General features: G+C 37.6%; 2 protein-coding genes and 1 pseudogene across 12 annotated transcripts; 2 read left to right on the forward strand and 1 right to left on the reverse strand.

Annotated features, from left to right (window-relative positions):
• The first annotated feature begins 64,003 nt into the window (after positions 1-64,003).
• On the forward strand, positions 64,004-391,788 carry PPP1R9A (protein phosphatase 1 regulatory subunit 9A). 11 transcript variants are annotated; one of them, XM_060304610.1, is made up of 20 exons: positions 64,004-64,077; positions 66,259-67,874; positions 241,772-241,904; positions 248,506-248,626; positions 267,467-267,571; positions 290,988-291,123; positions 314,982-315,137; positions 329,675-329,728; positions 332,395-332,624; positions 334,560-334,656; positions 335,354-335,525; positions 356,316-356,473; positions 356,985-357,282; positions 366,948-367,035; positions 367,135-367,218; positions 383,957-384,155; positions 386,158-386,277; positions 387,225-387,248; positions 388,365-388,547; positions 389,908-391,788. In XM_060304610.1, the coding sequence occupies exons 2-20, from the start codon at positions 66,480-66,482 to the stop codon at positions 390,115-390,117; spliced, it is 3,963 nt and encodes a 1,320-aa protein (XP_060160593.1). In that variant the 5' UTR covers positions 64,004-64,077; positions 66,259-66,479; the 3' UTR covers positions 390,118-391,788. The 11 variants fall into 11 exon arrangements, with proteins under 11 accessions (XP_060160593.1, XP_060160598.1, XP_060160594.1 ...); XM_060304611.1 differs by lacking the exon at positions 64,004-64,077 and adding an exon at positions 64,128-64,219; XM_070046350.1 differs by lacking the exons at positions 64,004-64,077; positions 387,225-387,248 and adding exons at positions 64,417-64,522; positions 296,048-296,113.
• LOC132597781 (DNA topoisomerase 1) lies at positions 132,551-136,417 on the forward strand. Its single transcript, XM_060304617.1, has one exon. The coding sequence runs from the start codon at positions 132,923-132,925 to the stop codon at positions 135,230-135,232; it is 2,310 nt and encodes a 769-aa protein (XP_060160600.1). The 5' UTR covers positions 132,551-132,922; the 3' UTR covers positions 135,233-136,417.
• On the reverse strand, positions 349,181-349,272 carry LOC115853980 (small nucleolar RNA U3; annotated as a pseudogene).
• Positions 391,789-437,774: the final 45,986 nt, after the last annotated feature.

Consider the following 437,774-nt stretch of genomic DNA (forward strand, 5'->3'; position numbering starts at 1 on the left):
AAATAGCATCAAAAAGAATAAAATGCTTAAGAATAAATTTAACTAATTTATTAACTAATTTAACTAAATTTAACTAAGAAGGTGAAAGACCTATACACTGAAAACTGTAACTTAACATGAATGAAAGAAATTGAAGAAGATACAAATAAATGGAAAGATATTCCATTATCAGGGATTGGGATAATTAATATAATTAAAATGTCCATACTACCCAAAGTGATCCACAGATTCAATGCAATCCCCATCTAAATTCCAATGACATTTTTTATATAAACAGAAAAAAATCCAATAATTTATATAGAACCACAAAAGACATGAACAGCTAAAGTAAACTTGAGAAAAATGAACAAAGCTGGAGACATCACACTTCCTGATTTCAAACTATTCAAACTATAGTAAGATATAGATCTTTCTACATAATATATTTCTTTGGATTAGGATGGCCATATAAAGACCGACTATCACAAAATCACTGAATCTCTAAATTAAGCTCTTACCTAAGTCTAATGTCACTTTCCATCTGATACTTAAATCCCTTGAACAAAATCACTTGTTAGTGATCTTCAAAACTAGTAAAAATCCAGTGAAGGAAATATTGTTGATATAACCCATTCTAATTTTGCATATTTCTGATTTTTCTATTAACCCACTGACTATCTGGTTTGGTTTGTTTGTTTGCTATGATTTTTCCAATATTCATTTCTCACTAACCAAAAAAATTTTTAATAAATGCCTTAATGAGTGAATGAACTTATTATCAGGCCAAGCTACCTCTTTGGAATTTCTCTTTTCCCTGAGTAATCAAACTGAAAGACACAACTCGATGATGATACCAAGATATTGTTAAGTAATAAAATTTTATACCTAGAAGAATAAAAGGTATTCAACTTGAATCAACCAAATAATATCAGACAGATATGTTTAAATGAGTTGATTTTAATAATTTTTTTAAAAAGTAAAACAGAGGGTAATAAAATCAAACTCAAAATGGTAACTTAAAGATGGTTTGAATTGAGTAACTCCATTACATGAAAAAGAAAATTCCTCTTCTTCACAAAAAGTATTTGTTGTGGTAATGGATTAGAGATTTCAGTATAAACTCATGTTTAGTTTAAAATAAATACAAATACACATTCTTCTTAAGTGCTCATGGAACATTCTCCAGGGCAGATCATATCTTGGGTCACAAATCAAGCCTTGCTAAATTTACGAAAATTGAAATCGTATCAAGTAATTTTCTGACCACAATGCTATGAGGCTAGATATAAATTACAGGAAAAAAATCTGTAAAAATTACAAACACAATAAGGCTAAATAATACACTACTTAATAACCAAGAGATCACTGAAGAAATCAAAGAGGAAATCAAAAATTACCTAGAAACAAATGACAATGAAAACACGACGACCCAAAACCTATGGGATGCAGCAAAAGGAGTTCTAAGAGGGAAGTTTATAGCAATACAATCCTACCTCAAGAAACAAGAAAAATCTCAAATAAACAATCTAACCTTACACCTAAAGGAACTAGAGAAAGAAGAACAAACAGAACCCAAAGTTAGCAGAAGGAAAGAAATCATAAAGATCGGATCAGAAATAAATGAAAAAGAAATGAAGGAAACAAAAGCAAAGATCAATAAAAGTAAAAGCTGGTTCTTTGAGAAGATAAAAAAAATTGATAAGCCATTAGCCAAACTCATCAAGAAAGAAAAAGGGAGAAGACTCAAATCTATAGATTTAAAAATGAAAAAGGGGAAGTAACAGCTGACTCTGCAGAAATACAAAGGATCATGACAGATTACTAAAAGCAACTATATACCAGTAATATGGACAACCTGGAAGATATAGACAAATTCTTAGAAAAGCACAACCTTCTGACACTGGACCAGGAAGAAATAGAAAATATAAACAGACCAATCACAAGCACTGAAATTGAGACTGTGATTAAAAATCTTCCAGCAAACAAAAGCCCAGGACCAGATGGCTTCACAGGAGAAATCTATCAAACATTTAGAGAAGAGCTAACACCTATCCTTCTCAAACTCTTCCAAAATACAGCAGAGGGAGGAACACTCCCAAACTCATTCTATGAGGCCACCATCACCCTGATACCAAAACCAGACAAAGATGTCACAAAAAAGGAAAACTGCAGGCCCATATCACTGATGAACATAGATGCAAAAATCCTCAAGAAAACACTAGCAAACCGAATCCAAAAAATCCTCAAGAAAATACTAGCAAACAGAATCCAACAGCACATTAAAAGGATCATACACCACAATCAAGCAGGGTTTACCCCAGGTATGCAAGGATTCTTCAATATACACAAATCAATCAGTGTGAAACACCATATTAACAAATTGAAGAATAAAAACCATATGATCATCTCAATAGATGCAGAGAAAGCTTTTGACAAAATTCAACACCCATTTATGATAAAAACCCTCCAGAATACGGCATAGAGGGAACTTACCTCAACATAATAAAGGCCATATATGACAAACCCACAGCCAACATCGTTCTCAATGGTGAAAAATTGAAACCATTTCCTGTAAGATCAGGAACATGACAAGGTTGTCCACTCTCACCACTATTATTCAACATAGTTTTGGAAGTTTTAGTCACAGAAATCAGAAAAGAAAAAGAAATAAAAGGAATCCAAATCAGAAAACAAGAAGTAAAGTTGTCACTGTTTGCAGATGACATGACACTATACACACAGAATCCTAAAGATGCTACCAGAAAACTACTAAAGCTAATCACTGATTTTGGTAAAGTAGCAGAATACAAAATTAATGCCCAGAAATCTCTTGCATTCTTATACACTAATGATGAAAAATCTGAAAGAGAAATTAAGGAAACATTCCCATTTACCACTGCAACAAAAAGAATAAAATACCTAGGAATAAACCTACCTAAGGAGACAAAAGACCTGTATGCAAAAAACTGTAAGACACTGAGGAAAGAAGTTAAAGATGATACAAACAGATGGAGAGATATACCATGTTCTTGGATTGGAAGAACCAACCTTGTGAAAATGACTATGCTACCCAAAGCAATCTACAGATTCAATGCAATCCCTATCAAACTACCAATGGGATTTTTCACAGAACTAGCACAAAAAATTTCCCAATTTATATGGAAACGCAAAAGACCCTGAATAGCCAAAGCAATCTTGAGAAAGAAAAACAGAGCTGGAGGAATCAGGCTCCCTGACTTCAGACTATACTACAAGGCTATGGTAATCAAGACAATATGGTACTGGCATAAAAATAGAAATATAGATCAATGGAACAGGATAGAAAGCCCAGAGATAAATCCACGCACATATGGTCACCTTATCTTAGATAAAGGAGGCAAGAATATACAATGGAGAAAAGACAGCCTCTTCAGTAAGTGGTGCTGGGAAAACTGGACAGCTATGTATAAAAGAATGAAATTAGAACACTCCCTGACACCATGCACAAAAATAAACTCCAAATGGATTAAAGACCTAAATGTAAGGCCAGACACTATAAAACTCTTAGAGGAAAACATAGGCAAAACACTCTATGACATAAATCACAGCAAGATCCTTTCTGACCCACCTCCTAGAGAAATGGAGATAAAAACAAAAATAAACAAATGGGACCTAATGAAACTTCAAAGCTTTAGCACAGCAAAGGAAACCATAAACAAGACCAAAAGACAACCCTCAGAATGGGAGAAAGTATTTGCAAATGAAGCAACTGACAAAGGATTAATCTCCAAAATTTACAAGCAGCTCATGCAGCTCAATATCAAAAAAACAAACAACCCAATCCAAAAACGGGCAGAAGACCTAAATAGACATTTCTCCAAAGAAGATATACAGATTGCCAACAAACACATGAAAGAATGCTCAACATCATTAATCATTAGAGAAATGCAAATCAAAACTACAATGAGATATCACCTCCCACCAGTCATAATTGCCATCATGAAAAAATCTACAAACAATAAACGCTGGAGAGGTTGTGGGGAAAAGGGAACCCTCTTGCACTGTTGGTGGGAATGTAACTTGATACAGCCACTATGGAGAACAGTATGGAAGTTCCTTAAAAAGCTAAAAATAGAACTACCATACGACCCAGCAATCCCACTACTGGGCATATACCCTGAGAAAATCATAATTCAAAAAGAGTCATGTACCACAATGTTCATTGCAGCTCTATTTACAATAGCCAGGACACGGAAGCAACCTAAGTGTCCATCGACAGATGAATGGATAAAGAAGATGTCGTACATATATACAGTGGAATATTACTCAGCCATAAAAAGAAATGAAATTGAGTTATTTGTAGTGAGGTGGATGGACCTAGAGTCTGTCATACAGAGTGAAGTAGGTCAGAAAGAGAAAAACAAATACCGTATGCTAACACATATATATGGAATCTAAAAAAAAAAAATGGTTATGAAGAACCTAGGGGCAGGACGGGAATAAAGATGCAGACTTGCTAGAGAATGGACTTGAGGACACGGGGTGCAGGAAGGGTAGGCTGGGTTGATGTGAAAGTGGCATGACGTATATACACTACCAAAGGTAAAACCGATAGCTAGTGGGAAGCAGCCGCATAGCACAGGGAGATCAGCTCGGTGCTATGTGACCACCTAGAGGGGTGGGATAGGGAGGGTGGGAGGGAGGGAGATTCAAGAGGAAAGAGATGTAAGGATATATGTATATGTATAGCTGATTCACTTTGTTATAAAGCAGAAACTAACACACCATTGTAAAGCAATTATACTCCAATAAAGATGTTAAAAAATTAAAATAAATACAGATGGTTACATATATATAGATACATATATATACATATATATAAATACATATACATGTATATATGTATATGTATACATACATATGTATATATATGTATACATACATACATGTATATGTATATTTGTTTACTCAGTGGTTAGTAGACACATATATATTTCCTTGCTTGCTCTATCAGTTGAGAGGGCTTGAAGCAGTGACACCCCAGTAGCAATGAGCATACTTAACACCTAGATCTTGGTTTCTAATACCATTCTCCAAGAAGAAACCAGGGCTCCGTAGAGAAATGGCCAATTGTAGTGCAGGGGCAGGAAATAAGATAACCCTGGAGCATCTTATAGTGCTTGAAGAGTGAAAGTGCAAAAACAAAAACAAAAAAAACCCATATGATGGGGACATGTCAAACGGAGATGCAAGCAAACTGGAAGATTTCCCAGTGATCAAAGCTGCAACAGTTTGGGCAACCAGAAAAAAAAAAAAAAACTAACTACAACAACAACAAAAAAGCAGTATTAAATTATAACACAAAGTATAAAATAAATATCTATCAGTCTATACTTATAGAACAAAATGATTGAATAAATAAAGAACAGAAGCGACAAATTTCTTGTGCAGAGAGTTCCAAATAATTTGTGTAGGTACTCTGTCAAGAAATAGGGGCATAACCCCACTCCTTTAATGTGGACTGTGCACAGTAACTTGCTTCCAAAGTACACAATATGGAAAGAAGGGGGAAAAGTAAGTTTACAGTGGAGGAACCTGGCAAACACTACCTCAACCAGTTGATCAAGGTTAGTATGAACAATAATAAGTCATGTTGATGGAAAGGAGATGGAAAGTGATGGAAATGGCAGTCTACCTCTGTCTTCCTTCCAAAAATCTGTAACCCGAGTCTAACAATGAGAAAAATATCAGACAAATCCCAATAGAAGAGACTTCTACAAGTACTCCCCAAAACTGTCAAGGCCATCAAAAATGAGGAGTCTGAGAAACTATCACAGGCAAGAGGAATATAAGGAGACATGATGACTAAAAGTAACATGGTATCCTGGATGAAATCCTGCAGCAAGGACATCAGGTTAAAACTAAGGAAATCTGAATAATATATAGACTTTAAACAATAATAATGTATCAATATTAGTTCGTTAATTGTGACAAATGTATCATACTGATATGTCAATAAGGGGAACTGAGTGTGAGGTGTAATGGAGCTCTGTATTATCACCTCACTTTTTCTGTAAATCTATAACTGTTCTTAAAAAATAATGTTTATATTTTTTAAAGTATATGTTGAAGTATAATAAGTCCACTTTGTTTGGGATTGTATATATAAACTCTTAGCAGCCTAAAGGTCAATTGTATTGAGTTATTATTTATTATTCTTTCCTTGGTTTGCAATGTTAACCGTATTCTTTTGATAAAGTGATTCAAAGTTATTTACTCTCACTCCCTCAGGCGAAAACTTCCCTATATGCTCTTCAATATGCTATTCTGTAAACTCTTACTGCAATATTCTTTTAATAAAAATTCCTTTCAGAAACAATACATTGTGGAGTTAGAGTTGGGTTTTCAATTTTATTGAGTGAAGGACATTTGTTCTTCCTGTTGTAGGTTCAAATAAATCTTGCATTTAAAATACGGATCTCACGTATATTACTTTTGCTCTGAAAAGGAAAATGTGCCTTGTGAGATAAACAAAATACAGTGCAATATGTGAAAATTGTGGATTTTGAGGGCTGAAAGTGACCCTGAAATGAGAAACTTCAAGTATAGGATTGCACAGGTTATTCCAACAATGACTAAATAATGGCAGCCAGGGCAAAAAGAACATAAATAAGCAAAACAAAATCTAAAAAAACAACTCAAAGTACATCATAAATTGAAAATATTTAAAAATATTAGAAAGAACATTCAAATAATGAAGGTCTTCACTTTTTTCACGATTTCTCAATATAGCATACGAATATATGTGGGGGCCTATTTGCCATATTTATATAAATGTAGAGTCAATTCCTTTTCCTCTGTTTTGGAGAATATTTATTAAGATCAAAGACTCTTCCCTGATATTAAAATTCTGCACAACCCCAGAAAAATTCCAGAAAGAAAGTTGTTTTTCCCTTTGTGCAAGACTGCATATTCTGCGATGCTAAGGGGGAGAATTCAGTTCAAACTAGGGGGGTTTTACTAGAGCATGATGGTGTTACAAGTACAGAAAACACCTTTAGATATTGGGGAAAGAAACTGGTACCGCTAAAGAAAATTATACCTATTCGAAACAGGACAAAAGTATGACTGTATGTCCTTTCAATATCCTACTGAACATTGTCTGAGGGGACCACCCAAGGATTACCTAATTCTCTAGGGAATGAACCGTTGTTTGACTTACTAGTTACCTTTGATTAAGACCCAGATTCTGTGAATTACATGTCAATGGTATGGATTTTTTTTTTCCAGTAGAGGTGCAAATGATTTCTGTCTGGTAGAAAAGATAATACAAAAGGTTATAGTTTTATTGCCCTGGAGGATATTAAGCAGGTTTTTTTTGTTGTTTGTTTGTTTGTTTGCTGTATGCGGGCCTCTCACTGTTGTGGCCTCTCCCGTTGTGGAGAACAGGCTCCGGACGCGCAGGCCCAGCGGCCATGGCTCACGGGCCCAGCCGCTCCTCGGCATGTGGGATCTTCCCGGACCGGGACATGAACCCGTGTCCCCTGCATCAGCAGGTGGACTATCAACCACTGTGCCACCAGGGAAGCCCTAAGCAGTTTTATCTCTCACTGAGTAAACTTATTTCAGCAAGTCTTTTTTCCTGACTAACTTATTATAAATCAATCTTACTCTCTCTCTCTCCCCATATATATACACATACATATATATATAGGTATATATACACACACATACATATATACACATACATGTATATTTCAAATGTCCTTTGAACCAGTTTAACCATTCTACTGGCACCCTTATTAAGTCAAAGACATCTTTGACACATGTTTATTCTACATTTGTATGAAGCATGCTATAATAAAATGATTCAAATTATTTACTTTTACTTTTCCAGGTGAGAACTTCCACATACATTTTTCAACCCTCTAAAACAGGTCACTGAAAAAGAAAGATTTATGCATAAATTTGTTGGTTTAGGGCTACATTACTACCACTATAGTTCACCTCTTCCCTACTGTTACATATGTCCTCATCTATTTATGACTGTGGCTCAAGGCAGAATTTGTGAGCTACTATCAGTGGTGACAGGACATAGATGGCTTAACTTTTGCAAAGTTGAACAGTTTGACTGTGTGATAGATGAACGTGTTGAATGTACCATAAGCTTTCAGACCTTTTAAGCAGATATCAGTTGCAGAACATGCTTTTGTTAAACATTTTACACTTTTTTTTAAAAAAAAGCTACTTCATTAATGAAATCAATATTCAATCGTATTTAATCGTCTCTCATTAAATATTATCCTCAAGGGAATAAAATAGATTTCAATCTGTGGGTTATATGAGGGGAAACAATATAATCAATGAACATTATAATAACAATTTGTTATCTTTTCTACCAGGGAGACATAATTTATTAAGTAGTCAATTTTATAAATTGTCTCTTTTGTGATAGAGTCACCACAGGATCTAAGTACATTATATAGATACTCGAAATACATAAAACAAGGGTGGAATAACTACTATGCTAAATTTCATTAAATAATCATGTAGACAAATTAATAAACAACACATCATCTGGCTACTCAGTCAGCCTAGGAATAAAGCTCCACAAAATGACAGTTGTCCTTCCTAGAGATTATCATACTAAGTGAAGTAAATCAGAAAGAGAACGAGAAATACCATATGATATCACTTACATGTGGAATCTAAAATATGACGCAAATGAACTTATCTACAAAACAGAAACAGATTCATAAACACAGAGAACAGACTTGTGGTTGACAAGGGGGAGGTGGGGTGGGGGAGGGATGGATTGGGAGTTTGGGATTAGCAGAGGCAAGCTATTATATATAGAATGGATAAACAACAAGGTCCTACTGTATAGCACAGGGAACTATATTCAATATCCTGTGATAAAACACAATGGAAAAGAATATGAAAAAGAATGTATATGTATAACTGAATCACTTTGCTGTACAGTAGGAATTAATACTACAGTGTAAATCAACTATACTCCAAAAAATAAATTTTTAAAAAAATCCTTGAAACTCCTGTATGTATCTTCTGGGACAAAATAAATATCAGCAAAGTATTCATGCTAGTGTAACCAGTATTGATGATGAGAAAGGCCCCAATTGTTAGACCTTTATATAATACAGTCAGCATTTTACAAATAAATGATCATAGAAGTACAAAAACCTGTCTGAGTGAAAAGCCCTTGATTCTCCTGCTTATAGTCACTTGTCATGGTTCTTACTAAATCTGTAATTTACAAGAGCCAATAAGTGGTGTGGTTGAATTTGAATGCAAGACTTTTAACTCTACACCCAGTGCTGTCACCAAAAGATGATAGTATCCATATTCTGTACATTCTGACTTTACATTATTTCAAATCAGGGTTTATTAAAACCTTGTTCTGTATTTCAGCATGGGAAACAATATTTTCAAGGTTTCACTCCATAGGAACAGGATGTATGCATGTATAGTAAATTCTGATAACCCATGCCAATAAAGAGCATTAGCATGAAAAAATGAAAACATCATAACTAGTGTACCACTTGAAATAGAGATCGGTTCCACCTGTAAAGAGGTCAATGTGTTTCCACATCCATTCACATTTATACGTTTCATGACAAACACCATGTAGTCAACGTCTAATTGTTTCCCACATATTTTCTGTTCAAAATATTTAGTTAGGGCCACACATACTGGGGTTTCTGAAACACAAATATTCAGAAAACTTGAGGGTGTATTATTCTTTTACTGAAGTACTGTACTTCAAATTATACTTGTGACCAAAAAGCCAAGAAATCTAGTAAGCTTTTGGGTTTTTCAACTACTTTAATAGACATACATAGCACTACCATTTGGATAGTCTTCAAATACAAAGGTAACATAAATAAGTCAAGTGGAAAGGCTAACCACACTAGATGAGGGACTAAGAACCTCAGGTTCCAATAGTGTTCATACTACATTTGAGACATGATGTAATTAGGAAATCACCTGGGATTTTTTTCCTCTAATGGAAAGTCAGAGGGCTGGGCTGACTTCTAGAAAATGCCTAAGTTCTTCCTCTTCCGTTTCATAATTCACTGTCTTCTCTAAATTTTTCCATCATGAAAAATAAATTCCAAATAAAATTCTTATGTTTATGAAAATATAAACAAGCATCTAAAATTTAAATAGATATTTCTACCATGGGGGAAAAAAAGAAAATAGTTTTTCTTATACACTTGATCTAAAAAGCTAAAATGTCCTTTATAATCCAACTATGAATTTTTGTTACAGGCAAAATGTTCAATTTATTGTAACAATACCTGTAATGGTGCCAAGTAAGACAAAACTGTAAATATCACTTAAACTTGGACATCCTGCAGTATTTTTGATATATTGACCAAAAAAATGTAACTATATTAAATGTTAAAGATTATGAAAAACTTAAAAAAATATCTCACAGACTGCCACTTAATTATCTGAGAACATATAAATACAGACCAGCATGAATTATTCTAGCATTCACTTTTGAGTATGACTGATGAAATCAATAGTAAAACCTAGATAACTGAAATGCCCAACTTTGAAAACTAAAAATTTGTTTGTCAGTGTGAATTCTATCAGCTTTTGTTTTCCAACTCTCTAATTCTTCTTTTCCTATCAAAAAAAATTTCTCACTTAAGTATTATCTTCAGAATCATTAATAGCCAAGTCAAGTCAATGTGGTCTGACTAAATACTTTGTCACTTCACATAAGGCAAAATAAATAAATAAATAAAAGCAAAGAATTAAAACATGGTTCTTTCTATTAGTGTTCATTTCAGGTCTGCCCAGAGACCCTCTCAAATTTAGCTAGAGATAGTTTCCATGGTAACTGAAGAATGTGCTCTGATAAGTCTTGAAACAGACAAATAAGCATCTTTGCTTCCTACAAGTGGGCAGCAATTTACTTCTCTGATGCTTAATGGGAGACACCGGAATCTATTTTGGTTTCAGACAAAAGCTGGAAAAAAGCCAGTTCTGTCAATTACACAAAGTTTAAAAGGCAGATGTCAGTAAAGTTGAGGTCAGTATAGGATACTGATATACATCCCAGCTCTTTTAGCCTTTCCGTGATATTTTTTCCAAAAAAATTATATATCTTATACTACCATGAAGAACTTTAAAAACTAATTGTCTTTTTTTAAATATAAGACATATTGTTCAGAAAGCTTTACTATCTGTGCACATAATTAATTTGATCAGCTTATGTTACCCTTCAAGGTAAATTATTTATTTATTTTAAAATTTTTTTAAATTTTATTTTATTTGTTTTTATACAGCAGGTTCTTATTAGTCATCAATTTTATACACATTGGTGTATCTTTAAAAACTAATTTTCTTAATCCAAGCAAATATATCACTTTCCATTCTCGTTGATTTTTAATTAATTACTTCCTATGGCATACAAAATGCTAAGTTGTGACACTACAAAAAATCAAAATTGGTCTTTAATTTTTTATGTTTTGGGGCTTTTCTTGGTAGAGTAAAATTTGGGATGGATTAATGGGAATGCATAAGTCAGTATGTGAAGGAATGAAACACTTGCAAACTACTGAGTTGAAAAACAGGTACAACTTTTCAAAGTCTAAAAAATAACCCCTGAATGTAAAAAAGAAAATTGGTATTACTCAAGAACAAATCATGACCCTACTTGAAAGTATCTCTGCATAAACTTGTATAGAAAAAGATAATAAAAGCAGATAAATCTATTCCAATCCCAAACCAAAATTAACAAAAAGGCAGTCAGCTCCCTAGAGAGGAATCTGTGTTTCTCTTGGTTGTGACACTAGTTACCAAGGTAGTGATTATATTTGAGAGGCCCCTGGCTAAAAATCCATTCTCCTGAAGATCTTCAGTGGAATCTAAATAAAACAGATTCTTATAATGTACTAACTTGTGCTCCCAGTGTTCAGACACCTGAACCTTAGCAAATGAAACTTCTCTTGCTGCATAGCAAAGGCAAAAATCAAGGTAATTATGGAAAGTTTTGGCGTCAAACTGCTTTTACCTCAACTCTTCAGAACAAAAAGTTAGAACATGTCCATCTGGTATCATTTAGAACCCTGTGATCCAGGCACTGTAATTGGCAAGATAGCCAGTAGCCCACATGAATATTTGTGTGATTTAGAAGATATGAGTGCTGCTGCTGGGACTCACAGCATGTAAAGCACAAGCTTGATTTAAGGTCTCCCTCACATCTTCATCCAGACATATTTGCGCAGTATATAAACTGCACAACTGTATAAGGCAGCCCTTGCTTTGGATCACGAGTATGCAGTGATGAGCAGAACAGGCCAATCAATACCAACAGAAAACAGTAATTGGAATCTGATTCCTAAAAGACTGTTATCATTAAAGGACAAATATCATATGATATCGCTTATATGCAGAATCTAAAAAAAATGATACAAATGAACTTATTTACAAAAGAGAAACAGACTCAGAGAACAAAGTGATAGTTACCATGGGGGGAAGGGGTGGGGGGGGAGAGATTGGGAGTTTGGGATTGACACATACACACTGCTATATTTAAAATGGATAGCCAACAGGGACCTACTGTATAGCACAGGGAACTGCTCAATATTTTTAATAACCTAAATGGGAAAAGAACTTGAAAAATAATAGATACATGTATTATATATATATAACTGAATCACTGCACACAACATTGTTAATCAACTATACTCCAACGTAAAATAAAAATTAAAAAAATTTTTAAAACTACAATAATTTTGAGAAACTATTTTTTTAGGGAAATAGGATGTTTTCAACACTATTCTTTGTGATCTATGCAATGTCATATAACCATAACTTTCCTCTAAAGTTAAATTTAAAATATTATGCATTTATCAAAATAAATATTATCTAAAAGGACTACTAGTATTTACACTAATTTGTCCCACATTTTAAGAACCTACTATGTGCCATGAAGACTGTGTAAGAAATACAAAGATGGGAGCTAAGAACTGCAAAAGAACCCTCAGCACTAATGAATCCTTCAAACCTCTGCACTAAGAGACTTTACCAAACCAATCATGGCTTTTGGCAGCCTAAGGCCACTTCCCTGGGACTACCCAGCCCTCCTTTTGAGTTCCTACATAAAAAAGTTCAAGGCTATCAAAAGAATTCAATGTTTGTTCCAGCCAACACCCAACATTAGGCCCCTGCTACCTCCCCTTCTTAGAACATTTACTAAAAAAAACAAAACAAAAAAAGAAAGTTTGCAATCATAAATCCTTCATCCATCTCTTTGAGATATATGCGTGTATAGCTCCTATCACCATGGAGTGTCCTTCTCAAGGACTGAAACCATTCCTTCAAAATGTAAACTTTATAAAGGATAGGACCTCTGTCTCCCAATCTCTGTGGGAGGATATAATCCTAACTTCAATCATTGCTAGCCAGGAGATACAGCTGGCCTAATTGCATGTATACTAACTGACCCTCTTACCCACTTTTCTTAATTTTCCACTCCCTTGACACTGCTTGAGCACTCCCCTTCCCTAATCCCTCATCCCTTTAAAATACTCAGTCACCTCTGCACAAATTGGAATGGAGCTCAGCTCTTTGCCTACTGTTAGTAATTACTGAATAGACTCTGTTTTTACTAACTTTAACTAATGTTTGGCTTTATCTTTGATAGGTCTAAAGAAAATATTCTAGCGTGAAAAATAAATATATTCCAAAATGACAATATAATACAGAATAAATATGCTATGATAGTACTTTGATTAATTAAATTGAGAGTGTGTGATATAAAGCCTGCACATTGGTACAGATAATAATATAATATCTGAGAAGAAGGGAGATACCCATTGGGCAGAGAAGGAAAGCAATACGGAAGGAGAGGAAATTTATCTGGGCTTTATGAGTTTGGATTTGAACAAGGAAAATAAAGAGAATTTAATTTAGCATTGAAAAAGAAATTTAAAAAATATTTAACATTGACATAGGTTCATATTATTCCAGAAGACATAAGCATTAGCATAACCATACCAATAAATTCCAAGATCCATAAAGGGAGAGATCTCATCTGATTCTTTTCTTATCTGCATCATCAATGTATAAAATACAATGGTTTCAACAAAAATTCATTGAAGTTACAAACAAATGAAGTATCATTTTAAAAAGAAACTAAATATGTGAACTAAAAGGAAGCTTATGCAAACTTAATCAGAAATGAAAGAAGAGACATTACAACTGATGCCACAGAAGTAAAAAGAATCATGAGATTAGTATGACCAATGATATACCAACAAACAGGACAACTTGGAAGAAATGGATACTTCCTAGAAATATACAACCTACCAAGATTGAATCATGAAAAAATAGTCTGAAGAGACTATAAGTACTGTGGAAATGGAATCAATAATTAAAAACCTCCCAACAAAGAAAAGTTTGACACTAGATGGCTTCACTGGTGAATTCTACCAAATATGTAAAGAATTAACACCAATCCTTATCAAACTCTTCTGAAAAATTAAAGGAGAGGGAACACTTCCATACTCATTGTTTGAGGCTAGCATTACCCTGATGCCAAAGCCAGAAAAAGATACTGCAAGAAAAGAAAACTACAGGTTAAAACCCCTGAGGGATATAGATGCCAAAATCCTCAACAAAATACTAGCAAACCAAATTTAACAGCACATTAAGAGCACCATACACTATGATCAAGCAGGCTTAGCCCTGGGATGCAAGGATGATTCTACTTATGAAAATCAATTAATGTGATACGCTACATGAACAAAATAAAGTGTAAAATCACATGTCCATCTCAATAAATGCAGAAAAAGCATTTGACAAAATCCTGTGCCCTTTCATGATAAAAACTCGTAACAAACTTGGGAAGTACATCAACAAAAGAAAAGCACATGTGAAAAACCCACAGCTGACATTTTAATCAATGGTGAAAAATTTAAAGCTTTTCCTCTAATATCAGGAAGAAGGCAAGGATACCCAGTCTTGCTACTTTTATTCAACATGGTACCAGAAGTCCTAGTCCGTGCAATTAGGAAGGAAGGAAGAAAGAAGGAAAGAAAAAAAGAAAGAAGGAAAAAAGGAAAGAAAGAAAGAAAGAAAGAAAGAAAGAGAGAAAGAGAAAGAAGGAGGGAGGGAGGAAGGAAGGAGAAAGAAAGAGAAAGAGAGAGAAAGCAAGAAAGAGAGAAAGAAAGAGAGGAAGGAAGGAAGGAGGGAAGGAAAGAAGGAAGGAAGGAAAGGTATCAAAATTGGAAAGGCAGAAATAAAATTGTCCTTGTTTGCAGACAACATGATCTTATATGTAGAAAATCCAAAGGCTTCATCAAAACACCGTTAGAACGAATAAATTCAATAATGTTGCAGAATACAAAAATCAACATTACAAAAATCAGTTGTGTTTCTATATACTAACAATGAACTATCTGAAAATGAAATTAGGAAAACAATATCATTTACAATAGCACCAAAAAATAAAATACTTAGGAATAAACCTAAGGCAGTGAAAGATTTATATTCTGAAAACTAGAAAACATTGATGAAATAAACACGGGTCCAAAAAAATCACAATGGAAATTAGAAAATGTGAACTAAGGAAAATGAAAAGAGAACATAATAAAATTTGTGGGATGCAACTAAAGAAATTATTTAGAGGAAAATTTATAGCTTTAAATCCTTACATGAGGAAAAAAAGAAAAGTCTAAAATCTATTATCCAGGATTCTCCATTAAGAAGCTATTTTTAAAAAAAAGGAGCAATATTAAACCTAATGTAGGTTAAAAATGATAATAGTAAGAGCAGAAATCAGTAAAATAAAAAACAGAAAACAGAGAAAATTAATAAAACAGAAAGATGTTCTCTGAAGGGTAATAAAATTGTTAAAATGCTAGCTGAACTGAACAATAACTAAAGAAAGATAACTCAGATTACTGATATCTGTATGTCTGCCTGCCAGTAACTGTGAAGGATCTGACATTTTACCCAAACTTGCAGACTAATGTTTTAGCCTGCCATAGTTTCATAGATGCTGTCATCCAAGACTCCTGGGTCAAAGCTTTATTACTCATGGCACAGCAAGTAGCATGACTATTAGCATATTTCCACCAATTTTCTTTGTCCTCAGATCTCACAGGGGTGAGGCAGATGGGCCCAGATGGATGTTTGAACATGCAGTTAGTTGCATTATAGAGGAGGGAACTCTAATCTTTTATGATGTGCAGTATGCAATGGCTGCCCTTTGCTCCAGGAGGAGACATTATGTTTATTGTACTGGACAGTTGACATGCCTGCCTTTTGCTCTGGAAGGAGATATCATCTCTTTCTTCCAAAGCTACTTGCTGTACAAACACCCATTAAAGATAGTCCAGAAAAAGGTTCAGGTAGTAACTTGCTCACAATAAATGAAGAAACATGAGAAACCTACGAAGAAGTGTCTCCCCAAACTGTTCTTAAGTACATGAAAAAAGGAAAGGCACAGACAAGAAAATATTTATAACACATATATGTGACACAGAATATATAAATAACTTCTGCTAATTGATTAAAAATACAAATAACCCAATTTAAAAAATAAGCTAAAGATTTAAGTAGATATTTCACAAAAGATATCTGAATGGCCATTAAGTACATGAAAAGATGTTCAACATCCTTAGTCATGTAAATTAAATCCACAATTTGATACTACTACATATCCATTAGAAAGGCTAAAGTTGAAAGCATTAATATTACCAAACGTTGACAAGTATGTGGAGCAACCGGAACACTCATATACTGCTGGTGGGGGTGTATAATAGTATACCCATTTTGTAAATGTGTTTGGCAACTTCTAGTAATATTAAAAATACACCTACCCCATGACCCAGCAGTTTTATTGTTAGGTATGTAGCTAAAAGAATACACATGTCCAAAAAAAGACATATATAAGAATAATACTTGTAAAAAATACATAAATAATTATAATACAAGCCCAAATCTGGAAACATCCCAAATGTCCACTGACTAGTAAATGAGTAAACTGTGATATAATCATACACTGGAATACTACTTGGCAGTTAAAAAAATAATAATACCAGTTCTACCAATATATGCAACAACATGGATGAATTGCAGAAATATTATGTTGAACAAAAGAAACCTGATACCAAAGACCACATACTGTATGATTCCAATTTAACTAATTTCTAGAAGAGACAGAATTAATCTATAGTGACAAAAAAATAGATCAGTGGATGCTTTGGGGTTCAGGATAGAGTTTGACTTCAAAGAGCTCAAAGGATCCTTTTAGAGTAATTGAAACATTCTGCATCTTGATTATAGAGGTGTTTACCCAGTTGTATACATTTGTCAAAATGTATAGAGTATAATGTATAGAGTAATTGAAACATTCAACTTTTAGAGTAATTGAAACATTCTGCATCTTGATTATAGAGGTGTTCACCCAGTTGTATACATTTGTCAAAACTCATTAAACTGTACACTTAAAATTTGTGTATTTTGTTGCATATAAATTATGCCTACATAGAGTTTATTGAGAATATAGTACAGTTACATAAAAGTTGACTTGAAATAACAAACTTACAGGTAAGACATTGTGAACGAAAAAATGTGGTGTTAGATTTGAATACAGTGAAACATATATTTATATATAATCATCTAGTACAGATGATTATACTAGATTCTATACAAAATAGAATGCAGTTTTTTTCATCAATGTTGAAAAGGTATTAGTAATTATAAGACAATTCAGTAAGGTAGTTGGACACAAAATTAATATTTAAATCTTAATTGCTTTGCTATTTACAGTTTTAAAATGTAATGGTGGGGCCTCCCCAATGGCACAGTGGTTAAGAATCCACCTGCTGGGCTTCCCTGGTGGTGCAGTGGTTAAGAATCTGCCTGCCAATGCAGGGGACACGGGTTCGAGCCCTGGTCAGGGAAGATCCCACATGCCGCAGAGCAACTAAGCCCGTGCGCCTCAACTACTGAGCCTGTGCTCTAGAGCCCACGAGCCACAACTACTGAGCCCGTGTGCCACAACTACTGAAGCCCTCGCACCTAGAGCCCACGCTCCGCAGCAAGAGAAGCCACTGCAATGAGAAGCCCGTGCGCCACAATGAAGAGTAGTCCCTGCTCACAGCAACTAGAGAAAGCCCACACACAGCAACGAAGACCCAACGCAGCCAAAACTAAACAAATTTATAAAAAATAAATAAAATAAAATGTAATGGTGAATATTCCATTCAAAGTAACAACACATAAGCAAAAACACTCAGGACTACACTTGAAAGGAAATGTAAAGGACACATAAAAAAAATATTTTGTAATTCCGCTGTGGAACACAAGATATGCTTGAATAATATGACTGTCTTGGTTGACTGGTGCTATATAACAAACCACTCCAAAACTAGGTGGCTTAAAATATTTACTTATTTGTAGATTTGCTGGGGTTTAGCTGGCCTGGGAGGAGCTTGCCTGGGCAGCTCTTCTTCTCCCTATAATTCTTCAGACTGGCTAGGGTACTTTATGTTGTAGCAACTGGGATGGATCTTCTCTACACATCTCTATCCTCCTGTTTGGACCCTAACAGATGGATAATGTTCTCCTAATACTAGTGGTAAAGGCAGTTTCATGACTCAAGAGGATTTCTAATTCTGCTTATGTTACTTCTGCTAATGTACCTTTAGCCAAAGCAAGTCCTCATGTTCATGGCCAAAGTCAAAGGGCAGGAAAAAGTACTTCTCCTATGGAGAAGAAGAAGGGACTGCAAAGTCACTTGGAAAGGTTGTGTTATGGACTGGATGTGCCCACAACCCCCAAATTCCTATGTTGAAGCCCTAACTCTCAATGTAATGGCATGGGGATGAGGATGTGGGGATTAGGGAGGGAACTAGATTTAGATATGATCATGAGGGTGGAGATCCCATGATGGAATTTGTGCCCTTATAAGAAGAGGAAGAGACATCAAAGCTTCATCTCTCCACCACAGCAAAAAGGCAGCCTCCTTCCTGCCGGGAAGAGAGCCTTCACAAGAACCGAATCTGCGAGCACCTTGGACTTCCCAGCCTCCAGAACTGTGAGAAATAAATGTCTGTTGTTTAAACCACAGTCTTTAGTATTTTGTTACAGCAGCCCAAGCTGAGACGGGTTGTTATTAAAGGGATAGGTGAAGAATTGGACAAATAATGCAATTTACCAAAATCATACCTCGATTGTGGATAGAGTCAGTAATTACGGTGATTTTTAAACATTTACAAAAATTCTTTGACACAAACTAATTCTTTGACTTCTCCCATGAAGAAGAGGCTATGATTCCTCCACTTGACCCTGGGGAGCCTTTGTCCATGAATACAATGTGCCAGGAAAGATGCTACATGACTTCTGAGGCTTTGTTAGCAAGGGCTGTGCTTTTAAAAAAAATGCCTCAGTGCTTCAGAATTATTGTGCTAAATAAATTTGTTAATTTGCATAATGTGTTAGTACACATGCTTTTATTAGCGTGACTAAAATGTATCCAATAACACCTACAGTTGCGCTTACCTTTACATTTCAAAAATTGTTTTATGTAAAACCCATAAACAAATTCAAAAATAGACAAATAGACTTTTAGATTTGCTTCCAGCACTCAGCTTTCAAACCATATGAATCACAATAACTAAGAATAGAAATGAAACAATTGTGTAAGACCAATTTCTCCTGATTATTCTATGAAGAACTTGTGAGGTGCTGGCTGGTGGCTGCACTGTTGGTATAAAGTCAAGTTAGGAATAGATGAAGTTAAGAAGGCCCAGTCCAGCCCAGCCGAGTAAGTTACACAGAGACAAATCCATTACATCACAGAGTCCTAAAGGTAGAATCAGTGCAAAACCATGGAGCTGAAGTGGTCTTCTCCTAGACTGAAGCCCACACAAAGTCCTTCATCTTCACTGTCTTAAGAACTACATTGGGGGCTTCCCTGGTGGCGCAGTGGTTAAGAATCTGCCTGCCAATGCAGGGGACACGGGTTCGAGCTCTGGCCCAGGAAGATCCCACATGCTGCGGAGCAACTAAGCCCGTGCGCCACAACTACTGAGCCTGCACTCTACAGCCTGCAAGCCACAACTACTGAGCCCGCGTGGCACAACTACTGAGCCTGCACTCTAGAGCCCACGAGCCACAACTCCTGAGCCGGCATGCCTACAGCCTGTGCTCCGCAACAAGAGAAGCCACCACAATGAGAAGCCCGCACACTGCAATGAAGAGTAGCCCCCGCTCGCCGCAACTAGAGAAAGCCCATGCACAGCAACAAAGACCCAACAGCAGCCAAAAATAAATAAATAAATTAATTAATTAATTAAAATTAAAAGAAAAAAAAGAACTACATTGGGGTCTTGAAACGCAGCCAGTCTGCTCACACTGAAAAGCTGAATTCACAGCACCAGGAGTCAGCTGGCCAGGACATGTGTGAGACCAAATGAGGGGAATATTGCTAAATGGTGTTTGTATGTTGTACAGAATTAAGGCGGCTGCAAGCAGAGCATCCATAACTAAATTGAAAGAGAAAACACATAAGCAAAGCTTGAAGTAAAACTGATTAGCAACAGAATGTGAGGGGGGTGGGTAGAAACTGACAACAGCAATTAAATTTGCAGGAATCATAGTAATGAGGGTTTTTTTTCAAACCAGGACCAAGACATGTTGCTCATGAAATGGAGAGCACTTATAAGTGTTGAGTGCAGAGACTATAGCTTCCCAGGAGAACAGCATGACCTTTCTATGTCTGCTTGTTCCTCTAAATCACAACATGAGACTATATCTACCTCCTATTTTCCCTCTCAGTTCAAGCTCCTCTTCCAATTTGAAATAACTTCTTCACTCCTGCTGCCACTACAAGGACTTCCTCTACCTAGTTATCTGGTCCAAATCTCCTGGATTGAGCTCTGCTCAGTTTAATCAATCTCTCACTTGCTTTGACATTTTCCACCAGTTAGCACCCATTTTGTTGTCGCTTTGTAAGTATGCCCAACAGTTATTAATGTGTGGGCTCTGTAACTTTGACTAGATTCTAAACTCCTAAAGAGGAACATCCGATTTTTTCCCAGCTTTATTGAGATATAATTAACCTAATGTTGTGTAAGTTTAAGGTGTTCAATGTGTTGATTTGATAATCTATATATGGCAATATGATTGCCATTGTAGCATTAGCCAGTGCCTCCATCACATAATTACCATTTCTCTTTTGTTGTGAGAACATTTAAGATCTAGTCTCTTAGCAACTTCGAGGAATAAAAATGTTGACTATAATCACAATTTTGTACAGTAGATCTCCCGAACTTATTCATCTTCTACCTGGAAGTTTGTACCCTTTGACCATTATCTCCCTAATTCCTCTGTCCCTGTTAACCACCATTCTACACAGATAAGTCATATAGTATTTGTCTTTCTCTGACTTAGCTCACTTAGCACAATGCCCTCAAGGTCCATCCATCTTGACTCAAAAGGCAGGATTTCCTTCTTTCTCATGGCTGAATAATATTCCATTATATATGTCTATATCCATTCATCCATTGACAGACAAGTTGTTTCCTTATCTTGACTGTTGTGAGTAATGCTGCAATGAACACGGGAGTGCAGATATCTTTTCAATATCCTATTTTCATTCCCCTTCAATATATACCCAGAAGGATTGCTGAATCATGTGGTAATTCTACTTTTAATGTTTTTAAGGAATCTCCATTCTGTTTTCCATAGTGGCTGTATCAATTTACATTCCTACCAACAGTGCACAAGTATTCTCTTTTCCCCACATCTTTGCCAACACTTGTTATCTCTTGTCTTTTTGATGATAGTCATTCTAACAAGTGTGAGGTAATATCTCATTGTGGTTTTGATTTGCATTTCCGTGATGATTAGTGATATTGAACACCATTTTATGTATCTGTTGGCCAGCTGTATGTCTCCTTTGAAAAAAAAAATATTAGCAAGTTGAATTCAACAGCACATTAAAAGGATCATACATCATGATCAAGTGGGATTTATGCCTGGGATGAAAGGATAGTTTGACATACATAAACCACATTAAACATGATATCCATATTAAAAGAAAGAAAGATAAAAATCACATGACCATCTCAACAGATGCAGAAAAAAGCATTTGACAAAATGCAGCATCCTTTCATGATAAAACCCTCAACAAATTGAGTATGGAAGGAACATACCTCAACATAATAAAAGCCCTATGGGAAAAGCCACACACTTCATACTCAATGGTGAAATTTTGAAAGCTTTTCCTCTGAGATCAGGAATAAGACAAGGGTACCCACTCTCACCATCCTTATTCAACAAAGTACTAGAAGTCTTAGCTTGAGAAATCAGATAAAAGAATAAAAATTATCCAAATCAGAAGGGAAAAAGTAAATTTTTCTTTATTTGCAGATGATAGGATTTTATATATAGAAAATCCTAAAGACAATCAAAAAACTGTTAGAATTAATTAATGAATTCAGTAAAGTTGTAGGATACAAAATCAACATACATAAATCAGTTGTGTTTCTATACACTAACAATGAAATATCTGAAAAATAAATAACCAAGTGAAAAAGGACTCAAATAGTTTATTATAAGTAAATGAGGACCCAGATGGAAAAGAGAGGGAGAGGGAAAATGAGGCAGAAAGAATATTGGAAGTGATATCCAGGAATTTTCATAAACTAATGAAATATATAAACACCAGATACAAGAACCTCAGGAAACTCCAAGCAGGATAAAAAAAGGAAACCACACATTATAGTGAAACTGCTGAAAACAAAAATGAGGAGAATCTCATAAAATCAGCCAGAGAAAAAGACGCTTTGCATTGCAGTAATAGAAACAAAGCCGACAGATAACTTTGCAAAAGAAACATTGGAAGAAGATAACGGACAACTCTGAAGTGCTGAAAGAAAAAAAAACTAATAATTTACAATTTTATATTCAGCAAAAATACCATTCAAAATGAAAGTGAAATAAACGTGCTTATTGACAACAAAAGCTGACATACTTGTCAACACACCACAGTACAAGAAATGCTAAAATAAATTATTCAGGCTGAAATAAACTGATGTCAGATGGAAGCACAGAACTTCAGAAAGGAATGAAAAGTATCTGAAGAGGTAAGTATGTGGGTGAATACAAAAGAATATTATCTGTTTAAATCATGAATAACATCAATGTCTTCTAGAATTTATAACAAATATAGAAGTGAAATTATGTCTGTAATCACATGAGGGCAGAAGATTGTTAAATATAGTTAAACTATTGAAAGGTTGCTGAATTATTCATAAAATGGTAAAATTACTAATATGACAGTCTGAAATAAGTTCAAGGATGACCTATAACGGGCAACATAACCACTTAAATATTAACACAAAGGGTATATCTAAAATGTTAGAAGAGATAAAATGGAATAATTTTTAAAATACTTGTTTAATACAACAAAAACGAAAAGAAGAAACAAATTAGAGCAAAAATAAATGGAACAAAAACTGAAAACAAATAGCAAGATGACAGACTTAAATCCAACTATACCAGTAATTATACTGAATGCAATAGTGATGAAATACTAAAATTAAGAGAAGACAGTGAGGCAGATTTTTTAAATGGCTCAATATACTCTATTCACAATAGACACACTTAAAAATATGAAAATTGATAGAATGAAAGAGAAAGAATGAAAAAATATGTACCATGGAAATGTTAACCAGGAGAAAGCTGATGTGGCTACGTTATATAGGACAAAGTAAACTTTGATACAAGTAGTGTTACTAGCGTTAAAGGTGGACATCCGATGATAAAAGAGTCAATTCACTAAGCACAAAAATACTAATTTTATTTCCATCTAATTATGGTAACAAGATATATAAAATAAAAATTGACAAAACCAAAGTGGACAAATAGACTAATCCTTAATCAGAGTAGAAGATATTTAAGACAATTCTCTTAGCAATTGTTAGAACAAGCAGACAAAAACATCATAAGGATATGAAAAATCTGAACAATACTATTAACCAATTTGACCTAAATGACGTGTTTGGATTACTACATACTACAATTGCAGAATACATTCTTTTTAAGTGCATAAGAAACTTTACCAAAAATAGACCACATACTGGACCATAAAGTATGTCTCCAAAAAATTACAAAGGATTGAAATTTTGGAGTAACATATTTGAAACTGAGAGCAGAAATAGAAACAGAAAATCCCCTAATGTATGTATTAACACCTTTCTAAACATCTCAATAGGTAAGAAGACAATCACAATGAAAATTAGAAAATATTTTGAACTAAACATAATGACATATGAAAATATTTGAGGAATACAGTTAAGGGCATAGAGAGAAACTGCTTGCTTTAAATTCATATATTAGAAAAATGAAAAATGAAGTTTGCATCTCAAGAAGGTAGAAAGAGAAGAATAAATTAAACCAAAAAATATTAAAAGGTAATAAAAGAATATAAGAAAATTAAATAGAAAGCAGACATACAATAGGGATAATCAGTAGAACTTAAAGTTAGTTTTTTGAAAATATTTAAAAAAATTGATAACCCCTTGGAAGACTGATCCTGAAATTATTAAAAAATGAGAAAACACAAATTACACATCAGAATGGAAAGGGTGATATCACTCCTGAAAGGGAGGGAGATATTTTATATGCATTTTTTAAAATCAGAGGATATTGTAAATTTAACATATTAGATAAAATGAAAAAAATTCCTTTAAAATGTAACTTTAAAAAACGAATATAAAAGGAAATAGAGGGGCTTCCCTGGTGGCACAGTGGTTAAAAATCCACCTGCCAATGCCAGGGACACGGGTTCGAGTCCCGGTCCAGGAAGATCCTACATGCCATGGAGCAACTAAGCCCGTGCACCACACTACTGAGCCTGCGCACCTAGAGCCCGTGCTCCACGACAGGAGAGGCCACTGCAATGAGAAGCTCACGCACTGCAACAAAGAGTAGCCCCGGCTCGTTGCAACTAGAGAAAGCCCGCACACAGCAACAAAGACCCAACACAGCCAAAAATAAATAAATAAAATAAATAAATTTTTAAAAAAAGGAAATAGAAAATCTGAGTAATCTTTTTTTTCCTATTAATGTAACTGAAACCTTCCCACAGTGAAAACTCCAGGCCCAGATTATTTCAAAGGCAAATTATTTCAAAGGCAAATTATTCCAAACATTTAAGGAAAAAATACTATGAATCTTATGCACATTCTTTGACACAATGGAGAAAAATGAAAGACTTCACAATCTGTTCTATGAATCTAGCATAATTCTGATAGCAAATTATCAAATTCTTACAAGGGCATCACAAGAAAGTAATATTATAGGCAATATCTCTCATGAACATGAATTTTGAAATGCTGAGCAAAATATTACCAAGTAAGTCTAGCAGTGAATATGTATGAATATATATGAATTATATATAACCACTATATATATATATATACATATATACATATATAGTTGTTTTACATTACAACTGGTTTTTATTTCAGGAATGCAACATTAGTTTAACATTTGAAAAGCAAATAATATAATTTGCCACATTACCGAAATAAATTTAAAAAAATCACATCAGCATTTCAGTAGATGGAAAAAACAACTTAAAAAAAATTAAACTTCCATTCATGTCATAATTATTCCTCTCAGGAAGGTAGGAACAGAACTACCTTAATCTGAAAAAGGGTATCTAGAAAAACCCATTTCTATCATTATACTAAATGGAGATACAGAGAATACTTTTTCCCTAAAATCCAAAATGAGACAAACTGAATATAAGCACAATTCTATTCAATATTGTGATGGAGGTCTTAGTTCACTACTGCAAGACCCCCCCCCCCGCACCCGCAAAAAAGACGGGGGCAAGGGGAGAAAAAAGATTAAAACAAATACTCTACAAGAAACTGTTAAATGAATAAGTGAATTTAGCAAGGCTGATGGATACAATTAATATACAAAATATATACAAATCTACAAAAATCAACTGGATATCTATATGCTACTAACAAACTTTTGGATTTCTATATAATAGCAACAAATTAGTGGAAGAAAGAAATTTGCAGATATCACTTATATTAGAATTTTTAAAACATCAACTACTCAGATATAACCCATTGAAGATATGAAAAGCTTCTTCACTAAAAAGTATGAAATACTGACAAGTTTTTAGTATCTATATTTATTTGTATTGTCTGAAAATAATCATGAGCTTTCTAGGGCAGGAATAGATTATATACCCATAGCACTAACCATATCAATTCCCATTTGCCCCAATTCTTTTCTCTTCTGGAAAAGAAACAGATTAGATGTTACCCTACCAGTACTGCAGTCTGTCCTGTAGGCTAAAGAACCATAAAAATACGAATATGGAAGTTTAAATAGGAGAGGGATGGCTTTCCCTTCTGAGAGAGTAGAGAAGACATAGTTCCCTATTGTAAACAGTCCTTGAGAGGAGAAAGGGAATGATTCTGGGCTATTACCTTTTAGAATGTAAATAAATGTCTTTAGGGGAAGATAAGACAAGCATCTTCGAGTTTATAATCAAGATTTTACCTCCCTGGCTGCAGGACGCATCCCCTTGAAATAAAAACATACCTCTGTGAAAGTAAATCTCTTAAGTTCTCACTATCTGTTTGGTTATCATTTCATTTCTAAGGCTTATATTTTAGCCAGGTTTCAGTTTTCTTTGCCTCAGAAAGCCCTAACTACGCAAAAAAATAAATAAATAAAAATTAAAAAGATAAAATTAAATTAAAAAAGAAAGATAGAAAAAGGAAAGGAAAACAAAGAAAGGAAAAAAGTTCTCCATAGCTTTGTCAACACTACTCAAATAAAAATTTTTAGATATCTTACTAACTATAGACAGTATTTTTAAGACCTTAGTTATTAGCAAAATTATCTAAGTATTCAATTCAATTGAACTCAATTCAATATAATTCCAATAAATATTTCAGAAGAAAATTTCCACAGGAAATTGAAAAGCTGATTTTAAAATGTATGGGAACCCATAAAGACGTAGAATACTCAAGAAAATTTTGAAAACAACAAAGATGTAAGGCATACAGTAATAGATTTTAAGACTTACTAGAAAATTGTAACAATTAAGAAATGTTATATTAATGAAAGGGATACACAAAGAATCAAATGGAATAGAAAAGTGTATGGAAACACACCATACATACATGAGCAACTGATTTAAGACAAATAGATTCATTTCATTTAAATTTCAAAAGTGAAAAGACTGTATCTCCTGTAAATGGTGCTGGACCAATTGGATATCCATATTGGAAAGCCCTAAATTTAAAAGATAAAACAGTAATGCTTCCGGAATATAACACAGAATACTTTCATGACATTGGAATAAGCAATATTTCTTAAATAGAACACAAAACCCAGCAAATTAATTAAACTAATAAATATTAAGTGACCAATATTATTATTAGTCTTCAGGGAAATGCAAATTAAAACCACAGTGAGAGAATGTCTCATACTCGTTGTAATGGTTAAAGTATTTTTTAAAAAATCTGTAGAGCAAATGTTGGTGAATGTGGAGTAACTGGAAGTCTCACACGTTGCTGATGGAAGGAAAACTATTTAACCATTTAAGAAAACTATCAATGTCTAGTAAAGCTAAACCTACATCTATCTTATGATGGAGGAACATACAACAGTTCCAGTCCTAGGTATCTATTTATGAAAAATAAGTCCATACATCCATCAAAATATATGCACAAGAATGTTCAAAGCAATTTTGTTCATCATAGTCTCAAACTAGAAGTAACCCAAATGTCTATCAACTGGGGAATGGATACATATATTTTGATTAATTCATACAATGGAATACTACACAGTAATACATAATGAATGCATTACTAATAAAGACAACTGCTAACATAGACTTTACGTTGATAATATGCTGGACACAAAAGTGTACATGCAGTGTGATTCCATTTACATGCAATTCAAAAAACAGATGAAATAGATGGTGATAGATGTTAGAAGAATGCTTACCTCAGGTTGGGGATACTGACTGAGAAGGGATATGAGGGAACTTTATATCTTGCTATAGTTGGTAGTTTCTCAAGTGTATGCATATATTAAAAAATCATTTAACTCTGCCTTTAAAGTTAGTGAACTTTTGAACATTTTTGAGTATGTATTACAAGTGACATGTAAAAAATGAGGAGTATTTTTATTTGTTGAGAAATATATGAGCTTTTTTGAGCATGTTTTGTGTGAGACACAAGGGGATTCTCAGAAGGAAATACAGTTGTTTCTCTTTATTCATGGTAATGTTCTAAAAAATTCTCATGAACATTGCATTAGCAGACACTGAACCATTGCTCCTAGGAGAAATACAAGATTATGTTCCTGCTAACGTCTGGTCATATTTTTGTCAGCTGATCAATATATAACCTTGTTTTATGCATATTGCTGCTTAAAGACACCTTATTTAATATATGTTGTTGATTCGTTAACATTGAACTTGCAGCCAACAACACTATAACTCATGCCTGAACAAAGCTTATCTAGAACATATACATTCTTCATAAGGCACATCACAACCTTCTTCTGCTTAGGAACAGTAGACCACACTTCAGCACTATGCTTAGGGGCCATTTAGAACAGAAAAATCACCAAGCCCCCTCCACACCCCTACACACACACAAAAGAGCATAAGATGTGGCATTAAACAGACTGCAAAAACGAGAGATGAAAGAAGAGGGCACAGCAACACCTTGTTTGACCTCATCTGGGAAAATTCATGTCAGACAACTCAAAATTTTCACCACTCTATGCATGTCCATGAATGACCACAGAAGTGACACACGTATTGATCTGGGGGTCACAAATAAATTTTAGTGAGAGACAAATTTGCAAATATGGAATCCATGAATAATGAGGACTGAGTGTAACTAGGAGGCTGTAAGACCCATAAATCTTTCTTCAATTCTCAAATTTAGGAATAATGTCCCTTATTGGGAAATTGATTTGGAAGATATCTAGGTAGATATAGCAGGAAGTATGTAGAAAATACCAAGGCAGAAATGAAAGTAAGAATAATAAAGCAAAACTGGACCTTTGGGCATTGGTTACACAGAGCAATAAGAACAGGAGGTATCACTGAAAGAAATAATAAGGATGTAAAATGGATTGTACAGTCTCCCAGAATCAACTAAAAACTTAAACTCATCTCTTTTGCTCCCTTCTAAGTGTTTTCTTTTCTTTTTTTTCCTTTCCAATTGCTTTTATTTATTTTTAATTGAGGTATATTTGATGTACAACATTATGCAAATTTCAGGTGTACAACATAGTAATTCACAATTTTTAAAGGTTATGATCAATTTATAGTTATTATAAAATCTTGGCTATATTCCCTGTGTTGTACAATATATCCTTGTAGCTTATGTTATACACAGTAGTTTGTACCTCTCAATCTCCTACCCCTATCTTGCCCCCACCTTCCCTTTCCTCACTGGTAACCACTAGTTTGTGGCACATATATACAATGGAATAGTACTCAGCCATAAAAAGAAATGAAATTGAGTTATTTGTAGTGAGGTGATTGGACCTAGAGTCTATCATACAGAGTGAAGTAAGTCAGAAAGAGAAAAACAAATACCATATGCTAACACATATACATGGAATCTAAAAAAATAAAAAGGTTCTGATGAACCTAGGGGCAGGACAGGAACAAAGACACAGATGTAGAGAATGGACTTGAGGACACGGGTAGGGGGAAGGGTAAGCTGGGATGAAGTGAGAAAGTAGCACTGACATATATACACTACCAAACGTAAGGTAGACAGCTAGTGGGGAAGCAGCCACATAACACAGGGAGATCAGCTGGGTGCTTTGTGACCACCTAGAGGGGTGGGATAGGGAGGGTGGGAGGAAGATGCAAGAGGGAGGAGATATGGGGCTATATGTATACGTGTAGCTGATTCACTTCGTTATACAGCAGAAACTAACACACCATTGTAAAGCAATTATACTCCAATAAAGATGTTAAAAAAAACAAACTGATGCATTGATTACATGGAGCTGCCTGCCTTGTCTTTCTGTTCTCAAGATACCTTTCTCAGTTCAGTGGGTACTTTTTATTTCCTCTGTCCTCCAACAACTACTATCTCAAAAGTTGCTTCTGGAGCATAGCAGAGGGAACAAAATCGTTTTGGAGAGTTTCATATCAGCAACAAATTCTTCAACAGAGAAGTGAGATACATGTATTCTCATAATCACTGGCCAAATCTACTTAAATAACCTCATCCAACCAAAAGGGGCTCAATATTTGTTAAGGACATTTGTGGCTATGTTTATGAAGGATACTGTTCCATAGTTTCCTTTTCTTGTAACAGCCTCATGAAATGAGTTGAAGAAAGTTTCCTCCTCTGTTTTCTGAGAGATGTATAGAATTCGGATTATCTTACTCTTAAATGTTTATTAAACTTATCATTGATCCACTTTGAGCCTGGAGTTTTCTTTACACAGTTGACCCTTGAATAACACAGGTTTGAACTGCATGGTCCACTTATATGTGAGTTCTTTCCAGTGAACATATTGGAATTTATTTTTTTAGATTTGTGACAATTTGAAAAAGCTTGAGGAAGAATTGCATAGCCTAGAAATATCAAAAAAATTTGAGAAAAAAAAGGCATGTGGTGAATACATAAAATATATGTACATACTCATCTATTTTATCATTTATTACTATAAAAAAATAAACAAATCTGTTATAAAAAGTTAAAATTTATCAAAACTTATACAAACACTCACAGACCTATATCAAGCCATTCACCACTGAGAAAAACAAAGAAATGTAAATATATAGTATTAAATCATAACTTCATAAAATTAACTACAGTACATACTGTACTACTGTAATAATTTTGTAGCCACCTCCTGTTGCTATTGTGGTGAGCCAAGTGTTGTGAGTATCCACTTAAAACACAGTGTGTGGCTAATCATCTCCATGTGAGCAGTTCATCTCTCTAGTAAATCGTGTATCACAGTAAAAAGTCCTCTCTCGTGATTTTCCTATATTTTCCATCGTGTTTGGTGCAATACCATAAACCTTGAATGACACCATGGGACCCATATGAAGTACCACTAATGATGATGAAAGTACTCCCAAGAAGCAGCGAAAAATCATGACATTATAAGAAAAAGTTGAATTGCTTGATATGTACCATAGATTGAGGTCTGTAGCTACAGTTGTCGACCATTTCAAGATAAATGAATCCAGTGCGAAGACCATTGTATAAAAAAAAAAAAAGAAAGAAAAAGAAAAGGAAATTTGTGAAGCTGCTGCTGCAGCTATGCCAGCAGGTGTGAAAACCTTGCACTTTTTGCAAAATATCTTTTTTATCTCATATTGAAAATGAAGATTTATGTGGGTGCAGGATTGCTATAAGAAAGGCGTACCTATAGACTCTAATATGATTTGAGAAAAAGTGAAGTCATTATATGACAACTTAATGCAAAAGAAAGGTGAAGAATCTAAAGCTGGAGAATTAATGCCAGCGAAGGACAGTCTGGTAATTCTAGAAAGAGCTTTGGCTTAAAAATATGTCAAAATAACAAGAGAAGCAACTTCTCCCCATCAAGAGGCAGCAGACAAGTTCCTAGATGCCATTAGGAAAATCACTGAGGAGAAAGGTTATCTGCTTGAATAGGTTTTTAATGCAGAAAAAGGTGTTCCATTCGTGGGGGGAAAAAGAAAGCCATGAAAGACATTTATTAGTAAAGCAGAGAAGTAAGTACCAGGATTTAAGGCAGGAAAAGATAAGCTAACTCTACTCATTTGTGCAAATGCAATCTGGTTTATGATCAGGACTGCCCTTATCTATAAAGCTGTTAACCCCTGAGCCCTGAAGGGAAAAGATTAAACACCAACTGCCAGTCTTTTGGTTGTACAGCAAGCAGCCCTGGACAACGAGAACCCATTTTCTGGACTGGTTTTATGGCTGCTTTGTCCCTGAAGTCAAGAAATACCTTGCCAGTAAGGGACTGCCTTTTAAAGTTCTTTCCATATTGGACTATGCCCCTGGCCACCCAGAACCCCATGGGTTCAACACCAAAGGCACTGAAGTAGTCTATTAGCATCCAAACACAGTGTCCTTAATCGAACTTCTAAATCAGCGGGTCATAAGGACCTTTAAGGCTCATTATACACAGTACTCTGTAAAAAAGTTTGTCAATGCGATGAAGAGAACCCTTTCGTGATAGAGACAATATCATGAAAGTCTGGAAGGATTACACCACTGAAGATCCCATCGTTGTTATAGAAAAAGCCATGAAAGCCATCAAGCCCAAAACAATAAATTTCTGCTGGAGAAAACTGTGTCCAGATGTTGTGTGTGACTTCAGAATATTTACAAAAGAGCCAGTCGAGGAAATCATGAAAGATATTGTGGTTATGGCAAAAAAGAGAGGGGTTGTATGAAGGGTTTCAAGATACAGATTGTGGAGAAATTCAAGAACTAATATACACCACACCAGATGAATTAGCAGAAGACGACCTGATGGAGATGAGTGTTTTCAAACCAGTGCTCCGTGATGAGGAAGAAGATACAGAAGAAACAGTGCCAGAAAACAAACTGACATTAGACAATCTGGCAGAAGGGTTCCAATTATACAAGACTGCTTTTGACTTCTTTTACAACATGATATGGGTACTGAAACTAAAGCAAACAGTGGAAGAAGCCTTGGTACCATATAAAAACATTTTTAGAGAAATGAAAAATCTGAAGCGTTTTTAGAGAAATTACAGTGTATTTTCATAAAGTTACCCTCAGTGTGCCTGCCTCTCCTTCCATCTCCTCCACCTCTTCTGCCTCTGCCACCCCTGAGACAGCAAGGGGTTTTTGTCATCATCGTCAACGTCACTAGAGTGTTCGTCTTGTTGAAGGACGTGTGTAAGACTTGTATTGAAGTGAACAGTCTGTCCTTGCGTAGGCACAGGGCAAGTGATATTTAATATAAAGTTAATAATGTGTTACTTTTCTTACTGTTTTGTAAGTTTGCTTTTAAAGAAATACACTACTGTATAGTATGCCTCTTTCTTGTAACTGGAAAAACTACATATCAGCCTATCATCATAGATAAGTCTTTTTTTAAAAAAATTTAACGATGTTTCCAATATTTTATTATGAATATAACTGTAATACTGTATACCATAAAATTTTATGATGATACATTCATTAGCAAAGAGGCTAGGTTACCATGAAGCATTCATATCAATTACACTAGGCTATCATAAAACAATCATATTGCTGCTTGTTAGTTAGCAATGCATGAATCATTATAGCTGCAAATAAATATGAATTTCTTTCACATTATCTTTTCATTTTTGATGTCAAATGTTAGTAATACATACAACATCTACATTGTTTTGTATCATATAAGGCAGTATTGATGTAGATACTGACAGACAACTTGTAAGCAGACAAAAACTTAATGGTGTCAATAAATACAGTACAGTACTATAAAAGTGCTTTCCTTAATAACATTTTTTCTCTAGCTTATTGTGAGAATGGAGTATATAATACATATAACATACAAAATATGTGCTAAACAACTATTTATGTTATCGGTAAGGCTTCTGGTCAACAGTAGGCTACTGATAGTTAAGTTTTGAGGGAGTCAAAATTTATACGTGAATTTTCTAATGTGAGGGGGGTTAGGAACCCTAACCCCGACATTGTTCAAGGGACAACTATACTTAAAAGATAAAAGCAATCAGATTTTCTATTTTTTTCTCAAGTCAGACTTGGCATTTTATGTCTTTTGAGGAACCTGACCTTTTAATATAAGCTGTTGAATGTATTGGTATAAAGTTGTTCATAAAATCCCCCTATTACCTTCTGTATCTATAGGATGTACAGATAGTTGGCAATTTTTATCTTCTTTTTCTTTTCAGATACTATGAATAGTATTTTATAAATTTTATTGCTCTCTTCAAAAAAAGCTTTTGATTTTACTTTTTCTATTATTTATACATCATTCTAAGATTTAGAATGAGTAAGAGATAAGTGATGTTCAGAGTCATAGTGACCCCACTACAGTGTCCTGTGTTTGCAGACTGGGTTGAGTTATAAAACAAGGGGTTAGTCTAAGGAGCACCTCCCAGTAGATCTGGAACCCTGAGGCTAGAATTGCAGGGTAAACTGGAATTGCTGAGAACATCAGCCAGATTAAAAACTCCTGGAAGTTTCTCTTGAAGATATCTAAGGTGGCTAGTGGCTAGCACCAATGCCTGCGAAAGACCAGTGTTTATTAAATATTTGTTAAATAAATCTCCAAGGACTGTGGATGACCTGGATGCCTAAGAGAAGGCATGACAAGAAAATGTTGGGCTGCACCAGCAGAGGACAGTAGAGCCAACAGGAGCCCTACAATGACTGTCACCAGGGTGAGACAGTGGAGATGGGATATTGCCATGAAATCAAAGGGTCCTGGGCAGCAGGTCATTGCAGCTGGTTAAGTGAGACATGCTCCGGAACACGCTGAAGATTTCTTATTCTGTGACCAAAACACTGGAATAATAAAAACTTCACTTAAACTTTGTGGGCAATGGGCTTACAAAAGAGGTCATCAATAACAGAACACTGGTATCAATGCAGATACTTATAACAGCAGGGAGATTTCTCTAGGGTTCCTGGTGGGATTCAAATCAAGTGATTAAATCAAGTGGTTTTTAATTTTTCCTGTTTTTATCTTACTTCCCTAACCAGAATCTAGAACACTACATTCATTTGTACCCTCTATGATGTAACCATCCTGGTTCATCATGTTCCGGGCAAGTGTACTGTTAATATATATGAATACAAACACACATATACACACTATCATCCTCCTACCTTTCAGCCAAGTTCCCAAATTATCTCTTTCATTTCACCATTTCCTCAGACATTTCCTCCATATGGTCCTATAGGGCAAAACCAGAAAAGCTTTAAGGCTGGGTAAAGATGGATGCTATGTGTATGTTTAGGGGTTGACATGACAGTAAATGATACTCTTAGTCACTCCTGGATCCTCTTTGTTCTAAGATACCAGTGTTATTTTTCTTTAGCATTAGTGTAGATAATGTGAATTGACTACATTTGTGAAATAAAAGGAGAAATTAAGCAAAGGCTGCAGGGGAGATATTTAATCAATAAATTCACGAAAATAAACATTGTAATAAAACTGTACAAATATTTAGCTAAATTGGAAAACTGTTATGAGTGTTCCCAGCATGCAATTTGGCATTATAACAAATCACAAGAAAAACCATGTCTTTGTGAAATAAGCAAATGTGAAATGAGTAAAACTATACAAGGCTGTTTGCTAGCCCTAAAACAATTGTTTACTTGCATTTTTCATGAAGGCTGTTTAATTAACTATGCTTGATATCTTGGGTTGCATGTTATCTTCTATGTCTTAGTGCTGAGAATGTTTCATATCTGAGAGCTCTGTACTGCATGTTCTGAAAATAAAGCTTGGAAGATAATTTTGACTGTTTTTGAGTGATTAATTTTATTGCCAGAACTATTTGACAATTTACCAAATGTTCCAGTCACCTCTATCCTTCTAAACCATTTTAAAGGAAAAAAATGAGATCTCCACGAACTTTTTGGACTGATACTGCAAAAACTTGGTAATTTAACTATATATCTTGATTGTGTAATACTGCTTATACTAATACAGGACTTAGAAGGACAGAGGAAAGAAAAAGGCTAAAGAGACTGTTTATGTTCTAACAGCAATACAATGATATTGAAAGTCAAGAAGTCATTAGTTCTACAGTCTTTTTTCCCTTATTTCTCTACATAGCCACAGCAAACCTAGGAAGTCTTCTACTCTGATCAGTTTTTAACTTGGAACCCTGGTTATATCTGTCAATATCTGTCATTCTGAGCCTGTTTTTCCAATCTTGATTGAAGTTCTCACTTTCTTTTCTTTGTTATTCTACTCAGCTTTGAATATGTGCTACATTGCTATAGGTGGAAGTTTTTGTTTTTGCTTTTTTTTTTGGTCCTTGTAATCTTAAATTATTCTTCCAACTAGTCTGGACATACAGACTTACAGATATATGAAACATGTAAATCTTACCATTTCTCTCTTTCAGCTTTCTAACAGCCAGTTCCAGTTCTATTTTGTTTGAACTGTCTAAACTTCCACTGTAAATACCAATTTGGACATATTGGCCATGTGCACATTAATGTTACATATTTCCCTCTGGCCTGAGGGATGCAAACAAGAGGCATAGTCTAAAATCTGGTTAGGGTGAGAAATTGTACACAGAAAAAGTCACTGATCCATATTGAATATACAATGAGGGTCACAGACAATGCTATAAGAATACAAATGATATTTAATTATTCGTTGCTGAACTAGAGAATACTTTATTTTTTAAATTCAGAGTAATAATGTCATTTTTAATTGTCATAATTATGGAATTCAATAAATTTCTGAATCATTTGTATAGTGTCAAAGTATAATTATCAAAAAGCAAAAGTGACTCTCATATAAATACAGAATAAATATTTGTCATAGATATATTAAGTCATTAATGTTGGAGCCATTAAGATGGTAAAGCTTGTTCAAAGACCACTCTGAGAAACTGGTTACTTAACAGGCATTTTGGGAAGAGTAGGAGGGAGAATATTAAATACAAAGTAGTTAATTTCCAACAGGACAATTAAACCATAATCTTTGTTGTTATCATCTCTACCAAATAAAAATCTATAAGTTAACATGCCATTTACAGTATCTGTACTCTAATCAAATAGTAAAATAGCAAACTCAAGCACAAGTACACTCTCTCAGAGAATTAAATAGTCCTTGGTTGGCCTTTGATCCAATGGCCTTTATTACATTGGAAGGTAATAATGCTCCAGGCCCCATTTTCAAGTTTTGGATAAAAAAATTTTTAACACTAGTTTACCCTCCTGGTTGCTGTAAGTAAATCACATACTTTCTTGGCCTCATTTTTCTTGTTGTCGGTTAAAAGGAATTCAAGATGTATTTTTCTCACGAGGGGGGCAGTAACAAGCTAATGTGCAAAAAAGGTCTTTGAAAGGTAACATAGTTAATAGGTACTAATTATTAGTACTGTCCCACTCTTGAGTTTCTTTAAGAAATATTTACATGGGATTCTAGTTTATCTTTTTTCCGGCATGTTGTTAGAGGCTAGGAACCTGTCTCTTTCTAATCTGAATTTCAAGTGTTCTTGCACATTCTGACTCATGGTAGATATTTAACAAACGTTTGCTGAAGGAAGACCTAGTTTTTGTGAACATTGCTCTTTGTTAATAAGGAATACATGGTGCTCAAATCCACCTACTAATGAATTTTTTTTCCTTGCAGCCATCAATGCAGTGGTTTTCCTCTGCAAGTAAGCATCATGTTCTTTATTCCAACAGATTTAGGTCTTCTTTGTAAAAACATTACGTATTTTCTATATAGATGTCACACTTATCTTTGACAATGGAATGGGGGTGTTCTTTTTATTAATAGCCTTTTGATATGTTTTATTAGCCAAAAATAAATAATAATTCATCCCCCATCTTTTTCATTAGCCTTTTATGGCAACTAAGGTGTCAACACTTTTCATGACTAAGCATCAGATTACTAATCTACTTTCTCCTCATCTGTAAAATAAGGAGGCCATATTTTATTATGTTTAAGAAACTTCCCTTCTGTAATCCTCTACTGAAATGTTGAAACAAATCATTTTTATAATTTTTTTCACTTGAATTAAAAACAGCAACAACAGCTTAATGGACCTTCACAGTAGTAGTTGGCCCTTAATTCAAATACCCTAACACTATCTTTATTTGGCATACATTATATAATAGATTCACAATTGTTAAAAATGGCATTATACAGGTGAAAATGAAGTACTGAACCAGAACTGAGTTTAAATTCTGTCTGTGCCCCTTGCCGGGTTTAAAAGATCACACACGATTAACTTTCATATGTATGAACTTTATAAAACTTAAAATCTGACAGGCACAGGAGTTACAAATTCCAAATGCCTACATGTCTTACTCCAACATAATTCAGACATCATCCCACTGATAATAGGAATAGGTGCAACAAAAATTCATTTTATGATAATCATTTGATGGATGCCAGATATAAGAAGAAGGGCAAAACTACGTCCTACTTACAGAAAATCACACAGAAGGCAAGCTCAGGATGAGGGTATTAGCTGGGGCTGCCCTAATAAAATACTGTAGACTGGGAGGCTTAAACAGACAACAGACATTTACTACTTACAGTTCTGCAACCTGGGAAGTCTGAGATCAAGGTGCCAACAGATTCGGTTCTTGGTGAAGGCCCTCTTCCTGCCTTATAGATGGCCACCTTCTTGCTGTATCCTCAGGTGATGACAGAAACAGGAAGCTCTGGTCTATCTTCCTCTTCTTATGACACAAATCCCATCATGATGACTCCACCCTCATGACCTCACCTAAACCTAATTACCTCCCAAAGACCTCACTTCCTAGCACCATCACATTTCTTTAGGGCTTCAATACATGAATTCTGGGGAGACACCAGCATTCAGTCCTTAACAGTAGGTATTTTAAACAAGTCCTTTGAAATTGGGAAAAGGATGGGAGAAGGCAGGGCCTGGGTATTCCTCTGTAAGTCTCCCATGATATCTGTAAATAAAGAAAACATTGTATACACGCAAAGTTAGTAAGCTGCTAGGACTCTTTTCTATGAGAGATTTTGATTTAGTATGTTTGGTGTGATTTCTGGGAACATGCATTTTTATTAATCGTTCTGACCAATTCTGACTCAGGTAGTCTCTAGACTACTCTACTACTAAACACTGGACTAGATGACCTGTGAGGTCGTCTAAATATCTAAAATGCTGATTACAAAAGCCTAGGAATCCATTAGAATTCCAGCTGGTTTTTCTGGGTGCTAGTACAGATTGTCAAAGAAAAAGAAATACTACATGTGAGTTAGCATGATAATTACCCGAGGAAGATTAATGCATCATCTTTTTTTTTTTTTTTTTTTTTTTTGCGGTACGCGGGCCTCTCACTGTTGTGGCCTCTCCCCTCGCAGAGCACAGGCTCCGGACGCGCAGGCTCAGCGGCCATGGCTCACGGGCCCAGCTGCTCCACGGCATGTGGGATCCTCCCGGATCGGGGCACGAACCCGCGTCCCCTGCATCGGCAGGCGGACTCTCAACCACTGCGCCACCAGGGAAGCCCAATGCATCATCTTTGAGATTACTTTTTTAACTAAACTAAAATAAATAATTAAATTAAATAATTAAATATAATAATTAAGATCTCTTCTTGTCCTCTGCTTGGCACAATGAACTTATTTTGCCCTGGGTATTCAATGTTAACAGATCTTCCTTTTCATACTTTCTCCTCTTCTTTCTCTTATTCATTCATATTTTCTCTGGGACACTAAGAATGCAACTTTGCATAATTCCTACTTTACCAGTATCACTGGTAAGTATTCATGTGCCCCTATACGTACAAGTCATTATGTTTTTATTCAATTTCATGAAGCAGTCTAGGCCACCGTGTATATTCTTTGGTTCAAATTGTTTCTAATTAGAGTATGAGCCTCATTTGCTTTTTTATAATGCCCTTGAGCTGTTTGGGTCCATTAGTGTTTTTTAAAAAGGGCTAGTACAGAGGAAGAAGTTGGAGCGCCTGACTTCTATAGTCTTGTGCCGTCTGAAAAGCTACTTTACTTCTCAAATGAGAACATTTTTGTGTTGTTGTCTACTTTCATGGTAATATGTGCCCACCATTAAAATCTACAGGACACATAATCTGGACCAATAAAGCAATATTGGTGACAGTTTTCCCTTTTTCTCTGCTTCTCATAGTACAAGAAATAAGCTTTCTCGGTGTAGTGGCCACTCTATTATCAAGAGCTCTTGGCCAATTTCCAGGTCAAGGCCTATTAAAAGCTTCTGAGAAGCCAAACAATTTAAATACCCTGCAGTTAAATAAGGAGCTCTATTCAAGCAGACAACAGCAAAGGTGATAGTACTTCCACAAATCCATTAACAATTCATGAATTCTCAGCAAATGTTGATGAGTTAATCCAATCACCACGGTTAAAACAAATGGAGCTTAGATTCTGCTAGGTTTTCTTCTTCATCCACAAAACTTTAATTTGCCTTTTTATTTTTAATGGAAGATATTAGGGAGGAGAGAGGGCTTTGGAATTGTACTAGGCTGGTTCATACTCCAACCCTGGTCTTTATTAATAGCTTTAGGGAGATTATGCAATGTTCCCGAGTTTTAGAGGGTTGCCCCCTCCCAGGAGCATACCTAATAGAGATACTGCAGGAATTGATATCAGAGTCAACGTAACAGGCTTAGTACAGTGCCTAGCATACACGTTGCCCTTGATAAATAAAAGTTGTTACTATTTAGCAAGAGGCCAAATATTGATATAGGTGAATGTGCATGTCTTTCTGCCCTCACTCCCTCCTAAATCCTTTTTACTGTTTTCCTCCAAACTGGAACAGGTGCTTCCCTCTCTGCCCATTCTCCTACCCCAGTAACCTCCACACCCATCCCTTTCCCCAGCTGTCTGACTGAGTCCAGTATTTCCATCCCTGGCCTTGCTCTTCCTGTTTGTGTGCTATTTTTTTTAGAACATCCTGACTCTATTGTTATCAAAATATATCTTTTATTTGGATTCCATTTCTTTATTTCCATATCCTATGTGTTTTATAGGGAATACAAGAACGGACAGTGGTGAATAATAGTGACAATGCCTTACTTCCAAGTAACATACTGGCATTTTTTCCCTGTTGGGAAAAAGACCCCGTATCTTAGCAGTAAGTCCTGTTAGGCTGCACCTCACAGGCCTACAAGGCCTGTACTTGCCCAGCTACAAAATCAAAGAGACTGGAGTCAGTGACAGAGACATGAATGGTTTAATGGATGAGGGAGCTTACACATCTGAAGCAAGGTCCTGGAGTGACACCCCACCACGTGCAGTGGATGGTGGGCAGAACATGGTGTCAGTCTTCTCTCCCTGGGGAAGGGGAGCTTACCAGTATAGGAGGAACTGACATCAGGTTGGCTCATTGGTTACCAGGGGAAACCAGCAGAGGGATGTGCCCCTCACTGCTCCTTTGATGAGCATAGTGGAAAGTTCTGATCTAAAGCTAGAACAGTCATTAGCTGGGGCCTGGAGCAAGTATGTAGGAAGGTCAGTCATGTGCATAGGGTGTAGGTGAAGCAGGCCCTGGTTGGGCAGGGGATGTACAGAGAGCAAGAGAACAGCCATTTTGAGTGGCTGGACCATACACTCCATCCCTACATACCCTGCAGAACCCTTACAATCTTGGTCCACTGCTCTTCTGCCATTTCCCTGGGGTCAGGTATGGAGAGGGGCACTGCAACCAGATACCACACATGCAATACAGACACCAGCAGCCAAAGTTATCAAGAGTTAAGATACCTAGGTATGCTAAAACCAGTCATTCACCAGGATGTGGGCAAATTTTGGAGCCAAGCGCTTACCAGGTTAATGGAGAGGGAGTCAATGGTGGCCATGCCCCGTCCAGTTATAAGAAAGGTAAAGCCGCCCCTGGTTTTCACAAACCCAGAGAGTCCCATGGGGAGGGGAAGGCTCTGGCTTTAAAGGAAACATTCTACTGGCCTAGCCAGGAGTCAGCAGTTACATTAAAAGTCTGATAGCATTGTCCTTTAGGTGTCCACCCCATGTTATGTTGGGTGCCTTTAGGGGTAAACCTATTAGGTTTATCCAAAAAGAGACAGTTAATCCCACTAATTGGACTTGTATGTCCAGAAGCCAGACTATTCCACTCCACACCATATAGCCCAGGGGGGCTGATGGGCAGTCAACCTGGCAAAGTGTATGACATGTTATACAGTAATGTTTACCGACAGGGGTCCTTCTGACATATTAATATGTGGGACAGGAAGATGGTAAGAGATTTTTCCCCCCATTGTCAGTCATCCCCACATGGTCACATTAGTTGGGTCAATTTATCATGGAAGTCCAGAGGAGGACGACAAGAGCATCTCGCTGTAGACCCAGCAATTAGACTTATTTTGCAGTGAGGCCAGTGTTGCTGCTCAAACCTCAAATAGATTTCCTCCGCTCAAGCTAGGGAAGAAATGTAAGACATTTAACAGGCACAACACAGGGGAGATCATGACCGTTAAGCAAAATACCACACCTGCCTGTGGTTTCTGTCCTGGTCTGCAATACAGTTCAGAAAACTCAAGTTTTCAGTAACACAGGAACATGTCCAAAATCACATCTACAATGGCCACCTCGTTTTACCTTGGATGTCTGAACTACAGCTACCTCATTTTGACTTTTAAATGCATTCCCCTCCACAATGGCCAAAGCAGATGTACAATGCATGTTCCATAGGCCACTGAGGTCAGTAAACTTTAAGTTAAATGATGTATAAGCCAGAATGACTTCCACATGTGAAGATTTTTCCATCGTTTCCCCTTTTGATTGCAAATCTTTTGATAGACCAAAGTATATGTCCTGGGACCAGATCATGTCCAGATCATGTGCCTCAGTGCTAGGCCTTCTTCATATTTGCCTAGTTATCCACATAAGGAGAAAACCGATCACACAAACTCAGAGGTATGTCAGTGGGGGACATTTTAGAGGCTATACATTTTATCAATTATACCCAATTGTTACACAAACATTGTACATGTGCTTTTAGGAATAGACTTAAAGCAAGTAGTGTTATATATCATCTCATGATATATCATCTCAGCGTAGTAATACTCTGACAACTTCACGAGAGAATTCTCTTTCCATCCTGAATCTCAGGGCAAAAGTATGGCTAACACAATAGCTTTCATAAGTACAGACCTCAGCAGAACAAGAAGTTACTATCCACTGAAACATAACATTTTTTCCTCTCTAAAATTACCCTCACCTCCACCAAACACTGCCAAATCAAGACTAATTTGTTCACAAAATAAGTCTAGTCAATTGACCACATAGGTTACTCCAAACCGGCTCTCATGGAACTCCTCAGATGGAGCCTCAGGCTGAATTCAGAAAAGGCCTCTCAAGGCCAGGAAAGCCATCAGACTCCCCTCGGTGGATTTCTCTCTTCTAGAGGTTCTCAAAATATCGAGATTCCTGCACATGCCAGGAGACGGTTTTTCCCACTTGCTTAATAAGGCTGCTGGGAACCCAAGTCTCTTAATTTCTGGAGGGTCCAGGCAGAGAGAAAAGAGAAATGTTTCAATTCTACCCACAGGTATAGTTTACTCAATTGTAAGTCATAGCTAACTTGAGAAAGGCTTCCCTATATCTGTAAAACACAGATCAAAGCCAGTAATATTCTAGACAAAAACAATAAAATCATAACCATATTCACCAGTTCATTCAGTAACCAATCCTTTTGTTAACTTTTTACAAAACCATCAAGTTTTCCATTAGGATTCTTTACTTTCTTACCCAGTTCAGCACTATCATCTTAAATTTATCAGAGACCTTTATTTGTCAAAAGTCCTACCTATCTCCAAAGACATTCTATGAAGCCACCATACCCTGATACCAAAACCAGACAAAGATGTCACTAAAAAAGAAAATTACAGGCCAAGATATTTCATGAATATAGATGCAAAAATTCTCAACAAAATATTAGCAAACCAAACCCAACAACATATTAAAAAGATCATACACCATGACCAAGTTGGATTTATCCCAAGTTCACAAAGATGGTTCAACATACCCAAATCAATCAATGTGATACACCACATCAACAATAGACAAAAACCACATGATCATCTCCACAGATGCGGAAAAAGCATTTTCATAAAATTCAACATCAATTCATGATAAAAACTCTTACCACAGTGAGTATAGAGGGAACATATCTCAACCTAATAAAAGCTATTTATGACAAACTCATAGCCAATATAATACTCAATGGCAAAAAGCTAAAAGGCTTCCTGCTAAACTGACCTATGGTCAATTAATTTTTAACAAGAAGACAAGAGAGACAAGAATATACAACAGGAAAAAGACAGTCTCTTCAGCAAGTGGTGTTGGGAAATTTGGACAGCCACATGCAAATCAATGAAGTTAGAATACACCCTCACACCATACACACAAAAAAACCCTCAAAATGGCTTAAAGACTTAAATATAAGACATGACACCCTAAAACTCCTGGTAGAGAACATAGGCAAAACATTCTCTGACATAAATCATACTAATGCTTTCTTAGGTCAGTCTCCCAAGACAATAGAAATAAAAGCAAAAATAAACAAATGGAACCTAATCACACTCATAAGCTTTTGCACAGCAAAGGAAGCCATAAACAAAATGAAAAGACAACCTATGGACTGGGAGAAAATATTTGCAAATAATGTGCCCACAAGGGCTTAATTTCCAAAATACACAAACAGCTCACACAACTCAACAACAGCAAAACAAACAATCCAAATGAAAATTGGGCAGAAGACCTAAATAGACATTTCTCCGAAGACATACAGATGGCCAAAAGGCACATGAAAAGATGCTCAACATCTCTAATTATTAGAGAAATGTAAATCAAAACTACAATGAGATACCATTTCACACCAGTCAGAATGGCCATCATTAAAAAGTCTACAAATAACGAATGCTGGAGAGGGTGTGCAGAAAAGGGAACCCTCCTACACTGTTGGTGGGAATGTAAATTGGTGCAGCCACTATAAAAAGCAGTAAGGAGATTCTCAAAAAACTAAAAATGGGCTTCCCTGGTGGCGCAGTGGTTGAGAGTCCGCCTGCCGATGCAGGCGACACGGTTCATGCTCCGGTCCGGGAAGATCCCACATGCCGCGGAGCGGCTGGGCCTCGTGAGCCATGGCCACTGAGCCTGCGCGTCCGCAGCCTGTGCTCTGTAACGGGAGAGGCCGCAACAGTGAGAGGCCCGCGTACCGCAAAAAACAAACAAACAAAAAACTAAACTAAAAATGAAGTTGCCATATGATCCAGCAATCCCACTCCTGGGCACATATCCAGAGAAAACTCTAATTCAAAAAGATAAATGAACCCCTATGTTCATAGCAGCACTATCTACAATAGCCAAGACATGGAAACAATCTAAATGCCCAACAGATAAATGGATAAATATGTGAATACTACTTGGAATACACACAATGGAATACTACTCAGCCATAAAGAAGAATGAAATAATGCCAATTTCAGCCACATGGACGGACCTAGAGATTACTATACTAAGTGAAGTCAGAAAGAAAAAGGCAAATACCATATGATATCACTTATATGTCGATTCTAAAATATGACACAAACAAATTTATCTGCAAAACGGAAACAGACTCATAAAGAACAGACTTGTGGTTGCCAAGGATGAGGGGTGTGGAGGAGAGATGGAGTGGAGTTTGGGGTTAGCAGATGCAAACTATTATATATAGAATGGATAAACAACAAGGTCCTACTACATATCATAGGCAACTATATTCAATATCCTGTGATAAACCATAATGGAAAAGAATATAAAAAAGAATGTATATATATATATACACATATATATGTATAATTGAATCACTTTGCTGTACAGCAGAAATTAACACAACATTGTAAATCAACCATACTTCAGTTAAAAAAAATTCTTTCCGGGCTTCCCTGGTGGCGCAGTGGTTGAGAGTCTGCCTGCTAATGCAGGGGACACGGGTTCGTGCCCCGGTCCGGGAAGATCCCACATGCTGCAGAGTGGCTGGACCCCGTGACCCATGGCCACTGAGCCTGCGCGCCCGCGGCCTGTGCTCTGCAACGGGAGAGGCCACAACAGTGAGAGGCCTGCGTACCGCAAAATAAATAAATAAAAGTCCTTCCTATGAATCTTCTTGATGATGAAGCACTTTTGCAAAAGCATCAGAGTACAATATCTATCTATAAATGATAAAAGACTAAAATGCACAGTTAAACACCTGATTCTGATGTAATCGATAAACTTGGTTACAATACCTAGAATTATGACTGATTATCATCTTAACCCTTAAAAACCTTAATCTGTAGCAAGAAGCAAGTGATTGTGAACTATTTGTCATACCAGCAGGAAAACTATGCTTGAGTCTTCCTCTCCTAAGAAGGCCAAGGCAGATAAATTTAGACCCGCCCAGCAATTCATGCTCCAGTATTTTATCCTATTTGAAATGACTATCCAGATAGTCAATGAATTCTCTTCATTTAACTTAGTTTACCATAATACGGAGAGACTATTTTACACAGACATTCCCAAAACATAATTATTCCTATACAGTTTGAAAAGACCTTCTTTTTTCCCCTTCACTCTTAGAGACCACGTAGGATTAAATGAAAGATCCTGAGAGTCCAAGTAGAACATTTACATCTCAAAAGCCCCAAAACAGAAATACCAATTCCTTCTAGAAAGCTAACTTCCTCTGATGGTGTATGCAAAAGCCAGTTTTAGAATGTCAAAAGATTCCCGTCTTGGCCATTTTCAGGGATTTTTTTTTCCGTTTCTACATAGCTAATTCAGTTTAAAGCAATAACAGTAATAAACAATAATACATATCATTCGCTCACATTCGCACGCCTCACTTTCAGAGGAACAGGAATCAGCATTCGAGGTAACCTTTACCTCAGCTGGTAGCTCAGCCTCTGCGGCCTTTCTTAAAATAAAAGCAACAGCAAGCCCACAGCTGTGGCCACCGCCTTATTACCTCTAACACTTTTTTCCCACCGGAATGACGGCCAGTACCTCCGCAACAGCCTTGGGGGTGTCTGTGAGTTCTCAGAACTCTGCTGGCGGCCCCCGTTAACCCAGGACAGTCACCAGAGGGCCCCACATACGAGTGGGCAGCCACCCTGGGATCACCCCCACGACTTTCTGGATTACCCCGGCAACGTTTGGGCCGCATAGGCTAGTGGGCGACGCCTGCAACCTTCCATTCACCCGTCCTTACCTCCTGACATCTCCGGGCTCAGGGGAGTTTTTTGAGTCTCCTGGCTGCTCTGCCAATTGTTGGGCTGCACCCCGCAGGCCTATAAGCCCTAGACCTGCCCAGCTTCAAGACCAAAGAAAGAGCCTGGAGTCAACAACAATGGTTTCATGGACAGGGGGAGCTTACATGTCTGAAGCAAGGTACTGGAGCAACACCCCACCGTCTGAGGCAGAAGGCAGGAAGAACCAGGGCGGCAGTCTTCACTCCCAGGGGCAGGGGCAGGTTAGCAGTTATAGGGGGAATTGAGGTCAGGTGGGCTCATTGGTTACCAGGGAAAATAGCAGAGGGCACGCCCCTCACCTCCCCTTTGATCAGCTATCAGGTGGAGATGTTTCCATTTACAGTTAGAACAATCATTAGCTGGGGCCTGGGGCAAGTTTTTAGGAAGGGCAGCAGGTGAGTACGGTGTAGGTGTGGCAGTAAGAGGACAGCCATCTTGAGTGGCCTGACAATATAAGTCCAGAGTAGAAATTATAATCACCATAGCCAGTCCAGTAATGAGGTATTGGTGGGTAGGGTAGCCCTACATGTGAACCTTGTCAGGGAGGAAAAACTTTTCCTCTATTATCTTAGGTTCAGTACTAGGGGCCTGTGAATTAAAAAAATAAAAGACGGATTAACAGGAGGAAAGGCACACAATTCTTATTAATATTTATGTGCATGGAAGTTCACAGAAAAGAAGTGAAACTCAAAGAAGTGGTTATACCTGGGGGCTTATATACCATTTTAACAAAAGAATGAGGATTTGGGCTTCCAGTGATGATAAATCCTAGAGAAATGACTAGGAAATAAGTTAGGTAACTAACAGGAGATAAGGTGTATTTTAGTAAGGTTTGTTTATGAAAACTTATCTAGGTGGGTGTTGACTCTCCATCCCTGGTGATGAGTTGCTTCCTGGTAGGGAGTAGGGGAGGGGGTAATAGGAAGGGGAAGGAACACCTTCACAATGGGAAATTTATGCCAGCCTTTAGGCAGATAAGAGGAGGCTGGAGAACTCTTCTGCATCTGCTGACTGTCAATTGCCTTCAGCTCAAAACAGTCCTTACGTCAAAGTGACATATTTTGGGGTGGCATATCCTGCTCTTCTTCAACCTCATACAACCATATAGACAATTAGATGGCTACCCAAGCGTGTACTTAGATCTACTTTCATGGTATGCTCAGCATAATCTCACAAATGTATCAACTGTGGATCTTCTTCTTTTTTTTTTGCGGTACACGCGTGCCTCTCACTGCTGTGGCCTCTCCCGTTGCGGAGCACAGGCTCCGGACGCGCAGGCCCAGCGGCCATGGCTCACGGGCCCAGCCACTCTGCGGCATGTGGGATCTTCCCGGACCGGGACACGAACCCGTGTCCCCTGCATTGGCAGGCGGACTCTCAACCACTGCGCCACCAGGGAAGCCCTGTGGATCTTCTTAAAAATGCAGACTGATAAGTCCTCTTTCCAGCCTATCTCTGGAGATTTTGATCTGCATTGTCAACAAGCATTCCAGGTGACTGTTATGTGATTCAAAAATTGAGAACTCCACTAGTGTACCTTTGGAGTGTACATATAATGAAACAAGCAACAGTGTTCTTTTGTCCACCACTTCTTATAGGCAAGACTCCAGCCTCCATGACCTTCCCTGAGTTCCAAAGGGTAGATTCCAACAGTTGCTCAACAGGAGGAGCAGCCAAGAAACCACCTGAGGCCAGATTAAAGGGGCCAGAGAAGCTCATCAAGACCACCTGAGATTCAGGGAGGGCAAGCCCTGCTCACACCCTAATCTTGTCAGAGACCCCACCCTGGAACCAGTATTATAAAACACTTCATCAGGACTTCCTTGGTGGCGCAGTGGTTACGAATACCCCTGCTAATGCAGGGGACACGGGTTCGAGCCCTGGTCCACATGCCATGGAGCAACTAAGCCCATGCGCCACAACTACTGAAGCCTGCGCACCTAGAGCCTGTGCTCTGCCACAAAAGAAGCCACTGCAATGAGAAGCCCGTGCGCCGTGTGGAAGAGTAGTTCCTGCGATCTCCGCAACTAGAGAAAGCCCACACAGCAAAAAAGAGCCAACACAGCCAAAAACAAAAAACAAAAAGAACCCTTCATCATATCCTCTGGGGTTCGAGGCAGAAGCCCTTTGCCTGCCAAAGCGATAAAGCTATCCTTTTCTACTTCACCCAAAACTCTGTCTCCGGGACTTGATTCGGCACCAGTGCACAGAGAGACAGGCCGAGCTTTCAGTAACAAAAGTAAATGGAATCCTTTTCCCTAGCGTAAAAGAGATTGCTAGGCATCCTGCTAGTTTACTTTGACCAATCCTGGAAGTTGGTGTTATAAACAGAACCAAGTTGGGTTCTATTTTGAGACATGTTAGTATTCCCTGGAGAGCTCTTAAAAATCCTGAATCACAGGCCACACTCCAGAACAATGAAGACAGGACCTGTTGGGGTGGGACCCAAGCATTTTTCAAAAGCTCACCAGAGGATTACAGCATGTAGACACATTTAAGAATCAGTATACTATGGGGTGGTGGTGGTGGTGGTGGTGGTGGTGGTGTGCTGAATTGGGCGATTGGGATTGACATGTATACACTGATGTGTATAAAACTGATGACTGATAAGGACCTGCTGTATAAAACAAAATTCAAAAAAAAAAGAATCAGTGTACCAGAGTCATGATTCTCAACCCTGGCTGCATATTAGAATGACCTAGGGAGGGTTTACAAAAGACGGCTACTTGGAGATCCATTCCCAGAGATTCTCATTTAATTGTTCTTGGAGTTACCCAGGTTTACTTACTTTCAGATTTGAAACAGAGAAGAGAGAAGGGGAAAGTGGAGGATAGGGTTTAGAGTTTCAGAGCAGGAAAGAGGCTAGTTTATTGCAAATGATCCAGCATAGGCACTGTAATACAGAAGTGAGTTAACAGTTCAAATATCCTAGTCCTGAATGCACAGTCCCGGGGTAGGTTGTTTCTACTTGAAAGATTAAGCAATTCTATACTCTAGGCTTCAGAGAGGTGGCTATTCTTACTATTATCAACACCAGGTGTGTTTTAAAATAGCATAAGAAATGTCAGAAAATTTTCATTGCTCTTTAAGATATGTGGTTGGCTAGGAAGACTGTATAGGTCCTCCAGCCCCTGCATGAACAGGGTATTAGGATTTATCAAGGTCAATGGTCTATATCCTGGATATTCAAAGTGTGCTCTAGCCTAGCAGCACCAGTAACAGGAAGGATTTTGTTTCAAATGCAGAATCTCAGGCCCCATTCCAGCCTTACTAAACCAGATTTGTGTTTTTAACGAGATCTGTACTTGAACAAGATTTGTGTGTACATTAAAGTTTGAAGTGCAATAAATGGCACTCTAGACAATATTTTTCTGGCCCTATATTCAATTCTGTAACTTCAAATTTTGCCCTCTGACTCCTAAAAGAAGGTTAGCTGAATCCTGCTGCTATAATATTGTACAGTATCCCCAAATGAAGCTTTCATACAAAGAGCTTGTTTGGGTGCCAAAAAGAACAGAACAAACAATTGGGACTTTTCTGAGTTTACAGAAGAGCTTGTGTCTGCTTGCTAATGTGTGTGCATGTGTGATGGAATTTTGTCTAAGATTTCCTTCATTGTACTACGTCCCACCTAATAGCCAGGTCGTGCCCAACTTTACCTCTAAATATTGGTGGCTACACATAGTTATCAAAAAGAACCTAATTAATTGTAAATGACAGAATACATTGAAGTCAGTCACAAAGGTAGTCCAACCTCCACGTTTGACAGACTGGAACAATGGGGTCCAGAGAGGCTAGAGACTCTACACAGATGAATCCAAGATACAGTTTGCCATCTGGGCTGGCCTTTGGCTGCTTCCCACCCCTTCTGCTGACCATCCTTAAACTTGAGAAGCTACTGCACTGACCGGCCAAGAAAAGCAAAGCTAAAATTGTGCACATACATATATGTATTTATATTTGTGTATTTGGTCACATGTGTTTATTATACTCATTTATGGTATACTTTGCTTTATGCAATAAACATAAATCCCCAGAAAATAGAGCTAAATTAAAATTTGTATGTTGATAATATATATATCACAAAGATCAGAGGAAGAATATTAATTAATTAATAGATTGATGAATAACTTGGTACAATTTATGGATAACAGTTCCCAGTGTTTCACACAGTGCCCCCATATGGTAAATGTTCAGTAAATAATTGTTGATTGATGGGACATGAATGTGAGTACTGTAGGTCCTGATAAAATATTTTTGTTGTTAATGAACTAATTATTATCCCAAATCATTCCCAGAAAGAATGGCTTAAGCAACCAGTATGAAATGTAAGTTATTATTTTGGGCAGATATTTGCCAATATTTGATAAACTTATATCTAATGACCCTATATAAGAGATCAAGTCAATATCCCTAGGGATGTATTTTGTAACTAGTGCATCTTGGAAGGTTACTAGAATATTACATTTTTAAAAATTAGATATTTTACGGGTGCTTTATCAAATTCTTTTATGCATCATCTCCTGTAGATATTCCCCAAGCAAACATAATTATGGCAACGTACTGTCGCTCTATAAAGTAGGACACTGAGGTCTCCTTTATCCAGTTATCTATATGCTAAGATACAGAGTTACTTTTGGAAGAAAATCTTGGCTTTGTCTAAAAATAGGCCCTTGGCTCATCTCTGTTGGAAGCAGTCTGGCTTTCTATCCAAACATGTGCCTCCTCGGCAGCCTTCATTTTTATAAGAAGGAATCTTCCTACTTTGACAATTAGTTGATTGTCAGAGCATATCAATCTGTCTTTATTTGGGAAAATAGCATATGTTAATTCCAAACTCCTACCAAAGAGTGTGTCCTAGATTGCTTATTGCTCAATTCTTATAACCCCTGTAGGGGAAAAATTATTAGAAGATTAATAGAAGTATTTTACGTATATTTCTCCGTTTGTATTAATCAAGCATTTTTATTTTCGGTAGTTTTGATGCTTTGACATCTGGGGCCTTGCTGATCCTGGAGGAACTGCCCCTCCCAAGGCTAGCTAATTCCTAGGCACCTGTGAGAGTGCCTTTCAAATGCAAACCCACCAATCAGGGGCCCATACCCTGAAACCTCCGTTTTATTGGGCTCTCACAGAGTTCTCACACTCAGGGTCACTGTTTCCTAGCCCTAAACCTCCAAGGGCCATGTGCCAGACTAGAAACAGCCCTTACACCCCAGAGCCTGCTGAAATTATTCAAACTAGGCAATCATAAACCCGCTTATCCTGCTTCACCTGTTTCTTCCAATAGAAAACTCAACAGAGGCTCTTAAATTTTTTTCTTCCATTCCCTCTGCCTCCTGACTGACTGTGGTACTTCCCTGCACGGCCCTGCGTGGTGTGGTGTGCCCTTCCTCCTGGGAACTGTGAGAAACAAGCTATCTTTGCAACAGAAATCATCTCCTGATGTCTTGGTTCACCAAACCCGAATAATAATGAAACCTACAATTAGAAACACCTTTGGAGCAGACCAGCATTAAAAATTTAGCTAAGGCTCAAATCTAACTATTTGAATCTCTCAGTGACTTGCTTTTACTGGATAATCTTTTTCTCTTATGCCAGCCACCTGTGTTTTAGTATTTTAGAAGAAAAAAGTATAAAGTATTTTTTAGATAAATGTGAAGTTGTTGCTAATGACATAACTCACTATTGTCAAAAAATATGCCTTTTATGAATTTATACAACAGAAATATAGTAGCAAGCACTTTTAATCTCATATTTTACTTTGAGCAATAATATATTGATCAAATTTTACTGTATATACAATTTTTTGCTCAAAAACTTACTGTAAAACATTTTCTTAAAGAAAATCTATAATTATTTTATTGTAACTAATTACCTGTCAATGTATTCTTTTTAATAATATGTGGGTTTTCTTCAGTGGTGAGTTGGAGCTGGGTCTTATTGGCCTATGAGAACTGACCATTAAATTTTCAGGAACTGTATGTTGGTAGTTTGAAATTGGCCATGGTTGGAGTCATTATACCACGGCAATTGGCAAATACTGAAAATTAGGGCTTCCCTAATCCCTGTGGAGAGCCAGATGTTAAACATTTATCAGCACACCACTGGTTTTCTTACACTTGTTTTATAAACTAGTATACATCTAAATCAATAGGAAAGGTTTTAACATGTTTGGAATTTCAGCCTAATTTACAATAAATATGTTAAAATTTGTCAAACATTTAATGAAACCAAATATAAAGTTTCAGACCAATAACCAAGCTGCTTGATTTTTTATTAGACCAATAAAATGTACTGTTAATTTGCTTTTTAAATGAATCAAGAAATTCAACTTGATTTCTTAGGCTAACGTGGAATAAGTGAAATGAAAATGTATTTGCTATTTATAGATGTTCATGGCTAACTAGGTATACGGCTTCCACTTGGCTGGTGAGAATGATGAGAGTGAGAGAGAGAGAGAGAGAGAGAGAGAGGGAGAGAGAGAGAGAGAAGTCAAAGTCGGTAAGGGTGAGGCCTAATGATATGGGAACTCCAAAGTTCAAACAGCAATTGGAGTCTTCTCTGGCTCAAGTTCAGGGGATTAACTTCATAGCAGAAGGCCCAGAGAACTGACAGCACCCAATTAATCAGAATAAAGATGAATCTGAGTTAGTCTGGAACAGCTAAAATCATTCCTTATCAGATGGGAAGAATCAAAATGGCATCAGGATTCATGAGGAAACAGTTGTCTGACTTTTTGTTGTGCATCAGTAAAGAAGTCAGACCTGCCATTACAAATACAAAAGTCAGGTTTAAAAGAACTTAAGCATTTATTTACTTTCAAAGTATATGGCACTTAGATTTTATAACACAGTTAAGTAATAAAGTGCCTGAAAAATAAGGAAGCAATTTTCTTTTTTTTTTTCTTCTGTACGCGGGCCTCTCACTGCTGTGGCCTCTCCCGTTGCGGAGCACAGGCTCCGGACGCGCAGGCTCAGCGGCCATGGCTCACGCGCCCAGCCGCTCCGCGGCACGTGGGATCCTCCCAGACCGGGGCACAAACCTGCGTCCTCTGCATCGGCAGGCAGACTCTCAACCACTGCGCCACCAGGGAAGCCCGGAAGCAATTTTCATACCTTCCGAGGCATCTGTGAAGTCAAAAATGTGAAACCGGGAAAGTACACTTGTGTATGAATTACCTTCTCCTGCCAATTCACCTTAATTTCGATGATTCTCCAGGGATTATTATACATGTAAAATTGATTTTCTGTGTTATAGGTTCACCTTGCAGCAATGAAAAACACTTTTTTCTATTGTGGTCAAAAACACATAACATAAAACTTGCTACTGACTTTTCAAAAGTGTACAGTAGTTAAGATAGTAGCATTAACTGTATACACATTGTGCAACAGATCTCTAGAACTTTTTCAACTTGCAAAACTGAAACTCCATATCTATTGAACAACTTCTCTTTTTCCCCCTCCTCCCCCTGCCCCTGGCAATCAGCATTCTATTTTCTGTTTCTAAGAATCTGTTTTAGATATTTCATATAAGTGGAAATATGATGTATTTGTCTTTTGGTGACTAGCTTCATCTATGTTGTAGCATATGACATGTTTTTCTTCATTTTTAAAGACTGAACAATATTCCATTGTATGCATATACTACATTTTCTTTGTTCATTCTTCTGCTGATGGACATTTAGGTTGCTTCCAAATCTTGGCTATTGTGAATAATGTTGCAGTGAATGTGGATGTGCAAATAACTCTTCAAGATCTGATTTTCAACTCTTTTGGGTAAATACCCAGAAGTGGGATTACTGGGTATAGTAATTCTATGTTTAAATGTGTGAGGAAACTCCATACTGTTTTCAATACCAGCTGTACCATTTTATATTCCCACCAACAGTGCACGAGAGTTTCAATTTCTCTACATTCTCACTAATAATCGTTATTTTCTTGTGGGTTTTTTTTTTTTGGTTTTTTTGATAGTGTCCCTTCTAATGGGTGTGAGGTAATATCTCATTGTGCATTTCTCTGATGATTACTGATATTGAGCATCTTTTCATATACTTTTTGGCCATATATTGGCCATTTGTGTATCTTCTTTGGAGGTATGTCTACTCAAGTTCTTCGCTGATTTTTAAATAGGACTTTTTTCTTTTTTTAGTTGTAGGAGTTCCTTATGTATTCTGGATATTGACCTCTTATCAGATATATGGTTTGCAAGTATTTTCTCCCATACCGTAGGTTTTCTCACTCCATTGATTGTTTCCTTTGCTCCACAGACATTTTAAGTTAATATTGTCCCATTTGTCTACTTTTGCTTTTGTTGCCTGTGCTTTTAGTGTTGTATTCAAGAAATCACTGCCAAATCCAACATCATGAAGCTCTTCCTATGTGTTCTTCTAGGGGTTTTATAGATTTGGGTCTTATTTTCATGTCTTTAACCCATTGTGAGTTAATTTTTATATATGGTGTAACATAAGGGTCCAAGTTAATTCTTTTGCAGCTTTATATTCTGTTTTTCCAGCACCATTTGTTCAAGAGACTAGCCTTTCCACATTGTATATCTTTGGCACCTTTGTTGACGATCATTTGGCCATATATGTAAGGGTTTATTTCTGTGTTCTCTATTTTGTTCCATTGGTCTGTATATATAGGACCATTCAGTGACAGACTACAGGTTAATGAATGAAGTTAACTTGATTTAAAATATGAGAATCATACTTGACTAGGCAACCGGTTATGGGGCTGTGGACTTCTTTATAGATTAGTCATAGTTGTCTTTTTTTTCTTTACAGCTTTATTGAGATAATTCACATGTCATACAGCCGACCCCTTTAAAGTGTACAATTCAGTGTGTTTTGGTATATTCACAGGGTTGTGCAACCACTACCACCATATAACTCTAAAACATTTTCCTGTTCTTCAAAAAGATACTCCACACCCATCAGCTGTCACTCCCCAGCATCAACCCCCCAGTCCCAGCCTTAAGTAAGCATCAGTCTACTTTCTATCTCTATGGATTTGCGTATTCTGGACATTTTGTGTAAATGGAATCATACAATATGTGGCCTTTTGTGATTAACCTCTTTCATTTACTATGTTTTCAAGCTTTATCCATTTTGTAGCATGTATCACTACTTCATTTCTTTTCATTGCCAAATATATTACACTGTATTGGTACATTACACTTTATTTATTCAGCATTTGATGGATATTTTTGTTGCTTTCCCATTTGAACTATTATTAATAATGCTGGTATGAACATTCCTGTTTATAGTCAAAGACTGTTAACGTAAGTGTTTGGAAATAAAGAAGAGAACCCTTGTGGAGGTCCTGATGTCTGGCATTGTGAGAAGGACATTATGCTTCAAGGAAAGCTGTGCATTGTTTAGATCACATTCTTTCAGCTATCTGATTCTGGTCTTCCTTCATCTTTGAACAGCTTCCTATGTGTAGACAGCTGATAGCAAAGCAAAATAATTCCTCTCTATAGACCAATAAATTCTGACAGGTGGAGGTTTACTCGCCTTCCCTCCCCAACTGAGGAAGAGGCCAGTTTTACTTTCATTTAGACATTAATTTCAATATTTCTGATCTATAAATATGTGTCTAAAAATAATCTCCCTTGAACTGGTTGTAATATCTTATTAGTTTTGTTATTAATGAATTAAATAAAATCATTAACACATTTTCATTTTTAAATCTGTATGGGAGTCATGATTTCACCTTTTTGGAAAATGATCTTTTAACAACATGCTTGATATTTGGCTGCCCCCAAAACTTCTCCATTTTCTGGTGGAATTAGAATTTCAGTGGCTCTGAGAAGTATCCACCAGTTGGTCGAGAAATTTCTGAAATCTCAACAAAGGTAGCTAACATATCACTGTACTCTCAAATTTAAGTACATTCTAAGAGAGTATTTTTCTGGATAGTCTTGAAGTTACAGCAAAGTTTTGATTAGAAGAACTCAAGAAGACTTTTCAATTCGTGGACACGTGAGTACCACATTTATAAGTTTTTCTAGCCTACTTGGATCATTGTAGAGAGCTAATAAGGATAGCAACTATAAAGCAATGGCTGTCACTATCATCTTAACCAAAAAGCCAGGAGTAGACCTCCATAACCAAAAATGTAACAGGGAAGATGGGGCTATCATGGTTTCTGATACTTCCTATTCATGGTCTCAGAAGCTTCCCCACATATATGACAACCCTGCTATACAGGGTTCACCAAACGGTGATTCAGGAGTGAGAACTTCAGGTATATGCTAGACATGAGCAACTCACTAGATTCTAGTATCCATTACAACATCTAGTTAGTGCTTCCCAAATATCCATCCACTGTCCAGCTGTACAACAGAATCACCTTTGGAACATTTTGGAGTTTACTAGATTCCATCGCAGAGATTCCTATTCAGGAAGGCTGACGTAGAACCCAGGAATTTGAATCTGATCGAACACTCTAGGTGACTCTCATTTTCACACAAGGTTTGAAGTCAGTGGATATGATACTAACAAAGAGAAATATTTTGAATTAAATCAAACTTTCTATGAGCAAGGAACATCACAGAGTCTTAACTTATTTAATAACGATTCCATAGGCCACCATAATTGGTTTCTTTTGAACTTAAGTAATATACAAGTCAGTTTCCTTTTTATAATGTCAAATTCTACCGATAACTATTTCAAAATCAATTGTGTATTTGATTTCTACATGGAGAACCTACAAGATAGTAATATATTAGAAACATTTTGTATTTTTATTAATTCCTCAGTTATGAATTCTTTGTTCCTTATATTTCTTAGGTTTTATATACCCAAACATATGGCTAGGATCTTTCAGAGAAGTCGTATTTTCCATAGCTGGAGACAATTTCATTTAAAGCAAAATTAAAATCATTATAGTATACATTGACTTTGTGATTCGAAAATCCCACATAAGTGATCAAACAGTTTTAATGAGGTGATGATGATGTACAGATATTTTGGAAAATGTGCCTATATGTAAGTTTCTGGGTTGGCACTCATGCGAGGGTATCCCAGTGTCAGTGTTATGCCTAGTGTTAGACCTTTGAAGGTGCATGTGCTTTTCAGAAAGTAAAACTACATCCCATAATAAACGACTATGCATCTAAATGTTTCATTTGGCCTTGGGCCAACTCTCCTTCGGGCGAGCATGTGGTAGTCTATCATTTGGTTCTATGTTGCTGGTCTTGCTTACTTTCTGAGGCTCTTGAGGTGGGCTCAACTTATGAATTTGCAAAATATGTACACTTTGCATAAATAATATTATAGCACACTGTAATCAACTACATGTAATTTATTCTAAGAAAGTTTTCAGGCTTCACAAAGTAATGTCAGACTAAATTGTTAGCTTCTAGAACAAAGCAAAAATTTTTAAAAAATCCACAAAATTCAGTTTCCTCCCCTTTAAAGCTACATCAGGTCAAATTTACATTTCTAGCAAAGATAATATCTTGTTTTCGTTTTTGAAACTATACTATTTAACCCCCTTCTAAAATTTTCATTAATAAAGCTCAATTTCATCTCTCATTAATGTGTTTGTTTCTATTCTCAGAATCATAAATATGAATTCCATTTCCTTTGAGGACCCAGCTAGGTATTAAACTATTTTCAACTGTTCACTCTATTGTTACTGTATTCACAAAATAAAGAAGAGGCTTAGATTATTGTTCAAGTTTTGTCACACTGCAATAAGGAGATAAGTAGTATTCTGATTTTTTCCATAGACATGTACCATGTTGGTGCCCATGGCTTTCTTTTAAAAGTAATGTGATATGAAGGAACAAAACTTAGCTTGTAGGCCAGATAATTATTAATGTAGAATTTAACAGTGCTTTGCTCAACTAAACAAAAATCAAGAGCAGGATTCAGACACAAGATTTTCTAGACTAACTGGTCGCTTTATTTCAGCTTATATAAATACATTTTTAGAAAACTAACAGCTTATAATTCTAGTTTTAAAGCTTTTTTCTTCTAAAAACAATACAAGAAAAAAAAACCTGAGAAAGTATGTGATCCATATATACATGTAAAATCTAATCAAAGATACTAGTTAAGTAAAGAACTTTGTAGTGGCTTAATCAAGAAGAAACTAGCTCTAAAGCCAGCAACATCTCCAAATACAATCACAGCGTTGGGAACCGTTCTAGGACAAGAACAAGAGGGTTGGTTGCTCAAGATCTGCTCGCTGATTAGGATAAGTTCTTGTTCGTTATTCACCCAATTCAAAAGTTCAATAGTGTATAAACATGTAAGTCATTCATCTATATTTTCAAACTTTATTTGAAACTATTGTGTTAATGGTAATTGACAAGATTCTATGCTGGACATCAGGATTATGGCTAGGAACCTATAGAAAATGTACTAACAACTTCAGAGGAAATTTTTTATTATTTCTAAAAGCAGAGGACCACATCTACAAATTAAATACTAGAGCTTTCTTAAAATGCAGTGTGTTATAATTTGAATTTTGTGTAAAGCGGGACTGTAATGGACCTCCTCAAGGAGGTTTTATTACTAGAACTAGACTGGAAATGGAAATAAAATCACAGAAACCTCCTGTTTAATTGGAGACAAACAGGGATGTTTACTTACTTACTTTAATAATTAATTCAGCAAGGCTAATGCCATGGAATGGAGAAGCTACTGAGATACCTTTGTTATTCTTTGATTTTTTCCCCCCATATTTTCACAATTAAGACTGTTTTGGACAACTATTTCCCCCAACAGCTGTGTGCAAAAGAGAGCTACGCTATTATACAGCTCAATAACTAGGCTTAGCATCTCTACGGTAAAAAAAGTACTGAATATGAATTTCAGGAAAAGGTTTTCGATTTGAATCTCATTTTGACACTTTGCTAACTGTTCTCTCAGTGAAGGGTCGCTGTGTCTCTCTTATTTGTTTCAGTCTTGAAATAATAAATTATTCCGAAGCAGAGTAGACAACCTGCCAATTGCAAGGATGCCAGAGTTCAGGTGCACCTTGTGGGTAGAGGATTGGCAGGTTGTGTACCACTCCTAGAATCCTTCTGCCAGAGGGGCTAATCTGCTGAAAGTAAAATGGGTTTCTGTAGAGACAGATAAGTACCTAACACTTGTTTTTCAACATGCAATTTGCACCACTATAAAACTGAAAACCAAAAAGAATTGGTATAGCAGGTATTGTTTCAACCTGAGAAGCAGTGACAGTAATAAAAACATCACACACAGATCTGGTGCAATAAAACTCTTGGTTTTCTGTGTTTTGTGTGGGCAACCAAACAAAGTAAAAATAGAGAAAAGAGAGAAGATGTATCACCTTGGCCTAAATGTGCTGTGTAAATCTACTGTGGTTTATTTGTAGAGCTAATGTATTAATAATAACTTAAAAATGACTTTAAGAAATCCCAAGAAGTTCTATAGTTTATTACTTGTAGCAACTAAAAGTAAATATTCAAACCTATCATGAACCTACTTCAGGATGAAAAGCCAAGATACTGGCTGTATTGTAGAATGCGACATGAACCAAAATGATGGTATAAATTTTCAATGGCACGCCCTAGCCATGAATGTAGGTAGAAAGTCATGCTGAATCATTATCAATTTATTTAGGCAAAAATTATACCTTCTAGATTACAAAATCCATTTAAGCTAATTTTATAACCAGCATCACAAAATCAGACTGTTCATAGATATCTCTGATGCATTCTGAATGTAAGCCTGAGGACTCTATCACTATTTTACAGAAGTATATTTTACCTCTACAATGAATTGTGTGTGAAATATTGTAAGACTAAAAAGTACATACTTAATTTTTTACCCTTAAATAGGGATGGTTATTTTAAAAGATGGACCTTTAAGATGCCAGAATATCAACATTCACATCTAAAGATGACAAAGCACTCTGATATTTACCAACGTAAAATAAGCAGTTATAACTAAACTTCTGGTAAACAAGTGCCTCATTACTGTCAACACACTTGTCTTATTAGCACTGGTACAGAAACAGTAGTATGAGTAAAATATCCTTTTAAGCTAAAGTTATGGGTAAAACTACCTACAGGAATTGATCTTCCATTACTTCACCTATTCCATAAAGAAATTATTCTAGAGACCTCCAAGTTCGTTCTATTTTTTTCTCTCCCTTTATGGACTTGTTAACATGCAATCACCCAGGTGCTTTCATGCTATAAATCAAGGAGTGATAGGCAGTTTTCAGGCTCAGCTTAGTCAATTTTCTCTAGTCTTAAAATTTTATTTGGGTTTGATTTAGGCTTAATTTCACAACTACACCCAACATTTCACTTTCACATATGAATAATTTAATTATTTGAATAGATACTCAGAATATCCATTATGAAAACTGAAAAAAATATATTGAGAAAACCCCTAAAACAATGTAGAATACATTTTGTACTTTTTATTGACTAATCTTATGGTCCATTCTTGGTTACAAAGGAAATAAGAGTAATAGCCCACAATATTCTACATGATTTATAAAATAAATCACATATGAAAATCAAAATCCCCCTCTTTCCCAAATATAATACATTGCGTTTTGGGTGCCTTGCATGTCAGTACTAAACTTCACCTAACACTGCCCCAGTCCCTTTTCGATTAGAACAGGCAAAATTTATGACCTCTTATCCTCAGTACATTAATGATCTATTGAACTAAGTTTTGATCCTTATAAAGTTAAAATACCTTTCCTAATTTATGGAAGTGCAAATGTTGTCTAAGACAGCACTGACAATAGAAATTTCTGTGATGAAAATATTCTGTATCTACACTGTTCAGTAGGTAGCTACTGAGTCTTTTGAATGTGGCTAGTGGGACTAAGGAACTTAATTTTAAATTGTATTTGAGTTAAAGTTAAATAACCACATGTATTGGGTTAATTACTACTGGTCTAGCAGTCCCTTCAAACACTCAGGTAAGTGTTAGAAATGGAAGGTAGGTTATGGACAATCCAGGAATCTGAAATTATGAAAAATTATGTTTTTAAAACTCTGTCATTGGACTTCCCTGGTGACACAGTGGTTAAGAATCCGCCTGCCAATGCAGGGGACATGGGTTCGAGCCCTGGACTGGGAAGATCCCACATGCCACAGAGCAACTAAGCCCGTGTGCCTCAACTACTGAGCCTGCGCTCTAGAGCCCGCGAGCCACAACTACTAAGCCTGCCTGCCACAACTACTGAAGCCCGCGTGCCTAGAGCCCGTGCTCCGCAACAAGAGAAGCCACCGCAATGAGAAGCCCGTGCGCCAAAACCAAGAGTTGCCCCCGCTCACGGCAACTAGAGAAAGCCCGCGGGCAGCAATGAGGACCCAATGCAGCCAAAAATAAAATAAATTAAAAAAATTAAAAAAAATAGTTAAAAAAAAAAAAAACCTCTGTCATTCATCCCTTCAGTATGAATTTTTCCAGAAGGTTCACAATAAAAAAAAAGTGAAACCTAAACCAACCAAATTCTTTAGGCTGCTTTTCTGTATGAATCATCTTTTTGTAAAGAGGTGTAAGACTGGTTTTGTTGCCAACTCTGCCCCCTCTTCTACAGATAGAACTGTAGTGATTAGGTTCCTGCATTTATTTAGGTTATTCTCCTAAAAAACATGGTTTCCATACTGCAAATAAATGACAGGAACTTTTCCACCTAATTACCCCAGACAACACAAATGTTCTTTCCAAAAGTGGAGACTGGAACCACAAGCCCCCTCACATTGCCTGTTACATCTGTTTATGCTCATAGAAGTGACATCCACGTCGTAGACAGGGAATACCAATTTCTTGGGAAAGCACCCAGAATTTGGTGAGGCTTGAAGAAAAAATTCCACTGTTCAAAGTAAGAGATACATAGAATTGAGCAGCTACAAAGCTCTTTTGAAATTAAGCAGGAAAAGATTTTGCTTCCAGAGTATAAATTCTGTGTATAGACTTGCCGGAGTTCGTATGCAACCATCATCATTTACTAGCGATAAAGCTGTAGGTAAGTTACAAAACCTAAACCTCAGTTTTCCCATCTGTAAAATGTAGATAACAATAGCTCTGTTGGAAAAACTCCTGTAAGACTTTGAAATGGGCAAAAGATTATTGAGTGTCCTTTCAGTGGAATGCTGGATGTTATCTAAAGGACTCTGGAGTTTCATGGTTCTACAGTAGTTTGCACCTTTGCCTGCCTTTGACTTTTTACGACTCTATAAGCCCTAGAAACTTAACGATACTGTAAATGGTTCTCATCTATACATATGCAAAATTATTTTGTTCCTTAGAGATACAGTTATCACTGCCCTGTATAGGAGATAATTCAAAATATTACATTTTAGTGCCTTATTAACCAGTTTTGCCTCTTTTCTGATTTTCCATAAAGCTTTGCTCTTCACATTCTCATTTGGATGGGTTGCAATATTTTGGTGTTCCCTCCCTAACTGATGAGTCAAATAACATTTTTGACACAGCTTCATTTTACATTTCTGTTAGAGTATATTTTTACCTTCTTGAAAAATTATCCTTAAAAGTTTCTACTCCACAGTTTTTTTGAGAGTTGGTTTAAAGGTCTATATTGACGGTTATGATTGGTTTTATATTTTGCAGTAAGGCTGTAACACTTCCGAAATTTTTGATGGGGAAAGGAGGGGGTAACTGAGCATTTATAAAAGGGGAGTCTGAAAAGCTCTTTCCTGATAAGAAAGTCAGAAGATTTCCTCACCTCTTTCCTTTTAGCAGCGGAAGGTTAAGGTGGGTATTAGGCGAAGTACAAGTGGCCTAAACGGAGGAGTGGAGGCCACTCTGGATCTGGGCCTAGGTGCCGGCCTTCCCTGCCAGGAGCGTGGCCCAGGGTTTTGGATGCCCTGGGGTCACGGAGTTAACGGCAGACTTCGTGGGGCCCCAGCAACAGACAGCCCAAGAACCCAGTTCTCGCGAAACCAGGACCCGAGCTGAAGGGCAGGATTTGCCCCAGGCCCGAGGGGCCCCTCGCCCACGGCCGAGGGGGTGGGGCGGCCTCGCCTCGGGCCGGTGCTTTTCGCCCTCCGTTGGCCGCCAGAGGCTCCCTCTCTCTCCCTCTCCTGGGATTTTGCTGCCGGGCTCCCTCTCTCTGCGGCCCTAGAGTTAATCCCATCAGCCGAGGTGAGGCACCTGTTACCCCGGGCCTTCCTCACCCCCGCGGCCTCTCCCCCGTTACACCCCCGCTACGCCGCCAGCCAAACGGCCCGGCGCGGGCGACCGCACGTGGGCGAAGCCCCTGCCCGGGCTGGGACCCCCTCCCCAGGTCGGCCCGAGTGTGCGAGTTCGTCGGGGCCCGGGCCGCCGCCCGCCCGCAATGGCGTTAGGGAGCGTAGCGCGCCTCCCGGGGCCGTCCGCCGCGGGCCGGGCGCGCGTGGGGGGCCGCGGCGCGCGTGGAAGCGGCCGCCGCAGCCGCCCATCGCGCTGCGCCGGGAGGAGCGGGTGGAGGGGCAGCGAGCGGGCCGGCGCCGAGCCGAGCCGCGGCCACCGTGGGGCGGGGGGCGCCTCGGAGGCGGAGGTGGGAGCCGCGGCCGCCTGACCCTCCCCACCGGCGGCGGCTCCCGCTCGGGTAAGGGGGAGGATGTGCGCGGGGCGAGGAGCTGGGGAGGGTGGAGATGAGGAGGAAAAAATCGGGATGTACAAAGGCTGAGTTGCAGGCTGAGGGTGGGGGAGGGCTGCGGTTGGGGAGCGTTAGGTTGAGGATCTGAGGCAGTATCGGTGGGATCTATTGTTTCCTGGCACACTGGGAGGAAAAACAAAGGGATTTATTAGTATTACCCCGTAATTTTTTTTCTTCTTCTTTTTTTTAATGTGGACGGGGAGCTCGGCTCTCCCCATGCCACACTGGGATCCGCCTGGCAGCCGCCGGGAGCCACAGCCAATGTGTTAGGACTTCAGGTGCTTCTTGGCACAAAGCTAGACAGCGACCTCCTACCATAGCGCTTGGCGTCACCTGCTCTCCCGGCCCTGCCCCTGCCCGGGGCCGAGGGATTGCGTCCCGAACCAGGCTCGGGAATCGGCTGTCTCTCAAGTTGGTGTTATTTATGTTTGTCTTTTGTGAGGGCAGGTTTTGAATACCCCGGCGGCCCCAGCGCCCCCGCCCCCCGCCCCTTCGGGTTCGAATTGGCGGGGGAGGGAGTTGGGGGGGTTGTTGGGGGGGAGGGGAGGGTGTGTATGGCTTAAACAAATGTCAGGGTAGAAGGAGATTGTCGAAGCTTGACAAAAAAAACAGGCACCACACTCTGAAGCCTTTCTTGTTTGTCTGCATGGGCCATGCATGCGTGCTGGGCCAGGAGCCGAGCCTGGAGACGGTTTAAGTGAAAGTGTGTGCTTCCTCGTCTGATGGTGCGTGAGGGTGATAGGGCTCCGCCTAATATTAAAAAACAAAACAAAAACAAAATGAAAAATCTTTAGAACTACAACATCTGCTCCTCAGCGGATCTTGAAGTATTTGCTTGCTGGCATATTGATGTGAAATACAGCTGTGGGCTAGAGGAGACCAGCCAGCACGTATTGCGTTGTATTCTGAGCTTGTAGTAAGTTAGAGGCAAGTGTAATAAACAAATCAGGGCTATGAAAAGTGGTTTCATGGTCCTTTATTTTCTGATCCTCACGTTCTCATACATTTATTCCCATGATATCCTGTATCCCACTCTATAATTAGTAATGTTCACTCTTAGGAAACTTCCAAATATTTGATGTGGTTCTGAACTTAGAGTGAAACTTACTGCCATTTAAGAACTTTCTTCTGTTTGTTTTGGTCTGAAATTGCACAAGTGTTGTTTTGGGGATGCTGTAGATGAGAATATTGGACCAGAAAGAGTGAAATAAGCCTCTGTAGACACGTTTTGGAGTTTGTAAACAGATTCTGAACTTTCAATTGTGCTTGTATAGAAAGAATAAGTTCTACCTGATGTGGAGAATCTCAAGTGAATTTCATTTTTCTGGACAGTTTGATGATTTCTTAAAGATCTAGGAACTGCTGGTTTCTTTTAAGGTCATTCACAAAACCAACCAAAACTTGGGCTAAAGTATTGCTTTGAAGTGTACTTATGTGTCACTTGTATGTGTGTATGTGTGTGATTTTGGTAGGGATCTCAAGTTATGTTTGAAACAGCTTTGTTACCAAAGACCAATCAGAGTTATAACTTTTAAATTCTTGGCTTTGAAATTCCCATTTCAATATGTAATTTCTTCTTATTTGACATGTGGCCAAGCCACTTTGGAAAAAAAATGTATAATAGTTGACTAACCGTAAATTCAAATAAGTAAATGAATTCAGAAATTCGTTCTTTTCTATTACAGATGAACCTCTAGTCTTGCTTTGAAAAAGCCATTTTGTGTAACTCTTGACTGCATAATTTCCTAATACACCTGTTGGGAGGATCACTGACACAGTATGCCATTTGAGAGGTACTTTTTCTTGACCAGATACTGGTGATTAGAGAAGAGAGGTGTTTTGTGGGGTTTTTTTGTTTTTTTTTCCTGATCATTATGAACACTGGCTTTTCACCCCTGAAGTAAAAATGTTGAAAACCGAGTCTTCAGGTGAACGTACCACTCTCAGAAGTGCCTCTCCTCACAGGAATGCATATAGAACTGAGTTCCAGGCACTGAAAAGTACCTTTGACAAACCCAAGTCAGATGGGGAACAAAAAACAAAAGAAGGTGAGGGATCCCAGCAGAGCAGGGGAAGGAAATATGGCTCCAATGTCAACAGAATTAAAAATCTATTTATGCAGATGGGTATGGAACCCAGTGAGAATGCTGCAGTCATTGCCAAAACAAGGGGGAAAGGTGGATCTTCATCCCCTCAGAGGCGAATGAAGCCCAAAGAATTTCTGGAAAAAACAGATGGCTCAGTTGTTAAGTTGGAGTCCTCTGTTTCAGAACGAATTAGTAGATTTGACACAATGTACGATGGCCCTTCATATTCTAAGTTCACAGAAACTCGCAAGATGTTTGAGAGAAGTGTGCATGAATCAGGACAGAACAACCGCTATTCCCCAAAGAAGGAGAAAACTGGAGGGAGTGAACCTCAGGATGAATGGGGTGGTTCTAAGTCCAACAGAGGCAGTACTGATTCCTTGGACAGCCTTAGCTCCCGGACGGAGGCTGTCTCCCCAACTGTGAGTCAACTGAGTGCAGTATTGGAGAACACCGATTCCCCCAGTGCCATCATTTCTGAGAAGGCTGAGAACAGTGCATACTCAGTGACGGGGCATTATCCCCTGAATTTACCATCGGTTACTGTTACAAATCTTGACACCTTCGGGCACCTTAAGGATTCTAATTCTTGGTCACCTCCAAGCAAACACAGTGACGATGCAGAGGATGCTCAGAAGAGTAATACAACTCCAGTACTAGAAGTGGCTTCGAAAAGTACCTCTCTAGCTTCAGTGCCCAGTGAAGAGGCACAGCAGAGCAAGGAAGCCGAGGACTCCACATCTAACCAAGAGACTCCTGACAGAATTGACAGAGACATTCCTGAAGGACCTTGTGCTGAAAACAAGGCAGTTACAGAGCCTGAAATCCCTTCACCACAAAACGAACCTTCAGAAGACGCAGAAGCTCATTTGGTTGGGAGTGAGGCAGCAATGCAACAGAAGAAAGAACTTGCAGGTGGTGATTTTACCTCTGCTGATGCATCTAGATTCAGATGTGGAAAGGAAGTATTCGAAGATTCAAATAATTTTGGGAGCTCCCATGTTTACATGCACAGTGACTATAATATATATAGGGTGAGATCCAGGTATAATTCAGACTGGGGAGAAACAGGCACTGAACAGGATGAGCAGGAAGATAGTGATGAAAACAATTACTATCAACCTGATATGGAATACTCAGAAATCGTTGGATTGCCAGAAGAAGAAGACATCCCGGCAAATAGGAAAATTAAGTTTAGTAGTGCTCCAATTAAGGTGAGTATGTTTTCTCAGTTTGTTTTTGAAGTTTTTTCTAAGTTTTTTGTTTGTTTGTTTGTTTGTTTTTTAGTATTTGGGCCTGACTGTATGTAGACTAGCTTTGACAGCTATAAAGAATTCAAGGTTGTTGATATACACATGTTGTCAGGTGATTTTAAAAGTTTGGAGTTTGAGAGATATTATTTCCTGATGTGCTTTATAGTTGTATAAACCAGTACTGAGTAATACTGAAGTTGAAGAAGTTTGGGGATTTTGAGAGACATTCCAATGGACGGGTGTATGAATAATATGAACACTGAAAACCAGGAGTGTTAGTTTGAAATAGAATTACTTCTTTAACTAGTTTTACTTGAAATTACCCATGAATAATAAAATTATCTGAATCGAAACACTGTAGGATATGAGGTATAATGTACAAAGGGAGAGTTATGATAACCTTGAAATAATATTCTTTATTTACGTGCTTAAAAAATCCGAGTTATCCCTTTCTTAAGTGTAAGTGGATTGTGAGGAATGTTGGAACTTTTTTTTTTGTACTGCTACTTGGTAGTGAATGTTGGATTCGTGGAAATACGTTAGCGGACTTAAATACTTTAATTGGAAAGCTATGACTCTAAATAGCTTTGAGTTCAGAATTTGTTATATGGCTTTAAAATGAAATTGTGTGAAAAGATGTTAAATTGATTTGCCATTCATGGATTTATTTTTACCTCTTAAAATCTGGATAAATGCCAAGTGAATTCAGGCGCTCTATTCTAATGACTTCACTTAGTTAACATTTGGAATAGAAGAATAGCACAAAGTACATCCGCAGCGGGTGGTGAAACATTATTAGCTGATAATGGCAGTGGGACAGGAGGTGTTTGGTTGAGTATCAGAATCTCCTGGAATGCTTTTTCAAAGTGTACTTGTCCATCGGCTCAGCCCCAAGATGCTGGCATGCCCTCCTAGGGGAATCTGGGGGGTTGTCGTGGCAGAATGTGTAGTTTGAAACCACTTTCTAGGGGCTTTTAGCTTACACAGTGTGTATATATGATAGATTTGGAATTAGATCTGGTATCTTCTTAAATTTTCTCCTCAAAATCTAAAGTCACTGTCTATTGTTATTTCCATCTTATGAAACTTTCATATAAGGCTTTAAGATACATAATTTACCTAGCAAAGATAAATATGACCTTTCTGTAAGTATGAAATAAACTAATAATCTATGAAATTATTTACTGGTGTTAGCAGGCAAACTTTTCTTTCATAGTGTAAAGCAAAAGTTCTGGGTCAGAATGGGCCATGTCAAGTTAAACTATGTTTGAAATAACTACTGGAGTTGTGAATCTAGTTTCTAAGTAAGCTAAGTTTCTTCCGCTGCCCTTTCCCACCTTCCTTTGTCATTCTCTCCCCTACCCCCCAATGGTAGGTACTCTCTTTAGACTTGCCTTTCCCTCAGGCCTATCCAGCCAGCTTCTAAATTTCATCTTTTACATCCGCTTTGCAGGTGCTCCCCTTGGAACATCATCTTTTTACCCCTGAGGAAGAAAGCAATAAGATTAAATTGTTATGCATTGAGCAAGGCAGGAATAACTGAAATGAACTCTTCAGGGAGTTTGTTAAAACCAGTGGCTGAGTCCCTAATGGGGGATAGCAGTTTATGAAAATTTGGCAACCAAATGGGGCACCAGCCTTGTATTTGGGTCCTATGCTGCACAATATGTAACTGCATAGTAATAGGTTTAATGGATTTTAAAGGATTTATCATTGAAATTTGGATGCTCTTTTGTGAACAAACCAGGTTTTGGGTGTGATACTTTGAAATTGAAGTGATTTTTTTTTTCTGCCATTTATAACAATAAGCATTTTGCCTCTGAATTGTCACGTAATAGACTGTGTATTTCACGTAACAAGGAACGAACTAGATTACATACATTTAAGTTCAACACATTTCATTAAGAATATGGATCAAGCATCAGATTTGTGAAAGGTAATGTGCTGCGTTTTAGTGGGCAGTTAACAGTACTAGTTGGAGTGGATTAAGTTTGCAAACAGAAGATTCATTCTTAGCCCTTTGTGATGAATAAGACAATTACTCTTTCTTGTTCCCGTTGTTTAACATGTAAGTGGATTCACTTGGAAATTTTGAGTGCTACTTTTCTACTGGTGATGATGGTAGTGTTCAGATTATTCTCCAGTTAAGATTTTTGCCTCAGAGAGTGGTAATAATTAAATTCAGTAAGTGTTTATTGAAGGCTTATCATATGTCTATTCTCATGCTGTTAGCTGCAGAGGACACAAAAATCTATAAGGTTCCCTCTTTCCTCTGTGAGCTTGTAGATTCAATTCTTAAACACATGGTATTTAAAACCCATGAAACACAGTGTGAAAACCTGTGCTGAAGTGTCTAATGTCCTATGAGTACTTTAACTGTTCTTGGCTATACTAAATGCATGGAGTGAACAGGATTTGGTAGATCATTTGGAAGGGAATACACTCAGCCATTCCCTATGTGTTTCCTTATTCTTTTTATAAATATATATTTATGGAATGGAAGTTATGATTTCCAACTTAAATCTTTTCCTTTGAAACTTAAACACATTCCCTATTTTAGAAGTAATAGGGAGCATATTCCTTACAGAAATGATTTTTAGAACTTTTACATTCTTTTCCCGATAGTCTCATCTTATTCTTCACTAGAGTAAACATTCTCAACACTTTTGGTCTTTTGTTTCAGATCTTGTGTGTGTGAAACAATGTCCTCAGTTTCTATTTCAGTTCTTCTATGGATGTTTTAAACAGATATTTCCCTAAGATGTCTTAAATCTGAACCTAGAAAAATATCAAAATAATAGCTGATCTTTCCTGTGTAGTATATCCCTTATGTATAATTTTTGGTGACTTTTAGAAATGGTCAGATTGTTTCTTAATGGATAGGTTAATGTGTTTCATAGTGTCATGGAAAGTTAGAATGGAATTAATAATAGAAAATGTAAAATCCAACTTCGAGATATGGAATGAGGGAGTGTTAGGAAGATGCTAATTTGAGATGTGGAATTATACCTTCATTCTCAGGAATTTCTCAGAACCAAGGAATTGAATTAAATTTGTCTTAGATAAATCAAAGATAGAAAGGGTGACATTTAAAATTATTTTTTCTATTAATTCAGAACATTTATTGAGCCCTTACTATGTGTCAGGAACAATGCAAATGTAATAAATACATAAAATGACTGGAGCTGATCAAGTCAGGAACCGGTGGTCGGTGGGAGGTGTACAGCCATTAAGGTCACTTCTTAGGTCATTCTGCTCAACTCTGTTCTTGGATGATCTTTCTAAGATCATCACTGCAATCTTGTTAAGGAAGTCATGACTCTTTTTCTGTTTTTGGTAGCCTTATGTCCTTTGGATTGGTGTTCTTGAAACATAGCATATCTGAAAAAGGTTATTTTCCTAATTCCCAGCAAGATGAAATTGCTGGGTTAATGTTGGGATACAAAATGCTATACTCTTCTGTGTGTTTTCTCAAGTTGCCTCGAGCTTTACAGAGCTGGTGTTCAAAGGAGAGTCACCAAGGGCAGCAATGCTTCTCTGAGACTTACATGATAGTTGTTGAAAATGGGTTTCTTAGCATTCTCTCCCTCTTTTGGGGCTCTGAGTTATTGTCAGGGGGTACACGAGGCCTTTTATTCAGGATGGTGTTCTGAGCGTAGTTCTGAAATCCAAATTTCTGTCTTTGTGCAGCGTTTTCTTTCTAACAGTCCTGCTCAGTGCTTCTAAACTTGAATTTGCATATCAATCACCTGGGGACTTTTAAAATGCATATTTCTTATTCAGTAGCTGTTTTGTAGGAAATTACCTTGATGCAGTGGTTAGCCTCCAGGTACACTCCCAGCTATCCTGGAGGTATGGAATAGATAGGCTCAGCAACCAAATTTAAATGCTTGAATCACACGATTTATCAAATTAGTTTAAAACACACAGCCAGAAGCAAGAGGAAAGCAGTGAGGGGTAAGTTAACACACTTAAGGTGCAAAAGAGATTGGAAGGAAGGACCATACTACCCGAGTCCTGGGTACACAAAATTCATGTGTCCTGTCCCTCTCTCTTTTGTATCAGCCTTTCCCATTGATGGTGTGGTTATGAGGACTAGAGTTGATATTTGAGCAAGAACTCCACAGACTCAGGATGCCCTTGGCATCGTACTTCCTGGGATACATACTTGCTGTATGGAAGAGAGTGGGGACAAGTACACTTAGATACAGCTGTAGCTTTGCCAGTTTGCCTGCTGATGAGCCATGGGCATTGTTTGCATTTCTTGGTTAGAGCACCTGTGGGTCCCAGAATAGGATCATACTGGGTGGCCGATATGGAGATGGCATACCTGTCAGAGCAGAGATGGTATGGTAATGACTTGGTCTTTCCACCCCTTTCTATCTACAAGTAAATCTCTTGTTTGTTCCACAATATTTTCTACTTTGGAATGTCTTACAGGTTACTAACTTACCTATTTTTAACATATCTTGTAACTTTTGTCTTGGCCTTACAAGCTCTCATTATCTATACTTAACTGAGCCTCTGAGTATTAGCTCACTTACCATCAGTGATTATCACTTCTTAGAGTTTCATCCATGCCATTTGTTTTCTTGACCTTTATAACAGAATTTAATATTCTCAAGGAATATAGCAAACTCTCAAATAGTAGGTCCGGGGTGAGATTTTGCATTTCTAACAAGCTCTCAAGTTGGTGCTGATGCTGCTGGTCACTATTTGCAGTATGATTTTGAAGTATAATCTTCTGGCTTCTGAAAGGGGCTTGTAACGAAATGTTGGGGAAGCTCACTTAACAGATTTGCTTTACAGATGGGTCTGCTGTAGCTGGTTGTATGGGATCATATTCTTTGAAGATGAAACAGGTGTAAATTTGTAAAGTGCATGAAGCACTCTGTTTCTGGATACCAAAGTGGATTATGAGCCCTAAATTCATAAGGAGTTTGGGTCATTAAAAAGTCATATCTTGGACTCTTTGTGTGGTCTAAGTGGTTTTTTTAAAAATTTATTTATTTATTTTTGGCTGTGTTGGGTCTTCGTTGCTGCACGGGCTTTTCTCGAGTTGCGGCAAGCAGGGACTACTCTTCGTTGCGGTGCGTGGGCCTCTCATTGCAGTGGCTTCTCTTGTTGTGGAGCACGGGCTCTAGGTGCATGGGCTTCAGGAGTTGTGGCTTGTGAGCTCTAGAGCGCAGGCTCAGCAGTGGTGGCACATGGGCTTAGTTGATCCGCGGCACGTGGGATCTTCCCGGACCAGGGATTGAACCTGTGTCCCCTGCATTAGCAGGCAGATGCTTATCCACTGCGCCACCAGGGAAGCGCAGTGGTCTAAGTTTTTAATTATAAAAGGACAGGAGTAGGAAGTTCTTGATAGACTCAGAAATTCCATTTCTCTCATTCTGTTGGAAGCCTAAATTTAAAAACTTCTAGAGAGAGCATAAGCATCATCATCTTATATAGCTTGCTTTTATTTGGATAACATTTAAATTGAACTTCCTTTCAAAATTTGATGGTTTATAAATTATGGTTTATAACCAGGTAAATAAGTCAAATATTTTAATGTACTGTGTAAAATCAAATAATGAATAGTTACTGAATGACCCCTTTTCTAATACCGCGTGGGTCTACCTCTTTTTTTTTTCACTGAACATTGGTCATTTAGTACTTAAAAGAGATTCTTTTCTACAGCAGACTATTATAGATGTTTGCTGGCATTTATTTGTAGTAGAAAGATTTAAAGTTTCTTGCTTTTTGTGTCATCAACAATATTTTTTATTCCCCTCTAAATTTCCTCACAAAGGATGCTAGTGTTGGGGTAATGGACTTTGAAGACAAGAGGCTGAATTTGGGGGAAAATAACTTTCTATTATGTGATCCATACATTGTTTACTTTATTAATCCAGTCACATGCCGGTCAGCAGTAATTTGATTTAAATCTCGTCTGCATTAGATTTTTTTCTAACATCTTCTTCACCACTCAAAAAGAAAAAGGCTTCAGAATTTCTATAGAAAAATACAGTTAGATACAGGATAAATTCTGTATAAACAAAACAAATATTGTTATGTTAAACTCTGAATATCATTTATTGATTTTTGTGCTGTTATCTAATTTATTTACTATTTTTCTTAATTTCCTATGCTCTTTTTGGATCTATTTCATTTTTGTTCTTTTGCTTCATTATAATCTACAGTTTTCATTTTGAATAGGAGAATACTTTTCAAGTAATGCTTCGTATTTTTTCTTTCTGGTCACTTAAGAAAATTTCCCTGGTTCTAATCTCTTCCTCTTGGTTTGTGACATAGAAACTAAAGATGAGAAATACTTAAGGGTAATCTAGTGTAATTGCCCCAATCACTTCAGTTAGCCCTTCAATAGCACATTGCTGACAGATGATCATTCAGCTTCTGCTTGAATAATTCCACTTATGGGGAGTTTATTATTTTTCAAGGCAAAAGGAAAGTTAGAAGGAGGGACATGTTGTGTGTGTGTGTGCGTGTGCGCTCTTATATTTGCTTATTTTCATGTTTTTAATTTGCAATTTTCTATTAAGATAAAATTCAAATAACATAAAATTCACCATCTTCAAGTGTACAATTCAGCAGTTTTCAGTATATTCACTATGTTGTGCAACCAGCACTATTATCTAATTCTAGAATATTTCCATCACCCTAGAAAGAAACCCTGTGCCTGTTAGCAGTCACTCCTAATTCCCCTTCTTCCCACGTCTTCTGGCAAACACTAATCTAGTTTCTGTCTCTGTGGATTTGCCTTTTCTGGACAGTTCATATAAATGGGATCCGGGGCATGCTTTTTAAAGGGAGTGTAGGTGACGCAATGAGTAGGGCGTGAGATATGTTAAAATTTAAGATACCATGAGGGCAGCAGACCTTAGGAAGGTCTAGAGAGCAAGGATAAAGGAATTTTGGGATGGTGACATGGTCTTAAGATGAAGTGGCAATGTGGGGACAACAAATGCTGCCTGCCTGTTAATGCAGTTCATGGAGAGAAAGAAGACAGGAAGCTGAAGTAACAGCAGGATCCAGAAAGGGATGAGCGTATTTGTTAACTGAAGAAGACTGGTGTACGGGGCAAAGAGGATGGTTAGAATCACTCCCTACCTTGGGACACTGCACTTTTCTTCACATAATCTGAAATTGCTGTTGATGAAGCTAAGTGATTGCTTCAGCATAGCGTATCTTTAAAGGCACAAAAGCGCTAATGCCAATTTTCATCTTTACATTGGTCTTTTCTAGCATGCGGAGACCCTTGCCCTTTTGTAATGACCTGATGCTTATTTCCATCCTACTGCTCTTATGTTCTTGCTTTCAGTATTCTTTTATGTTGATTGGAATTGTTCATGGACAGACTTCACTCTTTATTTTAAAAATTCTCCTCCTCCTTCAGTACTTCAATATAGATTTTATATGCCATACTTGCTATTATCTATAATATAACCGTGTATGAGATAAGTCATTTTGGGCAGGCACTTATTTAATTTATTGCACATTGTCAACTAAAGTATATTATATACATCACTGTTAAATATTATTAATTGATAATGAAAGTAACACCAAAAGTTTCTTGATATTCTGTAAACTTGGACAAACCTACGTCTTGAGGCTTTGGTTTTCTTATTCGTAATTGAGGCTCTCTTACATGTAGTTTATCACTAAGACCTCTTCTAAGCTTTAACATCTTGTTATCTTCATTATCTCTTAAACATATTTGTACAGTACCATTATCATAAATATTTGTACTGTTATTTCAAAGGGAAAAATTTGAACATCTTTTGTTGAAATTTCAAAATGAAGAAGTTATATTAAATTGCTCTTGGGAATGTTATATATGCTGTAGATTATAGTAGAAACTTTAAGATGATTAAAAGGTTAAATCCAACGGAGTACATTTTGATAAAGTGGCTTTTAGAGCAACTCGACTTTTGAAAGTGTGGCTTGAACTATATATTGAAATACCTTGCTGAGGAACCTACGAATAAAGAAAGAAATGTTTTGTAATATAGTTGCTGACATATTAATTGCTTCACTCACTGTTGTTCTGGAAATAGCTTCACAGCACTGTTCAACATGATTGAGACATTGATAACCTTTTGCACGATTCCCAATTTTTTAGCCAAACTTGCTCTCTCTTTCTCAGGCCCCTATCCTTACAAAAAGGACAATGAAATAGGCAGAGTATATAAAGATATTTGGAAATTTTATATTTTAGGAGGACCAAAGTCTTGTTGCTTATTTAATATATTTCAGAGGGACTAAAAAAAGAGTTTGTACAGTCAAAACTATTCCATATATATTTATGTGTGAAGAAAAGTGGTTTTAAATGCACCGGCTCACAGACATGTTATCCTCTTTCTCTCTTTTTTTAAGTCAGATAATGAATGAGTTTTGTTCTGGGGAAAGCTAATCTTCCACATTATTTTCTGTGCCAGATGAAATACAGTGGGCTAGGTTGGGACACATAGTAGTTGACAAGGGTCAGAAAGATAAACAGAATGGTGACCTGGGAGAGTCCAGGTGAGAGGCTTCGAGAGTAGGTATTTGGTGTTTCTCCCTTGATGCTTTTAGACTGGTATGATCCTGAGAAACTGTATGGCTTTGTGTCTTGAGTCTGTCACGGTCCAGTGAGGGGGACCTTTCCCTTTCTTCCACTTCAGATCTCTTCTCCAAAAGTTGCTTTTTACTTCTCTTCTGTCAGAACATATGTCAGGATAGAGCTTCGTGGAGGGTACATTCATACTGCAAAATTTGTCTCATCTTGATACAAGGATTTTAAATAGTACTCAAAGTGAAAGGTGCCTATTCAGGCTTTTGAAGGGTTTTCCTTCACTGTAAGCGACCTCAATAGAGGAGGGAGAAAAACAGGTTTATTGGTTGGTTTTTAAGGTCTACTTGTGAGTCAGTGCTGTATTGATGGGTTCTTTTTACTAAGCACTTGTTTCAGATAAAATGTATGTGCAAAGTTGTTTTGTAAGAAAGAAACAGACATAAATTCACACTTTTCATTATGAATCAACTATTGTATTTTTTTTAAAGAACCCATTCCTAGAGATACAAACTTATTTATGTATAAAATAAGTAAAGAAGGAAGTTACATTGTACAGCACAGAGAAATATAGCCATTATTTTGTAATAACTTTAAATGGAGCAGAATCTATAAAAATATTGAATCACTATGTTTTACATGTGAAACTAATGTAATACTGTAAATGAACTATACTTCAATAAAAAAAATTAAAAGAAAAGAAACCATTCCTCAGAGGAAAGGCGAAACTTACTATAGGGTGTTTGACTATCATCTTGTGCACCAATATGTAAAACGTAATTATTATTATTATTTTTTGGCCGGGCTGCACGGCTTGCAGGATCTTAGCTCCCCAACCAGGGATCAAACCCATGCCCCCTGCAGTGGAAGCATGGAATTCTAACCACTGGACCGCCAGGAAATTCCCAGTGCATCGGTTTTAACATATGAATGCCCAAAGCGTACATTTCCTCTTAGAAATTTTAAGACTGATCACTGAACATTAAAACAAACACACAGGGCTTCCCTGGTGGCGCAGTGGTTGAGAGTCAGCCTGCCAATGAAGGGGACACGGGTTCGTGCCCCGGTCCAGGAAGATCCCACAAGTCGCAGAGCGGCTGGGCCCGTGAGCCATGGCCGCTGAGGAGCCTGTGCTCCGCAACGGGAGAGGCCACGGCAGTGAGAGGCCCGCGTACCGCAAAACAAACAAACAAACACACAAATCTTATGAAACATAAAAGCTGAGCCAGAAATGAAAATCTGTGATACAATAGGGAAAGCAGAATACAAGAATGTTAATATATAGTTCAGGTCTTCATTGACTTTTTCTTTTTTTTTTTTTTTTTGCGGTACGCGGGCCTTTCACTGTTGTGGCCTCTCCCGTTGTGGAGCACAGGCTCCGGACGCGCAGGCTCAGCGGCCATGGCTCACGGGCCCAGCCGCTCCGCGGCATGTGGGATCTTCCCGGACCGGGGCACAAACCCGTGTCCCCTGCATTGGCAGGCGGACTCTCAACCACTGCGCCACCAGGGAAGCCCTTCATTGACTTTTGATACATGTGCATAACACATTATGTTTTGTTTCAATGTTAAATTAACGTCGAAAGGGAATTAACCCTATATTTCTTGGTCAGCATCTAGAATTATCTATGATTATTTATTTAGGATAGATTCCTCAAATATTTTAAAGCCTTTGATACACACAGCCTGAATTATTATTCAAAAAGATTTTATCAGTTTATAATTAGCATTGCACTGGAATGGTTTTCTCACAATCCCTGTACTAGCACTTGGTATTATATATATGCTTTATAGTTTTCAGCTTATTAGGTTTCTCATAATGTCTATGTATTATGTTGATTTATTGGTGAGGTTGAATGTTTTCTTGTGTTTACAGGCAATTTTTGGATATGAATTTTGGGTGGTGTTTACTGCCTTTTTTTGTCAATGATTGTTAGTAAGGAGTATATCAAAGTGTTATTTGTCTTGGTAGAAAGTTAAAAGAACTCACATATTCAATAATAGGGGAATGGTTAAATTCATTATGATATGTATATATATACATATAGTGTAATAAGATAAAGCTGTTATAAATCAAGTTTTCTAAAATTTTTAAATATGAGAAATATTTTGCAATATACTATAGAATAAAAAGACTGGTTAAATATTTAATATGCATTTTTATCACAATTTTAGTTTTAAAACTAAAAGACTGAGCAAAGACTGAAAGTGCATATAGCAAAATTTTAACTCTGGTAATTTCTGGATGCAGAGAATAAAGGTGATGTTTATAAAATTATTTTAATTTTTCTAGATTTACTAAATTTTCTACAATGATGATATATTACTTTAATTATAAAGAAAAAGAAACGGGGGACACATTTGGAACAATCAGCAATACCAACTCTATTTTTTTGTTTGTTTATTTTATTTATTTTTAATTTTTTTGGCCGTGCCACGTGGCATGCAGGATCTTAGTTCCTCTGACCAGGGATGAAACCCACATCCCCTGCAGTGGAAGCGCAGAGTCTTAACCACTGGACCGCCAGGGAAGTCCCTAACAACTCTAAAATTGACAAAAACTTAAAAAAATACTGCCTGTGATTCTAGTAATTAATTTTTAATGTAATTTTCTTTGGAGGTCACAGAGAAAAATTTTGGGGTATAAATTTATGGAATACTGAAGAAGGTGTTGGTTTAAGAAAATGAGTGAACTTTTGACAGTTGAATTCCTTAAGCGCATACTTTCTAATCCTTGGTAAAATTGATCCCATATTTGTGGCTAAGCTTGTAAGTATTATGTGGGGCAGGACTTTCTAATGAATTTTAAATTATGATGATAATACTTGCATAGGTGTTAGATATTTTCTTTGAGTTGCTGTTGTCTGTATGATATCCTAACGTGTTACTTAAAATGTGCTTTTAAAAACTGGGCATATATTCTGGATCTGAAGTGAAAAATATATTAATGCATAGTCTTACTCAAAATAATACAAATTTGTTGAAAGAAAGCCTAAGAATTCTCCCTTGTGAGATCACATATTTCTTTTGGGTCTATTAAATTATTGAGCCTTAACAGGCTTTGTCTTTCAGAAGCTGAGAGTAGAGATGTCAAGTTTAGTATCTTGCCTGTATGTAATCCTATGAAAACACTTGCATGCACTCAGTTAAAAATGGGATTTTGTGTCCTAGGTCTCCACAGCATCCTTTTGAATATGTTTTCTAAAACACCAGCCAATATGTAGTTTCCTGTTGTTATTCTTAACAAAAGTTTTAGCTGAAAAGATTGATTTGATATATGATTAGAGTATATGGTAGTATATAATATTTTTAGTTAGCATCAAAGGGTCAGTTACCCTCATGCACTGGATAGTGTTGCACCTATGAAAAGTTTTGGTAGTATATAAATGATAAGAAAAATATTTTTTGGGGTGGCAGAGTTTTCTGAAATCAGAATGTTAAAGTGTTGCTTTTGGCCTAATTAGATCAGCTGATAAATCTTACAGTTTCAAGCAATTCCAGCATTTTATAAGTTCTGGTGAAGTCCTTTAAAACTGCCTTACTATATAATCTGGTGCTGCATTATCATTTTTCATTAAGTATACTTAAACCTTACTGTGATATGGCTAATAAATTCTGTTTGTACTTTATTGAATACTGAATCTATAATAGTACTACTTAGATATGTATTACATACATAATTGTAAGTATTATTTAAAGGAAAGAGGGCAACATTATTAGGTACTCAACCAAGTTTGAGATGAGACTTGTGTTTTTCCATTGGGGACTGTGATGCTTGTGGAATTTTTATGTTGCTGGTTCCTTCTCTGAATAATGAGTTCTGTGAGTAATATATTTAAGGAACTAGAGAGCTCTCAGTAGATTGCTCCACTTGTAGAAGTAGCAATTAGAAGTTTTACCTTGAAGTTACTTGGGTTTGGCACTTATTGTTTTGTGAAATTCTTGCCCTTAATCTAGAAATGAATCATTGACTGAGTAGTTGATCCCTCTCACTGGAGGATGGTGGAAATAAGCTGTAAATATTGATACAAAATACTTTTTTAGTTGTCTTTTTTCCATGTCATGTATTTAATGTTTAAGTAATATATTAGTCAGTGTTCTCCAGAGAAACAGAACCAATACGATGTGTGTATGTGTGTATTTGTGTATGTGTGTGTATAGATAGATATCGAGGGAGAGAGGGAGAGAGAGAAAAAGAGAAAGATAGAAATAGAGATGTTTAAGGATTTGGCTCACATGATTATGGAGGCTGGCAAGTCCAAGATCTGCAGGGTGGGCTGGTGGGCTGGAGACCCAGGGAAGAACTGATGTTGCAGTTTAAGTCTAAAAGCTGTCAAAGTGGAGACCTAGGGAAGGACCCAGGCTAGAGGCTCAGGGTGTAAGTTCAGAGGCTGTCTGCTGGAGAATTTCTTTTTGCTTAGGGGAAGTCAGTCTTGTTCTATTCAGGCCTTCAACTGATTGGATGAGGCCCACCCACATTATGGAGGGCAAGCTGCTTTACTTAAAGTCAACCAGTTTAAATGTTAATCTCAATCAAAAATATCCTTGCAGGGACTTTCCTGGTGGTGCAGTGGTTTAAAATCTAACTGCCAATGCAGGGGACACGGGTTCGAGCCCCGGTCTGGGAAGATCCCACATGCCGCAGAGCAACTAAGCCCATGTGCCACAACTACTGAGCCTGCGCTCTAGAGCCCGCGAGCCACAACTACTGAGCCTGTGTGCCACAACTGTTGAAGCTCGCGTGCCTCCAGCCCATGCTCCGCAACAAGAGAAGCCACCACATTGAGAAGCCCGTGCACCGCAACAAAGAGTAGCCCCCGCTTGCTGCAACTAGAGAAAGCCCATGTGCACAGCAACGAAGATCCAATGTAGCCAAAAATAATTAATTAATTAAAAAAATATGTCCTTGCAGAAATATCCAGAATAATGTTTGACCAAGTATCTGGGCACCATGGCCCAGCCAAGTTGACACATAAAATTAACTATCACAATCAGGTTTTCTTATTTGGTTGTACCCTCTGAAGCTGTTTCAGGGGAAAAAAACCCTCAATTTCCCCACACACCTTAGTGGAAGAGTTGTTCTGCCCCTGTCATTCTTAGAAAACCTGCCAAAGGGGTTCTTCCTTTTGGGACAGAATGTAGTAGTAGTAGCAGTAGTAGTAGAAAAAAGACCACATGGTTTGGAATCAGACCTGGATTCAGATCCTGCTGACATATGATCTTCTTAACAAAGTTTGTTTAAACTTTAAAGGCAGGGACTTTGTTTTATGGTTGTGTCTCCAGGACTGTCACACTGCCTGGCACATAATCAGTGTTAGTAATCTTTTTTTTAATTAATTAATTTATTTATGGCTGTGTTGGGTCTTTGTTGCTGTGCACAGGCTTTTCTCTAGTTGCGGCGAGCGGGGGCTACTCTTCGTTGCGGTGCGCAGGCTTCTCATTGTGGTGGCTTCTCTTGTTGTGGAGCACAGGCTCTAGGCGTGCGAGCTCTAGAACGCAGGCTCAGTAGTTGTGGCGCACGGGCTTAGTTGCTCCGCAACATGTGGGATAAGCCTGGACCAGGGCTCGAACCCGTGTCCCCTGCATTGGCAAGCAGATTCTCAACCACTGTGCCACCAGGGAAGCCCATTGTGTTAGTAATCTTTGATGTCCCTCACCCATGCTCCTTCCCCTTTCCTGTTCACTCTCCCCACATCTCAAGGTCCAAGTTGGGATGATGGGATAATATTTGTACATGTATAATGATTGCATAATTTATTTATAGGTAAAATCCTTCAAGTTAGCAGTTATAAATGAAAGCTGAGTGATTCCATTACAGATTGTCATCTTTTCTGGCCCCTGCTCTGGCTTGCTGAAGCTGTTGTGCTCTCTTTCATTTGGAAAATCTCAGTCTATTGCCTGGTAAGATAATGACAGTTTCTAAGTAACCAGAAACAGTTATTAAAGTATGGTTGCATGAGATATGGCTGTGAAAGTTGAAGAGGGAGAGTATTCATTTTGCTTTAACTTTATTTCTGCTTTGAGTGGTTGCCCAAGCTTGTAATTAGTTGCAAGATAACATAAAAGTTGGGCTCCATATGAAAGTTGTAAAGCTACTTATTTAGAAATTGCAGTAATTTGCCACATCTTTGGTAACTTGAGTCTGTGAATATATCTATATTCTTTCATGAAAATTATTGAAAATTTAATTAAAGAAGGCAGTTGAATTATTTCTTACAGTTTAGTCTCTTCCCCACCTTTTATTTCCTGACCTGTTTATTAAAATGTGGTTTCTTTTGTTCTTTTCAGTGATTAGAGAGGAATTACCTTTTTGGATCACTTCTACCCCCACCCCCTTGATACTGATTTTAGAAATGTCCTTGGTTTTAATTCCAGACCCAAGTCATAATTTTATACGTATTTTGGTAGCCAGTTGTCTCATTTTCTGATCAAGCTCTTGCTGAGTATGACTTTTACTTATCCAGAAAAACAGTTTTCCATTTTTCTTGGCACTTTTAAGTAATTAGTAATAAACTACATGGGAACAAATAATCCAAGGTCTTCAAATCATATTTTTTGCCTGTATGTTGCTTGTATGTTTTCTCCATGAATTATGTTACGTGGAAGATGTCTAACAGCTGGTATTAGGCTAAAATATGAAATGGCTTTGCTTGTTCTTGTAAATTTGTTTACGTACAAAATGTATATCATTTTCCCCAGGCAGAAGTAGCTTTTAATGGCACTCTAAGAAAGAGAATTGCTAAGCTGTTTTCTGCATTTTTCTTTTTAAATAAAAATACAATAACTACTTTTTAGGGTTTATGTGCATTTCTGGAGACACAAAAAAGTGTTCTGTAAAAATTACCTTTTAATACTAGTGATGTTGTTAAGAATATATGATAATATGAGAGTTCATCATGTTATGTGAATGAATTGAGTCAGTATGTCAAATGTTATGTTATTACTGGTGATGATATTCTTTGTTTTGAGACTAATATGATTATAACATTCTATAACTACTGTATGGGCATAAGTCAAGGTTAATAAATCACTTAGCTGTTTATAAATAACGGGTTATGCTGCAGCTATTTAGAGAAGGATTATATTCTGAATTGATTGGTAACAGTCAACAAACATTAATGAATATACTTAATATGTACTGAGCTTGGGCTCTGCTGTGTGGATATTGTGATAAATAAGCCCTTGCTCCTCGAGACATTTATAGTCTTATGAAGGAGATAGAGAAGAAAACATTGAATGGTATTGTAATGTATATAGGTATATACAGAAGGCAACCATTTATCATTTATTGTCCAAATGTGACTCTTTTCAGGATAAAAACGGGGTGAATGATAATTACACATATTTGAGAAATGGGATAGTCTGAGTGTATGTGTTTTTGTTTAAATAAGAGCATAGACCATTGCTTAATCTTCTTTGTATTGTACAATGTCTAGGGTGCCCATTTAGTTTATTATCAGACTGGGACTCTTTTTAATAGTGAAATGAGTGCTGCCAATATTTATGCTGAGACAACAGGCATAACCTATGACTGACCCAAGGCAGCCAGTTCACATTGTCACCTACATATAACAGGGTGCAGAGGTGCTCCCGAGCAAGGGTTTCTACCTTCTTTAGGAGGAGGGGTATCATAAGGGAGAGATTTTTAGAGGAAGTGATACGTGAAACTTTAAAGATGACTAAGAATTAGGTAGAGAAGTGGGACATCCTAAGTCCAGGGAAAAGCATTTTTGAGATAACGGCAAATAAGTCGGAACAACTGGAGGAACAGTAGGGGTGTGTGTGTGTGTGTGTGTGTGTGTGTGTGTGTGTGTGTGTGTGTGTGTGTGTAGGGTAAGATTGTGGGCAGGTAGTGTTTGTATACTAAGGCGTCGGAAATTAAATGCAAACTATGGGGAGTCATTGAAGAACTTTGAGGGATGGATGACCTCATCATTTTGCTGTAGTGCTTCACTCCTATGAGTGGTTATGGAAGGTTGGAGGAAATTCATTGGTTCTCCATGCTTTCTCTTTCATTCCTTATGTTCTTTCAGTAAACATTTATCTAAGAAGCTTTCAGCCAACTTCTATTTAACCTACTTTCTGGGCTAACTGATGTTTTCCATTTGCTGGACAAACTGTGCTGACTAATGCCCATCTGAGTGATCCTGGCTCAAAGACTATTCTTTAGAATGCCTCCACCATCATCCTGCCATATTGAGTTGTAGGCTGTGAGTGGTTATGTACATTTCTAAACCTGTTTTTTTTGCTGACTTCTTGTCTTTCTAAATGTGTATTTAATTGAATATTATGTAAATTGATGAAATATGAGTGTGAAAGAAAGTTTTTTTTTTTGTCTTGGTTCTTCTTCTTATTTTTTTTTTGGTGTGTTAGTTTCTGCTTTACAACAAAATGAATCAGCTATATATATACATATGTTCCCATATCTCTTCCCTCTTGTGTCTCCCTCCCTCCCATCCTCCCTATCCCACCCCTCCAGGCGGTCACAAAGCACCAAGCTGATCTCCCTGTGCTATGCGGCTGCTTCCCACTAGCTATCTATTTCACGTTTGGTAGTGTATATATGTCCATGCCTCTCTCTCGCTTTGTCACGGCTTACCCTTCCCCCTCCCCATATCCTCAAGTCCATTCTCTAGTAGGTCTGTGTCTTTATTCCTGTTTTACCCCTAGGCTCTTCATGACATTTTCTTTTTTCTTAAATTCCATATATATGTGTTAGCATATGGTATTTGTCTGTCTCTTTCTGACTTACTTCACTCTGTATGACACACTCTGGGTCTATCCACCTCATTACAAATAGCTCAATTTCGTTTCTTTTTATGGCTGAGTAATATTCCATTGTATATATGTGCCACATCTTCTTTATCCATTCATCCGATGATGGACACTTAGGTTGTTTCCATCTCCAGGCTATTGTAAATAGAGCTGCAATGAACATTTTGGTACATGACTCTTTTTGAATTATAGTTTTCTCAGGGTATATGTCCAGTAGTGGGATTGCTGGGTCGTATGGTAGTTCTATTTGTAGTTTTTTAAGGAACCTCCATACTGTTCTCCACAGTGGCTCTATCAATTTACATTCCCACCAACAGTGCAAGAGGGTTCCCTTTTCTCCACACCCTCTCCAGCACATATTGTTTCTAGATTTTTTGATGATGGCCATTCTGACTGGTGTGAGATGATAAAAATAAAAATGTAAATTGAATTCTTTGGAAAGATTTGATAAAGGGATCACTTAAAAACCTTGCTGTTGAATTAAATGAGGGCGATATGGATGAATAAAACTGAACAAATAATCTAAAAAGATTGACTACTCCAATTATTTTTCATGTGTTTTTAAGTTTTGGGTACACTTTAAGAAAGCCAAACTGGCCGTCAATAGCCAGTGCATTATGCAGAAAGATAATGCTGATTGTTAATCTGCAGACCTAAACTCAAAGGGAAGGCCCTGGCCTGATATCCAGAGATTGGTGAATGAATGCACTTTTAGATATCTTACATTAATATAGACATGGTAAAATATGTATCAGTTTTTATGATTTCCCACTTAACTGCCTTTTTCAATTAGTTGACAAATTCATAATCCAGTTTGCTTTGGCTAAGAGCGCATCTTCTTGTAGAGACTGTCTGCTCTTGGCTAGGAACTAAGCTAATCACCTGAATTATGTATTAGAACGTGTCCTCTCTCAAGGAGCCTGCATTCCAGTGGGAGAGATGTTGTGAGAGAAGCAGTTTGATAGAGGTGTGCACAGGATACTCTGGGTGTAGAGGAAGGGTGCCTGGGTTCTGGGTGCTAGTTAGGGGAAGATTCTAGGAGGAGATGAGCTCTAGCTAAGTTTTGAAGGTTTAGTAAGTGTTTTGCAGAGAAAGGTGCAGGTGTGCAAGGTAGCAGGAAGACACAGAGAAAAGCATGCTCTTTTTTGTGGATCTTAAAGTAGTTTAATATTGTTGGTACAAGGTAAGGCAGGGGCAGATCAGGAAGGGGTCTTTCTGCTGCTGGACTTAGGACTCTGCATGCTTTTCTGAAAACTCACCAGTCACGGGAAGGGGTTTTGAGCCTGCAATGGAAGGTTGAATTTGTATATTAGAAAGACCACTCTGATAGAGGAAGGAAGGTGGATTGAAGGAGCAGGTGTGGAGATGGGGGTGGGATGGGTATGCAGGAGTCCACATGAGCAGGGATAAGACTGGTGAGTGTTTGTAAGGATAGGGGTTAAGACAGCCAAAGGGCAAGCTGGAGTTGCCCCGTGGCATGTGGGATTTTAGTTCCCGGACCAGGGATTGAACCCGTGTCCCCTGCATTGGAAGGCGGATTCTTTACCACTGGACTACCAGGGAAGTCCCTCACCTATCTACTTGTCTTTCCCTTGCCTCGTGCTTGGTTTATACGCAGGTACTCAGCAAATGAGAGATAGTGAAGGAATTAGCTGGACATCAAGAGGGAGTTGATTATGTTTGATCCAACAGCTGCAAAATAGGGTGGATGAACTAATGGGGTCCTTTGAGCAGAGGCTGTGGATCTGAGGGTTTGATCTAGATATCTACATCATTGGGGTACTGTGAGGAGAGATAAGAATAAGAGGTGGGACTTCCCTGGTGGCACAGTGGTTAAGAATCCGCCTGCCAATGCAGGGGACATGGGTTCAAGCCCTGGTCTGGGAAGATCCCACATGCTGTGGAGCAACTAAGCCCGTGCGCCACAACTACTGAGGCTGCCCTCTAGAGCCTGCAAGCCACAACTACTGAGCCAGCACGCCTAGAGCACGTGTTCTGCAACAAGAGAAGCCACCGCAATGAGAAGCCCACACACCGCAACAAAGAGTAGCCCCGGTTCACCACAACTAGAGAAAGTGCGCACGCAGCAACAAAGACCCAATGCAGCCAAAAATAAACAAATAAAATAAATTTAAAAAAAAAAAGAATAAGGGGTTAGACCTGATGAGTGGTGGGAGGCAGCATGATGGGGCAAGCCCACATTTTGGAGGAAGAGAGTTTGAGAAATAGTGCTTTGGAGAAATCTCCAATGAGATTAGAAAGATTTTAAGAAGTGTAAAGGTTTAACAACCTTCCTGGTGGGTTGGTAGGTGAAGTACCAAACTGAGTAATTCTGAGGAAAGCTGGTGGTATTTATGGATTGAGACTGGGGCAGAGCTCTTCTAATCAGGGAAGGTAAGAGAGGTACAGAAATGTAAGGATATTGACAAGTATTTATTTCTGATAAAGTAGGTTAGTATTATTGTACCATTTAAAATATGTAATAGTAAGTCACAGCTGTGTATAAGGTTGGTGGCAGATTTGGAATCAGATTTCAGGGTCTAAAAGAACCAGTGCCATGTCTAGCTGTCAGAATATTGCAAGTTAAGCCTAGATTATTAATATATCTATCCAAGATAGTCAAGTATGCAGACTGCTGTTACCTTCTGTAGAATTACTTTGCATGCTCAGCTGGAAGTTTTTTTTTTTTTTCCTTTGCAGATTTTTCTAGCTGTAGTATTTTGCCCTCTGGTATATTGAATCTGTAATGATCCCAAACAAAGCCTCCAGAGTAATGTACATGAATATCATTCTAAGCAGTAGACAGAATTAGTATTTCTTTCAATCTTCATTTACATTGCAAAAATAAGTGCTCATCAGTAAGATGTTGTGTTTGTTTTCTTTCCTGAAGGCATGGTGAGGTTCAGGTGGTATTCTGGTGTAACTCCTAATATACTCCAGAGTTGATTCTCTAGTTGATTTGAAGAATAACCTTTAGACAGGTCATTGTAAATTAAAATCTTTTTCCTATTGGTCTAATGTTTTAGGTGATTTCTAATGATTTAGGTGATTCTAATGATTTAGGAGATTTTATTCCTGGAAACAGATGTCACCTTATAAAAATACTAAAATTAGTCATGAAAATGAATAGAGAGAACACACAATGTAAGTTTATGCAAGTATTAGGTATATTAACCAACACCGTAATAATATAAATGTTCCTTTTAAGGGATTTTTCTGCATGAATTAGACTGACTGTGCGTTCTTAAAATACCACTTCTATGTGTACGAATGTTTGCCTCCTAAGGTATTTGGATAGGAGTGGCTGTTTCCATGACTGTTTATTCTTCAGGGAGTTTTTGCTGTTGAACCTACACTGACCTGGCTCTTGGCATTTACTTTGTTTGAGGTGGGTGTTGGGCTGGGCATAGCCAGTTTTAAGGACAAGTTTAGTTTTCTTTGCTGTTGTATAAAATAAGTTGGCAAATGCTTGTGCTTGAGCCTTTCTATCTCAGGAGTGGCTAGAGATAGCGCTACTTGCCGTTCTTTAGAAAGAATGGATTATGATTATGATTATTTTTAAACAAAGCAGTATTTACCAGCCTAAAGGTGCTTTGGATTTTGCATCGTTATATTTTGCCTTATGACGTTGTAAGTTATGTCAACAAGATTGGATTGGTACCAACTCCATACTTGAATTCTCTGAAATGAAGATGCTGGACTAGATGATCTTCATATCTAGAAGTCCCCTGTAGCTATAAAATTTCAAGCCTTTATTATATAATTCTTAATTTGCTATGTAAATAGTCAGACCTTTTACTTTGGTAAATGTTGTTTTGAGGTGTGAATTTAGTGTTTATTAAGCTTATTAGAACTGAGGCAAAGTTTTGTAGAGCTAATTCTAGAGGTTGAATTTAGTCCTATGTTAAAATTGACAGAATATGTATTCATAGCATTTGACCTTGGAATTATAGGTAGGAGTGTTTGAGAGGAAGGGAAAGGGGAATGGTAGGACTCATCATGACAGTTCATGAATTAAATTAACCACCTACTCTACCAATGATAATTATGATACATCTTTTTTTATGCTGCTATTCATTTATAAAGATGGAGACAGAGATTCTGATCTACCTGGGACATACGCTTTGTAATAGGGTTTTGATTCGTATACATTTTATGATTTGATCTCCTGTGTGACTGGTATCACATAACTGTGAAACAGACGGTCAGGAATGCAGTATACATCTATAGAATAGCACTAAGTGACGGAATATGTGACTATATGATTAATCGTGAAAGAATTAACTTTGACTATAAAACACACACACACACAGATTGTCTTTGGCTATATACATACATCCACATCTCTATGCATATGTATGTATATAGCATATATAGTGTCCTGTCATCATGTAGGAAAATTTCAGTGCTTTAATTATTAAGAATAATACATCATCAAACTTCAAAACTGAAAGAAATTCTCTGGGAACATAGTTTGCCATGATTACACTGTGGAAATGTGCAAATTGACAAGGAGATTAACAGAGAGAAGTTTATTATGGTTCAGGTTTTAACTGCAGGCTGCTCCAAGGTGAAGTTAAAATATTCTGAACCATTTGCAGAAATGCCACTGAAGCATGTAAAGTATCAGAGTGCTTAAGTCATCACTGAATTTAGGTAGACAGGCAGAGAGATCAGAATAGAACGTGAAGTGGGAGTCATTCTCCTCCCTTCTCTCAGCTGTATTGCACACAGTGCCAGTGTGGCTCATGCTGTGTGCTTATATTTGAAAATCAGTGTGCTCAGGTCCTCTACCCCGAGGAACTCCGATGAGCTGAAGAGTAGCATCATAGGGCAAAGCAGTGAGATATAGTGAGATTAGGGTACTCGCAGCCCCCAGATAAAGTCACCTGAGTAAAATTTAATTTAATTACTTTGTCTCTATTCTGTAACCACCTAGGGATTTCTTCATAATTGAAGGAATATTCCTTACCACTTGAGGAAACATTTTTTATTCCTAGCCTCTGTAGATTCTTGAGTATAAGTCTGCTGTGCATTACCAGTGGATCAACAATCAAACAAGTGTTTGAGTGCTTGCTCAGCCTAACCCCTTAAATCTCTAGGATATTCATTTGTATTCCGTCTCACAACCTTCTTTTAAAGATCCTTTTGTTACTGTGCTTCAACCAATAATCTATGTGACTAGGAACTCCTTAAGGGTGGGTAGCTCTGTGTCTTTGTAACTTTTTGTCCCCACTGCCTATGGTACAAATTAGGTGTTCATTAATTTCGAATGAGTGAAACTTTATAGCCGTCTTCCCATAATTTAGTTCCAAGAACATATGTCATGATTTCCAGAGTTCTTAGATATTAATTAGAATTACAAGTATATGGCGTTAGTGGTTTGATTTCATAAAGAACTATATGCCTCTCATATGAACTGCTTTTTATAGAAGATTAGAGAAATACAATATCTTCTTTTTTCTTTTTATCTACCTGACTTTAAAAAAAAATTTATTTGTTTGCACTGGGTCTTAGTTGTGGCAGGTGGCCTTCTTAGTTGTGGCTTGTGGGCTCCTTAGTTGTGGCATGCAAACTCTTAGTTGTGGCATGCATGTGGGATGTAGTTCCCTGATGAGGGATCGAAGCCACCCCCTGCATTGGGAGTGCAGAGTCTTATCCACTGTACCACCAGGGAAGTCCCATTTTCTGTCTGACTTTTGAGGAGATGAAGATATTCAAGATATCTAATGGCCTGGTTCCTCAACCAGACCATTGGGTAACGTGGCCCTGATGATGGATATTTGTCTTACCTGTAAATTGGTATAGCATTTTGGATAGGTTGCCAAGCCATCTCATTTCTTTGTTTAATTTACAGTAACTTTGAGAATTAGTTTTCTTTTATAGGTTGTAATATTGCATATACTTATTTGTTGAGTGTTTGCTTTGGGCATGGTGATATTTTAGACATCTCTCCATATGCTCACGGAGGGATTTGTTCTTCCCTTGCCATTATCCCAGCAAAATGATGACAGTGCTTATGGGAGGGGAGCAGATATTTGAGGTGTTATTTGTTTAAACGGCGTATGTAACTTGTTAGCCAGTGGAGGAGGTGCTTTGAATTTCAACCATCTTCTTACTGTACCCTTGTAGAAGTCAGGGTGTGCACAGAAGTGGTGTTTAAATTTCTTATTCATCTGGATTATGCTTTTTATTTAAAGTATTGATTGTGAAATATATTGCTTAGATTTTATATCGTCATAACTATTTTATGTGTAACTTCTATTTGTTTTTTCCCAATGCATTTATATTTTCAGCGTTTTCCTTTTATAAGGTGTAATTTTTCCCCTGTGAGAAAGTAATTGGAGCCCTTGAATCTGCTGTCTTTGTCTTTTGTTATGCATAAACATCGTATGGTTGGAGTTGATACAATCAAATAATTTTTTCTTTTAACATAACTAAGTTTGTGATTCTGTTTCAGCAACAGAAATTTAAATCTGGTTTTATTTCAGATGTAATTTGGTTATAATTTTTGTGAGATTCAGACTCCCTAGTTGATATGTATCATTTTGTTATTAAATTGCCATTTTAAGGCTGCTTTCACCCATAAGTCTCTTCATAGAATTCCCCACATTGCCATCGCTTAATATTCAGACTTTTTGTCCTCAATTCTAGGGTTTTCCGTCTATACTCTTTTTCATTAGATCCCTATTCTAGTAACATTTTCTGCTGTTTTCCATTTCATTTTATTTTGCTTACATAAACACATTGGTTTCTTACTTGAAAAAGAAGTATTTTAGAAGTCTTTTTTTTTTTTTTTGGTAACTTTGTACATGGTATTACGCAGAGGATTCCAAGTGATTTACAAGAAGGCAAAAACCCGAATAAAAATAGAGAATCAGGAATAAAGCAAAGAGGAGCCCAAATGTGGAGATTGTAAATCAGCAGAATTGGTTGCTCTGCTTGGGCTTCACATGTGATCTTGAACATCCTATAAACCATAATGGAAAGGAGGTATACTCAGTTACATGTTTCTGATATTAAGGACTAGCAGCATTTTTAACCTCAGAAGCAACAAAACTTTTGTTTATAAAGAAAAAGTTTTTACACGGGACACTATAATGATGATGATAATAGAAATACCTAACATTTACCACACAAAAGCACTACTTATAGGGTTTTATCTGTGTTAATTCATTTAGTCCTTAGGATAGTCAGTCACTTTACAGCAGTGGAAGCCCAGAAACAGCACACTTGAGCATGGAGCCTAGTGGTCACGGTGGTCTTGCCCTGGAGACTATGCGCGTTACTAGTGAAGGGCCTTTAGAATGGGCCCTTCATGGTAAGCTGTCTTCTTTCTTTCTTTTTTTTTTTTAAAGAATCAATTTTATTTATTTATTTATTTTTGGTTGCGTTGGGTCTTCGTTGCTCCGCGCATGCTTTCTCTAGTTGTGTCGAGCAGGGGCTACTCTTTGTCGCAGTGTGCGGGCTTCTCATTGTGGTGGCTTCTCTTGTTGCAGAGCACGGGCTCTAGGCAGGTGGGCTTCAGTAGCTGTGGCACTCAGGCTCAGTAGTTGTGGTGCACGGGCTCAGTAGTTGTGGCGCACAGGCTTAGTTGCTCCTTGGCATGTGGGATCTTCCCAGACCAGGGCTTGAACCCATGTTTCCTGCATTGGCAGGAGGATTCTTAACCACTGTGCCACCAAGGAAGTCCCCTTCTTTCTAATTTTTAATCCTATTTGGGAAATAGTTTTTCTATTAATGCTTTTAACTGAGTTTAGAACTGACTGCCATTGCATAGCATAATCAAAGTAAATTCAGGTTCTCAATTTGAGACAAATAAAACTCTAACATTGTGTTTTTCTTTGTTAATATATTGACTAGTCTTTGAAAAATTTCTGTGAAGAAGTTCATATTTAACAGATGGGGAACCAGAGGCAGAGTTAGGTCCATAAGATCAGAGTAAATTGAGAGATGACCCAGGAGTAATTTGGATGTAGAATTCTGTTTGAGCAACATTTTGGCCTTTTACTGGATGTGCATTTTATGTCCAGAGTAGAGCATCAGACCATCGATCATTCATGTGTCTTTCCTGTACCAGACTTACTGACAGCTCTGTAAGTATAATTGAGTCACAGCAGCACACCCTTAACAATTTAGACATCAAACACTTGCTTTGAACGTATAGACCTTTGTTTAATCTCCTCTTATGTGACCTTTCAAGATCTCTAACAAGCGGTATAAATTTGAGAGCTTCTCAGCATTAACTGCTGAGATCTATCCTGATTTTTATCATCCAAGTGTTACCTTTCATGTTTATAAATTATTATTATTTTTTTTGTCAAAAAAATCTGGCTGGTGAATTCAGAACAGATTCAGTGAAGGGTTAAGAAAATACTGCAAAATGAGTACAGCCAGCAGTTCACAGTACGTTTGTATTCTGTTTAGCCTATTTTCTGAACCTTTGTCATTTGGGGGGCCCGTGTTTTATTCTGTAGGTTATCTTTTTAAAATATGTTTATGTTTTGACAAACATCTATTAACAGCTTGTCAAACTAGCATTCCCCAGGATGCACATTGGTGAACCATGTCACACGTCTCAGCTCCATACCTGCAATCTAACATACGTTTATGTTTTGGAGTAGTGAATATAATTTTTGGGTCAGCCAACAATTCGAACAGAATATCATGTAATAAAGTGTGAGAATAATAAATGCAGTGGTTTGAGCTTTACGACGTGTAGACTGCATGCTCATAAATAATGTACTTTGTGTTTTCATACATTATGGAAGGGTCATTTTCATTGCCTGAAATTAGTCATCTTCAGTTCTCTTCTCTGTGCCAAGGTATGAGAGGATGATAAGGCTGAGCTACATTATTCCTTTCCATAGCCCTTCTTAGAACACTAGTGAGCAAGGGCTTTGTACAGTCTAGAGGCCAATAACAAGATGTGCTGGCATATCCCAAAGATGTGTGTTACTGGATATTAATTCTTTAGGGAGCACTGCGAAAAAATGGTTTTGTGGTTAAATATGTTCGGAAAACTTCACATCGTAGTTCCTTCTTAGAGAATCACAAGACTATCCGCCTGTTCAAGGCTTCAAGGAGACTGTCACATTTTTGAAAAGAATCTCTTCGCATCTTATTCTTTTTCATTTAGCATTTCATGGTATCATGTAGCATTCCATGGCTGTGGAACACACTTTGGGAAAAATTGTTGTACAGTTTTTATTTTATTTTATTAAAAAAATTTATTTATTTTTGGCTGCATTGGGTCTTCCTTGCTGCACGCAGGCTTTCTCTAGTTGCGGTGAGCGGGGGCTGCTCTTCGTTGCAGTGTGCGGGCTTCTCAGTGCAGTGGCTTCTCTTGTTGCGGAGCACGGGCTCTAGGCACGTGGGCTTCAGTAGTTGTGGCACGTGGGCTCAGTAGTTGTGGCTCGCGGGCTCTAGAGCACAGGCTCAGTAGTTGTGGCGCACGGGCTTAGTTGCTCCGTGGCATGTGGGATCTTCCCAGACCAGGGCTCGAACCCGTGTCCCCTGCATTGGCAGGAGGATTCTTAACCACTGTGCCAGCAGGGAAGTCCCTGTTGTACAGTTTTTAAAACAGAATTTTTCTTTTAAATTGCATTTCAAAGGTTCATTTGCTCTTATTGCACTCCCCCAGTGATTATCCCAGAAATCTGAAATTTAATAATAATGGATGTTGGGTTATAATAAAGTGGTTTCAATTAATGAAAGTACTGCTATGATGAAGTAGTTTCAATTTTCAGTAAAGCTTGTTGCTATTTCATTTTAGAAACCAGGGATTTTGGATTTTAAATTTTCTTTTAATTACTGAATCAGTCTGGATTATAGCATGCTATATTTTCTGTCTCATGATAACTATATTGCCATAAAATATAAGAAAATTAAAAACATTCTGTTTTCTTATTGTTTAAATAGTTGAAAAGAGTGAAGTAAATACTTCAGGCTCTGTTTACATCTGGAAAAGGAGATTTGAGTAGTAATCTCTTCCCCTAGAGTTAGACCATTTAGATAATTAAGCCTAAATTAAAGTAGTTTTCTTCAATAACTAGGTTTAAGTGTTGCTGTATGGGTACCAGAGAAGGCAATGGACTTAGAGTGAGGATACGTTTACACTTTCCCAGCTATATTCTCCTGTTGGTAATCATTAGCTATGAGTGATCTTTTTATTAAGAACTTCAGTTTCCTCTTCTGGAAATGGAAGTCTTATTAGATGATCTTTTTAAGACTCTTCCAGCTCCTAAACTCATTTTCCTTTAGTTCCATATCTAAACAAAAATTTCAGTTCTTATTCCTTTTTTTGCTTGGAAAAGCTTTTAATACCAAATCAGTCTTAGACCAATAACACTTTTTGTTTTTAATAATACTGGAGGTCCAGGAAAAAGGGATTCTCTGTTTTCATCCTATTATTTTCTATCTTATTTCATGCATTATCTTCTTTATTCTGTGGATTTGAATAGAACCATCTTATTTGTGTAGGACGTATTTATGAAGGCTTATAAACAGGGAAACCTGAGCAAAGATCATATGAAAAAAAATCTTTGAAAGTACTTTAGCCTGAAATAATATTAAAAGTGTTTAATATTAATAAAATAATAAACTAAGTACAAAGAGAATGGAAAAAATATATACATACACATATATTTATTTATTTCAAAGGATAACCTAGCAACTCAAAATAAGTAAGAATTCTAAAATTACTGAGGGGAAATATCACCAAACATTAATTCTTTAATATGTTCAGTTTAATGAATGACCAGCCCATAGTTGCTTCCTTGACTTTGGGAAAATCATTTCTCCAGTTCTGAGACTCCTCAGTTCATATATATACTTAGACTTATCTGAATAAATTTATACATAGAAAAGTAAACATAAGACCACATTTTTTTTGTCTTCATGTTTCTTTTTTCAATTAATAGTATGATAGTTAAAGCCGTTATAATGTCATTACATGCCTGTGTATCATCATTTCTAATAGCTCCTTAGTATAGATGTTATAATTTATTATTTGTCCCCTATTGATGGATATTTGATTATTTCCAATTTTTCTCTTTGCTTCTATGAGTAATGCCCAGTTAACATCTTGATGTATTTTGTGCACATGTGAGTGTTGTTGTGGGACAGATTCCTAGAAGTAGTGTTACTCAGAGTCCTTCCTTGTCCTCCAAACTGGGTTATGCCTATCTCTCCTAGGTGCCTCAAGCTCCCTGTGCATCCCTCTAGCACAGTGCTGGACCATGTTTTACTGTAAGTATGAGGCAGTTCCCTTCACTAGATACTCTCAGCGGATAGAGGTTGTGATTTATTTATTGTTGTGTCCCTAGCACTGGGCACACAGTATTTAAAAATAAATTTGAGCTTAACTTGAAACTCGAAATCAGTATCCAACTCCTTTATTTTAAAGCCTTGACGTGTCTCTTACAGACTTCTTTAACTCTCCAGTAATTTCTTTCCATTGCATTTGGGTCATGACAACATAGCTCTCCTGATATACGTAGCCATCATCATAAAGAGAAGCTCCCCTGTTCTTTGCAACTTAAGTTTCAGAAGCTTGGCATGACCCAGTTACACAGGCGTGGTTTCTTACAGAATGAAATGTTTTACAAGTCTCTTGAGATAATTCTCCTAATTAGAAATCAAGGCATGAGAAGCCTTATGTAATATGCATTGTGGTAGAGTGACTAGAATACAGGTTTGGGCATCAGATGTTTGCAAGCATCTTCTCTGTGGCACACTATAGTTATTTACTTAGGGCAAGTTTATTGATCTCTGTGAGACCCTGTTTCCTCATCTGTAAAAGGAAGATAGTATTATGTATTAAGATAGGGTAACCTCTTCAACCTATAAAAATGGATTCCTTTCTTAATCATCTAGACTTGTAGGTATGAATATAAACTATAAAATTGGAAAGACCTGAAGATGCTTGTACAAAAAGAAGTAAACATTCCTTTTATTCAAAATATATAGATATAAAAAAACAAGGTAGGGTGTTGGAAGGATTAAAGGAGGTCTTAAGTGTGAAATGCCTAACATGGGCCTTAGATATGATAGGCACTAGGGAAATGTTAGTTCCCTTCCCAGGCACCTTCAGAGTTTCCAGCCTTCAGGGGAACGGACCCGACAGCACATTCACCATAGTTTTTAATACCCTGGGATACTCTGGTAGAGTAGAAGATTGTTATAAGTGTGAGACGTATCAGAGATTTTAGACAATTACTGTCTTTTTTTTTTGTCCGTTCAGACATATACGGTACTTCCCCCAATGTTTTTTCTTGGTATGAATGTGTTGACTGTCGTGTTGCTGTCATCACCAGGCGTTTACTACCATTATGTCTTTCTTCTCTTGTCATCCTGCTTAATGAGGTTTATTTGAAAAATTTCATTGACTGGTCCTGTTTCCAAGTGAGTTAGATTACATTTGTCAAAAGATCAGAAATGGTCCTGGTTCTCATCATTCTTGATTAAAACCATTAAAAAACTTTTTTTATTAGAGTATAGTTGATTTACAGCATTGTGTTAGTTTCAGGTATACAGCAAAGTGAATGTTATACATTCAAACTCATTTTTAAACTAATCTGTAAGTTTCATCAGACCAGTTTGTGAATAAACAGTAAAACTAGTTTCAAGAGCATAAACTAGCAGAGATAGAATTGGTTGATTCTTCTCTAAGTAAGTTCTTTTGGGGGCACAAAAGTGAAATATGCCATGCTGTATGTAGCTCTGGGGATTAGAAGAGTTCTGACGGGCTTCCCTGGTGGCGCAGTGGTTGAGAGTCCGCCGGCCGATGCAGGGGACATGGGTTCGAGCTCCGGTCTGGGAAGATCCCATATGCCGCGGAGCGGCTGGGCCCGTGAGCCATGGCCGCTGAGCCTGCGCGTCCAGAGCCTGTGCTCAGCAACGCGAGAGGCCGCAACACTGAGAGGCCCGCGTACCGGAAAAAAAAAAAAAAAAAAGAGGCACAATCCCTCTCCCAGCTGCCACTGGCTTCCTTGCCAGGGAGAACAGTCTCTGGCTTGCAAACGGGATGGACAACCTGCTGACAGACCTTGGAGGAAGACATGATCCATGAGAGTGGGGCCAGAAGCAAGGAATTAGGCAAATGTCTTGATTTTTTTTAAAGAGAGAGAAGGAAAATTCTCTAAGATATTGGTGGTTGAGCTGGAAATTGATCCCAGAAATTATAAATGGGATGGATTGAAAAAGAAAGTGATAATGGTGGTGCCTGAATCAGTGACGCTTTGGTGCCAACCTGCAAATACAGTGTTTATCAGCACTGGCAGATCTTCCCCAACATGTCCTTTTTAAAAATGCTTGCACCTGGGCTTCCCTGGTGGCGCAGTGGTTGAGAGTCCGCCTGCCGATGCAGGGGACATGGGTTCATGCCCCGGTCCGGGAAGATCCCACATACCGCGGAGCTGCTAGGCCCGTGAGCCATGGCCGCTGAGCCTGCGCGTCCGCAGCCTGTGCTCCGCAACAGGAGAGGCCACAGCAGTGAGAGGCCTGCGTACCGCAAAAAAAAAAAAAAGAGTTCTGACAGTACTTTTTTGTATAACCTCAGACAAGTATCATGATGTGAATACACTACCCCCCCCCTTTTTTTAAGGGAGAGAAAAATGGTGATTTTCCCTCCACACTGTGAAAAAAAGTATATGAATTTTATGAGCAAATTTAAAAAACACACTTTTTAAAAAATTATATTTATTTATTTTTGGCTCTGTTGGGTCTTCGTTGCTGCACGTGGGCTTTCTCTAGTTGTGGCGAGCGAGAGCTACTCTTCGTTGCAGTGTGCGGGCTTCTCATTGCGGTGGCTTCTCTTGTTGTGGAGCATGGGCTGTAGACGTGCGGGCTTCTGTAGTTGTGGCACATGGGCTGAGTAGTTGTGGCTCACGGCCTCTAGAGCTCAGTAGTTGTGGCGCACGGGCCCAGCCGCTCCGCAGCGTGTGGGATCTTCCCGGACCAGGGCTCGAACCCATGTCTTCTGCATTGGCAGGTGGATTCTTAACCACTGCGCCACCAGGGAAGCCCATATGAGCAAATGTTTTATTATTTTTTTGCCGCTATAGGGATGCTAAGCCAGAATTCATTGTGTGTGATGTAGATGAATCACTGAGAAAGCCTTGAGGTAAAGCAGCTAGGATGATGGATTTGGAGGGAGAAGATCAAGTTTGGGATTCAGCTCTGGAACTTGCTAGTCACGTAACTTTGTGTACATCTCTTCCCAGTCTCACTTTCTTCATCTAGAAAAGGGATAATACTTTTTCATAGTGTTGTTTTGGGAACTAAATAAGAGAATATGTGAAAGCACTTTCTAAACTTAAAAATTTTATCTACATTGATAAGTTGAACTGTTACTATGCCAGCATCTACTGCAGTGCTGGTAGATAGTGGGCGTATATTAAATACTTGCTAAATAAATGAGCCAGGGGAAAATTAAGCTGGAACAGTTTCCTTCTTAACATAAACATTTAGGTTATCCATTTTTATTTTTATTTTTTTTATTTTTTTATTTTTATTTTTTTTATCCATTTTTATTTTATTCCTTCTGTATGTTCCAAGTCCAGAAAAGAAATATTTACCTTCTAAAACACAGATATTTGGCAGAGATATGATTTTAATAATAATTATAATGAAGGACTACTCAATATTCCATTGGACTATACAGCACTTTAGTCAACAAAACAGATTGAGGATACAAATTATTTATGTTGTTAAACAGTTTACATAAGAAATAGCTATTTATTGAATATACACTATGTACTGAGTATTTAATCATTTAGGTAAACACTGATTGGAGCCTATCATGTGTTCAATCCCAGGGAATTATATAGTGTTGTAGCAGGGACAAGATGAGCTAACCCAACCCTACAGCCTGCTAGATATACTCTGTCTCTTTACTTCCTACCTTATGTGGTCCTTGACCTGTCCTGGTTGCTGACTGCAAGCTCCACAAGTGCAGGGGTGTGTGTCACTCACTCCTGTACCACAAGTACTTGATATGGTACCTAGGACATAACAGCTGCTCAGTAAGTATTGTTGAGTGATGACTAGATGAAGGTCCTGATTTGGCAGTGTTTGTTCAGGAAAGAACTTGAGCCATAACCGTCACAGTGGCTCACCTTAATTAAACCCTACAATGTGTCATGTAAATGCTGAGTGATTTACAGGCAGTAACTCATTTCATCCTCTCCTTATACCTTGAGGAGGATACTGTTACTGTTCACATTTTATGTATGGAGGATTGGCATCTTAGAGGGGTTAGATAATTTGCCTGATGTCTTCTAGCTATCTCCTATTTCTTCCTTTCTCCCACTCAGGAGGATCAAGTATACCATAACCTTTGCTTTTTCTTTTCTTCTCACTTCTGCTGAGTTAACTTGAGCTTAGCTTATTTCAGCCAGATGTGCAGTATCCTCCTTAATACTATTTCCATTCCCTTCTAACTCATTCCTACTTACTCTGAAGAGTCTCTCCCTCTCTTGGTCCATGAGCCAAAGATGATGCTAATCATAGCTCACAAACATGAGATTGGGATTAATATTATCTTTGTAATAAAGGAAGAGGAAAGCTTCAAGTTTTAAAGTAAAATGAACCAGTTCTGTTAGCCTCTAGAGTTCTTGAAAATAATTAAAAGTCCGGTCTGAATCCATCCAAATGTCTTCATCTACTTTATTATCTTTCTCTACTGAAACCAGCTTCTTTTCATGACCAGAATGCAAGATCAAAAAATGAATCATCATATACAAGATTTTTGGTAGATTCATAGAATTTGAAGATTGGAAATGGGCTTATTTTATTTTTTATTTTGGGGAAAATCTTTTAAGAAAACTTAAAAAAATAAGTTAGGAAACTGGAAGTTTTAGAGTATTAACTCTGCCCAGAGCACCTTGCCCAGCTCCCATCTTTCTGTGAGCCATAGAAAGTCTTTCCCAATGAAGAACATACCTCTTCCAGCAGCAGTGAAATCTGAGAACTGAAAAATTGAAGATTCATTATGCACACTGTCACTGTGGTTCTTCATTTTGCCAGAAAGCATGAAAGATGAGTATCTTCTACTTGATTTGATGTTGTCTATGTGAAAGACCAACACTTTTTAAAAATTGAGAGATAGCAGGACAGGCAGTAACATATAAGGACAAAAATAAAATGGAAGTAGAGAAAGTAAGAGGTTTTAAAAAAAGACAGCGGCATTTAGAAGCTATTGCAGAGATCAGATGGGACAGACACTTAGAGGTAGTAACTAAGGGACGAAGCAAAGATGGGTTTTGCCATGAACAGGTGGCAGTGATGAGAGTGTGTGTGGGTAGTGAGACGGAGTGTGTGTGAGCCAGTGTAGGTCACCTAAACCTTAGAGAAGATGTGGACATTGGAATTATCTTTATGTGGATTTTTAGCCCTTGAAACTAGCGTCTGTACCCCCACGTATGCGACAGTATGATTTATTGATAATTTGAACCTCGTCAGTGCACTCGTTTTAAGACGGCATGGAAGTGTGTTTGCATATTTCAGAAAGGAGTTTAGCTGAAGGTTCCAGAAATACAATTTGATACCTAATGGTCAAGCCGCAATTAATTGGCAACTTACCCCCCCAACCTTTTTGTCCTAGGCTGACCAACTTCCCGGAATTAAAAGCCACTCGTATTTGGGGCGTCTGATAAGTTTTGTGGGCTGGCAGGTGTGGGAATCTAATTTCGATTTAAATCTTGATTTTTGCACAATTAAGTTTTAATATCTATACATCGTTAAAATCTTTTTTAAATTATCTTGATAAAAGTTGGGGTGCTATCTTTATTTTTAAAGTAGTCAAGGAAATGAGAAAACAAAATCATTGAACTTTTTAGCAAGACAGTATAGTTCATTGGAGAGAGCATCGAATTGGTTATGTAAGTTTCAGTTTTCACATCCTTGTTGTGATCTTGGACTGAAGTTATTTTCTTTGATCCTCAGTTTCCTCACCTGAAAATAGGAATAATTTCTGCCTCGTATGGCTTTCTACGTTACATGAAATGTATATAAATGGCCTAGTTTGGGTGTGATACATAGATTCACTCAATAAATATTATTTTCCCCACTTCTGTCTTCTTTTCAGTACGCTAGAATATTTCTCTCTGATTCTTAATCCCTGAACCAATCACTCAGAAGCCATAATAGCACAAAAGTCACTTTCCCTAGGTTATAGACTTCCCTAAGAGTTTAATTTGAGCTTCAAATTAGTTTTCCTTCTGTATTCTACATTAGGAAACGGGCACTTTCTTGACTTGGGTGGGAGCACGAAAAGAGTATGAACCTATCTAGGAATAAGTTAACAATTTCAGTTAGAAGGCAGTCATCATAATTGAATAGTTCAGAACAGAGACTGGTGAACTATGACCCCTGGGCCAAATCTAGACCTCTGTTTTTATAAAGAAAGTTTTATAGAGCACAGCCACGCCTATTTTTTAAAGTGTTGTCTATGACCGTTTTTACACTTTAAAGGCAGAATGAGTAGTTGCAAAAGAGATTGTATAGCCAGCAAACTCTAAAATATTTATTATCTGCTTTTTTTCCCAAAATAAATTTGCCAATCGCTGTCTTAGAAGATTGTGATAGTTTCTTTCTTTCTTCTTTTTTTTTAAGTTTTTTTTTTTAACATCTTTATTGGAGTATAATTGCTTTACATTGTTGTGTTAGTTGCTGCTCTATAACGAAGTGAATCAGCTATACGTATACATATATCCCCATATGCCCTCCCTCTTGCATCTCCCTCCCACCCTCCCTACCCCCCTCAGGTGGTCAAAAAGCACCAAGCTGATCTCCCTGTGCTATGCGGCTGCTTCCCACTAGCTATCTGTTTGACATTTGGTAGTGTATATATGTCAACGCTACTCTCTCACTTCGTCTCATCTTACCCTTCCCCCTCCCCGTGTCCTAAGGCCATTCTCTATGTCTGTGTCTTTATTCCTGTCCTGTCCCTAGTTTATTCAGAACCGTTTTTTTTTTCTTAGATTCCATATATATGTGTTAGCATACGGTATTTGTTTTTCTCTTTCTGACTTACTTCACTCTGTGTGACAGACTCTAGGTCCATCCACCTCACTACAAATAACTCAATTTCACTTCTTTTTATGGTTGAGTAATAGTCCATTGTATATATGTGCCACATCTTCTATATTGATTCATCTGTCGATGGACGCTTAGGTTGCTTCCATGTCCTGGCTATTGTAAATGCTGCAGCAATGAACATTGTGGTACATGACTCTTTTTGAATTATGGTTTTCTCAGGGTATATGCCCAGTAGTGGGATTGCTGAGTCATATGGTAGTTCTAGTTTTTTAAGGAACCTCCATACTGTTCTCCATAGTGGCTGTATCAAGTTACATTCCTACCAACAGTGCAAGAGGGTTCCCTTTTCTCCACAACCTCTCCAGCGTTTATTGTTTGTGGATTTTTTGATGATGGCCATTCTTACCGGTGTGAGGTGATACCTCATTGTAGTTTTGATTTGCATTTCTCTAATGATTAGTGATGTTGAGCATCCTTTCATGTGTTTGTTGGCAATCTGTATATCTTCTTTGGAGAAATGTCTATTTAGGTCTTCTGCCCATTTTTGAATTGGGTTTTTTGTTTTTATAATATTGAGCTGCATGAGCTGCTTGTATACTTTGGAGATTAATCGTTTGTCAGTTGCTTCACTTGCAAATATTTTCTCCCATTGTAAGGGTTGTTTTTTGGTCTTGTTTATGGTTTCCTTTGCTGTGCAAAAGCTTTGAAGTTTCATTAGGTCCCATTTGTTTATTTTTATTTCCATTACTCTAGGAGGTGGATCAAAAAAGATCTTGCTGTGATTTATGTCAAAGAGTATTCTGCCTATGTTTTCCTCTAAGAGTTTTATAGTATCCAGTCTTACATTTCGGTCTCTAATCCATTTTGAGTTTATTTTTGTGTATGGTGTTAAGGAGTGTTCTAATTTCATTCTTTTACATGTAGCTGTCCAGTTTTCCCAGCACCACTTATTGAAGAGACTGTCTTTTCTCCATTGTATATCCTTGCCTCCTTTGTCATAGATTAGTTGACCATAGGTGTGTGGGTTTATCTCTGGGCTTTCTATCTTGTTCCATTGGTTTTGTTTCTGTTTTTGTGCCTGTACCATATTGTCTTGATTACTGTAGCTTTGTAGTATAGTCTGAAGTCAGGGAGTCTGATTCCTCCAGCTCCGTTTTTTCCCCTCAAGACTGCTTTGGCTATTCAAGGTCTTTTGTGTTTCCATACAAATTTTAAGATTTTTTGTTCTAGTTCCTTAAAAAATGCCATTGGTAATTTGATAGGAATTTTATTGAATCTTTAGATTGCTTTGGGTAGTATAGTCATTTTCACAATATTGACTCTTCCAATCCAAAACGTGATATATCTCTCCATCTGTTGGTATCATCTTTAATTTCTTTCATCAGTGTCTTATAGTTTTCTGCATACAGGTCTTTTGTCTCCTTAGGTAGGTTTATTCCTAGGGATTTTATTCTTTTTGTTGCAGTGGTAAATGGGAGTGTTTCCTTAATTTCTCTTTCAGATTTTTCATCATTAGTGTGTAGGAATGCAAGAGATTTCTGGGCATTAATTTTGTATCCTGAAACTTTACCACATTCATTGATTAGCTCTAGTAGTTTTCTGGTGGCATCTTTAGGATTCTCTATGTATAGTATCATGTCATCTGCAAACAGTGACAGCTTTACTTCTTCTTCTCCAATTTGTATTCCTTTTATTTCTTTTTCTTCTCTGATTGCTGTGGCTAGTGATGAGAGTGGGCAACCTTGTCTTGTTCCCGATCTTAGAGGAAATGGTTTCAGTTTGTCACCATTGAGAATGATGTTGGCTGTGGGTTTGTCATATATGGGCTTTATGATGTTGATGTAGCTTCCCTTTATGCCTACTTTCTGGAGAGTTTTTATCGTAAATGGGTGTTGAATTTTGTCAAAGTCTCTTTCTGCATCTATTGAGAGTATCATATGGTTTTTGTCCTTCAGGTTGTTAATACGGTGTATCACATTGATTGATTTGCATATATTGAGGAATCCCTGCATTGCTGGAATAAACCCCACTTGATCATGGTGTATGATCCTTTTAATGTGCTGTTGGATTCTGTTTGATAGTATTTTGTTGAGGATTTTTGCATCTATGTTCATCAGTGATATTGGCCTGTAGTTTTCTTTTTTTGTGATATCTTTGTCTGGTTTTTGTATCAGGGTGATGGTGGCCTCGTAGAATGAGTTTGGGAGTGTTCCTCCCTCTGCTATATTTTGGAAGAGTTTGAGAAATATAGGTGTTAGCTCTTCTCTAAATGTTTGATAGAATTCACCTGTGAAGCCATCTGGTCCTGGGCATTTGTTTGTTGGAAGACTTTAACCACAGTTTCAATTTCAATACTTGTGATTGGTCTGTTTATATTTTCTATTTCTTCCTGGTTGGCTTCGGAAGGTTGTGCTTCTTTCAGAATTTGTCCATTTCTCCCAGGTTGTCCATTTTATTGGCATATAGTTGCTTGTAGTAATCTCTCATGATCCTTTGTATTTCTGCAGTGTCAGTTGTTACTTCTCCGTTTTCATTTCTAATTCTATTGATTGGTGTCTTCTCCCTTGTTTTCTTGATGAGTCTGGCTAATGGTTATCAATTTTGTTTATCTTCTCAAAGAACCGGCTTTTAGTTTTATTGATCTTTGGTGTCGTTTCTTTCATTTCTTTTTTGTTTATTTCTGATCTGATCTTTATGATTTCTTCCCTTCTGCTAACTTTAGGGTTTTTTTGTTCTTCTTTCTCTACTTGGTTTAGGTATAAGGTTAGGTTATTTATTTGAGATGTTTCTTGTTTCTTGAGGTAGGATTGTATTGCTATAAACTTCCCTCTTAGAACTGCTGTTGCTGCATCCCGCAGATTTTGGGTCATCGTGTTTTCATTGTCATTTGTTTCTAGGTATTTTTTGGTTTCCTGTTTGATTTCTTCAGTGAACTTTTGCTTATTTAGTAGCATATTGTTAAGCCTCCACGTGTTCGTATTTTTTACAGTTTTTTTCTCTGTAATTGATATCTAGTCTCATAACGTTATGGTCAGAAAACATACTTGATATGATTTCAATTTTCGTAAATTTAGCAAGGCTTGATTTGTGACCCAAGATATGATCTATCCTGGAGAATGTTCCATGAGCAGTTGAGAAGAAAGTGTATTCTGTTGTTTTTGGATGGAATGTCCTGTAAATATCAATTAAGTCCATCTTGTTTAATGTATCATTTGAAGTTTGTGTTTCCTTGTTTATTTCCATTTTGGATGATCTGTCCATTGGTGAAAGTGGGATGTTAAAGTCCCCTAATATGATTGTGTTACTGTCGATTTCCCCTTTTATGGCTGTTAACATTTGCCTTATGTATTGAGGTGCTGCTACATTGGGTGCATAAATATTCACAATTGTTATATCTTCTTCTTGGAGTGATCATTATGTAGTGTCCTTCTTTGTCTCTTGTAATAGTCTTTATTTTAAAGTCTATCCTGTCTGATATGAGAATTGCTACTCCAGCTTTCTTTTGATAACCATTTGCATGGAATATCTTTTTCTGTCCCCTTACTTTCAGTCTGTATGTGTCTCTAGGTCTGGAGTGGGTCTCTTGTGGACAGCATATATATGGGTTTTGTTTTTGTATCCATTCAGCCAGTCTATGTGTTTTGGTTGGAGCATTTAATCCATTTACGTTTAAGGTAATTATCGATATTTATGTTCCTATTACCATTTTTTTTAATTGTTCTGCGTTTGTTACTGTAGATCTTTTCCTTCTCTTGTGTCTCCTGCCTAGAGAAGTTCCTTTAGCATTTGTTGTCAAGCTGGTTTGGTGGTGCTGAATTCTCTTAGCTTTTGCTTGTCTGTGAAGGCTTTAATTTCTCCATCGAATCTGAATGAGATCCTTGCTGGGTAGAGTTATCTTGGTTGTAGGTTTTTCCCTTTCATCACTTTAAATATGTTTTGCCACTCCCTTCTGGTTTGCAGAGTTTCTGCTGAAAGATCAATGTTAACCTTATGGGGATTCCCTTGTATGTGATTTGTTGCTTTTCCCTTGCTGCTTTTAATATTTTTTCTTTGTATTTAATTTTTCATAGTTTGATTAATATGTGTTTTGGCATGTTTCTCCTTGGATTTATCCTGTATGGGACTCTCTGTGCTTCCTGGTCTTGATCGACTATTTCCTTTCCCATATTAGGGAAGTTTTCAACTATAATCTTTTCAAAAATTTCTCAGACCTTTTTTTCCTCCTCTTCTTCTGGGACCCCTATAATTCGAATGTTGGTGCATTTAATTGTCCCAGAAGTCTCTGAGACTGTCCTCAATTCATTTTATTGTTTTTTCTTTATTCTGCTCTGCAGTAGTTATTTCCACTATTTTATCTTACTGGTCAGTTATCCATTCCTCTCCCTCTCCTCCCTGGGTGCTATTGATTCCTTCTAGAGAATTTTTCATTTCATTTATTGCATTGTTCATGATTTTTTGTTTGCTTTTTAGTTCTTCTAGGTCCTTGTTAAATGTTGCTTGTATTTTCTCCATTCTATTTCCAAGATTTTGGATCATCTTTACTATCATTACTCTGAATTCTTTTTGAGGTAGACTGCCTATTTCCTCTTTATTTGTTTGGTCTGGTGGGCTTTTTCTTTGCTACTTCATCTGCTGTGTATTTCTCTGTCTTCTCATTTTTCTTAACTTACTATGTTTGGGGTCTCCTTTTCTCTGGCTGCCGGTTTGTAGTTCCTGTTGTTTTTGGTGTCTGTCCCCAGTGGGCAAGTTTGGTTCAGTGGGTTGTGTAGGCTTCCTGGCGGAGGGGACTGGTGCCTGTGTTATGGTGGATGAGGCTGGATCTTGTCTTTCTGGCGGGCAGGACTGCGTCAGGTGGTGTGTTTTGGGGTATCTGTGAACTTCGTATGATTTTAGGCACCCTCTCTGCTAACGGGTGGTGCTGTGTTCCTGTCTTGCTAGTTGTTTAGCATGGGGTGTCCAGCATTGGAGCTTGCTGGTCCTTGAGTGGAGCTGGGTCTTTGCATTGAGATGGAGATCTCTGGGAGAGCTCTCACTGATTGATATTGTGTGAGGCTAGCAGGTCTCTGGTGGACCAATGTCCTGAACTTGGCTCTCCCACCTCAGAGGCTCAGGCCTGACACCTGGCCGGAACACAAGACCCTGTCAGCCACATGGCCCGGTTACCTGCATCACCATGGGAGCCTTTTCCTGGCAGAAGCACCTCTGTGCGCCATCTCTGAGGGCTGCTGCCCACCTTGGCCCCAGCCTAGCAGTCCCTTAGCACCCAGGAAGTGGATCACAAAGCCCCATCAGCGGTCCAGATCTCCTCCAACTGCTCGCGGGCACCTCCGTGATAGTTTCTTTAGGTGAATGTTTCCTGACAAACTTTGTTTGAAATATTCATGTTTGAATAACTCTTAATTTTCTCATTAAAAAACCGATCTCATAACTTCTGAGAGTTTGCTACACTGAGTCTGGGTGAACTAAAATGTGATCTAGAATTCATAGATCTCATTATTTCACTATTCTTGGACTAATTAGGTGTTTTGGGTAGAACGTGTAGTTTTTATTAAAATTATTTTTAAAAGATTTATTTGTTATTTATTTTTAAAATTTATTTTTGGCCTCGGGGTCTTAGTTGTAGCATGCGGGATCTTCGTTGAGGCATGCGGGATGTTTCTTTGTAGCGCGCAGGCTTTTCTGTAATTGTGGGGTGCGGGTTTTCTCTTCTCTAGTTGTGGCGCGCATGCTCCAGGGCACGTGGGCTTTGTATTTTGCTGCACGTGGGCTCTAGTGAGGCATGCAAGCTCAGTAGTTGTGGCATGTGGGCTTAGTTGCTCTGCGGCATGTGAGATCTTAGTTCGTGACCAGGTATCGAACCCACGTCCCCTGCATTGTAAAGCGGATTCTTTACCACTGGACCACCAGGGAAGTCCCGTAGTTTTTATTATTAATAATTCATGTTTTTTCCCAGAACATCTGTACACTTGTTTCCCGGTTACTTAAACTTAATAAACTGCTTAATAAACTGCTTAATAAACTGCTTAAAATAGTTTCATAAGCATTTTTATTTCTATTATCTAGACATCTGTTTTTGGAAGTAAAGGTTTTGTCTGTATCTGCTTTATCTAATGATGTATTTTGAACTGTCACAGTACAAGGCAGTGTGGTAGACCCTAGGGAGTAGAAGTGGGGTGGAGATAAAATATATCAAGTATGTTTTAGACCCAAAGGTAGGCCCTTGTCCATATTGACATTTTAAAAGATAGGTCTATGAATTACCATCATTTGTATGCAAGGTAGATAGTGACAGCTGAAAAAAGAGGTTAGAGTCATGTGTTGAGAATTCAGATCTCTTGCAGTGGGATATGATTATTACAGAATGAGGGAAGGCTAAATTGTGACTTGTATTTTTGCAAAACTGGAATATTTGTTTCTTAAATGTGGTCAGTTTGCTTACTTCTGAGTTTGTTCCCTTTGTTGGTAAAATGCTTACCTCTATCCAGTCATCTCTATGAGTGTCTGGCCTGTATTCCAAGTCTGTTTCCAACAACACTTCTTCATTAAACCAGTTCAGGCTTCCCTGCCCTCCCACCCAACACATATACCCTCTTTGATCACCTGCCCCTTTATATCTGTCTTTGACGTTTAAATGAAATAATGTTGGATGTTATCAACATTGTGTCCTTTACACACTTACTAAACATTTAACATATAATTAGTGAAGTAGTTTGTGACTATAGTAGAAATGTGCTCCATTAAAAAAAAAAAAGATGATTACTACTGTTCCTTGGAGTTGATTTATGGTTCTTTAGATCAGCTAATTTTTACTCAAGGGGGAAGAGGGCCCCCCATTTCCTAAACTTGCAGTTGTAGTTAAACTTTGACTAAAACCAGAGTGATGACTGTGATCAGAGACATTTTTTTGATAGATTTGTTCGTTTGTAGAAATCCCAATCCCTTTCCAGAGCAGTTTCTTTAGTCGCCACTTTTTTGTATACTTTGTTGGGCTCTGATTCTTTTTCTCAAAACAGCAGATTGACTGGATTTTGTATTCTAGTTACATCTGAAGAGGATTTTGAGAGCAACTGTAGAATTTTAATTGAATTCTGTTATTCAGGGCATTGGGGATAAGGCTTTTCAGATGTATGGCTAATTAGATTCCAAGGAGTCAAAAAGTTGAAATTCTGAATCACATTTTGGATTCTGTCTAGATTCTCCACCCAGTGGGTTTTAGAGGATGGTCTATGATGTCTTCACTTTCATAAGATACACATGTATGTTGAAAAATCAGAGTAGGATGGTAGTAAAAGTGTTTAGGTCAGGTCCCCCAGCTCTTTGCAAGCTTAAGTAACCTGTTGTAAGTTACTTAATCTCTTGTGCTTTTCTTTCCTCTTACAAAATGACGATGATTATACCTTCTGAAATGGAGATTGTGAGGCTTATTTTCATGACATATATAAAAAACAGGGATTCTTAAGGTGAAATGAACGTAGTGAGGGTAATCTGGATAATTTTAAGGGGGTGGAGGGACATATTTCAGGGAGGGTGTCTAAATTTAAATTGATTCATTGTACTTGTTCCTGTTCACTGATAAATTGCCAATTTTTAATTCTGTTTTGTATGAAATTGGCATAAAACTGCCATTTTAGTCACTTCATATTTATGCCCAGTTCACAAACATCCTCTTGCTGTTTAGTCACAGTGAGAAGACGATTACGCTCTATTCAAGTATATCAATTGAAATAGGCTAAAATATTTATGAACATATGTTTTGAAATTTGGAAATGTTGGAGGAAAAGAATTAGCAAAGATGTAAATATGTTTTGTTAAAACAGTTTACATCTGTTAAATATTTTCTTAGTAATCTGCTTGACATGCACAAAGCAGTATAAATAGAAGTGAAAGAACTTGTTGACAAAGAGGTTTGCATGAATACAGAATTTAGTTTTTGGATTTTGTTTCATTAGTCTGAATTTTAATTTTAAATTATTTTACTAGATTGGTGGCTTCCATAGCATTAATTCTGGGAACTTGCAGTCATCAGAAATCTAATACGATGCTAAGAAGGTAGAGAGATTCTTAAAAAAGTTAAAAATTCCACATGAAAAAGATTGAGACTCTTCTCAAACTAAAGTGATACCTGCACTATAGCAAAGTTCTGAAAGCTTCTTTTCCCTTCTAGAACTAGCACTCTGAAGCTCTCTGGGAATACCCTGGGTAACTTACACCTTAATGATCCTTAGAAAACACTGGCCTTAAATCCTTAAATACTAAGGAAGAATAGTAAAAAAATATTTTTTAAAAGAGAGAAATATATTACAAGGTTTACTCATCTATTTCCAGTTTTGATTAGAGTGAGCAGAACCAACACAAAAGGCTTGGGCCTGTTTGAGAGCTTTGCTCAATTTAGATGGGGCAAATTCAAGGGCTAGCATTTACCTTTGGTAGTTTGTGTCTAATTCTCCTGAAATTCTCAATTGTTCTTTTGCTTCTACCCCTGCCACAAACTTTCACCATTCACCCACTGATACAAGAAGGACAGGGAGCAATAAAGGGTGAATTTCATGAGGCCCATTTGGTTCAGTGGTTATATTAAGAAGGGTAGTATTCAGATTCTTGCTAGTTCTGACTCTGGTTGGAAGTATGAAGCCGGGAATGGGACACCTTGCAGGTTAGCTCAAGGAAGGTCTTCAGAATAGGGGTGAATGCTGTGGCTCTCAAATAGAACAAGGATGGGATTTACCCAAAATAAAAGGTAACTATGACTTATTTTAGGGACTTTGAGGTCTCTGTTAGGCCAGTTAGTGTCTTAGACAGTGGTGGGAATTCATTGAAGTGTGCTGATGTCTATAATGACAGAAGTATAACAGGAACACACAGCTCTGGAATGTTTCCTAATAGGGCAGGAGCCTCATCTCGGGACTGGTGGGGTGGTGATGGGGGAAACAAGGTAAACCACTGGGTATCATTTTGGGGTCATTTGCTCCTCTCTCCACTGGGGTACTTCTCTACTGAGATTATTATGGTTCATGCTTCAAAATGACATGTGTTGCCTCTCCCCAGTCAAAATTCCTATTCTTTTAAGAGGTGCCCACCGCCCCCCCCCCCCCGCCGCCGCCTTTTTTTAAATTCAGGAATTCTCAAACATTTTGGTGTTAAGACTTCTTTACACAAAAGTTATTGAAAACCTCAAAATGTTTTTGTCTGGGTGGATCATATCTATTGTACAATGAATTAAGTTTCTATGAAAAGTATTTGTCTCTACTGTTTTGCCTTTGTTCACTTATCTCCAATCATTTATACCTTTTAAAAAATACATCAAATTTGACTTAAGAAGATAGACTGAGTGAGGTTTCTATTGTCATTTTTGGAGCATGAATAGTGGATATTGGAAGTTTTACATTTCATATAGTTCAGTGTATTCAGAGAGCTGGATGGCCAACCCAGGGATAATGGACTAGGCCAGCTTTCTGATGTTCATTTCTATGTAGGTAGAGTTCTGTTTCTGTGTCTCTTTTCTGATCTAATGATTGATTTGTCTTTATTTCTACATCAATCACAAACTCATTTTGTCACATTCTATACGTTTTGATATCAGATATTCAAGTTCCCCTACCTTGTTGTTTCTTAAGAGTGGCTTTGCTCATCTTAGCCCTTTGCTAGTCTGTATAATTTTAGAAGCAGCTTGTGAAATTCCTCAAAAATCTTTTTTCCATTTTGATTGAAATTTCGTTGAATCTGTACATCAGGTTTGAGAGAATTTTTGTATTTTCTAGTCTGTCTATGGAGATTTTTGTATTTTCTAGTGTGGCTAGGGAAAGGTATATGGCTATACCTTTCTGTTTCTTTGGGTCTTCCTTAATATCTTTGTAAGTTATTGTGTGACTTTCATTTAAAATTTTTTGTTGCTATTGTAAATGGTATTTTTTTTGTCTATAAATTGAAAGGCAGTTGATTTTTAGTATTGTTCTTAATGTCTGGTGACCTTCTCAATTATTACTAATTATAAAAATTTACTTGTAGATTATTTGGGTTTTCTAAAAAGATGATCATATAATAGCTTAATAATGATAGTTTATTTCTTCTTTTCTAAGCCTATACCTTTGTCTTTTTTTGTCTTACTTGGACCCACTTCAAATATTGACCAGAGGTGGTGGTAGTGGACTTTTTTGTCTTGTTCCTGATTTTAATGGAAGTTATTTTAATATTTTATTATTACATATACTGTTTATTATAATTTTTTGATATCGTTTATCAGGTTAAGAAAGCTTTGTTCAATTGCCATTTATTTGGCATTTTGCTGTTTAAATCTTGAATGGATATTGAATTTCATTGATTTCTTTTTTTCTGTATCTGTTTGCATGATCATATAGGACTTCTTTTATTATATTAATAGGTGTTTTTGGTGTTAAACCACTCTTGAATCTCTGGGATAAATTTGGGATAAATTTAACTTTGTTGTATTTTATATTTTTTATTCACTGATTAATTTTATTTGCTAATATTTTATTCAGGAGGTTTGCATCAGTGTTTGTGAGTGAGATAGGACTCATAATTTTCCTTCCTTCTACTGTCCTTGCTTGGTTTTGGTAATAAGAGTGTACCAGTCTCACACACGACCTGGGGAGTGGTTCCTCTGCTGTTTTCTGAAATGATTTGTGTAATGCTGGATTGATCTCTTCCTTCAGTGTTTGATTCAGTTTTTTGTAAGACCATATAGGCATTTTCTTTTGTTTGTGAGAAGATTTAAAATTTTCATTCAGTATCTTTAAAGATTATAGCACTCTTATGTTTAATGCCATTTTTGAGTCAATTTTGGTAGGTTATATTTTTTTAGGGAATTGCCCATTTTGTCCTAGTTTTCAAAATTACTACCATAATGTTGTTTATAATATTCTCTTTTTTTTACATTTCTGCTCTACCTATAGTTCCTAATATTGTTAACATATCTTATTAATTTATTACAAAAGTATGCCATTTTTAATCTTTTCAAAAGAACCAACTTATGTTTCTGTTGATCTTCTGTTAACTTTTTGTTTTATTAATTTCTAGTTTTTTTCTTCCATTTTCCTTTTTTTGGGTGTTCTTTTTGTAAATTCTTAGTTTGATGTTTAGCTCATTAATTTTCAGGCTTTCTTTCTAATACAAGATTTTAAGACTAAATTTTACTTTGTGTACTGCTTTAGCTAAATCTAACAAATTTTTATATTCATATGTTTTCATTATTCATTTTAAGGTATTTTCTGATTCCTATAGTGATTACTCTTTTATCTACGATTTATTTAAAAGTGTGTTTTGAAATTTCCTAATGCATGCCTCCCACTTACGTTTTTATTATTTATTTTGAACTTAACTTGCGTTATGATCATACAGGATGGTCTATATGATACAGATTTTTATTTTTAATTAAGAGTGGCTTCAAGGCTTAGTTATGATCAGTTTTTGTAGCCATTTCCTGTGTGCTTGAAAGGCCTCCATTTCATGACAAGTTTTCTATATATGCACATTAACTCAAGTTTGATACTTCTGTTGTTGAATTATATATCTTTGCTAAGCGTTTTGTTAGCTCTATGTATTAGTATGAGAGAATTGTGTTTTCTCATTGACAATTTTTTAGTTTACGTATTTTGAAGCTAGTTTTAAGTATATACAAGTTCAGAGTTATTACACTTTGCTTTATAATTTTTAAATCAGTTTTTATGTATCATTATATGTCATTTTGTTATTTCTGCTTAAGGTATTCTATCTCTGATATAAATTTATAGCTATATCAGCTTTCTTTTGTAGACCTAGTAATCTTGTTTTATCTTTTTACTTGCAGACTTTTTTTGTCCTTATGCTTTTTAGGCATTTTTTATGAAAAACATAGCATTGGATTTTTAAAAAATCAGACTTTTCCTTTAAATAGAGGGCTTGGCCTACTTAGATTTATTATGATTACAATAGATTTATGTTTATTTTGAGCATTTTTTAATATGCATTCACACTTCTATTGTTTGTCTCTTTTTTTCTCTTTTTTTGTGAGTTTTTGAGTTTTTCCTTTTGGCTTGTTTTGTACTCTCCACTAGTTTGGAAGATATAGAGTCTCCCTTTTAACTGGTTATTCTAGAACTATAGTTGACCCTTGAACAACAGAAGGTTTGAACTGCTCAGGTCCACGTATATGCAGATATTTTTTGATAGTAAATACTACAGTACTATAAGGTCCATGGTTGCTTGGATCCACAAATGCCAGGAACTCGGGATATGGAGGACTGACTATAAGTTATATGTGAATTAATCCCATGTTATTCAAAGGTCAACTGTATGTTTTTGTGTGTATAATATGTATGTATGTGTATATATATGTAATATCTTAGCAAAGTCTAAAGTTATTCAATATTTTTACTCTGTTCCTGAACTAGAAAGTAACTTTTATTACCACTCTTCCTGTGTTTACAAAATTGTCCATATTTTAGGTCTTTTTAAAAATTTATCAAATTAGACAATTATTATTAACACAATTACTGTTTATTTAATATGATTTATATACCTGTTTTTCATTTTCTTTTTTCATTGTTTATTCATGTATTCCAGATTTTCCTCTGGATTAGTTTTCTTTTTCCTGAAGGGTACCTCCTTTAATAACAGATTGTTGGTATTAGCCCTCTCATATTTTTTATCTGAAATTTTATGTTTTTAAGCCACCTTAAATAGCACACTATCTGATTCCTATTGTAGTAAAACAAATTTAGTGTAAAAATATTACTTCTTAAAATGTATATGAAAGTGTAATAATTTTTGTAACAGCTATTGCTTTGTATTATCCATACTCTTATACTCTTTCTGTGGCATGGATAATCAAGAATAACTTGTAGGAGATTCATAATCTTTTTTCCTATTACAAAATTGGCCCAAAAATAGTTCTCCTATTTCTTTTGATTCCCACTGGAGAGTACTTTCTTTTTTGCTCTAATTGCTGGTCTATAAAAATATCTTAACTTGACTTGTGTTAATTTTCTTTACTTCGTTTAATTGTCTGGGCACTGAATTTCCTCATAAAAGGGGAGGGAATAGCTGTTATCAGTACGTTCTCATTTATTGCAAGTGTGTTGTTTCTTACGGTTTTAAAAATCAGTGCTTATTTGAGGGAGAAATTGGACTTAAAATTTCTTCATTTGTGTTTTTGTAGTTTGGACATTGTGATAAGCTGCATGACTAAGTGTCTCTAATTCTATCAATCTCCCATAAGCTTGCCCCACTTTCCTAACTTACTTAGGCTTTGGGGCCAGTATTGTTTCAAGGTGGGGAAGATGAGATTTTCTGTGCCCCTGTTATAGGATGGGAGCCCCTGTCTTGCTTTCCGTGTTTGGTTATCTGCCTTCATGGTACCTTGGCAACCTTAGCTAGGATCTCGCTATCTGCTGCCAGGCCTGCGTGTCTACCTGCCAGCCTATACCTGTCACAGCGTTGCTCACTCTATCCTGTTGCCTGATGCTGTGTTCTCCAGTTACTGCTGGCCCACAGGTTGGTTGGATTCCTTCCATTAGTGAATGCTGCTGGATGAACTTTGAAGCCCATCATTTCAGTAGGCATGTCTAATTTCCCAGGACAGCCCATTTTGTTGGTATCTGAACCACTGTTCTAATGTAGCAGTTGGCATTTAGGAAAGGACAAAGTTGGTTTGTTCCACAAGCTTTCAGGAGAAAATTAGCTGCAAGTAAGAAACCTTTTTATTGAAAACATATTGAGTGTTAATATTAATATTCTTTGTCTGGTTTTAGTTTATTTTCAAACAAAAATATAACTACCACCTGTGTGCCGTAACAGTAGAATTTTAAATTGCTTATTTTATATATAAAGACAGATTTCTTACTTTCATTCTTTCTTTATTTTTTAAAAAATTTATTTATATATTTATTTGGGTTTTTTGTTTGTTTGTTTGTTTTTGGCTGTGTTGGGCCTTCACTGCTGTGTGCAGGCTTACTCTAGTTGCGGTGAGCGGGGGCTACTCTTCGTTGAGGTGCGTGGGGGCTATTCTTCGTTGCGGTGCGCAGGCTTCTCATTGTCGTGGCTTCTCTTGTTGCAAAGCACGGGCTGCAGGCGCGCGGGCTTCAGTTGTTGTGGCATGTGGGCTCAGCAGTTGTGGCTTGCAGGCTTTAGAGCGCGGGCTCAGTAGTTGTGGTGCATGGGCTTAGTTGCTCTGCGGCATGTGGGATCTTCCTGGACCAGGGTTTGAACCCGTGTCCTTTGTATTGGCAGGCAGATTCTTAACCACTGCGCCACCAGGGAAGCCCCATTCTGTATTTTGCATTTCATATTATTTTGTCATATTTAACTTGACTAAACAAATGGATTATTTTTTACAGTACTGAAATATTACCTGATTTCTTTCATTTTTAGTTGCTACCCAGTGATTAATTTTTGTAAGTTAGTGCAAGTTTCACTGTAGTGGGACTGGTTAAAATTTAGCAGTGGCAATTTTATAAATTGATACAGCAGTGGTAAAAAGTTTTTTCCAGAACATGCATTTTTGCCCCTGTGAGCTATACTTTGGAGTATATTATGGTAAATGAGAGTGGTAAATGCATTAGATTTCTTTTCTCAAATGTCATCAAACTGGTATCTTTAAGTAATTTTTTTTCCTTCTGAATCCACATGCCTTTCGCTTATGTTTACTTTCTTGGTGAATATCCACTTTTTACTTAAGGTAAAAAAGTGTATATGGATATATAGATTGTCAGCCCTCTGAAAGCAAATCTTACCTTGTTTTATTTCACAGTCCTGGCTCAATGCTTGCCCACAGTGCATAGCAGGGCTTCAATCAGTGTTTGAATAGAAGTCAATCAGATGAGCTAGCATTAAAGTTTAGATTCCGAATTTTCATTTGTCAGTATTTGCAAAGATGTAGATGATTGTAAGATAACCACTTTCCTGCAGTTCTTTATATCCAGATATCGGTATACATGATCACCTTTTCACAAGTAAGGTGTTAAATAAACATCAGTGTGGTTTGTATCATGTTTAAATATATCTTTCAGAATTTAATTATCATTATACACTTTATTTCTTTTAGCATATATGAGACTTATGGAATCACAAAGTTCTTAAGTTTTATCTCTTATTTTGGAAAAAATAGAAAATTCGGTTTCTTATATTCTTTTTTGTTTTAAATCTATACTGCAGCAAACTTTATCTGTCAATAGTGGACTTATTCTTGGCACTACATCATAGCTGAAGCATAAAATATAGTTGCTTTCAAAGAGGCCTGTAGTGATTAGCTTTGGAACAGTTAAAAATTGGCACCTGGGATATCATACTTAGCCTGCTTTGCTGAAACCCCTCATCACACCTCTGTTTATAGAACAACAGTAATAGTAGGAGGTAAGCCATACTAAGTAAAGCAATTATAATTTTTTCTCTCTCTGTTTAACCAAGTAGTTATGAAAAAGCACCTGTAGATTTGATAGGCCTGTTGTCATGAATTCTGGGTAGAAATTTTACAAGTAGGTAATATTGTCTTCTAGATTAGAAAGTAGCTCAGCGGGTGAGATGTTGCTGTTAGACCCTTATTCTTTATTAATCGTTAATCAGCGACAAGTGTGAATTATAAGTGCCCACCTGAAGAAAGGCGTAATGTGTACTTTGTTTGCAAAAAGCCTATGATGTGGTTGCTGGTTTCAGTAGATTTAGCCCTTGCCAGGAACATAGTAGAAACTAGGTAAATTTTGTGAATGATGTGCCATAAGGAGTTTATGAATTTGGCTCCAGGTACTGTGGCTTTCATGCTTGCACTGGCTTCTGGCCTTGAACTAGGCATCTGTCTGGGCTGAATGTCCCTTCTTCCAGATATTAGCATGGCTGGTTCTTGATATCCAGGTCACTGTGCCTAAATGTCACCTCCTTAAAGGTCTTCCATGTTCTCCAGTTTAAATTAGCCTCTTAGGCTCTATCATATCACAATTTTTGTTTCCACAATAGCACTTATCAATACCTGATGTTTTCTTCTTCAGTTATTTCTCTCCTTTTAGAATTTTTGTCCCCGGACAAGCAGAGACATTGTCTCTCTCATTCACCTCTTTATCCCCAGGGACTAGGTCAGTACCTGGTATAAGACAGGTGCTCAAAAATGTTCCCTAACTGAATGTGTACATTTTCTCATTCAGATTTTTTTGATCATTGTTATTTGGTATGATGGCACTGTGTAAGTTATTATGGGAATAAATCGTAGCGGAGCCCTAAAATATAATGACTGGCCATATCAAATTAGGGCTCTCAGGTCAATGTAGTTTCATTAAGTCATCAGCAATATTAAATTAAGCTTTGCTGTTGTATTTGCTTTCTTATTATATTGATTATACATTTATTTCCATTCACAAAAATTGCAACCTGGCTAAAATCCCAGATTATATAATCAATTTCCTTTTTCAATTGACTTGGTTATTTTCAAACAAAAGAGACATTTTCTGTATTGCTGCCCAAATTCCCTTTAGGGCTTTTACAACAGTATGGCTTAAAATTCCAAGGATGAATATAGTTACATATTTTTACAGATTACAAAGTTGGGAAAATAGTTAATAAATGACTAGGACAAAGCTAATGAAAATAGTTAATGAACAACCACTAGAAAGTAGAATAAAAGTTTTCATTTATATCCAAATCAAATCTAAAATGATAGTGAAAGGGCACTCTAGATTTAGTTTGGATATAAATCAAAAGACACAAGAATAGTAAGTATTTAATTTTACTTTCGGAAAGAAGTATTTACTTATGCCTTAGTATCTAGTAACCACCTATATATAGTTAAGGGAGTCTATGAATTCACATTCTGTAGAAAAAGTAGCCACTTTTAGAGCCTGTCATTAAATTTACTTTACTCGATATGTTGTTTTTGATACTCCTGAGCATAGTAGTTGTGTACAGAAAAAAATTATCCAGGGATTATATTGACTTTAAAAATTAATATTTAAAATTACAGATTCAAATTCCTAGTTTTACCTTTGTTTTATAAGTCCAGCATATAAATTATATTATTCTTATTATATCAAATTGGTAAAAATTTTGAATGATATTGAAGGTTTTGAATGATATTTAGTCACATTTACGAACTTAAACACCTTAAACCATTTAAAACTATTCATATAAAATTTATTATATTTGATTTAAGTGCTTTTCAGAAAACCAACATAATTCTTATACATCTCACAAATTAAACTTATGGTGACTCTAAAAGTTCCCATAATATGTCAACACCATGTATCAAGCTAGTGAGGTTCCTACTTATAATCATTGGTCTAAATCAGTTACTCAATTTTGTATTTTGATTGGAATTACAAGGCTGACCTATCACCCTAATAGGTCAGGTTATCTTAAACGTCACAAATACTTAAAATATACTTGAACTTATCATAAAATGGTAATGATATGTGTTTGATTCTTCTAAATATTTTTACATTTAATTTAAATCTCCTCAGGGTTATACCATTCCAAGCAATTTTCTCAACCATTTGACACTGCATGAGGAATTTGAGCTGGATGCTTATCAGATTCTTGTCGGTTCTTGTCACAGACACATTAAAATTTATTTATAGATGACAAGGACGTATTAAGTTATTCCCTTCTTAACCATATGCCCATAATCCTATTCTAGTCATGTATACAATGTTGTCTGTAGTACCTGATTGGACTTTGTATTTCTTTGGCTCATTAAATAATTAAATGTCTTTTCACCAAACTTTCAAGACTTTTGAAGTTAGTGGAAATTTTTTGCAATGTTCTTCCTGGCTGGAGCACAAAAATCTTACTGATATTAAAAATATCTGATTGAATGCTGGCATTCTCTCAAGACTTTGTTCAGTTACAACTTTCAAGGTCATTCCACTGATATTGAGTTAAAAGTGAACAGTGAACTTTTGTTAGTCTCTTAACCCTTCTTCAAGGGTTTGTAGATGTCCTGTTACTAGGGGTGAAAAAAAGAAAGTACTCTTAAAAGGTACACTGATGCTAATCCTATGATATCTTTATATTATAAATGATAGCCTCTGTTCCTTTTAGTTTGGGTCAACATAAAATGAAGAGAGAACTCAAATCCTTTTAGAAAGTAGGGGACAATAAAGGAAACAACACTAAGCCCTACACTGTGCCAGGTGTTTTACATACATTATCTGATTTAAATTCATTTCATTCTTAACCATATAGCTGCCAGGCAGGTATTATTATTTCCTCATAAAGTGTCTTTGTTTATAGATAAAGAGATAGGGGGTCAGCAAGGTTAAAAACTTGCCAGAGTTCATAAAACTGTTAAGTGATGGAGCCAGAATTTGAATCTAGATCTGTTCATATCCAGACCTCTTTGCCTGTCGTGGCAGAAGATAAATGAAAATAAATTGGAGATGTGTTCATTAAAAAAATGTTTCTTCCTCACATTTGCTTATTTCCCCTGCTAATATATTTAGTAGAAAAGCTAAAGTTCAGTGCATTTCCTAAATTACCACTATTGGTTTTGCAGACTCACTTGTTGGAAGTTCTAACAAGTTCTGTGGAGCTGGCATCCACTCATTTACTCTATGTAAATGAGCTTGATTAGGTAAAGGGGAGAACTGAATAATGATATGATGCTCCTAGTCTGGAAGGGAAGCTCCCGAGTTCACTACCTTCCCGACTCTGGCTTGTTCTGTTCTCCTCCCTCTGCTTCATAGGAAGGAAACAAAGCTGGCCAATAAAGTGACACATTTGCCCTTGAACGGGATTAGGATAAGCTACCCCAAAATATGCCATTTTGGCATAAGTATTATTTTGAGCTGAAGGAAATAAGAGTCAACAAATGTAGGAAGAGTTCTCTGCCCTCCTCTTATCTGCATAAAAGCAGGGCATAAATTTCCCGTGTGAAGGTATCCCCTCTCCTATACCAGGAAGAGGAAAGCAGCTCTTATCACTGGATTTGGAGAGTCGGCACCGAGATGAGTCTGCATAAATAAATCTTATTAAAATAGCTGATCTTCCATTGGTTCCCCCATATATTTCCAAGTCACTTACCCACAGTTTATCATCCCTTGAAGTCTAAACCTCCTTTCTTTTGTTAAAACGGTATATAAGCCCTTGAGTCTAACCACTTCTTTGAGTTTCACTTCTTTTCTGTGACCTCCCATGCACCTAAAATATTAATAAAAAATGTATGCCTCTTCTCCTGTTAACCTATCTTTTGTTAGTGTAATTTGCAGGCTCACCATTACTGAACCTAAGAGAGTAGAGGAAAAGCTTTTTTCCTTGACATCTAAAAGGGAAACTTGAACCTTACAAGGATAGTTCATTTTTTCCTATAACTGGGGTATCTTTTGGCTATATCAAATATTTATGCTTTTCAAAATGGTATCAAGGCTAACAATCAGTATATTATTCTAATAGCCACGTGGGTTGGATAGGACAGGTATTATTCCTATTTCTTTAGTAAGTAAATAAGAAAATGAATAACCTGAATCACTTACCTCAGGCTAACTCAGAGTAGAAAATCTGTAATCTTTTTAAACAAAAGGGAAGACTATGAGGTTCCTTGTAAATATAAAATTAGATAGATTTAGGAATTCTAGATGGTTATTTATAGGAAGTTGGAGCATCTAGGTTAAGGTTAATTTTAGAAATGACTGGTACCCCCTTTGCAAAAACTATTTGGAAATATCTGTACCCACTGTGATAGCAAATAGTGCCAAATTTGGATGTAAAAGGTCTCTTAGGCAGCAAATTACTATTTAAAGTTTGAGTTAAAGCATTTGGAAAATGTTTGCCTCTTGTCCTTTAACACACTCTTGTTTTACTTGTGATTTGAGCACATATCCTAGAACAGATGTTTATTGGTACAGCCAATGTATTTGAACACAGCCTGAGGGTCAGTATGTCAGAGGATGCTCATTTTGCCTTAATTTATGAATATTGTCAATTATTATAGAAATATCTGAATGGTCATTTTAAGACTTGTCTGTATCTTGTGAAAGATATATTGAATTTACTTTTTGAATCTTCAGTGGGCTTTTGGATGGAAACTTACTTTAGATTCAAATGAATTTCCTGGGATTCACTGCAGATGGACTAATCCTCTAGTCCTAATTTAAATCTTATCAACTATCAGGAGTATCAGATCTCATTCTCCTAGAATCAGTTAGTTTATTTTTTAATTTATTTAATTTTATTTTTTTTGGTGCAGTCCACCTGGGTATCCATCCTTTAATAAAGAATGGGTTTTAAAAAATATTAGTGAATGCCTAATTCACTCTCAGATTAGCTCATGCTATATTTCTGTGCAGTTTACTGTTCCTAAAATTTGTAAGCCATAAAAATGTGCTACTGCTCAGATATCAGTTATTAATTAATTTTTAAAGTATATACTGTCAACTCTAGTGGCTTAAGTGTTCTTAGAGTTTTAAAGAACTTCCTGTTAAAGCAGGATTGTGAGATATTATTATATTGGTTGTCAGTTGAAACTAGTGGGTTAAAACAAATTCTACTGAATATTTTTACAAATGCTCAAAAGTTTTTCCCCCCTATATTGGGTTATGACATATGACCCTAAATTAGATTACTTTAACCTCTTCCCCATAAGAAAACCTTTTCTGTTTAAAGAAATGTAGAATTTATTCCTTGTAAGGAGAAAATCTAGAGTTCTATTTATAAGCAGATAGTATTCAAGTGAAAAAAAAAAACACCTCATGTTGACAATTCAGATAACTAGCTAGCAAAATCACCTTGCATTAGAAAATACGTTGAAATGATGTGTGTGGAATCTAAAAAATAAATATACCTTAAGTGCAGTGAAACTCACCTTAATTTTAGGCTTGATCTTGGAAGTCTGAGTTACTACAGTGTCATTGACTTCAACACAAAAGGACTAAGTATATTCCCACTGTAATCAAGCTAGTATTATTAACACAGGTCCCTTTGAATTTCTGTATCTGTGGGTTTCAGTGTAGGCAGAAGACTTGCTACAGAATAACAGGATAATAAGTAGTAGCTCTTAGAGAAATAAATTTCCTTTCCTGGACTTGCTTCCTCTTCATATATGCTTAATCAGTGAAACAATTTACTTTTGAATACATGAAGTCACAGCATTTAACATTCCAAATAGGAATTATTTAAATACAGCAAAAATCTCTCTATATTAAGATGCTTGAAGAATCAAGCATTCAGGTTTATGTAACCACATAACCTTTACATGGACAACCAATTCTCAAAATATTAAAATTATGTTTAATATCAAAACTCCTTTGAATATAAGTAGTGTTTTTTATGACTTAAATGTGGCATTTTAGACATTTAAAATGAATTTTGGGTTACCAGTTAAGCAGCACTTAACCTGTATTGGTGAAGCATGGAATGAAAGTTTGTGAATGAGAATTTCTGAATTCTAATATGCCAGATAAATCAGTTTTCAACTATAGTTACTAGTTTTTATAATGGCTTTATTGAGTTATAATTCATATACCGTAAATTGTTTTCAGTATATCCACAGAGTTACTCAATCATCACCACAGTCAGTTTTAGATATTTTCATCAGCCCTGAAAGGAACCCTGTACCAAGTCATCCCCTATACCTCTCTCACCCCAGCCCTAGGCAACAGCTAATTTATTTCTTCCTGTTCTGCACATTTTGTATAAACAGAATCATACAGTATATGGTCTTTTGGGTCTGGCTTCTTTCACTTAACGAAGTGTTTACAGGGTTCATCCATGTTGTACTATGTGTCAATACTTTATTCCTTTTTATGGCCAAATAATATTCCATTATATGGATATACCATATTTATTTATCCATTCATCACTTGATGGACATTTAGGATTCTTTCCCCTTCTTGGCTATTATGAATATTCATATGTACCTTTTTGTAGGGACATAGGTTTTCGTATCTTTTGGATATATATCTAGAAGTGTATAGTTAGTAATTGAAAACATTAATTTTACATTGTTAAAAGTAAATAATGTTCTGTATAAATGAACTAACATAAGGCAACATCTTTGAGTAGCGGAAATGTGTATTTTTAATCCTGGCTCTAGTATTTAAACCTTTTGTACCTCTGATTCCTTATATGGCAAGTAAGAGTTGAATTGGAAGATCCATTTAAACTCTTAAGCTCTTTGTGTGTGTGTACGTGTGTGTGTGTGTGTGTGTGTGTGTGTTTTCTCATTCACCAAACATCTGTTAAGTATCTACTCTGACAGATTCGTGCAAGGATTTGGGGATGGTGAGTCTTCGGAGGAGCTTAGAGGCTAGTAGGCAGGTGGGGAGAGGGACAGAAAAAGCAGAGGTCATAGTCAACAGTTAGAAGCCAGTGTTGTGCATACCCAGAGGAGGGTGGAAATCACTGAATGCTGTTGGACCACTGAGGGGCGGTAACTCACCTACTGTGGGTGTGGGTGCAAGGAGGTCTGGGGAAATCTCTTCATGGAAATGATGCTTAAGCAACCGTCAGGAAGTCAGCCAAGTGGATGAATGGGCAAATGGCATTTTATAACAGAAGCTACTTGATGATTATTTCACACTTAAAATTTTGGGTGAATGAATTGTTGAAATTGACCAAGCAAGAAAAAACAGCAACACTTTTTTTTTTTTTTTTTACTATTCATTGCCAGACTTCATCCTTATTTTTCTCATTGCAAAAGAATGTAAAACAAGCTGATTAAGCTTAAAATAACTCTTAACTCTCACTTGAACTCTTACCTGAACTATTTTAGTCACCTTCGAAACTGTTGGCGATCATCATGGGAAAATTCAGTTTTCTTTTTCTTAAGAAGAAATTAAGCTTTGTTGAATAATCGTTTAATTTTTTAGTAGTTACATATTTCCTCAGAAGGAAATGTCAGAATGGCCTTGGCTGAGGGTCTCTAGTTGTGAAAGCCTCAGAATGGAGTTATTTGGGCTAGGAATGTAGATCTCTGTATAAGTATGGCCAGCTTCACCCTGGGAATGGGTGAAATGGTAATTGTGAGGCCTGAGTCTTGACTGCAACTCCCTTCAGAGACTGCAGTGCAGTGGCTGAGCACCACCTATGTGGAGGGTAATTTACTTCCATGAGAACTGACAGGTAAAGTCTTTTTTTTGGGGGGGGGTTTTACTTTTGAGGCTCTTGGACTCACCCACTTCTCCCTCCCTTCTTTTCTTTTTTCCTCCTTTCCTTCCCTCCCTTCCTCCCTCCCTCTTTCCTTCTTTCCTTCCCTCCTTCCTTCCTCTCTCTCTCTCTCTCTCTCTCTCTCTCTGTCTCTCTTTCTTTTTTATTGAGGTATAATATAGTAAAAGTTTAAGGTGCACAAGATGTTGATTTGATACGTTTATATATTACAATATGATTACCACTGTGGTGTTAGCTAACACCTTCATCGTGTTGCATAATTACCATTTCTTTCTTGTTGTGAGAACATTTAAGATTTGTCTCTTAGCAACTCTGAGGAATATAATACAGCATTGTTAACTATAGTCACAATGCTGTGCAGTAGATCTCCAGATGTATTCCAGTTATCCATCTTCTCACTGGAAGTTTGTACCTTTTGACCAATATATCCGTAATCTCTCACCTCTCTGCCCCTAGTAACCACCGTCTACTCTCTTTTTTCTGTAAGTTTGACCTTTGTAGATTCCACTTAAAAGTGATAGCATACATTACTTGTCTTTCTCTGTCTGACTTACCTCACTTAGCATAATGTCCTCAAGGTCTATTCATGTCACAAATGGCAACATTTCCTTCTTTCTCATGGCTGTATCATATTCTAGTGTGTGTGTTTGTGTGTGTGTGTATACAAACACACACACACACACACACATATATATATATATATGTATATCTTCTTTATCCATTCATCCATTGATGGACACTTAGGTGGTTTCCACATGTTGGTTATTGTGAATAATGCTGCAGAAAACATGGCAGTGTGTATATCTCTTTGATATCCTGTTTTCACTCCTTTGGGTATATATCCAAACGTGGAATTACTAGATTATATGGTAGTTCTAGTTTTAATTTTTTGAGGAACCTCCATAATGTTTCCCATAGTAGCTGCATCAATTTACATTCCCACCTACAGTGCACGAGGCTTCCCTTTTCTCTACATCCTCACCAACACTTGTTATCTCTTGTCTTTTTGGTGAAAGCCATCCTAACAGGTATGAAGTGATGTCACATTGTAGTTTTGATTTGCATTTCCCTGATGATTAGTGATATTGAGCATCTTTTCATGTACCCATTGTCCATTTGTATGACTTCTTTAGAGAAATGTCTATTCAGTTCCTCTGCCCACTTTTAAATTGGTTTGTTTGTTTTTTTGTTATTGAGTTGTACGAGTTCTTTGTATATTTTGGATGTTAACACTTATTAGATAGATGGTTTGCAAGTGTTTTCTCCCGTTCCATGGGATGCCTTTTCATTCTGTTGATTGTTTCTTTTGCTGTGCAGAAGCTTTTTAGTTTGATGTAGTCCCACTTGTTGATTTTTGCTTTTGTTGAGAGAATTCACAGTTTTCTATTCGTTTTGTAGCCAGCAGGTGAAGGGTGTGTAACTTTGGAATCCTCTCTGTGTGGTAATCTGTAGTAATCGTGGTGGTGTTCCCATAGGAGTGTTTGTAAATGATTGTGGGTCACTGGAGAAACAAACAAAACAACAACCAAAAAAGGTGTGCTGAGAGTTGTTCTAACTTGTAGAATCAAAAATCTAGTTGAAGTATTAAAAAAACTCTTTAGTGCTATTAAAACGAAAAATACAATTAACTTTGTTCATAAATTGAAATTTCCAGGAATTTTTAATCAAGATATAAGAATTCTTTCTTCCCCTCCCAAATTCTTCCCTGTCTTTTATAATCATCATTTCCTTTAAAACCTGATTTAAAGCTTCCTTTAAAGAAAGGCTTCCATCATTAAAAACTCCCCTTATCTTATTTTCTTGAATACTGATATGTAATTTATTACCTAGTTTGTATTCTCCTAATGGATTGATTTAAAATAAAATTGCGGAGATATTTCTGCCCTGGCCATGATGACCGAAAGGTGACTGCAGGACATGAATGATAACACTTAATTTTAATTCATGAATGCAGTTATCTGTTTTTTCATACATCTTTGGTTTTGTACTATACGTATTATTTCAGGGTCTTGTTATTTTAATTAGGCAGTTTATCTCTTCTGAGTTTTGGTTCCAGATCTATAAGTGGGAAAGATTCATACTGACCTCAGCTTTCATGATTTATTACACTGACGCAAATGAAACATAGAACAGAGAGAAGAGAAACAACCTTTCTTAGATGAAGCAATGCATTCTTAACTTATGCTGTTAAGACTCTGTTTTTCACTACAAATGTGGCAGGCTGCTCATTCTCTGGCGGTGACCTCTACCTTGGCCCTGACTCAGCTGGTATGGTGGCTCTTTGTGCAAATATTTTCTCAACCTTCAACTTGTCACAAGAAGCTAAGCATTATCTTATGAATAATAGATTTATGATTTTTCTAGCATTAGCAGAGTGGCTAGGATACTAACTTGTTCCAGCTGTGTTTCCTGGATTTGGTTTTTCTTCTCAGGAACTGGGCTTTCTGAGCAAGAAGAAAATGAATGGTCAGTTAAATGGATTTGTAATGGGTTTGTACTGGCTTGGCCCTGAGGAAGATTAATCTGAAGACAGGTTGAGAGCACATAGAATACTTTAGGCTTTTGATGATCTAAATGTAAACTTTTGCCAAGTCATGGAGACAGGTAGCTACCCCATTACTAAGAGACTGAATCTTAGAGAGACAGAGGCACTTGCCCAAAAGTTGTCCCATGCTGGATTTAATATACACTGTCTGACTCTAAATTCCGTGCACTTTTCATTCCACTGTAGTATACGAAGACCAATGAAATGAATAGATTTTTATTGGTGAGAAAATAACCATTTTCTGGACTGAATAATTAGAAAAAAACCCACAGAAGTAGAAATGACTTACTAGATTTCTTGAATGCTCCAGTTCTTTAAAATAATGCTGAGATTTTACTTCCTTCACTTTTTTGCTTTATGAGATTTTTGTCCCTTTTCTTAAATGCTGTGAAAACAAGGGACCTCCACAAAATGTAAAGTAAAAAATACATCCACGGCATCATAAAAATAATATATGTCTTTGTGTATTTTAGTTATTATTGTTCAGTAAGGTATTTTCTACCTTAGATTATAAATTCCTACAGTTAAAAGGACCAAAATGTTTATTTAATCAATTGATGCTGAGTCTTTTTTTTTTTTTAATTTATTTATTTGTATGTTTATTTTTGGCTGTGTTGGGTCTTCGTTTCTGTGCGAGGGCTTTCTCTAGTTGCGGCAAGCGGGGGCCACTCTTCATCGCAGTGCGCGGGCCTCTCACTATCGTGGCCTCTCTTGTTGCGGAGCACAGGCTCCAGCTGCACAGGCTCAGTAGTTGTGGCTCACGGGCCTAGTTGCTCTGCAGCATGTGGAATCTTCCCAGACCAGGGCTCGAACCCATGTCCCCTGCACTGGCAGGCAGATTCTCAACCACTGCGCTGCCAGGGAAGCCCTGATGCTGAGTCTTATACTCAAAAAGAAAGAAAAGATTTTGGATTGGTAGGGTGGAAGGAGAAGATCTTTCTAGATAAGAGTATAAATAAAATCAAGTTCTGGGGACAACTGGAGTTAGTAGATATAGTATAGTTGATGGGGCCTTGTATGCTAGCCCTGGGATTTGGACATCATTGAAGGGGTAATAAAGACCAGTACTGGCTATTGTTGAGTAAGAGAGGGAGTTTTAAAAAGTGCTTTGATAGCATTGTTGTTTAAGAGATATGGAGCAAATGGAAGGCTAGATGATGTCTGAAAGCAGTCGTAATAATGTGATGTGTAAAGAGCCAAGAAGGGAGTTTGGGACTTAAGCTTTCCCCCGAGGGACTGATACATAGATAAGAGAGGAGTAGACATTATAGATTTGGGGGAGTGAGTTGTCTGTGGTAGAGTGTGTCAGACTGAGTACAGTCAAACTGAAGTAGGAATTTGATGAGGTTTTGTGACTGGACTAGAGGGTTCATGGGGGACAAGAGAGATAGCTTGGGATCAGATTGTAGAGAGTCTCAAAAATTAGCAAGATGAGTTTTTAAAATTATGGTATGTAAGTCAAGACAAGTTACAGAGCAGGAAAACAAAAATGGTGTTTTTAGAAATTTTAATTTGAGGAATTGTTGACATCATTTAGGAAGTTGATTGTGGTTTTAGGGTCTTGGACTCTGGTAGCAATAGGATTTGTGGGGGAAGGATGTGATATTAGATGAATTGAGTGAGTAAAGGATGAATCTAAGGTAGAAGTCCTTAAGCTTGTATGTGCATTAGAATCACCTGAAGAGCTGGTAAAGCGATTCCCAGATAACACCCTCTGAGGCTCTGATTTTGAAAGGATGGGGAAAGGACAGAAATCTACATTTTTCAAAGGTACTCTAGGTAATTCTGAATAAGCAGTAAACAAAAGTTTCCAGCCAAACATACTGGGATAATCAAACATACTGGGATGAAGAAATGGAAATCATGGGAGTAAATCTGTGAGGCAAATGGTAAGTTTGGTTTTGGACAAGCTGAGTGTGATCTTTATTTGCTATGGTGAGTTTGATGGCAGGACATCCAAGTGGAAAGAGCTGTCCTGTCAAAATAGGTCTTTGCATTGGATGGAGCACATCTGTCTGGCTGTGAGAGTGGATAATGTATCAGGAAGAAGGGTGTTGGACAAAGATCAGAGTTTGACCTTTTTCTGATTAATTTACCTCAGAAACACCAGGCACTGCTGGATCTCTTAAGTCATCTCAACACGGCTTTCTTATTTTCCTTCTAAAAGAACACTGACATTTCTTGTTTTATTTTCTCAACTCTTGGGAAATGTACATAAATGTCTTTGGTGGAGTCAAGCTGGTCTTGACATAGCTTTTCAGCCACTGTAGACAGCTGTTTGAGCTATTCAATTGAGGCACATTGAAATAATTCATAAACGGATAAAGCACTGTTAATAATTATAGCACTAATCTGTGACGATATGTCAATGACTTACCTCTTCCAATGTAGGCACTGGCATCATTATTATGTTAATAGTATCTGAGATAACCCCATTTATAAGTGATTCTTAATTCATATTTTTCAGGATTCCCAGAAAGCTCTGCAGATAATTTTAGCTAGTATTTTGAAGTTCTCAAAAATTAATTCTAATTTCTCTTAATTTGGAAAACAAATACTGTGTTGCACTGTTTAGAAGAGTCTGGGTATATATAAATTGCTCTGGTCTCTAAATCAAATAAGTAGTGGCATTCTACTTCAGCTCCCAGATTGATGTGACTCATTGTGATAAAGGAAGTTTAGTCCATTCATAAAGGAAGAAAAGTAGCCTGGTAGCTTGAAGCCCTTCTTTTGGCTTTGCTGTATATTTTATAAAATGTTAAGCAAGCTTATTCACCTCTGAACAAGCTGGAGGTCTTTCTAACTGCACCATCTGAGTGGAAGAGACCTAATATAAAGTGACTTATTCTTAAACATATTCAGAAATGCCATGGGCCAAATTGAATCCCATGAAACCTAACCTGTATACAGATAGTTTCCAGCATAGCCAGTTGTGTTTCTAAAGTTTATGTGTAAGGCAGCTGTTTGGAACTCAGAACACATTTTTTTCCCTCTTACTGAAACAGTATAAAAAATATTGGCTATGTTCCCAGGCCAGCTCACAAATCTTTTTTTAACCCAAAATGTACCCTAAATTTTAACTGTACAGTTTCACTTCATTAAGGGTGATATTTTTGTTTCTGTGGGAAAATATATTCCAAATCAGTTTGAAAGAAATGGGTTATCTTTGCTTAGCTGGGATAGGGGTCTTCTCAGAAGGTGTCACTGTCAAGCTGGGAACCAGTAATTTACTAACTTGTACATTTGTAAATAGCTATCTTCTCCCCATTATAACGGAACATTTCTAGGTTATTCACTCCCCAGGTAATTCCTGTTTCAGAAAGATGGCCTCCATTTCTCACTCTCCTTTCTCCTCTTCCCTCCCCAAATGTGGGCCATTATTAAGTGCATGTTCATAAATCAGGGGTTGCCTGTAACAACAGATTTGGCTATAAAATGTCTAGTGCTCCTGTACTTCATAACCAGCATTAATTAATAAGGTTAATCACTTTCTGTCTTAAATGAGACTGGTGAGGGCTTAGGATGTAAAGCTTATTTGGGAAATTATATGTTATCTGGCAAGGATGGTGATGATTGGTGTTGTCCAGGGCAAAATACTGAAATACTAAATTATCAACAACATAAAATTATATGAGGAAATGCGAACTTAGGCTGTTACACAACTGCTGGGGTCTGCTGTCGCCACCAGGCCGGCAACAGTCAGCCTCGCCGCCGCGGTCGCCGCCTCAGCCGTTCCGGGAGTCTCAGGCCCTCCCCGCCGCCCTTTACCCGCGTCTCCGGGAGCCTCCCGGACCCCCAGTCCGCCCGAACAGGCCGGCCGCGACCGTCTCTGCGTCTCCTCGGCGCCCCTCACCGCCCGCCGCGCTCGCCGCCTGAGCCGTTCCGGGAGTCTCAGGCCCGCCCCGCCGCCCTTTACCCGCGTCTCCGGGAGCCCCCGTCCGCCTGAACAGGCCGGCCGCGGCCGTCTGCGACTCCTCGACGCCCCTCGCCTTCCGCCGCGCTCGCCGCTCCGGCCGACATGAGTGGGGACCATCTCCACAACGATTCCCAGATCGAGGCGGATTTCCGACTGAATGATTCTCATAAACACAAAGATAAACATAAAGATCGAGAACACCGGCACAAAGAACACAAGAAGGACAAGGAGAAGGACAGAGAAAAGTCCAAGCATAGCAACAGTGAACATAAAGATTCTGAAAAGAAACACAAAGAGAAGGAGAAAACCAAACACAAAGATGGAAGTTCAGAGAAGCATAAAGACAAACACAAAGACAGAGACAAGGAAAAACGAAAGGAGGAAAAGATTAGAGCCTCTGGGGATGTAAAAATAAAAAAGGAGAAGGAAAATGGCTTTTCTAGTCCACCATTGATTAAAGATGAACCTGAAGATGATGGCTATTTTGCTCCTCCTAGAGAGGATATAAAGCCATTAAAGAGACCTCGAGACGAGGATGATGCTGATTATAAACCTAAGAAAATTAAAACAGAAGATACCAAGAAAGAGAAGAAACGAAAACTAGAGGAAGAAGAGGATGGTAAATTGAAAAAACCCAAGAATAAGGATAAAGATAAAGATAAAAAAGTTCCTGAGCCAGATAGTAAGAAAAAGAAGCCGAAGAAAGAAGAGGAACAGAAGTGGAAATGGTGGGAAGAAGAGCGCTATCCTGAAGGCATCAAGTGGAAATTCCTAGAACATAAAGGTCCTGTATTTGCTCCACCATATGAACCTCTTCCAGAGAATGTCAAGTTTTACTATGATGGTAAAGTCATGAAGCTGAGCCCCAAAGCAGAAGAAGTAGCTACGTTCTTTGCAAAAATGCTCGACCATGAATATACTACTAAGGAAATATTTAGGAAAAATTTCTTTAAAGACTGGAGAAAGGAAATGACCAATGAAGAGAAGAATGTTATCACCAACCTCACCAAATGTGATTTTACCCAGATGAGCCAGTATTTCAAAGCCCAGACAGAAGCTCGGAAGCAGATGAGCAAGGAAGAGAAACTGAAAATCAAAGAGGAGAATGAAAAATTACTGAAAGAATATGGCTTCTGTATTATGGATAACCACAGAGAGAGGATTGCCAACTTCAAGATAGAACCTCCTGGGCTTTTCCGTGGCCGTGGCAACCACCCCAAGATGGGCATGCTGAAGAGACGGATCATGCCTGAGGATATAATCATCAACTGTAGCAAAGATGCCAAGGTTCCTTCTCCTCCTCCAGGTCATAAGTGGAAAGAGGTCCGACATGATAACAAGGTTACTTGGCTAGTCTCCTGGACAGAGAACATCCAAGGTTCTATTAAATACATCATGCTGAATCCTAGCTCACGAATCAAGGGTGAGAAAGACTGGCAGAAATATGAGACTGCTCGGCGGCTGAAGAAGTGTGTGGACAAGATCCGGAACCAGTACCGGGAAGACTGGAAGTCCAAAGAGATGAAAGTCCGGCAGAGAGCTGTAGCTCTGTACTTCATCGACAAGCTTGCTCTACGAGCAGGCAATGAGAAGGAGGAAGGAGAAACAGCGGACACTGTGGGTTGCTGCTCACTTCGTGTGGAGCACATCAATCTGCGCCCAGAGTTGGATGGTCAGGAATACGTGGTAGAGTTTGACTTCCTGGGAAAGGACTCAATCAGATACTATAACAAAGTCCCCGTTGAGAAACGAGTTTTTAAGAACTTACAACTATTTATGGAGAACAAACAGCCTGAGGATGATCTTTTTGATAGACTCAATACTGGTATTCTAAATAAACATCTTCAGGATCTCATGGAGGGCTTGACAGCGAAGGTGTTCCGTACATACAACGCCTCCATCACGCTACAGCAGCAGCTAAAGGAACTCACAGCTCCTGATGAGAACATCCCAGCAAAGATACTATCTTATAACCGTGCCAACCGAGCCGTTGCAATTCTTTGTAACCATCAGAGGGCACCACCAAAAACTTTTGAGAAGTCCATGATGAACTTGCAATCTAAGATTGATGCCAAGAAGGAACAGCTAGCAGATGCCCGGAGAGACCTGAAAAGTGCTAAGGCTGATGCCAAGGTCCTTAAGGATGCAAAAACCAAGAAGGTGGTAGAGTCAAAGAAGAAGGCTGTGCAGAGACTGGAGGAGCAGTTGATGAAGCTTGAAGTACAAGCCACAGACCGAGAGGAGAATAAACAAATTGCTTTGGGAACCTCCAAACTCAATTATCTGGACCCAAGGATCAGCGTGGCTTGGTGCAAGAAGTGGGGGGTCCCAATTGAGAAAATTTACAACAAAACCCAGCGGGAGAAGTTTGCCTGGGCCATCGACATGGCTGACGAGGACTACGAGTTCTAGCCTGTCTTGAGGGGCAGGAAACAGTTCTGTGAAAAGGAACAGTGTGGTTTGGGGCAGATGGATAAACTGTGAGCCTCGACTGCCCTCGCACCTGAGGGAAAGGGGCAGCAAGTCTTAACAAAGCAACATCTTTGAGAAAAGATAAACCTGGAAATATTATAAGGGAGAGCTGAGCCAGTTGTCCTATGGACAACTTATTTAAAAATATTTCAGATATCAAAATTCTAGCTGTATGATTTGTTTTGAATTTTGTTTTTATTTTCAAGGGGTCAAGTGGATGGGAATTTGTCAGAGTTCTGCCAGACAAATTCACTGTTTCACTGAAACATTTGGATTCTCTTAGCTACTGTATATGAAGTCCGATTATATTGGTGCGTTTTTACAGTTAGGGTTTTGCAATAACTTCTATATTTTAATAGAAATGAGTTCCTAAACTCCCGTCTCCCCCATTTCAGGAATTTAAAATTAAGTAGAACAAAAACCCAGCGCACCTGTTAGAGTTGTCACTATCTATTGTCATGGGAATCAGTTTTCATTAAACTTGAAGCAGTCGTGACATCGGCAGTGTTTTGGTTCAGACACCTGTTCACAGAAAAGCATGATGGGAAAATATTTCCTGACTTGAGTGTTCCTTTTTAAATGTGAATTTTTATTTCTTTTTAATTATTTTAAAATATTTAAACCTTTTTCTTGATCTTAAAGATCGTGTAGATTGGGGCTGGGGAGGGATGAGAGGGGGTGAGCGAGTCTAAGGATAATGAAATAATCAGTGACTGAAACCATTTTCCCATCATCCTTTGTTCTGAACATTCTCTGTGCCCTTTCAGATACCCATCTTTTTCATTTTAAACCCCAGTCTTTCACTTGAAAGATTTTATTGTATAAAAAGTTCCACAGGTCAAAAATTTAGAGGAAAATGAGTATTTGGTCCAAAAAAGGAAAAATAATCAAGATTTTAGGGCTTTTATTTTTTCTTTTGTAATTGTGTAAAAAATGGAAAAAAAACCACATAAAAAGCAGAATTTTAATGTGAAGACATTTTTTGCTATAATCATTAGTTTTAGAGGCATTGTTAGTTTAGCGTGTGTGCAGAGTCCATTTCCCACATCTTTCCTCAAGTATCTTCTATTTTTATCATGAATTCCCTTTTAATCAACTGTAGGTTATTTAAAATAAATTCCTACAACTTAAAAAAAAATTATATGAAATATTATTATAACACTGCCTGTTATATCTTAATGCTTTGAACTTTGGTGAGCCGTGCATAGTAAATTATCTCTATTATAATTAACATATTATGTTCTTAATCCATATTTCTTTTTTTTTTTTGCGGTACGCGGGCCTCTCACTGTTGTGGCCTCTCCCGTTGCGGAGCACAGGCTCCGGACGCGCAGGCTCAGTGGCCATGGCTCACGGGCCCAGCCGCTCTGCGGCATGTGGGATCTTCCTGGACCGGGGCACGAACCCGTGTCCCCTGCATCGGCAGGCGGACTCTCAACCACTGCGCCACCAGGGAAGCCCCCACATTTCATTTTGACTGGTCATCGTTGGAGAACATATATTCATTAAATGAAAGGAGTGCTGTGAAAGAATGATTAAGGCTGTTTTAAGTTCAACCATAAGGAATGTTTTACCTTAATGAGATTTACTATTGTTTTGAGTGGAATTGAGGATCTGGAACCTCTCATTCATTCATTTAATTATTCATTCCACATATATTTATTGAATGTCTGTTATGTGTCAGGCTCTAGTCTAAGTATTGGGGATGCTACAATGACCAAAACAGACAAGGTCCCTTCCCATTTGTAGCTTATATTCTTGTTGGGAGTACAGAGAATAACAATAACCGCGTAAGTAAGCATATAGTGTGTCTGGATATACTGTGAAGGTAGATCCCACTTGGCTAACAGATTGGCTATAGTGTACGAGAGTCAAGGATATCAGTGGAGATTTTGGTGTAAGTAGCTAGAAGCATGTAACTGCCTTTTCTTAGTATGAGGAAGACTGCAGGAGATGGGGGCTTGGAGTCACTGGGGTGGGTCAAGAATATGGTTTTATGTATTAAATTTGAGGTACCTGTTAGGCATTTAAATTGAGATATTTAATAGGCAATTCAGGGAAGAAGTCTGGATTGAAGATAGAAATTTGTCAATTGTTACTAGACAGTGGATATATAAAAAGGAGAGGTCCAAAGTATTAGCCCTGGAGCACTCCAAAGTTGAGGGGTTGCGGAGATAACAAACAGGCAAAGGAGACAAGAGCAGTGAACTTCTGGAAGAACCAAGACGGTTGGTGCCAAGTTAAAAAGTGTTTCGGGACTTCCCCGGTGGTCCAGCGGTTAAGACTTTGCCTTCCAAGGCAGGGGGTGCAGGTTTGATCCCTGGTCAGGGAGCTAAGATCCCACATGCCGTGCGGCCAAAAAACCAAAACATAAAACAGAAGCAATATTGTAACAAATTCAATAAAGACTTTAAAAATAGTCCACATCAAAAAAAATATTTAAAAAAAATACATATACATATATCCCCATATCTCCTCCCTCTCGCATCTCCCTCCCACCCTCTTTGTGACCACTTAGAGGGGTCGGATGTATGTATATATAATAGCTGATTCACTTTGTTATAAAGCAGAAGCTAACACACCATTGTAAAGCAATTATACTCCAATAAAGATGTTTAAAAAAAAAGTGTTTCAAGAAAAAGGGAATGATAATTCTGTTCAATGTTTCTTGTAGTTCAGCTAATAGGAGAATTGACCATTGATTGAACAACATTGAGGACATTGCTGACTTCTGACAAGTCATTTTCTTGGGAGGTGGAAACAAAAGCCTCAATTTCAGGAGAGAATTTAAAGGAGAGAAATGAAAGCCAGGTATACAGTCAGCTGACAAGTAGGGAGTTCCAGAGGGCGCAGTGGCAGCGTTTCAGAAGCTGAGGAAGGATGGGAGATAAGACCAAATCTGGATCTAAGAGAGTGTTATGGGGACTAGAGAGCAGGCATTGAAGGGTATTTGGGCTCCTTGGGCATCTTGTGGTGACTGACAGGAAGTGGGCTGAGGGACGTGATGTGTTTAGCCCTAATAGTTTTCAAAGTGGATTGTGATGCAAAGCCGGTGAAAGTGGAGGGATAGGAAAGGGTGGGTGTCTGGCCAAGGTCACCTAGAGCTCTAGGTTGCAGCCTTGATTTTTGGCCAATAGTTTCTTACAGAACATTTTCCCAAGGAATAATCTAGGAAAGTAAGTTGCTGCAGTTTACCTGAGATCGAATTGTACTAAGAAGCCAAACCATGGCTATCTAGTAAATATAGAGCTTATGTTTTTAATCGAGTTATTATTACAAAATAGAGTAAATTTTTATGACATGTAAATGGCTATTGAAAGAATAAATGCTTGAAAAAAATGAGTAAATGTTACAGGTTCTCCTTTAAATAAATTTCTGAAGGCCTGATAAATAATTTTAGCTGTGAATAGTATTTTTCCTATACATTTACTTTTTTTCTCAGAGGTTGCCTAAAAATTCCACATTGCCATGTCATTCCTCACTGTTTTTTCTGTCTTGGTCTTTCTTTATGGGGTTGTACTCATTTTCATTCAGCAGATTTTTGTCTTGTGCTTTTCTCTGAAATAAACACCAGTCTTATTTAGAATGAAATCATGACCCAGTGTAAGTATTCTAAAACCTGTTTTAACTTTTCTGTGTTTCTAGAAATTTTTGCTGTTAGAATTTGATTGTTGGAACAAACTCCTACTGTTTTGTAAGTCAGATTTGTCATGTATTTGTAATTCCTGATCAAATTTTTAGTTTTTCAGTCATAATTTGCATTAATTTCAGTTTAATAATGGCCAGGCGTATGTATTCCACCTCTCCATCAGCGAGTCTTTGTAGGACGGTACAGCCATGAATCAGTGCTATCTTATATGAAATTGGTTGGAGATCTCTCAATGGGATGTGTGGTTTGTGTGTATTGCCCTTATATTTTTATGGAAGATAATAAGCACTAATGTTAAATGCTGTTTAGCAAATGGATGCAAAGATTTGACAGTAATTTTAGGTTACTTCTAGAAAATGTGGACTTAAAAATTTTTTTTTAGAAAGCTGTTGTCAGTTGACTTGCAGATACTTGTAATCTGTTATTATCAAAGTCACACCACAGAAGATCTCTGAATACTCATTGAACCATGTATAGTTATTACCTCTCAATTTTCTGCAGAGGAGATATCAAATTCTGCGGCGACTTGGGTGGAAGAAGAAGGCTCATTCCTCAGTTTTTGTTTTGAATGGTAACTATGCAGCTATCTTCTATATCCTATGGCCAGTTATTAAACGTAGTGGAAGCCAGTTTTAGCTAGGTGTTATATAGACATAGCTCTCAATTGTCTAATAAGAGGAGGAAAAGTGTTGTGTGTAACTCATACTGGTTGGCAATGTAAAAATCATTATCTTTTGGCTTTGGAATACCTTTTAGAATTTACCTCTGCAGATTGCAATACCAGATCTGAAAATTCATATTTGTGAAGAACCATTGGTGTAATTGTCTAGATCAGTGTTTTTCCAAGAAATTTAACTCATAACTCATAGTAAGAATTCATTCTACACTCTAACCCAGTGTACAGTTCTACACATTTATGTGCATATATTTGTATGTCCATGTATGTGTTAATAATTAGTTATAATATGTAATATGTGATATATATGTAAAAGTTTCATGAAGTAATACTTACCTTTACATCATGTGGTACATTAGAATGTTCTTCTATTCTAATTAATTAAAAAACTATTGTACATGAACTAAATTGATTTCACAACACATTACTGTCTAATGACTGGCTATGTGCATGATCTTGGCCTAGCTGATCTCCAGGGTGCCCTGTAACTATGGAATGTTTTACTACGACAGTGTACATAAAAATAACTTTTTGTGTTTTGGGTTCTTTTTTTTTTTTTTGGCCACGTGGCGTGGCATGTGGGATTTTAGTTCCCCAAACAGGAATCAAACCCACGCCCCCTGCATTGGAAGCATGGAAAAAAATGTAGTTTCAGTGAAACTATAAAAATAAGTGAATATTTGGAAATTAAATCCTATTAAGAAAACAGTATCTTAGATATTGAAAAAGTTGTACTCGTTTTGCATTAAGTATGAGACAGTAGGAGAAGAGGTAGTTTCTCCAGTAAAATCAGTCAAGACATGTTATATCCTTTGAGTTAGTAGGCCTACTTCTCATACTGTATATTATATAAATAATCCAAAAGGAGGGAAATGTTCTTTATAGCATTATTTATACTAGTGAACGTATATATCCTTACTCATGTGTGTGTGTGTGTGTGTGTGTGTGTGTGTGTGTGTGTGTATCCTTATCTTAAAGTGTAAAATTTTAGGTATCTTCCTGGAATGCTATAGTACCCAATCTTTTACTAAAAGGGATCTATGGAATTATTATAGCAACAGGGGTCATGTAAAAATGTTTTACACAATTAAATTTGTACCACTTATGTATGAGCCATTTTTTTAATTCTCAAAAAATGCCCTTACCTTTTGACAACATGTTCAGGATAATTTTTTTTCCCTTCTGACTTATTTGGTAACTTACTTTTCTACCAATTGCTCCTTATCCGATTACATACATTTATGTTGTCATTCAGATTTCTAGGTTTATTCTTGTAAAATATTGATTGTCATTTGAACTGCAGCTCTCTTGTTTTCTAAATGATTTAATAGCATAGCTCAAAATTGAGAAAAAACATGTTTCTGTGTATAAGTTTTGGTTTGTTGGATTTAAAAAATAGGTAACACAATGAATACTTGCTATTGGGTCAGAGGTTCATTACCCTGGACACTTGTGGGCAAAAAGCCTAGGAATTTGTCATCTGTGTTTCCAGATGGGAAACTCTTACCTTCTGATATTTGGTCTTCATTACAACTAAAATACTAGAAAATTTTGTTAGCAGCAGATGTTGGGAGTATGTAGACATAACCCAAATGCAACTCTGGAGGAAATAGCTCAGTTAAAACAAACAAAAAATCAAGTATATTAAAACACCTTTATAATTTAATGATAGAACTTTCATAGCTTCTCATATTCTACTATTTATTTTAGACATTTGTAATTTAACTATTTAAGAACAGACCTATCCAGTTTTAAAAAGTTTGCTGGATAAAAGGCCAGCACAGCAGTTTTGTAAGTGTTTTTTTCTTAATGTTTCCAAATGGTAATACTGTGTATTTAAGTAATTAGTGAATTGGAAAGATGAGCCAATTTCCAGCAGATCTGATTAGATTAGAAAGCCAGGCTAAATAATTTCTACTGAATATAAAAACAGGACTTGATTATTTGAATTATCTAGGTAATTATTTCTGTTACATTTTCTTAACCTTTGTTGAAAACAGTGGAAAAGTAAAATGAGAAACTTCTACTACAGTACTGTATGAAAAATGAGGGGGAGAGGGGAGAGGTGAACAGGCAGAACACAGAGGATTTTTAGGGCAGTGAAAATACTCTATGATATTATATGGATATATGTGATTATAATTTGTCTTAATCCATAGAATGTACAGCAAGAGTAAACCCTAAGGTAAACTGTGGACTTTGAGTGATCATTATGTGTCAATGTAGGTTCATCCTTGGTAAAACATGTACTGTTTTGGTGAAAGATGTTGATAATTGGGGAGTCTATGCATGTGCGGGGGCAGGGAGTATATGGGAGATCTTTGTACCTTCCTCCCAATTTTGTTGTAAACTTGAAACTGGTCTTAGAAAAAAGTCTTTAAAAGTGAAAATAAGAAATTATGAATCAAAATATATGTTGAGAGGAGACCATTCTTTAGGTGTGAAGTAGAATACCTGTAACTCAAATCCATGTACTTTTCCTTATCCTAACATTTTGGAGTGATTGATCGATCCCCTGCCTCTCCACCTCCATCCCCTTAGGTGGTGGTGGTGGTGTATTAACCTGTATTTCTTACATTGCATAGCTCCTGCTTTCTCCAGATTTTTTCAGTGCTTAGCTGTTCAGTACTTTTAAGTTCGCATTACATCTTTTCGGTTATTTACTTCTTTATAAAACTAAGGGTTAAATATGGTGATCCCTTTGACAAGGGGGAAAAAAACATAAGGAAAATGTAATTAGCCCCCAAACATTGGTTATCTCAATTTTAAGGAATCTTTTAGCCTAGAGGTTTTAAATTTTAGATTGCATCAGAATCACCCGGAAGGCTTGTTAGACAGGATTGCTGGCCCTTATCCCCACATTTTTTCATTTAGCAGGTCTGAATGTGACCTGAGAATGTGCATTTCTGATAAGTTTTCAGGTGATGCTGATGCTGCTCATATGGGTACCACACTGAAAAAAACCCCACTCCTTTAGCATGTATACTCTGCAACTCATTCTTAAAGTTTCAAAAAAAAGGTAAAATCATCACTCTCAGAGATATACAAGGAGTTTTATAAATACTGTACACATGATGAATCATTATTTAAATCATTATTAACGAGGGAACCAGCTATATGTTGTAACCAGTTCAAAGTAGAGTCAAAGAAATACAAATTTGTACAGTGTAGGAAATACTGAAATGAATTTATAAGTGGTCAGGAAATTGGCCTTTTCCATTTCAGGGACTCACTGAACCTCCACTGGATGGATTGTCTATAGACGAGAATTATTTGCATTGCTCTTGGTTATCTATGATAATCAGTTATTTACAGCTTACTTTGAGTGGTCAAAGATAAGACTAGGATCAGATAACAAGGAAGGGTGTGTACTACAAAGTCCATATTTTCCCACTGCAGCACACTGTCATCTTTTTTCTCATTCCCAGTTTCCTTACAGTTATTTACTGTAGAACTTGCTCTTAAAGGTAGTTATCTCCTTTTTAGCAAAGCATCCATGTGACTCTGATGCACTCTGAAGTTTGAGAAGCAATTTTTAATGCTAACAGGGTAAGAATTTATTGCATCTATAACACGTTTTTATTAAATCACGTGTTTTCTGCCATCATACAAATTATTGTGTATGTAGCCAATTTATTATTTGAAAAACCTAGGTCAGGTTGCTCCCATTAGTTGAAAAATTTAACCTATTGACTGTAGAGGAATTTAATATGCATTTAGGTAATAAAATAGTTGTGAAGTTTTTGAACATAATTAGAAAAAGGCTCTGGTTTGATCCATTTAAAAATGTGCTTCATAAAGCATCAGATTAATCAAAATATTAAAAATTTTAATTGAAGATCTTTTATTAGGGTATATCTTAATCTTTGTACACATGATAAAATGTTTCTCATAGTGTTTTGTGTTTTTTTTTTGGCCTCATTGTGTCTTTGTCGCTGCATGTGAGCTTTCTCTCTAGTCGCGGTGAGCAGGGGCTACTCTTCAGTGTGCGAGCTTCTCATTGCCGTGGCTTCTCTTGTTGCAGAGCACGGGCTCTAGGTGCGTGGACTTCAGTAGTTGCAGCATGCGGGCTCAATAGTTGTGGCACAGGGTCCCTAGAGTGCATGGGCTTCAGTAGTTACAGCATGTGGGCTCAGTAGTTGCGATGTGCGGGCTCAGTAGTTGTGGCTTGGAGGCTCTAGAGCTCACGTTCAGTAGTTGTAGTGCACAGGCTTAGTTGCTCCGCGGCATGTGGGATCTTCCTGGACCAGGGATCGAACCTGTGTCCCCTGCATTGGCAGACGGATTCTTAACCACTGCGCCACCAGGGAAGTCCTCTCAGTTTTTAAAAGGACCCAGTATATTAAGAGGCCAACCAGTATAATGTAAAGAGCACTAATTTTAGGAGGTCAGGCATGGTTCATTTCCCTTTTGTAGCTAGTAGGTTATAGAATTTGTAATTCACAGTGGTGGTGCGAACATAAAGATAACTGCAGCAAGGCTCTTGTGATGACAGGCGCTTGCATTTGGACCACTGTTTTCTCATACAAAATTGGGATGATAGAGCCAAATGAGAGTCATGGTCTTCTTAAGCACTAACAGCATATAATACTTAGGCTGTTGCACGGTGGAAATCTTTAAGTGTGTGCTAAATTGCTGTTGTTCACCATTTCTCTTTCTCGTTTCCCCCTTTGCTTTTCAAAGCCTGATTGGTTATGGTTTCTTCTTTTAAAATAGCTTTATTGAGATACAGTCAACGTCCAATAAACTGCACATATTTTAAAGTATTCTGTTTGGTAAGTTTGGACATAGTGTATACACTTATGAGATTATCACAGCAATGAAGATAATGAACATGTCATCATATACAAAAGTTTCTTTGAGTCCCCCCTTCCACTCCAGACAACTACTGAGATACTTTCTGTCATCATTACCTAGTTTGCATCTTCTAGAATTTTATATACATAGAATAATCCAGTATGTACTTTTTTTTTGGTCTGGCTTTTTGTTCAGTATATTTATTCATGCTGTGCACATATCAATTCTTCATTTCTTTTTATTGCTGAATAGGCTTCTATTTTGTGTTGTACCACAATTTGTTTATCCATTTACCTGATGTTGGACATAGGGATTGTTTACATTTTAGATATTACAAATATTGAAATGTATGTATACAAGTTTTTGTATAAACATACACTTTTCTTTTCGGTAAACATGTAGGGGTGGGTTGATTAGATCACATGGTAGGTGTACATTTAACTTTTTAAGAAACTGCCAAACTGTTTTCCAAAATGGTTGTACCACTTTACACTCCCACTAACAGTGTGTGAGAGTGCTGGTTCCTTTGCTTCCGCATCGACACTTGATGTGCTCAGTCTTTAATTTTAGTCATTCTAATAGGTGTGTAGGAGAATGTTACTGTGGTTTCAATTTGAATTTCCCTAATGACTAGTGATATCAAGCATCTTTTATTGTGATATTTTTTTGCCATCCATATATCTTATTTTGTGAATTTCTGATGAAATATTTTCCCAGTTTTTAAAATTAAGTTGTTTATTTTCTTATTGTTGAGTTTTAAAAGTTTGTTATATATTCTAGATACAAGGCCTTTGCCAGATACATGCATTTGCAAATACTTTCTCCCAGTGTTTGGCTTGTCCCTTTATTCTCATAACAATGTCTTTTGGATAGAAGAATCTTTTAACTTTGATGTCCAGTTTTGTAGTTTTTTCTTTTATGAATCATCTTTTGGTATCACGTCTAAGAAGTCTTGGCTTAATCCAAGGCCACAAAAATATTCTCCTATGTTTCCGTCTAGATTTTTATAGTTTTCGATTTTACTTTTTAGTGTATAACATTTTGAGTTAATTTTATATATGCTGTGAGATACGGATCAGTATTCTTTATTTTTTTCATATGGATATCTAGAGGTTCCTGTACCTTTTGTTGAAAAGACTGTCTTTTTTTACTGAATTTCCTTTGCTAAAAATCAGTTGTCATACGTGTGGGTCTATTTCTGGACACTGCCAATACCACATTGTGTTGATCACTGTAGCTTTATAATAAGTCTTAAAATCAGAATGAGTTAGCCTTCCAATTATGTTCTTCTTTTCCAAAGTTGTTTGGGTCTTCTAGGTACTTTGTATTTCCATATGAATTTTAGAATTAGCTTGTCAATTTCTACAAAAGAACCTGCTGGTATTTTGATTTGAATCTATATATCAATTTGGAGAGAACTGACATCGCAACAGTATTGAATTTTCATGAACAAGATGTAGCTCTCCATTTATATAGGTCTTTTTTAATTGCTCTGAGCAGTTTTGTAGTTTTCAGTGTACATTCTTGCACATTTTTTTTTGCCAGCTTTATCCCTAAATATTTCATATTTCTACTTAACTTTTTGACCATTCGGTACAGTTAAAGTGATGGTTCATGTCCTTATCTACCATTTCTAAAATTTGTGTCAGTTCTAGGTTAGCTTCAATTGATTGATTTTTCTCCATGTCATCGTTCAAGTTTTCCCGCTTCTTTGAATTTCTTAGAATCTTTGATTGGATGCCAGACATTATTGGGTACTAAACATTTTTGTATTCCTACTAATATTTTTGAGCTTTTTTCCTAAGATGCAGTTAAGTTACTTGGAAACAATTTGATTCTTTTGGATCTTGCTTTTAAATATTTGTTAGGCAGGGCAAGAGCAGCATTTAGTCCATGGCTCACTATTCTTCACTAGTGAGGCAAGGCCCTTCTGAGTACTCTATGCAATGTCCCATAAATTACGGTGTTTTCCAGTCTGGCTGGAACAACTGGGTATATATTTGGGAAACAAATGTACCTTGAACTCTAGTTCATGATATATATAAACATTAATTTGTGATAGATCATAGGAGCTCATAGGAGAATATTTTCATGGCCTGAAGGTAGGAAATGATTTGTTATACAGGACATAGAAAGCACTAAACGTAAAAGAAAAATTGATAAATTGGACATGATAAAAACTGTAATCTTCTCATCAAAGACACTGTTAAAAAATGAGTAGGAATACTAGGACGAAGTATTTGCCCTACAATATCTGATAAAAGACTCCTATGTAGACTATTTAAAGTACAGCTGCTTTAAGATTTTCTCTTTATCATCGATTTCCAGTAATGTGATTTAAATACTATGGTGTGGTTTTCATTGTATATATCCTACCTGAGCTCCTACTATCTGTGAGTTTATTATTTTTATAAAAATCTGGAAGATTATTGGCCATTATTTCCTCAAATTCTTTTTCTGACCTTTTTTCTTTCCTTCTTGATTCTAGTTGTGCATATATCAGACTGTTTAATATTGTCCCACAGGTTACTTAGGATCTATTTATTTTTGCAGTCCTTTAAAAATTTCTCCTACTTTTGTTAGTTCCTGTGTTTTTAAATTTACTGAGCTTTTCATTTTGGGTATTGTGTTTTTCATCTCCCTAAGTTCCATTTTTATCCCTTCCATTTTCCTTTTTTTTTTTTTAATAAATTTATCTATTTATTTATTCTTGGCTGCATTGAGTCTTTGTTGCTGTGTGCGGGCTTTCTCTAGTTGTGGCGAGTGGGGGCTACGCTTTGTTGCGGTGCACAGGCTTCTCATTGTGGTGGCTTGTCTTGTGGAGCATGGGCTCTAGGCGCACAGGCTTCAGTAGTTGTGGCTTGCGGGCTCATAGTCGTGGCTCGCGGGCTCAGTAGTTGTGGCTTGTGGGCTCTAGAGCGCAGACTCAGTAGTTGTGGCGCACGGGCTTAGTTGCTCCGCGGCATGTGGGATCTTCCTGGACCAGGGCTTGAACCCATGTCCCCTGCATTGGCAGGCAGATTCTTAACCACTGTGCCGCCAGGGAAGTCCCTCCATTTTCCTTTTTATCATATTTTGTTTTAAACACTTGAGCATATTCGTATAAGCTGTTTTAAAGTTCCCTCGTTTATTATTTTTTGCATCTTGGGGTCTGTTTTGTTCTCTCTTTTTTTCTGCACCCATTTATGGATCTCACTTTTATCTTTTTACCGTTAACACCTAGAATTTTTTGATTGGGTGTTGGATAGTATGACTATTATGCTGTTAAGTGTTTAGATTTTATTGTGTTCCTTTAAATTTTTTGAAATTTGTTTCAGGTGGTGGCTAAGTTACTGTGCTTTAGCTTGATTTTTTTTGAGACTTTTTTCAAAGCTTTGTTGGGGTGGGTCTAGTGACACTTTTATGTAGGCTGGTTTAGGCCTACTAAGATATGACCCTTCTGCACTCAGTGTCTGGGGTTGTCAGTTTCTCTACACTCATGTCCATCAGAACTCGTTCTCCCAGCCCAGTGAGGCCACTCGGAATTATTTAGCTTACAGCTCCCAGATGGTTTGCCAAACCTCATGGAGTTTTCTCCATACATAAGCGTAGTTTAATAGTCAGCCATAGACTCAAAGGACCTCTGTGCAGGTTCTGGAGCTTTTCCTCTGCCAACCTCCCAACTCTGATTTTCTGCTCCACAAACTCCAGCCTCTTTTGTCTCCCCTAAATCTTACTTCTGTCTCTTCAACTCAGTGAGACTTCCATGATCTCCTTTCAGGAGGTTCCCCTCCCTGCACTCTGTTGTGGAAAGTGCCTCTTGGAAGAAGAGTTTCACTGTCTGTTTTTCTTCATTCACGGGTCATAAGTCCTGGGTTGCCTATTGTCTGTCTCCAAAAAAATATCTTTTTAGTGTCCAAAAAAAATCTTTTTTCCAATTTTCTAGTTGTTTATGGTGAGAGGGCATTATGGCAAGGGTAAAACACTTTCTGTTTTCAATAGAAGTGTTTATTGCAATCATGATTTTAAATAAATGTGATCTGCGGTTATTTATTTTTGTTGTTTTCTGAGTAATTCTTTTCAGCAGCAGAACTCTCCCCCCTTTTTTTCCAAATGAAATTCTACACAGGACTCCAATATAGAAGCTAGTTAAAACTTCATCTGCTCTCATTTAAGTGAGGTTTGGAGCTGGCTTGGTTTCCACCTAACCCTGAAGCAGTCTGGTACTCCTGAAAATAAAATTTGAAGACCAGTGAACTATTTACCCTTCTCATTTTACATATGAGGAAACTAACTTCTAGAAAGGTCAAATGTTTTGTCCGAAAGTAATGAGTCTTAAACTATCTTGCTCATATGGACTTCCTGGCATTTGAAATAAGACCTCTTATATCCAAACTCAGTGTCTTATTCTGCTTAGGTCAGCTTGATTGGGAAAAAAAAAAAAGAAAAAGAAAAAAGGTCCCTTTGATTTTGAGCTGTTTCAGCATGAGATTCTTAGAGAACTCCATTTCCTATTAACCTTTGTGTAGTACATTGAGCTCACATGGACTATATTGTAACTTATAGCTGTTTAAACAGTCTTAGAATAGTTTGTTTTAAAACCAGTCCAGCACTTTGGTTTATTCTGCTTTCTCAGTGTTTCTGTATGATAGATTTCTGCTTATCCATTTTATAAGAACTCTGTATGAAGATGGTTACATACCCTTATTTTATTCCTTGCTCCTCTTCTCTTATCGTGGCTATGTTATTTAATCTCCTGGAACCTACTTGGAGTATATTCTAAATAATGCTATAGTTTGAACTCTAAATAGTAGATGATTGGTTGTGACCTTGAGTTGTTGGGGAGGTTTTCATATTGAAGGAAACAGAGTGTCAACAGCTTGCACTGTATTTCTTGGCAAAAACCTGCTTTGTGTGTACCTGGGGCTGTCTGCAATCAGAATCTAAGAGCTTATGCTTCAGTTATTTCATCCTGAAAGCCATCCTGTGTTCACTCACTGCTTTATTAGTGTGGTCTATTGTGTAGAAATGGGACAATCACCATAGATGGATGAGAGATGGACAGGCAGGATAGATGTGGCATTAGTTCACTCTTTTCAGTCTACCAGTTGTAGCTAGATTTCAATATTGAAGAATAATGTTGCCACTATTTTTTAAAAATTTTCTTCTTCTTACTGAAAAAGGAACTCAAAAGAAAACACCAAATACTTCAGTTGTGCATTATGTCCACGTTGTATAGTTTTATAGTTAAGATTTCCTTTGAGACACATCCGTTGTAATTATTAGAGGCTCAATGAATATTTGCTAATGAAGAGATGAACTAAACCCAACAAATACCCTATCCCAAAAGAAAATGTTGATGAGCTGTACTATTATTTGAACTGTACTACTTTACAGAACAAGAAGAATTTGATTACTCTTTGGCAAAACCAGTCAAGTTACCTTATTCTTATGTTAAGGCTAGGCATGCCATGGTGATACAGCCTTTCCATGAGGAGTGCAGGAGAATTTCCTCTTACTCATCTTACTCTTTCTCAGCACCCATCATCGTGTTTTTCCCATGATAGGTGTTCAGGAAGTGTTTGTGGAATGAGACAAGAAGTTTGTTCTGTCACATTTCATTGCACTCATGGACAGGCCTAGCAGGTCTTGAAAAAGCTATTTTTTCATCACTGTAATAATCTCATGTGGATTTTTGCATATACACTTCACATACACATATTTTTACTCTCTACTTGTGACATCTCTTAGTAGCCATTCCTTTCTAACATTGATTAGAAATTTTTATTTTTAAAAAGTCTTAAATTTTTAATGTAGCATTTGATACTTTTTCTGTGTACTCTTCTTATAGCCTAAATAACTTGAATTTATTTGATATTTTTTCCTTTACCCAGGTGAAAACTTACCACCTATTGGAAATAAAACTTGTAGCTTTTGGACTGATTACTAACGTTTATAAAAGAGCAATTTAGGAAGGGTTTTCATGCATGTTATCTTGTTTGCTGCCTCAACTTCACTGTAAGGTAGGTAGCCAGCTAAAGTAAGTGATGCAGATAGATTAATTGACCGTGTCAAAGTTACACAGTTCAGTTACAGAGTTAGAACTCTGAGGCCAGTTTCTTTTTGCTGATTCTAAACTGTATCTGTATATTATGTTTTAAAAAGTGATACAATCTATTTGCTTTAATTAACTTTTATTAGAACTGACTTGTCATTTTGATTAAAGGAAATGACACTGTACTCAGTGGAGACAATATAATTTCAAAGGGTGACTTTGATATATATCTATATCATATATATATATATTTATATGTTTAATCTTGTCATCATAATTCTCTTGTCTAGGGCCTTGTGTCTTAACATCCTCAGTTTGATAATTTGTTTCTGATATAAACAGATGGTGAGAAAATGATTTCCAGATCTGTTATTGTTGCTGTGGTAATTTGATGTTTTACAGATAAGAATTTTGACTGATGGGAGGCTAGTCTGGAATTCACATGTCTCAGGGGGCCCATATTGTTTAGATCTGGAAGTGTATTGCACTTGAATTCAGGAAGGCTGTTGTAAACAAGGACTTAGCCTGAATTATAATTAAAATTTGAATCTTTATGTACCTATTCCTTTGAACTATTAAAAGAAAAATCTTTATTTTTGAGATAGAAAATTTGAAGCTCTTCTTTTTTTAAAAAAAGAATTTATTTATTTTTGGCTGCATTGGGTCTTCATTGCTGCACGTGGGCTTTCTCTAGTTGCAGCAAGCAGGGGCTACTCTTCGTTGCCATGCGCGGGCTTCTCATTGTTGCAGAGCATGGGCTCTAGGTGCACAGGCTTCAGTAGTTGTGACGCGCGGGCTCTAGAGCACAGGCTCAGTAGTTGTGGTGCACAGGCTTAGTTGCTCCACGGCATGTGGGATCTTCCCTGACCAGGGCTAGAACCCGTGTCCCCTGCATTGGCAGGCAGATTCTCAAAATGGTCTTTTCCTCTGTTATACTGAATAACCATTACAGTGATAGGCATTTATATAAAGGCAGAAAAGTTGAAAGTCAAAAGGTATTAAATCTTTCAGTGAATAAGAACCTTTGTGTCATATAATACATTGAAAAGAAATGTTCTGAGATTCTTAACAGATCTAATTGCCATGTGACTCCCACGAAGAATCCTTGTATGAGGAGAATAAAATGATGCTTTGAGGGATTTTTGCAACATTTTTAATCAGTTGAAACACAAATTTTATTTTGATTTGTGAGCCTTATTTATTTAGAATTAATTATCTTTCATTTCTGTATTCCTTATGTTTTTGATTAGTGTTTTTTGATCATCAGTTCAAAAGGAGTTAATTTTTACTGCCTTCTGAAAGCTGAAGTCTACCTACATGAGAAGTTTTCTAAATGTATTAAAGACAGAGAAATTCATTAAAATCTGATATTATTCTCTCCCTTTCTAGAGGCACATTTGAAAAACAAACAAATGAAACTTTAGTGTTCTTTCTAAGTGGCATTATTCAAGTATGTCTACTCTAAAAGTTAATCATTGACAAAATTATTTGAAGTGTTCTAGTATTCGTGTGAACCTCACAAGCCATGCTTTTTAGAAAAGAGAACTTTTAAAGTGGCTTCACTTATGGTAAATACTGATGTTGATCTATTGCACAGGAAATAGGTAGCTCTTCAAAATACTTTGTGGAAGTGAAAATTGCTTTTCATACTGAAACCATTGGGGAATGGTAATGGGGAGGCTTCAAACTGTTCAAAAATATGTGTTTAAAAGTATATGCGTATGGTATTTTAAGTATATGAATATTATTACAAAAATTACAATATTACAGAATAAGATTTCTTTATACACTAAGTCTAATATATTGATGTGAATAATATTCCACTTAAGAAGGTTTTCGAAGCAGAAGTCAGGATTATGAGCCACCTGGGAGTCTATCCAAGTCCTGTAGATTCCAGGAAACGAAGGGAGAAAGAGCTGAGAGGTAGCTGGGGTGGGTGTCTAGGTAAGGCAAGTTAAGATGGGAGTAAGCTTGGCCTTAGGGAACCTGAGGAAGGTGCTAGGTGGCTAAAAACAAAGGAAAGTCTCGTTGGGGATGCCTGTTAGGAGAATGCAGGGATCTTCACTGAAAGAACACTCAGGTGAAGGCAAGGAGAATAGCTTAGACCTGAGAATGTATTTGTGGGCTTGAAACCCAGAGTTAAGAGAAAATATACAGAGTTGAAAGTTATTATGTGGCCTAGGATCAGAAGTAGAATGATCTAACAGGAAGGAAAAGTGAAAGAGGAAGTATCATCTCCTAGGAAAAAGAGAAGAGAAACAGAAAGAAATCAGGTATGTTTTCAACATGAGATTCACTAACTGAATGGCATTACAGGTGTCTAACTTACCTGTATATAGTTTGTGCTCTTCTGATGTCCTTACACTGTAATGAAAGTGATCATCTGAATTTACTCTTTATTTACATTCCATCAGTGATAGCAGTAATAGCTATGTCTAGAAAAGAGAAGGCCAGCCTCATAATTCCTTGAATAGCCACACTGTAGTACTATCCAGTGGTTATGTCTATGGGAACCTGATCAGGAGGCTTTCTGATTGGAGAATTGCTGGTGTCATTGTAGCTTATAAAAAAGCCCCACCAGATACATGTAAAGGACATGTGTTTAAAAAAGTATGTAAGAATAAATCTCCAGAAAATTGCCTTTTAAAAATGTTGAGTTATTATTTCATTTTTCTCCTTAGGATTCATTAATAATTATATTAGTGAGGTGTTATTCTTAGTGACTAAAGATAACAATTGTTTTCTTCTGTTTTCAGTAGTCAGATTCAAGCCTGCTATGAAAAACTTATGAATAATTATTTTGTGTCTCAATTAATATGAAGAATCATGCATAAAGTGTAGGTGCATGCCTGTCTCTAAAATGATCAAGGAAATACAATTTCCTGGTTCTGTTAGTTGTTACAAAACATGGTTACTCAGCTATTATCCTGTACTTTGTGGAAAGAATTCTTCAGTATTGATTCCAAGCAAAATCATTTAGAAATTAAAGTCTACCATGTGAATGTTAAACCACGAATTTTTTTTTAGTTACTTTATTTAAAAAAATTTTTTTTAAATATATTTATTTATTTTGGCTGCACCGAGTCTTAGTTGAGGCATGTGGACTTCTTTTTAGCTGTGCCGTGCATGTGGGATCTAGTTCCCTGACCAGGGATCGAACTCAGGGGAAGCATGGAGTCTCACCCACTGGACCACCAGGGAAGTCCCTAAACCATGATACTTTTAAAGGGTATATTTCTTCAATCTTAAAACTCTCTGATTAGGAAACAAAAATATAACATTTGTTTTGTCCCTTGATACTCAAAACAAAAAGTTTCTCTTTTTTTTTTCCCTTGATACTCAAAACAAAAAGTTTCTCTTTTTTTTTCCCCAGTGTCTTTTTTTTTTTTTTTTAACATCTATTGGAGTATAATTGCTTTACAGTGTGTTAGTTTCTGCTGTATAACAAAGTGAATCAGCTATATGTATACATATATCCCCATATCCCCTCCCTCTTGTGTCTCCCTCCCACCTTCCCTATCCCACCCCTCTAGGTGGTCACAAAGTACCGAGCTGTTCTCCCTGTGCTATGCGGCTGCTTCCCACTGGCTATCTCTTTTACATTTGGTAGTGTATATATGTCAGTGCCACTCTCTCACTTCATCCCAGCTTACCCTTGCCCCTCCCAGTGTCCTCAAGTCCATTCTCTATGTCTGTGTCTTTATTCCTGTCCTGCCCCTAGGTTCATCAGAACCATTGTCTTTTTTTTTTTTTTTTTTTGGTTCTATATATATGTGTTAGCATATGGTATTTTTCTCTTTCTGACTTACTTCACTCTGTATGATATAGCCACTATGGAGAACAGTATGGAGGGTCTTTAAAAAACTAAAAATAGAACTACCCTATGACCCAGCAATCCCACTACTGGGCATATACCCTGAGAAAACTGTAATTCAAAAAGAGACATGTACAACAATGTTCACTGCAGCACTATCTACAATAGCCAGGACATGGTAGCAACCTAGGTGTCCATTGACAGATGAATGGGTAAAGATGTGGCACATATGTACAATGGAATATTACTCAGCCATAAAGTTTCTCTTTTGATGAGAACCCTGGTTGTAATCTATGTATAAATTTTTACAGCAATAATTTAAAGTAGGGAGAGGCAGCTCTGTCTCCTTATTTTTTTGACCTATAACATTGGTTGTCCACCCTGGCTGCTCTTTAGAATCACTTGGGGAGCTTTTTAAAATTACCAATGTGGTCTCACCCCGAGAGATTTTGATTTATTATTGGTTTAGTGTGGGGCTCAGCGGTGGTTGAGTTCCATAGGTAATTCTTTTTTTTGTTCGTTTTTCTTCCAGTTTTATTGAGATATAATTGACATATAGCACTGTATAACTTTAAGTGTACAACATAATGATTTGACTTATGTACATCATGAAATGATTATCACAATAAGTTTAGTCAACATCCATCATCTCATACAGATACAAAATTAAAGAAATAGAAAAAAATGTTTCCCTTGTGATGAGAACTCTTAGAATTTACTCTCTTTCATATATAATGTACAGCAGTGTTAATTATATTTATATAATGTTGTACATTGCATCCCTAATTCTTATTTATCTTATAACTGGAAGTTTGTACCTTTTGACCACCTTCATCCAATTCCCTCTCCACCCCTGTCTCTGGTAACCACAAATCTGATCTCTTTTTCTGTGAGTTTGTGTGTTGGTTGGTTTTTGAAGTATAATTGACCTACAGCACTATGTTAGTTTCTGTTACACAGCATAGTGATTCTTTTTATATACATTTCAAAATGATCACCACAGCAAGTCTAGTTCTAATATGTCGCCATACATATTACATAGTTATTGATTCAGTCATTTTGCAACTGGAAGTTTGTACCTTTTAATCTCCCTCACCTATTTCTTTCCTACCCCCACCTTACTTCCCTCTGGCAACCACCTATTTGTTCTCTGTATCTATAACTTGCTTCTGTTTTGTTATGTTTGTTCATTTATTTTGTTTTTTAGATTTCACATATAAGTGAAATCATATGGTATTGTCTTTCTCAGACTTATTTTACTTAGCATAATACCCTTGAGGTCCATCCATGTTGTCGCAAGTGGCAAAATTTCATTCTTTTTATAGCTGAGGAATATTCCATTGTGTGTGTGTGTGTGTGTGTGTGTGTGTGGGTGTGTGTGTGTGTATAAACACATCTTCTTTATCCATCTATTGATGGGAGCTTAGGTCGCTTCCATATCTTGGCTATTGTAAGTAATGCTGCAATAAATGTAGGGCTGCATATATATTTTCTAATTAGTGTTTTTGTTTTCTTTGTGAAATAGCCAGGAGTGGAATTGCTGGATCATATGGTAGTTCTATTTTTAATTTTTTTTAGGAATCTCCATACTTTTTTCCATAGGTAATTCTAACATGTAGTCAGAGTTGAGAACCACTGCCTTGGAAACATTCAGTTAAACTTTCTTTTGTCTTCATATAAAGTCAGAAGGGGAAAGAGGAGGAAAAAGGTGACCTGTAGCATTAGCTACCCATCTGTGCTTATTTTAAGGGATCAACGTAAGGGAGCAGCTGAAGGCCTGGATTTTGCATCCTGTGTAGCGGGGCACATGGGCTATTACGCAGTACTGGAAGTAATGTTCTTGAATGTTGCAGTGCGATGGCATTTCTTGCCAGGAGTGAAGGAATGATAGATTATTTTTGCTTCTCTGGTTTTGCTTGACTTTGAATAAAAAGTTGACCATCTCCTGCTTTTTTAGCATTTTAGGAAAAAAATTACTGTGCCAAGAGTATCAGGCAATCTGTCAGAAGAATATATGAATGGAACAGATTTGTGTTTATCACTTCAAACCAATGAAGTTAAAAGCATTCCTTTTTGCTTTCTGGCTAAGCTTTGGCAGAGCAAGCACTGGTAATTTTGTACAGAAATTTATTTCAAAACAGGAAGAAAGTAAAAAAAAAAAGCTATTAGAGTGAGAGAGAAGGGAGAGAGAGGACACACACTTGGGTTCCATTGTGCTTCTTTTAAAAAATCTGAGAAGGGTTTAAAATCTTTGAGGAAAGCTCACTTTGTCGTTATCCCTTTTCTGTGCATTTTTTTTTGGTATAAACTTTATTGTGCACTTGTAAATTAACTGATTTGTGAATACATATCTATTGAATGAGTTCCATGTGTATAGAACTGCTTAAAGACTGAAAAGAAGAATAAGGATCTGTCATGTTAATAGCAATTCTGGACACTATATGCCTAAATTAACTTTTTTTCCCCCCAATCCAGAGGAGTATGTATGTAGTCTAACTGGTATAACCGTTAGAAATTGCAACCCTGTAGTCGCTGGTTAAACACTCATTTCATCCAACATTTGCTGTTGCATACTGCCATGTTGAAGGGAAGAACACATCAGAAATGATGATTCCTTCCCATTGATGACAGTATATACCCTACCAAAGATCTGATGGGTGTTTCCTGGTGGAAAAGAAGAAGTCTATTGTTTTGGTCAATCAACTGGGTAAAGATTTTTGATTATCCTAGAACAGAGGTGATGGAAGTAATTTTTATGGAAACATGCACTCTTTTGTTAGTAAAGTATGCTAGAATATGCATTCTGTTGATTGGGTTCTAGGCCAGTAGCCTCTAAGCTGCATCTGGGCAGGGATTTTGTCTGTTTTGTTCACTATTGTATCATCAATAAAAATTAAATGTCTTAAATTTTGATGAAGTCATTTATTTACTTTTTAACTTTTTCATTCTTCTTGTTATTTCACTTTGTAATTATATGATGTAATCCGCTTATAGTTTTCTCCACAGAGCTAAATATGGTAATCTTTTACAATTTATTAAAGACACAGTAAAACTGATGGTTTGTGAATAATTTATGGATTAATTTTATAGAGAATAACAGTTAAAAAACTAATGACTTGAACATTAGTGTTGAGTCTTTCTCTTACAGTAAACCTTTATAAGAGTTTAAATAAGATTTTAAAACATTCTAACACATGTAATCACAGGTATAAATATATTAAAGAATTCCATTCAGAATCATACTGGTTTATTCACATCTCAAAACTCTTAATTGTGTAAAAATTTTTCTAAGGGATGGTTCTAAGTTACTCACCTAGTAAGTTTAAACCTAATTTTATTTTCAAAAACTCAAATTTCAGATCATTTTAAGACCGTATATATTGTAAAATGTGATATACACCAACACCTGGTTACAGTCAACATCTATGAGAAAAGTTAATACAGAATTTCTGTAAGATCTATGATTCAGAAAAATGTCCTGGCTGTATTTACAGCGGCCTGTATAAATAAGTGCTGTAAACTTACCAACTCACAATATTTGTGAATTCTTTTACCCACCTCAAACAGATGCTAATAGGAAAATTAATTAGCTTTTTTCTGTTATCTGGCATAAATTATTCTCACCTAACGGTATACAAAAAATTGATGATGTGCAGAATCATACAGTTTTAGAAAAGGAGAGGGTCTTAGAAATAAATTATTCTCACCTAAAGTTATACAAAAAATTGATGATGTGCAGAATCATACAGTTTTAGAAAAGGAGAGGGTCTTAGAAATAATCTAGACTTATTTTTAGCATCTTGATTATGGATTATAATTTTGTAAAAAGCTTAGTGGTATTTTTCTGGAGGAATTTTTAATTAAGCTTTCCGTGCCTTAGTATTTTTGTACTAGCCTTATTTGCTAATTTTTGCTAATTTTGCTGAGAGATCTGAGCCACTTGTTCCAATTTGCAATTTACATAAGGAAGAAAATAAATTGAGATCTTAAGAACATTTTTGATGCCTTTGATTTCTGAAAAGAAGGCCCTGAATAAGGTATACAGCTTGTTATAACTGATGTTTAAAAATATTTTTGCCATGCAAGAAATTCACTATTCATTCAGTAGGATAATGCCTTCTAGTAACCTTTTGAGAAAAAAATAAAAGTGACTACATTTTGATTTTAAAGAGTAATTTTCTAGAACCCTTCCCCTTCTCAATTCTGATGTGGTCTGCCTGAGGTCTGACAGGGTTGGTTTGCTTCTCCAGCAATTTAGTTATCTTACCACTGCCTCCTTCTGCTGTCCTTTGAGATACACAGTTTCAAGGTCTAATAAGTGTGTGTGTGTGCGTGTGTGTGTGTGTGTTTTAAATACATGGTCTACCCTTTCATCTTTTGGAGCAATCTTTTTTATTTGAATGGTCATCCTAAATTTTAGGTGCTTCATTGGAGCGTAGAGTTTTGCCCTAGATTGTAAATTACTCTAGGGTAGGGTTTCTCAACCTATGTACTATGACATTTGAACCAGATAATTCTTTGTTCCGAGGGGCTTTCTTGTGCATTGTAGGATGTTTAGGAGTGTTCCTGACTTCTGTCCACTAAATATCAGTGGCATCTTCTCCCTCCATTTTTTTTTTTTTTTGCGGTATGTGGGCCTCTCACTGTTGTGGCCTCTCCCATTGCAGAGCACAGGCTCCGGACATGCAGGCTCAACGGCCATGGCTCACGGGCCCAGCCGCTCCGCGGCATGTGGGATCTTCCTGGACCGGGGCACAAACCCGTGTCCCCTGCATCGGCAGGTGGACTCCCAACAACTGCGCCACCAGGGAAGTCCTTCTCCCTCCATTTTTGACAACCAAAAATGTCTGCAGACATTGCCAAATGTCCTGTGGGGGGCAAAAGTATGGTTGAGAACCACACACGTGTCCCTTCTAATTATATATAATACGTAAAAAAAAAAAAGCCCAATAAATTTTGACTGAATTGAAATAGTAACTTTATTTCAAGGCCCGATTATACTGTGTAGAAATGTTTATTTTATAGCTGGTGTATACCAACAAATACATAAAAACTTGGAGGGGAAATACAGTATAATCCAAGTATATTATAAATAAAAGAGTTACCTTTGGGTATCTCTTAGCTCAGTTTTAAAGTGCATGCTTAGTTTTCCATTTGGGCTGTTACAAAGTTATGGAAACTACGTTCCAATTTTTTCTCTCTGTAAAATGGGGATAATATCTATTTCACAGTTTTGTTGAGAGGGTCAAATTAAACGATTAATATAATAGGCTAAGCCCAGCTAAAAGTCAAATGCTTTTGGTGGGTGTAGTTTGATGGTACCCTTACCTCTATTTTACAATTTGCATACTCTGATTTACATAAAGGATTTCTAGGGGGCAGAAAACCTACTTGAAATCTCCCCAGAGGTGGCATTTAGATATGTATGAGCTTTTGGGCTTCCCTGGCTGCACAGTGGTTAAGAATCCGCCTGCCAATGCAGGGGACGTGGGTTTGAGCCATGGTCTGGGAAGATCCCACATGCCGTGGAGCAACTAAGCCCATGCGCCACAACTACTGGGCCTGCACTCTAGAGCCCGCGAGCCACAACTACTGAGCCCGCGAGCCACGACTACTGAAGCCCGCGCGCCCTCCGCAACAAGAGAAGCCACTGCAATGAGAAGCCTGCGCATCACAACAAAGAGTAGCCCCTGCTCGCCACAACTAGAGAAAGCCTGTAGGCAGCAACAAAGACCCAATGCAGCCAAAAATTAATAAGTAAATAAATTTATATATATAAAAAAGTTATAAATGAGCTTTTAATATGCACTACAGAGACTCCTTATAGATTTCTGTGTATATTTCTTTGTAGAGTAGATTGCAAGAAAGGACAATGGTTGAGAGTGTATCATCCTTACTGTGGGATCCTGTTTCAGTTAGGGTAGTCTGCAGTAACAAACCCAAATATTTAATGGCTGGTTCAGTAAAGTTTATTTCCTACTTACATAATAGTCCTGGCTGCTTCAAGTTGGCAGGCATTCATTCAGAAATTGAGTCTCCTTCCATTTAATGGAGTCACCATGCCCATTGTAAGCTTCATTGTTGTCCAGATGGTGGAGGAGATAAGAGTGTGGAAGAGTCATCTGTGCTCTCCTAAAAGCAATGATCTGGAAGTGGACAGATGAATTCTGCTCATATTCTATTTTTCTTCCTTTGGTGTAATGGCCATATGTACCCCTGTGGAGACTGAGGAAGAATGGATTTGGCTTTGGCTTAGACTCTTTTCCCAAAGCAAGTGGATGCTGCTTACTATCTTGACCAGAATTATAGCATTGTTCCCTAGCATTCAGGAATGCTGGAATTCTTACCTCTTGACAATGAGATGTGGTGGTTTGCCAGTGCTACCAGTGGCTAGGTATTAGGGAATTTATGGGTGCTGCTTTGATTACCACCTCTCTAAAACCATCAGGGCTGGATCTGGATGACCTGTGATGGGAAGTAGAAATCAAGAATAATCCATCCATGGACTCTTGCAAGTGTTCCTTTCGATTCCTGAGAAAACTGGAAAGTTGTGCCGCCCTGTCAAATGGCGGGCTTCTGGCAGTCAAGTAGATGGAGCTTAGAGTTGTTGGCCAAGCAGCTAGGAGCTTAGAAGCATCAAGAGGCAATTGAAATGGGATATATAGATCTATGAATATATATATATATATTCATAGATTGGTGAAGTTTGAAAAGTTCTGGTTACTTAGGTATAGAGGCTGGAATTGTGTACATGGCATATAGCTCCCTAGTGTATCCTGGCTAGGTAGAGAGGACAATAGAGGGCAGAATGACTTAGCAAGAAAGCAGTGCTCCTTGCCAGATAGGGCAAATGGCTCTTCAGATTTTATAGCCATGGTCAGGTGGGCAGAAAATTGTTTGATTATAAGAAAAACAGAAGACCTTTGTATTAAATCATTTGTTTAATGAATGATATATTTTATTAAGAAACTGTCCATGCCAGAGAGCTTATAAAAAACATATTTAGCATTTTTAGTACTGTATGTGCTATAACAGTTCCAAGAATGTTAATATCAAAGACTATTTACAGATATTAAATTTCATACCTTCCTCCAAGTGCCATCTAACTTCTGAGCTTCTCCCATTTTTTTCTTTGCAAGTTTGATAACTATCTCTGCTTTTAAATGGAAAGGAATTTGTTCTTTTAATTTTACTCTGTCTTTTTTTGGTTTCTGTCACTGCATTCCACTCATAATGCATTTGTAGCAAGCAGCAGGGGGGTCAAGTTATATAATATATAAATTAATATTTGTGTGTTTTAGTGTAGCTACTCAGTATTGACAGTGTATCCTGAGCAGCACAGATGAATATTTTCTGTAGTTAGTAAGTCTTGGAATAGTTTTTTTCTTGTCTTCTCCTTTGGTTTACCTTAAAATATATAATCAAAATACATAGTTCAAAAAAATTTTTATATGCTGCTCTTTTAACAGTTAAAACTATTTCATCCAGGAAGAAATTCATCAGACTGCAGAGTGATCATAGTATTTTATTTTAAATAACTCTCACTGATAAAAATTCTATATATACGTATATATATTACAGAGACTTTGGGGGAAATTTGAAGAAGTTCATTCTGAGCTTCTGCCTTCTGTTACTGTAACATAACATTTTCAAAATTTGAACATAAGTAGGATTTAATGGAACAATATTCTTGTATTGATGTTTTGTGTTTAGTTGTATATGTTATTGTCCATAAAAATACATAAGTTCCATTGATGTCAGTATTGCACATAGCTAGTAGATTAAAAATGATGAATTGGATGATCTGCCTAACAGAAATGCAGTCTGAGAAGAGAATTTTCCTCTTTGAATAGAACGCTACACTTGGCCTGAATTTTTTTTTAAGATAACAATATTGCCTTTCAGAATTCAGCATTTCTCTAAAGATATTTTTCATATCAGCATATTACATCCAAAATACTTCATGCTAAATAGTATGTTAAATTTAAAATGAGAGTTATTAATATCTGAATTAAGCACATAAAATTAATTTTATACTTTTAGATGTGGAATTAGAATATTCTTTTTCGAGGTTGATTTTTAGATTATCTTACAAGTAAAAGCATCTGAAAAATTTTGGCAAGCTTGGTCTTTTTCAAAGGAGCACTCTGGCAGATTGTGGTCTTGTTTTGTGAACTACTGATTGTAGGGGGAAGCAAAGGTGCTATTTTATTTTTTGGTTTTTTAAAAAACTGGGCAATAAGTTAAAACCTACAGTAATGTTTCAGCGGCCATCACCCTGTATGTGTTCTTATCCTTTTATCTCTGTTTTCTCTGTAAATAATTCCTTTTCTTTTAATTCCTTAATTTTAAAAATTTTATTCAATTGAAGTTTATTAATCACACAATTACTACTAGTCAGGAATTATCATGAGGACTGACATTTAAAAACTACTCTATTAAAGGGAGCAACTGTTCAGTTAAAATAATTCACAGCAGGATGGCTAAAGACTCAAAGTGAATGGACTACATGAATCAGTGTCAGCTTGGAAAGAGAGCCCTTCCTTTTTTTTTTTTTTTTTATCAGAGTATAGTTGCTTTACAATGGTGTGTTAGTTTCTGCTGTACAACAAAGTGAATCAACTATGTGTATACATATATCCCCCCCACCTTGGACCTCCCTCCCTCAACCACATCCCATCCATCTAGGTCACTACAGAGCACCGAACAGAGCTCCCTGTGCTATACAGCACGTTCCCACTAGCTATCTATTTTACACATGGCAGTGTATATGTCAATCCTAATCTCCCAATTCATCCCACCTCCCCTTACCCTCCATGTCCACACATCCATTTTCTATGTCTGCATATCTATCCTGCCCTGCAAATTGGTTCATGTGTATCATTTTTCTAGATTCCACATATATGTGTTAATATATGAAATTTGTTTTTCTCTTTCTGGCTTACTTCACTCTGTATGACAGACTCTAAGTCCATCCACATCTCTACAAATGACCGAATTTCATTCCTTTTTACGGCTGAGTAAAATTCCATTGTATATATGTACCACATCTTCTTTATCCATTCATCTGTTGTTGGACATTTAGGGGAGCTCTTTCTTTAACTCTGTTCCACTTTTTATTTTGAATGCGTTAGGTGACTCCCAAATCATGGAGTCTACGTCAGACTCTTTGCATTGAGTTCAACTTTGCGACTTTACGCTGAAAAATACAAAATATTGCTGAAGAAACTAAGGAAGCCTAAATAAATGGAGAGATTAAACTATGCTCATGGGTTGAAAGACACGATATTGTTAAGATGGGAATTCTCTTCAGATTGCTCTATAGGTTTAACATAATTCCAATCAAAATTCTAGCAGGCTTTTTTTGGGGGGAGAGCAACTGACAAGCTGATTATAAAATTCATATGGAAGCTCAAAATCCCTAGAATAAATAACCAAAGCAGTTTTAAAAGAAGAACAAAGTTGAATAACTTACCCTACCTAACTTGAAGCCTTACTACATAAAGCTACAGTCATCAATATAATTTGGTATGGTGAAATTATACAGAACAGAAAATCCAGAAATAAACCCACTCATAAATGATCAGTTGATTTTTTTATTGAGGTATAATTGACATACAGTATTATATTAATTTCAGGTTTACAGTCTAGTGATTTAACATTTGTATACGTTGTGAAATGATCACCACAATAAGTCTACTTACCACCTGTCACCATGTGAAGTTAATATAGTATTATTGAGGATATTCCCCATGTTTAATTAAATTAATTAGTTAATTATGTAACTGGAAGTTTGTATCTCCTGATCCCCTTCACCCATTTCATGTGGTTTAATCCCTCCATTCGTTTAAGCTTCTTTACATTTTTTTAGCAATATTTTGTATTTTTTCACTCTATGAATCTGGGTGTTTGTTTTGTTTGCAGATTCTATTGAATACATGTAAATGAAATCATGTGGTATTTGTCTTTCTCTGTATGCCTTCTTGGACTTAGCATAATACCCTCAGAGTCCACGATGTTGTCACAAATGTCAAGATTTCATTGTGTTTTTTTTTTTTTTTTTTAATGACTGAGTAGTAGTTCATTGTGTGTGTGTGTGTGTGTGTGTGTGTGTGTGTGTGTGGTGTGTATACCACATCTTCTTTATCCATTCATCTATCAGTGGACACTTAGGTTGTTTCCATATCTTGGCTATTGTAAATAGTGCTGCATTGAACATGTAGGTGCATATATCTTTTCAAATTAGTGTTTTTATTTTCTTTGGATAGATGCCCAGTAGCGGAACTGGATTACAGCTACTGTAGTAGCTGGATCATATGGTAGATCTATTTTTAATTTTTTGAGAAACCTCCATATTCTTTTCCATAGTGACTGTACCAATTTAAATTCCCACCAATAGTGCACAAGTGTTCCCTTTTCTCCACATCTTCACCAGTAAGTACATGTTATTTCTCATCTTTTGGTAATAGCCATTCTGACAGCTGTAAGGTAGTATCTCATTGTGGTTTTAATTTGCATTTCCCTGATGATTAGTGATGTTGAGCAAATTTTCATGTGCCTGTTGGCCATCCTCATATCTTCTTTGGAAAAATGTCTATTTAGATTCTCTGCCCATTTTTTAATCAGATTTTTGTTGTTGTAGAATTGTTTGAGTTCTTTATATATTTTGGATATTAACCCTTTATCAGATATATGATTGCAAATATCTTCTTCCATTCGGTACGTGGCCTTTTCGTCTTGTTGGTGGTTTCCTTCGCTGTGAGAAGCTTTTTAGTCTGATGTAGTCCCATTTGTTTATTTTTGCTTTTGTTTCCCTCACCTTTGGAGCCATATCCAAAGCAACATCGCTAAGACCAATGTCAAGGAGCTTACTGGCTATGTTTTCTTCTAGGAGTTTTATGGTTTCACAAAAGCCTTAAATTTAGGTCTTTAATCCATTTTGAGTTAATTTTTGTGTATGGTGTAATATAGGGGTCCAGTTTCATTCTTTTGCATGTGGCTGTCCATTTTTCCCAGCACCATTTATTGAGGAGGCTGTGCTTTCCCCATTGTATGTCTCTTTTGTTGTGTATTAACTGACCATATATGAGTGGGTTTATTTCTGGGCTCTCTATTCTGTTCCATTTGATCAATTGATTTTTAATAGAAGCTCCTTTAGTGAGGCAATTCCTTTGATTCTCTGAAATTTCTACACGTCTTCTGAGCAAGAGGCATTGACATCTTTGTTCCAGACTATCTTTGCATAGATGTTTGTATAGCAAACAGCTTTGGGATATTGGGATAGTGCCTTTCTCTGGGGCAGAGGCTGGATCTGTTTTCTTCCAGAAAGAGAAACATAATGTCTTCCACTCAGGCAAAGGCTGGGCAGGTTTGCTAGCAGCCCCTTTATATGAGCTGGTGTTTCCTAAGTTATAGTCCCTCAGCTGTGACCCAGACCCACTGTGTATGCAGCCTTCACCTGAATTTACCTCTGCATGTCCCCTGTGGGACTTGAGGGCAAAGAGGGCCAAAGTGAACGTGAAGCTCATGCTGCCTGATATGCCAAGGGTAATAAAGTGCTTTATCTCTGACCCAGGAGTCTTGAGTCTTCTGCTAATATCAAGGAAACTGTGGCACGCTAACTTGTAGTTTGCAAGTAAGGTAGAATTCAGACCTTTCATAGTTCTTGATAGTACTGAGGGAATTAAGAAGGGGAAGGAACGTCTTTTCAGCAAATGGCACAGGAGCAACTGGATATACATTCAGAAAAAAGTGAACATCAACCCTTACCTCATGCTAGATGTAAAAATCAACTTAAAACGACTCATGGACCTACATGTAAAACTTGAAACTATACTACTGAAAAAAGAAAACATAGAACTTAAAACTCTGCAACCTTGGCATATGACACAGCAAGTCATATCATAAAAAAAATATTGATTAATAGGACTTTATCAAAATAATAAACTTTTTCTCTTAAAAATCCATTAGGTAAAAAAAGGCAAGACTTTGAGAAAATATTTACAAAGTATGTATCAGACAAAAGACTTGTGTCCAGAATCTACAAAGTACTCTTTTAGTTTAATAATAACAAGCAATTCAATTAAAAAAGAGTGGAAAAATGTTTGGACAGAGGCTTCACAAAAGAAAATACATGAATGAAGGATAAGCACATAAAAAGATGATTAGCATAATTTGTCATCAGAGAAATGCAAAGGAAGCACAGTTTCATCCTGCTACACGCCCATTAGAATGGTGAGCATATAGAGCGACTGGAACTTTCTATATGTTGCTGAACATATGAACATAATGTAAAATAGTATAACTGCTTTGGTAGACAGTTTGGCACTTTCTTAAAAAGTTAAATGTACATGAACCCTATAAACCAGTCATTCTAATCCTAGTCTTTACACAAGAGAAATGAAAACATATGCCCACACGAAGATTTGTACATGAATTCTTTATAGTGGTTTTATTTGTGATAGTCAAAACTGGAAACAACCCAAAAGTCAACAAGTGAATAGATAAACTATGTCATACCCATACAGTGGACTCGGTAAAAAAGGAACAGATTGCTGATACATGCAACATTATGAATGAATCTCAAAATAGTTACCTTTAAAGAAGCCAAACAAAGAGTACATATTATATAATTCTACTTACATACAGTTCTGGAAAGCCCAAATGAATCTGTAATGACATAAAGCAGATCAGTATTAGCCTGGCAACAGTGGTGGAGTGAGGGATAGATTATAAAGGATTGAAAGGAAGTTCTTGAGGCTGGTAGAAATGTTTGTTATCTCGATTGTAGTAATAATTTCATGGATGTATATAGGTCAGAACTAATTGTACATTTTAAATATATATGGGTCATTGTATGTCGATTAAATCTCAATAAAATGGGGAAAGGAAGACACAATTTCAAATTAAATATTTTATTATCATTTTTTAGAATATTCAGTTTACTAAACGCAGCTTTATTATACAAAAGAGATGCATGTTTATTTATTTCATGTATTTTTGATTGCAGTCTCATGAATCATTTGCCTGTATATTGTTTAGGTCCATTTGGTCCCACATAGGTTTGGGGATAACATAAAAGCAATTTAATTTTTAACTGGTCTCACTTTCCTCAACTATAAATTTAGGGTTGTATCAGATAACCACCAAAGATTCTTCGATTACTGAAATTCTGTAATTGTAATTGTGGATAAGTTGGTCTTTGGGGATTCAGAATCACCTCACAAGAGAACACTGTAATGAGATCAGGAATATTTAGTCATAGAGTTCATGTTAATTCTTTCAGAGAACATTTTGAATAAATTTAGACCAATCTGGTAACGAAAAGTTGGACAACTAGAAAACAGCTATCCAAAGATGAAAAGCCAGTCTTTGTCTGGATTAGCTAGTATTTATAATCAGGAGTATACGTGAAATGTAAGAAAAATGAATTTTTGTTACATAAAAATGAATTCATATTGCTTACTGCGTATTTGGAATGATTTAGAAGAACTATCTCATGCTTTGCTCGAGGAATCTTAAAATTAACACAACAGGGGCTTCCCCGGTGGCGCAGTGGTTGAGAGTCTGCCTGCCGATGCAGGGGACATGGGTTCGTGCCCTGGTCCGGGAGGATCCCACGTGCCGCGGAGCGGCTGGGCCCGTGGCCCATGGCCGCTGAGCCTGCGCGTCCGGAGCCTGTGCTCTGCGGCGGGAGAGGCCACAGCAGTGAGAGGCCCGCGTACCGCAAAAAAAAAAAAAAAATTAACACAACAAATTTTATTAATATATTAATGCAATTGCACATGTCCACATGTAGTAATCTAGGTAAGTTTTTATTAGAAATCATGTAATGGGATGAGTATTAGGTAACCTTCTTAGGGATAGGGGAAAGAATGTGTGTTCACTTGGTTGAACAGAATGTGGAACATGGGTGTGGAGAATCAAGAAAAAGTGTTTTTTTAATGTTAAGAAAAAAATCTTTTTGAAGTTTAATGCTCTTAGTATATATGCTTTTAAGTTTTACTTTAATATACTTGTTACATAAAGAACATCCTGTTTAATACATACAAATTCCATAGACAGATGTTCCCTGGTGACAGAAATGAAACACCTACAAAAGTTGCTTGTACCAGGACTGCATTGATAGAATAGCCTTCTTTGAGTGGAGCCTGAAGCAGGAAGATAGCTTTACTGACCAAACGTTGCGGTTTCACTCTTTAGGCCATGCTTGGACAAACAAGGAGGTCAGTGTGAACAGTCTGTTTGTGGGTTGGTCTCAGAAGTCATTCTCAGAAGTTATTTTTAAAAAGCCAAGGAAAATAGAGCCCCTGTTTTTGGTGCATATGTCACAGCTGAGCCTCTCTGTTTGAGCCTCATTTAATATTTTTTGCCTTTTAGAGGGTAAGCTCTAGACTACATCCTAGACACTGTACCATTGATAAAATGTTAATATACAGAGGCTCTGTGTATTCTTTGCACCAAATTCTTTCCTTTTTCACACTGCTCTGACACAAATCTTTTCCATAGGGTGAGGAAGTGTTTCATGGATGGTGAAGCCAGTTTTTAAAAGGTGGTGTGAAAACATCAGTTAAAATTTATTATTATTATATTTGTTTTTAGTGAGTCCTACATTAGTGGAACTTTCTCGTATTCTGGAAATGCAAGCAGGTTTAGAGCCCATGGAAGCAGGCCAGATTTTGATTTAGAAAAAAATTAGGAAAATTGTGATTGAGGTAATTGATATCAGGCAATAACTTATGATGTTAAAATTCTGAGCAACTTGACAGAATGCATATTGAAATGATAATTAACTGTTCAGTCATCGGTGATTGAAGGGAGCCCAAAAGACCTGTTTAGACTTAAGAAATTATAGAAGAAGCCATGTGTGTATGTATATAAAGTGAAATAGTTTTTTTTCTCCTTAGTAAGCTCATTGAAGAACTGTTAGGTATAGCAGATTTATAACACTCTACTGCTAAAATTATTATAATTAATTAATTTTTTTTTTTTTTTTTTTTGCGGTACACGGGCCTCTCACTGTTGTGGCCTCTCCTGTTGCGGAGCACTGGCTCCGGACGCGCAGGCTCAGCGGCCATGGCTCACAGGCCCAGCCGCTCCACAGCATGTGGGATCTTCCCGGACCGGGGCACGAACCCGTGTCCTCTGCATCGGCAGGCGGACTCTCAACCACTGCGCCACCAGGGAAGCCCTATAATTAATTTTTAAATGAGAGTTTTATCTGACAGTTCTCAGGGAAGAAGATTCTGTTTTGAAGCATGTCTTTTCTATCTTATTCATTAGTTTTTTGCTTCTTAGAAAATTATTTGGACGTGTGTTTGATTTCTGATGCATACTTCACTGAATCAGAACTGACATACGTTACCATTTTAGTTGGTGTTTAGTGTATTACATGATTGGTGCTTGTCCTGTAGTTTTTGTGTTACAGTCTTCAAGTGACAGTAGCCCTGGCCTGAGCATCATGGCTAGTAGGAGCCATGCTCCCTCCATTGCTTCTCAGGGCCTGAATAAGTAGTAGGGTGAATATGGTAATGATGGTGCAAGAGAGAGGCCCCATAGACTCTACTTTATGTTCTCTCTCTGAGCTTGTTCTTTAGTTAGAATTTTAAGTTTCTTTAGGGAACACTTTAGGCTTCTTTGTGATGTACACTGTGCCTAGTCCTTTGCTAGTGCTCTTTTTCCAAATGTCAGTGTTTCAGAATTCAAATCCAGCTCTCTTACTTACCAAATGAGTATTGGGCAGATGTCTCAGAGCGTCAATTTCCTCATCTGTAAAGCAGAGATAATAGCATATATCTCAAGATAAATGGTCAGCTCAAATGAGATAATATTTAGAAAAAGCTTCTTTAAAATATTCAAATGTTGGGCTTCCCTGGTGGCGCAGTGGTTGAGAGTCTGCCTGCCGATGCAGGGGACACGGGTTCGTGCCCCGGTCCGGGAAGATCCCACATGCTGCAGAGCGGCTAGGCCTGTGAGCCATAGCTGTCGAGCCTGTGTGTCCGGAGCCTGTGCTCTGCAACAGGAGAGGCCACAACAGTGAGAGGCCTGCGTGCCGCAAAAAAAAAAAAAAAAAAAATTCAAATGTTATCTTACCTCAGTAAATTGAATTGAATGATACCCTTTTTGTATTTGGTGGTATTTTATATAGCCAGTAGGCACTATTCTATTAAGTTCCTCTGAGACTGTGGTTAGAAAAATCTGTATATTTTAATATGTTTCCTTAAAAGCCGTTTTTGTAATCATATGTGTATATATATATTTTTTGCACAGGTTGAGATTAGAGAATGAAACTGACATATACTTTTAGCTGTCTTGATTTCCTAGAGGCAAATACCTTGTACTTAGTCTAGCAGAGTTTTCTTGTCCAAGTTTTATTTCTGAACTTCTTGTTATTGTAATGACAACAAATGTGAGAGTTGTGGTAATCCAGAAAAGAGTGAAGAGTGACTCTGGCTGTCTATCTACAAAAAGCTGCCAGTAATCAGTAATTTCAACCAATGAAATAGTAAAATTTGATAAGTCACACCCACTTAACCTCTTATTTTTCCTTTAGAATGCAAAATAAACATTTTACTTCCAGTTTACCCAAGAGTGCCAAATATTTGACAACCAGTATGGTCTAGGCACCAGGGAGTTGGGACTAGAACAGTGTACTGGGGACATCCTGTTCTACTAGGGCTTAGATCTTTAGTTGTGGAACTGTGGGGAGGTTAGGGCAGGTGGCCTTGCAAGGGTTCTGGCTGAGGGGACTGGGCAGCTTTTGTGGGAAAGTGGAACTCGGGCCCTCTGTTAAACTGCAGCTCAACTCTTGGCCAAGAAGTACAGAAACCTGTATGTAACTATTGAATATAACCTCGAGCTTACCTAAAGGTGTATATCTAAAACTGGACTCATTATACCTGGTTTTCAATTTTGTTTTACAGAAGCTCATTCATCCTTTTTATTTTCTTTAATCAACTGTAGGTGTTAGTTGTAGGTATAACTTAATATAACATTAATTGTGTTTTTAGGAAGGTATATGTAAAGTGTTAGCTTTAATAAATGGAAATATATGCTCTGGGAAAGCTATTTTAAGAAACCTTATTTTAAGTTCTTTCAGAAAGTGATGATTTTAATTTATCTTAGTTATAATATTGAATTTTTATTTATTAAGTTTGTTATAAAAGCATTATTAATAGAGAATAGAACCCTGGATAGTATATAGTTTTGGAAGGGCTAATTTACATATAATCATAGAGTTGGGAAAAAAACCTTAAATGATTTTAACCAGTTTGTTCCAACTCATCTATGGTCATTCGCCCAGCTGGTAAATAAATGCCTAATGCCTGAGCCAGAACGTCTGTTCTGTCTCCTGTTATTTCTACTGTATCCTATTTGTGTTAAGAAGCAATGGCTGTCTTTAGTTTGTCTTCTTCAGATCACTTTAGCAACAATTAAGATACATGACCTTCAAGATACGTAACATGGAAGTTATTGTGTCTATTTGAAACTTGAGGCCCAGAACTTTTCTTGGTTCTTGATCTATCTAATTTCATTATTCACACTGGTTGGGTAAAACATGCAGCTTGTAACTTTTCCTGCATAGCCAGCCAAAGGTATCCTCTGTAGTCTGGCTGCTTAAGATCACAGTGAGAGTTAATAGATGGGGCACATCTATGGACTTCTTGTCAAACATGCATATTTTGAAAGCATATCACCAGGGGGAGAAAACTTGATACTTGAATTTTTATTATGGCATAATCCTTTTTTATTTTTTAATTTAATGAGAAAACTGAAATCCAGGGAAGCAAACTCACTCAGGAGGATTTACTCATCAACAAACTGACAGTAGGATTGGTACAACTAATTGAATCCCTTCTTCAGTCTACCCATGTCTAATTCCTATCCCTTAAGACCCAGACCATATGATACATCTTCCATGTAGCCTTCTCTGGAGAAAGTAAAATATGACCTACAGTGATCAGTCTGACTCTAGAAAAACAAAATGGGGAAAATATGAATCTAGAAATTATATTTTTAAGGAGAATCTTTATTTTTGGTATATAGCCTGGGTTATCTGGAAAATTGTCACTGTCTGGTCTAAACTGAGTTCTTTCAGCACACTTAAGAAAATATGCTTTTATTACAAAATATATACACAAAAGTATATAAAACAATTGTATAGTATGTATAATTATGAATAATTATAACATAAATACCCATGTAAGTACCTCCCACATGAAGAAATAGAATATTGTCCTTAACTCAGAAGTCATTCTAATTTTTGGAGGTAACAACTATCCCTGACTTTCATGGTAAGCACTTTGTTTCTTTTTGAATAAAATTATTTTAAAATTCTTATATGTATTCCTAAGTGGTCCACTTTGCTCTTCACTTTTGCCTACATGTTGAAGTTCTTTGCTCATTTTTTCATTCTATGGTGCTGTCTTATCAATTTGCAGAATTTCTGTTTAAAGTTTGACTGGAAACAATTTGTTGCTTGTATGGGTGACTGTATCTTGTTTTACTCTATACCATTTGTTTTCACTCTTTATTATGTTTTTTGCTGAACAACAGTTATTATTTTTAATTTAGTCAAGTTTATCAATTATTTCCTTTATGGTTAATGCTTTTAGTATGCTGTTTAAGAAATTTTTCCCTCCCCCAAGATCATGAAGATATTCTCCTCTATTCTAAAAGCTTTATAGTTTTGTCTTTCACATTAAGGCCTGAAAATTCACCTGAAGTTTTTTTTGTTGCTGTTGTTGTTGTTTTTGTTTTTTTCTGGGTAGTGTGAGGAAAAGATTCAATTAAAATTTTTTTCTATATGGATATCTAATTGTACCAACATTATTTATTAAAAAGACGGTCATATTTCTACTTCCATCAATGCTATTTTTATCCTAAATCAACTCTAATATATATATTATATATATATTATGGGTCTGCTTCTGGGTTCTCTGTTCTGTCCCAATTATACTTGTTTTTGTGTTGCTGTACCAATACTGTGCTGTACTGTTATTATAAATAAATAGAAATTAATTTATATATGTAAAATTATATATAAATATATTTTATATGTATTAGAGATATATATAAATAAATCACTATTTATAATAACTTCATAATTGATAGAGTTCTCACACTTTGTTCTTCAAGATTGCCTTGTTTATTCTTGCCCTTTTTCATTTCGAAATAAATTTTAGAATCAGCTGGTCAATTTCCACACAGACTCTTTTGTAATTTTAGATTGTGATTACATTGTATCCATGGAACAATCTGGGATAAATTGATCCTTTAAGCCATATAAATGCTATATCTCCTCATTTATCTAGGTTTTGTTAAATGTCTCAAAAAATTTTACAAAGTTATTTTTGGATGTTTGTAAATATTCCTATTTAGCAAGGTTTCTGGTATACAAAATTAAAATAAAAATTAGTTGTATGTCTATGTATAGCAGCAACAAACAAAATAACATTTAAAAAGATACAATGTGCAAAAACATTTATTCTAAATATATTTCAACATAAGGTTTAAATTTACCACCTTATTTTTGTGCTTTCCACTCTAAAAGTTTATGCTATTTGATTCTACAAAGAAACTAGTGCCCTGAGTACCCAGCAGTTGTTTGTACAGTTGTATCAATTATTCAGAATTAAGAAATATTCTAATTTGAGAAGTAACAAATGTTTGATTTTATATTGTTAATGGCATTAATATATTCTCTTACATATGCTTATTTAGTCCTTCTAGCAACCGTATGAATACAGCATTATGCCCTGTTTATAGCAGACGAAACTTAAATGTGGTAATGTTAATTAGTTTGCCCATTTACACAGGGCTAGAAAGTTGTGAGTACCTTGATCTAAACCAGTTTGTGTCTAACACCAACATCCTATGTTTTCACTTTTAACATTTTGTAAGTAGCTCCTGAGGACAGCACAGTATTTCAGAATGGGATGGTAATTGATTATGATAATGAGAAACCTGATTATGATAATGAGAAACCGTCAAAAGACTAATATTCATTTTATTTTGTTTCACTGAGCAAGAAAGAAGATAATACATTTTGGAAGATTTCCATTCAAAACATTAAAATCAAAGTTTAAGCCTGCTGAGCTTTATGATTGAAATTAATTCAAATTACTCTTCCTATAGAAGGGAAAAATATAATGCATAAATATAATACTCATTAATGCTAGCTATTTGTTAAAAATATTTTATAGTTAAGAACTCTACTTTTCACATAAAGCTCAATTTTTTTTTGAATTTTTGATTTTTTTTTAAACAGCAAGTTTTTACTAATTATCTGTTTTATACATATTAGTGTATATATGTCAATCCCAATCTTCCAATTTATCACACACACCGCCCCCCCGCCACTTTTCCCCCTTGGTGTTCATATGTTTGTTCTCTACATCTGTGTCTCTATTTCTGCCCTGCAAACCGGTTCATCGGTGCCGTTTTTCTAGGTTCCACATATATGCGTAAATATACGATATTTGGCTTTTGCTTTCGGATTTACTTCAATCTGTATTTCAGTCTCCAGGTCCATCCACGTCTCTGCAAATGGCACAATTTCGTTCCTTTTTATGACTGAGTAATATTCCATTGTATATGTGTACCACATCTTTATCCATTCCTCTGTCGATGGACATTTAGGTTGCTTCCATGACCTGGCTATTGTAAACAGTGTGCTGCAATGAACATTGGGGTGCATGTATCTTTTGGAATTATGGGTTCCTCCGGGTATATGCCCAGTAGTCGGATTGCTGGGTCATATGGTAATTCTATTTTTAGTTTTTTAAGGAACCTCCATACTGTTTTCCATAGTGGCTGTATCAATTTGCATTCCCACCAACAGTGCAAGAGGGTTCCCTTTTCTCCACACCCTCTCTAACATTTGTTGTTTGTAGATTTTCTGATGATGCCCATTCTAACTGGTGTGAGGTGATACCTCATTATAGTTTTAGTTTGCATTTCTCTGATAATTAGTGATGTTGAGCAGCTTTTCATGTGCTTCTTGGCTATCTGTATCTCTTCTTTGGCGACATGTCTATTTAGGTCTTCTGCCCATTTTTGGATTGGGTTGTTTGTTTTTTTAATATTGAAAGCTCAATTTTTTAGGATGGAAAAATGTGGAACTTTGCTTATATTTATATATCTTTTCTCCTTCTGTCAGTGACTGCCACCTTGCCAAATCTGTGGGAGTTTTATGATCTGTAATCCTTTGAGATCTGTGAACTCATTGAACATTTTACTGTGATTTTATTGGTTTTGGAATTAAGAAGTAAAAACAATATAGTTCACTATTCATATAACAAGATTTAAGGATGCTTCGTTTTTAAAAGTTCCTTTGGTGCTCATTAGATTTATTTCTGTTTGAAATAAATGAGTAGATGGAGGAAAAAAATTCAAACATTGCATATGGTTTCTGGAGGTATGTTTTAATAACAAAATCAAGTGTGGTTAATGAAACCTTTCAGAAAATGATTTTATGAAAAACTTGCATTCTTTTAAATCAAGAGCAGTTTTTCCTCAATCTTAAATGTCAGTCATACTACTTTTTTCTTATTCTGTTTTCCACTTTTGTCTGTTTCTTTAAAATATTTCTTAGCTATGTGGAGATTTGCCTGAGAGCTATCACCTACTTAGGTAAAGGTCAATAAAATGATAGCTGGAAAAACTCCATATTGTCTACCTTGAAGGCTAGGATGAAATAAAAGAAAAATAAGTAAATGCTGTTGTGATTTTTCTACAATATACTTGTAGCTCTTTTCATTAGACTGTGGTGTAAGCAGTGTCTTTTACACTGAGGCTTGCAACCTGTTGGTGGGTCATGAAATAGATTTGACGCATTGTAATCAGCATTTTATTTAATGAATAGTGTAGAATAGTATGGAAATTTAAATTTAAAAGTGAATATAAATTTAAGGGAATTTTAAATGGGACAAGTAGAATAGAAAAATTAGTATATCAATAAAGTTAAGTATTAATTCATGAAAATTTAGTGTCATTTCCACAGACTTACAGATCTATCAAACAGTGTATGTCAGGATTTAGTCCAGGAAATAGAAACAACATGTGTTTTAAATAGGAAGATATTTAATGCAAGGGATTTAGGTGCTTATAAATGGTTGTTCCTACTGGAATGACTTGCAGGGAGTATAGACCTGATCCACCTAAGAGCTGCTTATATGTGAGGCTGTTGCTGGAGCTATGAGTTTAAGAACATACTCCCATAGCTGCAATCCAGTAATTAGGAAATCAGAATTAAACTGCTGCTGCTGTGGCCTCAGTTGCCTCTTGTCACCAGAAAATTGGAAGGTGCCACTACAAGCCCTGCTTATATATAGTAGAAAATCTCACATTTCCTTGTCTTTGCAGTTGAAACAGCCGAAAGGAAAATGGGCTCTGCTGCACTTTTGTTTTCATCATCTCAAATGAGTTGCTTGTATTTGTAGAACTAGTTCTCATCCAGAATTCTTTTTTTTTTTTTTAAACATCTTTATTGGAGTATAATTGCTTTACAATGGTGTGTTAGTTTCTGCTTTATAACAAAGTGAATCAGCTATACATATACATATATCCCCATATCTCCTCCCTCTTGCATCTCCCTCCCACCCTCCCTATCCCACCCCTCTAGGTTGTCACAAAGCACGGAGCTGTCACAAAACTCCCTGTGCCATGTGGCTGCTTCCCACTAGCTATCTATTTTACATTTGGTAGTATATATATGTCCATGCTACTCTCTCACTTCGTCCCAGCTTACCCTTCCCCCTCCCCGTGTCCTCAAGTCCATTCTCTATATCTGCATCTTTATTCCTGTCCTGCCCCTAGGTTCTTCAGAACCATTTTTTAAATTTTTTTAGATTCCATATATATGTGTTAGCATACGGTATTTGTTTTTCTCTCATCCAGAATTCTGAGTACAAGAGAAATGTTCTTAGTTTATTGACCTGTCCAGCTATCAAGATGGAGGGTAGAAGGGCAGATGAGAGAATCAGTGAAAAATATCCAACTTAGTTTACCCCTTTGATTTCTCAAAACTCACATATGCTCTTCTACTCATGTGTAGGTTTCCAAACAACACCACTAGTAGCAAAAATGTGCAGCCGTCACTCCTACAAAGAATCGAGCTCACTTCTCCCTAAAAGAGGTTAGGATAAAGCCATTGTACCCAGTGAATGGATGCTGTTGTCCAGTAGATATGCATACTGAAGTATTTGTATGTTATCTGGGATTTGCTTTAAAATATTCTGGAAAAAAAAGTGGGAGGGAGAGACGAGGGAAGATTGGCAAAAATGTTGATCATTATTGAGACTGCATTATGGGTGCATAATGGTCCATTATTTCTCTCAATTTTGAACATGTTTGAAAATTCCGTAACTAGAAATTTAAAAAATATAAATGTAAGTCTTTGCTCATAATTAACTTAAAAAATTGGTTCTTACGCTTGCGAAGAGTAACAGAAGCAATGAAACAAAGAAACTGAACCACAGTGATAAAGACCTGTACAAAGAAGAATATTGATTTTCCTCACTTTATGAATTTTTTTCAGTAGTGATTGCATTGATAAATGTAAAGCATTGTCACTCTCATCTTCTTATTTTAAAGTGAAAATGCTACCTGGAGTTATGATAATAATTAACACCCACATATGTTATGACCAAAAAGTGATTTCATATCTATCTGGTTGAATTAATATTAAAAGAGTTAAAGGTAGATGTCATGTATTACATCTGAAAAGTATTAAGTCCAGAGCTTCTGACTCTAAAATATCAGGTTTGCACCATATAGTATACTTAAGCTGTTATCAGTTATTAGCATCTTTGAATATGCTCTGTACATGCATTTTCTTCCCTTACCTCTTGTTGAGAATAGGGATCTGAAAAAATGTGTGTGTGTGTGTGTGTGTGTGTGTGTGTGTATTTTAATGCTGTATTAATGAGAAAAGTAGATGTTGAGACTTCCAATTTCAACTCTGACATTTAAAGATCTTGGAGGTTGTCACTCTCATCCTTACAGCAAGAAAAAGCTGGACAAATTAAAAAATCCATGTCTCCCACCATAGAACTGAGGATACAGGGCAGACTACCACCTTGAAATCTGGGGAGATGGGTGCATCCAGATGGTGTTAGCCAAGATCTGCTTACCCAGAGCAGAAGCTGCTGAAGCAGTGACGTTTAAATGGTAATTTTGATAAATTGCCACAGGCTGAGTATGCACTAGTGAGGGTTAGAAACTCCTGGGGGCTGCAGTTTTAGTCCACATGTTCATGGGCCTTTCCTATAGGAACCCCATCAAGTTCTCACAGAAGATCTGAGACAGATCCCTTCATGGCTCTGACAGGAGGAGTGGACAAGTAATCATCATAAAAATACACCCAGAACCTTCTCCATAGAAAGCCTACTCTCTAGGGTGAAAGTCTTTATCAGAGCCTTGTCCTAGAGCCATGGGAGTTGGGCATTCCTCTCTAGCCTCCCATTGCCTTCCTGTCTCATCTAAGGAAGTAGGGGAAAAGCTATTCAAGAAGAAACACTTGTAAAAGTCAAAGGTCAGAGACAGGCCTGCTAAAAGTTGAATATAATCAGAAGATTATAGAATGCTACCTCTCACCCACATTTTACCAGTACACCAACAGGTCTCCAGTATAATAACAGTGAATTACAGCTGAAAGAACTGCAAGACACAGACTCCCTCTGAGGAGGAGTCTGTAGGGAAGCCCAAAGTCAAGACAGAAGACAAAAACAAGGACATGAGAGGAATTTGGTGCTGTTGGCATCTATGCTACAGCAAACACTAAACACAACCCCACGATGCCAGATGAACATAAATTCTCACACTGAAGGTCTGTTTACTTCAGTTTCTTTTTTCTAGTACAACATGCCTGCTTTCAACAAAAAATTACAAAGCATGCCAAAAGTCAAGAAAAAACAGTCTGAGGAGACAAAGCAATTATCAGAACCAGACTCAGATATGACACAGTTGTGAAGATTATCAGATAGGCAATTTAAAACAACTGTGATTAATATGTAAAGGGCTATAATCGAAGAAGTAGACAACATGCAAGAATGGATGAGTTATATAAGAATGGAGATGGAAACTCTTAAGAAAGAATCAAAAGAAAACGCTAGGAATCAGAAACACTGTAACAGAAATGAAGAATGCTTTTAATGAGTTCACCAGTAGACTTGACACGGCTAAGGAAAGAATCAGTGAGTTTGAAGATGGGTCAATAGAAGTTTCCCAAATTGAAATGCAAAGACAAAAGACAAGAAAAAAAAGAGAATATTCAAGAACTGTGGGACAGTTTTTAAAGGTGTTACAGATCCACAATTGGAATGCCAGAGGAGAATAAAGAGCAAAAACAGCAGAAAAAAGTGAATTGGTAATGGCCCAGACTTTCCAAAATTTATGACAGAAAACCACAGACACAGGAAGCTTAGAAAATACCAGGTAGCATCAACACCAAAACAATCAAGCAAACAAACAAATGAAAAACAAAGACCAACGACCCACACCTAGGCACATCATATTCAAATGGCTGAAAACCAAAGGCAAAAAGAAAATCTTGAAATAAGCCAGAGGGGGAAAATACCTTACCTATGGAGGAACCAAAGATAAGAAAGGTGGATGTTGAGCAAGGTTACACTTATTAAAGGCACATGTATTTATACTTTCAATTTAACAAGGGTGTTTTAAATGGCCTGCTAAGTGTCATGTTTTATGAAAGGTGATGAGGCTAAATAAGACCTAATAACCCACTCTTCCCTGGGAGGTACCAAAACAAGAGTAATAGGGGACTCAGGGGAAGAAAAATAGCACTGACTGGGCAGGTCAGGAGCAGCTCTATGAATGATGGTGTTAAGCAGTTATTTTACTTCTTTTCCTTTTGTTTGCAGTAGTTGACCCAAAACTTGACCTTCATCATGTCTCTTTCAGTTTTCATCTGTCCCTCACTCAGGTTATCTTGCCTTCTATTTCACTGAGAAAATAGTAACAATGGAGAACGTAAGCCATCTTCATTTCCACACTTTTCCTCAGGCCACATCCAGTTTTCACAAGGCACTCTGCATTCTCTGCAGAAATTGTTTAATGTGCTCTCTCCTCTTTATTTCTACAGTTACTGCCTCAACCCTTGCCTATCTTGCGTGATTATTGTGATGATCCCTTCATTCTTCTCCACAATAGCATCTTTCCAGCATCCTATACATTTTCCATGAACCAGATTAATCATATCTCTCCCATGCTTAAACTCTTTTATGCTTCTCACTTTGCCTACAGAATAAAATCTACCTCTTAGGCCTGTCTTTCAAGGACCTTTATATTCTGCCCCAAAATGTATTTTATGATTTGTGGGGGGAGATACCCCATGAAATATTTTCCAAACTTATTTGACAGAAACATCTATTTGATGTCTCCTGGGTCTCTTATGTTTTGCAGAGTACAGTTTGGGAAATGCTAGGACTGAAGAATGTGAACTTTGGGGAATGGGAACAGGAGAGAAAAGCATGACTTAAGTCATCTTGGTAGTAATGCACATGGAGGCCAGCTGCATATGAGGTCATGACACATGTTAGTACATGATTCTCAAAATGCTGATTTCTTCTCCAAGAGTTTTAGGAGTGATCCTCTGTGTCTGTTTATAATCTGCAAAGACTGTCATGCAGAAAAATAGGAGGAAAAATCTTTCTGCTCTTAATCTCAGGAGAAAAAAGATTTTAACCATGTTTCTGGAAACTTGCATTGGCAGAATTTAGTCTTGCAGACAGCTCAGTTTTATTTTATTTGTGGTTATATTTCACTTTAACAATGTGAGTGTAGGCTTATTTGGCAAATTTGAGAAGAATAACGCATTTTCATTTCTTATGAATTTTTGTGCTGCTTTTTTATAGCCTCCCTAAAATATTATTTACATTTACGTTGTCATCCTAAAATCTGAATGTATACCTGATAATGTTCCTTTCACAAAGCCTGTGGTTAATTATGTTTTTATTTGCAATTTCTTGTGACTGAAAACCTCTTGCTTTATTGGAATAGGGATAATTACTTATTGTCATGTCATTAAGGAGTACTTAATCACTCTGAAGTGACTTAGGACACATCAAAAATATTAATTGTAGTTTGTTATTATATTATATATTATGTTTTAGTTATTATGACAATTTAAAAATTCATTATTTCTTTAAACTGTTTTCAGTGAGACTTCCAGCACCTGGACTGGGAGGCCCTGACTGAGAGACTGACCACTCACACAGGGTGTTGCAAATGGGACCTTTAACACTTTACATAGGACCTTTTTATAGTAGTTAGAGGGCAAAATGCATGGCAAGTCATGTCGTTCATCCTTAGGAACAGGAGAGTATTTCTAGGCCTCACTCACAGGTGGGAGAGGGTCCTCATACCCATCTGGTTCCAGGCCTTGGTGTGGGAGAGTCTGTAGGTAACTGTGGGTGTGGCTGTTAGGGAGGGCAGGTGGCCAGGTGCCCTCTTACTGCCTGGGGAGTTCCCAGTCTAGTTGTGCATGAAATATGCCTATGCCTAAGCATCTGACTTGAGGATTATATCATAAGTAGTTTTTTAAATTAATTTTTATTGGAGTGTAGTTGCTTTACAATGTTGTGTTAGTTTCTGCTGTACAGCAAAGTGAATCAGCTATATGTATACATATATCCCCTCTTTTTTGGATTTCCTTCCCATTTAGGTCACCACAGAGCACTGAGTAGAGCTCCCTGTGCTATACAATAGGTTCCCATTAGTTATCTGTTTCATACATAGTAGTGTATATATGTCAGTCCTAATCTCCTGTTCATCCCACCCCACCTTCCACCCATGGTATCCATACGTTTGTCCTCTACATCTGTGTCTCTATTTCTGCTCTGCAAATAAGTTCATCTGTATCATTTTTCTAGATTCCACATATAAGTGATATTATACGATACTTGTTTTTCTCTTTCTGACTTACTTCACTCTGCATGACAGTCTCTACGTCCATCCACGTCTCTGCAAATGGCACAATTTCAGTCCTTTTTATGGCTGAGTAATATTCCATTTTATATATGTATCACATCTTCTTTATCCATTCCTCTGTCGATGGACATTTAGGTTGCTTCCATGTCCTGGCTATTGTAAATAGTGCTGCAATGAACATTGGGGTGCATGTATCTTTTGGAATTATGGGATTCTCTGGGTGTATGCCCAGGAGTGGGATTGCTGGGTCATATGGTAGTTCTATTTTTAGTTTTTTAAGAAACCTCCATACTGTTCTCCATAGTGGTTGTACCAATGTACATTCCCACCAACAGTGTAAGAGGGTTCTCTTTTCTCCACACCCTCTCCAGCCTTTATTGTTTTTAGATTTTTTGATGAAGGCTATTCTGACCGGTGTGAGGTGATACCTCATTGTAGTTTTGATTTGCATTTCTCTAATGATTAGTGATGTTGAGCATCCTTTCATGTGTTTGTTGGCAATCTATATATCTTCTTTGGAGAAATGTCTATTCAGGTCTTCTGCCCATTTTTGGTTTGGGTTGTTTGTTTTTTTGATATTGAGCTGCATGAGCTGTTTGTACACTTTGGAGGTTAATCCCTTGTCAGTTGCTTCATTTGCAAATATTTTCTCCCATTCTGAGGGGTTGTCTTTTTATCTTGTTTATATGGTTTCCTTTGCTGTACAAAAGCTTTTAAATTTAATTAGGTCCCATTTGTTTATTTTTGTTTTTATTTCCATTACTCTAGGAGGTGGGTCAAAGCAGATCTTGCTGCGATTTATGTCAGAGTGTTCTGCCTATGTTTTCCTCTAAGAGTTTTATAGTGTCCGGCCTTACATTTAGGTCTATTTATTTATTTATTTTGGCTGCACTGGGTTTTTGTTGCGATGCGTGGGCTTCTCACTTGCGGTGGCTTCTTTTGTTGTGGAGCACGGGCTCTAGGTGTGTGGGCTTCAGTAGTTGTGGCATGTGGGCTCAGTAATTGTGGCTCGTGGGCTCTAGAGCACAGGCTCAGTAGTTGTGGTGCATGGGCTTCGTTGCCCCGCGGCATGTGGGATCTTCCCGGGCCAGGGCTCGAACCCATGTCCCCTGAATCGGCAAGCAGATTCTTAACCACTGTGCCACCAGGGAAGTCCTACATTTAGGTCTTTAATCCATTTTGAGTTTATTTTTTTGTATGGTGCTAGGGAGTGTTTTAATTTCATTCTTTTACATGTAGTTGTCCAGTTTTCCCAGCACGGCTTATTGAAGAGACGGTCTTTTCTCCATTGTATATTCTTGCCTCCTTTGTCATAGATTAGGTGACCATAGGTGTGTGGGTTTATCTCTGGGCTTTGTAGGATTATACCATAAATATTGACTTTTCAGAAGATGTAAAATTAGGAGTGAAGAACGAAGAAAAAGTGCTTAGGAAATCCATATTACAGATGCATCATGGCAAAATTCTTTCTAAAATTTTGGCTTAAATTGCTGAAATCCCTACTTGTGCTACTACTTTTTGTGTGTGTGTGTGCTACTACTTTTTGAAACTGAAAAATGCTCTATTAGAAGAGGCAGAGGGCATGTCTCTTTAGATAGAAAATTTTTTACATCAAATGGATTTAAGAATGCTATTTTATGATCCTGTTTTTTGTGTTAAGGTATCTATACCATTTTTAGTTTCACCAAATAAAAATATCAAATTTTGGTAAAACCTGTTTCATTTATGAATCCTTGAAAAATGAACCATACACTGTGATTAATTTAAGTTTTAGATCATTTGCAGTATGTCAGTTTTCTTTATTATGCAATCTCTAAATATCTCTGCCTGTACAGTGTACCTGTTCCTAAGAAGTATATTATGGGAACCTAATGATGTCTTGATCTAAAGAAACTTCATATTGATGTTGAATTTAGTCAATAGATTGTCTAATGTTATTTTCATGATCAAGACAAAGAGAAGATCAAGCTACCAAAATACAATGCTTTTAGCATCATCCACGTGTTGAAATAAATTCCAAATAGTCCTAGACATTTAGCTGATAATTCTCATTTTGGAATTATTATATTTCTGATACATATAAAATAAATTTTTGCTGGAAAAGTGTTCCATTAAGACAGATTTTAGGTATTCCATTTGCTGTACAATTTCTCTAACTTAGAACCATATTTTTAAAATGTTTTCCTTTCATAGCTAGAGACATGGAAATTTTGCTACTGTGAAGTCACAGTAAATGTATAAAAAAATGAGACTGCTAAATTAAGTCTTTTCTTCTTTACTTTCTTTAAAACTATATTCTTGTATTCCTTTGTGATATTTTCATCATTTAAGGGAATGAGATTTCAAATTAAATTCTAGAGAGACTTAAATTCCCCTTGGGTTCTCTTTTATTGGAGGTATGTGTGTGCTTTGAGGTATTTAGTGGTGCCTCATTAGGATAATACAGGCATAGTGGTAAGACTTACTTCTGCCTTGAATAATTGTGCTGAGAAAAAACAGACCCACACCACTAAATAAATATGCTTGCTTGTACTTTCTATAAAATTAAAATACTTTGGATATTAATACATAAATACAGCACAAATGAACGGAAAACTTGTGAGTGATGTACTCCTCTAATAATAAACTGTTATAATATCATTTCCAAACTTGAACTTAACTTTCTACCTCCTACAGGCTGCCTCAACCCATTTGTTTGGTACTCCTTATTCTACTTTTTGCTTTAATAATTCTGCCTAGTTCTGTCCTTAGGTACCTAAGCCTCTTTTTCACTAATTTTCTTAGCTTTTGAAGCAATTCAGAGGTAAGATTTAGTGGCTTACTCTTTAGCTTGGCCAAGATTTAAATTCCACTTATCTCAGAAGAAAAATAACACATTGGAGGTTCCATGTTTCAAAAGTTGACTGAAAAGAAGAAACACCAAGCAAAGCCTTAGGCTAAGTGAGAAGGAAATGAGGCAGTTACTGGTTGTTGCTGTTGTTGTTTATAGTTAATATCGGCTCCCTGTCTCCCAGGGGCTGTTCTAAACCTGCTTCCTCTCTTCTCAAGTCTTGAAAGCCACCCTTCATCCATCATTCTCACCTCCTATTCATTGACAAGATTGAGGCCACCTGAAGTGGATTCCCTCTCCTTCCACCTTAACAGTTGCTCTTCCTCATCACTCCTACTCTTTTTTTCTTTTTTTTCTTTCCACTGTATGAAATTCTCCTCTCCCATAGGGAGGCAATTGAAGTTTAAAAGAAAAAAATGTGAGCATTTTGCCCCTATGGTATTTGAAAGATAGAAATATAGTATCCATTTTCTTTTTTTAACTTGAAAGGTTCTAATGGGTCTAAAAGAGGAAAATAAATATCAAAATGGCTTGAAAACTGTAAAGGGCTGTTCAATAAATAAGTTGTTATTAACTATCTTTTTCCATTGTTTGTGCTTGGTATAATTTGATCCAATTTTTATTAGAGGAATAGATTTGGTTTAAAAGGATGTGGTAAAATTTGAGTGGATTCAGTAAAGAGCAAGAATGAAAAGAACAGAAAATAAGTCCTAAGAGTAAAATTGAAAAGGTTTGGGACTTTATTTGTCCTTATAAAATCAGGTAAGATGACTAACTCTAACTCCTTCAAACATATAAAGTATTATTACATTGACATATACTATACTTGATATCTCTCCAAAAATCAAATGGAGAAAATGGCCTTAAATTGTGGCAACAGAGAATAGTTAAATTTCTGAATTAAGGTGTTATTAGACACAGAAACAAGCTACTAAAGGAAAGTTTTAGATATTTTTCCTAAAAGCAGATGACCTGATGACCTCTTGTATTCCCTATAACCCTTTGGACTCTTACTATTTTATACCATTGGAATTTGGAGCATCATATGATGTACTTCATTTTCTCTTCTGTTATATTTAAATTTTTCTTTAATATGCACATTTTCTAAGAGGATACTTTAAAAAAAATAAGAGGATACTTTTTTAAAGAGAAAAGATGGCGGCCTACATGGGTAATAGTTGGATTGAGTCCTGAGGATTCTCTGCCATGGATTCCAGTTGCGGGGATATCAGCTGCTGTTTTATTTGCTACTGACTTCTCACCTCCTTCTTTTTCATACCAGTATGAAACTGCTTGTCTCTAAATAATCCATCATATTTGATTAAATTAGACCAGAAATAAAATACCACGGATCCTCAAAAAAAAAAAAAAGCAAACATTCAGGTCTTCTTGACCCTGCAATTCCAAAATTATTTCTGAATGTTTATAACCAACTTGGTTGATCAAGTCTTTTTTCCTCATTCCTTCTCAGAGAAACAATGACCTGCAGCCGTCTGTGACGGCCCAGCTGAATGTATTGTGACATTTGTAATCGAAAGCTTTTTGTATGTCTTGGTTTTGGTGCTGGCCCCTCTCCTGGATTTCTTGATTTCAACAATGGAGTCATTCAGGAGAGCAGAGAGGGGCCAGGGAGAGCCCTCCAGGTGCTGTGTAACACACACCATTGTTGGCAGCAGCTGAGAGCTATTTCACATTTACTTCCACTGGAGTTATAATTGTTCCAGCCACAAAATTAAAGTCAACATGTCATCTTTTTGCATTATTTTTAAGGGCCTTTTTACTTCTGTAGTATAGATGAATAACTTGTATCAGTAGTGACTGTTAAGTAAGTTTTTCAGAACAAATGTTTTGTAGTACATTTTTTAGTTGTTGTGTACCATGTCAATTACAGAGGGCCATCAGTATTGATACTGTGTCTTCAATGACATAGTCTCTATCTTTTTCCAACTAACTGTAAACCTTTCTTTTTAAAATTTCTCTTCTTGAGCCACAGTCCCTTCAGTTCTCCAGGATCTTTTTGTGCCTGTTTTGAATGACCTGATTGTTTATTCACAGTAAAGAATGTTTCTGATACTGCTTTGTTGTAAATATAGTTGAGTGCCCTTGTTGACATTCTTGTTGAGCCTGAAAAGTCTATTCTGAGTACACTTTCTCTCAGGCTCTACCTTTGCTGAAACTGAAGAAGGAGATTTTGAAGAATTTTCCCAATCTCTCTAGGCTATTTTAGCTGCCTTCAGTTTTCCTTTTGAATTTGCAGTAACTTTTGCCAGCATACTGATTCATTGGGGACCACTTTAACTTTTTGCATAGTGGTATGTGTAGATTTAAAAGGGACATATTGTTTAGGCCTTGGCAGTTGGAAGTAATCCATATAGAAGTTGTTTGACGATTTCTTAAAAAATGTATGCTGTATGCTAAATGTATACTTACACAAAATATAAGTATAAAGCCATGCTGGTTAATAAATATTTTCTGTTTTTTCTTAGATTACAGTTTTATTTGTAAGATTAAATTAAAATAAGACTATAGTTTTCCAGATTGAATATTTATTTTTAAAAGGAACAGCTGTAAATAGAATAAGAGGACTTTATTATGTTTTTCTCATCTAATTTTACATAAAACAAAATGTATATTAAATGGTAGTACAAAAAGGTCTAATGTAAAACATAATGTACAAATATTGATGTTTAATTTTCATTAACTAAAATGATAAAAATTCAGGAGCATTTTCCTACTTAATAGTTAGCATCTGGGGCTTCCCTGGTGGCGCGGTGGTTGGGAGTCCGCCTGCCGATGCAGGGGACGTGGGTTCGTGCCCCGGTCCGGGAGGATCCCGCGTGCCGCGGGGCGGCTGGGCCCGTGAGCCATGGCCGCTGAGCCTGCGCGTCCGGAGCCTGTGCTCCGCAACGGGAGAGGCCACAACAGTGAGAAGCTCACATGCCGCAAAAAAAAAAAAAAAAAAAAAAGCATCCGTTGAATCTATTTTATGTCTTCTTGTATTATAACCCATTCAGTAACTTATCATTTTAAGTGTTTATTCAAAAAATTTTGTGACTTGGTAGGGTTTTAAGATAAATAGGATAGTTTTTTCCTCAGAGCTAACTTGAGAAACTTGGATGTGAAAGATAAACAAATATTATGCAGGTACAATAATAGAAATATTAGTATAGTAACCTATTTTACATTAACTCTGCTTTTTAAGAAAACCTCTGGGATAAGCTTTTCTAGGGATTTCCAACTTGTGTGTGTATGATGGGTGATTTTCAGAGTTCTTCAAATCCCAGTATCGACTGTAGGTTGAATTCATAATATATGACTCACGTATGTATTGCTGTTTCCCAAATGGATGTAGAAGCAATCCTATTCAATGAATGTGAACTTATTTATACAGTTATCAAATTCATGGTAGCTTTTTGGTCATTATATGTCCTTTCAGTCAGCTGATGTTACAAGTGTATCCACTATCACATGATGGGTCTGTGCTCTGCTCTCTAGAAGTATAGATAGTTCAACTCATTTAGGTATATTGAAGATAGGAAAGATTTGGAGTGTAATCACAAAACTATATTTAGCCTAAAAAGATGTCTGATGGAGGAGAATGTTAAAAACAGCTACAATAAGCCTATATAAATAACTTAGGTTAGTACAGAAGCGTGACATTTTAAAATGGGTACATTGGTCATTTTACATTAATCCACTATGGCTTCCTCCAGTGGCTTCCCATTGTATTTGGGATTTAATTCTAAGTCTTTACCATGCATTGCCTGTGAACTACGGTGACCATTTAATTTATCACTGAAGTCAGAACTCTTGAGAGTGAGAGAAGTGCTGTTACTAATTGCACCTGAAGAACAGGAATACCTAGCTCTGTCTTAGGCGGATGTACAGTTACCTGAACACTGAGGCTCTATGGGTCCTGGCTCCCTGGTCCCTGCTTGTCCTTCCCACCTCATCTACCACTTTTCCTCACCTTCCACACTGGCCTTTCTTCTCTTCCTTGACTAGTCTAGGTTTGTACTTGCCTTAGAGCCTTTATACTTTCTCTTCCTCTGCCTGAAACACTTTGCCAGATCTCACATGGCTAGTTTCTTGTTATTCAGGCCTTAGCACAAATATCATTTCATTGCTGAGGACTTTCCTACCCATCCATCTATGTCCATCCATCTAAATGAGCCCTTCTGTTTCCTAGCTCACCAACCTTTGTTTTTCATGGCATTTTACACCATCTGAAATGTTGTGTTTGTGTATTTAATTACTTATTTGTCTGTCTTTCCCCATAAAATAAAGAGCAGGGATGGTGTTTATCTTGTTCCTTACCATACTTCCAGTGCTTAGAACAGTGCCTGGTATGTAAGGTTCAAAAATATTTGTTGAATGAATAAAAGCAAGTTAATAATTACAGCTTAAATGATCCATTCTGATGAATTATATCTATCATGGTTGTAAACAGAATTTATTTGGGGGAAGAGAACTTTGGTATAGGAGGCAGAAGGGACTATTTTCTTGGACTACCTTAGGCCTTCACTGATGGTTCTTCCCTCCCTGTTCCTCAAATCTGGTAAGTGGAGGTAACATCTGCATTGCCCATGTCACCATTATAAGATACATGTTTGGGAAAGGAATAAATGTTAGCGGGCTTTTATAATTAGAAGGCATTACTATACATGTTCGACTTCTCTCCCACTTAAAATATTGCTGTTTTCCAACTTCCCAGTTTCTATTGAGGCCTCCAGGCTGGAAACCTTAGAAATAGTCTTAACTCTACCCACTCTTTTGTTCTTGACATGGAGTTACGCCCTAAGCTCTATTAATTCTTCCTTTGAAACATCTCCACTTTCAGTTTTTATTGCCACTACTTAACACCTGACTCTAGTGCTGCCTCATCACTTTTTCCTAGATTACTATGATAATATTTAACATGTTCTTTTTCTTTTTCCCATCTGGCTCACCAAAGGCAGGTTAATCTTCCTTAAAAGATGTTTTCCAATAACCTTCAGTGATCCCTGTAGCCTATTTAAAAACATCCACATTTCTAAGACTTGCCTTTGGGATTTTCTACAGTCAGCTGGAGTTGATTTCTGCCTCGTGTCCATCCCCTTGTATTCTTATTAATACACTTATTTCTGTGGTTTTGCCCCACTTGAGTGCCCTTCTACTCAAGTACCTTATCCTCCAGGAAGTCTTTCCTGACAATACAACCCACATTTAATCTCAGCATACTTAAAAAACTTCTTGCACTTGTTTTCTGTTACGAAACATTGTACCTATTCTTGCTTCCATTTATTGTGTACCTACCATATGCCAGGAATAATATTCCAAATGTTTTACTTAATAATTACAAAAATCAACACAAAGCAACCCAAAAAGGTATTAATGCAGTTATTTGCTAACTTGTGTTATTTAACTGTTGTATATAAATGTGATTTCATACTAAAAAATTGAAATGCTTTCAGAAGGCAATACCCATGTCTCATACTTCTTCACTTGCACATATTAGAGATATTAAGTTCTCACTTATACTTGTTAAAATTGCATATATGTTTTATATTTCCTAAAGGCTGACTTTTCTTATCGTAGGGCACACTTGATACTTAACGAATTTGTGTGCTGAAGAACTTTAATGGTCCAAGAAGTTCTTATCTAAACGATTAAACTGGAATGACAGAAGTTCAGTGAATTTGCGAATTCCCTTGTAATCATTCATTATCCAGGAACAAGTTTATAACCATGGATTTATGGGGTATTCACCCTCTGCAATCCCCCAGACCAACACGCTGGGTTATAGTCATGCAAAGATAATTTCAGTACAACAGTGGAATACTTAGAGCAGCAGAGTGGGTTTCTTTTTTTCTTTCTTTTAATACTGGTTACTTCAAACCCTGGAGCTCACAGTAGTCTGAGGTTAATGAAGTGTTGCATTCTTATTAATCATAGTGAGCTTATGATGTTACAAAATACAGGTTTTTCTTGCCATAATGTTTTTCCCCTGCCATAAGATTTTGCTGCGTTTTTCAGTTTGTGAATACTGCATGCATTGTATTACCATATTCCCAGAAGTTGCTTAATGATAGCCAAGTTAGCCTGAAGTAATACTAATGGCATTTACAGCTGTATATAACTTGTGAAACTTATCACTGGTCTGTTTAAAACAGATATTTTAACTAGTATATTTTTGCAGGTATTTGCTTCAACAGCAGCTCTTAAGAAAAATTGAATTTTTACACTCTTGAATCTTGAAAAGGCCAAAATCTAAGTCAGATATTTATGTGTGGCTGTTTGCTATGTAATTCAGGCAGGGCAGTTCTAAAAATAATCAGACACACCATTGCTAGAATTTGTGAGACAACTTCAGATTACATATAAAGTTGATCAAATTATCAATATGATTTACTGCTTAAGTGTTGAATTTAGTTCTCTCTCTTTGTGACACATTATTTGTTTGGAGACTTCACTTAGAGAAGAAAAGGAGGAATTTATGACTTCATCAAGAACCTCATTAGGAAATGTGTTTGGCCTTCATGCTGAGCTTTTTCTTTTTTTCTACTGTTGTCTGTTCCCAAGAAATTCAGTCTTTGCACTCACATAATTTAGGGGATTTCAAATACTACATCATTCAGCCACAGCTGTTTTAAATATGCCACAAACTGTAGTTGTATGAAATTGATCTTTTTCTGAATATGGTGAAAAGCAAAGAATACTGAAAAGAAAACAAAACAGGGAAAATTTAAACTGTCTCCATAGTAATGAAATAATCCATTCAGGCAAAATGCTATAGATTAGTAAGTAACTACCTTGCTTTTAATGTAGCATCAAATACTGGTGGTTTGTTTCTCATTTAGTGCAGATGTGGAATATTCTACATCTCTAGGGTGGTTTATAAGAAGTTACAGTTATGGTAGAGAGGTTTAATATGGGTTCCCTCCATGAACTTGAGGCATTTTTCCCAACAAGGAACTGGAAGGTGAATTTTAGGTACATTAAAGAAATAAATACAGATAGCTTGTACAACCTCTAAAACTTGGAAAACCTGTGTTTTATTTTTTTCTAATCCTTTCTGAGCTCATTTGTTAATAACTCTCTTCTTTACTTACTCATTTTTATCCCTTTCACTTACCCAATTTACTACTTGGAATAATTTTCTGTGTAACAAAATCCATTTGATTCCTTCTTCCTGTACCTTTTCAGTATAGTATTGAAGAGAAATTAATTATATTGAACAATTCATCTTAAATTTATTTCATTTACCTCCTCTCTAATCATCTACTTTTCTTCTCATTTAGAACTTTAGTTATGGGAAGTAGGTCAGGATTTGGAAAGGCCTTTGTTCTGAATAATTGGGGTGACCATATTTGCCAATTAGGGAGATATAGAGAGTAATGGTTATAAACCTGTCTGAATACTAGAGATTCATGGAGAACATTGGAAACATGTATTTTCAAGTTTGACCTAGAGATTCTGACTTAGTAAGCCCTAAGTGGCCCTGTGAATAAGTGCTAAAAATAATGGACAACAGTGTTGTTCTTTAGTCACCTTAAATGATACTTCAAGAATTTGTTTTAAAAGAAAAAAAAGAGCATTTTTTCCTGTGTAGATTTACCTCCAGAAAGTTTTTTTTTGGCTGCGTTGGGTCTTTATTGCTCCTTGCGGGCTTTCTCTAGCTGTGGCGAGCGGGGGCTACACTTCGTTGCAGTGTGCGGGCTTCTCATTGTGGTGGCTTCTCTTGTTGCGGAGCATGGGCTCTAGGTGTGTGGGCTTCAGTGGTTGAAGCATGTGGGCTCAGTAGTTGTGGCATGTGGGCTTCAATAGTTGTGGCTCGCGGGCTCTAGAGCATAGGCTCAGTAGTTGTGGCGCACAGGCTTAGTTGCCCCGCAGCGTGTGGGATCTTCCCAGACCAGGAATCAAACCTGTGTCCCCTGCATTGGCAGGTGGATTCTTAACCACTGTGCCACCAGGGAAGTCCCCAGAAAATATTATCTTTAGCTGGACTGTTTAGTTGATCTTTAAGTAAAGAAGAATGGGTTAGGCTAAATTAAAGTAATTAATTGGACTATTAATGGATTCATTACTAGGTGTTAGGTGTTATGCTGGGTAGGGTAGAAAATACAAAAAATTATAAGATGTTTTTCCTAGAAAAAGAAAAAATATATATATATCAGAAGATATATATACTTGGGCTGGAGATGGAAACAGTCTAGTAAAGAAGACTTCCTAGGGGAGAATGTAAAATGAGAAGAAAAGAGGGCCTGTGTGGAGTCCTCAGGAATATTGACTTTAGCCTTTGTTTAAAGGGGAAAGGGTCTGAAAGAGACTGTGAAGCAGCTGCTAGAAAAGTGGGAGGAAGACAGGGATGGTGTATCATGGCAGCAAGGAGGGAATATTCAAATGTGTTGAAGCTGCCATAAAAGGTCAGGTAAAATGAGGACTAGAAAATAGGCTTCACCAAAGGAAAAAAGGATGGGGGGCAGTGAGGGGTGGGGTGGAAGGTTCTCGTATCAAAGAGGTATTTTTCCAGCTTTAGTTATTCATGTATCATCTCTGTGTTTTTTTAAATTTCTAAGCACCATCCTAATTACTTTTCATTCTTTTTCTTCTTTACTTTTATAGGTGATATTGCATGGTTAAAAATAATAAAAATTTTATAAAAAGGTATATTTAAGATTCACTTTCACAATCATCCCAGGCTTCTTCTATGCCTAACGCTCACTCCTTTTAAACAACCATCCTGATTAGTTTTTTGTTTATCCTTTCGTGTTTCTTTTTACAAAGTCCCAGAGAAATCTATCACAGTAGCTTTTTAGTCTTTATTAAAATCCCACTCTCTCCAAAGTACAAGAGAATAACAGAATAATAAGGGGCTCTAGGTTCTCAGCTCAGAATTCGGAGAGCTGTGAGCCAGTCTGCTCTGTGACCATATGATTAAACTGCCCAAGCAAAACCCCAAACAGACTATGACCTGAGCACTAAAGGTAGTCCTAAATATATTATTACTTCATCTTTCTATATCTGTTAATTCTAGAACGTAAGCAGTTGGCATTTTGTGTGAGCTTGAGCATGACAGAACTTTATGTACATTAAGTGTGGGCTTTAAGGACAAAAACTTCTGCGATGTATTAACCCCACAAAATAAGTTTGCAGCTCAATAACTCCACCACTCAGCCTTGAATTTGGATTTTATTTTGTTTCCTTCATTCTGAGTGTGTACTGGGTCCTTTTTAGATTGAGATCCAGACCTTGGATCCTGATCCAGACCGCCTTCTAGCCCTTTTGCTTTTGTCCTGAAAGAGTGAGAGGGGATATAGGAACATCAAGGAGTTTCTGAAAAACGTGTGACAGATGTTTTGCCTCTGATGTTGGGAGGGGTTAAGGTGTGGGAGAATCTACAGTCTGAGGAGGGTCTAGCAGACATTTTGGAAGCGGTCCTGGAGATGGAAAAAATCCGGGATATAGACTGATGATCCTCTAAAACCTACCGTCCTCGAATCTCCGACACAGTACAGGGCACAAGTCTGAGTCTAAAACATTAGCTTTGTAAGTGCTTTAGTGCCTTCAGGCCTAATTGGGTTAAAGCTCAGCTTCTGTATGTCCAGGCTTACTTAAGAAACTGCAGTCCAAGGATCTGAGTTCTTGCTGCGCAAATAAGTATCTGTGTAGGTTGAATATCCCACACTGGGAACCTCTGATAGTGGGAGTTCCAGGCAGCCATGCACTTTGGCAAGGAGGTGGGGCAGAGTTGGGGATTTATATAAATTGGCTTTATTATGGAGGAGGGATTAAGGTATACGTTAGGAATTGCACTTGGACACTAACTAATAAAGACCAGATATATAAAATATAAAAGAAAGATGAAGTGGCCATGACCCATGGTCACCCAAGCCATGCCCCCATTACTAGTGCCCAGTGAGAGGGTCCTTCCTAAGTAGTACTGAAAACTAAGAGCAGGTGTTTATAGAAATTAGGTACTGGAATCACTCAGTTCTGTACCACAGTTAAAGAGATAAGGTCAAGAGCTCCCAAACTGTCACCACAAGTTATAATTAGATTTAGATGCTGGCATCATCTAAGAGTGGCTTTGCAGCTTCAGAAAGGCGGCTCTTTTACCCCATCCAAACTTCATTGGGTCAGATTATTCCAATTTAGATACAGCTTTAACATAATAAGCTTGTCCCATGTGGCAGCAAGCTCATACCTACATCACCTAACTGTACGTTCTCCAGATGAGGCCTCTTAGTGAATATAAATACTCCATTAATCCCAGTGGAATTCAGACTATGAATGTACAGTGGTTAGGCCAGAGATACTCCTAGTTTATGGGGCAGATGACACAGGAAAGTTGGGAGCCAATAGTAGTGGCCGGGGTATGGAGTGGTGATGGGGAGCTCAGACAGAAACTTTACCTTCAGCTTTAAATATATTATGTAGGACGTAAGAGGGAAGAGGTATGGGAACATATGTATATGTATAACTGATTCACTTTGTTATAAAGCAGAAACTAACACACCATTGTAAAGCAATTATACTCCAATAAAGATGTAAAAATAAATAAATAAATATATTATGTATATCGAGATATAAATTTATTGCAACAGAATCCTATTATAACATGCAGTTTAGAAAAATCATTTGCATTGTAAAGGGAGTCCTACATCCCGACAATGAAAACACCTGGACAAACAAAACACCTGGAATTTTCTGGCCTTCTTGTCTTCCTGGGCTTGTGCTGGGCTCAATGCAGTGCCACCAATGGGAAGTTCTCTATGGAAATCTATAGGAAGTTTTAAACATGTGTGAGCTAACATCTATAAAAAATTAAGTAGTTGGGCAAAAATTCCTTCAGTGATATTGTAATATCTGAAGTTTGGAATGTTATCATTTATGTGATAAAGTAATTTAAAAAATAACCACAGGCCTTTAAAAATGAGTTGTCATCATTCTTTGAATGGCATTAATAACCTGTGGCTTTGTCTCTATTAACAACATGATGCAGGGTAATGTCACTGTTACCCAAAATACAACAAAGCTTTATTAATACAGAGCACTGTACCTGAAAATGGCTTGTAAATTAGTGTTCTTAAAATAAAAACAGTGATATACTAGGATAGTGAATATAGAATTTTCTTAAAATACTTTAGTGATTTGAACAAACCTGGATTACCATGAGAAGATGCTATACTAGGGGCCCAAATTCTTTTTAAATTAAACCATCAAGGCAGTTTAATTGAAGAGAATCTCATTAGCTTGTATCCTCTGGAAATTGTTTTGGTTCTCATTTTTCTTTGACAAGAGCAATTGTGTATATCTTGAAGATAGAAGAGATCCTCCTTTGCACAGCTGACAGGTGCCTGGAGTCAGGGGAATGAATTAGGTGACCTTTCAGGGTGAGTGGAGCAATCCGCCTCACACTTCGTCTGTTATTGTACAGATTCAGAAACCAGTGTCTTCAGATTCAAATTCTCACCCTTGTTTTTATGAAAAGCACATGACAATTAACATTTGAGAGGGCATAAGAAGGGAATTGCAAACCCCAGCTTCCCCAGGCCCCTATGTGTTGGTGTGAAAGAGAACCGAAAATGTTCTTTGCACGTCCTTCTTGCTCTTACAGATGGAAGCAGCTCAGCTCATAGATGAGTGATTTTTCTCCCGTTCAGCTATGATTGTCATAGTACGATTATAAAACTATATCTTTACCCTTCTTTTTACTTCCAGCAGAGCCACTAAATGTTTTAAAGAAAAGTATCCACAACAGGTTTTGCTGTCAGAGAGCACTTATATCTGTGTTTCTCCTTTATGAAAGGGGGAGTGTTGCTTGGTAGCGGGAGTGGCTGTGGGTGTTTGATGGCAGATGGGGGATGGCAGGGCTGCAGCTGCAGTCTTGCAAATATTGTTAAAATAAACTTCCATTGCAAATTGACTGGTCAAATAGAGTGTCGTTGTGATGAAGCAGAGTTGAAAGTCTAATCTGAAAAAGAGCAAAAGCATTTATCTGAGCCATGGAAACTTTTATGCTGAGCAGTGTGGATGTGGTTTCTTGGCAGAGAATTGGTAAGCTGGGACCCTAAGACGCCTCTAGGGGATGATTGGAAAAACTGTCACTGATAGAGTATTTTGATGAAAGAGAAAGCCATTCAATTATTTACTTTAAGAAGGTTTCATTCCACAAACTAATCTTGTACCACTCTGTAATATGTGTCTTACTCAGTTAAAAGTACATTTACCTGTATCACAGATTCTTACGTGTGCATAAGACTTTGTATGTGGTGAGTTTGCATATTAGATGTCACTTTGGCCTGCACTGTACCCTACAATCACAGTTTTCTTAAAACTGCAGTAGAGCCAAATGAATAAATGGATGGTGATTTTCAAGAGTTGTGGAAATTTATGGAGATTTGTCTTTTAGTTTAGTTGAGTCTGAGTTATAATTATAATGACATGCATATTAGTTTATCATATTATTATTATTATTTTCCTTCATATTTTAATTAGGTCATAATACTTATTATTTTGTCATTATGTGTGGGGTAGTTTTTATCATGTGAGTTCATTTCAACCCAGTAAAGAGGGCATTACAAAATTTATTATAAAAAGGGGGACTTTGAGATCTACTTATCTTGGTAATAGTTAACTTGGACCTTAAATTGTTTAACTGTATACATTCAGCAGAATATTTTTCCTCTTATCTTTTAAAGTACAGTCTGTTACTATTATTTGCAGTAGTTATGTTCTGTAAAGTTGCTGCAAACACTGTATTAGTGCATATTGAATCTTTGCTCCTAGGGAAAATATAGTGTTAGATTCCTGTGAGCCTCTGGTCACAATATTTTCATCAACCAATCAGTGTATAACCCGCTCGCTGCAACTAGAGAAAGCCCACGTGCAGCAACGAAGACCCAACACAACAACAACAACAACAAGAAAAAAAATATATATATATATATATAAAACTTGTTTTATATTGTGTGTTTCTGTGTAAAGACACTTTATGTAATATTGCTGATTCATTAACATTAACTCATGACCAATGCCAGAAATGTTTTTAAAAGTACAGTAACAGAGATGAAGAATGCCTTCAATGGGCTAATTTGGAGACTTGACTCAGTTGAGGAAAGAATCGGTGAACTTGAGTGTAGATCAATAAAAGCTACCCAAACCAAAAAATAAAGAGAAAAAGAGAGTGAGGAAAATAGAGAGTAAAGTTTCAAAGACTTCTTGAACAATACTAAATAGTCTAATGTCTGTGTGATGGGAATGTAGAAGAAGAGAGAGTATGTAGTAGAAGAAATATTTGAAGAGATAATAGCCAGATCTTCCAAAGTTAACAAAATACATTAAATTATGGTTTAGAGGAATTCAGAGATTCTCAAGTAGGATAAGTATTAAGAAAAGTCACCTAGGCACATTAATATTAAAATTGTCCAAAATGAAAGAGTAAATGAAAATCTTGAAGACAGGAAAAAAAGATAAATGACAGACATAGCAATGAAGATAAGGGTTTTAGCTGAACTCTTTTCAGAAACTTTTCAAAATATAAGACAGTAGAGTGAATTTTTTTTTAAGTACTGGGAAAAATAAAGCCTGTCAACCCAAAATTCTATACTCAGTAAAAATATCTTTCAAAAATAAAGGTGAAAAAACTCACTTTTTTTAGAAAACTAAAAAATGGAGAGAATTCATTAGCAGCAGACCTGTGCTACACGAAATGTTAAAGGAAGTTCTTCAAACACAAGGAATATGATACCAGACAGAAACTTGGACCCACATAAAGAAATGAAGAACCATTGAGAATATCAAAGGTTGACACTCCAGGTACCTCTAAAAATTGGAATGTGCAATAGGAAGAAGATCAGGAGATTTGTTTGAAAATCAAACAGATTTGTTTGAACAGACCAAGTGAGGATGTAGCCAGAAGGTGGCCACCTGCAAGTCAAGGAGAGAGGCCTTAGAAGAAACCAAACTTGCCAACAACTTGGATTTCCAGCCTCCAGAACTTTGAGAAAATATATTTCTGTTGTTTAAGTCACCTAGTCTGTAGCGCTTTGTTATGGCAGCCTTAACAAACTAATACATGTGCTCGTAATTAAGTACACAGAGCCAAATATCAAGGATGGACAAACAAACAAACAAACAAAAAATGGGAGTTAAAGAGAGTGGAGATAATGCAGGAAGAAGAAAGCAATTTAGTTTAAAATACTATAAGTAACGTAAGAGAAGATAGTAAGTACATCTATGAAACAAGTATTGGGTGTCCTAAGAAGTTGATGTTCAGAGGACAAAAAGGAGCTTTTGGACATTAAAAATGAGAGTGGACATTTAAAAATTCAACATGGTTTTGAAGATAGGGATGAGGAAACCTCCCAATGAGGTAGATATGGAAGATAGAAGAGAAAAATTAGATAGTAGAAGATAATCAACCAAAGGGGTCCAACGTTCAACTAACAGGAGTCCAGAAAACTAGAGAAGAGAGGAAAAGGGAAGGAGAGATTACCAAGTAAATCATATAAGGAGATTTTCCTAGAATTAAAACATGTAACTATTGAGATAGAAAGGTTTATTAAATGTTCAGTAAAGAAAAAGACTTCACTATCAATTGTGAAATCCTAAAGCACCAGAGATAAAATTAAGAAAACGTGCAGGGGAGAAAAAGAGGTTACATCAATGGTTTGGAAATCTGGATGGCACAAAATTTCTCAGTTATAACAAAGCAAACTGGAAACAGAGAGTATCTTAAATATTTTGAGGGAAAATAATTTCCATCATAGAATTCTACACCAAGATTGTCGATCATGTACATGAATAGAATAAAAGCAGTGTTTTAAAAACATTTTTCCTTTACCCTTTCTCAGGAAGCTACTGGAGTTGTATACCATACAACTTAAGGGAATTAATGGAGAAAGGAAAATGTGGGAGTGGGGTCCAGCAGAGAGAAATAAAGGGAATTCCCAGAGTGATAGTGAGGTTTTAGGAAAATAGTTGGTTAAATGCCTAGAGGGGATACAGTCCAGATTAGAAGACCCCAGGAGGATGTGAAAAGCAAACAAGCATGAAACTGATATATTATCTGAGGTGTTGCACTGGAGTAAGGGAAGTTTTGTTTTCCTTTTGGAATATCTTGAACTGAATTAGTAAAAGTACACAAAACAGTTATCCAAAAAACAAAGGCAATTATAAACCTTAGAGTTAACAAAAAGTTTTGCAAAAAAAAAAAAAGAAAAGGTAAGTATATACACAAAGTAGCTTATGTGTAAACAACTTTTAAATAATAATGAAAATACTGAATATTGACTTTTTCTAACATGAGGAGAGTGATGTGTGTGTGACTGCCCAAAAGGAGGTGGGAGGGGGCAGGAATCAAGAGTGTGCAGAAGTGGGGAGAGGATTACTCTTTGTTATAAACCAAACCTAATAGTACTATTTGACTTTAAAGTTTTTATACTTATATCCTTTTAGCAAAAATATTAATGTTAGTAAAGGAAGGAGAGCTACATTTTAGATTTAAGAGAATACATTCATAAGGGGGGGGCAGTTAAAATGGAAAGAAAGTGAAGGAGGAAGTTCATCCACTGCAGGATGGGGTTTTTAAAGTACAGTCATCCCTTGAGCGATGCGGGTTTGAACTGCGTGGATCCATTCATGTGTATTATTACAGTACTACACGACCCACAGCTGGTTGGATCTGTGGATGCAGGACCACGGATAGGGAGGGTGACTGTAAAGTCACACATGGATTTTCGAGTGCGTAGGGGTTGGGCGCCCCTAACCCCCTCATTGTTCAAGGGTCAACTGTACAGTTGTTCCTTGGTATCTGCAAAGGATTGGTTACAGGGCTCCCCTTGGATACCAAAATCTGAGGATCCTCAAGTCCCTTACAGTTAGCCTTCTGGGCCTCCGGCCCTCTGTATCCGTGGATTCTGCGTACATAAGGCCGACTGTAGTTTGTGGGGGGAGAGAGAGAGAGGGAAAAGGAAAAATCAGGGCACCTTGGAGACTCTCCATCAGGTGGCTCAATTTTATTATATAGGTTATGTATATAAAGTTTATATATATATAAAGTAATATGCCACAGCCTTTTTACTGTTCCATAATTATATGCTCAACAGTCAGCCTGCTTTCTTTTCAGTGTTGACATATGTAGATAGTAGCAGCCAGGATTCTCCACTTAAAAGCTATACTTGTTAGGTGCCTGCTATGCCTTTGAAACCCCTTGGTTTGTATGGGTTTTTTTGTGGGGTTTTTTGCCCCCAGGAATCCTCTTGTCAGAGACAGAGTGAACAGACAGACAAGAGACAGCCAAAAGAGAAGAGAGTAAAATTAACCATTACTTTTTACCTTAGGCACTGGGGTCCTTCAACTTTCTACAGGCAGTGCAGAAAATCTCATTACATGCTGTTGTTAACACACAATAAAATGGTCTCTTCTTACCCTCTGAGGCTAGAACCATATAATTCCTTTCCATTTCCTGTTGTCCTCAGGTACCTTTTTTTTTTATATATGATGACTGCTATTTGTGGGTGCAAGTATTACGTTATTGCAAAAGGAAACTTTTTCCAGCCCATCTTACACTAGGGTTTCCTGAGCTATTGGCTTACTCGGCCCTCTTTGTTAACCTTGATGTAACATTCCAGTGGCACCTGATATTTTCTAGAAGTCATTCCACAGTGTGTAAAAAACCATAGTTGTCAACCTCACACCCTTGCAAACCTTATTTCTTTCATTATATGTCATGGAAGGATGTAGTTGCTGGACTTTTTATGTCAATTAGAAATGATTTGGGTTTAATTATATTTGAAAATAATATTGTTGAATGGAGGTAAGCTCAAGGAAGAGATATTGAAGCATTTACTTGAGTAAACATAGACCACCATGACCTTGTAACAGTTTACTGTGAAACCATTCAGTGAAAGCAAATTTAGGGAATTGCTGAAGACCAGTGGTCAAAGAGAGGAAACGAACTGTAACAGTCTTGTATCTCATAGAAGCAGAAAAATTACCACACTTGGCTGATGCTAAAGTTTAAATTTCAGTCATTTTCATCTCTGGTGGAAAAGTATAAGATGCTGTTTTTGCTTATGAAATAAGACTCTTTTGTCAGAGTTCATGTACTTAAGAAATTATAAGTTCGGTATCGTGACGAATAATACTTTCTGTGATTCCTTGGAGTATTTCGTCAGGTCGTGCTTCCCCTACCCCCCCCCCCCCACCGCTCTTCTTACAGTCATTACCTATTTCTACTTAGAGGTATTTAATATCTTTGTGCTTTTCAGAATGTTATAAAATCATCATTTGAATTCTACCCATATGAAAAGAGAGAATATTAGTGAACAGTGGCTTCTACTTTAAAACTTTCAATTGGAGGAGGTCTTCAGATGATCAGGATAATGGTAATTGGCAAAAAACAAACAAAAAAACCCCCAAAAAACCCCAGAAAGGATTAGACTTTGAGAAAACTTTTTTTAGACTGTCAAGAGAAAAAAAGTAGCTTTTCATTAGTGTACTAGGAACATTTATTTATGATTCATTTCAAACTGGAATCTGGCCTTCAATTGTAACTATAAATTAAGATTTTCACTTGATTCACTTATATCCAGTGCTCATACAACTAAGTGATCATACTCAGAGATGATTTGACACTATCTCAGCATCTGGTAGGATTAGCAAGCAATATCTCATTATAGCAAATTCCAAGTATATTAGTGATTCAAACAAATTATAAAATGATGAGATTTTAGGATTTAGAGAATAACTACCTGAGCCCATCCTCTTTGTTGTGAATTAGCAATGGCACAGAAGGATTTGTAATATAGTGGGAGAAACTAGCAAACGAGGAAGAGGGTGAGACTGGGGACATATTATACAGATAAATCTATTATCAGGGTTCCTTGCAAAGGTAAACAGTATCAGATCCTTGTCTGAGAATTTTTGAGTTTTTAAATTTTATTTTTCCTGGGTACAACATCTAGTTGAACGTCTTTTGTGTGGCAGTTCATAGAGTGTGGCGAAACCAGAATTGTGAATAGCTTGGCTCAATTCACCTTCTACTTTTGTTAATTTTAAGTGAGCACAAAGTGTAGAGCATACAAAAATGTTCGCTATCTAGGACGATTATTTTCAATAGTCAAGATTTTCAAATAGCTGAGGATCAGGATTTTTAAAATGAAAGAAAATAGTTTATTATAAAAGCTATTATTTGTGAAGATCTAGGGGAAGATGGCAGAAGAGTAAGATGCGGAGATCACCTTCCTCCCCACAGATACACCAGAAATACATCTACACGAGGAACAACTCCTACAGAACACCTACTGAACGCTGGCAGAAGACCTCAGACATCCCAAAAGGCAAGAAACCCCCCACATACCTGGGTAGGGCAAAAGAAAAAACAGAGACAAAAGAATAGGGACGACACCTGCACCAGTGGGAGGGAGCCATGAAAGAGGAAAGGTTTCCACACACTAGAAGCCCCTTCGAGGGCGGAGACTGCGGGTGGCGGAGGGGGGAAGCTTCAGAGCCGCGGAGGAGAGCGCAGCAACAGGGGTGCGGAGGGCAAAGGGGAGAGATTCCCGCACAGAGGGTCGGTGCCGACCAGCACTCACCAGTCCGAGTGGCTTGTCTGCCCACCCGCCGGGGTGGGTTGGGCTGGGAACTGAGGCTCGGGCATCGTTCAGAGCGCAGAGAGGACTTGCAGCGTGAACACAGCCTGAAGGGATTAGTGCACCACGGCTACCCGGGAGGGAGTCCGGGAAAAAGTCTGGACCTGCCGAAGAGGCAAGAGACTTTTTCTTCCCTCTTTGTTTCCTGGTGCGCGAGGAGAGGGGATTAAGAGCGCTGCTTAAAGGAGCTCCAGAGACGGGAACGAGCCGCGGCTAACAGCACGGACCCCAAAGACGGGCATGAGAGGCTAAGGCTGCTGCTGCCGCCACCAAGAAGCCTGTGTGCGAGCAGGTCACTGGTCACGCTCCACACCTCCCTTCCGGGGAGCCTGTACAGCCCGCCACTGCCAGGGTCCCGGGATCCAGGGACGACTTCTCCAGGAGGACGCATGAGGCGCCTCAGGCTCTTGCAACGTCTCGCCGGCTGCCGCAGCAGGCTTGCCCCGCATCGTGCCCCTCCCTCCCCCCGGCCTGAGTGAGCCAGAGTCCCCGAAGCAGCTGCTCCTTTAACCCTGTCCTGTCCGAGTGAAGAAGAGACGCCTCCGGCGACCTACACGCAGAGGCGGGGCCAAATCCAAAGCTGAACCCCGGGAGCTGTGCGAACACAGAAGAGAAAGGGAAATCTCTCCCAGCAGCCTCAGAAGCAGCGGATTAAATATCCACAATCAACCTGACGTACCCTGCATCTGTGGAATATATGAATAGACAACGAATCATCCCAAATTGAAGAGGTGGACTTTGAGAGCAAGATTTATGATTTTTTTCCCCTTTTCCTCTTTTTGTGAGTGTGTATGTGTATGCTTCTGTGTGAGATTTTGTCTGTATAGTTTTACTTTCACCATTTGTCCTACGGTTCTATCCGTCCTTTTTTTAATTTTTAATTAAAAAAATTTTTTTCTTAAAAATTATTTTTTTATTTAAGTAACTTTATTTCATTTTACCTTACTTTATTTTCTTTACTTTTATCCTCTTTCTTTCTTTCTACTTTTTCTCCCTTTTATTCTGAGCCGTGTGGAGGAAAGGCTCTTGGTGCTGCAGCCAGGAGTCAGTGCTGTGCCTCTGAGGTGGGAGAGCCAACTTCAGGACACTGGTCCACAAGAGACCTCCCAGCGCCACATAATATCAAATGGCGAAAATCTCCCAGAGATCTCCATCTCAACACCAGCACCCAGCTTCACTCAACGACCAGCAAGCTACAGTGCTGGACACCCTATGCCAAACAACTAGCAAGACAGGAACACAACCCCACCCATTAGCAGAGAGGCTGCCTAAAATCATAATAAGTCCACAGACAACCCCAAAACACACCACCAGACGTGGACCTGCCCACCAGAAAGACAAGATCCAGCCTCATCCACCAGAACACAGGCACTAGTCCCCTCTACCAGGAAGCCTTCACAACCCACTGAACCAAACTTAGCCACTGGGGTCAGACACCAAGAACAGCGGGAACTACGAACCTACAGCCTGCAAAGAGGAGACCCCAAACACAGTAAGATAAGCAAAATGAGAAGACAGAAAAACACACAGCAGTTGAAGGAGCAAGATAAAAACCCACCAGACCTAACAAATGAAGAGGCAGTAGGCAGTCTACCTGAAAAAGAATTCAGAATAATGATAGTAAAGATGATCCAAAATCTTGGACATAGAATAGAGAAAATGCAAGAAACATTTAACAAGGACCTAGAAGAACTAAAGATGAAACAAGCAACGATGAACAACACAATAAATGAAATTAAAAATACTCTAGAAGGGATCAATAGCAGAGTAACTGAGGCAGAAGAACGGATAAGTGACCTGGAAGATAAGATAGTGGAAATAACTACTGCAGAGCAGAATAAAGAAAAAAGAATGAAAAGAACTGAGGACAGTCTCAGAGACCTCTGGGACAACATTAAATGCACCAACATTCAAATTATAGGAGTTCCAGAAGAAGAAGAGAAAAAGAAAGGGACTGAGAAGATATTTGAAGAGATTATAGTTGAAAACTTCCCGAATATGGGAAAGGAAATAGTTAATCAAGTCCAGGAAGCACAGCGAGTCCCATACAGGATAAACGCAAGGAGAAACACGCCCAAACACATATTAATCAAACTGACAAAATTAAATACAAAAAAACATATTAAAAGCAGCAAGGGAAAAACAACAAATAACACACAAGGGAATCCCCATAAGGTTAACAGCTGATCTTTCAGCAGAAACTCTGCAAGCCAGAAGGGACTGGCAGGACATAATTAAACTGATGAAGGAGAAAAACCTGCCACCAAGATTACGCTACCCAGCAATGATCTCATTCAGATTTGATGGAGAAATTAAAACCTTTACAGACAAGCAAAAGCTGAGAGTTCAGCACCACCAAACCAGCTTTACAACAAATGCTAAAGGATCTTCTCTAGGCAAGAAACACAAGAGAAGGAAAAGACCTATAATAACAAACCCAAAACAATTAAGAAAATGGGAATAGAAACATACATATTGATAATTACCTTAACTGTAAATGGGTTAAATGCTCCCACCAAAAGACACAGACTGGCTGAATGGATACAAAAACAAGACGTGTATATATGCTGTCTACAAGAGACCCAACTCAGACCTAGAGACACATACAGTTGAAAGTGAGGGGGTGGAAAAGGATATTCCATGCAAATGGAAACCAAAAGAAAGCTGGAGTAGCAATTCTCATATCCGACAAAAGACTTTAAAATAAAGACTATTAGAAGAGACAAAGAAGGACACTACATAATGATCAAGGGATCGATCCAAGAAGAAGATATAACAATTGTAAATATTTATGCACCCAACATAGGAGCACCTCAATACATAAGTCAAATATTAACAGCCATAAAAGGGGAAATTGACAGTAACACATTCATAGTACAGGACTTTAACACCCCACTTTCACCAATGGACAGATCATCCAAAATGAAAATAAATAAGGAAACACAAGCTTTAAATGATACATTAAACAAGATGGACTTAATTGATATTTATAGGACATTCCATCCAAAAACAACAGAATACATTTTCTTCTCAAGTGCTCATGGAACATTCTCCAGGATAGATCATATCTTGGGTCACAAATCAAGCCTTGGTAAATTTAAGAAAATTGAAATTGTATCAAGTATCTTTTCTGACCACAACGCTATGAGACTAGATATCGATTACAGGAAAAGATCCGTAAAAAATACAAACACATGGAGGCTAAACAATGCACTACTTAATAACGAAGTGATCACTCAAGAAATCAAAGAGGAAATCAAAAAATTACCTAGAAACAAATGACAATGGAGACACGACGACCCAAAACCTATGCGATGCAGCAAAATCAGCTCTAAGAGGGAAGTTTATAGCAATACACTCCTACCTTAAGAAACAGGAAACATCTCGAATAAACAACCTAACCTTGCACCTAATGCAATTAGAGAAAGAAGAACAGAAAAACCCAAAGTTATCAGAAGGAAAGAAATCATAAAAATCAGATCAGAAATAAATGAAAAAAAAATGAAGGAAACGATAGCAAAGATCAATAAAACTAAAAGCTGGGTCTTTGAGAAGATAAACAAAATTGATAAACCAGTAGCCAGACTCATCAAGAAACAAAGGGAGAAGAGTCAAATCAATAGAATTAGAAATAAAAAAGGAGAAGTAACAACTGACACTGCAGAAATACGAAAGATCATGAGAGATTACTACAAGCAACTCTATGCCAATAAAATGGACAACCTGGAAGAAATGGACAAATTCTTAGAAAGGCACAACCTGCCAAGACTGAATCAGGAAGAAGTCGAAAATATGAACAGATTAATCTTAAGCACAGAAATTGAAACTGTGATTAAAAATCTTCCAACAAACAAAAGCTTAGGACCAGGTGGTTTCACAGGCAACTTCTATCAAACATTTAGAGAAGAGCTAACACCTATCCTTTCAAACTCTTCCAAAATATAGCAAAGGGAGGAACACTCGCAAACTCATTCTACGAGGCCACCATCACCCTGATACCAAAACCAGACAGGATGTCCCAAAGAAAACTACAGGCCAATATCACTGATGAACATAGATGCAAAAATCCTCAACAAAATACTAGCAAACAGAAACCAACAGCACATTAAAAGGATCATACACTATGATCAAGTGGGGTTTATTCCAGGAATGCAGGGATTCTTCAGTATATGCAAATCTATCAATGTGATACACACTATTAACAAAGTGAAGGAGAAAAACCATATGGTCATCTCCATAGATGCAGAGAAAGCTTTCGACAAAATTCAACACCCATTTATGATAAAAATCCTGCAGAAAGTAGGCATAGAGGGAGCTTTCCTCAGCATAAGAAAGGCCATATATGACAAAGCCACAGCCAACATCATCCTCAGTGGTGAAAAACTGAAAGCATTTTGACTAAGATTAGGAACAAGACAAGGTTGCCCACTCTCACCACACTTATTCAACATAGTTTTGGAAGTTTTAGCCACAGCAATGAGAGAAGAAAAGGAAATAAAAGGAATCCAAATCGGAAATGAAGAAGTAAAGCTGTCACTGTTTGCAGATTACTTGATACTATACACAGAGAATCCTAAAGATGCTACCAGAAAACTACTAGAGCTAATCAATGAATTTGGTAAAGTAGCAGGATACAAAATTAATGCACAGAAATCTCTGGCATTCCTATACCGTAAGGATGAAAAATCTGAAAGTGAAATCAAGAAAATATTCCCATTTACCATTGCAACAAAAAGAATAAAATATCTAGGAATAAACCTACCTAAGGAGGCAAAAGACCTGTATGCAGAAAATTATGACACTGATGAAAAAAATAAAGATATTATAAATAGATGGAGAGATATACGATGTTCTTGGATTGAAAGAATCAACATTTTGAAAATGACTCTACTACCCAAAGCAATCTATAGATTCAATGCAATCCCTATCAAACTACCACTGGCATTTTTCACAGAACTAGAACAAAAAATTCCATAATTTGTATGGAAACACAAAAGACCCTGAATAGCCAAACCAATCTTGAGAATGAAAAACGGAGCTGGAGGAATCAGGCTCCCTGACTTCAGACTATACTACAGAGCTACAGTAATCAAGACAGTATGGTACTGGCACAAAAACAGAAAGATAGATCAATGGAACAGGATAGAAAGCCCAGAGATAAACCCACGCACATATGGACACCTTATCTTTGATAAAGGTGGCAGGAATGTACAGTGGAGAAAGGACAGCCTCTTCAATAAGTGGTGCTGGGAAAACTGGACAGGTACATTTAAAAGTATGAGATTAGATCACTCCCTAACACCATACACAAAAATAAACTCAAAATGGATTAAAGACCTAAATATAAGTCCAGAAACTATCAAACTCTTAGAGGAAAACATAGGCAGCACACTCTATGACATAAATCACAGCAAGATCCTTTTTGACCCACCTCCTAGAGAAATGGAAATAAAAACAAAATAAACAAATGGGACCTAATGAAACTTAAAAGCCTTTGCACAGCAAAGGAAACCATAAACAAGACAAAAAGACAACCTTCAGAGTGGGAGAAAATATTTGCAAACGAAGCATCTGACAAAGGATTAAACTCCAAAATTTACAAGCAGCTCATGCAGCTCAACATCAAAAAAACAAACAACCCAATCCAGTAATGGGCAGAAGACCTAAATAGACATTTCTCCAAAGAAGATATATAGACTGCCAACAAACACATGAAAGAATGCTCAATATCATTAATCATTAGAGAAATGCAAGTCAAAACTACAATGAGATATTATCTCACACTGGTCAGAATGGCCATCATCAAAAAATCTAGAAACAATAAATGCTGGAGAGGGTGTGGAGAAAAGGGAACACTCTTGCACTGCTGGTGGGAATGTGAATTTGTACAGCTACTATGGAGAACAGTGTGGAGGTTCCTTAAAAGACTACAAATAGAACTACCATATGACCCAGCAATATCACTACTGGGCATATACCCTGAGAAAACCATAATTCAAAAAGAGTCATGTACCAAAATGTTCATTGCAGCTCTATTTACAATAGCCCGGAGATGGAAACAACCTAAGTGTGCATCATCGGATGAATGGGTAAAGAAGATGTGGCACATATATAAAATGGAATATTACCCATGAAAAGAAAGGAAATGGAGCTATTTGTAATGAGGTGGATGGACCTAGAGTCTGTCATACAGATTGAAGTAAGAAAGAGAAAGACAAATACCGTATGCTAACACATATATATGGAATTTAAGAAAAACAAAATGTCATGAAGAACCTAGGGGTAAGACAGGAATAAAGACACAGACCTACTAGAGAATGAACTTGAGGATATGGGGAGGGGGAAGAGTAAGGTGTGACAAAGTGAGAAAGTGTCATGGACATATATACACTACCACATGTAAAATAGATAGCTAGTGGGAAGCAGCTGCAAAGCACAGGGAGATCAGCTCAGTGCTTTGTGACCACCTAGAAGGGTGGGATAGGGAGGGTAGCAGGGAGGGATACACAAGAGGGAAGAGATATGGGGACATATGTATATGTATAACTGATTCAGTCTGTTATAAAGCAGAAACTAACACACCATTGATAAGCAATTATATGGCAATAAAGATGTAAAAAAAATTAAAATTAAAAAAATAAAATTTAAAAAATTTTTACAAACTATTATTTGTAAAAAATACAGAAATAATATACGCCAGAAGGAAATAAATTTTTTTTGTAGCTCTGTTACCCAGTGTTAATTACTATTACAGTGTGAAAGTAGATTTTCAGGCTATTTTGCTATGAATACAAATACTTTTATTTTTTTAAGGGATCATATTTTATCTACCTTCTTAACATCTTTTCCCTACCTTAATATATTTTAAATAGTAGTCCATTTCTTTAAATATTATTCTGCAATATAATTTTAATTGCTGCAAACTATTACATTATGTGGGTGAACCATATGTTAATGTTCAATTTAAGAAAATTGATTTTATTAACTAAGTTTATTATAAAAGAAATACAAATATTCATGTTAAAACCATGTCGTATTCACTAACTCTTTCACCATTTAGGTTTTTTTTAGGGGATACTGAACTTTTATTTACATTTTACAGTAAGAATATTTGTGTAATACACACAACTTTTGCCTTATTAAAAAGAAAAGAGTTATAGAGTTATAAAGAGTTATATAGAGTTAATCGTTTTGATGTTTCAGTGTTTATATTATGAATTAATATTGTTTTAGTTATAGCTGCATGTAAAGATAGAGGCACATATAAAATCTAACAGAGGATTAAATTTGGATTTGACTTTCTTTGAACATTTCTAGTATGTGTGTTTCAATGGCAGGTTTACTTCAAAACCTGAGGTTTTTTTCCAGTAAGAAGAGGACAGAATTCTTCAAAATTAATATCAGCCATTTTCTGTGTTTGAACAGTATCTCGTGCACAAGAAACAGTTGAAATTTCATTTAAAAATGAATACAAGATTAAAAGGTCTCTAAAGTGTAGTCTAAAGTTATATGTCCCCATAAAATTTTTCCTCAACTTGAGTGTCAGAATATGAACAATACCCTATTTAGTAGGGTGAATTAAAGCAGTAACTTGGAGGGTAAAGGCTAAAGAGACTAAAAATTTTCTTAAATTCTACCATGACTTTGGTAATAACCATTGAAAGTATAGATCAACAGACTATCATCACCATCTTTATGAATATAAGAAGATAAGATTTAATTATCTATTTCTTTAGTGCTTTTATAATTTTATTTTTACCTTTAAATCTTTGATCCATTGCAAATTTACCTTCGTATAAGACATGAAGTAAGGATCTAGCTTTATATTTTTTCTTAGATGGTTAGAATATTTTACAAATACTATTTATTGAATATTCCATCTTTCCTTCACTATTTTGAAATATTGTACTTCTCATAAACTTAAGTTGCAGATATTTATATACATATATGTGTGTATATATATAAATGTACTTGAGTTGGAGCTTTCTGTACTCTATTTTGTTTCATCAATCTGTCAGTGTACTATTTTATCAATACTAGTAATAAGCATTCTTTATTATTGTTTATTTGTAATATTTTAAAATTTCTCTTATTTCTAGCTACCTTCCCCAACACTATTTTTATCCCGAAATTTCTAGTTCATTCTTCAGTGTGTATTTTTTTTTCTGGCGAACTAAAACGTCTTTGTCATATTTCAAAATAAAAGTCCCACAAAATTTGTAGGTTAAGTGAGACTCCATTGAGTTTGTAAGTTCAGTGGAATTTAGTATCTTAATATTCAGTGGGACAATTTCTAAGGTAATCATAAAGATATTTTCTTTCATTAGATTTTCTGTCATTATTTTATATATACGAGAAAGCTTTCAGTTTATACATATTAGTTTTATAACCTGACTCCTTACTTAATTATCAATATAATGTTTCTAATATTTTCCAGTTGCTTTTTGTTTTAGTTATATTGCTTGCAAATTATAGTCATGTCTTTTTCCTTCCAATATTTATGCCATTATTCCAGTGTTTATACTTTTTATTTCTTTTTCTTTTCTCATGTCACTGGATGATTCTTTCCAAAGTGCCATTTTACTTTCAACTTTTTTGAGGGAGTTTATTCTAAATGAGCCTTTTATGTAAATATACAGTTGGCTTTTAGTTTTTAATCCAGTCTCAAATTTCTTATTCATTTAAATAGCTGACTGCTCAGTAAACAATTATTGTTATGACAAAAATGTTTGATCTTAATTTTAGCCACTTACTTTGTTATAGTTTTTGTTTCCAGTGCTTCCTTTGTTTTCTGGTTTTTGCTTTATGGTTCATATTTTTGTTATTACCATTAGTAGTGATCTTTAAAAATTCCAGTTATATAATTTATTCTTTTTAATCAAGTAGAGACAATTACCAACTTGTTATTGAATATGAAGATTATTAGTATACTTTGAAGGGGATCAGAATATGCTGCCCCCAAATATGCCATTGTGGCATAAGTTACTTTGAACTGAAGGCAAGTGAGAAACAGCAGATATAAAAGGAGCTCTTTGCCTGCCTTCTTTCTGCCTAAAAATAGGGCATAAATTTTCCTTTGTAAAGGTGAAATAAATATCCATTTGTAAACATGCCCCCTTCCCACCTCCCTTCCTGTACCAAGAAGAGGGCAGTGATTCTTACCACTGGAGATGACTTGAGTCTGTACAACAAACCTTTCTAAACAGCTTAAACCTTACATTTCTTAGTTACCTTTCTGCTATTCACCACCTCTAGGAATCCAAAGTCCTTTGTTCTTTGTTTAGTCACTTCTCACAAATTATTGCCCTTTGGTAAAATGGTCGATAAGCCCCCAGGTGTAATCACTTCTTTGGGTTTTCGCTTCTTTTCTGTGAAGCCCCTAGGATTTTAAAGACAACAGTAAAATTTGTATGCCCCTTCTCCTGTTAAAATGTCTTTTGTCAGTTTAATTTATTGTCCCCATTTACAGAACCTAAGAGGGTAGAGAAAAAATTTTTCCTCTCCTACAACCTCCATTTCCTTTATTTGACTTGTTTCTCATCTTTTTGATTTTCATTTGCTGTGTAAAGGATAATTTTCAGAAAAATGTAAAATCGTGTCTTTTATACAGATTTAATAATGCACATGCATTAAAGAATTTAATTTACTCATATGATATGGGGGAACCAAGTAGATGTTATAACAGGTTCAGAGAAAGAACAGCATAGATTGATATGAGGTAGAGAAATGTTGAGATGGCTTACAAGTGAAAGCAAAACTGGTTTTTCTACAGAGAGTAGGAAGCCAAAACACTGTCAGGCAGGTCAGAATTTACGTATCTATCAGTGAACTATAATTTACAAAAGTTGAAAAATAGCTCAAAGACAACAATGGAACTAGATTTCCTTAACCCAGAAGGTTATGCTATGTAAGGTGCATAGTTTTTGTTGGAACACAAGCAATTTTATTGACCTTACTTTTACACAGGAAATGTTTATGATATTTATTTTATATATTTATGTAAGTTCCAGAGTCGTTTAGCCTTCATTCTCTGTATTAAGGGTTAGGAAAGTTTTTCTTTAAAGGGACAGAGAGCAAATATTTTAGGTCTTGTGGAACACATATGGTTTCTTTCATATAATTTTTGTTTTATTATTTTTATTTTCTTTCTACAACCCTTAAAAAATGTACAGACCATTATTGTGGGCTGTACAAAAGCAGACTGTGAGCTGTATTTTGTTCACCTCTGCTCTATACAAATTATTTGAGGTTCAGCACCAGTTTTTTCATCAATTTCCAATTCTTGAGATCTTCATTTTGATAAATCTCTTGGCTGACTGGTATTTTTTTATCAAATACGCACAAACACAGTTTTCCTGAGAAAGCTCGTTAGTGCAATGTAGTTATTTTTCATTAGTCTATGCATGCTTCTCAGTGCTTTTATGTGCATCAGTGGCACACCAAGGGCAGGGCAGTGGGAGTGATGTGCTTTAAGTACAGGCTATACATAGGGTTCATTATCTGCAGAAAAATTTAAAATAACAATAAAGTTGAATAAAAGTCAGTCTACACAAGTTCATTTCAAGAGTAAATTCAACTTCTGCTTCCATTCAGGATGCACTAACAAGGATTGGATTTACCCTCCTCCTTGAAACCAAAAAAAAAATGGACAAACTGAATGAAATAATTACAGTGAAGACATTGGATATCAGGCAGTGCAAGACAGTGATCCCTGAGAGACGGGAAAAATGGTGATCCTGCAATTGCTCAGATTCACCAGAAGGAAGTTGCCAGACCACTGTGCAGTAAGGAGAACCCAGACAGAGATTATCATAACAATCACTGAGATGTAGTGACAGAGTTGGGAGTCTGAGGAAGCCAAGACAGCTAGAGTCCATGGGCAGATTAGTGAGGAGAGCTGCACAGAGGGAACACTCTAGACATCTACAGAGGTCCCCTCTTAAAGACTGAGATGAGTACTGATCCGTGCATGCATGTGAGAAAAGTACGCATGGTCAGGGAATGAAACACCAGAAAGGATTAAGAGGGAACAGTGCCCATGTATCATATCTGGTGTTAAAGAGGGCTTATTCCCAGCAACTAGAGTAGAAAACCTCATAATTCTATAGGTATTGATTAGAGTGTCAAAGAAGGGTCTCACCTCCTTAGTGGTGAAAAAATTAAATCTAGACTAAATGCGGCTTCATTCCTTCCTAACAAAGCTTAAAATCAAGACCTGAATGGGCGAGACATTTCCTAGTAACTTAACCATATCCCAGAAAAAAAGCTCAAGAGTATTTGTAGAAACACAAAAATATCCATAATCCAAGAAGGTAAAATTCACAGTATCTGGCATTCAATTAGGATTTTCCAAGATATAAAGAAGCAGGGGGAAAAAAGCATAATGAGGAGAAAAAGCAATCTTTTGATGCTGACATGACACAAATGGTGGAATTAGTACACAAGTATATCACAGTAGTTTTTTAGACTGTTCTGTGTGTTTGAGATGCTAGAGGAAAGATTGAATAGTATGAGATAGAGACATAGAAGTTATTAAAGATCCAAATTAAACTTCTACAGATGAAAAAATGCACTGGTTGCTTAATTGGGTTCTTTTGAGGTTAGAGGGGAACAAAAATGGACAAACAGGAAAGGGGCAAAAGAGCTGCTTTCAACTCCTCAGTGTCAAGCATTATTCCATTTCTATGGGATTAGGGGCAAAGGTTCATCTTCTGTAACTTAGGAGACTCATAAAAGGATATAGAATACATTTGAACTTCAGCTCAAGAGGTGTAAAAATAATATCAAGGAAAATAGCGATCATAACTTATAAAGTAGTTGATACTTTAGACAAGAAGTCATTGAAATTCATGAAAATGCTATTTCACTTCCGAAAAAGAGTTTAGAATACGAGAGGGACAAAAGCATAAAGCTGATCAAATTACTGTCATTCCATTCTGTAAAGCCTAACACACTTATTGTAGTTGTGCTGAGAATGTGAGTCTGCCTTCTCATTTTCTCACCCTTTAAGGCATAGAAGTAAACACAATTCAGATGTGAATGTATAGCACCAGATATTTGTTTACTTTTATCATATTGAGAAATTGGTGATGTATTTTGGATTTCTCTTTTTCTAATCAGATATGGTCGCAATAGTTTATTTAAAGATAAGTACTTTTTGAAATGTAACATTAATTATGGCTCATTAGAAATTTGTCTCCTCACTCTAGTTTTATTTGAAACTACAAATAAAATAAATTTCCTTTATTCACAGTACTATTGAATCCCTAATACGGGCAGTCTCTTTACCAGATCATGATCTATAATGCTTGAAGGACTCACAGTTTCATGGGAAAAGTGAAACATGATGAAATATATAGAGTAAAGGGGTAGATGATCTAATGGATTTGTGTTTCCCGTGCAATGCTATTCTTTAGGATGGTTACAAGTGTGCTGCCAAAAAATGATCAAATAAGTTTGGCAAATCCTGGGCTTTGTCGTTTTTTTGTTGTTATCGTCATTGTTGTTTCGTAATTCCAGGTCTTCTCTGTGGCTATAATCTGATAATACTCATCGTGAATGTAGTGTTTGATTTTCTCCCAGGTGTATGTAGCCAGGAAATCCTTTTTAAGGCAACACCTATGAATATCTCCTGGAACTGAACCAAGGTCACCAGTTTGTAATAGAGGAGAGTATAGAACTTGAGGAGAAGAAGCTCCTAACTCCAGCTTTGTTAGTCAAGAAAGGTAATGAAGTAATGTCTACATGGAATCTTAAAGGTTAAGTTGTTCGTAAGATGGGTAACAAGACCATGAAAGGGAATTCTGGTTATTTTATGTAGTTAGAGATGTTGAGATTGTTGGAGATACTGATAAGAGTGTATTGGGGGAGGATGAGAAGTGAGAATATTTTAAAATCTTGTAAGATCTGTTATATTGTTGGAACTTTGGTGGCTTATAAGAATCCTTTGAAGGTTTTAAATTTGAAACCAAAAAAATTTTTTTTTGTCTCTCTAAGCAGAGCAGAGTCCTAATGAAATTCAGGTTTTTAGAAGAGTACTCTAGTGACAATATGCGGTGATTAGAGTGGTACCTGAGTAGTAGCTGAGAATTGATGTATAATAATCAGTGTAATTTATCAATGAGAAGAGCTTCTGTCACTGTGGAAGAGAGAAAGGAACTCAGACTATTTAAGGAGGCGGAGTATATTGTACTCATTACTCTGATTTTTACTTTAAGAGACTTAAATGGATGGTGGTGCCCTTACAAGAGTCTCTTTCTTTCTTTTTTTTCTTTTAAAGAGCACAGCATTCTGTATTACATGGAAGTTTTACTGAAGTTTGTAAGTACTCAGAGTCTCTTTCTTTCTTTTTTTTCTTTTAAAGAGCATAGCATTTTGTATTGCATGGAAGTTTTACTGAAGTTTGTAAGTACTCAGAAAACACTGTGCAGTTGGAGAACCTTAAAGATTAAAGAGGTTGAACTACACCCATAATGGTCTGTGTTCCTGAACAAAATTTCCTTTTTGGAGGTTTAGAGTTTGAGGATCCCAGTGGACAGTATTCCTCTTCTCTGATAAAACTGCACCACATGTGAGATAACTTGGTAAAGTTATAGCTACAGATATCAAAGTTTCCCTGTTAAAGAGTGGGTATGAAGGTGTACCTTAGGTTTGTAGGAACGTCAGTCTTTCTAAATTCTGAACTCCAAAATTAGACTTACCACTCAGTTCCTGCTGGCAATGGAAAATAACAGGTCTCTCCAGCCAAGAGAAAGCCCTAAAAATTAAAACATTGAGGAGCAGACCAGAATATGAGTACCTGCTTCCAAAAGAGAAGAGCAGAGTCACACAGACCTAGTTTCTTATCCCTAAAGGACCAGACAGATAAGTAGATCATTTTTACCTGAGTCTGGAGGTATATACTAATTGATGTTCCTTCCCATGAAAAATAAAGCCAGGGAAAAAGTGGTTCCTTTTCTCCCAATCAGTGGCACTGCTAAGACTGGAAACCATTAATGATAATATTCTACTTTCAAATAGCAGATTATTGTAGGTACAATTTTGGAATTTCAGAGATGGAAGTGATCTTGGAGACCATTTACTTCACTCCTCTCATTTTTACAGATGAGGAAAATGTGGACCTAAAAAGGTCAACTTTCTTAAGATAACACAAGTGGAAGAGCAGATCTTCTGAGTCACCCTGCAGACATCTATTTATAAGGAGGAATGCTAATGTATTGCTTTTTCAACCAAAAATTAAGTGAATTTCTTCATTTCCATTTTTGTGCAGAAAACAAAAAATATGAAAATAACAAAAACAATAAAGCAAATTCATAATTCAGCTACCTTAAAACAACTACTATCCTTGTTTTACATGTTTTCTTTTCAAAAGCTTTTTAATGCTTAAAACTTATATGTGGAGCATAACTGTGACATCCAAATTGGAATCGTTTTCTGAGGAGGGCCCATTTTGGTTCCTATGAAAGGACTTATTTTGCTACTTGTCTTTTTATAGAGAACCATTCTGAAGGAATACAAGGTAGTATCAAGAATACTCTATAACATCTTGAAATTACTGTCATAACATCAGGTTTGATTAACTGGGTGATCTTGGATGGCTTCCCCTGAAACTAAAATGAGAGATTAGACCAAATATGGCAAATTGTTTCTTTTGTCCTTCCCCTGACTTGATCACTTAACAGTGGCTACATTGAAGATGTTAGGAGATGGCTCAGTTTAGCTAGCATTATTCACCTGGTTAATCCACCACAGAATGAGGGGGAGTATCATGTGTGGTGGTGTTTATTTGTATCCCCAGGTAGGCATTGCCACGATCCCATCTGGTTGTAAAATTCTGTGGCTGTATACGTTAGAAGCTAATTTTTTTCTGAATTAAACTGATTTATAATTTCACTGAGTTTTATTTTATTTTTTTTATCTTTTATTGGAGTATAGTTGATTTACCTGAGTTTTAAATAAAGTTATATTCTTCACACTGATCAGCTTGCCATACTTATCTGTAGATATAACTCAGGGGACCAGTTCTTCTGTTTTCACATGATGAAAAAAACCATTCCACATAAACACACAAACAGCCCAGAAAACCTCAACCAAAGCATAGTATTAGTTTTTTGCTCAGCATGAGTAGTGATTTTCCACTGAGCAGACCCTCAGCCAGATGTCTGAAAGAAGAAAATGTACAGCTGACTTTCCTATAGCATATGCTCAGAATTAAAACCAGAATGTTCCAGTAACTAAGCTCTCTTGCATAGGAAGTGGGATCTAGATCTCCTTTGTTATTGAGGATCAAGGCTTTTGTAGTGTCTTAGTATTTAAGGTCAAAACTCTCAAAATTTTTTTTTTTTTCGTGAATAGTACCTTAACTCTAAAGCATAGTTTCTAACTGCTTGGCACATAAATGCTTGGCACATAAATTATATTAAAAAAACCCAAACGTGATTTTATTCTGCATTGAAGATTTTTGTTCCTTAGATTCATCATTGCAAACATCAGTCATCATGATATAAATTAATGCTGGATGTGCTATTAAAATATATTTTAAATTAATATAAAGCCAGATAAACTTGCTTTTACAGAAAGACTTATGCTTTTTGATCATTAAAGATTTGGTAATGAGTTATTTTAAAAGTAACATTTTTATTTTTCATTTATTTACCAACACTATTTTTTTAAGCCAGAAAAGTATAAAGAAAATAAAGTTATTTATAATTTTAGTACCCCAGATTATCATGTCTGTATGCATATGCATAATCAGGCTCATTCATATTCTATGTGTGTGTACACACACGTGGTTTTCTTATCTTTTCACATACCTATATTTTAACATTTTTTGTGTTATTAAATAATCTTACAAAGCATGATGATTATGGTACACCTGTAAGAATCAGTGTGTTCCATCTTATGGATATACCATTATTTATTAATCCTTCCTTTTTTGACATTTAGCTAACTTTGAATTTTTCTCCTTTTGTAAATAATACTGTGATTAATGTCAGTGTACATATATTTCTGGGTAAATATAATCTACGATTTCACTAGATTAAATCCTTAGAATCTATTAGGTCAATTGATACTAAAGTTTTCAAGATTTTTCACTTATTGCTCTCTAGAAACTTATACCAGTTTACTTTATCCATAGTGTATTAGAGTGATAGTTTGTCCCTTTGCCTGTTTTTAAATCTGTGTAAATAAAAAGTGACTTATGTAATTTGCATTTCTTTAGTTTCTAATGGGTTGGAATTTTCCCCCCTTATTTTATTGGTCCTTTGCAGTTGTAGGGTGTGTGTGTGTGTGTGTGTGTGTGTGCGTGCATGCGTGTGTGTGTGTTGTTTATTCTACACAGGGTGCTTATTTTAAATTTTGGTGTTTTTAATCATGCTTCCTTTACCAAAGCTGTATGGCATGGGGGAAAGGGCATGAACTTTTAATCCAGCCAGACCTGGGGTTAGATTTCAGTCGTCACATGTATTTTCCATGTGTCTTTGGGGGGCAAACTACCTGTCATCTCTGAGCCTGATATTCACTGATCTGTGAAATAGGACCATTATGGAACACTTATCTCAGAAGAGTCACTCAGTGATAGCTACAGTTATCTTCCCCTTCCTCATCTCCTCATGATCACCTACTGTCATTTCTCTGTTTAGATATTCTTGAACAAAACTGAAGGAAAATTCTATCCACGTTTACTGTTTGCTTGTAAACAGTGTGGGTGGGTTCTCCTCATTGTCCACCAAATGGTCACTATTGAAATCATCTTCTCAATTCTGATGATAGGGCTGATTGGCCTAACTACGAGAGGACCAGCTTTTTCTGTCCCGTTTCTGATACTGCTTTTTTATTAAGGGCTGACTCCCTGTGTTGCATTTTTATGCTGCTCTTAGCTGCTGCCAGAATCTCAGTGCCCTAAATACCAGAGCTTGTAGTGGAAGCTAGCCGGGTAGACCAGACAGGAAGATTTCCTTTGCTCATGTTGACAACTTATCTGGAAAACTTGAATAACTATTTGAATGAATGGAGAACCTATTCAAGCGAGTTTAGTTACAGAATTTCCAAAAGAAATGAATTTATCCAACAGCCTCCCTTATAAGGCACTTCTGTCAACAGACATCTGTTGAGTAGGCACCTTGTGTCAAGCATGATGCCAAGTGTTGGAGATGCACTGGGGAATAAGACTTTAATCTTGTGTTGAAGATGCCAGATAACAAGATTTAAACACATAAAATATTATTAACAAATAAAAGGCAGGATATAAGCACTAAGTGATTGACAGAGGACTCAAGGAGTTCTGGAAAAGAAGGAAGTGATCGAATGTTGGAGGATATTATCATAATGAGGCTTCAAAATATTTAAGGAGTTGAGTCCTATATTTCCAGACAGTGTCTTTTGCTTCTTCCAATGTGAAAGGGTGAGGTACATTCTCGTTTGTATTAAACTTTTCTTCTAAACCTTCTATGTCAGGTTGATTAGCAAAAGGCAGATGGGCATTTGAGGACATCAAATTTAGGCACATGACAAACACATTTACCCTCCCGATGTCAGTATGGCAGGTGGAGATGACATGGGAACAGGTTTTGGTAGACTTAGCTCTTACACACTGCACTGTTTGTAATTTTTGGCTTGAAAGAGGATAGGTACCAGCAGATGGAGTTTCTCATGGATGGACCACCGTGAGCAGAACACAAAACTGTAAGGGTGACTGCTGGATTTAATTAGCAAATCTGCCACAGCTGTGAGACATTAGGACCTTAACTGACCCCCTCTCACTTAGGAAGTGATGCTGCACTCAAGGCTACAAAAGGAGCCAACCACTTTTATATATTTAAATCCACTGTCTAAACACAAGTGAAATACTTTACAATTTCTCCTGCCAGTGTTCCATTTCAAGCAGAGAACCCAATATTAGATATTATTATAGCTCTTCAAATGTTACACTTTCAGAGAGCTAATTACCCTTGACTGCCCTATTCGTACCAATACACTTTTATATTAGCATTTCAAAATACATTTAAAAAACAATCAGTTCTACCAAATTGACTTCTCTTGTCAGTCATACTAATCTGATCAAAAGGGGAACATTATAAAATTTCTTACTAGGAGCTAACTGGCCTTTTAAAAAGGGGGGCAGTGGTCCTTTTTTGGTATTATCTACAATAGGATTTAAAATTAATTTTAATAATAAATATCCATTCTTTGGTAATACTTGATCTCTGACACAAATAATCATTAAGACTGGGTTATTAAGTCATCTCTTCTAGAATACAGCCTTGCAAATGTTTATGCTAACTGGGTTTTATCACAGGTTTATTTGACTAATGGATGACCACTAAAGATCATCCCAAACTGTGCATATGTGAAGACGTCTTTGTTTTGAAGTTGTAAGTTTTATTTTGAAGCATTTTAGGATTGAGGCTCCCTTTTGCCTTGTGAAGGTCACTTTTCATTTGTTCAGAAGCAGTTCTGACTTAAGATACCATCCATATATAGATCACTGACAATGATAAAAGACCCGTTGCTTTTAAGACATTTTACTGTTAACAGTAGGTGATGTTGATTGTGGTAAATATTTCACAAGGTATACTTACACCAAAACATCATGTTGTTAAAAAGATATAATTTCTGTTTGTTAATCATACCTCAATAAAGATGGAAAACAAAAAACAAAAACAAAACCAGCAAGTAGTAGAAAGATGAATAAGACCTACTCCAGCCCCAGGGAGCTGACATTTTATTTGAATAGAAAATGTGATCACAGATAAATACAATATATAGCATGGGGTAAATTCTGTAGGAGAGACCCCAAGAGAGGTGAAAGAAGTTTTGCAGACATATAACAAAGTAGTAACAAGTTTTGCACCATAGGGTGAGTGAAAGGAAGTAGTGCTAGGTAAAGGCTGGCAAGGTAGGCTGGAGTCAGATCTTGGAGAATTTTGATGTCCTTCTAAATATGTCAACTTTATTCCTGTGGGAGAGGAGGACCTTAGGAGGCTTTTTAGAATGTCTTTCCCACTCCACCCCCAAGAAAGTAATACTTGGTCATTATACAGGATTGGAAGGCACAGAAAAGGTGTGCGGAAGAAATGTAAAATCACTCATAGACCACTCTCTCTCCTTCTGTTCCCCACCCCAACCCTGCCTCCCAAGTTTGTTGTAGAGGATGGGAGACACTACAGTTTTGCCTTGGGCCCCTTTAAGTTTGAGGTGTCATGAAGGCATTGAACTGGCCCAGAAGTGTGGACTATGCATAAATCAGGGGCCCAGGTAGCAGTGGTTGTTGCACCCTCTTCTCTGTTTGCAGAGCAGTCACCTATTTTTAACAAATTACCACTTAGCTTTGTTGGCATCTTTTTCTGTATGGACAGTTTCTGAGGTTGTGGAAACAATTGATTTAAGAAGCATAGTGGTTAACACAGTATTTACAAAGTCATCATTTCTATTACAAGATATATGAGGTCAAAGTTACTGTGATTCAAGGGTCAGTGATCCGCAGCTTTGACCATTAATCCTATGGTAATGGAAGTGATGGCAGCTTTCACCTCAAACACACCAAGAATTAATGTGACAGCACTGTCCTCCACATGTTTTGACAAAGATTGCCCATTGTCTTGTTTCCCGTAAAGCACGGCTGCCCTTTAGGTTTTGCCAATAAATAAGGGAAGAAGGAGACAGATACCGTTTGTAGATTTAGCATTATGTTGACATTTTCAATGATGATCCCGAATCGGTCAATTACATTTGACTATAGTTCTTGGAGAAGTCTAAATGGAAGGGACAGTTTGTTTATAAGAAAGCAGTCTTGCCTGCTTTGTAGGGTAACGTAATTAGTTTTAACACTGGATCACAGCTATGCGGAATGTAGTACAGTTCCTGTCGCATCTAGGCTTAGTTTACAAGTTCAGCCTTGTACATAGCATCAGTGTCCTCATGTATATATGCATTCCCTAACAATTGGTTATTTGTGCTTCGGTCTTGTTTTTCAGTTTTTTCCACCATGTGATGTCTGGCCTCAGCTTGCAGAATTTAAAACTTAAGCGTATTTTACTCATGACCTTTACCAAAATTAAAATTTTCAGTTTGCTCTGTAGGTCTCAGCTGGTGGTAGAAATGCTTGCTACAACAGTTTTACTGGTTTGTTTTTGTTTTTGTTTTTTAGCTCTATCAGCATTTGAACCTGTCGGAGATTTTGGAAAATTGTGCAGCCTTTGCTTTTAATATTTGACCTCTGATAAAATAATGTGAAACTTCAAGTATAGATTCTGGTAAAAGGTGTTAAACCTCAAGTATAGATGCTCTCTTCTAGAGACCAGCACACTCCTGAAGTGCAGGATGTTAGATAGACCTTTATCTTGCATGATTTCTACATAATTTCACCCGAACAATGCATTAAAGATAGTCTTTTGTTGCTGTTGTCACTCATGTGCCTCTATTGTTTTAGCTGACCTTGGAGAGGAGCTTCAGCTCCCAGTACCTGGGTTTACTCATGGTCCTTCTGAGACTGATGATGCCTCTGCTCTTTTTGCTTCCAGTCCCTGTGCAAGGGCAGCGTGCCCATGTCCCTGACTGCCTTTTGTTGTCATGTGAACGACTGGCCGCGCCACCAGGGGCACTTTGGGGAAAGTCTCTTAGTACCTTGAGGACTTAGGCTCCCACTTAGTCCCCCCAAAGGGGTGAAGATATAGGATTCCTAGAGCTTCTAGCTCATCTCCCCTTCCAATTCTGGTCCCCCCTAACCGTCTTCATAAACTCCCATTATCTTTCAAGGTTAGAGCATATGAATTTTATTCACACAACAAACCATGTGTCACAAAGCTCTCCGTACATACTTTTTCCCATCTCTTACCGTTCATTCACCACTCCAGCTTTGGCCAGATTGAATTATTTCTTGGTCCATAATTCTGTTCTTCTCTCTCATTCCTACCTTGCACATATTATTCGTTCTCCCAGAATGCCTTCCACATGCCTTCCCTTCCCCACTTATTATTATTTGCTGATGGTAACCATAGCAGGCTGAAGTCTGTACTTTTTTTTTTTTTTTTTTTTGCGGTACACGGGCCTCTCACTGTTGTGGCCTCTCCCGTTGCGGAGCACAGGCTCCGGACGCGCAGGCTCAGAGGCCATGGGTCACGGGCCCAGCCGATCCGCGGCATGTGGGATCTTCCCGGACCGGGGCCCGAACCCGTGTCCCCTGCATCGGCAGGCGGACTCTCAACCACTGCGCCACCTGGGAAGCCCTGAAGTCTGTGCTTTTAAGATCTCTCATCCTTTCTTGCATACACCTCTCCTTCCCTCTCTCTCAGGCAGGCTTAGATGCCTCCACCGTGTGCTCCCATAGCACTGTCCTACTCTCTTTTACAGCTCTTATTCTGGTTACAGTCATAGGTCTGAGATGATTAGGTGCTCCCAGTACTGACCACAGTTCCAACCACTGAGCTGGCGCTCAATAAAAAATTGAAGTAAGAATCAATGGCTCAGGAAGGAGAAGAAATGTGAAGAGTAATTTTTTCTATACCTACTGTCATCATTCATAGGCTCAGTAGTTTGAGAAGCTTGTATTGCCTGTTTTGACTTTTAGAATAGAATGTAAATTAAATGGGAATTCTCTGTGGGTTAGAGTTTTTAAAAAATTATTGCTTAAGCATACTTTTTTTAGCGTCTACATCATAACCATTTTACATCAAGACATGGTACATGCATGTGTGTATGTGTGTGTTTAAATCAAACTGAAAGTTTTAAGTTATAATACATACTCTTACTAATTGTAATGAACACTGATGTTTTCTATTCTTCTCTATTTAACTTTTCTCAATGCTGTTCATGACCTACTAGATTGATTTTACAACCCTTATAGGTCACAGTCAGCACCTTGGAAACCGCTGCTCCAGATAACCGTACTTTGTCCTATACTTGGAGTGTTGGTGTATCCGTCAGAGTTCAACCAGAGAATATGAACCAGTAGAAGATACATATTAAGAGATTTATTGCAAGCAGTTGGCTTACACAAATGTAGGGGCTGGCTATGTAAGGCTGAAATCTGTAGGGCAGGCCATCAAGATGAGAGGGAGGGTAGAACTCTGCAATAGACTGAAGCTGCTGTCCAAAGGCAGAATTTCTACTTCCTCTGGGAAGCCTCAACTCTGCTCTTAAGGCCCTTCAACTGATTGAATGAGGCTCACCCAGATTTTCTAGGGTAATCTCCCTTACTTAAAGTCAACTGATTTTGGACTTTAATCACATCTACAAAATACCTTACAGTGACACCTAGATTAGTGTTTGATTAAACAACTGGGGGCTGTAGCCTAGTCAAGTTGGCATATCAAAAGGCCATCACAGGAGGTGTAAGGAGCCTGGTCTTCAGCCCATTTTATTATCTAAAGATACGAATCAATTTTAGTTCACCTACCACTAGGATGCTTTACCTCACATTCCTTTCTTCTGCTGTACTAAAGTTAACCTTCTTGAGATCCTTACCCACTTGCTTGCTGGTATTTAGTCCCATCCATGTTTTCACATTTTCTCCCATTACCCTGGGTAAGTGCACAATTTTTGAGAGTTTTACAGAATTCCTTATGTTAGGAGTCCTTCTCCTTTTAACCTGCACTGTTACTTCTGATGATATTCTTGAACAGATGATCAAGTTCCCTTCAAGGCTCTTTTACTCTGTTTCCAGGCAAAATTTTGGGCCTGGGGTTCCTAAAACCCAAGGTTCCTAAAACCTCAGAGTTTACAGTTTAGTCCTCATGATACCCCTTAGCCCTCCCATCAGAGGTGCAGTCACCCTTGGGAGCTTTGCATGGGGGAGTGTAAACTTCTATACCTGAGCAACTTCTATACCCTAGGGAAGTCTTTCCCTTCTCAGCCTCTTTGGTTTGGTCGTTGGCCCCCTTTCTTCCCTTTAACCACACATGCTATAGTACTCCCCCATCTGTTTTCCTGTTTAGACAGTTCAGAATAATCTCCCTCCATGGGCTTTTAGAAACACAGTGCTGGCTCTGGTAGTAAAAGAAGTGAATACCAACTGCTAAAACAAATGCTAGAACAGACCCTGACTTCATAGCTCATCCTGTTGTATATGTACAAGAGTATTAACTTCTGTGAATGGGAAGTCAGGTATTCCTCTAAGGAGATTACCCTGTCCCCCCAAAAAAGGTGCCAATTAGTTAATTTTTTTCTGTGATGGAGACACCTGTCCAGTGGGAACAGGACCAAGGCCACCAATTTATTTCATGCTGGCCACCAGCTGTCAGTTTTGTAAAGCATATGTCTCTGGTTGAAACGAAAAGTTTGGCTGAGCTGAAAGAGAACATTGCTAGTTTCTCATGGATATGTTTAATTGTTTATTATAATTTGAAAAATACAGTGAAAAACATGAACATCAGTGGAATTGCCCAGTTTTCGGTTAAACTGTCTAGTGGAAAAACGCACTAATTTGGACAATTTGTCCAAGTTTCGAATGAGCTAAGTTTATATCTATTTATAACGGAATTTCTTCCTGATTACATTAAAGACGTAAACTGATTTTGTAAGGAGATATTAAACCTAATTTTAAGATTTTTCAAGTACTTAAACTATATATATTTGTGGGTAAATGTGCTAATTATAATTGAATTCTATTTTGTCAAAATGAAGAGATATAGGACCTTCTAATCTTTTTATCTCATGGATAATTTCTGTATATGTTACCTTGATAAAACACTTATTTTAAAATGTTCTTTCATAAAAAGTTTCCTTGCATTTATCTTTCTACAGAGTCAACCACAGCTATTCTAAATTTGAAGAGTTTGCATCCTTCATATTTGGTTGTTGATAATCTACAAGTATGAAGTGATTGGTGCCATTGATAATACAAAAATGTATGTTGGATTTTATCATGGGTTTTGTGTACATTCTATGAATATCTGGGGATAAAAAAATTTACAACACTCCAATGATGTAAGAGAGACACTATCTAGATATGATTATCTTCATCAGATGTCAAAAGACTAGTTTTTGGAGCCAGAGAATATTCTATTTTAAGGCCTTTGTGATGGTTAATTTTGTGTGTCAACTTGGCTAGGCAATGGTGGCCAGATATTTGGTCACACAGTATTTTAGATGTTTTTGTGAGGGTGTTTTTGAGTGAGTTTAACATTGAAATTGGTAGACTTTGAGTATAAAGCAAATTGCCCTCTGTAATGTGGGTGGGACTCATCCAACCAGTTGAAGGCCTTAATAGTAAAAGACTGACCTCCCCTGAAGCAGAGAGAATCCTTTGGACTTGAACTCCAACAGCAACTGTTCCCTGGGTCTCCAGCCTGCTACTCTGTAGATTTTGGACTTGTCAGCCTCTACGATCACGTGAGCCAATTCCTTAAAATGAATCGTTTAATATAAATACAAATATAGTATGTATTAAATATTTTATACACACACATCCTGTTGGTTGTGTTTCTCTGGAGAACACTGGCAAATAAAGGCCACTTTGTGTTGCCTTTTTTTTTTTTTTTTTACATCTTTATTGGAGTATAATTGCTTTACAATGGTGTGTTAGTTTCTGCTTTATAACAAAGTGAATCAGTTATACATATACATATGTTCCCATATCTCTTCCCTTTTGCGTCTCCCTCCCTCCCAACCTCCCTACCCCACCCCTCCAGACTGTCACAAAGAACCCAGCTGATCTCCCTGTGCTATGCGGCTGCTTCCTACTAGCTATCTATTTTACGTTTGGTAATGTATATATGTCCATGCCTCTCTCTCGCTTTGTCACAGCTTACCCTTCCCCCTCCCCATATCCTCAAGTCCATTCTCTAGTAAGTCTGTGTCTTTATTCCTGTTTCACCCCTAGGTTTTTCATGACATTTTTTTCCCCTTAAATTCCATATATATGTGTTAGCATACAGTATTTGTCTGTCTCTTTCTGACTTACTTCACTCTGTATGACAGACTCTAGGTCTATCCACCTCATTACAAATAGCTCAACTTCGTTTCTTTTTATGGCTGAGTAATATTCCATTGTATATATGTGCCACATCTTCTTTATCCATTCATCCGATGATGGACACTTAGGTTGTTTCCATCTCTGGGCTATTGTAAATAGAGCTGAAATGAACATTTTGGTACATGACTCTTTTTGAATTATGGTTTTCTCAGGGTATATGCCCAGTAGTGGGATTGCTGGGTCATATGGTACTTCTATTTGTAGTCTTTTAAGGAACCTTCATACTGTTCTCCACAGTGGCTGTACCAATTCACGTTCTCACTAGCAGTGCAAGAGTGTTCCCTTTTCTCCACACCCTCTCCAGCATTTATTGTTTCTAGATTTTTTCATGATGGCCATTCTGACTGGTGTGAGATGATATCTCATTGTAGTTTTGATTTGCATTTCTCTAATGATTAATGATGTTGAGCATTCTTTCATGTGTTTGTTGGCAGTCTGTATATCTTCTTTGGAGAAATGTCTATTTAGGTCTTCTGCCCATTTTTGGATTGGGTTGTCTGTTTTCCTGTTATTGAGCTGCATGAGCTGCTTATAAATTTTGGAAACTAATCCTTTGTCAGTTGCTTCATTTGCAAATATTTTCTCCCATTCTGAGGGCTGTCTTTTGGTCTTGTTTATGGTTTCCTTTGCTGTGCAAAAGCTTTGAAGTTTCATTAGGTCCCATTTGTTTATTTTTGTTTTTATTTCCATTTCTCTAGGAGGTGGGTCAAAAAGGATCTTGCTGTGATTTATGTCATAGAGTGTTCTGCCTATATTTTCCTCTAAGAGTTTGATAGTTTCTGGCCTTACATTTAGGTATTTAATCCATTTTGAGCTTATTTTTGTGTATGGTGTTAGGGAGTGATCTAATCTCATACTTTTACGTGTACCTGTCCAGTTTTCCCAGCACCACTTATTGAAGAGGCTGTCCTTTCTCCACTGTACATTCCTGCCTCCTTTATCAAAGATAAGGTGTCCATATGTGCTTGGGTTTATCTCTGGGCTTTCTATCCTGTTCCATTGATCTCTCTTTCTGTTTTTGTGCCAGTACCATTACTGTCTTGATTACTGTAGCTTTATAGTAGAGTCTGAAGTCAGGGAGCCTGATTCCTCCAGCTCCGTTTTTCATTCTCAAGATTGCTTTGGCTATTCGGGGCCTTTTGTGTTTCCATACAAATTGTGGAATTTTTTGTTCTAGTTCTGTGAAAAATGCCAGTGGTAGTTTGATACGGACTGCATTGAATCTGCAGATTGCTTTGGGTAGTAGAGTCATTTTCATAATGTTGAATCTTCCAGTTCAAGAACATGGTATATCTCTCCATCTATTTGTATCATCTTTAATTTCTTTCATCACTGTCTTATAATTTTCTGCATACAGGTCTGTTGTCTCCTTAGGTAGGTTTATTCCTAGATATTTTATTCTTTTTATTGCAATGGTAAATGGGAATGTTTTCTTTATTTCACTTTCAGATTTTTCATCCTTACGGTATAGGAATGCCAGAGATTTCTGTGCATTAATTTTGTATCCTGCTACTTTACCAAATTCATTGATTAGCTCTAGTAGTTTTCTGGTAGCATCTTTAGGATTCCCTATGTATAGTATCATGTCATCTGCAAACAGTGACACCTTTTTTTCTTCTTTTCCGATTTGGATTCCTTTTATTTCCTTTTCTTCTCTGATTGCTATGGCTAAAACTTCCAAAACTATGTTGAATAAAAGTGGTGAGAGTGGGCAGCCCTGTCTTGTTCCTGATCTTAGTGGAAATGCTTTCAGTTTTTCACCATTGAGGATGATGTTGGCTGTGGGTTTGTCATATATGGCCTTTATTATGTTGAGGAAAGTTCCCTCTATGCCTACTTTCTGCAGGGTTTTTATGATAAATGGGTGTTGAATTTTGTCAAAAGCTTTCTCTGCATCTATTGAGATGATCATATGGTTTTTCTCCTTCAATTTGTTAATATTGTTTATCACATTGATTGATTTGCATATATTGAAGAATCCTTGCATTCCTGGAATAAACCCCACTTGATCATGGTGTATGATCCTTTTAATGTGCTGTTGGATTCTGTTTGCTAGTATTTTGTTGAGGATTTTTGCATCTATATTCATCAGTGACATTGACCTGTAGTTTTCTTTCTTTGTGACATCCTTGTGTGGTGTTGGTATCAAGGTGATGGTGGCCTCGTAAAATGAGTTTGCGAGTGTTCCTCCCTCTGCTGTATTTTGGAAGAGTTGGAGAAGGATAGGTATTAGCTCTTCTCTAAATGTTTGATAGAATTTGCCTGTGAAGCCATCTGGTCCTGGGCTTTTGTTTCTTGGAAGATTTTTAATCACAGTTTCAATTTCAGTGCTTAAGATTAATCTGTTCATATTTTCTAGTTTTTCCTGATTCAGTCTAGGCAGGTTGTGCATTTCTAAGAATTTGTCCATTTCTTCCAGGTTGTCCATTTTATTGGCATAGAGTTGCTTGTAGTAATCTCTCATTGTCTTTTGTATTTCTGCAGTGTCAGTTGTTACTTCTCCTTTTTCATTTCTAATTCTATTGATTTGAGTCTTCTCCCTTTGTGTCTTGATGAGTCTGGCTAATGGTTTATAAATTTTGTTTATCTTCTCCAAGAACCAGCTTTTAGTTTCATTGATCTTTGCTATCGTTTCCTTCATTTCTTTTTCATTTATTTCTGATCTGATCTTTATGATTTCGTTCCTTCTGCTAACGTTGGGGTTTTTCTGTTCTTCTTTCTCTAATTGCTTTAGGTGCAAGGTTAGGTTGTTTATTTGAGATGTTTCCTGTTTCTTAAGGTAGGATTGTATTGCTATAAACTTCCCTGTTAGAACTGCTTATGCTGCATCGCATAGGTTTTGGGTCATCGTGTCTCCATTGTCATTTGTTTCTAGGTATTTTTTGATTTCCTCTTTGATTTCTTCAGTGATCACTTCGTTATTAAGTCGTGTATTTTTTAGCCTCCATGTGTTTGTATTTTTTACAGATCTTTTTCTGTTATTGATATCTAGTCTCATAGCATTGTGGTCGGAAAAGATACTTGATACAGATTCAGTTTTCTTAAATTTACCAAGGCTTGATTTGTGACCCAAGATACGATCTATCCTGGAGAATGTTCCATGAGCACTTGAGAAAAATGTGTATTCTGTTGTTTTTGGATGGAATGTCCTATAAATATCAATTAAGTCCATCTTGTTTAATGTATCATTTAAAGCTTGTGTTTCCTTATTTATTTTCATTTTGGATGATCTGTCCCTTGGTGAAGGTCGGGTGTTGAAGTCCCATACTATGAATGTGTTACTGTCGATTTCCCCTTTTATGGCTGTTAGTATTTGCCTTATGTATTGAGGTGCTCCTATGTTGGGTGCATAAATATTTACAATTGTTATATCTTCTTCTTGGATCGATCCCTTGATCATTATGTAGTGTCCTTCTTTGTCTCTTCTAATAGTCTTTATTTTAAAGTCTATTTTGTCTGATATAAGAATTGCTACTCCAGCTTTCTTTTGGTTTCCATTTGCATGGAATATCCTTTTCCACCCCCTCACTTTCAACTGTATGTGTCTCTAGGTCTGAGTTGGGTCTCTTGTAGACAGCATATATACACGTCTTGTTTTTGTATCCATTCAGCCAATCTGTGTCTTTTGGTGGGAGCATTTAGTCCATTTACATTTAAGGTAATTATTGATATGTATGTTCCTATTCCCATTTTCTTAATTGTTTTGGGTTCGTTATTGTAGGTCTTTTCCTTCCCTTGTGTTTCTTGCCTAGAGAAGTTCCTTTAGCATTTGTTGTAAAGCTGGTTTGGTGGTGCTGAACTCTCTCAGCATTTGCTTGTCTGTAAAGGTTTTAATTTCTCCATCAAATCTGAATGAGATCGTTGCTGGGTAGAGTAATCTTGGTTGCAGGTTTTTCTCCTTCATCACTTTAAATATGTCCTGCCAGTCCCTTCTGGCTTGCAGAGTTTCTGCTGAAAGATCAGCTGTTAACCTTATGGGGCTTCCCTTGTGTGTTATGTCTTGTTTTTCCCTTGCTGCTTTTAGTATCTTTTCTTTGTATTTAATTTTTGACAGTTGGATTAATATGTATCTTCATGTATTTCTCCTTGGGTTTATCCAGTATGGGACTCTCTGTGCTTCCTGGACTTGATTAACTATTTCCTTTCCCATATTAGGGAAGTTTTCAGCTATAATCTCTTCAAATATCTTCTCAGTCCCTTTCTTTTTCTCTTCTTCTTCTGGAACTCCTACAATTTGAATGTTGGCGCATTTAATGTTGTCCCAGAGGTCTCTGGGCCTGTCCTCAGTTCCTTTCATTCTTTTTCCTTTATTCTGCTCTGCAGTAGTTATTTTCACTGTCTTATCTTCCAGGTCACTTATCCGTTCTTCTGCCTCAGTTATTCTGCTATTGATCCCTTCTAGAGTATTTTTAATTTCATTTATTGTGTTGTTCATCGTTGTTTGTTTTATCTTTAGTTCTTCTAGGTCCTTGTTGAATGTTTCTTGCATATTGTCTATTCTATTTCCAAGATTTTGGATCATCTTTACTATCATTCTGAATTCTTTTTCAGGTAGACTGCCTATTTCCTCCTCATTTGTTAGGTCTGGTGGGTTTTTATCTTGCTCCTTCATCTGCTGTGTGTTTTTCTGTCTTCTCATTTTGCTTATCTTACTGTGTTTGGGGTCTCCTCTTTGCAGCCTGTAGGTACGTAGTTCCCGCTGTTCTTGGTGTCTGACCCCAGTGGCTAAGGTTGGTTCAGTGGGTTGTGAAGGCTTCCTGGTAGAGGGGACTAGTGCCTGTGTTCTGGTGGATGAGGCTGGATCTTGTCTTTCTGGTGGGCAGGTCCACGTCTGGTGGTGTGTTTTGGGGTTGTCTGTGGACTTATTATGATTTTGGGCAGCCTCTCTGCTAATGGGTGGGGTTGTGTTCCTGTCTTGCTAGTTGTTTGGCATAGGGTGTCCAGCACTGTAGCTTGCTGGTCGTTGAGTGAAGCTGGGTGCTGGTGTTGAGATGGAGATCTCTGGGAGATTTTCGCCGTTTGATATTATGTGGCGCTGGGAGGTCTCTTGTGGACCAGTGTCCTGAAGTTGGCTCTCCCTCCTCAGAGGCACAGCACTGACTCCTCGCTGCAGCACCAAGAGCCTTTCATCCACACGGCTCAGAATAAAAGGGAGAAAAATTAGAAAGAAAGAATTAGTAGAAGTAGAAAGCAAGAAAGGAGGGAGGGAGGGAGGAATGAAGGAAGGAAGGAGGGAAGGAAGGAAAAAAGAAGATAAAGTAAAATAAAATATAATAAAGTTTTTAAAATAATAAGTAATTATTAAGAAAAAAAATTTTTAAAAACAGACGGATAGAACCGTAGGACAAATGGTGGAATCAAAGCTATAGAGACAAAATCTCACACAGAGCATACACATACACACTCACAAAAAGAGGAAAAGGGGAAAAAATCATAAATCTTGCTCTCAAAGCCATCTCCCCAATTTGGGATGATTCGTTGTCTATTCATGTATTGCACAGATGCAGGGTATATCAAGTTGATTGTGGAGCTTTAATCCGCTGCACCTGAGGCTGCTGGGAGAGATTTCCCTTTCTCTTTGTTTTCACAGCTCCCAGGGGCTCAGCTTTGGATCTGGCCCCGCCTCAGCGTGTAGTTCGCCTGAGGGCGCCTGTTCTTCACTCAGACAGGACGGGGTTAAAGGAGCAGCTGATTCGAGGGCTCTGGCTCACTCAGGCCGGGGGGGCGGGGGGGGGGGAGGGAGGGGCACGGAGTGCGGGGCTGGCCTGCGTCGGCAGAGGAGGGGCACGGAGTGCGGGGCGGGTCTGCGTCGGCAGAGGCCGCCATGATGTTGCACCAGAATGAGGCGCGCTGTTCGTTCTCCCGGGGAAGTTGTCCCTGGACCCCGGGACCCTGGCAGTGGCGGGCCGCACAGGCTCCCCGGAAGGGCGGTGTGGAGAGTGACCTGTGCTCGCACACAGGCCCCTTGGTGGCTTCAGCAGCAACCTTAGCGTCTCACGCCCGTCTCTGGGGTCCGCGCTTTTAGCCGCGACTCGCGCCCGTCTCTGGAGCTCCTTTAAGCAGCGCTCTTAATCCCCTCTCCTCGCGCACCAGGAAACAAAGAGGGAAGAAAAAGTCTCTTGCCTCTTCGGCAGGTCCAGACTTTTCCCCGGACTTCGTCCTGGCTAGCCGTGGCGCACTAACCCTTGCAGGCTGTGCTCACGCCGCCAGTCCTCTCCCTGCGCTCCGACCAAAGCCCAAGCCTCAGCTCCCAGCCCCGCCCGCCCCGGCGGGTGAGCGGACAAGCCTCTCAGTCTGGTGAGTGTCGGTCAGCAACGATCCTCTGTGCGGGAATCTCTCCGCTTTTCCCTCCGCACCCCTGTGGGTACGCTCTCCTCCGCGGCCCCGAAGCTTTCCCCCTCAGCCACCCGCAGTCTCCGCCCGCAAAGGGTCTTCCTAGTGTGTGGAAAACCTTCCTCCTTCACAGCTCCTTCCCACTGGTGCAGGTCCCGTCCGTATCCTTTCGTCTCTGTTTATTCATTTTTCTTTTGCCCTACCCAGGTACGTGGGGGTTTTCTTGCCTTTTGGGGTGTGTGAGGTCTTCTGCCAGCGTTCAGTAGGTGTTCTGTAGGAGTTGTTCCTCGTGTAGATGTATTTCTGGTGTATCTGTGGGGAGGAAGGTGATCTCCGCGTCTTACTCCTCCGCCATCTTCCCCTCAATCCTGTGTTTCCTTTTGACTAGCCTTGCTGTCTACCTCCCATTATGCATATTTATTTTTTCACTTCCTATTCTTTAGTTATTCATGAAAATACTAGGCTTACAATTAGTGAAATATACCTTTTGTCCTTATAGACTTTGTCTTTAGTAGTTATCCTCATATATACCATGTATATTGTTCTCTGAGCTTCAAATCTTTCCTCTTTTCTGCCTTACTTACTGGATCAGTTGGTACACGAGTTAAAGATTACTTGTGTAATGTTTTATATTGTCTGTAATATACTTCCAGTTATTTTAGCACACGTATCACCATATTTATGGTAATAACTTTGTTTTAGGAGCCTTTAGTTAGCATTCTAGGTATAACAATCATGAATCTTCACTCTAGGATTAGTAGTTGAACGTCCCTAATTAGAAGTCTACATTCCAGCGATGCATACTTTAAATAGGAAGGTTTATTAATGTTGGGGATGTTACAAATAATTGGTGAAATGCATAGTGTTGAACATATGTGGATTGGTTTTAGAAATATTTTATGTAAATGGACTTTGAGTCAAGCAAGCTAAGCTTTTAGAGTAACACCTAACTCTAGTTCTCATTTGGTCCTGTTTTCTGAAATGCAGGATTCCATTGAGGGATCCAGTTAGAAAATTAGACACATCCTACTGTAGAATATTGTCACAGTTGCTTTAAGTATACCTCCATGCAGGTTACTTGTCAGAGTAACTAAAGGACAGAAATCTGAGACTTTACTGAGCTTGCAAGATAGAGCTGTGGGTCTTTTTCTTCCATCCTGCTCATCAATGTGTTTATATGCAGCAGAAAGCTCTCACTTATTTAGAATCTTTGGAGATTGCCAACGCTTACCCCCAAATGCCTGATAATTGTGCACTTCAGTTTGGCTTATGTCAATTTAGAACAAGAAGCTAACATACTCCCTGGCACACAATAGGCAGTCAAGAAACTATAATTCTTATATCATAAATCAGTGAGGGACAGAAAGGAAACTGAAGTTTGAAGGCTGTCAGGATCCTCCTTTCTGAGGATGGTTTATCGCCAGATTTGTTTTTAAAACTTTAAGATATGGACTGATCCTGAATTCATTTTGACCTGCATTGACTAAAGAAAATGTGTCATAAGGAAGTAAAGGAAATAAGGTTTTTTTTTCCTTATTGTTGAAAAAAATGTCGCTGTTGTTTTGAAAAAGTGTTGGAGCTCAAACTACCAGAAATGTGAAAAAGAATGATTCTAGTTGAAATCTTATAAGCTAATTTTAACTTTGTTTTCCATAGCCTTGGGTTGCTGGGTCAGAAATGTCATTGCTAACTGTATTTGTAAACTTGTTATCCCTAAAAGCCTGCCTCTGCTGCAAAGCAAGGGATATGGTCTTGTTTTGTTTCCTTTGATCAAGGAATAGAATATCACTCGTTGGCTCTGAAACAAGAAGTCTTAAACGTAAACATCCTTTTGTTTGCTTTTCTCAGTGAAATAAAGCAGGAACAATGTGAAGGTGACTGAACTAAATATATATGTTTATATCTTGAATGGCGTTGAATATTAGGACCCAGGATGCTGTTGGCCTTTAGTTTTTTGCATTGCAGTGGTATCATGATGGAGCTCTGATTATTATTTGTGTAATTAACTATTCATATATATTTGTAGAGCAGTTATGGTAATATAAATAAAAATGATAGAACTATTATAAGAATACTGAAAGAGTCATGACCATATTAATGAAAGGGGAAGTCTTTACCTAGGTCAATTTTCCTTTCATCTCTGAGGTTCTACCTGATGAAGGCAAAACAAAGCCTGGCGGCAGATGATGAGCCATTGTGTAATGATACTGTATTGCTCTGGACACAGGTAGGGATTTTGGCAGGCCAGTCTACATTATAATACTAAATTAGTCTTGCAGATTTTTGTTCCAAGGGCATTAAGCATCATAGTGGATTAAATATTCAAAACTTATTTATAAATGAGAATATGAGGTGAGTGTAGGTATCTGGGGCAATATTGTTATCTCTCATATTACCTTGGGACAGCTTTCCCTCCCCTGACATTGAACCCAGCATAATTATTTGGACTATCTCATTTCATTCTTACAGCAACTTTATGCGGTAGGTATTATTATTATAATAGCCATTTTGTGAATAATGAAACTGAGGCTTAGAGTGGTTTTACAATTTGGCAAGAGCTACATAGCTAGAGAATTTAGGAGGTATTTAATTTAAAGTTAGGATCATACCAGTTGAGAACATATTTATACCTATATATGTATATATAGAAATATATAAATAGATACAAAGGGATATATCAGTAGATATAGGTATATCTGCCATGTGCTTTTTTGGTTAAATAATATATGTATTTCAGAGACTTTCATGTCAGCGGAGATAGATCTTTTAAATCATTGCATGAAATTACATATTTGTATATATTGTAATTTAGTAAGACATTTTCTCTATCATTGGACATGTAGGTAATTTTCCATCTTAGGCTATTATAAATAGTTCTGTAATGAACTTCCTTGCACAGGTATCTGTGCACACCTGCAAGTATCTCTATAAATACTTAGGTATAGCGTTATTGGATCAAAGGCATTTACATTTAAAATCTTGATAGCTATTCTCAAACTGCGACCTTTTTCCTGCTTTTCCAAGTGTATTCTTTTTCCTATATCCTCACAAACACTGGATGTTGCAGTCTTTTTTTTTAAAAAAAATCATCCTATGGGTGAATATATAGTATTTACTTCTTGAATTTGCTTAATTTTTAATGAAGTTGAGCATCTTTACATCATTTATTGATATGTCTTTGTTGAATTCTCAGTTTCCTTTCCCCTACTTACAGATGTAGTTAAGTTGATAAAACCCTTTTTATATTATGAATATTCATATTTCATTTTGATATTTGGCAATATAGTCTCCTAATATTTGACTTGTTTTGTAATTTCATTATGGTATATTTTGTTACCTAGAAGTTTTTAGCATTAATTTTTAATCAAATAGTTTACTCATTTTCTTTAGGATTTCTAGGGTCTTCGGCTTTTTGGGAATGTCCTCTCTAGCCTGTTAAACATTCTCCCATATTTTCTTTTAGCAGTTTAATAGTTTATAATTTTTGTTCTTAACCAATGTTAAGTTTTACTTTTTGTTAATCATATGAAATAGGAATCTTTTTTCATATGGATATCTCATTCTTTCCCTACTATTTATTGAATAGACCACCCAAGCTAATTTGAATAGAAAAGTAGAGGAGTGAAACAGAATAGAGTATAAAAATAGATCTGTCTTGGGGCAAACTGCACTGCCTTAATAAACTAAGTTTTATTGTATGTTTTGGTATCTGATAGGGTCTATTTCCATCCTTATTCCTTGTTTGCTAGCAGCTTGTTAGTTTCCATGAAAAATGTTAGTGGGATTTTAATTTTGATTGCCCTGAATTCATAAATTAAATTGGGGCAAAGAGACATTTACAGTAATTTAGGATCATAGAGGTTTTTACAATATTAAGGATTTTAATCCAATAACATAGTATGGCATTACACTTCTTCAAGGCTTTTTGAATTTTTCAGTTAAGTTTTATAGATAAAGGATATCCTTGCACATTTATAATCAGCAATTCTTGAGTATTTTATAATTTCTGATCTTTTCTGTTATATTTTCTAAAGCTATTCTGGGCTTTTTTGGTAGTTTTGAAATTCTGTTTTCACTGAACTCTTGTTCATTCTAACAGTTTTTCTGTTTAACCTCTTGGATTCTCCAGGTAAACAAAAGCTTAAATTGCAAATAATGAATTCTGGCTTTTCTGTTTCATGTATTTATAGGTTTTACCTATGTGCCCACATAATTTACCAGACTATGAACAAGCTGAAGATGAAAAGTATATTACATTATTTCTTCTCTACAGGATTAAATGGTGATATGGTCATCTGATTGCTACATGCCTCAAACATTATTTAAAGTACTGTTTTCCAATATGTAGTCATATAGTTAGTTTTCTGTTTGTTTTATTTAATTTCTGGTTATCCCCAAATGGACTTTATAAACCAGACTGATCGGGGAAGGACATTTGATAGCAGATGTGTGTGTATACACACAAACACATATACACATATATACATGTGTATGTATACACACATTTTTTAATTCATACATTAAGTTGGTAGCAAAATTGAGTTATGTTCCTGTATGAATATCATTTGAATCCTTGTTTAGCAATCATATACTTGAACCTATTAGCAGAAGTAGACAAGTGGCAAACATCAATGGAATAATTTCCGGTCATCTCTATCGATAGTTTCCAGGACATGTACGTTCCAGATCCGAGTAACTTTTTTTGTATGTTGGTAAAGTTTGCTCCCCTAGGCATGCTGCACTGTGGTCCACTCAACTGTCGATGTTTTCCAAAAGATACAGATATAGATTTTTTCTAGTGTCTTCTATTTGAAATATACATTCCACCTCTTCTACATTTGAATATGTGAATCTTTGTTTATTTAAGGTTCAACTCAAATATTTTCCCCTCCATGAAATTCATGACAATAAAAAAATTACTTGGTATATTCCTTTGTTACATCAGTCATCACATATATTTTAGTTTATTTTGATTTCTATGTCCCTACTGAGCTGTGAGCTACTTGAAACTGTACCTTCTTCAGTGTCTAGCACGATGTCTGGCATAGAGTTGATTCTTTGTAAATTTTTGATGAATGAATAAATAAGTGATTACCAAAACATATAAGGGAAGTGAAAGATCAAACAGGCTGTCTAAGAGAAAGTCATAAACATGACAATTTAAGAAAAATATTGGAAGGTTCTATGGAAGGGGCATAGGAAGCATATTTTATGAAAAGATTAATTTAAAAGGTACAAACCCCATAGTTTAGAAGTGTTCATTTTGGTGTAGAAATGTTTATTGTGTTGTAGGAATGTGGTAGAGACCAAGTGAATGGTACAAGTCTATGAAAACATGTTGAAATTCAGGAAGAAAAACAGTTATGCATTCTGGTACAAAACCTATAAATGATACGATTTTGAGAAGTATGTAGAATTAGGAACCACACTACATCTGTTTCTTTGTACGCAGTATATATTTCTGGTTTATAGGTTACCATATACAGCATGTAAGAGTTGCCAATTTTCCAATAATACGAATGTAAAGCACATCTGGACTAGCAGGGCCAGCTTTATAGGCAATAGACTTAATTTCTTTCATCTCTGACCTTCTGTCCTGCTTTCTATTGATGTTTTTATTATCACTTTTTAAAGTATATATTTTTAAAAACTACTCACTCTAGATTTGGGAGGACATGACAAAGTTTTGTCAGGCACAGTCTAGATACTTCATAATTGTTGAATTTAATTGAAAATGTCAGTTTTTATCATGCAAATTAATTAGGCTTGATGAACTATACATTTCTTTTTAAAAAATATTCTTCAGTGTATTAAGTGAGGGGTTGTATACCTATTTCCAGTTACTTTTCAAATAAAACAAATATTTCAGCAGAAAGAAGATGTACAGCTACATCTGAAGACCACATTTAGTAGTCTTTTGAATGATTTAGGTCAGAAAGAAAGAGCTACCAATATCCTGTTTGTTCTGCAGCTCTTGAGCAATATTTTGATAGTCATTTCATTAAAAGGTTCAATGAGGGCTTCCCTGGTGGCGCAGTGGTTGAGAGTCCGCCTGCTGATGCAGGGGACATGGGTTCGTGCCCCGGTCTGGGAAGATCCCATATGCCGTGGAGCGGCTAGGCCCGTGAGCCGTGGCCGCTGAACCTGCCCGTCTGGAGCCTGTGCTCTGCAACGGGAGAGGCCACAACAGTGAGAGGCCCGCATACCGCAAAAAAAAAAAAAAAAAAAAGGTTCAATGAGGATTTAATTTATATCTACATGGAAGTAAAATGAGAGATAACAAATGAGAGCTTAACACAGCCCAGTACAGAATAGAAGTCAGTTTGAATGATTCTGTGTTTGAAATATAATTCTTATAAAACCAGCACACTGCAACATCAGGGCTTGTATAGGTCATAGCATGAAATGGGTTCAGTGCGGGTATTTGCTTCGGTAAATAAAGCCTGAAGATGCTTTACCTTAATTTTATTGCAGCTAATATGGTATACTCTGATTCTATAAAAAGTGATAAATGTTGCTAACCATATAATGTATTCTGTGGCTAATGCTGTCTCTCAAATTATTAAAAGTGGTACATTTTTTAAATTAGTAAGTTATTTTTATTCTGATTCAGTTTTCCTTTTCTTAACATCTCAGTTGATTTTATGACAAAACAGTTGTTTAGAAGAAATTCTTCGTACAAAATTTTTAACTTACGTAGTTTTGGATATGTAGCAGATTTTTTTTTTAATCAAGAAAACTGTCTTTTCTAGATTTTCATCTTTTTGTTGATATCTTACTACAGGTCTTCAGCACATACTCCAATGAAGACTATGACAGGAGAAACGATGAAGTTGACCCTGTGGCTGCTTCAGCTGAGTATGAACTTGAAAAACGTGTAGAAAAGCTGGAACTTTTCCCAGTGGAACTAGAGAAAGGTATATGAGCTCTACAATGTTAATAGTATTATATTGCTATGTTAATAATGTAGAAATGACTTTATTTTCCCTAAGTATAGCCTTTTTCCCCCCCTAAGGATTGGATAAAGCTTTATTTCTCATGGAGGGTTTTATTTATTAAATTTCAAAAATAGTTTATATGAATTCTGTATAGATGATGGATTGAAAGACTCCTCCCTTACGCACTCCACTGAAACCCATCTACTTTAGTTGGCTGGGTTGGCGACTAGAAGTAGGGAGGTGTGAGTGAGGTCTGATGTTTTCTTGGTACTCCTGCAAAGCGCTGGTGCAGGTGAGGAGTCCAGAGAGAGCTGCCATAAGTGAGAGCTTGGGGCAGGTGGTTGCTTTGGGGATTTTTGGTGGAGGGAGAGTGGTCATGGTTAGATTCTGCATGTAGTAGATAGGGGGAGTGCTGGGCCTTTAGAAAATGGTGGATTTTGGGAATGAAGGCAGTGGAATCCTCTTCATCTCTGAGGGGAGAAAGCTAAAGGAAAGCAGGGAGGACAGGAGCAGAGGGGCTTGCTCCTGATTTTTCCCTGGAATCACAGACTGCCTGCTACAGTAACTGGGGACCTACGGGACCAGAGCCTGCTGTGTTTACCATCATAAATCATCACCTGGGAACTGAATTAGGACCTAATGAACAGAAAAATAGCACATCTCAGAGAGCTTTGGAAAAAAGCAGAACAAACAGATGACAACTTGAATAACAAAAAAACCCAAAGAAACCAAATAAAGATGTTCAAGTGTGGCTTTAAAAAGACATTCTTAGGGCTTTCTTGGTGGTGCAGTGGTTGCGAATCCGCCTACCAACGCAGGGGACACAGGTTCGATCCCTGGGCTGGGAAGATCCCACATGCCGCGGAGCAGCTAAGACCGTGTGCCACAACTACTGAGCCTGCTCTCTAGAGCCCGCAAGCCACAACTATGAAGTCCACGCGCCTAGAGCCCATGCTCCGCAACAAGAGAAGCCACCGCCATGAGAAGCCCGCACACCACAACGAAGACTGGCCCCTGCTGGCCGCAACTAGAGAAGAGCCCGCGTGCAGCAGTGGAGACCCAACACAGCCGAAAGTAAATAAATAAAATAAATAAATATATATATAAAAAGACATTCTTAATTAAGCAAATTAACAACAACAAAAATATTTATTTTAAGATTAAAAATTTCAGTGGAGGAATTGAAAAGGTTATTGTTGAGACTCAAATTGGTTATCTAGAAGGTCAAACATAAGAAATGTCCCAAAGTAATTTTCAAATTTTCAAACAGAGCAAAAAATCCAAGAAAAATCATGAAGGAGACCCAATATATAAGTTGTAATAGAAGGGGAAAAGACAGTACAGGACAAGAGACATATTAGACAAAATAGAAGAAATTTTCCTGAGCTCAAAATATATCTGAACCTCATAATTGAAAGGTCCTAGCCAATTTGTTGCAAGTGAAAGGACTTTAAAAAAAATTCCCATACTCAGGCACAGCCTGAGAAAATTCTAATCTTCAAACATAAAGTGAAAATCTTACAAAATACCAGGCCAAAATCAAAGCAAACAAAGAAGCAAAGGTACTTGCAAAAAGGTAGTTATTAGACTAGCCTCAGACTTCTTATATGTAACCCTGGGAGTGGGGAGGTATGTATGATTTCACACACCACTGAGAAGAAAAAGGATAATGATCCAAGAATACTTTATCCATCCCAGAATATTTACCTATCCTGATGAAAGAAAGAAATGTGCTTATATGTAAGGACTTAAAGAACATATCTCCTTCATAATTCTCAATTAGCAAGGAGGAAAAGAAACAAAGAACAGCTTGTTCAACACAGCAAATGTTAGGGAAAGAGAGTTGAAAACTATGTAAGTATTAAGCATAAAATTGCTTGGATGAAAAATATATAAAGAATACCAATTATTACACTAAACAACACTGGCCAATAATTGTTCCTATAAAAAACACTTTCATTTGAGGTTAAAGGGAATGTAAGAGTGAAGCTTACACTTTTCATCCATTTAAAAATGTAAAAACCATCCTTAGCTTATGGCCCATACAAAGACAGCTGGATTTGGCTGTGGGCCATTGTATTGCTTACAATAGCAAAAATGAGAGCAATCTGAGTAATCATCAATGATAGGAAAAGGTATATAAATTGTAGCATATCTACAGTAAATATTACTCAGCAGTAAAAATGAAGGAGCCACAGTTCCATGTAGCAGTGTGTTATGATTCTTACAAACATGAAATTGAGGCGGGGTGGGAAGCAAATCACAGAAGAAGCCATTCAGTACAATTCCATTTATTTAAATTTAAAAGCCAGGAAAAATTAAACAGCATATTCCTTAGAAATACACAAATAAGTAGCTTTAAAAAGTAGTATTAAGAAAAGGGAGGAATGGTAGCACCATGTTTAGGATAATGGTTACCAAAGGAAGAGTTATGATTTCAGGGAGGCTTACATTAGTGGGCTTTTGGAGTATTTGTAATGTTTTCTGTCTTTGTTAGTACATGAATGTTTGCTTTATTTTTGTTTTACACAATGTTTTGTAGGTAAATGTTTTTATAAACTCTTTTGTTTGTATGCTACATTTCATAGTAAAAGTTAAACTAGAAGAGAACTAAACGAAGTAGTTATTTTTAATTTTTTGAGGAATCTCCATACTGTCTTACATAGTGTCTCCAGCAATTTACATTCCCACCAAGAGTGCACAAGAGTTCTCTTTCCTCCCCATCCTTCCCAACACTTGTTATCTCTTATCTTTTTGATGATAGTCATTGTAACAAGTGTGAGGTGATATATCATTGTCATTTTGTAGCTATTAAAGCTGTAAAAGTTGTATTATAGCTATTAAAGATACAAGATCTGAGCAAATAGATATTCTGTATTCTTGGATGAGAAGACTCAGTATAGGAAAGTCTCTCCTATTCTGTCTTCTATACCCATAAATGAATAAATAAATTTAATGCGGTTCAAGTAGAACTGCCATCAGAGTTTCATTGTTAGAGGGGATTGCATAATACAATACTAAATTTTATATGGAAAAATACAGACCTAAGGGAAGTATGGAAAAGAATGTGAAAGGATTTAACTTCCCAACTATCTGAATGTAACGTGAAGCCTCTATAATCAGAACAAATTTTATACATATAGCAGTTGATCAGTGGAACAAAATACAAGGTCCAGGGAAAGATGTTAGTGTGCATGAGAATTTAATAACATGACACATAAGATACTCTAATTTAGAAGTGACAGGGTGCTTTACAAATTGTTCTGGCATAAAGCATCTATCTGAAAGAGTATTAAGTTGGAAAACATCATTTTCATTATATCATATATAAAAATAACTCTACGTGAATTAAATAATAAAATATTAAAAATGACAAAGATATTTGATGAAAATTTATGTCTACATTTATCATCTGGGCTTGTGGGAGGAGGGACTTAACCAAAATGGAAAATCAGAAATTATAAAAGAAAAGATGGACCAATTTACTCATCCAATATTTTAAAGTCTTAAAGGCAATATTGTCAAACAAAGCCAAGAGATAAGTGATACATTTGAAGGGGGAAATATTCATCATAGATGACATGGAGTTAATAGCTATAATATTCTAAGAGTCTTCGGAAATGATGAGGAAAAAAGAGTCAGGCAAAACTCATTAGAAAAATTGGCCCTTTACTTCAGAGGAAATCTAATGGCCCAAGTTCATATGACTACAAGCTCAAATCTCACTAGCAATGAAGGGAATGCTGAACTAACATGAGATTTTTTTTCCTGGCCTCCAGAGGGTGGTGATAACATCTTCCTAACACGGCCTTATAGTTGTTTCCATCTTGTCCTGGCTGCTTTGCATACTTAGTGCTCTGCCTGTTCCTAGGAGAGTATATACAGAGGAAGACAGGATGGCTGCTGGGTTCTTGATGGTGCAACCACAAGAATCAGGGCCTTGAAGTTGTGGCTTGGACTTCACCCATGCTTGACATCTCAAAGAAGCTATACAGAGATTAGATTAGTCACCTGGTCTCTGTGGGTTGATTGTACTCTTTCTTTAATTTTCCTTTGGTTATCACCATGTCTTTCACGTGGTCGGCAATGGGATTGAGGATGGCTCAAGCTGATATAATAGTTTTGCCCACAGTTGGGTTTTCAGCTTTGCAAATCTGAGTAATTTTCCAATTAGAGCATCAAGAGGAGCTATGGAAGGAAAGAAGATAATTTTACTAAAGCCTGAGTCCAGGCAGGGAAAATGGATTTAAAAACTCAGATATAATTTTCATGCAGGTTATTTGAAGGAAGTAACTATTATATTTAATGGCATGATAGTATACAGAATCAACATTTGAGGGGAGCCCTTTCGATATACTGAGTATGGGAACTCAACATTGGCTTGACACGTGATAATTCATAATGAAGAAAAAGTCCTATAAATACAATGAATATGAATAAGAATTCAGGTAACACTTAATACACACCAGAGATTTCATACAGGAGAGAAACCCTATGACATTTTTCAGTGTGGAAAAGTCTACAGAGATCATCTCTTAAACTACACAAGAGCAAACACACTGGAGGAAGAAAAAAAACTTCTTTGAATGTAAACACTGGGAAGGCTTTCGGTCATCATTCATCCCTTTATCAACATGAACAAATTCACACTCTAGAGAAACCCTATGAATATGATTAATATGTGCAATAATTCAGCAATACAGCTAACCTTCATATACATAAGAGAATTCATGTGGGAGAGAAGAAACTTTATACATGTGACCAATGAGGAAGCGCCTTCGCACAGATCTAACCTTCATGTGCGTAAGAAAACTCATTCTGGGGAGAAACTCGAAAACTGTAATGAATGTAGGAAAGTTTTTAGCAGGAGAATGCCTCTTGATGAACATGAATATCTATACTGGGGAAACGATTAGAATGTAATAAATATGGGAAATGGCGTGTGCAAATATTCTAAATGTAAGGAAGGAAGGAAAGTCTCCAGTGATCACTCATTTAGTCAGCAGTTTTCACACTAGATACCTGTGCCTAGAATCAATGAGGACGTGCCTTCAGCTGGGGATCACATCAAACATTTCCTCCAGGGAGAGCACTCTACATAGCTTTCTTTAGCACACAGCTGAGCAAACACATCACTTTTGCCAAATGACATACTTTTAAACGTATGTAGAATAAAGATGTAGGATTATGAGTTGTACTTAGAAATACTTAAAGCAGAAGCTGGCAGTAACTAATAATCAATGAGATGAACCTTATTCAAAAAATTACTAGTTGAGGGCTTCCCTGGTGGCGCAGTGGTTGAGAGTCCGCCTGCCGATGCAGGGGACACGGGTTCGTGCCCCGGTCCGGGAAGATCCCACATGCCGCGGAGCGGCTGGGCCCGTGAGCCATGGCGGCTTAGCCTGCGCGTCTGGAGCCTGTGCTCCGCAACGGGAGAGGCCACAACAGTGAGAGGCCTGCATACCGCAAAAAAAAAAAAAAAAATTACTAGTTGAGAATACTTAACAAATTAAAGGTTATTGCTAAAAAGGCTTTTAAAAGCATCAAGTATTCTATTGAGCACATGAGCCCGTTTTCCTTTAACACTCCACCACTGCTGACTAGCTAATACCATCTATTTTTTATGCAGCTAATACACTATTACTATAAAGACTTTGAGACTATCAGAAAATAACTTTGAATGTTAACCAAAAAATGTGGAATGCGCATAGTGTATCTTTTATTTCATTAATGTTAAAATGTGTGTTCACAGAGAGGAGAATTGGAAATATGGATTTGTAAGTGCATTAAAAAACATGTTTGTCAGTATTGTTCAAAGGGCCAGTAAAATGGAAACAAAAGTGAATGCCTGTTAGTAGAGAAATGGTTGGATAAGTTACGACAGCTTCTCACCATGAAATATGCATTATAAGTGATTTAAGGCTATGTAAGTTGATATCCATGCGGTATCATTGGATTAGAAAAGTAAGCTGCAGAGAGAAGTAGGTATAATATGATCTTGTTTGTGTAAAGAAAATAAGAAGGAAAATTAAGCCATATATAATATGTATATTTAATTATATGCATATAATGTGTATATTGTATCTGATGATACGTTTATATGCTTGTATAGTAGGACAGAGGAAAGTACTGAGAGACACATACCATCTTATTAACATGAATGGGAATATGGACCAAGTAAAAAAGAAAAGAAGACCGCATAAATAAAGGGGAAATTCCAGATATATTATGATCACATTTATTTAAATAATATATATATATATGCTTGAGGATGTATGGTCTGTGCTTAAAAATATTATTTAGTCAGGCAGATTGATTGCTCAGTAACCAAATTATTACCTTTTTGAGGGATCACAATGGAAGAGCCACTGGCAGTAGTAAAATGAGACTAAACTAATGAGCCTTTTGAGGGGTCTAATTTGACATCCTTGCTCCCCAGCATAGAATAAAAATTCTGTCAGAGGAAGCATATCAATATAGTTCACAAAGAACAAAATTAAAAGCAGCAAATAGATCTCAGCAGCTAATTGTGGACGAGTGTAAAACTTAGGTTGTTTCATTTTTTTTTCCGTTTTCATAGATGAGGATGGACTTGGTATAAGTATTATTGGAATGGGTGTTGGAGCAGATGCTGGACTTGAAAAGCTGGGAATATTTGTCAAGACAGTGACAGAAGGTGGTGCTGCTCAGCGAGATGGCAGGTAAGCCAACTACTGTTGTTAATAACTCAAATCTCCTAGGAAATGTTTCTGGGAATTTCTTTCAATGGTAGCTTTCTTTTGACTTTTTAGAACAGAATTTCAGGGTGTGTCTCAGATGTGGAAAATGTTAAAACACTTGAATTACTTTCTGATTTGCAGGCAGAATACATTCCTTTAATGTATATTAGATAAATAGGTGGATGGATCTGTTATCTGTATCTGTCTACCTTTGTATCTATCCATTCATCTATCTAGCCAGTGGAAGGTGAGCAGAATCATGGGTGTGTATCATTTAAGAATATGTACTGTGGAGATCAGCATATAGTTTTCACTTCAGAGGTATCAAAACAAATAATAGTAGTTCTGGCACTTCTGAAAATGACAGAGGTAGGAGGGAAAATAGGAACTAATTCTGCAGTGATGGTAATTCTGGAGATGTGTCTCTCAAAATGTGTTCTGTCTAAAAACACAGGTCCTTGAGTGCCATCTAAATCTGGAATTCAAATCTCTAGGAGAGGGTTAAACATCCACCTTGGGTAATTTGGATGCACACCAGAGCATCAGATGGGCATTGTTTTATGTCTTAGCTTTCATCATCTCAAGCTACAAGTATCTTTAAAGATTTGATTAATCCTGACCCTAGGCTCCTGATGCATCAAGTTGGGGCTGAAACAGAAATAAAAGTAGACTCAAAACTATGAGTGCCAAATTCAAAGAAATGTCATCTTATTTTTTTTAGGAACATTGAATAACTGGCTTTGATTTTTTTCAAGGTTTAAGTATGTATCACTCAACCAGCTTATCCAGAAATAATAAACCATGTTGAAAATCATTTGTGAACCTCCAATGAGACCAATAGTAGTATTATTTGTTTCATAATTTTAAAAACATATTTATATACACAGATGTTTCCCAAGAGGAACTAAATTGATTTATTTAAATAGAAAGCCACACCTTCAGTACCATCTCTTTCTATGTGGTTAGGGACCACATCTTAGCCAGTAGCCTTATTTGTATTCCCATAACACTTGAACAGAGAAGGTCTGAAATGAATGTTTTGAGTGAATGTTCAGCTGAGTGAATGTTTATCACACTTAAAACAAAGAAAGTGAGATATTAATATTTTGTGTTTAAAAGTAATTTATTAAGTCTTCCTCCTTTTCAAAGTAGTTAAGGAAATAACCTCTTTGCCCCTTCAATGAATTATATAATGGTAGTAGTAAATACTTCCTATTATTAATTTAGAACCTTTCTTCCAAGTGAGCTAAAATTTGTTTGTAAAATCTGTATCTTTTCTCTTCATGCTTTGTGAAAAACTTAAGTCATTCTAAAGTGATAGGAAATAATTCTTACTGTTAATATTCAAACATATTAAATTATTATAAATCACCTCTCAAGTAAATGAGCCACAAAGCCAAGCCAAACTACAAATTGATTAAAAAGCAAAAAAGAGAATTTTGTATTCATCAGTTAGTCAATTCCCATTGTTCTAAACTCAGAACTATTTGTTTTTCTGCCCTCATTTTTTAAATTAGGTTTGTTTTCTATTAACCTATTTACTGATTTGTTCTCCCGTGTAGTTATAATATTTACACTGATATGAGAACTTTGCTTTATCAGTCCCAGTGTGCATTTCCTCAATCCTTCTAAATGAATGTTTACCTAGTACAGTAATCCTGCTGTTGTTATAATAGATGCTTAATAAATGCCTCAGTGAATATATTAAAGAAGACAACTTGATGTAATGAAATGAGCAGAATCTTTGGGATCATGTGACCAGGAGTCTTAATTTCATACCCTCTACTTACCAGCTAAGGGATATTGAACAAATTACTTAATTTTCAGGTTTCTACATTGCAGGATTTTTGTATGCATTAAATAAGCATGTATAAATAAAAAACCTTCCACAGTGCTGTTTGTGTATGAAGCTGTTCTTGACTGAAGTAGGCATAAGCTTGAAATTTATTAAAAATAGTTATTATGGGAAGTCTTATGAAAAACTATAGAAAGATGTATGAAATAGGTACAGAATCATAAGATTTTGGAGGTCAGAGGGACTTTAGAGATCTTTTCCATACTTTTCATTTTATATGAAAATTGAGTGTGTGTGTATTTGAAAATAAGTGTTCACATTATTACACCTATGGCAGTGTTCACATCTTTTATTGGGTTGGCCAAAAAGTTCATTCGGGTTTTCCGTAAGATGTTATGGAAAAACCTGAATGAACTTTTGGGCCAACCCAATAAATTATTACACTATTATTACGACCATTATGGGTATGCTCATTTGCACAGTATTTTAATGTTTGCTATTTAAAAGGTATCAGTATTAAAAAACTACAAATGGAACACTTGGTTGCTGCCTCCAGTCAATAATTTTTTAAAGTTTTGTTATGTATACTTACTGATATAGAAAGATATTGTATTAAGGATTTACAAAACAGTATGATTAGTATAATGCCATTCTTGTGTGGATATGTTTTCTATTCTTTTCATCACTCTCCCCACCTTGCCCCCATCTCTCTCTGTCTCTCTCTTTTTTCTCTTTCTCTCTCTCAGAAAACCTGGATTTAATATACACCAAAGTGTTGAATGGCTCTAGTCTGTGTTTCTTTTTAAATTTCATCTAATATGGAGTATTTAATTTTGTATAGAGAATATGTAATATTTTATATATTTTAACCTGCAACTAAAATTAATAAAGTTATCACCATGTGGCCTTGGGAAAGTTACTCTTCAGACCTTAGTTGTGGACAGAATTAAAGTTCTGGGTTAGATGTTCCTTTTAGCTTTAAAAGATTGAGTCTGTATTATAGCTTTCTGGCTTGCTTCTAGCTTCTTAATAACTCTACTTAAGAAAATGATTTCAATTTAATCTCAGATTTGGGCAAACTTCCTTCGAGGTATGTCAAATAAACAGGTATATAGAGAAATTCTTTTCTCCCTCCTCTGCCCGTCCCACCCACAATACAAGAAGCCATTTTTGTTGTGTTGCTTTTACCCCTTCCAAATGTCTCATAAACTCATCACATTTTGAGTACTTCTAAAAATTTGCCATGGATATTTATCTCCAGTCATCTAGTATAGTTAAAAAGTTTTGAGTCTTCCTTATTATTTGATATGATGTCTTAACATTCTAAATGTCTCTTCACATATGTCTGTATCTTTTCATATGACACCTGAAACGTAGGGGGTGCTCAATAAATATTTGTTGAATGAGTGAATACCTGTGCTTTAATCTCTTTCAAGACATTTAGTACTGGGACCTAACATTTTTCTGTTCTTTTCTTCTCCTCCTTTTTTTTGGGCTACTTTGCCTCTTATAGTTTATCTTGTAATTTAGCTGAGTGGCGTGATAGCCATTTACACTTTCTGTGTTAGTTCTAAATTTTTATTAAAATAATACTAAATATATTAACCATTAGTTTTTGCTGCCATAATTTTATGAATGTACACAGGACACTTTAACACACTAATTATTTCTCCAGTCCTCTTTAATGAATCTATAAAGCAAAATGAATTTTATAATAACACAACTGAAAACGCTGATAGTAGAATAAATCATGTGGATGGTAACTGACAAAAGATATTAATAATGCTGGGCTAAAGAGGCAAATTGAAAATGCATTTAAAATCTGTTTTGTTTCTGGCTCCTTGTGTTTGTTTCTCAAGCTTTTGCTTGAGAACACTGTCATTTTAGAACACTGTCCTGTTTATTTTTCAGTTTTTTTGAAAAGATAATCAAATTTGAACTTAAGGTGCAACGTAGTTTATCCTCATTCACGTGTTGGTTTAAATGATTTTAATCATTTTGGACAATCTTTCAGGTAACACTAACATATAAAACAGATGAAGAATCCTATTCTTCTGCTTACCCTGCAGCAAACTCTCCCTCCTTGCAGGACCTGTCTGTCCCCATGAGGTATCCTCAAGCCTGGGACAGCCCTGAATAGGAACTTCTGTTTTCATGTGTCCATATATCCTAATTCCTTAGTCAATGGTTTCCTCTCTGCACACACACTCTTTTGTCACTCTTCTAATTAAGCATCTTCACCCCTTAGAGAGTTTTGGGATATTACTGCTCTGATATGTATTTTCATATGCATTTAAAACTTTGCTATCTAGCATTTTGAGGAAAACTCTATGTTGTCCAGTGTTCATTAATGTTGCTCCAGCTCGTTTCCTTTTCATTCATCCTTGGTTGCTTTGTTGATATAAGCCCTGTAAGGTAGGATTTTTGTTTTTGTTTCCCCATCCCAGATACATCATGTCAATAAATAACTGCCCAGTAACATTAAACAAACTCCAGAGTACTCCAACTTAGATATTTTTACTAGCCTTACCCCCACTGATTCTGGTTTTTAGATTCAGAATTGAGGGATTTCAGAAATATCAGACTGAGGTCGAAAAGCAGTCGTATTGCACACTTGTGTTTATGAGCACATGGAAACATTGAAGAAATGGCCAGGACTAGATGCCTTTTACAAACTAGCCAGCTGCCTTCCTGTAAATTCCATTCCAGTAGACAGTGTTTCCAGGGGAAAACAGGCTATTTCCTCTGCTATTCTGGAAAAAGTTTGGAAAGTCTGTTATCTGTATTCTTTCTACTCTGGGGTGGTCTAATGCAGAGAGCCGTCCATTTAATTTTTTTTTTTTTTTTTTTTTTTGTGCGGTACGCGGACCTCTCACTGCCGTGGCCTCTCCCGTTGCGGAGCACAGGCTCCGGACGCGCAGGCTCACCGGCCATGGCTCACGGGCCCAGCCGCTCCATGACATGTGGGATCTTCCCAGACCGGGGCACGAACCCGTGTCCCCTGCATCGGCAGGCGGACTCTCAACCACTGCGCCACCAGGGAAGCCCCGTCCATTTAATTTTTACCACCAGGACTCATCCTTTGTCTTTTCTGTGCTTCTGATTATGAACCAAGATTTGAGAGGTATTATCAACTACTACTAGTGAGATTGCATCTAAAAGTTACCTTCTCTCAGGGTAAGAGATTGAAGCAAAGTAGGTATCAGATGCCAGAAAACTTTTCCCTACCGTAATAACCACTTATGTAGTAAGTACCCTGCTGGTTCATGACCTTGTGGTTTGTAGGGTCAGTCCATGGTAGCAGTAACCCTGAACAGGTGCCCTTTTTTGTAACCGATATTATTTACTCCTATCACCCCTGTCCAATCGTTTCTATGTCTCCTCCTTCTTCTGCTCATTTTTACAGTTTCTTGAGTTTGTCTCCACATTAATCACCACACAACTTACCTCTAAAAAGTAAATTGAAATGCCCTTCAAATAAAATAGCAAACTCTGTAGAACTTCCCTCCCTCCCTCCCTCCCTCTTTTCTAATTTAAAGGTGGCTTTTATTTCCTTGTTTTAATTTTGTATCAGATTTTCAAATCCATTCTTTAATGAATGTATCACTTTGAAATGAGAAAAAAAGTTTTAAAAATTAATACCCTTTTAATGAAAATAATAATCAAATAATATTGAGCTCTTTTTCATCCCCTTAATGCTTGCTGTATTAAGGCAGGCAGGAAGAATTATGTAGGATCAGAAACCTGCAATTTAATTGTGGGATGCTCCTTTCTTACACTGGGCTGTGAATGCAGAGAGCAAATTCAGTCAAATGTCTGTTGCCACTCTTCCTGTTGCATGGAATGCTTTAAAGCTCGACTATCTTCTTGTCTTCTCAGTGACCAGTACCAGTGTTCTTTTTGTTTTTTTTTGGCTGTGTTGGTTCTTTGTTGCTGCGTGCAGGCTTTCTCTAGTTGAGGTGATGAGGAGAGCGGGGGCTACTCGTCATTGTGGTGTGGGGGCTTCTCATTGCGGTGGCTTCTCTTGTTGCAGAGCATGGGCTCTAGGCGTGCAGGCTCAGTAGTTGTGGCTTGCGGCTCTAGAGCGCAGGCTCATAAGTTGTGGAGCATGGGCTTAGTTGCTCCGCGGCGTGTGGGATCTTCCAGTACCAGGACTCGAAGCTGTGTCCCCTGCATTGGCAGGCAGATTCTTAGCCACTCCGCCACCAGGGAAGCCCAGTACCAGTGTTCTTCATTCCTTTGTGGAATCCGTATTTCTAGCTAGCATCACTTTTCTTCTCCCTGAGGGACATCCTTTATATCACCAGGTCTGCTGGTGACGAATTCTTTCAGCTTTGTTTATCTGAACAAGTCTTTGTTTCACCTTTGAGTTTTTAAAATATATTTTCTCTTTGTATAGGATTCTAGGTTGACAGGTTTTTTTTTTTCCATTTAGAACTTTTCCCAGATTTTTTTTTCTAATTTTAGGCTCATGGATGTGCATGAACATAAGGACATTGACACAGATGAATTAAGAAAATTAGGAAGTGCTATAATATAAATATCAATATTGTTTATTTTCTGCTTAAGTTAATGATAAGCATTGTAAAATTTCTATTGAAAAACAGAAGCCCAAAACAATTTGTATGAGTTCTCCCATCCATTACATTTTTGAGAAAATGTCTTTTTGGCTTTGGGTTAGAGATTATAGATCTTTGAGTCCAGAACCTTTAGTGTAGTTATTTTATGGTTATTCACATATGCATCTTTAATAAAGAACAAGGGACTATAATGCCTCAGTCTAGAGGAAAACTTTTTAGACTATTTCCACAGTCATTGTAAAATGCCATCATCAGTTGTCAAATAAGCATGTGCTAATTTTAGAGAACATTTTAGAGTTATAAATGTAATACATGTTCATGGTTGAAATTTTAGAAAGTGTAGAAGAACGTAAAGAAGAAAATAAAAATCTCATGTAATCCCACCATGTAGAGTTGACCACTCTTAAAATCCTGCTGGTGAATTTTCTTCCAGAGTTTTTTCTGTGCATATGCCTTTGTTTACTTACTTAACAAAGATTAAAACCAGTGAATATATAGCTTTATGGGGTTTTGTACATTTTATTCATCAAGATAATATTTGTTGAGTGCTTACTGTATGTCAGGCAATATGCTGTGTTCTTTATATTTTGTATCTTATTTAATCCCTCTAATAGCCCTGATTAAATACATAAAATTATTGTTATTTCTGTTTTAGATATAAGGAACAATGGCTCCTCTTATATAGTCACGGGAAATAAGTGGCAGAGCCTGGCTGTGAACTTAGGATATCTTATTCCAGAGCCTATGCTTAAATAATATGTTATACTATGTAACATTACTAAATACTTTTGTAACAATAGAATATATCTAAGGATATATTATGCTGTAGTATTATATATATGAACCATTTATTGTTCATATTGTTATACTAGTATGTTGTTTCAAGGTATTGATCAGGCTAGCATTTTTATATAAAAATCATTGTGAATATCTCTGATTATTTCTTTGAAAGTACTTCCTTGGAGCGGAATTACTGTGTCAAAGTGCATTACATTTTAAATGCTTTAGAAACACATTGCTAAACTGCCCTTCAGAAAGGTTGTTCAATTTGTATTCCCCAGGAGTGTGTCGAAGAGTAATCTACTGCACGCTTAAGATTAAGATTGAATATTGTGTTATAAAATCTTGAATAATTTGATAATTTCTTGTTTTTGCATCTTTTAAGATGTTTACTGGATGCTTGTATTTCTTTCTTTTTTTATAAATTATTTTCAGTGTGCTTTTTTCCTGTTTCCTTTTTCACAACTGTGTTATCATTTGTTCTTTTAATGCTAATCTTTACAAATAAGTGGTCCATACCAACTGGCTTTACTTCTTAACTGTAAGGAACTTTCTCGTCTACTCGCCCACTCTGATAACAAAAATGATCAAGTCCAATAAACAGATTTAAAGTGCAACTTTAAACTTAACACAGTAAAATTCTGTATTTAGTTTTGAGCCTTAATGTTCTGTCAAATTTATTGCTTCAAAAATTATTTACCTACTTTTTGAGATATTTAAGTAACCTTTTCTTGGACCTAATCTTAAACTTCTCAGTGTCATTATAGTCATTTATTTCTAATGAGATCCATGTCCCTTTCCTTGATTTTTTTGTTTCTTTGTTTTTGTTGGTGTATGTGTATGTGTGTGTGTGTGTGTGTGTGTGTGTATGTTTGTGAGAGAGAAAGAGAGGCTTCCCAGGTTCTCCTTCTATATAGATACTCCAGTTTTTCACCCTGCATTGTAAGAATGCTTCTCTTCCAAGCTGAGCTTCTTGACCTCATTTTTGTATTCAGCCAATGAACTGATTTTTTTAAAATGACTACATAAATTACTCCCGAATTTGTATCCCAGTCTCATTGCATGTAGACCTATTCATTTATTTCACATATATGTTATTTTTATCTCAAATTCATCATAAAAGAAATTTAATTCCTCTTTTCCTTATTCTTTTTTCTTTCCCTTGATATGAACAACCTGTGTTTTCTGTGTTGATTCTGTTTTTCATCACTTTAGATGTAAACTTTCTAGTCATCTTTTATTCTTTCATTTATTTTACCCATTAATATTTTATCGTATTGTATATTTTTTTTCTTTGGAATGTCCCTGAGATTCTTCTTTTGTGTTCATTCTCTGGGCCACATCTCTGGGCCAGGCCTTTCTCTTATTTCTTGTGTCTGTGGGCTTCTTTCAGCTGATCTTTCCCATTTTATCCTTATCCTTGTCCCAAGATTATTCTTCTGCAACTGTCACTTTGTTTGCGCAGCCCTTTTGAATAGCAGCATATAGTTGCTTTACATTTTTTACCAGTCATAACCCAGAATCTTGTTGACATTGGATACCAGTGTTATTTCTTAAGTACATACTCTCTACTTTACTCAGGAAAAGTACATTATTGTCTCTGTTAGTTTCCTTCCCCAACCTCCTTGCACATCTGAGTCAAAATAATAAGTACTAAATCTACAGTATATTAAGGCTGTATGATATGTCAGTTACTGCACTAATCCTTTTACATATGATTTTTGCTGATCTTTACAACCAGCTTACGTGGTAGTTATAGTAGACCTTCTCTATCTAAACTAAGGATTAATTGTTTCAGGAATTCATAGTTGAAGAAACTTAAGGTTTTATAGAAAACAGGATTAAGAAAACTGTGGTGTGAGGTAAATGAGTGAAAGCATATAAATAAACTTTTGCTGAAATAAAAGAATCAAAATGCATTGTAAAGAAAGAGACTATCAATTACACATTTTAAAATTTTGCTGTAATAGGTATAGTATCATTAATTTACATTTAATATTTTGCATGCTACATACATTTAAATAGGATATCCCTTTCTAACCCCCATCCAGTATCAGGAAAATGGTTGTAAGTTTGTTCTACCTTATTGGTAATGGTGTGTATTTTAAGTGGCATTTTTTTCCCCAATCCATCATCGTTTCTTCAAATACTCATTGCTTTTCTGGTTTTGTAAATTTGGAGTTGTTAACTACCAAGGTCTGGGACTCTATAGCTCAAGCCATCCATCTCCCTTATTCATTCTTAACTTTCACTATGCTTGCAAGATAGGAGACTAGGTCTGGGTTTACTTTACCTCAGATTTCTTTCTCTCTTTCCAAGGCTCCTTTGCAGAAACTTTCACTCCCAGTCTGCCATCTACTTTCTCCTTCTTTTCTTTTTCTATCTTTCAGTAATTCCTTTCTGTGTTTCTCTACATCACACAAATTTAACAATATTAACAACATAGAGATGAGCAGTCGGGACTTCTTTTAGATTATCAGTAACTGAAAGCTTTGGGATTGAAATTTAGATCTGAGCGTTCCAAGGTTCAGGTTTTTTTCTTACTGCCACATTTCCTTTCATCCTCTTCACCCTACCCAGAATCATATTTTTCTCAACATTTTATTACCTTCTACTTCAGGGCTAAGCTTAGTATCCAGTTCCTCAATGAAACCATTTAACTGCCATAAGTTGAGCCCAGCTGAACTCTTGGCCTCTGTACCCTTAAACGTAATAGACTGTAGCACATGCATTTGTGTTTGTTTTTCATCATGTTATGTGTATGGTGTATCCCTGGATTCATTGTTAAATCTATCTATCTATCTATCTATCTATCTACATATATAACTGAATCACTTGACTATACACCTGGAACTAACACAGTATTGTAAATCAACCAGAGTTCAATTTAAAAATCCAAAAAAATTTAAAAAGGAGTATCAAACTATCTGGTAGCATCAACATTACGTGGGGGTATAAAATATAAGATCTAGAAGAGGTTCAAGAATTTAAAAATTCATTAGGCTTGGATAAGCAGATAATTCCTCAAAGAGAAGAGCTGGGCCTTTAGGAGAAGGCTTTTGAGAGGGTAGAGAAGGGATTTTTGGCAGATATTTTGTAAAAGGTACAAAAACACAAATGTGAACAGTCTTTTCAGGGTATGGCTTATCTTAGAGCTTTTAGTTATGTGAGGATGTTGTTGGATAAAAAATGAAAAATGTTGAGATGATATTAGGGATTGATGGTAATGTGATATTTGGTTAGATAAATAAATGGAGACTTAACAGTGTTTATAGAATAGAAGGCTTAGCATTGTTAAGAAGTCAGATGTCCCCATATTATCTGTAGGTTCAAAGAAATACAATAAAAATCTCAGGAGACTTCTTTTTTTTCTTTTTTTTTGGTAGAAATTGACTATCTGGTTCCAAAATGCATATGGAAATGCAAAGGACCTAGAATAACAATTCTGAAAAAGAATAAAGTTAGAGGACTAACCTTACCTTTCTCAAGACTTACTACTAACTTCTGTAACCAAGGCCATGTGATACTGGTATGAAAATAGAAACAGAGATCAGTGAAGTAGAATAGAAAGTAAGGAAAGGATTGAGACAGATATAGTCAGGTGACTTTCAATAAAAGTGCCATGATAGGGCTTCCCTGGTGGCGCAGTGGTTGGGAGTCCGCCTGCTGATGCGGGGGACGTGGGTTCGTGCCCCGGTCCAGGAGGATCCTGCGTGCTGTGGAGCGGCTGGGCCCGTGGGCCATGGCCGCTGGGCCTGTGTGTCCGGAGCCTGTGCTCCGCGGCAGGAGAGGCCACGGCAGTGAGAGGCCCACGTACCGCAAAAAAAAAAAAAAGTGCCATGATAATTCAGTGGTAAAATGTACAATCAATAAGTAGTCCTACAAGAATTAGATATCCAATATTCTGTAATAACCTAAATGGGAAAAGAATTTGGAAAAGAATAGATACAGATTCAGTATATAACCGAATCACTTCACTGTACACCTGAAACTAACATAACATTGTTAATCAACTATACTCCAATATAAAGTAAAAATTAAAAAAGAATTAGATATCCATATGGAAAAACAAAAAATCTGAACCACAAACCTTACCTCACCCCGTATACAAATTAACTCAAAATTAATCATAGGTCTAGACATAAGAGTTCAAACCATGAAATCTCTAAGAGAATACATAGGTGAAAATCTTTGTGTCCTACCATTAAGTAAAGATTTTTGAGACAGGACTCAAAGCATGGACCATCAAAGAAAAAACTGAACGTTATTAAAGTCAAAACTTTTGTTCTTTGAGAGGCACAGCTATGAAATGATAAAGGGAAGCTATATAGACAAGAAGAAAATATTTGTTAAACATTCATGTGAGGACTTGTGTCAAGAATATGAAGAACACTTATAACTGAATAACAAAAAGAACCACAACTCAATTTTAAAAATACAGATGAAAGATTTGAACGGTTATTTTGAAGAGAAAAATATATGAATGGTCAATAGCATATGAAAAAATGGTCAACATCATTCGTCATTAGAGACAGATTAAAACTGCAGTGAGATACCACATCTACTAGAATGGCTAAAGATAAGAATGCTGACAATATAAAATGTTAGCAAGGATGTGGAGAAATGGAACACTCCTACATAGCTTGTGGGAACATAAAATTTTACAGCCACTTAGGAAAACAGTTTGGCAGTTCTTTTAAAGTTTAACATATACTTAACCTTTCAAGCCAGCAATTCTACTTGTTGGTATTTTCCGAGAAATGAAAATGTATGTCTACATAAAGACTTACATGTGAATGGCAACTTTATTCATAATAGACAAAATTGAAAAACAAATGTCTATCCTGTGCTTTACTCCATACCTTCTGAATGAGAATTTTGGAGGAGGTGCAACTTGAGGAATCTTTAATTTTCAAAATTGCTCCATTCTTCCATTGCAGTTAGGCAGTTTGGGAACTAGTGCCCTAGACTATCCTATCCAGCATGGTATGGCCACTGCTAGCTCATACTGTACTTTTGTGCAAATTTGAAAAATATATCTCTCCCCTCCTCCCTCCTAGGCACTAATCTACTTTCTGTCTGTAGAGATTTGCTTCTTCTGGACATTTAATGTAAATGTAATCATATAACGTGATCTTTTGTGATGACTTTTTTCACTAGTATACTATTTTCAAGGTTCATTCATGTTGTAGCACCTATCAAATTTCATTTCATCTTATTGCCAAATAATATTCCATGGAATGCGTATGCCACATTTTGTTTATTCTGGCAGTTGATGGATATTTAGATTGTTTTTACTTTTTGGCTATCTTGAATAATGTTGCTTTGAACATTCACGTACAAATTTTGTGTGGCCATGATTTCATTTCTCTTGAATATGTAGTTAGGAGTGGAATTTTGAGTCATATGGTAATGCTATGTTTAACCTTTTGGAGAACTGCTGGATGGTTTTCCAAAGCAACTGCATCATGTTATATTGCTACCAGTAATTTATGCGGGTTACAGTTTCTCCACATCTCATGAAAACTTGTAATCTTTTTTTTTAAATTGAAGTATAGTTGATTTACAATATTATAGTAGTTTCAGGTGTACAACATAGTGAATCAATATTTTTATAGGTTATGCTCCATTTAAAGTTACAATCTGTCTTTTTAAAAAATTTTATTTTATACTGGAGTATAGTTGATTAACAATTTTGTGTTCAGTTTCAGGTACTACCTTTATTTTGATCATAACCATCTTAGTAGGTGTGAAGAGGGGTCTTATTTTAGTTTTTATATTCCCCTGATGGCTAATGATGTTGAGCACCTTATTTGTATGCTTATTTGCCTTTTGTGAAACTTCTTTGGAGAAATACCTATTCAGATCCTTTGCTCACTTTTTGAAATTGAGGTATAATTGACATATAACATGATATTAGTTTCAGGTGTACAACATAATGATTTGATATTTGTATACACTGTGAAATGATCACCACAATAAGTCTAGTTAACATTCCATCACCAGATGTAGTTACAAAATTTATTTTCTTTTTTTTTCTTGTGATGAGGACTTTTAAGATCTACTCCCTTGGCAGCTTTCAAATAGGCACTACAATATTATTAACTATAGTCACAATTCTGTACATTACATCCCCATGACATATTTATTTTATAGCTGGAGGTTGTATCATTTAACCCCCATCACCCAGTCTGCCCATCCCCTATCCCCTACTCTCTGGCAACCACCAATCTGTTCTCTGTATCTGTGAGCTGGTGGATTTTCTTGTTTTGTTTGTTTGTTTTGTTTTTTAGATTCCACATGTAAGTGGGATCATATGGTATTGAATATTTTTCTTTGACTTATTTTTAAGTTGGGTTGTTTGTCTTTTTATTATTGGTTTGTAACTGTTCTTTATAATATTCTAGATACCAGCCCCATATAAGATATATGATATTTAAAATTTTTCTTCCAATCTATGAGTTACTGCAAATTAAAACCATGATAAATACCATTAGATACCTATTAGAATGGCCAAAATCTAAAATGCTATCAACATGACGCTGATGAGAATGTGAAGTAAAAGGAGCTCTCATTCGTAATTTTGTGCTGTTATCATTTCAAACTGTACAAATGGCAAATGGCTTCTCAACTGTCTCATGATTTCAGTGTCTCTCTTCACAGTCCTTCTCTTCCTTTACCCCTAATGGAGGAACATATTAGCAGTTCTCAAATATATGAAGGGCTATCATGGAGAAAGGAATTGACTCGTTCTATGTAACTCTGGTAGTAGAAGAACTACACTCTTTTCTTCTAAATTATATTTTGAATAAATCCTTCAAAACTCAGTAAGTTTTGGGCTTCCCTGGTGGCGCAGTGGTTGAGAGTCCGCCTGCCGATGCAGGGGACACGGGTTCGTGCCCCAGTCCGGGAAGATCCCACATGCCGCGGAGCGGCTGGGCCCGTGAGCCATGGCCATTGAGCCTGCGCGTCCGGAGCCTGTGCTCCACAACGGGAGAGGCCACAACAGTGAGAGGCCCGTGTACCGCAAAAAAAAAAAAAAAGTTTTGTCAAAATGCAGCACATTTTATAGCATCTTTCTGGCCCCACATGGTATAAACCAAGGTAAATAAAAATCGCTTCTTTAAACCTTCCTCAACTTTCTCCACACACTAAAGTTTTGATCTTCATTATGTTCTTTCATATTCTAAAACAGGCTGATACTTTTGGACTAAATTGCTATTCATTCTCTTGAAAAACAGAAATTCATTCCATTACCTTACCTACTCATTTTTTTTTCTATCGCATTGCTGTTAGCATAGTCTTAATTACTCATTTTAAATTTAACTCATAGTCTACCTAACCACCTTTTAGAAGCAACCTTCACTCATAGATAGGAAGTTGATAATAATCACCTATCATACACAAGCAATTTAGCAGACTAACAAATACAATTTTCTACAGCCACATGTACTATTTTTACATATTCTTAAAGTGCAAGAATAAACACATTCATTAACATGATGCAAAGTTATAGTAACTTTGTAACATTTTAACATAAGAAGAGTTGTATATATTAAAAGCTTTATGACCAAGGTTTTGGAAATAACTAAGAATCTTGGAAATCATGTTTTAAGCTGACACTCTATAAAACATAATTACCATTGATATAAAAGTTTGTTAGTATTATGATTCAGTTTAGTTGAGCACAATTTTATATTTTTTATGCTTTTTAAACTTTATGTAGGGGTACTTAATTTATCTGATCAGTATTTGTATCAGAATTTTAGGAAGTTCAGATTAACTGGTCTCTTCAGAAAAATACAAACCCACACCTTTACAAAATCATGGAGAAAACATAGATAGGTATTTTAAACCAAAATTATTTAGTTAGTCTTATTTGTCCAAAGACTCACTTTTATTACATGAACTTGGTCTCTTATACGAAAATACTTCTGAGCTTCTAGCAGAATCTCCAAGAAGGATTTTTTTTCTTAAACGTCTAGCACATTTAAACTCTCATTAGATACTAAAATACAAGATTTATGAAAGTGCTTATTATTCTCTATGAACCAATTAGATTATCGCTCCTTTAATTTAAGAGGCTTTATAATTTAGTTTATTAATACCCTTCTAAGTTAGGAACATACTTCATACGCACACAGTGAGATCATGGGTTCTCTCAATTACAGCAGCACAGAGAATTTGTAGCCTCAGTTCTGCAACTTCAGAAACAGGTTAAGTAATCCAAGAAACAAAAAACTCACTAGTCAAGATTCAAAGGGCTTTTTGCTTTCTAGTGTTCATGAATTTTTTTTAATGAAATAGTTTGAGATCACAAATAGACAAAGAAATTAAAGGATAGCAACTCAAATTCTTTATCTTCTCTTACATGGGAGATAACAGATCCCCATAATCCCATTAGAAGTCTCAAATGGTCAGATTATGAAATTACACTCCCAGTCATTTCTTCTACCAGTGGGGAATTATTTATTGTTGTTGTTGTTGTTGTTGATGTTGCTGTTATCTAGTACAAACTAGGTCCAGAACCAACATAGCCAAGAACCAAGAAAAAAGTCAAAAGTATTGAATTAGAAAAAAACATGATAGCAAAGATAAAGTTCTGTTGCTGCTTTAGACTAACTCTGGGGACCAAGCAAAAGTCCATGAAGGCATTTCTGTGGTAACACAATTGAATTAGTTTTGTGAATCCACTCTGGCCTCTTATGGAAACTCCAAAGCTATTACAGGCTAATATTCAGAGTTTAACAGATGACTTTCATAAATATAAAACGTACATGTATCAGACTTTATTCAACTCACTAATTAATGAGAGAACCAGTGAGATGGTAAGTGTGGTTCAAAGAACATTTTAGGAGTAGCTGTTTACATGCAAGTTAATAAAGTAATGTTAGAATAACATTGCTAAGATAGATACAAAGCCAGTTAATATTCTACAGGGAAATAAACCATGACCTATGGGATTATCTTTAATAACAGAAGAAAAGTATCTGATTTTATTTAGGACAAAAGTCTACAAATTAACGTTCTACTTTAGTATGTCTAAGACTTTTAATCAATTTTAAAAACAGTGGATCAATTAAAATACACTCCCCCAAATTATCCTTGGTTGGGCCTGTTTAATAATGTATGTACATGACATTGAAACAACATATTGCCTCTCCTTTGGTTTTTATTTCCAAGCTTTAAATAACTTTTCTTAATACATAGCAACAGCATGTGATATATACAACATCTGCTCAAGATAATTATAGTAGCAGTTAATTTTTATTGATGGGAAGAATCAATATGATAAAGATTCAGTTTTTCCCAAACTTATCTTAGAAATCAGTATAATTTTATTAAAACTCCAAAAAATGTTTTTAGAGAATTTGGCAAGTAAATCCAAAACAAACTATGAAAAGAAAAAGCCCAAGAAGAGCTCAGAAAATTTTGAAGACAATGAACTAGGTAAAGGGAATTACTCTATGAAATGTCAAAACTAATTATGAAACAATGTAAGTGTGCAAAAATAGACAGTCAAGTAGAAACCACATTGATGCACATTTGAAACCTGACAGGGGCAGCACTACAACTCAGTGGGTAAAAAGTGGACTATTAAATGTTGTTAACCCAATTGTTTATATACTTGGAAAAAATAAGAAGATTGTTAACACATATCATAATAAAAAATTATTTACAGGTGGATAACTAAAAATGCAGAAAAACAAAATTTAAGACCTTTAAAAGAAAATATAGAATGTTTTTATAACCTTGAGGCAGAAAGGGATTCCTTAAACAAAACACAAAAACTACCTAATATAAAGCCAAAATTAAAAATATGATTATATTTTTAAAAACTGTTCTTCTTAAAACCACCATTTCCCTCAAAAATGTGAAAAGATGAGCTACAGATTGGGCCAAAGATATTTGCAACATATTTAATTAAGAAAGTGTTAGTATACAAGATAAAGACATCTTATATAAATCTATGAGAAAAAACACTCAACAAAGATTGGTAAAAGGTTCTAACGGTTCTCAGAAGGGGACATTATGACTCATAAACTTACGAAAAAACATTGAACCGCACTATAGTCGGGGAAATGCAATTAAAATCACATGATACCTTTTTACAATTATAAGTTTGGTGGTATTTAAAGGGTCTGAATATACCAAGTATTGGTGAGGGTGTGGAGAGACTCAGAACCTCTCTACAGTGCTGTTGGGAATTTGCACTGGTATAAGCATTTTGAACTGAAATGTGTCCGTTTGCCAAAGTTGAAAATGCCTGTGTTCTTTGACTCAGAAATTCTGTTTCTAGCTATATATCCTGGAGAAACTCATACATGTACGTAAGGAGACATATGAAATTAGTTATTACATCAGTATTCATAATAGCTGAAATTCAAAACAATACAGTGCCCATCTGCAAAATAATGGATGAATATATTTTAGAATATTCATGAAAGATAATACTATATGCTTGTTAAAATGAACTAGCTAGGTTATCACTTATCAACTTCTGAATTAAGTTGGCGTCCTATTTAGACCTACCAGAACAGAGAATAAAAATACTGCCAATCCAAAAAATAAATTAATTAATTTAATTAAATTAAGTAAAATAAAATGAACTAGCTAGAATCGTATTTATAACCATGGATAAATCTCATATGTAATGTTGAGTGAAGAAAACTAAATTGTAGAAAGAGAGGTATATTTCATAATGTTTGAAAACTGCAGATGTACACATATTGTGCCTCTTCATGTGTATGTATTATTTATATTTCAAAGCATCAGTAGAAAGGCTGAGCATCAAAATTAATGATAGTTACTTCTGTAGAAGCAGAGAAGGGAATAGAATTGAAGACAAATAATAAAGGGGCTTTGGCTTTTTTGTAATATTGTTTTTAGAAAAAAGTCTGACTCAAATATTGCAGTGCTGGGATTTGATAAAGTTGGGTGTTGGGTACATGAGTGTTTATTATCTAATTCCCTCTGCATTTCTCCATGATTGAAATACTTCATTTTGAGGAATAAAAAATGGTACATATAAAACATGTATATAACTTTAAAGGCATTATATGATAAACTACAATAATACTATATATAGCTCCTAGACATAAATAAATATACATACACACGCACATACACTCATGTATGTGCGTGTGTGTGTATATGTACATTTATATACGTGTGTATATCTATCTACCTATATAGATACGCTTATGAGCATTACACATACACTTAACAAGCATTACATAATTCAAGTATACAACTTGAATTGGAAGGATTCCCTGCAATTCCTGGTGATATTTTTCCTTGGGGAGGAGAGGTGGGATGAGGGTTAGGTATGAGGCCCAAAGGGTATTTCAGTTGGCTCTGTTATGTTTTATGTGATTTATTATGGGCTAAAATATGGTTTTAATATGTCATCCATTAGCAGTTATCAATTCTTTGTGATAGGAGTATGGATGTTGGATAAACGGAATCTCTCCACTTATTGCTTATTTCTGTTTTTCAAAATAATTTTTAAAAAACATTAAGCTTTTGACTAAGATCTGGAACTTGGAGACAAATTTTGAATCAATAAGAGTATCTTGAAAATCAATTTTGTCAACTCATTTATTGGGAACAGTAATATATTATCAGAAAAACTAATTGTGGGTAATTTTTTCCCTCTTCCCAAAGAATACAAGTCAATGACCAGATTGTGGAAGTGGATGGAATCAGCTTGGTGGGTGTCACACAGAATTTTGCTGCAACAGTTCTCAGAAACACCAAGGGCAATGTCAGGTATGTGGCTTGAGATGTACAATTTGGTTACTTGATATTTTGTTGAATTTTAGTTTTCTCTCTAACTGTACCTATAATTACAGGAAGAATTTTATCTAAATACGAAAAACTTGCCTTTAGTTTAAAATTTTTCCTTCTTTATTGTAATTAGTTCATAAATGTAATTTAAAACTAAAAATTATAGTATTCTAGAAAGACACAAAGATATGAAGTGTACAGTGTGAATCAATATGGTTAATTACCAAGCTGTGTTAGTTTGTCTTATTGCTAACATAGCAGTAATTTCTAGGAAGATAGAATTTCTCAATAAATATGAATTTAGACTCCAAATCCTTTCAATAAAACCAGTTATACAGTAAATTGAAATTGAAATGATGATACATATATCCAATGATACATGTTACTAGACAAGCAGGCTGAATGATAAATCATTAACCTTAAAAGGTTAATAAATGCATTTTTAAATCTCTTTATTGTTTTAAAGAATCAGGAAGGACTAATCTTTGGTAAACTATAACTTTTCCAACTTAATAGGACACAGGGTACATTATTTTGGACCTTAAATTTATATCTAACCCTGGGGTCCTGAAATTTGTAGCTTGGAAAACAAATAAAGTAGTCCTGAGCCAACTAAGGTCAAGGTTTGAAATCCATTTTATTTGGTCACAGGGTACTTATTTTTAAATATAGTATTGCTTATGCCTTATACTTTTCCATAAATCCTATAAAGGAACACATAAGAGGACATTATTTACTGTGTGTAGTTATGAAAGTGTTATAGTGTTATCATCATCAAAATGAAACTGCCAAATATTCTGAAAATATCGATTAGTTAATATTGCTATAAAGAGAGTAACATTAGGATTTTATTGCAGCATATATATATATATATATATATATATATATTTTTTTTTTTTTTTTTCCCCCGGTACGCGGACCTCTCACTGTTGTGGCCTCTCCCGTTGCGGAGCACAGGCTCCGGACGCACAGGTTCAGAGGCCATGGCTCACGGGCCTAGCCGCTCCACGGCACATGGCATCTTCCCGGACCGGGGCACGAACCCGTGTGCCCTGCATCGTCAGGCAGACTCTCAACCACTGCGCCACCAGGGAAGCCCTATTGCAGCATATTTTATGTTGCACAAGCATGGGTTTAGGTTTTATAATTTAGGCTTTTTCAATTGGAAAACATCCTTTAACAATGAAAGGAGTGTTTAAAGAATACAACCTAAATGACTTCTATGGATGCTATTTTAATGCTTCAAGAATACCCGTCATCCTAAGAAAAGTATGTAAAATAATTGGAAAGAGTGCAGGGAAAACTGTCTGATGTACTCTCAGAGCTGCACGGGTGAGCCCCTCAGTAAATGTGATTGTCTCTGCAGAATTGCTGTCTGTTCTTGAGACAGCACTTCTCTGTGTCAGTGAAGAACTTGGTTTTGAAGCTGCTCATTACACTCTGCAGTGAATTTTAAAGTGAAATAAAGTAAGAAATATGTTCAACTTATAAGAACATTTCTCATTTGGAAAAAAGTTTGTGGTTACATGAACTCATAGCCATCCCTTTCTTTCTCTTCATAATTTTGTGCTCATTTCAAGCCTTGTACAGATGGCGAATGGCTTAACTGTTTCATGATTTCAGTCTCTCTCTTTAATCTGTCCTTCTCATCCTTATCCCTAATGGAAGAACACAATAGCAGGTTTTAGAGCTATCATGGAAAAAGGAATCGACTCATTCTACATAAATCTAGTAGTAGAACTAAGACCTGTGGGTGGAAATAATAATTCTGCATTCGTTATATCCTTCTCTTCTTTAGAAACCTTCAATGGCCCTCCATTCTGTGCAGAATCTAAGTTCTTATCCTGGTATTAAAAGTCTTTCATCCCGTCTTATCTCTTACCTCTCCCTATATTCATGCGCTAGTACAGTCTTACTAATGTAGTCATCATCCTTCAAACATGACTTGTGAATTATTGTTTTTGTGCCTTTCTATCATTCTTTCTGTTTAAAATACTGTCGTCTGGTTACAACCTACTTATCTTGAGGAACATATTTTAGCTCCTTTGCCCTTCAAGAAATCCTCCTTGATCTCCCTATCCCCTAGTGATTTCTTCATCCTGGTAACATTCATCATTCATACCACTTTTTTGACTTTGAGGTTACAGAACATTCCACTTTAATTTTTTAAAGGCATACATTTAATTTCCTCATTCACTTTGCAAAAATCTTTATATCAAAATGGGACCCTAGGGCTTCCCTGGTGGCGCAGTGGTTGAGAGTCTGCCTGCCGATGCAGGGGACACGGGTTCGTGCCCCGGTCCGGGAGGATCCCACATGTCGCGGAGCGGCTGAGCCCATGAGCCATGGCCGCTGAGCCTGTGAGTCCGGAGCCTGTGCTCCGCAATGGGAGAGGCCACAGCAGTGAGAGGCCTGCGTACTGCAAAAAAAAAAAAAAAAACAAGATCCAAAAACTAGACCCGAATTTTTAATGAATCATTTTAAACTGAGGGTTTAAAACATGTATGGTTCTATATTTTTTATTTATTGGTGAGCTAGCTATCACATTTAGTGGTTACTAAAATTTATTTTTTAAAAGGGATATGTGAAAAATCACTAAATTTAGTTTGAATTTTTCTAACTACTAAGCACAGATCTGGAAGGAATGTATGAAACTTATGGCTTTAAAGAGCCAGGAAGGGGAAAGATAAGAAACTAATAGTGTTAAGGAAATCGAAGCTGAGATTTGGATGTGATTATATTTTAAGTATTGGAGATAGATTTTTACATTTATTTCCTGGAAATGCATATGAAATTGGTGCCAGCATTTGGATATAAATCAAAATCACACAATGAAGTTCTTTTGACTTCACCCACACTTATAGAGAATCACTTTTTATCTGACCATAGTCTGCTTTATTTTATTAAACTTTGAATTGTTACACCTGAATTTGTGAACTAATAGTACTAATGAAAACCTCCTTGGTGTGCCATTTTTGACACACCAGAGAAATTATAAGACCAGTATTTTAATATGATAACTTCCAAGGGCATATGTGTTTTTCAACCCTACATCTTTTATATGAGTTAAAGCATATTAGTCCACTGTGAGTAAGTGGTTCAGCTCAAACCAGGCTATATTCCTGGGGCATTAGAAGCCCAGGCCTGGCTGAAAGCATTGGAAAACCATTATTATTTCCTCAATTTTACTGATATCATTTAAAACTAAGTAATCATAGTGAGATCTTGGTGAGTACTATGCTAACCATGTTAATTCCTTTAAGTAATTGATTAGGGAAAGGACTTACAGGACTCAAATAGTTTATACTCAGAAATGATATATCACAACAACAGCAGGAGAAAGATAAGCATTGAAGGAGTGGGCATGGAGGAATCAGACAGTCTTCGTTATCATCCCTCCACTGGGTTTCACAGGACTTGTTGATCTCCAGATTTTAAACCACCATGGGCATGGGCGTGGTACCAAGAAGCCCAAGTCTTTGTGTGGTACGGGACTCTCATAGTGTTGAGATTTCAGTTTCCCCCAAATCTGCAGATTAAAGCACAATCACAATGAAAATCTCAGCAGGCTTTTTTGGAGAAAGTAACATTTTTTTTTACAAAGAACAAAGTTGAAGGACTGCCACTGTCCGAAAACTACACTAGTTACAGCAGTCTGGTTTAAGCATAAGGATAAAAATACAGATTAATGGAACTGAATAGACAGTTCTAATATAGGCCTAATTTTTGACCAATGCACCAAGGTAATTCAATGGGGGGAATTATAGTCTTTTCAACAAAAGGTGGTGGAACAATTGGAAAACCACATTAAAAAAAAAAACAAAACTTGACCTTCATCCTACAGTGTGTACAAAAGTTAACTCAAGATTGATCATAGACCTTAGTGCAACAGCTGAAACCATAAAATTTCTAGAAAACAGGCAAAAATTTTATGATCTTGGGTTAATCAAAGATCTTTTAGGACACAAAAGCAAGAAATTTAAGAAAAAGAAATGATAAGTTAAACCATCAAAATTTAAAACATTTGTTTGAAAAATACCCTTAAAATAAAAAAGCAAGCTACTGACTAATATTTGCAAAACAATTATCTGATAAAGCACTGTTATTTAGAAGATATGAAGAACTCTTTATAATTCAATAAGAATATACATAACCCTGTTGAAAACCTGCAAATCAATTAACGAGAGACTTCACTGAGGAAGATACACAGTTAAGCTCATGAAATGCTGCTCAACACCATTAATCATTGGAGAAATGGAAATTAAATCCACAGTGAGGTACAACTACACACCCACTAGAATGGCTGAAATTTAAAAGACTGATACTACTGTGCATTGACAAGGATGTAGAGCAACTTTAATATAACATCCTTTCATTTCTGGTGGGAATGCAAAATAACACAGCCACTTTGCAGAACAGTTTGACAGGTTCTTATAAAGTTAAACTTACACTTATCATACCAGCCAGCAGTTCTACTCTTAGCTATTTACTCAAGAGCAGTAAAAACATGTATCTACCCAAAGTCTCATACTTGCATATTCATAGGAGCTTTATTCAAAACAGCTCCAAACTGGAAACAACTCTAGTGTCCTTTAACTGATAAATGCATCTACAAATTGTATTATATTCCATACCATGAAATATTTCTTAGCAATACAAAGGAATGAGCTGCCAATATATTTAGCACCATGTATGACTCTCAAAACTATTATATTGAGTAAGAAGCCAGACACAAAAGGCTTTACACTGCTTGAATCCATTTAAACTGCAAAGAAGAAAGAGGGAACATTTTTGGGGTGACAGAATATTCTATATTGTGGTTATTGTGTTTGTTATACAACTGTATATATATTTGTCAAAACATATAATACAATTTAAATTTGGTAAATTTTGTTGTATATAAACTTGACCTCAGTAAAACTGATTCTTAAAATATGTGATAATAGTTAAAATTAACTTAAAAAGTGCTATGCTAACTAATTATATTGAGGTGATGGTGATTTGGGAAGGAGTATCATGTTTCTTTAAGAAAGGCAGATGTAGTCAAACAATTTCATTAACAATATGTAGATTTTATTGTGCTGTATACTTTTATTTTTAAAATATTTTGTTATTGGATTTTTACCAGAAAAAAATATATCTATATAAAATTCTTTATTATGTATGGACCCTTTTCCTTATTCAAACATAGACTTGCAACGTAACTTTTAAGAACTCATGTTTTTGGGCCTGTAGCTTTAAGTGGGACCTTAACTATCTTATTTACTACTATGTGCCTGGCATAATTGGTGTATGTATTGTTGCATAACATATTACTCCCAAATTTAGCGACTTGAAACAGCAACTTTTTTTATCTCAGTTTCTGTGATCCACTTCCCCGCTTTCTCATGAGAGCCTCTCTACAGGGATGCCTCACAACATGGAAACTAGATTCCCCAGAGGGAGCGAGGCAAGGGAGTAGCCAAGATGCAATCTGCCATCTTTTCATAGAGCTGAAGTGACATTCCATCAGTTCTGTATTTTATTTGATAAAAGTGAGTCAACAAGTCCATCCCACACTCAACGGGAGAGAATTACACAAGACATAAATATAAGAATACAGAGATTACTTGAATACATCTTAGAGGCTGACTATTATTTAGTGATCAGTAATTAGTTGGATGGATGGACGGACAGATGGATAGACAGGCAGACAGATTAATGTTATACCATAATACAATTTATGTTTAACGTTGCATACCTTATCTTAAGAACCCTGAAAACCTTGAGACTATTTAAGAAAGACTGACCTTTGGATGGTGAGAGATCTAAACATTTTTCCTTCTATACATAAAAGATTATACAAACTTTTGCCTAAAATATAGAAAAATTTTAAAAGACATGGTAACAATTGTCAAGCATTTGAAAGAGTGAACTCTGGAACAAGGATGAGTTGTTGTTTTTAACTCCAGACAGCCTTCCTAGTACTGAAAGGCAGCTGTTATAGGAAAGTGATGCTATAGAAGAGATTGTGCTTCAGTATGAGAAATTTCTAATAAATTTTATGTTTGCTCTTCAGTGCTGTTCACATTAAACTTTAAATGCTTTCTGAAAAGTACCTGCTACTTGTGCTCAATCACTAAGCACTCATGCTTTTATCCCCAGTGAATGTATTTAACAACTTTCTGACATCAAGTCATATAACACTTCTGGAGGTCAGGATTTTATAGGAACTATAGTTACACACAATAGAAAATAAATTAATCTGAGGGTCTTAAATATTCCTCTGTCCTTTTTGGAAGAGGTTATGATATTCAAAAGAAAATATAAGTGAATGATAAGTGACTTTTTTATAGCTATGCTCATGTTTATTTTGGATTCACCCCTGGGCATGTAATTTCTAAGTATGGAAGTTTTAAAATATTTTTCTTTATGTAATGTCATTGGTGTATTTGAGATCTCTGTTGAAATGCACTGAATATTGAAATGTTTTCACTTCATTCACATCATTTTAATAAGAATTTTTGTCACCATTACAACACAAGGGGAAATTGAGAGTTTCACTTTTTAACAGAGCCTTGGTTTTGTGGTTGGGTGTAATGGAGTGTCATACATAATGGAGGGTGGTGAGGGTATTATCATGTTCATGGAAATCATGAGTCATTGTGGATTTTGTACTTACATTACTCCTAAGACTATATCCCCTTTCCCTCAGATAAGAGGAGCAGCCACTCTAAAGTTGGGACCATGGATAATAAAAGTTTACTCTCATATATATGAGAATAGTCAGCAACAACTAGTGATAGGAAGAAGATTAAAGACAGTGGGGATTTCAGAAAACTACTTAAAGGGGACTTTGGCTTAATGAGATGTTTTCTGGTGTCACTATGTACAGATTAACATTCTCAAAAAATCCTTTTTAGTATTTTTGTGTGTAAACGTTTAAACCTGAGACATCAGAGCTAACTATTAAATAGAGAAATGTCATTTCTTGAAAGGACGTAGCATTTTAGAAAATATATAGTCCTTGACGTAGCATAAGTTAGGCAATGTTTTTTAAATAATCCAACTACTTTTTTTTTTTACATTGAACTATAGTGTAGAAAAAAGTTCTTTATAATCAGAGTTGGGTTAGATACAAAATTCATTTCCAGGAACTAAGGCTTACAATTAGGTTTAAATATTTCAGATCTGTCTTTTAAAAGCAAACATTTTTAGATGAATTTTAAAATTTTTAAATGCTAAATATATAGTACATTAATCTAGATCCCAATATGGAAAGGAAAAATATGTAAGAGCCTTCAAGTGTAAGAAAGAGGGAAAAGCCTGGTTGTGCAGAACTTCAGCCTCTGAATACAATCAGCAACTTTAGTGAAGGGAGATGGATATACTTTTGCCACCATTGCTCAGTAAAATTAAGTTAAATATTTTAAAAGCTATCAAGTTCACACCGTAAGATGTCATCAAATATAGAAAAAAATGAGTTTTTACCAAAATGTTTAAAAGCACCATGTGATCTTGTGATCCAAGGCTGAAGTAAAATGATAATAGGTCTTGTGCATCTAGTTTTCTTTTTATTATTAAGGTTTTTTGTGTGCATATGATAAGTATTTGTTTATAGAATATTTGAATGAAAGAATTGATTTTATAAGAACTAATAACTATATCCTGATTTAGCTTTTCCTTTTTTAGATTAGCTTAATTCCACATTTATAATTAAAAAGTTTTGATGTCATAATAAGTGCCATTTTTGACTAATGTATCACTTTTATTGGAATAACTTATATCGGAAAAACAGACACTCATAAATCATCATTTTTCAACATAACCTCTCACATCATTCTTTATGACTACAATTTAGCAAATTGTAAATGGGATTTTATACTTGTTTGTTTTTGTTTGACAGCTCACCAGAGAATTCAATAAACTAATCAAATGAATTCCATATAATCTCGTCATCTAAACTCCAAAGGACAGTATGTGGACATTGCTTTGTCTTATAATCGATGAAAAGAAAAGGAAAAACTGATTTATCTGCCTTTGCCTATTTTATCTCAGCCTGAGGGGCAGAGGAGACAGTTCTTTGTAAAATAATTCATGTTGAAATGCATGATTGTTTTAAACACTAGAAACAAGCCATGCTGTAAAAACATAAACCCTAGTTATAGATTTTGTTTTTAATATTGCCATTATTTGTAAATTGTAAGCTTAGAAAATACCTAAGTTTAATTTAAATGTACATTACGTTTTTTGGGTTTTTTTTACTTCATTCTTTATAGCTAAAATACAAAAGATCACACTGTTCCTTACTGAAGCAAGGGAAAAAAGAGAAAGTAACAAGAAAGGTATTTTTCTCTTAAAGGAATTTTAAGTTTATAAACAGGATGATTTGACTACATGTGTTATTTCAGCTGGGGATAATGTCTAAAATATAAATAATAATTGTGCATAAATGTCAGTTAATTTGGTCACATATATTTAGAGGGTCTGATTGTTGCTGGCTTTAATTGTTATATTTTTGATCTTTAAAATTCAATGTGGAGTGATTATATAATCCATACTTTCCTATTTCAAATGCAACTGAAATTAAGGTTTTTTAGAGCACATTTCAGTGCAAGTATTTTATCTTTTTCCTGTGGTTGACTCACAAAAACCTTCTCTCTTTCAAAACTAGTGAGAGCAAATAAGTAATTTGGACAGTGTGTACATTAGTACTTTGAAATGCACTCAACCCTGTGTAGATATTAATATATTATCTAGATAAAGGCAACAGTAAACATGTACTAATACTCTCTAGGCACCAGGTACTTAGTTAAGCTTTTTATATGGACTATATATTTGTTATTGTTATTATATTTATTTTACAAATTTGGAAACTAAGAATTAGGAATTTTAATACATTCAAGGTCACAGAGCCAATAAGTCATGTTTATGTTTCAGTGGATTTGTTCTGTCAAAGCCATTTTTCTCTTTTACATACACTTTTAACTCCTAAATTATACTATCACAGTATGTCCATATTCTGAATCCATACTTGAAATAATAACCTTACTTTAAATTTTATATTTGCCACTCATTTCTGTGTATGCTAGATTATACACATACAATAGGACACACTTATAATGACAGCTTAAAAATGGACCAAACATTTAGAATATATAGACAGGTAATTTGAATGTTACACATTTTCCAAATGGGAGATTTTATTAGTCTTATCTTAATAATAGTGCCTTAAAGTCCTTTCATGTCTGTACCACATTTTATTCTTCTGTCACTCCTTTAGACATATGGGGTAGGTACTAATTTTCACATGAGGAAAATAAGGCATAGAGAATAGTTCAGTTCCACTTCTGTGTGCTTTCCCTTTAGACAACACTTACCATGATGACATTCTTTTATTGCAACTCTGTACTGTAAATTATACCAGATTACAAGGCTTTAAAGCATGTCTAACTAGAAGCTATAACGCTACCCAAATTTGCTGCCTGAATGAAGAGACATGTAGTTCAATGTAAACCTTTTAAATAAATGCAGAGAGATCAGTGAACTGGAAGACAGAGTAGTGTAAATCACCCAAGCTGAGCAGAAAAAAGAAAAAGGAATTTTAAAAATGAGGTTAGCCTAAGAGACCTCTGGGACAACATCAAGCATACTAATGTTTGCATTCTAGGGGCCCCAGAAGGAGAAGAGAGAAAGAGGCAGAGAATTTATTTGAAGAAATAATAGCTGAAAATATCCATAACCTGAGAAAGGGAACAGACATCCAGATCCAGGAAGTACAGAGAGTCCCAAACAAGATGAACCCAAAGAGATTCACACCAAGACACATTATAATTAGAAGGGCACAAATTAAAGATACAGAATCTTAAAAGCAGCAAGAGAAAACCAACTAGTTACTTACAAGGGAATTCCCATAAAACTGTTAGCTGACTTTTCAGCAAAAACTTTGCAGGCCAGAAGCTAATGGCACCATATATTCAAACTGATGAAAGGAAAAAAATCTACAACTAAGAATACTCTACTCAGCAAGGCTATCATTTAGATTTGAAGGAGAGATAACGAGTTTTATAGATAAGTAAAAGCTAAAAGATTTCAAACCACTAAATTGGCTTTACAAGAAAAGTTAAAAGGACTTCTCTAAGCAGAAGAAAGAAGACCACAACTAGAAACATTTAAATTACAAAAGAAAAGGTCTCGTTGGTAAAGGCAAACATATAGTAAAGGTAGTAGATCAGCCACTTATAAAGCTAGTAGGAGGGTTAAAAGACAAAAGTAAAACCATCAGTATCCACAATAACTAAGGGCTACAAAACCCAAAAAGATGTAAAATATGATAACAAAAAAGTTAAATGCGGTTGGGAGGAGTAAAAATGTGGGATTGTTAGAATGCAGTCAAATTTAAGAGATCATCAACTTACAATAATCACATAGATAGGTGTTATAGATAAACATCATGGTAACAACTAGCCAAAAACCTATAATAGATACATACATGCAAGAAAAGAGAAAGGAATCCAGACATAACACTGGAGACAGTCATCAAATCACAAGGAAAGAGAGCAAAAGAAGAAGAAACAAAACTACAAAACCCCAAAACAGTAAACACAGTGGCAATAAGTACATACCTATCAATAATTACTTTAATGTAAATGGATTAAAATGCTCCAATCAAAATACATAGAGAGGCTGAATGGATTAAAAAACAAGAGCCATATGTATGCTGCCTAGGAGAGTCTCATTTCAGATCTAAAGACACACACAGACTGAAAATAAGGGGATGGAAAGAGGTATTCCATGCAAATGGAAACAAAAAGAAAGCTGGGGTAGCAATACTTCTATCAGACAAGATAGACTTTAAAACAAAGACTGCAGCAAGAGACAAAGAAGGACATCACATAATGATCAAGGGATCAATCCAACAAGAAGATTTAACACTTGTAAATATGTATACACCCAACATAGGAGCACCTAAATACATACAGCAAATATTAACAAACATAAAGGGAGAGATTGAGAGTAATACAATAATAGTAGGGGACTTTAACACTCCACTTACATCAATAGGCAGATCATGAAGACAGAAAATCATTAAGGAAACACTGGTCTTAAATGACAGATTAGACCACATAGAAAAAAAATATATATATATACACACACACACACACACACACACACACACACACACGCATTCCATCCAAAAGCAGCAAGATATACATTCTTTTCAAGTGCACATGAAACATTTTCCAGGACAGATCTCTAGCTAGGCCACAAAACGAGTCTCATTAAATTTAAGAAGATTGGAATCATGTCAAGTATCTTATCCTACCACAATGCTAAATAGACTAGAAGTCAACTACAAGAAACAAAAAAACTTCAAAAAACACAAGCACATGGAGGCAAAACAATATGCTACTAAACAACCGGTGGATCACTGAAGAAGTCAAAGAGGGAATTAAAAAATACCTGGAGACAAATGAAAATGGAAACACGATGATCCAGAATCTATGGAACACAGCAAAAGCAGTTCTAAGAGGAAGGTTTATGGTGATACAGCATTACCTCAGGAAACAGCAAAAATCTCAAACGAACAATCTAACCTTACACCTAAAGGAACTAGAAAAAGAGGGACAAACAAAACTCAAAATTAGTAGAAGGAAAGAAATCATAAAGATCAGAGAAGAAGTAAATGAAATAGAGACAAAAAAAAATAGAAAAGATCAGTGAAACTAAGAGCTGGTTCTTTGAAAAGATAAACAAAATTGATAAACTTTAGCCAGACTCATCAAGAAAAAAAGAAAGAGAGCCCAAATAAATAAAGTCAGTAGTGAAAGAGAAGTTACAACTGACACCACTGAAATGCAAAGAATCGCAGGAAATTACTACACAGTTTTACACCAATAGAAGACAACCTAGAAGAAATGAATAAATTCCTAGAAATGTACAACTCCCAAGATTGATTCAGGAAGAAATAGAAAAGCTGATTACCAGTAATGAAATTGAATCAGTAATTTTAAAATGCCCCACAAAATAAAAGTCCAGGACCAAATGGCCTCACTAATGAATTCTACCAAACATTTAAAGAACGATTGACATCTGTCCCTCTCAAGCTACTTCAAATATTTGAAGGGAAAGGAATGCTTCGAACTTGTTCTGAGGTCAGCATCATCCTGATACCAAAACCAGACAAAATTACCACACATAAAAAGAAAATCACAGGCCAATGTCACTGATGAACCTAGATGCAAAAATTCTCATCAAAATGTTAACAAACTGAATTCAACAATACATTAAAAGGATTATATCCCAGTGATGCAAGGATGGTTCAGTATCCACAAATCAATGTGATAACCACATTAACAAATTGAAAAATAAAAATTATATTATCTCAATAGATGTAGAAAAAGCTTTTAACAAAATTCAACATGCATTTATGATAAAAGCTCTCAACAACATGGGTATAGAGGGAACACACCTCGACATAATAAAGGCCATATATGACAAACCCACAGCCAACATCATACTCAATGGTGAAAAGTTGAAAGCATTTCCTCTAAGATCAGGATCAAGACAAGGATGCCCATTTTTGCCACTTTTATTCAATACGGTATTGTAAGTTCTAGCCACAGCAATCAGATAAGAAAAAGAAATAGAAGGAATCCAAATTGGAAAAGAAGAATTAAAACTGTCACTTTGCAGATGACCTGATACTATATATATAGAAAATCCTAAAGACACCACCAAAAAACTTAGAACTAATAAATGAATTCAGTAAAGTAGCAGATTACAAAATTAATATACAGAAATCTCCTGTAATTCTGTACAGACAACAAAATATCAGAAAGAGAAATTAAGAAAACAACCCAATTTACAATTGTATCATAAAGAGTAAAGGATCTAGAAATAAACCTAACTAAGGAGGTAAAAGACTTTTACTCAGAAAACTATTAGACATGGATGGAAGATACTGAAGATGAAATTAGAAAATGGAAATATATTCCATGCTTATGGATTGGAAGAGTTAATATTGTTAAAATGCTTCTCAGGCAGTCTACAGATTCGGTGCAATCCCTATCAAAATACCAAAAGCATTTTTCACACAACTAGAGCAAATAATTCTAAAATTTGTATGGAATCACAGAAGACCCCAAATAGCCAAAATAGCCTTGAGAAAGAACAAAGCTGGGGGTATCATGCTTCTGATTTCAAACTATACTACAAAGTTACAGTATTCAAAATAGTATGGTACTGGCACAAAAACAGACACATAAATCAATGGAACAGAATAGAGATCTCAGAAATAAAATGACACTTAAATAGTCAATCAAAGAAGGCAAGAATACAAAATGGGGAAAGGACAGTCTCTTCAATAAATGGTGTTGGGATAACTGGACAGCTACATGCAAAATAACCAAACTGGACTACTTTTTCACACTAGATTAAAGACTTTAACGTAAGACCCGAAACCATCAAACTCCTAGAAAAAAATATAGGCTGTATGCTCTTTGATGTCAGTCCTAGCAATACATTTTTTTGGGATACATCTTCTTAGGCAAGGGAAACAAAAGCAAAAATAAACAAATAGGACTACATTAAACTGAAAAGCTCTGCACAGTGAAGGAAGCTATCAACAAAATGAAAAGGCAGCCAACTGAGTGGGAGAAGGTATTTGCAAAATGATAAGGGATTTATATCCAAAATATACAAAGAACTCATATAGCTCAACATCAGAATAGCAAAGAACCCTATTTAAAAATGGCCAGGGGACCTGAGTAGACATTTTTCCAAAGAAGACATTTGGCCACAGACACATGAAAAGATGCTCAATATCACTAATCATCAGGGAAATGCAAATCAAAATCACAATGAGATATCACCTCACACCTGTCAGAGTGGCTGTTATCAAAAGGACAACAAATAAGTGTTGGTGAGGATGTGGAGAAAAGAGAACCCTTGTGTGTTGTTGGAATTGTAAATCAGTGCAGCCACTATGGAAAGCAATATGGAAGTTCCTCAAAAAATTAAAAACAGAACTGCAATATAATTTAGTAATTTTACTTCTGGGTATTTATTTGAAGAAAACAAAAACCCTTATTTGAAAAAATATATGCACTCAAATGTCCATTGCTGCATTATTTACAATAGCCAAGATACAGAAGCAACTTAAGTGTCCAACATTAGGCAAAAGGATAAAGACAAAGTGATATCTTTACACAATGGAATATTAGCCATAAAAAATGAAATCTTGCCATCTGCGACAACATAGATGTGTCTACAGGGTGTTACGCTAAGTGAAATGTGTCAGAAAGGAAAGACAAATAATACAGGATTTCAAATTTGGAAGCTGAAAAGCAAAACAAAAACTTAAATTAAAACTGACTCAGATATAGACAGCAAATGGGTTGTTGCCTGGAGGGAGGGGTATGTGTGGGGCGTGAGCCAAATACGTGAAAGTTTTAAGAGATACAAATCTCTAGCTGTATGATAAGTAAGTCAAGGTGTTGTAATATTACAGCATAAGGAATATGGTCAGTAATATTGTAATAATATGGGGACAGATGGTTACTAGACTTATTGTGGTGATCATTTCATAATGTGTACAAGTGTCAAATCATTATGAATACACCTGTAACTAACATAATATTGTATGTCAACTATATTTCAATAGAAATAAAGAAAAATAAATGCAGATATACCATGTTCATGGATCAGACAATTCCATATTATTAAGATGTCAGTTCTCCACAATCTATAAATTCAAACCAATACCAAATTAAACATCAATGGACTTTTTTTTTTTTTTTACTTCTTTATTGGAGTATAATTGCTTTACAATGGTATGTTAGTTTCAGCTTCACAACAAAATGAATCAGTTATATATATACAACTGTTCCCATATCTCTTCCCGCTTGCGTCTCCCTCCCTCGCACCCTCCCTATCCCACCCCTCCAGGCGGTCACAAAGCACCAAGCTGATCTCCCTGTGCTATGTGGCTGCTTCCCACTAGCTATCTACCTTACGTTTGGTAGTGTACATATGTCCATGCCTCTGTCTCGCTTTGTCACAGTTTACCCTTCCCCCTCCCCATAGCCTCAAGTCCATTCTCTAGTAAGTCTTTTTCTTTATTCCTGTTTCACCCCTAGGTTTTTCATGACATTTTTTTTTTCTTAAAGTCCATATATATGTGTTAGCATGCGGTATTTTTCTATTTCTGACTTACTTCACTCTGTATGACAGACTCTAGGTCTATCCACCTCATTACAAATAGCTCAATTTCGTTTCTTTTTATGGCTGAGTAATATTCCATTGTATATATGTGCCACATTTTCTTTATCCATTCATCCAATGATGGACACTTAGGTTGTTTCCATCTCTGGGCTATTGTAAATAGAGCTGCAGTGAACATTTTGGTACATGACTCTTTTTGAATTATGGTTTTCTCAGGGTATATGCCCAGTAGTGGGATTGCTGGGTCATATGGTAGTTCTATTTGCAGTTTTTTAAGGAACCTCCACACTGCTCTCCACAGTGGCTGTATCAATTTACATTCCCACCAACAGTGTAAGAGGGTTCCCTTTTCTCCACACCCTCTCCAGCATTTATTGTTTCTAGATTTTTTGATGATGGCCATTCTGACTGGTGTGAGATATCTCAGTGTAGTTTTGACTTGCATTTCTCTAATGATTAGTGATGTTGAGCATTCTTTCATGTGTTTGTTGGCAGTCTGTGTATCTTCTTTGGAGTAATGTCTATTTAGGTCTTCTGACCATTTTTGGATTGGGTTGTTTGTTTTTTTGTTATTAAGCTGCACGAGCTGCTTATAAATTTTGGAGATTAATCCTTTGTCAGTTGCTTCATTTGCAAATATTTTCTCCCATTCTGAGGGTTGTCTTTTGGTCTTGTTTATGGTTTCCTTTGCTGCACAAAAGCTTTTAAGCTTCATAGGTCCCATTTGTTTATTTTTGTTTTTATTTCCATATCTCTAGGAGGTGGGTCAAAAAGAACCTTGCTGTGATTTATGTCATAGAGTGTCCTGCCTATGTTTTCCTCTAAGAGTTTGATAGTTTCTGGCCTTACATTTAGGTCTTTAATCCATTTTGAGCTTATTTTTGTGTATGGTGTTAGGGAGTAATCTAATCTCATACTTTTACATGTACCTGTCCAGTTTTCCCAGCACCACTTATTGAAGAGGCTGTCCTTTCTCCACTGTACATTCCTGCCTCCTTTATCAAAGATAAGGTGTCCATATGTGCGTGGGTTTATCTCTGGGCTTTCTATCCTGTTCCATTGATCTATATTTCTGTTTTGTGCCAGTACCATACTGTCTTGACTACTGTAGCTTTGTAGTATAGTCTGAAGTCAGGGTGCCTGATTTCTCCAGCTCCGTTTTTCGTTCTCAAGATTGCTTTGGCTATTCGGGGTCTTTTGTGTTTCCATACAAATTGTGACATTTTTTGTTCTAGTTCTGTGAAAAATGCCAGTGGTAGTTTGATAGGGATTGCATTGAATCTGTAGATTGCTTTGGGTAGTAGAGTCATTTTCACAATGTTGATTCTTCCAATCCAAGAACATGGTATATCTCTCCATCTATTTGTATCATCTTTAATTTCTTTCATCAGTGTCTTATAATTTTCTGCATACAGGTCTTTTGTCTCCTTAGGTTGGTTTATTCCTAGATATTTTATTCTTTTTGTTGCAACGGTAAATTGGAGTGTTTTCTTGATTTCACTTTCAGATTTTTCATCCTTAGTGTATAGGAATGCCAGAGATTTCTGTGCATTAATTTTGTATCCTGCTACTTTACCAAATTCATTGATTAGCTCTAGTAGTTTTCTGGTAGCATCTTTAGGATTCTGTATGTATAGTATCATGTCATCTGCAAAGAGTGACAGCTTTACTTCTTCTTTTCCGATTTGGATTCCTTTTATTTCCTTTTCTCCTCTGATTGCTATGGCTAAAACTTCCAAAACTATGTTGAATAAGAGTGGTGAGAGTGGGCAACCTTGTCTTGTTCCTGATCTTAGTGGAAATGCTTTCAGTTTTTCACCACTGAGGATGATGTTGACTGTGGGTTTGTCATATATGGCCTTTATTATGTTGAGGAAAGTTCCCTCTATGCCTACTTTCTGCAGGGTTTTTATCATAAATGGGTGTTGAATTTTGTCAAAAGCTTTTTCTGCATCTATTGAGATGATCATATGGTTTTTCTCCTTCAATTTGTTAATATGGTGTATCACGTTGATTGATTTGAGTATATTGAAGAATCCTTGCATTCCTGGAATAAAACCCACTTGATCATGGTGTATGATCCGTTTAATGTGCTGTTGGATTCTGTTTGCTAGTATTTTGTTGAGGATTTTTGCATCTATGTTCATCAGTGATATTGGCCTGTAATTTTCTTTCTTTGTGACATCCTTGTCTGGTTTTGGTATCAGGGTGATGGTGGCCTCGTAGAATGAGTTGGGGAGTGTTCCTCTGCTATATTTTGGAAGAGTTTGAGAAGGATAGGTGATAGCTCTTCTCTAAATGTTTGGTAGAATTTGCCTGTGAAGCCATCTGGTCCTGGGCTTTTGCTTGTTGGAAGATTTTTAATCACAGTTTCAATTTCAGTGCTTGTGATTGGTCTGTTCATATTTTCTACTTCTTCCTGATTCAGTCTTGGCAGGTTGTGCCTTTCTAAGAATTTGTCCATTTCTTCCAGGTTGTCCATTTTATTGGCATAGAGTTGCTTGTAGTAATCTCTCATGATCTTTTGTATTTCTGCAGTGTCAGTTGTTACTTCTCCTTTTTCATTTTAATTCTATTGATTTCAGTCTTCTTCCTTTTTTTCTTGATGAGTCTGGCTAATGGTTTATCAATTTTGTTTATCCTTTCAAAGAACCAGCTTTTAGTTTTATTGATCTTTGCTATTGTTTCCTTCATTTCTTTTTCATTTATTTCTGATCTGATTTTTATGATTTCTTTCCTTCTGCTACCTTTGGGGTTTTTTTGTTCTTCTTTCTCTAATTGCTTTAGGTGCAAGGTTAGGTTGTTTATTCGAGATGTTTCCTGTTTCTTAAGGTAGGATTGTATTGCTATAAACTTCCCCCTTAGAACTGCTTTTGCTGCATCCCATAGATTTTGAGTCGTCATGTCTCCATTGTCATTTGTTTCTAGGTATTTTTTGATTTCCTCTTTGATTTCTTCAGTGATCACTTCGTTATTAAGTCGTGTATTTTTTAGCCTCCATGTGTTTGTATTTTTTACAGATCTTTTCCTGTAATTGATATCTAGTGTCATAGCGTTGTGGTCGGAAAAGATACTTGATACAATTTCAATTTTCTTAAATTTACCAAGGCTTGATTTGTGACCCAAGATATGATCTATCCTGGAGAATGTTCCATGAGCACTTGAGAAAAATGTATATTCTGTTGTTTTTGGATGGAATGTCCTATAAATATCAATTAAGTCCATCTTGTTTAATGTATCATTTAAAGCTTGTGTTTCCTTATTTATTTTCATTTTGGATGATCTGTCCATTGGTGAAAGTGGGGTGTTAAAGTCCCGTACTATGAATGTGTTACTGTTGATTTCCCGTTTTATGGCTGTTAGTATTTGCCTTATGCATTGAGGTGCTCCTATGTTGGGTGCATAAATATTTACAATTGTTATATCTTCTTCTTGGATCGATCCCTTGATCATTATGTAGTGTCCTTGTCTCTTCTAATAGTCTTTATTTTAAAGTCTATTTTGTCTGACATGAGAATTGCTACTCCAGCTTTCTTTTGGTTTCCATTTGCATGAAATACCTTTTTCCATCCCCTTACTTTCAGTCTGTATGTGTCTCTAGGTCTGAAGTGGGTCTCTTGTAGACAGCAAATATATGCGTCTTGTTTTTGTATCCATTCAGCCAATCTGTGTCTTTTGGTGGGAGCATTTAGTCCATTTACATTTAAGGTAATTATCGATATGTATGTTCCCATTCCTATTTTCCTAATTGTTTTGGGTTGTAGGTCTTTTCCTTTTTTTGTGTTTCTTGCCTAGAGAAGTTCTTTTATCAGTTGTTGTAGAGCTGGTTTGGTGGTGCTGAACTCTCAGCTTTTGCTTGTCTGTAAATGTTTTAATTTCTCCATCAAATCTGAATGAGATCCTTGCTGGGTAGAGTAATCTTGGTTGCAGGTTTTTCTCCTTCATCACTTTCAATATGTCCTGCCACTCCCTTCTGGCTTGCAGAGTTTCTGCTGAAAGATCAGCTGTTAACCTTATGGGAATTCTCTTGTGTGTTATTTGTTGTTTTAATTTTTGTTTTGTTTTAATTTTTGTCAGTTTGATTAATATGTGTTTGGGCGTGTTTCTCCTTGGATTTATCCTATATGGGACTCGCTGTGCTTCCTGGACTTGATTAACTATTTCCTTTCCCGTATTAGGGAAGTTTTCAACTATAATCTCTTCAAATATTTTCTCAGTCCCTTTCTTTTTCTCTTCTTCTTCTGGAACCCCTATAATTGGAATATTGGTGCATTTAATGTTGTCCCAGAGGTCTCTGAGACTGTCTTCAGTTCTTTTCATTCTTTTTTCTTTATTCTGCTCTGCAGTAGTTATTTCCACTATTTTATCTTCCAGGTCACCTATGCGTTCTTCTGCCTCAGTTATTCTGCTATTGATCCCATCTAGAGTATTTTTCATTTCATTTATTGTGTTGTTCATCATTGTTTGTTTCATCTTTGGTTCTTCTAGGTCCTTGTTAACTGATTCTTGCATTTTCTCTATTCTATTTTCAAGATTTTGGATCATCTTTACTATCATTATTCTGAATTCTTTTTCAGGTAGACTGCCTATTTCCTCTTCATTTGTTAGGTCTGGTGGGTTTTTATCTTGCTCCTTCATCTGCTGTGTGTTTTTCTGTCTTTTCATTTTGCTTATCTTACTGTGTTTGGGGTCTCCTTTTTGCAGGCTGAAGGTTCGTAGTTCCTGTTGTTTTTTGTGTCTGTCCCCAGTGGCTAAAGTTGCTTCAGTGGGTTGTGTAGGCTTCCTGGTGGAGGGTACTAGTGCCTGTGTTCTGGTGGATGAGGCTGGATCTTGTCTTTCTGGTGGGCAGGTCCACGTCTGGTGGTGTGTTTTGGGGTGTCTGTAGACTTATTATGATTTGGGGCAGCCTCTCTGCTAATGGGTGGGGTTGCGTTCCTGTCTTGCTAGTTGTTTGGCATAGGATGTCCAGCACTGTAGCTTGCTGGTCGTTGAGTGAAGCTGGGTGCTGGCGTTGAGATGGAGATCTCTGGGAGATTTTCGCCGTTTGATATTATGTGCAGCTGGGAGGCCTCTTGTGGACCAGTGTCCTGAAGTTGGCTCTCCCACGTCAGAGGCACAGCACTCACTCCTGGCTGCAGCACCAAGAGCCTTTCATCCACATGGCTCCTTAATTTGGGATGATTTGTTGTCTATTCATGTATTCCACAGATGCAGGGTTCATCAAGTTGATTGTGGAGCTTTAATCCGCTGCTTCTGAGGCTGCTGGGAGAGATTTCCCTTTCTCTTCTTTGTTCTCACAGCTCCCAGGGGCTCAGCTTTGGATTTGGCCCCGCCTGTGCGTGTAGGTCGCCGGAGGGCGTCTGTTCTTTGCTCAGACAGGACAGGGTTAAAGGAGCTGCTTATTCGGAGGCTCTGGCTCACTCAGGCCCGGGGGAGGGAGGGTCACGGAGTGCAGGGAGGGCCTGCAGCGGCAGAGGCCGGCGTGACGTTGCGCCAGCCTGAGGCACGCTGTGCGTTCTCCTGGGGGAGTTGTCCCTGGATCCCGGGACCCTGGCAGTGGCGGGCTGCACAGGCTCCCCGGAAGGGGGTTGTGGATAGTGACCTGTGTTCGGACACAGGCTTCTTGGTGGCGGCAGCAGCGGCCTTAGCGTCTCATGTCTGTCTCTGGGGTTCGCGCTTTTAGCCGCGGCTCGCGCCCGTCTCTGGAGCTCCTTTAAGCAGCGTTCTTAATCCCCTCTCCTCGCGCACCAGGAAATAAAGAGGGAACAAAAAGTCTCTTGCCTCTTCGGCAGGTCCAGACTTTTCCCCGGACTCCTTCCCGGCTACCCGCGGTGCACTAACGCCCTGCAGCCTGTGTTCACGCCACCAACCCCAGTCCTCTCTTGGTGCTCCGACCGAAGCCAGAGCCTCAGCTCCCAGCCCCGCCCGCCCCAGCGGGTGAGCAGACAAGCCTCTCGGCTGGTGAGTGCCGGTCGGCCCTGATCCTCTGTGCTGGAATCTCACCGCTTTGCCCTCCGCACCCCTGTTGCTGTGCTCTCCTCCGCAGCCCCGAAGCTCCCCCACTCCGCCACCCGCAGTCTCTGCCTGCGAAGGGGCTTCCTAGTGTGTGGACACTTTTCCTCCTTCACAGCTCTCTCCCGCTGGTGCAGGACCCGTCCCTATCCTTTTGTCTCTGTTTAGTTTTTTCTTTTGCCCTAACCAAGTACGTGGGGGGTTTCTTGCCTTTTGGGAGGTCTGAGGTCTTCTGCCAGGCGTTCAGTAGGTGTTCTGTAGGAGTTGTTCCACGTGTAGATGTATTTCTGGTGTATCTGTGGGGAGGAAGGTGATCTCCGCGTCTTACTCTTCCGCCATCTTCCCGGAAGTGGACCCATCAGTGGGCTTTTTAAATGAAATTGGCAAGCTGGTTGTAAAAGTTATATAGCAATTTAGATAACTTAGAATAGTCAAAATAATTTTGAAAAAGATATACATAGTTGGATAACTCATAGCACCTAGTTTCACGATTTACTATATAGTAATCAAGGCAGTGTGGTATTGGTACAAGGATAAATACATCAATGGAACAGATTGGCAAGTCCAAAAATCACACAAGTACATTGTCAATTGATTTGCAACAAATGTCCCTGAGTAATTCAAGTGGTGGTAATGAATAGTCTTTTTAAGAAATGGTATGGAAACAACTGGTTACTCATTTGGAAAATAATGAAACTCCCCCCTTACCAAGCATCATGCATGAAAATTAGTTTGAAAGATTTTGCATACCTAATAAAAAATCAAAACTTTAACAAGAAAAATGGGAGAAAAATCTCAGCAATATTAAATCAGGAAAAGATTTCTTAGGTAGGAAACACAAGGCACAATCTTTTAAAAAGCGATAAATTGGACTTCCTTGAAAGACACAATTAAGAAGATGAAAAAGCAAGCCACAGATTGAGAGAAGATAATAAACATATGCATATATGATTTGTGTGCATGTATGTATCTGTGTATGTGTATGTATCTATAACATTTATAGATAAGGATATATATCCAGAATATATAAACAGTTATTATAACTCAATAATTAGTAATTTCCCAAAGGAAAATAACTCAGATGATAAATGAACACCCAAGCATAATTTCAACAGTCCTGTTTGAAACTACATAAAAATATTTCTAAAAAGACATTTAATTACTAACATCCAAGTATAAAAATTTTGACCTTTAGTGAATTTGTACAGAGAATGGTATAGTATTTCATTTAAAATTGTAATTGAAAATAGCAACATATTATAATCAGAGGAAATCATTTAAGCATAGAAGCAAGATTAAACAGTTACATCCAAAATAATGAAGTTAAATAATATATGGAAACTATATCATGGAGACGTATTATTTGTATTTTTAGAAAAATAGAACCATATATTAGTGTGAAAAGATGTTAGAAAGTGAATATTAATTTGTTGAGGAAGAACCATAGTATCAATGAGGGTGTATCATAAGTGACTAGCTGGCAATAAGTAAATGGCTTTCCTGTTTTTTTCTTTATACTTATAGGAATTAGTATCAACAGATATTTCCCCTTGACTCTTTATTTCTTGAGGCCACATCCTTCCTCATAGCATCTTTCTCCAAAAGAAATGAACTAATTTGCCACCTCTCCTTATTTTAGTTTTTCATTTTAAAAACAAAAACAAAAACTACATTTGTTTCCCCTTCTTTTTCTTATCTCCAGAGTTACAATTGCTTAGCAACAGGTCAGTGCCTCTTTATTTATTTACTCACATAGGGTATGCCATACCTCAAAATATTTTTGAAGTAGTTTTTGCATTATAAAGAGGACATAATTATGAAAATGATTCTGAAGTTCAATGGTACAGTAAATTATGAGCTTGCTTTCATTTTGCAGGGCATCAAAAATGTGTAAAGTACTGTAGAATGGATTACATCTGTTTTGTCTTCTCCTAAAGTAATAATTTTTTATGATCCTTTACTTTTCCCATTTCTTTTCCTTTGGGCTGTGGCTGAAAAAATCACTTTAATTGCTCAGCTAACCTCTTCTTCTACCCATAGGCATACCTTTCAAAAAATATAGGTAGTATTATTTTTTTGAGGTTTGATGTACCCTGATGAAATATGAAGCTTGGTTACTTTTCTTAGCATTCCTTTTTGCTGGAGAGTCTAACTATATCAGTTTTCTTTAACCTTCGTATAGATTTGTTATTGGGCGAGAAAAACCAGGACAAGTGAGTGAGGTTGCCCAGTTGATAAGCCAAACGCTGGAACAAGAAAGGCGCCAGAGAGAGCTGCTTGAACAGCACTATGCCCAGTATGATGCCGACGATGATGAGGTAAGTTGCATTTGCAAACGTTCTTTTTCCTTCATTTCTTCTTACTACATCCCTACTTGATAAACCTCTCTTTACCGTATAACAGTATGACAGGTCTTTGCAGTTTCTCAAGGAGGATGTGTCGACATTCAACTCACAGAAAGGAAATACTACTTGCGTTTGTTATTAGCTTATCAATCAAGTAATTGTATCATATTTACAGTATGAAGACTTCTGGATCAAATAAGTCCTCTTTTACCACAGTATTAAGATAAATTCACTGAAACAAAAAAGGGTAAGAATACCAAAATGTGAATAGTAGCTATCTTTTTGTTGGAATTAGGTGATTTTCTCTCTCTGCTTTATATTTTTTCAATTTTTTCTAAATTTTCTAAATCGGTAAACATTCTGAGTGAAAAGGCACATATACATACACAAACATACACAGAAAAGTACTGAAAATTGCTGAGTGTTTTCAGGTTTTTCTCCCCCCCAGGAAGAGAAAGTTCTTTGGATCTGCTCACTATGATTTGTGCTAACATAATGCAGAACAAAGCTTTTCCACCAGCACATATTCCATAGAGTAGATACATACTGGAATAATTTTGCATCCTGCTCTCTGCAGAAGATCAAGTAAATGAATAGAAGCTAACCCCCAAGTGAAAACTTCTCTATGGAACCCTTGTGTGTTGTAATATAATACAGATGCTGGTCTATTTCTAATGTAAATGCCAAATGTACATTGATAAAATGGGACAACATACTTTATTATAAACATGTTTAAACATGCATATGTTTCACATTGGCATGTCAAAGGATCCGTCAACAATTTAGTTGCAGTATTTCATACCTCATAAACATAGTAAATATTCAGGTAAAACAAATACTCTTCTTCATACCAGCTAATATAAATAAGGATAGTATAACTTCATATGTTCAACCTCTACTCATCTAAATATATTCTTTTTCCAGAACTTCTCTTGGTTTCTAGCCAGGACCTAGTGAAGACCAATAAAGAGACATTCAAATATTTTTCATGTATTTTTAGTCTGGAGTGTTCTAACCCAAATGTATCTTAATTTTTCATCTGTTTGTAGTATAGTCAGGATGTATTCTCTATTATAGTAGAAAATTTTAAGATGGTGCTTCAGTTAACTGTTAATCTAAGAGTCAACATTAGAAATTCTTCACTTGAGTGAATTAGTTTCTTAGAATTCTATTTAGTTGATTTAGTTTTTCACTTTCAGAATTCATTTTAAATGGCAAGTTTTTTTTGTTTTTGTTTTTTTACTATACTAAGATATTATATATGAAAATGTTATCTGGGATTTCGAAACTAAAAAAGTGATTTCCTCAAATATTTGAACTTTCATCTTCCCTAGTTTTCAGTTTTGTGTTTTATCAGAGACACTGATTTGCTTTGGCTTCAAGCCTGAATTAGGATTGTAGAATCATTCTCGGCAGGTTTGGCTTTTACCTGCTCACTCTGTTAGAAAGAATTTGGATCTGAGGTTCAGGGGAGTACGGGTGACATCAAGTGGTGGAAGGTGAGGAAGCCAAATTTTTCAGTCTCTGTGGACCTCAGCTGTCTTTGCTTTAAAGTACAGGTATTGGGCTAAATCTCTAAATTCCTTCCAGTTTCTAATATTCCATGAGCCTGTGAAATGAAGCATCAGGTGTAGCAAGGAAAGAGGGAAAATAAGATAGTTCTTTCATTGAGGCTTCCCAACTGAAATTTTTAGATCATTTACTACATAGTTCCTCCAGTTATTTTGAGGAAATGATCATATTCATCCCCCAAGGTTTTCAACTTAAGCAGCTAAAGCTTTTTCTTCATATCAGATTTTCTCTAATTTAAAAATTTGACTAAATGCAAAAGGAATATTTATCATTCAACATTTATACTTAGGAGTACATCATATGGATTTTGTTTGTTTGTTTGCCTGTTTTTATAAGGAAAGCAGAGTTAGTTGATTGTCACCTGAGCAGATATTCTCAGGGGCGAGGAGGGTAAATAAATATTCAGTGCCAGGCACTAGGCCAGGTGCCTTTCCTACATGATTTCATGTAATCTTTACAGCAAGCAGAAGAATCTTATTTTTTTTTTTCTAAAAACGTAGTAATTGAGGCTTTTTCTAGTGGTATAGCTAGTAGTTGCCAGATTTAGGATGGGAACAGGGTCTTCCTGGCTCCAAGGCCTGGACTCTTTGCAACACACTGCTGATTTTGAATGGAGTAGACTGATGGGTCTGTCTGTTTTTAGGCACACACAGAGTAACTGGGGAACAAGAGATGCTGGAAGGAAGATTCCTGTTTTGGCTTATGGAGTTTCTTGTAATACTTAGGTTCTGTAATTCTTTGTTCTATATTTCTAATAATAGGGGGATTGAAGACTTGCAGAGTTATTTTACTATAGGTAAATACTTAATTCAGAAGTAGCCTATGAAGATAGGGCTTAAAGGGAAGAATAGCTAAGTATACAGCTATTTTACAAAAAAAACAGAGTTTAGCTTTAGGTTAAACTTTTTCTTCTGTCTGTAAGTTGTAGAAATAGAAAGCAGGTGCTTGCTATTATGCTACTCCAAGTAACCTTCACTTTATTGAAAAGGTCAAGGAACCCTTTCCCATTGTTTCTTTCTCTCTCGTGTTCCTCTCTGACGTACCTTTTCCCTTTCTTGTGTGTTACACACTGCCTCACCAAAGCATGCCCAGTTAAAACCTACCATTAATTTTCTGTGCATCGAAGAGATGAACACCCTGCAAATAGTAAAAATCTACTTTTGTGTATACATGTTAATTTATTTACTTGATTAAATTCATTTTTTACTAATTTTTTACTATCTGGTTACAGTTTAACCAGATATTGTTAAATTGATCTGAGTGTTATGTCCTTATTTTTTATTTATTCTCTCTCTGTGTTAATGAAAAGTAAGAGACATAATGGAAATGAGAAGAACCAATATTTGTTATCCAGTGAGTAAATGGTCCTTGAATAATTGGTTTAATTTTATGTGTAATTGAACAATTTATTGATTTACATATCTTTGTTAACACTGAGTTGTATAATCAATCACTTGGTTTCTTGTTTTTCTTATCATTTATAGACTCATCCTGTGATTTCAAAGTTAGAATCGTTTTTATTTGATAATATCCCCTGTGACATTCCCTGGGCCAACCAGGAAAACCTCTAATTAAATGCAGAACAACCATGTTCATCCAACTAATTTCCAGAGCCAGCACTTAGATCAGCTTTGTCTGCTGAAGAATAGATAGCTCTGGTTTTGGTCAAATAATCCAAGGTTGATTCTAACTTGGAACCTGTCACATTGACAGAGGGGAGTTGCTTGCTTGAATTGCCTACAGGGAAAACATTGCAATGTGATATATCCTGAAATTGTAAAAGTTCAGTGGGCGTCTTATCAGAACCATATTTAGGGTTAAGAATACCTTACTATGTATTGTGTGTGCTTACATATATCTGTTTTAATGTTTTAAGAAATTATAAATCATACTCCAGTAGAATTTAAAATATATAGATAATACCCAAACTTCATTTAAATTTCTGAATTTTCTGGGGTTTTTTCCTTCAAATATTTAAACTAGAATAGAGTTTAAAATAAGCAAACCCCCAGTTCAGTTAGAATTGCATTCCTGTTTCTGTTCATTCTCTGTTAAACATTATGATTTTTAAAAAAAGTTAAAATGGCTCTGCCTAAAGGCTGAAAAATAAAAGGGAGGATCCTATAAAGAAGAGGGAGGTATAAATCTGAACCACTGAAAAATTTTAAACGTAGATCTGAATATATCTGTGATTGGGTGATTGTACTTCTGGATTTATAGAATTACTGTTTATTTCTTTTTCTTTCTTTCTTTCCTTTTTTTTTTTTAAACAATCTGAAAGGTAACCATGGAGGATTTCAGTAAACCCCTCAGACAGTCAGCACTATCCCATGAAATTCTGGGGGTATGGTAAATTTTTCAACTAGATTTTATTTTCAATAACAAGTTTAATTTCCATTCATATGCCACAGTTACCAATGTTTACCTTTTAATGGTGAGGTGATGTAAGTCTGGTATATGTTTTGTGTAGCGTAGGTCATGTATGTATATTTTGGGTATCTGTTTCTATCAAAGAGCAATATGCAATGTGAAACACTGTGGGCTCAGACTGGAAATGAAGTATGAACTGGTACTGTACCACTTTTTTAAATTAGAAAGTATATAATGGTCGTTCACATTAAAATGAATTATTTTACATACACTTTTTAAATTATATGATTATTTTGGTCTTGCTTCTTTAAATATAATATTTATTACACTTTAAAGTCTTAGAGTATATATGGCATTTCAAAGCCGCTTTGTGTAGTAGTTCAAAGCAAGATTAATCATCACTCCAGAAACCAAGGCTCCTTCTCTTAAAATATAACTTAATCTTTCTTTCATAATTTGTTTTTATTACTAGAAATTATTAACAACTGTATCATGACAACATTTTTTTAGAATCTTTTAGAGTATTGAATACCATTTAGAGCAACTGCCTACGTGGATATGCATTTTTATTGCTTGTGTTAATATGTAATAATTAGAGGCAGAAATACAATGGAAGCTATGGTTTGCATGTGTTAAAGGTTTACAACAATGTAATTTTTATGTGAAAAGCATTAAAGGGATAACATTAAACTTGACTCATGCTGTTTGCTGTCCCTGTCTGGAAGCAGCTGGTGTCGTGTGAACAAGAGACTGCAGTTATTATGGATGGCCTTTTAGTAATGTGAACTGGCTTTATGCTGTGTGTATAGGGCTAAGGAACTAAGCGTTAGGGGTATTAGTTCTTGAAAGTTCATGTTACAGCAAGCACTGGAACTTCAGTGTTTTTTCTCTCATTAGGCTGCTCTCTCTAGTGGGGGAAAAAGCCTTTTTTAATTTTTGTTGTCAACCATTTTAGAACACTGTGGCTGAATTGCAAGGAGTGTCTGGCAACTGCAATAACAATAACAACTATTTCCTTAAGGTTTGTTTTTTGGTGGAAAATAATGCTTATCTGTACCTTCCTGCTTTCATGTGTGAAGTTAAATATTCTATGTGTCTTATTAACTAGCTCTGTGCTTGGAAGAACTTCTCTAGAGCCATGTGTTTTGTATGTTGAATAATAGTTTGAAAATAACCAATTGAAAAATAATTAACTCTGAAACATAGCACATATTTTAGGCACAGTTTCTGCAATTTGGGCTCACTTCCTAATATTTAACCATGGGTATTTTAAACCCCTAACATTTTAAATATTTTGTGATTTATATTAAAGGGAAGAAAAAGATATCCAACAACAGAGCTGTATGATGTTCATAAAATATAACATACACGGTGACTTATATTATTTTTAAATCCAGTGATTATTTTTTTAGAAAAGGATCGTTTGATACAAAGTTCTTAATTTTTCAAAAAACTAAATGTATATATATTTAAATTATAATAGTACTTGTTTGCACAATTTATATGGTAGGCATACTAAAATGTGTAAAAAGATTTTACACTTTAAATCATAAACTAATTCTCACTATCTTTAGCTGCCAGTAACAGTGACAGAATAACTTAGAAATGGAAAGTCAGGTATATTTAAAAGGGAGATTGCTTTATGGTGATTAGAGGAAACAGAAGAATAGAAGAAGTACAAAACAAGAAAAACAGCTTGTTTACAGACTCCAGTTTGACTGGACCTTTAAAATTATTTAATTTAATTATGTCCTTTGGTTTGTGATCCCCAAATCTATAGTAGTGGTCATTGTAATTGAAACCCAGAATCATAAGGTGCTGGGAAGACATTCAGTTAAAGACTGTATCCATTCTTGGTCTTACCTAAGCAGTGTGCACATGCATGTGTGCACATGCATGTGTGCACATGCACATATACACCCACATAAATGCAGTATCCCCAGGAGGCGGACATCTTCATCTACTTGAAAGGTCCTCTCTAGAAATATTCTTTGTGTATAGAAATATTATTATTTATAACATGGAGCAGAGACAGGAAGATGTGCATTGTAAAGGGAAATTAGAAGTTAGAATAGAAACCTTTGCCTAAATAATGCCATCTTTTTGTAGCTCATTTTTTTAGTTTTATTTTGTTTATCATAATTCAAGTGATTTGAATATGTTTTCTTATTTTCTTTCCAACTACCACATTGTCATATTAATTCATGAGCCAAATATGAAATATCAGATACACTTTATCAAGTACTTCTAAGCCATTAAATTCCTCTGAGATAATAGACTTTGTACTTTCTAGAAACCATGCTAGAACAATTCAGTGATGAACCACAGAGTTTGCAGTGTTACAGAAATGTCACAGAAACAAACACAAATGACAGCATTTTTTTCCAACTTTAAAAGCATTTATAAATTGAATATAATTTTTTACCAAAAAGCTCTAAAATGCTAAAATGCATAGTGAGAGATGGGCCTTATTAGCTTGGGAAACTGACTAACTTTCCAGTGGGCCATAAGGATCCTGTGGTTTCCCATGCCTTTGCTCCTCCTGTTTTCTTTACCTTGAATGTCATTCCATACACTCTTTGTTGCTCTTTTGTGCCCACTAATCCTGTTCACCATTCAGGTCTCTGTTTAGATTTCATCTGTCTCCTCCAAAAAGCTTTCCTGGGCTCTCTCAGCTGGGCTGAGGGCCCTTTCTTAATTGAGTCAGTAGCACCTTGTGTATCGCTCTCTATCATTTTTTACCCATAAGCTTGTAATGTCTTCAGTGACAGGTCTCGATAGCTGGTTGATTTTTTTTTTTTTTTTTGCGGTACGCGGGCCTCTCACTGTTATGGCCTCTCCCGTTGCAGAGCACAGGCTCCAGACGTGCAGGCTCAGCGGCCATGGCTCACGGGCCCAGCCACTCCGCAGCATGTGGGATCTTCCCGGACTGGGGCACGAACCCGTGTCCCCTGCATCAGCAGGCGGACTCTTAACCACTGCGCCACGAGGGAAGCCCAGCTGGTTGATTTTTAATACATACAGGGATGAGCACAGCACTCGGCAGATTAGAGGAAGCCAAGAAATTGAACTGACTTGAATCACCCAAAGGATATTAAGATGAAAAGTGGAGAGTAGAGTTAAATGAGGAGAATGAAATTTAGTTAGGAGCATAATCTGAAATAGTGAAGGAAGAATGGCATACAATACAAAGATAAAAGACATGTCAAACCTAGTTAGACTAGAGATTGAAGATAGGGAAAGGGCTGAAGGAATAAGCTGTACTTGTCTTTGGCACTTTGGGGTTTAGCAACGTTCTGTGGGCTTTTGCTACCACATTTTAATTGTTTTGAGAGACCATGAATTTACAAGAAGACCCTATCTCTATCACACTGCACCAAAATCTTCTGCATGTAAAACCAAAAAAATAAATATGCTTATTTCATTCCTTGAAAACCTTTAGGACCTTAGAAATGGCAACCTGGTGATTCACATTGACATGACTTTTTAGTCATAAATGAATAAACATGTAGTAGAAATAGAATAGTTGAAATGGCCTAAATGATGCCAAGATCAATACTGCATAGATAACCATCTTCTCCTGCCCATTGTATTAACTTAGAAACAGGCTTCAATCATAGAAATACATTTTCATCAGCAGGAAAAACTAAATGGTGACCTGACCAAGGACTGACGTCCTAAAGATGCCTTACTGTGGAGGTTTACCTGGTCTGATAAGGGCTCCATTTATTTTAAACTGATACTGATGCTAGTAAGGGTGGTGGTAAAAACTCTTAATTGATTTCTGGAATTCTGGTTTTTAAAGGGGTTTTTGAAAATTATTTTATTGACATAGAACAAAATCTTAAGTGTGTAACTTGATAATTTTTATTACTATATATCCATATTTCACATATTAAAATAAACATTAATGAAGAATAATTTATATACAATAAAATGCACCAATTTCATATGTGTTTAGGTTAACAGTGTGATGAATAACCACCACCACAATAAATATACAGAACATTTTCATCATCTCAAATAGTTCCCTTATAGAACTTTGCAGTCACTCTCAGCCCCAAAAAAGCATTCAGTCTGCTTTCTGACACTATAATTTTGTCAATCCTAGAATGTCATTTGAATGGAATCATAAAGTACATACTTTTTAATGTCTGGCTTCTTTCATATCTCTATCATAATGTCATACTTATCCTAAGTGTTCTCTATATTATGATTATACTGTAATTGGTGTTGCTTTGGGTTACAATAGAAAAAGCCCACGGCCCACCCAAAGTGGAATTCTGATTGAAGAACTCCATCGTAAAGCTAGAGCCCCATGGGCTACATCCCAGGTAGATTAACTACTCAAATGTGAAAAGCAAAACCAAAAAATTTAGAAGACTGTACAAGAATATCTTTAAGACTTCAGTGTAAGAAATGGTTCAAATCCATAAAGGAAACAATTGAGAAAATTGACATTAAGAACTTTTATTCATCAAAAGAATGCCTTTGTGAAAGCAAAAAGACATACCAGAAGCTGGAAGAAAATATTTGAAAACTAAATAACTGAAAGAGAATTATCTAAAAAGTCCTCCATGAGCCAGTGGGAAAGACTGCTTATGGGCTATTGGCTTGAATAGTCATATCGTAGCAGAAGAAATCTCAGTGGCCAATGAATACATGAAAAGATGCGCAAACATATTAGGAATCAAAATGTAAACGTTAAAAACCAAAATGAAATACTCTTTCCTACCTACTAAATTGATTTAAATCGGATATTTTAAGTTTTGGTGGGGATATGGAGTAAAAGGAGCTCTTATTCTCTGCAATAGGAGTATAAATAGGCCCATTCACTTTGAAAAACAATTTGGCATTATCTAGTAAAGTTGACTCAACAATTATATTTCTTACTAAACACCTTAGTAAAATTCTTAAATTCATCAGGTGTAAGACATGTATAATATCATTCTTGTAATAGAAAAGAATTGGATACAACTGACATTTCTATGAAGAAGAGAATGGGTAAATATATTGTATATTCATTCAGTGGAACGATACACAGAAGTTGTTTCCGCTGTGCACAACAGTTAGAGGAATTTCAGAAGCATACCATTAAAACGAGAAAGGCACAGAAGAATACATGATTCCATTTATATGAAGTTTAAAATCGTAAAAATTAATGATACGTTTAGTCATTAAAAAAATATAGTAAAACTAAAGAACAACAAGAATAATAAAATTCAGCAGAGTTATTCCGAAGGGCAGGCGACTAAAATAGAATCAGGGAGGCACACAGAGAGGACTATAATTGAAATGTAGTGGTACTGCTCCTTTTCTTAAGTTGTTAGTTAATTGGTGGTGGTTACATCATTATACTTTTTGTATATTTCATAAATACTCTTTGTGTCAACTCAATATTTAATGAAGAAAACTAAAATCTGGCATGTCCAATTGCTTATGTTGAATAGTTATGTGGATGTAAAGTGAATATGACATGATTCCTGCTCTCCAAGGGCCTATAAAATGACTTGAGACTCTGTGTCTTAAAGTGGGACTCTCATAGTATTTCTTTAAGATTGCAGATTTCTCCACTCAGCCTCACACCTGCTGGAACAGAATATGCATTGTAAATAGCCTAGGGTAATGGGAGTTTGTGGGAAGGGTTAGGTGCAATCAGAGCTGGAGTTGTCCAGTTTAAAGATGCCAGGAAAACTGATGTAAAGACTTTTGAGTCCTGGTATTGCAGACACTTCTCAAGAAGAAATTGCTTCCACAAACCACCAGATAGCCATAATGAGGAAAGGAGTAAAATTATTCTCCCTCATAGGAAATTATAAGTTTGAGATTATATTTATTATTAATCTGTAGATAATCCATAGAAATACCATCAATAATATTTTTGTTGGTTTTACTTTTTTGTTTACTATAAATTCTGTAGCTGTAACTTCTGGTTCTATGTGATAATCAGCATTTTTGCAATCATATGAGTCAATTTTTATATGAATACACCATATTTTCCAAGATTCAGTTCGTTGTAAGATTAAAGAATTATTAAGATAATAATAACATGTGCCACTTGGTCAGTGTAGTTGTTCTCTTCTGCAGATTAAAGATTTAGGGAAATACAAATCTCTTAGTCTCTTCCCACAGTCCTGCTGGCATCAGAATAAGTGCTTCATTGTTTCCTTGGCAAGTAAAATGAAACTCAAGGAAGGCTGCCAATTTGAAATTGCAATGTGACATTTGAATACAGAGGTCTACTTTGGTCTATTGACTGTTTAGTTCTGGATCTCAGTGGGAAAAATAGGGATCACTGGTTCCCTCCTCATATAGAATATATTTATCAGAGATTTAAAGACAATGGCATTCATGTCTTAGTAAGTAGCTATCATTTATTAAGAGGAATTGAATTAGGAATATTGAGTCATAGAAAAATATAGTTTATACTCCCAAGAAGCTTGCTATTTTGCTGTGGAAACAAATATATATGGTAAAGAATTTAAATCATTTTCAAGGCAATCTGTCAAAAGGCCAGATAACCATAGTATAAAAGAATCATCACAACAAAGGACATACAAAAGTAAAAGCATGAATTTGAGATCTGTGGTTTCAATTTTTATTTGCAAGAAGTTGTTTTTTGTTATTGTTTATTTGTTTTCTGTAACTAAGAAGCTGGGCCAATATTAGGTGTGCTCAAGAAATAAAAAGACCAGTTTACCTGCAGAGCTGAGTATATAGAAAGGAATAATGGTTGGAAAGTCTTTGAAAAGGTAAACTGAATAATATTGTAGGGACTTTAAAAATCAGCTGACTTTCTAGACATTTTTTCCATTAAATAATAATTGGGGTAAAGGGAAATAAGGTTTCTGTGCTTCATTTGAGCAGGTAAAATGTCAACACCAGAAGACTCTGATAAGTAAAAAAAAAATCAGGAAACAATTCTCTCCAAGGCTCTAACATTTCGGAGGCATTGACTGCCCTTTGTTCTAGACTATCTGTTCAAATGTTTATATAGATAACAGTCTTGGAAGATACAGGTAGACTTTCCCTCTCGAGCAAGGACAGTAATACTTACTGCCTGTTATGAAAGATGCAGGTTACCAGGCATGTCTGGGTGTCTCTACTGACATGCCTGCATGTTCAGGAATCTTCTGGCTCTCTTATCACTCTTTGGAAATTGTGGCTTGAGATACCAACACAAAAATCGTGATACAAAAATCAACTAGTATGAAGACCCATTCTGGGTTAGAAGAAGGTCTTGACCTTGTTCAGACAGCAGTTACAGGGATACATACTGACACTGAGCATGAAAGGAAGGAATTTGTCATTGTCATAGTCAAAAGCCTGGTAAATCCTTAAAACTTCGGCTGGTTCACTGGGGAGATTATGGGACAAGGAACATAATGCTAGTTAAGGAGAAATAGCAACAGTTGAGCTGCCTTTTGACTCAACCCCTCTTGCAGTTTATCATGCCAACTTTAGATTCACTCAGACAGTAAAATGTCGTGAAGCTTTTTGCAGCAGGTCTTGACTGCTATAAGGGAAGATTAGCCCTGTCGGGGAGATTTCTTTCAAATTGACAAACTCCTGTGGTAAACCATGGATGAATATTTGGGTCCTAACTGGTCTATAATGCTGATAAAAGTAACTCACCAGAGAATGAGACACTATTTTGTTCAAAACAATCTGGATAAATTCTTGCAGTCAGCATTACCACTTGAAAAACGTCCCCATCCCTTATGTTCACACTACACTTAATGACTGGACTCCAGATTGAGATGGACTCCATAACAGAGTCCCTGTTGTAGGAGTCAAGGACAAGGCTTCTGAGTCAAAAACTCCCTGAAGCTAAATTGGTTCTATCAGTAATGATGACTCACCCTGCATAGTGCTTTAGGTGGACCACAGACATTGGAAGTTTGGTTAAAACATATTAACCACTGCACTGCTCAAAACTGAAAATGCACTATTACTTATTACATGAAATTGAATGATTAAATCAACTGAATAATTGGAAATGAATTATTACGGCACCTTATTACAGGCACAGAGCTTCTCCCTACCTCTGTGCCCCTTGATGTCCCCTCTTACTACCCTAACCTCAGCTGCTTTTAGGAGAAAGATGATGAGGGGTCAGGCTAAGATAGATCTCTTTGTCCTCCAGAGAGATCAAATGCTGTATGAACCCCTTGAATATACTGGGAAACTGGGAGGGGAGGCACTCAAACTTTATGGTTCTGTGGATGCTGGCTCACCAGTCAGCATCTCACCTGATCCCATAGTGAGAAAGAATATCCAGATTCAACTGATGTGGTTTGGGCAGAGTCCAAAGCAAGAAGGAAAGCTGGAGAGGCCTTTAAAGGGTGGATGGGACCCTTTTGGCAGATGCAGTGTAAAGCTGTTATTCTTCCACTGCTAACTCTGCAATGGAATTGATTTCTTGTATGCCTGCAGTTTTTTGTGCCATTAGTGACAGTGGTGATTCTCCCACTCAAGGATTGCCACATATGGAGAAGTGATAGGATATGTAGATGACTCTCCCTGTTTTATTCCAGGTGGTCCAGTAGAAACAATATAGAATCACAGGAAGAGAAGGGTAAATCGCAGTTTATTTTAAACACTTAATGGCTGCCAGGATACTCAGGCCATTTCTCAACACAACACTGCATGCCTGATGCAGCAACCAAAGAAAGAGGAGATGGGGTAGCTCTTAACCTCCTGCTAAGCTCTTATGGAAACTGAACCTGAATGCTCGACCCATGGAGGCACTGTCACTCTTTGGCCTAATATTCTCAGTTTGATGTGGGCCAGCTTGACCTCACTGATGAATAAGGTTGGAAGGGCCCAACAGACTTTGCTTGTCAAATGGAAATGGCAGATTCAAGAAAGCTGCTAGCCTGGCCCAGCAGCATCTTAGATGTACATGAACGAGTAGCAGCTTTTTATTTGGGGGGAACTATCTGCAACTATCCTCCTGAAACAAGGCCTCTAGCTCAATGAGGCCTTTGGTTCATAGAGGTTTCCTTAAATCCCTGGGTTTGTTTCATCAGTGGTTCAGCCAAGCTGTCCAACTCCACCTGTTTGGCTTTCCAACCTCAGCACTAGCTATGCAGACCCCAAAATGAACATGGTCACTTTGCTCACTGGGCAGAATTCAAGGTCATACTTATAACTCTGACCAGTACTCCCCTTGATGAACCTTGTGATATTTTTACTGATTTTTGAGCTGCTGTCAACAGCCTGTTGGTCTGTCACTTGGAAAATTACAGATTATAGTTTAGGATGGCAAACTATAGAAACAAATTGTGGCAATTGATCACACTCTTGAGACTTTTCATGAAGCTTAGGGGTAGTCATAAGAGGCCTTCATGTATTAAAAGAAACACTGTAATTATCAGATCATGTAGCCCTCAGATGACATTAGAGATCCCTCGGAAGTGAGGCTGTTCTTAGTTAATCGGGGTTGCTTTCCTGGGGGATAGCTGACTTTTTATTTATATGCAATTCTTCTTAGGTTTGGAGTCATTTAATTAGATAAGGTGGTTCAAAATTTGTTCCAAACTTCAGGTGATGTTATCAATGACACCACCTCTATCCTGGAAGGCATTCAGGTTGGCCTCAACTCACTGGCCAGTGGTGGGTGATAGAATCGCCCTGAACCCTAGATTTCCTCCTGTGGTCCAATGCCTAGTCTGTGCAATCACTGATACCTCCTGCTGTACCTGGATTAATACCTTAGACCAAGTGGAAAACTCAGTGAAGAAGCTTAAGGAGAAAGCTACCTGGATTTCTAAGGTAACCCCTGATCATTTATGGGATTTGTTGAGCCAGTAGAGTCTGGAAGCCTGGCGAGTATGGTTGATCTCAGTACTGCAAGTTGGGCTCATTCTGCTGTTTGGAGTTCTTTTAATAGTAGTTTTAATTATATGCTGTGAGACAGACTGAACAGTTTTGCTCCTAGCCAGTCTTGGTCACACTTATCAGTGTAGTCAAGGGAATGTCATACTCATGGAAAAATTCACCAGTTGTCAAGATAGTGTAGAAATGAGGGTGGATATTGTTGGGAGACAATTCCCCCATGGCTCTCTCACTTCTCTGCATGTCTTATGAGCAGAGGCATGTTGGCCTTTGTTTCAGATTATTTTTTCAATGATATTTGTATAATGAACAACCTTGGAAAATAGAGATAGTATCTCTCTTCAGGGTAGGTGACAGACTTGCTTACCACCTATTATAAAAAATTTGAGTTTCCTAAGCTCAGAATTCTTAACAAAAGAGTTTTGTGGTCACAGCTGCTGCTTCATTTTTAGACCATGACAGTATCCTGGATTTGAACTTTGTTTGGAAGCCATTTCTTAATTAGAATCAAGACTTTCAGAACCATCAAGTCTTGGTTCCTTTCTGTTCAACAGTCCTCTCAATTGATCTCTGTTTGTCATATTCTAGTGGAAGCAGCAGGAAGAAATCAGGCAGCGCCTTCAGCACTTTGTTTGGAAATCTACTTCCCTGGCTCACTCAGTTCAGTAGGGATATTTCCTACATTTTCCTTACAGAAGGTGATAATGTGGCAAAGCTTTCTGCCACTACACAGCAAGGATCCCCCTTCCAGATCTCCACTTACAGTCTTTTCAAGGCAATTTAGGCTGCTTTAACATACTCTTCAAAATTCTTCCTGCCAGGGCTTCCCTGGTGGTGCAGTGGTTGAGAGTCCGCCTGCCGATGCAGGGGACACGGGTTCGTGCCCCGGTCTGGGAGGATCCCACATGCCGCGGAGCGGCTGGGCCTGCGCGTCCGGAGCCTGTGTTCCGCAACGGGAGAGGCCACAGCAGTGAGAGGCCCACGTACCACACACACACAAAAAAAATTCTTCCTGCCAGCCTTCATTCACTGCCTGTTTCCAGACTTCCCTGTTTTTCTATATTTGTTATGGCAGTACCCCCTTTCTATTGCTCTATAACAAATTACTACCAAAACTCGGCAACTTAAAATAAGAAGTATTCACACATTACAGTATCTGTGGGTCAGTTTACCTGGATACCTCTGACTCAAGATCTCTTGCAAGGCCAAAAATAAGGTTTCAGCCAGAGCTGCAGTCATATACACGCTCAACTGGAGGAAGATCTGCTTCCAAGCTCACTCACAGATGTTGGCAGAATGCAGGAGATCTACTTCCAAGCTCCCTCATGTGCCTTTTGGCAAGCCTCAGGTCCTTGCTGGCTGTTGACCAGAAACATTAGTTCCTTGTGATGTGCGCCTCTCCATGGGGCCACATACAACATGGTGGCTTGTTTTTGAAGAGCAAGAAGACAAAAGAGACGCCACTCACAGTTTTTTGTAAACTAATCTTAGAAGTGACACCCCATCACTTTTGTTGTATTGTGCTTGTTAGAAGTGAGTCTGTAGGGACTTCCCTGGTGGCGCAGTGGTTAAGAATCTGCCTGCCAATGCAGGGGACACGGGTTCAAACCCTGGTCTGGGAAGATCCCACATGCCACAGAGCAACCAAGCCTGTGCACCACAACTACTGAGCCTGTGCTCTACAGCCCATGAGCCACAACTATTGAGCCCATGTGCCACAACTACTGAAGCCCATGCACCTAGAGCCCGTGCTCTGCAACAAGAGAAGCCACCACGATGAGAAGACCACGCACCGCAACGAAGAGTAGTCCCAGCTCGCCGCAGCTAGAGAAAGCCCACGTGCAGCAACAAAGATCCAATGCAGCCAAAACTAAAAAATAAATTAATTAAAAAAAAAAGAAGTGAGTCTGTAGATCCAGTCCACATTCAAGGGAAAGGATTATACAAGAGCATGATTGCCCAGGAAGAAGGGATCATTAGGGGTCATTTTAGAGCTTTCCTACCAGAGTGGTAAAGAGAGTCCCTGCTTTTGAGGAGTATACTTTTGAAAAGGAAGGGAGAAAAAAACTAAAAGAAAAAAACTTTAAAACTCCGTAACATCTAATTCTGATTTTTGAATGGTCTACCACAATTGCTGTAACAATTTTAAGAAGGGAAAAGTGCGTTTGAATTGTTACAGAAGATTTTATAGGCAAATCTTAATCTTAAATCTTATATCAGAATTTTAGGAAGAATAATTTGCCAGCAGTATTATCAGTGACCTGAGGCACTGAGCACCTGAAGGCAGGGAACACAAGAGGCCTTATGAGTAATCAAGATAGAGATTTTAGATGTTTCTTGATTTGGCGACTAGACAGTAAGAATGGAGTGCAATGTCAGAAAACATTCTGAGAACAAAGACTGAGAAGAAAATTTTGAATGACTTGATAAATGAATATATATCTTGGGCTATCATGTTGGATGTTTTACATATTTTATTTCTTTGAATCCTCTCAATACCTATGAGATTGGTATCTTTTGAACCATTTTATGGAAGAGGAGATCACGGAAGATACAAGCTAAATGACTTGCCCACTATCATACAGCTGTGACGTTGTTTTTTCTCTTTTGGGGCCCTGGTCTCTCCAGCCCCCAAGTCATGCTCTTTTTTTGTTGTACTGTTCTGTGGCATTGTCCTGGAGAAACGAGGGACAGTGAAAATAATCGTAGTCATAAAGTCATCTTGTCATTTGGCATATTCTAGGCACTATGATCAATACTTTGAATATATCACTACTAGAAATTCTCCCAACCACCTTATGAAGAAGGTGCTGTTATTCCCAGTGATGTGAAAAGAGACTAAGTAGCCCAACACTACAAAATCAGGACACACAGAAGTCAACTGACAGAAAATGGAAAGAGAGATGCCTTTGCAGAGAAGGGGATGCTTTTGCTGAAAGCCATCTGGATGGTTGGCACAGACTTAGGAATTTTAAACATTAAAGTGTTAGTTTGAGGTCTTCCTCCTCCAGAGAAAAAGCAACTCTCTTCTATTCTCCCACAGAACTGAGTCTGAAAATATATATAACCAAATTCAATTCCAGTAAACAAATTCCAACAAAAACTGCGTAATTAAGGCTATTTTTATGATTAGCACCATTTAGTTTCCCTGAATTTACCAGAACAAACATTGCTGCAGCAAAAATTACTGCTAATGGTTGAACCTGACAACAAGAGAAAATCCCCAAAAGGGTCATTTAGGCCCCAGCTGCAGCTGTGCTTCACTGTATTTCTTACTTGAAAGCTGAGAATTAACAGGAAAATCAGGCTCTGCTGTGCTGTGCAGATGTGACTAAAACTGTATCAATTCACTCAGCAAACATTTGTTCGGTGTCTACTGTATGCCAAGCAGTGTGCTAGCCACACTGGGATCACAGGGATAGATTATGCCTGGCATTCTCAGGGAACCTACAGTTGAAAGAAGTTGTTGGGAGGAGGCAGATATAAAAACAGCCAAGCTTCCTGAGTGACAGAAGGCATGCCATGGAAACATAAAGGAGTGAGTTAGAAGAGTCTTATGCCAGCAGCTTCACGGGATGTGCTAAGTAGATGGATATTCATCTTGGACCACTGGGGCAGGAGTGGAGTCGATCAGTGAGGAGAACAGAGGCCTGGAAGTTTGCTTGGCCTTGGGTAGAAGCTGGTACCTACTCCAAAACTGGGAATACAAGAGGAGCAGGTTTAGGGAAAAGAGAAGTTTTACTTCAGAAATGACCAGTTTGCTTTTTTAATTTTTTTTTTTTTTTTTTTTTTTGCGGTACGTGAGCCTCTCACCGCCGCGGCCTCTCCCGCTGCAGAACACAGTCTCCGGATGCGCAGGCCCAGCGGCCATGGCTCAAGGACCCAGCCGCTACACGGCACGCGGGATCCTCCTGGACTGGGGCACGAACCCGTGTCCCCTGCATCGGCAGGCAGACCCCCAACCACTGCGCCACCAGGGAAGCCCGACCAGTTTGCTTTTAAAAGATTCATGTGGCAAAGTCTTCTAGGATATTATATTTATGAGACCAAAAGTTAGCAGATGTCTGGTTACAAGATTTGATGAAGGCTTTAGCCTGTTGCTGTTGTAGTATAAGTACTGCAGCAGCAGCAGTGCTCACTTATTTTGAGCATTGCCATGTTCCTGACCTTGTGTTGAACACTCTACAGGTACCATCTAACTTAATGTCATGACACCCTTGTTATACTAAGGAACTATTTTTATCCTCGTTTTATAGATGAGGAAATTGAAACTTAGATCTGAAAACTAACTTTACCAATATCAAGAGCCGGGATTTGAACCCAGGCCTACGTGACTTCAAAACCAAGATGCTTTAATTGGTCACCACTTAACTCACCACTATAACAGATACTGTCTGTTCCTTCTGTAAAACCTACACTGAGATCTACAGCCCTCCTGAGTATTCAAGGCTCTAATATGTCTACATGCTTCTGGTCCCACCAGAACCACCAGAAGAGGCAGAACCTGTCAGTTGTACTTAACATTGTAATTATGTATTTTAATAAAATATTAAATCCCCCAATAGCATATGAGTATAAAGGAAATTGTGTCTATGAAAGCAGATACAATGCTTTGCAAAGATTCAGTGAAGACTGGTAGCTCAAGAAAATTAGATGTGAGAAGGAAACGTAAAAGAGAAAAACCGTAAAAATCTAGAGGACCTTAGCACTCATTTTGCCCTGCAAGAATCCTTTTCATCCTTTTTTTTTTTTTTCTGCACACGGGCCTCTCACTGTTGTGGCCTCTCCCGTTGCAGAGCACAGGCTCCGGACGCACAGGCTCAGTGGCCATGGCTCACAGGCCCAGCCGCTCCGCGGCATGTGGGATCTTCCCGGACCGGGGCACGAACTCACGTCCCCTGCATCGGCAGGCGGACTCTCAACCACTGCGCCACCAGGGAAGCCCTTTTTCATCCATTTTAAGACACTGCATTAATTCTATAGATTATATGCTCTGGTTCTGGTTTATATAAGAAAAAGTGCATGAAACATCAGTCAGCATACTTGTGAGCCAAACCTTTTGAAGGGGACTTCTATGCGCTTGCCCAGGGTGAGCATATTATGAGAGAAAAGAAGAGGACAGGAACTTTGGAGCTCATTGCAGGCAGGTGCAAGTCTTCAAAGTGAACTGAATGATAATGTTCAAAGATGTGGAGGGTGAATTTCAACACCACAGGATTATGCACCAGGGTTTTTGGTTGGAGAAAAATGAAAGGAATGTATTTCCATCTTTTTTTTTTTTTACAAAGCTTTAGTTCTGTAGACTGTAAGCAGGATAGCATAGAAGAAAGAGCATGGACTTTGGAATATGTTAGATGTGTAGCTTCAGCAACATGACTAATTGACCTTGGGTAAAGTCTCTGAACCTCAGTTTCCTCAAGTTAACACGGTACAGTAATACCTATATCAGTTAGTTTTTTAAGGAAGGTACAGTGGTGGGCACATAGTAAGTTACAAAATAATCACTATTCTTTTTTTGACCCTTTTTGGGAAGCCATTAAAGAGTATAAGATACTAATCAAGAAGGTAGACAAGAAGATGAAAAGGCAAGAACTATTCTTGCCTCATTTAAAGTGGATTTGCAGGTTGGGACGAAGAACTTTCAAGAGTCTCTGTTTACTTGAAAGATGCTGAATCTTTTCAGAATAAAGAGATAAAGAGAAGGACCTGGATACCACTGGAAATACTTTGTTGTAGCAACTTTTGGTGGGTACAGCGTTGTCTGTCTTCCTCTGTAAATGTCAGATTCAGTCCAATTTAATTTTGAGGTTTATGAAATTCTGCTAACATATCATTCCATGTAATTTATTTTATTTGCAGATTACCATAAAAATAATGTCCATTTTCCACAAAGATAAAAGAATCAGAAAAACACATATTCTAAGTCTACCAGATGTAACTTTTTAACTTCCAGGTGTTTATGAGGTTCTGTAGTAAAGGCACCCTTTATTCTAAAGCCTATTTAGGATGGGATTGGTAAATGATCTGCGAGAGAGAATGGCAGTATAACGTTTTTAAACGCCCTATCCAGAGTCTCTAGTAAGTAATAAGTAGAATCAAGACAGTAAAATATACATTTTGTCCTCAGGATGCTTATGAGACTAATTAGAAACAGAAAACATTAGTAAATGGAAAGATGAAATGAGAGATAAAAAATTTTAGCAGATTGCAGGTGACTTGGGTGTTGAGGAGAGAGACCGGTAGAGTAAAAAAAAATAAAAGAATCAAAAGAATTATTAATAACTTACATTTATGGAGATAATTTTGATGACTCAAATGGGTAACAAAGCCAGAATTATACTTAGAGGTAAGAATTGTATATATTGTACAACCCTTATCCTGTTATTCACTAAAAGGAGCGTTAAAAAAATAAATGTGATAGAATGCTGCCTTCTCATCAAATGACTTTACAGTGCCTTTTCTGGATATTATTGAAAACTTCCTTAGCAGGTTATAGATATTACCAAGTAAATGAATTGGCATTCTTGGATTTGTTCTTTTAAAAATGTTTGTTAAGATCCTGTTATAGGTTAGGCCCCCTCCTAGGCACATGCTTACGTTCATTCCCTTAGATATGGTGAAGAAGTATCTATTTTCAAGCTGGCAAAGGGAAATCAAATTGTTCATTTCAACTCTTATGTTTAAAGTGTGCTGCATTGTCATCAGACTTTCAATTTAACTTAAGATTTTATTGAGTCATTCATGATAGTCATCAAATTGATTTGATATAGAAGTGAATTTTATGTACCTGGCTTAGGCCTTCATAATAAACACCCGGCTTTGCTGCTAGTTGTAACTATAGGGTCAAAAACAAGCACAGAGTTTTATATCTCTAAATCAAAACTTTCATCCGGTTATCTTGAGATTGTGCACTTTGCCAGCCTTGCTACCTTTCTATTAATAACATCACTGGGATTCATAAAGTACCTATTAGTTCTAAAAGTATGTATAAATAGGAGATGAATTAATTTACAGAATATCACACAAAAAAATACCAAGTCTGGAATTAAGAGTCCTTTTAAGGTTTATAGGAACTAATCATACCACGAATGGAAGCTATCTGGAACCAACCAGCCCCACTGTTCAGCTACCTTGCCCTGCCAGTGCCAAAGACACTTAGAATGGTATTTCCAGTTTAGACATTTTCAGACTGGTTTCTTTCTTTCTCTTTTATTATTTTATTTATTTTTTTAACATCTTTATTGGAGTATAATTGCTTTACAATGGTGTGTTAGTTTCTGCTTTATAACAAAGTGAATCAGCTATACATATACATATATCCTCATATGTCTTCCCTCTTGCGTCTCCCTCCCTCCCATCCTCCCTATCCCACCCCTCTAGGTGGTCACAAAGCACCGAGCTGGTCTCCCTGTGCTATGCGGCTGCTTCCCACTAGCTATCGATTTTACATTTGGTAGTATATATAAGTCCATGCCACTCTCTCACTTCATCCCAGCTTACCCTTCCCCCTCCCTATGTCCTCAAGTCCATTCTCTAGTAGGTCTGCGTCTTTATTCCCGTCCTGCCCCTCCTACTGAACACTGGCAGAAGACTTCAGACCTTTCTTCTTTCTTTTTTTAAAATTTTATTTATTTTTGGCTGCATTGGGTCTAGTTGCAGCACGTGGGCTCAGTAGTTGCAGCACGTGGGCCCTAGAGCATGAGGGCTTCAGTAGTTGTGGCACATGGGCTCAGTAGTTGTGGCTCAGAGGCTCTAGAGCACAGGCTCAGTAGTTGTGGCGCATGGGCTTAGTTGCTCCACGGCATATGGGATCTTCCCGGACCAGAGATCCAACCCGTGTCCCCTGCATTGGCAGGCAGATTCTTAACCACTGCTCCACCAGGGAATTCCCTTCAGATTGGTTTCTAAAGACCCCTAGGGTTCCAGGTGCTGATGAGCTATATAGTATAAAGATGGAGGCCAGGACTTTCCTGTGGCGTAGTGGTTGAGAATCTGCCTGCCAATGCAGGGGACACGGGTTCGAGCCCTGGTACGGGAAGATCCCACGTGATGCGGAGCAACTAAGCCCGTGTGCCACAAGTACTGAGCCTGCGCTCTAGAGCCTCTGAGCCACAACTACTGAAGCGCCATGTGCCACAACTACTGAAGCCCACACGCCTAGAACCCGTGCTCCACAAGAGAAGCCTCCGCAATGAGAAGCCTGTGCACCAAAATGAAGAGTAGTCCCCACTCACCGCAACTAGAGAAGGCCTGCGCACAGCAACAAGGACGCAACACAGCCAAAAATAAAAAAAAAGAAAAGAAAAAAAGATGGAGGCCATCCACCTCTTTCCCTTTCAGTCAGAGCATTGCTGATTATATTAGGGCTGTCCGGGGGAAGGGGGTTTCTAACTAACATGTAACCAGTTTGGAAAATCACTGCTCTGTATGAAATATCCTGACCTTACTTCTATACACAAATGCCACCAAAGTCAAAGTCTTCATGCTAATAGTCTCTGTGTGTGGAAAAAGAGTCTGAGGATGCTGAGGCATCCTTTGTTTGTTCATCGTGGTCAGTGCCCGCCAGATTCCTTAATAGATATTGTATCTACTTCTGGACACCACAGTTTAAGAGAAAATACCGAGAGCTTGGAGAGAAGTCAGAGTACAGGCGCAAAGACAATTACAGAGAATGAGACCTACGAGGAAACTAGAATTATTTTACTTTGAAAGAGAGAAGTCAGAACAGCAATTCATTAATGGTCTTGCAGAAATTAGGAATTATTACGTTGAGGTTAAGGATTGGATTTCCTTCATGTGCAAACATAGTCAAGTAAATACCGTTTCAGGTTTAGCAAGAAGAATATAGTGTAGAGCCAAAAGAAAAAATAACAGCAAGATGCTAAGCCTCTTTAATCAAAGGAATAGATCACTCAGTATGCTATGAAATTTTTTTTAAAAGGCAGTATGAATCCCTAGCTGTTTTATGTATGAAATGTAACTACCTGAAGGAACAGGGGTGAATTAAATGAACTTTGTTTTTCAACACTGTGACTCAGTGATTTATCTTTAAATTATATCAGAAGGTATAGATTTCAAACAATTATTTTGAATTAGAGTCTCATAGCCTGATGCTGCCAAGAGAGGAGCTACTTTCTAATAATGTTAAGGAACTTAGTCGTGAGGAGGAATATTTATTCCAAGGGTCATGAACTCATATACCTACAGGGGCCCAGGGGTATCACGAAGGAGTGATGCTAACAGCTTAGAATAATGAATTATGGAAGTTATGGTGTATTACAAAGAGTACCTGTGTAAAGGGACAACGACTGCTGACTCTGGCCAGTGGTTATCATGTCGTTATGTGCCTATATTGCCAGATCTTTGGCTTTCTCAAGAAAAACTGGAAATCTAGAATAGGTGAAAGTTTTTAACATTGCCAAAATGCTGAGATTTATTAAAGTAGTACTGATTAGGCAAAGCAATACACCTGTGTGGGCTGTAAGTTAGAAACCTTTGGTTAATTCTTTAGGTCACTAGTTAACCACCACATTAGTTAGACAAACAAATGAAACAGAACTGATTAAACTCTAAAACTTAGGAGAATCAATCTACTAAACCTTTGTAAGGCTTAATTAAGGTCCTTTCCAACTCGATGAATCTTTTGGTCTCCCCTTCTTTCTTCCCTGCTGTCAATATTGGGTGACTTATTCATTACAGGTGTTGGGAATTTAAAGGAATTACTTATTTCCCTTAGCAACATAATTTTATTTAGTAAAAACATCAAACACTTTGATTTAAAATAAAGGTTTTGTTGCTTTACTAAAGATACTGCTGATGCTCTTAGATTTTTAGAAATGCACTTATAAATGGCATAGACATGTCACTTTGGATTTTTGAACTAACATTTGTTTGTAACATTGGCTGAATGAGGCATGCTTGACTCAAAAGCCTACTTACACTTTTACCATTTGGTGACATATTTTATTTCTCTTTTATAAAATATTTTAAAATAACCCACCTCCACATGGGTAAGGACAGCTGGATTTCTGAAATCCCCTTCCTTTCAGACAGGAGAATATGCCACAGATGAAGAGGAGGATGAGGTAGGACCTGTTCTTCCTGGCAGTGACATCGCCATTGAAGTCTTCGAGCTGCCTGAGAATGAGGACATGTTTTCCCCATCAGACCTGGACACAAGCAAGCTCAGTCACAAGTTCAAAGAGGTAAGTTGCTGATCTGCAAAGTATTTTTCTATAGCTGTCCATTTCATTATTAAGTATATATATTTGTTTGAAAAGTGTATTAAGAATAATCAGTTTTTTAAAGAAAGCCTTTCAGTAACAGATTGTCCTGAATCTCATTGAATTTCAAGGCAAAAGTTAAGTAGATCTCATTCCACAGTCATTAATTTAAATGCTTGTTATTTGTCATAGTGACAGTTTTTAACTTGTCTGTTCCATAGTTTCAAGCTATAGGCTTAAATTTGCAGTTTTCGTGTCAAGGTTATATTTGTAAAGCTTTGTGAAAGTTTTGGAACCTGGCTTTCCTCGAAGGCAGTGATTTCTAAAAAGGCTTTTGTTTTTCTTTTCCTAAAATAGACAAGGTTCCAACAGGGATCAGATGATATTCCCAAGTGGTTTAACTGAAGAAAGTTTAATGAATGAACTTTGAGTAGAGTTAACAGAACTACCAAGGGATGGTGCAGTGTAGAGGGACCGGCCACAGGGGAAGTTGTTACCATCTTTTGGCTTAATGGGTAAAGAGGGAAAGAGATTACCTTTTTTTGAAGGAGGGCCACTCAACATCTGCAGCTTTGTAAGATGCAACCACTGCTAAAAACTACATCCTGGGGGTAAGAGTGATAATATACCAAGACCCTTCTGTCCTCTTGTTGATGCCTCCCATCAGCCTAACCCAGGCAGGGGAGCCTGGGAGATTCAGTCTTGAAATCTGAAGAGATTAGCCTCCTGAGGCAGGAGCTGTCAGAAAAGGGCCAGGAATGGATCCTGAGGGGGCGAATGCAGATAACCACAAAAACTCTTCTTCCAGATGAACTTCTCAGACCCCCAACTTGTAAAACAGAAACAGTGATGAATGGGTCCACAAGCATTTTATTCTTTATTGCTTTGTGGAACATCCGCCGTTGTTGGAAACAAGTGTGTCATTATTTACAGCCTGCCCACAATAACCCTGAAGCACTGAGACTTGAAAACCATTGTTTTGTGGTTGCAAGTCTCTTAGGGACTTGACCACTTGGAAAATATATTCTCCTATTCATGAAAAACAAGGATTATAGTTGCAGATTTATAATTTATAAATTTATTTATAATTTCTAATTTTGATGTATTATAAACAGGTCAATTTTATATGTTCTCATGTTTTACCTAATACACCTAGTACATTGACTTACCTTTTTAATTCCCTATGACAAATTTATAGTTGTGAGACCAGTGTCAAAGTGAATGTACTTTTCAAATGTAAGTTTTTATTAAATAAAACAACTTATGTTCATTATAGAGTTTTAGAAAATACAGATTTGTATAAATGCCAAAAAATCATTCCTAATCCCAGTATTGTGGTATTGGGGATTGTAGGATGTATACTGTGTTAAATTCCTTCTCTTGATACTTAAAAGTGTATTACTAGGATTTTCCCATGTCATCAAATATTTTTCCATAAATGATGCTTATTTACTGTTTCATCTTATGGATCTTATATAATTTACTTAATTCTTTGTTTTGGAACATATCCTTTGTTTCCAGGTCTTTTTAAATTATTAAAAGTAATGTTGCAATAAATATTGCAATAAATTATCCTTAGGATAATTTCTTACAGTGGAATTATTAGATCAAAGAATATGAATATTTTGGGGACTTGTACTTAATGCCAAGTTGCCACCAGAATGGCTTTTCTTGGTAATATAGAAATTTATTTATGTCACCCAGTGGTTTCGAGTGCCCATTTCTCTTCCACATACTGTTATTAGTCAGGTTGAACCATTTCCATTTATATAGTTCACAGAGTCCTTGAGACAAAATACATGGGTTTTTCAGATGATTTATGACTATTCCTAGTTCTAAATCAGATACAAACGTCTCAGTGACAATGAAGTACACTATTATATAATGATTAGAATTCTCTTATAGTAGAAGTAGCAATGCCTACCTTAGGACCATTTCTTATAAAGTCTTTCTAGATTAACTGATATCTTCAAACCAAAGAAAAATGCAGAAAAAGAAAGTTCTTCTGCAGGAAGTGACTGAGTGGGAGGAAGTGGTATAATCTGTTTCTCTTTGGCTCTGAATTGGCCCAATAATACATATTACCTGAAGAGTTAGATGAACTATTTGTTCTTTAAGAAATCTTCCTTGAGAAAAGACAGTCTCTTCAATAAGTGTTGTTGGGAAAACTGGACAGCTACATGTAAAAGAATGAAATTAGAACACTCCCTAACACCATACACAAAAATAAACTCAAAATGGATTAAAGACTTAAATGTAAGGCCAGACACTATAAAACTCTTAGATGAAAACATAGGAAGAACAGTCTTTGACATAAATCACAGCAAGATCCTTTTTGACCCACCTCCTAGAGTAGTTGAAATAAAAACAAAAATAAACAAATGGGACCTAATGAAACTTAAAAGCTTTTGCACAGCAAAGGAAACTATAAACAAGATGAAAAGACGACCCTCAGAATGGCAGAAAATATTTGCAAGCGAATCAACGGGCAAAGGATTAACCTCCAAAATATATAAAAAGCTTATACAGCTCAATAACAAGAAAACAAACAACCCAATCAAAAAATGGGCAGAAGACCTAAATAGACATTTCTCCAAGGAACACATACAGATGGCCAAGAAGCACATGAAAAGCTGCTCAATATCACTAATTATTAGAGAAATGCAAATCAAAACTACAATAAGGTATCAGCTCACGCCAATTAGAATGGACATCATCAGAAAGTCTACAAACAACAAATGCTGGAGAGGGTGCAGAGAAAAGGGAACCCTCTTGCACTGTTGGTGGGAATGTATATTGATACAGCCACTATGGAGAACAGTATGGAGTTTCCTTAAAAAACTAAAAATAGAATTACCATATGACCCAGCAATCCCACTACTGGGCATATACCCAGAGAAAACCATAATTTAAAAAGACACATGCACCCCAGTGTTCATCACAGCACTATTTACAATAGCCAGGTCATGGAAGCAACCTAAATGCCCATCGACAGACGAATGGATAAAGAAGATGTGGTACATATGTACAATGGAATATTACTCAGCCATAAAAAGGAATGGAATTGGGTCATTTGTAGAGACGTGGATGGACCTAGAGACTGTCATACAGAGTGAAGTAAGTCAGAAAAAGAAAAATATCGTATATTAATGCATATATGTGGAATCTAGAAAAATGGTACAGATGAATAGGTTTTCAAGGCAGAAATAGAGATGCAGATGTAGAGAACAAATGTATGGACACCAAGGGGGAAAAGGGGGGGGTGGTGGTGGGATGAACTGGGAGATTGGGATTGACATGTATACACTAATATGTATAAAATAGGTAACTAATAAGAACCTGCTGTATTAAAAAATAAAAAGACCCTAGGACCTTCTAGGAAATGTAAGAGGACTCGGTCATATTCAGTAGATGCCCCTGCCTTGCTTATATTCCTGATTTTACTGATTGTAGCTTGTATTGTTTTCCTCATCTCATTCTTGCTACACTTTGGGAAATCCTCACATATTTTGCACTAATTAATATAACACTCTCAATTTAGTCTGTCTCTTTGTTATTGTCCACTCACCTTCCCATCTTCTGACATACATCTAATGAAAGGAATAGAGGAATAAAGAGCTGTGATCATTCACAAATGTCCTTGATAGTTGCCCATGGAATTCCAAGTGTCTTCTAAAGTATTATATTTTTGTTTGTTTTGTGTTTGTGGTTGCAGTTGTGGTTGATGCTGCTGTGATTTTGGTGAGCCTCTGATAAATCTGTTCAAATAAATTCTTGTTACAATCAAAAAAAAAAAAGAAAAGAATAATACCATGTGGTTTCACTTATATGTGGAATCTAAAAAAAAAAAATCTTCTTTGAATGTTGTAACTCTCAATCCAACTTTGAGGCAGTGAGGACAAGGTTGTGTACCCTGGCAAAAGCCTATTATATAGCTTTTCCATGTTGCCAGGTAAGCATGACCCCTACTCTTTGTTAGATAATTGAGCTGGAAATAGGGTACACATTTTTTTAATGGAAGCTAAAGAGCCTAAAAAGCCAAAATAGTATATGGAAGGTTATAGCCTCCATTTTCTGAATTGAGCCAAGGACTCAGTGCTCCATAAATATTGTTTGAAGTTGACTCCATAGTGCAGACAGCTGCGTGATCTGGACCAGGGGCTGGCAAACTATGGCCCATTGGCCAAATTGGGCCTGCTGCCTTTTTTTGTAAATAAAGCTTTATTCAGACACAGCCATGGATGTGCATTTATTTATTGTTTGTGGTTGCTTTTATTCTACAACAGTAAAGCTGAGTAGTTGTACAGAGACCATATGGCCTCCAAATCCTAAATTCTTTGGACTTTTACAGAAAATGGCTGCTGGCGGTGTAGGCTGCTCCATGATCTGGACCCATTCTGTATAGCATGGCTGATTTAGTTTTAGCCTGAGTAACCAAATCTGTAGTTTTTTTTGTTTTGTTTTGTTTTGTTTTTTGCGTTATGCAGGCCTCTCCCTGCTGTGGCCTCTCCCGTTGCGGGGCACAGGCTCCGGACGCGCTGGCTCAGCGGCCATGGCTCACGGGCCCAGTCGCTCCGTGGCACGTGGGATCTTCCCAGACCGGGGCACGAACCCACGTCCCCTGCATCGGCAGGCGGACTCTCAACCACTGCGCCACAAGGGAAGCCCCAAATCTGTAGTTTTAATTTTGGCTTTTAAGAATTGGAGGTTTGTCACCACCTCTAGAACAGACAAATACCACATCATTTCACTTAATCCTTTTATTCTCTTTTGTTTTATATTTAACATATGAATATATTTATTTCTTCAGGAGATTGCTACTCAGTATCAACTGTGTGGCCCCCTGTCACAGGATTTGTATCTTGTACACTGCCACTACCACAGTTTGAAATTTCTTTATGTGATTAACATACGCGCCCAAATACTGTACAGTGTTAGATATTTTTCACAAGATTATACACAAAACCTGGGGTGGAGGTGGAGAGTCATTTTGTGTTGGAGTCTGTAGAAAGTCTCGTATTACATAGAGTTCTCTTAATTACATTATTTCAAGCAAAAGTATATGTTACACTGTTTGGGCAAAGCAAATTAGACTAACATTCTCTCAGTCATTCCTACTTTTAGCCCATTATGTATCTTGCTGGACTAGATCTAAGCTCCTCTGTTTTTGCTGAATCTTTGCACGGTTCTTGCATGGAGTTAGTGGTTAAATATTTGGTGAATGAGTGATATCAAGCATATACTAGAATTTGTTGTATAAACAAGACAGCTCCCTAATTTAATTTTCCCAAATAGCTGACAAGGGGGCTAGCACTTTTATTACATGCTCATTTACCCATTTCCTTCTGGTTGGAGGCCCAGCGTTATTACCTACAGTATTTGTGCCTTAACACTCTGGACTGCTTTTGGTCTTCATATTGTGTTCCACTTTCTCATCAATTTTTGGTGCCGTACTGTTAGAATATATATAAAACATTGATGTAATAAATCAGATCCATCTAACTCTTCTCTTCAGAAATTCCATTACTTTTCAACTTATTCAAGAAAACACTTGAATCACTTTAACTCCCTTGAAAAAACTTCCTTGCATTTTCGTACTGTAATTACATTAAGATAGTAAATTAACTTGCGGAAAGCTGGCATTTTTATCACATTGACTCTTTTAATCCAAGTTTATGGAATGTATCTGTTTAATTCAAGCCTTTTTTTTCTGACCCTTTCTCAAATTTTATAGTCCCCTCTATTATATAAATGTCACCTAAGAAAATCTTAACTAGAGTGGATTAATCAAAAGCTGCCACAAAGGTTATATTAGCTCCAATATAAGTTAAGAAGTCTTCTCTATTTTTCATTTTCAGAAATGACTTTTATAAGAGACACTTAATGACTTGCATAAGATGGCAATTTCTGTTCCCTGAAAGTTTGTTATTACTCAGCTGTAAAACCATCTGTGCCTTTGTGGAGGAAGATTTGAAATACTTTTTTACAATAACTATTAGTCTTTTCAAGTTTTCAAGTTTTTCTTGGGCCAATTTTGGTATTTTGTATTTCTCAAGAAATTCATATATTTCCTCTAGGCATTCATATTTATTAACTTATATTTTTATAATATAGCTTTAAAATACTGAAATCTTTAGTATCTATAACTAGTTCCTTTTTTTATTCTTTTCTTTATTTGAGTACTTTCAATTTTTTCTCAGTGTTTTTTTTCTAGAATTTATCTGTCCTGTTAGCTTTACATTTCTTTTTTTTCTTTCTTTCTTTCTTTTTTTTTGCGGTACGCGGGCCTCTCACTGTTGTGGCCTCTCCTGTTGCGGAGCACAGGCTCCGGACGCGCAGGCTCAGCGGCCATGGCTCACGGGCCCAGCCACTCCGCGGCATGTGGGATCCTGCCGGACCGGGGCACGAACCCGTTTCCCCTGCATCAGCAGGCGGACTCTCAACCACTGTGCCACCAGGGAAGCCCTACATTTCTTTTTAAATTAAAAAATACTTATTATTTCCTATCAATACCTTTATTTTTCCTCCTTTTTTATTTTTTGGCATTAATCAGTTGCACTTGGTACATTTACTTTTGATAACCCTTACAGTCTGATAAGTGTATTTAAAGCTGTAATTTTTTTCTGAATATTGCTTTAGCTACATGTCACAATTTTTTTTTTACATTTAGAATGCCACTGCCATTTAGATGTAATTTCTTTTGCAATTTCCTCTTTAACACAAGAATTATGTAGTGGCATATTTTACTTTCCACACATTTCAACTTTATTTTGCTATCCTTTTGTTATTGGGTTCTAATTTTATCACACTATTCAGAAAACATATTCCATATGGTAGCTATTTAGAATTTTCAAGACATCTTTTGTAACTTAATTCATAAATAGTTGTATTTAAATATTTCTCATGTATGTAAAAAGCACACATATTCTGTGCTTGGGTATGAAATTTATATAAGTTAAATTTATATAGATAAGATTAATAATACAGACACACACGTCTTCTCTGCAGTGTGGCTTAGATTTTGTTGGCTTGATGTACAAATTCTGAAAAGCATATGTTAAAGTTGCCAGCTACAGTTGTTTCTTTCTTCCTATAATTCTAGCAATTGTAGTTTTATACATTTTAAATCTTTGCTGTTAGCTGCCTATATGTTCAGGATTATTACAGCTTTTCGATTTATTGTAACGTCTCCCTTGTTCCTAATGATGCATTTTACTCCAAATTCTATTTTGTCTGATAGTAAAAATTCAACACTGTCTTCCTTTTGCTTCATATCTGCTTCACAGTATCTATTTCTTCCATCTCTTTGTTTTCAGCCATTCTGTATCCTTTTGCACAATTGTGTTTCCTTCAGTCAACCTATTCCTAAATCCTTTATACTACTCTAGGAGTCTTTGTCAGTTAATTGGTGAGTTTACCCCATTTATATTTACTTTAATCATTTTAATATTAGAACTTACATCTACCACCTTATTTCATATATTACAGTTACCATGCTTCTTGTTTTGTTTTGATCTTTTTACCTACTTGCCATTAGATACATCAGATTTTCATCTGCTGCTTAAAAGTTATACATTTTTATCCTATTCTTCTAGAGATTACCCTTGAGTAACTTTGACTCAGTCTTAGGATATTTTCTCCCAGCAATATAGAAAGGAGATCAGCAGCTATGTCTTTACCATTTAACAAAATGATAGCCATAGCATATGTTTATCTACCTCTCCTCTTCTCTCATTCTAATTATCGTGACACAGGAATGATAATTAGCTGGTTTTAATACTTTGATTCACAGCCTTTTCCCCTGAAAATGTTGTAGGGCAAGCTTCATTGTTTTGAACTAGCATTGCATACTATAAAGGAAAAGTCTAATGACAACAGATATTTGGATGCTTGTATTACTTTAACCTTGTACTTTAAATTTTTTATCACAATTTCTTTTTTTTTTTAACAACTTTATTGGAGTATAATTACTTTACAATGTTCTGTTAGTTTCTGCTGTATAACAAAGTGAGTCAGCTATATGTATACATATATCCCTATATCCCCTCCCTCTTGTGTCTCCCTCCCACCCTCCCTATCCCACCCCTCTAGGTGGTCACAAAGCACCGAGCTGATCTGTGCTATGCGGCTGCTTCCCACTAGCTAGCTATTTTACATTTGGTAGTGTATGTATGTCCATGCCACTCTCTCACTTTGTCCCAGCTTACCCTTCCCGCTCCCCGTGTCCTCAATCTGTTCTCTACATCTGCATCTGTATTCCTGTCCTGCCCCTAGGTTCTTCAGAACCTTTTTTTTTTTCTTTTAGGTTCCATATATATGTGTTAGCATATGGTATTTGTTTTTCTCTTTCTGACTGACTTCACACTCTGACAGACTCTAGGTCCATCCACTTCACCTCAAATAACTCAATTTCGTTTCTTTTTATGGCTGAGTAATATTCCACTGTATATATGTGCCACATCTTCTTTACAGTTTCTTGAAGTAGGCCTCCTTTCATTAATTTTTTTCTTCCAATCTGCTTTCCTTGTTTTATGTTTGTGTTTATGTTTTCATTTTAGTCTATGAATATTTTCTTCATTTTTAAATTTTTTTCAGTTTCTGTTTCTTTTCTAGAAACCCTGTCTTCGGTATTATCTTTTTTATGTTTCTTTTCTGTTTTTTTCTATTTCTGAGATTGTTCTCAAATGTGTCCTCTCATGTCAATGATTCAGTTTTCTGTAGCATTAAATATGCTTTCAACTTCAAGTTCAGGTATGCTCTTTAGCACCTCTAAAATGACTTTTAATTACATTTTTAGTTTCCTTACTCTCCACTTACTCCTCATGCTTCTTCGCTTTCTCTTCATCCTGGTGTTCCATAGAGTTACTTTAAAATGTCTTTTTATTTATGGGATACATAATTTTCACAGGTTGACTTATTTGAATTTTCAAGTTGATGCTCTCTTTTCCTTGATCTGAAGTATTTAGTAATAGGCTCAGTTTTGCCTTCTTCTCATTTATTTATCTTGAAATGAGGCAAAAACCTTTTTTTGTATTCAAGCAGCAATTAGCCACTTTTAAAAATTACGAATTCCATTTCCAGACCTACATCAGGAGGACATATCTATGTGCCTAGTTTCCAGCCTGGTGGCTATTTTCTGGCAACCTATCATCTAAAGCAGTTCTCTGTACTAAGGTGGGATATCTCGCCACTCAGTTCTTGAAGTTAAAGGGGGAAAAAAAAGTTATTCCTTGCTATCAAAGCACTTACTGTGACTGCCCCTGTCTGTATTGCTGCACTTTGGGGTCTGCAGGTGAAAGTAGGCAATGTGCCACTATCAGCCACCCTTCCTGCATTCTTTTCCTCATCTAGCAGTTGCTTTCTGAATGAATATGGAAGGTGGAGAGTTAGAGAACCTGGTTTGAGGACAGCTCCTGGGAAGGACAGTAGAGGTTGCCCATCTTCCTCACTGCGTAGACCTGGTATCTCAAGCAATCAGTGAGAGAGACACAAAGCATCTCCCTGTCTTGGGAGTGAAGCTTGGATAGATTTTTCTTAATTCAACTTCATGACTCCTTCATATTCTAGTAACAGTTGTTTCTAGTTTCAGTGTCAATTTGGTTGTGAGTTTTTCTTTTGTAATGTGATTTCACTGGAAATTTAGTGGGAAGTAGGAAGAGGCTGAATCGGAAACTGCTGGCCAGGTGCCATTTCAGTGGACTGTGCGGTGCTTCCCCTCCACCACTCCTTCTCGGGAGCCATAGATATTAGCTCCCAGTAAAAACAGTTCTGCATTTGTCTTGAGGAAAAAATATGGAGTGTAAAATATTGTGTTATTTTGCTTACTTAAGTCATAGAGAATCTATGAAAAGTAATCTAGAAGAAGTTATTAATGCATTAGATAGTAATCTTTATGGAACTTCCCGTTAATATGTAGAGAAGGTAAAAAATGTTATGTACTTAACAAGAAACAGTTACTTAAAGAGTAGCTGTAATTACAGGCTGTCACCTACATCCAGCACCTTCACCATCAATAACCAGTTTATGAGCACCTCCTTAGAGAGTGACCCTGTGCTGCATATACTGCAGTTAGTGTTGCCATTCACATTAGGTTATGATATCATTCAATCAGCTGATTTCAGCTAGTTTTGCATAATGTTTCCTGAGAAAAACACTTTTGTTAATATAAAGATAGGTACCATATATAAACCTTTGAGCAGAAATTATAAAGCAATATGGCGTAGTTTCATTTTAACAGCACCGAAGTATAGGCAAAAACAGCACTTATTTCTTCTTTTGTGGAACTTACACTGTCATGGGTAAGACAGACTGCAGTCAAATTATCACAGAGATCATTGTAAAAATTCTGATTCCAGTGCTGAAACTACTTCATAAAGTTGTATGCAAATATCAGTTATTATTTTGCCCTTGTAAAGTAAAAACAGAGAATGTCGCTCTTATCCGTAAAATCTCTAGTACTAGAGCGCCCTTAAAATCTTTCCTGCAAAGATAACATTTTTCCTTTTTAAAGAAAAATGTTTTTCATGCTTGCACAGGATAAGTAAAGAGTGCAGAAGTTCAGTTTTACAATGTTTATGTGTAAGGATGTTTCTATTTCTAGTGCAGTTATCTTTGGATTATATTGATTCAGTGATGTGAGTACATGTGCTGTATTCATATTTTTGAAAGAAATAAACAGAAAATAAACACAGCAGGTACACCTGCAGAATGTTATATGAGAGCTACTGTTCTCCATAGGAGTGTGTGTATTTATTTGTGCTGTAATCCTGTGGTGGATATTGATGCCATTCATGTTCAAGATGACAGAAGAGATGAAAGAGATTGATCTTATAAGTTGAGAGACACTGACCTGCAGTCCTTAACCTTTTCTTTTTATTTGTATCCTCCCTTCCCAAGTCTTTTCACCAAACCTAGATTCTCTGAAGCCCAAAAGGTCCAACAGGTATTTCAGGCTCTGTTTCTATTAACCAGCCCTGAAGACCCTGCCCCCTGCAGTCAGCCTGACCAGTCTCGGGGGTTGTCTGCAAACCCTTACAGCTGTACTCTGGAAAGCCTATTAAACGTGAAAGGAGAACTGCTCTAGAATAAGAAAACTCAACTTTGTATGCACCGTGCTTCTTTTGTCAAGTCACTTCACCTCGTTGAACATCAGTTTCCTCTTGCTCGTGAAATGGAGGTATCCCAGGCCCATCGTGCCCACTTTGCCTGGGAGGCAGGGTCCATAGTTGGAGATATGACACATAGGCCAAAGCCGCAGGTCACCTGAAGTTTCTCTCCAAGTTTTTCTGAGGCATCTGGGAACTTCTCTCAGGAGGTGGTATATATTAATTTCCCTGTAATAAGTGTTTCGAAGTTAGGTTCTATGTCGCTTTCGTGTATCCTCAACAACTAGCACAGCACCTGGCACGCAGTCTCATTCAGTAAATGCTGGTTGAATAATGAGGGAGAGATTTCTTTCTAAGTTCCATGACTCATAACAGCTGACTGAGCACCATGTTGTATGTAGTGCCAGAATACTCAGCCTACCAGAAGTGATCCGTGGTTTCCAGGTGGAGTCCTAGTTTCTCATCTGGGAGGTCACAATGATCACATATGCCTCAGGGTTTCTGTGATGATCAAATGAAAAATGTATTCCAAAGCTGGTTCAGATGAGGGGCATAAGGAAGGGAGGAACAGAGGTAGGTGGAGTCAGACCTGGGATAATTTCCATTCCACCACCTGCCTCTGCTGGGAACTTGAAGAAGCCATGTAACTTCTGTGAGCCTCTTTCCCTGTCTGAACAGCGAGGTTAACAGTGCCTGTCCTGCCTCCCTTACAGATTCATTTGCAGTGAGGAAGGAGATGATGAAAAAGGGAAAAAGGGTCCTACGAATGTAAGAAACTTAGTATTAGAGGAGAGGACTGTGGACTGGAATTTGTAAAACCTGGCTTTGACACTTACTAGCTCTGCAACTTAAACTACTGAAACACAGTTTCTTCCTATATAAAATGAAAATGTTAGATTAGTTTATTTTTAATGCTTTTCCTGTTAATAGTGGTGGATTTGTAGAAGTTCTCTTCATGTGCATGCAGGATTAAAATAATCACATATCTATAATTTTCAGCCTTATGAGTACTGGGGGAAACGTCACACTAAAACTTTTGTCCATCTTCTGAATAATGTCTGAATTTACAGACCTCATTCTGCTTTCCTGTAGCTAAAGGATTGGGCTATACTGAGTAACACTTCAAACTTTTATCAGTGTTCTCACCTCACCGCTTACGAGTTCAGCTGTCTTCTGTTATCTGTTTTGCTAAGATGGGAGGGGCAGGATAACTGAAAATCAACTTGGCTGCTCTGCAGTTTCACGTCAGTTTGTCCCACACACCAGCGGATTAGTCTAGTGTATGCATTCATAGGGAAGAAAATGCTGGCTTGGGACGAGAATTCCCTGACTCTGCAGCCTTGACAACCATCTCCAGGCCCTTCATTTCGTAAGTGTCACACCTGGAGTACTTGCAGGGGCCTTGGGGTTCTTCCCACCTAGCCCTCTCATTTTTCATATGGGAAACCGGGGCCCAGAGAAGTAGCTTGCTAGAGAACATGGCGATTTGAACAAAGAAAATCCAAAGTCCCAACCAGTTGTATTGCAATATATTACCCTACAGGGAGTTAACCACCGAGAAAATAAGATACAGCACTTCCTCCTAGTTGCGGTGTTCATCAAAAAGTCTGCCTTTTTGATTTCTTGCTACTCTTCAGCTTAGAACCAGAGGGCTTTTATTTCAGGTGCAACGTTTTACAGCATTTAGCACTTCTAACTGAGAAGTAGAGTTAGGGTAATCATATCTGAGTTCTTCAAATCATTCTTTCTTATTCTTGGCTAACTTTATAGAGGACTTACTCTATGCTAGACACTGTGCTAACAAAGAGTACTTCCTCTCTAGAGACTGTTAGAGCACAGAAGGCCCTGGGAACAGTGAGGGTGAAAGGAGCAAGAGCCGAAGAGGCAAGAGAGACCAGGTCTGAAAGCAGGAGAGTGGGGCAGAATCACATCTGAAAGTTTCAAGGTCACCCCTCAGCAGGAGCAGAGCTGTAGCTGCAGAGCCCGCAGAGCTTTAAGCCCGACAGGAAACCTGAAAGCATCCCGGAGGGGGCATTTTGCAGGGAGCGTGGGGCCTCTCAGTTTCTGGGCTTTTATTCATCAGCATCTAAGGGTGTTGAATGAACCCTGTCCTTGATTCTAACTTCTTTCCCTCGTCGTCCTTCCCATACGCCCCTGCTGGCCAGGTGAAAACCAAGGAAGTACAGATTACAAACCAGAGAGAGAGCTGAGGGTTATGAGGCGGTGTGATCTCCAAAGGTTCACATTTCTGTCTGTTCATTAGCCGTCTTTCTGATAAGAAAATCTTGGACTTATTTGATTACAGTAATATGGGAAGTTTACAGTCCCTCTGTACAATCCTAAATTCAAAATGCTCTGAGACAGTTTTTTAAAAATAATTTTGTGGCACACTCACTTGGGTAGTAAATCTGACCAAAACTGACAGGATGCTACAGTCTTACGGTCTTTAGGTACCCCCCTTAGTGAGAATATTCACATGTTTGGTGGCAAACATATTCATGTATCTGATTACAGAGTTGCCTCCACAGACCCTGCTGTGGGCAATAAGCAATTTATGGAAAAACGCATTTTACTACGTTTCTGAAATTGAAAGAACTCGGAATTCCAAAACCATCTGGCCCCAAGGATTTTAGAAAAGTGACTTTCAACCCATAAATCGTTTTCCGTAAATTTTGGTGTACTTATTTATCCCTTAAGGAATGAACGTTTCCTTCGTTTTTCTTCCCTATGAAGAAAAAGGGGGGGGAGGGGAGAAGCAAAACAAGTCTAAATGGTGGCTCTCAGGAGAAGAAACTGTAGCTGAAGCTTTGGGGGTGGGGGTCTAGGTCCTCAATAGGAGTAGATCTTTTAAAGGACAGAAAACTAGATCTGTACTTTTCCTGCAATTAAAAAAAAAAAAATTACAGGTTTCGCCGCGGAACTGCATCATCCTCTTCTCCAGCTTTGCAGCAGCCTGAGCTGTAAAAGAGCTGCTAAGCCTAAAATGCGTGCGACTCACGGAACCAGAGCGCCACCTTTCTTCCAGATTTGGAATTGAAGCTTCCCGCGGCCACTGGCTGACTTGCCTGCCGAGGCTTGTTCAATCCACAAGACTGCAAGGAAACAATTCATTGACCCTCAAATCATAAAGGAAGAGCTGCAAAGAGGGCAAGAAAATGTGTTTCCTTCTCTTTGGTCCCTGAGCAATTAAATTCGTAACCTAATCTGATGTTAGGGAGTGTGAGCCATAAACCCCATGGTTAATTAGTTTGCACCTAGAGTCATTTTACACACTAGACATTTTAATTTACAACCTGCTGCATTGCAGCACTTTTCTAGGCCTTCAGCTATATAATAAGGTATTCTGCTAGCTGCTGAAGCTTTAAAAATATAGATACAATTAGTTCAGATTTTTTCTTCCTTTTCCATTTTCAGTTGCAAATCAAACATGCAGTTACAGAAGCAGAGATTCAAAAATTGAAGACCAAGGTAAGCACCAATACATGATGTTTGAATTGTACTTTTTAAACTTCAGATGCTATGAATAAATTCAACCTGAGGACTAAAGGAATTTGTTTCTGTGCATTTGAAAGAATACAAATGTGAGAGATTCATTTCCACTGTTAGCGGAAAAACCTGCCAGTGCATACTCTTAGGGCGTCAGCACCACCATACCCCTCAGTGAAAATAGCACAGTATTTTTAAATTACATATTTGCACATATGTGGCCCGTTCCCTCTGAGCTTTCCTCAAAAAGTAATGTTTATGTGTTGGTGTGATGAATTGGGAGATCGGGATTGACATATATACACTAATATGTATAAAATGGATAACTAATAAGAACCTGCTATTTAAAAAAATAAATTAAAAAGTAAATGTTTATAGTAGTTCAAGAATCCAAATTACATTTTGACCACTAATTCCTTAAGCACAAGCTGTTATACTATATCTCTTTATCTTATCTTAAATGTTTAATTATTTATTTTTAACTTATTCATCAGAGATAATGTATTTTAACATAGCACATTACTTATCTTTCATAGAGAAAACTTCCAATTTCTAGTAATTAAGTATTATGAAATTTAATTAATATATGAATAATTTATTTTAGGTGCCAGGTGCTACCAGAAATCTTTAGACAAGTTTAGTTCATGTTATTTAAATTTGTGGAGAAATACAGGTCTTGATAAAAGGAGTATATGTTTTTAGTTTATATATGAAATAATACATAATTCAGAAGGGCATTTTTAATTGGTAAATTATAAGGTACTTGTAAGTTTCTTGAACAGTGTTTAGTTTTATCAAGTACATAATTTCAAAGATTTAAAAAGATCTTTTGAGTTACTTTAAAAACACAATAATCTTTATTTTTTATGGTCTTTTAAAAATTGAGACATAATTGCTCTCACACTACTAACAGTCCGTTTCCCTGTTCACATTAGATACACTTGTTTTGGTTTTTCCATGTGTTTTAAATGGAGATGACTTAGCAAGGCTATTTTGGTTAAATGGTATTTTTAGCTAATAACTCTGCAGCTCTTTAGTCAAAACATGTCTATACATCATTCATGGTTTCAACCAAGCTCTGTGAATAATAAGTTTTAAATTAGTAGCGGTTGGTAAATAAACAACTCGAACACGAAACATTGCTTAATAAAAGATGCAGCAAATACCCAGTCCTGTTTTAAATTGCCATGTTTCTTGTCATAGAACGGAAGAATAGAAGATTTCTTTTTAGTTGTTAGGTACAATCAGGGAAAAAGATTCACCTGGGATTGCAAGTGCTTTAACAGAGCTTATGTGTTAGATATTTAATCTAGAAAATTCTATAAATTAGTATTTTATATTTTTCTCAATATCATATTGGCATATAATAGCCATAGATTAGCTTGTTTTACTATGACTCTTTATATCCAAGTTGATAATAGAATTCCTAATTTTGAAATGTTTTTGACTACTTTTTACTTGGTAACCTGTTTTGCCAATGTGTTTAGTTTAAAATATACATTAAAACATATATTTCCACTTTCCAAATGATTTTGGAATGTTTTAGATTTTGAAAATTGATAGTTTATAATGACTGCATCCTTTTGAACTTTAACAGAGGCATGTGAAGTAGGTGAAGCACTCATTTAAAGGTTGGCTGGTTAATTGTGAATAAATGACCTTTGACCCCTTACCTGAGAGATCAGTCTTGAATTTCTTCAGAAATGAGGGATTTGGACCAGTGTGTTATCTGTTCCTAAGCTTCCCTTAAAGCAGAAACCACAAGAAGCTGCCTTTGTGTCCCATCAGAGAGATTTAAATTAATTCAGAAATCATTTATATTTTTACTCACACTGTCTTTTATACTTTTATTGAAATCGGGATTTATTAGGCTCTAGAAACTCAGAACAGTGTCAGCAAAATAATGAGCTACAAGCTATGTTCATGTCAGTTGAAATAAAAGATGTGATAATATCATCAAAAGGGATAGAAACAAAGTAAAAATCACTTTTATCAGATTATTATGCCCAAGGAGCTGTTCCAAGCGTGCTGATGTGTTATATCACAGTTCCGATTAAAGATAACATAATTTAGTCTTAGAGGACTTCATTTATTTGTCCAAGGTTTAAAGGCCAATAATGGCAGAGCCTGGAATTCAAGTCTAAACTGTATGACCCCACGGTCCCCCTCTTATCCATTAGGCCATACTGTGTGCTTCTGCCCCTCTCTCCTTCCCAGCTTGCCTCTCCCCACTCCCTTTTTAGTTAACTTTTTATTTATAATTATATGTTAAAAAAAAAGAAAAAAAAGAAAAACTCTAAAAGAGAGCGTGTTGAAGTTCATTGGATAGAATCAAACTCTAAAATACTTTTTCCTGCTCAGAGAATTTCATACACCACATAGTGTGATGTAAAGATCATGGGAGTTGGAATCAGATCCACGTTTTGTCATTTATCAGATGTGTGACCTTGTACAAACATTTTCACTTTTCAAGGCCTCCATTTTATAATCTGTGTAATAATGAAAATAATACTTGCTCTTCTCATCTCAGTGTGTTTGATGATTTGAGTATATGTAACAATGGAATTTAAAATACACTATAAAAATATGAGGGATTTTTGCTACAGAAGTACCCAGATAATGCTTGCTTTGATATTTGCTTTGTCCAGCTACAAGCAGCAGAAAATGAGAAAGTGAGGTGGGAACTAGAAAAAACCCAACTCCAGCAGAATATAGAAGAGAATAAAGAAAGAATGTTGAAGTTGGAGAGCTACTGGATTGAGGCTCAAACGTTATGCCACACGGTGAACGAGCACCTCAAAGAGACTCAAAGCCAGTATCAAGCCTTGGAAAAGAAGTACAACAAGGCAAAGAAACTGATCAAGGATTTTCAACAAAAGTAAGCAGCTTCTAATGACTAAAGAATAGTTGTGTGTATCTAAAGAAGGTTTATATCCAGTAATTTCATAATATCTAGTGGAAAAGAAAAGGTGACCTCAGAGTCATGCCCCTAAGGAGCATAGTTAATGCATAAATAGACATTAAGTTTTAGAAATCTCTTGCATCATTTTTCATATGCAATTATAGTTTTTCTTCTATAATTTTTTGGCAACCTCCTGTTTTGTTGTTGTTGTTAATCATTAATAGTAACTGTTAAACCATTTGAACCTCTATCCTTTTTGAAACATCTGTGATTTAGAAGCAAGAAGCCCAGCTGAAGTCATGCAGAATGACTATTGGATAAAGTACTTACAAAGCAGCAACTGGGGCCTTGATGAGGCTGCTTCTATGTCTATTCTTAGAATCAGTTAACTTCAGAATTTTCCCACTACAGATAGTGTAAATATTGACTAGCAAGACCTCCTGCCCTGCCAGTTTCCTTCTTTCAGCTGTTGAGAGAATCAAAAGGGCCTTGGTTCACTGCAGTAAGAGACCATCACCACACTCTGCTTTTAAATTTCAACTGCTATTTCTGAGCTAATGCTGCTTTGCTTCCATCTGTTGAATCTTGGTGTAATTTCAGGGAGACTGACCAGGGAGATTTTTACGGATTTTTTTCAACAGTTAACTTCTGGCTAACTAGAATAATAGAAAGTAGCACCAGTATCTCATCTGGTCTTCTATGTCAAGCCTTAAAAGCTAAGCATAGGGCTTCCTTGGTGGCGCAGTGGTTGAGGGTCCGCCTGCTGATGCAGGCGACACGGGTTCGTGCCCCAGTCCGGGAAGATCCCACATGCCGCGGAGTGGCTGGGCCTGTGAGCCATGGCCGCTGAGCCTGCGCGTCTGGAGCCTGTGCTCCACAACGGGAGAGGCCACAGCAGTGAGAGGCCCGCGTACTGCAAAAAAATTTTAAAAACCTAAGCATATATGTAAGAGTCACCGTAACTATTATTTCCTATCATGGAAATAATGTTTGTAATGTTTAAAAGATATTGCTATAAAAAGTGTATTAGAAAGGGGGGAATTGTTCTTATGACCATGAATTCACTACATCACTATTTTAACTCTTTTTACCAAAAATATACCTAACTCTATTTCATGTAATAATTTTATAATAAATTCTACCAAATTTGCATATTGCATTCCAGACTTTTAAAACGGAGGTATTTCTCCTTCTCCCCATATTATCCTCAGGCATGTAGTGACAGCTCCCCCTCAGTGTTTCTGACCCAACAGCCCCTCTACTGCCATTTATAGGAAGCAATCTTATTATAATTATCTTTTTAAAACTCTTACCATCCAGTTCCATCAGTTTACTAGGTAAATGTGGAATTATATCTACTTGACATGTAATTATCTCCACTAAATTATCCATCATGGGTCATTAGTTCAGTAGCTTCTATCTAAATATGAACGGGTGCTCTAGAGTCAGGAGCTACAGATGAAAATCTTAGTAAGCAGGATCAAAGCATTTTTCTTTACTTGGTAATCCATTAAAAGTTTTTTTTGTTTTTTTTTTGCGGTACGTGGGCCTCTCACTGTTGTGGCCTCTCCCGTTGTGGAGCACAGGCTCCGGACGCGCAGGCTCAGCGGCCATGGCTCACGGGCCCAGCCACTCCACGGCATGTGGGATCTTCCCGGACCGGAGCACAAACCCGCATCCCCTGCATCGGCAGGCAGACTCTCAGCCACTGCGCCACCAGGGAAGCCCCCATTAAGACATTTTATTTGCTTTCATTACTAGATACCTTTTCTCTGTGATTGAGTTTTGTTTATTTAAACAGCTGTCTAGTTACTTATTTCACTGTGCAGTTCATTGCTTCTGATAGGAATTTTTACATTTCCTCATTTGTTGAGTGTTTGATGCAATGAGATCTATTATTTTCTTCTTAAGAGAACTTGATTTCATCAAAAGACAGGAAGCAGAAAGAAAGAAAATAGAAGATTTGGAAAAAGCTCATCTTGTGGAAGTTCAAGGCCTGCAAGTACGGGTGAGTTATATGCTCAAAGCCACTGAGTAATAGGGCAGCCAGACAAAAGTATAATTTGAAAAGATACATGCACCCCCATGTTCATAGCAGCACTATTTACAATAGCCAAGATGTGAAAACAACCTAAATGTCCATTGACAGATGAATGGATAAAGAAGATGTGGTACATGTATACAATGGACTACTACTCAGCCATTAAAAAGAATGAAATAATAGAGATTATCACACTAAGTGAAGTAAGTCAGAAAGAGAAAGACAAATACCATATGATATCACTTACATGTGGAATCTAAAATACAACACAAATGAACATATCTATGAAACAAAAACAGACTTACAGACATAGAGAATAGACTTGTGGTTGCCAAAGAGGCGGGAGGGTTGAGGAGGGAAGGACTGGGGGTTTGGGATTAGCAGAAGCAAGCTATTATATATAGGTTGGATGAACAGCAAGGTCTTACCGTATAGCACGGGGAACTATGTTCAATATCCTGTGGTAAACCACAATGGAAAAGAATTTGAAAAGGATATATGTATAACTGAGTCACTTTGCTAAATAGCAGAAATTAAACACAACGTTGTAAATCGACTATGTTTTAATAAAATTTAAAAAAAAAGAATAGGGTAGTTTTGCCTAGTGCTTGGAGAGAAGTGCTGATTTAGGGTTTCATGAATAGATATTTTTTTTCTCTCTTAGATTAGAGATTTGGAAGCTGAGGTGTTCCGGCTACTGAAGCAAAATGGGACTCAAGTTAACAATAACAACAACATCTTTGAGAGAAGAACATCTCTTAGTGAGGTCTCTAAAGGAGATACCTTGGAGAACTTGGATGTCAAGCAGACACCTTGTCAAGATGGCCTAAGTCAAGGTTTGTTTAACCTAACCATAAAAAATGTTTTTAATGACTGTAAAATTTGGCCTTACATTCTTCTTTTTTTAACTCAGAGATTTAAAAGTTGAAAAAGTCTTCCTGCTGTGGGAAAGAAAAATGGGCTTATCAAAATAGGAAGTTATAATTTTTCTCTCATCTTATCAAAAATAAATCTTTGATGTAAAGAATTAACAAAATTCCAAATCGGACAAGTCAGATATTATTTTTAAACCACCATAAAATTGATAAGCTTAATAAACTGCCTTAAATTGATAGCTCGTCCCATATAGGGTGAGTTACACTACTTAAGTATTAATTAGTAAGGCTTAAAATAAGTGATTTTTAAGTCCCTAGAAAGAAGATCTTTTTCATAACATCAGAAGGCTGACTTCTAGCACTTGGAATTCACTAAGAAGTTCTGTGTACTTTTCTGCTTTTACCTCGATGTCCTGTGTATACGTCTCATTCTTTCCTGTCAGAGACCAAATCAGACCAGAACACGGGAAGCATTTTGTATTGTGAATGGCTGTCTTCTTTCATACACCAACCATAAATAAATCACTTATTTGCTTCCCTCACACACGCCCGTGCATAGACTGTGTGTATAAGAATGTGTATGAATGTTTTAATACGTATAGTGTATTTATAAATTAGAGGATGTATAAGAATTTATAACGATAAATGCACAGGCGGACATAAAACTTTTTATTTCATCTTTTAAAATAGGTACCTAGTAGACCTTAGAAAAAGTGAAAATAAAAGAATGTCATGTGGCAGCATTGTCGTGAAGGGACTGACAACTCACAGGCAGTGGTTTGACATGCAGTAAAACTGTGATCACTAATGAGCTGTTTAATTCTTTGATGCTCTTTCGCACATATTAAAATGTCTCCAATGAGATTTTCCTGATAAACAAGTGTTTATATCATATCGTTAACTTTCAGAACTAAACTCTTAGCCGTTGAAAGTGAGAAGTATTGGAAATTTTCATTTAAAAGTAAAGTGGTATTTAGAGATTTGCATCTGTTCACTAAGTTTATATCCTTTTGCTGTGTTTTCCCTTACTAAGACATAATCTGTAAATAATGCCTCCCAGGCAGTTAAAGAAGAGTATTTAGCACCCACATTACCACTAACTGAAGAGGTATGTGACTTTAGGAAGGTCATTCAACTTCTCTGGCTTGGTTTTTTACTATGTATAACATCAAAATGGCAACACTTCTTTCTTCTCCACCCTAAAGGGTGTTTGAGGTGAAAAAAAGAAATTTTATTAGAGCTTTTATGGAGTTACAATTTTTATATCTGGAACTCGATAAGATTGTTTTCTTTAAAAAGTCAGAAATCAAATCAATGTGTTTTTTTACCTTTTTGAATATTTTAATTCTTCAAATTCGTCGTAGTTTATAATAAATATATATTCCTGCTATGCCATACACAAAGTATGATCAGTAACCAGTAGCTTTCCACAGTCTAATTCATTTCTGTTCATTTCTTTTAGTTCAGAAATCTGTATCCTGTCAAACATATAATTAATGGTATTTATTAAATTATATTACTACAGAATATCAGCAAACTATACTATAAACATGCTGATTTGGATTAAAACCTTACATTTCTTCTGAACCCTTTTTCTTCTCTTCTACACCCTCCATTTTGCCACATAATTATCAGTTTCCCTAGCAACACTGTCGGTTCACGGTGAGATGCAGAGACTACTAATTCTTCCTGAAACCAATCCATGCTTGTGCAGTAGAGGTAGAATCAGTCATCTCAGACATTAGTAGCATACATATCAAGCGGTACTCTTCCAGTTTTGCTGCCGAGGACAGTCAGTGATAAATCTCCTTGAATTTCAGTTGCTTGATCACATAAACTAAAATGGCTTGGTCAGTAGCTAGATAGGAATGCTCTGGAAAGCACTTTTCTAAAGTGATCCTTTGCTTCTGTTGCTAGGGAACGCTGAAGTCCTAGAGGTTCAGAAAAGGAAGTAAAGCCCCGGACCAAACGCAAGCCATTTGGTATTTAATGATCACCCTCCCCCCCAACACACACCTTTTTGCAACAGGATGGGTACAGCGGTTGAAGTCAGTTCTGCTAGTCTGCGCCCTTGAGGTGCAGTGCTTTACCTCTCCACCTCCTGTGGACTGTCCAGTTCTGATTTGTTTTCCAAGCACTGGAGTGTTTTATTGATAGGATGAGTGGTTTAGCATCTTTTTGGGTCTGAGGCAGCTCAGTGAAGCAAAAGGATTATCAGTTATAGGTCAGTGAAAATCTATGTTAGAATGAAATGTGAAAGAAAAGGAAGGAGAGAGTGAAGGAGGCAGAAAGGTAAGAGGAGGAAAGGAAGAGCATGTTAGCAGCTGCTTCTTCACAAGAACTCATGTTCTTCTAGGAACGAGAGTCCCAACTGGGGATGGATTAATTATGTGACTCTCGATATTAAATTATTGTACATTTTAGAGTGATAAAACCGTTTTCAAACCATGCAAAAATTTGCCACAGTTAAATTTATATCCAAACATCATATGTATGGTTCTTTCTATAAACTAAGCCTACTCAAGTATCTCATTAAAATGTTGACAGATTGGGAATTCCATGGAGGTCCAGTGGTTAGGACTCTACGCTCTCACTGCTGAGGGCCCCGGGTTCAATCCCTGGTCACCAAAAAAAAAAAAAAAAAAAAAATGTTGGCAGATTATATATACAAATATATTATTTAACACATTCTGATACTTTTTTCTTAAAATCCATAAAGCAACTATAACAATTTCTTTTCACCAAGAGATGAAACAAACTCTAAATCCCTTCTAGTTTACACCAGTATGCTGGTCAGATACTAGTTTACATGTGTTCCAGGATGTGAAAAATGACAGTTTTGTCCCACTGCCATGTTTCATATTTATAATTTCTTAGTGTCTGAGTAATGCTGGTCTGTATAAGAGTTCTCTACCTTGTATCCACAGGCCCCGAAGTGACTAGAAATGTCTGTGGCCACTCAGATATTCAAGTCAGGATTAGAAAAAGAGCAGAAAACAGGCATGTTAGAGAGATCTTGGTAGGAAAAAGGGTTGTAGTCGTAGTTTGATTAACTTCTCTAAAAAACTCACTTAAATACCATGCTCTTCCTGAGGCAGGTGAAGGGTTTGGTATGAAACAAATAGATGATAGAAACATTTTAAGAGATGAGAGGGAGTTTGAAGAAGAGAAAAAAGTGAATAAAATTAGAATAATTTTTTTCCTGATTCATAGACCTTATGTTAAAAGTGGGACCTTATGTTAAAAGTGTGTCATAGGGTGTTCTTGGAGTAAAAGTAGTCTTTGGATGCCGGAAGAAGAGCTTATACTTAATTCTGTAAGCATTGTGACCCATTAACAGTTTTGTTTTTTCTCAGAAATTAAAAACTCTTTTAATGGAAAAAGATAACATTTGCAAAGTCAACAGTAGTGATAACAAACAATACTTTAACACAATATTGTAAATCAACCATACTTCACTTAAAAAAATTAATTCTTGGGAACTGATGTAGTGTTTCTACGGGCCAGGCAGTGTTTTAAGTTACAGCAATTCATTTAATCCTCACAACAACCCTAAGAAGTAGTATTGCTGTCATCCCATTTTACAGATCAGGAAACTTCAGATGCAGAAATTAAACCATCTGTCCAAGGTCACTCAGTGAGCAAGAGGTAGAACCAGGAGCTGGACTCATCCAGCTCCACAGCCCATTTTCTTAACTATTCAACTGAACTGTACTGGTTTTCTGGAGTCTGCTGCTTCTCCTAGACAACTGATAGGAACTCTTTGCCCCCAGAAAAGGCTGAAATCATAGGAAGTCAGGAAATCCAAAGCAATACCGTTAATAGTTTTGAGGCATAACAGGAACTGGGTCACTGCTAGGTTTGTAAGTGTAATTCAAGGATCCCTTTGAAGTTTGGGCATTAGTACCAAATGCTTCTTTTATTTCACACCCATCTACTCAGCCAGTGGGGCACTGATTAGATAACACTGCAAGTTATCTTCTCCAAAGTATGAACATGGAAGATGGTATATAAAGCATTTTATCCTTAGTTCTTTTAGTTACTTACTATTTCTTAACTCTAATGAGAACTGTGCAAGAAGAAAAAAGACTTAAATTGCAAGATAGAGGATTACAGGAAAGTCGAGACTTTCATAGTAAATTGTGGCTGGAATTAGTCAATCCTGATTTTTTTTTTTTAAGATTTGTTATTTATTTATTTATTTATTTATGTTTGGCTGCATCGGGTCTTAGTTACGGCATGCAGGATCTTTTGTTGTGGCTTGCGGGCTTCTCTCTAGTTGCATTGTGCGGGTTTTTTTTCTCTAGTTGTGGTGTGCAGGCTCCAGGGTGCTTCGGTTCTGTAGTTTGTGGCATGCAGGCTCTCTAGTGAGAGACGCAAGCTCAGTAGCTGTGGCGCACGGGCTTAGTTGCCCCGCGGCACGTGGGATCTTAGTTCCCTAACCAGGGATCGAACCCACGTCCCCTGCATTGGAAGGCAGATTCTTTACCACGGAACAACCAGGAAAGTCCCAATCCCAATATCTTTAAAAATAAAAATATTTCTTAGCTACTTTTTAGGTAATTTAAGAATATCCTAGAGAAAGGAGCATAATGATAATGAAAATAATATCTTCTTGCTGTTTCTCTTTTCCCTTACTCTTTTTCCACAAAATGGTTCAGCTGTTGCAATAAGACCCCAGGTTTCTTTTTTTTTTTTTAATTTTTATTTATTTATTTATTTTGGCTGCATTGGGTCTTCATTGCTACCCACGGGCTTTCTCTAGTTGCGGTGAGTGGAGGCTACTCTCCGTAGTGGTGTGCGGGCTTCTCATTGCGGTGGCTTCTCTTGTTGTGGAGCACTGGCTCTAGGCACGAGGTCTTCAGTAGTTGTGGCACACGGCTCAGTAGTTGTGGCTCATGGGCTGTAGAGTGCAGGCTTGGTAGTTGTGGCACACAGGCCTAGTTGCTCCGCGGCATGTGGGATCTTCCTGGACCAGGGCTCGAACCTGTGTCACCTGCACTGGCAGGCAGATTCTTAACCACTGCACCACCAGGGAAGTCTCAGGCCCCAGATTTCTTAAAAGTAGATCTCAGATAGTAGTCCACATTTGAATCCTGAACCCAGTAAGCATCGTCCCAAACCTGAGATTTGTGGACATATCAGTAGAACTCTGAGCCTGCTTAGATATTCAGGCCAGGTAATTCTTTGGTCAGTAGGCCCTATCGTATGGTATTTGCTTATTGTGACCCATTTGTTAGCTTATTGGTTTGCACTGAATCTGATTTTCCTGAATTGAATCGTTTTTTTGTAACTTACTCATATTTAAATAAAGTCTTTATCAGGAAGAGCAAGGGGAAGTAAACAACTGCCATTAAGGGTATTTGCCTTTTTCACCACCTGTGTGTTTTTAAATTCTTATATTTCATTCATCATGCACTGTCTAGAAATAACTTGGAGCGACACCTTTATATGACAGGAGAGAGTGAATTGAAAGTGGCAAGATAAAGGAGAACAATGAGGCTGAGGACAGAGTAGAACCAGATATGATGCTACAAGTGTATATACCATATTTTTATTATTTCTGAAGCTAAGTCTTTCATTTGGCTGTAAACTTTCTAGTCATCAGAAGGAGATGGAAACCCTGGTCCATTACATCCTACACAGTGTTCATAAGATTAAGATAAACCATCTGCTCAAGAGAAGTATAACTACTGGTACAAATAATGCATGATTTGGAGCAGTGATATTAATATTGATAACATCCTTACAGTAGATCCACTGATGATTGTATTAGGGCATTTTCACACAGTGAACCTCAGTGTGGACTAATGGCATCACATAAATATACAATGTACTGTTCAGTAAAGGCAATTTAAATTACTGAGAGGAGAGGATGTATAAGAAATGATGGTACTTAGCTCTCTGTTGACCTAGGTTGGTGCTCAGGTGCTCTGTCATGTATGTCAGGTCAAATTTGTTAACCATATTCAAAACTTCTAGAGTGTGTTACTGAGGGAGCTGCGTCAAAAAATAACACTATAATTGTAGATTTATCTGTTTCTTCTTTTGGTTATGTTGGTTTTTGCTTTATGTGTTTGAGGTGATGTTAATGGATACATACAATTTAGAATCGTTATACCTTCTTGGTAGATAGACCTCTGATCATTAGGAAATATCCCTCTTTATTTCTAGTAGTTCACCTTGTTATCGATTTTGTTTGAGATTTGAAGAGCTGTATCAGCTTTCTTTTAGTAAGTGTTTCTGTGTTATCTTTTTCCATTCTTTTACTGCAAATTTTCCATGTCTTTTATAAGCAATGGCTAGTTGTTTATTTCTATTACAGTCTCAATCTTGCTTTTAAAAAATTTTCTCAATCTTCAAGAGGCATTTAGAACGTTGCTATTTAATTTATTTACTGATATATTGAGTTTAAATCTAACATCTTACTATTTGTTTCTAATCTAACAAAAAATCTTCCTTTGTTCTTTTTATCTGCTTTCTTGCCTTCTTTTGGATTAATCAAGTGGGGATTTCTTTTCTTATTTACTTTTTCCTATATTAACTTTATTCTTTGTGTGGTTACCTACAGATAAAATTTAGAATATTTGCTGGAGAGGATGGATTGACTATTCATTAAGATGTCCCCATTCAACTGTTGTGGGGGGGTTGTTTGTTTGTAAACAAGTTTATTAACATGATTAAAAACATTTTGGGGGGCTTCCCTGGTGGCGCAGTGGTTGAGAGTCCTCCTGCCGATGCAGGGGACACGGGTTTGTGCCCCGGTTCAGGAGGATCCCACATGCCGCAGAGTGGCTGGGCCCGTGAGCCATGGCCACTGAGCCTGCGCATCCGGAGCCTCTGCTCCGCAACGGGAGAGGCCACAACAGTGAGAGGCCCGCGTACCGCAAAATAAAATAACAGCATTTTTTGAATAATGACAAAGAATTTCTAAACATGAAAGAATATCGGTGGCTATACCTTATATATAACCAATATTTGAAATTGAATGGGCAAGCGTTTTTGCCAGTCTTCCTTTTATTAAAAAAAATCCAGTTATTGGTTCCATGTGAAGTCATGACTTGTCTTGTTTGGGAATGAGTCCTTACTGCAACTAAGCATAAAAAAATATCTTCCATAATTGGAGCATGACCTGCATTACCAAGTAAAAGAGTTGGTAAAAATCCTCAAAGCGTTGGGGATTTGTTTTTTCTTAAAAACAAGAAAACATTCTTTTTATACAAGTGTTGTAGTTCTTTGTGAGCTTTTAATAAATATAAATTGTCAGTAAGTTAGAGGTTATACTCCCTGGCAAATGCCTTGAGTATGGTTTTCTGTGTAGCTAATGTAGTATAGATCTGTATATTTAACAGTTAGGATGGATATGGGGTTAATACAGGTTTCTGAGGTTTAAACTAACATTATTGTGTTCTGGAATAGAGTTCCTCCTCTACTCTCAGATGAGCGGAGTGAACGCCCACTGGCTGGCCAGAATTCTCTTTATTTAAAAAAAAAACCTACTTGTTCACAAAGGTAAATGTTGAATCCAGAAATGTATTTTAAAGTCTACATATATATTATCATGACCAACTGTGTCTATGTAAGAAACACAAAGTTGGTTCAGCATTTTAAAACTCATATAATTCACACATTAACTAGAGGAAAAATGTATATAATCATTTTATTAGATGAAGACAAACACTAAAGTTGAACAGTTATTCATGGTAAGAAGTTTATTAAGCTAGAAATACATAGGAACTTTCTTAACTTGTTATGTGAGGCTAACAAAAGTCTCTATCAATCATCATATTTAGTGGTCAAATGTTAAAATCAAGAATTTCCTTTAAAATTAAGAATATTTTTAACATTTCACCACTAAATGTTTTTTTTTAATAAATTTATTTATTTATTTATTTATTCTTGGCTGCATTGGGTCTTCGTTGCTACATGCGGGCTTTCCCTAGTTGCGGTGAGCAGGGGCTACTGTTTGTTGTGGTGCACGGGCTTCTCACTGTGGTGGCTCCTCTTGTTGTGGAGCACGGGCTCTAGGTGCGCAGGCTTCAGTAGCTGTGGCACGAGGGCTCAGTAGTTGTGGTTCACGGGCTCTAGAGTGCAGGCTCAGTAGTTGTGGCTCATGGGCCTAGTTGCTGCACGTCATGTGGGATGTTCCCATACCAGGGCTCAAACCTGTGTCCCCTGCATTGGCAGGCGGATTCTTAACCACTGTGCCACCAGGGAAGTCCCCCACTAAATGTTTATTACCACATCTATTCAATGTTATCCTAGAGGTCCTAGCAAGTAGTAGACAAGCAAAAGAGATAAAAAAATACAAGGAGTGAAAAGAGGCAAAACTATCATTATTCACAGATAATAAAATTGAATACATAAAAATACTCGAGCCTACAGGTCATTAGAATTAAGAATTTAGCAGGGTGGATGGCTCTTAGAATCATAAGACATCAGTCAACTCTGACAAAAAACGTAACTTCTTAAAATATAAATTTATTTATTTATTTATTTATTTTTGGCTGTGTTGGGTCTTTGTTGCTACGTGCGGGCTTTCCTCTAGTTGCGGTGAGCGGGGGCTACTCTTCATTGTGGTGCTTGGGCTTCTCGCTGCAGTGGCTTCCCTTGCGGAGCACCGGCTCTAGGTGCGCGGGCTTCAGTACTTGTGGTTTGCGGGCTCTAGAGCGCAGGCTCAGTAGTTTGGGCGCACGGGCTTAGTTGCTCCGTGGCATGTGGGATCTTCCTGGACCAGGGCTCGAACCCATATGCCCTGCATTGGCAGGCGGATTCTTAACCACTGTACCACCAGGGAAGTCCCAAAAAACGTAATTTTTTACAAGCTACCATTTATGATAGCAACAAAAAATATAAGGTAGCTAGTATGAATTTAACAAAAGAACCTCAAGACCCATGAAAAGACATTCAAGAAGACCCATATAAATCAAAAGAGATAGGAAGCCTGAATACTGTAAAAATAATATTATGCCAAATTAATCTATGTATTCCATACAGTTTCCATCAGAATTTGAACAGGGTTTTTTGTTTGTTTGTGTTTTTTTTTGGAACATGACAAGTTGTTTCTAAAATGTAGGTGGAAGAACAACTTGACCCAGAATAGTCAAGATACTCCTGAAGAAAACCAAGGTGAGGGAACTTGTTCTTTCAGATGCTTAGATTCATTGTAAAGCAATAGTATTAAGACAGTGTAGTGTAATCTGAGCAATTGACAAGTAGACCAGTGCAACAGAATAGAGTCTGAAACAGACTGATCCATTCATGTTAGTTTGAGAATGATTCAAAACTGACATTGCAGATTAGTGGGGCAAGGATGGACTAACAAATGTCTGGGAAAATTGACGATTCAAATGGAGAAAAATGAAATTGGATCCCATGAAATAGAATTCATTCATGAAATAGATTTCAAATGGATTGTAGTCTCAAATATGAAAGGCAACATTTATAACTTTTAGAAGAAAATGTAGGAGAATGCTTATGCGATCTCTTATTTAACACACAAAAATCCAAATCATAAGAAAAGTTTGATAAATTTGACCACAGTAATATTAAGAAAATCTGATCATGAAAAGATACTATAAAAACATAGAAAGAGAAGCCAAAAATTGAGAGAAGATATTTACAGCCCATGTAACTAAGAAAAAAGATTGTTATCGTTATCCAGAATATACTTAAAACTTTCCCCAATCATAAGAAAATACAACTAACATAATAGAAAAATGGACAGAACACATAAGCAATCTGTTCACAAAAGAGGAAACTCAAAGATTGGTGAACATAAATAAACATTCAACCTCATTAATAAAAATAAAATGATTGGCAAAGATAAAGTTTCACAGTAATATGTGATAGCCAGTATGTAGGGGAAAAAGAGAAAACTCATACAACTATTTTGTTAAAACAATTTGATATTATCTAGTAAAATGGAAGATGTACAAATTCTATGGCCCAATAAGTTCACTCCTGTGTATATATGTGCTCTCCAGAAATTCTTGTGTACCAGGAGACATGTTCAAAAATACACAGCAACATCATTCATAATAGCTACAGTAAAAATTTAATTAATTCTAGTCAAACCTTTCAACATAATGTTGAGCAAACAAAAAAAATGATTTGAAGAATATTATGTACAGTTCATTACCATGTGTATAAAGTTTAAAAGCAAGCAAAATTAATCAGTATATTCTTTAGAGATACTTTTGTGGAATAACTAGGAGAAAAAAACAGGGGTTATAACTAGGAACGGGACATAGAGAGGGCTTCAAAAGTACTAATTTTGTTTCTTCGGCTTGATAGTAGGTACATGGGTGTCTTTTTTTCCCCCTTCTATTTCTATATGACTTACATATATGGTATACTTTTTTGCATAAATAAAATATTTTAAAATAAAAAATATTAAGTAGCATAATTAAAAGATGAGAATGAGAAAAACCACAAAAAATTTTTAGGCTTAAAATATTAGTTTAAGATTTGTAAGAAAAAAAAAGCCAGCACCAGCCAGACATTTACATCGATAAGGAAGTTCATGAGGTGTTTGGACTCCTCCAAGAAATTATTTTCTGCTGAGGCTGTAACTGTGTGTTGTCTTTGTGTTTCCCTGAGCCCTCAATGTTAGTGGCTCTTTTCTGCTACCTGTAGATTTGAGGCCAGGCCAGACTCCTACCACCGCATCTGATTTATTTCCTGATAGAGTCTGAGAGGACATTAAACATTCACTTTTAGCACTGGAACCCAGAATTTTAAAAGAAGGTTAAAGACATGATTAAAGTCAGAATTCATGAAATGGAAAGTTATTAAAAGGAAAGTGAATGCTTACACTACATCATCAGGAGTGTCTTATACAAGAGCATGAGATACAGAGCAGTGAAGTAATTATTCCATGCTGTCATGTTGTTTAGTTCTAAATTGGGGCAGGGGAGAATTCTTGACTACATTCAAGCTTTCTTTATCATGCCTATAGATATAATTTTTTGGTAGACTTTCACAATTTTTATTTTTCCTGAACAGGTTATTTTCAGTAATTTTTAAAAATATTTATTTGTTTATTTTTGGTTGCGTTGGGTTTTCACTGTTGAGGCGAGCGGGGGCTACTCTTTGTTGCAGTGTGCGGGCTTCTCACTGCGGTGGCTTCTCTTGTTGCAGAGCACAGGCTCTAGGTGTGTGGGCTTTAGTAGTTGTAGCGCGTGGACTCAGTAGCGGTGCATGGGCTCTAGAGCGCAGGCTCAGTAGTTGTGGTGCACGGACTTAGTTGCTCCGTGACATGTGGGATCTTCCCGGACCAGGGCTCAAACCCATGTCCCCTGCATTGGCAGGCAGATTCTTAACCATTGCACCACCAGGGAAGTCCCTTCAGTAACTCTTGATCCCCAGTAAGTAATTTTGACCATGAAATATTATTGTACTAATTAAAGGTTGAACATTCCCAGTAAATCACTGTGGAAAATTTTAATGAACAAGCCAAATAAATGAGAAATCACTACTTATTGATTGTTTTCTGGCATATCATTAAAGCCAAAATCTGTTCTCTTACTCAAAAAGCAAAGCACCTAAATTGCCTGTCTAGTTTTGTGCAAGTTTTGCATCTGTCTATGTGTAAGCCGTTAAGACTTTTGTTGACAAATCAATGAGGCATTCAAAAGGAGGTATTTAGTGGCAAAACGGCAACTCTCCTTGGTTCATGTTTCTCACTGCATCTTCATAAGTTCACAGAAGTCACCAGACCCTTCGGTCATACTGATAATATGTATTAGTGCTAGAAGAGATCTAAAGTTGTTTTGATGGAAAGCAAGTTATTTTTTCAGAAGCTAAGTAATTTTCTGTTCATTTTAGGAAAAGTAAGCTACTTCATATTTTATTTTGGCTTTTGAATAAAATTCAATTAAAATAAAATTTTATTCAAAAGCCAATTGAACTGTAAAGGTAGGTTATGATCTTCTGGAAGTCAAGACAATTTTAACCCAACTATGGAATATAGCTCCTTTTCAAGGAAATGTCACAAGCTAGCTGTGTTTTGAAGTGTTTCTTATATTTTATAAATATGCTCTGGTTCACCGTGGAATCCTAATTTTATAGATTGGAAGACAGCATATGATTATGCTAAGGTAAGCTGACTAAACGAATTAGCTGGGAAATCAGGGTGGAGGGATATAAAAGTAGGAAGGAGAAGATGCTGTACGGGGTGGTTTGTATATGAAGTATGTGCAGTGGGTTCCTGTAGATTATTTAAGATTTCACTTAAGATGTCTACCAGCCAAGAGGGAAACACAATCAATCATGGGGTCACAGCATCTATAGAATTAAAACTCGAACAGCTATTTCTGGAATTAGGACCAGAAAATTCTCTTGTGTGCATGGTTCTGAACAGTCTGCCAACCATATTGTTCCAGTAGTTATAGTACTGAGATCCTTAAGGTTTTTTCTGTTAATATGGGGCACAGACATCAGGTTATAACTGAATTCTCTTAGGTGGACATGAAGTAATGTTCTACTTCAATGCTGTGCCCTGATTATTTCTGAGACCTATAGGAAATTCCACTTATGAGGAAAGTTAGGAAAAATTAGAACGTATTTGAAAATTTGAAACTGAAAACTCTGTTGCTTGTGAGTTTTCTGATGAAACAGAAGGGTTTGGGGCACCAAAAAGTCATTCTTATTTTTATTTTGGTTTTAATGTTTGATTTATTCAAGTTATATTATCAAAAACCTAGTTCTTTACATTTTAAAACTTGATTTGCAAATCACTGCTAAGTGATCATTGAATAATATTTAGTTCCTATTTACAGACTTAGCTAATTGAACATGTACAAAGATTTAAAATTGCATTTATAAATTTTTTATATTTGATTTCCTTTTTAAGTACTATTGTTAGCAACTGACAGTCTTTGCAAGTACTTAAGAAGCTCTTATACATCTGTTCTATTAAACTTACAAGTATTGTGATCTTTAAAGTTTTCTTAAATCTTCTAATGCTGTATTATGCAACTCAGTCTTCCTCTAGTCAAAAGATACTGTGCAAGTATCTTTTGCACAGTTTTGGAAGCCAACAATTATCACCTCAGGTAACTTAGGTTATTTTCTACCAAAGACGTAAAATCTTAGTTCTTCCCATACTAATCAAGGAAGATGTTATGTCACAGTATATAATTTGGGGACTTGCCTAACTAGCATGCTTGGAATTACTAATATCCAGAGATTATTGACAGAAAAACTGATTAGATTCCTATAAGCAACCCTGAGTGAGAATACAGAAGCTTGTTTATTGTTGTCATGGCAAAGACACTATAGTGTTAAGAAAAGGATATTCACATAAACCACCTGCCTAGACCCAAGCTCTGACATGACTTCATAGTCTTACTCACAGAAGTCTGCAATTCCCAGCCGGTTTGCCCATTTGATTTGATTTTACATTTCTTCAAATTTTGGGTAATGCAAATCTTTTCTATCAGAGTCTAAAGACAGCTTACAATGAAGGAGTCCGAAGATATTTAAATGCCCTGTTGTCTAAATCGCAATTCTGTATTCCTTTATGTTCTCAGAATCAAGCAACTCTTACAAGTATTTCAAATGATATATGATGGAATTTAGTTTTTTATATAGTTTTTTTCTGACTTGTAGTCACTTCTTCCATGGGTAGTTTAGCCTAGTGGCATTACTAAAGAGTCATTCCTGAGATATGAACTGTAGAAATGATCCCTGAAAGTATAGTCTTAAGAGATATAGACAGCAAAATTTGGACCTCTCTCCCCTTTGAGAATAGGAGTGTAGGTTGACCGTAAGCTGAAGAAGGCTAAGTTAAATATCAGACTGCACTGGAGAAGCACTACATTAAAACAGATTACCAAATTATGTTTCAAAACCATACAGATAGTTTTGAGATTGCATTTATTCATAACTAGGTAAAAAAAGAATTCCTCAATGTTTTTCAAAGATTAGCAAATGAAATATATAGTTCATACAACAATAAACTCAGACCTAATTAAAAAATTAAGAAACAGCAATAATCTTCTGCTTGTTCTAAAATGGTAAGAAATCAAATCAGCCTCCTAAAATTTCATAAATACTACTTGGGATACAAAATTTATCAGGTTTTGGGTGGCTATAAAGAATTCGACTATTAATAGAGTTCAGAGTGAGAGTTACCCATGGATGGGTTCCTAACCAAAGTGCTATCATAAGATGAGCTGAAGTTGTATAACTTGGTCTCAAATTACCATGTCTGATTCAGTACATCCTCCCCGTACAATACTGAAACAAAGTAGTAACTGGAAGGAAGCTAAACTATAGGGCCCTTATTTAGTCCCAGTCACCTGGCAGTGAAATAGCAAGGCAGGCAAACGGTCTCCATAGATGTGATGAAAGAACAGCCATCTCACATAGGGCAGGCTGACAGTCACAGGGATTTTGACAGAGTATCCTGAGCTGATACCAACATCTGATAATCCTGAGTCCTAGAACACTAGAGCTATCAGATTAGAATGGAATTAAGATGTCTGTAAAAGTAAATTTACTGAATATGTGTTTTTTCATTTTTATTAATTTTAACTACATAAGTAATATATAGACTTTTTTTAATACCTAATGCAAAAAAAACAAAACACAAATTTAACATTACAAATAAGACTAAAGTACCTGTTGACCAACATCTCCAAATCTAATATCTTCTTTGGAGGTAACCACCATTATCAGTATGAAGTATATCTTTCCAGCTCGCTTGCTATGCAGTTATATGCATATATTTACCGTTGGAAAAATGTATTTTATGTTGCTGGGATTTTTTAATATTTAAAATGAATATACATGTTGTTCTGCACCTTGCTTTAGTCACTTAAGAATATCTTGCTAATCTTTTTATGTCAGTAAATAAAGACATTTGTTGAGTGCTTATAATGTACTCTTTCAAGCATTTGTATATCTATTTAATGCATTTAGTCTTCATGACAATGCAGTTATTATTATGTTGTTATTATCATGCCCATTTTAGCAGCTGAGGATTCTGAGGGAAAGAGAGATTAGAGGAATTGCCCAATTTAGTGACAGAGCCACCGTTTTGGATTCTGTTCAAGGAAGACTAACTCCAGGTCTCCTCTCACGGCAACTATTGTACACCGCCTCTCTGAGGTACATTAGCCTACCTCTGAATGCGGTGTGTATCAACCCAAAGCCCCATGAGTCCATCTTTTGTGAACTTGCAGTGACTGAACGATATGCAGATACTGTTCAAGTTTAAAGATGCCACCGAGTGCCTCATTATGCTCGGCATTTCGGTTGATAATAGCACAAGCCAGGCAGTGTGATGGTATAAGGTGTGTGTGACTGTTTTTGAGGAGAATAATGAACGTAAGAATGTGGAGCAGACCCCATTGTTATGCTGCACCATTCCCCTACTTCCCTCGCAGCCTATGTCTGATCTGTGAGCAGCATTCCATTTACGTCAAAAAATAACGTCAATCTAGGGAAAAAACTGAATGACTCAGAGCATTACTGTAGAGAACTGGTCTCTGTGTGATATGATCTATAACATCCTAATTTCACAGAACACTTTTTATAACAGCTGCTAAAATTGTGATCGAATCCATTAACTTCTTTTAAAGGATCCAATGTGAAGCAATATTGAAGCTAGACTTAAAATGCAGGTGTACTGAGGTGGAGTCCCACCCACTCAAACCTGCATTATCATTAGCTACTTCATACCTTTTCTGCATTTGTCTGTCTGTATTTATTGATCCACTTGTATCTGCTCTTCTTTTGTATTTCTAGCTGCATTTGGGTCAGAGATAGGCTATTTCAGAGTCTGGAGGGTCTGAAAGAAAGAACAGAGAAGAAAGGAGAGAGGAAAAGGAAGTTTTCCTCTAATTCTAATGGACAGCAGAACAAGGTACACTGGAGACAAGGGGTAGAGGAAGAACCCAGGGTCTTGCGTTTATGAAAGTAGTGTTATGCTATTCTGTTGATTAAGATCTCTGTAGAGAACGATTGACAGTGAGAGAACATGGCCACCGAAGCCCTTACATTGAGCAGCTCATAACTTAGAAATGTTGACCCAGTTGGATTTCTCCTGCCACATCATCATCCACAAAAGTGACAGCTAATTTTTCTATGTAAGAATTTTATTCCTTGGATAAATACAAAGTCAAATAAAATCCCTCCATTTTATTTTTTCTTCCGATGCTATATCCTTCTGGGAATGTGCAAAGTTACCCCTTGACATGTATTTTTGTTTGGAACGTAGAGTAAGACTAAAAAGAAGTTTCGAAGAAGGTGGAAGGTGACTTGTGAAATTTACTTTCAGACTTGAGAGTGTCCTTCTAGAAAGAGGATAGGATTCTGAGGACTGAGCTCTATCCAGTCTTCCACAGATTAACTGTGATAAAGTCAGTACACAAGTTAGTGACCTGGGAGCCTTGGTTTTCCTACCTGAGAAAAAAGGCTGGGCCAGAATCCCTAAGGTTCGTTTGAATTATAGTGTTCTGATTCTTATATGACATGATAGAAAAATATAGCTTCTAGTAGTCATTAGATCACCCTTCTAGTTACCCAGCAGCATAATCCTGTACACATTTTCCTCCTCTCTCACACTAATACTCCTGAGGGGGTTGTTACTTGCGGTGTCTTTAGTAGTTGCTTCCTCTGGACAGCCATTTCTTCCAACTTCCTTCTGGTATAAGAGTTGTTGAAGTGAAAGTCCTTAGCTCCATTCCAGTTTTATAAAGCTTAAAAAAATTTTTTTCCTCAGGATGGGAATACAGATTACTGACTTATAACCCATTAATCACTGCTATAAAGAGGCCCTGAGATCTTTGTTTTCAGGCCCTCAAAAATTGTTAATTGGGTGTGATGAGTTGTTGGCCACTTGGATGATGGATTTAAACCACTGATTCTCAGACTCCAGCTAACTTCATGTTTAATAGGTATCATTACATGTGTGCGCTCCAGCGGTGGGCACCCAGTCAGTGCTAGCTGATGATAAAGCAAGCATACAAGATTGCCATTTGGGGGTTGTCCAACACCACCAGGACCAGGCAAATTACTGAACAGTAATGGGGCAGAAGCCCCAGAATAATTCTCTCTACTCTCAACCCTGCTGATAAGCAGTTCTCACGTTCCCTCACTTTGTTTGTTTAGCACCTAGTGATGAGGTAGCTACTGCAATCCTGGATGTTGTATACTATGCTAGGTCCTCCAGAGTTAGGTCTCTATTGCAAAAGGAACCATGTTTACAAAAGTAGAATGAGCTTCCTACTTGGTTATTTTTGTCACCAGGTAACCAAAGTTGTTACTAAACCAAAGAAGAAATCATCCGAGAAATAGTTTTTCTATAGTTTTCAACGTCTTCCTTTTTTATGCTCTTCCACGAATGTGGAAGATTAATAACATTTCATAATAACATGTTGGAGAAGTGAATTTTCTAGACTAGTCACATCATTTGTGAATTGACAGCTGAACACACTGAACTCTAATTGCATTAAAATCTTATTCTAATAATTTGTTGAACACTAGCTAAATTGGTATGTACAGACTAGTGGCCTAGGAGTCAGAAAACTAGAATACGTAGTCACGGCAGCTCATAAACTAGATATGTGGATGAGGACAAGACAGTCAAATTTTCTGAGCTTCAGGAGAGGAAAAAATATACTTGTCTGCTCTGTCTCTTGGGGCTGTTGTGAGGAACAAATGAGATGATGTATGTGACAGTGCTTGGTGTTATAAAATGTACAGTCTAAATATGAGATAGATAATTTGTAAGATGTGTGTATATGGCAGTATATCTAATTACATTATTGCATTCCTCCATGTGGTATTTCCACTTTTTATATGTAAACAAGAGCTGGTGAAGTTGATTCTCTCCCAATTATCACAACTCCTAATGGGCAGCTACAAGTTCAGATTTTATTGAAAAGAGGAAATTAAAGTGATCAAGGAGATTATTTTTTCTTCATTGACATGTAAAAAATAAAGGGACTACTGATAGAAAATATTTAGCTGTCTTTAAATATACTTGAATGGTCTGACTTTTCTGAATATCCACTTTTCTTTCAAGAAAGAAAAGGCAAATGAAATGAAAAGGCAAGCCTGTACATATTTTTATTCAGTGGATGTACCTCTCAGGGAAAAATATATTTAATTTTATTTGTTAGAACCATATGCCAAGTGCTAAGTTCCATAGGTAAGAAAGGTACAACCTGAGGTGCTTCCTTGTTTTGCTTTTATAATATAATATATTTAGAACATAATACTTCATAATATTTAATACTGTGAAAAGAATTTCCTGGGGGTAATGCTATTGTGAGAAATTGTTTTACTCTATTAATATCAGTACATATTAATATTTTCTACAGCTCAGTTATTTGCTTTATTCTTAATAATTTAAATCCAAGAAGCACTTGATCATTAATTTCTTGAACATCATGACTTCATTTAATGACTGCTGCTCTGAAAAGGTAAAATAGGGTTAATGACCAAACTTCATTATTTCTAAGGAGCGGCTACATATGCAAATGTAAGGAGCAATAGCATTCCAAATAAATTCAACTAGGGGAACACTTTTCCTCAGCCAGTGCCTATTCAGCCAGTGTTCGTGGGTAACCTACCCTCTTCCCTTTCAGAATTGCAACTTTTGAGTCCTGACTTAGACTCTGGGCAGCAAGATTAAGGGTGGGGAGAGGCAGACTAAAGAGAACTACAGTGGTTTTTCCCTCTAGCCTTTACCAGGTCATTTTGTGTGTGTTCCACTTCACTCTGTTTTTCTTTGAGTCTTTTTATTTAAAGACTTAAACACTTCCCTTTGAAAAATCAGTGTAGTTTCTGGTGGGGAGAGAAGATATCCAAGAAAAACAAAATGAGACAAAGACGCATACACATAACTTGGAATATAAACTTAAAAGTTAATAAAAGGAAATTGGGGGACGGTATTTCTTTTAACTTTTCAGCTCTTTTTTTTTTTTTTTTGCGGTACGCGGGCCTCTCACTGTCATGGCCTCTTTCGCTGCGGAGCACAGGCTCCGGACGCACAGGCTCAGTGGCCATGGCTTACGGGCCCAGCCGCTCCGTGGTATGTGGGATCTTCCCGGACTGGGGCACGAACCCGTGTCCCCTGCATCGGCAGGTGGACTCTCAACTCCTGCGCCACCAGGGAAGCCCCAGCATAATAATTTGACTTACATAAATCATGAAATGATTATCACAATAAGTTTAGTCAATGTCCATCATCTCACATAGATACAAAGTAAAAGAAAAAGAGAAAAAAATATTTTTTCCCTGTGATGAGAACTCTTAGGATTTACTCTCTTAACTGTCATATATAACATACAGCAGTGTTAATTATATCTATCATGTTGTACATTACATCCCTAGTACTTATTTATCTTATAGCTGAAGTTTGTACCTTTAACTACCTTCATCTAAGTGCCCCTTCTCCCACCCCCACCTCTGGTAACCAAAATCTGATCTCTTTTTTTCTGTGAGTTTGGTTGGTTGGGGGGTTTTTTTGAAGTATAATTGACCTACAACACTATGTTAGTTCCTGTTGCACAACATAGCAATTCGATATTTTTATACATTACAAAGTGATCACCACAGTAAGTCTGTTTACCATCTGTTACTATACAAAGATATTATGCTATTGTTGACTGTATTCCCCACTCTGTACATTTTATGCCCATGATTCATTTATTTTGTAACTGGAAGCTTGTACTGCTTAATCTCCCTCACCTATTTCACTCATTTCCATATCCCTTCCTCTCTGGCCACCACCTGTTTGTTCTCTGTATCTAAGACTCTGTTTCTGTTTTGTTATGTTTGTTCATTTGTTTTCTTTTTTAGATTCCACACATAAGTGAAATCATACAGTATTTGTGTTTCTCTGTCTGACTTATTTCACTTGGCATAATACCCTCTAGGTCCATCCATGTTGTTACAAATGGCAAGATTTCATTCTTTTTTTATGACTGAGTAATAGTCTGTTGTGGACACACACATGCACACGCACACACCACGTCTTCTTTATCCATCCATCTATCAATGGTCAGTTTATTATACTTCATCCATAATACTAGTAAATTAAGTACTTGTGGTGGTTTACCTGTTTTTTGTTTTTGGTTTGCTTGGATAGCCCGACCTTGTTTTATTTCCCCAGCTATCTTAAATTTGCTGTTGAGGTAAGTTCTTTGCTGGTCTTTCTAGAGAGTTCAAAGAAGCACAAGCTAAATTTTCAGAAACTCTGTTTTGGGTGGGAAAAAATATATTAAGACCAAAATGGTACAGTCCTGACAGTTACAGTCTTGGTAACTTTTGCTGTAGAACATTTATGCTGATGGTCACCTTTTGTTATCTGCTCTTGACCTGGCACCTGACTTTTTTAGTTTTTTTCCTTGATTTCTAAGATCTCCCAACTTTGATACACCTTCTTGTATCTTTGTTCATCCAACACTCCAGCATGCATTCTTGTAAATAAATAAATACAAGTGCGTGTTTTTAATAGTTATGTTGTAGAAAGGTTTTAATGGGCTTTGGATGTTAGATTTTTGTTGTTGACTTGGTCATCTTTAGTGTTCGTTTCTTCCCTTAGGCTTTGTACATTTCTCCTAAATCTCACTGGTTTCTTTGTTACCTCTATTACCAGACAGGCCGCCATGGTTGTCACCTGTTTCCTGCCTGGTATTACTGATAACCTTGAGATTTTGTTATCAGTGTCTATGGTCTCTGTCAGTCCTCTCCAAAGTTTTCACAGATTATTTTGCAATATTCTTTTCTTAGACTTTAATGAAGCAGTCCCAGAGACAGAACGCCTGGATTCAAAAGCACTGAAAACCCGGGCCCAGCTTTCCGTGAAGAACAGACGCCAGAGGCCCTCTAGGACAAGACTCTATGATAGTGTCAGTTCAACAGATGGCGAGGACAGTCTGGAGCGAAAGGTGAGTGCCCCTGACCGCTTTCTGACTTGTGAGTTTGGGCTGTATCCTTGTTCCTACAGCTTATTGAAGATAATGATTTTCCTGCAGCCATATTCTGTATTCTAGTTGGAAACAGCTGGAATAGTTCACTTCTTTGTCTCCTAAATTCTTATTCACCTCGATATATCGTTGTAATTCAAATTCTTTCTGTACTCATTTGATGAACTAATAACCAAGAGCATTATCCATATTGTCATATTTCATGATGGTGCTTTTGATATTCAGCTGTTGGTTTTATCTGATGGTAAATAATGAGTGTACAAGTCATTGTTTCTGTATGTCTTAGGTATCTGTGGTAGCTACAAAGGTAATATGGTGAATTGTTGTGAACTATGTAGTCTTATCTGTAAATCAACAAAAATGGGTTTTCATAGGGATTTACTAAAAAAAGGTCCATCTGATTTCAAAGTAAGTATCACATGGGACTGATGCTCAGTGGCATAACCTCCTTTATAATCTCTTATACCAACAGCCTTCAAACAGTTTCTATAACCACATGCACATTACCAAATCACTTCTGCCCAAGGGTTTGAGAACTTCTCCAGAATCAGATTCTGGTGCTTCATCCCTCACTCCAGTGGCTGGCAGTGTGCCCTTCTCGTCTGACCACATAGCTGAATTTCAAGAGGGACCCCTGCACCCAGAAAGGGAGCCTTCCTCCTCTACTGGGGGAGACACGTCATTCTCCTCTCCTTCAAAATCTGATCATGATATGGAAGAATCTCCTTGCCACCATCAAGCCACCACCAAGAAAATACTACAAGAAAAAGGTACCGTTGATTTTGTTGTTGTTTAGCTTCTGTTTTGTCTGACTTCACTAACACCTCAATTTGTGCCACGTAAAAACGGCTCTTTTCAAAAAACGAAAGCAACAAAAACAAAGGCCTGTGTCTTTTCATAGCTAATAATTAATACTGCATTCCTTTTATATTATGGGATAAGAGAACACCCTTCTCTCTTTATTTTACTTTTTTTAAATCTTTTCCTACCTGATTAGTATCTCACTTCTTCAGCTTTCTACAAGTTTACTATTGAAGGAAATTCTTCAGGAGGCCTTCGAGAGATTTTGTGTAATAGTAGCCCATAGTTTCGATAACTACTAACATAATCATTTAGAAAAAATATGTATATATGAAAGTGAAAACAATATAGGTCTTAACCCATTAATTGGTTTTTATTTAGAAGAAATTTTCACAGTAATTTATATTGCAAAGAATGTGATAGAAAAGCTATGATAAAGATAATGCAGGGAGATTAGTCAATAAATTTGAAAATATGCTCCTAGAATTAGCATCAGAATTTCATAGCAGTGTCAATAGATTATTGTCCTTTTAATTGTGGGCTTTAATTTATAGAAGTAATAAATTCCTGTTTAAACAAGTGAAATGATGCAGAGATATATAAAGAACAGGTTCATTCTCTTCCTACCACATCTGATGTGTTCCTTTAAAGTAACCAAGAAGATTTGGTTATATTATTTTCACATCTGAAATGCACATAGATATATATGGTGTGTTTGTGTGTCCGTATGTATATTAAACAAATGTGTATATATATATATATATATAAACAAAAATAATTTCTGGTGTGTGTTTTGTTTTATATACTTTTTTTTATAAAAGTGAATTCTACAAATGACATTCTGCAGTTTTGTTATACACATGATAATATTTTATGGACATCCTTCTGGGGCAATATACACAAATTTAAATGACAAGATAATCTTCTATAGTGAGCCGATAATATAACTGAGGCAATCCTTGTAGTATTGATGGACATTTAAGTTGTATCCCAGGTGGGGGTAGGTTGTTGTTGTTTATTTGCTTGTTTGCTTACCACTGTGAAAAAGATATAAGCATTCTGATGCTTTACATTCTTGTATGCTGATGCTTTCATTTCTGTAGAATAAATTTCCAAAAGTTGAATCGGTAGTCAGAGTATATTGTGCTCAGAGGAGAATGTATGGCTTTAAATGCTTTTATTGTAAAAAATAAATACTGAAAATAAATAAAATAAATATTCAAAATAAAGGGAAAGAACAACCAAAAAACAGAAAATAGAAAGGAGGGGATAATGAAGATAAAAGCTGAGTTTAATGAATTTTTATTAACATGAAAAGCCTACTCTTAACACCTCCACAAAATAAACACAGCAAAGCTATGTAAAAGTGAATAGCCCCCTGGAAGGACAGGTTAAGAAAAAAAATAAAGAAACCAAAAACACCCACAGCATTTGAAATGAGAAAGGAGATACAGAGGTTAAAAAAAATTTTAAGATAGCACGCCAACTCTATGGCAGATTTGAAAATCTAGAGGAAATAGAGGATTTCCTACCAAAATATAAAGTACTCAAAATGGTCTAAGAAAAAGAAAACCTGAATAAGCCAATAAGTACAGAAATATAAAATATATTTTTATAGCTTCCATTTAGAAAGGTACTGGGCCCAGGTGGTTTTATAACTGAATTCTGACTCACCTATAAAAAAAATAGATAGGAAAAGATAAAATAGAGCATCTATTTTATGTTAATTATTCCGGGAGATGTTTTTCATTTATTTTATGTAGCTAGAGTCTTAAAAACTAGTAAAGATCATGTGGAAGAAGAAAATCTTATTATACCTTAAGAAATATATCTTATTTCTTATTATATAAGAAAATCTTATATAAAATCTAAATGTAGATTCATTTTAAATATGATGCTCGTAAATTAAATCCAGGAGTGAAAATTACTTATATTCCATAATCATGTAGGGTTGATTATGGAAATGTAAGGATGGTTTAACATTAGAAAATCTAACTGTATGAATCATCATATCAACAATGGAAAAGTGAAGTGTTATAATATTAATAGACATTGAAAGGAATTTGATATAATTTTTCAGACATTTCCTATAAAAACTTGTTAAGTAAAGAAGGTATTAGGAAAAAATCATCTAAATAAGATTATTCACCAGAGAGCAATGACAAAACATCATACTGAATAGTGAATCTTAAGCCACACAAAACTAGCAGATTATTTAGAGACACAAACAAAATGTTGAGGTTACAAATGGAATGACAGTTAATTACTTGGGAGGAGTGTCAGGGAACGAAAATGGAAGAGAATATACTGGGGACTTCCTAGGTATAAACTTCATGGGAGTGGGGTGAGAAATGAAATGGGTGTTTATTTTATTGTTTTTCCTTTAAACTCTAAAATTATTTTATAAAATACTCTTGATTTCAGTAGACAATAATATATATACAAAGTTAACTGATAGACTCTATATGTCTAACATACAAGTAGCTTCGAAGAATTTTTTAAGTCAAGCATAGGCTAAGGTAATAAATCGTCAATTTATTGAAGAGAAAATTCATGTTACTTATAAAATATGAAAAGGTGATCAACCTCATTAGTGATCAGAGAAATAGTCATTTGAGTTAGATACCCATCAGATTACTTCCACCAACCAGTGCTAGCAAAGATGTGGGACACACTCATTCATTACAGATACGATTGTGCATCACTACACTGAAAAGTCCATGCGCACTTATCTCTACCAGAGCAAAAGTTGTAATCTTTCTACAAATACATCCTGAACATAGAAATACAGTTGATGGTGGAGGCTTACCTTGTTTTGTAACTCTTAGTAAGTGTCATAGCTTTATCCCTGATATTTTCCCTGGTTTCCTTCCCTGAGCCTATTGATTTGCTGGAATTATCTTCCACAGACTGGTCCTAAGCACAAGTCTTCCAGAAGACGTTTTAAGGTAAAAAATAAGTACTTAGGGAGTACAAGATACTAGCGGAGGCAAGAGAAAATATGTCAAGCCTGCTAATTCATCAAAAGCAGTTGTAAAGTTGGTGAAGGACTTACACTGTGATTTTGACCTACTTTCAAAAGAATGAAGGCTTCAGAAACTCACATTAACTAACCTAAATTGTGGATTGTAATGGCACTTTTATAGAAATATACTTGTGTGAAGCCCTCTGTCATCTCCTCAAGAAAAAAAAATGTGTATAGACCTTACTTGGTTCATAAGAAGGCAAAAGAGCAGGGGCATATATTTTGGAAATATAGGTTAATACTTTGTAGTCCACTGTTTGAGTTTATAAGGCATAACTTAGCTGTCTGAAAGAAAGTGCTTTATAGTCGGAGAGTGGATGCCTCACACATGAAATCTGACTAAAATTTTTTAAAAGTGGCTACATCTTGTCTAGATTATTTCTCTTTTCCTTTTCCTTCTAAAAGCAAATGTTTCATCTCAAATTGGAGAAGTATTACATGGATGTGAGTTGTGCTTCACAGTCCATTAGCAGTAATATAGAGCAAAATGTGGTTAGCAGTGATTAGCATTAAAATGTGAGCATTCCATCTTTTCTCCAATACCTCCTTTGCTTGCTACTGCCTCTTCTTTGGGATTAAGCTTCCAGCTGTAGTAAGCAGGACCAAGAAATACGGGGTGGGTAGTTTCTTCTCCAGAGACAAACTCTTAAGCTTTCCCATTTTTTTAATTTTCCTGGATTGATCATGCTTCTGGGTAACTAGAAAGGAGCAATTAATTGAGCTTTTATAAAGTATTAACTTTATAAATAGTTACTAGTATGATAACCATTATTAGACATTAACTATGACCAGATGAAAGCAGTGCCTCACTTTCTTTCCTTCCCTTGATAAAAGTTTCCAGCCTTGACGAGCTTCCTGTGCCTTCCATGTTCACTAGTATTAATCCATTCATTCATGTATTTATTCAACAAATAGTTATTGAGCACCTGCTCTGCGTCCGGCATTGTGCTAAAGGCTGAATATGCAATGATAATATTCCATCCTTTCCTGCAGGGAGTTTGCAGACTAGAGTCTGTTTGTCTGTCTCTCTGTCTCTGTTTCTCTCTCTCTCTTTGATTTATTGCTTGCTTGTTTGTTTGGTGACAGACCCTGTCTCTCTGACACCACACAACCACCACCATCAATAACCAGGAAGCCCCTGTACTTTCTGCCTTCCACTCTCAGGCTCTGTTGCACCTTGAAAGATAGCAAAGGAACCTATCAGTCAAGACTCTTTACATTCTGTGAAATCCTTGAGTTCTTTGCCATGTGAGATGAATCGACTATTCAGAGCAGGACTCAACAGAGGTTAAGTGTGGTTAGCCTGATTTACCTGTGTGTATGTGTTTATATGTGTGTGGTTCTTACAACTCACTGGCTCCTTAATAAAGGAACTAGAATGGGATTTGTACTCACAAGTACAAACTTCATACGTAACATGCCACTCCAGGAAATTCTGGTCCTTCTTCAAAGCTCAGCTTAAATCTCACCTCCTTTAGTGGACCCTTTGCACACACCCCCCATTCCCGGGCAAAGTGAATTATTCTCTCTGTCCCACAGAAATTTTCACAGTTACTTCTGCTTCTGTCACTTTGTGTGTGATAATAAGTGATCAGGTTGTCAAGTGTGAGCCAGAGTTTTCTCACTTGTCTGATTCATCTTTGTATTCATGGCCCCTAGTAAAGTATATGCATATAATTGATATTAATAAGGTTCTTGGACAAATTAATAAGTATGTCTCTCTAGATAATCAGTACAAGTCTTCTAGAACTGAGGTCGTCAAACCAAATTTGTCCCCCACCCGTTTTTTTTTAAGATTTATTTATTTATTTATTTATTTATTTAATTTAGTTTTTGGCTGCATCGGGTCTTAGTTGCAGCACACGGGATCTTCATTGAGGCATGTGGGATTTTTTGTTGCGGTGTGCGGGCTCTTCGTTGTGGTGCATGGGCTTCTCTCTAGTTGTGGCGTGTGGGTTTTCTCTTCTCTAGTTGTGGTGCGCAGGCTCCAAGGCGCCTGGGCTGTGTAGTTTGCAGCACGCGGGCTCTAGTTGAGGCGCGTGAGCTCAGTAGTTGTGGTACATGGGCTTAGTTGCCCCACAGCATGTGGGGTCTTAGTTCCCTGACCAGGAATCGAACCCACGTCCCCTGCATTGTAAGGATTGTAAGGTGGATTCTTTACCACTGGACCACCAGAGAAGTCCCGCCACCCCCCTTTTTTTTTTCCGATGAGATAAACGCTTTTATTTAATTTATTTATTTATTTATTTTTGACTGCACTGGGTCTTCGTTGCTTCACGTGGGCTTTCTCTAGTTGTGGCGAGCGGGGGCTACTCTTTGTTGCGGTGCGCAGGCTTCTCATTGTGGTGGCTTCTCGTTGCAGAGCACGGGCTCTAGGCACGTGGGCTTCAGTAGTTGTGGCACGTGGGATCAATAGTTATGGTGCACGGGTTTAGTTGCTCTGCGGCATGTGGGATCTTCTTGGACCAGGGCTTGAACCTGTGTTCCCTGCATTGGCAGGCGGATTCTTATCCACTGTGCCACCAGGGAAGCCCCTGCCAGCCGTTTTTATAAGTAAAGTTTTATTGGAGCACAACCACACTCAAACAGTTACATACTGTTTTCATACTACAGTAGCAGAGTTGAATAGCTGTGGCAGAGTCAGTAGCCCACAGCCTAAAATGTTTACTCTCTGGCCTTTTACAGAAAGTTTGCTGACTCCTGGTTTAGACATACATTTTCTTCCACTCAACATTGCTGGATAAACTCTGAAAATGTCTTAGTCATTGGTTGCTGTTTATCAAGATTTTTTAAAGTGATATACCATTACTTTTGATCTAACAAGGTACCACAAAGGTAATAATTAAGTTACAGCTGTAGTTGATTACATTCCTGGGGCAAATTCTCCGTTCTTCAATTGAACACCTAACTGAAGTTGGGTGTTTTCTAAATTGCACCAGTACCACATTCACAAGTCATAATTTTGTTGTCATATTTGTGGGACCTCAGTGGAAACTAGGATAGAAAGAATCCCATTACAACTGGCTAAATGATAAACATCTAACCCCATTTCAGTTAAAATTAGAGAAAGTAAAAGATTATTCCTAGAGGTTTGTTAAGCAAATTATATAGCAATAAAGGGCATGAAAATATTTTCCCCCTGTCTATTCTTTGAGTAGCCTAATACTAAAGTTTTAGTCTCTGGACTTACATAGCAGTGGGCCTTTGTTCAGACAAGGTTGAGTAAATGAAGTACTATCAGTTTTCTGTTTGTGATTTGTTCATTATTCTAAGTGTATATGTGGCCGTTAGCGCATTGCCTAACACAGAACATGTCTTCAGAAATATTTGTTGAATTAATGTCCTTGCAAGTAGAAATCTTTACAGGATTCACTTATTATTATGTTGCATTAGGCCTTTATACATATAGAAATAGTAAATTTTATCATTGCTTGGAGGACGGCGAGGTTAACCCTAGCTGAGATTGGTAAACGAGACATGACAAAGAAAATACAATTAGAGTAACTACTGAAGGACTGAAAAAACAGAAAAGATAGGTAAGGAAGGCATATAAGGCAGGGAGATGGCATTGATAGAGACAGGCACACGTAAGATGAAATGACAGGAGTGGGGCTGTCCCAGCCTGCTGGAAGCAGTCTGTTTATTCAGGTTAGAGTGATTGCTCGTAAAATTGAACAGGTAGGTTAGGTCTATAGCTCTAGAATTTAAATACCTTAGATACCTTATCATATTACTAGAAAACCACAAGATGCTTGAGCAGAGGAATAAAAAGGAAAAGACACTAGGTATGAGGAGATGAGTTAAGAGACCCTGAAAGGTGGAGGAGCAATAGACAATGACAGGAAAGAATGATATGAGAACTGTTGAAACGTATGTAACTTGACAAGATCAGGGGGAAGAGAGTGAGGAGGTCAAAACTGATCACAGGGTTTCTAGCCTCAGAAAACACGGTCTTGTCATTGATAGAAAGTAGGAAATCAGAAGCATTATGAGGGAAAGGTGATTAACTCATTTTTAGTAGAGGAGGTCTTGAGCTCGAGAGAGAAGCCAGGGGCTTCCCTGGTGGCGCAGTGGTTGAGAGTCTGCCTGCCGATGCAGGGGACACGGGTTCGTGCCCCAGTCCGGGAGGATCCCACATGCCGCGGAGTGGCTGGGCCCGTGAGCCATGGCCGCTGAGCCTGCACGTCCGGAGCCTGTGCTCCACAACGGGAGAGGCCACAACAGTGAGAGGCCCGCGTACCGCCAAAAAAAAAAAAAAAAAAAAAAAAGCCAGGGCTGGGAGGTAGATTTCAGAGTCCCCAGAATAAAAGAAGAGGTAGTCAAGGGTCTTGTTGCAGTGAGACTAAGAAGAATGCAGTCCCAGAAAAGGCCTTAGTATTTAGCTCAGGAAATCAATCATTACCTTTGAAAATGAAGACCAGGTTGCCAAAGATTAAAGCTGGGTCACCCAACATGAGGACTTGGACTTCTAATTGCTCGTCAACGTAGTATTGGAGAGATTTCAAAAAGCCTAATAGAAATTCCACATACAGCTAAATAACAAACAAAAATGTCACAATTCTTTTTCTTTTCCTGAAATCATACCAATCCAATGTTGGTTTTTATGCAGACTAGAAGTTCTGAGGTACATTAATGATGGATTTGATTGATTTAAAGTGGGAAAGTGCATTATTACTTAATCTTGCCTCTTCGGCCTTTTGAAAGAATTCATTGAAGTGTTCCTTGGAACACACTTTGGCAAATGTGTGAGATAATGATGTGAGGTTGCCTAGCAGCAGGCTCTCTGATGGGCAGAATCAGGCTTTTAGTCCCAAGATGTCCACATAACTGCCACACTAATAGGTTACAGAGTGTTGCCACGTACATTGCTTCATCTGGTCTTAGCACCACTCGTTAAAATATCTCCCAGGCACCTTTATTTCCGAAATTAATAAGGCAGTCTCCTTTTAACTTTGCACATTCCTAGCTGTTGAGAGTTGCTCTAGAATTTATTTGGAAGAATCCAGTACTTTCTTTCCTTCAGCTTCTGTTAAGAAACTTGAAATCCTGCTTTTTTTTTTTAATGTCCATTAGCAAAATCACCTTAGAGTGAGTTTGTGCCATGTGTGTATATTTTTTTATGTGCATGTGTCACATCTGTGGCTATTTAATTCAGTTACCCAAAGAGTAATGATGCAAAGAGCCATAATAAATATTTGAGGTTAGAAGTGGATTTTGACGTGGACATATTTCTTACTCTTCTATTTGATTATGTACATTTCAAGGAATTGATTATTATAATCTGTGTATCATTAACTAAAACTATGAAAAGCTCATTGCTAAAAATCCTTAGAGTATTTTTCAACATCCTGTGCTTCTTCAGAGCTTCGAAAATAGACTCCTAAATGAGAACTGTGTGCACATCATGGCTTGTAAGTTATGTGTGTTTAGAAGTTTCTCCTGAAATAGACAAAAAGCATAAGCAAAATTAACTGCAAGGTTAATTGAACATTCTCTTAGGAGAACTACACTCCATGCCAGAAGGTTGCTGGATTTTCTTTTCAATTTTAGAAAGAGAAAGACACCAACAGACAATTGGGAAAGAGCAGTTTCATACACAGATATACATCAAAGACACCCCTTGTTAATGATCTCAGATGACTGGATATGCTGAAATATAATGCCAAACAGCATTCTTTGCTAAATAGCTCCAAGTAGAGCCTTAGGAGTTTCTACCTTGTCCAAGGTAGAGTAAGTGCCACCAGTGGAATCTAGTTCCTACAACTGACATTGAATTCCATTGGCAAAGCGTCTCCTCTGACTGGTTTTTGGCACCATTTCAAGGGTCCCCATCCCCCAGCAGCTGCTGTGCTTTAGAGTGCCAGCGTAACTCGGAGAGAGGCAGACATCATTCAGCTGCAAGCACTGGGGAGGTTTTTGGTGTCTTCTACATCATGGGAAGCCAGCCAAGTTGTGCTTAAAGCCAGCTTCTAAAAAAAGACCTTTCAAAAATATAAATGTTTTATAGCTGAGCTCCTGCTTGAGAAGTCTCCCCCATGTTCTGTCTCCTCTATCCCAAGACTGGCCACAAGCCATTAGCAAGGGGCAGATGAGAAGGGAAAGCTTTGACTCTCACTTTCTCCCTAATCTCTTAGACTCTCAGGGGTGACGTTCTTTACTGGACTTGGGACATATGGGGGAAGTGAGCTGGGGTCCTGTCAGAAGGTGCTAAAACCAAAGGCAAGAAAGGCATGGAGGACAGAGGCCAGACATTTGAAGCAAAGAGTTGGAGCCAGAGAAGGAACAGAAGGAAAGTCATTTGGTCCCTGCTTTGAATGTAAAGAATGATTTGATAGTGTTTATTCTTGCTTATTTTTTTTCATTCCAGTTTATTTGCAGCTAAAATTCTTTGTGATAAGTATTGGGCTTCTGTCTAACAGGACCTCTCCTGGTTTGACTGAATGTTCCTCAACATAGCTATGTTTCCTGTATGTTAATAAAGGCATCCAGTATTTTCTTTTACTGTTAGGAATTGATGCAAACCCCACAGATTCAGAGACGCAATGACTTTTGACAGTAGCTTTTTAAAAATGATAATAATTGCTTTTTTCACATATATGTATATCCTAGATGGTGCCAAAGGTCCCAGATCACTGAGGGCATCAAGTTTGTTGGTGGTGCGAGGAGGAAAAATTAAGCGGAAGTTTGTGGATCTGGGGTAAGCTCTTCATGAAGTTAAAAAGCAAGCCCTCTGTAAGAGAAGGATTAAAGGAGAAAATGTCAAATTCCCCTTTCTGACTGTGTGCTGTCATTATAGGGCGCCTTTGCGAAGGAATTCCAACAAGGGAAAGAAATGGAAAGAAAAAGAGAAAGAAGCCAGTAGGTTTTCTCCAGGTAGCAGGTACGGGTGGGTGATTAAGAACAGATGTATCTCTGCATCTAAACTTTCTGGCCCCTTTCCATTGTTAACCGGAATTAGTGGTCGTTATCTCTGTGCTGAAGTGATACAGCTAGAGGTGAGATGAAAACAAATTGCAGTTGGTATTTGTCTTACTCCGATTGAAGCCTACACCTGGCCTTGGGTAGATCCATTGGCTTAATTGCAGAATTATGGTCACATGAACAGTTTTAATAAATGTTTATCTAAATACAGTATAAATGTATCTATGTGATGTGTCAGTTAGACACATTTCAGCTTTTTTGCCTGGCTACCCACAATTCTTGTGTCTTCTGGTTATAAGTCTGAAAGGGTAATTTTGCATTTAAGTATATTGTTGGCTTTCAAGACTGTTCGGTCCACATGCGGGTAAGAAAGACCAGTGTCTCACTGAACTCAGCTATTAAGTTGATTTTTGCTGGCGCCATCAACTATGCTTACTGTTCAATAGAGACTTTCCTATAGAGAAGTGAGCTTTGTATAGCACATTGTCAAGCTTTCCCAACTTTATGCTGAGATTACATAATTGTAAACTTAGGTTTATATAGGGAGACAGTAAAGCACAGAGCTGTCTCTGAAGTCCAACTGCCTGGGTTTGAATCAGCGCTCTCCCAGTCACTACCTTTAAAACCTTCGACAAGTTATTTAGCCTCTGTGCCTTTGTTTTCTCATATATGAAATGAGGATAATAAGAGTAGCTACCTGTTAGTGTAAGGATTAAATGAGTTTTCATGTAAAGCGTTTAAAATGGTACCTGGCACATAGGAGGCATTCAATAATAATAATAATGATAGCAATCTGCTATAATTCTTATTATTATTTGCAAGTTACAAAGAAGTTTTATATTTATCATTTCATTTGATCCTTACAATAAGATTGGGAGGGCAGATAATAATACCATACTTTATTGATGAAGAACTTCACCTTCATAGAATTTAATTGATTAGCCCATGATTATGCAACAAGCAATTAATGTCAGTTAGCTGGTGCTTGGCCTCCTGTCCAGATGTCTTTCCAACACTGCATGTCACCTCCTAGTTACTTAAGCATCTAATGATGTTTACATTTATTTATGAATTTTGGGAATCATCCCAATAGTATAGACTAAGGAAGAAACAGACAAAATGCTAAGAATAAAAGAATGTAAAATTATTTGGGGACCACCTATCCATTTTATAGGTTGTCCCCAGCTGTTTCCTTTTTTCTCTTTTCTGCCATACACCTTGGTGAGAAATTGTACCTTCTCCCTGGGATTACAGGAGAATGGGGGAGAGGGTGAGGGATGAGAAGAGAGAATTCCAAAATTAATTATTTTTGTTAGTCTGGGTTTCCTTTATGCTGTACAATGGAGAAAGGCAAGAAAGCTCTGTTTATATTAAGGACAGGAATCTCAGGAAAAATAAGGCCATAATGCAACTCAAGAGCACTTTTAACTTTGTGTGGTTTTAGAGTGAGAAATATAAAACAGTCTACTTTATGCCTTAGAATTAAGAATAGAAAACTATCAAATATGCTCAGGGGAAAAAACAACAACAGATAGTGAGACCGTTTAAGGGAGAGAGAGAGATGCCCAAATGCACAACGGGAGAGAAACTTGAACACTTCTGAAGTGACACTGTGCTCCCTTCGGTCCCTGGGCTCCTGAGGCAGCCACTGCCTCTCACCTTTGGGGCCCCACCCTCAATGGGACATAAGCGCAGGCATCCAACAGAGTGGAGGGGAGAAGGTTTGACTGAATTTCGTGGTAGGAGCCAGAGAGTTCTCACGCCCTTGTGTAAATTGCAGGTGAAAGTCAAGCAGGTCTTGACTCTGTTGGCAAATACTCACCTTACTCCAGGCAAAACCACCATAGTCCAGGGTGGGCGGTCATCATCGTGCTGCTTAACGGCAGCCGATAACCAGCTTTTGAAGCAGCAGCCAGCTAGGCTGCCTAGTCAGCTACATTTTAAAACATTAACTCTGCAGTCTCTCCGCATCAGTAGTCACAAACAATTCACGTGTACAACATTACAAAGTAGTTTTCAGTTAGAATCATAGTTTCATAATTATTTGTAATTACAGTAGAAGGTTGACAGGACTGAAAGGAATTCATGTAATTGAAACAGTAGGGCAGGGAAGAAGAAGGATTTTTTCAGTTTCAAAAAAATAAATTTTTGAGCTATCACAGTAATTGGTTAACAGTAATCAAATCTAATGACAGCCTCCATTCTCCTATGTAGATGAATAATGGGCCAGAACCGTATTCAGAACATATTGCAGGAAGTACAGTTACTGCCCAGTAGGAGCATAATGCAGTTGAATTGGTTTCACAGGGCCCCTGAAGGTAGGTGGGTGGCAAGCACCATCAGCTGCAGGGTCCCACTGCAGTTGTGGAGAAGAACTGGGGGTAAACTCATCACTCCTGTGAGGTTTTCTCAGAAAAAGGAGGATTCACAAATTGAGTTAGTAATCTTATCTTTTAGGCTTTTCATCCAGTTCTTATAAGATTGTAAAAATCTGATGAGGTCATTCAATCAGTGATAACCTAAGGCTACCGGACTTGAAAGAGGCCAGACATTCTCTAAATGTGGTCTTGGTTTTAGTTTTTTCCTTCCCAAAGAGTAAAGAATTAACTGTATTCCTTGTGGAGACAAAGTGATTCAAATACATGACCAACATGAAACAAATAGATGAGATTAAAATAAGAAGAAGTAAACCCTACAGACATATATGGTTTGGTTCTGTCCTTTTCAAATACGTGCTCAGTGAACTTTCTGATTTAACCAGATAACATAGCGGATAACAAAAGCAGGAAACGCTTAATCGTCAGAGCTTGTTCATCCCTTAAAGTACATACCAAAGAGTAAGATAAAATACTCTCCTTAAGAGTAAGGAGCCACTGGTGTCAGTGGAGTGTCTATTTTTGGAGCTCTGTAGGAGAAGCTCCCACTTTAGTCACTGAATGGAAAGCCCTGTGAGCTCTGTAGGAGAAGCTCCCACTTTAGTCACTGAATGGAAAGCCCTGTGAGCAGATATCTCAAAGCAAGGCTAGAGGGTGGCGCGTGGGAAAATTATGGGGAAGGGAGATGGCGCTCCTCTGTGGAAGCAGATCTGCTTTCACCTTAGAAGTGTGAACAGTGGAGAAAACACTGAGCTGGAATCCAGTATTCGTCCTGACTTTGCCATAGGTAAGTCTGAATTCCTTGGACTTTGGTTTCCTACCAAAAAATAAGTGTGGTCAACTAAAACTACATGGTCTGTAACTCCCTATCCATCTCTGCCTGCACTATCCAGCATGGTAATCTCTAGTCAGATGTGGCCCTTGAGCACTTGAAATGTAGCTTGTCTTTATCGAGATGTGTTGTAGGAGAAAAAGCATGCTCGATTTCAAAGACTTCGCATGGAAAAGAATAGAATGTGACATATCTTGGTATCTTAATAATTTTATAATACTGATTACATGTTGAAATAATATTTTGAATATTTTGGGTGAGATAAAATATATTATAAAAATTAGTTTTACCTCTTTTTTTCCATGTGGCCACTAGAAAATTTTAGTTGACTTATGTGGTTCATATTATATTTCTATTGGACAGTGTTGATCTATACGATTCTATGAAAACCATACTCTTGATTTCTGACTCTTTATTTTGTTGGTCTGTAAATTAGCATGTATTCATTTGTTTGTTCATTCTTTTTTTATCTGTATGTACTCCTCTTTGTTCCAAATATTATTTGTTTATATACAAAAATATATATGGTACAACAGTATAATTTATTTTAAAAGTAAATCAGATAGGGTAAAACAAGATAAAGCAAAAAGTAAGGTTGGTACTTAGAACATCTTCAGCAGTACTTTCATAGTAAATATAACAGTGACCTCCAGTAAAAGCCAAGAGCATAATGTCAAGGCGATTAAGAGCCCGAGTTCAAATCGCAGCTCTGCCACTTGTCCTCTTGAGCAAGTTACTTAACCTCTCTGTACCTCAGTTTTCTCATCAATAAGATGGAGACATATATTTACCTCTTCAGGTCATTAAGGGGGTTGAGATAACATTTATGCACATTTTAAGTCCTTAATAAATATAAATGGCTATCATCACTATTAACGCTTAAAGTAATTCTTATTGCAGGGATATAAAACTAAATATTTTCTGGACATATTTTTCTGGCAGTCTCATTCATGCAGGGGTGACTTTGGTAATATCTTGACGAATACATGGACTATATGGATTATAGTTCAGGCAATCCTTCATAGATGCCATTTCTCTCAAAGAAACTTTAGATAAATCATGGTACTACAGTGAGTTTGAGATTATACTGCATGACAAGTATCTGGAGGGCAGTTCTGCCCTGTTGCTGAGCAAGGGCCAAGCCTCTGCTCCTGAGCTGGAGTTGAAACACACCCTTTCAGAAGAGCTGAGAAGTGGGATAAACACATGTACACAGAGAGAGAAACCCCTTTCTCTGCCTAAACCCGGTCCACAGAGGCACCCCAGAGAGGAGCCAGCTTTTTCCTTCAAAAAAAAAACATTTTAAAAAACAAGAAACAAAAATGTAGCTATAAACGCCGGTGGAGAATGGCCATTAGAAAATGGCAGAATAATTTGAGCCTGAAAAGTTTTAGAGCGCACGTTACCAAGCCACTAGTGGCCAGGAACAGTGATGGCAAAAACTCACCACTGGAGAACTTAACCTTGGCCATGTAGCTCACGTGGGCTCTCCCCTTCACTTGATATTTTTAATGCCCAAAGGTAGTAGCTTTGTTCTTAAAAAGAGGATTATTTGGGTTATAAATTAAGAGTAATTTGTTAAAGTGTCCAATTTTAAAACCTAGCTTTTTTTGAGTTTAGCTCAACTTAGAAATCCCGTCATTTCGTTTTACACGAGTAAAATTTTATATGAAATAAAAAAAAATTTTATATGAAAAAAAAATTTTATATGAAATAAAAAAATTTTATATGAAATAAAAAAAATTGTTCGAACAATATTAGCTTAGCCTCAGGAGAGCAGACCTGTTCCCCCATAATTGTCTGTCCTGTTTTTAGCTGCAGGTATAAATTTAATCTATTTAGTTTTCCTTTTAAGTAATTTCCAGTGCCTAAAACCTGACAAACTTACATTCCTAACAAATCAACACTTTTCCTACTTAAAAAAAACTCTTGAAAATCTACTAAATTAAAATAACTACAGTGACTCTAAACATCCCAATACTCTTTATCAGTGTGGTAGTTTTACACCTAATTAGTTAAATCTGAAATCAGTTAAATATATTAAGGTAGACTCAATAGACGAGTTTCTTTCTCAGTTTCTAATAATACAAATTTTCTTAAAAACTAACCGGTATATTTATTATTCCTAAACTAATATTTTTGTTTTGATAATATGGATTTTATTTACATAATCATCTTGCTGTTTCATTTTATATCTTCCCAGTATGGGGGAGACTCATTAAGAGAACAGTTTCTCCATCTCAAGTGAGTGTACGGGAGGAAAAAAATATATTTTTCCCTCTACACTCCTAGGTTCTTCAACTGAAGTCCTGTAAATTAGACTGACAGAAGACAGATTAACAAGGGAAAAGCATACAAATTTAATGTAAGTTTTATGAGACACAGGAGCCTTCATTAGGAAATAAAGACCCAAAGAAGGAGTTAAGCCTGGAGAATTTTTATCGTAGGTTTGATGAAGCATGGAAAGTTGTGGGGAAGTGTGATAGGACAGAAAGGTATGAGCCTAAAGGTAGTAAACTGGGGAAACTTAACCAAGCCTGTTCATTCATTTGCTCAGGTTCCTCTTGGCATCTGTCCATCTATGGAATTAAGGATGCTCCTTTCCTCTGGGTATAGGGAGGGCACCTCTCTTACATGAGGGTCTTATGACCTGGTTCAGGGGAGATGGGGAAGGTCAGAGAGCCCTTCCTGCACCTGCCATTTCTCAAATTCCTTAAAATATTCATAGCTTAAAATATTCACTATGCCAAGGTGTGCCCTATTTGGGGGTAGCGTGTCCTGAACCCCATCATAAGTTAAGGTTAAGCACTCTACGCTGACCATCTCTAATGGGCTGTTAGTTATTGATCAGATATTTAGACCATAACTCAGGATCTAGAAGCAGGATATTTCAAGGTTGTTGGCCTGGCTGCAGATGGACACCTGCTTGTTATAGCTGTTACCTGTTCAGGTCTCTCAGTCCCCTACAGAAGGGGTGGATGTTAGAACCTTGCAGAATTACTTCCTCTGATTTGAGTAAATGGAGGTCTGCAATCCTTCCTCTGGTTGCACCTAACTTTCTTCAATTAACCTCCTTTACTACCTGCTTGAATTCTATATTCTGTTTATACTTTTTCTGTTCTGGAAGTTCCTGAACTCCTAATTATATTTTGATGACATCCAATTAGACTCTGAATACTTAATTGTATTCAAAATTAAACCAAAAAAAAAAAATCACCATGGAATGTTTACCTGAGCAACTTAATTTTGGGGTGCTAGCACCAGGGTAAACTGGTTTCAAGATATATAAATGAGTTAATTGTTTTATAGAGTTGTTAAACCATTTAAATGCCAGGAGGCAGTTACTCTCCCCACCTCACACCCCCAGCAAATGGCATTTTCGGATTATAGAGACTTAATTTGAAGACATGCTTTCTCCCAGTTCCTAACAATAAAACAATCAGAGATATAGCAGTGATTTATGAATCTGTTTTTTCCAAAAATGATAGTAAGTCATTAGTGTATAAGCTAAAAAAGAAAATGAAGCAAGTATAGAACACATACCTGTTTTGATCCTCTAGAAATTATTTTCAGATCTATTAAGTATTCATTTCTACCAATCTTGATTTTTCAAGGGAGTTATTAAGGATCTGTATGGAGTTTATGCCCCTTGGCCCATAACCTTGCCCTCAGAGTCAAAAAAGTTAAGAAGGGAGGGAGGGAAGGAGGGAAGGAAGAATTTTATGTTATTCTTAACAGATTTCTCCACAAAGTGAAACAGACTATAAGAGTGGTCAATAGTAGAATAACTGTTACCAAACCCTTTCTGCTCCTTTTGTAGGCCCGAGAGTTGTATATCCAAAAGGAAATTGGCATTTATTTTAGAAAGCTGGTGAGCTGATAGGTCTATAATTTTAAAGTAGTGAAGAGTTTGCTCTTTTAAATGAATATTCTATACTCTAGGTCCAAGCAAATGGAAGCATATCACTGTTCAGTTTTTTGAAGGATACTAGGAACCACACAGAGGTTCCATCAGCTCAGGGAGTTTTAGAGTCAAGGATACACAAAGAAGTGAGGGGGACAGGATACAGCCCCAGCAGGGGCACAGCCAGACCTCGAAAATAGTCTTCAAAATATCCCAGGATCTGGTGGTTTGCAGCTGTGAGGACAGTGGTTGTCTCCTTAGAAGTGGGCTTTCTTTGCTTTCTATGTGACTATTCCTTTGTTCCTCCATTATCGTGGTGTGGAAAGCTAGAGCAGAAAGCCTCTGGATATTATCCAAGGCTGAGCTTCTATGATCTCATTCATCACATTGGCCTTCGGACCCGTCTTCAGTGCTGGATGTACAAGTCCACATGGAATTTTTACTCTTGAGTATTTCCCTGGCAGTGAGAATTTTATGAAAGGGTTTAATGAGACATGGTCTGCAGATTTTCTCTGAAACGTTACCTGGCCAGGATCTGAACTACCAAAAGTCCTTTTCAAATAGGGCATTAGAATGACAACAATTTGGCAACAGTATTCTTATTTCCTACCTATTAAAAGTGGTAGTGGACAGTGAACTCTATGCTGGGAATGAAGTGATACATTACTCTCTTTTTCCTCGTTCCAAGGAGGATTAAGAAAAGGATATATAAGATCAAGATCCATTCCATATGGGAACAGAGTCAAGGATGGGCACTCGAATTAAATAAATCAAGCTTAAAGTTTGGCCGTGTGGCTGACAGGGTCTTGGTGCTCCAGCTGGCTGTCAGGCCTGAGCCTCTGAGGTGGGAGAGCCGAGTTCAGGACATGGGACCACCACAGACTTCCCGGCCCCACGTAATATCAATCAGCGAGAGCTCTCCCAGAGATCTCTGTCTCAACACTAAGACCCAGCTCCACTCAATGACCAGCAAGCTCCAGTGCTGGACACCCCATGCCAAACAACTAGCAAGACAGGAACACAACCCCACCCAATAGCAGAGAGGCTGCCTAAAATCATACTAAGTTCATAGATACCCCAAAACACACCACTGGATGTGGTCCTGCCCATCAGAAAGACAAGCTCCAGCCTCATCCACCAGAACACAGGCACCAGTCCCCTCCGCCAGGAAGCCTACACAACCCACTGAACCAACCTTACCCACTGGGGGAAGACACCAAAAACAGTGGGAACTACGAACCTGCAGCTGGCGAAAGGGAGACCCCAAACACAGTAAGTTAAGGAAAACTAGAAGACAGAGAAATACGCAGCAGATGAAGGAGCAAGGTAAAAACCCACCACACCTAACAAGTGAAGAGGAAATAAGCAGTCTACCTGAAAAAGAATTCAGACTAATGATAGTAAAGATGATCCAAAATCTTGGAAAGAGAATTGAAAAAATACAAGAAACATTTAACAAGGACCTAGAAGAACTGAAGAGCAAACAAACAATGATAAACAACACTATAAATGAAATTAAAAATTCTTTAGAAGGAATCAATAGCAGAATAACTGATGCAGAAGAACAGTTAAGTGACCTGGAAGATAAAATAGTGTATTAAATAACTACTGCAGAGCAGAATAAAGGAAAAAGAATGGAAAGAATTGAGGACAGTCTCAGAGACCTCTGGGACAACATTAAACGCACCAACATTCGAATTATAGGGGTCCCAGAAGAAGAAGAGTAAAAGAAAGGGACTGAGAAAATATTTGAAGAGATTATAGCTGAAAACCTCCCTAATATGGGAAAGGAAGTAGTCAATCATGTCCAGGAAGCACAGAGAGTCCCATACAGGATAAATCTGAGGAGAAACACACCAAGACACATATTAATCAAACTATCAAAAATTAAATACAAAGAAAAGATACTAAAAGCAACAAGGGAAAAGCAACAAATAACATACAAGGGGATTCCCACAAGGTTAAAAGCTGATCTTTCAGCAGAAACTCTGCAAGCCAGAAGGGAGTGGCAGGACATATTTAAAGTGATGAAAGGGAAAACCACAACCAAGATTACTCTACCCAGCAAGGATCTCTTTCAGATTTGACGGAGAAATTAAAACCTTTACATACATGCAAAAGCTAAGAGAATTCAGCACCACCAAACCAGCTTGACAACAAATGCTAAAGGAACTTCTCTAGGCAGGAAACACAAGAGAAGGAAAAGACCTACAGTAACAAACCCAGAACAATTAAGAAAATGGTAATAGGAACGTACATATCTATAATTACCTTAAACGCAAATAGATTAAATGCTCCAACCAGAAGACATAGACTGGCTGAATGGATACAAAAACAAGACACGTATATATGCTGTCTACAAGAGACCAACCTCAGACCTAGGGGCACATACAGAAGAGGAGTGAGGAGATGGAAAAAGATACTCCATGCAAATGGAAATCAAAAGAAAGCTGGAGTAGCAATTCTCATATCAGACAAAGTGGACTTTAAAATAAAGACTATTACAAGAGACAAAGAAGGACACTACATAATGATCAAGGGATCAGTCCAAGAAGAAGATATAACAATTGTAAATATTTATGCACCCAACATAGGAGCACCTCAATACATAAGGCAAATGCTAACAGCCATAAAAGGGGAAATTGACAGTAACAGTGTAAGAGTAGGGGACTTTAACACCCCACTTTCACCAATGGACAGATCAACCAAAATGAAAATAAATAAGGAAACACAAGCTTTAAATGATACATTAAACAAGATGGACTTAATTGATATTTATAGGACATTCCATCCCAAAACAACAGAATACACATTTTTCTCTAGTGCTCATGGAATATTCTCCAGGATAGATCATATCTTGGGTCACAAATCAAGCCTTGGTAAATTTAAGAAAATTGAAATCATATCAAGTATCTTTTCCCACCACAATGCTATAAGACTAGATATCAATTACAGGAAAAAAACTAAAAAATACAAACACATGGAGGCTCAACAATACGCTACTAAATAACCAAGATACCACTGAAGAAATCAAAGAGGATATCAAAAAATACCTACAGACAAATGACAATGAAAACACAATGGCCCAAAACCTATGGGATGCAGCAAAAGCAGTTCTAAGAGGGAAGTTTATAGCAGTACAATCCTACCTCAAGAAACAAGAAAAATCTCAAATGAACAACCTAACCTTACACCTAAGCAAATAGAGGAAGAAAAACAAAAATACCCCAAAGTTAGCAGAAGGAAAGAAATCCTAAAGATCAGATCAGAAGTACATGAAAAAGAAATGAAGGAAACGATAGCAAAGATCAATAAAACTAAAAGCTGGTTCTTTGAGAAGATAAACAAAATGATAAACCATTAGCCAGACTCATCAAGAAAAAAAGGGAAAAGACTCAAATCAACAGAATTAGAAATGAAAAAGGAGACGTAACAGCTGACACTGCAGAAATACAAAGGTTCATGAGAGATTACTACAAGCAACTCTATGCCAAAAAATGGACAGCCTGGAAGAAATGGACAAATTCATAGAAAAGCACGACCTTCCAAGACTGAACCAGGAAGAAATATAAAAGACAAACAGACCAATCACAAGCACTGAAATTGAAACTGTGATTAAAAATCTTCCAACAAACAAAAGGCCAGGACTGGATGGATTCACCGGTGAATTCTATCAAACATTTAGAGAAGAGCTAACACCTATCCTTCTCAAACTCTTCCAAAATATACCAGAGGGAGGAAAACTCCCAAATTCATTCTGCGAGGCCACCATCAGCCTGGTACCAAAACCAGACAACGATGTTACAAAAAAAGAAAACTACTACAGGACAGTATCACTGATGAACATCGGTGCAAAAATCCTCAACAGAATACTAGCAAACTGAATCCAGCAGCACATTCAAAGGATCATACACCATGAGCAAGTGGGGTTTATCCCAGAAACGCAAGGCTTCTTTAATATACGCAAATTGATCAATGTGATACACCATATTAACGAAGTGAAGGAGAAAAACCATATGATAATCTCAATAAATGCAGAAAAAGCTTTCAACAAAATTCAACACCGATTTATGATTAAAAACCCTCCAGAAAGTAGGCATAGAGGGAACTTACCTCAACATAATAAAGGCCATATATGACAAACCCACAGCCTACATCATTCTCAGTGGTGAAAAACTGAAACCATTTCCACTAAGATCAGGAACAAGACAAGGTTGCCCACTCTCACCACTCTTATTCAACATAGTTTTGGAAGTTATAGCCACAGCAGTCAGAGATGAAAAAGAAATAAAAGGAATCCAAATCGGAAAAGAAGAAGTAAAACTGTCACTGTTTGCGGATGACATGATACTATACATAGAGAATCCTAAAGATGCTACCAGAAAATTACTGGAGCTAATCAATGAATTTGGTAAAGTAGCAGGATACAAAGTTAATTCACAGAAATCTCTTGCATTCCTATGCACCAATGATGAAAAATCTGAAAGAGAAATTAAGGAAACACTCCCATTCACCATTGCAACAAAAATAAAAAAATACCTAGGAATAAACCTACCTAAGGAGACAAAAGACCTGTACACAGAAAACAATAAGACCCTGAGGAAAGAAATTAAAGATGATACAAACAGATGGAGAAATATACCATGTTCTTGGATTGGAAGAATCAACATCATGAAAATGACTATACTACCCAAAGCAATCTACAGACTTAATGCAATCCCTGTCAAACTACCAACGGCATTTTTCACAGAACTAGAACAAAAAATGTCACAATTTGTATGGAAACACAAAAGACCCCGAATAGCCAAAGCCATCTTGAGGAAAAAAAATGGAGCTGAAGGAATGAGACTCTCTGACTTCAGGCTATACTACAAAGGTGCAGTAATCAAGACAGTATGGTACTGGCACAAAAACAGAAATATAGATCAATGGAACAGGATAGAAAGCCCAGAGATAAATCTATGCACATATGGTCACCTTATCTTTGATAAAGGAGACAAGAATATACAATGGAGAAAAGACAGCCTCTTCAATAAGTGGTGCTGGGAAAACTGGACAGCTACAGGTAAAAGAATGAAATTAGATCACTCCCTAACACCATACACAAAAATAAACGCCAAATGGATTAAAGACCTAAATGTAAGCCCAGACACTATAAAACTCTTAGAGGAAAACATAGGCAGAACACTCTATGACATAAATCACAGCAAGATCCTTCTTGACCCACCTCCTAGAGAAGTGGAAATAAAAACAAAAATAAATCAAATGGGACCTAATGAGACTTAAAATTTTTTGTACAGCAAAGGAAACCATAAATAAGACCAAAAGACAACCCTCAGAATGGGAGAAAATATTTGCAAATGAAGCAACTGACAAAGGATTAATCTACAAAATATACAAGCAGCTCATGCAGCTCAATATCAAAAATACAAACAACCCAATCCAAAAATGGGCAGAAGACCTAAACAGGCATTTCTCCAAAGAAGATTCACGGATTGCCAATAAACACATGAAAGGATGCTCAACATCACTAATCATTAGAGAAATGCAAATCAAAACTGCAGTGAGGTATCACCTCACACTGGTCAGAATGGCCATCATCAAAAAATCTAGAAACAATAAATGCTGGAGAGGGTGTGGAGAAAAGGGAACCCGGGAATGTAAATTGATACATCCACTATGGAGAAAAGTGTGGAGGTTCCTTAAAAAACTAAAAATAGAACTACCATATGACCCAGCAATCCCACTACTGGGCATATACCCTGAGAAAACCATAATTCAAAAAGAGTCATGTACCAAAATGTTCATTGCAGCTCTGTTTACAATAGCCAGGACATGGAAGCAACCTAAGTGTCCATCGACAGATCAATGGATAAAGATGTGGCATATATATACAATGGAATATTACTCAGCCATAAAAAGAAACAAAATTGAGTTATTTGTAGTGAGGCGGATGCACCTAGAGTCTGTCATACAGAGTAAGTCAGAAAGAGAAAAACAAATACTGTATGCTAACACATATATATGGAATCTAAAAAAAAAATTTTAATGGTTCTAAGAACCTAGGGGCAGGACAGGAGTAAAGACGTAGATGTAGAGAACGGACTTGAGGACATAGGGAGGGGGGAAGGGTAAGCTGGGATGAAGTGAGAGAGTGGCATGGACATATATACACTACCAAATGTAAAATAGATAGCTAGTGGCAAGCAGCCGCATAGCACAGGGAGATCAGCTCGGTGCTTTGTGACCATCTAGAGGGGTGCGATAGGGAGGGTGGGAGGGAGACGCAAGAGGGAGGAGATACGGGGATACATGTATACGTGTAGCTGATTCACTTTGTTACACAGCAGCAACTAACACAACAATGTAAAGCAATTATACTCCAATAAAGATGTTAAAAAAAATTTTTTTTTAATGTGGTAGTGGTGGTTGTTTTAAAAGCATTGCGACAAAGGCAGTTCACTTGGGAGTAAGACAAGATACTCATGCTGTCATTCATTATGGCCTGTTTATAACCTTTAAAACAGTATCCATATATTTAAGCACTACCATGTCTTACTTGAATTATGGATGGAACTCTTTAAAAAATTCCCATGTTACTTTGATTAATTGATTCAGAAATTTATAACCAAAGAGGAGGAAAATAATCATCAGGTCCAATTAATCTCAAATATCCCCAATTACAAGAGTGTGGGGCTACAGGGGAAATATTTTTACGTTTCTGCACAGTCAGAGCTTTGTGAGCACTTTTACTGGAATGTGGGACCTGAGCTAAACGACAAGCCTGAGAAGTTAAATTATGACTAGATAGATAGATTTACCTGCAGAGAGATTTACCTCCCCAGAGGTATGTGATTACATTTTCCAGAAGTGGGGATATGGAGAGGGGGCTGAGACCCAACTCTGTGGAGACGTTCCCGGGGCTGCAAAGCTGGAGACACTAGTCTGACATATATTACTTACATATATTACTCTGACATACATTACTTTCCAAAGCATAAGAACCCAAGATCCTTCTCAAGTTGAATTGTTTACATTAAGGAGATAAGACATCTCTCCCTCTCAGAGGAAAGAAGGCAGACAGCTGTCCCTCTCCTATATAATCATCCAGATTCATATTTTTTAGATTCCTCACCTATAATGTAGACCAAGTATACGATGACAACTTGTTCCCATTGTGGCAGCCTGGAAAGAGGAAATTAGGGCATGGGAAACCAGTGCAATAAATTTTGTAAGTAAATAATAACCTGTTTCTGCTCCAGAAACCTCACATTTGTATTCAGGATAATATTAATAAATACAGTTATTAAAAACTTTAAGAGTGAGATCAGACATGTATTATTAAAAAATACAGATTCCAGGTCAACTCCTCCCTCTCCCCCAAATTCTAACTTGGTAAGTCCAGGTACCCAAGAATTTGTATTTGAATAGCTACTTCAGATGATCCTTATCAGACTTATTTGGGGACCACTGCACTGGTCCAAGACCCAGGAATAAAAAGTGCTTCTTACAGAAGACCAATCTGCCTCTGCTAGCATGCTTTCTTAAGTTCAGTTATTGTAAACCCACATCCCCCCATTTTTTGATAGTAAGTGGATTTAAGGATACAAATTTTTTTTAGTTTCAACGTCAGGATAAAATTGAAGGTTGACACATCTCTGGTTGTTCTTTATTATCCTTACAGACCCCTTTGGGTTTGTTTTGTTTTTTTAAATAAATACACCATTAAAATCATCAGATCTGCTGGAATCTTTAGTGTGAGAAACACTTTTACTGACCCAACCTGTGGTTTCAGTATGCTACCAAAACTTCGCTGACTTCTGCATTCTCTTTAGTTATCGTTCTCATAATCCCCTTATACATATATTGCTTTACAGTTTACAAGATGCTTTTACATTAATTGTCCCATTTGATTCTCACAATAATCTTCGGAAATGGAACAGAAATTGTTAGGAGTTGTATTACCTATGTAAATTTGAAATATTTCAAAGTAATGAGAAATGAGATGTGAGACGGTTGAAATTCAGTATACATCTGGGACAGAAGTTGTCCGTTAGCCATGCTGTTGAGGCACTTTTAATTGAAGGGGAATCTCTTTGTTGTCATGACATCAACAGCTAACAAATAATAGACATTATATCAGAGATCACTTGGACATATTGAGGGTGACTTCTTCCAAGTGCATAGAAACTACTGCCCATTCCTGCCTCAGCTCCTGATAAATTTTTTTAACCAAAAGGTAAATATAAATATGCAGGTAACTGCATTAAGAAAAAAGTCTGGTTTCTTTCTTTCTTTTTTTTAAAATTAATTTATTTATTTTTGGCTGCATTGGGTCTTCATTGCTGCGCACGGGCTTTTTCTAGTTGCGGCGAGTGGGGCTACTTTTCCTTGTGGTGCACAGGCTTCTCACTGCAGTGGCTTCTCTTCTTGTGGAGCATGGGCTCTAGGCGCACAGGCTTCAGTAATTGTGGCACTCGGGCTCAGTAGTTGTGGCTTGCAGACTCCGTAGTTGTGGCTCATAGGCTTAGTTGCTCTGCAGTGCATGGGATCTTCCCAGACCAGGGCTCAAACCCGTGTCCCCTGCATTGGCAGGTAGATTGTTAACCACTGCACCACCAGGGAAGTCCCAAAAGTCTGTTTTCAAATTGTGTTTTTCAAATGCCTTTGAGTCCTTTAAGTAGTAAATAAGCATAGACCTTTATACCTTTACATTTTCAAAGCACTTTCACACTTATCTAATTTAATTCTTAACAACCACATATGATATATATAAAATATCCACCTTTTATGGATGAGGAAATAGACTCTGAGAGAAGGACCAAGGCCATGTACACAGGAAGTGTGTACGGTTTTAGGACCTTGGGTCTGATGTTCCTCCTGTGATAAGGCACTAAGATTATGATGAAAAACCAATAAGGTGTGTGTGTTCTGCTTAAAGTATCATGAGCCCAGAAATTTCCAAGTATTTAAATATATCATTTTCTAAAGTTTCAGGCTCTTGAGAACCTGTGCTCAGAGGAGGCCAGGGTAGAATGCTGGTTATGAGCTCATGTCACTAGTGTGAGGCACTGTTATGTGACCCAAATAAAGGGAATGCTGTGATGATTAACTTAATAGCAATTCCTAAAAGACCATGCCCCTCCCTGATACTAATTTATCCACATACATTTATTAGGCACATTTCATAAAATTCATCGTGGCAATAATGATAACAAAATATTGATCATTGTTATAGAATCCAATTAGATGCAAAAAAGATAACTATTGGACTTCCCTAGTGGTCTAGTGGCTAAGATGCTGCGCTTCCACTGCAGGTGGCGCAGGTTCGATCCCTGGTCAGGGAAGTTCCGCATGCTGCGTGGTGTGGCCCCAAAGAAAAGAAAAATTAAAATTAACAAAAAAAAGATAACTATTAAGATTAACGTTCTAGTCAAAAGGGCAACATTTTTACTCTATCCGTTGTGTAGAATAATTTCTCAAACTATGACTTCAAACTATATTCAGAGTCCCTTCAGAATTCATTTCAATAAGTTTTACATCTGCCTTTTCTTTGTCTAACATACCCGTTCTTTTCATAACCCAGGATCTTCAGCGGCAGGCTGGAACACTGGAAACCGAAGCTGTCCTCCACTGCTCAGGCCTCCACGCCATCAGCGGGCCTGCCTTTCTCGTGGTTTAACGAAAGCCGGAAAGGATCCTATTCCTTCAGGAACCTGCCTGCATCTGCAAGTCCCCTTCAGCCTTCTCCTGAAACTCTAATTTCAGATAAAAAGGGGTCTAAGGTAGAAAACACATGGATTTAAAAAGCAAACAAGAAAACCCCCAATCCTTCCTCCTCTTCGATCTTTGGAAAGCATTCTCAACTTGTGTGTGTACTCTGGATCCGAGAAACCAATGTGATAACACTGCAGTAAACAATGCATGGTATTTCTTGCGTGGGGGAGGAAGAAAGCCTCATCTAACCATCACCTTCTTTAATACTGTTCCGTTCTAGATTGTACGTTAATCTTTGATTTGCCTGTCTTTTCACATACTGCTAGTTAATCTCAGTTTGACAGTCAAGCCATGCTGGGAAAGATGCATTTGAATCATGGAACAGTATGATAGATCTGTTTACCAAGTATTCCACTTTAAATTACATTACAAAACTATTTTTGCTGTGCTCTTCAAGATTTACTGGAAAACAAATAAATTTGGGACTGAATATGTGTTCAATATATCTAAATGAAACTCTTTCAAACAGACCAATGCTGACATAGCACCCTTATTTCTTCTTTTAAATCAAACTTCCATGTTGATAAACTGTTACAATTCTATCACCAAAGTTTTTTAACTTTAGCAGAACGAGGAATTATATGCTTATTTGTTTTTAAATGCACGATGGTTATTTCCAGCATGACGCTGCAAACCTTACCTAACATTTTATTGAAACACATACGGTGGCTAACTTTCACATGTTGTTTGGTCTCCCTTTATCAATGTTCACTTTTCTCTCTCAAACAGAAACCTGTGATTAATGTTAACTTGAATTTAATTCTTTTCTTGAGGTCAACAGCTCATAAGGTTTTGACAGAATTTGGGGTCATATCTCCAATGACAATGTCAAATGGTAATGTGCTGTGTTAAACGCTCACCTGCTTAAATGTTTTACTAGCCTAGCTCCTTGTGCTCTGATTTCGTCTCCTTTTCTGAAGTTTTAGCAAACTTGGCGTTTGTTTGGTACTGAATTCTCTAGCCTCTGGCATGGTATTTATTCTTGACAACCAGCTAAACCCAATGCAAGGGAACCTAATGGAAAACTAACAGTCCAGTTCCTAAGGAAGGGGAATAGGAAACAAGATGGTGTTGGTCAGGTGCTTAGAGTTCCAGGAAAGCCAGTCCTTCTAGAATTATTAGCAAAAGAAGTTCTGGAAGCAGAAGGCCACTTTGGTCTTGAAACATTTTCAGTCTTGGGTCTGAGAAATCTAAATGTTGTTTGAATAGATTCTACCATTATCTTGCACTGGAGAGACACCAGATTTGGTTTAAAATGTTTTTACAAATGCAGCTATGTAGTCATTGTGAATTTATTTAACTTTAATATTCACTGAACATTTTAATGAAATTCTGGGGAAGTTTTACGTACACACCCTCAACCTCCCCAATCCCCAGGTGGTTATTTGGAAATGTGTTTCTGTCCATGCTGCAGCCTCTTTGGTACTCCGTTGGTGCTGTGCAAGAGTTGTATTTTAGCATGTGACTACTAGTGTAATGGCAGACTGTGACCTACCCCAGAACTCATCATCTTGAAGGTTACATCCAGGAGAGGATCTGCCATCTCTCACAGTATTTATCACGGCCAACAGCAAGCGATCCTTCCCAGGGGGTGCTCAAGCTACCTTTCTAATATGGGTTGCCATCTGTTCCTAATAACTCAGGCTCACCACACCATCTTGTATTTTTACTTACACTGTTACTTATCACGATTAGGGTCAAAGAATATAGGCTTATTAATATTACCCCTCTGAGCAGTTGCAGAGGATAATGAATGCTGTACCCTTGAAGAGAGGTTGAAGAATCATTTCTCTAAGATATCTATCCTTTCATGTGATGGAGAAAGCACCCAGAATTCCCTATCCAGCGCAGAAGGCACAGTTCTCAACCACTGCCGGGTGAAGGTCACCAAACCCAATATGAATCTCTTCTAAGATTACTTAAAAAGAACCTTTCCAGAACTTACAAACATACCTACCTCTGGTTCACTCACTATGCTCATTTAACAGTGAGCTTTATTTGTTTTTTCAGAATTTTACCTTCAGTGATGACTTCAGCCCCAGCAGTACCAGTTCAGCAGACCTGAGCGGCCTGGGAGCAGAACCCAAAACACCTGGGCTCTCTCAGTCCTTGGTGCTCTCATCAGATGAGGTACATGCACGGCACCGACGACAGAGCTGCTTTCTCAGATCATACGTTTTACCGATGAACTATCACCGGGGAAAATGTTTTTAGGCAGATTTTGCGTATCAGTCCTCATGATTTCGCTCCCTCTCTGTCTCAACGTGGATGCAGAGTACTATTTCTGAGCCCCTTTAAGCTGTCTAGGGACCTCCTCAGCCTTTCTTTGATATAAATGGGATGACTATCAACAGAGGGTTGGGAATGGGAGGCTGGGCACTGGAGAGCAGCAAGAGGGAACAGCCCAGAAATCCCAAGGGAGGGAATTCCCTGGAGGCCCAGTCTTTAGGACTCCGTGCTTCCACTGCAGGGGGGCCTGGGTTCAATCCCTGGCTGGGGAACTAAGATCCTGCAAGCTGCGAGGTGCGGCCAAAAAAAAATCTCGAGGGAGTTTACAGACAATCCATCCCCCTCCTCCCTCACTTTTTTCACCATCCCTGATGTTCCCTCTGAGTGGGGAGTGGCCCCTGACTGAGAATCACCGCAGGGGAGAGGTGCACTTGTGACAAGGAAGGAAAACTGGGGGAGAACCACTTACTTAGAAGCCAGGGTCAAGTGTGCATTGCAATGGATTCTCAGGAGATATAATGTGTACAGGAGGGCAGGAGATTACACTGGTGATTGACTTAGTGCTCCAAGAGATAAGTAGAAGGAAGAAATACCAGTACTGGGGGCGGGGATGGGGCTGGGGAGAAGCGCTGTAAGTAAAGATATATTCACCCTAAATATTTGCTCTTAGTTATTTCTTTCTAATGTGATTTTTGCTTTGTAAAACTTTTTTTTTCCCTTAAATTCTTCTGCCTGTATTCTTCAGGCTTCGCATGATTTTAATTGTATTAAAACTTTGTACTGTACATGTGTGTCTCCTGTTCCTGTAACACTTTTCTTTTTGGTTCCTTTGCTGCTCTCTCACTCAGAGCCTGGATATGATAGATGACGAGGTGAGCTCTCAGTGGGCTGTGTGTGGTGGCTTACATGGTATTGTCTGACACTTCTTTTCTTTGCAAATGATTTAAAATCAAACAAGACAAGAAACTTTCCTCTGTAGTGGAGGGTTTCCTCGTGTTAAATAGTTTCACTCTCTGTCCTTGTCTATATCTTAGTTGAAAAGACATTCAAGAGGATCTCCAGATTCCCTTGCTGTGCCTCCCATCACCATTACCCTGACACAGCCCATTGTGTTTCACCTCCTTTGCCTTCACCTCAGCTTCCCCATCCCCTCCTCTGTGTTCCCTGCATGGTCACTGAGGTGACGCCTGTCTCTCCTCCCGGATTTATCATTGCCTTCATCTCCTCTCAGCTTAGTGGTTCTAGGAACCCAGCTGCCCTTTGCACTATTCATAGCAATGTCCTGCATTGGACAGAGCCTGGGATTTGGAATAAACCAGTAAATGCTGAGCTCCACCACTCACTAGCTGTGTGATACTGGACAGATCTGGAGACTTTCTGGGCCTCACTTGCCTCGTTTATTAAAAGTAATTATGGAAATTACCTGTCCTACCTTCCTCATAGGTTTGCTTGCTGCTCAAGTGAAATAATGGCTGTGAAATTTCCCCTAAGTATGTTTGAGGACTTAATGTTCTCCCCTTCTAAGTAAAAGATATACCTCAGTATTTTTAAATGTATCTTTACATATCTCTGATGTCTTAGCAGAGGATCAGTGCAGTGATGCATTACATATAGAGATTAATGATGTATTCGTTTTCTGCATCTGATAATCTTTCCATAGTGTTTTAATGTAAAAACTTGCAACACTGGAGTGTATTTTTCAGTTTTAAACTTCCTACATTAAAATGCTTTGTTTGGGGGAATTTTTAAATTTCCAAATACCTAAACAAAATGTAGAGTTAATAACTTTGTGTATGTTACACATACAGCTAGAACCATTCGTTTACTTTATGGTTTACTTTATAAAAATAAATAAATAAATAAAGTAAACTTTATTCGTTTACTTTATGGCTCTAGTAGGCAAGAAATGGCTTTTGATAGCATCACATGCCATACTGAGCTACAGCTTCTTGGTCCTTTAACAACCCTGCGTAACATTCCTACCTCAGATTCTTGATGACGGACAGTCTCCCAAACACAGTCAGTGTCTGAATCGGGCCGTTCATGAATGGAGCGTGCAGCAGGTTTCTCACTGGCTAATGAGCCTAAATCTGGAGCAGTATGTCTCTGAATTCAGTGCCCAAAACATCACTGGAGAGCAACTCCTGCAGTTGGATGGAAATAAACTTAAGGTAAAGAATTATATGTTTGTGTTAGGTTACCAAGTATAATTTGTATTACACATAGCGCCTAAAATGTTTCCGTTAGATGAGAGCATCCTGCATATCTGAGAGGTACTTCTCACTCACAGTTAGCAGAAAGGACCTTGAATGATTTCTGAGTGGTAAAGGAAGTTTCGGAAAGTCGTCGGGTTCTGAATCAAACAGTAGGCTGTCGAGCAGGAGAGCTAGAGGCTCACTCCATTGCTTCCGCCAAGCAACACATGGTCCATGTATTAACTCTACTTATTTCCTATGTAGTATGAGTTTTAATAATGGCCGATGTGGACTCTCCTATAACGTTAGAGTTAAAACCCAGGTCCGTGAATCTTCCCTTTTTTTAACTCATTGCTCCCCCCACCCTCCCTCTTCCCTGCATTCCACTCAAAAAATGGAACTGTGTTCTCCCCAGAACTTTCTTCCCCCACCAAGTGCAGGCCGTGTCTTCCCTCCCCTGCCCTGGCACTCTCATTTTCACCTGTTCAGTCCATCTCCTTTAGAGGCTGAGGTGGCACCTACCCCTGTGGAAAAAGGGCAAAAGGAGCTCACAGCCAGCCTGCCACCCCCAACCTCGGCCCCCTGCTGGGCTGACGGGCAGATGAGTAGCTCTTGACAGTCTTGAAAAGGTTAGAGATCAATCAATAGCCTGTGAATATGAAGGCCCGTTGACAAGGCTGTCCCTGATGGGGAGATGGATGCATCCCGCTGTTGATTCTGAAGGTCATGAAACGTTTAAAGTACGGAACCAACTCCCCTTATTCTGAATTCCAAGCTCATCGAGCAGCCTCATTATGATCAGGCTTCCTTTATAGGTCTGCCTACAGGGAGAGAATGGCTAATCATGCTGACATGAGCATTCCGGTCCCAGAGACATTTTTGGTCTCCATTGTAAATGAATACATGGGCAGAAAGGAAGCCACTTCGATTCCTCCTGCCCTTCTTGGAACCCTCCGTGGCAGCAGGTGCCCACTCCTATCTTTTGAAAATATCAGTGAGTTTAGCAATACTTTTGGCTGTAAATGTCTACAGCCCAAAGGTTGGAGAAGCAGAATTGTGCCCTTTTTCCATTCACTGACCCATTAATTACCAGTTCAGAAAGCATTTACTTGCTGAGGTTTAGGAGGTACTGTGCTAGGGACTTCAAAGTATAAAAGAACAAATAAAGATCAGCCCCACAGTATGTAGATTTTTGGCAAATGTAATCAGCTCTTTCTACCTCTTTGATTATGTTTACATTAGTTCTTGAGTTTGAACATCTTGTGATATCAACCTCATCATAAGCAGAGAAGCCATTGGTTTTCAAATTCAGTTTGTTTATGTGTTTCCTTCTTAGGCTCTTGGAATGACATCATCCCAGGACCGAGCAGTGGTCAAAAAAAAACTCAAAGAAATGAAAGTGTCTCTAGAGAAGGCTCGGAAGGCCCAAGAGAAAATAGAAAAACAAAGAGAAAAGCTGAGGAGGAAGGAACAAGAGCAAATGCAGAGGAAGTCTAAAAAGACAGAGAAGATGGCAGCCGCCACAGAGGGTGCTGGTGAGCAGTGACACACACGGAGAAGTTTCCGCCTCTTCCTGCCCTGCTCTCCTCCGGAGGATGAAGAAGAAACTGATGACAGGGGTAATGTGCTCTAGGCAGACTGGGGAACTGTGTGTTCAATAACTGCATTTTCTGCATTAATAGAGTACACTCACTCTTAACCTACTGAAATAATCCCAAGCCACCTTTGGTTTAGTAACAAACCAAGGATCTCATTTGTGAGAGGTGCGAAGTAGCAGTGTTTCTCTCTTCCTTGTGTTGGGTGGGTGGTGTCACTTGAAGAACCAGCGTGATCCTGCTCAACAAGAGCATGACACACCGTGGCGCTGTCCATGGAATGCCATGCATTTTCAATATGCGATCCTGAAACTGAGCAACGGCACATGTCTGCATGGCCGAGAACACCGCTCTGCCATGAGATCTGGGCTGCAGAATCTGTCCCGGTGAGTGGGAAAGGTTCCCCCTCATTTCTGTGTCTGGACACTGAGACAACCCCGCTGTGGAAATGTGGGTGCTCTTTGCCTACTGTGGCAAAAAGCAAGCAAACTGTGCTGCCTGCTGGGCATTGGGAAGAGAGAAAAGAATTACACTTATTTGTTAACCCCAGAAGGAAGCAAAAGCCTTAAGAATGCGGATGTGGGCATTACCTTGGGGTTCTGAGGGTAACATTTATCCTCCAGATTTAGCCAAGCAAAGAAAAATTCAGACATGAGTGCAGCCATGGGATATCGGGATCTGCTGTTTACTTTGCTACTGCTGCATGTTCAGTATTTCAGCAGCACCGACACACACAACACAGTTCCTTTTCTCCCCAACCAATTGAACAGAAAATTGATTTTTAAGGAAACCAACATTTTCAGGTTTCCTCTCCTGGGGAACATTCTGGCTGGTCTTCAGCCTGACTATGACACAATCAGGAACTCATCACATATTTTCTACTCAAGATTTCCCAAGTGGGCTCAGTTAGACTTCTAAGAAATGTACTTTTAAGAAAAATAGAAATACCAGTTAGAGAAAAGTTAGATTTGACTAACATTCAACCAGAGAAGCAATTTTATTGAGCACACAGAATGTTCCCATAAAGAAGAGCTGTCAGTTATATTTTAGAGATGTTTTGAATGGTTTTTCTGAGCCATTCTCTTTCATTCTTTGGAGATCTCCACTTTACAGTTAAAGTTTATTTAAGACGGTACACATGATGCAGGCTGGCAGTGCAGGCAGTTATACTATTTTAAAGCCAGTATTAAGGATTTCAGTGTTTCATCAAACTAATGCAAGTGCAGGAGAGTGGGGCAGAAGGAGGAGAAAATAAACTCATCTTGAGAAGTTTCAAATGATGGATTTTTTGTTGTCGTTGTTGTTGTTTTGCTTTTTATGCTCATGCATCTGGTTCTCTTTGCTGCATTGGCTGTAAAAATGAGGTCATCCACTTTCCAGAGGACGAGTTTCAAAATAAGAGTTGAGGCCAGACCAATCCTTGGACAAGTATTTTACTTCCTTTACTTCGTTTTCTGGGGGCAGGGGGGGTGGTCTCGGTCCTTGTCTTCCACTGGAAATGCTCTATACGCAGAGCTTAGGGGAAGGCTTTTGAAGGTTACAAGTAACAGATAATGTAAAGGGGCTTCTTCCCATATAGCTCCATCTCCTATTTTGAAGCATTGTGATTTTTTTTTTTTTTTGCTTGTCTGAATATCCAAAATCTGAAATTGTCTAAACTAGAAATTTATAATCTTGTTCTTCCCTAAGGCTTGTTTCCTTTTCAGTGACGGTGTTGTCTGTTAAGCTTCAGTTCCCTTGTCACTAGGTATAGATCATTCATTTGATCCTCAGAAACACTGGCATAAAGTAACATTGTGTTTTACAATTATCAAAGTCACTACCTATTTTTTTCTATCGTCATTTGGGGTATGATAATGAAACTCTATACTAGAATCTCTATTAATATTTTGAGATAGGTGGTGCTTTGCTATTTATTAATATCATGGGAAACCAGGAACCACTATCAATGAACTACAAAATTCAGCAAATCTTTTCAATACTAAAAGACTAAATTAGTCAAAATCTGGTAATGCTAGTGCTTGCTATTGTAAATTTTTGCCACTTTTCGCTTATCTTTGGGGGAAAAAAGTGATCTGGATCGTACTGGAAGTTTCACTGTATTCATTTTAAGAGTAGAAATAGAAGGATGATTTATGTTAAGTTATGTTTACACTTTGGTAATATTTGAAAATGGAAGTATATACTGGAAATGTGTATAAGTCTCAGTCTCTGCACATAATTTATGATCTATTATATTGCATTTTTAGATGTCTTAGAAGTATTGTTCTTTATTTGTACACTTCCAATGTTTAGATCAACAACCAACTGACAATATTATAAATCAAATTCTTATTCCTCAAATCATTTAGTTTGTAGTATAACAGTTTTGATTTTTTAAGTTAAATTATAGTCATTTTAGGTCTTAATGAGTTATTTTAACATTACTAATTAAAACTGCTGAAATTGATTTGATTGTCCAACAAAGGATAAAGCGTAAACATATTGATAAAAGGATATGAAAACAAAGTGAAGGACCTCAGATCTTGTGAACATTTTGTTTTCCTGTTATTTCCTTTATTGACTCTGGTGCATGATGCCTAATTGAGGTTCCAGTGTCTTACACAATCCTAACTTTAACGTTAGTGGTTTTCAGTATCCTTACAGTTTAGCCCAGAATTGTTGCTTCATGAACGTTACAGACTTTGTAGTTTTTTTATTTATCAGAAAATGAACAAAAAGGGAATATCTGGTTACTAGGAACTATATTCCTTCAACGACAGCTCAGTATGACTCTAACAAAAGCCAAAAGTGTTTTGGGGGTGCAGGTAATGCTTTGGGGGACAGGAGATTGTGGTGAGGCCAAGCGGTAGACAGAGAGCATTGTATGAGCTGGGTGTCTGGGGCAGGGTGTTCCACTAAAGGACTTAGATTACTTTATTTAAAGACTATCTCCCTTAAAGTAACGCACAGGTTATGTAGTAGTTTTCTCCTTTCTTTGCCTGAATCAGAAGTTTACTGCAGAGTGATAAGTTAGGGTAGAAATCTAATTTTGCCCATTCTAACACACTGCTGAAGTCCAGCATTAATTTCATGACAATGAAGCTACTCTATACTATCCTCCTTTAGCTGGGGTTGACATGGATTTCCCACCCTCAACATCCCGTAAGCATTTTAACCCAAACAGTTCATGACTGCAGTGTGATAGGGGTGCCTCCGCTTCTAAACGGGGCGTGAAATGGGAAGACTACCTTGTGCTTCTTTGTTGTCGTTGGAAACAGAGGGGCAGGAGGCCAAGAGAGGAACCAAATGAACCCTTGTTTTATCCTGTAGTCATCGCTACCCTGAAATCTTGAGATATCCCAGGCCCAAGCTGCAGGCCCCAGCCAGGTTGTTTGATCTAGCACTTTAATTAGCCTTTATGGTTTCTGCTGAAGACAAAGAATTCTCAGCTAGGTTCTTTGTGTAATAGGAAATGTGTGCTTTAAAATTATATTGTAAAAGGTAAATGAAAACTCACATTTATATGGCTATTCTAACTCATTTGTAAGTGTTAAAGGTTATACAGACCAAGCTGCAAGAGAGGAGAACCAGTGTTTGGCCATGCTATTGAAGAAGTTTCCAAAGGAGGTATCCCAGCAATTCTAAATCAAATGTCTATGCTTGGGATGTGATGTAGCCCCTTCATTACATGGAGGTATTTCAGAATTACCAACTTCCATTTGAGTAAATTTACTGTCCCAATAGAGCTGCAGATGAGGGGCATTTCAACTTGGTGGACAGCAGTCACTAGGGTTCAAGTCACCTGCTTAATGCCAAGTCCTTAGTGCTTTCTGAATGAAAAGGTAAAATGAAAAAGAAAAGCCCAGTTTTTAAGATATCTTTTTCCAATTTACCTAATCAAGGATCTACCTGCACACTGTTATGAAGCTAAGCATTTAAGGATGAAGTCCAGAAATAAAATGTCCATATTTTCTACTAGAATTGCTTTCGTTATGATGATAGGGGTGGGAAGTAAGTTCTCAAAAAGAAGCAGCGTTGTAAGAAATACAAACGTGCTTCAGAAATTCACTCCTGAAGAACAGCCTGTGTATGCAGGCAGATCTTGTTTATATTTGTCTTAGGCATTTAAAGTCTCAGGAAACTTAGTCTTGGTCCAAAACACTGGGGAAAAAAATAACACCAGACAGTACAGCAGTAGTATTTAAAGTAGCGGCATAGAATAGACCCGACCTAGAAATCAAAGGGCAAAGAAAAAGCCTACAGAAGCAACTTCCCCTGGAAAATGAAAACATCAGGCTCTACCTTATGCACAACAGAGGGTCCTGACGTGCTTGTGTGTGCGTGTCTGTGTGGATGCGCTGAGGGAATGGTGGTTACTGGAAGGCTCACACGTGTGAGTGGGTGGACCAAGCATGGCGCGTGACCCGCTTCCAGACCTGCAGAGTGGGGAAAGAAAGAAACATGATGATTTCCAATCCTTGCCCCCTCCCCCCAGCCCCCCCCCCAAATCGCTAGGGACGCGAGAATGAATGAGGTAAAGAATAAGAGAACAAGAGGCAACGTCTCAAGAATGTGCATGCCATTTGTGTAGACATACAGAACTACATACGTGTGAATATATCTCCCACCGTACATACATGCACATACTGCAATCACATGGCATCAAAATATATATTGTATATGGAACTTGGTAATGTCAGATAGGACCCTGAGCAGTATCGTAGCCTTATTGCCACTTCTTTTGTGTGTGTACATTGAATGGCTCATGAGATTTTAAGAGATTTTTTTAATGTATTTCTATTAAATGCACTTATCCTTCTACATGTTTATATATTTTGGTAAAACTGGTTTATTAGATACTTGGTATTTTAGCAGGATGAAATTTCCTCACACGTTTGGTTAATGCTTTGATGTCAAGATTGCACATTGCTGAGTTGAAGCTCAGAAGTTTATACAGCTTTGGGGATTTTCAGCTGCAGATTGCAGTTTCCTTGGCTAAAAATTGCACTGTGTGTTCTTGTGCATTCGCTCACGCTCTGAAATTACATATTTGGTCGCTGTGATCCATAAGTCACTAACCGCTGGCTCTCCGATGGCAGCGTTGCTATCACAGGACCATTTATTTGTGGTCCTCCACCATCTTTTGTGGAGTGATGCCACAGTTAGCTCATCACCAAATATAACACAAGTGGATAGGAGCGCGAGTGTGTTGTTGGAAGGTGTACACTTCTATTTCCTTCAGCTGTCTTATTCACACACCCAGGTTTCCTGTTAAGAATTTAAACTTTCACCCATGAAAGAACAATTGGCCAAAATAATTAAATCCCCTTAGAAAGTGGAAATTAGGAGGCACTCCAGCTAGATAACACCTCCAACAACATCAGAGTTAGTTAGTGCTTAGTGAAAACCCTTAAATATGTATGTATATGTTTTCCTTAATATTATTTATGATCATCACTGCTGCTTTCGTACCTTTTAATGGTGTTGCAGTTAAACCACTAGTACATCTGCTATGTATCACTAACAAAAACTGGCCGGCTGAAAACAAAAAAAGAGAGAGAATGAATTCTATTCCGTTGTAGAGGAGTTGATTTATTTTCATCTTTCTTTATGTATCACTAAAGGAAAACGGTTGTTTGGAAATCGTTCTAAGTTCAGTAAGTATGGATAGCATGTTATCTGAAACTTTTAATTTGTACCTTTTGGTGTCTGATCATTTGCATGGAAGAGACAATAGTGCCACGTCTGGATTGTTCTCTTGTGCTTGGTTAATGTGTACTTCTCTAGATTGTTCTGTTTCAAACGCCATTTCTTACTCTTTGGTTTTCAGAGGCATTCAAAGCAAAATATCACAGTGGTCCTTTGTTTTCTAACCAATCTAAAAATTCCTTGATTAAATTTGTTAGTGTAAATAAATTTCTTGCCAATGAGTATTATTGTTGTTAGACAACGAATGCAATAAAAAGAGAAATACCAAGGTCTGTCAAAGTAATTTTTTCCCCCCTCTTCCATTTTCACTTTCAACTAAAACAAGCCTTGACTGGGTAAACCTGTATTAACTGTCAAAATACATCTATCAATCAAGAGCAAAGTGCACATTTTCCATGGAAATGACACTAAAAATAAGTTTCAGCCCTGGTAAAGTGTAAATTGCCCTGGTAAAGTGTAAATTGGCAGCTAGAATTACATTTGAAAGCACAATTATGGAACTGGGCATAAAGTTAAAAGATCAAAGCTCCCACTACATGCTCCCTCGTCCACCTTTCTGTCCCCATCATGGCTTCACCGTCACAGCTTCTGAAACCTATTAGCCAGGAGCAGGTCTGTGACAAATCCATTAAGCAGTTGGCCTCACGCAGCATAGGGCAAGCTTAGAGTCAGCGCACCCCAGAGTATGGGGATCCTTTCAACGGTTTTATTCCTAAAGCCTTAAATGTTTAGAAGACTGAATGTAACAAATGGGGGATATTAATTTCTCTCTCACACACACACAAACCGTAATTTATCTGTGACTAAATTTTGGCAATGCAAAAATGAACAAAAGTAAAAGGAGAGGTGGGGTAATTTAGGTTTCTCTTTACTGGGAAAGCCATATTTAGAAGGGAAATGGGAATGGGTCTGAGTGTGCCAGGATGTCTAATGGCTTTGCTAAGGAGGTAGGCCTGGAGCTGAGGACAACTTCTTAGTGCCTATCTGGTTGTCCAGCACGTGAACTGGAGGCTCTGGGTGCTGGGGCTCTGATGACATGTGCGTTCATCCTGCTTTTTGAACAAGACAAGGCAAGGCAGCAATAAGCTCACGTGCTCTCAGGGAAAACGTGTTTTAGGGAAAGGACTTTCTGGGTCACATATAGTTAAGTTACTTAAGACCTGACAACTGATGTAATGATTTCAGCAATTCCATTTAAAGGATTTTTACTGGTAAATGAAGTTGTCAAATATCCCAAGACTGATCTGATATTGTACTCTCAAAGAAGCCTTATGCATCACATCTGTTCCCAGCTAAACACACTTTCATCTCTTGTGATGTCCAAATTTAGGGTCAGCATTCATTGTTCAGATGAGATCACTGTGGCCCCTTAGATGTGGCAAGCAGTTGAAATGAGGAGCTCCCTGTTGTCAGGGCATGGGTGCAAATCAGCCTGTTAGAGCTCACAATAAAGAGCCGTGTGGAACACAGTAGCAATCAGCAGTTTCCCTTTGTATACAGAGGCAACCGTACTTCCTCGTAACACTGTACCATTTTCTGCCTAAACCACTGTAACTTTGGGTTCTTCTAAAATCTTCTGGAGTTGGAGCACCCATCGAAAAATAACATTAGATTAATATTTTTTAAAGTCACTCAAGACATAACTTTAAATATGGGGTCATTTCTCCATAAGAAGCAGCCTTTAGGTAAACCATATTTTGTTCCAAAATTACTCTCTATATCATACCTGTTTCCTCCTTGGCAAGATGACAGCTTCTGATCAGATGATCTTTAACAGTGATAGAGACTCAAAGACCTATAGAGGCAAGAACTATAAATCAGTAGTACAGCCTGGGTGTGAGACATAAAGGAGCAGTAGGGACTATGGTAAATTGCGGGAAGGAGCGGGTATTACTCAGTAAGAGTCAAATTATTGCCATGCTGGAATTCAGGCCAGTTTTTCTATATTTTCAGGTAAGCTAGGAATTTGAATGTTTACACTTAATTCCTGGTTTTTAAATGCGGCAATAAAAACAAACACAGAAAAGAGCATTGCCCAAAAAAGAACATACCTCTCCACCACATTCGTCATTCCTCTGAACTTAGGGTCCCAACTCTAAATGTGGAAGATTTCATGAGTTTGGTTTCCTTCATTTAGTTGAGCAGAAATATGATTGTATCATTAGCAGCAGTATAGTGTTGTTAGTATCTAAGATGGCTGTACATGATAGCCGATGTTTGACCATTTTGGCCCATAAAATGGTAATTTCATATGATTCACCTACTATACCGAGCACACTGTAGGGCAGGAGCCCAGAGGTTGTATTTTGGATCTTCCACTTAACTGTTTGTTTCTCATTTGTAGAATGAGATGGGTGGGACCATATTAACTCTAAATTCGCTTTCAACTTTAAGTTCGTGTTCTTCTGAAGGCTTTAGGATAAAGTACAGTGACTTGAAGAACAGATACCGATATACAAAAACACCAAATATGGCAGAATAGGAAGGCTAGTGCTTGTTTATGAAAGGGTCAACGTGAGCATTTAAAAGGACCTCTCCAAAACAGCTGGCAGCAAAGACAGATGTCTTAGGAAACTGCTGGAGCATTCACATGTCGTAGTTAGTTACTGGGAAGTAGTTGATGGTGCACCTTGGCTTTAGGAAACCACTTTCTAATAAAACTAAATCACTCTCCTGTGGGTCAGTGCCTTAGACAATGGATCGTTATTACTTTTTGCTATACCTTATCAGATGCATCATTAGAAAGGAAGTATTTTTTTTCCAAAACAGCAAACTAAGTCCGTGCTATAGCAAATGGCCCAAGTTCCTCAAATGAGCTAACAAGCAAGAACAAATTAGAATCTAACATTCTGCCCAGTTCTGAGCAGTGAACACGCCACAGCATACATTTCTTCAATTCTATTCAGCATACCATACAGCAGTCGTAATAGCTAAGAACTAACAGAAGGCACAGAGGATTGCCGTTCACCATAATCACAGTTGTCCTGTAAACCCAGAGATAAAGGGCATGAAGGGCCAACAGGCAAATGGAAATATGTATTTGGTTTTTGTTTCTTATCCAAGAGATGTAGCCTTTAAAAAAAAAATTTTTTTTTTCAGGGGTGGAGGGTGGGATGAGACTGACTCTTTTTTTTTTTTTTTTTTTTGCGGTACGCGGGCCTCTCACTGTTGCGGCCTCTCCCGCCGCGGAGCACAGGCTCCGGAAGCGCAGGCTCGAGCAGCGGCCATGGCTCACGGGCCCAGCCGCTCCGCGGCATGTGGGATCTTCCCGGACCGGGGCACGAACCCATGTCTCCTGCATCGGCAGGCGGACTCTCAACCACTGCGCCACCAGAGGAGCCCGAGACTGATTCTTAAAACTGAGCTTTAAAAAGAATACATAGCAGTAAACCATGTCAGAAAGTATACCGTGTATCTGACGTAAATAACAAGTACAGTTAGTACCTACTGAAAACTCCGAGTCAAAAACCCCAGGTAAGTCATAGTAAACGTTCAGATGCCCCTGGCAAAGTGAGTTTCAAATTCTTGTTTGCACTGCCAAAACAATCCTCTGAAAAAAAGACCATGGACACCAATAGGGTCTTTGGGTACTAAAACTAAGATGGAAGAGAAGTTCTTTTAAGCCCAGATCATTCCAGCAAGGGATTTAGGTTTCCATTCTGCCAGGAAGGTTTGGAGAGGATGGCCATCCCTGCTTTAGGACTGGTCCATAACACAAACTTGTGCGTGTACTGACACACAGGAAAAGGGGGTTGAACAGGAAGGCAGGTAACACACAAATGATTAGACCATAGCAATGTGGTATGGTATATTTTTTAGACTCTTGCGAATTGCCAAGTTGGAGAAACTCACTATTGAAATAAAGATATGGACTGCAGTCCAGTGCTGGCTATCCTAACCCAGCCCTCCAGGCCCACCCTCCACTGTGCTCAGCCTGTACGAAGCCCATTCAAGGCTCCCTTGCCCTCCAGCCTCCAGTGGAGGTTGACCACGGAGCAGCAGCAGCGGTGGGGAGAGGGAGGGCCGAGAGGGAGGTGGGGTGCTGACCCCAGCCCCGTGAGGCCCTTGCTGGTTGGCTACATCCCTCAACCAGAGGTCAGGTTCCCCTCCCAGCGCCTTCTCCACACACAGCTCCCTTCTCGTCTGGCTTCCGGTTACCATCCCTGCCTTCCTTGTTAGCCTTGGGGTACTGCGTTATCCCTGTTCACTGCCTGTGCCTACACCTCTGTACGTAGTGCCCTCATGAAGTCCCCTCAAATCGCCCAGTTTACACGTACCATCTGTCTCCCGCCTGGACTCTGATTCAGATGCCTCCCGGAGTCCCATTCCCTTTTATATCTGATCTCTGGGGTCATCTATCCATGTCCCCCTTTTATTTGCACATATAATTGAGATTTATATTTTCAACCACTGACATGATTCATTTTGCAAACTAACCTCTGATCCAGTAGGATTCTCTGGGTCATAGAAGAAGATTTTCGTGCCATTGGGGTGGCGACCAACCCAAAGGTCCCCTGTCACAGGATCCTCGGATACATTATCCATAAGTGTGTTAAAGTCCAGAGGCTTCTAGATGAAAACCAAGGAGAGAAGGAAGGAGAGAAAGTGAAAAAAATTTGAGAGGTGATGGAGCAATACGTCAGGGAAAACTATCAGCCTGTCCTTCCTTGGTCACCACACTCCTGGCTCCGGGGACATGACAATTCTGCCCCATTTCACTAGCACTCAAGGGAATTCCTCTAGCTTTCCATCTATGCTAGTATTTTGCCGGTTTCCAGGACACACGAGGGAGGGGGAAGATCAGAAAACCAAAAAAGACTGTTAAAAGTTAGATGAAGGCATTTGGACTAACATCTGTGTATGAAATTAAAACTGAAAGAAAAAAAAAAGTTTTAAGTGCAGCCTAAAACAGTTCCTTCTAAAACGGCATGTGCAAATGATATTTTTATAAGCATTCAGAAAACAACCAGGAAATGTAGATTCATTTCTGATGAGAACATCAATGAAATGTAGGCTCTTCTTTAATGGCTAATCACAGGCTCTGCAGCCAGAGGGGAAATGATCACCCGGGGTCTAATTTGTGCCTTGGAGTTGAGGAAAAGTTTCTTCCTTGGCTTCCTGATGTTATTCAACTCCCTGTTCTTCTGCTGCTTATTTTCTAAATATAAGTTGCAAGCATGTGATGACTGCACAGATTGCTGTCGCGGCTTTGTACCGGGATCATAAATAATACCAACGATTCTTAATTCCATCATTCATCATCCTGGCTGCCTTCTACCGGGGAGAAATCGCATCTATTTGTTTACCTCTAACTCTCAGTTGGAGAAACAATATCTACCGTGTACCTCAAACAGAGGCCAGCCTACCTCAGCACCCAGAGAAGACCCTGTAATAATTGGCGGTGACTCATTGCACAGGCCAGAGCGTGGGCAGACAGACAGCTGTGGTGAGCCCACACTGCCCTGTGCTTCCTACTCAAAATGAGCTCTCTCCACATGGCCGGCAAGGGACGAGAGGGCTCAAGCATTGAGGCAGAGCCTCCTTTTGACCTTCATGCAGTGCCATCACTCATTCCTACCCTGGAAACCGGCAAGTTTGGCCAAAGGAGGCGGCTGAGCAAACATCCTCTGGCCAAAATCAGCTCCAAGTCTCCTCCATCCCCAAACCCCATCTATCCCAGTGTCAGACATCGTAGGCTGATAACGTTAAATTCTTTATGTGAGGAAAATGTCTGTCGCAGCGTTCTGCTATTATCTTTGGAAGGGGTCACGGCCAGCTGGTGAATTCCATGGCAGATGAAAGGCTGCAAAGATGAGGGTGGGGAGTGAGAGTGGGAGAAGGACACAGAAACCTGGGGTCCCGTCCATTCATTGCATGATTAATGAGCTCCTGCCTTGCACACCTGCTGAGCAAGGGGCAGGCCTGGGTCCTGCTGAGCAAGAGCGGACAGTCCAGCAGGGAGCCCAGCTTGGGCTCAGCAATGAACTCTTCCCTTGCAAATCCGTAATTCCTAGCAATACTAACTCACCACGATGCACACTCAGACCGCGTTTCATGCTTCCACAAAGTCCAGTGGAAATGTTTACATGCCTTGGTAAGGGAAACAGTAAATTATTCTCTTTGGGAAACACTGGAACCTCTTAACAAATATCCCGATTTTTAGAGAGTTGGAACTCACTGAAGTGAGACTATTCACTGGCTGTGTCTTGGATTTTTTTTTTTTTTTTTGAGGAGGGGATCGTTTTTATTGCGGTAAAATATGTAAAACCTGAAATTTGTCATTTTAACCATTTTTCAGTGTACAATTCAATGGCATCAAGTACACTCGAAATGTGGTGAATCCATCACCACGATCCATTTCCAGAACCTTTCCTCATCCCAAACAGAAACGGTACCCAGGAGCCCCCCATTCCTCCCTTTCCCATCCCCTGGTAACCTCTATTCCGCTGTTTATGAATGTGCCTCTTCTAGCTTCCTGGAATCATACACTATTTGTCTTTTTGTGTCTAGCTTATTTCACTTTGCATAATGTCTTCAAGTTCATAAGTGTTGTGGCATGATTTAGTACTTCATTCCTTTTTAAGGCTGAATACTATTTCATTGTATGTATATACCACACTTGGACAGGACATAAACCCATCTGCATCTCATCCCAAGTTCTAAGAACAATCCCAGCTAGTTTATCAAATTTCTTGGCACTCCAAGTATCAGTTAACTGGTCTTAATGAATATGATCCTTCAAAAGAAAGAATAACATTACACGTGAAGGGGGGGGAGTCTCAACTGAATTGTTATGTCAGGGGACAGGCATGATGTGCTGCCAGAAGTGGGAGCCAAACCTGAAATAAGCTTTGCCCTCAATCTTGCCTTGGCAAGAGCAGTGCCTTTATGATTCTGTGTTGAATGTATACTGGATTGGGTTTTATTCTTATAAAATCCTTTAACTTTCAATTTGCAGAAGTGCCTATAGTTATAACTACAATTTGTTTTTATTCCCCCAGCCAGTATGAGTGTGTAATTCCATTTTACTTCAGCTGAATACCGAACTAGCCCTGCCAGTGATTTTAATGTCAAACATGATGTTACATTTGATGTTGCTTCAAGGTAATTTTCTCAGAGTGAAGCCCGTCAGGACAGTCACTGAGATGCGCCGACGAGCACAGTCACACGGCGCCTGGGGACAGCGCTTCCTATGCCGTGGGCAGGTGTGTCAGGGGAGCATCATCTTCGTGTTTTTCCAAGCATTACTTTCATAATACTCCACTTTGCTCTTACTTCTCCTTTCCTCTCCTTTGTGTTTTTACCCCTTTTGCTCCAAACCTTCAGACCGGATCAGAATTGGTTCGGGTGAAGGTGAAGCTCTGAAGAATGCCCTGTCCCAGCATGTTAAATTAACAACTGATTTGTTCAGTGCCTACTACGTGTGGGAATTCTTCCAGGAACACATAGGGAAAATATCTGTCCTGTGGCGCTTATACCCTAGTAGGAGAGGCACACAGACAATAGAGAAGAGAAGTAAAATACAAAATATGTTAGCAAAGGATGCTAAAAATAAAGCCATAAAGGAGAGGAAATGTGTGTGTGTGTGTGTGTGTGTGTGTGTGTGTGTGTGTGTTTAGCAAGGAGCAGAATTGCAAGTTTAGATTAGGTGCCCAGGGAAGGCCTCGCTGAAGTGACATTTTAGCGAAATCTGGAAAGGTATGAAGGAAGAGCCGTGGAGATCTGGAGGAAGAGCACCTGAGGAGAGAGACAAGTGCCCCGTCCTGAGGCAGGGCCTTGCCGGGGGAGCCCCAGAAATACTCAAGCAGGAGTATCTCAGCAGCGGGCCAAGGGCTGGAGACAAAGGCAGCAAAGGGATGGGCTGCCATGGCACCTGGCGGCCATTGTGAGTACTTGGGCTTTGTAAATATTGTGCTGTCGTATACAAGTTGAGGCTATTGTCTGTTCCATCAACATGGAGGGGGAAAAAAGGGGGGGCGGGGAGGGAGGGAAGGAGGAAGGAAGAAAGGAAAGAGAGAACTGAAGAACACAATGCCAAGCTTAAAATTCACTAGAGCAGAAAGAATCAGTTTCACAGGTGATGTGTGTGGTTTGCTGCTTCCCACTCTGCAGCTAAGCAAACGTGAACAACAAACCCATATGATGCTGATGACTCAATAAAAGAGTGAAAAATTGGTTCTCACCCACTCCAATTAGACAATCCTTTTTTCCTCACTTTTAATTTCACAAATCAATTAGAATCTAATTATCACTCTGCAAACTTATAGTATGAATACATCTTACCTTCAATGGAGTTAAAGTCCAATTAGTGTGCTTTTCATACACATGAATCTTATGAGCCAGCACTTCAGATATATAGACATACCTTCAAAGAAGAAAGAGCTACATCAAAGCTCATGAAGTAATGTGATTCAGAAGGTTACCATGAAGTTGTAATAACTCTTCCTAGGGAAGAACTTTGCTTAGAGACTGGAAAATGGAACCTGTCTCAAAGCACACCAAATTCTGAAGGAACTCAATGAGTTGACAGCGCACAGAGGAGTTTTAATCTCTGAAAAGTTACTTCTAAAGGTGGGAAGCTAATTGGCACTGACTAGTAGGGAAGGAACTTAACTCTAACACAAATAACTGGGAGCAAAAGCATGACAGTGCTTTTCTTGGTTTGTCAACATAATGGCAAGCCCCAGGTTCTGCATTTTAGCCCCTCGTTTTAGGCCAGAGAAAGCACAAGAGAAGACAAGTGCTCGGCCTGTATCTGAGAGGAGACTTCCTCCCCTCTACCCTGAGTGCAATGTCACATTCATCATAACGATCTGTGGCCAGTCTAAGCACAGTGCATCCCAGGACAAAGAGATAAATGACTGCGTGATTATCTGCTATCTGTGAAGACCAGGAGATGATATGAATAATTGAAAACTGTCTGTGTTGCTTTCTCTAAATATGTTACTACCCTCTAAATATGTTACTAACCTCCTAAGTATGTTACAAATCCTTCATGATACAAGACGAGGAGGATTTTATATACACACCAATGCTACCCAAAGTGTGGTCCCCAAACCACTGCTGGTCTGTGAATTGTTTCACGGTCACCACCAGAAAATAATGTAAATCAACTACATCACTAAGCACACTACTTAGTGAGGCTGACTTTTTTCCCCATGGTAACACTTTCTTTATGAAGGAAGTGGTGCCTTGATGTACATTTTGGTACAAGCTTTTTGTTGTGTCACAAACCAGCACTACTGATATGTACATACCTACAAATTGTTAATCTCATTATACACTCAAAAATCTTCCCTCAAAACAAAGCTGTTTAGTAATACTAAATGTTTATTGCAGTACCCCCCTCTTGAAATGCACTTTTTTCCCCAAAAAAGAAATTTAAAAAGAGTAGGCCTTCACAAAACAGAAAATTCTGATTTGATATATGTTACCCCCTGAAAAATTAAGATATTTTACATTTTCCCTAATCCTCTTACTGGGATAACATGTTAAAATGCATCCCATCATTTAGGAAATGAATATGCTCTAAAGATGTCTAAGGAGAATCTGGGGACATGCATGGCATTTTAAAGAGTTCACATACTTGCCATCAGGTGAGATGTTGATTCCGCAGCAAAATCAAGTCCGCTGGCCACCACTCGAACTTCATTTGGACTGTAGTAAACAACAAATGAGCACGCTAGACCCAAATACAACTCCCAGGGTCTCAGGTAGGGGTCAACAAGATAGTGACCACCGATGGCACAGAAGTGTTCAGGTCCCACACCAACAATGCCATTCAACTGCAATTCAAACACACACATATAACACATGCAGGTGAAGCCATGGTACGTTAGAGGATTATGCACTGCCATTCATTAATGTCTACTTATAACATCAAAAAGTGGAATGGAGGCTTCACAATAGCTGTTACAGCCCAGAATTATGTGAAATCAGTCCAACCTATACAATCCTCAAAGACAATAATTACCCTAAGAAACCCTAAAAGGTTATTGATTAATAGCAATGGAACATAAAAATCCTATAAGCTGTGTCTTTAAAAAAGTGTGTGTGTGTGTGTGTGTGTGTGTGTGTGTGTGTGTGTGTGTGTGTGTGTGTGTGTGTGTGTGTGTGTGTGTGTGTGTGCGTGTGTGTGTGTGTGTGTGTGTGTGTGTGTGTAGATAGACTACACTCCACAGACATTAAATTAGGCCGGGAATCATTATCAGGCCCACACATTTCTTGATGCTCCTAGAGAACAGTCCAAGTCAGCATCAGGCAGTGCAAAACACCCTGGCAATCTTGAGTGAAAGCTCTGCTACTATTAGCTGTGTGATCTACGGAAAATCAATCACTTCACATCCCAGGGCCTCAGTTTCCTTATCTATAAAAAAGGAGTAGATGGACTGGTCTATCTTTCAGCCTTACAGGATCCCATCCAGCCATGAAGTTTCATAATTCTAAATGGAGTGAAATGTCTGTGAGCAAGAATGCTCAGAAATAGGATGCTGTGGCTTTTTTGGTGCTGTTCTGATTTTGATTCTCCCTGTGTTACTGAAAATCTAAGATATATGAGTCTATTTTTCTGCTTTAATAGGTACAACAGCGAACACATAAGTGAGTCATGCTGCGCTGATTGAGGTGACAGAAGTTCCCGGGGGCCATTATCTGGGAGAGAATTATCTCCGCTCCACTGCGGAGGGCGTCATGGCCAGCACATCAGCTCTGACGCAGCTCTGGGCTCCTGGGCGACTTTGATAAGCGTACAGAGCCTCAGTTTTCTCATCTGTAAAGAGAGGTTAAATGATTTTCCCAAAGTCATACAGCTCATTAGTAGACGACTAAGGGTCAGAATCTTCATTTGTGGCGTTGCAGTGGGAATTACAATGAGATGATGCCTGCTGTATGCTTTGCGGGGAGCCCGCCAATCACAAAGCCTCCGTCAATGGCAGCCACAGTTACTACATGAGAAAAAGGGTCTAGGAATTTAGGATTAGTCTGTACAGGCTTCAGGCATAAGCCTGCAAGCTGGGGTTTTTTCCTCTCTTTTTTAAAGTTAGATTTCTGAAATTAGTTTGCTTTATAACCCTTTGCTATTTTTCATAAAAAGGAGCAGAGCAGAAGGGTTTAGAGTAATAGCTTTGAAATCTGATGAACTCCATTTGAATTCCGGAGTTGCTTGCTATCATCCATGGGGCCACAGCATGTCCCTAAACTCTGAGCCTCTCCATACCTTGAAATGTTGGGGTAAGAATAAAATGAAATAATGAATCAAAGACCCTAGCACCATGCCTGGCATACAGTAAATGACCAATAATGACCATTGTGTTGTTATTATTATTAATAACATGCTCAAATTATAACAGTCATTGGAATATTAATGTTGTAGACAACCATATAAACAACCATCAAACACAAAGCAGAAAATATACATGGCTAATCCCTGGGTTGAGAGAGCAGAATTTTAGTTAATTGTGGCACTAACTATAGTTGGGTTCTACATTGCCAAAGATCAATATATTTGCAATTGTCCAGAAAAAAATACTCTAACCCTGGGAAATTGGACAAAATTGAGATTTCCAAGATTAAATGGTAAAACAAATAAAATAAGTTTTCACTATTTCATAGTGACTCAGAGCACAAGCTCCAGACTCCAGCAACCAGGGTTAAAGTTCCAGTTGTACCATTTATTGACAGTGTCACCTGAGGCAAATTAAATACTCCAGGCCTCATTTTCTTTAATCCAAACTGGTATAGAAATAAAACCTAATTAAGAAGATATTTGTGGGACTTCCCCAGTGGCGCAATGGTTAAGAATCCGCCTGCCAATGCAGGGGACCCGGGTTCAATCGCTGGTCCAGGAAGATCCCACATTCTGCGGAAAAACTAAGCCCATGCTCCGTGCACAACTACTGAGCCTGAGCTCTAGAGCCCGTGCTCCGCAACAAGAGAAGCCACCACAATGAGAAGCCCACGCACTACAACAAAGAGTAGCCCCTGTTCACTGCAACTAGAGAAAGCCCACGCGCAGCAACGATGACCCAACACAGCCAAAAATTAAAATTAAAAAAAAGAAAATATTTGTAAAAAGTTAATAAAATAATCTGTTAAATTGGTTACTGCACCACCCAACTTATAGTTGAAGCTCATTAAGTTGTGATTATCACTATTGTTATTACCATTAGCCCAGCTTCTCTAGTCTACATACTTTCTCCTAATTTAGATCTTGGGATTTAGCACATTCTCCAGACGCTCAGCGTCCTCATTCTCTTTCCAAAATATATTTGTTGAATGAATGTATGAAGAAACTCTCCCACCAAAAGCTGTTGTCTGAACTTTCATGCAGATGAAGACCTGGGCTGTAGCCTGTAATGGCCACTAATTGGTTGACTGACTTTCATCCAGTAACTCGATTTCTCACCGATCTCGGTTTCCTCATCTTCAAATCCACCAGGTAAGAAAGGAGAGGAGGGAGCACTGATAACACTGAGCACACATCACTTACCAGGTGCTCTGCTAGGTACCTGCATGTACATACCACACGGTTTAAAAGAAATCTAGATTTACAAAGTCAGAGATAATTGAATTCTGCAGGTAAATTATTCAAAGAGAGGGTAGGATTCTATAAACTCATAATGATTAGAGGATAAAACCTGTTCGGGAAGATAGCGTCCGATTACTTTCCTAAATCCATCACTACCTCATAAACCAAACCCTAAGGCAGGCGAGGATGTTGACTTTGTGTTGGGTTGTTGGGTTTTCTTTCTCTGTACGTCATGTGTGTTTTCTCATGTGTGTTTTCTTTCTCTGTACATCATACTGTCAAGGAGCCTGGGATGGAGCTCAGTGTCACCAAAGAGCTGCTATTTCAAAAACTGTGTGCAAAACAAACAGCAGAAGAGGCAGCACAGGGAGGTCTTAGAGGTACCAGATTTCAGATCTCCTCTTAGGTATGTATTTCTGATTCTCAGAAACATGTAATATTACATCTTTTAATATAAAAATAAATAACAAATAAGCTCAAAATGTGAAATCTGTCTATGGAACTGGCTTGGGTTTGAAATACTAAGTCTGGTTTTCGAGAAGAGCAGAGTGTTTTCTTGCTAAAAGACTAAAGGAACATTCTCTGAGGCCAGGAGCCATGAAGCAGCAGCCAGCCAACCTGGGAAATGAGGGAGGAAGAGGATGGGTCTTCTCTGAGGGGCTTGAGTCCTCAAAAGCTCTGCAGAGGACTTTCCTGGTGGTGCAGCGGTTAAGAATCCGCCTGCCAATGCAGGGGACACGGGTTCGATCCCTGGTCCGGGAAGATCCCACATGCCGCGGAGCAACTAAGCCCGTGCACCACAACTACTGAGCCTGCGCTCTAGAGCCCACGCTCTAGAGCCCACGAGTCACAACTACTGAGCCCACAGGCCACAACTACTGAGCTCACGGGCCACAACTACTGAGCCTGTGCGCCTAGAGCCCATGCTCCACAACAAGAGAAGCCACTGCGATGAGAAGCCCATGCACCGCAACGAAGAGTAGCCCCCGGTCGCCGCAACTAGAGAAAGCCTGCACGCAGCAACGAAGACCCAACACAACTAAAAATAAATAAATAAAATAAATAAATTTATATTAAAAAAAATTTCTGCAGAAGAACACTTGGAGGAGTTTGTGATCATTAGAAAGGGGAGTTGCCATTATCCCCCCACCCCATCCCCCACTCCCTGCCAAAAAGAAACACTAAAAGTGGATTAACCATCCACTGGTGTTAAAGGAAAACAGAAATATGACATATCTCAGTACTTAGGCAGAAGTTTGTGTTTGATGGTTTTCAGATGCAAAAGTGACTTTTCTTCTTCTTGAAATTTAAACAACTCAACCGTGGACTTAAAATCTGGATGGTTCACCACCAGCAAGTACACGGTATTATCTGAGAAGAGATTAAAAACAAAAATGGAAACATTAACCGAGCTGTCAGCTGTCAGCCCTGTCTCCAGAAAGCAATTTCAACCCACCTCCAACCAGTACTTAGGGTATCAGGCAGATGGAATATTTTCATGTCTTTGTAGAGAAGCATTTGTGATTGCTCCAAAGAAAAATGGCTAAAGGAAGACCCAGTGACAGTCTCTAAAAACTCCAGACTCCACAAGGGGAAAAAAAATCCTCAACTTAAGAATGAGCAGCCCTTGACACTAAAACTCCAAAGAGCTTATTAAGCTTTCTAATGCAAATGGTCTCAGCAAGATGCAGCACTGAGATAAAAGAGATAAAAGATGCGAAGAATATCAATAAGAGAAGGTGTGCTCAGGTGTAATTTACACAGTGTGAGATGATCAATTCCATAAAAAGAGCACGCGAGAGATAATATCAAAGGGAAGCAGATTCTGGGAGTCAGTGCAACTCTGAGACATGAAAGAGACCAGTTTAAGTGGTCAAGAAGGTCTGATCAGAACCAGCAAGTGAAATTAGGCCATAGTCTTTGCCTTTGGAAGCAGTGAGTCTTTGGAAAGCTTTGACGTGACTGAATTGGTGTTTAAAGGAAAATAGTGTAAAGTTTAGGAGGTTGAATTGAAGAAATCTGAACACAAAAGCCAGCTATGAAGCTTCCCATTAGTCCATTTGACAAGCAAATGTTTATTTTAATTGGTGCTAAGTGCTACAAAGGGAAAACAAAACCAGATAAAGGGATGGAGAGTAATGAGATGTCTTCTTCACAGGAGTCAGGGAAGTTCTGAGAAGATGATGTCAAAGCAGAGATCTAACGAAATGAGAAACTGAACTATGTGAATATCTGGGGAAAGAGTGCTCCAGGCTGAAGGAAGAGAGTGTGCAAAGGGCCTGAGGCACCCGTTTCCTTGGAACACTTAATGGTGAGGTTGTGGCTGGGGGAGTGAAAGAGTGGGAATACTGAAGCCACAGAAACAGAAGCCAAGGCCAGTCTTCAAGGCTTAGGATAGGGATCCAGGGCTTACTTATAGGGGGCTTTCAACCAAGGAGTAACATGACCTGTGCGTATGGCAGTAATCCAGGCACGTGGAGATAAGGGACTGGACCAGGAAGATGGCACTGATAGGAAAAGACAAGAAAGGACAAGAGAGGCATTTGACAGGAAGTATCAAAAGTCCCTGATGATGGCTGAGGAATGAGGGAGTCGGAAATCAAACATAAGTGAGGACTAAAACCCGGATTCACATTTTGCACAGCAGGTTCCACCTCTAGGAATTTATCCTAAGGAAGTGTTCACAGAAGACGTATGTACAAGAATGTTTATTTTGGCATTGTTTTCAATGAGCATAAAGGTGGGAACAGGTTTAATATCCATCGACAGATGAACTATATTATGGTACTCCCACACAACAAAATCCTAAAGAGCCATTGTAAAGTAGCTCTAAATGCACTGTCAGAGGAAGGAATCCATGATGTAGTGTTTAATACAGAAGCAATTTATACGAGCACTTGTGTGATATGTATGTGGTTACTTTTCCCATGTTAATTTAAAAGAGCATGCACACACCCAACACCCTATTTCTTTGCACTTAAAATATTTTGAAAATAAAATATAGTGTTGATAAATGGGTGAAGAGGTCATTGAAAGGGAAAGATATATGGACATATGGATATATTTCATAGATACATATATGGAAGAAGAGAAGTCATATGGGGTAAACATGAAGAATGGAAGATAAGAGGATAAAGAATTACTTTTCGACATTTTGAGTTTAATGTGGCTATAGGAGAGGAACCCAAATAGAAGTATCTAATAAGCTGAAGGGAGGGAACTGAAGAGTTGATTAAAATAATCATCATCATCATCATCATTCACTTTGGGGGTGTTCTCCTAGAGAGCCGGCACAGTTACAGTTGTGACATGGCTGAACTTTCCAAAATAGAGAAAATAAAGAGGAGACAAAATATTGGTCCTTTGGGGAATGCTCAGAGAATTCGAAATGAGTGACAAAATAATAAAGAGGGGAGACAACCTGCAGCAGAATCAGAATGAGGACAGATAGGGCTTCTCTGGTGGCGCAGTGGTTAGGAATCCGCCTGCCAATGCAGGGGACACAGGTTCGAGCCCTGGTCCAGAAAGATCCCACATGACGCGGAGCAAGTAGGCCCATGCACCACAACGGGAGAGGCCACCCAGTGAGAAGCCCGTGCGCCGCAACGGGGAGTGGCCCCCCACTCGCTGCAACTGGAGAAAGCCCATGCGCAGCAACTAAGACCCAACACAGCCAAAGGTAATAAATAAATAAATAAATAAATAAATAAATAAATAAAAAAGAATGAGGACAGATAAGTGTACTGGAATATCAGGGAGGGGTGATTGATCAGTATAAAATAAGATGGAGGAACGAAGTGGGGAGGGAGGGAGCAGAGGAGGGGAGGGCAAGGGGGAAGGAGAAGCAGAGGGGGAAAGTTGGAAGAGAGAGAGAGACATTGCTGATAACTTTCAAGGCAGCAATTTTAGCCCGCCAAAATGGTAAAAGTCTGCAGGGACCAAAGAAGGGATTGTCTGATGAGGAGATGGACGACAGGGTGATTCTCAACCCTGGTCTCACATTTTTATCTCCTGGAGAGCTTGTAACAAGCACTACTGCCCAAGCCTCCCTCAGACCAACTGAATCAGAATATTTGGGGCTGGGACCTGGACATCAGGCTTTTTAAAACTCTCCAGGTGCTTGTGTGAGCAACCGGGATTGAGAGTTAATGTAGAGACCAAGGCAATGGCTGCAAAAAGGAGGGAAGAAGTGGGATGAAGGCATAAGGGATGAGGCAACATGTTAAAATGTGGAGAAGCAGTTTGAAGACTACTAGAGGCACCAGTGGGCAGGGAGGCATCGAAAGCGACCATCCATCAGTGGATCTGTAGGTTGCAGGTGTCTTACGTTAGAAAAATCTATGCCTGTAAATGCCTGGATCTGTAAAGTTCTTTAAGTTGGAAAAACCCATAATGATTAGAGCTGAATATCATTACTATAGTAATTACAGAGATAATGTGAAGGTTGCTATTTTTAAAAATTAGGTGTTTTGCAAATCTCAAATATTTTAGCATTCTCGAGCCTTTACGTGGTTATAACTTTATATTTAATTAACATGAGGGTAAGTTTAAAACCCAGAGTAAGAACATTGTTCATGATTATACTTTAGTTGGATGAAAAGAAATATTCTTTCATTAACATTTTTCTGTTTTTTTTAAATTTGGCTTTATTTTTAATAAACATTAAATAAACATTGTTACCTTCATTTGTGAACGTGCTAATCCCATGAGGGTTAAATGAAGACGAATCGAAGTTACTTCCAGTGATCCTCAGTTCCAACACTGTTGTATCCTCTTCAACAGTGGACATGATCCACTGTTCATGTCCGTCAGAAGTATTTTTCCAGGCTTATTGGGTTCAAAGCTCTTTATTCCAGGATATTTTAATCCCTTATAGAATAACGGAGGAGAAAACACAGGCACTTTATAAATACTTCAAATGCTGATGGAGGTGGTAGATGGCACATGGGTTCACACTGTCTGGTTCCGGCCACAGGGCCACATGGGAAGCCTCTTAGTTGGCTTGTGCAATAGGCCCACGGGGTCTCTGGGAGCCACATGCTCCACCAGGTGACCCCACACAACAGGCACAGACCCTTCCGTGTGTGTCGAATATCACAGCTATCAAGCTACCAACCCATGGCAAAGATAAAAAAAAAGAAGAGCAGACCAAAGAGACATTTATAAATGGGCTTCAATAATATAAGCAAGGAACACGGACAGAACATTGGTTATGGTTTTTAAACTGTCCCCTAGCAGGTTTATTGGAAGCATCTCAGAGACGAGGTTTAGGGGAAGTCTAGTAAGCAAAGGGAACAACTCCTTTCTTAGCCTGAAGGTAGAACAACGACACATATCTATTTGTTTTACATATCTGGGTCCCATATAAGATTTTGCTGGAAATATACATTCTGTTCCTTTAAAAAAGAGTTTGTAAGACACTTCTACATAGGATGACTAGTCTTCCATCTTCATAGGAGAAAACTGGATTGAATGAACTACAACAGGAAGCAAAGGGTTTTCAATGGCTGGATGACTTGTATACTGTATCCTATCAACTCTGTTTTCCTAGACTAGGTTGTTGACTTCTCTTGTTTTGAGCTATATCACCAACCGCAATGATCTATATGCAGGAGAGGTTCAACAACATGGTGGCTTTTCTCTTCAAAGTTTGGAAATTGTGGAATAAAATACCAACGATTTTAAATTAAAAGGCTTATTCTGAAAAGTATAAAAAAAGATAAAAATCTAAATGATGTGGGAGGGGATATATACACACACACATACACACATATATACACTCAATTCAGCAAATATTTGAATATACCACTTAAGTGCTTCAAGGAATAGACAGATGAATGGGAAGCCATTCTTGAACTCACTGGACTCACAAATTGCCACAATGGAAGACAGGGGAATGTAAGAGTTCACTGTACACACAGGAATACAAATATGCATAGAACATATACTATCAAAATCATAACATCAGTATGAATGCATATACGGTTTGTTTTTTGAACCATATCACTGCTCATTTTCTATGAAGATGGGCATTGGTATGAAAAAGGCTGAAACAAAAGACAAGCTGCCAGTCCTAGAAAATGATTCAGAGCACAGTAAGTGAAAGGAAACACTTACGGAGCTAATGAAAGCCAGTCCATTACGAAGTATCTCCAAATCTTCAGAGCCAGTTTCTGTCAGAAAAGAGAATAGACAGCACAGATTGTTTCATACTGTTGCAGGAAGCTAAGGGTCCTTTTCTTTATCACTCTTAACTTGAAAATAGGGCTACATGTTTAGCTCTTCTTTGATAGGTTCATTTATTTATTCCAGTTGACTACTGTGATTATTTAAAAATTAAAAGCGATTCATATATTGAAATAAAGTACATTTAAAATGTACACTTAATATATTTGTTTTAAATTGATGGGCTAGAACTTTTTCCTTAGAGCCCAAAACCTCTTAAAGTACATGGAAATTCACTAAATGTACAAAAGGTACAGTAATTTGAAAATAGCCTGCTGTTTTTTAAAGACATAAACTCCTGATATATGTTGATACTTAATAATTCCAAACCAAATAAACTCTTTGAAAACCCTATTGGAAATATAAACAAATTCCAAATGCTTTGGTTAAAATGGGGATACATTTCATATGCCAAATATGCTTTTACTATTAATATAAACATCAATAAAATATCACCAAATTAGTTATGCTTTAAGTACATGTAAATTTTTTGGATTTCAATCAATCTCGAGACATATGGGATTTTTGATTTGGTATTAATAATTTTAGTGGAGATGTTTGTTTTTCAAATATCCAGTGATATTTAATATCAATATCATGTTTGTTTTCTAGAAAAAAAGATTACACTATAAGATATCTGACCAAGCTTACTGATGCTAACTGCATTAAGTCGTGTGGTCTAGCCTTTCCAACCTCAGTCAACTGAGATAAATAATTCTAAAAAAAACCCTCAAAACATAACAAAAGCAGATTGGGACTGACATACACACACTACTATATATAAAATAGATAACAAATAAGAACTTGCTGTACAGCACAGGGAACTCTACTCAATACTCTGTAAAGACTTACATGGGAAAAGAATCTAAAAAAAAAAAGTGGATATATATATATATATGTATGTATAACTGATTCACTTTGCTGTACACCTAAAACTAACACAACATTGTAAATCGACTATACTCCAATAAAAATTAAAAAAAATAATAACAAAAGCATGAATGTCAAACAAGTTGTTCTCAAATAACAACACTGGTTGGTTGAAGCCAGATGGGGACTTGAGTCCTCCGACACTCCTGTTGGTTGCCTACCAGCTGCTATTCCCTGGCCCTTTTATCTTTGCTGAAGGGTCAGTCTTCCACAAAAGAGGCCCATAATTACCTTCCCAGCTTCCTTTGCAGCTAGGGCACCAGCCTGTTGTCTAGCTCTGATTAATGAGATCTAAGGGAAAATCTGCTGAGAGTTTCTGGGAAAAACTTTCCTCCCAGATATTAAAAGAGAGATGCATGAGGAGAAGCCCTGTGGTAACTGCATAGGTGTGTGAGGTCTTTTAAAAATTTTATCCTTTACTCATTGTTTTTTATTCCTCTTTTGTCCCTCCTCTGCCATCTGCTCAGGTTATATTACCATAAAATCAAACACTGTCTATTGTTTTTGCTAAACAGACCAAACAAAAACAAATGATCAAAAAACAGTCAAAAACATTGACAGTAGGTTGGTAAAGTCAAAAGTCAAGTTATTTGGTATTCATAACTAACTACTGACTTAATAATACTCTCCTGGTTCGTAGTTTTATTTTTGAACAAAATTTAACAAGTATATTAACCAAATAACTCGCAAGATAATACTTCAAGCGAGATACTGTCTCCTCTCAAATACTTACCTATTCCTTTCCCTAATTTACAGTTAGGAAGTTCTACCAATTTTACTCTTGGGAAGCATTTTTTCTTGTTCTGGGAGAGAAAAAAAGGAATCAACTATGCATAAAACTGTCCAGAAATTATAATTAAGTTGCAAAGGTAAGTAGCCAATAAAGTTCTCCTTAACTGTACTTTTTGCCTGGGTTTCAACCCCAGGGTTAGTGGTCCCTGAAACTTGAGCAATTCTACCAGACCAGACCTGAGCCAGACACATGGGTCCCTGGGCACAACATTCAGTATTTATTTAGCAGAGGTGGGTAGATACACAAAGGAGATACATAGTGTCCTCTTGAGGACTCTGTGCGCTTTGGCAGAACAGGAACTATTTCATCAGCTGTGTCAGGAGTCCTAGGTGGAAATTTGGGTTAAATAGCAACAGGGTTCCAATTTATTCCATTGATGTTTTAGGGCTGCTGACGGATGGGCCTCCTGCCCATCTGCCCAGTGTGGCCCCAAAGCCTGGACTGGACATCTGCTTTCGGGTGTGTTACTTGAAAAATGCAGGTGGGCTTAAAGGATTTATAACTTCAGAAAATCATACCCAAGGCCAACATATAAAAAGCCATTGCACATACACACACCCAAAAGTGACTCACTAAATCTGAGTGCATAAACATTGCGGGGAACATCTGAGTGAAGGACAAAGGAAAAAAGAACAGATGTGAGAACGAAGTACCAGCAGGCTGCCTGCGCAGCACAGAGCTATTGACGTAGCATTTGAAAGAAATGGACCACAACATTAGCACGGCCAAGAGAGCTAAACAATAAACATTTTTTGAGAACTAATGATACAATACAGTCAGAGTGAGCAGCAACAATTATCCAACAATCCCTAGGAATCTTATTTGACTAAAGACAGACAGGCAGAGAAAGTTTTCACTTTGCCTTACGGATAATTTAGTCTCATAGAAGGAGGAAGATGGGCTAAGGGTGACTGGACACTTTGCATAAAATTTCTAACAATATGGTATAAAATAATAGATTTTTGGAGGTGACTGATTATTTCATGTTTTCATTCAGATAAAAATGTAGCATGCTCCTACTATCATGCCACTGGCTATCAATTCTACCCTCTACGAGGGTCTGAGCTAAGAGGTTAGCAGTGGGGTCAGTAATCAGCTTTGTTAAAGCACCACAGTTCACCTTGAGGCACAGAGTAGAGAACCTGGGCGCTAGAGATCCAGAGGTGAATGGATAGATGACGAAGGCCTGGCCTGCAAGGAGAGGGTGGGTCCCTGAATGATGGACACAAACTTAGAAAGCAGACTTCAAAGGAAACTTGGGATCTGCCCCCATGACCTGAGAAACAAAAAGATATTTCAACAATAGAAATCTGACATTATAATCAAAAAAGTTTGCAATAAAGAAATAAAAGGGAAAGTTTAGAGCAGTGCCTTACCAACTTTTCAGACTAAGACCCTCGTTAGGAAAAGCATTTTACATGGTAGAAACACACATCACACACACACACACACACACACACACACACACACACACACACACACACACACACACACACACACACACCCTGAAACAAAGTTCACAAAGTGATACTCACCCTAATACATTTAATAAATTCTTAACTTTTCTACTCAATTCTATTTCATTTATTTAAAGATGCTGGTCATACAAATAACAAATATTGGTGAGGATGTGTGTGTGTGTGTGTATATATATATATGTACACACAATGGAATATTACTCAGCCATAACAAATAATGAAATTTGCCATTTTCAACAACATGGATGGACCTGGAAGGTATTATGCTTAGTGAAATAAGTCAGGCATAGAAAGACAAATACTGTATGTTATCACTTATATGTGGGATCTAAGAAATAAACAAATGAATGAAAATAACAAAAGAGAAACAGACTCACAGATATAGAGAACAAACTAGTGGTTACCAATGGGAAGAGAGAAGTGGAGAGGGGCAATATAAGGGTAGGAGATTAAGAAGTACAAACTACTATGCATAAGATAAATAAGCTACAAGGATATAATGTACAGCACAGAGAATATACCCAATATTTTATAATAATTATAAATGGAGTATAATCTACAAAAATACTGAATCACTATGTTGTACACCTGAAAATAATATAATATTGTGAGTCAACTATACTTCAATTTTAAAAATAATAAAATAGGGCTTCCCTGGTGGCGCAGTGGTTGAGAGTCCGCCTGCCGATGCAGGCGACACGGGTTCATGCCCCGGTCCGGGAAGATCCCACATGCCATGGAGCGGCTGGGCCCGTGAGCCATGGCCGCTGAGCCTGCGTATTCGGAGCCTCTGCTCCGCAACGGGAAAGGCCACAACAGTGAGAGGCCTGCGTACCGCAAAAAAAAAATAATAATAAAATAAAAATAAATAAATAGGTAAGTGTTGATCATAATTTACTAAATTGATTTTGTGATCCACCATTTTGAAAAACACTGGTCTACAGAAAGCTCCGTGAATATACACAGAGTGCCCCAAGGAACTCAAAGGACAGGTACAAGATGTTAAGAGTGGAGGTCATAATCAAGGACATTACAAAGAGTGACACAGAAGAAGAGTCAGTGACGTGCAATCAGTGAGTGGGTCAAGACTTGGGAAAAATGCCAAGGATAGCCAAATTAGCTTTTTTAGAGTCAAAATCACACAGGAAGAAGAGGTATGCAGCCTGGCTTGCAAGGTTCATTAAATGTGATGTGTTCACAGAAGGCAGAGAAAAGCAGAACTGATCAGCCCGTATTCTAACTTAGGCTTCTCTCTCATGGAAGTTGATCTCTAACCTGGAAAAGGCAGAATAATCACTGTTAAAGGGAGCCCACAGTAGGTAAGGAGGCATTAAGTGAGCACTCAGTTGCTCTGGGTTCAAATTTGTGGCCAAAAGTCAAATCTCAACAGACTAATCATTACTAGTACAGTTCAGGTACTGTAATTACTCTGCTTTAATCCTCAAATCTCTCCCTGAGGTATTGTTTTCCCTATTTTATAGATGACTAAGATTAAGTGGCTTTTCAAGGCTACAAAATTAGGAAGTGGCTGAGCTGGGATTAGAACTGAAGTATGAATGCAAAGATCACATTTGGTCCTCTGCCCAGCAAAACTTACCAGTATCACCACTTCCAAAAAGCTGAAGGAAGTACCAGAAAACAATTCAGCTTGCGTTACTATAAGCCAGCTCATATTTTTCTATTTTATTTTCAATTATCAGGAAATATCTTGTCAAGGGCTTGATTAAGTCCAAATGTTCCAGGTCTAAAGGATAAAGTTCAATGTTTGAGATGTGTCGCTGATTTATAAGCTGCTGAACTCTGGCCAGAAATCACATACTCCCTGCTATGAATTATTCTTTGCAAATACATGCCAGCTCCTTACAAAAGAAAGCAAGGATCTTTAGCTATGCATTAAGAAATCCATTCTGGAACTTTCCTTGGGACCATATGCATCCTCGCCCGGTCTACCTTCTGCCACTGCACACCCCTCATTATTCAATATTCCTTATTGGGTCCTACTATCCTTAAAAAGATGAAATTGGGATTTGAAATCAGGTGCCATGACACCAAGGACCCTTTTCTCTACATCACTTTCTTATGCAAGTTTTCCCTTCACCTAGTCCTTCCTGCTAATCCACCTGGAAGATTCTTACTCACGATGTCTGCAGCTCCTACTGATACTCTGTGACAGGATTAGTAACTCCTTCATTTATCCTCATGAACCTTCACGTATACATCTACAGAGGCTCTTACTATATTGTTTTACAGTAATCAGTTTGTGGTCTCATTGCTCACAATAAACTCTGAAATCTGTGAGTGAATACTGCATCCTATTCATCCCTGTGACTTCCCACATGAATACAGCACTCGAGGAAAAAAGAAGGTACTTGGTAGATGTCTGCTGAATTGTTTTGTGGAATTAGTAGGCTAGTGCATCAGATGGAGATGATGTTGGTTGCACTGACAGAGGAGGGCCAGTGAGTTATTCGTCCTTAGCCTATGGTCTCAGTGAGGTATTATCACAATATATATCCAAGTACCACTCATTAAGTGGATCATTCATAGGTAGATTTTTTTAATAGATCTTTATTGGAGTATAATTGCTCATGATACTGTGTTAGTTTCTATTGCACAACAAAGCGAATCAGCCATATGCATATACATGTCCCCATATCCCCTCCCTCCTGAGCCTCCCTTCCATCCTCCCAATCCCACTCCTGTGTCAGCACAAAGCACGGAGCTGATCTCCCTGTGCTATGCCGCTGCTTCCCACCAGCCAACTATTTTACATTTGGTAGTGTGTATATGTCGACGCTACTATCACTTCGCCCCAGCTTCCCCCTCCCACCCTATGTCCTCAAGTCCATTCTCTATGTCTACCTCTTTATTCCTGCCCTGTAACTAGGCTCATCAGTACCATTTTTTTTTTTTTAGATTCCATATATATGTGTTAGCACATGGTATTTGTTTTTCTCTTTCTGACTTACTTCACTCTGTATGACAGACTCTAGGTCCATCCACCTCACTACAAATAACTCAATTTCGTTTCTTCTTATGGCTGAGTAATATTCCATTGTATATATGTGCCACATCTTCTTTATCCATTCATCTGTCGATGGACACTTAGGTTGCTTCCATGTCCTGGCTACTGTAAATAGTGCTGCGATGAACATTGTGGTACATGGTTCTTTTTGAACTATGGTTTTCTCAGGGTATATGCCCAGTAGTGGGATTGCTGGGTCATATGGTAGTTCTATTTTTAGTTTTTTAAGGAACCTCCATACTGTTTTCCATAGTGGTTGTATCAATTTACATTGCCACCAACAGTGCAAGAGGGCTCCCTTTTCTCCACACCCTTTCCAGAATTTATTGTTTCTAGATTTTTTGATAATGGACATTCTAACTGGCATGAGGTATCCCTCATTGTAGTTTTGATTTGCATTTCTCTAATAATTAGTGATGTTGAGCATCTTTTCACGTGCCTCTTGGCCATCTGTATGTCTTCCTTGGTGAAATGTCTCGTTAGGTCTTCCACCCATTTTTTAACTGGATTGTTTGTTTTTTTGATATTGAGCTCCATGAGCTGTTTTTATATTTTGGAGATTAATCCTTTGTCTGTTGTTTCATTTGCAAATATTTTCTCCCATTCTGCGGGTTGTCTTTTCGTCTTGTTTATGGTTTCCTTTGTTGTGCAAAAGCTTTTAACTTTAATTAAGTCCCATTTGTTTATTTTTGTTTTTATTTCCGTTAGTTACTCTAGGAGGTGGGTCAAAAAAAGATCTTGCAGTGGTTTAGGTCAAAGAGTGTTTTTCCTATGTTTTCCTCTAAGTGTTTTATAGTGTCTGGCCTTACATTTAAGTCTTTAATCCATTTGAAGTTTATTTTTGTGTATGGTGTTAGGGAGTGTTCTAATTTCATTCTTTTACACGTAGCTGTCCAGTTTTCCCAGCACCACTTATTGAAGAGGCTGTCTTTTCTCCATTGCATGTTCTTGCCTCCTTTGTCATAAATTAGGTACCCCTATGTGTGTGGGTTTATCTCTGGGCATTCTATCCTGTACCATTGATCTATTTTTCTGGTTTTGTGCCAGTACCATACTGTCTTGATTACTTAGCTTGGTGGTATAGTTTGAAGTCAGGGAGCCTGACTCCTCTAACTCCATTTATCTTTCTCAAGATTGCTTTGGCTCTTCGGGGTCTTTTGTGTTTCCATACGAATTGTAAAATTTTTTTGTTCTAATTCTGTGAAGAATGCTATTGGTAGTTTGATAGGGATTACACTGAATTTGTAGATTGCTTTGTGTAGTATAGTCATTTTCACAATATTGATTCTTCCAATCCAAAAACATGGTCTATTTCTCCATCTGTTTATGTCATCCTTGATTTCTTTCATCAGTGTTTTATAGTTTTCTGAGTATAAGTCTTTCGCCTCCTTAGGCAGGTTTATTCCTAGGTGTTTTATTCTTTTTGTTGCAGTGGTAAATGGGAGTGTTTCCTTAATTTCTCTTTCTGATTTTTTGTTGTTGGTGTATAGGAATGCCAGAGATTTCTGTGCATTAATTTTGTATCCTGCAACCTTCATAGGTAGATTTTTGAGATAGCATATGGCAATAATAAAAGCTAACATTTACAGAGTATCTTTCATGTGCCAGATTTGATATATATCCTACTGTGATATGTATTATGAGCCCATAATATTTAGGTGGAGAAACAGGCTCAGAATGGTAAAGTTGAGACAGGCTGGGACCTGGGACCCAGGACCCTTTGCTGCAATGCTTGCACTTGGACAAACATCTCCTCAAGCAACAGAATACAAACTATAAGGGACTAAAAATAACTGCGTGCATGTGCAGTTGGGACAAATTATGGATAATATGATACAAAAAGACCAAAGACCCACTGCCATTCATGAGGTGTCTGGAACAAAAACAGGGTACTGCACGTGATCCCTGCACACAGCTCCACCAAGGGGGTGGGCAGGCCACCTAAGCCGCCCCTCTGGCCCAGCTGCTGGATCTGCCCCTACCCACACCCCATTTAAAGGACCAGATCGCCCTCCCTCAGGGAGCGAGCAAGGGAACCTGTTATTTGTTTTCGCTCCCTGTGCTGCAGCACAGGTCCCCAAAAAGCCTTGCCTAAATTTCTCTTCTGACCTGTTATCAATTTCTGTTGATTAAAAAGTCCAAAAGGGCTTCCCTGGTGGTGCAGTGGTTGAGAGTCCACCTGCTGATGCAGGGGACACGGGTTCGTGCCCTGGTCCAGGAGATCCCACATGCTGCAGAGCGGCTGGGCCCGTAAGCCATGGCCGCTGAGCCTGCGCGTCCGGAGCCTGTGCTCCGGAACAGGAGAGGCCACAACAGTGAGAGGCCCTCGTATCGCAAAAAAAAAAAAAAAAAAAGTCCAAGAATCTGGGTCAGTGACAAAGTGACTTCAAAGTTGCAGAACTGAGATGCAACCCAGGTCTGTTGGAATTCCCCCACTGCCCTCTTCCCACTAGAGCGTGCTTCCCACTGGAGTGGGCATGGGAGTGGCAGAAATATTAATGCTAGTTTTGCTGTTTCCTTCTAATGAAGGGTCTCACGCATTACAGTGGGCAATTTAGGAATGAGGAAGTTGTCCCAGAGACGCGGGGCTGCAACATTCCACACTACAGGGGACGCTGTTTATATCGTAGTCCTCGGCACTTCCGGGACTTGCGCAGTGCACAACCCGCGAGGCCACAGCAGCCAACTACAAAGAAGCGCAGGGAAGACTACTGATCCAGGGGAGCTCCCTTCTTTCTTTGCTCTGTGCTGCTATCACCTCAGAAGCATCCGGGAACCCCTCAAGTATTCTTCCACAAGTTCCTTCCAGCCCCAGGACTATATAACTTCTAACGAGCCTGCCCCACTCGCATACGCCGCGTCTCTGAGGAAAAAAAGATGTATCGCCTCTGCGGATTCACCCCGACCCTGCTGCCGGTCTCAGGACATAATCTCGTCCCTTCACTCCTTTGGGCAGATTAATGATTTTCTCTGAGATTCAGAGGTCTTATCTCTCAAATGGGGATAAAGGTAATTTACTGACCCTCCAGGAGCTCTTGCTCTGGTTCTCAGATGCGTGACGCAGGATTTGAATGTCCTTTTGAAACCACGCACCTCAGATAGCACCTCAGATAGGACTCGAATCCAGTCACACCTCATGTGGGACGCGAACACAGACGAGCCTCGTGTGGGGCTGGAATCCACAATCTCTGGCTTAAGAGGGGGCTCGAACCCACAGTCTTCTGATTGCAACCGCACACCTAGTCTCAGGACTTAACGAACCTCAGGTTCTTTATGTCTCGGCGCAGAAGGACTTCAGCGAGAGGCAAAGTGACAGGTAAGAAGTAGATTTATTAACAGACTTTGTAAAGAGGTTGCAGGAAAATGGGGCATGAGAGGAGGGTCATGCCCCAGGTCTTGGGCCGCCAAGTGAGGGTCCTTGGCTCTGGGCAGGAAAGAATTCAAGAGCGAGCCAGAGTAAAGGGAAAGCAGAGATACACATTCCAGAGACAGAACTTGGGCGTCTCAGAAGGAGAGCAGCTCTGGGAGAAATACACTCCACAGACAGAGTGCCAGCCGGCTCAGAAGGCAAGAGGCCCGGGGTGCAGAAGTGGTTAGTTTTTATGGGCTGAGTAATTTCATAGGCTAACAAGTGGGGGGATTATTCCAGCAATTTCGAGAAAGGGGAGAGGATTTCCAGGAATTGCGTCACCGCCCACTTTTCGGCTTTCTGTGGTCGGTCGGGGAAGTGTCATGGCGCCTGTGGGTGTGTCGTTTGGCATATGGTAATGTATTATAATGAGTGCATAATGAGGCTCAAGTTCTACTGCTAGTGGAATCTTCTGCCATCTCGGGCCTAATCTGTTCTAAGCTTTTTTTTTTTTTTTAACATCTTTATTGGAGTATAATAGCTTTACAATGGTGTGTTAGTTTCTGCTTTACAACAAAATGAATCAGTTATATGTATACATATGTTCCCATATCTCTTCCCTCTTGCGTCTCCCTCCCTCCCACCCTCCCTATCCCACCCCTCCAGGCGATCACAAAGCACCGAGCTGATCTCCCTGTGCTATGCGGCTAAGCAGTTTTTGTTGTGTCCTCAACGGCTCTGTCATTCTTTCAAGGGTTATGCCCGCCCCCTTCCCTCCTGTCTCACTTTAGAGACATGCATACACATCCCCTGAGGAGCTTGTGAAATAATGCTGATTCTGATTCCATAGTGTGGGCTGGGGCCCGAGATTCTGCAAGTCCTGGGAACTCCAGATGATGCTCATGTATCTGGTCCACAGTCCTTTTGAGTAGTGAGGCTTTAGAGCTTTTCAGACAGTGAGTGCAATTTCCCTTCCTCCCCTATCTGGGCTAATCGAAGGCTCTGCAACCGCCCTCCATCTTCATAACCACCCATCCTCCTAGCTGCCCATTGCTCCTATTCCTGCTCCTACTTCTGCCGTGGCTGCTCTAGCCTTCTTTTTTATTCAAAAACCAGAGGTCCACCCCACTTCCACTTTCCTTTTCCCTTCTCAGTCATCTGATTACAGCCAGAAGTTCAAGGACTGAGGCTCCCTCCCCCGGACTTGCTGGGTCCAGGTGCTGAAAGTAAAACAGTAAGTTCTTACTTCAGACTAGACCAGGTCATCCCACTGCAGCAACCCCACGGCAAAGCAGCTCCACCAGGCACCCCATCCATAAAAAGAAACCACAGGCAAGGCCAACAGCGAGACTCACAGAGACTGATATTATGTTCAGCTATGACCATAGTGTGCGTTGGTCCCTTAAGACAAATCAGAATCAGGCTTGGGGCCCAGAAACCAAGGCCAAGGTCCATCTGCTGCCCAAGGCCAGGCCTCAACTTTTTCAGTTGAAATTTAAGTCTTGGTGCAAATCAGTGGTGTACAATAGTCTGTCTCAAACTGTATCCCAGAGTTATACAGGATGTTTATAGATGATACCAAAAAAGGCAGTGAAGGATGTGGGCAAATAAGTCTGTGAAATGACAAAGCAAAATCATTTTCTGGTTGTTTGTTTTGTTACTGAAGGACTTTTCAAAGCTTTCAACATGCCAGAATACACTGTCAATCTCTGGGAAAAGGCTACAGTAGACAACACTTCGCAAACTTATTTATCCAAGGAACGTATTTTTTATGGAGCATGTCTTGTGACTTGTGAACAAACTTGGGGAAATATTAATGTTGGATCAAATAAGCTAAGACTTCATGTTGGTAGAGAAACTTTTTAGGATGGTAGTGGTAAAGCTATACTTTTACACAAAAGCATATACAAAATGCCTACAGTCTCCACCCTTAGAGTAAATTAAGGAAGGTAAACCAGAAAGATAGACCCTCACTCCTTCCCGGCAGATCTGTAATCCTTTAGAAGATTACAGATCTGCCGGGAAGGAGTGAGGGCCTATCTTCAAATTGTGTGGGGCAATTTGAAGAGCGTGGGCAGAACAAACCCAGGGATAGATGTAAATGGAGAATCAAAAGGAGAAAGGCTAGAAGGGGTGTCAGATATTTACATCTCATTTATTTTCATGATGGGTAACACCAGGGTAATACCGCACAAATATACATATATAATGTATTTATATACATATAAATGTAATACATACTATATATATTCTCCTTTGGCAACAAATAGTACCATGATTAATGAAAATCCACAAACCGTAATTTTTACATGATTAAAAACCCCAAATCACTGTTTCTTACTTTTTTCTAACAGTTTGTGATTCCAAAAATAACCAACAATTAGAAGAAAAGAAAAGCCCAATAGTTACAAAAACCTATTCTGAATGTATGTTTCTAATCAGTCCATAGGGTCATACGATTTTTTTCTAAAAATCCAAAATGTTCAATTTGATTTTAGTTTTACTTCAAAGTAAATAATGAGGTTTTATTGATTAAGCCTTAGGGATTAGGATGATCTTTAGACTTTGAACCCCTATTAAAAAGTTACTAGGACTTCCCTGGTGGCGCGGTGGTTAAGAATCCGCCTACGAACGCAGGGGACACGGGTTCAAGCCGTGGTGCGGCAAGATCCCACACGCCGCGGAGCAACTAAGCCCCGTGCGCCACAACTACTGAGCCTGCGCTCTAGAGCCCGCGAGCCACAACTACTGAGCCCACGTGCCGCAACTACTGAAGCCTGCTTACCTAGAGCCCGTGCTCCGCAACAAGAGAAGCCACCGCAATGAGAAGCCCGCGCACCGCAAAGAAGGGTAGCCCCCGGTCACCGCAATTAGAGAAAGCCGGCGCGCAGCAACAAAGACCCAACGCAGCCAAAAAAAAAGTTACTAACAAAACTACTGATACATTCTTAGAAACCTTTTTCCCCTTGTATAGTACTTAAAGCTTTATAAAAATACTTTAAGGGAAGCAGGGCACTAACATTTATTGAATACTATATCCCAGGCACATTGTTAAGTGCTTCCTATATGAGGCTTACTGAAGCAGCTAATTTTAGCAATGTAAAGTGATTTGCCCAAGATCCCACAATGGAAGGGACACAGCAAGAGCCCAGGACATCAAATGCCAGTGCCAGGGTCTCTCCCCTGACGCCCCACGCATCCCCCACTGGAGCGGGTGGGCCATCACGGCTCCCATTCCTTCCCACCTGCTCCGCTCCACACGCGAGTTTTCTGTCTCTTCCAAGCTGGGAAGGTTTGTGCCACGGCCGGGCAGCCAAGGCGGGAGCTCCTTCCCTAAATTTACACAATATCAGGGCCTCCCTCCAATCTGGTTATCTATTTTGAAGCAAAGTTGGGAAGTGAATCTGTAGCCAAGATACACCACTTTCATGAAAAATTAATTTGTGTGTGCCAACAGCTGGGCCACTCACACCGACAACAACTCTCCTTAACCTCTCTCCCAGGCCATGAGCAAGGGTACGTTTTCAGGTGGCCGGGGAAAGTTGGATATTGATGCAATCGCTGTGGGACGTATGTCCAGCGCTCGCCTGCAAATCTAAGAGCTCGGAACCTGCTTGGGAGTGGCGGGAGCCTCCAGGGCCTGGCTAGGGGGTGGGACGGACAAGAAGCGGGGTGGGCCGCAGCCCTCGGCACAACTCAACTTACAGATAAGAAGAGCGGTGATCCCTGAAGAGTGCCAGCCTCAGCCTCGAGGGTGAGCACTGTCAGCTTTGCCATGGTCTGGGACAGACGACGGAAGGACGGGAGACGGGCGGGAGACCCCCCGCCAGCCCGCAGCCTCGGGCCGCCCAGGGATTGGCTCCACCCCTCCCCGCGGCGCAGCTCACGCGGCCCGCCCCGGATGCCGACGGCGACGCCGACGCCGACGGCCTGAGCTGGGCCCAGCGCTGTGCGGCCTGGAGCTGCACACTCCTGGCGCTTTAAAGGGAGGAGACCGAGAACTAGCTGCCTAGACCGGGCAAAAAGGGGAGAACTAGTAGGCTGGAGGAAATGGAGAGCTGTGGGAAAGGAGAGCCAGGCGTTGAGGAGCGCTCACTTTGTGTTAACAATGTCCTCATCTTTGTGGCTCAGGTTCAGTAACTTGATCACCCACCGTGACTCAGCCAGAAAAGGTACAGAAGGAAGGGAGGGCTGTGATTGGAACCCCTAAGATATAATTTTATTCTCACCTGTCTACCACCGTGTGTCACCTTCAGACATCTGAGTATCAAGCATCTCGTTCCGCACCACTCCTGACTTTACAGCTCATCAAGTACATCTCTCCAGTGTTTATTCATTCCAGGCACTTGGCTGACATGTATTGAGTCCCTGCTATGGGCCAGAACTCAGTAAAATATATCACTCTTGCATATGCAGTGCTATGGATAATGCGAATATGCACTATGGATATGCACATATTCTATGGGGAAGAATAAAGCAGGGAGGGGTATAGGGCGTACTGGAGGTACCATTTAAGAAAGGGGAGTCGGGAGGCATCAGTGACAAGGAGACTTCTGAGCAAAGCAGGGTAGAAGGGGCCTCTGTACACCCGTCTCTGCCTTCTCTCCTGTTACCATGAATAAAGTGTTTCCTGTTCATGAAAGGCCGGCTCTTCTCTTTGCTCTGGGTCCCTTTTTTTCTTTCCTTCTCAAGGATTTTGGTCCCAGTTACAACTTCTCCCTACTACAACATCCACCTCTTCTTTTTTTTCTGGAATATTGCCATTAGATACCAGCATGCTTTAGGGTCACTCAGTTTTCTGGGGAAAATACTCTTTGATCCCACATTCTAACTACCTACTGCTCTCTTTCTCCTTCTGTAAAAAACTTAAATCTCTTTGAAAGACATGTCAACAGTTGCTGCTTCCATTTTACCACCTCTTGTAACAGATTAATGATGGAAACAAATTCTTTGACACTCTTCCTATTGAAAAGTGGGGCACAAGATCCCTCCCCGGAAGTTGGTGCTGTCTATGAATGCCTGCTGAGCCCTGCCCAAATTCTTTTCTCATTTATAAGCATAAGAAAATGATTGTTTGGTTCAGTAACTAATTTTAGGGAATATCTTTAATCTCTCATTCTCCACTTAACCATTCTAATATAGCTTGTGTTCCTTTGACTCAGCTGCAGAATTGGCTCTTATTAAACCACTCATAACATCCGGGTTACCCACTCTAGTGGTTACTTCTCTGCCCTAATCATACTTAACTTGTAACCACATTGGGCACAGATCACCACTTCCTTCTTTTTAAATACTTTCTTGGATTCATGATTCTACCCTCTCCCAGTCTTTCTCCTACTTTCTTGGTCTTCTTTGCAGGGTCCTCCTGTCACTGACCTCAAAATGATGAAGCCCTAGGACTAGTTCTGAGGTATCTTCTCTTTCTACATTCTTCCTCAAGGTGATCCCATCAATTCCAGTGGATTTACATACCATCAGTATGCTGGCGTTTCCAAAATGTACACACCTAGCTCAAGCCACTTACTGTGACTCTAACAGATTATCTTCGCTCTGTCTGGCTAAAAGTAGCACATGCCACCTCCAGCAACCTTTTGATATTATCACATTTTTTTTCATCACTTACTGTTTCTAAAGTCAACTTGTTAATTTATTTATACTCTGTTGTTGCCTAATGGAAAAGAACAAGGATATTTGGGCCAAAAGTTATCCAACCTACTGTAGAGGTTGAGAAAGTGAGTATCTAGCTTTTCTCTTGGGCTAATGGGAATCATAGTGAAGGTCAGTGCCTGGTTCCCTAGAAGCAGAGGATTTCAGAAGCACATGATTTACTGAGAGAGTGCGCATCAGGAAAAATTTTGGAAAGGAGTGAGGGTAGCAAGATAAAGAAAAGGAAAGGATCAAAATATTTAAACCTATTAATGGTAGGGCACATCTGACCTTATTGTTTCCATTAATTGTATATGGGGTGTGTGTATATGGGTGTGTGTGAATGTGTGTGTTTGTGTGACTTTTAGCACATGATGTGATTATTTTGAACATCAGTGGGCTTCTCTAGAATCCACTCATAATCTATTTTCCAAAGATCTTGAACTTACATTCTACCCACAGGCAACCTTCAGATTCACTACAGAAGCCACTATTTTTTCTGTAGTGAAAATTGCTAACAGTCCACAGAATGCTCCATCAGTACTTCATTTAGGTTTTACTTCTTAATGGAATCAGTGACATTTTACAGGTTTATGTGATATACCAGTTAGCTGTTAGAAACCACAGGGCTCCTCTAGTGGGCAAAGTCTGGAGCTTTGAACACAATTAACACAATTTTGTGGTAAGTAATCATTTCACCATTTCCCAAAGTCATCCCTGATGGACCAAGCTTTTTCTGCTCTGTCTGTTGCAGAGAGTATCAAATTGTGTGTTAAAAGTTTCCATTACATTCTCTGTTCCTACTTAAGCATGTTCCTCTTGGATTTTTTCAGTTGAATGACTTGCCCTGTACTGTGCTAATTATGGTCATTTACATCTCCAGTAAATTGCTTTCTGAACAACCACATTGCATGGGAAAAATGAGTTTTGGCAAAAAGTAATTGATTTGTTTTCTTTCTATAGACAATTTCCTGCAGTATTGTGACAAACAATATGAACACAAGTACATCAATAATACTGTGTGTGCACCTAGGTCTTCTGTGATGGTGTGGTGGAGACACCAACTCAGCACCATCCACCACTTTTCCAACACCCTTTGGGTGCAGTGTTTTAAAATCCTGGCTACATAATAGATCATGTAGGGAGATTTTATAGAATACCAGTTCCTGAACTTCACCTGGGGCGTGGGCGGGTTTTTTTTTGGGGGGGGGGTCAGATACCACTCTTCTAATACACCTTCCTACCCTGAAGAGGTGGAAAATAGAACCTAAACTTCCATAACTCTTTAAGCCATAGTACAGGAGGTGATTTTGTGTCTCAAATCAGAAGTGCTTGAGCAAGAGTAAATTTGAAACCTTGAAAAAAGAGGCAGTATAGCAAGCATCTGCTCTGCTAGTTTGGCTGCAGGCATGACTCTGGATCCTACAGTTCTTATGATTCCTTGAGCTCTGGGTCTTATTTATTGTGGCCAAAATCATCTACACTCCTACCTATGATGCACGAGTTTCCCTGTATTCTTAACTTCCCATCCACACCTGACAATATTGAGCCTTTTAATTTTGCTGGCCTAATAGGTATAAAGTAATTTAAGAGTGCTGTTTTAATTGGCACTTCTCTGATAACTAAAGATTCTGAGCTTTTCATGTGCTTTTTTTTTTCCCTTCTTCTGCAGATTGCCTCTTCACACTATTTGCCTGCTATTCCTTGGGGTTACTATCTCCACTTTGTTATTCTCAAGAGTTCCTAATATATTCTTATTAATATTTTGTCAGTTTAACATTGCAAATAATTCTCATTCTGATATTCATCTATTATCTTTGTCAATGGTGTCCTGCACTGAATGGAAATCCTTAATTTCAATGATTCATTCAATCAACTTTCTTGTTTTAGGGTTTATATTTTTGAAACTTTGTTTCAGAAGTCCTTCCCTATCCTTAGGTCATAAAGATACTCTCCTATGTTGTCTCCTATTAACTCTAAAGGTTATAGAGTTGCTCCTTGGTTGGTAGTTACCTAGTGATGTCAGGTAGGACATAGTTTTATGTCCTTCCATAGTGCGAGTCGGTTCTCCCACTTCCGTTTCCTAAACAAACATCCTTACCCTATTAATTGGTGCTGCTAATTTTATCTTATTTGAATTCCCTAGACAGAAATATGTTTCTGAGATCTCTGTTCTATTCCATTGGTCTGTTTGGTTTTTTCTTGCACAAATACTAAACTTTTTATTATTAGGTCTATCCCTGCCCTTCATTTTTATTTTCTGAAGTTGTTCTTAGCTTTTCCATATGCATGAAAAATCTATTGTGAGATACATTGTATATACCTGAGTGTATAAAAAATATATACACAGTTATAGAATAATTATAAAGAAATATCAATGCAAACTACCATCCAAGTCAGGAAACGTAACAGTGCTAGTACTCCAGAAGTTTCCCCACGTGTCTTACCCTGACCACAAACAACCCCCGCCTTCCCTAGAGGAAACCACTACGCTAACCTTTGTGATAACCATCATCTTCCTCTTCTCTCTAATGTAACCACCTAAGCACGCATCCCCCAACAACATTGTTTAATTTTGCCTTTTTCGGAATGCAACCCAAATAAAATCACCCCGCATGTATTAATTTTGACTTTCTTTAGCTCAACATCAGTTGTGAAATTCATCCATGTTGTTGCAAATAGCTCTAGTTGTGGTATACATTGCTGTGTACTATTTCATTGTATGAGTTTACTACAATGTGTTTATCCGTTTCAACTTTATTAACACTTGATTATCTCTAGTATTTAGTTTCTTTTAGTGTTAAAATTTTTTATTACAAACTCAATTTCTTTAACGATAATAGAATTATAATGATTTACAAACTCTTCTTGAGTCAGTTTAAAGAACTATGATAGAGGACACTGGCTACCTACCCAAATCCTTCCTCTCTGGGCATAAGGCTCCCCAGCTAAACTAAATTTTCCAGCTTCCCTTCCAATTAGGTGTCAGCATACGACTATGCTGTTATTAATAGAATGTCAGTAGGAGTGCCATTTCCAGGTTGGGTCTGAAGATGCTTGGCCTGTCTCCTCACCCTCTCTTTCCCTTTTCTATGGGATGGAATCCAATATAATGGAATCCAATATGATGATTGATCATGGAGATGTTAATGCTCTGCAGAATACATGCTCCTTTGTGAAAACTACTAGACCCCTGGAGTACCACAAGGATCAGAGTTTTCATATTTATCTGTCTCAGGAACAGTCATCTGAGATCTCTGACGTGAAAGAGGTTATAAATGCTTTTTAAAATTAGGAAGCGTGTATATAACACGGGTGTATAACAAGCATGGTTCTAAATTTTACATATCCTAACTCTTTTAATCCTCTTACCGACCCTAAGTGCTAGTTACTCTTACTACCTCAATTTTGAAGAAGAGAAAACTGAGACTCAGAGAAGGCCAGAGTTGCACGGTTAGTAAGTAACTGAACTGGAATTCAAATCTAGAAAATTGGGCTCCGCAATCTGTGCTCTCACCCACTATGAGGTACTATCTTTTAGTAATTCTATGTTCTTTAAGCCACTAAATAAGAGGTCACTTTGTTACAACAGCTTAGCGTGACCTTAAAAATATAGGAATTTGAACCTAGAAGTGGTTCTAAAAGTAACCTGAAATATGTGGTTAGAGTTGAAGAAACATCACAGGCTACAAAGCTGGAGATCCTTGTAACGCTCCTCACGAAAATATTTAATAAAACCATTTCCTGCAGTATCTTGAAAGGCCGGCCATTTCCCCAGAGAGCAACCAGAATGTTCATATGTAAAGGTTGGTTGTTCCTTAATGTTTTTAGTAGAGGACTGTAATAAAATTATGTGCTCAGGTAAGAACTAGCAGGCCTAAAGCAGAGGCTATAGAGAAGGTCTAGAAATTTGGTTCTGTGCCCCAACACCAGGAAGTAAAATTGCTACAGCTCATAGCATTTCCCAAATGCCTCCCAGTTAGGAAAGCCAAGGGAGCCAGCCCTGTGGGAGATTATATTGCTTCCTTTTACCTATTCCTTCAGATGGCCTCAAAGGAGACAGCATTTGAATGAGGGAGAGAGAAGTGGGTAGACATGGAAACCGGGAAGTAAAGTAGGCTAAAAAACTAAGCTCCAGAAAGAAATCTGAATGTTGTTGCTGGCACATGGCAATTACTGGAAACAAATAGATGCAGAAGCTAATCAGATTTCTAGATACTTACATTTCAAAAGCAACCAAAACTCTGGCCTGGAAATGTCCTCAGATTCTCAAACCTACACCTATAAGAAGGAGGCTATTAAAATTACAGTCTTTCCAAGACTCACTTTAGATGTGGCCTTATAGCATAATGTACCAGAAAGAATTCTGAAAGGGCAAAATTTGGATTCATAGAGGACATGGGAAAATACACCGCTGCCAAGACAAGTAACCACCTCATTTCCTCCCTGGTGGAATAATATTGTTATGGACCAGTGACTACTGAGTATATTCTATTCTTCTTCTTCTTCTCCTGCTCCTCCTCCCCCTCCTCCTCCTCTTCTTCTTTTTTTAACTAGGAGTGTTTATTATAGTTATTCAGCTCATACTCAACCATTGTAATTGGATGTATTGTGGGGACAATCATTTTATTTTCTAGGCCGCCTCATGCAGCCAAATCTGGACCTAACGCAGAGGTCCAAACATCACCCAGAGATCCTGTGCTTTGAGCTGGATGCAGAAATTGGATGGAATTTGGGGTTATATTTCTTGGTGAGGGAACTAATGTGTAAGAGAAGGGTGCAGATGGATATTTGTTGGCTAAAAGGTGGACTGTGGCACAGACCACTAATTGTTCACTAGAATTTATTATTTTTTTCCTCCTTGAACATATGTCTCCCCAGTCATATTACATCATCCATTTTTCTTTGCAGTTAGTTAGGTACAGCCATGTGATTAGTTTTTACCATTGGTAAGGGAGGAGAAATAATGACTACCATTCCTGGTTCTAGGCCTTAAGACATGGGGTATTTCTCCCTGACATCCTCCAACCTCTTTCTCCTTCCAGTTTGATGAAATACAGACATGGGGGTGACCTGCCTTCCACCATGCAGATAACTATAGTAACCTAGGCAATGGTGCAGCAATAAGATGAAGCTATTTTTGCTCAAGATACACTCTCTATGCAACTCTCCATTGCTTTGTGTCCTGGAGGCTTTCTGGGCTCCATTAATAGCTCCCTGCCTTCTGGATTCTAGTTGGGAGGGTGGAAGGGGAGTTCAGTCAAGATATTTATTCCCTCTGCTGTCTCTGCTGAGTTGTCATAGGTTAGCTGCCTCTTCCTACCAATGACCAGAGCATCTATTGGGAGAGTCTCCACTTTATCTACTCTCTTCTGGTTCTAGTAACTGCTTCCACCCCTTGTTCCTTCAAACCTAGGGTTGGAAAGAGTCCCTGGACTCCCACCCCCGCCCCCCCCAATCTCTCTCACTCCATTGCTAACAATGGAGTGTTGTACTTTTTCTTGTTAGTTTCTTTTCTACATTCCCACCATTGTGTCAATAGTCCCTTAAAAGAACTTCTCTCAACAGCCCTGTTTGAGTGTGCTTTCTCTTTCCTGCAAAATTCCGATCAGTGATCTCTCTGGATGGCCCCATCAAGGGAAGCTGCCTCATCAATCACTTTCCTGAAAACTGCAAAATAAAAGAGAAATAGATCATCCTTTTTTTAAGGCATTGTATGTTTTGTTTTGTATGTTACAGTAGGTCAGCCTTACCCCAATTAATAGAGTGTTATATTTTTTTCTAGGAGTTTGTTCTTTTCATAAAAATTTCACATTTGTTGGCACAAAGTGTTTCATCAACCCCTCTTTTTATCTCTGTATTATCTATAGCATCTACATGTGTTATTTTTATTTCTGACATTGGATAATTGAGTCATTCTTTTTTCTTTGCAAGTCTCACCAGATGTGTATTAGTTTTTAATAATCTTTTTAAAGAATGAACTTTTGGCTTTTGTTTAATCTCTGCATTATATGTGGTTTTCTGTTTCATTTTTGACTATCATTACAAATTAGTCCAGAGCTTAGCATCTTAAAACAATCAGAAACTTTTATCACTATGCAGTTTTTTGTAAGCAAAATAGAAATGGAAGTGTTTTTGTATAACCTAGCCTCGACAGTCACACATCACATCTAGAATATCCTACTGATTACACAGATCAGCCATATTCGATGTAGAAGGGAACTGTGCAAGAGAATGAATACCAGAAATTAAGGATCATTGGGGGCCATCTTGGAGCTGTCTACCACATTGGTTTTTGCGCTTATCTTTACTATTTTCTTTCCTGAGCTCAGCCACCTCCTCTTCATCACCCTAGTATCCCTACCTGCATCTCTGACAATTTAAACAGAAAGACTGGGGAAGAAAAGGCAAGGAATCATCAAAATGCATCATCTATTGTGAGGGGCAATCCCTCTCCCTCCCAAGCCAAGTGAGGGAAGAGGCTCAAGATAAACACATAAAGATCGGAAGTGCCTTCACGAAGGGAAACTCTAGAGCTTTGTAACTTTCTAGGCCCTCACTGTGAAAGGACATATTGGTCCCTGGCAATGAGATCCCCCAAATCTCTCTGGGAGTTTTTATCATGAAGCCTTTCCTAAACTGGCCTGGGAAGAAGGCAGGGCAAATTCTTAGGAACACACCAGGATCTAAATACACTTATTCTTCTCATCTCTGGATCTCCATGTCCCCCCTAGTCTGGTAAACTTTATCTAATTTGTAGTTGTAAGGGTTAAGGACAGAAAATAAGACATATTTTCCGAAACTGGCTGTATACATGCTTTTAGTTATTTTTTTCTGTGTCCCCTTAATGGTTAAGCTTCTCAAAATTAAAATCTGAGAACTGACTATAACATTTTGCTGAGTCATTCATCCCCTAAAGCAATGGAAACTGCAATCCTATTGTCTAAATCAGAAAGGGTTACATGGGCTAAAAATATACCCGGCTACAAAACTTTTCAACAAAACTTACATCTAACTGAGCAAAATGACTTAGGAAATAAAAAGGTCACCCCAACACCCCATCCCCAGAAGAGAAAAAAAAAAAATTAACCAACCACTCCCCAGCAAAAGTCACAAAAAAGGAAGGTGGGGGGGCGGGGGGGCTTCCCTGGTGGCGCAGTGGTTAGGAGTTTGCCTGCCGATGCAGGGGATGCGGGTTCGTGCCCTGGTCTGGGCCGCTGAGCCTGTGCGTCCGGAGCCTGTGCTCCGCAACGGAAGAGGCCGCGGCAGTGAGGGGCCCGCGTGCCGCCAAAAAAAAAAAAAAAAAAAGGAAGGGGGTGGAGTGCTTGTGTATACTAAGTCCTGTTAATGATTTCCTAAAGGTTGTCCTGGTTTTTGACCAAGAAAGGGACACTTCTGTTCATTCTCATCAAACTAAGGTTGAGTTGGTCCCTAAGACAAGATTTCAATACAATACTGTTATTTATTTCAGATTCTTTAGGGCCAGGTGTATGGAATGTTGCTTAATAAGTGTTTATTGAATCAACCAGAAGAGCATGTTTAAAGCAGCTGAGGATAACAGTCCTGAGGCACCATCTCCTGGGTCAGAGCCAAGCTGATTACAACACTTCAGATACAGATATCCCTACAAATAAAGACCTGTTACAAAGATCAGATTAGCCCTGCCCTGCCTTAAAGTAGGCAGTGTGGTCTTTGTCAGATTTTCCAGAATCTGATTTCCTGTGTCTACACTGGGAGAATGCAAGTTCAAGGAGGACTTTGGGCAGTCCCATGATGCCAATTCTTGCTTTTATCCATGGGCTGGGCACTTGATTGGTAGTTTGTGCCTTGTGCAATTGAGGGAAGAGAGGGGGAATTATAAATATTTGAACATTAGCGTTTCTCCTGGTCTGGACTGCAGGAGGCTCAGAACATCACAGTTGCAGGAGGTTAATTTTGCCACACA

Source organism: Globicephala melas, chromosome 9, assembly GCF_963455315.2.
Source record: "Globicephala melas chromosome 9, mGloMel1.2, whole genome shotgun sequence".
Classification (NCBI taxonomy): domain Eukaryota; kingdom Metazoa; phylum Chordata; class Mammalia; order Artiodactyla; family Delphinidae; genus Globicephala; species Globicephala melas.

Coding starts and splice junctions, on each gene's coding strand:
- PPP1R9A (XM_070046350.1), top strand. CDS start 66,480: ATGTTGAAAACCGAGTCTTCAGGTGAACGTACCACTCTCAGAAGTGCC. Junction 267,572..290,987: donor AACACCAAGGGCAATGTCAG/GTATGTGGCTTG, acceptor ACCTTCGTATAG/ATTTGTTATTGGGCGAGAAA. Junction 296,114..314,981: donor ATAACAACTATTTCCTTAAG/GTTTGTTTTTTG, acceptor CCTTCCTTTCAG/ACAGGAGAATATGCCACAGA.
- LOC132597781 (XM_060304617.1), top strand. CDS start 132,923: ATGAGTGGGGACCATCTCCACAACGATTCCCAGATCGAGGCGGATTTC.